Consider the following 576,716-nt stretch of genomic DNA (forward strand, 5'->3'; position numbering starts at 1 on the left):
TTTTTATTGTTCAGGTGTTCATGGGTCCCCACAAGATACGTGACTGTGAGTGTCATAGAAAACATATCCTTCGTAAAAAAAAAAGAATGCTTAATTAGCATACCGGTAGATAATTCTATAGTGTGCATCGAGAAGCAAAAAATGTGCAGATGGCACGCCTGATGTACTGTATACCTGTAATTACCCAAGTTTGGACGTCATTAATTTCTGTGGTCACTTTGCCTAACTCTTAGGGACAATTCTTGTAAGGATTGTTAGGGTCATCTGAGACTCACAAGACTATGTTGCCAGAGGTAAAATTAAATCTCTTATCTTAATTACAAGCCAGACACTAGGCAATCAATCGCTTGCATATATTGAAGATGTCAGCCGATACCGAGTGGCATAAAAATAAACTTTGGAATTCATTATCATATACATAAATCGGCCAAGACGTAGTTGAATTTGTAGACGCCTTTTACCAGTCAGACTCTGTGACATGTATGATTTTTAGATTTCTGTATAACAATTTTTTCCGTCTCTTATTATTTTATACTGTGATAGTCTCTAAGCAGCCTCTATGGCAGGCTTACAGAAGTGGGCGCCACTTGTGGCGTACGTCACTCATCGGAATTCATCACTCATCCCTTCCTTCCACCTCCGCGTCGACTTGGTAGAGGAGGGGATTTGTATTCAGTGTCTGTGTTACGTGGTTAAGTACGTGTCACAGAGACGTCATACAACACCGGTGGACTGTAGACGGGGAATCAACGCTTTCCCCATGCTTTCCACCCCTATCTCGCCAGTTCTCCATCCCTGCTCTATGGTATGATGATAATCTCTAAACAGCCTCTATTATATGAAAAGAGATATTAGATTAAGAACTACAATTACAATTGGTTCACATTCCACACCGAAATGGAGACGGATCTAGAGGTATAGAGATACGGATCGGACTGGGTGTCGAGCATCCGTAAGCACGTCAATCCAAATAGACATTTTGACACTTCCCCACGATGGGATGAGTTTCATACCGTTTGTGCGCTGCCCGGCTAAGCCTGATCAATCATGTGACACAATACATTTTCCTCTCCAGCCATCAAATCCATATACCATACCTCTGGAAGCGGTCTGCCATACCTCACAGACCTGCAAGAAAGAACCTGTGGTGGCTCTTATGGAGCTCTAAAATCTATAACCGCTACCATGTGCTAATCTTTTGACAAACAGCGAAGAAGACTCACCGTGGTTAGATTCAGCGTCACGCAAACAAAAGTGATACCCCATTTTTCCAGGCGAAGATGATAATGAAAGGGAACTCGTGGGGAGTGCTGTTGGAATAACGTGAAAAAAACGGAAAAATCGAGAAAAATTCGCACAAAATATTTTCTTCACCACAAATACAGCTCTGAAATCACCGAGATTTGAACTCGGGACCGCTGTCGTGGTAAGCCGGTACTTTGCAAACTGAGATACCAATGCGGCTCAGATGGATCTAGCCAAAGGATCGTGAATCTTAAAAATTGAATGTGATGATGCAGTTGTTGCAAGAAGGACAAAGAGAAATGAATCATATGTACGGTACTGCGATGAGAAATATTTCTTTACTAGGTCCTCCTTATATTCATGTACCGTCATTTATGAATCCGGTCTGAAACATTTTATCTACATCCACTTTTCTCCTTATATGCGCTTTCCGAACTGTATTGATCCTATAAATTTGGATGTCACACCGAAGGTATTTAGTTTATAATGCCTTTCTTTTTTTGGTATACGGGGAAAGAGGATCTATTCTACGTGTCCTTGCTTAAATAATAATAATAATAATAATAATAATAATAATAATAATAATAATAACAATAATAATAATAATAATAATAATAATAATAATACGAAAAAACACGAATTGATTTATTCTTACTTAGGGACTCTATATCCGATCATCAGGGAAGCTAACTGAATACCTATTTCCCTCATTCTCACTGTCACGACTATATTTCATGCACTTTCACTTTCTGTACTCCGAATCCATGGCGATGTTGGTTTTGCTTAAGGTAAGACTACTGTTCAAATGCACTGTTATATTTAATTGATCACAGGTCCCACAGTTATTGAGCTAATGATCTGAAATTTGTGTGGTTATTTAATGTGAATTTATGTAACTTTGGATATTAATTACAATATCGTAGCATTACACTAAGTCCAGTTATAAACCGATCTAACATAATCTGACGTTACAGAAGATAAGGAACATTTTCTCATGACCTGCTAGAGATAGGAGATATACATTTTGCACACATTTGCCCTTTGTTACCTATAACTGACAAATCCCTTTAGATAGAATTTTAAAATAGAATTTAGTTTTTAGTAAAAATTTTTAATTATGTATTATTAATATATATTTTTAAATGTGTTATTTTACGACGCGTTATCAACTGCTATAGTTATCTAGCATCTAAGTGAGATGAAGGTGATAAGGCCAGCGAAATGAGTCCAGGGTCCAGCGCCAAAAGTTACGCATCATTTGCTGGTAATGAGTTGTGGTAAAATCTCGGAAAAAACTTAAACAGGTAACTTGCCCCAACCAGGATTCGTATCCGGGCCCGCTCGTTTCTATTATGAATATTAATATATGTATATATATATTATATAATATTAGATGTATATTATATAATATTAGTACTTTATCTATGTAAAATACTTTAAATTTACAGTCTGTCAAACAGAAAAATTGTAAATTATGTTTTATTTAACGACGCTGGCAACTACCTGGATTAGGCCTATATCAGCGTCGCCGGCGTGCCGGAATTTTACCCCGCAGGAGTTCTTTTACTTGTCAGTAATTATACTGACATGAGCCTGTCGCATTTAAGCACATTTAAATGCCATCGATCCGAACCCGAAACCTCGGGCACTGAAGGCCAGCACTCTACCGACTGCACCACCCAGGACGATCTGTCAAACAGAAAATTTTTATAATTCAATAATGGAGAAGTGTGCAAAATTTCATTACTTTATTCCAAGTAGTTTTTGAGAAAATGTTCCTTTGTAGTAAATGGTAACTTTCGGAAAATGAAGCGCAAAGTTTAGAATTATAAATAAAAGTAGTGATGTTGCACCTTGGCACTTAAGAATTATTTTGGGGCACTTCCTGATGGAATTTTAAAATCAAATTTTGACAATATAATCTTTGAACATCAGAGATTAAAATGAAACAAACTTAAAAACCGAATTTTTACCATTTTCACCTTACACCTTGCAATAAGGAAAGTGTGCCATTTTATTTGCTGTACTGACGGATAAGTGAAAAAAATCACTGTAAAATTATTTTATTATCAGTTTAAATCTCAATCCTGATTAACTAGTAGGCCTACTCTTTTAAGACTAATAATACATTATGAAGAAGTGTATTTTAGGCTCTGTAACAAGTGACTGAACGTGTGATTTCCTTCTTCTATCCATTCCCTTTCCCGATAGCGGATGGGAAAAGGAAATCTCTGTTCAGACAAATTACAGCATCCGCTAAAAGAGTTCACTATGTTACTTGTCATGAATGTGTACCACTTCATCATAAATTACATTTAATTTTAAAAACGAATAGTTTTAAGTAATCTATTTGTTTTTTGTTAATGTATTTAATAGTAGGCCTGCATGCCGGTATGCATAAAAGCATGATTTCAACTTCTTCAAGAATTTCTCAAGCTCAATGTCTAGCAGACTTGTTGTTTTATTCTTTTAAGACTTTTAAACCCTAAAAAGGAAATTAAATGGCGAATAGACTCAAATGTAATTTTGAGGTGGTGTTTAAACAAATTATGTGGCTCAATATGAGATTCTCAACTCCTTTAAACCAATAGATCATAGAAGTAGCCTACTTATATATATGAAAATGTTCGTGAACTATGACAATGAAAATATTAATTTACTATAACTCTATCTTCAGTCTACACTTTTCTCTTAAAGAGTTTTGGCCTCCCGAATAATTTCAGCATATTCCTTCTCTCAGCAGCCTTACATTTTCATCTCCACAAGTGCTATTCTACTGTACAGTACAACTTCGACATATCTTTTTTCTAGACCTGCCCTACTACCCTTGTCCTCTGGGTAACAAATGCAAGCTATTGTGTTTTTCTCTTTACTTCATAACACTGAAGGGATTACTCATTAGTACATTGCGTAGTGTAAGATATTTTATTTTTCCTAATTGTTTGAGAACACTGAGGGGATTACTCATTCGTATGTAGTGTAGTTCAAACTATTGTGTTTTTTCCTCATAATTATTGTTTGAAAATGGTGTATAGCAAGCAATCGTAATGGGACATAATCGTCTACGTAGCACTCTTGATAGTAGTACTATACCACGAACAACATTAAATTGAATTATTGTTAAATACAGTGAAAATGTTAAAAATCTTGTCATTTTTATGGATAGCGATCTAAATTGGAACATTCAAGTAACTTGCAAAAAAATATTTTCTCTACTTCACTCCTTGTTTCATATGAAAGAATTTCTACAACTTAGTCTAAAAAGGAATCTTATTTAGACGCTTGTAATGTCCCATTTTGTTTATTGCGATTCCTTGCTAACTAATGTAAGTTCACTCTTAGCTGAGAGACTACAACGTGTTCATAATGTGTGCATACGATTCATCTGCAGTACTCGTAAATTTGACCATATAACGCCTTCCTTCCAGTTACTTTCATGGGTGCGTCTGAAGAAACGAAGAACAATACATTCACTGTCTCTTCTATTTAGAATCATGTATACTTCTACTCCGAATTATCTGCTATCGCGCTTTCTATTTCTTACAATTCTTTGAAACCGGCATCAAGCACTTCTTTCTATCCCTCATCACAATACTGTACCTCTTTATACTCATCCTCCTACACTGTAGATATACCTCGCCTCTGGAATTCGTTACCTAATTACGTCAGGGACTGCCAGACTTTATAACAATTCAAAATTAAATTGGAAAATTTTTGTCTTATTTAATGCTTTTTAGGTATTGCTAGAAGTGTTGTTTTGTGTTTTTTTTTACTCTAGATTAAAATTACAAATTTCTTGTTTATGTTAGTTAATTAGTTAAGATATAATTAATTACGATACTTAATCACTCATCTAAAGTTTGTGTGACTGCAACCTGTGTATATTTTTGTGTGGCTTTTTCTTTGTATTTCTATTATTGTATTTGTATTTCTGGTGGTATGGAAGAGAAGGCCTGATGGCCTTAACTACACCAGAATAAATAAATAGATAAATAAATAAATAAATACATATAGCATATTGCAGAGAGTTTTCATAGTTTTTAGTTGTAAACAAGGTGGAAGAAAATGTCCAATTCATGTCGAACATTTCGCAAGAAGAATTTAGGGTCGGTCGGTAGCTTAGTTGGTATAGAACTGGCCTTCTATGCTCGAGGTTGCGGGTTTGATCCCTGCCGAGGTCGATGGCATTTAAGTATGTTTAAATGCAACAGACTCATGTCTGTAGACTTACTGGCACGTAAAAGAACTCCTGTGGGACAAAATTCCGGCACACCGGCGACGCTGATATAACCTCTGTAGTTGCGAGCGTCGTTAAATAAATCACAATTTAAATTTTAACAATTTAGTCGAGTATTCCAGAACAGTCTTCGGAGACGTAAAAAATGTAAAGCTTTTGTAACACAGGTAAGATGTATTTGTATTCATTTTTAGCTGTTTATAAACATTTTCCCCGCTAAACACGTTTTAGAAACTAAAGTCAAGGTCTACTACCGTAGAAACTGCGGTCTATTTCGCGATAACTATGCGAGGCATACAGTACGTTAGAAAATGCCGCCGAGCTTGCGGTGTGAGAGTAGCTTCATATATATGGAGGATACTGTAATAACACAGTCTAGTATATACAGTCAAGAAGCTCAAGACGTAGTAAATATGCATCCATAGGTAGTTGCTAACCACTAAGATCGCTAATATCGCCTCATTACAGACAATGCGAAATAGTACCGGCACAGTCTATTGTTCCTAGCACCTTCACAACTCAAGCTTCGTGACTGTATATACTAGAATGTGGTAATAAGCTGGAAGAACATTTAAACGCAAATATCTATGTTACGTGGAGTAAGAAATTTCTGTGTCACCGACTGAGCTCATGGGTAGCGCGCTGACGTCGTGATCAAGGATTGCGCTTGGGCGTAGGTTCTAATTCCGCTTGAGACAATTATTTACTTTTGTTTCCCCAAATGTAAGGCAAATATCAGGTAATTTTATAGCGAATCCCGATCTCATTTCGCCACCATAATGTTTCACTATCACAAATTACACCGATGCTCTATATCCTGATGTCGTTAGATAGCTGATAAAAATAAAATGAAATTCCGAACTTTTCTTTCAGTTTTACTGCATCTCTGCAATGAATTCCCGTCTGCGGGTATTACTGCCAAATGAACTATTTGCTGTAAATTGAGTCTTCATTATTTTCTTATACATCCACTTTTGTACTTCTTACCGTTACTGTATAAACCACTAAAAATAGATTATATGAAGTCATGTGTCTCATATACCAATTTATTAAGGTAGGACTACGCGAAAGGTGGGCACGTGCTTGTAAAATGCATTATCATACAAAAGAAATAAGAATAGATACTTCAGATTATTAGTTTAAAATTACAAGTACGTAGGTACAAGAAGAAATATTTCATTACAAAATTATAGTTAATTATAGGAACCTAATTTAATTTATATGTCCATATAACTTTCTCTCGCAACTCGAGTTGGTTCCAGTGTCTGTTAATAGGCCTATAAAATACACGGGCCACGAGTTTTTGTGCAAGTTACGGTACTCGAAGAAGATGCATAATGATAGCGTCTAGAAGCTGACTCATGATAAATTATGGGTTCGTTTCCGTTTGTCAATTGAAGTGGCTTTTAAAACCAATCACTTAACATGCAAGTTCTTTATGAACCGCTTCTTCCCGTACACAACTATCTGGCGGAGACATGGGCCATGCCGTCGGTGGAAGAACGTGACATTTTCAGTAAAGACAAGGAAAAAATCTTATAGCAAGGGTCACTCATATCAGCAAAGAAAAACATACGGCTATAGGGCGAGTCTATCGACCCGCAATATATGGTCACTTGTTCCTCTATCATCTTCCTGTGTCCCATCCTCCGAGTTTAGATACTTTCTGAACTCACAAAGTGACATACTTGGCTGTCTAATCTCATCAACATCTTAGTCTCACTGTTGTAGTATTGCCATTTTGAATATTTCCCTACTCCAACTACTGAAAATATTATTTTTGTTTCGTCCTTTGAAGGTTTAGGCATTATTGTCTGTTAGGGATTTAATTCCATATCTTCTTATACCTCCATAGCTGTAGATCTTCTCCTTTAGGAATGTAATTTATTATCATTCTCGGTAATTCGTTATTGTCCGACTGTTGTACGGTATGTATAACCAAAGCCACCGTTTCTGGCATGTGAAATACGTAGTGGGAACGTTCAGAGCGAGTATCTTATCTTTGTCGCAGTGTGTGGGCGAGAAAGCTGACAACTATCAGACTGCTGACGTGACCATTGACCATTGACCATTGAAAATACCACGGAAACGTGAATTTCAACCAGAATGTCGATCCTTGTAAAAGATATATCAATTATTGTTATAATTATGCCACATTTGTAATTTACTTTCCTATAATTTCACAATTAAACATTAATAATACATCCAGTCTATAATTCACCAAGAGACACTATGAAGCAAAGCAACAAAATTTGAAATATGTTATGGAGTTGGTTGTTGACACCATGACCCAAATAAAATCAAAAACAAATTAAAACATCGGATATTCCGAAAACTTCTACAGGATATGGGGGAATATTACCAATTTTTCCATATTCTACAGCTGTAAGGTGACTTAGCCTTGGAAAAATCTTTGTCGGTTTTTGGCAAGCGTAAAATTACTTTTGTTTTTATTAAGGAAAAGGTGTGGTAATTTTCTTTTTAAGTATCGGTAATTGTCGCCTACGTTTTAAATATATTACATTGCCCTAGGATTTCCCTACCATAGAGCTATGTTGGGGTAGCCATAACCTTACAGAATTTGGATTGTGTTTCTTTTCTATTTTTCAACGTTCCACACATGTTTTGAAACTTGTCCAATTTATTATCTACAGTCTATCTTGATCACTGTTGTAGTTTATATCACAGCTTAAATTTTTAAAACGTTGAATCTTTTATTACAATTTTTGGTCTAATAAGAGTTCTTCCAATGAATGTCATAACTTTAGTTTTATTATTAGTTATATTTAATTTATAATCTTCACGTACATCACTTAGACGAAGTATTGATATTTGAAAGTTTCTGACCGTCTAGCCTATTATTTAGAGGTCATCTACATATAGCATCTTGATGAGACTTATTATTTTAATTTTTATTCCTTGAGGATACCTTGTCTTCCATGTACAATTATGACATCGTCAATGCATGTACAGTATTAAAAGGAGTACTCGATAGATTTAGCCATTTCCTTATACCTACTTCTGTTAAAATCAGTTGCTTATAAAACTATTTTCCTCAATCCTTATTTTTGTGCCGACTCTAACTGCTGGGAAACATAATGATTTTATGTGTGGATAATCTGACCAATAGTTAAACGTTCAGACATTGAACAATACTTTCATAACATAACCTGCAACTAAATCTGAAGACAGTGAATCTCAATACACTATTGACAAACTTTTATTATCCTCAAGGAGCCACCGGCGTATCTCGGTCGGCTGAGGCACTTGTCTACTGAACCTGAGTTTCGCTCGGGCTCTGGTTCGATTCCCGCTTGGGCTGATTAACTGGTTGGGATTTTCCAAGATTTTCTCGAACCGTAAGGCGAATGTTAGGTAATCTATGGCGAATTCTCGGCCTCATCTCGCCAAATACCATGTCGCTATCACCAATCCCATCGATGTTATAATTATAACCTAGTAGTTGATACTTACTTACTTATGACTTTTAAGGAATCCGGATTTTCATTGCCGCTCTCCCATAAGCCCGCCATCGGTCCCTATCCTATCATCATATTCCACCTCCCTCAAATCCATTTTAATATTATCCTCCATCTACGTCTCGGCCTACAGCGTCGTTAAATAGCCAACTAAAAAATTATCCCCAAGAATATGACTATATTATTGTGAATTAATTAAATCAATAAAACCATTGAATATGTTATTTTAAAAATATTTTGTTTGGAAGTACACTATCAAATTTCATTCGAATTATTGGGAATTTTGTTAAGATTAGGCAGCTTGATGAACATTTTTCTTGCTGAAGCGCACGATCTGAGCAAGTGGTATGTAATAACACGGGCTATAAAAAGGGTAATGAATCCCCCATCAGAAGCATCACTCGTTTTAAAGTACAGTGTTTAGAACACGGAGACATGTCGACTGCTTCACACACGCTGGAAGCGGTCTACATGTTGTACCAAAGCGATCTTCTTTTTGTTTTTTCCGATTTATTTTCCTCTTATTTTTCCTTCCTCTCCCCTCCCCCTTGACCATGTTTTTTTGCAGAGACAAGCTGTTTAGACCAGCCATAAAATAACAGTCAGTTATTCGCCTGAAAATTTCAGTGGTCATGAGAATCTTGTAATTTGGAAATTACATTCCCAAAAGTTTAAGCACATTTTATATGACCGAATAACGTTTAATGATCGGTAATTATCAAATTGCTGACTCTTCTTAAAGTTTTTTTAATGTGTGTGTTTTTTACAAAACATCGAGTCTTGCATCTCAGTCAGCTGAAGGTCTGTCGCCAAAGAAACTGAATTTCGACCCTCGGACTGTAGTGTGAAGACTGTAGGCTAGATATATGTTTAGAAACAGGTCTTTTAGGTAAATCGTATTTTTCTTTAAATATTAATCCATCACTGTTGCATTCTCACCGATCACCTTCTCTGAACAGTCTGTAGACTTTAAAAAGTTCTTCAGACTAAACAAAAAATGCATTGAATATTGTTAGTAGAATCTTCACTTAATCTTTTATAGTCTACCTGACCGTGAAACGAGCGCACCCGGGTTCAAATCCTGGTTTTGACAAGTTACCTGGTTGGGGTTCTAGTTTATTCAGAAATTGTAAGCCTGAATTATAATCATAATAACGGTACGACAGTAAAATTACATCAAAATTTGAGCATTTAATACAGCAAGCTTGTAAAAATATATAACATAATGAACTGCACTTATTCTTAGTAAAGCCACTGTGTGCATTTATTGTCACTTGTGAAGGATAGACTACAGACTGACACAGCTAATTTCGGGAATAGGGGTTTCACCACCCATATAGATTTAATTTGGTGATCTACATATCTCTTTCCTGCCCTCTCTTTTGGCACTTAATTACATATAAGAGCTGATACTGGAGGATAACATAAACACCAGTCAGGAGTGAAGAAATAAGCTAAACATTAGGTGACACCAGCCAAGTAGATAAGGGGAGACGAACTGGTGAGAATAGTCGAATTGGCATCTTTAGTGATTAGTCATGAATAGGGTTCGGAAGTTGTGGAAAAATACTTTTTGTTTCGAGTGTCCGAAGACGAGGTCCAACTTAATATATGTTCATTTTGGGTCATTGTAGGCTAGGAAATGGTGGGTTTTATTTGTCCCTTTTTGCCTTTTTCAGCGTCTTTTTACTTATTGGTCCTTTTTTTAGCCTTTTTTTTAGGTCTTAACGGCTTTTTTTTTTTGCAACATCAGCTCCTTTCGACTACATTTTTACTGTCATTTTTACAATTCAAGAATCCACCACGAGATCGCACTTGCTTCAAATATGCACCAATGACATCCGTTTGTGGAGTGTGCAGTGAAGTTTCTCAATGTTTGGCAACGTGCTGTCAGAAAACCGACGATCTTTTACACCAAAGAACCTGGAGATGACTATTGTGATATACTGCAGTGCTGAGGTAAGGTTTTCGAAGTCCAATTTCTGTAACCGTAGTGTGGTTAAGTCAAATATGATTCTATTTATACTAATTTCAATTTATTTCTTCAGAATGTCCATTGCGGGTTCGCTGAATTCATTCCAGGTGGCAAAAAATCGTACATTCCAAATTCTACAGGTACTTTTTTTAACAAACACGGAATTCCTTCTTGAAATTATGTTAATCTAAAAAATATATAATGTCTGAAAGAAGAAACATTTCATTCATGTAGCTTTATCCTGCTGTATGTTGCATACCACCAGAATTTTGTATTTTTGAAACATTATACTCATTAAATAGCCTACGTAATTAAAACTGAAATTATTAATTTATTTGGATAATATTTTTCTTTCTTTCTCTTTCTCCAATCTTTAGGTCCTTTTTAGGATATCTTTAGGTCTTTTTAAAGGTCTTTTTAGGCAATTTATAGTTCTGCAACTTCCGAGTCCTAGTCATGAAACAGGAATGTCTAATTTTGAAAACTTATTTAATTTATTACTGTAACGTAGTAAGTAAGTTTCAATCCGTCGAAGCGCCTTGTGATCGCAGATGCAAACATAATTCGGAACATGATCGAAGTGTAAAGGCTCATTCACAATGAAAATTAAACATAACGTAAGCGTTAACTTAAGAATGTAAACGTTACGGTAAAATCAAGAAGTCATACCATCATTCACGATGGGAACGTAAACATAACAGCAAACATACTTGGTAACCATGGATACATAACAACGACGCCATTTTCTCATATTCTGTCGTATACTTCAGCGCTCCACGATTGTGTTCTGTTTGCAAATCACATAAGCATAAGCATGAAAGTTTGGAGTTTGCAAACTTTCATGTTAACGTCTTACGGTAATGTTTATGTCAATGTTTATGTGAATCATTGTGAATGATCCCATTTGGTAGCCTGGGCGCAAATTTCTGTGTTTATGTTACGGTTATGTTTAATTTTCATTGTGAATGGGCCTTAACAGAAGTTGCAGTAATAATATTTTATTTAATTATGCTTTCAACTATCGAGATTAAGAGTCGCGGCAGAGAAATGGCCGATAAATTGTGCCTATCTCTCTTTTATTAGGTTCAGGGATATTTTATAGGACGTAAATCTATAACATGGGACTGAGATCTTTATTTCTCTCCCGTAAGAGTTAATGCTATGGATTTTATCACCCTTGACCGGGTTTGGAATCGCGATCCTCGGATTCAACGGCTAGCATTGTAACGCCTAAGCGACGGAGGACAACATAATTGTAAAGGCGTAAAACTTTAGATGCGGCTAAAATTTCTTCTTCCTCGTTACTAATAAGACCTAGTGGCCCGTTACGGTCTTAAGTAGGCCTACTAAAATTAATATCGTTTCTTCATTCACAGGATCAGACATAATCATTAACTGTAAAGAAAATAGTCTTACGTGGCGTATAGAACTATATTTATACGGGACAAGCGTAATAAATCTCGCGATAGCTGATGAAAAAGTGACCGTAAAGAAACCAAGCAAACTACCTGGCTCGCGAAGATGTAGGAGCAAACGTTTAATTCACTGCAGCAAAAACTTGTATAATTACATCTTGTTAAAGTTTCTAGGAAACTTGAAGTATTTTTTTGTCAACAGGCTCTTCTGAAATTTATTTATCTTAGTGCTGATTCTGTACGCTTGTAAACAACGTAAACGTTAAATTAATTTTATCTTGTCACTAGTGTCCAGTGTGAAATACAGCCTCTCTCCCTCCCACGACAAATGGGACTCAAGGTTTTCAGGACATTGGACGTTCAACTCTAGATGTAAACGGGATCGTTTGGTCGCGAAAATTAAGTATGTCATAAAGAATATACAAAGTTTGTGCTGACTATTACAACAATGATCGTTTTAAAAGCAATTGTCACCGCCGTCCACACAATATAATAATAATAATAATAATAATAATAATAATAATAATAATAATAATAATAATAATAATAATAATAATAGGAAAACATAACGTTTAAAAAGTTGTGATATCACCTCTAAATCCGTAAGATAATTCTGTCAAAGGAAGTCATGGGCTAATTGCGGGTGAATCACGCTTTATGCAGAGTTGGAAGGTTTGCAATATTATGTAACCACAAAATCGTCATAACAGATCAACAACAGCGACCCCCTTGCCATACACCTTGTGCCTTGGACGCATATAATACTTCGTAGCAAGATTTGTATCATTGCTTAATCACTTATCATTTAAAAAATAATCTTACTTTATAGATATAAAGAGTTTTCACTATAATCTTATTAGGCCTATGATGGAAGAAAGTTTATTGTAGGCCCAATACTATAACTATACTGCGTTTCATAATGTCTGACAGGCGATATAAACATTGCCGACAGACGAAACGGGAAGGATAATTGCTGTTCAACCAATGGCAGATGTCACAGTCCAGATTTATCTTAAAGTTTGGCGGTCTGATGTGTTCTACCTTCATTCAACTTCAAAACAAGCCTGGAATGTGGCCTCTGCCGTTGGTTGAATAGCAATTATCCTTCCCTTTTCGTCTGCCGACAATATTTACGTCACCTATCAGACATTATGGAACGAAGTATATGTAGATGCAAATCTATTACTTCTGATAATTAATAAATAGTTTTAGTGAATCCAACCAATTGTCTCCCTGAGTAGTAATGCTGTGTAGTGTACTTTTTAAAAATTAATTTAGTTTTACAAACCATAATGGATCGCTAAGCGTTCTACTTAAATAAGCTACTGAAATAGATAACTCAAAACAGGATAAAATCGAGTTACGTGTTTGTATAGTGAGGATCACGTAATTCCTAAAAATATAATTTGGCCGTCTCTTCAGTGTTGCCAAATAATACCATATATCATCAATGAGTGTAAAATCCCATATAATAATAATAATAATAATAATAATAATAATAATAATAATCTATACTAATAATAAATCTGTAGCCAAAATTTTTCTGGTAATTTTCGATTTTACAAAAATAATTGGTGTTAACATGTATAATTAACCATCCTGAAACCGAAAATCGCTTTTTTGAAATTTTTGTTTGTATGTCTGTCTGTCTGTCTGTCTGGATGTTTGTTACCTTTTCACGCGATAATGGCTGAACGAATTTCGATGAAAATTGGAATATAAATTAAGTTCGTTGTAACTTAGATTTCAGGCTATATGGCATTCAAAGTACGTTATTTAAAAGGGGGATTATAAGGGGGCCTGAATTAAATAATTCGAAATATCTCACTTATTATTGATTTTTGTGAAAAATGTTACATAACAACAGTTTCTTTAAAAATAATTTCTGATAAGTTTTATTCTTTGAAAAATTTTGATAGGACTGATATTTAATGAGATAAATGAATTTCAAAATTAAAATAACTGCCATCTAAGGCGGTGTAATGAAATAAAAAACAAAATAATGACTTCGTCTATAAGGGCCCTTAGACACAACAATCGAAAGCTATGAAACATAACCTACAGAGAATGTTTTTGTGTTTGAATGAAGTAATATCGGAAGCTAAATTAACCGATTTGTATAATTAATTACTATTTCACCATTGGAAAGTGTAGTTTCACTAGATGGACATCATGCTATAAAGTTATTACAGTAACGTCTGAGTGAATTGAGGGCAGGTAAGATTAAAATAGTTTCTTATGCACAGAAAACTTGATAGGCTATTCTGTACATTCGTTTCTGTATTTCCTAAAATAATGTTCATGTACACATTCATTTTTATCTCAGAGAATTAACGAACAACGAGAGTGTATTGATTTAGTATGCAGTAATAGTACGTTAACTTAGCAATCCATTATTTTATAATTCAAATTTTAACTATGCTCAATTGAATCGTGTTGAAATACATAAAATATACATATGCAATAAATGCAATGCAAAAAAATTGGGTAATGAGCCAAGCAGATTATGTTGCGCTATTGTAAAAGTTGTTCCTCCTGAGATTTATGAGCTGTCACGAATTAAAAACTTTCTTATTGGAGTACATCCGTTATCAACACACTTTTTTATATAATAAAATATAATGTAATATATAACATAACATAATAAATCTGTAACCAAAATTTTTGTGGTAATTTTCGCTTTTCCAAAAATAATTGGTAATAACAATTAAGAAACATGTTATTGCCATTGCACCAAATGAGTGGTCTCTGGATCAAAATGATCGCATTTTAATTTTTAAAATACAATTTAAATTAAGTAACATAATAAACGATTTATCCTTCTATCAAACACGAATATTCTCTGGATCAAATGTCCTATTTTAATTATGTAATTACTTTATATTTATTTCTAACGGGGGCAGCGGAGCGCACGGGTACGGCTAGTAATAATAATAATAATAATAATAATAATAATAATAATACAATATTAACAATAAAAATGTCTTCCTTATTTACCACATCTCATCTTTATGTTGCGAGGTGTTTCCTAAATGGTTCAATAATTGAAGCGGTGAGATCAATGACCATTCAAGTCCATTTACACAAGTGGAAAATGGAAAAAAAAAAATTTTTTTATTTCTTACGTAATTATTATTTTTTGCACGTAATATTTCTGGTTGTTTTAGAGATCAAGACAAAGTAGTATACCAACTTTTAAAGGCGTAACACTTATGGAAATATCCAAAATTTAATTTCAAATTTACAAAAAATGAATGGCCAGAAGTGGACTTGAATGGTTATTGATCTCACCGCTTCAATTTATGATATACGTTAGTGTATTTTCCTCCTGGACTTCTCGCATATTATGTTGATAATTAGGATTAGTATGATCTAATATTAAAATATATTTTGTCTGGCAACATGAAATTCATTGTTTTGACTAAACAGTTTACAATTCATAATACCTAACCTAAAAATATATTTACTTGCTTGCGTTTTCATCAGTTTTCTTTACTGCAAACCGAAATTGTTGCTGCCAACATAACAGAAAATAATTGCCAGTTGTAGTATTTGTCAGTACCCAAAATTCGAAACGAAGTTGATAAAAGAAAATTCAACCTGGGAGCTAGAAAATCACTATAATCCACTAGCATATGTAGTAATAGGGGAAGACTGGTTAGGTTTCACCCTTAGTGTATTAAATAAGGTGATCCGGACTATAGAACTGGACCAGCGATATGAAGAATCAACAGCAGCTGTGGGGAATTCATTTAGGGAGTAGAATGAAGACAGAGGCCGAGAAAACATTTGAATATATTCCGGAAATGATTTTTCTCTGTGTAGAGGAAGGTTCTGGTAACTGAGTCTCAGAATTGTACTGCTCAAGTTGAAAGATTCTTTCAGACATTTCGGAAAAGGTTTAAAAAGAAATGGGAGTCTTACAACTTAAAATAAAGTGATTATCATCTAACTCACAAATCACATAATTGAATTTCCGTGGATGCGATGTATCTTGTCAGAGTGATCTTATTCAACTGAATGATACGCAGGCTAAGTCACGTGAAAGGAGAAGAAGAATAACTTGGACAAGTTAGGAAGGAAAGTCGATTAAAATTGTATAAACAATTACTCCATCAGTCTGCTTATATAAACGTAAAGAAAGAAATAATTGTGAAAGACGATTAGAGACGGCAAAGATGAAATTTCTGGGAAAGCTCGAGGGACAAAAATTAACTGTTAGGATCAAAAACGAAGAAATAAGAACAACGTTATATATTTAAAGTCTTAAAGAAAAGACAGTTCAACGAAGAAAAGAATTAGTAATGAATCTTGTTGTCCGAATTGACATAATACATTTTTAACCAAATATCATCCTGCAAATCATAAGAAAAACAAAAATCTTAGCGATGTAACAGGATATTACACCTAACGCTCTTAGTTATGCAGAAGAAAAAAAAAATATCGCATATTTGAAGTGATGGTATAAAGAAAGCGTGCGATTGAGGAAGATGGTTAGTGTACGACGCGGTACTCCAAAGTCACTCTCACTTCGCATTCAATTTTTTTCTCTCAGAGATACGTTTATGTAGCGGTAAGTATAATATTACAGCGGACGTTCATGCTTCAATTTACAGTGTCTACTCAAAGGTATTACTGATTTGTGAAGTGATATCGATCTAGACTTACTGCTAATATGAATATGTTATTTAAATATTACAATATCTATACTACTAATAAAACTGTAACAAACTTTTCTGGTAATTTCGGTTTTACAAAATTAATTGCTGTTAACATATTGTATAATGAACTATTCTGAGACCGAGAATAGCATTTTTGATATTTTTGTTCGTATGTCTGCATGTTTGCTGCCTTTACGCTCATTAATGGCCGAACTTATTTCTATGGAAATTAGCATGTAAAATAAGTTAGGCCCCACTTGGATTTTAGAATATATGGCTTTCAAAACACTTTCTTTAAAAGGGGCTTTATAAGAGGGCCTGAAGTAAATAATCAAAATATCTCGCTTATTGTTGATTTTTTAGGGTAATGTTACATAACAAACGTTGCTTTGAAAAATATTTGGATAAGTTTTATTCTGTACAAAATTTTGATAGAATTGATATTTAACGAGGTATATGAGCTTTAAAATAACAATGAATTTTATGTAAGTGCCGACTGTTTCATTGATATGCCTATAATAAAGTAAAAACGAATGACTTAGCGTTTGTTAAGGCACTGGGACACTGAAAAATATTGTTTTGGAATCAAAAATCACTTAGTTAATTTTTATGTAAAATAATTCTCAGTAGTAGTTTAAATAGCTTATCCGCTAATTTTGGTGCCCCTACAGGCACTATAACAAGTGTTTATGTCGCCATTTTTAAAAGCTGGCGCTGCGTTTAAATCTCCCCAGCCACTACTATGTAGTTTCGACATTTTTCTGTACTTCAACTTGTTTTTCTCCTGAGCTTCCTTGTAAATCATTCGATTTTTATCTCTGGCTGTTATTATGCCAACATTTTGACCTTGAAAACTACTGTTCAAAGTGTCTTAAGTGTTCGAAAAATATATCAGCAAGGTAAGCCAGTCTAAGAAGCCAAAGAGAATTGAAGACTCCACTGCAAGAATGATGGATGTCACTTTCTTGTCGAAAATGAACCAAGACTGTCAATGCATAGCTTAAGACGTATAGAATGTACATACAGAGTTATATGGCATTAACACTGATAGTCATTGTTCAGTAATGATCGGAAAATCACAGTTAAGCTTTGAGCGCTAAGCATTTCAAACTTTCAATCGCTTCTCCTGCATAATGTATTCCAAATGACATCCATCATTCTTGGAGTGGACTCTTCAATTGGAACATAGATTTGCATATTCCGATTTCTCGTCTTGCAATTATTAGTACATTAGAAATTGAGTGGTGTTCCCTGATTTTGAGTAAAGTTGAATTTATTTTCGATTTTACAGGAATTTGTGTTTTTTGAATGGGACTAAATACTGGTACGGTAGTGGGGAAAAGCGGTCGCAAAAACGCTTTGTCCAAAAGTGGGTCGGACCATGAAGGAGTTTGGGAACCACTGCTCTAGATGAACATAGGGTATATGTGAGTGAATGAGGACTAGTCACAAATGCTCCATAAGGTAGGATTAAAAGAGATTCTTACGCAAGAAAACTTTATAGCTACACTGTCGAAACTGAACATAAATAAGTGATGTAAATAATAATAATAATAATAATAATAATAATAATAATAATAATAATAATAATAATAATAATAATCCGTGGCGCTACAACTCGTGAAGGGCCTAAACCGACCAGTCGGCTGCTGGCCTCATGCCCACATACAGAAGGAGAGGTGGACGATCATCCAACCAGAATGGAGGTATCGTGTGGTTAGCACGATGATCCCCCCAGCCGTTATAGCTGGCTTTTGCAACCGGATTTCGCTACCTATCGTAGCTCCCCAAGAGCATAACGATGCTGGGTGGGCACCGGTCCCATACACTGGCCGAAATTTCATGAGAAAATTTCTTCCCCCATGAGGATTCGAACCAGCGCGCATTCCGTAATGCGAGTCCTAGGCAGGTTGCCTTAGACCACGACGCCACGGCGCGGGACAAATAAGTGATGTATGTAGTTAAATTTAATGCTATTTCATGAATGTTCGGAAAAATATCGCGATTAATATGATGTCGTAAGTGAATATTTCATACAAAATAATAAAAATTCTGACATTAAATTAATATCGCGTCATAATGATATACTTATCTGGATTTCAGCAATAAAACTGCATGAGTCTTTTGTTTGTCATTCGACGGGTCAGTTCAAAAGGGAAACAACTCAAAATTTAAAGTATGTAAATTGTATTGCTGTATATAATTGTTTATAGGCCTAATAAAAATCTTACATTTCTACACCTGAGAGACGATAACACATTGTATTCTGGTCAACATAATATTTACGTTTGTCCTTTAGACGAACGTTTATTTTTTTCCTTGCTCTACCTGTACTACAATAGCTCCTACGTCCATTTGACACGGTGCGTGTATGAGGAAAAAGGACTATCTTGCCAGCTGCTCTGTAAACATTGTATTATCTTAATGTGCACTTAACTTCAGAATTAATGTGCCTCAACTTCGAAGTCTAATTATTACTATTATTATCTATTACTTTGTGTTATTTGTTACTATTAACTTATTCTACTAATTTTGCTCGTAGATTATTATTTGTTCCCTAGATTTCTGTGTTGACTTCACCAGTTTGTATTTCTTAATATTACACAAATTGTACACTGCTGTTCCCAGATTGTCTTCAGAATTAAACGTCATAGCTTGGTCTTCAGCAGATAGTAATGTATTGAGTGGTAGGTCCTGATTGCAATTTTGTGGGTTTAGTGCCATCTGTCACTTTCTCATTCCATCATCAATACATTATAATTAAATCATATAATGTAGAAGCGTTATACCCTGATTTATTTCCAGTTTTCAGCTTGTTTACCGTTAATGTTATAGTTCTTTTTCTTTCCAGTACATTACATGTTATCTTGTATGATTTTTATTATAAGATGGTTGAATTCCTATTTGCAATATTATTTCCCACAGTTTGGCTCGATGAACTCTATCAAACGCGTTTTCAGAATCAATTAAGGTTATGTGTGTTGCTAAATTATATTCTCTGTATTTTTTGATAAAGAGAGAAAATGCAGTTCATGCATAACCTGATTTTTCTGAAGCCAATTTGTTCTTCCATCCAATCTATGTCTACAATTGTAGGCTAGTTACAGATCGTCGTGCAATAATTCGCGAGTGGATTTTAGGTATATCCAGCCTTCAGTGCACTTATTTCTCGATAGTTACATCTTCATCTACCGTCTTTCTTAATAAAATTAGGCTGTAATGGCTCCTTTCAATTCTTCAGGTTCTGTTATCAAACCATCCTTTGCGCCGTCATCCAAGTTTACTATTCATATAAAATTCGTTAATTTAGTTATTCGTTGTAAATTTGAATTGTAGTGGTTTCAGCTGTCGACATCACAACCTGTGTTACACGTTTCTGTTGCCTAGTCTATGTTTCTGCAGCTGGAATATACTGTATAAAGGTCTCCGAAACGTTAAAATCGTTCCATTTCACAACATATTCAAACCACTCAGAAATTACACCACACTCCATATTTCGTCAAAGTTTCAAAAGTGATATAGAAAAAGTTACAGTTAAGAAAAGTGTGAGTAAATTCTGGCGGCGTAGGTTAGAGTAAAGATTTGTTTTCTTACCTGTACAAATCGAATGAGAGATAGTTCATTCTTCCTTCGAACTTTCGATACAAACATGTTATTGCACGTAAGGTTAAATTTTATGTTCTTACGCCCCCATCATCTGGTATTCGGAACTCTTAAACTTTAACCTCTGAGCAGGCGAAATTTACCGCGTTATCTTTACGTTTGTATACAATGAGATAAGAGGGGTTGATGCCGGTTTGTTGTTTTTTTTTTTTTTACATACTTGACCCATTTACAACAGACAGAAGATACGAGGCATTATGCTCAGCTCCATTTGTGGTGTTCACAGTTCATTTAACCGAAATACGACGTCGAAGATTTATATGAGCTGTGGTACAATACACTTTTATCCTCTCCTTTCAGAGTATTTTTACTTTACACTCTTGTTGTGTTCATACCTAATTTTTTATTACGCTGACAGGTCGGGAGAAATTATTCTTTTCTCTCACGGAATATCGTGATAAATACGGGCTCGTCCCACTAGATCAGCCAAGACTGTTAAGCTGCACTTTAAATACTTGTTATAATCAATTACAATTGAATTTACTTCAAAGCTTGATGAATGGTTAGAGCAATTATAATTATAAGTTTACTGTCCTAAAACTGTAGTGACATTTAACAATTCTCTACATACATTTAGGAACTATCTATATGGAAATACAGACATTAATGTTGGAACTATTGCAGATGAAACTAACTGATCCATCTGCCACATGTTGTTAGCTTCTGACATTATTAAGTCGAGAACATTCTAGAGTCGTGCATCGAAATCCCTCCTTTACCATGCGGACTCTTCCGCGTTTTCCATTTCATCCCCATAAATGATGTGAAGTAACAGTTTTTGTTATTTTTTGTTTTTATACAGCTACAAAAGGATTGAAGTCTTTTGTAGTAACAACTAATGGTAAAACTACTCTTTTAGATCACTCCACAGTAAGATACAAAATATCAAATCCACAAAACTGTACGTTTTTCAGCAGAATTATGAAACTTTAAAATATTTTTAAAATTTCTCGAAAGTTCGAAATCTAATCAGTCAGTGTTAGGTTTCTTAATTTATTAAACATTATTATGTCCTCAATTTTTTATTATATCCACTATTAATTTATTGCATTTGTATTTTGTATTTATCTATATTTATTTATATTTTTATTTATTAGTTATTCATATTTTTATTTATTATTTGTCTATTTATATTTATTATTTATTTACCTACATTAATATAGCCTGTCTCTTCAGTAAATAAGCAATTCAATTTTTAACTTCAAGATGCTACTCATTGACGATGAAGCTATATAAAATAGACAAATCGCACTGTAGCGTGCTATTATCACACGCAGAACTTTCACCATTTAATCATTGACTTCTGTCGTTCATTATAAATTTTTCCAGGTGCAGTATCTACAATCCGGCAAGTGACGGTAATACATGGAGACAAAAAAAACCTACAAGCATTTCTAAATGAACTAAAGTTGAAACAACAGGACCGAAATATATTTTATATATTTCAATATTAACTCATTTTCAATTGTGAATATTCAAATTTCAATCCCTTCAATAACTTGTCATATTGTTTACTTCTAAACTCATTTTCAATTTGATAAAATATACCTATTTTTTTTAAGTGTAATTTAAATATTCAAAACTCAGTAAATAGGAGAAAAATAATGAGCATTGGTCTTTACTTGTTGGATGAAAAATATATTACGACACAGAAAGTATCTAGAATCTAGGTGCATTTTACAAATTGTGAGAATAATCTTCTGTTGCCTATAAGGTGGCTTTAAGTAAATATCTAGTTTGTCATTAAATCCGCGTGAAAGTATATTTTGTACGTGGATACTAATCTCACAGACACACGAATAAGCAGATGTAAACACGCGAAAAGGAGCTGGGAGACGGCCACATTACAGCCTTGAAAAAATCTGACTGGCAAAGCGAAGCTAGTATGATCCATGTACTCGTACACCTAACTTGTACTCAAAGTAATCAAACGCAGGACTCTACTTACGAGTTAACAACAATAAACTTTTCTGAAGAATTTTCGTTAAAGTAATTTTAAAGTCACAAAATATTTTACATGTTCGGAATGTTATTGTTGTTCAGTCAACTGTCCGAAGACAGGTTTGAACTTCATAAGTGATACCAATAAGGCATCACTCATGAGGCAACTAAACCAGGAGATAATGAGGTAGGGTTGCCAGTTCCTTTCCCCCTGTTCGGTATGTCTCTTAACACAATAAATTGTTGTCGGCCTGGATGGCGCAGTCGGTATAGTGCTGGTCATCTGTGCCTGAGGTTGCGGGTTCGATCCCGGTCCAGGTCGATGGCATTTCAGTGTGCTTAAATACGACAAGCTCATGTCAATAGATATACTGGCATGTAAAAGAACTCCTGCAGGGCAAAATTCCGGCACACCGCGACGCTGATATAACCTCGGAAGTTAGCATAATTTAATTTAACAATAAATTGGTTGGGTAACTTTCGGTGTTGGACCCCGGACTCATTTCACCGGCATTATCACCTTCAGCTCATTCAGACGCTAAATAACTTAAGATGTTGATAAAGAGTCGTAAAATAACCTACTAAAATAAAATAAAGCAATAAATTGTTATGAATACTCACACTCGGAATATAGATTATGAAGATATAGACTAGTTGCAACGTCATTAATCGGGCGCGGGTTCGATTTCCACTTGGGCTGATTACCTGGTTGGGTTTTTCCCGAGGTTTTCTCCAACCATAAGGCAAATGTCGGGTAATCTATGTAGCTAATCCTTGGCCTCATTTCGCCAAATATCATCTCGTTATCACCAATCCTATCGACGCTAAATAACCTCGTAGTTGATACAGCGTCGTTAAATAACCGAGTAAAAAATACGTCATTCATCTAAAGAATTTAGATAACTGCCATAAATATTGTATTTGTCTCTAATTTTATTATCAATATCTTTTCCTTTCAATAAATCATACATAGTATTTGTATTATGTTTTAAATATTATTATTAGTATTATTATTAGTATTATTATTATTATTATTATTATTATTATTATTATTATTATTATTATTATTGATTTTTGAAACTTTCATGTAGATAGCTATGTGGCTTCCAAGTATTTCAACCGGTTAATGAAATGAAAAGTTTCCATCATTTGGGAAAGTTGAGTAATTTATTGTTAGGTCTATTTCTTAACGAAAGAACGTCACGTACTACTTTTGTATTCTCAAATGAAGTTGAAATAACTAGAGGATAACACTTGAAACTGAATCCTATAGCCAAGAACTTGTGAGACAATCTATGAATGTAATTGTGATCATGATTTTACTGTGTAACCTTGTTCTCAGTCTGGCGTGACTGCCATACAGTATGTAGTTTCAGTACAATAAATATTTTACTTGCTCTCACATTTTACGGTGTAGATTATGTTTCATATCACTTTTTCCTTTTTTGATAATATACAGCCTCGATTCCGTAAAGGCGAGTGAAGAAACGTGGCAAAGAAATTCCCGTGTTGTCCGGAGAAGTATGTGTTGTATATGTTAGATTTATGAAACACACACAAGGTCTATAGCCGGTCAGAAAAAGATAGGAAGTGAAAGAACACGTTCAGAATCTTGTCAAGTTTCTTTTTAAAGTCTTTTTTTAATCTGGCCCTGACATGGCATTTGGTTGTCAGGTTCGGTGAAACAAGTACACAGCTCTAGTGGTTTTTGGAACTAAGTGCTTTGTGGCAGAATCAGTGGCGCTATTAGTATTAGATATGTAATTCCGTTATGTTTCTGAAACCACCTCTTTAATGGAACATCCAACCTATTTGTTCTGTATTGCATCGTACTTTCTCACTTATAAAAACTAAATGACCAAGTTTCCATGAAGCAACAAGTCTAGTTACAGGACACATTTTGCATGCAGAAAAGCGTCATATCGTCTTTGTTCCTGCAATAACTCATATGTGCAAAATATAAAACCTTTCAGTAGGAAGGAAAAACACATTTATTCATCCTATGGCAGCCGTACATAGGAGACTGTGAATTCGTACATTTTCGAAACAAAAAAAAAATAATCTATACTAATAATAAATCTGTAGCCAAAATTTTTCTGGTAATTTTCGATTTTCCAAAAATAATTGGTCCTAACATATATAATTAACCACCCTGAAACCGAAAATCGCTTTTTTGAAATTTTTGTTTGTATGTATGTATGTCTGTCTGTCTGTCTGTCTGTCTGTATGTTTGTTACCTTTTCACGCGATAATGGCTGAACGGATTTCGATGAAAATTTGAATATAAATTAAGTTCGTTGTAACTTAGATTATAGGCTATATGGCATTCAAAATACATTATTTAAAAGGGGGTTATAAGGAGGCCTGAATTAAATAAATCGAAATATCTCGCTTATTATTGATTTTTATGAAAAATGTTACATAACACAAATTTCTTTAAAAATCATTTCCGATAAGTTTTATTCTTTGAAAAATTTTGATAGGACTGATATTTAATGAGATAAATGAGTTTTAAAATTAAAATAACTGCCATCTAAGGCCGTGTAATGAAATAAACAAATGACTTCGTCTATAAGGGGCCTTGGTCAACAACAATCGAAAGCTATGAATCATAACCTACAGAAAATGTTTCTGTGTTTGTATGAAGCAATATCGGAAGCTAACTTAACCGATTTGTATAATTAATTATTATTTCACCATTGGAAAGTGTAGTTTCTCTGTATGGACATAATGCTATAATGTTATTACAGTAACTTGTGAGTGAATTGAGGACAGGTAAGATTAAAGTAGCTTCTTATGCACAGAAAACTTGATAGGCTATTCTGTGTATTCGTTTCCTGTATTTCTTAAAATAATGTTTATCTCAGAGAATTAACGAACAACGAGAGTGTATTGATTTAATATGCAGTAATAATATGTTAGCTTAGCATTTCATTATTTTATAATCCAAATTTTAACTATGCTCAATTGAATCGAGTTAAAATACATATGCATTAAATGCAATGCAAAAAATTTGGGTCATGAGCCAAGCAGATTATGTTGCCCTGTAGTAAAATAAAATTTGTTCCTCTTGAGATTCAAGAGCCCCCATAACAAATTGAAAACTTACTTATCGGGGTACATCCGTTATCAACACACTTTTTATATAATATAATATAATATAATATAATATAATATAATATAATATAATATAATATAATATAATATAATATAATATAATATAATATAATATAATATAATATAATATAATATAATATAATATAATATAATATAAGTTATTTAAGTTATTTAAAGGGTTCAGAACCATAGTGGGCCAAGCGCCATTTACTGAATACGTAGAAAACAAGAGTTAAAATTAAGTTATTTCCATAATTCAATGGAAACATATAACAAGTAAAATAAAGTATACACATTAAATGTAAATGATGTCAATGTTCATTGAACTATGGATGCATGTAATAAAAATTAAGAAACGTGTTAAAGGAATTGTCATTGCACCAAATGAGTGCTCTCTGGACCAAAATGATTCCATTTTAATTATTTAAATATAATTTATATTAAGTAACATATTAAACGATTTATCCTTCTATCAAACACGAATATTGCCTGGATCAAATGTCCTATTTTAATTATGTAATTACTTTATATTTATTTCTAACGGGTGCAGCGGAGCGCACGGGTACTGCTAGTATTACATAGAGGAGATTTTATTATTTGTTGTATCACTATTTAAGTTATTTAATAGAGCAAAAATCTGAAAATCAATCTCGTTTTGTTTACCCTTCACTACCTCGAACCCGGAACATGTACCTTCTCTCTATTCCTCTGCACAGAACATCCTTCTACTCATCATCTTTCAGCATATCGATTCCACGCCTCTTGAATTCTTTCCCTGACCATGTCAGAGACTGTCGGACAATATCAAAATTCAAATTTAAATTTAAAAATGACATTCTAGTTCATGGAATTGCTTGTTGAACACCTGTCAGGTTGCGCAACTTCGGCTTAACCCATGACATACAGTAAATAATGTAACTATGCTGTTGTAAAATTGACAATTAATAATGTATTTATTATTATTATTATTATTATTATTATTATTATTATTATTAGTTATCACTATCATCATTGCTATCTCCGTTTTTCTTTATTTTTTTGTATTAGCTCGATGGGAGCTCTACAGTGTTCTTTTGACCCTGTTGACCCTCTATAGGGCTTTAATTTAATTTGTATTATTTTCATCCGCGTCTGTATTTCTTTTTTGTATTTATATGTGCTATCTGGTAGGATGAAAGAGGAGGCCTTATGGCCTTCATCCTATCAGATTAAATAAATAAATAAATAAATAAATAAATAAATAAATAAATAAATAAATAAATAAATAAATAAATTAATTAATTAATATGTCACAGGAGTTATTGCAGGAGCAACGACGATATTCAATGTGTAGAACGATTCATTTTGTTGTACAGCAGGCGTTCTCAATCTGGTGCTCTTTTAATAACAATTGGTGCTCTCGTCAAGCGAATAAAAATGTACTTGCAAGCACAAACGCTCCTGAGGTACTCTTTTCAATTCAAACTTTGTTTACAGCCGGAACAAATAGTGTTCCTAGCCATCCATTATACAGTACTATTTAGCGACCTAATAGGCCTGCTCCTATAACCCCTATCAATTCAGTATGGACTTAATCAGAAAAATTAAGATTATTCAATAGAATAATTTGCCTGCTCGTGAGGAACTTCAATTGATAGATCTTCAGCCCTCCTTAGCGCTGAAATATTTTGTTTTAAAAGGGACAAATTCTTAGTCTTATGGAGGGTAGAAGATACGAAAGAACTCCAAGTAATGCGGAGTGTTTCTTTCAAATGTCTGGTGGCTATATTAGGACAACCAACCCATGCGAAAAAACTTTCTCACTTATGAAATACCTCAAGAACAAAGCACAATCACGATTAAGTAATTCACATCTGAGGACTCTTTTTACCTTGGACATCACTAAAATTCTGAATATCTTAAAATTCTGTTTGTTTATTTATTTATTTCATTTATGTATTCATGCAGTTTTCTGGTGCTCGCTCACTTAGTATGACGTGTGGACGGTGCTCACAATCTTCAAAAGGTTGAGACTCCTGTTGTACAGTATAGTATATTTGAATTCTAATACCTACCAGTAACAATAGCCTACTTATAGATCTACAATTTTTTTTATCTCACTATATACTGGCAATAATTGTTCTAATTTTACTTGCAGATTGTTTATATATTCCCCACAATTCGTTATTATTCAACATTTTGGCTTTAGTGTTTTTATTAAGCCATCCCAGTAGATCTATTACAGTAGATATCTTAATTCATTATGACAGACTTGACAACTACATAGCCTAATTGTGCGTAGTAATTAGAAAATGCACATTTTGAATATATTCTTCACACCGAAAAAAAAATTATCTGCCGATATGGATGGATAAATGGTTGTAAGGGTGAATAGATGACGGATGGATGAATGGGTGGATGGATATATCCATTCATTTCAGTAATTCACAGTTTTCTATCCAAGGACTTTCACTGCAAACCCAGCATTTTCAGTCTTCCTTCCTATCAGCCTTTCTCATAGTCTCCTCATATGTTGATGGATACATAGATAGATGAATATATCATGGATGGACAAACGGATGGATGGATAGATGAATGGGTGGGTGGACGGACTGACGGACGACTGGCGGATGGACATATGAACGTTTGTTCAGATGAACGGGTGTGTGTGTGTGTGTGTTTGGGAGAATGAATGGATGGTTTGATGGATCGGTAGATAAGTAGATAGGTAGATGGATGTGTGGATGAGTGGATTAACGGAATTTATATTTGAATCAGGGGTTGCAGAAACAGCACATGTCACTATTTGTGCCGAAATGCGTTTATTCGAGTTTCATGGACTGTTGATATAGGGCTATCATTCCATGCAGAAACCAGCCGTCTCACATTTGGAGACCTGTGAAATCCTGGAAGCGCGCAGAAACAACTCATGTCAAAGACATTTGCCGACACATTGGTTCCGATTTCAGATGGCAGACATCTACGACACAAGGAAACAAAAATTTATCCCACGGAATGACAAATGTCTCAGTTCTGGTGGTGAATACCTTGAAAAATAACTGAAAAATTGCTATATCTGTTCCAATAAAACTTTCCATGACATTTTGTTCTCTTTCTGTAAACGGCTCCAGGGAAACTTATATTTTTACGGCCTTCGTAATTGCGCTCGAGTGGCCAAAATTTGTGTAAGCACTTCTTTTGACATTATTAAAATGATGGAAGAAAAAAGATGGATTTTTTTTATCTACCCCCCCCCATGAGAATATTTGCTTGTAAGTACAAAGGCGAATACTGTATTTACCTTCTTCATTGGCATATCCAGACAAAATCGTGCCAATTCAAAGAGAGAAGCTTGACGATATACGAAAACTAATGCGTCACATACCACCTGAATATCAAGAATTTTACAATAATATTCTTCAGTGGCCTATTGTGGAAAATTAAGTTCATTTATATGCTGAACTTACGTATTAAGTACACAGTAGGCCTATGCATATATTATACACTTAATTTGACAAATAAACTTTAGTTGAACTGAAATTATTATACTACAATTTTGATTCCTTGCAGAAACAGCACATGTCAAGGTAATATATATTGATTTATTTCATTAACAATTCATTAGATTCCAATAAATATAGTATAAAACGACACATCTACAATTAGGCTTCTGTCTGAAGAAGTCAAATACTATAACCAATGATATGGTCTACCACCAGTAATACCGTTTTTTGTGTCTATTGAAAAATTTAGTTTTCATGATATGTGCTGTTTCTGCAATCCCCGATTCATTTATATTTACAGTATTTTCGACATATACATTGTGGTAAAATGATGATTTTTCTGATAAAACACGTAGACTATATATGAAAATCTTTCGAAAGCTAACACAAACATATTTTATGACACAAATCTCGAATGAATATTTAAAGTTTCTGTGGCGACTACCCATCTCCTTTATAAACATAGAGTTTTTCAAAATATTGATAATTAATACATCTGTTTTTTTACATGTCAATTATGACTAAATTTAGGTGTGATTTCGAAACTAAAGTACTTTTTATGTATCTGCTGTATATTTACATCATTTTATTATAAAACTGTGAGATATAAAATAATACTGCGGCTATAATATTAAAGATTAGGATATCGAATAATTTTTTTATGTTGGTAGCTCTATTTTTGTAACTTAGCCATTTAATGATATGAAAAGCTTAAATTGCTAGAATGTGATAAAGATTGTTGAGGTGAAGGCAATCTATGTATCTGAGTGATTCGCTGAAAGACTAACCGTAAAAAAGAAGAGAGAATTTCATTTATAGCACGTTATTGACACTATTGCAGTAACAAGGAGTTCTTGATGACCTAAAAAGCATCTTTCGGATAAGGAAACAGACTTCTTGTGTAGATATCGTTATGCACTTTAAACTGGCTGCCAGGAATGCGGGGATGAAAATGATTATGTGGCATTAAAATAGTCTTTCCTATATCATAGTAGATTGTACTGGGATAAGAAATGTCCACTTTTTGTGGCATTCATGTTGTCAGTTTCCATTTCAAGGTAAAGAAAAACCAATAACAAAATTTGAAACCTGTTTTTCTACTTGCATTTTAGGATAGGTGATGACTCGACTGTAATAAAATGGTCATTTATTCTTTAACACCTCTCGACCTAATGCACGCTATGGGCGATAGCACTATTTGTCGTGGTTAGTTCGTCATAGGCCCTCTGACACCCTCGTCTCTAACGCAATTTGAACCCACGACCCCAGTTTCCGGAAGAATCAGCAGCAACGGTGTAAATACAATAAATCTTTTCAGTGATGTATCCTTCAATGTTCGTTATTTTCAGCTGATGTCATCTGTAGTTTGAAGTTTAAGATGCTATGTTTAATTAAAGTTATTTTGCAGTATGCTTACATATTGTTATTCAGAGACGACTGGCTAACTGTACGTGACATAGGAGCAGGCTGAATAAGAATGACAGGGAAAATTATTTTAAGCATTACTCGCAACAAATGCAAGACTCTTAAGACGCATCATAATCTTCGTGGTTGTAATTCCAAGATATGGTTAATTCTTCAATACTGTTAACTTATTTTATCAACTTACATCTTCTGAAATTTTCATAGTTAGTAATACGCACAATAATAATAATAATAATAATAATAATAATAATAATAATAATAATAATAGCCTAATAAAAATAATAATAATAATAATAATAATAATAATAATAATAAATGGTGCCTTGTTGGTATCACTTGGGAGGTTCAGACCTGTTTTCGGACAGTTGACTAAACAACAAACAACAACAATAATAATAATAATAATAATAATAATAATAATAATAATAATCATCATCATCATCATCATAATCACACCGTGAGAATTCTAAACCAACATTAGACACATACAACTAGCGGGATAGTTTGGTCATGTAGTCACAGAATCGGTCCGAACGAATGATCTCGGATCGATTTTTACTGGAATATTATTTTAAACAAGCAATGACAATTTCTTGAGAAATTTCTTTTCACAATTATCACTGGGATATTTTATTCCTGATAGCTGAGACATACTGTAATAAGAGGTAAATAAATGTATTTGTTCTTCGTCAGCTGTTCGGCCTTATAGTAAACTATGATGCGTAGGGGTAGGTCATGGAAGGGTAGAGATGCCTGCGGTTGGAGAAGCACGCACTGTTTTCTCGAATATCAAGACCGGTTTCTTGCATCAGATTTTTCTTATAACACTAACCTATCTTAATATGCGAGGGTAGAACGCACAGACGGTACTTACTAGAATCAAGAGGAACAAGAAAAAAGACCAAATATCAAGGCTGTGAAAGGTCTGTAGGAATACAAGTAGACGAAAGGTTTAATGAACATAGCAGGGGTTTCCAAACTCCAATACGACGAATGTGATCAAGTGATGTGCAGCCCGTTGTTGAAAACTTACAGGATGAGAATAAAAATATCATCATCATCATCATCATCATCATCATCATCTTTCTAACAGGTAATAGTCCTAGAAGGACTGTTCCGGTCTACAAAAGTTTTCCCGCCATCTCTTCACAGGGCGACCAAGTGATCTTTTCTCTGTTGATCTGTAGTTCAAGATCGCTCGAGGAATCCTTGTTCTAGGTATAAGCTTGACATGATGCAGCCAGTTGTCTTGATATTGATGAATATACTGCAGTATAGGTTCCATTCCCAATTCTTGTAGGATGTCTTCATTTCTTTTGTGATCTCATTTAGTCTATCCCGCTGTTCGGCGCATAAACTTCATTTCACTGCAGTAGGCTAATTCTATTCTCATCGCTTTTTCGTAAGATTCAAGTTTCGCTGCCGTAACAAAGGACAGGTCTTGCTAAGGTCTTGTAGGGCCGTATTCATAGACATTTTTAGCGCGGGTTTCCGGTGGATGATCAGCGTTTTTCGTATTCATAAACCAGCGATAGGATATGATTTGAATTTTGTACAAGTAACCAGTGGATAGCCGGGGCTAGCTTAGTACGCTCGTAGCGCGTGCTGCGAAATGTCTATGAATAACACCCTCACAGACGAGTGCGGGTATATTTCTGGACTGAAGAAGGTTTCAGTATACTGTTGATAATGCCTGCAGATTTATTGAATTTAAAATTTTTTTGTGAGATATCTAGATGAGGTAGAAAGGAAAGCTTGAAACCAAGATAATTGAATTCATTAACCCTGTCTAAAATGTTACCATTTATACATATTTTGCTTCGGGTGTTTTTTTTTTTGCCGCAGAATGACATTATTTTTGTTTTGTCCGTGGTTATTTCCATGCGATATTTATCAGCTATTAATTTTAAACTACAAACCGATCGTTGTAAATCATCTTCTGAAGTGGCTAACAAAGCCAAATCTTTTGCAAAAGTCAGTACGTCCAGACACAAATTTCGATTTTTAGTTATATGACCATGTCTAAATTCTAAATTCCCATACTATTGCGTTTATATAAATATTGAATAAGAGAGGTGAGAGAGAGGACATCCTTGTTTAACACAGGTAAAAATTTCCAACCAATCAGACATTTTCTTATGAATATTGACAGAAATTAAAGTTTCTTTGTATAGGTTAAAAATATTTTCAATTCACAATGAGACCTTTGATAGAGAAACATCGGGAATTTCATATAGACCTACAATAAAAATATAATATAATATAATATATATATATATATATATATAATTTGAACTGGTAATGGAAATTACGGGAAAACGGCTGGACGGATTTTAATAAATGACCCCTCATTTTGAAGCTTGGAACTCAACGTTTTTCGGAAAAATAGTAGTTTTCAGTGAAATGTCAATTTTTAAACATAATTTTCCTATTTCCCAAAATTCATCTGTCGTCAATATTGATGACATGAAAGTGAAACTTTTGGGGTTATATAAGTAGATGAATGGAATAACTTAAATCAGATTTTTATTTCTATATTTTACTGAGTGGCGGCTATATAATATACAGTATATAGTATATGTTACTGCAAACTATAAAACTTAAGTAAAATAATTATATTATTAAAAATCAAATATTTTTTTTAATTATTAATGAAGTGGGGTTGGGTCTATTTCATATATTTAATGGCGGTGTGGTGTAGATATTTATATGCGTGGTTCTCTTCAGTATTGGCTCGAGAGAGAGAGTAACTTTCATTATTATGGAAGCAAATAACTTTCCGAATGTCTGGTATTCTTTATTGAAAATAAATCTGAAAAATGTTTATTTGAACGTCTAATGAACTTAGTTTGCAGCATTTGCTGCACAAGCCACTAGTATAATATAATATAATATAATATAATATAATATAATATAATATAATATAATATAATATAATATAATATAATATAATATAATATAATATAATATAATACGTGGCACTATAGCACTTATAGACCCAGACCGATCAGCCGGCTGCTGACCTTGTGCCCGCATGCCGAAGTAGAGGTGGACGATCATCCAACCAGAATGGCATTATCTTGTGATTAGCACGATGTTCCTCCTACTCGTTATAGCTGGTATTCGTAACTCGATTTCGCTACCTATCATAGCTTCCCAAGTGCATCACAATGCCGGGTGGACACTGGTCACGTACTGGGCGAAATTTTATGAGAAAATTTCTTCCCCCCTAAGGACTCGAACCAGCGCGCATTCCGTAACGAGACTCATAGGCATGATGCCTTAGACTACGACACCACTACATAGGGCAAGCTTACAGGACAGGGCTTCTGAAATTGGTGTAGGATCGTCGTTAAACCTCTGCAGGAGCAATCGTTGTAGTACAGCTCACTGCGTTTATCTTTAAGGGTTTAAGTACAGCTTACAGTAGTAAAATTTTGCAAATATTCAACATTTTTTTCCTCCATTACTTTATCTTGTACAATAATGAAAATTAGTATGTGTAAAACACTGTACTTCTGCTATATGAAAAAATAATATTTTTGCAATTCAAAGAAATTATTTACATTTTTTTTTTAAATTCATTCACTGTGCAGTGATGAAGCCTTTCCCACATAACTCAAAAACCATCCATTATGTAATGAAATTTTTTGTTTGTATTTATGAGTGTCATATCTACAATATGATCCAAGATCACTTCTGTATCTTTGATAGATTGTCTGATAAAAAATAAATTCATGTAGAAAATGGTCCAATATCAGTATTTTCTTCTCACACAAAATAAAAAAAAATATTTATTAAGGAATGTAGTTGAAAGACTGTAAACATAAGTTTCAGCAATAAAATAAAAGAGAGAGAACATAAAAAAGTTAACAAGTTTTTGAGTTATGAGGGAAACGCTTCATCACTGCAAAGTGAACTGCCATCATTTCGAATTTTGAAAAAATAAAATATAAATATATATTTTTTTAAATCGTAAAAATATTTTTATTATATAGCAGAAGGACAGTGTTTTACACATACTAATTTTCATTATTGTACAAGATACAGTAATAGAGGAAAAAAATGTTGAATATTTCCAATAATTTTACTTCTGTAATCTGTACGTAACCCCTTAAATCAGTTATTTAACAATATTTTATCTACGTCGATAGAATTAATGATAGACAGATAAGTCCGAGGATTTGCTATAGGATTAACTGACATTCCCCTTGCTGTTGAGGAAAACTTCGCTGGACCGTATCCTCGGAGGGCTAGTCCATTAGTTCTCAAAGTTTCTAACCAAAGAGATTTGTGATACACAGAAGACCATGGGGGAGGTTTCCTCGAGTGTTTATGTTCTCCTCCTAACATTGTTTCATTATCATCACAGAATTACCTTACTGGCCAGAATATTTTAAAGCAATAATGGCACATTCCTACACTGCGTGCATGCTCTGTGCAAGACTCAAGCGGCATACATACTTAATGCACTCTTAACTGGTTCTCAGTTGAAGCGGTACCATAACACATGAGAATAGGTTAAGGATTAGCGAATACTTTCGGTAGTGTAAACAAAGCGAAATAATCACGTATGTAATAAGTAGCTATAATAGTGTGAAGAATGAAATTGTTATTATATTGTAGACATTTTCCTTTAATTTTAAATATCTGAACAGGATCCAAAAGCGTCAACACATTTAAAAAAGAACACCAAAGTAAAGAAATGTTTCTTTGGAAATAAAGTAAAAATAAAAGAAAGTAACCTTTTTTAGAAGAAAAACTCCAATTTTGCATGACATTATGCATGCTATTTCTATACTAATAATAAATCTGTAACCGAAATTTTTCTGGTAATTTTCGATTTTCCAAAAACAATTGGTCCTAACATATACTGTATAATTAACCACCCTGACACTGAAAATCGCTTTTCTGAAATTTTTGTTTGTATGTCTGTCTGTCTGTGTGTATTTTTGTTACCTTTTCACGCGATAATGGCTGAACCAATTTCGATGAAAATTGGAATATAAATTAAGTTCGTTGTAACTTAGATTTTAGGCTATATGGCATTCAAAATACATTATTTAAGGGGGTCTGAATTAAATAAATCGAAATATCTCGCTTATTATTTATTTTTGTGAAAAATGTTACATAATAAACATTTCTTTAAAAATCATTTCCGATAAGTTTTATTCTTAGAAAAATTTTGATAGGACTGATATTTAATGAGATAATTGCATTTCAAAATTAAAATAACTGCCATCTAAGGCGGTGTAATGAAATAAAAAACAAATGCCTTCGTCTATAAGGGGCCTTGGTCAACAACAATCGAAACCTATTAAAAAACATAGCCTACAGAGAATGTTTCTGTGTTTGTATGAAGTAATATCGGAAGCTAAATTAACCGATTTGTGTAATTAATTATTATTTCACCATTGGAAAGTGTAGTTTCTCTATATGGACATAATGCCATAATGTTATTATTCGGAGTGAATTGAGAACAGGTAAGATTAAAATAGCTTCTTATGCACAAACAGCTTGATAGGCTAATGAGGTAAGGTAGGTAATGAGCCAAGCAGATTATGTTGCGCTGTTGTAAAATAAAATTTGTTCCTCCTGAGATTCAAGAGCCCCCATAACAAATTAAAAACTTACTTATCGGTGTACATCCGTTATCAACACATTTTTTTATATAATATAATATAATATAATATAATATAATATAATATAATATAATATAATATAATATAATATAATATAATATAATATAATATAAGTTATTTAAGTTATTTGAAGGGTTCAGAACCATAGTGGCCCAAGCTCCATTTACTGAATACGTAGAAAACAAGGGTTAAAATTAAGTTATTATCATAATTCAATGGAAACATATAACAAGTAAAATAAAGTATACACATTAAATCTGAATGATATGTCAGTCTTCATTAAAGTATGGATACATGTAATAAAAATTAAGAAACATGTTAAAGGAATTGTCATTGCACCAAATGAGTGGTCTCTGGACCAAAATGATCGCATTTTAATTATTTAAATACAATTTAAATTAAGTAACATATTAAACGATTTATCCTTCTATCAAACACGAATCTTCCCTGGATCAAATGTCCTATTTTAATTATGTAATTACTTTATATTTATTTCTAACGGGTGCAGCGGAGCTCACGGGTACGGCTAGTAGTAGAATATAAACTTACTTCTAGCGCAAGTTTATCATTACGAAGATCCTTAAGAAGGGCTTCACTATCCATTCCTACGACAATTCCGTACTGATTAATATGAGGCGATATACAGAGTGTCTCTAAATTAGAACGACAAAATTAGAGAGGAAATAGATAACCTTCGTGGAAGCATATTTTGTTAAGGAACCCATGGGCTGCGACGCTTCGTTTCAGTGCAAGAAGGAATTACAGATCGGGATAAAGTAAGTAGGTATGTGAAAGTAACAAGCGATTCTGTGTCACATGATTCTGTGCGTTAATCCAAACAAAGAAAAAATATATGCAGAAAAACAAAACCAACGACGCATTAAACTGTACTGAACATTACAACAGAACGACTGCGGTACAAGTACTAAACTACATAGACGAATAACATGGATAACAAGAGGTCGTACCAGTGGAAGTAAACAAACGTGCTGTAATCGATACCAAATGATACGGGGCTCCGGACGTAAACAAACCGAGTGATGGTAGCAATGACACACCCCTCTTGGACTTAAAAAAATTATTATCCGTTCCTGCCTTCTTGCAATGAAACGAAGCGTCGCAGCCCATGGGTTTCTTAACAAAATATGCTTCCACGAAGGTTATCTATCTGCTCCCTAATTTTGTCGGTCTAATTTAGAGACACCCTGTATTTCATCACCCAGAACTGCTTCCGATTTCGACTTCATAAACGGGATTTAAAAGCTACAGAACATTAAATAATTTTGTTGAATGAATCACAGATGGAGAGTGAGAAAACCACTCACTTGGCCTTATTATACTGCCTCTCGACTTGGGTGAGAAATTACTAATAAATTCTGTCTGAAGCCCTCTAATTCAGAGGCAGAATGCAAGTAAATTTACAATATGGGCCTTCCAGTTTTACTTCTTTTCCGAAAGAAGCCATTCTAAAGATTTTATCGCTCTTGAAAGCCGTTGGCCTGGGTTGGGTTTGGACTCACGAACCTCGAATCCGTTTCCAAGTACGGTAACCACTAGACCACGGAGTACGACATTACCGTCCTGTAAGAACAAAAGCTTCTTGTTCTACAAGAGTGGTAACATGGCAATCAAGCCCAAGTTCTTTCCTTAGTACAAGATGGGAAGTTGAATTCTGATTTCCCCATGTGCGGTCCATAAGAGTAAGCATGATGAAGCGACCTAACCAAAACATACGTCAGTTGCATAAATATTTGGAGAAGCTTGGACACACGTGTGATACACACTGGTTCAAGACGTATGTTCCAAACATTTCACAAGATTATTAATTCCATTTTACGAGCTATCTCTCTCTCTCTCTTTCTCTCTCTTTCTCTCTCTCTCTCTCTCTCTTAAATTCTCTTCTTAAGTTATGAAAGACATTTATCATCGTCAGATTGTTATTTATAAACAGAGCGTGAGGCGAAGTCTTTTTGAAAATACACAGTATGACAAATTTTAATATTTCAGGACTCTTCGATGAAATGTATGAATTCTGGCTCTTGCAAGAAGAACATAACTGTAAGCTGCGCGAATTCATGATAGTGTGTTCGAATCTTGCTTAACTCAAGAAGCTGTTTTATTCGTGCTTTTATTTGCATACTGCAGCCTATTTAGCTTGTTGCTTCCGCCCTCATCTTTCCTAATTTGTTTCCTGCTTTTCTTTTACCTGTTGCCTCTTTCCTCACGAGACGTTGTTCCGAAGAAATATCTGCTGTCACAGTGAGGACGATGGTTTATAGGCCTAAATACTATTTCTAATGAATTTTAATGAAATCATTATTTTGTACACTCATTTGCACATCAAATGTAACATTATTGTACTTACTCCTTAAGACACAATCTGAAGCTGAAGCTACTGTGTTGCGTGTAATACATATATTTATATGATATTCAAACTTAATTTATTTTTCCAATAATAATATGTTACGCGTTGCATCGGCCCACTGCCGCTAAGGAGCAATGATTCAATGGTAACCGTTCTTCAAAAGTAAGGTAATAAAGGCTCTCATGGACAAATTTTATTTCACAGGCAGATATACTGATAACTTACACAGTAGTAAGCTCTGCAGTGACTGAATGGTCAGACCTTCAGACCGTCACGCAGGGTTTGATTCCCGGTCAGATCTGGAATTTTTTCATTGAAAAAATCCATATTGACACTTGTGGCGGACAAGGTCGCAGTTGGGGTTTTTCCTCGGGTTCTCCCGTTTTCCCCCAAATTAGGCATTTACATCATTCCGTCACCATTTCTCCATTTCATTATCATTCCGAAGCGTTTCCCGAATGTCGGCTGACTACACATGGAGAGGATTGGCCTAGGGACGAGTGGGGTTGCTTGCTCGAAACTTAAACCAGAGAGCCTTAGTGTGATCGGCCGGTGTGGGTTTGGGAATGCATCACCAGAGGGCTAGCGCAATAGATCTGAACAATGTCGCAGTGCTGGGCCATAGTGCTCCCCTCCGTTAAATTCAATCCAATTCATACACAGTAGTAAGGTACTGGTACTCGTTACTTTTCAATATAGTCAGCATGCTTATCCAAACACTTGTTACAACGGTAGTCCATGGCATCGATGCCGGCATAGAAGAAATCTGCGTCAAATCCCTGAAGCCAAGTCATGACGGCTTGCTGAACGGCTGTATCGGTGTTGAATCCTTCCATCCAGATGCTTCTTGAACGATCCGAAGAGATGGAAATCACCGAACCAGGTCGGGGCTGTAGGGAGGATGGCCTGGTACACCTCAATAAGTTGACGATGAATTTCTGCTGATGAGGTGCCCTTCAGACTCAAAAACCGGATCACATTACGCACTTTCACGTTTGATCATGTTTCCGTGCGCGCAGCCATCTTATATTGCGAGCGTCTGACGCAACATATGCGTCATCTAATGGCTGCATGATAAAGCTGTGGTCTTCTGCTGCGGCCTTGGCTGAAAAGTCGAATAAGAGGGGAAATGTGTCACCCATGAGAGCTCTTGGTACAGTGTTTTTTAATGAGCCTCGTATGTTTCGGATTGCTTCGGCGCGCTCCCGCTAAGGAGCAAGATACACATAAGAGCATTACGGAATTGGGAACGGACATTTTTGCAAACAGATGCCCACTTACACGTTCCACGTTAAAATATTTGCAAGATATTATAGAGAATTTATACAAATAAACAACTCTTTTTCAACCGATTCAAGTTAATATTTTTTTTCGTTTCTGTCCATTTTAAATCCATTTGAGAAAATATTCTTTCCACAAAAACATTTGAAATTGGCATACTCAAACAGAAAATGCTATCCGAATAAATCAGCCACTTCATTGCCAATATGTTTAAGATTGCTACGCATTAATTACCACTATCCAATTTATTATAGAAATTACTAATTTTAAAATACAGGACATCGCATCCAATGCATGACTTACTGTGTGAGAGATAAGGGACATTTATTTTAAGTAAAAGACTCTCCCTTGATATCCGAAAAGACTAGCAATTCAGTGCAAATTATCAGACTTTAGACGAGAAAATTCTGTGAAGCAAAAATTAGTTGGAGCCTGAAACTTTCTAAACACAGAAGAGAGTTGTTTAACGTAAATTTATGACTTTATCTCCCTTATGAAGAATGTTGCGCTGAGAAATGTTTATCGTTTCTTAAAAATCCTTCAGCCTCAGAAAGGATTTGAACCGGTAATTTCGGGTTTAATGGCTAACATGGTTAACCATTTTGCCTTTGAAGAAAACAGTTCAAGGACATAGATTACTCTGATATCAAGAGTTGGCATTTCACTGAGATTACGGCTTTTACCAGGCAGAAATGGAACTTCGATCACTGGCAGATGTAATGACAAGGTGGATATGGAACTGTTTCTTCTGCCGATCATCTTCTAGCATTTTTACTGTATAATCACGTTAATTCTATTAACAGACAGAACATCTCACTTGACGATATGTGTCAGAGGAAGAACAATTGTTTGTATATATCTGAATTCTGTTTAGTGTAAAATGTTCCTAGTCAGCGATGTATCCAATGGAGGGGAAAAGGAACTAGCCACTTTACCTCATTAGCTACTGGCTTAGTTGTCTCATGGGTGATGCCTTGTTGGTATCATTTATGAGGTTCAAACCTGTTTTCGGACAGTTAACTAAACAACAAACAACAACAATCATATCAGTGTTGACTTTTCGTGCGATATATTCCTGTGTAATCGCAACGAGATTACAAATTTACTACGCAATAAAATAAAAATGGACATTTTTCCTTAATAGCAAATCGAATAGTTATAAAATAGTATAGGTAAGTGCGAAAAGTACTATGGCTGCGTCCAACTTACTACAGATAATATTTTACAATAGGGTCTATAGGTATAGACCTACTGTAGATATACAGGAACATGATTTTATTTTTACTAACATTTCTAATATTAACCTGGCTATACCTTTGGATTAACTTACCCCCTTCCGCTACTGGAGTTCGATGATACTGGCGTAAAATGCAAACAAATCACTCTACTAGGTATAGGAGGGAAGAAAAGTAGTTCATCCATTTACGTAAACTAGGAAATATCGCGATTTTGAGTTTGATAATTTTCATTAGGTTTTTGTTTAATCAAAACACAGTACAGTATTAACAATAAGTGTTTTACCCACGACTTGAGCTATCCATTCGGACGTATTCATTATGCAGTGTACCCTATATTATACTGTTTACAGCACATTAGCGTACAATATAGAGAATGAAGTTAAATTGAAAAATAATCATAATATGGATATTTAAACATATTTTTTAAAATGGTGGCCGTTCATTTCGGTACAGGCTTCAGTTCTTTTGTGCATATTATCGGACTATAGACTATTGTACCTAATTCCAATTACCAGTTTCGTCCTTCGTACGAGTAACTCATGTTGAAATAATTCTGTACCTACTCTATAAAAGAGTACGTATCTTACGTACTGTAAATTCAATCTTCACTTTTGCCCGATCCGAAAAGATAAAATTACTCAAACATCTATCTACTGTCCGTCCAAGTGGTTTTGTCGCAGGGTTGTTGAAAGGGGGAAAATCACGTGACAGTTAATTACTTAACGACGCCCTTTTATTTAAGTTATATTAAACAGTTGTATAATATTAGTCTACGTAGACGTCCAATTCCTAACAGAAATTAATGTTTTCAGAAAAGAGCTAAGACTGCCCAGCTACTAGTCTTTACAGAGGGGCAAGCAGATGCGACGTAGGCAAACGGACGACAGTACCTGTGCGAAAATTTGATTCAATATTGAAAGCTCTTTCATCACTGGAAAACGTGAACATATTTCTGGAACGTACTATACTCACTAACTCAGTACTGCTTACTATGACCGTAAGGCAACTCTGACTGCATGCGCGGCCTTGGTTCTGTGTGTAGAACGGTTGGATGTTTACTAGTAGAGAGGGTGGGAGTGAAGTACATTAAAAAACTCAGGTACAATAAAAATTGAAGTAAAAATAAAATGATGTCCCTGTATAAGCTGTAGGCCTATAGCATTTATATGATATTTACGAATGAAATTAAATAATGTATAACTTCAATTTTCTAAATTCTAAGTGAAAATGTTTTAATGCGTGTAAGTGCTCGGAGTCGTGCCGACTGTTACCTGAGCGAGGTTTGAACCAACGATCATATATTAAATTGAATGTGAAATAATAAAGCATTGCTGGCTTGGGTTCAAATCCTGGTTTGGACAAGTTACATGGTTCAGGTTTTTTCGTGGTTTTCTCTCAACTAATCTAAACAGAATTGCTGGGTAATTTTCGGCGTTTGAACGCGGATTCATTCTGCCATTATAATTACACTTTCTCTCTTTCATCATCATCTGTGTTTCTTTTCCTTATTTCGTGTTTGACTCAATGTAGAGTCGGTTACGGGCGCCACTGAACTTGGATTCCGTGGATAATTGCTGGTGGAAATGCTATGTAGGCCTATAGCAGTCAAAAGAAAAAGTGGCCGCTCTCTAGAAACTAAGTTCCTTTCGGGTATCTCCGCTACAATTCGGAGACAGACGTTGTTACATGTTGTTAGACCACGTTGCCTGACATCTACAGTTATGAAAGTGTTCCCCGTGTTACAGTTGTAGCGTAATGGTAGCGTTTCGGGATGGTATTCGTGAGGTCGTGCGTTCAAACACAACTTAGTGCTTTTTATGCTTTTTTTTATTTTAATAGAGAGAGAAAATATAATTGCTCCTGTCTCTTTTATTGTTTTTAGTAATTAACATCATGTTCATGAATGTATTGTGCCATGGCTTTATCATTATTGATTATGACATCATGGCTGCAAATGGAAAGAAAGAAAGATTATATTCTCAACAAAACTTTATTTTGTGTCATAAACAAAACAAACTTACAAATCTTGGAGGGGGATTGGGCCAATTTTTCCGCATATGTTTCTTTGTTTGTGCCCCCATAACTCAATCGGAAGAACGTTGTAATTTAGATGTCAACGTATCAGGTTCAAATCCTCGTTATTCCTTTTCATTTTATTGTGTTAAGGGATAGTTAATATAATAATGTAAAAAGAGAGCCACCGGCGTGGCTCAGCCGGTTAAGGCGCATGCCTGCCGGTCTGAAGTTGAGTTCGGGCGCGGGTTCGATCCCCGCTTGGGCTGATTACCTGGTTGGGTTTTTTCCGAGGTTTTCCCCCACAGTAATGTGAATGCAAGGTAATCTATGGCGAATCCTCGGCTTCATCTCGCTATCACCAATCTCACCGACGCTAAATAACCTAGTAGTTAATACAGCGTCGTTAAATAACCAACTAAAAAAATATATATAAGAAGAAAGAACTAACACTAGTATTATGCAATTGTATTGTTTGAAATATAACATTAAATTTATATTACTTATATCGCTAAAGAACGATAACAGAATATAAAATGATAACTTCAATATTATCTATATCGCTAAAGAACGATAACAGAATACAAATGATTACTTGAATATTATTTATATCACTAAAGAACGATAACGGAATAGAAATAATAACTTGAATGTTATTTATATCGCTAAAGAACGAATGTTATTTATATTGCTAAAGAACGGTAACAAAATAAAATGATAACTTGAACAAGGCTCGAACTCACAATCTTCGAATCATTAATTGAACACACTACCACTGCTCTACGAGATGCAGATGTAAATGATTTCTGCTGAAACATATTAGTTCCGAAACTGCTTCTATAAGCGCATGCATCATGGAACAACACCATTATCCGAAGAGGACTTACAAAATATTCACTGTTCATGAGTGCGGACCGTGGGCTCTCCCTTGTGGCTCATATTAGCCCGTAGTATCTGAGGGAGGTTGAAGGACCGCGGTGATGCCTATGCGGAAAGGTAAAAGGATTTTATAGACTATAGGGGAGTTCGGTGGTGGCCCGCAGGGGAATCTGTAACGCGGGGGTCTTAGGGCATGCACACCATTCCATTCCGGGTAGTACAATGAGCCCACCCAAGCGGTCTACGTGCAAGGGCAGTCCCAAGTCCGTGTCCCTTACCTAAGGGAGACTAATAGATTGCTAGGTAGATAGATACCACGGCGGAAAGAGACTTGAATACATTACTTAAATCTGCATGCGCAAATATACACACGAACATCAGTACGAAAGTAACCAAAACTAGCATAAACCATTTGCATATGTTGGTATCTCTGTATATTCACATGCAACAGAAACTCGTACGCGTCAAGAAATGGTAAAAGTTATTATCCTTATCACAGACTTTAGGTGCTATTTCGTATTCCACGGATGTTTCAGTGACTACGATAGGCCTATACTATATTAATAATTTTCAAGATAATCAGCTTATTTTTACATACTGCTACATAGAACAATATTTGCAATATATATGCGCCTATGTTAAGACTCCTAAAAGATATGTACTATGAACTAATGCACTTGAGAGCCTCAAAAAGGTTAATTTTGGTTAGTATTTTTGTAGGAGTCGCTTGGCCATACTGATGAAGTGATGACAAAATCACATCGCAGTCCGTAAACGTTATAGAGTTTTGCGCGTTGAATCGGGAAGTTGTGTTTGTGCATATTTGTTTGTGAAATGGTGCTTGTGCTTATACGTAAGTTATTCTATTAGTGTGTGTGTGAAGATATTTACACTTTCCTCTTTATATAAGCAAGGTACGCAGCTAAAGGTCAGTTTTTTTTTTATTTAAATCTGAGTGATACAGGTTCTACTACTGCAAAACAAGTGTGGTTAGACTAGTGAGGAAAGTACTGCTGCATCAGTGAATAAAACATGAGATTAGGTACTTCTCTTTTCTAAACGGAATTATTATAGACTTGATTTAATCACTTCTTTATTGTGTCGTAGTTATATGATTTCATGATATTTCAATTCGGTCCTGTTAAATTCTGTTTTGGTAGTCTGTGGAGATGGTCTAGCAGACAGACCCTATGAAAAATAGGCAAAATAGAGAGATGAGTTTAGAATTAAATACTTTCCTGTTCTACATGATTATTTATTTTGGAGAAAGTTTATGAAATAAATTTTATTTCACTCCGTTTTCCTTGAGACAGTATGTTCATTGTTCTTGTGGGTTGCAAATGAATGTCTACTGTTTTAAGAGCTCTAAATTGTTCCTAATGTTTCTTAATCGCATTTGACGAGGTTATAGAAGGTGCGTACAGGTATATATTTTAATATGAAACGTTTATGCTCGAAAATCAATTGAATAAAATGTTACGAAAGTTTCAACATCTGACGTCACTTGCCTATCAACGACAGTAAGTTACGTCACACCATTCTGACGTAACTTGCTTAGTAACGGATCTAACTCTTATATTGATATGGGGTTTGCTAGATGGATAGACTTACTATCTTGTATTAATTTATTTATTAATTCTCTTATCATAGGCCCATATTAACGGCTCTGCAACAAACTAATTCAGATGAAACACAATACCGTAAAATGGGGTGAATAGGGACGAGTGTTTACTATTTAGTTCTTTGTGACAAAGAGTAAATATAATAATAAGAGTGTTTATATTTCCTAGTCCTTTTTATATAGTGCCATTTATATGTACTTAGGATGGGAGGATTAAGATATTTGTATTCGTATGCAGCACGTAGAGAATGAATGACAATTTTCATATTTCTTAGTCGGAAAGTCGCTAAGCATTGTCTAAATCTAGGAAAAGTGACATACTTACAGGGGCGTGCGGTAGCGTCACGATTAAGGAGTAGAGTACCGCCATAAGATGAAAGGACGTAGATTCGATTCCCGATGAGGTCATGCATTTTCTTCATTCAACTAATATCTCTGACCAAATCATGGTCCTGGTATTTACACACTCTGTAGCAGAAGTGAATACTAAGGGTAATTTATTGGAGATAAAGGCGGCTGGCACGTAGGACTGACATCCTTACTCCATTAATGCTGATTGCACAGGTGGGAGCCTTAACTTCCCGCTACACTGTGGAACTTAAAAATCTGTAATTTCGATGGCTTACAGGTGTATAGGCCTAACATAATATTCTATGGGTGTAGTGTTACATTAAAAGTTCGCGGGTTGAAACCCAGCCGAGGGCGATGGATTTGAAAGTGAGTCGGAAACAAAATATTAGGCTACATTATCTACAATAACAGAACAAAATATATTATGAATCTTCATTGGTGGATGCGAATTATATTGGATTGATAATCGTACAAATAAGGTAATTATGCATATTTTCTTAAAATATATCAGCAAGGAACGCAGCTAAATGTCATTCAACCGACTATTCTGTCTCCTTGATAGTGTCTAGCTCTAGCGGAATATTCTAGCACTGTCATAATTCTTTAACTTCCCACGAAAACATAGCTAACGTTAAATGAATTGTGCTGTTTTTTCGGGCATCTTTCGTTTCAGTGTTTTTCTCATTACACCAATGTTCCCTCTCGCCGTCTTATTTCATCGTCTCTGAATAGCCTCTGTAGTTGTTAAGAGATGTTGATTGAAAAATCACAATTACAGTCATATGGATCTACTTGAAGCTTATATTTTACCTGTTCATCCTTTCACGTAAGATATAATTACATAGTTATAGAGTTACGGTCTTACCAATAAACCCGTGTAACTTTTATATGAGATTTCGAGCAGTGGTCGTTAGCACTCGCTGAAATGGATTACGGGTAAGCAGTGCATGGCGACATGCACTCTCGTGCAGAAGGAAGCATACCCGCCAGCAGCCACGATTGCACGCTGGTGCTGTAAGAGACCTGCGGGTAGAAGACGTTAGCCCGAGAGTGCAGTGTTCTGATGACCGCTGACTTAGAGCATGCAGAGTTGGGACAGAAAACGTTACTAATAAACCATGCATAAACGATGGATATATAAGCAAGATGTAACTATATACTGTATGGGAATTTCTTTGCTGTAATTATACACACGAAACCTCCTGTTTAAGTGCTGTATAGAGTCTACAGAAAAAAAAAATGACCGCCTCTCTAACAATTGTTCGTATGGATTTTCATTTTATGATGATGATTGCATTTTTTATCCACCAAGTAACCACAGAACAGGAAATCAAAGATCACAGAATAATTTATTAGAATAGGATAATATTGTTGTAGCTGTATTCTTTGATCAAAATATAGCGTGGTAATCGATCAGGCCCAGTTGTATTATCGGTACTTGCCGCACACTGTAGGATGCAATAAAGAATCTCAGTTATTCTGTTACCTTTCGCAATAAAATAATGATTAAACTATGATGTAGTTGTCCACACCTGTAGAGTAACGGTTAGCGCATCTGGCCGCGAAACCAGGTGGCCCGGGCTCGATTCCCGATAGGGGCAAGATACCTGGTTGAGGTATTTTGCCTGGGTTTTCCCTCAACCCAATATGAGCAAATGCTGGGTAACTATCGGTGCTGGACCTCGGACTCATTTCACCGGCATTATCACCTTCGTCTCATTCAGACGCTAAATAACCTAAGATGCTGATAAAGCGTCGTAAAATAACCTACTAAAATAAAATAATGATGTAGTTCTATAACAGTTGTTTTGATATACACGACGTAATGTGCTTATTATTAGTCAGGAATTTACTTATGACTTATAAATGAGATGTTCGCTGTATAATTAAAAGACAGTTGAACGTCTGTATAAGAGTTTTTATTAGTATGACCTTTTGAATATTAGATCAGATGTTATCTTCCGGATATCGTACACAAAAATATTTGCGAAGTATTTAGAACTCGTTAGAAATTTAGAAGACTACGTAGACTATATTCCATTAAAAATGTATTCACGTTATTATTAACTTTGTTGGCTGGGCAGCGCAGTGAGCCCTGGGGCCTATTTAAAATTTTCACTTTACGATTTGCATTTTACATTGCAGTTTCTATTCTACTATAACTTTTGAAAACTGGTTCGCAAAGTGAAAAGGAAAAGTAGAAGAAACTTTTCAAATATAATATTATTACTTTGTTCCACCATTGCAATTATTTTGAAAAGTGTAGGCCTAAAGTCATACGCTGTAAAGTGAATAGTACTTTTTCAAAGAACCGAGTCTCTTTGCTATTAAGATTAAATTCATTAATTCACTATTTTTCTGCTTTGGATTCAAAACAATTTAGAGAAGAATATGATAAGAGAACATTTACTACTAAGTGATTCAAGTGACGAAATATAAAAAAAAGATATATAAAAACAGAATAAATTTCCTAATCTAAGTTTGGTTCATTTCTGTAAAATTTTTCGAATTGCGCCAATTTATTCATTCAGCTTATGTTTTTGAAAGAGCTGGGTCTATTCTAAAACCAAAAACAAGAAGTTTCTCTTTCATCTAAAGAACAATTACTTATCTACCCACTTATTTACTCAGTTACTCATATGTCTTCATTGACCAAAAAATGGAGCTCAACAACATGGAGTTGCAATAATTAGCCTACTGATACGCAAAGACTTCGCGGAATGAAATGAAAAGAGTAAAGCCGTCTCTAATATATTCTTTCAATAATTTATTATCATAATACACTGCTCTCTTAAAATGACTGAGCATATTGGAAATTAAATCAATGGCTTTCCCAAAACACGTTAAGAAATTTTTCACATAAAGCAATTGTTATTGTTTTTTATTGTTCACTTTAACTGGTGTGATGTTATCTTCAGTGTCCTTCGAAATACTCAAAATACTTCGACAAATGCTTAACAAAGAACAAAGTACCATAGACTCAAATTGACGAAATTATACACATCACAGAGATCATTACAAAACAAAATTATTTCACACATAACAACAAGTACTACCCACAGACTGGGTTCACCTATATCAAGCATATCAGCTGAAATATTCATATGTAATATACAGGGTGATTCACGAGGAAAGGTAAAAAATTTAGGATACGATATCTTAGGCCATTTTGAGTGAAAAAGTTCATATGAACATAAGTCCGTTTTCGAACGATGGCGGAGCTACTGTAGATGCATTTTTTTTTTTTTTGGTAAAACGTCTCGCCCCAATGTGACTCAGACGTTACCATATGCTGCTGACGTGAGACAAGATCACCGATGAATGACGTAACATTGGAATCTGTATTGTGAGCGATGTAGATAAGAGAAGAGAAACAAACCGGGTGGTGGGGCATTATAAATGACACAACAAATACACTATCACTTATATCGGTTCACAGCAGTTCATTCAGCTACCTACAGTGTAGTAGTTATACAGGTACAGTTATCGGAAGTGTTAACTTGTGTTTTTCAAGATGCCTTATCAATTTTCGGCTGCAGAATACGCCGATATTGTGTATGTTTATGGTTTGTGCTATGGAAGTACCTTGCATGCCGTCGCTGAATATGAACGACGCTTTCCGAACAGAAGGGTACCATATCGAAGAGTATTTACTGTCTATGGGGTTGGGTGAAAGACTTGCAAAGGAACGAGGAAACGAGAGAAGCGCTAATCGACCGTATTTTGGATGCGGCATAAAGACAGCCACGTGCAACTCTCCCGAGCGACCAGCGCGATTCACGCCCGAGCGCAACAGTGCATTGAAGCAGGAGGAGGTGCCTTTGAAAACGCGCGAAAACATCGACCCCCGACTTCTAGAATATTAGGTATGTATGCATACGTGAATATAAACTTTAAATTTGTCCGTTATCTGTCTCTAAATGCGAGTTAGTACAATGGAATCTCAGAAGTTTTTGTGAAATCAAAGAGCCATTTCTCCGTAACTGTTCGAAAACGGACCTATATTCACATGAACTTTTTCACTCAGAATGACTTCAGAGTTCACATCCTAAATTTTTTACCTTTCCTCGTGGGTCACCCTGTAGAACAAATACACATACTAAATACTGATAACAAACGCGCAGAGAAAATAATATACTGGCATCGATACGTAGATGAAATAATAGTCCTATATAATGGCAATAGAAGACAAATGGGAAATCTACATCAACAACTAAACAAAATACGTCCCAAATTAAAGTTTTTTTTTTGTACAATGGAAATAGAACATAACTAAAACTATAAACTTCTTAGACATTACTATAACCAAAACAAACAACAAACACGAATTTAAGATATACAGCAAACCCACAAGAACCACAACACGCATACACAATTCATTAAGCCATCGTATACAACGTAAACATAAACATGCAGATTTCCGTACAATGACACACAGATTACCAACCAATGAACAATGACAACTACTGTACACTGAAGAACTACATACAATAAAATAAAAAGCACAAGACAACTGATATAACCGTAACATAATAGACACACTAATAAAAAAGGCAAAACAAAAACATAACAAACCAACACAAATAACACACGAGAATAAATACATAACATTAACATACCACAATACCAATATATACAAAATTGCAACTCCATTCACAAAACTAAAATACAAGAAAACATATAAAACAAATAACACAATACAGAAATATCTAAATAATCATACCAAACAAACAAAAATGTAATTCAACCGGGATTTACAAATTAAAATGCAATAGTTGTCCAGATTTTTACATAGGACAGACTGGAAGATGATTCCAAATAAGATACATTGAACACATTAAAGCTGTAACTAAATTATACATCACATCAAATTACAATCACGACTACAATAACATAGAAACAGATATGGAAATACTACACATCACACCAAAAGGTCCACAATTAAACATAGACCTATTAGAACAATACCAAATATACAAGCAATGATATACCCACAACATATACTTAATAGACCTACACATTTCCAATTCAATACCCATATTCGTAGATTATTCGATCTCATAATACATGATATATAAACAACCATCCCCCATCATAAGAGCAACACACCCCCACCCCCACTCTGACCCTGACTGAAGTAAACGCTGGAAATCAAGACCAGCTGGAGTAGCAGTAGTTCGAAGGATACTGAAGGTGACACCATACCGGTGATGAAACGGGGCCCTCTGTCATAAGGTACATCACCTTTTTTAAAAATTGTAACACTTAGAAAATTTTGTACAATTTTTATCTCGAAAATGAAGCAAAAATGAACAAAATTGCATTAAACATTTTTGTTTGAAATATCTCAAAGAATAACCCCCTGAAATTAATGATATTACTTACGGTTCATCCTGTACAAATACATTTACTTACGTATTTATCGTAAAAATCCCTATTACTGTTATGCATTTTAAAGTGAAGATAATTTAAGATACTGACTTGTTCGATTGACTGATTAATTCACTGGTCTACAAAATTAATATATTTTTTTGTTAAAAGATAAAGAATGGGTGATTCGTAGGCCTATAGCATTTTTCGTGGTGATTTCAAATCTGTTTTCAAAATGTTTCTAGCACCCAGGATTTTTTAGTAATTACATGAAATAATTCAAACTTTTCAAGTATTATTATCTTATAAAATTTTACCTAAATCATATTTACTTACCTAAAATGTGACTTCATTTTTGGAATCAGCAGAAATGGTACATTTAACAAAATCACTGTTGACCAGTAGTCATAACTTTTACTGTTGTACAGAAAGAAAATATCAAGCACTATTAATCATCATGGAGTAAAAAATTATTTGAACTGTCCAAAACTTGACCCACATCTGTGCGTGAATGTACTTACTAGAGCAGATTAGCCTTCACTCTACAAAATGTATATTCCTTTGTGTTCCTTTAATCCGGGCCGAAAAGAGCTAGAGAATTATGCAACCTCGTTTACATGAAATGTTTCAAAGATTACGATGACACTGGACAGTAAAGCCGTAAAAAATGTAGTGTAATTTATTTGAGGGCGTATGTCACAAAGGTGATTTCTGATCTCGTGGGCTTCTTCATTGAGCTGAGCCCACCCTGCTGCTGGACACTGCGTGCCCAATTTATTTTCTGAAGATAATCCGACACGTGCTTCTCACGTTATAAACTGTATCTTGCTGTAATATTTTTGCTGATCTATTGTGTAATTATATAATGTATTCCGGTTCATTCTTTTTTTATTTTTCAGTTTTGAATCACTTAAACCTGGCCTAACTACAATGTCCCTTTAGCATTGCCAAATCTCTTTGCTGTAAAAACGATACAAGACATTTCGATCTACAATGCTTTGACCAACAGTCAGATTCTTATTTGGAGTTCGTACAAATAGCCTGTGTTTAGTTCTCATTTAGTGGATAATAGGACAAGAGTAACATACCGTTTTCCAGATTAATAACTTGGTAATTAATCAGTAGTCTCCGAATATTATATATTATACAGTGTTCTTCAAGAGACAGATTTCCACGTTCAAGATATTGTAAACTTTTAAAGGTCTGAAATTATAATATATTATAAGTGATTCATCAGAAATGAATATTACTTCTCTTAAAGAGCATGTTCCCGAGACTTTTAGAGGTCACTTTTTCACTCCATTTCTTAATAATAATAATAATAATAATAATAATAATAATAATAATAATAATAATAATAATGATAATAATAATAATAATAATAATAATAACATACGAAATCAGAAATGTTAGGAAGGTGAATCAAGTCAACATTGTTTCAATAGTCAATTCAATAGAATAAAAATGCAGGCAGGTCTAGGATGACGGCAAAATTAATAGTGTATTACGATACAAGGTTGGGAAGAGCGTTTTACAAAATTGACGAAAAGTTTAGAAGAGCAGAGTGAGTTTTTCAATTTTCGAGATTTTGTAATGCACTTCTCAAACATGTATTGTACAAAATTTTTTCCTCGATAATATTCTAAAAATTGCAAATACAATATATTTTGTTTTGGAAATTTGGAGCAATATTATTCCAAAGTCTTCGCAAAACTGCACTGTAATGGTAACTGGGTAACAATAAGTGCACTATGACAAATAGCTATTTGACTATAATTGGTCAATTTCAGTATACTTTTATGTTTTCAAGAATGTTTTCCTTAGCAACAAGTTTCTGTGTGGGAATTCTAACTTTCAACAATAGCTATGGGCCCTAAAAAAACGTTATTTTTGCAAAATATGCTTTTCTATAAAAATAGTTATACTTCCGACGTAATTATAGGGTAATTCATTCATTCATTCATTCATTCATTCATTCATTCATTCATTCATTCATTCATTCATTTATTTTATTCCATAAATCTTACATGAGCAATGAAGCTTTAAGATGTGGAACATGTCAACATTTTACAATATTACAATTACAATTTTTACAAATTTTTATAGTTTTACAATTTAGTAATTTTCTACAATTTTTACAATTTTGTACAATTTTTTTTACATTTTTTTTACATTTTGCCGAGATGTAGTGAGATGAGATGAGGTCCGAGGATTCGCCAAAATATTACCCGGCATTTGCCTTTTCGGTGGGGGAAACCTCGGAAAAACCCAACCAGGTAATCAAATCAAAGGGGGTAATCAAATCAAAGGGGTTGATGCCAAGGACTCGCCATAGACCATCCGGCTTCAGTCCCACGGCTGGGGAAAACCTCCGAAGAAACCAAAGTCCAAAGGGGGATCCAACCCAAGCCCGAACGCAGCTCCGGATCAGCAGCCCAGCGAGTCTGTCGACTGAGCTACATCGATGGCTCTACTAAAAGTATACAATACATAGCCAATCAGATTATTAAATTTACAAACGCAAACGATCATTCATAAGTTGAGCTATATTATAATACAAAACAATTTAATTAAATTTAAGGCATAAACAATTCAACCAGTTGTGATATACAGAAATTGATAATACATATCATGCAAACTACTTCAAATTACAAACACAAACAATTTATCAGTAGAGATATATAGATTACTATTCAATTTAAAGCATATACAAGTCATCGGCCAAAATTATACAAATATATACAATACAAAGTAGCATACTTTCATTAAGCTATACAAATTTGTGCAATTAATATCAAGTAGATTAATTCAATTCATAATCATAAACAATTCATCAGTTGAGCTATACATATTACCATTCAATTTACAGTAGGTCTATATACAATTCATCAGTAGAGCTACACAGACTAGTAATCATTTTAAGAATATATACAATTCATTAGCCAAACTATACAAACATATACAATCAAATTAGTTCAATTTACAAACTTATTTTCGTTAAGCTATACAATTCATATGAAGTAGATTAATTCAATTTACAAGCTTAAACAATTCATCAGTTGACCTATACAGTATACTATTCAATTTACAGTACATACAATTCATCAGTTATGCTAAACAAAAAATACAATACATAGTAAACAGATTAAGTCAATATAAAAACATATTTTAGTTGAGCTATATAAAATTGTACATGTCATTTAAGTAGAATAATTCAATTCACAAGCATAAACAATTCATCAATTGTGTAGAAGGTATGAGTATGTAGAAATTTTGTTAATTCTTTTCTGAACCTTTTCTCGTTGTTCTTCAAATCTTTAAGATAATTAGGCAGTGCATTGAAGACTGTTATACATGAATAGCGAACTCCTTTTTTAAAACAGCTTAGACTAACAGAGGGTAGATGAAGATCTGATTTATGTCTTGTATTAAAATGATGAATGTCTTGATTAGTACTGAATTTATCTTGGTTCTTAATATACAGCATCATTAGGGAAAGAATGTATTGACAAGGCAAAGTCAAGATTTCTAAGTTTCGGAAAATATTTTTACATGAGGTCCTTTTATGCACACCGGCCATTATTCTTATAGCTTTCTTTTGTAAAACAAAAACGTGTTTAGCTTCAGACGAGTTACCCCAGAATATTAATCCATATTTCATTACAGAGTGAAAATATGCAAAGTATGACATTTTAAGTAAGTTTATATCACCAATAGTAGATAAGGATCTTAATGCATAACAGGCAGAGCTCAATTTACGAGTAATACATTCTATATGCGTTTTCCAGTTCAAGTGATTATCCAATTCTAAACCAAGAAACTTTGTGCTTATAGATTCTTTGAGATGAGTTCCATTTAATCGAATACTGTAGGAAACCTGAGCACTATTGTGTGTATTAAATTTGACTGCACTGGTTTTATCAACATTAAGTGCTAGTTTATTTGCATGGAACCATTCATTCATTAGATTCAGCACTGTATTAGAAGTGTTTATAAAATGATCGTATTGTTTGCTTGAAATAATTACACTTGTATCATCTGCAAATAAAATTACATGGGCTGAATTGTTTATGGTCAAGGCTAAATCATTAATATAAACTAGAAACAACAATGGACCTAAAATTGACCCCTGCGGAACACCATGTTTAATATTTCTAAATTCTGAATAAGTAACTTTATGACTATTTGGTACATTTATTTCTACTTTTTGTTTTCTATTTGATAAGTACGATGTAAACCAACCCAACATCTCATCTTTAATACCATAAAACTTCAATTTTTTTACTAATATACTATGGTCTACACAATCAAATGCTTTAGCCAAGTCACAAAAAATCCCACCTACATGTAGTTTCGAATTTAATGAATTTAGTATTTCATCCACCAAACTAAAAGCAGCATTCTCTGTCGATTTTTGTTTTCTAAATCCAAACTGTTCTAAAACTAATATATTGTTGGACTCCAGGTAATGATATAATCTATTATACATAACTTTGTCAAACACTTTTGAAAATGTTGTTAATAATGATATGGGTCTGTAATTAGCAATAGTACATTTATCTCCCTTTTTTGTATATTGGTTTTACTATTGAATATTTGAGTCTTTCTGGAAAAATACCACATTGCATTGACAAATTGCATAGATAGCTTAACGGAGGGGATAATATTTCAGAACAAGCTTTCAGAACTTTACTTGGAATTTCATCATATCCAGAGGAATATTTTGTTTTTAGTTGTTTTATCACATGCATGATTTCTGCTGCGGTAGTGGGAATAAATTTGAGACCTAAAAACTCAGTGTTAAATGCATCAGTTAGGTAACCAAGTGCAGCATCTTCTGCACAATCTTGAATGTTTAAGTTCTGAATAATATTTATATAGAAGTCGTTAAAATGATTTGCAATTGATTTTGGGTTATCTATTTTACTATCATTGATTTTAATGCAAGTAATATTTTCACTCTTTGAATATCGATTAGTTTCATTTTTAATAATATCCCAAATAGTTTTAATCTTATTATCTGAATTTTGTATTTTTTCATTCAGATACATTTTCTTTGCATCTTTTATAACTTTTGTCAAAGTTTTACAGTAATTCTTGTAGTAATTAAGAACATGAGGATCATCACTATTCCTACTCATTAAATATAGATTCCTTTTTCTAGCACATGATATTTTAATTCCCTGAGTTATCCACATGTTTTTACTTTTACATTTTTTCACCACCTTGACTGGAAAACATTCATTGAAATAATTCGTAAATGTAGTGAAAAATGTATTAAATTTAGTATTAATATCAATGGTATCGGTACTATATACATTTTCCCAAGATTCATTTTGTAGACATGTATTTAAATGATGAAGAGATTCAGCATTTATAATCCTTTTTTTTATTTTTAGATTAACACTTTGGAATTTTTCACTCATATTGAAAACACTTAGAATTTGTGCATCGTGATCAGACAGGCCATTGACTAATGGTACTGTTGAATAGGAATTCAATCTACTTTTATCTATAAATATATTATCAATGGCAGTACTACTTCCAGCTTGTGTTCTGGTTGGAAAACTTACTGTGTGACTAAGATTATAAGTTTCAAGAAGTGAGTTTAATTTTCTTTTACGTGAGCTTTCTGATAGATAATCTATGTTTATGTCACCACAGATTACAAATTCGGTATGTGGTTTATAAAGTCTTTTCAATAATGAATCTAAGTTAGTTGTAAATTTCTTATAATCTCCCATTGGCGCCCTATAAACACGTAAGATAATTAAATTTGATATCTCATAACCAATTTGTATTCCACAGATTTCAATATCTTGTTCAAGGCAAAAATCAGATATATCAATTTTACTAAATAATAAATCCTCTCTGATAAAAATACAGGCACCCCCTTTTTAGAAGACATGTCTACAGAAATGAGAACCTAATACATGTCCATGTAAAGACAGTTGTAGTATTTCCTGTTGCTTCATATGATGTTCAGTTATACATAATATCTGAGGTTTATGCTTTTGAGTTGCTAAAGAAGTGATCAATTCATCAGTTTTTTGTTTTAATCCCCTAATATTTTGATGAAAAATAGTGAAGTTACTGTGTTCATTACTAGAAACATCAGAGCATTTACAATTTAGTTGAACTTGTTTCAAACACCTTACTGGTGGGAGGTTTAACCTAAAAAAGGAGAAGCCCTAGCATTAACTAACACAGGAATATTTCAACTCTGCTTTTTAACATGGCTGCCTCTGATGCTATTAGCAATAAGAACCGAAAGGTGCTCCTTGCCTCTACCATTCAGATGCAGGCCATGTGACGTAATTCATACCTTCTTATAGGGCTTACATCTATCAAACCAATGTGTGATGCCCCAGGTCTCAAGTTCTGAGACTGCTCTTTGGCATGAGTTCGAATCCCGCCAAAGAATCTTGTACAGCATAAAAAAAGAAAAATAATAATAATATTATTATTATTATTATTATTATTATTATTATTATTATTATTATTATTATTATTGTGTCCTCTGTAATAGTATATATTTGGCCTGTCTAGTTTCTCAGTTTTGCAAGGATCCAATTCCTGAGAATGGAAGATGAAGTGTAATTCAATCTACAAACCTTCAAAGGAAGTGAGAGATGTTTCGCATCCGTGCGTCAATCTATCCCAATGTCATGGTCCTCAGTTCCTAGATAAAACTTGGTATGCTCGAGATATATATATATATATATATATATATATATATATATATATATCTTCCGTTATTACTTATTTGTTATAAAATATCTAAGATAAAGCGTATACATATGGTGGTTGTGTGAAGGAAGTTGTGAGGACAAGGGAAGTCTCGATATATGCCGTTTTTCTTGAAATCTTCTTGCCGAACTGTTAGGCGGGAGGCCGCAGAAACTCGACGGGGGGCAATCGTTTCTTCAGCGGACTGACTTTCATCCTGACTGTTGTAACAAATTGGAGAACACAAGTCACTGTCCTGGCCGCGCCGTGTCCGGCTGGTCAACAAACTGGTTTCCTGTGTCATTGAGAACCAAAGCAATTCATAAGAGTGGACTAGGTATATGTCACTGTAATTATAGAAATCATTAAACGGGACAAATTAAATAGGGCTGAGAAAATAAATTATTCTGCAAGTTGAAATATAATTTGAAAATTTCAATGTATATAAAGGTTAATATTACTTGCAAACGTCTATATAACTTGTGAACGGTATTTTAATTTTTTTTTTATTGGAATCACTTTCCCCGGCGTCCTGGAAAGAAAGTATGTACACTAGGGTTATGACTTTTTTGTAACCCCATCTTCCTTTATCATAAATCGATGAACTTTTGCTTATAAGTAATGAAAAAGGTAATAATTTGGTTGAGGTTTTGAAAAATGTCATCCCCAAACCGAAAATTCAATGTTACCGTATACGCTTATAAGGTAAGAAAATCAAAATATTTTAAAAGCGCTATTTTTAAATTCTAATGATGTACTGTAATTGTATAGTAAAAATGTTATGGTTTATTTAACGACGCTCGCAACTGCAGAGGTTATATCAGCGTCGCCGGATGTGACGGAATTTTGTCCCGCAGGAGTTCTTTTACATGCCAGTAAAGCACACTTAAATGCCATCGACCTGGCCCGGGATCGAACCAGCAACCTTGGGCATAGAAGGCCAGGGCTATACCACTCGCCAACCAGATCGACAATTGTATAGTATGTATTCAGTTTTTGAAGCACTGTTTGTTGATAGTACAGTTTATTGCTATAGCATAGTATAAGGAATTAAAAAAAACATACAAAATTACATACTCACATATGAATTTTACAAGTACGAATAGCTATATAACAAAAACATTGTGGAGTATTTAGCATAATTATAGCATAATATACAACTATTATGTTTTGTTAGACAAAATAAATCTAAGCTGAAGTTTCTCCTTTTTACTGACGTCATAAAGATATTGAAGGCACTTGCTTGCCCTTTCTGCACACTCATTTGTTCTGGAAATTTTCAGTCTCGATGGTTCTTGATTCCAAAACTTTTTCCCAAACTTCAATGCCTTTTCATGAACCTGCAAGCTGCTACATAGCTTCTGATAATCAGCTGCATTGTAAAGGGACATCATTTTATTTTTACTTGAATTTTTATTGTACCTGCGTTTTTGAATGTACTTCACTCCCACCCCTTCTACTAATGAAGTTCAACCGTCCTCCACTGAGATCCAAGACCGCATATACAGTCATAGTAGCCTTACGGTCATAGTAAACAGTACGTTCCAAAATTATGTTCGCGTTTTCCAGTGACGAACGAGCTTTCAATATTGAATCATTTTCGCACAGGTACTGTCGTCCATTTGCCTACGTCGCATCTCGGTTTCCCCCACCAGCTTTTATTCGCCAGCTAGTGGCTGGGCTGTCTTAGCTCTTTCCTGAGAAACATTAATTTCTGTTAGGAATTGGACGTCTACGTAATAGGTATTATACGACTGTGTAAAATAACTTAAGTGAAAGGGCCTCGTTAAGTAATTAACTGTCACGTGATTTCCTCCCTTTCTACGACCCTACGACATAGGACGGACAGTAGATAGTATGTCTGAGTAATTTTATCTTTTCGGATCGGGCAGAAGTGAATATTGAATTTACAGTACGTAGGGTACTCTTTTATGGAGTAGGTACAGAATTATTTCAACATGAGTTACTAGTACGAAGGACGAAACTGGTAATTGGGATTAGGTACAGTAGTCTATAATGCGATAATATGCACATTAGAACTGAAGCCTGTATCGAAATGAACGGCCACCATTTTCAAAAATGTATTTAAATATCCATATTATGATTATTTTTCAATTTCACTTCATTCTCTATATTGTACGCTAATGTGCTATAGACAGTATAATATACACTGCATAATGAATACGTCCACATTGACAGCTTAGTTCGTAAGTAAAAACACTCATTGTTAATACTATACTGTATTTTGATTAAACAAAAACCTAATTAAAATGATAAAACTCAAAAGCGCGATATTTCCTAGTTTATGTAAATGGATGAACTACTTTTCTTCCCTCCTATACCTAGTAAAGTGATTTGTTTGTATATTATGCCAGTATCATCGAACTCCAGTCGTGGAAGGGGGTAGCAAACGACATTGATCCAGAGGTATAGCCAGGTTAATATTAAAAATGTTAGTAAAAATAAAGTGATATCCCTATATATTTGGTCAGCAAACCAATGGTCCGTCCATCTGTAAGAGATGAATCTACAAATTTCGAGTAGTGAATCTCTTCTCTCTCTGGTATAAGAATAAATGCCGAAAGAGCTAGTATTGCTCGAGAATTCCATCTTGAATTACTTAAATTAGGTATTTTCTAAAACTTCACTTGCGTAAGTCTTTCAGTTTCTTAAAAAAAGCGGAAAACTCCAGTTAAATTAAATAGAAATTTCATATCACGCCATCTACATACTTCTACTAAGTTCTAGAAAGTTCCAGAATGTTCCTTAAGGCTCTGGAAGGTTTTACAATCTAGAAACTTGTAGAAACATCCAGAAAGTTCCACCATGTTCAAGAAAGTTCTAGAAGCTCCAGAAAGTCATAGTGCTACTACTTGCTTATAATAGGCTACTTATATAGTATTTTAGAAAATTCTGTTGGAGGATGACCTTTTCAGCAAAAGTTCACCGATTTATGATATAGGAAATCAATTATTTTGCAAAAAATAAAATCATAACCCTAATGTACATTGTTAAAAATAAAAATATTTAATTTTACATTTCAATTGAATGATATAACTGGAACTAAAGCAATCCGTTTCAAAGAAAAAACCGGGATCAATACCCTAAGCAAGGGAAAGAGTTCCTTGATGAATATAATTTAATATAACGATGTTGACATTGACAACGACGATGACATTTTAAGTTCACTATACCCGAAACTTCTCTTCTCTTCTCTTCTCTTCTCTTCTCTTCTCTTCTCTTCTCTTCTCTTCTCTTCTCTTCTCTTCTCTTCTCTTCTCTTCTCTTCTCTTCTCTTCTCTTCTCTTCTCTTCTCTTCTCTTCTCTTCTCTTCTCTTCTCTTCTCTTCTTTGTTTTGTTTAATTTGCTGTAGCTCAGTGGATAACGATGCATTTCCCAACCATGTGGTCCGTGGTTCGATTCCCGGCGTGAACAGATATTTACATACAATATTTCCATTCCGTCATTGTGGGTGTTTGTCTCTTCCCTTATACTTGTCCTGTAATGTCTCTGCGATAGTCCTGTATCATGCTTACCACAAGGTCAGGGAGGTCTGCATTGTGAGAATCTAGTGTATTTTGAGAGTCTAGTATTGTGGATCCAAAGACATGATAGTACATTTCCTCCTCTAAATTGTAATGGATTGTAAATCGGCACACATTGAGAAGGTTGAACAAGACAAAAAATAAAGAGGAAGGAAGCAACAAAGAAAGAAAAGAAGAAAGACAAAAAGAAATAAAGAAAGAAAGAAAAAGTTTAGTTATTTTCATCATATATGCTTTTTGTTGTGCACACTTTTCTTCCTTCTCAAATGAGGTTTCACGTATGACATTACATGATACGTCAAATGCAAAGAAAACAAGATAGATAAAGATTAACATAAATAGGCTAATGATAATTTCTTATTTGAACTTATAATCATTTATTAACATAAATTAATTAGTATTTTCTACCCTTCTGCTTTTTCTTTCAACTTTTGCTTCCAAATTTTTTTTTTTTTTTTTTTCACTTTTGAATCATGTTTCTTCTACTCGTTCTCTACGTTATCTTTCTGATCTTCGTCATTTTCCTCTCACACTTTTATTTTATCTTTCTCTTCTTCGCCCTTGTTTTTCGCTTAGTCCAAACCCTTCTCATTTTTCCTTTTTTATTTAACTTCTTCTTCCGTATCATCCTTCTCTTCCTGGTTCTCTTTCTCTTCCCCCATTTCATCTCCGTCTTACTTTTCACCTCTCTTCCTCTTTTTCATTATCTCCCTCCTACTGTTCTCCTTGCTCTTTTTAACTCTCACAATCAGCGATATAACGTTCTTGAGAATCCTTATAAAATAATTTCCTTTGTAATCAAATAATTTGGTCTCACACGTTTTCAAGTCCCATAACATCATGGTGAATCATAAACAATAAAATTGGTCATACAGTGTATTTAAATTGAAGCTTTCGACGTGCGTTGGCTTCCAAACACAAAGCAGTATGAAACCTCTGGTTAGGAAGAGAAAAAAGAGATAGAAGCCGTAGGTACTGCATTTCCTTGTCATTGTTGAGTCATCACACAGCTGTGCTGATAAGATTCGTCACTGGCTAATCCGACCTGAGGCCGGACAAGAAAGGTTTACGATGATTTCATTGACTGGAGTGCGTCCATTTCGTATGCAAATGAGAGCTCGTGGCGAGTTACCGGTCAACCCCAACCCCATCCAACAAATGATGACCTGTGGCTGTGAAGGGGCAGTTAAGAGGATTTGAAAACGTATAATATGAGGGGTTGTATCACTGCGACAAGTAAAATGGGGTGGGCGGATTTTAAAAAGTAAAATACAAATTGAAGCTACATGTTACGGACTTCTGAATAGGGCATTAGGACATGTCGCTTGTCAGATGCCGGACTTCATTGTATGTTCGTTTCGTTCCCACAGCGTCCTGCTCTTTGATTGACCGCTCTCAATTTTGCACTCGTGCGTAATCTCTTTCACAGTTTAGTTGATCACTCATACTAACGTATTAAGCAGTTCTTTGTTTTCATATACGTCGATCGAAAGCCCACACGAGATAGAGTGAGATAAAATTAAAATTTCATAGACCAAGAAACTATTTGTATGAAGAAAGCGGGCAATATTGCAAAAGACACGGAAGTATGGTATAAACTCATCACCTGTTTGTTGATTTGAAGTCTGCATATGACACAGTTGATAGACAAGCCATGGTAATTGCAGAATTGAACATATCAAACAAATAAAATTGGTCTAGTTTAGATAACAATGACGAGTACCATATGCCATATTAAAATTCAAACATAATTGCGAGAAGAATTTGAAATAAGTGGGTTAAGACTTGGGAATCCACTGGCTTACCTACTATTTAATATAGTGTTAAAGAATACTTGGAGATTGAGAAACAGAGAACGAACATAATATTTTACAAGTCCATTCAAGTTCTGACGTTTCCTAGTTATATAAGTTAAATAGTATTGCTAGAACACACGAGGATTTGGTAAAGGCATTTTTACTGTACATCCCTTGAAAATTTAGCAAAAAAAGTCAGCAAATCAATACAAAAATAACTAAATATCTGATCTCCAGTCACAATAATAATAATAATAATAATAATAATAATAATAATAATAATAATAATAATAATAATAATAACAGTAAGAAGAAGTATTACATATCAGTTTATAGTTACTGTATTATAGGCCTAATGATTGAAAGTTACAAATTTGAATGTGTTAAACATTTCATATGAGCCTATAGGTGTTCTGTCGTTAGTCACTTAGGGTCGTATTCATAGACATTCTTAGCGCGGGCTTCCGCTGATGATCAGCGAACTAACGTTTTTCGTATTCATAAACCAGGGTTAGCGACATACGAGTATGATGTGAATCCTGTACAAGTAACCAGTCGATAGCCGGGGCTAGTTTAGCACGCTCGTAGCGCTGGCTAGCGAAATGTCTATGAATAGCACTCTTGTTTTTTCCCGATGTCGGGTGAAGTTTCTGGATAGCTCAGTCGGTAGAGCGTTGGTGAGTTCTGCCAAAGGTCCCGGGATCGATTCCCGGAACAATTTTTCCCTTCAAATTGTTCATGTCTGCTTCATAGGAGCTTTACCTGAAAGCTAGATTTCCATGCTATATTCGTTACTGTAGGTACGTTAACAGAAACCCACAATTTCAAGTCACACAGAGTTCGTGTGCACTCGATGTGGGTTTCTGGCATCTTGTCAGCCCACTCGAGGTATGTGGATATAAAGGAAAAAATTGAGACGGTGTCGGGTGAAGTTCCCTGGTAGCTCAGTCGGTAGAGCGTTGATGCGTTCAACTAAAGGTCCCGGGATCGATGCAAGGCCCCGGAACAATTTTTGTACGTTCTTGTACAAGTAGGCCTACACCACACCGCGTCGTGAACTTAACCTGGGCTATGGTATGAGTGACGATATGTGATAATGATGGCGAAATGAGTCCGAGATCCAACGGCGTAAGTTACCCAGCAATTCTGCTTCAATTGGATGAGGGAAAACCTGGAAAAAAAAAAAAACAACCAGGATTTGAACCCGGGCTCGCTCGTTTTTTCACGGTCAGACGTGCTAACAATTACTCCACAGCAATGAACTTTTCAAAGATAGTGTTATGAAAATATACGTTGAATAGGTAAAGAATTTGTAAACTTAGAAATATGAATGTTTAATGAGTAAGAATATTAAAAATACAGGCTACTTACCATAGAGTGCGCCCTGTAGGAATAGTTCAGTCTTTCAGTTTTTCATTTATTTTAGTATCGAAAGCGGAATCGCACCTGTTATCAACGGTTTGCTTCAACCACATCCTCTCGTAGGTTTGTAAATTCGTAATCTCGAACATTTCCTCTAGGCTTCACAACTGTTTTTTATTACCCTCTTCTCGACCCTCCTGACCGGGCTGCACAAGATACTGTGTATAAACATTGGCTATTCTCTCTAAACTACAACAAAGTAAACATAGAATCAGGTTTGGCCAAAAGTAGGTGAGATAGTAGGTCATCTCAACTGCAGATGTAGCATTTTCTACGATTTATAATATACTTCATAATTATGATGATTAAACAGTTCAGTATCATTCTGCGTCTTCCTCTATAACACGAATTAGACTGAAAAGTCTGTTACGTCTCCAGCGTATTTTTATCTGAACATCGCTTTCTTGGTCGATCTGTTTTTTTCTTGCCTAGCGGATTTATAATGTGTCTTTTACGGTTGAATGAGTTAGTCATATGTTGTATTAAAATTTCATTTGGGATCTAGAGATTTTGTTCTGATACCATGTGTTCGTTCCTCATTTGTCACTTGTAGTCTAATAATAATCTGAATCTTTATGAATATCTTAAGTATGTTATTTATGCTGCCTATAATGTATTGCAATCTTCCTTTAACCCTATGAGGCATAATGGCTTCATTCAAATCATTATTTACCGCAAGGAGTTCTGGTATTGCTTTTTAGGTAAAAGTCTGAATTGTTTTAATGTCGTGAAGTTGTAGAGCCCGATCGCAAACTCGTGGTACCAACATGCGCGAACTTCTTTTTGAGGTTCGGAGTGGGAGGTTCTGTATGTGCGGGCGACTGCTTACTCATAGAGCGTACTGTTCAAACACCCCCAGCAAGATTCTTGGGCGAGTCCATGTAAGTGGATGCCCATTCGTCTTTCGCGCAGGTGCCACGAGTTTGCGATCGGGCTCTACCACAACACCTCCTTATTTGTATGTAAATTTATGAAAATACAGATTGTTTGCAAATTTCATCTCTATTATATGTATTTTATTTCATTTGACCAATATTCACCTCAAATTTGTTAATTAAGAGTTCTGTACCTGAAAGGGTTAATGTTCAAGTTATACTCTCATGTAAGCAGACAGACAGACAGAGCCAATGTTCTGTATAATTTAAACTCGATTTCTTTCTTTACTTTGCCTTTAGACATCCTTTCGTATTCAAGAAATTAAAGTTTGTAACTTTTGAAACTAACTCAATAAAATATAAAATTGGTTATAATTTGAGATTCAGTGTTCTAAGTTCATTCAGTTTTAATGAACACATTGAATTTTTTTTTAATTTGTTGAAACTGAACTGAGAGAAGTTGATAATATGAGTGAAAATTCTTTTAATTATTTATGTGCATCCTATGTAATGACATCTTGAAGTGGAGCGTTTTGGTGTTGATGATGCTGTGATATAGCGTAAAATTTTATTCCATTACATGTATTTTAGGTGTGAAATCAAGGTACCTTACCAAGATACATTGATTTTACATTAAAAAGGAAAATCAGACAAAATAAAGTTTTCATTACCTTAGTATGATTGTAAAGATTTTTCACAAAGCTCTAATTGGCAAAATAACAGAAATGTTTAGTATCTGCCCTGAATTGTTATCGCTGAGACAAAAAATCTAACCCGTGTCATCTTATGAAAAAATGCAAATTATCCACTTTTTATTGCTGGCAGGAATTAAACAACAGATAATTAAAAAAAAAAACGTAGACCATGCGGGTTTAAGTCGGTAAAACAGGTCTACATGAGTTACGGGAAATGAAAAAGAAAGCCATATTAGCATCATTTAAGAAAGTTAGAGGGGTGTAAAATTTTAGCAAAAGAAAGAAAAATGCTAACTGAAGAAGCTTAGTGAAGAAACTCCTCAAGAATGAAAGATTGTGCAGCTCAAGCTTGAAAACATAAAGCCTGCCGTTACAGTTACAATATTGTGATGCAAACGCAATGAAAATACAAATACGTTGATTTTTTATTTTAGTTGTTTATTTGACGACTCTATATATAATTATTTAGCGTCGATGGAATTGGTGACAGCGAGATGGCATTTGAAGAGGATTCGTCATAGATTAGATCCTACCTGATATTCGCCTTATAATTGGGGATACCCTAGGAAAAACCAAACCAGGTAATCAGCCCCAGCGGGAATCGACCCCAAACCCTACCGCAGCTCCCGATCAGCAGGCAAACGCACCTTCCGCCTGAGCTACACCGGTTGCTGAAGTGCGTTGAGAATTACTAAAATAAAGATACAATATGTATTAAGACAGAACGAAGCGGAACTAATATATTAGCAGCGGCTTTACTTGTTATGGTCTCTTTCATGGCCTCACTTTGCCCCTAAGTTTGCAGAATTGACATTTTATATTCGATCTATGCTGATGTATGCTTCGGGAAGAGTCAGGTTTGGGTTAAATTTCCATGTACATTCCTTGTGAGTTTACATTCGGAATATAGTTTGGACAATCCTGGATGTAGTTTCCTACAGGAACCCGCAAGACATGGGGGAGAGTATTCCAACTTATAACTTTGCTCTTCTCTCCACGTTATAGTCTTTAAGACTTAGGGTAAACATCCGCAAGAGATACGAAGATACCTTTCTTCATGATCTCCCCTGTTCCACCTGCAGCTAACAAAGTGGCCAATTCAAACAATGTGGTCAACAGACTCATCTGCATAACAAATCTGTTCCTCGAGATAGTGAGCGGACACTTGCTTTGCATTGCCTTGTGATGAGAGACGTAAGGCTCTTGAAGAGAAGAGACGTAGGCTTGCTGTATATAGCCGCAAGGAAGTAAAGTTGAGAGAAAGAAGAAAAGAAACGATAGCAAGAAAAAGTAACGCGAAGAAAATGTTAGCAATAAGCAGGGACAGGTATTTATGAGATTAATTTTATCATTTGTGTTTTTTAATATTGGTGTGGGCGGAGATTGTTGGAGATTGATTTGTACTCTTGGAGGAGATTAATGGAAATTTTGGAAAATACAATTATTTTGGAATGGATTATTAACTCAGTATGAATATTACTTTCAAAATAATTAACATTAAAGGATCATTGGAGTCTGGTAAAGGTGCGGTATAGCAAATAGACAGTACTTCTTGGATTGAGACTGTATTTAACACACATTCATTAAAAACGGAAAAAAAAAGACTTGCTGCCCTCAAATTAACACTTTGAAATTATTAGTGAAATGTTGAATTCTCCGTCTTTTGAGTTTTTTAACGACGCTGTATCAACTACGAGGTTATCTTTTGAGTTCACTAATGTAATCAGAACACCTGGAATACCATGCAGTGTAGCCTACTTGGATATATAACAAATTCAAGTGAAAAAAAAATCCGAAAAAACTCACAATATGAAATTCGCTATAAAACGACGCAAAAGTAATAATTCTCGAATGTGTTCATATTTCTATATTAGAACTCTATTTCGCGATTTGTCGCGATTTTTTTATCCGCATATTATAAATCAGAATCACTTAATTCGTAAAGATTAGTAAAAATTTATTGTATATCTATTACGTTGTGATTTTCGCGATCTTCATAAATACCCTTCCCTGGCAATAAGAGTAAAGGAAATAATAAGGAAAGTGAGGAGGTACCTAAAAAAACATATGAAAAGTAAAACTGAACGAAAGAAAAATTGTGGAAAAGAAGAAAATAAAGTATGAAGGGATTATTAGATAAAGAAGAAACAAAGATATTTTTTTTGCTGGATATAATAATGTTTAATACATTTGAGGACCGAGTGATCAGTGCTCGTGTTCGGTCGCAGTTCATTTTATTACAGGGTAAATATTGAAATAAAATAGAAAATAAAATAACGTAAAATAACGTGAAATCACATAGCCTATAATATATTTTTCCGATAAAGAATTACATATTATCCAATCTTTCCTATTTTCCGCCTTCCTTTTAGTCTCCGCATATGATCCATATACCTTAATGTTTATCATCTTATATCTTCTTCTGCCCGAACTTTTTCTCCCTTCACCATTCCTTCCAGTTCATCTTTCAGTAGGCAGTTTATTCTTAGCCATTGATCCAACGAGTTTCTTTCTCTTCCTGAAAAATATTCCGAAGTTAGAGAATACTAATATCATATAAGCTAATTGATTTATATACATATAAATTAACTTACTTAAATTGAAGACCTTAATACATTCTTCATTTTCTTATTACTTTTCAATGGGTTACATATTAAAAGTACTGAGTGTAATTTAGGTACAGAATTATACAATGGGGTAGGAGAATGGAGAAAGTTACACAACGCAGAGCTGCACGCATTGTATTCTTCACCTGACATAATTAGGAACATTAAATCCAGACGCCTGAGATGGGCAGGGCATGTAGCACGTATGGGCGAATCCAGAAATGCATATAGAGTGTTAGTTGGGAGGCCGGCGGGAAAAAGACCTTTGGGGAGGCCGAGACGTAGATGGGAAGATAATATTAAAATGGATTTGAGGGAGGTAGGATATGATGGTAGAGACTGGATTAATCTTGCTCAGGATAGGGATCAATGGCGGGCTTATGTGAGGGCGGCAATGAACCTCCGGGTTACTTAAAAGCCAATAAGTAAGTATTATACAATGGGAGGCCAAAATTAATGTTGAGTTTTAAAAATAAATTCAGCAAAATTAATAAAAGAAACTAAAAGTAAGCAAGAAAAAAGAGAAAGAAAAAAGGAGGAAGATCAAGTAATGAAAGAAAAGGAAGAAATGAGAAAGAGCGAAGGTAGAAAAGAAGAAGAGTAGGAAAAGAAGAATTAAATGTAGGAAGAGAAAGAAATTAAGGAAACATAGAAAACAAGAAATAAGTGAATATAAAAATAAAAAATAAGAAAATAGAATGTGAAGAAGGAAAAAAGAAACGTAAATACTGTAGTAAAGAAGAAAATCAAAGAAAAGAGAAGTGAAGCAGTTTAAATTATTTATTTAGTTATTGTTAGTGTAAGTGTGAAGTACATACGCTGAAAATCATGCGGGCTTTTCAAAGTAGGCAGTATGCAGACAAGTATATGCAGTCCGCACAGACGCAATTTATTTCCAGCAATAATAAATACTCAGATGAGAGCATCCTGTTCGTTGAAAGTGATACTTGCCCCTCCGCCGCAGACAACACGGAGGTTGAGATAACTTATCTGCATAGTCCGGGCAATTGTGTTCACTACATTTGCTACAGAATTAAATTCTTATTGTATGCAAGATGAGTAGCTGCAGCACAGTGCGATTTAAATTAATTAATGGTAAATAAATAAGTTAATCTATATAAATAATAATATTGTAACCAAACTTTTTCTGGTAAGTTTCGCATTTACAAAAATAATTGGTCTTATCATATTTAATAAACTGCCCTGAGACCGAAAATCGCGTTTTAGAAATTTTTGTGAAACTTACAGCAGATTCCGTATAGGCCAGATTCTATCTGATGCTTTTCCAATTCACTGCGGGCTAAAGCAAGGAGATGCACTATCACCTTTGCTTTTTAACTTAGCTCTAGAATATGCCATTAGGAAAGTTCAGGATAACGGAGAGGGTTTGGAATTGAACGGGTTACATCAGCTTCTTGTCTATGCGGATGACGTGAGTATGTTAGGAAAAATCCACAAACGATTAGGGAAAACACGGAAATTCTGCTTGAAGGAAGTAAAGCGTTAGGTTTGGAAGTAAATCCCGAAAAGACAAAGTATATGCTTACGTCTCGTGACCAAAATATTGTATGAAATGGAACTGTAAAAATTGGAGATTTATCCTTCCAAAAGGTTGAAAAATTCAAATATCTTAGAGCAACAGTAACAGATATAAATGAGACTCGGGAGGAAATTAAACGCAGAATAAATATGGAAAATGCGTGTTATTATTCGGTTGAGGAGGTTTTGTCATCTATTTTGCTGTAAAAAAAACCTGAAAGTTAGAATTTGTAAAACAGTTATATTACCAATTGTACTGTATGGTTGTGAAACTTGGACTCTCACTTTGAGAGAGGAACAGAGATTAAGGGTATTATTGAGAATAAGGTTCTTAGAAAAATATTTGGGGCTAAGAGGGATGAAGTTACAGGAGAATGGAGAAAATTACACAATGCAGAACTGCACGCATTATACTCTTTACCTGACATAATTAGGAACATTAAATTCATACGTTTGAGATGGATAGGGCATGTAGCACGTATGGGCGAATCCAGAAATGCACATAGAGTGTTAGTTGGGAAGCCGGAGGGAATAAGACCTTTGGAGAGGCCGAGACGTAGATTGGAGGATATTAAAATGTATTTGAGGGAGGTGGGATACGTTCGTAGGGACTGGATTAATCTTGCTCAGGATAGAGACCGATGGCTGGCATATGTGAGGGCGGCAATGAACCTCCGGGTTCCTTAAAAGCCGTAAGTAGGTATGTCTGTATGTTTGTTACATTTTCATGCGATAATGGTTGAACCGATTTCTACGATAATTTGTATGTAAAATAAGTTAGGTCCCACTTAGATTTTAGGCTACATGACGTTAAAAATACTTTCTTTAAAAGGAGGGTTGTAAGGAAAACTGAAGTAAATAAATCGAAATATCTCGCTTGTTATTGATTTTTACAGTAATATTGCATAACATAAGTTGGTTAAAAGCGTTTTCTACAAATTTTATTCCAAGCAACATTTTTAGAACCGATATTTAACGAGATACACGAGTTTTAAAATAACAATGCGCTTTATATCTGTGCCGCCTCAATCAGGCTGATGTAATAAAATGAAAACAAATGACTGTGCGATTATTTAAGGTGGCCTTGTACATCAAGCGGAAGATATTTTATTTATTGAGTAAGTATGTCCAAATGAGTAAACTCATTTAGGGCTATATAAGTAGAGATACATAATATGTTGCAAGCCTACAATATGATAGGCTTACACCAAATCATGCAGCTACCATTTGGAATGTATTTCCTCGACTAACAATTCGCGAAGGTGTCTCAAATGGTCATAGTATGCAGATATGTTTTCATTGTCACTTCCTTTTTTTTTTTTTTTTTTTTTTTTTTTTTTTTTTTTTTTTTTTTTTTTTTTTTTCCCGGATTAAGCGAAGTCCGGCTTATGGGGTCCAGATTAACAAGGTTATTGAAGCATGGAAAAACAAGAGTTGGTATTGTAAAATATGTAAACTTCAATAAAGTGGTCTTTGATTTGTTCTGCCCAACTTGACAAAACAGAATTCTCGTGAGCCGACAGAAGTACGTACTTCGCTTGCTACATGCACGCACTAATCCGTTACAGTAAAAACTCCAGTAATACTTAACTTTGTAGCCTCCTGGGACAAAGTACGGTTCCTTGTTATGTTATTAAAAATGATTTATCCTTTCGTATCGTAAGTTATTGAGCCATGCTGAGAAAAAAATTGTTTTAGCAAGTGCAGCGAAGCGTATGGTATGGCTAGCAAGTAAATAAGTAAAAAATAAAAATATTATATTATTAAAACAAACAAATGAGTAAATAAACAAATTAATTAATAAATAAGTAAATAAATAGATTAATTAATCGCTTACTTAATTTTTAAATTTATCTTTGTATCTTCACATTTTATAGCTAACTAATTTAAATACATAAAAACATGTAATTAAGCAGAAAAATTATGTATTGATATATAATTTTTCTAATTGTTGTCGTCGTTATGATCATTAGCATTATCATCTATTGCAAAATTTAGTCTTTTTGGTCTATTCCGTCCTCATGCTTGTGTGAGGATTTTAAACTCTTTGAGTTGAAAAGAAGCAGAATTTCCTAGTGTGACCCCACCGCTATACACAGTAGTATGTACTGTATTTATAGGCCTGTATATAATGTATGCGCCTTATTTTAAGTAGGTAATTTTCGTAAATTAGTTTTTATCGAATACTCCGATTCACGTAAATATATACCTGTATACAAAATTAATTGAATGAACCCAATGTATATCGTTATTTTCAGTTTATGAACTAGGCGTATAAATAGCTAATGTTTGTTTGTATTCAACCTCTGTAGGGTTCTATGAATTTTAAATATCATCACAAAATTGAATTACCAAACACACTTTGAAAGCAAATAATAAACTTAATATATATTATAATAAAATCAGAGCTTGCCATAAAATTTAAAAGAACAAATCATAATATCGAATGACCAAAAACATAGTGACTTTAAAATATTTGAGGGAACAAATAAAAAGAGTTGAGCACAATTTGTTAAATAAATTAACATAGAAATGCAAATCTGCCAAGAAACCAAAAAAGATACACCCTTATTATGACAATTAAAAAATAAGATTAACACATTCGTTTGTTTCCTTTGTGGACGAATAAATGAATGCACTGGTGAAAAAAAGAAAATGTAATTTTAATTTGAGTATTATGATTTCAGTGAGATACAGTAATTAGCGATATAAATAACAATAATAACATTAATAATAACTTAAAAATCCGGAGCAGAAATGTAAAAATTACTAGGAAGTTCGTGAAAAGATTGATTGAAGATCTATACCATCGGAATATTGGATTAATAAATAAAATCAGCCATTTACATGAATGGCTTTGTATCAGAGGGCACAAAAACTACAGTGTAAAATATTTAACTGCGAATTAATACGTTAACAAGGGTTGATATAGGCCTAATACAACAATGTTAGTGACAATCATAATGTAATAGCAACAACATTAATAAATATTCTAATTATTTTATAATTATGCAGATTCTATGCCAATGAGGATAGCAATGGCAAAGGAAGTTTTTAATAGAAAGAGGGGCATTTTCTGCGGACCTTTTGAGAAAGAACTAATGAAGATAAGTGAAATGCTTTGTGTGGAGCGTGGCATTGCATGAAGCAAAACATTGACGAAGTGCAGAGAAACGACTTGTAAGGTATTGACCTACTAGACACAAAATTCTAGTAAAATTGCATGATAGTGTATTCCACTGAAAAATGTTTGTCAGAGAATACTCGCAGGTCTTTTACACAATCTGATTTTGCGACTGAGTCATTGTCATATTGAAGAGACTGGCAGTCAGCAAAGTTTTCAATTACACGAAAGAGTTTAAATTTATCAGGGAATAATAGTAATAATAATAATAATAATAATAATAATAATAATAATAGTAATAATAGTAACAGTAGTAGTAGCACGTATGGGCGAATCCAGAAATGCATATAAACTGTTAGTTGGAAGACCAGAGGGAAAAATATCTTTGGGGAGGCCGAGACGTAGATGGGAGGATAATATTAAAAAAGGATTTGAGAGAGACTTGATTAATCTTACTCAGGATAGGGACTGATGGCGGGCTTATGTGAGGGCGGCAATGAACCTCCGGGTTCTTTAAAAGCCATTTGTAAGTAAATAAGTAATAGATAATAACAGTAGACTAATAATAACAATAATAATAACATATTTCCGACTTTGCAATGCATACACATTTTTCCGGAACTTATGATTACAAAAATTCAGGATTGTTTAATTTTTCCCTCCTTTCTTATCTGTCCATCCATAAATTTTCATGTGTATTCTATTCCCCCATGTTATATCGATGTTCTGTATCCAAGATGATGACGATAAAATAATAATAATAATAATAATAATAATAGTAATAATAATAATAATAATAATAGTAATAATAATAATAATAATAATAATAATAATAATAATAATCTACTTCTAAGAATTTGTCTCCCTGGATCGTTTTGTCAAGTGGTCATGATGATCATAGAAGTAACAGAGCAGGATACACACTGAATAGGATTTCTTTCTGTTTGTAGTGTTCTGTACAACCGGTAAATATTCAGCATAGAATTCAACAATATTTGTAATGTAAGCAGCATACTTGTTAAGTTTCTAATATGTGTAATTTTCATGTTATACATAAAATACTGTCATCCACATTAAACATAAGAGTTGTAAATATGTGCAATTAAATTTAATTCCTCACGTATACTATATTCATTCAAATAGAATATGTCATTATATAAATTTATGTAACAATTATGAATCAAGACCGGTCAGGAATGAATATAGTCCAGTGTGCTTAGAGATGCATATAAAACGATATTGAAAAAAATAATTTGTCACTTCCTGCACTGTGATAGGAAGTGGATGTCCACGTGACATTGTGGGTGTAGGAGATAGCGCTCTTCCTGTGTCCAGTAGTTGCTGCCCGCTACTCATATCAGTGAGCGGATACGCAGCTTTAACAAATACAGATAAATGTGTAAAAGGCTTCAGTGTCTGTTCTCAAGGACAATTCATATTTGCGTCTAAACACACTGCTCAGCGTGTATAAGATCAGAATTGTTAAATAAATACATAATTATTATAAACGATTATAAATTTCACTCATAATCACAATATGATTAACAATTTGGCATTTAATACGAACAGAGATGACGTAAGAAAATCTGGGTGCGAAAGAATCTTCATGATAGCCATTATCTGAGTCAAGTTCATCTCGATAAAGAGATGCACCACGGTCACCTCAACTCACCTCCGGCATGGTGCTAGGTGCGCCAAGACTTCCGGCCCGAGTTAGTGTTACATGCGCCAAAGTTTCATAAGTGTATAATGACGCATTATATATTATCTTCCCACATTACCAGACGTGGAATGGATACGAAATTACATAGGTCTGGTTAAGATGATTGGTCAACGTATTTTGCCAGTATTGGTTAAAATGTTTCAGCGAATATTTTTTTGTCCATATTTATATACAATTTATTACTGTTTGGTACGTTTAGAGCATCTCTTTTCATAAGTTGATATTTTTATAAAATCTGCTCGTGTTATTCTGTTTTCAGCGTACTGTTCTTTCGGAATCGTAATACTCTTGTACTTGTCACATACTTACGAATTCTTCTCACTGGTACACGCTGAGAACTGTTTCGGATTTCTAAGTATATCTAGTGTTGGAATTCCAATACGATGTCAATGAAGAGAAATATATCGGGATGGTTATGACAAAAGGAAAAATTGAACTTGGACTGAAAGGATTCTACATCATTTGCGTTTTCTTTTATTCCTACGTTTGCACACATTCTATGCAGGGAGGAACTTGGCGTCTGGAGAAATATAGTTCTCGAATATGTAATATGTATTTTGTCTCATTCAGATTTGCTAACCATTAAGTCATCTGTCTTAAATTTGTAGAAATGGAAGTTCAAAATAGGAGCCGAAAATTATACCAGACTCATGTCCACTTAAAACAGGTTTAGATGCTGTGGCGCACTTAGATATTGTATCTGCAGTAATTGCCCTAGTCGCGTGACGCTGCTGCAGTGTTTACCAATGTAAATTTGGGGATTAAAATCCTAACCATGGCGCACTTGATATACACCCAATAAAAAAAGCTTGAGGCGAGAACTTTCTTACAGAAACGAAGGACTAAATCATAACTTTTCATGATCGAACAGGAAATATAAAAAAATTACGAGGTTTATAATCAAAGCAGTTGAAAATCAAGTGGGAAGCAGCTTACCCACAAACTATTTAGGCCTACCTCATACACACATTGTAATGTATGTATGTATGTATGTATGTATGTATGTATGTATGTATGTATGTATGTATGTATGTATGTATGTATGTATGTATGTATGTATGTATGTATGTAATGTATGTATGTAATGTAATGTAATGTATGTATGGAGGCCTTTGTGTATCATTCATAAGAGATTTTCTGCTCAACTTAACTGAAATCAGAATGAAAATATATCGTGCTATAAAATTAAATATGCTTTTCCATATAGTACCGCAAGGACACGATGTATGTTTTTGTATTATATTTGTTGTGTGTCGTGAACCGGTGATTTTACGCAGTGCTGATCAGAAGAGTGTCACTTGGTGTGGATGTCTGAAGTAGTGTCCTGAAATGTTCGAACCTGAGAGAGGCAACCAATATACTACAAACTTTGCCTTATTCCATATGAAATACTAATCACAAGATCTGTGCTAAAATATTTCAGCGGTTAAAACATAAAGGGAACAGCGAATATTTTTATAACAAGGTGGAACAAACACGACAGGCCTCCTGCACAGCGAAAATCGGCGAATGTCGAACTTCATCATAGCAACATCATGAGGTATAAATCAGAATCTATTAACACCACAATATGTATGGTAAATAATTAACAATCAGTAAAGTATTATAAAAGTTCTAAATTTATTATGTAAAAAGATCATAATTAGAAGTACAAGTGTTTTCTGTTTTAATGCATCTTGAAAGAAGAGGAAAAGATTAGAAATGTTATTTTTGTAGTGAAGATCGTGACATCACACCAGTCACCGACATAACTCAAGAGTAATGTACTAGACCAGGGATTCGAGGCTGAGCTCGGGCGTGAGTTTGAATCCCACTTGGGTTATTAAGGCCATTGTCAGGTAATCGTATGGTGAATCCTATATCTCATCTCGCTATCACGTTTCGCTGACTATCGATAATCTTGTAGTTGATACAGCGTCGTTAAATACTGATTTTAAACTCTCAGATCTTTTATAGGAAAAGTCTACACTACAACCATTTCTTGTGATTAAATAGGAACTAAGATTATAGTCTATTCTTCTATATGAAACTGTGGTGCCCGCGGATCTTAATTAGATTCCTTCTAATAACATGAAGATGTACCGTATTGTATTGTATTGTGTTGTATTGTATTGTATTGTATTGTATTGTATTGCATTGCATTGCATTGTATTGTATTGTATTGCATTGCATTGCATTGCATTGCATTGCATTGCATTGCATTGCATTGCATTGCTTGTATCTTGTGATGTTCGAAACCGTATTCTTACGGCATACTACGTAACACCAGATACTTCTCTTTTCTCTGTTGTATTTTAATTTCATTTTAATTTTCTTAACACCATACCTCTTCATCTCTGAATATTTTTTGCAGTTTAAAACGGACGAAAAATAAGGAATTACATCACATTTACAAAGAACTGTAGTAGAGGATCTTACTTTACTCCATAAAGAACTTCACACCATTTTTTTTCTACAAAAGGTCCGTCAAAAGACATGAATACTGTATTTTACCGTTTCCTCCTTAAATCCTGCAGATCAAAAGATTAAATAAACTACTTCAATATGTTGCTCTTTTTCCGCTGTTTCATATAATAGTCGCTACATGCTAGTTTCCGGGTTGCTTTAGCAATGTGTAAAATCCAAAGCTGAGACCCTCCTCGGCACAACAAAAGAGATGGGGATCGAGAGATTCTAGACCGCTGTAGTGTCCAGCTGATGGTCAATCTGGAGGGTCGGTAGTGGTCGCTCTTTACAAATAAACAGAGGTCAGAGGTCATTCCTTAAATTCATGACTTTTTTCCTCATATAGATGAAAAACGTTAGATGAAAAACGTTAAGCAAGCAAGGGAAGAGGGTTATAATACAGAACTTGTAACATAGGTAACATTTATTTATATGCAAAAATACTTTTTCAATAGCTGAGAAATAACATTTCAGATGGGTGTCTACCTTCCCGTATTTTTAAAAGAGCAAGCATAATATTGCATTGTATTGCTGCAATATTTGTGGATGTGAATATCCTTTGTTAGTTTAAAGAATTAGGAATTTATGTTAGGAACATCAAGAATGGGAGATCGAAGATACGTCCAATTTTATTACTCTTCTTGAAATGAAAAATATTTGGAATGAAATTTTATTTAAAATATTGTGTTTCAGCATATGCTAAGAAAAAGATTTACTTTAAGAGTTTAAAATAGTAAATTCTTAGTAAATCGTTCGATTACATAATTATTAAATAATATATTAGTTACAATAACTCTTTTGCTATATTGATATTTGTATATAGGATCGATAGGTTGCATATTTACACTATTTACAAAATTACTGGAACTTAGAAATATTAATAAAGAGAACTTACAATGAAACTATAATTTAATAAAATCAAAGGAATAAACACTCAGTATGAGAGAGATTTAACTGAGAGATATTCGTAGTAAGGCTAGCATTTTTTTAGATTCCGTGAAGTGGAGCTACTTGGACATCACGCTTTTCGATGTAAAATATGGGACTTTTATATTAGAGCGATTAAAAAAATATACACTGCACCTACTTGACATAAAATATTTCATAGCTGGTATAAAATTTAGAAAATATCTTTCACAAACTTAAAAAAAAAAAATTATTAGGTGTCCAAATAGCCCCGGTTTTGGGGTTACTTGGACACAACTATTTTTAGGTATAAAACTTTTGCTATGCTTGTTAGGTGCTCATGTTACCTCGTAATTTGGGGCAGAAGTCTTTAGAAGTGTATTATTTTTGTGAATATGTGTATATAATATAATATTTTGAAGGAAAAGTAAGGTTTATTGATCTTGTATTTATTCTTACAATATTTTAAAGGAAAACTAAAATTTATTCAACTTTTATTTACTCTCACAAGTTCTTTATTAAAAAAATTACAAGTGACCTTAAGAATCATCTAATTAAAAGTAAAAATAAGTAAAAGTAAAAATAGCCACCACTCCCAGAGTTTCTGCAATAACTTCCTCTTCAGTCTTACTTAGAACAGTTGGACGTCTAACAGGTCCCGGATTCTTTCCAAGCACCTTTCATATTAATGTCGTCCGAGGTACTTTAAATTTTTCTGCTGCCTCCTTCTTCGACATACCTCCCATAACTGTCTCAATCTCTTTTTCCATATCTTCTTTTTCGTAGTTGATGTAGAGTCTTGACCCTGGGGTCTTTTTATAAGTTTGTACCATTTTTAACTACTAACTACCTATAACAATGGAAAATAAAACAATAATAAAAAAGTACATGACATGTCACGTTGTGTCCAAGTAGCCCCGCGGTGGTCAAGTAGCCCCACTTTACGGTTTAATTTTATTAATAAACAAAAATTCTATGCTCTGTTCTCTATATTCTTCATAAAATAGACCTTAGTTTCATATTTTGTGTCATAGAAAGTCATTTATAGTTTATGGAAGCCATGCAATAAACGATTGTAATTTATGTTGAAATGTTCATATTATTCATGTGGTGTATAATAGTTTCATTGTATTTAATTGTATCAAGTAGTTGCTATAAGGCCATAAAGTCAAGTGACTATAATAAAGTAGACTAGGCATATAAAAATATTTAATCGCCATTAAATTTAGTCAGATTTTCACTGAGATTTGCAGACGTCGATACAAAATGGATATTTAATTACAATAAATAAATTGGAACATTTACTATTCGTAAGCATTACCTTTGTTCGCTGGAGGTTCGAATTCATATCCTCACGAAATCAAGAATAATATTCTGAGAACAAAGACAATTTATAGCATAATTTGTTTGATTATTTAATTTCCGCGCACTACAACGTAGAGTAATTGCGTGTACTCGTATTCTCTGAATCGATTATGGTGGAAATTGTATGTAATGAATGCTGAATAAATAAAGTATAAAGAGGAAATCTTCTAACAATATCGTTTTCATTCACTACAAACTTACTCTGACTACCTTGGATATGAAACTCAGTGGCAAAGCTAATTTGTAAATACTGGGTAGGCTGAAAAAATCTCTATCTTATATTTTTATACAGCAGGTCCAGGCGTCGACTCTTCTTGGTTGCAAAAGTATCAAATACTCGTTTCTTGAAATTCTGATCAATTGCAGATTCTTTAACCAGTTTCTTTTCAGTGGCGATTGTACTGAGAGAACTTAATCTTTCATTTTTCATTGAATTACGAAGATAATTTTTTACCCTTTTCACACTCACACTCCTTTCGGAGGAACCTGTAGTAACGGAAAATGCCAAGACCAACTAGGTAAGTCGTGTTATCTCTTTATAGGTTGTTTGAAGACCATTGGTAATAAAATTATGAATTTCAGGATGTCTACAGTGAGTAAATGCATTTCATATCTACATAAAATGTCGACCTGGTTGGCGAGTTGGTATAGCGTTGGCCTTCTATGCCCAAGGTTGCGGGTTCGATCCCGGGCCAGGTCGATGGCATTTAAGTCTGCTTAAATGCGACAGGCTCATGTCAGTAGATTTACTGGCATGTAAAAGAACTCCTGCGGGATAAAATTCCGGCACATCCGGCGACGCTGATATAACCTCTGCAGTTGCGAGCGTCGTTAAATAAAACGTAACATTTTCTACATAAATATTTTAATTCGTTTTCTAATGGTTCTTTGTTGAAAAATGGATGTGTGGACAGAAGGGTATTTAATTTCATAACAGGAAAATTTAGTTCATATCCCATAAAGCTATTCTGATCTAGCAATTCAAAACATTTTATCTTTTCAACAACTCTAAAACGCGTTTCCATTTGCACAGTCATTTTCATTTGACGTAACTTCAAAGCCGGAAGAACACGGCAAATGATCACGTATGAACTGTTCTTGTCTCGAGAGAAGTTCCAATAATAATTCAAGATAATTTCTTTTGTTGTTGGAACTTTCATCTTCAAGCTCTTGTTTATCTAAGAAGCAAACAACTTCGATGAGTCTCTCAATTACGAACCTATTTTGTTTCACAATTTCATTACGTTTGTTGGCTTTAAGCTTGGCTCCTTCATAAATTGCATATTCAGTTCTTCCACGACCTAGCAAGAGAAAACTTTCTTCAGTCTGAAGATGTCTTCTTTAACTCTGATGTTTCTCGGCTTTTCTATTTTTTTTTGTGACACAAACCCAATAAGAAGATGATGATCACTCATTTTCACTCCCAAACAGAATACAAGTATAATAGTATAACTTATTTGTCTCAGAGAACGCTATTTTCCAAGGATATTTCTCTTCCATGAGAATTGAAATTTTGTATTTTGTTTTTCATCCACTATTTTAATATGCAAATGTGTTGTCGATCTTCTATCTTTGTAAGCACATATTTTGTTCCTTATTTCCAACTTGAAAACGGTTTATTTCTTAATTCAACAAATAATGACTTCAATGTTCTCTCAGTATGAATAATTTTACACAAAATTAGTTTGTAACACACACACACACACACACACACATACACACACATGCACTTTTGTTTAAACTAACGCTCAACAATGCAGCGCACTCACAGAAGACCAATATAGCGCGGCATAGTGTGACACGTATTGAGACTATCCATCTTTGTACTGAGCTGTAGTAGCGAATCGATATTCTCTCCCCTCCCCGGCTTTCACACAAGCTTGCGAGTGCCGCTGCCTGAGGGGAGGCTTGTGCCACGAGTCTCTCGCACAGAACTATCCATCCTGGAATGACTGCCAACAATGAATTTAGTATACGGAAGGATCTGAGTGAAACCAAATGTTATGATACATCGTTATTACGAACTTATACTGTTACTAGGTATAAACTAATAACTCAACTTTTTTTGGTAGGCTAAGACTCTAAACTTCTTAAGAGCTTCGCTACTGATGAAACCATAAGTCCAGACTGGAATATTAACATACTAAAAAATTAACAAAGTCTAGGAGTGGGGATTATTCTTAGAAATTTGACGAATTACTAAATACTGAACAGTTACTTGATGCAGGTATTTGTCTTCCGGAGTAGGTTAAGTGGACTTAACAAAAGAGTCAAAACAACATATATCTTCTAATACAACAATCCCATCAACATCGCACCTTACATGTGGAAAGCAGTCACAACTGTTTCCATTACGATGACTGTGATAACCTCTGGCCCTTAGACTGAGCCATCAATTGTGGCTTGTGGTCTAGGCGTAGTAGACAGCTGTATTGAGGGCACGCCCTCTGTAATTTTAATCCTTTATTTAACGCTCCTTTTAAACTACATTGGTTATTCAGAGACAATAGATGATACGAAGGTAATGAAGCAATGGTGGAGTGAGAAAGGCAGAAAACTAAATTATTTCGAGCCTACCCCGTCTCAGTTTATTTGCCATAAATCAGTCAGTCACCATCATACGTTCTAGTATAATTATGTGTCTCAAGTTAACGGAGACAATACTGTAGGCCTACGTAACAGTGACTTAATTTGGCAGAGAGTAGTCTTGCAGAGTTGGGTTTAACAATTATTAATCCTTCAAGAAGTAAAGCTATAGTATACTAAAGAAAGGAAAGTTAACACAAGGAAAAATTACAACTTTTACAAGGTACAAGAACTGATTCAGTAACAGATAAAAAAGAACGTATTTGATACCTTGACATTGATTTTACTGATGAAATATCAATTGACAAAAATACAATTGTTAAAAATATAACATCTGTTCTTAGTGGCCTTGTACAAACGAAGTAACTTAAATCTGAGCAGAAACTAAAAATTATTAATGAATATTTGTGGCTTAGTCTCATATATCCCTTACAATGTGCGCCTTTAAATCAATTATCCACCGGTTTCTTAAGAGATCTTGACAAAATAGTTAGAAGTGCTGTCAAAGAAATCATAATGTTACCAGACGACACTCCAAATTCTTCGTTATATTCACCTAAAAACGTTCGCGGATTGGGTATACTGTGTGCGGAATAGAAAGCCAGTATACAGCATTTTAATATCTGCAATCGTCTTCAGCCTCTTCATAATCCACATTACATCATACACGGAATTTTGAAGAAGAGAAAAATGCGATCCTTGGAAAACTTAACTTTACTAAATAGTCTCTTCCTCCAAAGACCAGTGGGAGAAAACTTAGAGAAATTCTAAGAACGAGATCTTTCCAAGCTTGGTGTCAACTGCCACATAGAGGGACAGGAGTGATTATGTATGTTGAGTGCCCCAAGGCTAATTCATGGATGTCCAGCAAAAAGCTCTTTCAACATAAGAATATTTCATGCGGTGAAGCTTTCTTGCAATCTCATTCCTGAAAGATCCGTTCCTGGCAGATCCTTTAACACAACTTGCTGTAGGCATACTGGCTGCAACGAGACATAAACTATTGGTGACATATTGGGATTCTGCAGGAAAAGCGAGATGCTACGGAACAGACAGACATCATAGAGTAAGGACAAGTATTACAGAAGTCTTAAAAACACCTTGGTTGGGAGGTTAATGAAAAGGTTCGTTGCATTTCGGCCGCAGATTCCAACAGGCGCGCGGACATCATAGCCATCGATAGGGTTAAGGACCCAATCATCCGCTTTGAGAAAAACCTCTCACAAGCGGACGAGGTCACAAGTAAAAACAAGAAATATATATGAACCATGGCTACCTTTTCTCTCTTCTAAATATAACATATTTGTTAATTAGGGAGTCGTCAGAGATATGTTATTTGGAGCGAGAGGTTCCCTTTCACAGTCTACCTACAAACTGCTATTAGCGAAATTAAAATTCAAAGTCTTTCAAATACAAAACATCCAATTACAAATTCTTAGGAACTCTTTACATATCATCCAGTATCTTATATATAAAAGTCAATGTGGCTGTGTATGTATGTATGTATGTATGTATGTATGTATGTATGTATGTATGTATGTATGTATGTGTGTGTATGCATGTATGTATGTATGTATGTATGTGCGTATGTATGTATGAATGTACAAATCTACACGCTTTGACCGATATATGCCAGAGTTTGCACATTTAACCTTCACAAGCAGGAGAAGAACATAGGCTACATTAAAATTGGACAGATGGACGTTAAATTATTGAAAACAATACAAATTAGAAAGAAATACGTTTAAGCGTGCATGTATAATGTAAGTTGGACGTCATCCAATCACGAATCAGAAGCACGGTGATGCGCTTCTTTTGTTTTAACTCTTCTTCCGTTGTAAATGCGGCCATATTGCTACTGAAATCTATACTAATAATAAATCTGTAGCCAAAATTTTTCTGGTAATTTTCGATTTTCTAAAAATAATTGGTGTTAATATGTATAAATAACCATCCTGAAACCGAAAATCGCTTTTTTTTTTTTTATTTTTGTTTGTATGTCTGTCTGTCTGCCTGTCTGTCTGTATGTTTGTTACCTTTTCACGCGATAATGGCTGAACGGATTTCGATGAAAATTGGAATATAAATTAAGTTCGTTGTAACTTAGATTTTAGGCTATATGGCATTCAAATACGTTATTTAAAGGGGGGTTATAAGGGGGCCTGAATTAAATAAATCGAAATATCTCGCTCATTATTGATTTTTGTGAAAAATGTTACATAACAAAAGTTTCTTTAAAAATGATTTCTGATAAGTTTTATTCTTTGAAAAATTTTGATAGGACTGATATTTAATGAGATAAATGAGTTTTAAAATTAAAATAACTGCCATCTAAGGCGGTGTATTGAAATAAGAAACAAATGACTTCGTCTATAAGGGGCCTTGGACACAACAATCGAAAGCTATGAAACATAGCCTACAGACAATGTTTCTGTGTTTGTATGAATTAATATAGGAAGCTAAATTAACCGATTTGTATAATTAATCATTATTTCATCATTGGAAAGTGTAGTTTCTCTGGATGGACATAATGCTATAATGTTATTACAGTAACGTGTGAGCGAATTGAGGACAGGTAAGATTAAAATAGCTTCTTATGCACAGAAAACTTGATAGGTTATTCTGTATATTCATTTCCTGTATTTCTTAAAATAATGTTTATGAACATATTCATTTTTATCTCAGAGAATTAACGAACAACGAGAATGTATTGATTTAGTATGCAGTAATAGTACGTTAGCTTAGCAATCCATTATTTTATAATTAAAATTTTAACTATGCTCAATTGAATCGTGTTAAAATACATAAAATATATATGCAATAAATGCAATGCAAAAAATTGGGTAATGAGCCAAGCAGATTATGTTACGCTGTTGTAAAAGCTATTCCTCCTGAGATTCAAGAGCTCCCACAACAAATTAAAAACTTTCTAATTCGAGTACATCCGTTATCAACACACTTTTTACATAATATAATATAATATAATATAATATAATATAATATAATATAATATAATATAATATAAACATAATAATAAATCTGTAGCCAAAATTTTTCTGTTAATTTTCGCTTTTCCAAAAATAATTGGTAATAACAATTAATAACATGTTAAAGGAATTGTCATTGCACCAAATGAGTGGTCTCTGGATCAAAATGATCGCATTTTAATATTTTAAATACAATTTAAATTAAGTAACATATTAAACGATTTATCCTTCTATCAACTTCTATAAACGAAGGACGATTTCTTGATTGAATGTGTCATGTTACATGAATATACAATATAATATGGCATAAAACATATTTTTGTTGGATATTTAAGAATTCAAAATTGAACATAATTGACAGCAAACATGAAAGCATTCATAACACGTAAATTCAACAGCTTTATTACATAGCTTTCTATAGCGTAATGGTAAAGTCAAAGGATTTGGTGTAGGTGAACCAGGTTCGAATCTGAGGTGAACAGACTTTTTATTATTTTGTTAATTTATTTACATTATTTTATAGACGTTATTTTATTTTATTTTAACCTGATATAAAAGGGGCTTTACTACATAAATAATATATCCGTAGTATTTTATTTATATTGTCTCAAACATAGTACCCATAAATGTACGTATGTAAGCTCACTAAAAATCACATTGTACTAATTCTAAAATATAATTTTTTTCAAAATATTGTTGTAAGATGCAACGGATCGAAAGATATAATGCTTGAAGAAGAAGAGATAGTGGTAATAATGATAATAAATTGTTATTGTAAATGAAATGTTGGAATAGTACGTTGTTTCTAGTAGTTATATTTCACCTACTTTCAAACATTATCTCACTTTATTGAAAGTTCGTCTTAAATATACATTAAATGAACATTAAGAAATGGCAACAACGAAGAAAGTCATTTTCATAGCTTAACTTATTAGAGCATCAGAATTGATGTTTTATTAATGAAAAGGCGAAACTGAGAATTTCCAATATTTATTAGGGATGTAGAAATGCTTCTCATGCTGATTGAAGTGTTCCCGCAACGCGACCTAATGTAATAAAGAGTCCTTCACTAGCAGTCCTGGCCCACATACGCGACCGTGTGAGTGTTTTGTGCTGTCACACATTTTTTCCTCCCACCCTCCTCAATTCTTTCCCTTGCACCCCATAACAATATTAGTAGGGGTGTGAAAAGTATGTAGGCCTAGAGAAAAAGTATTGCGTGTGAGTTCAATCATAACTTCTCTGTGCTTACAGAATTTTTACACTTTTGTACGCGATTATGATGGAGTATCGTCATTGGATTGTGTCCGACTATTAAGTTTCTGATTCTTTCATCTTATTCTATATTCAAGGTAAAATTATCGACTTATATTCCGAAAAGTATAGTAAAATGTTTTCAAGATAATTTATAAAATTATTTCTGTAAGTTATCTGGACGAACTGTTTGTAGTTGCGAATAATGTCTTGCAATGTTCGAACATGAGAGAGGGCAACCAAGATATTACAAACTTTGTTTTATTTCATATGAAATACTAATGACAAGATGTGTGCTAAAATCCTTAAGCGGTTAAAGCATGAAAGGGTGAGAGTGGAGGACAGTGAATATTTTTATAACAAGGTGGAACAAACACGACAAGCCTCCTTCTGCATAGCGAACATCGGCGAATATCGAACTTCGCTATACTCGACAAACGTGAACCGACCTGTAATACACGACGCTAGTTGCTAATTCAGCGAATTTGGTGTTACGTAGCTGGATATCTACTGTACTTGGTATTTATCTCGGGCAGATTGCTGACTCCAACCTGTGATTCAGATATTGCTTCACAAGCCCCACAAGATTCAGGCCTATCAGCGTAGCCTCGAAATAACGAGTGGGACTCAGGGTCAAATGCTGCGCTCAGGCGTGGCTTCGAGTCCCGCATGAATCTGTTAGGCCTAACTGGTTGGGGTTTTCCTCCAACTATATAGTGTGTAAACGATGTAAACTATTACTCGACCAAGGCGAGTGGAGCCGCGTGCGTAATGTGAACTATCGCGATGCGGTATTACGAACGCAGGAGCAGTAGCGCCACTGCTCCGGACTGCAGGACTCCATTGGCCTTGGTCGAGTAATACCAGAATTTATAGACAGTACATAACTTATCGTTCTACTGAATAAAAGTCTAATGAATTAAATTATTTCTTATAGTTTTCTTTTTTAAATTTGTGAAATATTCTCCAACTATACAGAGTGTAAACGATATAAACTGTCAAAATTGTATAGACAATACATTAGGGACTAATAAAAATTCTAGTTAAATTCAATTATTTTTTATAATTTTATTTTTAATTTGTAAAATATCATGTTTTTAAAATTGATACTTGTCTACAATAATTACTCGTATTTTTTTACGTTTCGGCTGCACGTGAATAACATTGCCAATACTTAACCTTGCGCCCAACACATACCAATAATACAATAGAGATTCAACGGAGTACCAAACGATTGCTTTAGCGTATGTATCGGGCAAAGTAAATAATGACAAACTTATCCATTCCCTTTCTCAAATACGTTAGACTCACAAAACACATTTTTTTTTTCTGAGAAAATCTTGACAGTTACAGAAAAATGATTGACTTGTTTCTTCAGTTATTTATCCTGTACCATCAGTATTTCTTTTTTGCAGTTTATTTAATTTACACCCTGTATAAAACCTATAACGAGAATGGCAGGAAATTTCACAGCGAATTCTTGAAGTAATCTCTCCAAATGCCAGTTCACAATCACCAATACCACCGAAGGTAGATAACTTTTGTACTGTAGTTGATACAGCTGTTTTAAATAATCCATTGAAAAACGATTGAAAACTAAAAGGAAAACACGCCCAGTTCTGAAAAGTACGAGTGAATTATAGTAGTGATGATGGTAATTGTAGTAAATCGAATCCACTGAGTTTGTAACCTCAAAGGAATTGCCACTCATGTCCAGAAAAATCCTGTCTCTTCACATATTGGCTAATAAGGATCGTACAAGTCATCCTAAAAGTACCTTTATAAAGGTAGTAAATGCTAGAGAATCAAATGGAATCCTTTGTCCTCAAAGACGTAAACACGTGTAGGTAAATGCGGTAGATTTTCCTTCATATTGGATGTTCAGTATATACAGTAGTGACAAAAAACAAATCGGACTGACCTTTGTAGCTGATTTCAGAGCCTTGTTCACTCCAGAGCATGATAGACTGGTATCTAAGACTTTCGTGGTTCGAATCCTGCCTGGGAAGGAAACTTTTTTTTTGTTCCTTATTCAAATTTATTCCCAGTACTTTTCGATTGCTGGTAAAATTCATGTTCTTGGAATAATAAGTTAATTAAGTAGTAAAATATCGCTGCAATCGAAAAGTATTGGGAATCAATTTGAATAAGGTACAAAAAAAAAGTTTCCTTCCCAGGCAGGATTCGAACCTCGAAAGTCTTAGTTACCAGTCTACGTGCTCTGGAGTGAACAAGGCTCTGAAATTAGCTACAAGGGTCGGTCCGGTTTTTTTTTTTGCCATTACTGTACCTACTGTAGTATTACTCTACTATTCCGTGAAAAGGAAACAAAACTCGTCGAGGGAATTGTTTCCTAGAATTCTTTATTAGAAGCTGATTAATTATTTTCATGCATCCTATCTATCGTGAAACTCTGTAACCCTCCTATTTGACAATACAGTATATAATTATGTATTGATAGATAAATTTTAAATCCAACAGTTCTTACTTTCTGTTGGAAATTCACCGCTGGGGAGTAACGGTTAGCATGTCTGACTGTGAAACTAGCGGACCCGGGTTCAATAATGTATTTAAAATATAGGCTTAAGGACTTCACTAATAGACGGTAGTATATTATACACACTATTTAAAGGGGGTAATTCGTGTTTTGTTATTTGAAGTATTGTGTCAGTGAAATGTGAAGTGTGTTGTGTAAGTGAAGTGTGTTTGTGTCAGTGAAGTTTTATAGTTTATAGTGGCAATGCAAAGTATTTGAACAGTAAAATGTTTTTGAAGTGTTAGTGAAATCAGGATAGTATCAGTGAAATGTGTCGTAGTTTCAGTGCAGTGAGTGAGTTGACAGCGAAATGAGTGTAGTGTTGAAAGGTACTTGTGTATGTATGAAAATATCTTACTCGTGGGTTTTAGTTCGAACTTAGGGTTAATATACAAATTAGATTTACTTTAAATGTTATTTTAAGTGACCGTGCTTCATTTAATTTAGGATGCTCCTTGTTGTTATTATTATTATTATTATTATTATTATTATTAATTAGTATTATTACTAATTTATTACTAATTGTATTTTTTATTAATTGTTTATTATTAATTGCCAATATTGAGTATAATTAGTTACCAATGCCACCGGGTATTTACCCATTTGCAGTGTGAATACATACATGCATGCATACATACATACATACATACATACATACATACATACATACATACATACATACATACATACATACATACATACAAGTACTGGTTGGAACAAGTTATCTGATTGAGGATTTTCCCTGGGCCCATTAGAAGCAAATATGGGCAACATTCGGTACTAGAACCTGGACTTATTTCGCTGGCATTTTCACCTTAATTTCACTTAGATGCTAGATAACGATCGTAGGTGATAAAGTGGCGTAAAATAAACCAATTAAAATTTTTCTGTTGGACAATTAGTGCATGAACACATAATGTATTCAAGTAGAGAACAACGTAATGTATTTTCCTATTCAAAGATTAGATAACTAAATCTGAGATTGATATTCAAGGATTGTCTTACAGTCTATACATTATAACAAGCCAGAGAATGATTGAGTTTATATTTCTTAAGCGTAGAAATAGTGGCGTTTATCACTGAAATGATCAACATCTCGATAGACTATTTCTCAGGCTAAGTCACACAGTGTTGTTAATTGATTCTGTGCGGTGGTAATGTAATAGTGATATCTGATATTTTAGGACTACGTAAATGAATACTAAATAAAGGCATTAATATCCGACTTCAGTTTGCAGGAATCTGCTAGGCACCATCACACGAGCACTTAATCTTACAGACACCGTAATTTAAAGTCTCTGAAACTAATAGAGTTGCAAGGAGCATCTGACAGTGTAGGAGGCGAGGATAGGGCACATGTCGTGCGTGCAGTATTAAAAACAAAAGACGACTCAATAGAGAAAGGACTCGTGAAAATTATTGTAGTGTAGTATTGAATCATTGGGCGTATTCCCAAAGTGTTAGCGACTGTCATACACGGGTTCGAAACAGAATTAATTAACAGTTCCATTAAAATACAGTTAACTCCGGTTATAGTGAACTTCTGCGGACCAGCATATTTCGTTCACTGTAACAGAGGTTCACTAAATTCGAAGTGTTTCTGCCCTAACCTAAATGACAGGAATGAATGAAATTATATACAAGAAAATAAAATAATATACAGTAATTAAACACGTCCGCTTGTAAAAGACCACGTTCAGTGTTACTTATAATGTCTTATAATATTCGCCTTATTTTGCAAAGAAAACATTTTACGCTTCGATATTTTTATACAGTACATTCACTGTTGGAACACTAGAAATAGACTGATCAGGTAGAAATGACAAATGCTGTTATTGTCTAGGAATCACTAATCTTACATTTGTCCTTTGACTAAAGGAGTAAGAAACTTAGAATGTTATTCGCAACACATTCTTTTAATTTTATACAATAAGGTCTGACTTCAAATAAGAATTTGTCAGGATACAACTCTTGTAACTTCAGTTTTTAAGGCTCACTATAACCGAAGCGAGGGTTCACTATAAACGGAAATATTAATGTACTTTTTAATGTATGCGGGTCGAGACCAACGATTTAGGTTCACTATAGCCGAATGTTCACTATAACCGGGTTCACTATATCCAGAGTTGACTGTACAAACAAAATGGATCATATTCTAAGTAAATTGCAGGTCTTGAATTTAGGAAGCAAGAATTATATCCTCGAAATCGGATTTCGTTACTGAATTTTTTTATACGGTTTTAGGAGCTGTTGCTTTATTTGAAATAAGACAATTATATAGCTCTTTTAGATACTGAAACAGCATATTAAAATAATCAATTACCACTCTGATGTTACTTCTCCTCTCCTCTCCTCTCCTCTCCTCTCCTCTCCTCTCCTCTCCTCTCCTCTCCTCTCCTCTCCTCTCCTCTCCTCTCCTCTCCTCTACTCTCCCCTCCTCTCCTCTCCTCTCCTCTCCTCTCCTCTCCTCTCCTCTCCTCTCCTCTCCTCTCCTCTCCTCTCCTCTCCTCTTCAACATGTTCTTCTTATTTTCTTCCATCATCTTTTTCTCCATATTTTGGTCTTCATTTTATTCATCTTCCCCATTTTCCGCCACTTTCTTCACCATTCCTCTCTTTATATCTGACTTTCCCCTTTTCCTCTTCTTTGTTCTTGTTAATTTGTGCAGAACTTGAATCTCCACCATTTCTTTCTCTTCCTGAAACAAGAGTGAAGGAATATATTTCAATCGCAATTAAAACATTCATTACACATTGTATAAAGCAACACTCTTCTTCAAATTTGACTAATGTGTCACACGTAAATCAGCGCATGTGTCAGAATTTTCTGATATTGTGTGTACAAATGCACAAATCTTCTTTGCAAAAAATTAAGCTCTATTAATATAGCTACTTTGAAATTAAAGTTGTCGCATAATCTAGTAAATATGAACATTAAATATAACGTGGTTTATAATTTCATGAAACACTCTTATGACATTATTACAGTCGCGGTTAAAACTTTTTAATCCGCTACTTTTAATCACACTAACAATTTTAATATGATGAAACACCATTATAATTCTCTCAATGTGATACGAGATTATGGGTGGGATTAAGGTTTGTTTTGCGTATACATACCTTTTGAACTCGTAAACTGGTGTTAAACAAAAATAAGCAAATTCAACATTTTCGAATGAGAACGAAAGAGGAATTAGCAAAATCGGAAATAATATAACCGGGCCCGAGCTACTGAAAATGCCGGTGGCCAGAGCAATTACATTTCATGGAACATGGGAGCTTTGTGTGCAGATTTGTGTAATGTATTCCTTTATTATGTTCAACTACTCATTAGCTTTGTTTTCTGCTCAAAGGAAAAATAACAGTTCATATGGGAAAGCGAAGTTATCAGTCAACCTTTTACCTGTACACCTATACATTATTAGCCACTGTTTATAAAATGAATGTCGACTACAATGGGTTTTGGGTCTGTTAACGTTTTGATTCATTAAGGAAATCTACAGTAAATGTGACTAAACTAACAAAAGAAAAGTTATAAACATTGTACAAATAATTTCCCAATAATAAGCATAACTAAATACCTATTCATAAGTCTATATATAGATACCATTCATTGTGTATCAATTACTAAGGTTTGCAGTTGTAAGTTCAGTAAACCAGGATTCGATTCCTAGTAGGGGAGAGAAATTTATCTCCCCCCTCCCCCCTATGTAACGTACGTTCCTTGCCTCGTATTGCCTTAAGAGGTAGTCTTGCGCCATGCCAACCGCTTGGCCTGGGATTCCCGTTCGTGCAAATCTTGATATTTGTTTATAATTTTGACTAAACATAACTGATTGAATAATCAAATCTTGAAAGGTAGTTACGATGCATATAAATATTCTAAATCTTTTGGACTTTCTGTTAAATAAGAGAAATTAATTAAAATCATCAACTAATTTCAAACTTTACTTCGTTTCTTCTGTTTCGTCCTTAGCCTTATAATAATTCAAATACATCTTACACTGTAATATCGTCTACTTTACTCTAAATAAGCTTACATTATTTCCAAATCTAAGTTTTCTTTTTCCTTCATGCTCACTGCAGCGTAATGAGAAGTCTTGAACCAGATTGTTGCCAAGATCTTGAACTAAGGCTTGTCATTATCGTGAATAGTCTTCAAGGCTTATGGTGAACGAGACAACTCTGTAAGTACGAATTCATCTTTCGATTCAAATCAGCCTAAACGGTTCGTAAATTATAAACCTTGAAAACGACTTGGTTTTACTCTAATTTATAAACCTAGCTTTTATAATATTCACAGTTCAATTCCGAAATGAAAATGACAGAGAAAATATATCTCAAAGCTACGTTCTATATTATAAACCTGCTGAACTTTTGGACATTTTACACAGTTTCTCTAAATGTAACCTGAAAATTCTGAGGTAATAGCACAGTCTACTATATACAGTCACGAAGCTTAATACTTACTAAATATGCAAACCTAAACAGTTGAAATATGCATACATAGACAGTTGCTCACCACCAGGATCGCTACTATCGCCTCATCACAGACTCTTTCCCTAGCAGACGATAAAATGTATTGTACTTTCGATATCGTGTTCTTTTGAAAAAGTTAACACCTTCCTTCCACTATTGAAATATGAAATACATAAGGTTTATATATTATTTTCATAAAATATATATTATATTCTATAACCTCACCTTTCTGGATCTTTCGGAAGAAGGATAGCTCTAACCTATTTTTCTTACAATTTATAGTACTACAAACGTCTCTTTGTCCCATATTATTATTCAAATTATTATATTTTAGCCATTTACAGTTATTACAACCGATAACTAACATTTCACAGTTTACATAGCTTTTCACAAAATTGCGAAATACGGCACAGTCAATGCTTTTTCGATCTAGACCGCCGTAATGTTTGTTCGGGTTTTCTATTTCAGTATATGGAGCTCAGTGAAATATTATATTATAACTTTAATGCTTATCATTGCTAAGCTTTATTTAGTGTAATTTGTCCATAAGTTCTGTTTACTTCTTGTTGCAAATATGTAGCAGAAATAATTACAAAACTGTGTTATTTTAAAGTGAAGAGAATTTTACATGTTAACATAATCTGTTCGCGTCAACATTTCAAGTTTAGAATGGAAGCTATTTTGAGGTTCAATAAAAACGAATTTATATTGTGATTTTAATTTAGCACATCTACCTTCCTTAATTGTAGACAGAAAATTTACCATACCACTCCTATGAAATTAGTGTACGTACGATTGTGTTACTTCGTCTCTTAGGTAGTAGATAAATACAATAATTCAGTACTCAATTGTAGTATTAAAATACAGACAAATAGAATGTGACGGGTGTCATACATGACATTATGTTTAATTATAATATATAATTGCGAATATAGGAATATACGTTAAATATAGTAAACATAACCTATAATTTCCATATTACATAACATACATATGAAGTGGCAGGGCATTGGAGACCACTAAAATTAGACATAAAGGGGCAACTGGTACAGTAAACATAACCTATAATTTCAACATATCTAAATATTCGTGCGTTGCAACTGAAAATTATTGAATCGTGCATAAATGAATGTACAAGAATTTAGCAATATTTAATCGAAATAAAGGCAGGTATTACACATACGAACAACGTAATTTTCACACCAAAAATAATATTACACCTTAACTCGCAAGAAATTATATCTGAAGTGTCTTATAATCATTGTTTTAAATTTTATTAATGCAATTACACTACATTTTAGAGAAATATATGTTACTCTTTATGCATTCCAATTAATTTATATGGTTGAAACGCCGCCCTTCGTGATCGGGTTAAGCGAGTCACATGGCCTGCCTTACGGCCTGTATTAGATCACGATGGCAGTGACACAGTCTATTGTTCCTAGTACTCACAGCGCTCCAAGCGGCTAGCAACTATCGCGAGAAATGCAACTCGTTGGCAAAAAATCACCCCAAGCTTCGTGACTGTATATAGTAGACTGTGGTAATAGCTTCAAGTATAAATCGACTGTTTCATTCCAACTTGACTTCTGTTCTATTTTCTCCTCCATTACTGTTGATTCATATGCTTTTTATGTATATATTTTTTTCAACTTCAGAAATCCCTGTAAGGTTAACAGTCACTTCACAGTAATATTTCTTTTCAATTTATTTTTATTTACTTAAGTTTATTTTCTTTCTTCTTTAAATTCTTTCTTCTTTTTCACTATTGTATTTCATTAATGTCGTAAGTGAAGTCTCGCGTATTACTATTATTATTATTATTATTATTATTATTATTATTGATGTTTTGAAAGATTTTCGTTTTGCATTCTGTCTGCCTGCAATAGAATTTCCTATATCTTCTATTGCTTAAATCGGGATCATTCAATCAGTATACCTAATACTTAGTTTCTAAAGCTGAAGTAGAAGTAAATAATGTAATTATTAACTTTAAAAGATTGTATCATTTAGCTTGTCCTCACACTTCAGGGTATTTGTCCCATTACTAAGCATTAAGAAGCAAGGTTCTTCTTAGAAATGTGGCCGGAATGACGCGAGACTAATATATGTTGGGGAACGTAGGCCTATATACATTAGTCTCTATGAAAATATTAAATCTCCACTTCCTGGGAGTAGAATCCTGTTGAGGTGTACTTACAGCCGGAAATTTCATCACTGTGTTACAGCGAAGGATGGATTAAATTTAGAAAAAAGATAAACAATGAATAAAATTGAAATTTAACGATTTGTAAAAAAAATAAGTAAATAAGTAAATAAATAAACAAGTGAATAAGTAAATAAGTAAATAAATATATGTATAAATAAATACATAAATGAATAGTTTACATAAATAAATATATAAACAAATAAGCAGATAGATAGATAGATAGATAGATAGATAGATAGATAGATAGATAGATAGATAGATAGATAGATAGATAGATAGATAGATAGATAGATAGATAGATAGATGGATGGATTTATTTTATTGGGTTATTTTACGACGCTGTATCAACATCTCAGGTTATTTAGCGTCTGAATGATATGAAGGTGATAATGCCGGTGAAATGAGTCCGGGGTCCAGCACCCAAAGTTACCCAGCATTTGCTCGTATTGGGTTGAGGGAAAACCCCGGAAAAAACCTCAACCAGGTAACTTGCCCCGACCGTGATTCGAACCCGGGCCACCTGGTTTCGCGGCCAGATACGCTGACCGTTACTCCACAGGTGTGGACTGGATGGATGGATGGATGGATGGATGGATGGATGGATGGATGGATGGACGGACCGACAGACAACCGAGCATGGTGGCATAACTGCCATCGCTCCAGCCTTTTATTCCTGAGGTCTGGGTTTGATTCCATCGGCTATTCTGACTGGTTTTTCGTGTTTTCCCAAAACTCTCCAGGTGAATGCTCGCTTTCTTCCTAATCCTAAACAACAGTTCACAATTACTTCTCATTCTAGGCCTATATCATCCGAAGGTCTTCTGAGATACGTCTGCCAGCTAATCGTGACAGTATTGTACTGATGTAAACGTCCTCTGTAGTTATGACAGAGAACTACAGTATTGTGAAGAAATTCTGGAAGTAAACAAATATTAATGAATATGTAAATGGATTTTGACGACGGCGGATATGTCTACGAGGAACAAAATAAGAAACAATATGATTAGATAAAAAATGAATAAGCCTATACATAATTCTCTTGTGGGTTCCATAAAATACAGACAGTTAACTTGGTATGATCGTATAAAACAGTGTCATAAGACAGATTTCTTAGGAAGATATTTGAATAGGCTTCGTCAAGAAAAAGAAGAAGAGAAGGTCTTAAATCAGTTGCGTGCAAAGTTTAATAGACACGATTGGTGAGGACTGGAAAGAAGCGAATTACGAAAAGGATAAAAAAGAAAAAAAAACTCATACACAAGTATAACTTGGCCCAAGAAGGTAACGAGGCAGTTGAATCCTACTAACATAAATAAGCACATAAATGAATACCGAGCACTAATGAAAATAATTAATAAATGAACAATTGGATTATTGTACGTATGATTGGTTGAATAAAATATATACCGGTAACTAAATAAATATAGCTATGATATGGAACAAAGTCACATATATAAGTATGAATATGTTTTCCACGCTTTATTTGCATTTTATTGATTTATGGACTGTATGCCAAAGGGACGTGTGGCTCAGAGTCAAGTTTTATACCCCTGGTCCATCGAGACAGCTGCTCCGTTCTGTATAGAAAAAAGTGATGTATGCATGGGTAACAGCGCTCGATTAACGATTGTATTGCTGGACATTTTCTTTGTCGTCCAGCTTCCGTACAGTGGACCAGGCTAAATTACATCTCTTTATGGGGACCAATGACAAAAATGATGCCGGCAGCGGGGGCGAAGTTGTCTGAATGGACATGAATAGAAAAATATAGGTCGACAGGCGACCATCTGAGGGGAGGCAACTGGATCATTTGTAAAAGTTAGTCCTGTTTGCTTTTATTTTCTTCATTGTTTGTTATTGATTAATGTTACAAGTTGGAATACTAGGGCTTCAGAAGCAATTGCATAATGCATTGTACTCTAATTGGAAAGATGTGAAACTTACAGGTAACCTTGTTCTAGGATTTTTTGCAGCAAGCCATCCTGAGGTATCGGGAAGAGATCTGAGGATGCTATGTGAGTGACCGACTGCGAAAATGTTAGTTTTGTAGCCAGAATTAACTATATACAGATTTCAGACTTCATGGTGATCTTCAGAGAGCGGATTTTAAAGGGAAAATTTTTCATCAGGAAAGGACAAAAAAGGAGAAGTTATAACCGAAAAAAGGACTTCAAAAAGGACTACATTATTCCCCAAAACACACTTCAGCACATTCATGGATATACATGGCACACACATTCTTACATTTATCTCTTCACAACATGAGTAAAGTGTTGTATTTGATATAGTAAAAAAAAAAGGACTTCAAAAAGGAATACATTACTCCCCAAAACACACTTCAGCACATTCATGGATATACATGGCACACACAATCTTACATTTATCTCTTCAAAACATGGGGAAAGTGTTGTATTTGATATAGTAAAAAAAGGACTTCAAAAAGGACTACATTACTCCCCAAAACACACTTCAGCATATTCATTGATATACATGGCACACACAATCTTACATTTATCTCTTCACAACATGAGGAAAGTGTTGTATTTGATATAGTAAAAAATAGGACTTCAAAAATGACTACATTGCTCCCCAAAACACATTTCAGCACATTAATGGATATACATGGCACACACAATCTTACATTTATCTCTTCACAACATGAAGAAAGTGTTATATTTGACATAGTAAAAAAAAAGGACTTCAAAAAGGACTATATTACTCCCTCAAAAGGGTGCTATTTTAATTGAAAACATACTTCAGCACATTCATGGATACACATAACACACAAGCCATTTATTTATCGCTTTACAACATAAGGAAAGTGTTGTATTTCATCACATTCAACATTTCTATATGTTTCAATATGATTCTGGGTCTTTGAATGAAGAATATCTTTATAAACAGAAAATGACCGCTCAACATCAACTGAACCAGAGGTGAGAATTTTCTCTTCATCCTGAACTCTAATTCAGCACACTTTAGGCCTATTAGTTTTTCAATGTCTGGACTCAGAGGAAGAACAATATTTATTTTCGCTTGCTCAGGAAGTTACAGGATATCGGAAAAAAATATAGGAAAATTATCTGAATTTTTGCCATATTCTGTGGAAAAAGGATCGAAATAAGATATATTTTTAAAAAAAGGGGAAAAAAGGGAACATGGACTAAAAAGGGGGAAAAATGGAAGTCAAAACCACATAATTTGGTTGGTGGAAGATAGTTTTGAACATCGTAGTTAATTATTTCTTGTTTCGTGTTGAAATAAAAAAGGGATTCCCTTTAAAACCCGGTCTCTAGTGATCTCTATGTGTATTTTAATGAAGCTGTGCGTGTACAGATATATTTGTTATCTAAATAACAAAATAGTATGGTGGCAAAGTTTATGAGTTTATTTATTGCTAAGTGAACGACCCTATTATATCTATAACCATTCAATATGCTCATTTTCATTGGAACTTTTATTATACTTTCCTTGAAGATTCCACACTCAACGCCCATAGTCGTTATACTTATATTTTAACCTCACTTTCCCATTCTTCGTGAAGTAGTTTCAATTTAACAAACATAACGTTATAGTGCTCCTGTCTAGTTTTTATACTTGTAGACTAAGCTGTTACCTTATAGAAATTTATTTATATCAGTCATTGTATAAAATTTGTAATTGTGACTGACCACGTTGTTTTCCTCATAATCTCAAAGCTGTGTATAATTTCATACTTAAATAATGTGAAAGGTATGGACATGCTTCCCTTTAAACTTGTGGTGCAGAACTAGTAAAATTAAAAAATAATGAGCAATTTTAGAATAGGAAAGATTCAGGTTTTGTTTGTTAGTATCTTATCGTAGATAATTCCATGGATCTAAGGCAAAAAATATTATATGTCAATTCGTGCAGTTTTTCAGAAGCGAGCTTTGAACGACTGTATAAAATCATAGCAATCATGTTTCGTAACAACGGGTTAGAGAGAAAAACAATAGAGACATGCATTTTATCTTTTGCCACAATAAAAAACCCTCAGGATGCATAACGCATCGCAAAATGTCATTTTCACCATAAACTGACATATCGCCTTTGAACTACAGAATTCATTTAACCATTGTGAAATGTGGAATGAAGCTGTATTTCATATTCCTTTTCTGTCATTCCCTTTCCTTGTTACATATTCTTCTTTTTCTTCCTCATACATTTGTTCTACTTTTTTCCCCCTCTTCCTATTTCTTCCTTTTTATGTTATTGTGTGCTCATAATCATCTTGATCTTATTCAGCTTGTCTTCTTTCTTTACTTCTTGTTCCGTTCTTGCTTATCCTTCTTTTTCCGTAAGACTGTCTTTTTAACCTGTTTACTTAGATTTGTATTAGATCATAGTTAGGGAGACCGTCCACAAATTCTTTCTTTTTTCACGGAGGTTTTTCTTTCAATTTAAATTATTTTTTGCACGATGGTGTTCTTTGTTGTATTTACAGCTATTGTTGTTAGGCCTTGAAAGTTAGAATTCCCACACAGAAACTTGTTGCTAGAGAAACCTTTCTTCATAACATAAAACTCTATTGCGCTAAACTGAAGAATTAGCACGGTAGATTTGAACCGTGCCGTTACGGTTACGACCAAATTTAACTAAATACACAATGTTGCCAACATAAGAACATGACTTTGGTTTGTGATGTCATTAGAAGAAGAAATTTGTTTCTTTTTCTCTCTGCCTCCTTTGTTCTGAACATTACTGAGAGATAACACCACTGTTACTCCCATCTATATCAATGATTTTTCCCTGATCATCAATTTATTTGGGCGACATTTCCACATAGAAGATTAAGACTGATCTTACAAGCTATCTCCAGTTACAGTATGGTCATCAAAATTGTGTGTCCATTTTATCTCGAATTATAATCTCTCTCGCATTTTCTTTTGTTTCATCACGGCCGAATGAATTTATCTCTTCGGTATCGATGTTTCTAGTCGGTCATGGCCTTTATGACAGTTTTTGTTTCGTAATATTGATAAACAATAATATAATTAAAGCAGGGAATAATTTCATGGCCCCTAAAAGTTTTTTTTCGTAAAAGGCTAGGTATTTTCTCTAGGCCACAAATAAAACTTCAACGTGATCATAATTACATGCTTAACGCTTTGGCGAACATTAACCGAAATTTACTTTCCGTTATTTAAATGATTTTCCGTGAAACACACCTTTTTTCCCTTTATTTCGTTATCTTACTACATATGCATTTTCTTTTAGTGCATTCAAAACATCGTCGTTGTACTGCATAAATCTTGGCTAATGGAGTGATTTATTTAAGAATAAAGTCGCGAATTTTACCACACGGCTCGGTACGGCCCGGTGACTAGTGACCAGCGAGTAACTTCGACTATCGACATTGCTCTACCGTGCTTATTATCCATATACATATTGCTTAATGGAAATAACCTAACTTTTTAAATATGTGATTTATTTCAATCAAACCTCGTTTGTAGGAACACGATGAATTGTTGGAATTAAACAGGACATTAAATATTTACACGATAAAGTAAACATGTTTAACGTGGGAGAGATATCTACCTTTGTCTATGGATTATATTTACTGTTTTGATATTAAGATCTATACACGTTAATTTATTGTTTCAGGTGTATTCATTTCACTATAATTTATTACACATTTAAACTTACAATGTTGTAATTCATTAGAAGATCCATGCCAGCTGACAGCTTCTCATCGAATGAAAGACTTAATTTTTGACAACTCTGCAGCCCCTCCAGCGACTGTACAACTCGTTTTCTCAGAGTACTTAGATTTTCCATCAAAATCTACAAGTCATTTGACCACTTCGGAATAGTGTCTGTAGTTTAAAGGGAAGATTTGATTTAAAACAAATATTTAAACAATTAGACATGGTGATTCGTTGTAATTAACTGTGTTCCTGATATTTATTAAGTTTTTATGGCTATAATCTCACACAGAAAATTTCATTTATATACTCAGTTAATTTTAAATTAATGAAGCCGTAACACTGAACGTTTTTTAAAGCGATTAATTATTCTTGTGAAATACTTTTAATTAGTAGAGTCCATGGCATTAATCTTAATAACACAAAGGTATTCCGGTTAATCATATGTGAGTAATGGAAGAAGAACGTTACATATCTTATAGACAAGACTCTCGCTGTGAAAGTTGTTTCTCTTTTATTTTTCCCGAAGCGTTTAATTTATTACAGCATAACCTCAGTACGATAATATAAATCACGTGGTATAGGTCTCTCTAATGTTTACGATTTACCTTTGAAATTGAACAGTAAAGGATCTCGTTTCTGATATAAATACTAATGACTTCTCGGGTTCGTCTCTTTAATAAAAACTGAAGAAAATTCAAGCAACTTGTACACGATTAACTCACTTCATGTCATGAAAACCTGATTAATTACTTCCTTATTTTAGTGAAAAGGTTATGTTATTTGATAATACGTTTCTGCTCTCCACGGGAAGTTTTAGGTTTATAAATTTTCTCTTTTAGTATAATCTTACGAGCTGTGTTTGGGCCCGAAATTAGAAATACTTAGAAGTGTACAGTAGTGGCAAAAAAAAAACCGGATCGACTCTTGTAGCTGATTTCAGAGCCTTGTTCACTCAGAGCACGATAGACTGGTAACCAAGATTTTCGTGGTTCGAATCCTGCCTGGGAAGGAAACTTTTTTTTTGTTCCTTATTCAAATTTATTCCCAATACTTTTCGATTGCAGCAATATTTTACTACTTAATTAACTTATTATTCCCAGAACATGAATTTTACCAGCAATCGAAAAATAGTGGGAATAAATTTGAATAAGGAACAAAAAAAAAGTTTCCTTCCCAGCCAGGATTCGAACCACGAAAGTCTTGGTTACCAGTCTATCGTGCCCTGAGTGAACAAGGCTCTGAAATCAGCTATAATGCTACGTTTACACGGCGACATTTTAGAGAAGAGAGCTAGAGATTATAGCTGAGTATCATCGTGTAAACGGTTGTGAGAGCAAGTATCTCGTTGACTCTAATATATAAATAGAGAGTCTAAATAGAGCTGCCTTGAAAACTGCTCTCGCCGTGTAAACACCCTGAACAGAGAACTCGCATATACTGTCAGCTCTCATTATAGCTACTCTAAATTAGTCAGCTAAGATGAACTTTTTCATTAACTCTCGCGACTGTTGAGTACGAGATTATACAAGCTTGCGCATAACTCTTGAAATACAGGTCTAAAGTAATAATCATGCTACGTTTGCACGGCGACAGTTCAGAGCGAAGTTCTGAAGAATCAGGAGAGATATCTAACGGAGTGTTTACACGGTGACAGAATATAGCTTCTCTAAACCCATTAGCGAGCTCTCATGAGATTTATATAACTCTAAACTCTAATGTTACTCTCCGGACCGTTTACATGGTGCAGACAGTTTAGAGTGAGAGAAAGTGTTGAGAGAGAGAGAGAGAAAGAGAGAGAGCATTTAGAGAAGAATAGGCTGGTCAGTGCGTTTTTATGACATAAGCATCCAAATAACTTCTGAGCAGTGGTCAGAAGTGTGTAACCTGGCCGCGCATAGCACTTGCGTTACTAATATTGTTGGGTGAGTCATTATTTATTTTATGCTCGACCATGCCGAAATGTAGAAATTATACACCTGGTAGCAGTCCTCTAATGCATGTCATTAAAGTACACCTATTCATTAAAGGTCAGGTTTTCGATTATTCTCGGATATGCAATCGAAAGACAACTAGCAAAACGTCATGCAGGCTGGAAATCCAATACTGTCGCAGAAGGTTATGTTCTGTTACTATAATAATTAGCGTTAATTGTAAATAATATTCAAATAAATTCAATTTGTCATCTCGTTTTTCAATGTCGAATTCAATTTCAAGGTTATATCAAGTTTAACGTTTATCTTACTCTCTAGGTTATATCAAGGTCGTCGACATTCGTTGCCCGGAAAAAATCAATACTTTCGCGTCTGCGCACATCTCACAATTTACGAGATTGCACAAGGTCAGTTCGCTCCCCAATCACATAAGAATAAAATGAATACTTATGAATAATTTCAAGTTAGAAATATGGTCGAGTATAAAAAGTCGTATGAAACTTGCCTATAATGGTAATTAAGACGCTCGTTTCATAAACATCCTCGCGTCTTAATTACTATCATTATAGGCTCGTTGCATAATGTACTATATTCGTATAGAATACTATAATTGCACGAAGGGCGAAGTTGGTAGTCTTGATCAAAAATGTGCAAATTATAGCTCAAGTTGACAAACATGTAATTTACGTTCTATGAATCAGCGATGCATGAAAATAGTACCAATGGAAAGAGAAACTAAAAAAGTTTAGTTGTGTTAACATTGTTTCCCTACTTGATAACACAACTCATAATAGTGCATATAAACAAATTTGTTCATTGTTGAGGGGAAATGGCTGCTATAGACGACAGAAGAGCTTAATTTTTATGTGAACCAGTCTGTTATTGATGTGCAACGGCATTATCGAACAAATTTTGGTGCAGATCCGCCCAGTGGGCCTAAAATCCGTAAATGGTACACAGATTTGAAGGCACGATTCTTCGCAATCGATTGCGACTCCATCCACACCTACTACAGTTGCTGCAAGCCCTAAAACCAGAGGAAAAAGTGCTACGAAGAAATTTTTGCACAAGTATGCAGACTTCAATTGAAAACGATGATGAATTTATTCGTTCCGTAGTGTTTATTGACACGTCACTTTTCAACTTTCTGGTAAGGTTAACAGACATAACCTCAGAATCTGAAGATCGGAAAATTCGAGTACCTACGTGGAACTTGACTATAGGCTTGATGTGTGCCGTGTTACTAAGGGGGGGACACATTGAACATCTTTAAGTCAAGAAACTAAACGTTTGGAGTTTCTCTTTCCATTGGTACTATTTTCATGAACCTCAGATTCATAGCACGTAAATTACATGTGTTCGAAACCGGAAAGGTCTTTTGTAGGAACCCTGTATAAAGACAATTTTCAGGCTTCCTGATGAAAGAAAGGCAACGGATGCAGCTGAAGAAGTGGTTCTTGAGAAGAAGAAGAAGAAGAAGAAGAAGAAGAAGATGTGTTTTGTGCCCCCCAAAATTAAAGAGGAAAAATAATATTCTTGCTTCAAGGGCCAAAGTCCAATTTACCTCCAATGTAAAAAAAAAAAAGTGTGCAGAATTTGCGATGAAAATGACTGATTGCGTTTAAGCTCCTCAAAAGAGACCGATGCCCGTGTGCACCATTCTCGATTAAAATTTGACCATGGTTAAGTCGGCACTTGACCATCTTCAACGCCAATTTGCGGAGTATCAATCTCGATCAAAGTTAAACAAGCGAGTTGATGATGATCAAATTTGATCACGGGTGTGGGACCGATTATCTTGAATTGAACATGGTCAAGTCGAGAAAACCAAAATGGCGGCACGATTTGACGTACTTGATGGAATTGAAGATAAAATGACGTATCTTGAACACGCAAATCACTGCGGAAATAACAGAATTGGTGTTATTGTAGAAAGAGTAAGTTTGTAGATGAATAATAAAAATGTTCTTTTTTTCTCAATGTTTCTGCTTTGGAAGATCGGGACTTTCCTTGAGGACAAAATATTATTTAGGCCTTATTGTCCAATTTTGTTAAAATAATAATAAAGTAGTTATTCTATGCCGGTTATAATATAGCAAAACTAAATGACCATTTTGTAGAATGCGAGATTATCACTTATTAGCTATAGATTTGCCGTTTGAAACTATTAGGACCTACATGACGTTTTGGACAATTAGGCTATTTACGTTTGAATTAAGACAAATTACACGGATACCTTCCTTTCCCTCTTACTCCAAAATTCCAACCTTGTGCACGCAAAATAGATTGGCACTAAAAATTTCCTTTTCTTATGCATGATGATGCGTGTTCGACATACACAGACGAATTGCTTTTTTTTTTTTTTTTTTTTTTTAATTATTGTTAGCGAGATATCTGCATACTGAAATTTTCCCAAATAAATTATTGGCACTGAAATGTGTCTTTTCGTAAGCAAGATGATGAGCATTCGACAAACACATACAAATCTCCTCTTTTTATTAGCCTATTTCAATATAATTGTCAGTGAGGTATCCGTATACTGAAATTTTCCCAATTATTATCAATAATATGAAATAACCACTGTATAAATTACGTTAAAAATTATGTGTAATTATGTAAACACGTATAACTCATGTGAATTGTGAGGTTAAATCCAACCAGGTAGCCTGCTTTTCTCTTAGAGAACTTCCGTCAGTACTTTTATTCTATAATATGGATGCATAATTGCTGAGGAGTTCTAAAGCAATTCCCACTTCTAACTGTGAGAAATTCGGTGCTCTTTTCTTTTTTTCTTCCATGATTATTGAAACTCGTTATTTGAAAATTGCGAGGATGTTTGAAAGCAGTCCGACAAACAAAAACGAAGCGATAATTGACAGAGTGCGTTCGTTCGCTGTTTTATACGCGGTAACCTAGCGCTCAGATGATTCTTCTCAAGCGAGCGTACCGTCAGCTGACGGTACTGAGTTGATCGAGGGAAAATGTCGGTGCACCGCATCTGTAACTTGATCATTGTCAAGAATTAACCATGTTTCCGTGATTGCTGATAAACTGGCTAGATGATCGAGAATGGTGCACACGGCCACGAGTGTTCAAAGAAAGAAAAACTATAATTTTTCACATAACATTGTTCATCATCTTTCATTATATTGTGTTAATAATGATTCTACTAATACAGTGTAATAGTTGTGCCTATTTCGTTTTGTTAAATTATAGCTATATTCCGAAATTTTCTCGGGCTATAAATATATTCTTCAGATTCCGGTACAGACCCCACTGTACCAGTTATGTGATTTGTAATGTACTAGATGAGCGTTATTATTATTATTAATTTGATGCATTATCAATAGTATTAAAGGGATATAGAAAATATTCCACATCAAGTGAATGGTGATAATTGCACAGTAATAATAATAATAATAATAATAATAAAATACCGTAATAGTGATAATAATAATAAATAATAGTGATAATAACAATAATAACATAATAGTGATAATAATAATGATAATAAAATAGTGATAATAACAATAATAATAGTAATAATAATAATAATAATACTAATAATAATAACATAGTGATAATAATAACAATAATAATAAAATAATAGTGATAATAACAATAATAATAATAATAATAATAATAATATTATTATTATTATTATTATTATTATTATTATTATTATTATTATTATTATAGTCGCACTTACCGGAGGTTATAGAGCTTTCGCTGTACCTCCTCCAGCAAGTAAATAAACAAGAATAAAACCCACAAAATAATTAACAACTAAAACAATGGACCTTGCTAAAAATTAAGGCCAAATTACAATAAATTAACAAAACTAAAAGCCAAATTCAGATGCCTCAACAGTCTCAGCTAGTTTTGACAATGTCTGATTTCTCAGGTCCTTATTCTTGTAATTGTTAAACACATTCCACAAACAACTTTCCAATTTATATGCTTCAATCAGTCTTCGTCTCTTCGACACTCAATTGTTTTTGGCCGTCATTTACACTGCTTCTCTCGCGAGAGTTTGTGAAAAAGTTCAACTGAGTTGAATAATTTAGAGTAGCTATAATGAGAGTTGAGAGCATATGCGAGTTTTCTGTCCAGGGTGTTTACACGGCGAGAGCAGTTTTCAAGGTCGCTCTATTTAGTCTCTCTAATATCTAATTAGAGTCAACGAGATACCTACTCTCAAAACCGTTTACACGGTGATATAGCTCGAACGGAACCTGGTGAAGTTTGACCTTGATGGAGAAACCAGTTCTACTGGCGGTTAGGAGTGGAGGGGGTAACGCTTGTTCAGTCTCGCTTGCATCTCGTCTCATAACATCGGTCGGTAGTCGATCCCACACCACAATACTGTTCTCTCCCTCCAAGTTTCATCAGGTTCCGCAAGAGCTATACTCAACTATAATCTCTAGCTCTCTTCTCTAAACTCACGCCGTGTAAATGTACAGACGCAATTCCGCCGCTCAGACCGCTGTTCGGTTCTAGATATTCGTAGCAGAACACTTATTGACATTGACATTTGGGGCATTTAAAGGACTCATAGTTGCGTATTAAATGCTTCGTACAATATTTTATGGTAAATAGACGTAAGTTCAAAACTTCTACGTCTCAATTATATTAAAATAAATTATTGTCATTTTTGATATGAAAAGGTATTACATATTATAAACTCAAGCACTACCTTCCTGTTGTTCAATTCGTACACCATATCTTGTCGAACATAATGAAAGAAACTTAATACATTTTACATGAGCAATGTAGTCTACCCTTTTCATATGTTTATTTATTATTATCATTCTTCATAATTTATTCTGTTAAGAACAATAAAATAATATGTTTAGGGTACAAACCTGTTGCTAGGAAGCGTAATGTGACCAACAGCCTTTCCTTTATACTAATGGAAATCCTCATAGTTGTGTCTTTTTTGCCAATTACAGGTCCGATGTGTAAGCTCCATGCGTGTTCCGGCGAGATATCTAGGATTTTTCCCACGTAGATCTATTTCTCCTCTGCCTTCTTCAATTCAGAAGAATTTCACACTACAGCCGCCGCAAAACATTGTGTTTCTACTGTAGTTGTAAACGCACTGACCAGCCTGTTCTTTTCTATATGCTCGCAACACTTTCTCTCACTCTAAACTGTCTGCACCATGTAAACGGTCCGGAGAGTAACATTAGAGTTTAGAATTATATAAATCTCATGAGAGTTCGCTAATGGGTTTAGAGAGGCTATATTCTGTCACCGTGTAAACGCTCCTTTAGATAGCTCTCCTGATACTTTAGATCTTCTCTCGCTCTAAACTGTCGCCGTGTAAACCTAGCATAAGGGTCGGTCTGGTTTTTTTTGCCACTACTGTACATACTTTTTATTAGCTTCGTTCACAAAGAATCACGAAATACAGTAGGACTAGTCAAAATACTCTTAAAAACAATTTAACTATTTAATTATATATATATATATATATATATATATATATATATAAAATACAAAACAAGGACAATAAATCCGGATTTCGTTACTATTCCTCGTAGGCCTATAGTTTATTAATGTAAACCGTGAGCTGTACCTATAAAAATCATTAAGCCTTTATTAATTAAAAGTCTTTGTTGCAGAAAGAAGAATTTCATATAATTTTTTAATCATATTAATAATATTATTATAAATTAATTTACAAATACAAATAAATTATTAAAAAAGGCATTGTTGTAGAATACAAGGACATATTAAATGTAACGTAACGTAAATAAGTAAATAAATAAATAAATAACTTAAATGAATTTATAACCTATAACTAATCTAACTTAATAATAAAAGCAAAAATACAAAGTAACGGTACCTTCCGGATAAGCAGAGCTCGTACTGTAAATACAGCAGAAAGAAAAAAAAATCTTAGAACAGACGCCTAGTGTCAAAAAAGAATAAATAAAAAGAATATGAAGACAAGAGAATTGTTGTACTCTACTACTTTAAGATTTAAAAAGATGTTAGAATTGGTCGGGAAGATGAATTTTATTTTTCTCTTAAAATAATTAATATTAGCATTACCAAGGTGAGGGAATTTTGTTTTATTTTGTTGTAATGCCTTGGGCCTAAATTTGCACTATGTTTTATTGCTTACACCTTGGTTCTTTTAATGTTATTGTACCATTCTGTATAGTGCAGTAGGCCTAATAGTGAGAACAAGGTTTTTTTATAAAATAAATTAATAACTTTATATTATATAGGCCTAATTGTTTTATTTCTAAAAATGTAAAAATCAAATTGTTTAGTTAAAGAAAAGATTTATTTAATCAAGTTTTTATAATTCGTTTTAGAAGTAAAATTAGTGGGAATCGTAAGAAGTAGCCAATTGGCTAAATAAAATAACCGAAAAATTTTAAAAGATTACTACCGTAAATAGAAATAATTTTATAAAACGACCAGGAATTTGAATAGAGTTAAATGAGAGAAAAATACATTAAATTAATAAATAATGACAATAAGCCATATGAAATTATAAAAACGAGGATACCGAGTAACTATTTAAAACCAATAAATCGAAAACAAACTATTTAAAATTTAATATATACTGTTAAGAGAAAAACCAAGACAATTCGAAACTTTCTCGGGCTTCCAGGCAGGTAACAAATTGGCGATCCGCTGCTCTTACACGAGACCATTAGCTGTTTGTTAATTAAAAGTTTTGTTGCCTCAAAAATAGTCATAAGAAATACTAGCTAAACAAAATAACAAATAAATAAATAAATAAATAAATAAAATTATTGTTATAGTTATTACAAGAAATATATTTAGAAAATTTTATGAAAATATTTTCATATTTTCATCATCTCTGATAATGAGAAGTTTGTTGTTAGTATGCCATGTCTGTGGCTGTGCACAGCGATTTTTACTGAATTATTGAACAAATTTTGTTTTTATTCATTGTCTACGATTCAATTCATATGAGAATTTCTATATGAAACATAATTATTTTTAGTATAATAAATGACTCCCTATTTCAGTATGTAATTCAAAATGGTAATTTATTTAAAATAAAGTCCTACAAATGTTTCACGTTTTTATCTTTTTATAAATGAAATGTACACAATATGTTCTCAAAAACTTCGTATCACATGAATTAAATTTTATTTACGGAATTTTTTTATTTCGGTCAGAAACTTCAACAGAGATGCATTTTACTTCTTACTTGTATATAAATAAAACAGCATAATATTTTAAAATATATAACAGAAACGAACATTTGTCATCTTTTCATAATTACAGAACTTCTTTCCAATCTTCAAAGAAAACGTGCGCGCGCGCACATACACAAATACTACATACACACACATATGAATGATCATAACCGAATCCCTGGAGTGAACCTGCTGTAACCAGTTTTTCTTTATTGTTTCTCAACCGGACTTTTCGTTTGTGGCAGACATACTTCTAATCCGCACAAAGCAGCTAGACTTTCCTGTCCGTCATGGGATTGTATGGGTGACAGTGGATCTTTGGGGACGTCAGGCCGATCTGATCTCATTCATCAATAAAGCTCCAGCAGGAACAAAACAACAGCAGGCTTCGTCCTGGGGGCGATCTGGTCGTTCGTCCGTTTTCTTTCTAACAAATGAACCAAATCAATGGAGCAACAGTGGCACAAATGTCGGGATGGTTCGCAGAGTTTTCCGGTAATACTGTGAAAAGTTACCCTTATGTGGGATAATATGTTATATGCACAAGAATCTGGAATGAAATTTAATAATGTATCTTGTTCTTGTAAGGATGATATTTCAGAATTACATCAATTTTTCAATATTGAAATGCATGCTATTGTAAGGAAGATGATATTTAAGAATTATATCAATTCTTAATATTGAAATGCATACTATTACCAAATAAAATTCAAGCAATTACATACATACATACATACATACATACATACATACATACATACATACATACATACATACATACATACATACATACATACATACATACATTGGTACTAAGTAAGTAACTTTAGAATACGAAACTAAATAAGTAGCCATATTAGCACAAACAATAGCAGGGTAAGGATAATCATTTTGTGACAAAGGTCAACTTACGAATGTAGGCCTAGTATTACTTATAGTAGTAATGAACATGCAGTTCAAAAAATACATACATACATACATACATACATACATACATACATACATACATACATACATACATACATACATACATACATACATACGTGTTCTGCCCATGAGCAGATCTTTCAGTGCAAACCCAGCATTCTCCAATATTTCCTATTTTCTGCCTTCCTTTTAGTCTCTGCATATGATCTACATATCTTAATTTCGTTTATCATATGATATTTTATTCTGCCCCGAATTCTTCTCCTGTTCACCATTCCTTCCAGTGCAACCTTCAGTAGGCAGTTTCTTCTCAGCAAGTGATCCAACCAATTCCTTTTTCTCTTTCTGATCAGTTTCAGCATCATTCTTTCATCACCCACTCTTTCCAACACAACTTCATTTCTTATTCTGTCTGCCCACTTCACACGCTCCATTCTTCTCCATATCCACATTTCGAATGCTTCTATTCGTTTCTCTTCAGTTCATCCTAATGTCCATGTTTCTGCCCCATGCAATGCCACACTCCACACAAAGCACTTCACTAGTCTCTTTTTTTAGTTCTTTCTCCAGAGGTCAGCAGAAGATGCTCATTTTTCTATTAAAAGCTTCTTTTCCATTGCTATCCTCTTTTTGATTTCCTAGCTGCAGCTCATGTTACTGCTTATAGTACACCCCAGAGTGTTTGAAGCTGTTCTCTTGCTCCACTGCTTCATTTAGAATTCGCAAGTTTACCTTCATTATTTTTCTTGCTACAACCATGATCTTCGTCTTGTTTGCATCCCATACTGCTCACAGCTGTCATTTAACTCCAGTAGCACATCCCTTAGTATCATTTCCTCTTCTGCTAACAACGCCATATCATCAGCAGATCTTGTGCACTTTATTCTTCTTCCTCCTACTTTTATCCCTCTCATGTTCTGAAAACAGTTCTTCACCAAATCCTCCAAGTAGATATTGAATAGGGTAGATGATAAAGGGTATCCTTGTCACAACCCTCTCGCTATTTCACTTCCTTCAGACATTTCTTCTCCTATCCTGACTTTGACTCGTTGTTTCATATCTTATAGGTTATTAAACAGCGTCCTGTCTTTCCAATCCACACTTATTTTCTTCAGGATTTCAAGCAATTAATACAGCTTATTTATTATATAGGCTACTTTCTCCATCAGCCAAGGAGTCTACTATATTTATTTTAATGAACCTCTTACCAAGGGCTTTCTCCAGAACTGGATGAGTGTCCTTGATGGATTTTTTTCTCTCAATTTTTACAGTTCCTGTAATTCGGTACTTGAGACCAATTTTCGCAGAAAAATTATTAAGTAAAAGGTCCACCGCTGTGGAGTAACGGTTAGCATGACTGGCCGTGAAACGCTCAGGCCCAAGTTCAAAGCCTGGTTTCAACAATCTACCTGATTGAGTTTTTTCCAGGTTTTTTCCTCAACTCATTATTAGCAAATGCTGGGTAACTTTCGGCGCTGGTATTATCACCTTCATTTCATTCAGACCCTAGATCACCATCGCAATTAATAAAGCGTTGTAAAATAAATCAATTAAAAATCTTAGTGAAACATATGCCTGTGAGGCTAGGAGCTCGCGGAAGTATTAAGATAAGTCTCGAGAATCCTTGTATGAACGCGACTCGAGTCTCATTCAATCATTCATTCATTCATTCATACTTCCGTCCGTCCATTTTCCATCCATCCATCCACCCACCCACCCACCCACCCACCCACCCACCCACCCACCCACCCATCCACCCATCCATCCACATATCCGTCCGTCCATCCATTCGTTCGTTCAAGGTAATTATTAAATTCCCCGCATACGAGTAACTTTTCTTGGTAGTGTGTAATTTCTTAAACTGATTTACTGAATGAAATAAAGCTTTTGAGCATGATCATTCAAATGGTATAACACCACATTTCTTGGAACGAAGCTCTGAAGGGAGAAAAACAGTTTTATGCGGATTTCAAAACCATAAATAAATTATAAGAAGTACAATATTTTAGGTTTGGAAGTAAATCCCGAAAAGACAGAGTATATGATTGTCTCGTCACCACAATATTGTATGAAATGGAAATACAGCATAAAAATTGGAAATTTATCTTTTGAAGAGAAGGAAAATTTATATATCTTGGAGCAACAGTAACAAATATAAATGACACTGGGAGGAAATCAAACGCAGAATGAATATGAGAAATGCCTGTTATTATTCTGTTGAGAAGTTTCTATCTTCCAGTCTGCTCTCAAAAAAGCTGAAAGTTAGAATTTATAAAACAATTACTGTATATTACCGGTTGTTCTGTATGGTTGTGAAACTTGGACTCTTACTTTGAGGGAGGAACAGATGTTACGGGTGTTTGAGAATAAGGTGCTAAGGAAAATATTTGGGGCTAAGAGAGATGAAGTTAAAGGAAAATGGAGAAAATTAAGTAACGCAGATCTGCACACATTTTATTTTATTCTTTAACTGACATAATTGGAAACATTAAATCCAGACGTTTGAGATGGGCAGGGCATGTAGCACGTATGAGCGAATCCAAAAATGCATATAGGCCAAGGGTGTTAGTTGGGAGGTCGGGGGAAAAAGACCTTTGGGGAGACCGAGACGTAGATGGGAGGATAATGTTAAAATGGGTTTGTGGGAGGTGGGAAATGATTATAGAGACTGGATTTAATCTAGCTCAGGATAGGAATCGACGGCGGGCTTATGTGAGGGCGGCAATGAACCTCCGGGTTACTTAAAAGCAATAAGTAAGTAACTAACAATATTTTATTACAACTGAAATCTGTGAATGCAATAATTTCAAAATCACCTGAGTAGCTGAGGCTGTAGAGACTTTGCGTACTGATAAGGAGCTGCGGCAGGGCGTGAAAACTACCGCTGCTACTATTACTATTACACAACTATACTACTACAATAACCACTATAAGAATAACTACTACTAGTACTACTACTACTGTTACTGCTGCTGCTACTGCTACTACTGCTACTGCTACTGCTACTGCTACTACTACTACTACTACTACTACTACTACCACCACGACCACCACCACCACCACTACTACTACTACTACTACTACTACTACTACTACTACTACTACTACTACTACTTAAAGAAGTGAATGGTTAAAATATTTGTATTTTATCTCATTATTTACATTCTATTTGGAGGCAGAAACCTTACTGAAGTTGGATGTAATATATCGTTCTTCTTCGAGGATTTCGATCGTGAAATCAATTAGTCCATCCATTCTTTCATTCAATTATCCTTTCATCCGTCCATACATCCATACATCCGTCCATTTCTCTTTCTATAACATCTCTCTCTCTTTCTCTATGTCCATGGCTCGTGCCCATTATCTCACGTGGCATACATGAAACGCTCCATTAAGCACCTAGGGAACCAATACCACTTTAGCACTAAGCAAAATTCCCTGCCGCGTGTGATATGCATATGACCTCAGTTGGTTTCTTTATAACGTGGCTGCAGCGTTTGATGACGCCTCACAATGCATGGCGTTGCCCCATCGTGCCACCCACCCCGACAAGCGGTCAGCAAAAAGAACGGTTCACCCCCTCATTCGCCCATGTGTCCACGTTCCATCCCCTAGGCTCCCTCCTTTGGGCAAGTATACCGCTTCGATAAGCTTCAATTGGGCGTTCGTTTTATTTCAACCTCACTGTAACTTTTCTGGCATCATCGAACTACTGTATGTTGCATATGGGTTTAATCAATTTGTTTAGGCGCAACGTTAGCCAAACGATTAGAACAACTTTCCACACTGGAGTTCAAATTTCATCGAATTTATGTTACACAGATTCGGTCTCTGGGCAGGTTTTCTCTGATTGCTCTCGTTTTCCATTTTAGCATTAGTCAACATAATCTTTAAGCCTACATAATTGACTGTGAAGAGTTCTATGATACAGTTACGGCGTGTTATTCTTAGGGAAGAACTGTTTTGTCGATGGTGAAACAATTAAGTACCCGTGTTAAAGTCAATAAAACGAAAGATTAAAGCAATATTAATATGCACGTGGTCCAGATCTCTGAATTTGCAGTGATTATTTTGTTTGTTGTCATATGAACAGATCTATTGATGTTCTATGGTTTACATCACTTCATTATTTCTCTGGGCAGAATAAAAAAAAAATATTTACAGAACATACCTAATCTTGCAGGGATTCCAAATTTATAAGAAAATCTGTGGAAATTGCAGAGTAATATCATTACTTACTTCAGCACACAAATATAATATCAAGATTCACACCATACACAGGAGATATATTTAATGTTTGAATAGATTTTAAAGAAATATATACGCTAATGATAATAAATTTATGCTTATCTCAAGAATTTTGTTCGAAAATAAATAGGTATGAATTTACTGAAGATGTACAGTAGTGACAAAAAAAAACCGGACCGACCCTTGTAGCTGATTTCAAAGCCTTGTTCACTCCAGAGCACGATAGACTGGTAAGTAAGACTTTTTTTTTTTTGTTCCTTATTCAAATTTATTCCCAATACTTTTCGATTGCAGCGATATTTTACTACTTTCTAGGGAGGATTCGAACCACGAAAGTCTTACTTACCAGTGTATCGTGCTTTGGAGTGAACAAGGTTCTGAAATCAGCTACAAGGATCGGTCCGGTTCTTTTTGCCACTACTGTACACGCATTTTTAGAAAGCTTTTTATATAGGCTAATAATAGACTATTTATGGAAAATTATGAATTTGGTGAAGTCTATGGCATTAAACCGTGTCCGATGGTTAATATCCACTATTTATGCTTCCAAGTGGAGAAACAGAACATGAATGATTTGATTAGTGAATTCGGAATCCCACAAAAACTGATAAAACTAACAAATTTAGCTAAAATATGTACAGATAATGCAATAGAGTTAAGGATGAAAATGTTGTTTCAAACAGCTTTAATGCTTATTCCGGAGCTGAAAACAATTATGCGAAAATCAGACAACTAAATACCGTACAAAAGTGAGAATCAAAATTTCTTCATTGGCATAGGCCTACTCTAGTGATCTAGTGCTGCTAGGATAAAATGAACATTAAATAAAAAAGTCATACATATCAGCTAGTCAATTATTTCAGAGGAATACAGATAAAAGTAAATAAAACAAAATATTTCGTCCTTACTCGTGATCGTCATCTCTATACAAATATACAACTGTAAAACTGAAACATTTGAATGAGTAAACGACTTTAAATATCTAGGAACATTTTTAACTCCAACAGCGTGAAAGAAAAATTCAATATTTGAAATAAAAATGTAAATAAAATCCATTATTCCCTTTCTAATACTTTTAAAATCGCATTCATTTCCAGGAAACCTAAGATACACTTAAACTCTTAACGCAATCCATTTTAGCATAGGCATGCGAAACGTGGACACTAACCAAAATTGATTGAAAGAAAATTCAATTATTTGAATAGGAATATATTTCGTAAGTTTTTGTAGCGGCAGAGGAATCTATCCCTGAGAAATGCATAGTTGTACAAAGTTCAGAATACATTTCGAGAGTCGACCTGGTTGGCGAGTTGGTATAGCGCTGACCTTCTATGCCCAAGGTTGCGGGTTCGATCCCGGGCCAGGTCGATGGCATTTAAGTGTGCTTAAATGCGACAGGCTCATGTCAGTAGATTTACTGGCATGTAAAAGAACTCCTGCGGGACAAAATTCCGGCACATCCGGCGACTCTGATATAACCTCTGCAGTTGCGAGCGTCGTTAAATAAAACATAACATTACATTTCGAGAGCCAGACATACTGCAAAAATAAAGACCGGACGCATTAAATGTATAGAACATGTCATGAGATAAACGCCGTACAGATTGATTAAAACAGTGACCGAAGAAAAGCTAACAGAAACAAAAAATAATACATTAGGAGTAAAAAATTATAATCCTTTGACAATTTGGAGAGTAATATATTTTTAAAATTTGTAATTAGAAGATTTGTTATTTAGACGAAATTATTGTAAAATTATGAAGTCAACAGATATACATACTAGGTTCAAAAAGTTCCCGGAATTTGCTAGCATCATAGAAACAACGTACCTTAAACACTATTCTACAGCATTCCCTTCAAAATAGTTGCCTTCCGCAACAACACACTTTTGCCAACGCGTGTAGAGTTCCTGGAAGCAGGCCTGGAAGCCATTTTGTGAAACCCGTCTTAGTGCTCTCGTCGCGTTTGCGATAACCTCTTCAGCATTGAATCTCCGTCATTTCAGATGACTTTTCAGACGGGGAAACAGAAAGTAATCAGGTGGTGAGAGATCAGGAGAGTATGGTGGGTGATCCAAAGCAGTTATGTTGTGCCTGGCAAGAAAATTCTTTACAATAATTGCGCGATGAGCAGGTGCATTGTCATGCATAAGGAACCAGTTGTTTTCTACCCACTTTTCTGGACGTTTCCTTCTCACTGCGTCCCAGAGGCGACGGAGGGTTTCTACGTACAATTCTTTCGTTACAGTATGACCTTCTGGAATGAACTCATGGTGCATGAGACCCTGAGAGTCGAAGAAAACTTCCAACATAACTTTGCTTTAAGTGTGCTTAAATGCGACAGGCTCATGTCAGTAGATTTACTGGCATGAAAAAGAACTCCTGCGGGACAAAATTCCGGCACATCCGGCGATGCTGATATAACCTCTGCAGTTGCGAGCGTCGTTAAATAAAACATAACATTTAAAATAACTTTGCCTTTGGAAGTGTCCCTAGGAAATTTTTGCTTCCGAGGAGATGTTTTCGATTTCCACTCAGATGACTGTCGTTTAGGGACTGGGTCGTACAAGTAGCACCAGTTTCATTTTGTTTAAGAAATCACCATCTTCATCAGCCATACTGATCATGTCCCCAGCAAAACACAGAACTTGATGTTTGTACTTTGCTCTGTGGACATAATTACAAAATGCGACGAACAAACGAAACACTATGATAAACAATTGCCTACAACTCAAAACCAATAATTGCCATTATCAACAAACTTTAAGGAAATGACATCATGAATGTTACCAACAAAACAAATGTATAATATCCCTTGTTATATATTAATACGAAAAATGGTAGTAAAATTCCGGGAACTTTTTGAACCTAGTAGTAGTATATGCATAGCTTGTAGTTACTTTATAATAATCATTCTTGGAGGGAGTAACACAAATTCTTCCAATTTCAAGTTAAAATTGAATAGCCGCCCAGAACAAGGTTGTATCCGTCATTTCTCATAAGTAGACTTTTTCCTGAAATTATGGTTGTTAATGATGCGCAAGGCTATGTGTAATACTTATACTCCTATTAAAATCAACACACGTCTGATTATTATTAACCTTACTCTAAAAAATGAAAAGTATGTAGCTACAATACAATGTGTTTTTCCTCATTTTTGAAGAATTTCGTATTTGCTGGTTACAACCGTGTTCTGGGTGGCTATTCAATTGTAGGAGCTTTAGTTACTTCTTTTAATCTAACACGTTTTGTTTGTAAACATATGATAATATATCATCTTGGTAGCCACCGATGTAGTTCAATCGGCAGAGGCGGCTGTCTTCTGATTCGGAGCTGCGCTAGGTTCTATTAGCGTTTGGGCTGATTATCTTGTTGGTTTTTTCCGAGGTTTTCCCCATCCGTAAGGCGAATATCAGATAATCTGTGACGAATCCTCGGACTCATCTCGCCAAATACCATCTCGCAATCACCAATTCCACCGACGCTAAATAACCTGTAGTTGATACAGTGTCGTTAAATAACCAACTAAAAATAAAATCATCATCTTTGTTTATATACTCTTCTGTGCAAAGAACATGGCATGATTATATTTAACTCACGAAGAAATGAGAATAACAGAAGCATTTTTAAGAATAAGCGTAGCCTATATATTTGTGCATACCTTCATTTTTAGTAGTTGTGTGTCTCTATTAAACCAAAATTAAGTAAATTAAGCGATAAGAAAATTATTATCAATAAACGACAATACACGTATACATGAAATAATGACAATCCAAGACTAAAATTTTGTCTGGCAGCAATAACGGGACGGCGTCTAGAAATGCATTACATATTGAACGAAGCAGCATGGACCTCAAAACGAGCTTCAAACTGTCTTATGTATTTACTTGAAATGAATGGAAATTGAAGCAGTTCACACGGTTCCAATGACCTCTCCTGGAGTTGGCCCATAGTTTCACCTCTCCTCTCCTCACCCTCTCAACCATCCCTTCTTCTGACATCCGACTTATTTTCCTCCTCCATTATTTTTATTTCTTTTCGAGTATCCTCTTTCGTTCGTCTCCATTTTTGGTCCTTAGACTCTAACCAAGCAAAGAGCTTAGCTCCGCAAGATAATCTATTCCTCATTTCTGTTACTAAAGAAATAGACCTATATACCTATTTCAATTCAAGGAATGAATCCTGCTGTATTTAAGATAAGTTACAAGACAATTATATGATGTTATTGCAGCCTATTCTTATTTGTAGTGAATTAGATACGTTCGTTTAAATTCCTAATGAAATGAGGTGAAGAATTTTGCATGTATTATCTATTATACTTTGTAGGGCATCGATATGGTCAAGCTGTAGCATTCAGGACTTGTGTTCTGAGACTACAGACGAGAGTAGTTTAGAATCCCGCTTGATCTGATTACCTGGTTAGTTTTTCCGAGATTTCCTCGAATTATAACGCAAATGTCGGATAATCCCTAGGACTGATCTCACCTAAATAACTCGTTTTTACCATTTAACTCGACGCTAATTAACTGTACAATCTTTTCGCAAATACGTGATCATATCATAACAATGAAATTTTCTTTACTGTCTCGACAAGTGTTCATAATATTTTTGTTTATTATTATTATTATTATTATTATTATTAAACTGCAACTTAAATTAATACTATAGTTAGGACTTTAGTAGGCCTATGGTTTACAAAGAAATACGAAATAAATACAGAATAGAAGTTACTCAAAGAGAACGTTGCTAATAAGTAAATATCAGTTTCAAATATTATCAATATAAATAAATAAAATCAAGGCCCAAATTTGTATTAACTGGCACATTTCCCTAACGAATTCAACGAAAAGAGTTCAGAAACATTTTTCTTCTAAACATACAGAGTGTCCACATGAAACCTTCACAACTTCAGATGTAAATAATAAATTATGGAGTTAATCAGAAACTGTCAAAGTTTTTATAGCAATTTTGTTGGATTGTTGAAATGAGTTTTTTAGTTGCTGGTGTAAATTTTGATGAAATCTGAAATCTGACAGTGAAGGTGATGTGGACACCTCAGAAGATGGCACAATGTGTAAATAGAGCGCAGAACAGAGACAGATCGATCAATGTGCAATCATTGCAAGATCTGGTTGTACAACCACCTTACAGTGAAACTATTAGAGGTGAGCGCTTTTTAATTTTTGACTCTGGTGCCGATGATATAGGCTAGATAGAATACTTATGTTCTCCAGAGTAATAAATAGGCCTATAGAACATCTTTGTAGAAGTGATATCCTTTTTACTGACGGAACCTTCAAAACCGTTTCTAAGATCTTCGTTCAGCTGTTTATTGTACATGCGAAAGTAGTTTCCCGTTGGTTTTCGTCCTATGCAAGCGATGAACAGAGGAGACATATTTCAGAATCTATAAAGAGTTGAAATCGATTGCCGTGGGCAGATGAGTTCAATAACTCTCGTGATGGATTACGAATTAGCAACTATTAATGCGATTTATCGATCGTTTCCTGGTGTCACAGTGAGAGGCTGTCTCTTTCATTTGTCGCAAGCATTGTGTAGAAATATAATTCAGCGAGGTCTTAGAGCAGCTTATCTGGAAATTGCGCAACCTGAGGTACGACACTCTATTATGGAGATTATGGGATTACGATTTGTGCCATTAAACGATGTTGAAGATACTTCTGGTGAAGTATATGAAGATATGCCAGACGATGTGTTGGAATTTGCAAACTATTTCGATCACACGTACCTCCATGGACGAAGAGCTGTTCCACCTTGTTTTCCTGTTCTTATTTGGAATATGCACAATTCTGTCATAAATAGCAATATAGTTGAAGCATTCCATTCGAAATTCCAAAGAGTGTTAGGTGCTCATCACGTATCTACCATGGCGTTTCATACAAAATTTACAAGCAGAGCAACATGATAATAAAAATTTGATGGTGCAAATTCATTTGGGACACACAAATATTAGGCCATATGCAAATAAAAGGTGCCTCTCTAACCAAAGACATATTGCAGAGATTGTGGGGCAGTATAACACATATATAGAAGAAAACAACTTGAAAGCTTACTTGCGAGCAATCTCATATCGTTTGAAAGTGTATATACCACTCCAGAAGATGTCGGGAATGAAGATGAATATGAAGATGATTAATTTTCCTTTCGTCCATTCGTCAATGAACTGCAAATTGTGAGAAAATATAATTATCAATAAGTAAAGTTGTACTGTTTACATTTCAATTTACTACTTTGGACCTTTATTTTTGGACTATCTGCACCGGACATTCGGATTTTTGGTCTAATTGTTATTTGAACATTTTTGTCAATGGACATTTTTCTTTGGACATTGTGACCTGCAACGTAATCGAAAAATTGTTTAAGGGAAAACTCTGTACACAGACAACCAGAAGGACAGAATGCTAAAACCACATTTTCTGCAGCAAGAATAGTGATAACGTGCATTTCCATACGAATCTCGAAATCGGTCTTTTGCAGTATCACAGTACTTTGAAGAGAAAAACTGATAGTCCCCTATGTGGGATGAAATATTTATAAATCTGTTAGGTTGACAGAGATAACGAAATTAAACTCAGTCTCTTGTTTCAGTAGACAAATAATATTTTTTTCGAAAAAGGTAAATCTCGTTAAAGTTTACTTCTCTCCACAGAGCTGTCTTCTGACGAAAGAATAGCGTAACAAGTTAATGCACTAGGCCTACTTCGCGACTTCGCATTTCCATGAGAGCCGAACTATATTTTACAGCGCTCAATCATTTTGTTTTTTTATCTATTGTGAAATAAATACTTTTGTACATTTATATTTCAATAGTTAATTCAGTAAGGACTGTCATTCACTGTAGCTGAAACAGCAGCTTTATTAACTAAGAATCCATGAGCACAACTTTTATTTACGGTGAGGAACAATAAATTTATCTCCCTCTCATACAGACTCGGTGTCCGTTCCTTTTGTTTTTTCCTGTGTTGTCTCAAGCTGTGGCCTTGTACTATGCGTACTTTATGACAAGATATTTCGCTACTTTCGGTAGTCTGTGTGTTGAAAATCATGACAAGAGCAAGGATTCAACGAGCCAAGTGTTCCAGTCCTTATTTGTAGATGATTATAATGGTTTATGAAGTAGGCTTACTAGCATTTTCCATTTAGAAATAATGTGGGCTTTACTGGTTTTTGTGTTTCTTCATTGCGGAAGATAATTTTTGAACAGTAAAGAATTTATGGAATTAATCTGTTAGGTAATGGGAACTGCCACCCTATACTCGTACAAATGCACTCTGACCGGTTCTAACAGCTAATCCGGTTTACAAGAAGATACTAACCTAGGTAACCTTTAATCAACCAAGAGTAGCAATAAAATATATGCATTTTAATATTTTAATATAAAGTCTTTGTTAAAATATTAGGCCTACATGCTATTTGTAAGTTACTATATACTTGTAAAGTAGATAAATAGACCTAGATATAGATATTTGATAGCCGTTCCAACCAGGTTTTAATAATTCGGTCTCCTAATCAATTCTAAAATAATATTTATATTTAATGCAATTCTTTCTTTAATAGAAACCCTAGTTACATAGGCTATCATTGAAAAATTTATTGGAAATGCAACAATCAATTTAGGCTACAACACAAATTACATTTTATAAAGAATATAAATTATGATTAATTATGCAAATCGATGACTTCAGTGCAGTGAAGGATATCATCTCCAGGGTGTTGTCAGGAACTTTTAATTTTCAGAAGACTTCTAATGAATCTCGTGGGATTGTGCTTCTAGCCCCAGTCATAATTCCTATAACGTCCCATGTTTTGATGTTATATTTAGTCCACAAATCACTGCAGCATGGCAAATAGATTGCCCGTTTTTCTTTGCAGACTTCTTTAGGTTGTTCCTCGCTGTTCTCAAAACGGACTGTGGGATCTAGAATGAGTCCACAATTTTTTTTTCGGGCTATAACAATGATATCTGCTCTTCGAGTTGATCCGTCAGCAGAAAGGCACCCAATTTTCTCGTATGATACACCTCATACTTATCAGCCCGGCGAAGTTCATTGACAATCATTGAGCGAATTTTATTATGACGGTCAATTCTCAGTAATTCTCCCTTCCGGCAAAAACCCAGTACATGCGCAAGCGCCTTACAAAAATAACTATACAAGCTAAAATCTACACGATCAAATAATTACTGTCTTAATTGGCTGTATTACGACGATTTATTAACCGGTATGGCTATCTAGCATCTGAGTGAGATGAAAGTGATAATGCCAGCGAAATGAATACAGGGTCCAGAGCTCAACCAGGTAACTTGTACCAACTAGGATTTGAACCTGGGCCCGCCCGTTTCGCGGTTACTTCACAGTTACTCCACAGCGGTGGACATGATAATTAGTATTATCAGTAATATAAGTAATTTAACATCGTAAGCGAATATGTTCAGTCTTATGGTACTTTCCGTGGCCTGAATTCAAATATCCCCCCAGATGATGTAAATCTTACGGTAATTAGTCTATTTTTATAATTATAATATTTGTTATAGCTAATTGCTACAGTTTTCAGAACGATGAACCTTTCCGGTAATACCCCAAGGTGTCAGCTTGTATATTTATAACAGTTTTAAATAATGTTTCGAATTAACAATGTTCCGCCCAGAGGTTGCAGTTTACCTTTCAAGGTAAGAGTCGTATATCTTTATAAAAATAAGAAACGTTCTCGTTTGTGTGTTCAATTCTACGTTTTTATTATGTAATCATTCTGATTAAGAAGTTAATTACCGTCTTAACCTGGCAATTATGCAAATTAATTATTACCTTAAAAAACTACAAGAACCGGCTTGGTCACTTGTTCAACATCTTCTGCAAACATAAACTAATTTATATATCTATTATATTCCAAATGCGGAAATCGATAAAAAATATTTACATTCCAATCTTTCTGTAAGAGTAGACTGCATTAAAATGTCACATTACATAGCATTTATATGGATTTTAAAATCACAACCATTAGGTCTATAGCGATGCATGGCGTTGAGTGTAAGTATATATGAACCGTTCAGAGCAAAAATGGTGTAAGTCAGAAATGGGTAATGAGGGTTAAAGTAAACATTCTTTAAAATACAGTGCAAAGTAGCAATTAATATTCAATTTATTTAAACTATTAGTAGTCTGTAGATAGCACGAAGGACATATTAACTGCTACTTTGCTCTGTATTTTACACAATTTTTGCTTTAAACCTCATTACCCAATTTTGACTTACACCACTTTTGCTCTGAACGGCTCATATCAAGAAAGGATCTATTTCCAAATATTTGGAAACTTAGTAGTGAAATGCTCAAGAATGGTACTATGCATTAACTGTGAAGCATTTTATAAGAATCATCTATCTACAAAAAATTCACACAAATATCTAAAACGACTAGCCTATAGTTTAAAAAAAACTGAATTCATTACAGATCTGAAGCGATTCGAAAGTAATATGATTCCTAATGCACTGCTCAAAACATTTCCTTAGTGACATTTTCACGTAAAGCTGATTATTGAAACTAAAATTAATTATTCATTTGTTTTTATTTACACGATGTTAAACAGTGTCAATCATAAAATTTCATACCTTTACCATTGTTCAATAAAAATGTTAATGTAATTCATAGTGTTCCTCTAAATTGTATTGAACAATATATTTTTACACGTTCCTTATTATTTTCTAATGTAATAAAGGGTTTCCACATTTTTGGATTTCTAGTATTGATTCGTAATCTTCACAGAAATGAGAATGCACCATGCGACATAGGCCTACCTGGATTAATTCCTCCTCCATGTTACAGCTCATCTCCTGAACGGCCAAAGTCGCCCCCATCATTCGCGCTGTAATGTCTGTAGATATTCTCAATACATAGTCACAGGAAACAAATCCAAAGACTGACGTAACATAACCATCACTAAATTTAACGATCCTAAGAACAACTGCTCTCAAGATGCCTGGGAATGAATATTGAGAGTAGATGAAATTAAACTGTTAATTTGTTTTAAAATCTCCCATTATTGTTATTGTTATTACTTTATATTAGGGCCTACTTACTGTGGTCGTTATAATCATCTCCTCTCCTCTCCTCTCCTCTCCTCTCCTCTCCTCTCCTCTCCTCTCCTCTCCTCTCCTCTCCTCTCCTCTCCTCTCCTGCTATGAGATAAACTAAACATATAGAAATTGTAAATCATCTGGCCTCTCTGTACGTAACCGTTCTAAGCCATTAAGGTGAGTCTATATTTCACAACTTGCTGGGCTGCCCAGCATGGATCATTTCTTAATATGTGCTGAGGTCATACTCATTATCTCTATGGTACTAGAAAGTAGATGATTTTAGACTTCCCAGTATGTTGTAAAAGCATCATAATCACCATCACATCATGGGCATTACCAACAACATTGTTATTATTATTGTTGTATCACATGTATAATTTTACTTACAACCCTGCAATTACAGCGTTATGTCTAACAAATCTACAATTCACTTTTTTCTGTAATAATTTATACACTTGATCATTGATTGATCTCATGTTGAAGCTGGAATATACGCTTATAGGCAAAACGGAATGTGTAAAATTATAAATCTTATAACGCTAATATTCATAGTCTTTTATTCGTACAGATTTTATAGTAATAATTCCAATAGTAGTCAAAAAACAAAAGTCAAAGGTAAAAGACATAAGTCAAAAGTCAAGACAAGACGCGTGACTTCGTGTAGTACAAAATATTTCAATAGTAGTTACAGTAGAGCGTCTCGTTTAGGCACAGTTAAAACGTAAAGAAAGTGTAGGTAACGTGTGGGGGGAGGACGAGCCGTACGATAAACACGAGGAATGCACAAGATTTTAGTTAAAACATTTATGGTTGAGCATTGATTGAAATTATATTTTCCAAAAACACAACACAAAAGAACACAATTGCATAATGTTATCATATACACATTTTAACAAACAAGCAATTGTAACGTTGAAATAATTCAATATAACAAATCAAATTTTGCTACTTATATGATGATGCTTTCAAGCAGCATTGTTTACTGTCATGAATTTCATTCTCTGTATAACTAACATAATACCACCGTCTTCTGTGGCCGAAATAACAAAACTACACTATATTGGTCTGAAGTGTTAACACTAGGCCTATTTCCTAAACATAATGTTCCCTTCTCAAAGTTCAATTTATTCAGGTAGACCAATATACTGTAGTTTTGTTAATTCGGCCACAAAAGACGGAGATATTATATTAGTCATACAGAGAATGAAATTCATGACCGTAAAAAAATGCTGCTTGAAAGCAACATCATATACTGTATGTAGCAAAATTTGATTTGTTATACTGAATTATTTCAACGTTACAATTGCTTGTCTGTTAAAATGTGTATATGATAATGTTATGCAATTTGTGTTCTTTTGTTTTGTGTGTTTTTGGAAAATATAATTTCAATTAATGCTCCGCCATAAATGTTGTAACTAAAACCTTGTGCATCCCTCGTGTTTATCGTACGGTTCATCCTCCCCCCACATGTTAACTGCACTTTGTTTAAGTTTTAACTGTGCCTAAACGAGACGCTCTAATGTATAAAAACAATGGTTTGTTGAAGTGTCACACTTTGCGAGCTAGACGGAATTATCTGCTAACTCTCTACTTTTCCAAGTTTTTAAAGCAAATGTTACATCCCTGATGACGATACCTGGATGTTCCCGTTTCTTGAAAATATTAAAAGGAAATAGGCCTATAATCTTTTTCATATTTGTACAGATGTAGTCTATTTTTAAAACTGGAAAATTTTAATGTTAGAATTAGTGATCCCTTTGTCATGGCTATTTCAGATGTAGCTTTAGAAAAGGAAACCATTAAAGTTATAAGCATTAACGTAAATGATCATAACCGTCATCATCATAATCACTATCATCGTAACAATCGCAGTCATTGTCATTACCATCACTTTCTTCCTCCTCAGTCTTCAATATGACCAGCATGTGCATTCCGGTCATAGAGATATTTTAAATCATTAGCCCTCTTTCTACTCGACCTCTCTAAAGCATTGTGGCCAGCGCTTTTTTTTTTTTCGTAATGAGCTTCTCAGCATGGATTCGTTTTTTATCTGTGTTCGTGCCGATTCTTTTCTCTGTACATTTCTCTCCCACAAGTCGATATCGAGTTCTCTTCTGATAATGTTTCTGCTTTCTCACCTTTTATAGTACGGCACACCTAGTAGCTAATTTTTAAGCATTTAATTTTTCCGATTTATTTTTCTTTCATCATAGCTATACATTATTCCCCACATCAACATTCCAACAACTATTAACCTACTTCATGAACTTTAAATTTAGTAGATCTATCGTTCACCGTTTAAAAAATACAATTGTAATTTTACATATGTACTGAAATATGTAAATGTATACTTTACGTTTTAAATCTTGTCATGAATTAACAATATGCCAGACGTACTGTACATAGGAATTTCGGAAAATTTTAAAACATTCTTGCTTTCAGTAATTTAAAACAACCGATCAGACGAACTGGATATTTATGTAGACTCTACTGTTTTATACACCGTGTTTCATAAAGATTTGAAGGGTTACAAAACTTTATTGTAAGTAAACTATTGAACTTACAGTACGATTATTTAGTCCTGACAGTCGCCGGCGATGGCGCGAGTCCATTTAGTTACGCCAAGGAGTGTTTGGGTTATTCACTAACTTGCCTTCGGAGCGATCGGATGTCATGCTTGCGATAGAGCGGTATGTTTCTTGTACAATTAAGCTGTACTGCATTCCTTTACCGACCGCTCGCCCTTATCTCTACTCCGAAACTCTCCTCACTCCTCCTATTACTTCCCCTTTTTCGCGTCACTGAGCTGTCAGGACTAAATAATCGGTCTGTACATTAATGAAACCCGTCCAGAATGAATGAGGAACTCAAACGGTTTGTGCATGTATGTTTTGTTAAGCCAAGAGTTTGCATTCTTCCAGCTAAGCGGTTTTGATTTGTTCAGCTGCAGATGAAGCTTATATTCCGCTCCTGCTAGGCCATTTTGTTTTGTTCAGTTGCAGCTAAAGTTCGTATTCTGCTGCCGCTTCCGCTAAGCCGTCATTCGCATTGTTTTGTTCAGCTGCAGATCGTATTCCTTATTATTGTGCAATATTTGCTACGCGTGTGGAGAAATCGTTCTGCTTTTTGGGATTCCACACTTCTATGTCAGTGATTCTGTCCAACGTGCATTTCGTAGAAAATTCTAAAAGAACCCACACAGTGTTGCCAAGGCGTTGGATAGGACGTACATCTGAAAATGATGAACACCTAATGCTGTGACCTCCAAGATCACCGGACTTCATACTGTGTGACTTCTTTTTGTTGCTACATCAGATACACGGTATCCATCCCACCTATGCCGCGTAATATCGCACACCTAATGGAGCGTATCATCGCAGCGGTTGACACAACAGGTCCATCTGATGCGAGTGTGGCAAAAACTAGACTATCGTATGGATGTGTGCCGTGTCAGTCGTGGTACAAGCGTTGCAAATTTGTAGGTGTAAAAAACTGTTAGGAAGTACATATGAAAATGACCAACACCTAATGCTGTGGTCTCCAAGATCACAGGACTTCACATCGTGTGACTTCTTTTTGTGGTTACATCAGATACAAAGTATTCGTCCCACTGTTGTCGCGTAATATCACACACCTAAGGGAGCAATGAACACATGTAAGTCTAAAAAAAAAAACTGTTTGAGCTCCTTGTTCGTTCTGGACTGGTTTCATTAACTTAAGTTCAGTAGTTTACTTGCAATAAAGTCTTGTAACCCCTCAAATCTTTTCGAAACATGGTGTATTAATTGATAAGCGAAGTTTTATGTTTCATATAGCGAAAGGAAATTATTTAATTGAAAATAGAGATGAAATTTGCCTAAAATGCTCAACAAAAATTCGTCCAAATATGTAAATGTCACTCATCTTGAAAAGATTATCACTTAAACCTTACATATCCTTATAACAGTAAACATTTTTGTCATTTCTGTTTCCTAAGGACGTCGTTACTCTGCTGAGAAATGTGCAACCTTTGACCTACTTATTTTATTCTCCATGCAACAGAGATGACACTTGATTTAACTCATTTTTGCGCATGGATCCCCGACCTTTCATAACAATTTGTTAATGCTCTTTTTCTATCAATTTTTCTGCACTATCTTAACCAGTGTACGGATATTGCAGCGTAATAACCGGCCATCACATGGCACATTTTCAATTCGTTCCAACAGTTGGTCGTTAGATAGCACTTACCGTGGGCAAGGCCGCGTGCACGTATTGAACCGTGATGGTCCTTCATTGTTTCATCACTAAATTTCTCATCCAGCCGCTCATCTCACGCTCATCAATTTTATAATGGTTTATAAAGTAGCAATAACTTGCAGTAACAGGTTATATTATCTGATGACTGCAAATTACTACCTAACAGAACTGTAATAGATGAAAAAGATGAGAATTGTAATTGAATTAATGTAATCTTTTGAGTATGTTATCATTCAACATGTAACGGAGGGACTACCAGAAGATAATAATTAATATTAAATCTTACTCAGAATAGTGTGAATATAAAAAAATATTTAAGCCTATAACTTGGAAGGCGCTAAATTGGAATTAGATTTTATTTTTAGTACCAGTAATTACTATGGAAGCTAAATTTACGTGAAATACAAACAGTTTTATAATATAATCTCAGTGATTTTAAAACGTAATAATGTTGTTATTATTATTATTATTATTATTATTATCATTCCATAATCTTTTTCATTGTCATTTTCATCATTAGTCACACTTCAGTCTGTGGAAAATTTGAATTTCACATCTCGGCTATGGGATATAGGACAAGGGAAGGCAAGGCTAGTTTTACAATCTTTATTATGATATTCCAAAACCACCTTACCAATGAGTAAGCGATGTACTGAATAAATTAAAAACAATTCTCAATGAACTCCACGGGAAACGAAATGGTATCCCAAATCAGCTACCGACGGACAGTAAGCTTACAACTGTAAATGTGATTGCAAAGAAGGTAGCCCTAAGAGTTCATTGAACTGTGTAACTTGAGAATATTCAAATCAGCATATTTCACCCTTAAATGTTAAGAATTTACACACAAGGCAGGAAGCGGATCCACAGAAAACGCTAGGATATTTTTAACTGGATCGTAGAGTATTTGAGTATGTAAATCTTTCTTCATCATGTTTTGCTCATTCACGAATGCTTGTTATATATATATATATATATATATATATATATATATATATATATGTAATTAATGGACATTCTCTTACTCAAAATGTACGATAGCCATCCAAATACAACCCAAAATAGACGTATGAATGCATCAACCCTGATCTCCTGAAGTTATTTTGTGGTATAGTCTACTAGGCGACGTGAATGTAAAACGAATACGTTTTATACAAACATAAACTAGTACAAATTTGGAAAATTGCTGAATAACACTATAAAGGTGCGCTTTTACGATTTATCACAGAAGAAAGGGTAAGAATGTGGTTTCACCTAGGTGGAACTACTTTACATTATGCTGTGACAGTTCGTCAGAAACACAGTAACATGTTTAATGTGCACTGGATTGGATGAGGTGGACCTAATCATGGCACCTACGATTTCCAGACCTCACACCTCTTGACCTGTTTATGTGCGGGGGTGTGAAACAACATGTTTCTCAAACAGATTCTTATTTTATAGACGTTTTGAAACGAAGGATCATCTATGTTATCTATGAAATCCACCAGGAACGTATTTAAACTTGACACAGGATTGCCAGGATTGATGATAAACTTTCTTCAGGTCAATGGAAAGTACTTTGAACGTTTATGCCCTGGTCACATGTATACTTACTTACAAATGGCTTTTAAGGAACCCGGAGGTTCATTGCCGCCCTCACATAAGCCCGCCATCGGTCCTTATCCTGTGCAAGATTAATCCAGTCTCTATCATCATATCCTACCTCCCTCAAATCCATTTTAATATTATCCTCCAATCTACGTCTCGGCCTCCCCAAAGATCTTTTTCTCTCTGGTCTCCCAACTAACACTTCATATGCATTTCTGGATTCGCCCATACGTGCTACATGCCCTGCCCATCTCAGACGTCTGGATTTAATGTTCCTAATTATGTCAGGTGAACAAAACAATGCGTGCAGTTCTGCGTTGTGTAACTTTCTCCATTCTCCTGTAACTTCATCCCTCTTAACCCCAGAACCTAAGAACCTTATTCTCAGACTGTTCTGTTCCTATCTCAAAGTGAGAGTCCAAGTTTCACAACCATACAGAACAACCGGGTCACGTAGATAACATGTTAAAAACGGTAACATGTGGAACAGAATAACCACAGGATCGCCATCGTCGATCGAGAACAATAATGCTAGATGGAAGTACAGTTTCTCCATGCAATTCAAATAAGAGTTAAACGTGACTTCTTATGCAATGGCTAGATAGCAACATAGTGAGAGTGATAAAAGTTGTTGCCGTCAAAGCCTATAATGTTGAGCAATCTGTTATGTATGATCTAGGGTTTAAGGCAGCCCTGGGCATAAAGGGGAAGGGAAAAGGAAAGTAGATACCCCGATCATGTGCTTTTCGCTTGCACCGCTTTAGAAACACACACAAGTAAGGCAAAGTGTATTAGTAGTGAATTTTAGGCGATCAGCGAGAGCCAAAAGCTATGATGCCTGCCTTGTACAATCCGTCACTCAACAATGCTTACCTTCTTGTTTACTCGTATCGGTTCGAAACAAGTCTCTGCCGGGGAAGGTGGAGTGAAGAGTTAAGGGGCAGCCTGCAGTGACTCGATTGAGTTATTAGCTCCCAGGCCTTGTTTATGGTATTGTAAGCCTATAGAAATATTTTATTTGGACAGGGAGAACTGAGTCTTTGGACTAACATCAAATCATAACTTATTTATGTAAAAATAATGCAATAATGTTGTATTGTGTTTCATAGAAAATTTACTTCCGGATTTAATTCCATACAGTATATTTGGTCTGTATGCGTTAATTATAATTTTAACGTAAAATTTCTAATGGCAGACGTTTTATATATATTTGCTGCAACTTTTATGATTGTGTGCTAGTTACAATTTGCTTGTATAAGGCTTTCTGCACTGTTTCTTGTATTCACTTATATCTATGTCTTTCTTTCTGAACATGATCTTATTTTACTTAAAATTACTAGAATTCATTTGCATACTGCGAGTTTCATGAAAATGTCAATGTCACCTTCTTTGAAACCTGCACACGTATCTGCAGAGTTGATTATAGGGACGAAGACTGGAATTTCGATGACGTCAAACATTTGTACCATTGCTTAAGCATGACACTGATAGAGGACAATGATTATAAAACACTGGGCAACTGATTAACATAAAAAATTCAGAACGCAAGATGTGATGATACAATGGATTCATTTGCCTAGTCAGAGCTCACAATTAACTTCTTGCTTGAAACTAAGTTTCGCAACGCTGTTAGTCTTCAACAGTGTAAATAACAGGTATATTATATAAGTACTAAGAATAATCCTAAAATAAGTAACTTAACTGCCATTAGTAATTAATGCAAAATATACCTGTTAAGATTTGGAAAAGCTGAAGTGTCCTTAAGACAAGAATTTACAAGCATGAAAGACATAACTTCGCCTTGCAGACGAAGAGACTTATCTCCAGAAAATCTTTTTTAGACATACACCGGTTTTGAATACATCCGTATATAGTTTACATGCGGAAGTATTCAAGACGGGCGTATGTCTAAAATCGATTTTTTTTTTTTTTAGAAACGTCTTCGTCTGCAAGGCGACGATAAGTTCAGTAACGGAGACAGGAACAAGTTATGTAATGGTTGGTGGCCATACCATGGCAAAAAATAAGACCCGAAGAATCAAATAGACAGAAAAGTGAATGAAAGTGACAAAGTAAGACTTAAATCCAGAAGAAACAGACGCAGGAGAAAGGGACAAGAAAATGCGAGATGGAAGAAGGAAGGAAGGAATGGAAAAGGAGGAGTGATTCTTTCATTGAATTTCTTCAGTAAGGAGTTAAAATGTTACACTATATCAGGGCTGGGCACCGGGAGCGAATCCAAACTCTAAATGGGAACGCTTAATATTCATCCGTTACGGAATAAACGCAGCGCGGTGTTCGGCGGGGAAGAAAGGAGTTGAAGAGAAGTCATATGACTCCCAGTGAAAGAGTAGAATTCGCTCTTGGTGCCCAGTCTTGCAATATATAATGGAATACAAATATTTTTAATAATTAACGAAAGGCTAACAAGCAAACATTCTCTTAGGGGCAGATAAAAAGTTATTTTTTTTTCTTCGACCATGTTAATAATATCAAAGTAAGTGTTTATACAAATTTTGGCCGCTCGAGTGCAATTACGAGGCCGTCTAGAAAGTGATTTGCCCTGGGGCAGTTTACAAAAAAAAACACAATTTCATGGAAAGATTTATTGAAACCGATACAGCAATTGTTGAGCTATTTTTAAACATATTCTCCACTGGAATTGAGACATTTGCCATACCATAGGATCAATATTTGTCGTGTTGTGCACCTCTCTGTTGAGCCCATGGTGTGACAAATGTCTCAATTCTGGTGGGGAATGTACTGAAAAATAGCGCAAGTGCTGTATCTGTTCCAATAAATTTTCCCATGAAATTGTGCATTTTTTCTGTAAATGACCCCAGGGAAAATCACTTTCGGGACGCCTCGTAATTGCGGTGGAATGGCTAAAATTTGTATAAGCATTTGTTTTGGCATTATTGGTGAAAGAAAAAAAATTAACTTTTTTACCTGCCCCCATGAGAATGTTTGCTTGCAAATTATAAGATGTAAAACGTACAGATTGTGTGTCAAAACCATCCGATTAATATTTAAGAAAATATTGTATTAACATTTGAGATGATAATAATAATAATAATAATAATAATAATAATAGGCCAATAAAGAATGTCCCTTATTTTAACAAAATGAAGAGGAAAGAGCCCGTGTGGTGTGGGTCGTATAAATGAACCTAAAAGGGAGAGGTTAAGCTAAGGTAAAGAAAGAAAAAAGAAGAGAAAAGAGACTTTGATGTCACAAAAATTAATTAAACCGCATTATCAACGCGAATAATATTACTCGTAGTTATGTACATTTTTTATGCAACCTATATATTTAAATTTATACAGTTTGGTTTAATTAATGAATAGCTTGCAAAAGAAAGAAAAGTGTGTTGTTATCATTAGGATTTTGTGTAAATATACTAGGACATTAGTTTAACAGAATAGACCCATCAGATGAATGTAGAATCTCTCTAGTAATATTAAGAGAAGAGTTGAGGAAATGAACCAAATATTATGGCCTAGTATCTTAATGCATAATTCAGTAAGCACTTACAATGGCTTTGCGTACAGTAAATGCAAGGTAACAAGGTTTCCTTTTTCCTCAGCGATGAAGTAACCGTAAAAAATGAAAATAAAATATAATACATAAAATAAATTATTTTATTCAATACTATAATAATATAATATATTATATTATGCATCAAATTTGTTTAATATTTGTATGTAATATCTGTGGTTTTACTTCTCACAGAGATGACTTGAGTCTCCATTTTCTAGTCATTCAATGCTATCAAATCATTACATACTTCAATTGATGATACGATTAGATACATATTTCATATTTTTCATGGATATACTTTTATTACAGAGAAAGGAAGGATTTTTTTTTATAAAGTGTGATTAGATTTATTCATAAATAAGTTAATGGAAGTCGTGATAACTGGTTCTAGGTAATCAAAAAGAAACTATGTAACGTCTCAACTCTCATTGCAAAGGGACTGTAGATGTGTGTATACATAGCGAAGGAATGGTTGATTTTTCAAATACGATTTTTATTTCTATATTCTATTTATTTTTAAACCGGTTTTTAACCCAGATGAGACTGACGTCCTACATATAGGACACCGGACGTTTCACACAAATATGATAATAACATTGACTATGGCAGACTAAATATAAGAAAAAAAATTGGAGGCAATTTATAACACATAAGGATTATGGTATCATGATTGCCGGCTATGAAAATCTTACACAGCAATGTTAAAAAAATAAAACGTCCGGGTCCTATATATAGGACGTCAGTCTTATCTGGGTTAAAGATGATTTGTTAACTGCACTGTTGTCCAGCATCGGTGAAATTGAAGGTAACGTGATGGTATATTGGCGGCGAGATCAATCTGAGATATCGCTATGGTATTATCTGATATTCGACTTAAAGTCGGGGAAAACCCGATGAAAATTCAACCCAATAGTCAGTCCTAGAGGGATTCGAACCCACGCCCGAAAATAGCTTCGGAGCAAGAGTCCCATTAATTACCCCTATATTACGACGGTAGCTTTTATTTCAGACATTTTTAAGTGGTCATGTCTTGTTATTTCAACCACGCTTCTCGTAGTTCGATCTCAGTCTGGAGTCTGTAAATAGAAAAGTAGCACATCTTTCTGTGTAGGAGGTTGGCTGCATTGAGCGTCATTCCTCAAAACTAGCACCAGCAATATGTTTCAACCCCGACAGACCTAACAACATTAAGGGCTGCTGCCAAACGTGGAGGGGGGCATCGTCTTCTCTCTGCATCCCTCAATCTTCTCCACTCCTAACTCCCTTCTTCCCTGGCGTCTGGACCAAGGCATAAAAATAGCCAACCTATTGCAAGAAACCAAAGGGGTGAAATAACCTATGCGTCTCTTAAACATCCCCAGTGCATTCTTCAGTGTGTCTGAATGCTGTTAATTTTTTCTTTTCCTGTCGTATGGAAATAACCATATCCGGTCCGGCTTAAATTAGTAAAGTGTTATCTTTTAGCCTGAGATACATATGTCGTTGTTGGTTAGTTAGATTTAGTTCCATTGGCGGTGCTTTGTTTGATTTTCTGAAGTTACAATGTAGAATTTGTATTGCAATCTGGTATTCTAAATGCTCTTTATTTTTAAATATTTACGAATGTGGTACACCTTCCCATATCATAATTTTTGTTTGTGAAATATCATCAGTGATTCGATTAAAATATTGTGGGGGAACACAATAAAAATAATTCATTTGAGAAAAAAATAACTCTAGGTATGTTCTCTCGTATTTCACTACATAGGCCTAGGTACTCGTTTGTGAGATAGTAGCACCGTAGGAAATGATAGTTTAGATCTCGATTAAAAATAGTTTACCGAACTTTTGTGATCTCTGTGTGTATATATTTTTTCGATTGTATAGGCCTACATAGGGTGACCAGATTCACATCGATGAAAAGGAAGACACAAAGCTTCAAAAAGGAGGACATTGTTCGATAAAAATAGGACAGAAAATATGTACTTAGATTTAGGTGTAGGCCTATATTATACTTTAAATTATACCAATATCTATTTTATTACAAATATTTACAGTACAGATTTAGGCTTATAATCATACTTAAAAGTATTTTAATATCTCCTTTATTACAAAATAATAATTATGATAAAACTTAATAATAATGATTTTACAGTTAGCTACATAAGAAAGTATGAAAGCCAAGGGAACTATAATTATTAAAGAGGACAGAAATATCTACTTAGATTTAGGCTTAGGCGTATGTTAAACTTAGAATTATATCAATATCGATTTTATTACAGCATACTTATGATAAAACTTAATAATATAAAATGATTTTACAGTTAGCTACATATGAAAGCCAAGGGAACTATAATTATTATTAAAGAGGACAGAAAATATCTATTTAGATTTATGCTTAGGCCTATATTATACTTAAAATTATGTCAATATCTGTTTTATTGCAGCATGCTTGTGGTAAAACTTAATAATATACAATGATTTTACAGTTAGCTACATATGAAAGTCAAAGGAACTATTATTATTATTATTATTATTATTATTATTATTATTATTATTATTATTATTATTATTATTATTATTATTATTATTATTATTATTATTGTCAAAATATATAAAAAGGCAGCACAAAATGTGAATTTAATATTACTTTGTAATACAAGAATGAGCAAAGAGAGTTATGATCATTAGCAAAGAGTATATTCCGCCGCTGCTGCTGCCACTTACAGGGAAATTTCTTGAAAAAGGCGTCAAATCAGATAATTTCAAAATATCAGGCATACAATTTACGAAAAGGAGGACATTTCTTGATTTTTTTAAATCCGCCCGGGCCCCGGACAAAGGCCTAAAAAGGAGGACATGTCCGGACAAAAGAGGACGTCTGGTCACCCTAGGCCTACATTGTATACAATTGAAAAAAAAAAAAAATATATATATATATATATATATATATATATATATATCTTGTAACGATCACTGTTAAGAAATTCATTTTACGATAATGAATTGCAGAGCTACATTTTCAATTCAATTTTAGCACATATTTTGCGATTAGTTTTTAATATGAAATAAGACGAAGTTTATAAAGTCTTGATTGCTTCTCTAATGTTCGAACATTGCAGGACACTAGTACATACTGCAGGAGACAGGCTTCTAGATGTGGATATTTTGCCATTTCCGCGAAAAGACTGCCGAACTTGAAACTTTTTTCGAGGACATCTTTCGTTAGGATCCACCTTCGCACATGTTTTTTTTTTTCGGTGTCCAATTTCAGCCCTGCTGCTCGATTTTCTTTCCTTACATATTATGTATAACGCACCACTAGCAACATAAATATCGGAATGTAACTTGCTCTCGACTCAGTGACTCAAAGGCCAATGACCAATCAAGTAATAATGGAGAGAGGAATGCTAACCCCCCATTCAATCCCTTTGTCCCAGGCAGTACCTTTGTCTTGGCCAGTGTGAGCTTAGGAATTTGAAACATTGTCATATTTTTCAATACTTCTGTTTCTGTTTCAAGAAAACTACCGGTATTTTTTTTTCCTAATTGACTGTCTTAATAGCGAATGCGGCTTATACATGCTTGCGATTTATACACGGCGAAATATGGTAGGCTATATTTTTCTGCCCTTGGCAGGAACACAAAAATAGTTTGATTCTACCACTAATTTTGTGAAGATTTATGAGAGACCTTTCTTGTCCAGAAGTGGAATGTAATCTATGACTTGTCATTATCAGAAGAGACTTCGAAAGCACAAGTGAGGATAAAATTATATAGTTAGTTGATATTGTAAAGTAATTTAAGTCCCAAATTTTGTATTGAAACACTTTGCGATCTATTGTTGAATATACTAGGAACTGCTGCTTCGTGGCTATTCTTTAATTAAATGTTCCTCAACGCTAACTCGCTGTTGATTCCAATGATCACTCTTCCACCTCTTGCCTGCCTTAATTTAAAACATATGTACTTAGTTAAAAATTTCAGTAGAATTTTAAATGGTTAACTGCATGCAGCAATAATTTCATTTCGCACAAGAGTCCAACAATATTTTCGATTATTGATGAGTTCTCACCGAAGAGACCCGTGCTTCAAATCCGGTTACTTCGTAATAAACAGTTCCCTGCTCGAAAGATGGATTTTATGAAAGAGATTAAATTAGATTAATTGCTCGAAATGTATTGGCGAAATGAAAATAATACTTAATGGCATTGTTTTCGAAAACACGCTCCTAACCTTAGTACCGGTTAATGGTATGTGTATGTGAACAACCACAAATATTATCAGAAACGCAGGCCCTAAATTTCTAAAATTTTTTATAAGAAAATGAACTCACAATTGTACAAAACTTACAAGGTACCACAACAGGACTTATCAGAACTTAAATATCTGATAAGAGTATAAAAAAGTTTACTAATAGTATTTTTTAGAATTCACTTTTTACTTTAAATTAAATTTTCCAAAATTTGAAAATTTTGACACATATTATTTCGTAACTCAAACAATTTGATATAGAATTCTGAAATGTTGTACACTGATTTAGCATACATTTATGCGAAAAGTAGACTAGAATAATGCCCATTTCTTTTAAAGTAAAAAAAAAAATTAGGTCACAATACATTATGTAAATTAGGTCACAAGACATTATGTAAATTGTAATATATTTCATATAGTACAAATAAAAAATTAATTGTATTAAAATGAGCAACTCTAGATGTCTGAGAGTAGTCTAATTTTCAGAAATAAGTGTTTATTACTTGCAGGAAAGATATTAAAGATGTCAGAGAGACCATAACAATGTTATGATTACCAAATTATGTAACTGCAGAATTTCTTTCTTTTTTTCATGCTTTGATAAAAGTGGTTTGAAAAATATTATTAGTAATCTTTTTCATACTTTTATCAGATATTTGAGTTCTAATAAGTCTTGTTGTGGTACCTTGTAATTTTTGTCCAATTGTGACTTCATTTTCTTATAAAATTTTAGAAATTTAGAGCCTGCATTTTCTGATAATATTTGTGGTCATTCACGTACAGTTACCTGAAAAAGAATGAGATGATTCTTGGTCGTCGGAACTTAAAGTTCTACAGCGCGGTTCACTCGATATCGACGTAGGGATACATAACATGACAGATAGTACAAGAATTGTTACAAGGACCACAACAAGGACAAGGACCAGAATAAGGATCACGAAGAAGACTGCCATTTAAGGCCAGGATTTCACAACATAGCTCGAGTCCCAAAATATCATTGCTTCACTGTACCGAATGGCAAATGCCTGCTAAGGGATCTACATTCTGGACTGCTGCTATCACTGTCTTGTCTCGGTAGCTCATATAGTAGCGTGCCGGTTCCATTGTATAACCGAAACGTCTCGTGTTCGATCCCAGGTAAAACTTTTTTTATTGAGGTGTAATTAATTTGTTCAGAGTTCCTCGACTGTCTAATTTGTCGAAAAATATGGAATAATTTATGCCCAATTTCTGGGTCTTACAAGTGGGCTGAACCTCGTCAAAAAAATAAATCTTACTTGGAAGTTAAAAGTATTCTTCCTCAAACAAAAATCATAAGAAACAAAAAGAGACCTGTTAACTTAAAATCTTGTCCACATGCCATCAGCTTCTATTACAGCTCTAAGTCGATCCGGAATGGATGTCACGAGATTGTGGAATAAGTTCTGATCCCCGGCGAGATCTTCCCAGGTGTGAACAACTTGATCCCACAATTCGTCTCGATTTCGAGGGCGTCGGTGGGCATAGGTGGCTATCCTTCTCTTTTTCAATTCCGCCCATAAATTTTCGATGACATTCAAATCAGGTGACTTCGGAGGCCAATTAATGATTTCGATCTCGGGTCTCCTTTGAAACCATCTTTGAATTCTTGCAGCATAGTGCACGGGATGGTTATCCTGCTGGAACAGCAATTTTCCTTCGGGAAAACGTTCTCGGGCGGAGGGAAGGAATATATTTTCCAGAATGTGCTCCTAAGTTTCCGCATTAAACCGGCCATCGATGCGTTCTATAACGCCAGGTCCATCGTAAGACATCCACCCCCAACACGATATGCTAAAGCGCCCCGATTTTTCACGTCGGTGCACATAGCGCTGATCATGTCGGAGACCATCCTCACGATAGACATGGACAGGACCTTCGTAATCACTCGAGATGGTTGTTTCGTCGGAGAAAATTACATTTCTCCAATCGAAATCCACTCGATTGGTAGCGAAGGCAAGACGGTCGACAGCTTGTGCTTCCCCCAATATTTCCATTTGCGCAGCCCTCCGGCTCCTAATACCGCGGTTCCTCAACCTGCTGATCACAGTCTGTGAAGAGCCGGGAAAGTTAGATGCTACTCTTATTTCGTTAGCAGTCAGAAAGGGGTCCTGTCGAACTGTCTCGAATAAAAGAGCATCCTCTTCCAATGAAGAAATCCGCGGACGCCCAGGAATAGGGCGATTTTCGACCTCCCCAAAATTTTGGTAACGATGAACCCATCTCGCGGCTGTACTTCCAGGAACACCGACCAAACGGCCAGCAGATCTAGCCCCATATCCAGCCTCAACTAGAGCTATAACTCGCTGTCTCATGTCGCGTCGGTTCGCCATTACGATGAGAAATGAGAGATGACGATAATACTTTAGTGTAGACAATGACTATTTAACATGATATAGAATTATTGAAATAAGAGGCATCTTGCATAGTAAGAGTTAATAAATCAACCCTAAATTAAATATCTAAATAACAGGATATAACAGGAAGTCCAATTGTTGCGAAACTAATCAAATTAAATCTAATTACATTAAATAAACAAACCCCAAGTTATGACACCACATTGCTACAGCTAAATTGTATGTTATTAACATAAGCATTGAATAGGTCCGTGGTTGTGCGTTGGACGACAAAACCAAACATCGAAAGTTCGAATCTTGCCGAGAAATGTAACTTCTTGCTTTTTATAATGTAAATCAGACTTATAACTACAATCATTCATATTTCTTACATTGTTTATTAATATTTATAGCCAACATTGAATTTGTAAAGAAAAGACTTTAGAAATCTCATATGGAATTTGTGATCTGTAGTGACATAAACATAGATTATCTCTCGGAACTTTTCCGTAAAAGTAAATTAAATTCACTCCTTGAAACTGGAAACCTTATTCGTAGGGTCATTTTCCCATAGCATACAAGCTGAAGTAACACAGCCATTGAGAAACGTTTTGTACACAGAATTAGACTGAATTCCTATTCGACAGAACCTATAATCAATGGCTTGTCTGACCATGATAAACAAATCCTATGTGTTTCCAATGTCACTGAACAATTTCAAAATATTAATTTAAAAACTAAGAAAGGATCGTAATTGCTGTATCTAGTGATTATTTACATTTATGTCTACAAAATGAATCTTGGAAAAACATATATGATACTGGTACTACTGATATTAAGAGTAAATATATTGAATTTTTCACTTAATTTCATAATCACTTCAGTAGATGTTCTCCACTCAATGTTGTGAAAAAATTCAAAAGTTAAAACATGTAGATAATGCAGGGACTTCAAAATCTCATGTATTAAAAAGAAGAATCTATATGTAATGAGTTGCAATGTAATGATCTTCATGTTCTTAAATACTGCAAGAAGTACAGTGTAATTTATCAAAAATTATGAAAGAGGGAAATAGAATATATTTGAGTAGAAAAGTACAAAATTCAGATAATGCAATTAAACCTATTCGTAATATTATTAAATTTAAACTTGTAGATATCCTAAGAAAGAAAATATTTTTTCATTAAAACCAATGATTATAAAGTAGAGGATCCCAAATCTATTGCAAATTCTTTTAACGTATTATGGTATATAGTACAGAAATATTATTGACAACTTAAACATTCAAGATTTTGCAAAAGATACTGCAATTGGTTACTTAACAGATGTATTTAATAATTATTATTAATATATGTAATTAGTCAATAACTGCAACAGTGCTTATACATTCAATCATAACATGAATAAAATTGAATGCAAACACGTAGATAAAATAGTTAAAATTAACTGCAGGGGTGAGAATGAAATAATCCAAAGCCATACTTTTAACAAAAATTGTTTTTTGCGAGTGCATTTCTTACACATATGGGAAAGCTATTAATAAATTATTGTAATAATTACTCAACAAATGACATAGCCTAAGGACTCTAAACCTTTGTAAAAGTTTGTCTATTATTATATATATTTTTTTAATTTCATTTTAATTGTTAGTTTTTAATATATATGCATTTACATTGTATATATGTGTGTGTATAAATGCATTCATTAGATTAACGTTTATAATATTATAACTTGTAATTTTGTATTTTTGCGATCATTAACACTTAATCTCAGGACTTTGTAAAACTATATTTCAACGTGACTTAGCTATTTCAACGTTATTTAGACAAAAAAAATTGTTGTGTAGACTAAGAATCGAACTCGCACTCTTCTACACAACACGCAGAAATCTTACCGTCTGAGCTATGGAAACGACATGAAAGCTTTCCTTTCTGTGCGGAGTGTCGATCTAGTCATGAAGGTCCATTGTCGATTTAACTACACGATTTATGTATATATTTATATTTTATTTACATAATATTATCATATTTTTTGCAGTTTTTTAATTGAATTTCGGAACGATGCTAGTAACAAACCAAATAGCCTGAATTTAAGTAACTCAATATTCGTTATCTTGTGTATCGGTGCTCTGGTCTCCGATCATGCGCAGAGTCTTACATCTGAGACTTAGGAATATTCAATCGTCTCATCCTTTTCCAGGGAAACTGTACATATACCCTTAAATAGTTAGAACATCACTTTTCCACTACAGTACGCTCTCCTCCTATCCTGAACATTTCTAAGCTCACCATTTAGCATATAGATCATTGGCGCATCCACACATACAGTACATACTAATTTCTGTTTGATCACGTGCATGGGAAAGGCTCGGAGGGTCAGTTGGACAGTAAATCTGTGACATTAAGTGGCTATCTGGACTTATCATCAGACACGTTCCTCAAGTGTGGCGATAATTTCATCAGTAAATTGTTTCCTGCAGGGCTAATGGATCCTGGAGGACGTGTGTCGCATAGACAAGTGCTGCCACGAGATATTTAATCCTCACAGCGTCGAGCAAACTCGACACTTGTAGAAGAGACAGGATTCTAATTTTATTTTCTTCTATATTTTCAAAATCTGAATATTCCTCTACTGCCAGTTTTCTTCACTTTAATAAAATCAATCACTAAAACATTTGATGAGTGCGAACTTTGTCACTAATTTTTTGCTTTCATATCTGTCAGAATGCAAGTAACACCATATGCCAACTTTCATACGAAGGTATAAATCATTATCATGAGGTTTCCTATCCTTCTCTTCCTATTTTCTAGGCTTTCCAGTCTCCTCTCCTTCGCTTCCTATTTTTCCTTCCTCTTTCTCTTCATTATTTTCCACTGATATGTCCATTGTAATGAGGTATACATATATTCATAATACTGAGATTTTATCTCAAATCGTATTATTATTATTATTATTATTATATTAAATTATCAAATCTTTCGCAAAATTAATAGTTTAGTTGATTGTCAAATTCTTCAAAATGACATTAATTCAATTTCACAATGGTCTGTTGAAAATGGAATGAAAATTAATCAATCCAAAACTTTTTTATTTCCTTTTCACGGAAAACTATCTCCCGAAAATTTAACTATTCTCTCAGTAATGTCGTAATTACTAGGAAAGATTGTATTAGAGATCTTGGTGTCCTACTTGATTCAAAATTATATTTCCATGATCATGTGCAATATATTTATACCCATTCGTTAAGAATGCTTGGTCTAATTAGGTCTATAACTTATTCTTTTTCCACTCCTATGTGTTTATTAATTTTATACTATACGTTGGTTAGATCCAAGCTTGAATATGCATCTGTTGTATGGAACTCCATTACTTCCACTGACTCGGCTAAATTGGAGAATATCCAAAGAAAATTTATTTCCTTGTGTTCTTATAGATTTTTACCAAATTCCGATTATAACTATGAGATTAAATGCAATTATTTCAATTGCGGTAGTTTGTTCACCAGACGTCAGGATCTTGATTATTTATTTTTTTGCAAAGTCATTAAGGGTGATATTGATTGTGAATCTTTCATAAGCAATATCAGTCTTCGTATTCCTGCTAATGGTTTAAGATTTCATAAATTGTTTTATAATAAGAATCCTAAATCTCTCTCTCCGGTCTGCAGATGCATTAAATATGCTAATTTGCATGGATTCAACTTGGATCCATTTAATGTGTAGTATATCTTTGAGTTTTAACTCACTGATCTAATTTTAATAATTATTTGGCCATATATTTCTTGCATTTGGTCTATCGATTCATGTAGACCATTCCATTATTTCTATTCTCATTGTACTAATTTTATAATTTTATAATTATTATTTGATCAATGATTGATGTAGACCATTATATTGTTTGTATTTCATCTCATTGCCATTTTCTATCATTCATTCTCATCATCATTTGTTGTTTTGTTCTGTTTTGTATCGTGCAAAACTGTAATTGGCCTTGTGCTGTTGTTTTTGCACGTTAATATTCTAAATAAATAAATAAATAAATTATTATACTAAGGAATTAATTTAATTACTTATTCTTGCATGACTGATTATGTTTACTATACATCGTCAAAATAAATGCAATTAATCAACCATAAGGTAATTTAGATAAAATGCATAAAAATTACTTTGTGATTCATTATAGTGTATTTCGAGGCATTCAGAAGTCAAACAAATTAACTCTAAAAAGATTAAAATTGAAAAAAAATAATAATAAATAGGTGCTCAATTTGGAAGTATCTGAAAATATAATGCAATAATATTCTAAACGATAGGTACAAAATTATTATTAAGTACTTTATTATTATTATTATTATTATTATTATTATTATTATTATTAGATTTTTTCTTCTGTCAAAACTGAACTCTCAAAATATTATTTTTTTGTAAGTTGTCTCTGTTTAAGTGTATTCCTTTTTCCAGTTCTGTGACGTTTATGAACATACATTGTGCGCATTATATACGCTTTTACTTCAAGTATTACTTTTGACTTAATATGTTTTGCTTGTAAACCGACGATACGATAGGTACTTTTTATGGCGACGTTATTCCGTTTAGAACTTTAGAATTTGTTCATTTCTACTTGTATTTTGTTCAATATTATTTATTTATCTAGGGTCTAAGCCTACTTATTATTGAACAATTATTGTTATTCTAATATTGTACGAAATATGTTTGTGGAATAGTATATAATTCGAAAGGCTTATATATAAAAGTAATAGTTTTCCTTGCTGATAATTCGTTAAACATAATTTATTGATATTAAAATGTGAAGCGAAGTACGCGTTATAAATTGTCTAGTCTTCTATTTCCGTGTGTTAAATACAGTTTGGAACTCATGATTTATTAAGGACTAGCTACTGGAACATCTGTTATAAATAAGCCATATTGGTTACAGTACACGCATATGTATGTATTCTTGTTTTATATTACAGCATAATTTGAATGTTGAGCATTTAAACAGGAGAATGAAGACGAAAATAGAAATTTATGTTTTTAGCATAGGTATACTTTTTGTTGGGCAGACATGCGGAGTGTTATCCACACAGACAGACAACCTTTTAAATGGAAGCGTTGTAACTGAGACAAAAGTGCATACCGATGTTTTTACACGACTACTGTCTGTCTAGATACAAGTAACATTGTAGAGAGGAGACTTGTCAGCACGTTCTTCGAACTTGGTGGCCGTTATTCGCAGTTGTTGTTAATTCTTTGTATCACAAAAATTATGCCAGTTAATTACTCCTTAGCCAGGAAAGATTGCACTCGGACATTGTACGACTTTCTCTTCAAGCACTTCGAATTCATTCCCGGGTTTGTGTGTCAGCTTCCTTTTGTGTAGCCTTATAACGCAGGTTTCACATTTGATGGACTATTCGACTCGAAAACATGTTAAGGTAACCTTTAATGTAAACAATTAGTAGATTTACAAATTCTCCTCTACAGATACCCATTCAGACGTTAGATGGCGGCTTCTAAAAATGTTAGGAAAATGAAAAAAGGGTATTTGAAAAAAAAATGTAGTGTATAGAATGAGAAACTGCATAAAGAGCAATAAAACAAGAAGAAGAAATATTTATTTAGAATTGATTAGGAGGCCGATTATTAAACCCTGGTTGGGACAGCTATCAACTATCTAAGTATACTTAATCTCTTCTCGATTCTGTAAGACCCTAGGACTGCACAAATTTTTTCTGAATGAACTGGCCCTCCTCATAATTAGAGAGTCAGTCAAACTCTTACGGAATCACCTATATGGACTCTAATTCAGTGCACTGAAAAACTGACGCACCATTATAATTTTTCTTTTTCTTATTAGCTTTCATTGCTTCTTTACTTGTTTGTAACGTTTTTATTCTGTGAACTGCCATTGTTTGTTTGTTTGTTTGTTTATTTGTGTACTTGTTTACCTTTTCTCTTACTCTGTTATCTTTCATCATCTATTTGTTTTTTAATTGTTTTGTATGTTTTGTCTAATGGCAGCCTCTAATTTGAGGAAGCTCTAGTAAATAAATAATTAGCGCTTTATAGTACGATCATTGGCGCTTTTGTAATACGGTCATTGGCAGTTATGCAACATTTCCTCTCACAAATTGGAGCTTACGATTGACAGCCGAGAAAACTAATGCTCGCACTAAATAAGAATAAGAAGAAAACTGTAGAAGAAAGCTGGAACAAGAAAACATACAAAATCAACATTATGCTTCAATCTGGAATGACAAGAATTGTTTGACCTTCATAGGGAGAAACAGTTTGTATCAATGAGCCTGAACAGAGTACAAATCATAGATGAATGCAAATCTTTTTTTTTCAGATGCATTACATGTCATACCATCTGCCACTTCCCACACTACTTGCTGTCGTAAATGAGAATAAATATTTAAGTTAATTACGTTAATGGACGTTAAAATGAGTGTTTATTACCATTGACCTAATACGCTGAGATACATCTGCAAGCCATGCCAGAGTATATACAATATTTTAACGATTACAAACGTCATAATGAAACACAGATAAAAAAAAGATTGACTTTACTTCTGACTCTTGATTAGTCGGATAAAAATCCCTATGATAGCATTTAGGAGCGCAGCTGTTAGATATAAGCTACATTATAACATATCAGTTTAGCGTTAAATGAAAAATACAAACCGTGGATCTCAGAATTACTCAGTTTTATTCTAATACATTTTTTTTACATTTTTTTTTTCGAGGACGTAGTTTGCAAAGAAAAACGACAAAAATGATGATTACAATAATAATATTTATTTATTTATTTATTTATTTATTATAAATATGTTAGCCATCAGCGATTAGTCAGTAATAGTATATCACAATAGTTACAATAATAACTCAACAACAATACGAAAACAATAAAAATTAGCAGTAATAAATATGATAGTATACCAGGGCATTCGAAAAGTAATGGCAACATAGTTACTGTTTTTCACTAAATTTATTTAGGTTGCTTTGACATTACATACTTCAAATATGGGTTCCTGCCATGTCAACAATACGTTGATAAATCTTTGGAAGACGGAGGACTCCATCTGCAGCATCATTTCTGAGCTCATTTTTACTGATCGATCTAAAGCTCTTGGGACGTCAACTAGTGATTGAAAGCGAATGCCTCGCTTCCACCCATTTTGCAATAGTTCGGTGTGGTAGGACTTTTTTCCCACAAGCTTCTTGTAATGCCGTGAAACACTGAGATGTATTTTTTCTTTTGTAATTTGTACTTTTATGAAGCATTTTTGTTCATACCTACTGAGCATTTTAGGGCGGTATTACTTAATACAAATTTGAAACAGTCCTTATTCACAAAATATGGTTACTTTTGAATGCCCTAGTATTTTACAAGTATGCAAAAACCAAGTCTCTAAATTAAATAGCTCGAATTCACTGCTATACTAGTGGGCAATTGTATTGCTTCTGGAGACAGGGAAAGAGATTTATAGTTTCTCGTGTAGAAAAGTTTGTGGCTTCTCATACCTTTCACACGAACATGAAAGCTACGTTGTTCAAGAATCACAGATTATATCATCTTCAAGAATCCAGTTCTTGCCATCAGAAATATCCTCCTGAGTCCTGAGAGTTTAGTATAATATACTATACTTCATGCATCATTATGATATAAGATGCATGTGCAGAGAACCGAAGTATAGTATAATATACCTGCATTTGTGCTCTAGCTGTAAACTGCAGAATTTTTTCAGTATTTTTTCTCGTCTCAGTGACTTTTTTTTGGAGTGTAGAATTATATTGAACTTCAAAAATAGAACAACAAATGTCTCAGAAGGATATAAACTATGGAATTTCAAGTAATCACAGTTTTTCTCATAACAGTTTCTGGAGTCGCTGGGCAGAAATCTATATGAACGTAACGATCCTAATTTTCGTTGGATACTTTCTAATTTAGCAGAGTCAGTTGTAACAGAATTCCAGACTACAGATACTTATTCGAATTTCGATCTCTTTAATATAAAGTGTTATATAAGAATCAGGAGCATGGAAAGAATGAAGTAATTATTGAGCCTTTTAGTCCAAACATTCTAATTTCGTGTTGTGTATGTAATCTAAATTCCTGTAAAATAAAGTTTATTGTTGAAGAATACTCCATGGACTTTAATACAGTCTGCTCTGCTCTGTTAATTTGGATGTTATGTATAGCTCAGTTGAATTTAAGAGAAATGTTTTACTCTATAAGGTTATGACTCAGTCTTGGAAACTTTAATTTTCATGACATTGTCTTCAGATCACTTTCCAATTGCGTCCATGTTACGTCGACAGTAACCAACACTTTTGATTTCATGAAAGTTTTTTAAACTGTCGGCTAATAATAAACATTCAGAAGTGATTCCTCTACAGATATCATTTATAAAGATTATAAAAACACGTCCTAAAGTAGAGTCTTTTCCCACTCCACAGTTTAAGTTTAATGAATCCGAGTGTTTGTTAAAGAGACATACACAGGTTTATCTGTCAGTTTTCAACCAGTTTACACAACTTGCAGAAAGACCGATGCTTCCCTATATATGAAGCAAGATATTTTATAAAACTATACCGAAGTCTTTGCTAAAATCAAAATATATTGGATCAGCTTGTCCCCACGTTTCAATTATAGGTCCTAAGTATAATTTGATTAGGTTATGATACACGATTAATTACTGGCAATTTATATTATTAGTGAGTCCAAGTTTTGTTGGGTTTAGTTTGTTTTCCACATAAAAGGAAATGTGATTGAGAATAACAGTTTCAAAAAATTTTCAGAAGTTATTTAGAATAGAAATTAATCTACAGTCTGTAACAGCATTTCTATTGTCGCGTTTGATTCTCTGACATTTTCCCGAATCCGCATTCCCGAACATCCATTTTCTGGAATAGCATTTCTCCCGAATACAAAATTCCCGAATCCACATTCCCGATTTCTTTAATTTCCATTTTCTCGATAATACAGTAGTGTACATTATCACATAAATGTATTTAATATAGTTATGATATAATTAATTACACTTTCTCTTTACAAAGTGAAATAATGTCCAAGTGTCCTCAGGTAATCGAGGTGTCTGTTATCGGCTGCGTAGGTGTGATAATCCTGCACGATAATTCGCATTCGTGTTTGAAGTTGTAGCCACTCTCTCTTCGGTTGTACTCTCACACGTCTACCCGATGTGAATTCCGCAGTCATGGTCCTCGTGTAGCTCTCTTCCTTTTGGAGCTCGGTCATAGCAGTATAGAAGCTTGGCTGGTGCCTCCCAATACTGGTTCCATAATGTCGTATCATATTGAGAAGGTACAGGTTGCCTTCTGCCACGAACTCGTGTGTCACTGATGTACGTGACATCAATGTAATCAAATGTTCGGGAATTTCTCTCATAATATATTCGGGAAATTGTATAGTAAATGAAATTCGGGGCCGTGGCTTCGGGAACTTGACTTCGGGAAAGTCGATTCGGGAAGAGTAGCATTCGGGAAAAGGTAGCTTCGGGTAAACGTCCATTCGGGAATGCGGATTCGGGAAAATGGGTGGGGACGGTCGCGTGTAGATATAGGAATAATAAATTATTGATTGTTTCCATAATGTAGAAAATTTACTATCATTTAGACTGCAGTTGAATATGTGAGTTAACAAATGAACAAAAATTTCGGAAGACTCTTTAATTATAAAATTTTGGTATGCTCTCAGTACCTATTGGTTTTGTTGGTTTTAATGTTTTAATTCCGCTCCAAACATCATAGTGCGTTATACTTGGTATAAGTATGTTAGTCTGTACTAATCGGAATATTATTTCCATAAGCAATGCTGTGTTTTATCAACAACAACAACAACAACAATAATAATAATAATAATAATAATAATACAGTAGGAGTAGGAATGGTAGGAGTAAATACAGAGTGATTCACGAGGATTTACCGTCCCTTACGGAGCTTGTTTCAGAAGACATTCTGAGCAAAAAATGTCATACAAACATTTGTCCTAATCTCAATATTTTCAGAGTTACACTAATTTGAAATTATTTGTAAAATACCACTGTTCTTGAGTTTAAGGGTAAAAGAATAGTACAGATAAAGAATGAACTATTCAAAAGTATCATTTCTTTAATTAGCTAATATTATGAAGCTAGAAATGTGTTATGAATTCCATAGTTGCTTCGTACAGATTTTTTTTTTCGATTTCTAACTACAAAATTGCATTTTCTTAGGCATTTATCACAACAATATGTTAAAAATCACGCCATTCTTGTAAATTCTTCAAGACTGTACATTAAGATGCACAATTAAAGTGTAAAGAATCAAGTTCCTAAAGTCGTATGATTTGTAACAATTTTTGTGATAAGTGCGTAAGAATGATGTCATTTTTAGTTAAAAATTGAAAATCAAAATCTGTACAAAGCAACTGACAACACATTTTAAGTTTCAGAATACTAGCCAATTAAAAACATGATACTGCTGAATAGTTCATTCTCTATTTGTAATATTCCTTTACCCTTAAAACTAAAGAAATATGGGATTTTACAAAAAAACTTTAAATTATTAACTTTGAAAATATTGAGATTAAGACAAATGTTTATATGACTTTTTTGCTCAGAATATCTTCAGAAATAAGCTCCGTAAGTGACGGTAAATCCTTGTGAATCATCCTGTATAAGGAAACAAATAAGACGTAGCAGTTTTGTATGGGATCACTTATAGTTAGATAGGTACACTGAACTATACATACTTATAACACTAGAGCTAAAACATAGGAAGACATTTAGATTTAATGGATTCATGATTTGATAACTAATACAATAAATGGAAATAATAACTGTACACAGTTATTGCGGTCTTATTGCTATGGTCAGTGAATAGGAAAAACATGTGCTATGGAATGACGAGTTATTTATGATGTTAATTTCTAAACAAATTGCTCATGGCCCTGCGCAAACAGGCACGATCTCCCTCCTCTAGAATTGCACCATTCTGCTGCTTGTGTCACCTGTGCCTCCTGAGGTCTCTGGGGTCGCTTGTTTAAGGCAGTAAAACAAAAAATAACTACCGACCAGCTGAGAAAAAAAAGAACAAATAAATGAAAAGAAAATGAAATAATAATGCGTGAATATTTTTAAGTGGCGGCGTTAGCAGACGCCTTGAACCTAAAGATGACCCAATGAATGGCGAAACCGCAACTAGACAACTTAATGTACCATGTAGATACACGTGTTACGTATAGGGCATTTCGTAATCTCATGCCTGTTTGGAAATATGTTACCTTTAATCTGTCTTTATTAATTAATTTATTTTGATATGATTGTAATTAAACATTCATTCACCTCAATGAAAGTAATTTGAAATAGTTATTTTAAAGAGAAATGTTACGTCATTACCATCACCTACGAATGAGATCTTACCAGGTCTGTTCCAGATTCATTCAGTAGGTAATCTTTTCATAGATCTTCCTTCGACCTTAGTAGATCTATTTTGGGCAAAATCTCTTAATTTTTTCAATGGTCTGGAAAGATTTCGATATGCCTGTTTCGACATTGTTCTGCAGTCATTCGACACGTAGACTAGTTCTTTCGGCTGTAACTTTTGATTTGTGAACACTGTTGTGCTGGTTAATAAAATGAACGGTCAAAAGTCTAAACTCACAAATTGGTTCCGAACTGTGATGGATTGGAATAATTATATTTTCAATTTAGCTTTTTTTAATCAGAAAAGGGAGAAGAGGAAAGGAGGAATATATAAGAAGGACAACGAAGAAGAGAAGGAAGAGAAAACATATTGAGAGGGAAATGGAAGGAAATAAAAAAAAAATATAGCCTAAAGAGTGGAGCAATAAGATAAAGACAAGAGAAAGAAACTCTCTTCGTTTTTGCTCTATCACTGACTAGTTGATTATCAGAGATAATGTTCAATTTCAATTCGTCGACACTGAAATAAAGTGCAGATGATGGTAACGTCTCAAAAATGTCCAGTACACAAAATGTCCACTTCCCAAAAGGTCCAATACACAGAATATCCACTTCGCAAAAGGTCCATTACACAAAAGTCCACTTTCCAAAGGGTCCTGTTTTCATAATGTCCATAGAAATAAGCCCCCTTTCTTTCAAAATGTCCAATTTCCAAAGTCCAAACACAAATAGTTGTCCAGTGACAGTGGTAAGTGTACCAAAACAAGAAATTATTCTTAACGTGTTTATTTTGTTGGTAAGGTGTCATTCTAATAAGAGTATTTCTCTGAGGCATACTGAATGGAACTTCATTTTCCACTACTGCAACGTCATTACGACCCACGCTGCTTGGAGGCATACTTGGATTTGCTCGAACTCTGTGTAGTAGTTGCCTTACTTCTACATCAACCACATTCGGAGGATGTAGGTGAATCTCGAGTACCGTCTTTAGTTACAACTATAGCCCGCATATCTGAATTTGTAACACATCTTGCATAGCAGACTTTTCTGTTATAACATCTCCAATATTTTGACGTTCTAATTCGGTTTTCTGAATGATAGTGATATAAATTTTGTCTTTACAGCAACATAGGCTGATCTTTTTGCGTCAGTATTATTTCTGCCATGTTCAATTTGCCCGAAATTCCTTTACAGCTCACTTCAAGAGAATTTCGAAATTATAGTTACGTGGTAACATCACAACAATGAAGACTTAGACTTGTTCAGATTAAACTCAATGACTTCTTCTTTGGACTTTATATCAGCTTGTATCTTATTTCTATTACTGTAGAATAAATGTCGCGCCTGCCCATAGAACATCCCACTATTCATCCTCTTTTACTGTCTCAGTCCCCCGTGAATGGAATTCTCTACCTCAGAAGATTAGGGGCTGCCAGACAATAACCACTTTCAAGAAAAGGCTAAACGGTTTCTTACGGGGGCAGTCAAATTGAAGTTATAATTGTGATCGAGTTTAATAATTTAATTTAATTTAGGTATGACTACCATTATTATTATTATTATTATTATTATTATTATTATTATTATTATTATTATCGTTATTATTATTATTATTATTATTATTATTATTATTATTACATAATTATTTTATTGGTGTTGTGAAGATGAAAAGAATTGTCATTGTATTATATTAATTATATATTATATTGTCTTGTATTGTAGTATTGTATTTCTTTGCTTTGAATTGTATTGTATTGTATTGTATTGTATTAATTACGTTATATTCATAGCATTGTAGTAATTTTCTATCATCCTGGTTGAGTGGAAGAGAAAGCCGAATGGCCTTAACTCTGCCAGTTACAATAAACCATTATTATTATTATTATTATTATATTTCTATAGAACCTTTTTTGCATTGGGCCATAACTTAACTGGACAATATGTTTATCTGGATCATATAAGTATTGGACCATTTCGTACTATGGGTTAATTCCTTAGCTGGACTTCATATCATGGACATTTTGTTATCTGGACAATTTCTGTTGGACCTTGTAGCTCATTGGGCTATTTACATTGGACTTTATCTCTGTTAATGTACTAGTTCGTTAAAAACAGGAGAATCAACACATCAGCTGAGCTAGACATTTGCAAAGTTAAAACAACGATCAAGATTTCATCCTCTTTGTACTCCTGATGTTATTCTTATCCCTTTCTCCCTTCTCTTTTCTTCTTTCTCTTACCTTCCCTACTTAGCGGTTGCAGTGTCCTAAAGGGTAGAGTTTCTCTTTTCTCTCTACCTTTTTCTTTTCTCATCTTATTCTTTTCTTCTAATGACGAAGATACATCCAACAATCGAAAGGTCCTGGTTTTCTTCCATGTTAACAGAGCAGTTACAAACATTTATTTAGAAATCATGATGGCCTTTTGTTTTCCTGGACAATACTGCCATTCTAAGTAAAGTAATTGTAATGTGATTAATTATTATTACGAATGTAATGATCGGCAAATCTACACAGAAATGTAGGTATAATAATAACATTGTGTTCAATATACATATATGAGCATGTTAAGACAAATACACACAACCAAAATACTCGTTTATTTGGTTTTGATGGCGCGACAGCCCATGAAGAGCCAAGGCCGACTGCTGGCCTCGCGTCCATGTGACTCAGCAGAGGTAAACAATCATTACGCAAAATTATTCTTCACTAGAATTCAGGACGAATAAACCACGTCGAAACTAGTCAGTCAGCGTAAAGATTAATTTTTGGTTCTACAGAATATAGGCTATCTGTTATTGTAACAATGATATTAGAGGAGAGAGATTTGCTCCGGTGCCGGGGATCGAACCCGGGTCCTTGGTTCTACGTACCAAGTGCTCTCACCATTGAGCTACGCCTAAGTTTAATCCACGGCCACAAAGGGAAAAACACTAGAGGAGAGGGATTCGATCCGGTGCTGTGGATTGAACTTCGGCGTAGCTCGGTGGTTAGAGCACTTTGTACGTAGAACCAAGGACCCGGGTTCGATCCCCGGCGTCGGAGCGAATTTTTGTATTCTAATAATCATAGTCAGTCAGGTAATTTATCACCAGAATTTTTATTAACACAGTGAAGTTGTCCGTTCAATAACGTTCAACAAAATTATTTGTTGGAACTGAGAAGTCTGTTGTAAAGACCTTTACAAAATGTGTATTTCTAAATGTGTTTAAAAATAATGGGATCAGAAACTAGGGCTACTGTAATATAATAAAATCATATCTAGAAAATTTAAGAACAATGGAACGAAATGGTAGAGGACCTCTCCATTCAAACTATACTCAGAATTTATCCCTTAAAAGGATTGTAATTGAGCACCTTCCACTCTGTATATTCACATAATATTAAAGAGATATTTAGTGCTGCAATTTCTCTTTAGGACTTATTGCAATTTGTAAATGTTGCCATGTTCCTGGACCTTTTCACATTTCACAGGCTTTTTGGGCAGGTATTTTGTGAGAGGTCGGAAGTGAAATGCAAGCCCGACAGTGCAGGTGTAAGTCTGTTGATAGTTGATAATCTGCTTGGACGTTGAAGCACTCAAATTTCCATAAGTCTGGCCACGTGGTAACACACTCAATCTTCCTGCAATCTCGAAGAGTTATATGCGTTAACCGGCAAGACAAATGAGGCAATGAATCTACCTACTGTCTTCCCAAGGCTGTTGAACTTATCTAGATAAAACTATCCGCGAGACGTGGTCCTCTCTGCAAGTGATGAGTTTTCAAATATTTGATTAAGTTATCCAAATAAAAGATGATGAAGACAAGTAATCGAGATATTTTATAGAGAGAAATGTCCATTAAACAAAATTAATGTCACAATTAAGAGCATGACTAAAATTGTGTCTTATTTGGCCAGTGAAAGTCTTCTCTTTAAATTAGCATGTCATTATATATAAAAAATCAAGAAGATAATATTACGGTTTAAGTCATTCTACTTAATTTTATCGCTGTTGACGATTCAGGTATTCGCTTCAGCTGTAGGAATTCTAACGAATACTTGCTTCGTGGAACTTTCACCTTCGATTGTGATGGAGTTGATCTTTTCGGAAGATAAAATGCTGTAGTGTTTCCTTGATTTATGTCAGTACAGGTGAGGAGAATGCTTGTAATTTATAGTGAATTGATAGTATGACAACATGGAAAATTGGACCATCTCATGAAATACCGCTTGAGTCTCTATCGACAAAATACTTTTCTTCGAACTCGCTGGAATATGAATTTGGGTCTCTAGAAATTGAAATCAGACATTATTATTATTATTATTATTATTATTATTATTATTATTTTATTATTTTTATTATTATTATTTAGCTAACTATACCTCAATTGAATGACAGAAAGACTAATATTTTAGGGAGCTATTATATACTGTCGGCCTATAGGCCTATAGCAAAACTCCTTTGCTGAACTCAACATACTTCTTTCGGAACAGAAATTCATTTTTATGCTTATTTTTATATTACTCTTTACCTGTGTTCAACCGATCGTATGTTTTTCGGCTCAGGGGAATAATTGAATGAATTAAATTTATAGCCTAGGTCTATATCCATTTCTTGACACTGATTAATAAGTGTGAAGGAGTATTTATTTAAACATACTGTTCTCGGTGGCATTGTCTCTAACCTAGTGGTACTCACTACAAATTAGAGGAGAGCCAAAAGTGAGAAATAGTAATTTGCCGAGAATACGTTTCATAGTATTGAAGCTAACGAAATGCGCGGATTTATAATAATAATAATAATAATAATAATAATAATAATAATAATAATAATAATAATAATAATAATAATAATGAAATAAAGGTAAAGGTACCCCCGTAACATGCCATGAAGGCACTTGGAGGGCATGGAGGTAGAGCCCCATGCTTTCCATGACCTCGGCACTAGAATAAGGTGGTGTGGTCGGCACCACGCTCTGACCGCCTTTTACCCCCGGGAAAGACCCGATACTCAATTTTATAGGAGACTGAGTGAACCTCGGGGCTGTTCTGAAAGTTTGGCAACGAGAAAAAAATCCTGTCACCACCTGGGATCGAACCCCGGACCTTCCAGTCCGTAGTCAGCTGCTCTACCAACTGAGCTACCCGGCCGCAATAATAATAATAATAATAATAATAATAATAATAATAATAATAATTATTATTATTATTATTATTATTATTATTATTATTATTATTATTATTATTATTGTTATTATTATCATTATAATAATAATAATAATAATAATAATAATAATAATAATAATAATAATATGTATCCAATGCCTACCCACTTCACTTCACGTCATTCGGGTTCCGCATATTGCAGATAGATGGCAGGACTGTGACCTATTTTCTAGTTGTCCACCACTTCGGCGGCCCACACTGCACATGATGTGTATCTGTGAAGAGTTATGTCATGTACTGGGATGAGTGCATGTGTAAGTGTTCGTGTAACTGTAGTGTCTGGAATGAGTGATGGTGATAAAGATGAGGAAGGGAGACAGGGAAACCCGATGCCGGAAAGTAGCCTACTCCTGTCGAATAGCACCAAGGGGGGGGGGGCCGCCAGGCTTAACGTCCCCGTCCGACGGACGAAGTGACGTATGCGTTCTCTTCATATGCACTGCGGAGAGATTTGGGATTTAACCCAGGCATGTTGGTGCACAATCTAGTGATTAGAAGTTGCTCACCGTCATCTCTTCTAGTCCCGAGATAGACATTTTACATGAAAATAATAATAATAATAATAATAATAATAATAATAATAATAATAATTATTATTATTATTATTATTATTATTATTATTATTATTATTATTATGTCAATATAAAGTAACAGAACTAACACATATGACTAGTATTTTGAAGTTGAAGGGCGGACTCTGGTACTCTTCTGCAAAACCATATCAATACGAGAAGATTATTTGTTTTATTTGACCTAGGCCTACACTCTGTTTTCAGTTTGGAAATTTAGGAAATAGAAGGCACTCTTTAACAATCTCCAAATCTGTAAATGGCATTTCTATTTCGTGGTACGATGCTTTTGTTGTCAATTCATTTTTACGTATAGTGGAATATACTACTTTCTGTTCAAATTTTATGGACTTTTTTACATTTTCAATTTTTCTATCCTTTACAGAAAATGTTTTGAATACTCGTCATCAAAATTTTAATGCACGCTATTGTAATGTCTATAAAGATAAAAATATTCATAAACCCTTTATTATATCAAGACATAATAAGAGGTTAAATTATATCAGGCAGTATATCTCATCTGACGTTATTTGTCAGAGGAAGAGCAATTGTCTGTATCTGATTAGTGAAATATGTTACTAGTGAGCGAAGTATACAATAGAGGAGAAAAGGAATTGGCTTCCCTATTCCATTATCTTCTGGCTATGTTGCCTCATGAGAGCATGAGTGATGCCTTATTGGTGTCACCAATGAGGTTCCAACCTGTCTTCGGACAATTGACTAATAACAACATAATATCCCTGATCACATATATAACAGATTGGCCATTTCCATGTTAAAAACGGTAACATGTGGAAGAGAATAATCACCAGGATCGCCACCGTCGATTGGGAACGACCGCTAGATGGAAGTACAAATGTTCCATGCAATTCAAATGGGCGTTATAACATGACTTCTTATGCAGTAGCTATGTAGATGGCAGCACAGTGAAATTGATAAAAGATGTTGGCGTGGAAGCCTATAAAGCTGAGCAATCTGCTATATAATGTGATCAGGGATAATATGTACTTGAGATATGACACTACCTTTTTTCAAAGAAAACGAATACGTGTCGTTGTTTAAATTCATCACTTACAGTAATGGTACAGAGTAACCAAAGTTTTCTCCAGTTGCACATTATTGCAGAAATTTAAAAATTGTTTCTCAGAAAAGAATAATAATAGGTCTAGTAGTAATATTGGTTCAAGAACCGCAATAAATGTCTGCGAGAACCGCATGCGGCCCGCGACCCGCGTAATGTGTAGTACTGCTCTAACATAATAGTATTTTTTTTTTTTTTTTTTTTTTTTTGTAAATTCAGATTTCATCATATAGCTAATAAATTAAAACCATAAGCCACAGATAGCATTCTATATAAAAATTTATGAACATAGATATGAATTACAAGAACAAACTTATAGTCTACGTCTAGGTTCGTTATTGTTCCGTTATCAACTCTTCTTAATAAAAGATTTAACAGACCAACCGATCGAATTACCGACCAACCGATCGACTTACTAACCAACCTATCAATTGACTTACCAACCAGCCTATCAATCGACTTACCAACTAACCGACCAACCGATCAACTTACCGACCAGCCGATCGACTTACTAACCAACCTATCAATCGACTTATCAGCTAACCGACCAACCAACCGTCCAATTAACTTACCAAATAACCGACTTAGCAACTAACCGACCAACCGATCGACCTACTAACCAACCTATCAATCGACTTACCAACTAACCGACCAGCCGATCAACTTACCGACCAACCGACCGACTTACTAACCAACCTATCAATTAACTTACCCACTAACCGACCAACCGATCGACTTACCTACCAACCGATCGACTTACCAACCAACCTATGAATTGACTTACCAACCGACCAATCAACTTACCGACTAACCGATCGACTTACCGTCCAACCGATCGACTTACCGTCCAACCGATCGACTTACTAACCAACCTATCAATTGACTTACCAATCAACCTATCAATCGACTTATCAACCAACCGACCAACCGGTGAACTTACCGACCAACCGACCGACTTACCAACAAACCGACCAATTAACATACCCACTAACCGACCAACCGATCGACTTACCTACCAACCGACCGAATTACCAACCAACCTATCAATCTACTTACCAACTAACCGACCAACCGATAGACTTACCGACCAACTAACCAACTTATAAATCAACTTGCCAACTAGTCGATTTACCAACCGACCAGTCGACTTACCGACCAACTGACTTTCCAGCTAACCGTCCAACCGACCGACTTACCAATCAATCTATCTATCAATCGACTTACCAACCGATCAATAAACTCACCAACTAAGAGATTTACCAATTGATTGATTTACCTAACCGACCAGCCGACTTATCGTCCGACCAACCAACAGACCGACCGACACACCGACTTACCAACGAAACTGAGCCAATCGATCCAACGAAACCAAACCATATTAAACATAACTTAAGATGATTATGTAGGCCTAAAAGCAAAGATTAATATCTGAAGAGTCCACTGCAAGACTGATGGATGTCACTTTCTTGTCGAAAATGAACCAAGACTGTCAATGCATAGCTTAAGACATATAGAATGTACATACAGAGTTATATGACATTAACACTGATAGTCATTGTTCAGTAATGATCGGAAAATCACAGTTAAGCTTTGAGCGCTAACTCCTGCAGAATATATTCCAAATGACATCCATAATTCTTGCAGTGGACTCTTCATCTATGAAGTTTGATTTATGTCTACTCTTTCATCGTATGACGACGCAGAATATCTGCATGGAAATATCATATGTACTTCGGTACATTAAAACAATATATATATATATATATATATATATATATATATATATATATATATATGATATGCGTAAATCACTTCGTGATTTAAGACGGCGCTTATTCCGTCGGATCCCGGCCAACTAGTCACTCATATCGAGTGCACCTCAGCACATGTGTGGACTTGGGTCCACACACACACATGTGTGGACTTCGGTCCTGCGTTCATAGACATCTATGACGTAGTGCAGAGGGCGGCCACTAGAGGGAACCCAAGAGTTGGAGCTTAATCTGAGACGATTCTAACCGGCGTCGGAGTTGTATCCGGTGTGGCTTAGTGGATAAAGCATCAGCACGTAGAGCTAAAAACCCGGGTTCAAATCCCGGCGCCGGAGAGAATTTTTCTCCGTTCCATTACTCTTTCATCGTATGATGACGCAGAATATCTGCATGGAAATATCATATGTCCTTCGGTACATTAAAATAATATATATATACTACAAATATTTGTTTTATTTCGATGTAAATGCAATATGTCCTCTTATATGGCTCAATTGGTAGCGGACTCGATAGGGAACGGAATTTATACCCGTCCCATTCGAGTTACGTGTGTGACCCTATTCTTTATTTCCCTTGTGACATCTCAAGCGGTGATTTTGCGCGATGCCACTTGATTAAACATTAGTGCAGTTTTGGTTCGTGATTCTGACAAGAGTGCGATCAAAATGGCTCTAAGAGCTTAATACTTGAAGTACCTAGCCTAAATGGTAACGATGTACGAATATTACATCGGACTTAAAACACGGCTGACGAAAAGATACTCTAGTTCTCTCCAGCAAATTTGCAATGGAACAGAGTTTAATGTATAATTTTCCTGTGGATTGATATGACATCTGTACAGAATTTCGCAGAGTTTTTTAATCGTCGTTGAAATTTTCCCATTGAAAAATGTAGAGAATTTAGATGAGTTTATGTTTTCTTGTGTGTCCAGTTGTGGAATTAATAAATCAGGAAGAATCTCGATATTGTAATATAAATAGCTATATTCTCTGCGTCATACGCGTCTGAAATTAATTTTCTGTTCTTATAGTCTAGATTCAGACATCAGAATTGGTACTGACATGAAAATTTGATATCCCAATATAGTCTCGGACAATAACCGAAGCTGCTATTTTTCCTTTTTATTCCTATGTAGAGTAAGATATCCTTCTCTTGAATGCTTTTCAACAAGTCTCTTTGAAAGTTTCCACCGAAAGATGTAAAAGCATATTACAACTTAGGTTTCCTTTTTTAATTTATTGCTATCGTTGAAAATGTTCATTTTATTTTAAAAACGGTTTCCCATCCTACTGGTAACTCCAAGAAAATAAACTGCTACGTCGTATATAAATGTTCACGTCAGTGTAACTAGTCAGTAAAGTTGTTAGAGTTCTGTGTTCGAGCCCTCAGTATTTCATGTATGTGCTTGTCACCGTACAACGGAGGTATCATTGTAACATATGTTCACATGGGAAGAGACAACTTCGTAAATAACAGAGAAAGAAATCGCCACTCATAAATCATGGGCATTCCAACTGTAATATATACGCTTTTATGTATAATTATTCAATATACATTTTCTCACATCTTTTGGCTGTAATGGATTAGATCCATTACATTACCGAAGATAAAATTACATATCTTAATTTCAGTTAAAAGTATAGCAACGATGTTACTTAATATGTCTGAAGAATTATTAGCCTATACTTTGTTGTGAGTCAAGTGAGTAACTTTTCTGGCTAAAGATCCAGAAGATCTAGGTTCGGTTTACTATTCAGTCGAAACTGAGTGTATGAGTTCGGGAAAAGTAGCACAAGTCAAAAATGTTAATTTTACGAGAGAAGGAAAAAACTGTCTTCACACTAGTTTATGTCGATTAGATTTTCTTCTGTATGAATTATTCTAATGGGAGAAATACTTATGTCTCTTTTTCCCAAGCGAGCAGATCTTCCGTAAGTTGTCAATAAACTAATAAAACATTTTTGTGGAAATGACTTATGCCACTTCTCTCAAGCATTGCAGAGTTATCCCTTTTCTTGTGTATCTTCAGCGATGTCTTTCTGCATTTCCATGTTACATTTATTATTAATGTGAGTCCACCACTGTGGAGTAACGGTTAGCATGCCTGATCGTGAAACGAAGGGGTCCGGGTTCAAATCCTGGTTGGGACAAGTTATTTGGATGAGGTTTTTTCCGGTGTTTTCCCTCAACCCATTAAGAACAAATGCTGGGTAACTTTCGGCGCTGGACCCTGGACTCATCTCGCCGACATTATCACCTTCATATCATTCAGTAGCTAGATAACCACAGCAGTTGATAAAGTGTCGTAAAATAATCCACTAAAATATGAATGCGCCTGGATGCATAATAATACAAATAAAATAATTTATTGATCTGAATGAAGGCAGAAGGAGGGGGGGGGGAGAGCAACGGTGAATAGTTAATGGTTGAGTTGTTTGGATTTTTTCCATTGCTAATTTTAAAAAATTGTAGCACACCGTATCAGTTGAATTTAGGCTATAACAAAAGAAAATTAATTTCAGACGCGTATGACGCACAGAATATAGCTATTTGTATTACAATCTCGAGATTCTTCCTGATTTTTTAATTCTACAATGTATCAGTCAGACAGGCTAGCTGTTTGAACGATCCCCAGAGTAGGTTTTCACCTGACCACGAAGAGAGATCCACTCTTCGAAACGTTGTGCTACAAATTTTGAAAATTAGCAATGGAAAAAGTACAAACAACTCAACCATTGAAAATAATTTATGTTGTTTGAGGAAGGACCAAATAGTCCAACGAAATAAACAAGCAATCAAACAAGCATTAGTAAATAAATAAGTAAAAAAATAAATAAACAAGACATAGAGAGACATGCTCATAAATCAGTACGAAGTTTTCGCTGGAGAGTTCAAAGGTACGACCACATACATAAATTACACAAATCGACATTTTAGTATTCGCAGTAAATTGCTTGAAATTTTAGAAGCTACTGCACGCAGCATAAAAGTAATTCTTATGGAGTCCTATATGGAATACGCACATGAAACTGTTTTATTTATAATGGCATTGAAGTAGAACTAATAACTTTTTCAGAGGCTTTTATTAAATATAAAACGGGAGTTATTAACAGATGGTAAGAGACTATTTAAAGAAGAGAGTCTCAGTAGTAGAAATCCTTAGCTCATTAAAGGAAAGATAAATTACTGAGACATGTTCTAGCCGTTACTAGCTTAAAATATGACGAAATTTATAGTTAAGTATAGAATAAATTAGCGATCGTCCTTTGTGAACGCGCGTGTTCACGTCCTGTCGATGGACAACCGGTATTACGCATGCGGCGCACGAAGAGGCGTGTGTATTCTTTGATATTAATCATTAAAAGCTGTCAGTGGGAATGGACATGATGTGACGGCGGGTTCGGAGTTCACACTCTACAACTCCTGCAGATATTAATCACTTCCTCTAGAAATGCTTGTCCGATGTCAGGGATGAAGACTGAGGGCAATTTGGAGCATCTATGAAAGAGCGCCGCCTCTTCTGTAAAAAGTCCATCCGACAAAATGGACATCCAAAGTTGCAATTTTTCTATGTTAACGATGTTAATATGAAGCCTATCGCTTGTCGGTGGGCTGAGATGTCATTATTCATTTTTTTAATTATCTAAAAAAAGTAGTTATACATTTTCATTAAAAAGGACATCAGGCTGGTTTTTGAATTATGATAATTTTGGTCAATTTTATTTACATTTGTTCTGAGTTCAGTTCGACTGGTCACATAAGTACAAACATAATCCTACCATGTGGACGACGTATCAATTAAATGTATGATATTATTCTTTTTCAACATTAATACATTTGTCCAGTAACAAATTATAAACAAGTAACTAACGATTATGTAGGCCTACTCGTAGAAAAAGAATCATCTGAAATAACTCTGAAAATATAATGGCTCATTTATATAGTTTTCCTCCTCTCGAGAAAAATGTAATTTCTCTCTGACGACAGACTTGAGGAAACTACATTCACTCTCAAATTATTTAAAGAATTTATTTCAGTCAAATGACTTATCAATATTAAAACAATAATAAATGATTACTTCATATAAAATTTGCTAATGTTGCTAGGAAATATACCAGGTGGCCCGGGTTCGATTCCCGGTCGGGGAAAGTTACCTGGTTGAGGTTTTTTCCGGGGTTTTCCCTCAACCCAATATGAGCAAATACTGGGCAACTTTCGGTGCTGGTTCCCGGACTCATTTCATCGACATTATCACCTTCATCTAATTCAGACGCTAAATAACCTAAGATGTTGATACAGCGTCGTAAAATAACATACCAAAATAAATAAAAAGCTAGGAAATATACAGCTTCAGACAACCATACGCCGAGGGAAGACCCAGTGGGTCAGATTACACCAGCAAATTGTTGGATGTCATTTCTCCTGTGCCAGTTCTGGAGAAAGTACAATTTAAGAAGAATGCATCGAGTGTTGCTAAAATGTTGAATTCACCAGAAAACATAGCGTAAGGCTAAGAAACGCAAGAACAATACGCTTGGTGCGTCCCTGAAGGAAAGCAAATTAAAACCAGAACAGTAGTTCACAGTAGGCCTACATCAAGCTTTGATGACGACAAACCACTCTCTAAGTTGTGTCAAGAAATTGACGACGAATTTCAGGAGTGGGATGAGGAGTGGGATAGTTGTGCGAAGGATTATAATGAAATAACTAAGAAAGATAACTGGAAACGGTCGTTGGGTGCATAGGGTGCACCAGTTACGAAAATAAATGTCAATCATGCGGTAAAAAGCGCTGAACAAGTTTAATTGCAATCATTTTTAAACATCTCATGTTTTGTACTACCTTATTATTGACAAGAGATAAATACTGTATTTATGGTAATTATTATTACCTTCACCACTTAACTTAAATACAATATTAATTTTCAAATTGTATTGTAAATTTTGATACAGAACAACAATGTAATTTTATTATCTCAACAATAATTATCACTCTCTACAATTTAATTTCACTCCCGTCAACAATGGGATTTGCTCTCCGCACAGCAACACAGCGTTCGTTATTGCAATCCACAAACGACAATGACAATTTACTTGGACTATTACGAACAGCAATGAACTGTTAATCTTAACTAATATTCACAAAGCACTATTTACAACACAGAACTGTCAGTTCTCAGTTCACAGCTCGTTTGTCTTGGCTAGTTCTTCTAGCTCAGTCACTCACGCTCACAGAATCTCGAACCCCAGACCTTCAGAGACGATCCGCTGAACTTCGAACTCAGGTCCCCCAACTGCGGTCCACTGCACTCGAACTCCGGGCTTCAGGCTTCACAGTTACGGACACAACTCAAGTCGCGCTCTGGTCTCGAAGCTAGCTTCACTGCTACACAAGACTGACTGTCCAAATCTGCCTGTAACAACACTGGCTTACTGACGGGCTGACTGACTAACTACTTGCGTCTCTTCTTTTATAGCCCAAACCATAGTTTCTGGAGAGTTCGCGATCTCGCGAACAATCCACAGACGCCCAGACTTCACTGGATTTCTCCGCTCAGTCACCAGCTGCTACTTCCCCTCTCTCCCGCGGCCCAGAATGCCACCGTTTCTCCTCTCCTCTCCATGCCGCGCGCCACCCCCCCCCCAGTGCTCCGTGGAGCCCGTGTCGACTCCCGCGCGACTCTTGCGGGACGCGTGTTCGAGTCTCGAGGTGGCTGTCACAGTATAATTAACATTAAAAATTATTCTTACTTTTTATTCGGTCCATCTATACCATGCTGCTCGGTCCAACTCACCTATCGTACCAAGAGATAGATGGACCAATCACGAAAAAATAAAATAATTTTTGGGTGACATACTATGATCAAACTTTCATTCTGTAATTGATAAATCTGTTCAGTAAAGAGTTTCCTAAATAATAGTACTTATATTATTTATGTTAGACGTGACAATTCCAAAATAATGGCTGCTTAAAAAAATGTGGTCCAGCTCTACAGGACTTACCCTATTGCAAACGTTTTCGCCAATCACTTTATATCTTCAGGCATTAATAAAATATCTCAATATTACAGACATGTTCAAAATTAAAAACTTTTAAATTAGATAAACATATAATAGTTGTGTTACTTATTATACTACACACTATTAATGCCTGAAGATGCCAATTGATTGACGAAAACATTTGCAACACATCACAAATTATAAATAACATTAGCAAATTTTATATGATGTAATCATTTGTTATTATTTTAATACTGATTAAGCCATTTTACTGAAATACACTCTTTAAATAATTTGATATTGTACATTGACTTATCGGAACTCAACATAATGGTTTTTAACTGTCTTCAAGGTTGCGACAGCAGTATGGCACCACATCTATATAGAAGTTAACAATGTACTGTAGGGCAAGATTTTGAAATTTTTCACCATGTCAAAAATGTAACACCATCCAACATTTCGAAGTTCGTTAGAAAAGACGGGAAGACAGAAACCTCTCAGTTGGATCCGTCCTGGAGATCAGTTCTTAGTAGCGGTAGCAAAAAATAGTAGATTCCTCTGCCCGCCTTCTTGATGAAGGAGCTAGTCCACCGTTTAAATCAGGGGTCGTCAGCACAGAACACGCTGGGGCTATTCTCTCTTACCCGCGGAAAACGCAGTGCACTACGGTACACTCCGTAGCTGCTAGCGGATATGCTCTCTATCTCTCCCTGTTGCACGACAGTTCACACGGGACAGCACCGCGTACCCTTTGCCCATTTCAGAGAGTGCTGACGACCACTGGTTTAAATACTGAAAGAAAAATTTGTCACCACGTTGAACACCATCAAATTCTTAAATAATACTTAAAATATCACAAATTTTCAGTCACGAAATTCAAAATTTGTCTACTTTAAGAGGCTGAAATTATTACACCCTATAAAGTGGTAGAATGACTTTCAAAAGATCCCCAAATTTTAAGGTTGGAGAAAGATAGTAACAGTTTATAGACCTAAAATACGTGCAGGATGATTATAGTGATAATCACATAATTAAAATATTCTTTGCTGTATCAGGAATTCACCGGCAATCAAATACGCCACTCAGTTTCAGGAATGAAACTACAGTGATGTCGGTTTGTTTTATTTTTTTTTTTTCGGTTTATAAATGGACAATATAGGTACATATACAGGATGTTTAAAAAATACGGGGCATAATTTCAGGTATGTATTTCCCACATGTAGACAAACAAAATAGTTCATTACAACATGTGTCCGGAAATGCTTCATTTCCGAGTTATGGCCTTCACAACATTAAAATTCACCGGAACGTTTTTCTTTCCGCAGGTCGTTGTCATTACAGAAGATTTTCAAAATGTCCACCTCCTGCTTCAATACAGACCTCACATCGATGTCTCATTGACCTGCGAACACGATACCAAACTCTAGGAGTATTGCGTATGTCCTCAGAACATGCCACAATTCGATTCCGAAGGGATTCCAAATCAGGCACCGGAGACGAATAAACCAATGATTTTAAATGGCCCCACAAGTAGAAATCGAGAGGGTTCAGATCAGGTGAGCGTGGATGCCAAGCAATTGGGCCACCTCTACCTATCCATCGATCAGGAAACCTTCGATCCAAGTACCTACACAACACTGAATGTAACCTTCGCCTCGGAATGAACTGTCAGAGTGCCCTCTTAATGTCTCCTTTGACGGCAACGACCTGCGGAAAGAAAAACGTTCCGGTGAATTTCAATGTTGTGAAGGCCATAACTCGGAAATAAAGCATTTGCGGACACATGTTGTAATGAACTATTTTGATTGTCTACATGTGGGAAATACATACCTGAAATTATGCCCCGTATTTTTGAAACACCCTGTATAGTACATAAGTACAGGATATAAGAGAAGTAATTAATGAAGAGCATGTGATATATTTTTCTTCATATTTTGAAGCATCTTTCCGAAATTACTTCAAGCTCAGAGCAACTTTTTCACTATGGTTTACTAAAATCATATCGTATGTGACTGTTATCACCAAGCTTCGAGACTTCGGACCCAATAGAGCAGTTCAATGGGAAATCCGCATAACGGCGTACTGAGTATAATGGTAAAGCGCAGTGGGTGGGGGTACCGTAAACTGGGGTTACTTTGAACGCAGAGGAAACTTTGACCATTTTTTCAGAGAATCATGTTTAGGTTTCTGCATGTTGGACTTGTTATAGATGGAGGTAAATTTGGTATGAGAATGATTTTATAATAATTTACCTCCATCTACAACAAATGCAGCATGTTGAAACCTAAATATGATTTTCTGAAAAAAAAAAATGGTCAAACTTTCCTCTGTGTTCAAAGTAACCCCAGTTTATGGTACTGTAGAATGAATGTCAACAAATACGCAAAGGAAAACGCTCTGGATTTGAAGGTTCTGACGAATAATTTGGTTTTCATACAAACCTATTTTCAAACTGTGTCTGAAACTATTACACGGTTAGAAAAGTCAGAGTAAGAGATGCCGGAAGCCCTCAAATTAATTTAGAAAATGACACAGAGAATTAATTAGACATCAAGTACACCGGTTACTGAACGTGTAAAACAAGTGGAAATCAATTTTATGGTAAAATAACGGATATAGAACATTGTGTAACATAAACAGCAAATTAGTGGACATAGAGTCAACCGAGAATAAAGGACTGTCTCTTAGAGACTGCAATGATGTTGGGTCCTTTTTTCGTTTTGCTCCTATCACGTCATGCGGCGTAGAGAGCAGCTTTCTACAGTACAAACTTTGGCAGATAACCGAAAAAGATTTAAGTTTGAGACACTGAGAATGTATCTTGTAGTACATTGCAATTCGGTACTGTAACCGAGTCATTCCACGTCAAATCGCACAGCAGTAAAACACGACCTTCTCGGAAATGGTCGAATTTTTTTCATGAATTCCAGACATCAAATAAGGAGACACGTATTTTTTTTTTTATTTTCACAATTATTAATTACTTGTGTAGTTATGAATATTTGAAGTTACGCAAATTATGCGCCCACTGTTACATAAATTCGCATGGAACTCTGTGTCTACATATAATTGAGATTTTCGGTTTGGCGCATTTGAAAGACGAAATACAACACTTTTTATTACTTTAGGTCTATCACACATAAATTTAAAATTTGGCCTATTTTTTTAATCGTTTCTTTTTCAAAGCAAAATTACTATATTAAATAGCCAAGTAAAAAATCTGAAAAAAATATAGACTTGTTCGCTGATGTATTATCTGTAACCTACTGCATTTATAAATATGGGATCGGCACCCATACATTTGTAACAATTTATTTTCCGGAGGCATGTACGCGCTCGCGATGCCTAGCTAATGAACTGCTTGCAGCCATAGGCTAGAAGGCTGCCCGTGGAAATTCCCCGTTGCATCTGATGTCACCATACTAATCATCAAATGATTAATACCTTAAGGAACAGTAAATATCGTATCTAAAATTATTTTATTATTGTCAGCTCAGCTAAGAGGGGAAGCCCTTCACAGTGTTGTATATTTATACTGTAATATAGCCAAGTGTTTGACGATAGCAAGGCTGGGTAAGGCAGTAAACTTTATGACAGTAAACAGATGGCAGGAGAGAAAAATAATCAGTTTGGGTTTGAATTTCGCGCAGTGACGTGACTTCTATACAACATGAGTGATGGTAAAGATCGCGTAATATATAACAAGTGTTTAAATCCATTTACCTTCCTAATCACGCTTTTAAAAAGTAAAGTACACTAAGACGCGTAAGTCGCGACTTATTGATAAAGCTCAATTTAAAGGAGTCTTTGAGTGTGCAAATATGTGATTTGTTCCGTAAAAATCAATCAATTTCCGCATAGGTCAGGTGAAATTATATGTGAAGTCGGTAGTTCTTGTGATATAAATAAACATGAATCAAATGAAAGTGCGGACAGAGAAAGTGATTATCCCAGTACTTCTTCTAGCAGTTCTATAGATACAGTGCTAGAAATCAGTAATATTGAGAAATTAAACAAGAGTTTGATGTCAATAGAATCCCCTATCGAGAAAAGAAAGATACAGCAAGACGATACCCCCGTGAAAAGTTTCAAAAGTAAAAGGCTCCCTAACATGTTAAGTTTTTCATGTAGAAGATGCATCATCATCCATTCAAAAGTCAGCCATATTTTATTTTTGACGGAATGCAAAGAAAGGTATAACCTGAAAATTACATAGTTATTGCAGACTTTTCTGAAAATTATTCATTTGTAATACAAGATTCAATACAAGGTGTGCATTGGAACATATGCCAAGCCACAATATACAATAAAATTTTAATTTTACCTCCTACTTTATTTTATTTTATATTCTCTTATAGGCCTATTAATATTATATCTGAACTGTGACCGAAGACGAGCGCTGCTCATTCGGTCTCAAATTTTGTTAATACTACTGCAGCTCCTTTTTTATATTGATTGTATTATTTTATTTCTATTTCTCTTGTTTGTAATTATATTTTTATTCTGTATAAATAAATAAATAAATAAATAAATAAATAAATAAATAAATAAATAAATAAATAAATAAATAAATAAATCCTTTCGTAGTATATTTCAAAGGAGATACAGAAATTCGTTACAAAAGTAATGTCATCTCAGAAACCATGAAACATGACACCGATCCCTTTCACTTTTTTCAATCCGAAGCAATCAATTTCTTGAAGCAAGAATTCAACGATATGAAAAAAATCATCTACTTTTCCAATGGATCAAGTTCACACACACACACACACACACACACACACACACAAAATAAAATAAAATAATTGCTTACATGAAGACGATTATGGAATTAGTGCTGAATGACACTTCTTTGCAATGTCGCATGGTAAAGGTCCATGTGTTGGCATTGGAGATACTGTTAAAAGACTTGCCACGAGAGTTAGCCTATACAAGATCCTATAACAACACCAAAAAAAAAAAAACTGTTTGATTAGTCACAAAAAACATTTCTAACGTGTCATTTATATTTTGTCCATTCAATAAGCACAGAAACCACACTGAAAATTTGCAGGCCAGATACCATAATCTAAAACCAATAACTGATACATTAAAATTATATTCTTTCATTCCGTTGTCAAAAACTGAAGATTTAGTAAAACAATTTTTTTTTTTTCAAGAAAGAAGGTAGGCGAATAAAAATTTAAAGTGTGAATGAAAAGAAACATTTAAAAAGCATAATGTACAATTATTTTAAGATGTCATAATAAGTAAATTAGCAGTGTTTCCTCGAGTAACTTGATCCGTACTGGGTGTAATGTTGCAACGTTCAGTCAGTTACCCAGCTCCAATAAACATCTTAACGCGCTTTAACGCTTCCCGTCCACTGCTGCTGCGCCGACCGCTACACATTCTGTCATAAGTAATTAAATTTCCATTAAACTATTGGAGATCCCATTCTGATTTTTTCTGGAATTATTAAGAATACTTCAGTGCACCTAGTAGGCATTTTTTTTAGATTTTAATAGGGCTATTTCATATTGATGTATATGTTTTAAAAATTGAATTAAAAAAATATTTGAAATAATTATATTAAAATTAGTTAGTAAATATTTAATAAAAGACAGTACTTTAAGCTTTTAAATGCATTTTTCAAAAAAAAATTTAACATCAATATCGTCAGAAATATGACGCTTCAAAATGTTGCATTGTGCGACATTTTTAACGAATTTTAACATGTAATATTTTAAAAACATGTGGCCTTAGGAGGAAATAAAAATACACTTGTTGGTTTATGAGGCCCATAGAGTTGGTAAAAAACATAAACGCAATCAGAAATATGAAGGACAAAACTTGTATAATTTTGTGCGATTTGACGTGGAATGACTCAACGCACTTCCTAAAGACGACCAATAGGATAAATGAAAAGATTAAAATTGCTACGTGTTTATTTCCACCATTAATACTGTGTATAATTAAACACAAATGCTCATAAAAGACAGGAGAATAAATGCTTTTCACATTCTTTTGACATTATCATTATGTAATGTATATTTACTTTCAGAATGTACATATGTGTGTTTCCCCATACTACCGTACTCTATTCTAAATAGCAACGTTGTTACCTCAACACATCTCTATCTACCTGCAGCGAGTCAACAACCTATAGTGCATGCACGGTAAACTTATTGTATCGGGTCCAAAGTCTCGAAGCCTGGTTAACGTTAATTCTTTCAAAACTTTCAGTGTATACATAAATACCTTTATGATTAATAAATTTTTATTGTTTTAATTTTTAATTTCTTGTTGTGTATATTAAACTGTACTGCACGCAGTCTTTGAATTGTAGCAATAGAACCATTTCCAACGATATATCTGCGATTTATATAAGAAAGTTACGAAAAATTTGATTTTCAAAACGTTTCTTTAACACAATATATATCGCATTGATGTGTCAAAAATGTTTATAAATTATTATGTTATTATTGATGTTTCTAATTGAATCGATTATTTCGAAAACATAACATGTGACATTTTCGTGCATGTTATTTTTTTCAACAGAAGTGCTTCTTGCGCTTTCCCATAACATATTATTTACGTAAAGATTAATATTTGGTCCTACAGAATATATCTGTTATGGTAACAATGATTATTAGAGGAGAAAAATTCGTCCCGGCGCCGAGGATCGAACCCGGCTCCTTTATATTCTGTCTTTACGTAGGTTCTTCGCGCAACAGTGCATATTGCTGTGGAATCATGGCCACTAAGTCACTCAATTGAGTGTGCTCCTTGTATAATGGCAGTTGACTTAATATATACGTCAATATATAATATGTCGAATTTGGACTTAGACCACAAAGGGAAAAACACTAGAGCAGGGCGATTCTATCCGATCCTGTGGATTGAACTTCGGCGTAGCTCAGTGGATTGAGCACTTGGTACGTAGAATCAAGGATCCGGGTTCGATCCCCTGCGCCTCTAATAAACATTGTTAGACTACCATAACAAATATATTATTGTTAAAAGTCATAAAATAAGTCACATGTTTCATTTATAGAAATGAATAAGAAACTGACTTTCAACTTGATTAATGTATGTATGTATGTATTTAATGCTCAACTAGATTGAATAAACATCATTTGGTTTCTGGCAGACCAGTACAATGTCCCCATAGAGTATTTAAAATTTACAAGCTTTTTTTTTTACAAACATTTAAATGTTCCCAATTCATAATAGAATTTCCCTCATTACAAATGACACGCTGAGGTGATGGTAAAATATCCAGTTCATATAAATATTCCGCTAGGCAGTTGTGTCCTTTGGCAGTCCTTATGGTAGCTACAGTCTCTTTACGGGGATGATCAGGGAGTATATCTGACTTGCTTGATTAATGTAATAAATGCTACTGAAGTAGATTGCGCTGAACAGTACAGGTTACATTTTCGAAATAACCGATTCAATTGTAGTAAAGAAAGTTACAAAATAATTATATCGGTTTGAGAATGTAGTGGGAAGTAATCGATTATGACCAGTTTTTAGTTACTATCCACACATTTTATTGGAGAGTCTATAGAATATGGCCAAAAAAATTCAGCCAGAGATCAAATCTAGATAACAGAACCTTAAGTAATAATGGCTATAAATCTCAAAATATGAAGTATCTGGGATGAAGGGCAGTCGAAAAAACTTCTAAAATATCACACTTTAATGTTTAGCAAAATTATAAATTAAATATTCATTGCGAATGTTATGTACATTCACCTCCTGTGGTACACCCTGGATAGTCACTGACGAACTAAGTGATCTACACTTCTTGACACCGGCTACATCTATGAACTACGCCCGCAGAGTCGGGGCGAATAACTGCAAGTTAAGAGACCTGCCATTGCACAAAAAATATGATACATATAAACTTTGGAGTTAGTATTTTACATATTCTGAACCATTGCAGTTTCAACTGGTACGTATAAGCAGTGCTAAAGTTTCTGTGTAAAGAAATTGTTAAATTTTTTCTTTTTATTACAGGCGATGTGGATGCCACTGCCGCTTCAGGGAATTTTTACCTTCATTAAAGGTAAACATTTATTCATTTTTCATGCATAGTACCTCTTTAATATCTCAATATAATCTTTTAATATGTTGAATGTCCCGATTAAACCAAAATTGCAGAATAAGAAAACCTTCAATCAGAAAGGGTGTAGTATGTTTAACACAGAACATATTTCTTAAATTTATTCTTTTAGATGTGTGTATATGCATAAAATCAAAGCTATTGAATCTATACACATCCTTGGAACGTTACAGAGAAAGTCTGTACGCCAACGAGCAGTCAGAACATTTTGTTCCTCAAAAAAGTATTCTCAGCAACTCTACGTGATACATAGTTATGTATTGGCTGAAACGTTCATATTTTCTTTCATTTACTCTAGCCCTTATATTTTACATCAGAAGTGTAGCATTGAGATGTGTAACAAGTAAAATATACAAAAATATGTAATAACTAGAACCCGAAAGTACAGGCACTTATTTTGGCTGAAATAGGCAGGAAAACAGACACCTAAAACTCAGAAAATAGGTAGTAAAATCATTATAATAAAAATTATGAAAAATAACAGTAAAATCACGAAAATAGTAATTCAATATGTTATTTAATAAACATGTACATCACATTTCAGAACTTACTCTCGTTTTCTTGGTCACATGCCACAACAAGATAATTTTCCAAGTTCTCGACTGACATAAGTCATCCGTCAGAGAGAATATTTTTCGTAATTAAAAAAGATCGTTCTACTTCCACCGAAGTGATTGAAACATGCATACTATTGTGTGGATGGACTCATATCGGTAACAATAGCACAAGTTAATATGCCATTCCTGCTAATTGTTTTCAACTTGTCAGATAATTTACTTTTTTTCCCTCTCCGCAATGTTTTCTTGAAATTTGTAGAAACTGAATCTCTCAGACGAGACGACTGATCAGCTTAGGGTTGCCGTGTAGGCATGCCATCATATATAATTTAATGTACAGTAGTTATGTTGGGTGAGATTCTCAATAGAGATTCCCATTATGCAAAAAAATCGTTTGATTTTTCATTTAAAAAGTAAAATAAAAATTTCATATATAGCTATGTTTAATATATTCGTAATTCATACAATTTTTTGATTGTACTGATTTGTTTAATATATACTTAAGAGCATAAAATAATCGTCAAAAGAGAAAAAGGCAGAATAAGACACTAAACCTTAAAATACTCAACGGAAGATAAAATAGGCAAAAAAGGCAAAAACAGACTGGCTCCATCGTTCCGAAATCTATGGGAACATGTTTTTCTCTATTAAACTCTTTCGTATATCTACCCAGTTAAAAAATGGAATGTTGCCTAACTTCCAGTCTCTATACAAAACTATTAATACATAATATGTAGAGTAGTGGCAAAAAAAAACTGTCCCGAACCTTGTAGCTGATTTCAGAGCCTTGCTCACTCCAGAACTCGATAGACTGGTAACTAAGACTTTCGTGGTTCGAATCCTGCCTGGGGAGGAAACTTTTTTTTTTTTGTTCCTTATTCAAATTTATTTCCAATACTTTTCGATTGCTGGTAAAATTCATGTTTTGGGAATAATAAATTAAGTAGTAAAATATCGCTGCAATCGAAAAGTATTGGGAATAAATTTGAATAAGGAACAAAAAAAAGTTTCCTTCTCAGGCAGGATTCGAACCACGAAAGTCTTAGTTACCAGTCTATCGTGCTCTGGAGTGAACAAGGCTCTGAAATCAGCTATAAGGGTCGGTCCAGCTTTTTTGCCACTACTGTACATTAATTTCATTCACAAGTATATAGAGTTATTGAGCTGAGTGAAAGGCATGATATTAAGAAATGTGTGTATGTTTATTTACACTGCAAATGGGTAAGCACCTGATGAAAGTGATAACTTAATTATACATAATTGCAATTTTTAATAATAGTTAGTAAGCTAATTAATAAGTGAACAAAATTTTTCATTACAACCTACATATATATTATAATATACTAAATAAATATGATATGCACATTGATAGTCTTCCACTAATTTCACTTCACTCTCATCTCACTCACTGCACTGGCTCTATGACACATTTCACTGACACTATAGAAAGCATTTCACATCCATATTGCATCAGCTATCGAAGAAGTAGAAAGATAATTCTGGAGTTATGTTTGTTAAGATAGAAATAAAGAAATAAAGAAGAGTAGCTGGGGTAGAATGTTAGGCTAAGACTGAACTAGTTTAGCTCTAATTAAACATGAACAGCTTTCCAAGATTTCATCACTTTGATTGATCTTCCTTTTTTAGTTTAGGTCTGGAATTCTAATTGTAGTAGCAACTGTACCCCGAAATTCATGACAGCGCTGCTACCGTACGCCAACGTCACCAACCAATAAGAAACATTTATATTTGTGGAGAAAACAACTTAGAAAATAAAACTTGGTGCCGTCGCTGATCTGTTACTTTACCTTAGAATGTGGTTTCGCGGTGTCTTAATTCCGTTACATCTGCAAGGCCGCAATACGATAATGTGGGATGAGTCTATTGAGTGATGAATAAATAATTTGATATTATATTTTGTGGTCGCAGGTTACATCATATTTATCCAAAAAGGGAATATTGTATACTTTCACTTTGAAGCAAAAGAAGGATTTAGAAACGACTAGTGCATAATTCTTTAGTAGGAGAATCATTGCACCTGATGTGTTAATTCAGATCCTTGGTGAAAGGACGGGATTATGCATATTGTAAAGTAATGTACACATGGTATGTGCAAAACTGTGTAACCGTTCTGTGTTAACTCTGGAAAGCAAGATACACTGACACATAAGATTCGCAATGCGACTGATGTTAGTGATGATAATCATGATAATATTGACAATGAAAATATGTTTTATTTACCAACGTTCTCCAAAACAAATCAAAATTAAAGTTTCTTCATAATTTACTCATGCTAGCGTAAATCATTGATTTTGCGTTTTCCCCAAGTGATTGACATTCAATTCATATATAAATTCTGAAAATTTTGTGATGGATCATGGGTCATTACGTTGTTTCCTCACTTGTTCTTACCTATCATATTATTACATCACAGTCTCATACTGTATACTCTATATTTGGAAACAGACGTTTAAATAAATAACTTAACCCATAAAGTTATTGATGAAAATAATGTAAGAAAAAGGTTCCGAAGTTGTGTATTTGTACTGTGCCACTCCAACATATTGAAGCTAAATATATCTGAAAAGGTATTATTAAATTATTAAAATGTATATCTCCGGAATGGAGTAGGTATTTATTAAGCTGTGTTCCACTAATATGAAACACCCTCAATGGACAACGGTTTGCCACTAATGGGCAGAAGGATGAATGAACTCATGATGCACTTTGTTGAAGTCCCATAATCAAAGGATTTGAATCGTGCTGATGAATCAAACAACATACTGTGGTTCATCCAACCCTCTACTCAGCAGTGAATTGTTCGCCATATGAGCTCTGATAGAGATGTAACATCATGTAAAACCCCTCACAGGCAAACATTCTTATGGGGGCAGATAAAAAGTTAAATTTTTTTCTTCCACCATCAAAATGAGTGCTTATACAAATTTGGGCCATTCGAGCGCAATTACAAAAACCCCCCAGGAAGTAAGTTTCCATGAGGCAATAAATTTTACAGAAAGGAAACACAATTTTATGGAACAATTATTGGAACAGGTACATATATTGTTGAACTATTTTTCAACATATTCTCCATCGGAAATAAGACATTTGTCATAACATGGGAATCAGTGTTTGACAGCCGTCTGCACGTCTCTGTTGATCCTACAGTATGAGAAATATCCCAATCGGGTGGAGAATATGTTGAAAAATAGTTCAACAGTTGTTGTATCTCTTCCAATAAATCTTTCCATGAAATTGTGTTTTCTTTCTGTGAAAGACCCCAGGGAAACTTACTTTTTGGGAGCTCTCGTAATTGCACTCGAGTAGCCAAAATTTCTATAAGCACTTGTTTTGACATTATTAACATGGTGGAAGAAAAACAATTAATTTTTTATCTGCCCCAGTGAGGATGTTTGTTTGTCAGTACAATTAATGTTAGCCCTTAAATTATAAGAACTCTATGTCTCACACCGATATTTCTTAGATCGTGACGGACTGTAAAAAACTAACGAATTGCTCATAGTAGACTATATTTTGTGTTATATATTGTTCTGTAATTTTGTTTGAATTTATATTTTTCTACCGATCTCTTTTCCGTTATTTTATTAAAATTATAGCATAAATTAAAATATTGTATCCTATAGGACACTTCGTCAATTTAAGGATTAATAGTTAATAAAGATGAGTATTTATTTATTAAATATAGCCCAAGACGGGAATTCCACTTAACACATAACAGCTCACAATTTTTTAATTAATTTAAAAATTATAGGACATACAATAAGTACTTTTATATACAGACTCAAAAACAACATTTGGTCCACCTGAATTGCGCTTGCGCAGCATAACTGGAACTTGGAAAATTCAGGTGGCCCAAATTTTGTTTCTGGATCTGTATATAGAGGAGTATATTACAGAAAAATATTATACCGTGCGACATAAAAGTCGCTCAAAAATTGAGAAAGTAGCTCAATTTTGCATGACAAATATACGAGTAAACATAATAAAATATTTTCTATGAAAATTTCCTAAATCATAACTTTTCCACGAAACGCAACACAACATTTTAAAATTATCCTCAGACAAAAGGACTTCTTTTCTGTTTATGACTATATTAGTACACAAGCAAATTGTATAGGATAATCGCATACAAAATTTCAGCATTCTAGACTAGAACACAGAAACTTACTCCATACCTAAAGCCTATCTAGTATTTCATAATGAGGCATTAAAATGAAAGAATCGACATGTAGGTAGCTATAATGTCGACTTACAAAAATGAGTCACCACACACAACTTGCGTGTTTGTGATTACAAGTATTACTCGGATTTTTTTTTTCTAAGATCAATCATGAGTGAATAAACCCTTGGGCGGAAGTGTATATAATAGCTTGTTTGAGTTTCTACAAACACACATACTTAGTACGAAAAAGTTCCCCTGGGTCCATCATCTTTCATAATTTAATCGTATTTAAGTCTTCTTTTATTTTGTTACGACAACTCGCTCAACTGGTTTAAGACTGGACAGGGGAAGACCGTTTGTCTGTTCATCTCTCTGGTCGATAATAAGCAGTGTAACCTTAGAGCACCGTCTTCAGCTTAATGCGTGGAGCTAAGTACTGTATTTACCGCTATTAGATGGACCGACTGCAAGTACATACCAGAGAATTGCACCTGTCAAGGAAAGGAATATACGCCAGTGGTGGCTTGTCAACAACAAAAAAATCCCATTAATTTTGACGTACTGTTGAGAGATTGCTTGTTGGTGTATTTTCACACACTCTCGACAAAATCACGCTATCACATTATTTCCTGAAAACACAATGGTTTGCACTGCTGTAATATTATGCATTAGACTCTATGAAAACACAAGGAATATACGAACAATGACCGGAATAATGTATGGACATTAGAATATTCGACAAATATAAATTTTTATGTTGAATGAAAATTTCACAGCTGCTTTGAATGCCAATACCCATTAAATTTATAACAATGTCTTATTGAATTTCGTACATAAAAACCGTAATATATTTAATTTGTATTCACATAAATATAAAACTAAATGATCAGACAACATATACTTGACAGAACCTAAATGTACCACAGCTGTATCTTATAATAGCAATTCCGGTCAAGGTTCTATAACAAGATAACAGATAAATTATCAAACATTCAATTTGCTTCATTTCATTTAGTATTCTGCCCAAGGGCAGGTCTTTCACTGCAAACCCAGCTTTCTCCAGTCTTTCCCATTTTCTGCCTTCCTCTTTGTCTCCTCATATGATCCATATATCTTAACGTCGTCTATCATCTGATATCTTCTTCTGCCGCGAACTCTTCTCCCGTTCAGCATTCCTTCCAGTGCATCCTTCAGTAGGCAGTTTCTTCTCAGCCAGTGACCCCACCAATTCCTTTTCCTCTTCCTGATCAGTTCCAGCATCATTCTTTCTTTGTCTACTCTTTCCAGCACAACTTCATTTCTTATTCTGACTGTCCATTTCACACATTCCATTCTTCTCCAAATCCACATTTCAAATGCTTCTATTCGCTTCTCTTCACTTCGTCTTAATGTCCACGTTTCTGCCCCATAGAATGCCACACTCCATACAAAGCACTTCACTAGTCTCTTCCATAGTTCTTTTTCCAGAGGTCCGCAGAAGATGATCCTTTTTCTATTAAAAGCTTCCTTTGCTATTGCTATCCTCTTTTTGACTTCCTGGCAGCAGCTCATGTTACTGCTTATAATACACCCTAAGTATTTGATGCTGTCGACTTGCTCTACTGCATCATTTAGAATTCGCAGTTTACCTTCTTTGTTTTTCTTCCTATGACCATGGTCTTCGTCTTATTTGAATTTATCTTCATCCCATACTGTTCACTGTCATTTAGCTCCAGTAGCATATCCCTTAGTATCATCTCCTCTTCTGCTAACAAAGCCATATCATCAGTAAATCTTATGCATTTTATTCTTCTGCCTCCTGCTATCACTCCTCCCACGTTCTGAAAACAGTTTTTCATAAATCCTCCAAGTAGATGTTGAAGGTGATAAAGGGCATCCTTGACGTACTCCTCTCCCTATTTCACTTCCTTCTGACATTTTTTTCTCCTATCCTGACTTTGACTCGTTGTTTCATATAAAGACTACTGAATAGTCTTCTTTCATTCCAATCCACACCTATTTTCTTTAGGATCCTCATCAGTTTTTTCCAATCTACTCTGTCAAAAGTCTTTTCTAAATCCACAAATATTAGATACACTAATGCTCCTTATTTAAAAAAAATTGAAATAAAATTATTGTTTAGGGAGGCAATATAAAATTTAAATTACTATAACATCTGTGTTTTTCTTTTTCTGTTTTTGCTTTTTATTATTTGTTAATTAATTAAATACTTGTTTTAAAATTTCATGAAATGCACCATGAGCACGAGTATGTACTCTTTCTCAGGGTGCTAGAATGATTTTTATATATAAAAACAATGTATATCTTTATTCTAGCAATAAAAATTACTATTATTATTATTATTATTATTATTATTATTATTATTATTATTATTATTATTGCAGATGTATTTCTACGTTTGGTGCTGTTGTTGAGATTATCACATTTTTAATCCCAGCCAACGACTTAATCTTTGATTTTACACTGAAAATATCTGGAACATGTACTGAATGCCTACTTCAAAAATTCAATGTCTTGTCAAAATTACAGATCACATTCTAAATTAATTTCCTACAGTTAAGTATCTCAAAATAATAATCGACCAGCAATTACGTTGGGATAAACATGTTCTTTTTGTTTGCAATAGATTAAGAAAAATTATTCACTATTTTGTTATCCTACGAAATTACTTAGCTATACATACTTTACGAATGATTTACCTCGCATTAGTAAGTACAGGCTATATTATTATGTGCTTTTAGTACCTCCCTCAAGCCAATACCACTGCTACAGAAAAGAATAATAAAAATATGCCTTAATAAGTCTCTTCATTATTTTTCAGAACTGTTGTACTCTGAATTTAAAGTATTAAAAAATCCATTAAATTTATAACAATATCTTATTGAATTTCGTACATAAAACTGTAATATATTTAATTTGTATTCACATAAATGTAAAACTAAAAGATCAGACAACATATGCTAAATGTAGGACCACACTGTATCTTATAATCACAGTAGCAACTCCGACCCAAGGCTCTATAACAAGATAACAGCAAAATTAGCAAACATTCAATTTGCTAATGCTCCTTATTAAAAAATTAATAAAACATTATTGTTTATGGAAGCAATATAAATATTCAATTACTCTAACAATATCTGTGTTTTTCTTTTTCTCTTTTAACTTTTTATTTTTTGTTAATTAATTAAATACTTATTTTAAAATTTTTGTCCTCTGAGCATGTAATCTTTCTGGAGGTGCTAGAGTGATTTTTATATATAAAAACGATATGTATCTTTATTTTAACAAAAAAATATTATATTTTTATTTCCATCTCTGTAATTCATAGCTGGAGAATGATATTCTTGTGGCGTATGAAAGAACATCATTGTGTCTAATTGTAGTAAGATACAAGCAATTTCACTTACCATTTAAGTTAATTTGATATCTATTAAATAAGGCACTTTGGTTCATTTAAGATGCATTGATGTGTGTGTAATTCTACTGTCCCTAGGCTAGTAACATTTCCACTGAAGACTTTACAGTTATTTCCTAAATAATGGTTGCAGTAATTAAATGTAGTTGGTCTGCAATATTCAGCAATTAGAGAACTAGTCTAGCCTGTCGCAGATCGCGAGAGTCCAAACATATTATTAAAAAATAAGGGTGGGTTGTTGTAGATTCCTGCCGGTTTCCTCTCTGCATATATAAACGTGTCAGAGAATCGTGTCTAATTTCTTTACAGTAAAAATAAACTTGCTGTAAAAAGACAATAAACCTGACATTTAGAGGCCGAGTTCAGGAAGAGGCAGTGAAAAACCCAAACACGAAGATCGTCCGTCAGATAAAAATACGAGTAGCTCAACAAGTGTGGCGCATGTCGTACTGTGAGCTTCCTCCTTTGTTTCCTCATGAGGAGGTCTGCTTCATGTGGAGACATTTAACACTAGGAAAATGTAGCCTACTTCACGGTCCTTTGCTCAGGGGTCTGAAAAGATCTCATATTCAAGACATTAAAATAACCGGCGTCACGAAGATGACACATACTTTCTCATCATACGTTTTACGTGTTACGTAACAATTAGGTTGTTTTATCGGATGATCCAAACTATTATGACTTATATTTAATTTTCTAGCGTTCCCCATCAAAAGATATTCGAACAAAATCTATGCGCGCGTCCTGCACATAACATGTCCGAGATGTGAGCCTGACTCGTCGTCCAATGGATTATAATGGAGTTTTACATTTATAAAACGGATTTGAACATTGAATAGAAGTGTATCGTTTTCGCTGGGATGCAAGATAATAACAAGTTAATAATAATAATAATAATAATAATAATAATAATAATAATAATATAGCAATGTTTTATTTCATGACTCTTTAATGTGAAGGTTATTCAGCATCGAAATTCAACGTGTGGCGAGACATAGTCGACAAATTTTGCCTGTAGCCCTCCAATAGGAGAGACTATTTTACGTATCGTAAGTAAGCGACATGGGACTCACAGCGTTGTTTCACTTCTGAAGGAAGCTGTGCTAAAGGATTATTATTATTATTATTATTATTATTATTATTATTATTATTATTATTATTATTATTATTATTATTATTATAGACTGACAGTCGAAGAGAAATTGGTGGTATATTGGCAGAAAGCTGGTGGGTGGTTGTGCATACAGGTGGCTGGACTTTTTTTATAATGAAAATTTTGAAAATAAATTCACTTTTAATCTGAAAATAGAACAACACGTGCACTTATCGATTATTAGGTGCAATAATTGAAATGAATACTATGCCTACTGTATCCATGGAATACGAATAGTGTATGTAGTTTATGTATATTAAAAGTAACAGAAAAATTAATTATGTCACAAATGAAATAGAATATGTTTATTCTAAGTAAATTTAGGCCACTTTTTACAAGTTATGGTCACTTTGTATGACTTTCTAAATTAGTTTCAAGTGACTGGTATTCTATCACTGTACAAAAATTTTGTACGCAATTGGAACACCAGTAACCTGAAATGAAAGTATTACAAAGTCACCATGTCCGATGAATTGTTTCCCAATTAGGCCTTATCGCAAATGACGAGGTCCTGAAGATGTCAGGGTTTTCATACTTTGAATAACTGCCCCACTTGCCCCGTTCCAACCTTTCTCTCGTGTGAGGAGATCATGACTCCACGATCATAACTTAACATGCATTTAACAATTTGTCCATCTGACGAGATATACTTATTCTGTCAGTATTCGAATCGAGTACACCAGTCATCTGTCTGCGATCCTCACATAGCAGGTACTTTGCATTTCTCGCAGTTTATTAAGTGTCAGAATCATTTTATTGTCAAACAAGTTTCACGCCTTATGTAGCCAACACACATCACGTCTTTGACACTTCATATTCAACAGCTGTTCTTGTCAGTAAAGCCCTAAACTGCGCATAGCTAATCATCACTTCCTTGCTCCAGTGGCTTGTCCAAATTTCTCTTCTTGGGTTAAATAGAGGCTCACTATCAGCCTATTCATTCTCGGTTGCCTAGTAATTACATTGCTTGCCGTTAGATCCGTGGTTCGTGTGTTCAAACTTAGCTGAGAGTGATAACAATCCTTTTTTCGAAAGGAAAATGAAGCTGGGGGGGCCCATTTCGTAATCTACGGAATATGAAAGAACTCTGTTCCTTAATTAGAGAACTCCAGACAGAAGCAACTTTCAGTATTCCTCTATTTTTAATTATTATTTTCATGATTTAAGTCAATGCAGTGATGATAGTTCGGGGAAAATTGATCTTTTTTCGGTGAAATTATGTTATTGTTCCCTTAGAAATGGGTGAAGGAAAATAATAATTATTTTGCCTAAGAGTAAATATCACATCTTGGGAATATGTAGCAACTTGTCACATGAACAAATAATACAGTAGGCCTATATCGGTTATATTATGTATGTTTTTGTGCAATAGCAGGGCCCTTAACTTTCCGTTATTCGCTTCGACTCTATGTTCGTGACTCACAGATATCGCTAGTGCCGAGCAACATAATCACTTAGTTCATTAGAGACTATCCAGAGTGCATGACAGGCGTTGGGTCTATATTGCAGTGGTGGTGGTGGTGGTGGTGGTGGTGGTGGTGGTGGTGGTGGTGGTGGTGGTGATGATGATGATGATGGACTATTGTTGGAATGTCCCCGGAGAAAACCTCTGTGTTGTGTGGATCATGAGCTTGCTCAACTCATGTTGTAAGTTCAGGAGCATATCGACGGGCCAATTCAAGAAAGTTTTGAAATAACTGCATTTTAAAGATATTGCAGTGAAAAATCCAATTAACATCACTCTAATTTGAAACTTATAGTACATGTAAAACATCATTAACAGAATTTGGAGTAATTATAATGATCCCAGAATTTTATTTGGAAGTTTGTTTTTCCTGACATATTTTGAGTTATTGCTACCTTTTTGATCTGGCACTTAGGGTAAATTGACAGCGATTGTTTTAAGATAGAGTAATCTTACATAGGGGAAAAATAAATAATTGCAGTGAGAGATTTCTTAAACGATGACAATAGAATATTAAATTATAGAAAATGCTTATAGTCAGGTGTAAACAAATCCTCGGGGCTAAGTTACAATGGCGCCTAAAATGTTTATGTGGTGCCTGAGTTTCTGTACTGAGTCTAGAATTTTTAACACTAGCCGCCACAGTGGTCTAGTGGCTAGAGCGCTGAATTTATAATCCTGTAGCCCCAGGTGCGAGCCCCAGCGTACCCCCGATTTATAACTTTTGTTGGGCAAGTCCGGAGTCCAGGTAACACAGGGGTTTTCTCCGGGAGCTCCAGTTTCCCTGTGACATCCCAACAAATCTCCATCACCATCTCATCTCATCTCATCTCATCTCATCTCATCTCATCTCATCTCATCTCATCTATCTCATCTCATCTCATCTCATCTCATCGTGAGGGTAGCGTTGACCAGCCTCTATTGGCGCACCCTGGACAACACTCTGCCGGTAAATTGGTCTACGTAACTGGCTTCATATGGATGAATGATGAACAGTTAAGTACCCGCCATTATTTAAAAAAATATACTTTGATTTATTTTATGTTGCTACGAATAATACATAATGTTAACAAAAGCGGTCTTAGGAACAATTTTTTCAACCATATGAAGTCAGTTGTGTAGAACAATTTACCAACAGTCTCCTATGGCGCCCGAAAACTTTGGAGTTTTGTTTGTTTCTGGACATAGTGCATAGAGCCAATATTTAATGGTTTAAGTGCATAGAGCCAATATTTAATGGTTTAATACATAACATTCAGTTGTTCATTACATTCATATTTGTTTTAATTTCAAATCACTATAATTTTATTATAAAGACGAAATTGCAATTAAGTCATAGCAGAATAAAAGGAAATGGCAAAAATAGCTTCGAACTCATTCACTGCCTTTTATATAAGAAGGAAATAACTACGCTTAAAATGGTAATAGCCAGACATCGGATTCTAGGGCAAATGCCTATTTTGTTTCTTTAGGAGAAAAGTAAAAATAATTATTAATATTTGTGTTTCATGGAAATTGAAAGGTATTCAAAGAGTTTTATAGTGCCCTAAAATGCCCTAAAACGGTTATTAGAGCCTAATTTGTTAATATTCGCCTAAAAATGCCTAACTCACTGTAAAGTTTTGCATTTTACTCTTACTTTTTATAATTTATACATGCATTCACTGCGAAATTTAAAGCATTTAAAAGGTGGAAAGTTTGCTTCACACCGGCCATGAAACCATTGATAAAGGAAACAAAATGTTTTGAATCTCACGACACTCGCAATAGATTTCACCGAATTTAACATGTTTGGAGGCATAAATGCCGACAAAGAACCAACCTTAGTTTTGAAGCAGGCAACAATCACAACATGTGCTGCTACCGATTCAGAGATATACTATGCTATAAAAATGACTGTTTTCGGTCTGAAACCGATTAGCTGTACTGCCCTTCAGAGTGTCATAAAATCACAATTTTTGGAGAAAGAGTGTTTTTTGAAATATTTATGAAAAGTCGTAAAACTGCGAATTATTAGGGTAAACTGTTACAAAATATTTAAAAGAATGGCCCTCCTAGTGTTAACACTACCAGGAAATGCAACAATAAGTGGAACTTTGTATTTTTGTCCAATTGAATCTCAATAACAACGGTTCATTTGAATGCTCGTTAACAGTTGCTCTTTCCCTCACCTTATTTGTGTTGAGAAGTTTTGAGCGGTAGGACGTTTTCCTGTGAAGTTTAACGCGATAATGCCGAAAAATATAAGTGCAAAATCTACATTGATCCGGCAATGGCTAACAGAATATTCAGAATTCACTTATGATGGAAAAATAATATTCTGCAAACAGGTATGTAACAATAGTTGAAATATATAAATTCTATTAATTTTAATGAGTAGGCCTATAATATTTATACATTGAATGAGCTATCCTGAGGTATAATTCTTTTTAAGACCACTACACTTTAACCTTTTAAATTCCGATAGTTAAAGTATTTGCAGGTCATTAAAATTTTGATTGTTCGAACCCACTAACTTTGTGATAGAAATACGGCAATACAACAATTAGGATTTTATTTTAATTCAGTTTACTTTACATTTTTAGATTTCGCAAGAAAAGGAGTGCCACCTAAAGCAGCATGTGCAAGGAGCGGCTCATAAGGTTAAAGCTCAGCAGAAAAATCAACTGCAACAAACTTTACTAACACAGCCTACTTCATCCAATCTCAGCAGCAATTTCTATGCTGATTTAACCAGAGCGTTTGTTGCTGCTAACATTCCCTGGAATGCAATTGAAACTCCGGTTTTAAGACAGTTTTTACAAAAATACTGCAAACAAAATATCCCATCTGAGTCGACCCTAAGAAAAAATTACTTAGACAGAATATACAATGAAACTTTAGCTTCCATTCGGGAGGATATAGGTGATTCTTACATGTGGGTCTCTGTGGATGAAACCTCAGTCCTACGAATAGGTATATAGCAAATATGGTAGTAGGAAAACTTAGTCCTGATGGACCTTCGATTCCACACCTCGTATGTGTTAAGGAACTTTCGAAAGTGAATAGCCAAGCCATTGCTTATTTTGTAAATAAAGGCCTACAGTCTTTATACTCAGGTAATATAGACGATTCTAAAGTTCTGTTGTTTTGTACTGATGTTGCCTCATACATGGTTGCTGCAGCTCCACTTCTTAAAACATTTTATCCTAACCTCACGCATGTAACCTGTCTAGCACATGGCCTTCACAGGGTTTCTGAAACAATCCGGAATGAATTTCCTCTTGTCAATTCGTTTATTTCCAACACAAAAAAATGTTTTTGTAAAGCCCCATCCAGGATTTCAATATTCAGAGAGAACTTTCCAGATATCCCACTCCCACCTCAGCCGGTTGTTACACGATGGGGAACCTGGATTCAGTCAGTGGTGTATTATGCTAAGTATTTTAAAGAAGTGGTCACAGTTATTGATAAATTACCTGAAACTGATAGTGCAGCGTGTGTGAAAGCAGTGAAAGATTGTCTGAATGAATCACGAGTGAAAAACGATATTGCCTACATAACATCAAACTTTTCTTTCATACCTGCAAGCATTGAACAATTAGAACGTGAAAAACAATCTCTTTGTAGCCAAATAGCAATAGTAAAGGAAGCTCAAGTGAACATACATTCTGCTTTGGGCGAAACTGGGAAAAAAATTAAAAATAAGTGGGACAACGTATTAAATAAGAATGTAGGATTTTCATTGTTGGAAAAAGTATCAAGAGTGATATCGGGGGAAAGTGTAAATGTTCCAGTAAGTATTGATGTTTCTATTGTACCTAATTTAAAATTTGCGCCTCTCACATCAGTTTCGGTTGAAAGAAGTTTTTCTGCTTTAAAATGATTCTCAGTGACAAAAGGCAAAGGTTAACTGTGGAGAATTTAGAAAAAATTCTGGTGGTGTACTGTGCAGATAATTATAATAAAGTCTGAGCATGGAACTGAATTTCAATAACTTAAAATGAGTAATCTTGATATCAATAATCATTATTTCATTAGTTTCAATATATTAAATTTGTGCAGCTCTGTTTATAAATATAATGTAGTATTCTTTTTTAATGTTTAAACATACTTTTTTGTGCGTATTTTAGTGTATAACTAAAAATTTCAGTGAAAGAAATAAGTATGATACCTTGATGTGCCTAAAATGCCTATTTTCATTAAAATAGAGCCTAATTTTACAAATTTTGAGCTTATTTTAGGCGCCTAAAACTGCAATTTTTAGTGCCTAAAAATCCGATGTCTAGTAATAGCATAGCAGTAAAAATTTCGAGTTGTCGTCGTTTTGAAATGGTGAAATAAGAATCTTACAGATCGAGAAGGAAACATTTCGAGTTGTTGCCGTCTTGAAATGGTTATTTCATTACAAATGATCAATTCCATATGGATTTAGTCCTTTTATGCTTCGTATGTGCAACATTACGAGTTGTTGATGTATCGAATAGCCATTCTCATGATATGTCTAACTCGAAAAAGCAGACTTTTTAGTTTTTTTCCCTTTGAATTGAGCCATCGATTTATTTATATATATATATATATATTCATTCATTTATTTACTTATTTACATATTATTTATTTATTTACTTACTAGTAGTCTAACAATGTATACATATTTTTTCCGGAGCCTATGATTACAAACGACTTGCTTTATACTCCTTTTTCATTCTTGTCTGTCTGACCATAAATTTTATTTTTCTTCAATGTTCCTCTCCTTCATACATGTATGGATTCCCTTCATTCGGATGTCAAGTGGTCCTCTCCTTTTTCTTCGTCCATTCGTGGTATCTATTCCAGAATTATCTTTGTCAATCTTTCAACTTCCACCTGTTTTGTATACACATACAATTTGAATTGCTTTTATTTAAAAAAGTCAATAATTGAATTTTGAGCATTCTTTGTAATATCGAATAATTTCATTTTTAATTTTTTCCCTTCGAGGTATTCATCCAGATCCTCTCCAAAAATCCATTTATGCTGCAATTGACTTTTTTCAATTGAGATTCCATATTCCAAACTTCTGATCCGTATGTCATAATACGGATGTAGGTAAATTCTCATTTTTAAATAGAACTATAAATGATTGGAATGACCTACCTGCAGCGGTCTTTGAGGGCTGTCCTTCCTTAAGGAGATTCAAGAATAATTTAAAGAGTTGTGTATAAAGTGAAAATTAAAATTAAGGTGACATTCAACATTTAATTTTTTAAGGTGGCATGTATTTATCTAGGCTGACGAGTTTACTTCCTTGGTTTGAATTGTAAATTATTTAAAAATAGCGTGTAAGAGGGCCTTAGACTAGAAATGTTTAGTTTAAATGTAGTTCTGTTTATAAGTATGCATAAGAATGCAATTATTTGACTTATTTGAACTGTTGTATCAGTGAAGCGAGGTGAGTCAGTGAAGTTATGGTTTTACAGTGCAGTGAACAGTTCCGATCAGTGATAATTTATAGCGTCAATGAAATGTGTTACAGAGTGTCAGTGAAATGTGTGCTAAAGTGTCAGTGAAATGCGTCATAGTGCCACTACAGGGAATGAGATGAGAGTAAAGTGAAAGACTATTGAAAATTATGTAGGACCTATACATAATTATGTAGGTTGTGTTGTAAAATTAGGTGTTTTATTTTATGTTTTATTATTATTGTGTTAAATTGTATTGTGTATTCTTATTGTATTGTGTATAAAATTGTATATGTGTTGTAAATTTTATTATGTATTGTAAATTTTATTGTGTATTGCTTATCATTTTAACTGTGTATTGTTAATATTGTATATACCACTGCCACCGGGTGCTTGCCCACTTGCAGTGTAAATAAATACATACATACATACTTGTAACTTATGTGAGAAGTATGTTAGTTTTATTCAATACTCTTTGTGATGTGTTTATCCCTCAAAACACTGTTTAATTAATTTTTTCTTAGTTTAATTGTCTTGTTCTAATCGTTTGTAATTTTAACGTCCAAAATAAAACGTTAATTTTCAAATATTTAATTTTCAGCATTGGATTGGACAGGCCTACTGTTTAACATAACATGTTCTTTATATTTTTATCTGCATGTTAGAATTAACGGCACAGAGAATAGCAAGACCGTTATATATAATACTAGGTACATATTTTATATTCCAATATAAATATAAAATAATTAGTATTAAAAAATAAATCTAATTTTATAAGTTTATTTTGAATACAGTATTTGATACATTATCCAGCGAAAACATGTATTAACCCAAATAAGTACTATTTTAAATGTCAGCTATTATTCCACAGTTCGTATACATATTATACTCTGTGAAACAAATTTTTATTGTTAAATCTCCATTAAGAATTCAAAATATTTCTAGTCATAAATATTAAAAAATAATGAAGTTAAAACTTAATTACAAGTACATCGCTAGCAATTCTGTAATTATATTTAATAATTGTAGCTGTTATTTTCATATATTTTTCTCAGAGCAAAAATAAGAAAGGTGTTATTTAACTTTATTAACAACGCTCAATTTTGTATTTTGTCCCCCTTATACTACAAGGGACTCCAATATCACTGCTACATTGCCGATTACAGTTCAATATTCTACCGTCTTCTTGGCTTTCCAAACTTCTTCTTTTCGGCTCATACATACTCCACTACTGCCTGTAGATCCATTCTGTCCAGAAATTCACTCTACTCTTTCTTAAATACTTTTCTTTTTATCTGACGCATCAAATATTAGATCATCCTGCTGCTGCTGCTGCTGATGATGATGATGATGATGATGATGATGATGATGATTATGATATTATTCATTAAACGTTTCAACTTAAATTCTTTTCTTATGTATCCATTTCGGAGTAAATGTTAATTATCACAGTCACTTTGAACTTTTTCTGTAAAAACCGAATATCATTTAGCGATTTCGTTGTTTTCTATATGTTCGAAATATTTTACTTCTTCGTACGCTGAAGTTTTGCAGTAGGTTGTAAGTAAATGCCCGAAACACACATATAAATGCGTAAAAATATAAGAACAATGAAATAGAAACATTGAACATCATTTTATATAGGCCTATAAAACATTATACTTTGATGTAGGAATTCACACTTTACGATATTGCTGTAGATACTCTGAACTTCTTTTATTATATAGGCTAAATAATGAATGCATTACAAACCCCAAAATACAATGAAGCACAGACCTACGTGTTTCCAGTACACAGTGCAATACTCAAAAGTCTATTTCTGATACAGTAATTTCTTCAACGATTAAGGAGTGATCCGAATTTTATTTTGGCTGTAACCTTCGTTCCGTATGAGGGTCTTAGCACAACTGAAAAAATGTCATAGGATTTGACTGAAACATGAGATTGAGCTATTGAGTAAAGATAAATGGTAGACTAAGTAACATAGGCTATAGTAAGCTAATGTAAATCCATATTATGGACATAACAAAATGATGAACTTATAAGGAATTGCTTAGTATCTTCATTACTTCTTCGAAAGCTATTAAAGATGCATATATATGGTCTTGAATATATGCTACGACTCTCTTATTAGTGAAATATTAGGCTGCCTCAGCCCGACTTTTAGATATACTCTCTGAAACGTGACATTAATTTCTTAAATTAATACCTGTAGTGAAAAAATTCTTCCTAATGTGTGTATTTCTTTCTACTTCCCTTCAGTAATATAATTTACATTCTGGCAGTAATAGCAATCTTTTATAATACTAAAACAGAGTCGGTTATAACCGCAAGTTTAAGATATTTGTTCACTATCACTGAGAAAATTTATGTTTGTCAATTTGCAAAACTGTTTCGTTATATTCACTCATTCTCAGTTACTTCCAAATTCATTTAATTATTTAGTAGTAATAAATTGATAATAATATATAATCAGAGATGGAGGAATATCTATCTGCCCGTTCCGATTTCTTCAACAAGCATGTCAATGTTCGAATAATTTAGTTATGACGTTCAATTTGTGTAGTTTCCAGAGGATTGTATTTCTGTTTTTGTATAGCATTATATTAGAATACTAGTGTTTAATAATTATTATATAATTTTGATTACAATACTAATCGGTACATAGAAGATTGTTACGTGAATTTAATTTGACTCACCCTGTACATACATGCTTGATTCTCTGTTGAAAATCACTTGACTTACCTGACGGAAGAACGAAGCTGTTGTGTGTAATATTGTAGTGATAGTCGTAAACATAGCCATAGTGGACATTCAGACAATACAACATATAAAATTGATTTATGTGCATAATGACCCCATAATCATCAGCGTACGGAGTAGAGGTGGAAGCGTGTCTTTATATAGTACCGTTGTTACAAGACCCCAAGGTTGTATAGACCCTTCTTTTCCATGTCGAAGCTGCCGTGGAACAGAGGATTCTTAACTAGTTTTGCGGAAGACATGACACCCCCTACAGAGCTTATTGTGAATCTCCACACAACTAGTCGATTATAATTCAGATCAGTCTCCAAATTATAGCCTAGTTCTCGTAATACTGTGTTCTAATTTAAAAACGATACAGATTTCACGCTTTCGTGGATGCCAGCATTAGGTGGTGTTGTGATCAGGGTAATGCTGTGATCGAATTTCAACCGTGGAAAAAGATTCAATTTTAACTTTTTTTAGTGGGAAGACTTCAGAAATTTTCTGGAAATTATAACGATATGATTCCGATTTCTGTCTGGACTAAAATTCAAAACTTTCCTGTCAATAATCCATAGATAGGCCTATATCTATAGAGCTGTTACGTTACATTTTCGTAAGGTACGGAATTAATATTTAATTTACTGATCTATGTCCATTACAGTAACTGATTTTTGAAGACAAGTAACGTACTGCGATATATTTTTTATGTAGCTAATCTCAATTTTAGAACAAGTTTCTTTCTTCTTTAAGATGTACTGTAGAAGCATAACTTACGAGAAGATAAAGCATTTAAACGTATCTGATCTGTGATATAAACAGTACATTGAATACATTTTAAAATATGTGCAGGGTTTCTATTTTCTAAAATATCACTGACCTTCTTCTTATGCTGTTACAAGGATAGGCTATTAGCCTGTTCCATCTCAAAGATTGTCTTCCCTTCCAACAGAACATCGTCCACGTGGTTCTGTTATTTCATTTGTTGTATTCCATAGATCTTACATTATTATTGAAGCTTTAGGATGTGGAACAAGTCAAAATTGTACAAGATTGCAGTTTTTGGCGAGATGTGAGGCGAGGTGAGGCCGAGGATTCGCCAACACATTACATGGCATTTGCCTTAAGGTTGGGGAGAACCTCAGAAAAAACCCAGACCAGGTAATCAGACCAAACGGGAATCTAACCTAAGCCCGAGCGCAGCCCTGGATCAGCAAGCTATCGAGTCTGACGACTGACAAGCAAACTTTCTGATGGTGCAAATAAAAGAAAGTTATTTTTTCGCAATTACGAGGCAGTCCAGAAAGTGATTTTTCCTGGGGCCGTTTACAGAAAAAAGAGCACAATTACATGGAAAGATTTATTGAAACAGATACAGCAATTGTTGCGCTATTTGTCAACATATTTCCCACTGAAATTGAGACATTTGTCATACCATGGGATCCATTTTTGTATCCTTGTGTCGTAGAAGTCGGCAGCCTGGTTTCGGAACCAGCGTTTGACAGCCGTCTGCACCTCTCTGTCGAGTCCATGATATGACAGATGTCTCAGTTCCGGTGAGAAATATGTTGAAAAATAATAGCTCAACAATTGCTATGTCTGATCCAATAAAATTTTCCAATGAAATTGTGTTTCCTTTCTGTTAACGGTCCCTGGCGAACTTATTTTTTTCGGCCCTCGTAATTGCGGTCGAGTGGCCAAAATTTGTATAAGCACTTCTTTGACATTATTAACATGGTGAAATAAAAAAAAATAACTTTTTTATTTTCCCCCATGAGAATGTTTGCTTGTGAGCTACGTTGGTGGCTCTACAAAAAAAAATTGGGTAAAGTTGCCTAATGCTGTGATACCCTAATCCCGTGATACTTCTTTGAAACTGAATGTCATACAAATTTTGCCGTTCCATCATAGCGCCAGACATCTTTCTCGAAAGAGTGCATCTTCCAGCTACTTTGAGATATCGGTGAACTTCATAGCAAGATACCCAATCCCGTGACATTCAGTGAAAAAAAAGTATCACGGAATTACAGGTATCAAGGCATTAGGAAACTTTACCTTACAGTAAATAGCAATCAGATGATTAAATTTAAAAACCTAAGTTAATTCAATTTAAAAGCATAAACAGTTCAATCAGCTGAGATGTACAAAAATGTATCATACATATTATGCATTTTACTTCAAATTATGTACAGGCATAAACAATTCATGAGTTGAGCTATACAGATTACTATTCAATTGAAAACTTATACAATTCATCAGTCAGGTTATACAAAAATATACAATATATAGTAAACAGATTAATTCATATTTTTGTTATTCTATTCAAAATTGTACAATTCATATCAAATAGATTAATTCAATTTATAAGCATAAACAATTCATCAGTTGAGCTATATAGATTACTATCCAATTTACAGCATATACAATTCATCAGTTGAGCTATACAAAAATATATAATTTATAGTAAACAGATTAATTCAATTTACAAGGATATCTTAATTGAGCTATACAAAATTGTACATTTCACGTCAAATAGAATAATTCAATTACAAGCATAAAAGATTCATCAATTGTGTAGAAGGTATAGGTATGTAAAATCTGTTTTGTCATTCTAGACAGATTCTATGTATTATGTTCAAACTCTTTTTCGTTAATTTGATCAATTTTGTTTCCCAAATTAAAATGGTTAGTTGCTCTCTGATGTCAGTATTACGGATGTGGTTACTCAAGATATTGTCTATCCTATTGGTCGCCTTCAGATACGCATCTCTGCAGCTATTTTCTTTTTCCTCGATTTGTTCATAGGCTAGTTTTCGCTGCTGTAATTAAGAAGTGGAACCGCAAATACTTTGTAGAATTGTATCATAGCAGACCTACTTCTTCTGGTCCTTTTTTTAAGTTCTATAGATTATTTCGCAGATGTATTGCAATCTTAACTTTTGTTCTAGATCTTTATCTTCATCATGTGAAATGAGGCATCTCAGTAATTGAATGTGCTAACTTGATCTATTATGTTACTGCATACTACTACTTCTGACTTATCATGATACTTCCTCTCAAATGCCGTAACTTTGGTTTTGCTTGATAAAATAGTTAAATTGTAATCTTCCATAATTATTTGAAGTTGAAAAACGACTTTTTGAAGATCTTCCTCAGCGTCTGGAAGGATAATTTGATGGTCGGTGAAGGAAACGTGATTTGATTACAGCAACATTTCCAAATTTAATGTGTTTGCTTACTGTTCCTGCCATTGGCTGTTAGCTGCGTCAAAGTGTATACATGGTTGTCGTGTATTTGTAATGTATTTATAATTCAGTCAATTTTACATCTCTAACGCTGAAAACTTCGGTCACATAGTAGAGCCGTATAAACATAAATTAATTTGTAGGCCTACCGTTATTGTTTAGAGGTTAAGAAGCTAAATGAACTTCTGAGACATTCCTTGGTCTACACGTAGGGAGTCCATAAAACTAACATGTCAAGACCTGGAAATACAAGGAAGTTTTCTTTACACAAACAGGCCGAATGACATTTGACTTTTAAATTCGGTGTCATATATCTTCTTTAAATTCTTGATTTACTTGATTAATTCAGTAATAAATTGTTTATTCTAATCATGACATCCCGAGGAGTAATATCAAAAAACGAGGCTGATGAGTTTCTTGAAGTGGAGGAATGACTTGAATTTGGTTAGGGAAACAAACAGTTCATACAAATCACATGATTTTCTCTATGTTTATTTTGTATAACTAGGCCTAAGCCGCCACGATGGTCTAGTGGCTAGAACGCTGAAGTTATAATCCTGTGGACCCGGCTTCGATCCCCGGTGTACTCCCGTGGTCCAGGCAACAGAGTTTTTTTCTCCGGGAGCTCCGGTGCCCCCTGTGGCATCTCAACAAAAATCTCCATCATTCATCTTATCTCATTGCGGGTGCAACCCTAGATCATATATACCCAGATTGCTCTGCGTTGTAGGCTTTGACGATAACAACTTTTGTCAGGTTTACTATGCTGCCATCTAGTTGTTACATAAGGAGTTACGTCGTAACTCCCATTTGAATTGCATTAGTGACTGTACTGCCATCTCGTGTTCGTTTACGGCGAACGGGTGGCGATCCTGCAGTTATTCTCTTCAAAGTGGAACCGATTTTAACACAGGAATGAGCAATCTATATGTGATCTGGGGTGCAACGTAGACCAGCCTCCTATGGCGCACCCTGGGCAACGGCTCTGTCGGTAATTTGGTCTACGGAACTGGCTTCATATGGGTGAATGACCAAAAAAACAAGTACCCGCCATTAGTAAAAAAATATTGTGTAACTTATTTTGTTGCAATATTCTTCAAGGAAATTATGTATGATGCATATTGGTGAGTGGGATGCTGGATAAGATACACAGTAAATTGTCTCTAATGCCTAGATATTATGCTGTATACGAGAGGTCACTGAAGATATTTTCCGATGTTTAGTCCAGTTGTTTCTCTGTCTTTCAATCTGCTGATTTATCCTACAAATAACGTAGTTTCTTTCACATTCTGGAAAAGTTTGTCTGAAGATCTTATCGATTTGATACATGAATTTCATGTAATCATTTATAGTTCTGATTTTAATATTTTGCGGTCTTACTTCTGTATTGCTTTGTTTTTTTACTGAATCTGATAATTTTACATCTTATTTCGTTATTAATTTTATTAAAGTTTTAAACAAAATATAGCTCCTTTCAGAGCAAAGTTTTCATATGTGACGTACATTGTTTTCAAATTAATTGACACATAAGAACTAAACATCAAAATCAACACAACACTAAGGAGAAAAGATTGTAAACAGATAGACGATATGTCGAAAACCATGTTTTTATTGTATGGGATTTGAAGTTTCTAAGATAACTAGCTTTTTTTTTTTTAAGTTTGTATGTAACGACGCTGTAAAAACAGTTTGATTGATGGATTTTATATTTGCGGAATTAATCCGAGGATTTAGCCTTGCATTAGACTATCTTACATGTTTCTTGCACTCGGGGAAAACCTCGGAAAAAAACTTGGAGGAATTGAAACTCACACTCGATCTCAGCCTCGAAACACGAGTCCCGCTTGCTATCCCTATACTGGTTGAATGTGTTTTATGCAATTTCATGCAGAAGTAGAGAGAGATTTTTCAACTTTCAGAACTGCGTACTGGTATCATTTTTTAAGCGTTCGTAACAGAAGCGCTACGCTTACATTGCAATGTTCATACCTTTGTAACTAAAACCCTAATTTGCAGCAAAAAATTCTCCACATAATTCGATATAAATTCATTTTTTGAAGCAGAGCTACGTCTTTCTCGTCACTAGGTATGGGAGAGAATAGGATAAGTTGAGAATTGATCGTCACATAACAATCCAACCCTCTCCCTTGTTATCCTTGCATTCCCCTTGTACTCCATGTGTTCTCATTGTTCTCTTGTGCTCCCATTGTTTCCCTTGTGCTATATTTATCATCCTTGTCTTCGCTTTGCTCTCCTTTCCTTCCCCTTCTTCTCGTTGTCTTCATATTAACATTGTGTTCTCCTTTTTCTCCTTATATTCCCCTTGTTTCATTTCTCATACCGTACACGTATAGTTCTACGTAAGGATACGCAGCATAGTAAAGCCATTCATTCACCTGTCGACTTTTTTCTTCGACTTAAAAGGAAGAAAATATCTTTGTCATTGAATTATTATCCGTGTTGTTGTTAGTCACCCGAAAAAGTAATTTACTGTTAGTTTAGTATGATTTACAAAGAATCTCTTGAGAAATGTGCAAATAATTTTTTGTTTTACATAAATATATTAATGTTTATTCGACGTTGGTGGTGATATAGTGGTTATCATGCTAGTCGTTGATCTGAGATGCTTGGTTCAAATTCGGCCGAGGGTAATGAATTTTAAATGGCAATAAAACTACTGCTTGGCTTCCTCCGGAAAAGAAGGAAAGCTGTGGATCCAATGTACCTAACGTTACAGCACGTAAAAGAACCTGACAATTGTAAGAAAACCCTGGGCAAAATATTAATTGATTTGTAGCCCACGTTGAATAATAACTGCAATTAAAAGCGCCATTAAAAAATGAAACACTGCTGCTACTACTACTACTGCTGCTACTGCTGCTACTACTACTACTACTACTACTACTACTACTACTACTACTACTACTACTACTACTACTGCTGCTGCTGCTGCTACTGTTACTATTACTACTGCTACTGCTACTGTTACTACTACTACTAATATTACTAGTCCACACCTGTGGAGTAACAGCGCATCTGACTGCGAAACCAGGTGGCCCGGGTTTGATTCCTGATCGGGGCAAGTTATGTGGTTCAGATTTTTTCCGGGGTTTTCCCTCAACCCATTATGAACAAATGCTGTGTAACTATCGGTGCTGGACCCCGGACTCATTTCACCGGCATTATCATCTTCATCTCATTCAGACGCTAAATAACCTAAGATGTTGATAAAGCGTCGTAAATAACCTACGAAAAAAACTACAATTACTACTGCCGCTGCTACTACTGTTACTACTACTACTACCGCTGCTACAACTACTGTTATTACTACTACTACTACTACTACTACTACTACTAATACTGTTGCTACTACTGCTACTACTACCACTGCTGTTCTTACTACTACGTACTGCTACTGCTGCTGCTACTACTACTACTACTAATACTACTACTGCTACTACTACTGCTGCTGTTCTTACTACTACGTACTACTACTGCTGCTGTTCTTACTACTACGTACTACTACTACTACTACTACTACTACTACTACTGCTACTACTGCTACTAATAATACTACTGCTGCTACTACTAGTACTACTACTACTATTACTACTACTGCTGTTCTTACTAATACGTACTACTACTGCCACTGCTACTAATACTACTACTGCTGCTACTACTACTACTACTGCTGCTGTTCTTACTACTACGTACTACTACTGCTACTGCTGCTACTACTACTGCTACTAATACTACTACTGCTGCTACTACTGCTGCTGCTACTACTGCTGCTACTAGTACTACTACTGCTACTACTACTGCTACTACTACTACTACTACTACTACTACTAGTACTACTACTACTGTTATTACTACTACTGCTGCTATTATTACTACTACTTACTACTACTACTGCTGCTACTGCTACTGCTACTACTACTACTACTACTACTGCTACTACCACTACTACCACTCCTACTGCTACTAGTACATTACTGCTACTACCACCACTGCTATTCCTACTACTACCATTACTACCACCACTGCTACTATTACTACTACCCTAGATCATATATGTAACACATAACTCCTCGCTACGTTAAAATTGGCAGCACTTTGAAGAGAACAACCGCCAGGATCGCCACCCGTCCGCCGTAAACGAACACGAGATGGCAGCACAGTCGCTAATGCAATTCAAATGGGTATTATGACGTGACTCCTTATGCAACAACTAGATGGCAGCGTAGTAAACCTAACAAAAGTTGTTAACCTCAAAGCCTATAACCCCGACATATCTGTTACATATGTGATCTAGGCTACTACTATAACTGCTACCGCTACTACTACCACCATTACTACTTATACTACTATTTCTGCTACTACTGCTACTGCTAGTGCTACTACTACTACTAATACCATTACTACTGCACTACTACTACCATTCTACTACTAGTACTACTACTGCTACTACTATTATTATTATTACTACTACTACTAAATTTAACGGTTATTATAAGTGTATAATGCGTTTTAAAATAAATTTAAGAGAAAATAAGGCTATTGTTTATTCACGAGATTTAAAATTGTATACCTGTACATTAAAATTCTTCGCATGAAGTTTATCAAGTAACAGAATCAATATGGCTGAATTCTTCATTGACAGTCTAGAAACAAATGATGCGACTATCATGAGTCCTACTTACAAGCTATATGGTACTGAATATGGCAGTATTTTCCTTATTATCTGAGTTTATCTCAAAGCTAGATGTAAACAAAGTCTCCATTTCCTATTACGAAGTCAGTAGTGTCATATTCATTAGTGTACAACTTGGGTACCGTTACCTGCATCTCTACTTGCGCGTGTTGCTTGTGTGAATTATTTATTACTAATCTGCTTTTGATACTGACAGTTCATAAATAATGTATCACTGGATGTCTCGATCGCTTGATACCGACCAGTTTAGTAGAATTTATTTAAATGCGGAAGCGGATAGGTGATACAGATTACTCTAAATAAAACTTTGACAATAAACCTAAAGAAGGCGGGAACTTAAAATAGTGAACTGTTCTAAGATGTTAGAGATATTCAATATATCTTATATGCGAGGTCTGATCCCGAGACCGGCCATCGTGACGTACATGATGTCTTTTTTTTTTAATTTTCTATCCAACATACTCAGCACGTACTAAGCACAAAGGTTATCTCATGTTATCTGAAGTTCGAGTCATTATTTCTGCTTCCATATCCTTTTGTTGTAAATAAATTCTATTTAACTGTTGTTCCTTCATATTCTTCCATAACTAAATTATAATTTTTGAAGTGGATGAAGAAGAGGAACCGCAATTCTCAGTGTTAGTACACGTTTATTATAATTGGATAGGTAATGTATAAAAGTGTACAAGTTACTTTTGTATTGTCTTTTTATTTTCATTTTTGTTGAGTTTGTAGTCGGTGATGGTGTTATTTGAGAATTGTTGTAATGGAAGCTTAATATATTGTTATTACATCATGGTGGTGATTTAAAATTTAAAGGTACCTGTATTGTTATTACTACTAGGCCTACCACTACCACTACCACTACTAAGCTTATACTACTACTTACTACCCCTGCAGTGGCTGCATGAACCAGACTATTAGTCTGTCTCACAGGCAATCGGGTTAGTCCCAGTCAGATCTAGGAGAATTTTCTTTGAAAATCCATAGGGACATTTTTTCCGGATAGGGTCTCAGTTGGGTTTTCTCGGAGTTCTACCATTTCCCCAGTATAGCCATCGACATCATTCCGTCATCATATTCATTAACATTTCTACTATTACCGGTTGGCAATGTGCTAAAGAGGCTTGTCCAGGAATGTACTGTATGGGATTGTCTCCATACATATACAGTGAGTCTTAGTATAGTCTGCCGGTGTGAGTGAGAAAGCACCTAGCTTGGGGATACTTCAATGGACCAGTGAATGGTCTTAAGTGCTAGATCGCCGTGAGCCCTTAAAATTAAATTTATTTATTTATTATTATTATTATTATTATTCATGCAGATGAATGCACTAAAATGCATATATAATTTTAATAGTGATTTATCCGTCGCACTTGGATGTTAGGCCTGGCGGTCCCCTTGGTGCTATTCGACAGGAGTAGGCTACGTGCCGGCACCGGGTTTTCCCTTCTCCCTTTCTCATCATCATCATCCTCACCAATTCCATACAGTACACTTAAACGAACACTTACACATACACATAGGCCTACTCATCCCAGTGCACGACATAACGACATAACTCTCCACAGATAGGCCTACACATCATAGGCTACATTGCGTGGCCCGCCGAAGTGGTGTACAACTTGAAAATTGAATCACAGTCCTGCCATCTATCCGCAATATGCGGAACCCGGATCACGCAAATGAAGTGGGTAGACATTGGATACACACATAATTACATTTCACTTTCGTGTTTTATTTTCCACAAACGCAATCCCTTTAATCATAATAATTAATTCATTATTCCATTATTTCATTCAATTTCAGTTACCTACGTTTTATTTTCACTCGTTTATTCACTATTTATTCATTCATAGTTTTCTGCTCAAGGGCAGGTCTTTCATTGCAAACCCAGTATTCTCCAATCTTTCCTATATTCTGTTCTGCTTGCCTCTTAGTTTCCGTATACGAACCATGTATCTTAATGTTGTCTTTTACAGTGGACTCATCATGCCATGTTTGCAGTTTTTCTTGGTAAAGATAAATGCTTTCCACACACCACTCTCTTTTTCTCATCTTAAAAGATCCCAAGGGGTCCCAGCGTGAAAATGAGTAGAGTGTATTTGACTAATTAGACCCGATGGACTTCACCGAAATTCATCACAAGGGTTAAAAATAATTTCTGTTAGGGTTTTTGACTAGATCAGATAACGGGAAATTCCAATTGACCTTTGTCCCAGTATCTCCTTGTTTCTTCCTTCTAATTTATCTGCGTTCGTTTCCTTTCGACGTTTCTTTTTTCATTCTTTGCCGTCTTCTGTCTCTTTTTATTCTTTTCTCTTTTCTTTCATGAATCTTTCAGATTTCCTTTGTTTTATCTCATACTTAGGCCTACTTACAAATGGCTTTTAAGGAACCCGCGGTTCATTGCCGCCCTCACATAAGCCCGCCATCGGTCCCTATCCTGTGCAAGATTAATCCAGTCTCTATAATCATATCCTACCTCCCTCAAATCCAGTTTAATATTATCCTCCATCTACGTCTCGGCCTCCCCAAAGGTCTTTTTCCCTCCGGTTTCCCAACTAATTTGTTTCGTCTCACTGTGTGAATAATGTGCTTCTCTTTGTATCAAAGAATTTTCTTATGGAATATAATTAATATGCCTCTCTCCTTGTGAAATTTTTTGAAAAAAAAAAAAAAAAAAAAACTAACTTTGAATCGTATACCTACTTAAATGCTGAATTAATTTTTCTGTCTAAGACGGCTATATCACCTTCAGTTATCCATAGACGTTAGATCGAGTAGCCTACACATTATTACATAAAAATGAGAGTAAAATGAGAGGCATATAATAAGTTTCAAGTGAAATTCAAGAAGGCACGTGTAGAGTAAATTGGTTGTTCTATCTCGATATTATAAATCAGTGTTTTCGGTCGGTGAGGGAAGCTCTTGCTGCAAATGATTCAGGTTTCTGCAATTTTGTTCTGAATAAAAATTTAACATTAACCCGCGAATTTTGTCATATTTTGAATACTGATCAGTGAATTACATTATTTTTTATATTCCTACCGAGTGAGAGGTAAAATATTCAAACGACTGTCGTAAATATCTAATCTCTTTGGAACAACAAAGTCTTTAGACTTGATGTTCATGGAAGCAAATAAATCGCTTTTAAAAGAGCCTCAAAACATAAAAGGTTTGGCCTATATAATGTGAGGAGAATGTGGTGCAGGCCGAACTCGCTTGAAAGCGGAAGGATCAGATTACGTACTAGCTTTGCACCGGTCCGGTCAAGTCCACTTCTTTTTGTGAGCAGCCTGCTTTTTCAGTTTACTTTTTATGTGTTGGTAAATACTCTCCTTTTCCGCGAAGGTTATCACGACTGATCAGAATTTTCATTCATACTCCCACTCTTTTCAGATCTTCTATTATGCATAATACATGTGCGTCTCTGCAGCAGCTTCGTATAGAACATCAATGACATATGTTCAAGCTCCCTCTAGGATGATGAACGTATTGTGTGACTTCTTTACGCCTCCAACCAAGAACTATTAGTGAAGGAGTTAGAGAAATCCTCGTATTCACATTTGCATGTCGATGTTGTTTTAGCTATATTATTTTTGTTTATGTTTACCGCCATTTTATCAACTTCTTGCTTAACAAGATACGTCCTTAACGAGAGTTTAGTTTAGTTTCATATAAAAATCATTCCCACATTTTAGATACAATTTTATTTGCAGACGATCAGGTTCTGATTTGTATCTCTAAGGTTAATTTACAAAAAACCTTATTTAAATTAAACAACAAAACTAAAGATTACAATCTAAACATTTACATCAATCTTCATATTATTCCTATCAATAATTCTATGTTTTCTGTTCTATTTTATTCTGATATGAGGAATGAACTTTCAAAACGCAGCTTTATACACGTTTTCTTTTTAATAAAAAAAATGCAAGAAACCGCTCTATGGGAAATGAAAGAATATTCTAACCTATTCATTCCTGTATATCTGTGGAAATTACTGCATTTCGATGCGAAAATCATGTGTATAATATCTTACTATTGAAAGGATCGTGAACATTAAGAGCAAAAATAATTTTAGAAGGAAAGACTGTAGAACAGGTTAACTGTTTTGACTCTCTGGGCTGCAATATTTCGTACTTCAAAAATGAAGATATTACAAACAGAATCAATAAATTCAATAATATTTGCAATACAATAAAAATAGACCTTAAGAATATCCGGAAAAAACCAAGTTGACGTTTTAAAAAGTAATGGCGGTTCCCATATTATTGTACGGCGCAGAATTTTGATCAATGAACAAAAATGAAGAAAGAAAGATCGAAGTTGCAGAAATGGGATTTTTAAGAAGTGTCGCTGGATATACTTTGTTGAACAAGAAGAGAAATTAAGATATCAGAAAGTAACTTGACATCTTTAACTTAATAAAAAGAAAATACACCAGATAGCAATAATTGGAAGGAACATGTCGAACGAATGGAAGACTACCGCATTTCAAAATTAGTATTGTCCTAGAAAGTGAAAATCTAAGAAATCCTAGAAGACTAAGGAAGAGATGGATAGAACAATTATAATTTATTAGATGGGGACGATGATGGTGATTATTATTGTTATTATTATTATTATTATTATTATTATTATTATTATAAAAAATTATTTTACAAAATATTAAAATAAAAAATGCATACTAGAGATTTTGTATCTACATAACCTCAGTATGAAAATCTGTTGTTTATTTGTTATGTAATGTAGAGTATGCTTACACAATCTATTTTTATAATCCATACTGCTTTTGTTTGAACAATATGCTGGAAAATATAGGTTTCGAGATTTTCACGGAAATACGAACACACACAGGAAGTACTGTACAGTCTCGCACAAATACTTTGTAAGCCCCAGAAAGGAGGCAGTGTGATGACCAGAGGACGAGCGACCTGGTTCACAAGAGAACGAATAGTTGACGTAATATTAGCTTTGTTTAGTTGTATATCTGTTCTGTCAAGTTTCTGGGATTTAAAAAGTATCTGTACCAGAAAACTTTTTAATAAGACTGTACGTTATTTATTATATATTTACCATTTGAAAATTAAATTTAATTACCTGGTGAATTTTTCTATTTTTAGATGAGGATTGATTTTATTTATTTATTTATTTAATACTTTACACTTGACCTATATTAGGCATTGCAGCCCGAAAGAGCAGAAGCTCGTGCTCGGGCGCAGTTCAGATCAATTATACAAAATATATCACAAAATTAAGAGAGTTCATTGAGCACAATAACATTAATAAATGGTAAAATAATACAGCATGTAATAATAGGGTCTATATACAAATAGAAAATACAAAAGTACATAAATATTAGAGTATCAATTTTTAACTCAATTAGCTTAAACAATTAAATAATTAATCTGATTTGTTTCTTAAATCTAAGTGTGTTAAGTGTACTTAGCTCAGGGTAAGCTCTAATTAATTCATTATATATTTTGGGTCCAAAATTTCTGCTGTGTTTTAATCCAGCAGTTGTGTGGCATTTGGGAGTATTTAGAAAGAAACTGTAGTTTTGTCTCGTATGGTATTCGTGAGGATCAAATTTAAATTTATTGTGGTTTTTATGGAAGTAAATCAGCAATGTTTGTTTATAAATTTGTTCTAGATTTGATACATCAAATTCCTGAAAAATTAATTTTGTTGGGCAATCAAAAGGTTTATATAGACAAATTTTGATAATTCTTTTTGGAGCAAATTTAAAGGATGGGGAGTCGAGAAGCAGTCATTCTCTCCTACGACTGTAAATCCAGTCGTACTTTAGGCATTTGGTTGCATCACTAAATGGGTTCGATTCCGTAAAATTTCTGTGAGATTAGTGGTGGTGGTAGTTTATAGTAGTGGTGGTGGCGGTGGTGGGGCAGGGAGCGCGGGTAGCTGTAGTGATAGTGGTAGTGGGCGGTAGGCGGCAGTTATGGATTCCTGCGGAGGTTATTTATTTATTTATTTATTTACTTATTTATTTATTTATTTATTTATTTACTTATTTATTTTCCAATGGCAGGATTTTCAACTTGCCCCTCGTAGAATTTGCCAACTGCCTAAATTAGATAGAGGCCAAGAAATTTCGATTGAAGTCTTCTGTGAGGGATAGGCTTCTCTTAACTTACGTGCCGAAAATATACGGTCGCAGCTTTACTTCGCTACCAGAAGAAGCTATGCTATATAAGGATTTTATCGCCCTTTACAATCCTGTGTCCTCAGGCGAGTTTGAACTTGCAATCCTCGGATCCAACGACTAGCATGGTAGCGATTAGACCGATTTATGCTGTGCAAAAATGACTGTGAGAGCATTCCTCCTCTCAGTACTTAGGTTCTTATTCCATCATATCTCTTGTTGTCTTAAGTCACTGATACTGCATAGCTGTAAAATTACTATAGGTAGTAAATAATTTTATTATATTACCCTAGTATCCAATTACTTATGGGACATCAATATATAATAGTTTGATTAAATTGTTATTCGCATGAGACAGAGATGTAACTGTAAACAACTGTAGTTTTGTTTTCTTTATATATTTTTTAATCTACTTTTCCTTAGAACAGCTAGCTTCATAATTGGGCGTACTCTAGTTCCGAGAATCAACAAGAGATTTCCCCATGTCGTACGAGGGAGAAGATAATCTAAATATAACACCAACAGAACTGGCCAAAGACTGTTACTAAATACTGCTGTCTACTGAGTATAGCAATAACTATGATAATTATGACAGTAACAATTTATTTAGTCATTACAAATATTTTCCGTTCAATTGAATATGTTGGTATCGCGTCTTGAGTGTGAACTTTCTGTGCAACATTTCAATCTTGTAGGTATTAAGATTATCTCGACATCACCTACACAATTTCATTTATTTAATTTGAGCTAATATTATTTCAGGACAATATGAAAATATAGATAGGCCTATTGCTATAGCATCATAAGGTTGTTGCCTTCCCAGAGTTCTACATATTGCACTGCTCATTTGTATAAAATTAATCCATGTTATTGTTACTTTTAATATTGAAATTATTCAGCTATTCTAATTTATATAATTTTATTTTAATAGGAGGAAATATTTCGATCTAATGACCAATTGGTGTAATCGCCTTTTATTTCATTGAAGGAATAGCAATTCCAAACTATATGCACAAAAGGGCAGATATTTGACTGTTGATTTAGTATCCAATCAGACTTCAGATGTATAGAAACAATTAATTGTTCTTCCACTGATACATATCAAGTGAGATATACTGCCTGTATACAAGTGAAATGTTTTATTATGTTATTATGTTACTTGTTGTACTATTATTTTAAATGCATTTTTATATGAATAGATCGTCGTTCTACTTTTGCCGATGCTACGCAACACATTTTAGATATCGAATTTAAAGTTTTGTATAATTCTTGTGTGTACTTTCGTTATTGCCCATAATTTGTACCTATACTAGTCTAAGGTTAAATCACTGTTTTCATGTAATTTTAATTGAGTCTTCTTTCTAAATTAATTTCTTACTGCTTTTTAGTTGGTGCAGTAATAGTTGCTGTAATGTGAAAGTATGTATTCTACTTAACTAGTGAGAAATGGCGGACAAATTTTGCTTGGACCCTCTTTCAGCGATTGGTTCTTTTACGTGCGACAATTTTACTTCCCTCCTGGAGGAGGCCATGCTAAGGGTTTTATCGCCTTGGCCGAGTTCGAATTCACGAACCTCGGATCCAGCGACTAGCACCAGTAGCCCAGCGGCAGGCGTTCGCTTTTTGATGCCAGAGTCTTACATATAATCAAACTTAGCTAGTTATTTTATTATTCTTCTTAACACATATACAGGGTGGAAGTGAAATAACCCTGCAGATTTTCAGAGCCAATAGCTCATGTTGTACATATGTAATAAAACAAGTGTAATACTATATTCGTGGAAAGTGCATAGTTTTCACAGAAAAAAGTTTCCCCTCCACCCCCAAATATTTAACACACTCTTATTCGGCAAGTATGGCGAGCAGGATCGTGATTTTTGTCCATATCGATAGAAAATCATTTATCTCTCTGGCGTATTTCAATAGCGTGGACGATTTTCGTGTAAATTTAATTTAATAACCACTAATTTGAAGCCACTGAACGATGCGATCAGCTTGCAACATTGTAGCCAGAAAGGGAGATGGGAGGTAGTTCGCTAAGGCAGACAGACCTAAGTTCGTTGACATTTTACATCTATATTACGAGAAGAAAGAGCAGTGTGTTACAGGCGATGTTGCCAGACTGCTGAAACTTTCATATCAATTTTCTAATTAACCGTGCATTTAATCACAAAACGTAATATAGTTTTCTATTTATTCAAGAGTACCTATCGTCCCTTTCAACTTGCAGGATTGTTTCACTTCCTTCCTGTACGTTACAACATAAGTTAATTAGTTCAACTATTTCGTTATGGCTCACTAGTTTAATTCTTATGAGTCACAAACTAATAAAAATTATAATTAAACAACTTATATTTACATACCTATACCTTTCGTGTAAAAAAAACCATTTTTATAAGAAATCTAACCGCATAATAGGCTAGTATCAATTTCTGAAGTAATGAAACGGGGAGAGTGATGTTAATCCAGGTCGAATACTACTAAAAGCATGAAAATGAAGAAAAGAAGGCACATTTAATTATAGTGGCCTCGTTTACGCATGCACTGCATAAAACTTGAGATAGTGTACATGATATGCAAGTCCGGTCGGAACGTTATTTTACTGCGTGTCGCAGAGTAAATTGAAAAGCCTGGAGGCCAATAACATGATAGAGTGATCATAGAACGTAATTGATTAGAAGATAAGAGAATCTATTTCGAGATATCTAGGCACTCGGTTATATTGCCTGAGGAAACTCACGAGAAGCCTTATTGACTTAAACGGAACTCGTGATTTAACTCATAGTCTTCCCTATTAGTCTCCATTACCCCGGTCGAATATAGAGATCAGGGTCTTCAAATGGACTTCAAAAGTCGATTTATCCTTCATCATCTATCATTGACTAAATGTCCCGAAGCTATGAAGTCCGTTGCTCAGATTTTTGTAACTTCACTGCTTGTACAGTCTGTTGAAAATCTACGAGTTGTACTGAAACTACAAAAAAAAAAAAAAGTTATTGAGGTTGTGTAACTTACTCTTTGCGATAATAATTTGTTTGCTTAACGGGATGGAAAGATATCACCATCACTAATACTGTCACATATTTCCACATATATGTGGTTTTTTGTACCAAGTAGTGTTTAGTCTTAGCCATAATTTCGACATACGTTAAGACACCGTGGGACTCTGGGCTTAGACCTACACCTAGCATAACACAGGACATCACATCAATAAAGAATGAATATCGACACAATTGACGAAATTCAAACCAATGACCTAGCATCCCTGCAAAGTTAAAACTGTGTGACTTGATCTTTACGGTGCGTATACCGCGGTCATCTTTTACTTCTTTCTCTAAGTACATAATCGTTATCCGTATGTCCATTCATCTTTATGATTATAATAATATATTATAATTATTTTGCAAAATAATTATCACCACCACCACTACATTATCATCGTCATAATTTATCTATAAATCAAATCGATGTGTTGTTGTGTTGTTTCCGTTTTTATAGACTTATAGCACTTTGTCTAATTTTAAGAGAATATCATAGTGTATTAAGGGTTAAGTACAGCTTACAGCAGTTAAAGTTTGGAAATATTCAACATTTTTTTCCTCCATTACTGTAGCTTGTACAATAATGAAAATTAATATGTGTAAAACACTGTCCTTTTGCTATATGAAAAAATATACAGTATATATATTTTTACGATTTAAAAAAATTATTTACATTTTTTTTTTCAAAATTCAGTACATTGTGCATTGATGAAGCGTTTCCCACATAACTAAAAAAACTAGTCAACATTCTGTGATGAAATTTCTTGTGTGTACTAATGCAAGTCATATCTACAATATGTTGCAGGATCACATCTGTGTCTTTTATAACTTGTCTGATAAAAAATAAATTCCTTTTACAAAATGGTCAAATATGAGTATTTTCTTCTAAAACAAAATTAAAAATATTATTTGTTAAGGAATGTAGTTGAAAGAGCATGCTGTTATAAACAGCAATAAAATAAAAGAGAGAGAATATGAAAAGTTAACAAGTTTATGAGTTATGAGGGAAACGCTTCATCACTGCACAGTGAACTGCACATTTTGAATTTTGAAAAAAAAAAAAATATATATATATATATATATATATATATAAATAATTTTTTAATCATAAAAATATTTTTTCGTATAGCAGAAGGACAGTGTTTTACACATAACAATTTTCTTATTGTACAGATACAATAATGGAGAAAAAAAATGTTGAGTATTTTAAAAAATTTTGCTGCTGTAAGCTGTACCTAACCCCTTAATATGAAGTGAAAACTTAATTGAACCCGATACTGTAGTCTAGTGTCTGATAATCTGAGGAGCATATTTTCTGGACTGGCTACGCTCATTAGTGATTGAAGTCCTGTCTCTTCTTTTATCATGTTTCCATTGTGTCTCTCCATTTATATTATAGGGCTGGGCAGTTGGTACTGACGAATTTCAGCATGCTGTGCTGAAGTGACTATAATGTTTAGAGATATCAAAAATAACACAGAATATGGCTTGAACAATGAAATCACAAATCTAAATTTCTGCAGTACTCTGTCAATTCATTGTATTATTTGTTATTAAAATAATATACGCCTGAAGGAACACCGAATCCTTTTTGAAATTGTTTCTTAAGGTGGATTTTTCTATATTTGACATTTTGTCAGATTTTCTTTTTGATATAGCCTACCCTCATCGGAAAGTTGTCTTACTTGTTCCTTCACATACTCTTATATTGATGGCTTAGATCAGTTTTTCTCTAGTAATTTCTCCAAAATATTTTAGCGCTTATAGTAATTGTTAAAAAAATCTACTATCGAGTTAGAGTACTATTTTATTAGCCTATATGAATATACTAAATACGTATTGCAATATGGTCCATGGGGCAAAGTTACGCATTCAGATCTTTGCTCCATTTATCATGAGGATCTTTACCCCACACGGCAGACTAAAGGACTCAAACAAGTGCTGTCAGAAAATAAATTGGGAAGGTATGAACTACACATTATGTTCGTCATAGGCAGCGAAATAAAGCATGAACAAAGAAATAGTTGCTATTAATATTTGAAGAGTCTACTGCAAGAATGACGGATGTTATTTGGAATTCTTTTTGCAGAAGTAGCAATTGAAAGTTTGAAATGCTTAGCGCTCAAAATTTAACTGTGATTTTCCGATCATTACTGGACATTGACTATCAGTTTTAATGCCATATAACTCTCTATGTACATTCTATATGTCTTAAGCTATGGATTGACAGTCTTGGTTCATTTTCGACAAGAAAGTGACATCCATCATTCTTGCAGTGGACTCTTTATTTTAAAGTGTATTAGTACTAATATACAAGTTTAATATTATATGAGAATAGTGAAAAATTGAAAGTAACTCATTACTTTCAGTACATTAGACGGAGAAACACCAAATTTTGTATAAACACAGCTTCTAATATGGCAGACGTTATCTCAACAATGCAGTCATATGGAGATTCAGGGAAACAAAATACTTAGGATAGGTTCTTTACCTCATGCGGATCTTTACCACCAGTGACTCTACATGGATTCGAAGGATGGAGAGGAAGGCAAAGTGTGGCGGATGGTGGGGCCGCTTAGCCGTGTAGCTTAGTTGGCACGCAATTCATTCCATCACGGGTGCACAAAAAGTTTCTTTAGGGATGCTTTTTGTACCGCCCGATAAGCACCTCTGTACCTGTATAACAGTAATTACATGTTGGCTTATAATAATTAAACCAGTAAGTCCTTTCTTAGGGAATGAATTCTAGAAATGTAACTTGGTCTACAATTTCTATCCTATCCCGTCTGTTTCTTTATAACAAATTCCAGAACTGTTTCAAAAGCTTGCTTTTAATTCAAAGTTGATTGTGATCGTTATACTTAGGCCTATAGGCTTCTAATAGATTTCTGAAAATAAAGCAAGACACTTGTCATAAATAGATTTGGAAACTAGAATTCTCTTAACATAATCGTTTGTACTGATCTTCTGTACATATTTGTTTTGTATGCAATGATATACTAAAATAATAATTGCAATGCTTCAACAATTTTTAGTTTCATCTCAATGTGATTTTGTTCTAACGCCGTGCAAGCTGGCTTGTGCCGCCATTGTCTGCCGTTCAGTGACGCCGAGGTGATGTAAGGGGTTACAAGTCTTTGCATAAGGCTTTGGATTAAGGACGTCTTTGTATAGGTTGGCCCGTGCCTTGGGGTCGCCAGGTGTCCGCGAGTCAGATGTCGGGGCGCAGAGCACGATATTTGTTCTGCACGTGACAGATCTCTGGCTTTTTATTCGTCACTGTCACGTCGCGTAATTTCGGAAAGCTTCAACATTTTTACGCAGTCAAATTTTATTATTAATTACTTAGAATAGAGTGGTGCAAAATGTGTCTTTATACTTAGTTCGGGTACACTAGGCCTATAAGAAATAAATAGAATTGAAATACAGAATTTAATTCCGTTAATAAGATTTAGATTTCTAATTAAATCAATAAGCTATGTAAAACACAATCAAAAGTATTTTATTTCCAAATAAACAAATTGAGATACATATATGAAGGATTTAGAGCAGCGTTGTCAGACACAGCCTAAACGGAGCGGAGCGCTGCACTATAACTCGTTGCGTGCTCCGGTGCTTCCACAGACATAAGCAAGTTCACGCTCCGACTGGACGTCTCCAGCACCACAACCGGTTTCGGAGCTTACAACTATGACACTGTTGATTTAGAGCCATAGTGGCCCAAGCGTCATTTATTAAAAATGGAGAAAGCAAGGGTTAAAGTTAAGTGAATACCATAGTTTAATGCAGATTGACATCATTTAATTTTAATGTGTATACTTTATATTACTTGTATATGTTTCCATTGAATTATGGTAATAACGTAATTTTAACCCTGTTTTCTACGTCTTCAGTAAATGGCGCTTGGCCCACTATGGTTCTGAACCCTTCATATGAAGTTTTGTAGGACAATGGTTATCTCCTCTCATACGACTACGGATTTGTACCGGTAATTAATATTGTTACTGTTAAAAAAATTAGAAAGATCTAAATACTGTATCGTTTTCATAGCAGGAATTCAGCAGTAACCGAAAATTAAAGAGAATGAATACAAAAGCATAAGTAAATATGTTTATACCAATAAATCATTAACAGAATACTAGTTAATACACTGACTTGGTCTTGGCATTGTCTAGTGTTGGTGACAGTTCGAATCCACTTGTGCTGATTGTCTTGGTTTGGTTTCTACCATGTTTTTCCATAATTGTAATGTGAATTTCATATAATACTTACTTACATACAAATGGCTTTTAAGGAACCCGCAGGTTCATTGCCGCCCTCACATAAGCCCGCCATCGGCCCCTATCCTGTGCAAGATTAATCCACTCTCTATCATCATATCCCACCTCCCTCAAATACATTTTAATATTATCCTCCCATCTACGTCTGGGCCTCCCCAAAGGTCTTTTTCCCCTCAACGTTTCTCAACTAACACTCTATATGCATTTCTGGATTCACCCATACGTGCTACATGTCTGGCCCATCTCAAACACCTGGATTTAATGTTCCTAATTATGTCAGGTGAAGAAATCTCATATAATTCCCTGCAGAATCCTCGAATTAATTTCGACAAATATTATTTCGCTAACACTAATTCATCGACGCCAGATAATCGTGTAGTTGAAACAGCGTCGTTAAATAGCCGACACAACATTCCTGGATCATTTCTGTAAGTGTTAAATCAAATCCCTCTCTTTCCAAACATCACAATATATTTTTATTAGTTTCAACTACTCATTCAGTCTATGTGAGTATTGTACCCACCAGTATTCCAGTGATGTAGGGGTCAGGGATCGACAACCCGAAGCTTGCTGAGCGTAAAGGCATGTCCTCCCAGCTGATTCTCCCCAGGTCTGGACCCAGTGGCGGCGACGGGATGCTGTCTTAGCCAGTAGCAGCTATATTTAGGGCATTTCCACAGGAAGAAAAAGACATTCCCTAACCGGCGTCCCCTACATTTACTGACTCCTGGGATAAACCTAGGAGACTGGAGACCCTGGTGGGGTGGCGACTGAGGCTAGAGGTCATTTAGAGGGCGTGCATTCTAAAGTTGTCCTCACAGTCTGAAACCAAACTTCTGTTGGAACAAAATTCTTACAAGAAAAGAATCAGTATAACAGTAATAATAATAATAATAATAATAATAATAATAATAATTATTATTATTATTATTATTATTATTATTATTATTATTACTTTGTTATATATAGAGATGAAGAGAGACACTAAATAAGCAAAATAAAAGCTTCATTTCTGTTCACTGAAACCAGGAGCTATGAATATTAAAGAAACCTTTGTAACGTGTAAATAATTGCTATTTCTTTAGCATGCTGTTGCATGAACGTTTAATCGAATCACAACTCACAAACTTGGCAATCATTGGCAGAATGCATTTTCATTGTCCATTATTTTGCTATCGATTCGGAGTAGTGCTATTCGATTTATATTGTTTTCTGTGTCAAAGGCTGACTTGGACAAATCTGTAAACGATTCTTCAATCGCGGTCTGGTGCACTCACCCTTCGTCTTTCTTTTTCAACTTCCCCCAACCCCCGGCGGAAAACAATCAGATAGATACAGCCGCACGCTCACACACGCAGCCCTGATAAAACGTCGTTTGTTACATCCATCACAAAACGACTATTCTTCTTTGTTTCTGGCCTCACATGAATCCACTTCTTTTACAGCTTCCTGTAACATTGTGACTGTAAAGTGCTTACTTACAACCATACATCAGTTCAAAGTATTTCTTCAAAGGGGAAATGTTTTGTTCAAGAATTAACTAAAATTTTCATGTAAATGAGTGTTGTAAAGGAAATAATGTACCTTATTATTGAAGGAATAGTAACTATTAATAATAGTGCGACTAAATCAGCAATAACATTGCTACTTTTATAGGGTAATAGTGCTCATATTAATAAGGTTCTTATGTTACAAAAAAAAACAATTATTAGAATTATAACCAATTCATCAATGAAGGCACACTGCAGACCGTTATTTGTGAATGAAAAAGTAATGACTGTAACATCACTGTATATTTATCAAGCCCTAAATTTTATCAAAGGTAATTCACAAATGTTGACACATAGGAATAATGTTCACCTATACACTACCAGAAACCGTGACCTTTTCGATATACCTAAGTGTAGGCTAACCAAAACAATGAATAGTTATTTTATTATGTCTTTAAACATTGCAAATAAATTTCCGACACATGTTTTCAATTTGGAAAGGAAGTCTTTTAACCGACTTGTCTCTGGGTGGTTGATCAACAAACCCTTTTATGTTGGTAGAGCGTTGGTACGTTTAACCAAAGGTCCCGGGTTCGATGCCCGGCCCCGGAACAATTTTTCCTTCGAAATTATTTAAATCAACTTTACAGGTAGTTATACCTCAAAGCTTGATTTGCATAATACACGTCAGTGTTCGTTAACAGAAAACCACAATTTAAGTCACACAGAGTTAGTGTGCACTCAATGTTGGTTGCTTGATGGTTGTCAACCCACTTTGAGGTTTGTGGATTCAGAGGGAAAAAATTGAATCGGTGTCTGGTAGAGTTCCCGGATAACTCAGTTGGTAGAGCGTTGGTACGTTTAACCAAAGGTCCAAGGTTCGATGCCCGGCCCCGGCACAATTTTTCCTTCGAAATTATTCAAATCAACTTTACGGGAGTGTATATCTGAAAGCTTGATTTGCAAACCCTTTTATGATATTAATGAGTTTTTTTAATGTTAATGTTGTTGATTGTTTCTGATACAATTTTATTGTTTTTTATGTCTCTGTTGTTTATTTTATGTATAATATTTGAATTTGTCAATTGCACAAATCTGTGTTCACTGACTGTACGATACTCGATATACTCAACAAACCGGTTCTCAGTACTTAGTCGTCAGGGAGGACACTCTGTGATTCTTTTCATAGTCATGCAATTTGGAGGTGGCATACTCAGTGTGATCTACTACATGAATTGAATTACAATTGAGGTATAGCACTAATTTATGAGAGGTTAAATAAAACTAAGCCAATAGCGCTAGGATTTACTATATTTACCATTTCTTCTAGTGCAAATTTTTTTCCATCTTTATATTTCAAACCATAAAGTTACGTAGGCCCTACTAAAGCATGAATTTAGGATATACAGTTTCGAAAACGAGAATCTAAGCTCATTAAAGGCCACTATTTAAGAAGTATGAAATCAAAGATTAGATGCAAGGTGCACAATGATTTAATTATCTAATAAAAATTGTCTATATAATTTTAGTTTTACAAATTTTACTCAAATAAAAGTACCATCTGTAACTGGATACACTTCATATCAAAAACCAGTATTAATATATATGAGGCTTTTCTACCACGGCACTGACAATGTAAAACAGTTGTAAATAATTATCTTAGTACTCGTATTACAGTGTTTCTTTAAATTTTCTGAAATAATAAAGAAGAATAAAACTCCTTTACCGAATACAAAATTTTGGAGAATAGAAAAGTGACTACCCTGTTAAGTCAGACTTAAGGAGCTAGTCTCCTGATTCGTGGTTGCGCTCGAGCTTGCCTGTGCCTGATATCTTTTGTTTTTCCCTATTATAAGGCAAGTACCAGACAGTCCAGAGCGATTCCTGAGCTTCATATATATTTAAACAGCAGAAGGCTTGACGCTAAATACGGGAAACTAGACCTAGACGCAATTATTTCACTGAAGTACATTTTACACATGGAGTACTAAAAAAACGTATAGTCAACAGAAACAGCCATGGAAATCCAATAGAAAAAAAAATGTTTGGTACATGTTCTCTCCGTGACCCACATTTTACCGATGTCTCCAATAACATGAATAAAAAGTTAATAAAAATGAAAATTTGGATTTAGATTTATTAAGTACAAAATTACTTTTCTTGTGCACATAAAACAGTTGGTGTATTTATGGTAATGGAATGCAAAAGATAATAGCATAATTTGAGCTAAACAAATATCATCATGCAATAGTCCATCTAATTTAATAATAATAATAATAATAATAATAATAATAATAATGATGATGATGATGATGATGATGATGATGATAATAATAATAATAATGAGTTTCCATGAGTTATATAGGCCTATCAAAAAACATGAAGAAACATTGTGACCCAACTTCACGTATAGCCAACGAGATGATATTTTTATAATCATACAAGGGATCTGAAGTTGCAATTACTGCACTAAAGCATGTAAATCGCCACGAACCACCGTGCTAAGTATTTAAGTCCATTTTTTGGCCTAAATTTACACGGACTAAGTTACGGAGAAATGAATGCGTTACAGATAACATGAATCGTTGTAAATTAATTTAACTACTCTGTTTTGTTCTCAAACCAAAAGAATTACCTCGTAAACAAATTTATATGTATTTATTTATGACTAGCCGTACCAGTACGCTCCGCTGCACCTGTTAGAAATAAATATAAAGTAATTACATAATTAAAATAGGACGTTTGATCCAAGGAACATTCGTGTTTGTTAGAAGGATAAACCGTTCAATATATTACTTAATTGAAATTGTATTTAAATAATTAAAATGCAATCATTTTGGTCCAGAGAGCACTCATTTGATGCAATGACAATTCCTTTAACATGTTTCTCATTTGTTATTACATGCAACCATAGTTTAATGAAGATTGACATATCATTTAGTTTTAATGTGTAAACTTTATATTACTTGCTATATGTTTCCATTGAATTATGGCAATAACTTAATTTTAATCATTGTTTTCTACGTCTTCAGTAAATGGCGCTTGGCTCACTATGGTTCTGAACCCTTCAAATAACTTAAATAGTGATACAGTATAAACAGTGATATGTAATTATATTTCTTTCTTTCGAAAATGTAAGAATTCACGATCTCCTATGTACCATTGCCATGGAATGAATAAATGTGATTTTTTTTCCTACTCAAAAATTTTATATTTTTCACGTAGGAATTACTGCTGGAACAACAACGCTACAATCTGAAGCGGCGGTGAAAATGTATTGTATTGTTATTTTAAAAGTCCTGTATATCCTTAAATATCAGTCCTATGAAAATTTTGCATAGAATAAAACTTATCGGAAATCATTTTTAAAGAAACTTTTGTTATGTAACATTTTTCAGAAAAAACTGTAATAAGCGAGATATTTCGATTTATCTAATTCAGGCCCCGTTAAGTGAAGTATCTAGAATGCCATATAGCCTAAAATCTAAATTACAACGAACTTAATTTATATTTCAATTTTCATCGAAATCCGTTCAGCCATTATCGCGTGAAAAGGTAACAATCATCCAGACAGACAGACAGACAGACAGACAGACAGACAGACAGACAGACAGACAGACATACGAACAAAAATTTCAAAAAAGCGATTTTCGGTCTCAGAATGAATAATTATACATTTTAACACCAATCATTTTTGGAAAAGCGAAAATTACAAGAAAAATTTCGGTTACATATTTATTATTATATTATACTAGCTGAAAGCACCCGGCGTTGCCCGGGTTTTCCTTTCTGCTTCTATTTTTAATTAAATTGATTATTATATTTTCGGAGATCTCGGAAACCTAACTATACACAACCAAAACGAATTGTCTTTACTAAGCTTTCCTCGCCCATAAAAATGAATCTTCACTTAACATCGTTTACATGAATTTATGAACTCCTTAGCCAAATGCCTGCCAGGGTTAATTCAATTTAAAACAGTTGTAAATCAGGCACCGAAAATAAAACATTTCATCATGTGCCTCACGTTAAACTGTTGTTTTATATTTATTTATTTGTTTTTATTTATTTATTTATTCATTCATTCATTTATTTTAATTATTTATTTATTTATTTATTTATTTATTTATTTATTTATTTATTTATTTATTCTGGTGTAGTTAAGGCCATTAGGCCTTCTCTTCCACACCGCCAGAAATACAAATAAAGTAATAGAAAAATCAAACTATAAACAAAGTAAAACCCAACGAAAATATAATGCCTTCTCCTCTTTCTGATCAGTTTCAGCATCGAATAAATATATACATATATAATATTTCATTTATATTGGAAGATTTTTTTACCTCTTGACCGCTGTACACCCACATATCATACTCAGTTTTTTTTTAAATAAAACTTGAAACTATATCTCATAAATTCAGAACATATTATATTAATTCTAATTTTATACACAGAATGCAGATACAATATAAACTCGCAATAAGTCATTGTTTAACGTAAAGACTAATATTCTGAGAAACGTATAGGCCTACCGCTATTTTAGAAATTAAGAGATTTTTATTTCCACAACGCTTAACATACTAAATTTGCAACGTGATTATACAGATATAATTTCGCAGTAACACATTTTCGAACGTGAACAACAATATTTTGAGAATTAATACAATGTTATTTTCAGTGGGCTTATGTACATCCACATACTACATTAACAACATGACAAAAGTATCATTGAATTGCTTATTGATATGTGTAATAGTAATATACGTTACAAGAGCGGTATGTTGACGTTTTCATGTTCGAGGAAAAGATTGAAAAAGCGAATTTAGTTGAGCTTTTTTAATTTCCGAGAACATGAAAACAAACATACCGCTCGTGTATCGTACATTATTTTGTGCGAAGATCGTTTATTACACACCTGAAAGACGAATTTCTAATTAGTTGCAATGAAATCTCCATCTTGGTTTCTGTTTAATGACGGCAACTTCGGAAAACCAAAATATCTTTATTCAACATTGTTGCTATAAAATGTTTTCTGTGTTTACTATACTCCAGCAGGCCGTGATATACGTCTGTCTTTTTTTCCCCCCAGTCTATAAATGCGAACTTAAAACAAACGGTAAGGTTATGTAATGATTTATTTTTCATTTTAATATTTTAACAATATTATTTATATAACATATTGCAATAATAACATCGGCATCTGGAATCTTGTTGATTTTTTCACGGCTTCCTTAATGTTACTTGTATCAGGAATGCAATAAGTTTCGTGGAGTAGTAGACTTTATTTAATTTTTGCAAATATTTAAAAACAATAATTAACAGTGCAATTTAGGTGAAATTTCAGTGGTAAGTTTCCAATTTATAATTATTACTATGTTAAACGTTTCTAAAAATAATATGTTAAAAGCCTAAAGCAGTAAAATGAATGTCGCGCTTAAGCGGTAAGAAGAGGGAAATTGTTATGTGTGTTACGTTGGGAATACTGAATGTGGTATTTCACACTTACCGCGTATTGGTTTTGTGCGGAAAACAAGCAAATACGCACGATCTCGCACAATTTTTTTTTTTTCCCCACTTCTTTGTATAAAATATAGGTGAGGATGTGGCATGAATTATCTAGTTTTAGCCTTCATGATCTGTAACAACAATGTAATTTAATTTCGTGTTAAAATTTCCATGGCCTCGCGAAAGTCGATGTTGAATACAACAGACAATAATAAAAAACAATTTTGACTGTAGAAGATTTTGCATTTTAATATTATACATGAATATCTGATCTATTTATTTTTATTTCCTACAATTTTAATTACTTTAACTTCCATGTGCACAATTTTAATGTAGCCTATGTTCTTCTCCTGGTTATGAAGGTTAGATGTGCAAACTTTGGCACATATCGGTCAAAGCGTGTAGATTTGTATAGAGAACATACATACATACATACATACATACATACATACATACATACATACATACATACATACATACATACATACATACATACATACATACATATATACATACATACCCACATTCAATTTTATATATTAAGATTATATTATATTATATTGTATTGTATTATATTATATTATATTATATTATATTATATTATATTATATTATATAAAAAGTGCGTTGGTAACGGATGTACTCCGATAAGTAAGTTTTTAATTTGTTGTGGGTGCTCTTGAATCTCAGAAAAACAGCTTTTACAACAGCGCAACATAATCTGCTTGGCTCATTACCCAATTTTTTTTTTGCATTGCATTTATTGCATATATATTTTATGTATTTTAACACGTTTCAATTGAGCATAGTTAAAATTTGAATTATAAAATAATGGATTGCTAAGCTAATGTACTATTACTGCATACTAAATCAATACACTCTCGTTGTTCGTTAATTCTCTGAGATTAAAATGAGTGTACATAAATTTTATTTTAAGAAATACAGAAAACGAATATACAAAATAGCCTATCAAATTTTCTGTGCATAGGAAGCTATTTTAATATTACCTGTCCTCGATTTACTCAGAAGTTACTGTAATAACATTATAGCATTATGTCCATCTAGAGAAACTATACTTTCCAATGGTGAAATAATAATTATACAAATCGGTTAATTTAGCTTCTGATATTACTTCATACAAACACAGAAACATTCTCTGTTGGCTATGTTTAATAGCTTTCGATTGTTGTTGTCCAAGGCCCCTTATAGACGAAGTCATTTGTTCTTATTTCGTTGCACCGTCTTAGACGGCGTTATTTTAATTTTAAAACTAATTTATTGCATTAAATATCAGTCCTATCAAAATTTTGTAAAGAATAAAACTTATCGGAAATCATTTTTAAAGAAACTTTTGTTATGTAACATTTTTTACAAAAACAATAATAAGCGAAATATTTCGATTTATTTAATTCAAGCCCACTTATAACCCCCCTTTTAAATAAAGTATTTTGAATGCCATACAGCCTAAAATCTAAGTTACAACGAACTTAATTTATATTCCAATTTTCATATAAATCGGTTCAGCCATTATCGCGTGAAAAGGTAACAAACATCCAGACAGACATACAAACAAAAATGTCAAAAAAGCGATTTTCGGTTTCAGGGTGGTTAATTATATATGTTAGGACCAATTATTTTTGGAAAATCGAATATTACCAGAAAAATTTCGGCTACAGATTTATTATTAGCATATAGATGCTAAAGTGACTATTACACTTTTACTACGTCATACTACTTTTGACCAATAAAGTGGTATAGAACGACGTGTTTCAACCAATCATTGCTGATTGTTCTACAATTTTTCTCACCTCCCTAGCATTTGTTTGTTTTTATCACGTCTCTAACATTTGTTTCTTTGTTTGCCAATATTGCGCTTTCAATAATTGTACCTTTTAAAATGATTCATGTTTATTTCATCATTCTTAATTAAAACTTTTCTATAATTTATCTTGTTTATATTATTTAGGTTATGTTATAGCTTCCTCTGTATGATATTATGGCTAGTCACATATCAGACTTTCTATAATATATATTTATAATTGAAGTGAAATGCAACTGTTTTAATAAAAATGAAACTGAAACAACAAAGCCTTCTTGACTAGTAATCGTCCATAGTGTTCAATGAAGATTGTGTGGTTGGCACAACTGGTAACAAGAGAACAGCTCATTATATCACTTTATTGTCATCTAGCGGAATATTTTTTAATGATGAGATGGTGCAATAATACATTTTCAAGACAATTAGTAAATCAATAAATATTTTATTGTATTAAAGTACTGTACTTTCTTCTAATCGTGTAATAGTCAATTTAATCTCACTCGAGTTTTGATTTTCTCTAGATAAATCAAAACCTCTAGTAGATTACTGTAGATCAGCGTTTCCCAAAGTGTCGGTCGCGACTCCCAAGGGGGTGTGTAAGGGGTTGAGAGAGGTCTCGAGATGATTTACAAAATAAGTAAAAAAGTTTCTTATTAACATTTATTTTGTATTTAGAAACTAAACAAAAACAATATTGAACATAAGAATAAAAAATGTTTCAGTAGTTATAAAGTAAAAATAATTGATGCGATCAATGTGCCTGTTTTCAGAAAGTAACTTCTCAAATCTGGACTCAACATTTCATACACACACAGTGATATCAATTTAATTTCAAGAAAAATTTTCACTTTTGTTTTGATGGTGAACATAGACGAGAAACTCATTTTGCATAAATACAAAGTTGCAAATATTTAAAAATCTAAGAATTGCGTATTTTTGCAACCTCCAGGTATTCTTGCATCCTTTTGATACATAATTGGAACGCAACTGCCTAAAAACGGATTCATCATCTTTGTGATGGTCGCAAATGTTTTACGTTTCTTCGGAAATGTAGACTACTCAAAAAGGTGTTGATTATAATTGTGGATACTTAGTTGCATGTCCACAAAAACACAGTATTTGCCTATCATATGTTGCGAAATTTTCCATGACCTCTTTAATACCCTAAAATGAATCAAATATATTTGTATCAAATGATATTGACCAGAAATCAAGTTGTAACGTCAACATCATTGCAAGAGAATTGAATTCTTGTGAATAAGTTGTAACACCAATTTTTTAGCATGATATGTTTATGGATTGTCTAAATTCACCCTTATTTCAATTACAAATATTTTTTCTTTCTTTTTTTGTTGTTGTTGTGGAAAACAGTGCTCGGCCTCTTGGTATTTTAATATTTCTGTCGGCCATGATCTCATGACCCCATTAGCCTATATTTGTTTTTTTTTTCAATACTTCGCTATAATACACTGTATCTATAGTAAAAAATGCCTTTGTTAATGGATTTTGAAATCCTTGCAAGCAGTTTTTTTTAATTATTTTCGTCATGATTCTTGCCAATTGGTGTAGGGTAAAGGTTGGTAATATTGTGATATGAGTAATATTGTGATAGTTTTTTTTTTAGTATTTCTTACAATTTTACTGAGCGAGAGCAAGATGGTTTTTTTTTCGTCAACGTATTAAGGGAATTTTCGTGGACAAGTTTCTGCACAAAACTGGTCCTTCTCTCAGTCAGTAAAATTGCAATAGGCCATATTCTCAAATAGAATTATCACAATATTACCAACCCTTACGCTATTATATACTGATTAATGTACGATTAAAAAACCCCTAGTGAAATGTTCTACGTTATTAAACTTCAGAAGCTGTTAGTGATCTACTACACATGCTTATTCAGATTCTTAACCAACAGTAGTCATTTACAAGTGTTAAAATTCCTTGTTCATGCATATAATTAACATTATTAAAAATAATAACCAAAACATTGTAGTCCTATTTGCCTAACTCAGGATTCATGAACAGGAAGGTAAATATATTTGTTTGCCGAGAATCGAACGCAGATCCGCTGGATTTGTAACAGGAAACGCTACCACTTGAGCTCCAGCGGAGAACGTATTTAAAATTGTTTTCAAAGTCAAATAGCTTAACTATATAATGAATATGAATATACATACCGGTACATAGAAAGAACTACCTGTTGCACAGTTGTGGTTTTATTAACTATAATTGTAAATTTTCAGTGCAATTAGAGATTCAATGAAGCACAAAATTTATGAATGTAACGTACAGATGTTACGTCAATCACAGAGCTGTACATATTGTGTTCACGTTTCTCAGCCGTCAGCCGATCTCTAAAAGAGAAGCATCAAGGCATTTGGGCCGCTAAAGAACTGACCGTTTATCCAATGGACCGAGCTCCAACACAACCCAATCGTGGAAAACATCTGTGCACATAGCGACCGAGGGAGACAGAAAACAAGCAGAAGAGAGAAGACATGAAAGACAGGAATACGAGGGGTGAATTCGAGAAGAATGGGGGCAATGGCTTTTCAAATCTCAAAAGAATAGCTCCCTCTTTTACTATTTTCGTATTCCATATTTCCATTTTTTTTTGTCCTGTCATGCAATGGAATAGAAGAGCATACATGTGCTGCCAAATGTATGTACATTGCGGATAACTTGGTGGTTTGACTGACCCAACTCAGTTGAGAGGGGTTTTTAAGATATTATGATATAGGTTTTTGGGGTGGATATTCAACCTGTTAATGGTCAGTTTTTAGTTTTCTATCCCTCTCTTACTTCCGCTTATGGAAACATTTAAAAGCCCCACAAGAACAGCTTTGTGGAGTAGTGTAAGTGCTGGATAGAAAGAGGATGCTACAAATACAGTATGTATCCTTAAATGAATGGCGATATGAATCACGACCACAGGAAGTTCTAAAACTATGTAACCTACCGGCATTCGGATTTTTATTTTCATACCTTACTTGAGCACAATGAGTTGTCACTGCCAATATTCCATAAACATAAAGAAATTATGAGCAGCGCTGAATTTCATATTACTAGTGTGGTAAAAAGTATGGAGATATTGATTTTGAGCATACTTATATTCCTTTATTTACAGTTAAGTAAGAATTCGTTAAGGTCTAGCTAACTTAGAAATGTACCCCATTTCACCATAATTATTCTCAGCAAAATATCTAAATGTAATCCAAAAATATGTTTATTACTTTGCAATTATTGACGAAACAGAGAGAAAGCAATGGAGAATTGTACAGGAGAGGTAGCCTCGAGATCAGACTTGCAGAAGTGGGCATCAATTGTGGCATTACGTCACTCATCGGAATACGTCACCCTCGCATCATTGACTTGATAGGGGAGGGGATTTGTTTTCAGTGTCTGTGTTATGTGATTGCATACGGGTAACAGATATTTCATTCAACGCCGGTGGACTGTGGACGGGGAACCAACGCTTTCCCCATGCTTTCCATCCCCTCTCGTCAGTTCTGTATCCCTGCTCTAGATTCAAATTTTTCCTTCCTCAATTAATAAGAAATTTACTACTTTCCGCAAATTGGCTCTGTCTTCGCCTTCAAATGAAAAAATGGGATATTAAGAGCATCGTCCTCGTTGGAATCATTACTAAAGAGCGCAAATGGAGTGCGTATTGAGAGAATATATGTTTACTACACAGAGTGCTTTAATGACGTCACGAGTGTGGGTGGAGTTGTACCTCTTGTGATTTCGTAGCATTTATTTACCATTCTTCGGAAATTTTTTTCTTACTTCCGTACTTCTACACTTGCTGGCATAATTTTTAACTTCCTCTTGTAGTTTTTCACATTCATCCACACGCCGTCACTTCTTTATTCGTACATCTGCACTACATACAGCATTTCTTTATTTCCCAAAGTGATTCTTCGCATTCTTGCGTACTTATTTACTTAATTTCAATGCATTTATTTACCCTTATGCCAAAACTTCTCTACGCACAATTTTAGCTAGAGGAGAATACTTTTATTATGCCAATAAGTCTAGTTTCCTTAATTTTAAATTTTTTTGTTCCATAATTTTAAGAATTTATATTGGATATTTCGTTGCGAAACAGGCTAAAATACTCGTAATGATCTATGACATCTTAAATTCGCCCCTGCCACATCATGCTTTGTAAAGAGAAGTTTTTCGCAGTACAAACACTGCTTAACTGATAATCGTAAAATGTTCACCTTTCAATCCCTGATTAAATACTTCGTTGTTTATTGCAACAAGTGCAACTATGAAGCAGGAGAAAGTAGTGCGAAGTAAGATAATATATATTTTTATATATGGTTAACTGTATAAATTAATGCATTGTAAATATGTATATTATAATGCTGTAACACACTGGATTATACAGTACAGTAGTGGTAAAAAAAACCGGATTGACCCTTGTATCTAATTTCAGAGCCTTCTTCACTCCAGAGCACGATAGACTGGTAACTAAGACTTTCGTGGTTCGAATCCTGCCTGGGAAGGAAACTTTTTTTTTGTTCCTTATTCAAATTTATTCCCAATACTTTTCGATTGCTGGTAAAATTCATGTTCTGGGAATAATAAGTTAATTAAGTAGTAAAATATCGCTGCAATCGAAAAGTATTGGGAATCAATTTCAATAAGGAACAAAAAAAGTTTCCTTCCCAGGTAGGATTCGAACCACGAAAGACTTAGTTACTAGTCTATCGTGCTCTGGAGTGAACAAGGCTCTGAAATCAGCTACAAGGGTCGGTACGGTTTTTTTGCCACTACTGCCTACATATTGTAAATAAACATAGCAACTTAATGTGAAATGTAAGCAATAGGTGGTTTAATATTTTAAAGTGCATTCACGGAATATTAGAAATATGTAGCTGAAACGACTGTAATCGCCAAGTTTAGCTGTTGTGGTTTTTGCTGTATAAGGACAGTACACTGCACTCCCTAACGTGTTGCTCATGGTATACCTATAGTCGATGTTGCAGTTAACCTTGCGATTCACAAACCTCAATTTCTAGTCATTACAAACAGTTAACAGGGCCAGTCGAGCACTTTCAGTTGTATGTAACGACCCTAACGAGTAAGAGAACCTTCTTTAATCGTGTTTTTTCACCTGGAGATGAATAGAAACCAATCTTCTGAACGTTGTGAATTTCTTATTCACTAATAGCAATAGAAAAATACAATCTGTATCTCTTATTTATCGAAGTTATTACTGTACTCTTTCACTTAGGGATACAATGCGTTTTTACAAACATTCTGGATTATTTATATCTAATAGGGATATTTCACCATAGGGCCTTCATGCAGTCAGTATCCATTAATTAATTACATAAGCTACATCTGTCGCTATCTGAATTTTACACTCCATAATACAGTTTCACCAATTTATAATTCAAAATTACAATTCTACGAATTACAAATAAAGCGATTTGCAAATAGCCTATTCCTGTAACAAGAATAAATTTATTGAAAAGTATAAATATTCAGCGTTGAAAAAGATTAAATATAATATAAAAATTATTTAAAAGCTAAATAAATATAATGTTGCCATCTGCTATGAAGTGTTAAATCTCCTAGACATGTCTTTGGAAATTTTTTATTCTTCCAGTTCCCTCAAGAATAAAAGAATTAAATTTTATACTCGCAGAAATTTAATTTTCATTGCTGATTATAATATTACGATTGATATAACTTATATTATTTTAAACTAATTTTATAGTATTTTATATTGTTGTATTTATAACATATTTCATTCTCGATAGAACAAGCATATAAATTAAAAAAAAAATACAGCTTCTAATAGTAAAGATATTAAGAGAAATTGCCTATTAGTAACTATTAATAGTAAAGATATTAAGAGAAATTGCCTATTAGTAACTATTAGCAACTATAACCACCAAATATTCCTCAATGTACCCTCGATAACCTTCTTTTTTCCCAATGCTCTTTCAAATCCGTTTTGGGGTGGATATGAATCTATAAAGTGACATGGAGAGGGGTGAGGTAGTAACAGAGGGGTGGGGATCGAGGGGTGACCCCCCTTCTAAGTAAAACGAACTTTTACACACAAAACGGATGCCTATTTATGGTGATAATCTTTGTTATCTATCTTTCTGGTAGAGGTGTCATTTTTCATAAGCTATTGCAGTGGTCATTCATGAAGCGACATCCGCCCGTTGTGAGGGTCCTGCGAGTTGAGGGTCAAAGCTTTTTTTGTACATTCATGTGAGGGAAATCCACTGTTAAATGCAGTTCAACTAGGCTTACTTGTTGGATGATATTGAGGCATCACAAGGACTGTTAAACTTGTTCATCTGCTGCCGCACAACTAACTTGGCTAATCTGTATAAAAACAACATTGATGATGATGATGATGATAATAATAATAATAATAATAATAATAATAATAATAATAATAATAATAATAATTCTAAATACAAAGGTATAACGAAATGTAGAGAGAAATAATCGATTCGAGAAGGGTGGAAAGTAGACACATTATATGATGCTATACTTGCAACAGGATATATATAATAGATGACCATAACCAAGTATGTATATAACAAACGTCACATGGAAAGAAATCGGAATATTAGAATATAATACAAAGCTGAGAATATTTTGAAACACAAGAATTTCCGAAGTGGCATACCTTTGCTCATCCAAGCTGTCCGTGGCTCGATTCCCGATATAGGCAATAGAGAAAATTTATCTTTCGTCTCCGGAACTGGATGCTTGTCCGTTGTCTTGTGATTACCCTGTGATGTCTCTGCGGTGGCCCTGCGTTGTGCCAATCCCACATATAGGGAGGACCGCAGTGTGTATAATATGTTTAGTTTGGATTCCGAGACAGTAGACTTACTCTTACTTCCCTACACAGCATAGGTCTGTAAGTCGGTACTACAGGGGAGGTAAAGCGGATAAAGAAAGAATTTTAATGTTTGTGGAACAATGAGACAAAAGCAATAGTTAATTTTACATTTCCACGCTTTTCGTAACACTCCAGTTCCATTATTATTTTTCTAATGATATTATAGTTAATACTTTTTATTTCCTTATACAAAGACCATTTTTTATAATCTCGAAAGCAAACTATTTGATTTAATTTATAGATCACATAGCTTAAGTAAATATATCCAATTAATTTTTCACAAATTTACATAAAATATTTATACCTTATATTACATTGTATGACTTGCACTTTTGTGTTAATATTGTATGAAAAATCGGCATTAAAGATTATGTAAATGCTGAAATATATTATTGGTGAATACTGAGACTCTATGAAGATTCTTACCGTTTTAAAGCTTTGCTTAAATTAGTTCACTCATGAATAACATATGTTTATACTAATAACTGCTGTAATTCTCTTAACAGTAAACGGCAAGATATCGTCACAGTCTAGTATATGCAGTCACGAAGCTTGAATTGTTGAGGGTACTAGGAACAATAGACTGTGCTGGTACTATTTAGCATTGTCTGTGATGAGGCAATAGTAGCGATCCTAGTGGTTAGCAACTATCTATGGATACCTGTTCCCTACGTATTGAGCTTCGTGACTGTATATACTAGACTATGATACCGTCCTCTTTTACCTACTGTGACAAGCATTAAAAAATTTGCAAAGGAAATATAACTAATTTTGTGTACACATATATTATATTCTACGTAACACACACAAAAATACGAAGAAAATCGTCTGATGTTTTTTGAAATGGATTTCCATTGTGTGTTTCTGGTCCCAAAAAATACCAGTAATATTTTACTAAATGCTAATTTCAATGTCCCTCATTCCTAGATAAATTGACTCGTAGGTACTAAATATAAACAAATCCTCCACAACTTTAGGAAAATACATCATAGACAGATAGACAAACTGCACATCTAAATCATATTTTTGGTATGAAGAGTGCTGAAAACGTAGCCTATATACTTGAAATTAAAATCGTATAATTTGTGTACGTAGATTTAGTAAAAAGTAGCTTTATGAATAATTACGAAAATACAAGTGCATTCGTTCTTACATATTTTGAAAATGAGCTAGAATAAATACAGGCGAAAAGAATAAAATATAGTTACCAGAAGTCATATGGAGATAATCAACATTTTCAAAACTCAAGTTCACAATGAAATGTTACATAGAAAAAAAAACTTATTTGAGGAACCATGAATAAGTGTTCTTGTGTATTAGGAAATATTTGTTATTTTTAAAGCTTCATTTAAGGTTTCTTTACCAATTGCTGTTACATTTTATTTGACAAAGCCTCGATCTGCAGAGCTTAATGCCAATATCCAACATGGGCAATAAGTGGACGACAAATTTTGCCTAGAGCCCTTTATCAGGAACAGGTTTTTTTTTTTACCTACCGTAAATCTACGGCATGGAACCCACAATTTTACTTCCATGTCGGAGGAAGCCATGTTAATTTTATCATCCTTTAAAATTCATCGTCTTTGGCCAGTTTTAAACCTGCCACTCAGCGATTCAACGGTCAGCATCACTTCATTTTTCCTTGTCTCAAGCCTTGACCTTGTGTCATCATGGTAGCTATATTGACAAAAAACTCGGCTTTCTATTACTATCTATAATTTTAACAAGTAATATTTTACATGAGCATATTTGAACTCTCAGACGTCTTAAACTTGTTGGGATAAACTTGTTGGGATGATTTTTGTTTGCGTCTGAGCGTGAGGAGAACTGGTCAAAGAGCCAATTTTCTCAATAAGATATGTTTTATTGTTAGGCTGATTGTTATCAAAGATAATGCAACGAATGATTTTGAACATATCTGGATAAATCCACAAGTCATTTAGTTAAAAATTACGAATTGTATTTATTAGTTTTATTTCATGAAAAAAGTGAACTAATAGAACTAATAAAATTCATAAAACAACGTAATATTTAAAATAGCTATAATAAATGATATCTTAGCCGGACAACATTGATCACTGCAACAATGATCTTATGATTTGTCAGCATACTTAGCTGGAAATTGTAATAATCAACACAATATGCTATAATAAATAGCCTCTTAATCATTTTCTCTTCATTTCGGTGTTGAAGCTTAGCCTGTTGAATTAATTTATTCTCTCGTTTGTTGCTTCGTCAGATATTTCACGCGCGATGTTGTTTTGCTTTCGCTGCAAACACATTTGTTATAGCTGGCCAATAAAGAACTTGAAATAATTTTGAGTTCATTTTTTGCAAAATTCGAATAAGTACTGAATCAAAAAGGAAAAATGTTATTCAATCATATGACTTATTTTAATGTAAATTATACAGTTATAAATTTACATTTTATTTGTTAAAACTGTTAACGTTTTCGCCATGCAAAATGACATTTTCAGACATTAATTAGAGATATCTTAGGAAAACAAAATATTGCAATAAAATTGGGAAACGATACATTACAAAGTATAATTAATGAATGTCATAGTTAAAAATATTAAAACAGTGAAACACGTAAGCGTACCAATTACAATCAAAAATTTTTTTAACTATGCATATTTAATCAAAATAACAATGTCAGATTATGTTAACATATATGTACATGAATGCTACTTGTAATATGGATGTACCACAAGTAACTGCCATTTGGAAAGGTTTTTTTTTAACAAATATGTAGTGATTTTTTGTTAGAAAATGTGTAAGAGTAATTGTAAGCTGGTATTTAAATATATAGACATATTAAATATGCATATTTTTACAAAATAAGATAAGATTGAATGACAATATTTTAAAAACATGTAAATTGTTATGATGCTAATACTATGAGAAATAGAGAAGGATTTGTTCAATTGCGTTGATTATGTTATAAGTTACGAAATGATTAAATGAATCATAGATTTTGAATGTGAATGTTCTGTATATTGCATGTTTCAATATGATTGCTATTTTGTGCCAAGTTGTATTATGCTGAAGACAAACAAAAATTATATATGCACAAAATATTTATATGTAGTATACTTGTTTCACTTTTGTTTATTTTTAATAGGTTATTTTACAACGCTTTATCAACATCTTAGGTTATTTAGCGTCTGAATGAGATGAAGGTGATAATTAAGGAGCGGATTTCTATGTAATTAAATATTATTTTTGCATGTAATAAAACACAATTAACAAAGTTAAAAATTCCGAACATGAAGTTTAAAGCTTAAAACCCGAATTTTATTTCACATAAAAACACATATTTTCACAAAAAATTTATGTAAATACCTACTGTATTTTTAGGAAATCTATTATAAACACATAATTCTTGGAGTTTTTTTTTTACTTAAATTATTTTTTACAAGAACTTTTAAACATTTTAAAACTAAATCAATTATGTCACTCAGAAGTATATACGTTATATTTTTTAAGAATTCTTGATTGCTTCGTGTTTCTAAGCACTGTGTGGTGTATCCGTGATCCATTTTTGTAATAGTATCGCCACAAGTTCTGAGAACTGCTAGGCAGCATATCAATGTTATTATTAGAGAATAAATTAACATGCACAAGGAGAGATCTTGCAACACATAATTAGGAATGTTTATTGTTGCTGAAGATGATTTCATTCCACGCTTTGTTTGTGAAACACAACAGATAAGAGCTCGGGTATGAACATTATTTAATTTAAACAAATCTCTCGCCTCTCGCTCATGTCCATCCAGTAAGGCAATACGTCTTGCTGTGATTCTCTGTTTCGGGCTTCATGAATCGATATCCTTCAAGATATACTGAAAGATAGTTGTCTAAAAAACGATTTGGCTTTCCTATTAGCAAATCTAAGCTTTTTGTGTGACACCATAAAAAAAACTCGAAACATCCAAAAACCTGTTGTCTGAAACAGGGAGGTGCGTGCCGTGGAAATTAAACTAGACTCGCTACCAGGTTCAGAAGTACAAGCACTAAGGGACAAATTCCAGAATGTTTGGGAAAAACAGTGGATATAAAAAAAATGTGTAAAGTTGCTCAAGTATTGGAGGGTGTGCCTGTAGGTGAAACTGACGGTGTTTGTGTTTGTGACATTCCTCTCTTTAAATATGCACGTCTGACGTCCTGTGATGTGGAAAGATCGTTTTCACAGTATAAGTCGTTGTTCAGAGATAATCGGCAAGCATTTGTGATGGAGAATTTGTTGTTCACTGCAATTCTCGGTCAACTACTAGCACTCAAATGTGGTTGGTGAGTACCTAGTAACATTTTTTTTTTTTCAAGCTAAGTAAGGTATTTTTGTCATATTTAAAAAAAAATAGTTATTTTATTTTTAGCAAATATTTTTGTACTTTTTAGAACATAAAAAATAAATATGTTTAAATTTTTTAGCACATAAAAATCCGCTCCCTAGTGATAATGCCGGTGAAATGAGTCCGGGGTCCAGCACCGAAAGTTACTCAGCACTTGCTCATATTGGGTTGAGGGAAAAACCCCGGATAAAAACTCAACCAAGTAACTTGCCCCGACCAGGAATCCAACCCGGGCCACCTGGTTTGCGGCCAGACGCGCTAACCGTTACTCCACAGGTGTGGACGAACCTCAGTCAAGGTTAGAAGCTCATGATTGGTTGATATACTGTATAGCCTAATATTTTGTTACATATTATGATTGGTCTGTATCAAATGACTATCGTATGAATGGAATAGTCATAATAATTTTCATCGTCATCAATTCAATTCACAAAAGATTGAACAACCCGTAGGTTAGAAAAAAGAAAATGTCTCCTTTGGCAAAGAAATGCTATTATTTCATAGTGTTTTGCCAGCGTGTCATACGCCGCCTACGTAAGGTAAAATATCAACTTATTTCTAAGAGGAATGACGGAAAGTGTATTTGCTAGTAGTCTGTTATATGCCATAACTTTATTAAATTTTTGTAGGAGAAATTCTCGCAACCCCTTTACTTGACTCTTCGACCCTTCTCGTTGCTAGGATACAAAAGGCTCGTAGTAATGAATGTATCACAAAGAACATTTTCCATAAGGTTGGTTGTAATAAACTAATTGCATTTTGTGCAGTATAATAATAGACGAACATGCGAGCGAACTCTTTGCGTATGTTTTATAATAATTGTACGCTTGTGTTATCATATGAGAATAATTATCTGGTGACCAGTATCGACAAAATGGCCTCATCTGAGAATATGTTACGTCTCACAAGATCTGGGTCTTGATTCCTCTCCTAATACAGAAAAGATTATTTCTAGATTTTCTAATTCTTTCTTCTTCTTTACAAAGAAGGTTTAATAGAACTCATTTCTTCTGTCAAAATCGTCTTCACTTAATTCCTATAAAAGCTGGATTTTTATATGGATGGCATTTCAGCAACTTTCATACCTATACATGAGTAACAGTGTACTCAAGTACCACATGTCTTGTAGATTTATTGTCTTTCATTTTCCAGATTTTGGCTTTTTTATTCTTCCTTATTGGATGTTTGCACTATTTCTGAAACTCGTTTCTAAGTGGTTGTATTTCATTAAACAAGTCACATACATAAGTACCACTTATTAATTCGTCATTCTGTCCTATAACCAACTATCATTAAGACTTCTATTCTTTCCCTTCAGTCTGGAAAGCCATTATTAACGATTTTAAATTCAGGAATGAAAAAAATTAATTCTTGACTTATTTTAGTAGTATATGCACTGTTGGGCAAAGAATCTTCGTAAAGATTAATTTTTGGTCCTACAGAATTTATCTGTTATTGTGACATATACTGTGGAATCCCGGCCACCAAGTCACTGAATTGAGTGCGCTCCTTGTGTAATGGCAGTTGACTTAATATATGCCAACATATGTTATGTCGAACATGGAGTAAGGCCACAAAGGGAAAAACACTAGAGGAGAGGGATTCGATCCGGTGCTGTGGATTGAACTTCAGCGTAGCTCAATGGATAGAGCGCTTCGTACGTAGAACCAAGGACTAAGGAATCGATCCCCGGCGCCGGAGCGAATTTTTCTCCTCTAATAACAATTGTTGCCATAACAGATAAATTCTCTAGGACCAAAAATCAATCTTTACGTAGGCGAAGACAAGATTTGTGTCGCAGTAAGACAGACGTTTACATGACAACCTATTAGTAAGGTCCGGTAGAGGGACAATAGGCAAATTCTTCTCTGTAAAACTGCACCCGACGAAATTGGACAGAGTCTACGTCACAATACTACCTCGAAATTTTCACGCGGTTGTTTAATTTTTCCCGGAACACTCCATCAGAGACAAGATTCTTTTACGTGTCTTGAATTTACGACACAGTATCTACGGCATTATTCGCTCCCCGAGAAAGCCATGCTAAGGATAGTATAGCCCTTTAAAATCTGTCGCCAGCGTCAGAACGACAACGTTATGCGGTATGCTAAATATAAATAAATAAATAAATAAATAAATAAATAAATAAATACATATTTTTATAAAGACTACCGGTATTCTTTTTCCTCTAAGGTGTATACAGAAAGTTAAATTGGTTAATGATCGTGCATTGTTATGAATCCTGAACTGGATTAATAGTTCATGAATGTTGAGTTGTGGAAAGACAAGTGAGCGACAACTGAATAAAACACTGCTGATGGGCAGCGTTACCACGGGGATTATCCTGCACACTAGGACGGTAGTCACCAAGCACAAAAACAGAGCCAGCGCCTGTCACTGGAAAGCTTCCCGCCACCCACGGACCTGCCTGACTCATGTGCCGCGGTGTGCTCCATCAAGAGGAGTCGGATGGACCCCACTGCCCGCGATTCAAGATACTTATATTTTAATACTTTTCACATTCTTCATATTTTGATTTATTAGGACAGATATCAACCAACATAGTTCCTTTCAATTACTCCTCTCAACACCGAACGACAAATACGATAAAATAATAATTTAACATTGAATGGAAATACATGGAATTTTGGGAGGAGGACACTGCGATCTTTCAAGATCTATTGCGCTTTTAAGCTAGATGGATTCCCAGACCCACACCGACTGACTACATTAAGGTTTCCAGCGTACCCAGGTTTCGAGCAGGAAACCCAATCGTCCCTAGGCCAGCCCCCTCGGTGCGTTGCCAGCCGGTGTTCGGGGAATGCTATGGAATGGTGACGAAATGGAGAAATGTTGAAGGAATGATGTGGATACCTGTATGGGGAAACGGGATAACCCGAGAAAAGCCTTAACTGCAACCTTGTCCGCCGCAAGTGTCACTATGGATTTTTCGACGAAAAATTCCAGGCCTGTTCGGGACTCGAACCCGGACCGCCTGCATGTCAGGCCGAAGGTCTGATAACTCGTTCACCGCAGGGGATTGACATTGAATGAATCAGAGAGAATCATTCTTTGTTTATTGCTGACCGAAGCCAAATTCCGATACCACGTTAATCAAGTGAACAATACTGAAAGAGATGCTCATTCATTCATTCATTCATTCATTCATTCATTCATTCATTCATTCATTCATTCATTCATTCATTCATTCATTCACAGTTTTCTGCCCAAGAACAGATCATTCACTCCGAACCCAGCATTCTCCGATCTTCCCTATTTTTCGCCTTCGTCTTGGTCTCCGCATACAATCCATATCTATAACTTAATGTCGTCTATCATCTGATATCTTTTGCCCAGAATTATCCTCCCGTTCACCATTCCTTCCAGTGCGTCCCTCAGTAGGCAGTTTCTTCTTAGTCAGTGACCAAATCAATTTCTTTCCTCTTTCTCATCAGTTCAGCCGTATTCTTTCTTCACACTCTTTTGTAGCACAGCTTTATTTTCTTGTTTATGTGTACATTTCACATGCTCCATTCTTCTCCATATCCACATTTCAAATGTTTTAATCTTTTCTCTTCACTTCGTCGTAATTTCATGTTTTTTGTATTATACAATACTACAAGCCATACACAGTACTTCACAGATGGTGGCTGACAAATATCTACAGTACAATAATACACACGCACGCACACGCACGCACACACACACACACACACACACACACACACACACGTTCTGCCCAAGAGCAGGTCTTTCACTGTAAACATGGAGGCCCATATCTTGTTCAACCTCCTATTAACAGACTTGATGTACGGAACATTCCTTCTTTAACATTATAATATTATGTTATGTTGTACTTTGTGCTTTTGTATCATATCATATCATATCATATCATATCATATCATATCATATCATATCATATCATATATCATATGACTCTGAGGTTCTGGTTGATGTGTACATCTATTATCAGGGAGTAGGCCTATATCTCACTTGACGATATGTGTTTGAGGAAGAACAATTGTTTGTATGCAAATGAAGTCTGATCAGTGTAATATGTAGCTAATCTGGATGTATGCAATGGAGGAGGAAAGGAACTGGCCACCCTACTCCATTATCTCCTGCCCTAGTTGCCTCATAAGTGGTGCTTTGCTGGTATCACTTTGATGTTCAAATCTGTCTTCGGACAGTTGACTAAACAACAACAACATATCATATATCGTGTCGTGACGTGTCACATGTCATGTCATGTCTACGTTGTGCAACTTTCTCCATTCTCCTGTAACTTTACCGCTCAGCCCAAAATATTTTCCTAAGCACATTATTCTCGAACATTCTTAGTTCTATTCCTCTCTCAAAGTGAGAGTCCAAGTTTCACAACCATATAGAACAACCGGTAATATAACCGTTTTATAAATTCTAACTTTCAAGTTTTTTGAGGGCAGACTGGATGACAAAATCTTCTCAACCGAATAATAACAGATATTTGCCATTTATTCTGCGTTTAATATCCTCCCGAATATATTTGTTACTGTTGCTCCATTATGTTGTAGTTTCGTAACAAGTTGTTTTTTACGGCGATGAGTTGTTAGCCCTTCGTCCAACTCCTAAGTTGGAGGATCACCCCTTATCTGCTGTCCGCGACTGCTTATTCAGTATATTCGCAGCTACCCTCCATATCTGGAAGAAAACAGGTCTATTTCATTAATTTCATACTAACTATGAGAGACAAATTGGATATGTAGGCCTATGGTTACATTTTAGTCTACAGAATACTTCAGATTAAATATTACAAAATGTCAGAGTCAGTGTAAGACACGAAAACGTTTTTCATTAAGCAATACATGATCGGTTTTGCGCCTAGACTCCGTCACAATACTTTAAATTAGATATATGAACATTTTAACGTAACATTTTAAAGCAAGAATCTCTTATCTATCAGTTCTGTGAGTTTCAGTAAGATAGCCTACAGCCTGCTTTGTTTTCATACTGGATCTATAAAAGCATGTTCAATGGGTGAGCCCAAAATATGGACTTCAAGTAAGCCTCACTAGATGTAAAATAGTGTCTCGTACATGATAGTATAATATATCTAGAATGTGAGAATCAAAGAAAATCTGTCTCATAATCACCATAATATTTCACAAGGTGAGTGCTAATAGAACTTAGTGTAGGTCACTTTGATGAAAATGTTTCATCCAACTGATGAACTATGGATGGACTTCCAGATTAGCAACGGATATTGATATGATTTAATTTGCATTTATTTCTATCCTATGTACCTACTTAATAGAACAATTTGGCGCCGTAATCTTTTAAGACAGATGAGTCCTTATTATGGAAGTTCACTTCAAACTGTCACATGTGCAGTTACTGACGACCACATGTGCACCCTACCATGGTCCTTGTGTCCTCTCAATGACGTCATTGAAGACCCCCGCATCGCTGCAGTTATGTCTCCTACCGACAAGAGTTATACTTTTTTATTTCTCTTGCTCCCTAAACGTTTCTTTACAAACATATTTTTTATTCTTCATTAGTTTTACGTCTTTTTGGTTGGTTTGTCCGTCTTTGCTACAAGTGATGGCCATCTGGGGATCTTCTTTCCACGCTTTTTCTCTCTTCTGAACAAACAAACTTAAAGTACACACTCTGAAGCCAGCGTCCACAGAGGCGACATGTGGGACTCGAACTTTGAACTGCGAACTACGTTTTTCCCGCTCCTCCCTCCACCAATTCCTTTTATGGAATAACTCATCGTTCTGAAAGTAATATGGAATGTCTAGCAGATAAAATCCAGTTGAGTCTACTCGTAGAATATTCCGATATCTCACTTCTTGGTAACATTATTTATGCGAAATATTTAAATTTCAGCGACCTTTTGAACGTGAATTGTAGTATATTAAATTATGTAAGTAATCTTCACAGAACTGTTCGTGACAAACATAAACAACAATGCTCTGCATGCATCGCGCTATTTATTCAAGTTTTATATTGAGGAAATTACGTTTATAGACCAGTGTAACTGTGTATAGCTATTTTTGATCTGTAATATTCATGGCATTAAGGACGAGGTGGTATTTTTTAGTATGATGGGGATGTTTTGGTTAGTGTCCATGTTCGTGTTGACGGAGATGTTGGTGGCTATGTCTGAATCTATAGTTCTGGCTGAGATGTCGGAAATGAAGATAGTGGCGGTAAAGTGGTGCTAGTGTTGATGTCTCCACTCCACTGGTGACTTGTGTTCATGATAATGACGATGAAGATAGTATTGCTGCTGCAGTGATAATGGTGACGATGAAGAAGAAGAAGAAGAAGAAGAAGAAAAGTGATGAACTGATGATTCTGCTGCACTGATAATAGTGTGATGGTGGAGATAATGACGCTGCTGATGATAATTATAATGCTGATGATGAAGATAATGATGATGCTTATGATCATGAAGATGATAATGCTGCTTATGAAGAAGAAGAAGAAGAAGAAGAGAAATAAAAAGAAGAAAACAACATAATGCTGCTGTTGCTGATGATGATGACGATGATGACAGAAGAAATTTATTATAACATTTTAAGGGACCATTTTAGAACAAATGAGGCATTTGTGTAACTATATAGTTGCGGTGTAACAGTACTAATAGATATGATGAAGCAAACCTTTGGCCATTTTTTGTCAAGAATTTGTTTTTCATTTTATCGCACGAAATTAATCTATAGGCCCCAATATATGATTCTGCAAAGTTTCAGCCCCCTGTGTTGCTTGGAACTGTCATTAATTACGCCATATCTAAATCGTTGCGCTCTTTAAATTGCTAGCATGTATACTTTAAAAATAATTTTTATCAAATTAATTTTTTTGCTCGTTTCTATCTATTCAAAATCTGAAAGCTTCCACAATTTTCAATCTATCAAGCTGAAAATTTTTCTGCATGTTCTATAAAGTATGGTTAACAAATTAAAATATCAGAGTTTTGATATGTTGATTACTTTTTAAATTAAAAAATAGTTTGTATGGCAATAGGGAGTAGAAAATAAAAAAAAAACAACTTTTGACAAAATAGGATATATTTCTAAAATATGAATGCTTAGTGCTTCTAGATACATCAAAGATACTGTATTTTTTTCTAGATAATATATTTAAAATTGTACGAGGAGAGTGATTTTGAAAATATGCTCCAATTTCTTTAGAAAAAGGGCATAACTCAGAAAATATCTGGGTGACATGCATAAAAATTTGTAGCATGTATGTATATCATATGTGAAATATGTCTGCCAAAAATGAACCAACTAGCTCAAAAACTACAGAAGTTAGAAATTTCGCCCATCTCCTCCCTTAACGAGGAGAGTACGAAGATAATTTTAAATTGTTTAAAAATAGGAGTATATGATACTGCCCACGCTGCTTATATGGTTCCGTAACATGACATTGACAACCCGACAAGAAAAATGCATTCAGGCGGTAGTGATGAAATTGTTTAGACCTCTCACACTGCAAGGCCATAAACTTAATCAAGAAGTGGAACAGGAACTTCAAATTGAAAACGTTACAACCGATATAAAATACTTATCGAGATACAAACTAAGACTGAGCTCCACTAGAATACCGTATAAAAAGACAATTATTGACGAAAAGACCGAAGGTCAATGGGTCGATCCCAAAAGAGATGTCACGTCCAGTGTTTGGAATCTTAAAGAAGGAACAAGACTGAAGCCGTTGTCTTTATTGAATGTTGGTGTTAGTAATGGTGATGGTTTAAACACCGAATGTGTGGAAAGAACCGAGGTGAGCGCGGTAGCCGCCTGTATTGCAACATACCGTCATGTCAAAATATATTAATTTCCCATTATGCTTATAATTATAGCCTACCCATCGAAGGAACGGTGTAAAGTAATGTTCACGAAGTTCGTAAAATTAATGACTTCCACTCAAATTCTTGTCAGTTTACCTCGCACACATGCACAGATGTATTTTTCTTTTTTGGAAGTCAGTTTATGAACAGTTCGCTACGAAGTGATTAGTTATAGTGGTAATGGTAATATTAGTGGTGGTGGTGATGGTGGTGGTGGTGGTGGTGGTATTAGTATGTATTTTAACGAAATTAATAGCATGACGTCCATGAACATCGTGTTCTACTGTTGCTACAAATATATATCCCAAGATCTCTCATGTACATTGCGCATTATATCCTTAGCAAAATTTCTTTTTTCCTCGATATATGTATTTTGCCTCTTCTATTTGCAGTTTTATATATCTATGACATGATTTTTTTTCTTGTATTGCTTTTACTAACCTTTCATTCCATATTTTGAAACCTTTTTGCCTGCGAATTTTCTTCTTTTTACTTAGTGCTTCTCCTGCTGTCCTCTTTAATAATAATAATAATAATAATAATAATAATAATAATAATACAACTTACAAATGGCTTTTAAGGAACCCGAAGGTTCATTGCCGCCCTCACATAAGCCCGCCATCGGTCCCTATCCTGTGCAAGATTAAGCCAGTCTCTATCATCATACCCCACCTCCCTCAAATCCATTTTAATATTATCCTCCCATCTACGTCTCGGCCTCCCTAAAGGTCTTTTTCCCTCCGGTCTCCCAACTAACACTCTATATGCATTTCTGGATTCGCCCATACGTGCTACATGCCCTGCCCATCTCAAACGTCTGGATTTCAAGTTCCTAATTATGTCAGGTGAAGAATACAATGCGTGCAGTTCTGTGTTGTGTAACTTTCTCCATTCTCCTGTAACTTCATCCCGCTTAGCCCCAAATATTTTCCTAACCACCTTATTCTCAAACACCCTTAACCTATGTTCCTCTCTCAGAGTGAGAGTCCAAGTTTCACAGCCATATAGAAGAACCGGTAATATAACTGTTTTATAAATTCTAACTTTCAGATTTTTGGACAGCAGACTGGATGATAAGAGCTTCTCAACCGAATAATAATAACACGCATTTCCCATATTTATTCTGCGTTTAATTTCCTCCCGAGTGTCATTTATATTTGTTACTGTTGCTCCAAGATATTTGAATTTTTCCACCTCTTCGAAGGATAAATCTCCAATAAATAATAATAATAATAATAATAATAATAATAATAATAATAATAATAATTCTTTATTTATACTGGCAGAGTTAAGGCCATAGGGCCTTCTCTTACACTCTACCAGTTCACAAAGTATACAAGCAGTTAAAATTTAACAGAAAGTTAAAGAACAGAATACTAACATATTACAAAAAAATAATAATAGCATAATAAAATCGACACTAAACAACATGAAAATAATACCATAATAGAAAAAAAAAAGAAAGTAAAATACATTGGAATATAGTGAAAGCAGCTCATTTAGTACAAATGGTTAATATGGAAAAACGTAAGGAAGAATATATCAAAATGGAATGTAATAAAATAATAATAAAAAAGAAAAGAAATACGAAAATTAAATAAAATTCATGATAAAAAGGCTATGATAATAAATTCATCGGCTGATAAATAGAACAAAAAGGGGAAAGAAAGGAAAAGAAATACAAAGTATTATTATTATTATTATTATTATTATTATTATTGTTATTAATATTATTATTATTATTATTATTATTATTATTATTATTATTATTATTATATTAGAGCTGTGACTTTGCTCTTTTCGTCTATTTTATTCGTTTACTCAAAGTTAAATGCTTCTTAATTAAATATCCATTTTATAGCCTTAGGATTCAGATATGAAAGTTCTATAGCGCCTAAATTTGCCTATTTTAGTGATAAGTGCCCATTTCTCTAATTCAAGCCTATAAATGGCTATTTCGGACTTTTAACTTTTCGAAGTTTAAAATCGGTTCTTCCACTGTCAAAGAATGAACGAAAATAAAAGAGTATATGATTGAAGGAGTATTGTGAATAAATATTGCTGTGGATGTCTAACTCGTTTCTTTGATAAAGAAAATCACGTTGTTTTAACACAACATTTTATTCCGCCATAGTAAGTAGCTAAGTTTGTAGAATATGTCATCAAAATTCATCATTGTGCTCTTGAAGAAGTTAATAAAACATCAGTTCATTGTAGTTCTGTTTCATTTCATATTTTTCATTGTTACTGAGAGTACTGTGCACTTTGAACCAAATAAGTGATTTTGTTACAGATTCTACATAAAATCACAGAACACGAGAATAGTATTTAAGCCGAAACAATGGTAAAGCAAGCATTGTCTAGGAACGTGTTGCTAAAAAACTATTATCAGATGACGGAAATGATCCTAATTTGACAACAAACGGCAAGGTCATCTTCTGCCAATGTAGCAAAGGTGGTTTGATATTTTGTTGTGAGATTCAATAATCTAACCTCCATTACTTAGAACATGTATAATTCAAGGTACATTAATTTTCTTTTATTCAGGTTAAATGTGAAAAAATATCATATGCAACAACATAAAGGTACAACAAGGTGTCAAAGCAACACTGCCTGACGAAAACCAAAGCAGCCGTTCTTTTGAACTTCCATCAGACGATGACATACAGAAAAATGTCAATTCATAATAATTGTGTGGTGCAATAACTTCAGTAAATATTCCTTTTAGTAAGCTGGAAAATAAAAGTCTAAAGGAATTTCTTGGGAAATGGATAAAATACATGTTCCCGTCGAGTCCACACTAAGGAAATATTATGTAGCGAAAAAGGGTTGGAGCTGTTGATATGGAAAAGATTGAAAAGTTCTTAAGATGTAATCCTGGATGGAATACAATAACGAAAATAGTGGCTGTAGTACGTGGAGAAGTGCAGGAACTGGAGGGACTGAAGCTACATCTGGTTAATTGTTTTAAATTTGTTCCACTTATGTCTTGTGAGCCTGAAAGAACATTTTCTAGTTTTCAGAACATTCTTAGTGATGGAAGAACAAACTTTACAATGCAGAATTTAGAAAAAATATTGTTGTGCATTGTTTTCACGACAACACTACCATTGCACATTGTGAAGAGCATGATAAACATTATGCAGAAAATAATAATTTTATTGAATTATAATAAGTGCCTATTAACAACCTATTTTGTGTTTTAGTGCCTACATAAATACCTATTTCAAACATTTTTCACTGCATTCTTGTCTGTCTATTTTATTTTATTTTTTTAGTGCTTTCACGCTACTACAGACTATCTACAACTTCAATTACCGTAAAATGGGGTGAATAGGGACAGTTTTTAACATTTTTCATATATAAATCTAGTATTATTAGAAACTATGTTTATTTTTTACTTTATTTCGAAACATAGGGTATTAATAGACTGTTTTTTCCTTACTCTGCTTCCAGTGTGTTACAAGAACATAATATATTTATGTGTTCAAAATGTGTCCCTATTCATCCCTAACATGGGATCAATAGGATATATTGTTTGTTCCTATTCAAACATGTACTGGGGATAATAGGGACATAAAAATCCTTTTTAAAAACATAGACTACACTTTTATGAATATTAAATCATTAATATCTACTTAAAGACATACAGCACCTACCCCTCGTGATTGTTGGTTCTTTCAAAATCTGTACTGCATCAGAATTGGTGAAATTCTGACATGTCCTCTATGTGGGGAACACATATTTATTATAGTTCTTTGACGATTATCTGAGAAATGATCCCTCAAAAGTTATACCTCCCTTTATCACCTTCACAACTGTCCCAATGAAGTGTTCCCTTAGAGCTGTTGATTGCAACTTTCACCAATTCTCTGATTTGAATATTTTGTGAAATGGGAACTATTTCCCTAACATCAAAATCACTCTGATTCAAGTTTTCCTGTTTCACTAGCACTCTCATCATTACAAGTTTCATTGGTTTCTTCTGTTAATTCACGTGCTCGAACACTCCTGCCTGCTGGTGCATTAAATTTCCCTTTCCTTTCAGGTTTGCTCTGTTGGTTTTTATTCCCATATCTCAGCTCTTTCAGTAACTTTGTTAAGCTGTCATTGATGTCATCTTCTCCATTTGGCAATATTTTTAAAATCTGATTTTCATTGAGAGGATAAGTTCCAGCCTCTCTGAACCCTGAACATACGTCAAAGGGGCTCATTGGGTATCCCCAATCTGAACATTTTAAAATGCTTTTTACAAGCATTGTCTTACAATTCGAGGTTAGAGTTGTTTAGCCTCCTTCCTTTTTTGAATGTTCAGCTCATCTGGACTTGATTTGTAATATTTCTGGAGTGCATATTTTGAGACTCCATATCTCTATGCTGCATTTCGAAGAGACATTCCTCCTTTTATAACATGTAAAGCCTTTTCCTGCGAGACAGGTTGTGGCATTTTCCTCTCGGTTTACTTTTGTATTGTCTGCTCATGATGTCCCTATTTACCCCAAGAAAACAACATGAATGACAGTTTTAAACCTGTTGTTCAAAAGATAGTGTTATTATTAACTTTAAATCATATTTTTTTTTCATTCACATAGGCTCAAAAACAACTATATAATTATCTGATTATGGTTTCAGCTATAGTCAAGAAATAAGAATTAATTCGCGTAGAAGTTTCCCACTATATGTGTACTTTGAAAATAGCAGATGTAACTTAGCATGCCTCCCAGCAGCAAATACATCGAAATTAGAAATAATCGACAGGCATATAACATAAAAAACAATCCCAGGATTAGGAATGGCTGTTACATATTTACCCCATATTTTATAGTAATTACCACCCGAAATAACTTTTTTTCACAATGCTGTCCCTATTCACCACTCTGTTCCTATTCACCCCATTTTACGATACCATTAATTCGGAGATACAAATTTTTTCAATTAGCAGAGTTTCGTTACACATCGTGGGTACCAGCAACTCATATCCCTCCTTTAGCGAGTCTGAAGTATACTGTATTTCTGAATTTCTTACATCTGTAGAATTTGTATGTGCACACAGATTCCAGAATGAAGAAAGCTGGGATAAGAAGATGCAATCACAATCTCGTAGTTTGTTACATTTAGTTTTGTGCATGCCTCCCCGTATTCGTGCTGAATCAGTAATGCGATGCAATTGTGTAGTAAAGAACGTACCTTTTAATTAGTCTCCAGAACAAGCGGGACCCGGTGCAGCATCGTTCATGGCTGGGTTCCAATGTTTGTCTTGTACAGCGTGCTGTAGCATCTTAATCATGATTGTAGCTTTTATTTGAAGCAGTGGTTGTGGACATAGTTGTACCTGTCGCAACTCAGGTTGTAATTATTGTATCTATAATTGTAATTATTGTAATAATAATAATAATAATAATAATAATAATAATAATAATAATAATAATTATTATTATTATTATTATTATTATTATTATTATTATACAGTTATATTACCGTTTGAGAGAGGAACAGAGATTAAAGGTGTTTGAGAATAAGGTTCTTAGGAAAATATTTGGGGCTAAGAGAGATGAAGTTAAAGGAGAATGGAGGAAGTTACACAACGCAGAACTGCACGCATTGTATTCTTCACCTGACGTAATTAGGAATGTTAAATCCAGACGTTTAAGATGGGCAGGGCATGTAGCACTTATGGGCGAATCCAGAAATGCATATAGAGTGTTAGTTGGGAGGCCGGAGGGGAAAAGACCTTTGGGGAGGCCGAGACGTAGATGGGAGGATAATATTAAAATCGACAGGGAGGTGGAATATGATGGTAGAGACTGGATTAATCTTGCACAGAATAGGGATCGATGACGGGCTTATGTGAGGGCGGCAATGAACCTGCGGGTTCCTTAAAAGCCATTTGTAAGTAAGTAAGTTGTAAGTAGGTACAACTGAAAGCGTTATTGTGCTTGTGAATATAGCTATAATTGCTGCAACTGTAGTTTGCACTTGTAAATATAAGTGTATTTCTTATAACTGTAGGTGTCACTGTAATTGCATTATTATGAATTAGAACGTGATGATGTAAGACACGGTTTACATATTTGGCAGCATGTTAACAAATTGCTTTAACTGTTGCTATTGCAACTATACTATTGTGCTACTGTATTGTTTTTTATTAGTAATCTATTTTTTGTGTACATTTTATTCAATTGTCGGTTTCTGGTTTAATTATGTGAATCCTACTTAAAAGTAAGCTAATACTAATATGTATACTAATGTGTTTATTTTTATTTTTACTGTGTATATTTTTTTATTTAATTATCGGCTTCTGTTTTTATGTGATTCGTATTTGATTCTAACAACATTAATATGTATTCCACTATGTTTATTTTTATTTTATGAGGTAAATTTTATGTAACTACCTCTTTTGATCTCATTGTACCTAAATTGTATCAGTATATAATTACTTAATTCCGATCCAGTTTTATGTTCAACTGTGTAAGCAAGTTTTAATCCTGGTTGAGTGTAAGAGAAGGCCTTACGGCCTTAACTCTGCCAGGTTAAATAAAGCCATTATTATTATTATTATTATTATTATTATTATTATTATTATTATTATTATTATTACAAAGGCTAAGGTAGGCAGCTTTAACATTGTATGGAAATCACATTCGTGGCTTTGAATCTCACCTAAGCAACGACATTTGATATTATTGATGGAGACCTTGTGTCGTGCTGATTTGACGCCATGAGATTTCCGTCATGTGTCAGTCTAATGCTAAGGCAAAAAGCCAAAAATATAATAGAAATAAACTGTAGCTGCTATAGCTCTTGTAACTATAATAATTATTGCAGCTCTAAGTGCAGCTGCAGTTGTATGTAATTTACTGTCCGACATAGTTCAGTGTCGGCCATTGAAAAGTAAGATGTAACTTTTATCTCGTAGACCTATGGGTTAAACTGAGATAAAACGCCAGTAATTATATTTTGTATTGAAATCGTGAGAAATAATCGTTAGTGAGTCAGCCGAGATATTCTCACCAAAGACATCTAATTTCAAAACTCGGCAGATTCTCTAAGATTTGTGTATGATAAAACGAATGTAAGGCAGTATTCTTCGAACACTTCTTCGTTTCCTGTCATTCTTATTTCATCGTCATGCCTTATCATTATCTGAACCGATTCTCACTTACCTCTGCAATTTGAAGCGATTAATTATTAATTTATGTCTTATTTGAGTAAACTGTCGCAAAAATTGTGTATACTCAGGCCTGCAGAACTGTAGCTCTTGAGAGCGACTGCTTTCCTCCCCTCTTTTACCCCACCCACCTTTCCTACCAGTGCGGTCACGGCGTTCTAGTTACGCTCGGCTGCATCAACATTCATTCTTGGGGCGGAAGTCGATCATACCCAATAGAAGTGGAGTGAGGTTGACGTCATAATTCCCCTACTTTGCGAGTTCTGCAGGTCTGTGTATACCGGTACTTTAAAACCGAATAATTTAATAATGTGACTGCTAGAACATCTGCTTTCCTCGTTGAAGACAAGGTCCAGGATCTCGCCAGGAACATGTGGAATGTATTATGACACAGATTTTGTCGGACTATTTCAGTTTCCTTGGGCCATCACGCCGACCAATAACATCCATATTAACAGCTGAACTACTGCCATGTTACTGCTGTGTTATAGGCCTACGCATTCATCTGAGAGTCAACGACAAGAGCCACTGGCTGGTCTAGGAATAGCGAGCAAAATTCATCCTCCTCCGTGGATTGGAATCTTGCTCGGGCCTATTATTTGAAATAGGTTCTTTAATGCCGTTGTATCAACCGCGAGATTGCATTTGGGCGAAATGAGTCCGAAGATTGGTCGTCAGATTACCTGATATTTGTCTCATAAAATCAGTGGCATGACAGCTCATGGAAGGCCAAGGTCAACCAGCCGACTGCAGTCCTCACGTTTATATGCCGCAGAAGAGGCGAACAATCGTGCAATTAGTAGAGGAATAACTTGTGGTCAGCACTATGATCCCCTTAGCTGTTGCAGCTGGCTTATAAAACCGGATTTCGTTACTAACTGTAGTTCCCAAATTCTTCACGATGCTGGGTGTACACCGGTTCCATAGGACTGGTGAATTTATGAGAAAACTCTTCTCCCATGAGAAGTCGAACCAGCACTCATACCGTATCGCTACTCTAAGGTACGACGCCTTAGATCAGCGCAGAGCAACTTGGCGCTAGCGTCTTTTACCCGCGGAGAACACACTGCACTATGGTGCATTAGTAGCTGCTAGCGGGTATGCTCTCTACTTCTTCCTGCTGCACGACGGGGCACACGGGACGGCTCCGCTTACACTTTACCCATTTCAGCGAGTGCTGACGACCACTGCCTTAGATCATGCAGCTATGGTGCGGACGACAACTTATCCACCGTATAATTGGAGAAATTTTGAAAAAAAAAACCAACGAGATAATGAGCCTAAGCGGGATTCGAAAATTCGTTGGAACACGAGTCCCGCTCATTAGCCCCTATGCCATGCCTGTGACCGCTTTTGCTTATAATCTGGTTGGGTTTTATCCGAGATTTTCTTCAACTGCAAGACGAATGTCAGATACTACCATGACGAAGCTTTGAACTCATCTCGACAAATATCATCTCATAGTCACCAATTTCATCATCCAAATATTCGCTTAGTAAATACAGAGTCTTTAAATAATAGATTAAAAAGTAATTGCCCGTTCGTTATTGCTAGGAATAAACTTTTAAATAAAAAAAATGTAGTTATTAATTGAAAACATAGTACTTCAGCAATAAAGTTGCTCCTTGTATAGGCTAAAAGTACAGTAGTTTAGACTACAGGGAACAAAACACCACAAAATATCGGTAAAGTGAGAGAGGAATAGAAAAGATAACATTTTTAACTACAAAAATATAAGACAAAGTAAGCATGCACATTTGGACAAGGTCTTACACGAAGAGACTTTGCTTATCATTTGGTCATTTCCCATGTGAACTCGTCCTTGTTTTTGTGCGAGCGATCCCGATTCCACACAGCATAAAACAGCGCATGCCCACGAACAAGTAGTTGGAAACGTGATGGTAACTCTATACTACATATATTGTACTGTAAAGAAAATGGTACACCTCTTATCTAGGATCTCGCCTTGTCCTCCTCTCCGCTAGACTTCACTTGTTTTGGTCATATGGAAAAGTTTATTACAAGTACAATATTTTGCCCAGTACTTGTATCACGCGTAATATTATTTCTAATGTAACAATCGGACTTTTGACTGAGTTACCCATAACAGAATATGAGTAAAGTTCTCGTAACAAGAAGTATCAAAGAATGCTTAATAATAATTTAACAAGAAGCTTTCTTGGAAGAGGAAAAGTTAAGTAAGCTTATTTAAAAAATAGTACCGATAGTTCACTTTATTTTTTCTTTCTTTCATTTTCGTCTCTTTTTCTTTCTTTCCATCTCTCTTTTCTCTTTTTCTATTTAGCTGTTGTTCTACTTCTTTCTTTATCAGTTATCTTCCAAATCGCTATTTCATTCTTCTTTTTGTTCCCTCCTTCTTTCCTTCTCTTTTCCTTTCTTTCTTTCTTTTTTTCTTTCCCCTTCTTGGTTATTCCTTTCCTTAATTATTTCTTCTTAATGATATTGTAATATGTTCAAACGCGGCTACGGTTGGATTTAAATTTGAAAGTAAAACAATCTGACAGGGGTAAAAGTCCGAAATATTTCACACAATGTAAATAAATCATTTACAGGCCTCTCATGAATCTGAGCTACACTAATTTTGTTTCAATTATTTCCCTTTTTAAGGTTAATCGTAGATTTAAGAGTACGAATTAAGGTTTGTTTTACAAATCTCGAATTAGGCCTATTTATCGGATAGATCACGCTTTCTCCAGGTCTGATTATCTGAAATGGTAGCATTTCACTATTTTTTTTAAAGAATATACATTTTTGTGTTTAGTTCCATTGTAAAAAAAATAATAAAAATTAAAATACGCAGATATATTCTTTCTTCCTTCCTGCCACCCGTATCTCTCTGTACATCGCATGCGTTTTAAAACAATTCGGGATACTTACCACATGGTATATTCATTTTATATATGCTATTTTATTAACATTTGGTTAGACTAATATGAAGATGTAATATATTTTTTCCACCATGTAATTGAATTAGTCTTTGTATGGCCATGTCACCAGTTCTTTTATAAAGAATGGCAATGAAAAAAAAAACCGTATCAAAGTCAATTAGCTGATAGAAGAGTGCTTTTTTTTTTTTGTCCTCTGTTGGCAAAATTTTTTTATCGCTTGGGGCTGGAAGGTGCATTTCCCAGATTGACTGTTAGCCAGAACATTACCATCTAGTCCTCTCCCATAGCGTTGAGGGTGGGGGATGGGGTGGTTCGTATATACGGGGGATTTTTAGGGATTAACCTCGCCACCATTCTCGTGCGCGAAATACAATGGGCGTATGGCGTAGGGAGGGTGTTTCTGCCATGACATCGAGGATAATCACGTGACCATGATGCTTCTACAGTACTAGTGTGCTCTGGATCAATGTTACATACCTGTTTCAACAGCCATTTTGATTCACAATTTGGGAGTAATAATAAACTACCGCGATTTACTAACTCTTTGAAAATTATATATAAAAAGAAATTAGCTCCGGGCCCTGTTACTGTCATAAAATATACTTGAATATTTGAACTGTAGCCCATTTCCGATTAACTCATTGATCTGTGTTACTTTATGTTAATTAATTTGAAAGATATGGGAGTTGAATCGCAGGGCGGACTACGTATTCATTCGTATATCTTTCCAATTAATTAACAAAGAGCATGAAATACAATGCTGTAATCTGAAAGGGTGCCATTTGGAATCGCTAATGTTTTATGACGTAATGCTTTTGAAGCGAAACAAACTCTGAAATGTGTAGGCCTGTGTTAAGTTTGAAAACAGATGCGTGAATATGCAAATTAATGCGTATTTGAAAGCGTTTTCGAAACTGTTTTTGTTAAATTTTTTATAGGTTTGAAATGTAAATTCTAATAGTTCTATAGGATTGTAACGTAAAACTGTATTCATTACTAAAAAAAACACTTGAAATGATCACGCAGTAAGTTAAGTTTCTCTTAAAACAAATAGGTAGCCTGTACTAGTTCGTTAATGGCCTAGGATTAATAGAAATAAAAGTTTAGAATTAGGCCTATAGCCTACATTATATAATTCATGGTAAACTGGTAAGACGAAAGGCAAAATTTTAGGAATAGGACGATCCGTTTTTTGTGGAGAGAAATGGAGCAAATCGTACAAATCGTAGATGTGCAAATCAGTGCTTTTAGTGGTAATGATGATGCCTACCCCATTATCCCCTGGCTTAGTTGTCTCATTGGTGATGTGTTATTGATGTCACTTGTGAGATTCAAACCTGTCTTCGGACAGTTGACTAAACAACAATAATTGTGGGTCGGAGACTAAGAAGAAGGCAGAAAATAGGAAATATTGAAGAATGCTGGGTTTGCAGTGAAAGACCTGCCCTTGGGCAGAAAACTATGAATTAATGAATTAATGGTGGTACCCAGCATGATACAATTTGCTCATATCGATCATGGCTAAATGAATTATGAACATTGCACCAAATGTTTTATGGTTTCTCAATTTTTATTTGTCCATTATTGTACTGTATGTATGTGTGTATATCTGTATAAAATAAATAGACTTACCTGTATAAAATAGAGGAAGAATAAGGAAGGAGGGAGTTAGAGACAGAGGCAGAAATAGAGAAATCAATGACAGAATATTGTGCTCACATATTTTCATACTTAATACATTTGAGTTTGTGAAGATAAACTACCATAAGGAACATTTACTCAAACCTAAAAATTTCTGGTTTAATTTCAACATTAATGTATCCAAATTCTTTAAAATTAGTGTTTAAAATAGAGACCTGCAAAACTGCGCACACAACCGGTTTAGATTCGACCGGTCGGAGCTCAACCGGTTAGGATGAACATCGGGCCGAATAACTCGGCTGTCGAGCGATTACGCCTGATGTATTGCAGAGTAGACAGAACATCAGGCGCATTTACATGAAACTAACGCTTTTCGAGTACACAACCGGAGTAACAAGGAAATTTACGTTGTCTTATTGAAAAAAAAAAAAGCGTTTGCAAGTACTCTTACAGTTCATTCGACACTATAACACATATATTTTCTTTATTATTCTGAACTTGCAGTAACTTTATAAGTATCGTTTATATTTTAAACTTTTAGAGTTTTACTAATGAAAGTTGCCTATAGATATGTTAAACAATGTTATAGTTTTTCACAGAACAAGACGTGCACAAGCCATGTATATTTTTCTTACCAATAAACGCTATATAGCTGGCGTTTTTCTATACCAGTGTTAAACAATATACGTCATAACTTCATCATTTGATTACGTCGTAACTCTTTCTCGTCACATATTGACTGAATCTTGTTCGATTTGTATAACCCAATGATCGATATTACATAAGTTCATGTAAGATCGCAAATTATTTACAACATAAATCTCACACAGAAAGAAATGGTAAGGAGGAAGAAAATACGATCTCCAAATAACACCAGGTACATTTCATCATACAATAACTCTTTAACATTTTCTCAGTAGGCTATACAAACAGAGTAATAATATTGAAGAATATTTATTTTGTTTAATTACAAAAATATGTTTGCTTCAAATAGGAATACAAATAATTTGGCACTTTAATACATTTATTTTTTTATTTTGAACTTGCAGTAATTTGACTAGTAACAAATAAATGAACAATGGACACAGTGACATCGAAGGAAATAGACGTAATGTATAATGTGAAATATCATAATGTAAACATATTCAAAAATATAATTACAATTCATTATAAAACAAAATAGGAAATAAGTACATAAGTCCATTATGACGTTTGTACTTTAAACTAAAAAAAATGTATGGGCCTACCTCTAAAACAATAGTTGCATGCTTTTTAATTATTCTAATCAGTTGCAATATTATTTATTAAGAAATCAATTTAAAAAAATAAACAGTAATGTTATTTTCAACAATACGATTACTTTGGCTCCCAATGGTTGTTGTTCTGTACAAAATAAGTATAATTTACACATTTCTAAACTACGAATAACAAAAGAATAGCAAGGTTTAGAAACAAATCATTCTGTATAGAAAAGATCTACTTCAGAGAAAAGTGTAATTCAAAGAACTATTTATTACACACGTATTAATATCAACTATTTGATATTCACAATTATTATTAGGGCCTATTATCATAGACTACATGATCAGAGTTGACTTCTTGTGTTTATGTATTAATAAATCTCTTTTACTAGTCTAAAGTTACGCTCGGTGCAAACACTTATTCATGGAATGGCCAATATTCGTTTCACAAGTGTTGCTAGAGAGGCTAGAGTTGTTTGGTGATCTTTCCGTCAATTTAGTATGTAGAAAATGGAATGAGCATAATGTATAATGTGAGATATAATAAGTAAATAAATCCAAAATAGAATTACAATTAATCACAAAACATAAAATTAAATAATTATTAACTCTAAATGCATTCCTCCAAAACAGTAGCTATTCATATACAGGGTAGAAGTGAAATAACCCTGCAGATTGTACGGGGCGATAAGGTTCACTTAAATGAATGGAAAACCTATATTACGTTTAATTCTCTAGTCATAATAAACATACTAAAAGCATTGGTTGTAGTAGGTTTCAGAAGATATAAAGTTATTTTTGTTTTAGTTTTACTATTGATCGAGTTTACTGTTTTTTAAGTGTGTCATTATTGTAATATTATAATTCAGTTTTCTAGTGTAAGCAAAAATTACAACCTTGGTAATTTGTGGATACCGAAAGTTTTTTTCTGCAATTTACGCTTTACAACGTCTGTAGTTTCACGCTGCATGCTGTTTGTTCCTCTTGATGATCCGCAGCTATAATATCTGGATGGTTTACTGTTATCTTCATTTTATACGCCAGAGCCGTCCATCCACAGAGAGATCAAATCAACTCGAATATACGTTAAACCGAATACTGAGGCAGTACGAAGCAGATGTACTTCGCATACTGCCTATATAGCCAGGCGTTCAGTAGCGCTATGTAAGTTTGTTCGGTTTTCAACCGGTTTTGCAGAACTCTAGTTAAAAAATTAAATAACTTCATTTCGTTCAAGTTGAATTATGGTAAATTTATTGTACGCCAATTCTGATTTCAGAATTTACGAAAGATTCTAAAGTTTTGTGCTGAATAATAATAATAATAATAATAATAATAATAATAATAATAATAATAATAATAATAATAACAGGGAATATCCTAAATTAAATGAAACGATCACTTAAAATAACATTGAAAGTAAATCTAATTTGTATCTTAACCCTAATTTCGAACTAAAACCCACGAGTATGATATGTTCATACCTGCACAAGTATCTTTCAGCACTACACTCATTTCGCTGTCAACTCACTCACTGCACTGCACACATTTTATTGATTCTATCCTGATGTCACTAACACTTCAAAACATTTCACTGCTAAAATACTTTGCACTGCCACTATAAACTATGAAACTTCACTGATACAAACATACTTCGCTTACACAACATACTTCACTGACACAACACACTTCACACTTCACTGGCACAACACACTTCACGCTTCACTAACACAGCACACTTCTTCACTCCTACAACACTTCAAAAATCAAAATATAAATTATATCCTTTAAATAGTGTGTATAATATAGGCCTACTACTGTCTATTAGTAAAGTCCTTAAGCCTATTTTAAATACATTTTTGGTTATTGGTAAAGCCTTTAGTAAGTCTGCAGGTAAAGCATTCCAGTCTCTGATAGTACGATTGAAAAAAGAAAACTTTCCAGTGTCCGTCCTCTGTCTTCTTTCCCTCAATTTATGTGAGTGGTAGTTCCTTGAAGAGTAATTTACCAAATTATGAAATTTTAGTAGGTTTGTGGGATTAGATTAAAGTGTTTATACTATTGATATTTTTGTGAAACAAGTTTAATTTTGTAGAACAATTTAGAAATGGATTTCAGCAATGTTACATTAAGTTTTTTAGAACTTACCTCTCTCAGATCAGGTGACCCGGGTTCGATTCCCGGTCGGGGCAAGCTACTTGGTTGAGGTTTTTTCCGGTCGGGGCAAGTTACCTGGTTGAGGTTTTTCCGGGGTTTTACCTCATCCCAAGTATGAGCAAATGCTGGGTAACTTTAGGTGCTAGACCTCGGACTCATTTCACCGGCATTATCACCTTCATCTCATTCAAACGCTAAATAACCTAAGATGTTGATAAAGCGTCGTAAAATGACCTACCAACCTACCTCTCTCAGTAACAAAATAATATTATTTTCAGTCTCTATGACGGCAGAAAATGTGAAGATATCGCAAGGGTGAGGTCATGATCTACTGAATGTAACAAATTTCACTATTATTCAAAATAAGGTGTGAAATAAATTCATCTCGGGTTTTCATGCTAAGTCAGAGCATTTCCTAAATCCCTATTTTGGATTTTATTTTTCGACCTGAGACGAACACGTGATATAGGATGAGCACGACGCTGGGTATCCACTCAAGAGAACACAGGACATCACATTGAAAATAAACAAACATTAATTTTGTCTTCAGAATTCTAAGTCAAAAGCGCGAGCAACAGTTTTGCCAGTATTTTAAAACTAAATTTATTGTTAAACAGTGAACATTGACTCTTTGGCACATTAACAAAGCGTCGGATATACATTTTTAATAGAAAGATATTTTTTGAACACACTTTGAATACCAGCTTTGTAATTTACTAGTAAATGCGACTGCAAAGCATAAATCTCCATTTAGACGCTGTATATGATAATTATAATGGTTATGGTACATGAATAAAGGCGGTCACATCATTATTATGGTGATTGGTGAAGCATACGCCTCAGCTTTAATCCCATTTAGTAACAAATAATACCGTATGGCTGTTTATTTATCCTAGCGAAGAAAAGTAATTGATTAATGAATTTATTGATTAACTAGTTAATTAATTATAGATTCAGTGCTGATCTATGCAATCCGTGAAAAGGCGACAGAATACAGTTGAACATAATGAAAGCCATGACTGTAATATTGGATGTTTCAATTTATCTGTTGCTTCTTTCAGCAACATGAACTGAAATTTGAAGTAGTCTGTGCATTATTTCCGTTATTATTTTGTAACCGTATCAAATCACGTGAGGATATAGGACTTACTTAAGTTGAACTTTACGCTCAAGTATAAGGTTGAGAAATCTGACTGTGAACGAAGCAGTTTTTGACATTCATGAAGTGCACTTCAGAGCAGTTACAGAAGTTTTAACTCCCTATATCTTGCCTGGACTCGAACTCATGACAACAAACCTTACGAATAACTTTGTGTTTTCTTTGTATTACGGATTTACATTGTGTTCTTCTAATTAGTGGCCTTGTGCCATGCTGAAAACATGTTATTGTTTCCATGAACGCCGTAATAGCTACAGAAGCAGAATATAGGCTATTATACGCCAAAGTAACGCTTAGGTCAGTAAACGGAATATCACAGTATTCGAAGTGGGCCATCACGAGTGTTTGCACTAAAATCCTTTTCAGGGAAAAGGGTAGAAAACTTTTAAATCGCCTAAACGAGTAAATTAGTGAGAATACTTTTTGTAGGTTTCTGCAACTTGAATGCTCCAATTTAAACTTATATCCATCTTATATATAGCCTATAAAGTTATTTACTGATTCACTGAATGAATTTCGGTGCCGTTCATTTTAATTGGAGACAGATGTGGTAGAGGTAACTATAAGGATAAGTATGTTTATAAGTATAAGGATACATCTTGTTTCATGAAGCAAATTTAAATAAGATTTTTAAGTGATTATTTCAGGCAAAGAGGTTTTAATTTTTTAAGGGCGTAATATTTAATTTAAAATAACAAATACTTCTGCAATATTGTTTCTATCTTATGAACAAAAGAATGAAAATATTACCTCACAATCACATTTACACTGCTGTTTGTTCCTCCTGAAAATTTTACTATTTTGGCATTAGTTGTTTCTGCCAAAAACCCTTCGTAAAACAACATGAAAGTGAATAATGAAAGTTAGATAAGTAATGTTAGTGATACAATACTAAACATTGATAGGAAATAGTAATAGTAATTACAATGATAATAATAATAATGAGATAATTTAAATATTTATCCTGTAACAATAACCATTAATCAATGAGAAACTTGAAACAGCTATTATTGTTAACAAGAATTGTTAGAAAAATATTTACTTAGTTTATTCTTAAATTGGTTTGATGTCTGACAGTGCCTGACATTACTCGGTAGGGAATTCCAAAGTCGAGGAACAGCCACAGTGAAAGAAGATGAATATGAGGATGTTCGGTGGGAGGGAATGGATAATATTGAGGAGTGTTGCGATCGTGTGTGTAGATTATAGTTGATGGAAAATTTTGAAAACGAGACACGAGATAGACATGCAATAATTATTATATGAAAGAGGAGAGAAAGGCAGTGGATTTTCCTACGATCTTCTAGAAATCTAGAGTCTAGAATCTAGACGGAGCCAGGACAACATTTCGAGGGATGGTGTTACGTGATCAGCCTGGCGAATTTTGCAGGCGAAACGGACGCAAATATTATGAACACGTTTCAGTCTCTGCGCCAAAGTAACGCAGTCAGTCAGTCAGTCAGTCAGTCAGCTAGTTACAATCAGCCAGTCACTAGTCAGCCAGTTAGTCAGTCAGATAGTTAGTCAACTAGTTACAGTCAGCCAGTCACTAGTCAGTCAGTCAATTAGGCAGTCAGCCATTCAGTCGGCCAGTCAGTCTGTCAGTACATATCTTGAATTGTAATTACTTAGGCCAGCGGTTCCCAAAGTGTGCTCCGCGGAGCCCAGGGCTCCGCGAATGATTCTCAAGGGCTCCGCCCGCGGAAGTTATGAAGATGACAAAAATTGCTAATTCCATCTAGTCTCTAGCGGGGAAAACGGAAACTACTTCCATCAAGTGAAAAATACTTTTTGAGAAAGTAGTTTGCGTTCTTCTTGCTACATGGAAGCATTAATATTAGATCTACTCGTCACTGGAAAACTGTCTCGATCTTTCTTGCTTGCCAAGTACTCAATGATTCTCGAAATTAACTTTATTTTTTATATACCGGGCAGGCAGCGTTTGTTACTCGTGGTAGGTGGAATCTACAATCTATCGACTGTTACGTTACCTCAAATATATATGTATACCTGCATGTTAATTTGATAGCAGATGTGTTAGCTAAACTTTCGTTGAACCGGGACTGTGGCTTAAGACGGGCTCCCTAAGACCTAAGCAATCAACCAGTGCTCAGTCAAAGAGAGATAACAACAGCTATAACCTTACTTTCAAAGAAGATAGTGCGAATTCCTGGGAATTGAGTTCGGAATATGTTGAACATGATCCTGTCTCAGAGTCTACGATGCCTAGTGTAGAGGTATTGAAAGTAACAAACGAAAATATTGTGATTTATATTTAATGATAAAACACACATGTTAGGTCAATAATACAGTGTTCATTGATTTTATGAAATACATTAAAGGTGATACGTTACAGTTGTACGAACACTACTTATTAGTGTTCATACAACTGTAACATGTCACCTTTAATGTATTTCATTGTGATTTATATTTGGACATGGGATTCACTGAGTTTGCTAATGAACGTCCACAGCGTGTGATATGCAACAAAGTTTTTCCCAATAACTCTATGTTCCCTGCCAAGCTTAGACGGCATTTCTCAATTCAAAAATTCACAAATAAAATGCAGACTACTTCGAAAGAAAAAGTGACGAACTCCATTCAGTTCAGACAAAATTTTACCTCCTGTAAAAACAAACAACGAGAAAGCACTGAAAACGTCGTACTTGGTTAGTCATGACGAGACTGTTGGTGGTAAACCTCACCCTTGCTGAAACTCTTATGAAACCACTATTAATGAAGGTAGTGAAGTGCATGGTGGACGAGAAAACTGCAAACTTGATTTCCAGTATGTCCTTATCAAATAACACTGCATAATCGAGTCCAGAATCTACGAAAAGACGTAAAAAATATCATGATTTCCCGTATCAATTAAACGAAATTTTCGTTACAACTTCACAAATCCACGATCTTTGCCGGATTAGCTATGTTAATGATGTTTGTGCGGTATGAATTTTCTGGTTCTTTTATGAAATATTTTGTTCTGCAGCCATTGCCATCGTCTACAAGCGGTACTGAAATTGTTTTCTTCTTCATTGAAAACTCGATACCGTGGGACAATTGCATTGACGTGTGCATAGATGGCACAAAGACCATGGTAGGTCCTGTTGCTGGCGCTGTTACAAGGATCAAGAAAGTTTTAAAAACTGAACAAGTAGACACTGTGCACTACACCAACACGCTCTCGCAACGAAAAAAATACCAGCGTTATTAAAGCAAGTACTAGACAACGCCATCAAAATTATCAACTTTGTTAAGGCACGACCTTCGCAGTGTAGGCTACTTAAAACCCTGTGTGAAGATACGGGTAGTATTACACAAGTCATTGTTAGTAATATTACAGACAGAAGTGCAATGGCTGTCGCGCGGTAAAGCGTTGTCCCGATTACATGAACTTCGGACGGAAGAGTCTTCACTTTTGAATTATCAGAACAATTTGCTAGCAGATTATTTGAATGATCAGGAATGGTTGTACAAATTATGTTACTTGGCAGACATTTTTCAAAATTGAATTCAGCACATACATACAAGGTAAACGGAAGAATATATTCGATGCTGATGACGAAATTGTCGCACTGAAGAAACAGATAGCGTTCTATATAGACAGCGTCGGCAATAAGGATCTTACGTTTCTCATTGACTTCAAACTTTATAGAAGAAAATAACATAACAATGAATGTCCCATTCATAGCAATAATGAAAGAACACCTTGACAATTTGCTTCAAAATATTAATTCATACTTTCCAAGAGACACTCAGGAATCGATTCTAAAGAAATATGAGTGGATTGTAGATCCATTTCCAGTGATGTCAAAACCAGCAGTCGTCACTGCTTCAGATATGAGGTCCTTATAGACATGGTTTCGAACAGCCACTGTCAGGCATAATTTAAAAGCAAACTATTTCCCAAATTTTGCGCTAAGTTAGGGGAGGATCTTTTGATATTAAGTTCAAAAGCTTAATTTCTCTCATTGCCTTTTGGTACTGTGGACCTCAGTGAAACGACCTTTTCGAGGTAGCCTACACGGCTACAAAAACAAAATATCGAACTTGTTTGGACACAGAAGAAGATATACGTCTTCAACTGACTTCTATGACACCGGACATTGACAAACTCTGTCGCAAGAAACAGGCACATTCTTCACATTAAGTTTGGGTGTACATGCAACAGTGTAACATTTTTAAAATATCTTAACTACTTGTTAATGTCATTTTGTAGATTTAAATAAATGATATCCAGTACTTTTTTACTATTGTTTCCTTTATTAATATGTATATATACTTCCGTTTATGTATCGTGTGAAGTATGCTTCATAGAACGCAGACAGATAAAACTAAAAAGTACACATTTCTTGGGGCTCCACGAGAAACTTTTGCTTCAAAAAGGGCTCCGTGGCTGAAAAAGTTTGGGAACCGCTGACTTAGGCTATAGGTGAAAAATATTTAATGTAAAACATTTTATTACAGATGTCAATCAATGCCACATTGCCTTCCACGCTCTAAGTGTTACACTCAAAAGCAAGAAATCAGAAGTTCGTTCTGTGAATTGGACGTCGAATTCAAGCCGGCGAGTGTGACGTGATGTTATACAAAGCTTGAATTTCTCTCTCATCTTCCTTATATTTTGTCTGAATTGGTCACCAGACAGCTGTCCTTTCTTCAGACAATCTCCAACATCCCTCACATGAGAAGGGCTCCTTATACCGCCGGCGGGGCGTGCTCATGAAGATATGCCGCAGATTATATTTTGGGGTAGATAATTTATTAGTTTCCTCAAAGCCAAGAGGTGGGATTGTATGATAACTAGCGTGGGGTCACTAAAGCCCAAAAGATTTGTCAAGAAGTTTCGTGTGGTGATGTAATATGAGACTAACTTTAAGTTATGGCGCTTATAAGTTCTGCTTTATAATTTTTCTAATTGAAAAACTACATGCACATTAAACATTTTTCATATAATGTACTTTTAAAAATTATCGTCTGAAAGCTGAATCCGATTCGCATTTTTCTCTATATCCCTGTATTAGAGCCTTCATGTAGGCCTAAATATTTTTAAATTTACCAGTTTTGACTTTCTTCTTTAAAAACAAACCATAAACATGATTATGATGAAGTCGTCATTAGTGTTGTAGTGGTTACCGTTGTGTTAGTGTTCGAGGTTTGCGGGTTCAAACCTGGCTGAGTTTGACGAATTTTAAAGGGTGATAACATCCTTACCATGGTTTCCTCCATGACGGAAGCTAAACTGTGTGTCCCTAGTATAGATTTAGCCTACAGCACATAAAAGAATCCTGTCGTGATAGAGGGCTCCCGGCAGAATTTGTCAGCCATTTCTCGCCGATATTGAATATTGACGCTGAATAAACTCTGCAGTTTAGAGCACCATTAAAAAATTACCGCTACTACTATTGCTGCTGCTGTTACAATAACATAGGCTATTTCTGCATGTTTCTTTATTTGCTTATTTAACAACGCTTATTTACTGACGGTAGAACAGATGATGGTGAGCTGAGTGCAAGTATTCGCTACGAGATGATCTGAAATTCTCCTCAGTCTCGGAGTATGAGTCCCACCCGCTAGTGTGTGCCTTTCGCTTACCAAAACATCTTAAAAATATTTTTTTTTTTCCAATGCCACCAGGTTTTCTTTCGACATGTCTGGTTTTCTCTCCTGGCAGTAGCTTATGTATAACCCACATCTGAAGTTGGAGCACCTGAAAGGCGGAGTTATATAACCCCGATGATATGATAGGATAATCATGATTATGTGCCTCCAATAAATGTCTTAAATCTGAACTTAACCTAAATCCCAAACCATAGACGAACACAAGAATTATACCCTTTAATTCCTCTGCTATAGCCTGGAATCGAACTCGAGATATCTCCATTGGTATCTCTAAGTTTTCTCAAAATGTCAATCATACTGTATTCTGTTCGGACTCTTTTCTCCTTGTTCGTTATCTTCTTGACAAGTGGCTAGGTTTGATTCATGCCAGATACTGTGATATTTATGACGGTAAAAGAGGGCTAATAGCAGATTTTCTTCAAATAATTCAGTTTTCTCTATCTTTATTACATTATTACTCCATTATTACTCGACCAAGGCGAATGGAGCCGCGGGCATAATGAAATTATCGTGATGCGATATAACTAACGCAGGAGCATTAGCCCCACGGCTCCGGGCTGCAGGACTCCACTGGCCTTGGTCGAGTAATACCATCAATTCATTATCTCTGAATAGAATGTATAGTTTTGTTGTTGAAAGGGGGAATTAAATAATTACCAAGATCATTTTCAAAGGATAGGTTTCTTATTCTTTTATCTTTATTCCCCTATCTCTTTTTCGTCTCTTCTTTTCTTTCTCATACTTTTTCACTTCTCTTTCAACTTGTGTCTTATTTTTGTAATTTTGTTATTACTCTCTATTACCTATTTATTTTTCACTTCTCTGTTTCCTAGTTAAACTTCCCCACCACACATTGGAAATGCTCTCTGCCTTATTCCGATTTTCAATCCTAAGTTCTAACAGGCATTCCAGTATAGCTTGTGGATTGAAAATCTATTATTTGTATGCTCAATATTACGTTCTAAGAGGCTTTCTAATAGATTTTATGGACTGAAAATGCTCCCCCTACCTGTTATTCGGTAGTTCATCTTACGTTCTAGCAGAACAGCTTTTGGGTTGAAAATGTTCCCTCTAGCTCTTATTCTGAAATTCAATCTTACGTTCTAACAGGCATATCAATATGTACCTATAGCTTCGGAAGTTCTACAGTGCGATCGAAAAGTCCCTCCGCAGCTCTATTACTTCTAGTAACACTAGAATACAACCCTGTAGAAAGTTGGCACTCCCCCATTCACTCCGGTTTGACAACCTCATACCCCCAGTCCATCATATGCTTAGCGGCAGTGCTGCCACTTTATTTCTCTACCAAATACATCTGAATTCTCTGCCTAGTGGATTCTCGGCTACACAAGCACTGCGGAGAGACTTCTCGATCGCACTGTACCTTACGTTCTAACAGGCAGTCGACCTGGTTGGCAAGTTGGTATAGCACTGGCCTTCTATGCCCACTGTTGCGGGTTCGATCCCGGGCCAGGTCGATGGCATTTAAGTGTGCTTAAATGCGACAGGCTCATGTCAGTAGATTTACTGGCATGTAAAAGAACTCCTGCGGGACAAAATTCCGGCACATCCGGCGACGCTGATATAACCTCTGCAGTTGCGAGCGTCGTTAAATAAAACATAACATTTAACATTTCTAACAGGCATTCCAGTAGAGCTTTTGGAAGATAAATTATTTCATCTACATACAGTACATTGAATTTTTATTTGTTTCGTTGCAGTGCACACCTTCTTTATTCACGCAGCTTACTCGTAATCATCATTTTGCGTGCGATTTTTATATTTTAATTAAAAGCTGATGCTGTTCGTACGTCTTATGGAGAACTTATGCTCTATAATGAAAATGTTGCATTTTGGCGTAACACTAAGATACCGTTGATGTATAGGATTGTTCATCCAAATTAAAACTCTTTGACCTTATATGCATAAGGGTTGTTATCAGATAGATATGAACTCTTTTCATGTTTGAAGCTGGAGTGACTATGCGGGTGCCTGAGAACTTAGGAGTGGCTCATTTCAACTACTCGAAATACGGCAGCCGATTATTGTTGTGAAAATTCATATGTAGTACGCGTAATATAAAATATAAAATCTCCATTACATCATCAATGTTCATTTTATGAAATCTTCATATTCATTTCACTTATTTTCTTCTCCTCTTCCTTCTCTCTCCTCATTCCTTGCATTCTCTCCTTGTCTTCACCTGTAATACGTTCTTTCTTGTACCGGTATGTTTTCTTCTTCCTCTAATAGTAAATATTGAACTCCAATGGTTTTTATTTTGATTTCTCATTGTATGAAAAATACAGAGAAAAAATATTTTGTCGATTTTGAGATTTTTTCGTAAATCCACGTTTTCAGTATTTATGATACCTACGGCAATATTGGTTTTTGTCATATCGCCATTCTGTGTGTGTATGTGTGTAGACATTTTTTCTAAACTACTGGACATGGAGTATATTATGTTGATGTTCAGTATTTACGAGTCATTTTATCTGGAAATGATTAAATTAAATTAGGCTTCGTTTCATGACATACAGATACGTCGCTGCTACGACTTCATCCTCGGATCTCGATGCTTATTATTTCTCCGTGTGAATCTCACTTAGGTAAATTCATGCTACAGGAGAGCGACAGTTTTCCATGTCAAAGTATATGCAGTAACTTATGTATCATCTTCGTGAAAATGATTTCTAATAGAATTGTACAGTAGTGGCAAAAAAACCCGGACCGACCCTTGTAGCTCATTTCAGAGACTTGTTCACTCCAGAGCACGATAGACTGGTAACTAAGACTTTCGTGGTTCGAATCCTGCCTGGGAAGGAAACTTTTTTTTTGTTCCTTATTCAAATTTATTCCCAATACTTTTCGATTACAGCGATATTTTACTACATAATTAACTTATTATTCCCAGAACATGAATTTTACCAGCAATCGAGAAGTATTGCGAATAAATTGGAATAAGGAACAAAAAAAAGTTTCCTTCTCAGGCCGGATTCGAACCACGAAAGTCTTAGTTACCAGTCTATCGTGCTCTGGGTGAACAAGGCTCTGGAATTAGCTACAAGAGTCGATCCGGGTGTTTTTTGCCACTACTGTACATTAATACTGGACATTACATGTATTGGAGTTCTCTGGCATATTGGAGCTGGCTCAGTTAGCTGACGCCTTCACAAAGGAAGTGACAGAGATTCGATTCGAGAGAGTTTATGTGATGTTTGTGGTCAAAAAGGCAACTGTGGGTAGATTTTCTCCAAGTAGGTCTCATTTAGTTTCTGCTGTCATTTCCATAGAATTTTTGTCCTGTTATTTTCTTACCTTTTCAATAATATTTCGACAGTGCTAACTTATTGAAATTTAATCCTTACTATTCAAACGTTTCTTTATACACATATTATATGTTGTTACATAATGTCAGTGTCTGTGTTTTGTGTTGTTTTAAAAGAGTGCAGCGAAGGACTTTGTATAGTCTATTCTCTTGACTGAATAATTTAATTCACTTGTAAGCAATATTGTATTTTGAAATAATTTCAAGGACATGTAGCTATAACTCAATTAGCAATTCACACGGCTTCTCATCCAACAGAATGTGCGACATTGTGTGTGCTTAATATGTAATACGCGTCCTGATTCTGAAATAGCGCAGACACATAATGATCCCGCCGGATTGTTATCTATGGTGCAGAGGTCTCGCAAGCCTTTCCGTGATTCACAGCGACTGACCTGGGAAGGTAAACGTCGGGTTGGTTTGAAACGTGTGATAATTCTCAAGAAACACGGCTCCAGTTGTGTACACTTATGGCTCTAGAGTGCAGCGAGCAGTGGCGGTTTGTCTTCTTAATACACGGTCCAGTCGGAACATATTTCAGACGATGGCTTCTTACCATGTGGCCATGTTCGATTCATGGCAGATATTATGATATTTATGACAGTAAAAGAGCGCGAGGAACAGGTTTTCTTCAAATAATTCGGTTTTGTGTATCGTTCTTACATTATTACCCCATTACCATCAATTTATTATTTCTGAATACAATGTAGCCTATAGTTTTGTCGAAAGGGAGAATTAAATAAATAGTTATCATTATAATTTACCAAAGCTAGATTTCTTTAGCTATTACGTTTCGTCTCTACATTATACCTGCCATTAATAAATCGCTGGCTCAATATTACAAGGTTCTATGTCTATATCAGAAATATTACTACCCTACATACACCCTTGTAACATTTAGCCAGCGAAATGTCGATGACCAAGTATTAGCATGGCATAAGGCTACAACTTAAGATAACACAAATATAATGATCATAGAATGAAGACATCTTCACCACGCACAACGGAAATTGAAGCTAGTTTGATAACACTGACATTATGGAGAACTGCTTTCACTGGTAGTCTATTAGGTACTTTGTGGTTTGTTCTAGAGAACTATTAACAAAATATAATAAAAAATGGGAAGAACGCTTGGAAAGAATAGATGACACTCATTTACAATATTATATATATAAACCTATTGTAGGCATAAAATGTTTCTCAGTGAAACTTACAGCAGAGTCCGTATAGGTCAATTTCTATCTGATGCTTTTCCAATTCACTGCGGGCTAAAGCAAGGAGATGCACTATCACTTTTCTTTTTAACTTCGCTCTAGAATATGCTATTAGGAAAGTCCAGGAGTCCATATATGTGGAGTAACGGCTAGCGTGTCTGGCCGCGAAACCAGGTGGCCCGGCTTCGATTCTCGGTCGGGGCAAGTTATCTGGTTGAGGTTTTTTCCGGGTTTTTCCCTCAACCCAATATGAGCAAATGCTGGGTAACTTTCGATGCTGGACCCCGGACTCATTTCACCGGCATTATCACCTTCATTTCATTCAGACGCTTCGTAAAATAACCTACTTAAAAAAGTCCAGGATAACAGAGAGGGTTTGGAATTGAACGGGTTACATCAGCTTCTTGTCTATGCGGATGACGTGAATATGTTGGGAGAAAATCCACAAACGATTAAGAAAAACACGGAAATTTTACTTGAAGTAAGTAAAGCGATAGGTTTGGAAGTAAATCCCGGAAAGACGAATTATATGATTGTGTCTTGTGACCAGAACCTTGTATGAAATGGAAATATAAAAATTGGAAATTTATCCTTCAAAGAGGTAGAAAAATTCAAATATCTTGGAGCGACGTAACAAATATAAATGACAATCGGGAGGAAATTAAACACAATAAATATGAGAAATTCCTGTTATTATTCGGTTGAGAAGCTTTTGTCTTCTAGTCTGCTGTCAAAAAATCTGAAAGTTAGAATTTATAAAACAGTTTTATTACCGGTTGTTCTGTATGGTTGTGATATTTGGACTCCCATTTTGAGAGAGGAACAGAGGCTAAGAGTGTTTGAGAATAAGGTTCTTAGGAAAATATTTGAGGGTAAGAGGGATGAAGTTACAGGAGAATGGAGGAAGCTACATAACGTAGAACTGCACGTATTATATTCTTCATCTGATAGCCTATAATTAGGAACATTAAATCCAGACGTTTGAAATGGTCAGTGCATGTAGCACGTGTATGGGCGAATCCAGAATTGCATGTATAGTGTTAGTTGGGAGGCCGAGACGTGGATGGGAGGATAATATTAAAATGGATTTGAGGGAGGTGGGATATGATGATAGAGACTGTATTAATCTTGCACAGGATAGGGACCGATGGCGGGCTTATGTGATGGCGGCAATGAACCTCCGGGTTCCTTAAAAGTCATTTGTAAGTAGCCTAAGTAAGCTTATTGTAAGTTGTATTAGTAATAACAACAAAAAGACGTTGATAGATTATGGATAAAATGGTAACAACAGGAATATCTTAAAAAGAAGGATGATGATGATGATGATGATGATGATGATGATGATGATGATAGCGATTATTATTAGTCTAATATTATATTATTACTAGCTAAAAGCACCCGGCGTTGCACGGGTTTTCCTTTCTACTTCTGTTTTTAATTAAACTGCTTAGTACATTTTCGGAAATCTCGGAAACCTAACTATAGACAACCTAAACGAATTAATTTCGCAGCAACATATTTTCGCAAGTGAACAATAACATTTTGAGAGACGTATATTTTAGAATTAATACAATGCTATTTTCAGTCGGCTTACGTACATTCACATACTACATTAGCAACATGACAAAAATATCATTGAATTGCTTTTTGATATGTGTAAAAGCTTTCCCCCCCCCCCCGCTCCTCTGTATAAAATATAGTCGAGGATGTGAAAAACACGTAGTTTTTAAGTCAACTTTGAGGTACTATCCTTGAGCTTCATTTTAATATGGTCATTACAAATGCTAGTCGCACTGAAATTGCAATTGCATTAAATAGAATGGGTATAATAGCAATACGTGAGATAAAATCATCTTCTCCTTTCGTTTTTCTAGTTAATATTGCGACGTCTATTCAATAAAAATATGGCCGCTTTTACAACGGAAGAAGACGTGATTGGATGACGTCAATAAAAGACAGTTGACTGTAGAATAGGAGGCCATTGTAATATAATGCATGCCATTTTGTTCTAATTTTTATTGTTTTCAATAATTTAACGTCCATCTGTCCAATTTTAATGTAGCCTATGTTCTTCTCCGGGTTAGGAAGGTTAAATGTGCCAACTTTGGCAAATATCGGTCAAAGCGTGTAGATTTGTATTGAGTACATACATACATATATGCATAGCCACATTGACTTTTATATATAAGATTATTATTATTATTATTATTATTATTATTATTATTATTATTACACGCATAATGCAAATAACTATACGACGTATGAGAAATAGAAGTTTCAGGATCGTTCGTTTTGAAAATTGCAACTAAATGCCAATCCTTGTCTAAAAGTTTGCGTTATTGTGCATGTCACTTGAAAACTTGCTCAATCTGTAGACCGGTAAAAACAATAAAATTTACATGTTTTAGATTATACTGGGAATGTTTTGTGATTCAATTATGCTTTCTTTAAATTAATAAGACAAATTGAAGTGTGACATAATTGTTCGTATGGTCGTGTAGCCGTTTTAATACGAAATTATTGTATCACATGAATCTAACCTTGGTTATATTTGAGAATTAAATGAATAAACCGCCACTGATTTGGAAGGTGCGGAAATGTGGATGCTCGGTCAGACAAGGGCATGTCTGTCTGTCTGTCCAGCCCCCACAGGATGTGTGGCCATATCTGGACTGGCTGTTATCAGTCCAGCAGGCAAGGTGAGCACACAATGCCCGCCTCTCAGAGCTGGTACACAGTAGATATGGGACGATCCTCCAAGTCCGGGCGTGTCTCCTTGCCAGCAGCGGCACTCTCTTCGTACCTGCAATTCCTCGTCATAATAGCAGTAATTACAGTACTTCATTATGCGCGTTAAAATGTCGCAATTAAAGATTAGTACTTGTACACCTATAGGAGTTTATTCTAATCTCTTATTCTGGCTTTCCAACTAGCACGAAACGACCACAAGATGGACTTATAGTATTCGTAACGTGGGATCTTGACAGCATATTGTATTATTAGGAAGACAGTAAGATTTACATGAAAGTAAAACACTGCTTTGTCTATTTGGTATAAATAATAACACAGATAACATTGAACATTCTTAGTAACTAATCGTGTTTCTAATGTTCGTTCACACGCGTCAACAAAATTAAATATAGTACGATATAAAATAACATTGAAAACATTGTGAATTTTTTGTGGAGAGAAGTGCTTCACTTGTATTGATGATTATGATGATGATGATGATGATAATGATGATGATAACGAAGAAAATGAAAGTAATATCTTTAATATTACCATTACTATCACAATAACCAGCACAATGACCACAAATAGCAAGCACCATCACCCCCACTACCACTACCGCAATCAGTATTCAACTATTCACCATCATTTCGCAATTTCCAACTACATACGACCATGTCCTCTTTCTCTTCAACTACCACGTCACATCAACCTCATTACTATTAGCCTACATCACACAATCGTCATCTCTGTCTCATATATAATCATTATTATCGCATATTATTACCATCCTATGATATTATTAGTAGGCTACTACCGCAACTACCGCATAATACTGGGTGAACAGTATAGAGCAGAACAAGTTCCACAGCCTCGCGCGGCCTTGAGTCTCCCCACCTGCGCGCGCATAGCCGGCCGGCCGTGAAACCTGTTCTGCTCTATACTGTTCACCAGTATTATCATTATACTTTCATGTCATAAAATATCTGATAATGTCACATCATATTACCATTATTACTATCATATCACTATAACTATCGCATTATATAATAATTATTTGCACATATAATCATTATAGCCTAACTACCATAATATCTCCATCACTAACATATATCACCTTTATTACTATCACATATCAGCATCATTAATGTCACATCACAATCGTTATTACTATCACATAAATTACCATTGTATTATAAGGTCATATCATTATTATATCACCGTCATTGTAATCACTTCTTGTATTGTAATAATTATCACATAAAATTATCATATCACTTTAATATCACTACCATCACTTTAAATTTGTCATTGTCACAATATATTAGAGGGCTATTTCTACTATCACTTTACTTATACACCACAACCACTATTATTAAAGATGAAGATAATAAGTTAATAGTAACTGTAGGAACATAGAAAACTGTTCCAGTAGTTACAAGTATTTAATTAGGTGCAGTATGTCGAAATGATCACATTATTGAAATTAAAATATGAAAAAGGAAGCCATTGTGCGTTTCGAGTAAAAAAAATCTGCTCTTTTTTGTTGTATAAAGCTAAAAAAATCACGTTTATCTATTATTTATTTAAATACATAATTATTAACTACAGGTACTCATGTAAAAGAACGTATCGCATGAAGTACTCATCATTCAGATCTAAAAATTCCCTATAAGAATACCGGAAAGTCATAGTTGTAATAGTTATTTACGATACTAATGTCGTGACGTTTCATTTTACAATACGAGATTGGAAATTTGTCAAACGAGGCCGCAGACCGAGCTTGATAACCAGTCGAGTATTGTAATATGAAGTTACGACATGTCTATCGTTTGATAAAAGAAATTAATGTAAAATTGAGTATTGTCTAAATGTAAAATTTTTATGGCCGGCTATATAGGCTACATTTGCTTTTGTAGCTGATCAATTCATATAAAGAGCCTTGTACGAGAAACATTTGAATAATGTTATTATTGTCGGTATTCTTAATTCTTACCGTGATTAATCAATATAAAAATTACAAAAAATATGTTAATGATATTGAATAAAATTAGCAGAAAATGCTACTATTGATTTATTAATTCCAAGGTAGAAGGTATAAGAAAAAGGTAGAGAATGTTTCTGGAAAGATGTGTGTGTGTGTGTCTAATGCCTACCCACTTCACTTTGCGTGATTCGGGTTCCGCATACTGCGGATAAATGGCAGGACTGTGACCCGTTATCAAATTGCACACCACTTCGGCGGGCCACGTTATGCATGATGTGTATTTGTGAAGAGTTATGTCGTGTGCTAGGGTGAGTGTATGTTAAGTGTTCTTGTAAGTGTAGGGTAGGGAATGGGTGAGGATGATGATGGTGAGAAGGGGAAACCCGGTGCCGGCACGTAGCCTACTTCTGTCGAATAGCACCAAGGGGGCCGCCACGCTTAACGTCCCCATCCGACGGACTAATCACTATCAACAGTGACACTGCGGAGAGATTTGGGATTTAACCCAGGCATATTGGTGTCCCGCCATTTCTCCTAGTCCCGAGGTAGAAATTTTACAAGAAAATCTCTGAACCCGCCGGGAATCGAATCCGGGCCGGCTAGTCTGGAGGCAGACACGCTACCACAGAGCTAACTCGGCGGACCGTTTTTGAAAAGGTTATGCTGGCATATTTTTCAATGAAAAGTGAAACAGGAGAGTCAAGTTCTCTATGGACTCATTATTCTATGCTGCGGTGTACGATCTCATTGAAGAACAACGTGGACATCAGTAAGTGCATCCAATTGTTAGCTTTATTAAAGCGGAAAAGTGAATTGTGAAAATGTTACCATTAATATGTAGGCTACAACAAATAAAATTTTTACTTTACTATACTCAGTGCGGTAAAGTTGGTCATTACATTACCCGTTTCAATGTTGTATGTTTCACTTTACGATATCAAAGCGAATAAATAAATTTGGTGTCTTTTAGACCGTGCATGTAAATTCATTAGGCCAACCTGTTGCTTAGTTGTAAATAGCTTTATCAAAGAGGTTTGATCAGGAACATATTCCGAGAAATTTGTGATGTACATTTTTTTCAAGAATTTTAGTTTTTCTTGTCTTTTTCGTTCGAAAGTTGCTTCATTACAACCATATCATCGCCTAATTGTCTTTCAATAGTTTTTGGAGGTGAAAAAGAGACATTAATATGTAACAGTCATAGTTCTTTGTTAATGTCTTTAAGCACCTTATTCCTGTCTTTACAACTTTCAAAGGTCTTCTGTAATAAGGAAGCATAATAAAACTGATAAAGCAGATATCGCATGGGTTACTTGAGCTGTCGTCCTGCTCACACAAGAGGGTCCACTGTTATTGACCTCGGACTGCAGGGAAGCAAGGAAGGAAGTGCTGGGTGTTGGTAGGAGTTAGCGGGTACCTCACCTTTGTTACATACGCTTGTGTTTGCACTTTGCAGGACAACACCGGAATATGGTCCGCCAACTCTAGAGGTGATTACACACAAAGCTCTCTGTAAATATCATAAAACATCTCCCCTCCCACGGATTATATGCGCATGACAACAGCCGCTAATGTTACACATGCCATCTTCTCTGCTTTTTGGTGCGGTTTAGATAAGAAAGGGTTATCGGATTCTTTTTATATCCTAAGATATTTCGTATAAGATCAGTGAAAAATACTGAATAATTGAGTAAAGACGGCGTCTTATCATGGTAAAGTGTGATCCCAGGCACATAATATGAAATTTGTGGTGGACAAAACGGCTGAGAATCAGATTTCTTTCTCCTGTTATTTAACGATGCTGTATTCACTGCCATCTAAAATACCTTGGAGCAACAGTAACAAATATAAATTATACTCGGGAGGAAATTAAACACAGAATAAATATGGGAAATGTCTGTTATTATTCGGTTGAGAAGTTTTATCATCCAGCCTGCTGTCAAAAAATCTGAAAGTTAGAATTTATAAAACAGTTATATTACCGGTTGTTTCTTATGGTTGTGAAACTTGGACTCTCACTTTGAGAGAGGAACATAGGTTAAGGGTGTTTGAGAATAAGTTGCTTAGGAAAATATTTGGGGCTAAGAGGGATGAAGTTACAGGAGAATGGAGAAAGTTACACGACATAGAACTGCACACATTTTATTCTTCACCTGACATAATTAGGAACATTAAATCCAGACGTTTGAGATGGGCAGGGCATGTAGCACGTATGGGCGAATCCAGAAATGCATATAGAGTGTTAGTTGGGAGGCCGGAGGGAAAAAGACCTTTGGGGAGGCCGAGACGTAGATGGGAAGTTAATATTAAAATGGATTTGAGGGAGGTGGGATATGATGATAGAGACTGGCGGGCTTATACGAGGGCGGCAATGAACCTCCGGGTTCCTTAAAAGCCAGTAAGTAAGTAAGTGTATAAACATACGTACGCTCGCATCCTCTTTCGGTTTAACTGTTATGACTACAAATTCAAAGAACTTTAGTTTGATTCTGAGGGAATAGAGATGATTCTCTAACCAGTGACCAATGACTAGGTGGTGTATAGCCTACATTTTGCTCGTAGGGCCATATTATTTCAGACATTTCAAACAGTGACCTAATACAATAATGAAACTATTTCCAGGAAGTTTAGAAGAATATTACTGTGAAAATATTGATTCACACTTTATTTGTTGAGAGAAAAAATGAAAAAATAAATTAGAAGGAAAAAGAAATGGAGAGGAAAAAATATGAAAGGAAAAGGAAGAATAAGAAGAAATAAAAAAAGTAGAAGGAAGAAGATAAGAAGAAGAAACGAAGAAACGGAAAAAGTAAATATAGAAATTAAATGGAAAAATGGAGAAGAATGAGACAGTGAATAAAATACAGTATATAGCGTAGAGGAAAAGGGTTTGTTAAATCGTCGCCCTCTCGTGAAGGTGACCACAAGGATCCTGAATACAGAACAGTTATGTTTCTTCTAAGTCGTAAGTTAATTAATTAGAATTTGAGATTCAGTTGAAGCCAAATTGTCATATTGACAAAATTATCTTTCTTGAAAATTAAATGATATTGGATAATGTTAGTTAATGTTAAGTTAATATTTATATACCGGTATGTATTTTTCTGTATGTGATTTGATCCTGATTGAGTGGAAGAGAAGGCCTAATGGCCTTAACTCTGCCAGGGATAATAAAACTACTACTACTACTATACTACTACTACTACTACTACTACTACTACCACTACTACTACTACTACTACTACTATTATTATTATTATTATTATTATTATTATTACTAGCCGTACCCGTGCGCTCCGCTGCACCCGTTAGAAATAAATATAAAGTAATTACATAATTAAAATAGGACATTTGATCCAGGGAACATTCGTGTTTGATATAAGGATAAATCGTTTATTATGTTACTTAATTTAAATTGTATTTGCATAATTAAAATGCGATCGTTTTGATCCAGAGACCACTCATTTGGTCATAAAAATTATTTGAGGAAATACAGGAAACGAATGTACAGAATAGCCTGTCAAGTTTTCTGTGCATAAGAAGCTATTTTAATCTTACATGCCCTCGATTCACTCAGAAGTTACTGTAATAACATTATAGCATTATGTCCATCTAGAGAAACTACACTTTCCAATGGTGAATTAGGTCTAATAATTAATTATACAAATCGGTTAATTTAGCTTCCGAAATTACTTCATACAAACACAGAAACATTATCTGTAGGCTATCTTTCATAGCTTTCGATTGTTGCTCAAAAATAAAATAAAAAAAAATAATTTATATAATATTTCAGATTATATCGAATTGCACGATAAAATTATTTGCTGTCCAAGGCCCCTTATAGACGAAGTCATTTGTTTTTTTTTTTTTTTTACATTACACGGCCTTAGATGGCAGTTATTTTAATTTTAAAACTCATTTATCTCATTAAATATCGGTCCTATCAAAATTTTTCAGGGAATAAACCTTATCGGAAATTATTTTTAAAGAAACTTTTGCTATGTAACATTTTTCACAATAATCAATAATAAGCGAGATATTTCGATTTATTTAATTCAGGCCCCCTTATAACCCCCCTTTTAAATAATGTATTTTGAATTCCATATAGCCTAAAATCTAAGTTACAACGAACTTAATTTATATTCCAATTTTCATCGAAATCCGTTCAGCCATTATCGCGTGAAAAGGTAACAAACATACATACATACATACATACATACATACATACATACATACATACATACATACATACAGACAGACAGACAGACAGACAGACAGACATACAAACAAAAATTTCAAAAAAGCGATTTTCAGTTTCAGGGTGATTAATTATGTATGTTAGGACCAATTATTTTTGGAAAATCGAAAATTACCAGAAAAATTTCGGCTACAGATTTATTGTTAGTATAGATTATTATTAGATAGTCCCTAAGAATTTGTAATACGATATTTTGTACTCGTATTTGAAAGACTTTGAATTATGTGTGTATATTTAATGCCTACTCACTTCACTTGCGTGATTCTTGTTCCGCATATTGCGGACAGATGGCATGACTGTGATCTATTTTCAAGTTGCACACCACTTCGGCAAACCACACTATGCACGATGTGTATCTGTGTGAAGAGTTATGTCGTTTTCTAGGGTGTTCGTGTAAGTGTAGTGTAGGGATTGCTTGAGTGTGATGAGGAGGAAGGGAGAAGGGGCCGGCACGTAACCTACTCCTGTCGAATAGCATCGTGAAAGCCGCGAAGCTTAACGTTCCCATCCGACAGACGAATCACTTCAACATGCCTTCTCTTCATTTGCACTGCGGGGAGATTTAGGATTTAATCCAGGCATATTGGTGCACAATCTAATGGTTAAAAGTTCTGCACTACCACCTCTCCTAGTTCCGAAGTAGAAATTTTACACGAAAATGTCTGATCCCACTCGGCGAACGAAACTTAGAATTTTAATTTCACTAATAATTGGTAACTAGACTGTGGAAGGGAAGAGTATAAATTTATTTAGATTATAAATTTATTTATTTAAAGTTTCTCAGTCATATGATTTATCATTTTTTGCAAATTAATATTTGCTAATACATCTTATTAAAGAAAATATATGAACGTTTTCGCCTATACTGCATCATCAGATATTCAAATGTTACAACTATATCTAAAACGTAAGTCAATATAGTATTCACTGTGATAAACATAACAATAAATTAAAATAATTAAAATCATGAGTTATATGTAGTAAGAGTCTAATATCGTTCTAAGAAATGTGTTCAGTTTGATTGATTTGTATATGGTTTTGCTGATTTGCCGAAAATGTAATGTGTAAAAAATATAAATATAGAATACATAGAACTCATGTTATATATTTTGTGTTTGTTGAATAGCACTATTAATATATAAAAGTGATAACTAGACTTCGTTGAATTGCCACACGCAGCATGCACGATGTACGGTAGTTTAGAGGAGGTGAGCGGCCGCCCCTGTCTCGTAGTATAAGCAGTTCATGTTAAGAGTTGTGACCGGTCCAAATAAATAGAGCAGCTACAGTTAATGTATACCTATGTAAGCACTTGTTTTTGCATTACTGTGGTTGGAATAGTCAAAGCTCAACATTGTTAAGTGCAGACAAGAATCCAATCAAACATACTCCAATGAGAGTGTTGCTGTTCCAAATAATTGCCCATGGAATACCCTTACCTTCGCAGCCAGTCTTGACCCGTTGGGGAACGTGGTTGGATCCTGTTAATTATAATGCAGAACATTACGGCAAAATAATGGAGGTAATTGGATAGCACAGACAGTTCCGCTGTTGCAGCTGTAAAATCATTGCCTTCTGAACAGCTATTGGAAGATATTCTGTTCATTGATTCTAATTTTAAAATCGTGTCCAAAAGCATCATCCTGTTAGAATCGTCTAAACTACAACTCTCAGAAGTCCTTAATATAATGGATAAAGTATCACAAACCGTTATCCAAAATAACAATTCACTAATTTCAGAAAAAATGAAATGTAAGTTGAGAAACATTATTGCTAAAAATGGTGCCTATTCACAACTTCGTATTATAAATGATGTACTATCGGGTCACGACAAGACATCTGAAGTAGTGACTTTCCATTCTTCAAATATGTACGTATTACATCGTGTGATGTTGAACGTACATTTTCCCAAAATAAAAACTGTTTAAGTGACCATCGGAGGAGGTTACTTTGCAGTCGCTGAAAATGTACGTAACTCTTCACTGCAATGCACATATTCAAGGATGATGTGAGTATCTTACAGTAAATTTTAAGAGTTAATATATCTCACTATAAAATAATTGTGTATTTACATGTTTAGACATTTCCTACTTCAATTATCATTCATTACATTTCTTGAATGCAGGATACAGGTTTTATTGTAACCGCAGTATACTGCTCACTGTTTACATCAGAGGCATACTCCATCCGTTCCACGCCCCCTTCTCATACAGTCTATACCGCGTGCACAGTAAACCTTGCGATTCTTGTGGCAATTCCACGAAGTCTAGTGATAACAAATGTAAAATTGTTGTACTTATGTATATGCGATATAGTTTTGACGTGAATATTATGCAAATATTACTGATGTTGTAATTAATATTTACAATGTTGTAATGATGTATGTTTGTGTGGAATACAATTTGTTATGTTGGAATCTCCTATGTTTGATTGTTCATCGCATGATTCTTGACTGACTATCTACACCTATTGAGTAACGGTTAGCGCGTCTGGCCGCGAAACCAGGTGGCCCGGGTTCGATTCCCGGGCGGGGCAAGTTACCTGTTTGAGGTTTTTTCCGGGGTTTTCCCTCAATCCAATATGAACAAATGTTGGGTAATTTTCGGTGCTTGATCTCGGACTCATTTCATCGGCATTATCACCTTCATCTCATTCAGACGCTAAATAACCTAAGATGTTAATAGAGCGTCGTAAAATAACTATTAAAAAATAAATAAATGATTCTTGTCTTGTATTATGTACGTGTGAGATGAGAGCAGTGTTCATTCATATTGATACATTTTAAAGTACCTATGCCAATTTGATGTTGGTCGTTTTGGATTCATAATCAGTGCGTACATGCGATGAACTTATGTGAAGGTCGATTCATAATAGTATTTGAAGAGATGAAAAAGTTTGACGTGAATATATGTGTATGTGAGCATTGAAGCGTATGATGTGTTCTTGTTGTGGCTTTACTGTGTATTGTGTGAAGGGAACCTCTCGCTCCAAATAATATAGCCTACTTCTGACGACCTCTGAAAAAGGGAAAAGAAGGGAATTATGATAAGTAAGATTAATAACAGGTTGTTTGGTAGTAAGTGTTAAGCATGTGTGGATTCTTGATTGCGAATGTCAATTTTTTCATATTTACAGTATCTGTGACGTTACTACAGAATTGTATTCTGATAAATAAACCATATTTATAATTATCATACAGGCCTAACTTAGAGTAGTTTGTTATTATTATTATTATTATTATTATTATTATTATTATTATTACTAATGATACAAATAATTATTGTATGCTGCCTGGAAATATTTATTGTGGTATTTGAAGCAGTCTGTCATGCTCTGCTACGTCTGTGACTAGAAGTTGTCAGAATGGTGGCTACAGTCACGGAAATAAAAGCGGACTAAATGTTTTAGCCATTACGTAAGACGGATGTAGAAGAAAGAATAACAAGAATGATGATGCTTGACCGTGTCTGAAGACACGCGGCGGGCGTCAGGGTAAGTCCATTACCAAGCTGACTCAGGTCGGTGGAAAGGGATAGTCCAGAGTGAAGAACCAAAAGATCTGGACCATGCGCAAGGAAGTGAAGTAAAAGAGGAGGGAGGTGTTGAGATTAATGATTTGTCTTGCCAACGACATTGTTCAACTCTCTCGAGAGAACAGTTAAAAAACGATCTGCTGTGGTGACTGATGCCTTGTATTGGAATGGATGAATCTCTGTTAACTCAGATATAATGAACTCTTCTCAAGCAGGTTCTTATTAAGTGAGACTCATAACTAGCTGGACGCGGCTGTTGGATTCATACAAGCATGTTTATGTACGGACTACGTTTTCCATAAATGCAACTTCATTTACAATTTCCCATAGAGTCTTATGTTAACACATACAACTACAGAATAGAATGGAAGTCGGGACTTTGTCACACAAGCAGAGAAGAACGATTATATGCAATGTTACACACAGTAGGATTTATTAATGATAATCGCTTCTTGTAAGGTAAATCAAGCTGCAAGCGGCTCGAGTTACACAGGGATGACCATTCAAGTTAAGTCGCCGTCTTCGCGCACGGCAATGCAGTCGGCGACTTCCATATCGTATTCATAGGTGAACCTAAATTAAACTTATGCATTGCGGGTCTTTCATTGTACAGTACATGGTGTTTAAAAAGCATTACAGACTTTGGTGATATAAAAGATTAATCAAAAGAAGTGAAAATGCAGGGTCCAGCAGAGGAACGGGCGATTGTAAACAGTTGGCTATTGACTCAAGATTTTATATTTTCAAAATAACATACATGAGATCATAAAATACATAGTCTGTCATTTATTTCTTCAAAAATGTTTTCTTCATGTGACTACCATTCATTCACTCAGACTGTCCCATTCTTTCACTCAGACTATCTTACTGTTGCTAAGCCCTTTGGACTCCTAGTGACAGCATACAAAAGTGCATCAATGTTGTCTGGAGTATGCACAGTCCTTTCTCTTCCTGAAGACTTTTTCTTCAGTGCCGAACCACTTTTCTCGAAGATGTAACAAATGTTTCAATCGCATGAGTAGATGTCTCATGGCGCTGTAAATTAAAATAACGAAATTTACGCCTGGCAGCTTCAAAACTATAGTCCTCGTAGAAGTTTCTAATTACTAGGATTTTGATGACCTATAAATCATGAAAAAATGTCCTAAAACAATGCATTTATGACCTAAAATCTAAAAAAAAATGCCCTTTAAAATGCCCTAAAAATTGAACTTACATAATTGGCTTAGTAGGAAAAGAGGTTTTGTACTACTTAATATTTAGACTAGTAATTAAATTAAATTATAGTACCAACATTTAAGTTTATTTAATTTTACATATTTTTTTTAAGTAGTAACTTACACTTTAATTGATAATTATTTTATCTGATGTAGTCTCCATGTAGTTTACCACAAGGCCACTCTTATCCGGAACTAGCAGGCATAGAGGAGTCTATATTGAAGGGGTGGTTGGACTGATCCATTACATGGGGTATACTACGTTAAAATGGCAATATTTGTGTACAAAAACGATTAAAATATTATACAAAATAATGGGTATTAATGGACAAAATATGTAGAGAAAATATCAAGGGAAATAAACATTTTACATTAATAATGGGGATTTATGGCCAAAATTAAATGAAAATGCCTAAAAAATGCTCTCATGAGTTGAAACAGGCAAACAATGCAAAAAAATCTCTAACAAATACATATATCTTAAAACACTTAGTTTATCAAATAACATATAAATACTAAAACAGCTATGTTTCTGGCTTACTAGAGAAAAGATGCAATTTCATCAAAATCCTAGCCCTACTAATTACAAAAGCACGTTGTGCACCGTTCCACCTCTCCATGATGACTATATGGCATTGTATTGGTAGCAGAATACATGTGCAGTTTACCCTCGCTCGACTGTGCTGAAAGAGACTTATGCTCCTTAAAATCACCCGTTGCTCTGCAGGAATCTGTACTAATTAGGTAATTACACTAAGATTTGAAACAAACGCCCATACAATGAAATTCCGTATTTCCTGTTGCTTCAACAATATTACTGTATGCAGTGTGCAGTCATTCAACACGGTATTCAACTTTCTGTTGCAGAGAAGTACGCGTTCGTTCGGAAGTTATTTTGTGCCCAAATTTTCTGACAAACATCCTAAAGTGTCTTTAAATCGTTCATTGGCCTTTAATACTCCACTCATTGTCTTCAGATGTCCACATAATTAAAACTCCACGTGAATGGCAGGTGATCATGCTGGCCAATTAATTGGATCTCGTCAAATTACTCATTGTTCACCGAACGCTTCGTTTAAACTCTAAAGGTTGCCGGACGATGCGGAAAAAATGGGGTGGTGGTTTTTTTATTTTTAAATCTGTTACTTAACGGCACTATATGAACTACACAGTTATCTAGCGTCTATGAAATATTTCACAGCGAGATGTTACTTTGGAGAGAGGAGTTCGATTCAGCATGTAATTATCTTACGTTACTGTTATAATTTTGGAAAACCTCGAAGAAAATCTAACTTTGTAATAATTTCAAACGGGAAATGACCCCACACAAGAGCACAAATTCAGTGTACGAGTCTCTTTCGCAACTTTTATACCACGCCGGTGGCCTGAGTTCTTACTGTAAGTACAAGTGTTCCAACCAGGGAATACGTGAGACAGCGAGGTGGTGTGCAGGGGGATCTGTTGCTCACAGGTGGATTCTAGATTTGTGATTGACTGGCGATAAGTCGAGTCGTTCAACTATATCATACTTGAAAACATCCTCGTATTCTTCAACATATCACTGCATTACGATTTAGTAGACTATAATATGATTATTGTTTTCTTAGTAAGTAACATACTGGGTGAACAGTATAGAGCAGAACAGGTTTGAGTTCCCCCCCCACCTCCGCGCGCATAGTTGGCCGGCCGTGAAACCTGTTCTGCTCTATACTGTTCACCCGGGTAGAGCGCGGCCGTTCGACTACCCAATCATTCAGAGAATAGCAGTGGTAAGCACAATAAGCCTCAGGTTACAGTGCAAGCCTTCGGGTCCCTACTCAAAAAAAAAAAAAAAAAAAAAAAAGTAGCGATGTCACGCTCCGCCCCTAACATTCAGACGCGTTCTCCTGCTTGAAGCACAACACGTTTGTGATATGTCCTGGTGATATGAATGCTTACATTATGTGACACAATAGCGATACTATTCTTTAACAAATATGCAGACTCTGTCAATTACTGATCATTGTTCCTCTGCTTAGAGAGACTGAGAAGTTAAGCTATTAATTATAATTCGTACTGGATTAAGGAATATTAATAGTTTCTTTATTAAAATAATTGGTGTCATTTAATTTCCTTACGTATACTGTTACTAATATTTTGGCATGAGTAATAATCTGGCTATTGGGATGCTTGTCTGAGTAATGTTTATCATTAGAGCCCGGATGTTTAGACAGTTATAACAGTTAAAATAGGCAGACAAAAAGACAATAAAACGTGAAAAAAGGCACAATAATCTTTGAAAAAAGCATTATAAATTTAAAAAAGGCATAATATATTTTAACAATACATTTAAATTATATCAACATAACTAACATATGAGTATTTACTTCGTAGGTGACACATGTTGACCTATAAAATACTTCTTTTTTTTTGTCATTAACTGTCTTTCCACAAACCTTACATAACAAAACTGTTCCATCGGTTGAAAACACATGGGCACCAAATTCACTAACGTAAGCATGAAGTTTACTTTGCAATGGTTTACTGAATTTAGGCATTCTAGCTAACCTATTTTATACCTTCTGTCACCCGACAATAACTGGCTGTTCCTCACTCAAATTTCTTTCTCCTACAATAATAAACACGTGTAGCACAAAATTGTAACAGTAAGATTTGAAATATGAAAGCGAACAATTGAAAATGCTACGTGACAGCTTCTATGAGAACGAGCTTAATATTTAAAATTATAAAGCTGCTTGGTATCGTGAAGACATGACAATATTACATTTGTAACTGTGGATTGTCGATCATTATTCATATTACACCAATAGTATTAAAGCATGATTATTAGCAGATTAAACACCGAAATAAATTACTTTTATTTACTATTGTTAATAAAGCTAGTCATTGTTTCAAATAATTAAATTTCATGCAAATTACATTACAATTAATTAGAAAATTGCAATTAAACAAGAGATTTGCTTTAAAATGACAAAAAAAAAAAAAAAAAAGAATTTGTTAGTAAGAAACACCTCAAAAGGCAACATAAGCAAAATAAAAATTGTCCCTATCATTTTGATTTACTCTAAATCACATTTATATCTATGCAAATAATGATTTACTTCTACCCAGTAGAAAAGACATTTTGCAAAACATCCGGGCTCTATTTATCATAATCAGCACCCACTCATGAAGATCACGACCAACAATAGGCCTACCTACATATGAAAGCTCGCATTATTGTACGGCGTACGCAGTCTTGCTTCATCAGTAAACAGTAGCGCAAATAAGTGTTTTTTTTACTACATACTGCGTATAACCTTTGATAAAACACTATCCATGCATCATGATGAGATTGAAACTTGTACCGTACTTTTTTAAATGATAAGGGCAAAGTAATTTCCCTGTGAAGAATTTACTAATAGGTTATAAATGAGGCCTTCAGCTACTAGTTGTTTTCTGTCACTTGTAATTTTGAGCTATTTAGCTTCATGACTTACATCCACTAGAAGTTACTTTCTCATTCTTCTTAATAAATTATCACTGCATCAATTTCTGCTATTATTTTTTTTTTCATTTGTATATACAATTTCTGCAATGAGATATTTATAGGCACGATGTTGTTTTAGCTTATAGCGAGAGGAACTCATACTCCGAAGCGTGGGTTCGAATTCCGTTTAAGCTAATTACCTGGCTGGGTTTTTTTTTCCCCCGAGAGATTCTCAATGTGGGGCGAATGTCAGGTAATCCCACGGGAAATCTCGGACTCGTCTATCAACCATTTCTTCATACAGTCTTTTTATATAATCAGTACAAAAATTATATCTATAGATGGGAAATATATGATGTGCTCATACTACAAAACCTAGTAAACCATTTGCTAATATAGCAAAGATTATTTCTAGGTTTCCGAATGCTTCCTTTTTACCTCTTTCGTGACAAATAATTCAGCTCCAATTCTGTATAAAAATTATATCTAGTTCAGCTCCATTATTCTGCAATAGATTCTCAATTCTGTACAAAAATTGTATCTAGTTCAGCTCCATTATTCTGCAACAGAATCTCAATTCTGTACAAGAATTACATCTAGTTCAGCTCCATTATTCTGCAACACAATCTCAATTCTGTATAAGAATTACATCTAGTTCAGCTCCATTATTCTGCAACACAATCTCAATTGTGTACAAGAATTACATCTAGTTCAGTTCCGTTATTCTGCAACAGAATCTCAATTCTGTACAAGAATTACATCTAGTTCAGCTCCATTATTCTGCAACACAATCTCAATTCTGTACAAGAATTACATCTAGTTCAACTCCATTATTCTGCAACACAATCTCAATTCTGTACAAGAATTACATCTAGTTCAGCTCCATTATTCTGTAACACAATCTCAATTCTGTACAAGAATTACATCTAGTTCAGCTCAATTATTCTGCAACAGAATCTCAATTGTGTACAAGAATTACATCTAGTTCAGTTCCATTATTCTGCAACAGAATCTCAATTCTGTACAAGAATTACATCTAGTTCAGCTCCATTATTCTGCAACAGAATCTCAATTCTGTACAAAAGTTTTATCTATAGCTCAGCTCCATTTTTCTGCAACAAAATCTCGATTAAAAAATGTTTAATACACCACATCTGTCTTTATTATCATGCCACTTTAAATTAATGAATTTGGTGGCATTGTCTAGTAAGTAAGTAAATGATGCAAACAAAAATGAAAATTAGATAATTAAACACATAAATATAATAAAACGAATCCTACAAGTATATACTTGTAGTTATAATTATCACTAGTAGATAGTATTTCAGTACCATGCTGAAAGAAAAGTTGGGAGACGAGGAAAGAGATTGACTGACCAATGCCTCTTGAAACGGATCTTACATGTATTTTCTTTCTTGAAGCAAAGAAGAAGAATAATTAACAGATAAATTGAGACATGTTCTGTATGTTGCGTCAGGAACAATACATGAATGTTGCGAACCAATCTCAAACCACTCGTTTCCATTCCTGATCTACATAAATATTAAACAGTTCGTCATTATGAAACTTTAAAGGTGTGAATGGCGAGATCCGCTCATAACTACTATTTAGTTGTCAAGGCAATTGAATCATGCATTCCAGCGTAATTACGGTCATGTTACAAGCTCTGTGGGAGCCGCCGTGGGTTGACTTCCTTATGGTGGAGGATGGTACCGTACAAGAAAGGTGACTGGTTATCCGTGAACAATTTTATTTTTTGTAAATGGAAGCAGCTCTATTTTATTGTCCTACATGGAGACCTCAGTTAATATATGCCATGAAATAACGTGACTCTGTTCCGGTAAGAGTTCTCTCTCAGAGGATGCTCCGTACGTACGGCAGTCGTTTCTTATGGACGCTCGTGATGTCAACAGTTCTACACCGTCAGACGTTTCTACAAGAAATCCTTTCTTCTGAGTGTGTCTATTCGTGTCCTTGTCTTTGTGTTGTATGTTTGATTCTTTCTTAAATGTGTGTATATGTTTGTATTTGTAAATTACATGTGATAGTTTATATGTGTGTGATTGCGTATGCATGTGAAATTGTGACTAAATGTTCTTGTGTGCTTGTATGTGGTTGCATATATCACGCGTTTTTGTATGTGTAACTTTGCGTGTGATTGCGTGTACTTGCGCATTTGTATAATCTGAGTTAGGCCTATGTATGTGTAGGTTTGTATGTATGAGTTCATGTACTTGTGAGTTTGTACGTGATTGCATAACTTATACGTACTTGCTTGTGTGTCTATATGTGTTTGTATGTGCTTGTATTACTCGTTGCATGAATGATTGCCGGCGGCCAGTAGGCGAACTAAAGCATAAACACTGCGTAGCAGATAGATAACTAGAGAGCGGAATTTTAAGCTCTAAAAAGTGGCATTTTAGGCGCCTAAAATAGGCTCATAAACTCTTTAATTTAGTATTTGAGGAGAAAAATTCGCTCCGGCGCCGGGGATCGAACCCGGGTCCTTGGTTCTACGTACCAAGCGCTCTGACCACTGAGTTACGCCGAATTCAATCCACAGCACCGGATCGAATTCTACTCCTTCAATGTTTCCCTTTTTATTCTGTATGACAAATTAATAAATCTATAATATTCTTTTATGCAAGTTCTATAAAATAAAAGATATGTTTTTTTGTTTGTTAAAGAATGTCACTAATATAAGATTAAACATTTATTTGATGCAAAATTCTAGGATTAAAAGAAACTTCCACACATTTCACATTTTGCAAGGGTACACATGCATACACAAAATGAAGACATTCTGTCTTTAAGTTAGTGTTCTTTATTCGCCAATCACATTTCCATAGTTTGCTTCACAGTAGATGATCAGCACCTATTATGGCTATTGTGTCGCTCACTGCTGTAGTTACAAACGATGAGAAAAAAGGAAGGGGTTGTTATCTGGCTTGGAATGTAAGAGAATGCTTATTCGGGTACAACCCAGCGAGTTTGTGTTAAATTGCTGACTGCTGGCAAACAGAGGAAGATATAATAATAATAATAATAATAATAATAATAATAATAATAATAATAATTTGTCCCGCAGGACTTATTTTACATGCTAGTAAATCTACTGACATAAGCCTGTCGCATTTAAACACACTTATATGCCATTGACTTTGACCGGGATCGAAACCGCAACCTCGAGCACAGAAGACCAGCGCTATACCGACTACTCTACCCAGGCCAACTGAAAGTTGGAATTTTAGGATTGAGAGATTGTAAGAATGAGAAGGGGTGGCCCGGAGGTACTTCTTTATTGTGTTGTGCATTGCTAGGAAGGAGTTGTTGTTATCCGTCTTTAAATGTAAACGGTACAGGATGTTAAGAAAAACAGTAAACAGATATGAAAAATGATGCAAATATAAAAAAAAAACTTTAAAATAGGCACTAACGTCAAAATAGGCATTTTTAGGCACCACATTTATTTATACCCATATTTCCATGAAACATGTAAATATTAAATCTCAAGTCTGTATGTATCAAGGAAAAAAAAATAGGTTTGTGCCTAAATTCCGCTCTTTATAGATAACGCAGCGCCAATGCCTCTCTCGAAATCGGCAATCATTCATGAAACGAGTAATACCCTTGTGTGTGAATTGTGTTCGTGCATATGAAAAGAGACCACTTGGTGGCTTCTAGTTTCAGATATAATAAAATAAAAGGTAAAGGTAATCCCGTAACATGCCATGAAGGCACTTGGGGGGGGGGGCATGGAGGAAAAAAAAAAAAAGGAAGATTTCAAGCTGGTGTTTTTTATGCCTTTGGTATGATTACATCCTAAGCAATAAACTGTATAAATATTAAAGTCCTGCGTGAACTGGGTCACTCTCAGAGCACTGTCTATATCTGAAACTAGAAGCCGCCAAGTCGTCCCTTTTCATATGCACGTACACAATGTATTTGTCTTGTGTTTCTTTCCGAGACTTTGCCGGCCTGGATGGCGCAGTCGGTAGAGTGCTGGCCTTCTGTGCCCGTTGTTGTGGGTTCAATCTCGACCCAGGTCAATAGGATTTAAGTCTGCTGATATGACTTCGGCAGTTGCGAGCGTCGTTAAATAAAATATAAATTACAGTTTTTCAGAAACTTCTCCTACTGTGTTTTAAGTTGAGTATCAGGTAATTCCATGGTGAATCCTCTAACTCATTTCTCCATTGACGTCAGATAATCGAATAGTTGAAACAACGTTGTTAAATGAACGAATAAAATAAAAATAATATAGAGCTATGTTGAAAATTTCCAATTTCAGGATTATTGGAGCTTATCCTTCCATCTGTTTTGTACCTGCGTTCTTTTCTGTTACCTTGTTGGAAAATAAGTTTTAAGATATTCTAGCAGTAGGCCTATGCCCAAAATATTCGTTCATAAAATAGTATTTTCATTTTTACGCAAATTATAATTGCAGCGTAGTTCAGTCAACTGGCAGTAGAATCTATCTCATCAGAAGGATCAGAATTCAGTTTTCCTGGGTAGGTTGTTCAATTTGTAGCGGGTAAATATTTTTAGTGTAGCCTATATATTCTTAAATGCTTCGATTTTTGTCATCTTTAGTTTTCTCTAATGACAAATCATTATTTCATAATTTGTGTATAGTCGTGGTGGTGGTGGTGGTAGTAGGTCACCGGCGTAGCTCAGGCGGTAGCGCGTTTGCTGATTCGGAATTGCGCTTGGCGTGGGTTCGATTTCCGTTTGAGCTGATTACCTGGTTGGGTTTATTTCAAGAGTTTCCCCAACCGTAAGATAAAAGTCAGGTAATCTATGGCGAATCCTCGGCCTTATCTCGCCAAATACCATCTCGCTCTCACCAATTCCATCGACGCTAAATAACCCAGTACTTGATATAGCGTTCTTAAATAACCAGGTAAAAAAGTAGTAATAGCAGTAGTATTTTATTTAACGATGTTATCACTTGCAGTGGTTGAAATTTCTAACGAGCAATGAAATCAGCCTAACAAACGCTAAGAAGGTTTTCCGATCTCTGGAAACGAATTTTGTTTGACGTCATGTGCGTTAGGAGTCACACGACAATTGAACTGTAGTGCGAGGTGACAGACCAGTAGTGAGTGATTTCATAGTCAGAGTGCACGGCATCTCACAGCAGCAATGCCCAAGAAAGTCGAACCTTTGGGAGAGGTACATGCCAATTGCAGTTTAGTGAAAATAAAAGAAGCTTGCAAAAAAAGTAGCTTCTTTATTTCCAAGAAAGGCATCTTCTGTGTATCTAATAAGACTGCTAAAGCTTGGATGGAATTAATTTGTATCATTTCGAGGGGGGTGCGGTTTGTGGCGGAGGGTGGATTTGCTTGCTTTTCCCCCTTTGGAATTAATCCCATCCGAGCTTTACCAGTTTTATTAGGTACACAGAAGATGCCTTTCTTGCAGGCTTCTTTTATTTTCACTATACTGTACTTGGCATTGGAGAGGATCACAATGTACCCCTCCCAAAAAAAAAAAGCTAGATTTTTTTTGGCTATTGCTGCTGTGAGACACCGTGCACTCTGACTATGAAATCAATCATTACCTTTCTGTCACCTCTTACCGTAGATCAGCTGTCGTGTGAGTCCCGACGCACATGACGTCATTCAAACTTCATTTCCAGAGATCGGAAACAACCCTGTACAAGAAGAGGCGGGGACATATTTTAATTGAGGAAACCCTAAAGTAAAGGATAGATTTCATATAAAATGTTTTAAAATAAAGTTATGTACTTTAATTTTAATACAACTTAATAACGATTAGTGATGTTGATTAAGTATTCTGTCCAAGAAATTCTGTTACGACAGTTATAAAAATTAAAGAGATACACTGTAGTTTCTTTTTATTTCTTGCAACAAAAATTAAAAATGAAAATGTTCTTTCTTTCTCATTGTACGGATTATAAAGAAAAAGAGTAATGTTTAAATGTGTAATTATTAGTTTCCTCAGAATGCAAATACGAAACTGTAATCATATTTTTTAATCAGTGAAAAATTCAGGCTGCCTTAACTCTGGACAAATGAATTTATTAAAGTAAAAAATATAACATTAAAAGATACCAGTTTTACTCATTAAAAATAATCAGTAGCATTATATCACATCTATACAGTAGCTTATTTTATGTTATGTCTGTGATGTGTTATCTTCCTTGGACACCGATGTTACAAACATACGGAATCAGCAACTGAATTGCACATCTTACATGTTGGAATCTATACACGTGTTTTTACAGTGTAATGCAGAAAATAGTGGTGTATATCAATAGAAACTACTGACAGCTTTCCAGATTGGAATTAAAAGAAGTGTGCTGGAATTTCTCGACGGAATGCTGTACCGCGTGTAATGGATCTGCCTCATTTGCAATTGAATGGGAAGAGTTCACAAAGTGCGAGAAATTCGATCACGTCTTAGTGCCGGACGTCACAGAGCTTTATGAGTGCCATTTGTTAGTTAGATGCAGAAACAGTTCCGACCTTTCCCACTTCTATGGTGCTCATGATCAAATACTTCGACCATCGAGTTGGCTGCCAGGAAGATAGCAATTCAAGCGGAGAAGATTAATGCTTACAATGTGACTGTTAAGATCTCAGCTGAATGGACTGATCTAGTTCGAAATAGTTATATTGGGGAGATACGATCTCCACAGCCTTCTAAATTGTTAGATTTTCATACCTTCTTCATCGTTGAGGATTTTCATCCCTGTTGTGGTAGGCCTACTTCTTAATTCCACATATTCTTCTTGGAGAGGGTTTTTAGGTCTACAGTAAATGATGTACGATAGAATTCCAGTCACGTGAAGCGAGCAATATACCGAATCTCCACTAAGGTTTGACATTGATCATTTACAGACATCCGTACCCTAAATTGGACTGAAACTTTCGACAGTGGCTTCAAAGCAGCTTAAAACAACTTAGTCATCTGCATCATGGCCGGTGTCGGTGAGATCTCCCATCATTATTGGCAGTGAATAGGACTTGATTAATTTAAAATTTCTGTAGTTTTCAATGTAGTTCTACGATACACAGAGAGGAAGGTGTTCAATGGTGAATAGCCCCATATATCTTTAACATAAATGGAACAGAATTTTTTTTTTTTTCCATTTTGTATTATTTCATTTTGTTTACCAGGAAATCGACTTTATTTCTAAAAATAATTGCAACATCGCAGTAAATTCAGTATTACTTGCCAATGCATGGAAACACACATTCTACGCATCAAAGAGAGCGGTTATGCAGTCAATATCAACATCAGACCTCTTTCACGAGGTGACTGTATTTGGTAAGTAACAATTATGACTCACGAAATACAGTAGCCTATATTATTTTCATTTTTACGTGGGTAAAAGTGTTGCCAAGCAATTACTTAAAACGATTTATTAATAATGACAAGTACGAGTATTAAAATACTCTTAAACTGTAAATGTGTGCAAAATATTTGTTGTAAACTATGAACTCGAAACCATTCACAAAATTGTATTTTTAAACGTGTTTAAAAGACAATGGAATAACAAATTTGTAATATACACACACACACACACACACACACACTCTCTCTCTATCTCTATCTCTATCTCTGTCTCTGTCTCTGTCTCTGTCTCTGTCTCTGTCTCTGTCTCTGTCTCTGTCTCTGTCTGTCTATCTCTATCTATCTATCTATCTATCTATCTATCTATCTATCTATCTATCTATCTATCTATCTATCTATCTATCTATCTATCTATCTATCTATCTATCTATCTATCTATCTATCTATCTATCTATCTATCTATCTATCTATCTATCTATCTATCTATCTATCTATCTATCTATCTATCTATCTATCTATCTATCTATCTATCTATCTATCTATCTATCTATCTCTATCTATCTATCTATCTCTATCTATCTATCTATCTCTATCTATCTATCTCTATCTCTATCTATCTATATCTCTATCTATCTATATCTCTATCTATATCTCTATCTATCTCTGTATATCTCTATATATCTCTATATATATCTCTCTCTCTCTATCTCTCTCTCTATCTCTCTATCTCTCTCTCTATCTCTCTCACACACACTCTCACACACTCACACAAACACACACAGGGTGATTCACGAGGATTTACCGCCACTTACGGAGCTTATTTCTGAAGCCATTTTGAGCAAAAAAAAAGTCACGTAAACATAGTTCCTATTCTCAATATTTTGAAAGTTACACTTATTTAAAGTTGTTTGTAAAATACATTTTTTCTTTATTTTGAAGGTAAAATAATAATATAAATAGAGAATGAATCATTCAGAAGTATCATTTCTTTAATTGTCAAGTATTGTGAAGCTAAAAATGTGCTGTGAACTCCATAGTTGCTTCATACAGACACCTTCTTCTATTTTTAACTAGAAAATTACATTATTCTTACGCACTTATCACAACAATTATTACAAATTACACCACTTCCTCCGACTTGATTATTTTAAATTCAATTTTGCATCCTAATTTACAGTCTTGGAGAGTTTACAACACATTTTAAAAATGTCGCCGTCCGCTTCGATACACTTGGGCGCACGCTTGTGAACGGCACTTGTCGCCCTACGTAACTGCATACGGCTATCTTTGATTTCCGTTGCGCTCGCGCTGGCTGCTGACTGCACGCTGACCAAGATCACGCGTTCACAGCAATGCGTTCCAATAACGAAACGTAACTCTGTAAATATTGAGAATAGGACCCATGTTTATATGACATGTTTTGCTCAAAATTTCTTCAGAAATAAGCTCCGTAAGTGACGGCAAATCCTTTTTAATCACCCTGTATATATGGGAATAGCGCAAAGAAACAAATTGGTACAGGACTTTTTCATTCATATTATGCTAAGGATTCGTCTCTTAATAGGACTATCATTGAACACCTTCAGTTCTGTATACAGAAAATAATATCTATTTCTTCGTATCAAGTATTAGGCCTAGTGGCCTGTTACGGTCTCACTCCATCGTTTCAGCGGTCGATCCAAAGATTTTAATTCGAAATTGTTGTAAGAATATGCCGTCGGGTATCTCTGATATGAAATTGACTTTAGCATGCCGTCTCTTGTACACCTTCATTCTGAACTATTGAACGGATTTTGCTTACATTAATTACACACAAAAGAATTAATTTTCATTGATAAAATCTGCCATTTCATTGGCACTGAACAGAACTTCACTAATTTTTCATATTTTTAAGTTTGTAAGGAAACTAAGGGAAGTATTGTGACACTACAAATTGGATTTAGAAATCTTGATAAAAGTAATAATAGTAATAATATAATAATAATAATAATAATAATAATAATAATTAATAATGGTTTATTTAACCTGGCAGAGTAAAGAACATACGGCCTAGCTTTCGTGATAAAAATTGTTTTAGTATTCCCTCAGGCATCATAAACTATTGCAGGGATTTTGCTTACAATAAACACATGTAATTTCCTTCGTGCAAATGCAGCCAACAAGCAGGACAGAGATTTCTACTGCTACTTATTCAGTGCCGATTGTCTCATGAAGTGGGTGCCTTATCATCTCTCCATCATAAAAGCCTTTCGAGATTTGTAGCTTTTAAATACACACAAACCAATTCATGTTTTATGGTTCAATCTGTCATTATTATCAGTGAACGGATATTTATTAATTTTACATCTGTAAGGATGATGTTTTGTCCCGCGTCGTGGCGTCATGATCTGAGGCATCCTGCCTAGGACGCGCGTTACGGAATGCGCGCTGGTTCGAGTCCTCATGAGGGAATAAATTTTCTCGTGAAATTTCGGCCAGTGTATGGGACCGGTGCACACCCAGCATCGTGATGCACTTGGGGAGCTACGATAGGTAGCGAAATCCGGTTGCGAAAGCCAGCAATAACGGCTGGGGGGGATCATCGTGTTAACCACACGATACTTCCATTCTGGTTGGATGATTGTCCACCTCTGCTTCAGCATGTGAACGTGAGGCCAACAGCCGGCTGGTCGGTCTGGGCCCTTCAAGAGCTGTGGCACCAAGTATTATTATTATTATTATTATTATTATTATTATTATTATTATTACTATTATTATTAAGGATTATGTTTTTAAACTTTTTTTCATTGTACAATATATAGGTCTACGTAGAGAACTATGGTGATAGTCTTCTGTGAATTAGATTCCGAAATTTTGATAGGAATATTATGCTTTCAAGCATTCATAATAATAAAGATAATTATTATTATTAGTATTACGTCTGCTGTTTACATGTATATTTTCATTATAAACTATTGTACAAACGAATTCGTTCTAAAATTGCATGCAAAAAATGTCAGAATAGTTACTCTAAAATTGATTATAAATTTATGCTCCTGGACACAAATCACAAAGTGACAATCTGCTGAAAATATACCATAAAGATTTTATTTTTTATTTGTTCTGTACCTTCTGACTCCTCATTGGCCTGGATAAAGGGAAATTTGACAGTGGAAGAATTGTGAACTTGTGAAAATAAATATAGTCTGAAATAACGTTTTCGTCGATAATTTATTTGAAAAGTCTGTTCATTGTACAAGATTATATTCTTTATGGTTATAATTGAAAAGTATATTATAGCATTCTTAGTCTGATTCATGAACTATATTAATAGTCATCGATTTTTGCAATGGAGGGGAAAAGTAACTGGCCATCCTACAGCATTATCTCCTAACTTAGTTGCTTCATGACTGATGTCTTATTGGCTTTATTTGTGTAAACATAGCATCCCGGCGTTGATCCGATTACCTCGTTGAATTTTTGACAAGGTTTTCCTCAGTTATAAGACGAATGTTAGGTAATCTATGGAAAATTCTCTGCCTCATCTCACCAAATACCACCTCACTATCACCAATTCAATTGATGCTAAATAGTCTAGTAGCTGGCACAACGTCGTTAAATAACCAACTAAAAAGAAGGTAGGCTACGTTACATAGCATTTGCCTTATAACTTACCGTTTATTTTTCTTAAGAAATTTTTTTCTTTATTACTATTATGCATTGGATACATACACACATATTTCCAAAATTGTGTGATACAAAGAAATCAGCAAATTTGTCAACTATTTTTTTAGTTTATTTTACGACGCTTTATCAACTGCTATGGTTATCTAGCGTTTGAGTGAGATGAAGGTGATAATGCCGGCGAAATGAGTCGGGGTTCAGCGCCGTAAAATAACATTGCAAGCAAGCAAGAAAGAAAGTAATAAAGAAAGAAAGAAAGAAAGAAAGAAATTGAAGGCTTGTTAAAATTCTAGCGAGAATACGAGCAACAGTTTCGAAATGAAGACTTGAACGTTTGTAACACTGTTCCATTATAGTAGCTATAAGTTATATGGTTATTTCTGGTCTGTGATAATGGATAACTGAAACCGCAAGCACGATCCTATGGCTGGAGGTGGTTTTTCAAATTTCGTAAACTGAATTGCAATAGTAGATTGATTGCACTTTGATTTCACAACTAATTATGATACTACTTTTAATTTAAAAACATTTATTCGCTTCATTCGTGGGCTTCAACCAATGAAAGGTGGGTATTACCATAACCTGCTATTCATTTGGGTAATCTCATATTATATACTTAAAACGAGGTGTATGATATCGTGTACAGATATATTTCACTTTCTATGACTGAAACTGACTCTGCATACACACTGATAACTATTTCATCCACTTTCCATTATGAAGATCTGACAAGGGAAGGTCAACACTGGAAGGTTGCGTAGGACCTTCAAATTTTGGACACTGATACGTCTTATGACTATAAGATGTGCCAAAAAAATTGCGAAAATAAAATGCAAGATATTAAAATGATGTTCCGAATATCGCTGTGAATTTACGTTGCGGAGCCTTTTCTGGCAGAGACTCAACTTTTGTAAACAGCAGAGTTAAATAGGGTTTATCATTACCAACAAAATATTAACTGATTTCATGAAATTAAACAAACTCATAGTATATTAAATTTGTAAGGTATGTTTAATTATCTCACAAATTCAACTTATAACAGTATATTTTACAATAAGTACACAAATACAATACAAAGCCCACCGACACAGCTTCGTCTTTCTTAGAACCTGTCCCTATCCCTTCTTTATTTCTCTTATTCTGTCTTCCACCCCTTCTAGTTGTCTATAGACACTACAGTCTCATTGAACATAAATAGAAGAAAATTTTGAATTGTTAATAAAGTGATGAATGCACAAATTCTTATTGCAGCACGCACAACAAATAAAACTGTTGTTGCTGCACTCCACATAGTATATTTTTAATCTGTAATAATATTACATATTATGTTTAATGGACTCACTTTTTATGTTAGGAACCAGTGATTTAAACTATTTTCCATAAGAACATATACTAGGATGGTACGAGGAGAAATTATGTTAGATGGTAAACTTATCGTAATCAATAATGCTGTGACTCAACAATTATTCTGTGTTATATTTTTTCATATTATATCTCTTGTGCTCGACATAAAATAAATTTAATAATCATATAACTAAAATAAACATTTTCTTTCAAAAACTTAATTCAATTTTCAATAGGCCTACATTTAGCTATGTGAAGTTACCTTCAAATCTCAAAAATATTTTAAGTAGTGTACAACGTGTATTTTCTATTCAATTACTAACTAGGCAAATTGATAAGTTGCCTTTATTTGAGGAATTATGAATCGATGTAACCGTCTCTCTTAGAATCAATAACTAATAAGCAGGCTTCGGTCCTGGGCACAGAAACGCATGAAGTTCAGAACGCACAGGCGATAGTGTTGTGTTGGTCGAGTGGAGTGGGAACTGGAGCGCGCCGTTACTTCGTGTCTCAACGTGTAAACAGTCCGTCACAGTACGGCACAAAATATTTCACCCTGTACAGATGCAGTATATACAGTACAATCCTAGTGTAGACAATAAATGTCTACCATTAAAGTATTAACGTGAGTTGTAATCTTCAATCAGGTGTCCCTACGCCGAAGCCTGTTACACGTACCAAAGCCAAACAGCAATAGGCCTACACACAACGGTAATGCACATTACGGACCCACCTGTGCTGTTGCAGTCGGGTGACTGCACACTTGTCATGACGTCATTTATACTCCGTGTACTCTAAACCTCATACTGGTTACTCTGTGTCCCTAGGCCGAAGCCTGCTAATAAGTAAGCAGTATTTCCAGTAGTAACTTGAGATATTCTTCAATTCATTAACATAATTTAATTCAAGTTACTAATTGCTCGTGTATATGAGGATATGGTGAAAGATTCCATTACGTGAACAATAAAATTAGACTATGATGGTAGGCTATTCAGTTTCACTCAAATTGAACCTTTAAGCCTATAGCTACAGTACACTGTTATGTTCGATGTCAGATTGCGTACTTGTCAGTCATTGCCTCTCGACACACTTGGTCAGGCCTGCACAAGGTTTGCGCTCTCCGAGCCGGCTCACAGCTCATGAGCGGAATGCAGATATTAGCTGCGCTCTGTATAAGGATGGACTGGAAGAAGGGGTGATCTCATACAAAATATACACAAAAGGAAGTACTATTACGAGTGTTTATGCAATGAATTCCCGTTCAGTGTTTGTAAAACTATCTTGTTTTATTATTAATTAATAAAGAAATATTTATTCTACAGGAATAATAGAAATTCTATGGCTACTTAAATGTACAATATCATTTTGTTATATTTTTATTTATTAGTACATCAAAACGAGGTTTTATGCTGTTTGCAGCTGAAAGGAACAGTAGCCTACTGATAATAATGAAACATCAGTTACAGATATTCGATGCCTGCCTCTATTAAAGTTGATTATAGAAAACAGTTGCTCACAAATATAAATGCTAAGCCAAACATAGCAATCATTTTCACAGCCAGCCTTTGTAGTCGTGGATATTATTGCTAATGTTTAGTCTTGTAAAACTCAACCAGGCTAGTAGTATTGTTCAAACGATCTTTAGCCCTTAGGTCACATTGAAGATCAATAAGTTCGAGCTGTAAATCGTTAAATGTTAAATGTTATGTTCCATCTTTTAGATTCCTCCATACTATACTGTAGCAGTAGGCAGGCCTAAGCAACGCGAAACAGTTACTGAGAATAGGCCTACACACTGCACTCCACTTGATAACTGAGTGGTCGTTTCCCTCTCCTCTACCTATAGCAAGTCTATGTCATTCTGATGTATCTTCCTCTCCGTTTCGGCGAGCGGTAAACACGGCTCTCCCGCTCCTAAGGAGCGCGCGCGCTCGTTGAGCGCTGTTTGTGCAGGTATGCACTAGGTACTACCACAGTCTAGTATATACAGTTACGAAGCTCAATACGTAGGGAATATGCATCCATAGATAGTTGCTAACCACTAGCATCGCTATTATCGTCTCATTACAGACAATGCGAAATAGTACCGGCACAGTCTATTGTTCCTAGTACCCTCATCCCTCAAGCTTCGTTACTGTTTATACTAGACTGTGGTACTACACAGAGCTTGCTCTCTTCCGAGCGACAGCGACTACTATTCCAAGTGACCTTTCAGTCAGTGGCGGGTCTGCGTATTTCTTAAGAGGAGGAAAGAAGGTAACAGGACGAAATGACACCTTCTTGAATGAAACATGCTACAAATTAGCCAACATGCATACATGTAAGACCATGTAGTGTTGGGGTTGGTCTTCCCTTCTGTATAGCAATAATCTGTTCTTGTAAACTAAGTTTCCTAAATTTTCCAAAATATTTAATAATTGCACAAATTAACAATTACAAGGAAATTCACCTCGCAGCATTTTTCGAGCACACTACAGCATCACATGTGTTGGAAGAGACTAGCTACTAACACGTAATCGGAACCGCGGAAATGGGAATGGGAAAGAATCTAATGAAAGCGAGAACACTGCACCCACCCACGTGGTCTGTGTTGCCACATGTACATTTTAAAAGTTCAGTTCTTGTAAAGTCATACTACCATTATTGTTCAAAGTTGCCGGTGGCCAATTAATTTTTTATGTTAAAAAATAATATAGTTTGGAGTTTGGAGTACTACTTTCAATTTCAAATATATTTATACAAAACTGACAACTTGGCTGTTGCCCTGTCTAGTACACAATGAATGGAAGTGAATTTCAGGGGCCAAATAGATCTGCGATACTAACGTAGAACTACTTCCTCTTTGTTTTATATAAACCCGACTTTAACTTTCAAATATCCTTGAAAATTTCAAACCATGAATAGTAGTTTATATAAAGTGCAATGAATAATATTTTTTATTTATAATTTTAAAAAAAGTTTATATGGTGTCTTTCATAGCGTTAGTTAAAACTGTTTTTATTGTGCCTCCTCCTAGATGTGTTATAGTCTAGTTGAATGCAAGATCGTTAGATGGCAGCGGTAGCGAGCTTGCTGCACCACCAGTCGGTTTCTATTTCCCGCCCATGCGCTGATTCAGAGGAGGATCTCCTCCCTCTCCGTTCATTTACTAGCTTTAAAACTCTGCTTCTTTCTCTGGCCGCTAGTGCGCTGTTGTCTATGTGTGCTTACTGCAGTAAAGGAGGAATGGATTGACTTTTCTCCACACAAACAATCTCGCATCTTTCTCACAGTTTTCTAGCAGCACATGAGCACGCATCGTTTAAAACTCGATCAACCGAGGTTTTCTTATAGCTGTGAACTTAAAAATTATCGAATCTTCCTTGAATTTCAAGGCACATATTTTATTTGGTATTTACTTTCAAAAGAAGAAAAATGTGAGGAGGACGTTCCTCCCTTCCCTCCCCCGAGGAACCGCCACTGCGTTTCAGGGTATAAAATTTGAAGGTCCTATCCAATCTTTCAGTGTTGAACCTTCCCTTGTGAAATCGAATTCAACGAAAGGAAGTAGAATGTGTGTTAAACTAATAGGCTTCTGTGTTTGAATTTATTTTCCTTAGAGTTTCCAGTTTCTATAGCTCATATCACTTAAGGTAAAAGTAAAAGTATCCTTTTTTTATGCGTCATGAAGGCGCTTGAGGGTATGGATGCATATCACTAGAATGAGGTGGTGTGGTCGGCACCACCGTATTTTACCCCCGGGAAAGACCCGGTACCCAATTCGATAGAAGGCTGAAGGAACCATGGGACCATTCTGGAAGTTTCGACAAAGAGAAAACCTCATCACCACCCGAGATTGAATCCAGGACCTTCTAGTCCGTAGTCACTTGCTCTTCATGTCACTTACTCTTCATGTCACTTACTCTTCATATTTAATTACGATTTATGTAACATGACATAGTTAATAGTAGCCACACAATATCTGCTGCTTGAGTAGGAAATACTGGTAGCTTACGCAAAGCATTTTGTGGAGCTGAATACGAGGGAATGGAACAACGTGAAATATAATGGAATGGACTGGAAAAGAATGTGAAAAATTGAAGAAGGGAAAGAATGAAAATGAAATATAATTATAAATGAATATTACAAAGAAATGAGATGGACTGCAACAAAAACTATTCGATTGCCATTTAAAGTTACAATTTTTTTTGTTTCAATATTTGACCTAGAGAAATCTTGAAATATTAATTTTATGTCCTGTGGCAAACTCTGTCGGCGATTACGCAAATAAATTTATTGAAACCACATGGCGAGAGATTTGTTTATAATTTCCTGACTAAGGCGACTTCTTAGAAAGTGACAAGAGAGGATGTAACGTTCTAATTGACGTCATGACTGACTCAAACGTGATTCAAATCTTCAAGAGTTGATCCACATTTAAAATGATTAAACATATACTTTGAGAATTTATTGCAGTGACAGCACAAATTGAATTTAAATCGTGCAGTAAGTGACAAATAATATCCCTGCTCAGATATATTTGTTATAGAGACAAATTAATCATTCCGCGGACAAGTCTTCTTTATCGGCATTGACTGGAGTGATACTTGTGGAGGACAGGAAAAGAGGATGATGCTTCTCTCGGGGTTCTTCCTTGTCTTTCAACTTAAAAATTATTTCAGCAATCTCTAGGCATCGGCGTAGCTCAGACGGTAGCGCGTTTGCCTACTGATCGAGGCTACGCTCGGGATACGGGGTCGAATCCCATTTGAGCAGATTACCTGGTTGTTTCTTCCGTAATTTTCCCAAGCTGTAAGGCGAACATCACGTAATCCCATAGTGAGTCTTCGGACTCGTTTCGTCAAATACCATCTCGCTTTCACCAAATCCATCGACGCTAGATAACCTCGTATTAGAAACAGTATCTTTAAATAGCCGATTATACAACCACTATCCATTTCATGTGTCTTTTATCTCGTTACAATTTCCCTTCACTAAAATAACATGGTGTATAGCAGGAGATTTCGGATTGAGATTTTGAGTGACATTACAACTTTCTCTCTGTGTAACGCTCACGATCAATCATTTATGCAGGAACTAGTGACAGTTAGGAAGCTGTTTAAGCCTATATTTGTAAAATCTTTGAGCTATAAATCCACTCTACTGTTTTCTTATTTCGTCTCGTTTCATTTCAACTGTCTTCCCTGACGATCCATAATAGATCCATTTGTGGTGGTAGTGCAAAAGATCTTCCATCGACACCCTCCTTACATGAATTAAACGAGGGGCAAATAGATCTAATGTTAAAGTTAAGAATGTGTGAAAATGTTTTAATTTAGCAGCAATAATTGTCCAGGTTCATGGATTTTTATTCTTTAACTAATTACTTCATTGGCCTCTTCCATATTAGTTGGTAATTACTAGGGCCGTGACATCGGTATATTTGTATTGGTCTGAGGTCAGAATGTAGTCGACGTGTTTCAACTACAGGCAGCGGGAGCGAATTTGACACACGCCTAAGCAAGCACGTTCCGTGTTTTGTATACGATTATTGCGTATTATAAAATCAAGACAATACAATCATTGTATATAAGGGTTAATATCGGAAAGGTCTAAAATGCTGTTGAGGTTGAAAATAATTGTTGGAAATCATACTTAAATTGTCACAAGTGTGGTAAAATATGTCTGAAAAGAAGTTTTTTTTTTTATATTTCGAGTTTGGATTACAGTTTTAGACTGCCGAAAACGTAGGCTATATGTCGTACAATTTTGCTTTCCCTAGTCCTATATTTAATTGTTACATTAATTTATTCATCACATCTATTCCGTACCTTACCTTTCTCGCAAGTTGTTTGCCTGTTTCGGTTCCTGCTGCAATGAACAACAACATTCATTTTCAAAGTTTCAGATGAAAATGACCGCCGAGTGTCGGATAGTATAACCTTGTATGCGGAAAAACTGCGTTCAACATCGGCTGAAACAAAGGGCGCATATATGAAATATTTCACATCATCCATTTCTACGTCAAGTTGACAACAATCACACTTGTCATCTAACAAAACTCTTGCAATTTTGCATAATGAATTGAAACCACCGTTTTTTTTTTTTTTTGTATTACTATGTTCATTTTCGCACACACCTTTCTGCTTATATCAACTAGGCAGATCATTCACTTTTGAGATGAGATTATTTACTATCGAAATTTGCTCCACCAATTTCACACCAATCTTTTCGAGACATTCGATTGTATAAGGGATAAATCTAAAATTAGATGAAATATTATATTCACACTGTTCTTTAATATTTGGGTCACCAAGAAGAGTTTGGGTATTACTTATGAAAGCTGCATCGTTTCCGTCAAATATCAGTATGACTCCTTTTATCCTTATATGCAATGATGGTATTGTCTTGATTTTATAATACGCAATAATCTTATACTTGCTTGCTTAGGCGTGTGTCAAATTCGCTTCCGCTGCCTGTACTTGAAACACGTCCGACGTCGTGTGTTCACTTTCAATTGACCTCAAACCAATACAAATATACCGATGCCACGGCCCTAGTAATTACCTATTGTTTTAGGCCATTATTACGAATATATCTTAGGCATATTATGTACAAGTGTTTTATAAGACAAATAGGAAAATCTTTCCTAATACAGTATACTCTCGATTATTTGGATTATTGACCGGGAAGAGATACCCGGATAATGCGAAAAAACAAATAATACGAACTTTTACTATATTGCTTGTACCATGAAGTATGTAGCCTATTTGGTGAGCAAATACTTTTAAATCTATATGTAACTATATTTACTGTAGTGCATACAGTAGATGTATATCATTTTACATATAAGATTAACATTTCACTTATAATTTAAGATTGTAGAAAACAATTTGTTTTCCCACTCCCTCCATAGGAAACTGTTAACTTCGAAGCAGTAAAACTTAGTTCACAACCCACCGTTTTAATTTGAAGTCCAGTATAATTTGTTCATCATTTCTTGTCACTTTATATCATCTAATAAGTAATAAATAATTTCGAGCGTAAGCCATACACGGGTAATCCGCAAACTGGATAAACCTCGCACGAATAATCGAGAGTTTAGACGATAGAATTTATTTCAAATGTTAATATTTAATTTAATTGCATTATTTAAAAAATAGATTTCAATCTGAGCCTAATTATAATGATTTTAGCTAATACAGTATTACGTGGCTCTCCGCTGTGGCTAAAGTGCAAAATTCCAGTAAATTCGAGTATCTGTAGGAAAATGGAGTTCTCTCTCAATTTTATGGAGAAGTAGGTTTATGTCTTTAGTATTGTGTTCATCCTATATTATGTTGCATTGTTCTTGCGTCGTGCTGACTACATGACCAGTGAGCCTCACTGCTATGAATGTCTTCATTTTGGTTGATAAGGTATGTCTCTTTGTGTGATTTTATGTACGGAATTGGAGGACGAATATCTTTCTGTATTGAGATCATAGTTTATCCATTTAAGCACACAATCCCAGGAGATAGGTATAGTAAAATCTCTACTGGTTGATTTTGAACTGTAGTGATTCCACATACTTTTGTTGTCATTTCCATAACGGTCACCAGATATTTCAGACACGATCTCGCCAACCAGGTGACTTTTCAGCCACCTCTCGGATGCTAGCGAGTCTTAACACAGGCCGTCCATCGACTAGCATAATAAACATTCCTATATGCCAGCTGGTTTCTCTAAACAGACGTTTCCGACTAGCATCGGTATAAGTTTGTGACAGTGTCACAGAGTAGCAGCAGCAGCAGTTTGGATGGTCATTTGCATTCAGCATCATCAAAACTCATAACCATTCTGTAATCATATTTTATTGCATTTTATTAGTATATTAAATGGAGGATGTTGATAGTATGGAGTTTGTGACGGTGAACAAAGTGCCAGATTCTCGATCGAAACCCTCGTACTACTATCTCGTCTGTCACAAGTATCATTTCAATCAAAGCCGGGATCGAATCCAAGTTGGCGGACTCAGAAGAGTTAATCAACTCTTAAATATTAATAATTATTATAATTTTGCATTTATACTGTATTACTTGAGTATACGTTAGTGTATGGCTCAGCATCGCCAGTCACAAATGGGAATCAATTAGGTTTCTGGAAGATCTTGTAAGATAGTGTGATATATGTTTGAAGAACTCATTTGGTGAGTTTTTTTTTTTTCAAGATTCGGTCTTCTTTGTCACTCTCATTAGGCCTATATACGCCTAGTTATCAGATTTTCATCTTATCACTAGAGATATCTCAATTTCGCAAAATAATGGATTCGCGAAATACAAGTTATCAGTTGGTAAAAGCAAAGATTTTATGTTTCAAATTCTTCCAGGTCAAAATATCATACTTTAAACCCGTGAAATAACGCAAATTTTTTATGTATGCATGAAATGTATGTTTTAGCACGAATTTATTCGAAATTAGTGTTTTTCAAGAAAAGTTTTTATTTTATTTTGTTCTAGTTGAAGAGTCCACTGCAAGAATGATGGATGTCATTTGGAATACATTTTGCAGGAGAAGCAATTGAAAGTTTGAAATGCTTAGCGCTCAAAGCTTAACTGTGATTTTCCGATCATTACTGGACAATAACTATCATTGTTAATGCCATATAACTCTCTATGTACATTGTACATTCTATATGTCTTAAGTTATGCATTGACAGTCTTGGTTCATTTTCGACAAGAAAATGACATCCATCATTCTTGCAGTGGACTCTTCAATTTAAAGTGTCCAAGAGATGCATTTATTGAAAATCACATAAAAGTGTATGCATGAATTAATAAAATGACTAGGCTTTGGACAATGAAGCAAAAGACTTCGAAACTAGTCAAGCAAGATTAACACAGTAAAGAAGTTAGAAATTTAATCAGTAATAAAATAAAATTTGATGAAGGTTAAGGTCCCTGCGCGCTTACCGTATGTACTGTTAGCAAGCATGGCAGTGATTGGAGTTAGCTGTATTTACGATTTTGTTGTAATAAGGTAGTGTAATTTTCTTAAAAATTATATTAAAACGTTATCTGTTTGCATTGAAATTTATGTAGCTATAAAATTTTTAATTTTATATGCGGACCCAATTTCAATATAGAATTTTGAATCTAATATTAAGACTGTATTTCGTGTGACTTTATCTTTAAATATGGAGTATAAATGTTTTGTGGTGTGTATTAGACTGCTTAATATTATTCACACACAAGATGAGAGACTTTTACACTAATTTATCTATACAACAAATAAGTGCCGGTAGAAAACTGTAAATATTGTTAAAATGTACAAAGGTTCTTAAGATTCCCTTGATGGTACAAGCCTTTAGTCTTTGTAGGAATATTCAGTAATGCACTTTGCAGAGGAGCAAAAAAGTCGTATGCGGAATAACACGGAATTTATGTTTTTTTTTGTGCGAAATAACATCGAAATTAACCAAAACGAAATTGAAGATTTTTATTCACCGTAAAATAGGATCCGTACTTATTGCTTTTAACCCTAGGATGCATAACATGGGTCCATTGGACCCGGCGGAATATTTAATAATTATTATCTAAATAACTAATTCACATTGTGACTCTACCCACTAGGTATGCTACTCTTGTTACTTCCTTTATACACCTATAGCACATTTGTTATTTTATTCTTTTATTTTATATATGTTTTTTATTCGTGTTCATATATACTACACTTTTACATAACATGGGTCCAATAGACCCATTGCTTAAATAGTTTTATTATCGTAAGTATTATTGTAGTCTGCTATCTAAACAGAATCATATGAACTACTTCACATATTTTCATGAGTTAGCAAGACTTCTACAGCTGGAAAGTGAAATTTCGGACGACGATTAGGAATATATATCTCCTGCAATTGATGGCAACACTCCGGATGAAGATGAAGTTTCTTCTGCAGAACTGGATAGTGATGGTGTGAGCATGAAGATGAAATCTGGATGCCTGTTTGACACCAGTCGACAATCAAAACACATAGATGAGAATATATTGCTTCTAGTGGGATGATATGGAGGACAGAAGCCACTGCTCAGAGTAAACCTCGTGGCCACAACTTTGTAAGATTTGTATCAAGTCCTTCAAGGGCTATAAGAACTGCTACTCTCAGAGGTGTCAGGGATTTATTTATCCCACAGAATATTTTGGATAAAACTGTGAGATGTATCAACTTAGAAGTAAAAAGGTTTTATCTACTAAAGAAAATAAAATGGCAAGAAGTATCAATAGATGAAATGGTTGCTTTTCTTGGAACTTTGTTGCATATGAGAGCAGACAAATCTTGGGATGTTCCAATAAGAGAATTTCTTCTTGGTAAATTTTTCTATCTATTTTATAGAGCTACAATGTCTGTGAATAATTTTGGAGCTATGAGAAGATTTTTAAGGTTCGATGATAAGAGAACACGGAAGGTTAGATTACAAACAGATAAACTTGTTCTTATTTCTTATGTGTGGCAAATATTTACGGAACAGTGCAGAAAAGTAATGGTCCCACAACCAAATGTCACAGTATATGAATAGCTGGTTTGTTTAGAGGTCGTTGTAGTTTTGTACAATATATGCCAAAGAAGCCAGCGAAATACGAGATAAAAATTATGTGGATGTGAGAAGCAGAAACTGGTTATACCGTTCAAGGGATTGTACATTCAGGAGAAAAATATCGGAGAACCGCCACAGAAGGATTTGGCTCTCAATATTGTGAAGTTTCTAAATTGCTGTGTACTTGGTACAGTCCGAAATATCACCATGGACAATTATTTTATAAATGTACCTTTGGCGCAATATATGTTGGAGAAGAAAGTGACAATTGTGAGAACAATTAGGCAAAAACAAGAGAGATATTGGAAAAGGAATGAAATCCAATACAAAATCGACCAGTGAACAAAAGTGTATTTGTATTTCACAAGGACATGAAAATAGTTTTTGCCCAAAGAAAAACAAATGCGCTATTCTGCTAAGTAGTATGATAATGCTGTTCACGAACATCACCCAAAAAGAAACCTGAGATTGTAAAATTCTACAGTCGCACTAAGGGTGGTGTTGATGTAATGATCAGAAAGTGCACAATTATACTTGTAAAATGAAAACCAAACGCTGGCCCATGGAGCTTTGCTGTAACATTGTGGACGTTACTGCTCTAAATACATTCATTCTGTATTGTATCCATCATCCCAGGTATCATAAAGGACTTTTACACAAGTGGAGACTATTCATCAAAGAGATGTCAATGAAAATGGTCAAACCATACATGATTAGAAGATCGTTCAATCTCCGTCTGCATGAGTCGATTTATGTGGACATGGAAACGTTCATCACTAATCTAGGTAGTAGTGTGCAAAGTAACAACAACACTAGTGGCAACCATCAAAACATGAGGAGGAGATGTTCCCTATGTCCTACAGCGACAGATAGAAATACCAAATCTATTTGCTACAAGTGTACAAATAATGTTTGTCAGGAGCATAGTACAGTTGTGTGCAAGAAGTGTAAAGACTGATCAGATATACCTGTACTTGTGTGGTTATTCCTTACTGTTTCTTCTTCTTCTTCTACTTCTTCTTCTTCTTCTTCTTCTTCTTCTTCTTCTTCAAACTCGTGGATACATTACATTATTATCCTATATAAATAAATATATGTGTTTGTGTTGTCGTGGCGTCGTGACCTAAGGTATCCTGCCTGGGACTCGCGTTACGGAATGCGCGCTGATTCGAGACATTTTCTCATGAAATTTCGGCCAGTGTATGGGACCGGTGTCCAACCAGCATCGTGATGCACTTGGGGAGCTAAGATAAGTAACGAAATCCGGTTACGCAAACCAGCTATAATGGCTGGGGGGCTCATCATGCTAACCACACGATACCTCCATTCTGAATGGATGACCGTCCACCTCTGCTTCAGCATGTGGCCGTGAGGCCAGCAGCCGGCTAGTCGGTCTTGGCACTTCGTGGGCTGTAGCGCCACGGATTATTCATCATCATCATCATCATTATTATTATTATTATTATTATTATTATTATTATTATTATTATTATGTGTTGTAATAAGAACAACTTATTTTCACTCGGTACTTAGTTATAAAACTATATTATATTCTTTGCCCAAAGAAAAATATTAGGACCTACATTATTATTTTGTAGAAATAAATTAATATAATTATATATATTTGTATATTCACATGTTACTTAGTTATAAAATTTTATATTACTTTCCACAATTAAAACTCCTAAATTCAAATTAAATTAAATGATACATTAATATTATTCCATTTTTATGTCTAATTCCTCATTAAATAGCATACGGGTCCAACGGACCCATGTTATGTAAATGTGTAGGAAAAGTAGCTCATGCATCCTAGGGTTAAGTAATCCTTGCATACGAACAAAAACGATGAATAAAGAAAAAACAAAAAAAAAAGAACTAACATTAGCCTAGTCTCTGTAGTATTTGATCGTTCTTAACTCATTTGTATTCAAGAAGAGCTTAGCGAACATTATGACATATTTAGTATGGAGAAATTTTGTAGTAAACTATAATACGATAGGCTATCTGTTATGGGCATCCATATGGTAGCAGTAGAGTAAATGATTTAGTTGACAAACCTAGGATGCAGTGGAATGCAATTTTCAAGTACCGTTCGTTGATGCTTCATAAAAATGTACGACGAATGTTCACTGATCAAGAGCTGGCGATAATCTTTTTTGCACATACGCAGATGGACACATCTGTGCAGAGTTTCCCATGCTCTCTCGGTAGTCCACCTCTCTGACCCATCAGAGATCCGATAGAACAAGCCCTCCACTCCACACATGGCTGATGTGCAGCCCAGATTATGCTCACATTTCTTTAGGAGTTTAAGTATATGACTCTTTTTCTTCCAACTTCAGATGGACCTGATGTGTTAAACGACAAGATGGTTCGTGACAGGGAAACTTTCTTTAGAGCCTATCTGCGGAGTAATGACCTTAAGTGCAATCGGTGTAATCTCTCGTACTTGGTAGGTCCGCAGCAAAGGACACATACCGCACGTCAACATTTCGCCATACCTTAGCTCATGAAATATGTATGGGACATTTTGTTTATTTATTGTTTTTTTTAATAACATAATCAATTGCAAACAATCGATAAATCTTAGGAATATGACTTCATGAGATTATCCTTCTTTCTTTAGGTGTCATGCAATGTCTTCCAAGGCCGTAGTGTTGTGTACTCAGTTCTAATTTACATACAACTCCCTACCATGATCACATATCTTCGTGAATTTATTGATTTATTCTCAAGTACTTAACGAGACTTACAGCTTGTTGCCTTAGAATAATAAAATGAGGTTCTGTTGTACAGGCAAAGACAAGTTACAATAAAATTGCTGAAAATATCGATTTTGTTCTCCATAACAGTCCGAATACGCCATGATTCTTTTATCTTTCTCAAGATGTTTCAAGTTTTCAGAAATTATTCACATAATTTTGTCGCCGAAGGGTGGTGTTCTTGCACGAATACAGCACGTTGCACCGTGGAATTAATTATGGTAATAATGATAATGATATATGAATAAATTAAGGCGGAATGAGTCCGAGGTTCAACGCAGAAAGTTACCCCGCAATTCTGCTTCAATTGACTGAGGAAAAATCTCGGGGGGGGGGGGGACAAGAATTTGAACAGCTCGTTTCACAGTCAGACATGCTAATCGTTGCAACACAGTGGTGGACAAATACTAATGTTAATGGCCATGCCGACAATTTATCAAGAAATGTTCTATTACTGATGTGTTCGCGAATTTTATTGAGAAAGATTGTTTTGTAACTACAGTGTTATACTATACAACATAAACTAAAAATGTAACACTACCTACATGAATTTAATTCATGTCAAAATCTTGCAGGCCTAGCTTGACTGCCTGGTTCATAATCTGAATCTTTTCAACACTAGTATCACTATCATAACTGTCTGAACTCTTATTCAACGCATGTATGAACTAGTGTGGACTTGCTTTCCTTCTGGTCTGAAAAAGGAGAGAATTTGTAACAGCTGTAGAAAGATGCTACAATATGTGAAGACATTTTGGCACTTTGGACTTACTTAAGTGTACCTCTGAAAAGAGAATGAAATGTTCTATACAAACATATACTTATCTCAAAACTGTCAATTTTGGACTTACACTACTTCTGCTCTGCACCCCTAATTTGTATTATGTATATTTTTACATTTCCGTTTCGGGTAGAAATACTGTACATATTTTAAACATTCTTTACATTAAAATAACTTTAGTAATGTAGAGAGCTTCCTTCGGTGACGGACTATCAGTACTTGCGAATACGTTTTCTGGAAAGTTCAGAAATGTAATGCCAGGACTCCTACTGAAATTATAACCACACTTTATTATAATTATACTAATGTGGAGGGGTTAGAATACTATATTTTGGAAGCGTACCTAAATGTCTATTTTCTTCCTTTACTTAATCATCGATACCATGAGTTCAAATCTCGTAGGATTATTTCATCGTAACTATTGTACTGATGCTATTAAAATTCAAGACTTAGATTTAACTGAATAGAGAATTATTCAAGAAAAGTAGGCCTATAATGAATTTTTTATGTAAGACAGCGGCACTTTTATTTTAGACTTCTAGGCAGTTCTATTGAGAATGGAGAAAGTTACACAACGCAGAACTGCACGCTTTGTATTTTTCACCTGACATAATTAGAAACATTAAATCCAGATGTTTGAGATGGTCAGGGCATGTAGCACGTATGGACAAATCCAGAAATGCATATAATTGGGAGGCCGGAGGGAAAAAGACCTTTGGGAAGGCCGAGACGTAGATGGGAGGATAATATTAAAATGGATTTGAGGGAGGTGGGATATGATGATAGAGACTGGATTAATCTTGCACAGGTTAGGGACCAATGGCGGGCTTATGTGAGGGCGGCAATGAACCTCCGGGTTCCTTAAAAGCCATTTGTAAGTAAGTAAGGCAGTTCTATTGAAATAGTCTATAAATCATTTTCTTCCTCAATAAGAAATACTGCAGAATAACCTCTCGTAATACAGATTGTATTCTGATATGTGTTTAATTCAGTATCATAATTTCAAATATGCCTTAAAAAGACAATTCAATCATAAATTTCAGTACGTAAAAATATGTTCATTAATTCATTTTCACAAGTTAGGAGTTAGAAGAGAAATTGTTGTGTATGGAAAATTGTCAATATTTCGATGTACGTTTCTTGTATTAAAAGTATAAGAAGATCTGAACCCAGCTTGACATTTCTCTGTTTCATGTAATGAAAAATAGGAAGTAATCCGTTATTATTACAATTTTATAAACACCATAGAATTTATTTGTATTAATTGTATTGTAAATCGACGAAAAGGAATAAACTTCTGAAGTGCACTCAGCTTCTTTTCCGTCTTTACAAAAACGAAATTCTATGTTTGACATACCATAGTGGTGACTGTAGTCGCTATATCCAAGGTCTTGACTTCGAGACCAGATAAACACAAGGACGTTTAAATTTTTGTAACAAACATTTATGTGAAAGGTCTTTTGAGGTACGTGATGTCGAATGTATAATGTGATGAACTTTAGAAGAAACTTTTGACTCTTCTGACCCGTAACATGTAATCACGCTTCACATCTGTTTCCTTCATCATTAACCTTCTTCGTAGAAACCGCAATGCAAGAGCACAGAACAAACAGCATTCGTAGTGCCTATTCTACTACAATTTAGCACAGATTCTAGGTATCCATTTAGATTTCAGTTATCGTAGATCATGGGTAAGCAAAAGGAGTAAACAAGAATATATAAAAAGAATCTTTCTACGTGCTTGCAATGCATTTCAGAGGAGAGACGTCAAAAACGTGAACGAGCTCTTCGTCCTAGAATGCACACTTTCATTTTTATTGAGAGTTTCTCCAGATAACTTTTAGGGAACAAAATCTTTCTTTAGTAGATTATATAAGGGCTCTATATCAGCTTCTCTTTTATCTATTGTCGGAAAAATTGGTTAGAAAATAGTAATCTGGAGAGATGATTCTAGGAATTCACATGACATTACATGACATTCGCTTTACAGTTTGGAAATATCTAAAAAAAACACACGTAATTGACTCAAACACGAGCCAGTCTCGAAAAACAACCCTTAAACCACATGATTTCTACTTGAATTCTATATGTTTATTTAAACACCTTACGTATTAGAAAAATGCCATCTTTTGCCATGTAAACAGGTTTTCGAACCCGATGTGCGAGATTTGTAATTTATAAAGCAAACATGGGCAGATTTTCTCCGAATACTTTATAGTTTTCCGTAGGCCTATTGATTCACTATCGTTATACACTGTGGGCCGTGGGAACTAGTAGGCCTACATTTAATATTTGCAGCAATGCTTGCTGGCGTCATTTGTCTTTTTCAAACGAAACCCACAATATTGCCATTCATTTCGTCATGAATTGTTGATCGGTGGACATCAGAATCCGGACTATGTAAGCCTTTCTGCGTGCCGTTCAGCGACAGTTGTGGCATGAGAAAAACCGTCATTGCTGTCTTCCAAACAGGAGAACGGTGTCGAGTGGTATGAAACTGTGAAGAAGAATAGGTCAATAAAAGCATGAAGGTCCCCGAAAAATAGTTCGTACGCCTGAAAATATCCATCGAGTCCGTGTGGTTCTGCAACAAAGTCGGCAGCGATCTGTTCGTCACCATACCATGCCAGGACTCTGCGTAAGTTATGTCTCGCACTACCCTGCGTAAGTTGTAGGGCTCGGATTTTGAAGACCTAAAAGTTAAATATGTCAGTGAGTATATATAATTAGTTTGTGTGTTAGAATATGTAAGGTAAGCTTTTGGTTTACACTTCTTTAGAATTCAAAGAGTCTTTGCTCAACACATGGTATTTCAAATGAAAAGAATTGTTTCTTGTCTAAACCGCGCCACATATTTTGTTACCTGTGGGGAGGGTACTGTAATCTTTCTTTTGTTTACGTTTATTGTCGAAAAGTTGTAAATAGGTTTCGGAGTCAATGTTCACCAGGCGTAAAAAAGTACCTAGTGATAAATAACGAGGATTCTACCTGAGATAGAGCGAATGTTTTCTTAGCTTGAACTATACTACGTTGCAATACTAACTATCAGGTCTTCAAAATCCGAGCCCTAATTATGAAGATGGATTTGCTAGTGTGTCAAGAGCTAAAGGTGAAAAGATAAACAGAATGGGTTACAATTGAAGCGGTCATTCAAAGAAGGGTCCAAATCGTTATTTTTAAATTTTACAGGAGGAACAGAAAACTGAATATCTCAGTATCAAATACCGACTGAAAGTTAATTCTTTAACTTCATACATTTAAAACACTTCCAAGAAGATATGATGTAATTTTGTTCCTTCTGTGACTGCTTGGAAAGGGTTTAATTGTAATTTTAAAATGAATTAATTAGGCCGTTCTTCCACAATACTACTGTTTTAAAAATAAAAAACAACATCTCTTAAATCCTTATTATTAATATAATTTGGACACAAATCAAATTCTAAGCTATTACATTAAGAAAATTCAAACAGATGAGATGCCATACTAAGAAAACTGAAACTTCAAACTACAATATGTACCATATTATGATTTTCTGACGAACTATATTAATGAAATATTACTGAAATAATGAAATAATAGCTTTATGAATATGGTAGAAGGGCCCAACTGTAAATGACTGAGCCGCTCTTCTACAAATTTAAATACTAAACCTATATATTGTTACAATAAAGTCCCAAAAACAATAATGTGGGCCCTTCTGCTACCAACCGACATAGTCATTACGTGTTTTCTGCTGAAATTATCCTATAATTATGACTAAACTCTTTTTCTACTGACCAGATACGCCTTCTAAAGACGTGCAATAACATAAAATAAAATATTTTTGAAAAATTTACTTTTTTGAGTAGCTGCTTCAAATCTGTACTAAATTCCTTGGAAAATTGCAGTAGGATGAAACATTCTGTCTGCTCTTGCAATATCGGATGAAGTTTCACCTTAACGGGTTCGTTAATAAGCAAAATCTCCGTTACCATCCAGACAGAAGCCTACAACTTCTTTATGAAAAACCTTTGCAGAGCCAAAAGTTCTTTTCTGGTGTGCTATTTCAGCTTCCATCGGCATTGTGGAGCCGTATTTCTTTGAAGACGATCAGAAAAGATCATTAAGTAAGTTCTTATAGTAACATCATTGAAATCATCTCCGATTCATGTTAAGAATTGATCATCTGAACACGACATTTTTCCAGCAAGATAAGGCTACAGTACACACAACCCGTACCATGATGACTATGCTGCACCAGTTGTTTCCAAACCAACTCATCTCATGATTTGGAAATATCCCATGGCTGCCCAGGTCTCCGGATCTGACGGCCCTAGACTTCTTTCTTTGGGGCTATTTCAAAGAGAAATGCTATCCCAGCGACTGCATATCATTCGGGACTTGAAAGCGACAATTCAAGAAGAAATTCAGACTATTCCAAATGACATGAGGAGCTTCCGCGAGCTTTTGCAGCAGTGAATCAATGTGGATGGAGGCCATTTGCATGAAGTTAACTTATATTCAAGAAATAGTATATAAATAATGGCAATTTGTATACATCTCGCAACCAGAAATAAAATTTGCATAGGTATATACATGTTTTGAAATTAATCTCTTTCTTTTATACCATTTCCCATCCAGTACAATTACTCCATCGATTCTAACTAGCCTCTAACGCAAACGACTTATCTAAATCTTTAATTTTATTTCAATATCTCTTTTACTATCTTTTAATATTTATTTCACTCTGATTTGGACGCGAAATAAATAGGCCTAATATCTCGTTATCCATCGCTGTACTTAGAACAGTAGCCTATGGCTAGGAACATAACGTTCTAAGTTCATTTTTCGACGAAGAAAGTAAGGTTGTCTAATTCTCATAGAAAGTGAAGCTCTGATAGATGACAGACAGCGATCCCTTTCATTCGCCAGTTCACTTTAATCTTACTCAGTTTTAGAGAACTTTGATCATTTTGTTAAAATGGATGTCAAGGAAGTAAAATTACAGAAATCATTTTATAACCGCGAAATAGTTAGCAGCGTCTTCTTATCGAGAACTGGTATCTTCAATGGTAATCATAATTGAAAATTCAGTGCAATAAATTACTACAAATAAGAAGTAATAATAAGTGTCTGTTCGTTTCTATGAAGTGATGAATGTGGTTCCGGATTCTTGTTTACTCGCACCTCTGATAGGCGAGAAATAGGGATAACACATTAATCAAGAACTCATTTTGTGCGCAAGAGATCATATCACTGCACTCAACTCCAATTATACACGTGTTGTTTGAGTTCTGATTGGTTGTTCGAAGCAACATTTTTTTGTCTGAGTTTACTATAGCAATACTACAATGTTCGTTATATTACGCAAACCGTCGCTCCAAACAACCATTTCTCCATTGGTTACATTTTTTTATCCGTAACATATCTTACAACCATACAAGACGGATTTCTTACGGATGTCAGTTGTACAGGCAGATTTTATAAAATGTGGACGGTGGGACCGTACGTTGTGTTTCTTCTTCTTTGCTGGTAGCTTGGTTCCAAACCATGACCTATATGTTTGTGTTACATTCGTCAAGGAGACTGGAGCTTAGTCTTCAGGAAAAATGCTTTATGTTTTCTTGTGGTAAAAGAAATGATAAACGAATACAAGGTTGCAATGTACTGTTACTGTCGACGCCAACCTCCTTCAACTGTTGGAAGAAATACTTGAGCAAATAAGTAATATTCATGATTGTAAATGTGTTACATTTTTAAAAATAAGCAATGTATTTAGTAAATTTGTAAGTAAATGAAGTAAACAAATGTCAAGGACAGTATTAGTAAATATCAAGTAAACAAAATAGATAAATAAAGTGCATATCGATAAGTGAATAAGGTGGTATGTAAACAACTAAGTATAAATAAGTAATTTTATCAGAAAATAGGGAAATATATAAGCAAATAGGCATAAGTGAAAATTACTGAATTAGTGTAAGCAAAGAGTAAGTAAATACCATACATAAGTAAGAAAAAACAATGTGACAAAAAGTAAATACGTAATGAAATAAATTAATGAATGCCAGTAATTAATGAGTTAATTAGAAAATAAGTAATAAATAAGAAATTGAATTTTTAATTGATCAGGTAAGAACAGAAAAGGGAAAGAAATAAAAATTAATAAAATGAGAGTGAAGAAGATAAATAAATAAATAAATAAATAAGAAAATGTTGAAAATAAGTATAAAATAAGCTATGCAAATTTAATAAGAGAGTAATCAAATAAATTAATAAACATACAATTACAAGGACGGGTGGATAAAGAAGAAAAGGAAGAGGAAGAGAAGGTAAGCAAATAAGGGAAAAAAAGAAGTGAGGCAGTAGTGAACTAGTAGCTTAAATTGTTATGGTTATTATTATTATTATTATTATTATTATTATTATTATTATTATTATTATTATTCAATTTCAATCTTTCTTGCCATATAAGTTAATATTACTCTATTCTAAAGGACATGCAGAATTCTACCGATTGCTGTCTAAAATTAATTTTGATCTCGAGTCCGAATTAGACATTGATTTGCATTATTTTATTGTCTTGCGTATCTGAACTCGCAATTCTCATTTTCCCCTTAATAAATATGCATTCCATCCGAACAGAATGACTGTAATGTAAGGACATTTAGGAACGCAAAAAAAAAAAAAAAAAATCTAAAAATAAGCAGAATCGAGTGGTAGCTACTAAGGGAAATAGAACATTCTAGATTTTTCCTGGACTCACGTACGTCTTCAGTGCCCATTTTTATATGTATAGGATTATAACAAAATATTCTTACTTATAAATCTTTTTTCATTATGGATAAAATGACGTTGCATAAAAAACGGATCAAAGGGGGAGAGAGAGAGTTATAAAAACTGCTCAGGTATCGTGGCAGAGTTTTCTCTCTAACCCCTTGCACCTGGGGATGAGGACATAGGTCACCATTAGCAGTAGACTGTCCCATCTTTAGCAACGTGTGAATATGTAATATCATATCTCAAACCAGCAAGCATACAGACCAGGGAGAGCCTTAATATGCATATTCTCATATTTAACCCATAGGGTTGGTGTAACCGGTTTTTTCCATTAACGAAAAAATAAACACTGAAATGGCATGTAAAAAAATGTCCCTCCGTATTTGATACACAAGGAAATGGATAAAAAAAAGGTTGGGGGTCATTTTTTGCCAATGCCTTTTATTTTTTATGAAAAGCCTGACCCCTTTTCCTTTCTTTACAATGTAAGAGTAGATGAAAGGGTAAAAACGTACTAGCCTTTGCTCTGCACATAAAGACTTTTTTAAAAGGCTTCTCTTCATGACCGATGGCAAAACAAGGTAGAGCAGTGCAGACAGCCATCCTGTGATTGCCGGCGAGGTCCAGGTGCTCGCACAGAAAGCTCGCTAGATAAGATTGCTGTTTCAACATCTGTGAATGATAAATATAACCAATGTCCCTCTCCTTCCAGTTCACTTTTTTATTTATACTCGTGCCGAGTCTGATTATTAACAAACTCAAACTCGGACTCTGCTCCCATTAGTTTTAGTCCGGCCATCTGTTATTTCTTCGGCCTTGTTTCTTTGTACTTTTGATTAGTATAATTAAAATGCAAGATGGTAGAAGCTGACTGCGCGAAGACTGATATATAAATATTTAAGATTACATACAAACAAATTACATTAATTTGTGTGAATGATCACCACAGTAAAGTTATTCACTTACCGATTTTAATTTTGAGTTGGTAATTCAAATGACGGATCATATAATGAGAGGCGCTCAATTGAGACTGAACGACCACTGCTTAGCCTTCTACCCAGAAGACTCAGATTTCAATCCCGAATGTGTAAACTGAGCTTATGATGGACAGAGTATTGCGACTGTTTCAGGGTTTTATTTCCCCTACCATCATTCATCCAGTTCATGAGCATTGTTTCATTCCTGCAGCCCCGTAAAGTACCGCACTTTAAGTCCCAGCACAGCTTGTTTTATTTATTTATTTATTTATTTATTTATTTATTTAATAGGACAAAGCCCCAATTACAATAAACAGTACAAATATTTGCTTAGAACATAAAATTGGAGATAAGATGAAAAAGAGATAAAACAGATGCAAATGCAAGGTACAGGTGTAAATACAAATGAAAAATAAAAAAACAGACAAATAGATAAAAAAGACATATAGATATAAATGAAAATACAACATAAAAATAAATGAAAAATAGATACTACTATTCCACAATCTGGGACATCTGGCCGACATCTGCGGCTGACCGCTAGGTCCAAAATACAAAGCAGTGGTTAAATTAAAAAATAAGATACAATATGATTTGTGGAAAGAATACAGAACAATGATAAATTTAAAAGTAAAGTACAATTTGATTTTGGAGAAACATGAGTTGAAAGTTTCTTTATGATTGCGCAACTACTAAATGTACAGTTACCCTTAAAAGGAATGAGACGACTCTTGGTCGTCGGAAGTTAAAGTTCTACAGCGCGGTTCACTCGATATCGACGTAACGATACATAACATGAGAAATACAGCAAGAATTGTTACGAGGACCACAACAAGGACAAGGACCAAAATAAGAATCACGAAAAAGACAGCCATTTAAGGCCACGATTTCACAACATAGCTAGGGTCACAAGCTATCATTGCCTCTCTGTACCGAATGGCAAATGCCTACTATGGGATCTAATTCTAGACTGCTGTTGTCACTGTCTTGTCTCGCTAGCTCATATAGTAGCGTGTCGGTTCTACTGCTCAACCGAAACGTCTCGTGTTCGATCCCAGGTGAAACTTTTTTTATTGAGGTGTACTTCATTTCTTCAGAGTTCCTAGACTATCTAATTTGTCGAAAAATATGAATAATTTATGCCCAATTTCTGGGTCTTACAAGTGGGCTGAACCTCGTCAAAAAATAAATCTTACTTGAAAGTTAAGAGTATTTTTCCTCAAACAAAAATCACAAGAAACAAAAAGAGACCTGTCAACTTAAAATCTTGTCCACATGCCATCAACTTCTATTACAGCTCTAAGTCGGTCCGGCATGGATGTCACGAGATTGTGGAATAAATTCTAATACCCGGCGAGATCTTCCCAGGTTTGTATGTATTTATTCACACTGCAATAGGTATATACCCGGTGGCAGTGGTAACTAATTACACTCAATAATGACAATAATAAACTTATTAATTAAACATACAATTAATAATACTAATAATTAATACTAAAAATAATTAATAATAATAAAAATAATAATAATAGTAATAACAACAACAACAACAACAACAGGGAATATACTAAATTAAATGAAACGATCACTTAAAATAACATTTGAAATAAATCTAATTTGTATCTTAAAACTAAGATCGAACTAAAACCCACGAGTATGATATGTTCATATCTGCACAAGTACCTTTCAACATTACACTCATTTCGCTGTCAACTCACTCACTGCACTGGAACTTCGACACATTTCACTGATTCTATCCTGATTTCACTAACACTTCAAAAACATTTCACTGTTCAAATACTTTGCACTGCCACTATAAACTATAAAGCTTCACTGACAGGAACACGTTTCACTTACACAGCACACTTCACTGACACGACATACTTCTTCACTGATATAACACACTTCACTGACACTGATGTACTGACTGTTTTACAAGCTGATGGCATGTGGACAAGATTTTAAGTTGACATGTCTCTTTTTGTTTCTTGTGATTTTTGTTTGAGGAAAAATACTCTTAACTTTCAAGTAAGATTTATTTTTTTGACGAGGTTCAGCCCACTTGTAAGACCCAGAAATTGGGCATAAATTATTCATATTTTTCGACAAATTAGATAGTCTAGGAACTCTGAAGAAATTAATTACACCTCAATAAAAAAAAACAACTTGATCCCACAATTCGTCTCGATTTCGAGGGCGTCGGTGGGCATAGGTGGCTATCCTTCTCTTTTTCAATTCCGCCCATAAATTTTTGATGACATTCAAATCAGGTGACTTCGGAGGCCAATTAATGATTTCGATCTCGGGTCTACTTTGAAACCATCTTTGAATGCTTGCGGCATAGTGCACGGGATGGTTATCCTGTTGTAACAGCAATGTTCCTTCGGGAAAACGTTCTAGGGGCGGAAGGAAGGAATATATTTTCCAGAATGTGCTCGTAAGTTCCCGTATTAAACCGGCCATCGATGCATTCCATAACGCCAGGTCCATAGTAAGACATCCACCCCAACACGATATCACAGTCTACTATATACAGTCACGAAGCTTGAGTTTTGAGGGTGCTAGAAACAATAGACTGTGACGGTACTATTTTGCATTGCCTGTAATGAGGCGATATTAGCGGTGAGCAACAATCTAATGTTTGCATATTTACTACGTATTGAGCTTCGCGACTGTATATACTAGACTGTGACAATATGCTAAAGCGCCCCGAACTTTCACGTCGGTGCACATAGCGTTGATCATGTGGGAGACCATCCTCACGATGGACACGGACAGGACTTTCGTAATCACTCGAGATGGTTGTTTCGTCGGAGAAAATTACATTTCTCCAATCGAAATCCACTCGATTGGTAACGAAGGCAAGACGGTCGACAGCTTGTGCTTCCCCCAATATTTCCATTTGCGCAGCCCTCCGGCTTCTAATACCACGGTTCCTCAACCTGCTGATCACAGTCTGTGAAGAACCGGGAAAGTTAGATGCTGCTCTTATTTCGTTAGCAGTCCGAAAGGGGTCCTGTCGAACTTCCTCGAATAAGAGAGCATCCTCTTCCAATGAAGAAATCCGGGGACGCCCAGGAATAGGGCGATTTTCGACCTCCTCTGAATTTTGGTAACGATGAACCCACCTCACGGCTGTACTTCCAGAAACACCGACCAAACGGCTAGCAGATCTAGCCCCATATCCAACCTCAACTAGAGCTATAACTCGCTGTCTCATGTCACGTCGGTTCGCCATTAAGATGAGAAATGAGGGATGATGATAATACTTTAGTGTTGACAATGACTATTTAACGTGATATACAATTATTGAAATAAGGGTCATCTTGCACAGTAAGAGTTAATAAATCAACTCTAAATTAAATATCTAAATAACAGGATATAACAGGAAGTCCAATTGTTGCGAAGCTAATCAAATTAAATCTAATTGCATTAAGTAAACAACCCCAAGTTATGACACCACATTGCTACAGCTAAATTGTAGGTTATTAACATAAGCATTGAATAGGTCCGTGCTTATGTGTTGGACGACAAAACCAAACATCGAAAAGTTCGAATCTTGCCGAGGAATGTAACTTCTTGCTTTTTATAATGTAAATCAGACTTCTAACTACAATCATTCGTATTTCTTAATATTTATTAATATTTATAGCCAACATTGAATTTGTAAAGAAAAGACTTTAGAAATCTCATATGGAATTTGTGATCTGTAGTGACATAGACATAGATTATCTCTCGGAACTTTTCCGCAAATGTAAATTAAATTCACTCCTTGAAACTGGAAATCTTAGTCGTAGACTCATTTCCTCACCAGCATACAAGTTGAAGTAGCACAGCCATTGATAAAAGTTTTGTACACTGAATTAGACTGAATTCCTATTCGGCAGCACCTATAATCAATGGCTTGTATGAACATGATAAACAAATCCTGTTTCCAATGCTACTGAACAATTTCAAAATATTAATTTAAGAACTAAAAAAGGGTCGTAAATGCTTTATCTAATGATTATTTACATTTATGTCTACAAAATGAATCTTGGAAAAACGTATATGTTACTGGTACTACTGATATTAAGAGTAAATGTATTGTATTTTTCACTTCATTTCAGAACCACTTCAGTGGATGTTCTCCACTCAATGTTGTGAAAAAATTCAAAAGTAAAATCATGTAGATAATGCAGGGACTTAAAAATCTCATGTGTTAAAAAGAAGAATCTATATGTAATGAGCTGCAATGTAACTATCCTCATATTCTTAAATACTACAAGAAGTACAGTGTAATTTATCAAAATTTATGAGAGGGAAATAGAACGCATTTGAATAGAAAAGCACAAAATCCAGATAATGCAATTAAAGCTATTCGGAATATTATTAAAGTTAAACTTGTAGATATCCTAAGAAAGAAAATGTTTTTTTTTTCATTAAAATTAGTGATTATAAAGTAGAGGATCCCAAATCTATTGCAAATTCTTTTAACGTCTTATAGTATATAGTACAGAAATATTATTGACAACTTAAACAGTCACGATTTTGCAAAAGAAACTGCAATTAGTTACTTAACACATACATTTAATAGTTAGTATTAATATATGTAATTAATCAATAACTGCAACAGTGCTTATACATTCAATCATAACATGAATTAAATTGAATGCACATTAAATTAAACACGTAGATAAAATAGTTAAAATCAACTGAAGGGGTGAGAATGAAATAATCCAAAGCCACACTTTTAACAAAAATTGTTTTGTGCGAGTGCATTTATTACACATATGGGAAAGCTACTAATAAAATATTGTAATAATTACTCAACAAATGACATGGCCTAAGGACTCTAAACCTTTGTAATCGTTTGTCTGTGTGGCTTAGGAATATATTTTTAATTTCATTTTAATTGTTAGTTTTTAATATAAATATATATATATATATATATATATATGCATTTACATTGTATGTGTGTGTGTATAAATGCATTCATTAGATTAACGTTTATAATATTATAACTTGTAATTTTTTAATTTCTGTGATCATTAACACTTAATCTGAGGACTTTGTAAAACTCTATTTCAACGTTATTTAGAAAAAAAATCGTTGATATGCACTAAGAATCGAACTCGCTCTCTTCTACACAACACGCAGAGATCTTAGCGTCTGAGCTATTCCAACGACACGAAAGCTTTCCTTTCTCTGCGGAGTGTCGATCTAGTCATGAAGGTCCATTGTCGATTTAACTGCACGATTTACGTATATATTTATCTCTTATTTACGTAATATTATCATATTTTTTGCAGTTTTTGAAGTGAATTCCGGAACGATGCTAGTAACAAACCAAATAGCTTGAATCTAAGTAACTCAATATTCGTTATCTTGTGTATCAGTGCTCTGGTCTCTGATCATACGCAGTGTTTTACATCTGAGACTTAGGAATATTCAATCGTCTTATTCCTTTTCAGGGAAACTGTACATAGGCCAAATAGAAATGATCGGGACGAAATTGAATTGCAAGCTGCTGAGCCATTTATAACCGAACCCACGCTTTCAGAAGTCGAGATTGCGATAGAAAATCTGAAAAAGTACAAGTCTCCAGGTATCGATCAAATTCCAGCAGAATTAATACAAGAGGGTGGAAGTGCATTATATAGCGAAATTTATAAACTTGTACTTGCTATTTGGAAAAAGGAAATTGTATCAGAACAATGGAAGGAGTCCATAATTGTACCTATTTTTAAAAAGGGGGACAAAACCAACTGTGGTAACTTTCGAGGAATATCACTTTTGTTTTGACGTCGTACAAAATTTTGTCCAATATCCTTTTGAGAAGATTAACTCCGTACGTAGATGAAATTATTGGGGATCATCAGTGCGGTTTTCGGCGTAATAGATCGACTATTGATCAGATTTTTTGTATTCGACAGATAATGGAGAAAAAATGGGAGTATAAGGGTACAGTACATCAGTTATTCATAGATTTCAAAAAGGCATATGACTCGGTTAAGAGGGAAGTATTGTATGATATTCTTATTGAATTTGGTATTCCCAAGAAACTAGTTCGATTAATTAAAATGTGTCTCAGTAAAACATACAGCAGAGTCCGTATAGGTCAGTTTCTATCTGATGCTTTTCCAATTCACTGCTGGCTAAAGCAGGAAGATGCACTATCACCTTTACTTTTTAACTTTGCTGTAGAATATGCCATTAGGAAAGTTCAGGATAACAGACAGGGTTTGGAATTGAACGGGTTACATCAGCTTCTTGTCTATGCGGATGACGTGAATATGTTAGGAGAAAATACACAAACGATTAGGGAAAACACGGAAATTTTACTTGAAGCAAGTAAAGCGATCGGTTTGGAAGTAAATCCCGAAAAGACAAAGTATATGATTATGTCTCGTGACCAGAATATTGTACGAAATGGAAATATAAAAATTGGAGATTTATCCTTCGAAGAGGTGGAAAAATTCAAATATCTTGGAGCAACAGTAACAAATATAAATGACACTCGGGAGAAAATTAAACGAAGAATAAATATGGGAAATGCGTGTTATTATTCGGTTGAGAAGCTCTTATCATCCAGTCTGCTATCCAAAAATCTGAAAGTTAAAATTTATAAAACAGTTATATTCAGGGGCGGCCCGTCCTTATGTGCTACAGTGCTGCAGCACAATGATAATTTTTGCTCAAATAATATATTTGCAATACCACCATAGTAGCTGATCTGCCATTTGACAATTTCCCGTGGTTATGTTCATGACGCGTTATAGAGTGTTTAGTCTTCGCTCTAGCTCTTTGGTGCCTCAGGGGGTACAATGTGCTACTCAAAACTCTAAATGAGAATGTAGACAATTAATGCGCATGTGCGAAGCTGAAATTACTGCCCTGATTGGCTATTTTTACGCGGGGAAGTGCTGTAGTCAGCTTCAGCACAACACAGCTTGGAGATTGCAAAAGTAAAGCGTAACGAAAGAATGCTTGTTTGTGGAAGAACTCGGGACTATTTACAATGTAGGCCTATTTGGTAATTCAAGTGTCCGACTGCTGCTGCCGTCTACCTGGTTTTTTAGGTTCCTCCTGAACCAGTCAGCAAGTGACGGAGAGTGGAATCCCAGAAAACTGAAGCCAAGGAAGTATGTGACCGTATAATTCAGAAAACCACTCACCGTTTCCAGTCTTTAAGCTATCTAGATGCAACAAAATTGTTAAACAGCAAATTTTCTGGCAATTTTTGGATAGCCTAATTTTCCTGAACGCGAACTTGAAGTTGCTGTCAACAGCTATACTGTATTGAACAAAAGAGTGTTAAATACACAACTTTGAGTTCTATACGGAACGCCTGCCTTCCGGAATATAGATGGAGCTGTTCAATTGTTACGGTACATAGCCTCCAACAATTCACAGGATCCATTCTGTGGGATTCATTCTGTGAAGTAACACTGTCAATAGAAAAGAGTATGATATCCAAGTTGAAGGGTTTAACACTAGGGTAATTGACAGCTTCTACAGTAGGAAGGAACGTTGTATGGATTTCATATTTCGTCACTAGGCGAGTCTCAAATTAAGATAAATACATATAAGTGTATACAGTAGGCCAATATAGAAATTGTAGCACACTCATTATTTTGACCACCAGCCGCTACTGGTTATATTACCGTTTGTTCTGTATGGTTGTGAAACTTGGACTCTCACACTCTCACTCTGAGAGAGGAACATAGGTTAAGGGTGTTTGAGAATAAGGTGCTTAGGAAAATATTTGGGGCTAAGCGGGATGAAGTTACAGGAGAATGGAGAAAGTTACACAACGCAGAACTGCACGCATTGTATTCTTCACCTGACATAATTAGGAACATTAAATCCAGACGTTTGAGATGGGCAGGGCATGTAGCACGTATGGGCGAATCCAGAAATGCATATAGAGTATTAGTTGGGAGCCCGGAGGGAAAAATACCTTTAGGGAGGCCGAGACGTAGATGGGAGGATAATATTAAAATGGATTTGAGGGAGGTGGGATATGATGATAGAGAATGGATTAATCTTGCACAGGATAGGGACCGATGGCGGGCTTATGTGAGGGCGGCAATGAATCTTCGCGTTCCTTAAAAGCCATTTGTAAGTAAGTAAGTTGTGAAACTTGGATTCTCACTTTGAGAGAGAAACATAGGTTAAGGGTGTTTGAGAAAAGATGCTTAGGAAAATATTTGGGGCTAAGAGGGATGAAGTTACAGGAGAATGGAGAAAGTTACACGACACAGAACTGCACGCATTGTATTCTTCACCTGACATAATTAGAAACATTAAATCCAGACGTTTGAGATGGGCAGGGCATGTAGCACGTATGGGCGAATCCAGAAATGCATATAGAGTGTTAGTTGTGAGGCTGGAGGGAAAAAGACCTTTGGGGAGGCCGAGACGTAGATGGGAAGATAATATTAAAATGGATTTGAGGGAAGTGGGATATGATGATATAGACTGGATTAATCTTGCTCAGGATAGGGACCAAGGCTTATGTGAGGGCGGCAATGAACCTCCAGGTTCCTTAAAAGCCAGTAAGTAATGAGATGAAAGTACAATTAAGAATAATGAAATGAAGTAAAAAAAAGTAATATTACGTAGTGTTGTACAAGTGATTGTGTAAAATGGATAATGAATCTCTCAATACCATTAGACAAATTTGGTTAATTTCCTCATTAGAAAATTTAAGAGAAAGGGGAAAGGTTTTGGTTAACTTAAATGAAGTTTCCCTAGCGCCAAAAAGAAGTCCTTTCACTTCCCATGTATTACTATTCATTTTATATCTCCTATCATAACTAAAAGGGGCGGCCGGGTAGCTCAGTTGGTAGAGCAGTTGGCTACGGACTGGAAGTTCCGGGATTCGATCCTAGGTGGTGACAGGATTTTTTCTCGTTGCCAAACTTTCAGAACGGCCTCGAGGTTCACTCCTGTAAAATTGAATACCTTGGGTAAAAGGCGGTCAGAGCGTGGTGCCGACCACACCACCTCATTCTAGTGCCGGGGTCATGGAAAGCATAGGGCTCTACCTCCATGCCCACCAAGTGCCTTCATGGCATGTTACGGGGATACCTTTTACCTTTTATCATAGCCAAAAATGTAAAATGTAGCTACAAATGGCAAATTACAGAGTAATAAATAGATAGCAATACTGTTTAAAATCAACTACCTTCAGCATATTAATAAGAAAATGTTTATATTTCATGTAAGAAATGCTGAAATCTAGATCCCATGTTTTACATAGCCTATATCATTGAAATTTGAACACATTTTTAATACTGGTGAATTTTTATGTGCTGAAGTGTTCGGTTCTTTATAATATAACAATTGACGATTTCTTAAATGTGATGTTCTAGCATTAAGCTGGATTTGTGAAAATATTTCGCTATTATCCAGTAGACCGTTGAATAGTTCATATAATAAAATTTGCTCAGCAAGTAATGTACGACTTTCAAGATGCATTAAATTAAATTCAGCAAGTATATTGTTATACGAAATTTTGTTATGGAGGGCCGAATAATGATATTTTTTAAAATACAGATATCTTGAGAATCGTTTTTGAATTTTTTCAATTTAATTGCTATATGATTTGCAAGTGGGTGACCAAATTATTGAGGCATATTCCAATTTAACGCGAACATGACAATTAAAAAGGAGTGTCAAAGTCGAAGTATTTTGTAATCTTGCACAATGGGAACTTCAGTCTAATCTGTTACTTAAATAAAAAAGTAAAGTATAAATAGAAATTACAAAAATTATTATGGAATTAACAAATAATAAATTTCCTTCGTATCTATAAGTTATAAAGTATAGTCTATTTGTGAGCTTAGTAGTAGGTTAAAGGTGGAGATGGTGGTGATGGTGGCAGATTTTAACGTCGTTTTTAACTGCAGAGTTTATTAAGGTCGAAATATAATGTGGGCCAGAAATGACAAACTTTTCCTGGAGCTCTCTATCAGAAACAGGGTTCTCTTTTTAAGTACCATAAAGGTACGGTACGGAATTATTCAGAGCGTTACTTCCCTGCCGAGGAAGCCAACAATTTTTGAGTTTAGAGACATAAATACTAATTACTATCTTAATTACAGTAAAAGTAAATCCGTGGCGCTACAGCCCTGTAATATTTATTACATGAAATGCATTTTATATGACATTTTTGTTCTCGTAATTTATATCAAATATTTTCAGTTCCAGGCGTGTGTAACATTAAATCGCTATAAAAATGCGTTTTAAATATCCAGTCAAATGTATTTTCGGAAACTTTTAGTTATGCTTCTTATGCAATCCATGAGCTTCATGAGAAGTGTAACTGTCTATTAGCTCAGCCGGAAGAACCGTGTAATTTATGCAGAAGGAAAAAAGGGTTATTTTTTCATTTTGTCCGTGGGGTACCAGGCCCAACTGGTTGAACTTAAACTGTTTTTAAGCACGTCAAAAAATACAAATAATCTAATACAAAAGCAGAGCTGAAACAAACGCAATACAAAGTAGAAACAGTAGCGCAGCGTCTGATGAAAATGAGTAACAGCCAATTCTATCAACAGCATTAATATTCCTATCAGCGCACGTTCGTATATCAAAGGCACAAACACTAAGCGTTAAATAAAAAATAAGCCATAACCGTGGGACGTCATTAAAAATGCGTATAAAAAGTGACTGCAAAAACTTGAATGAAAAAAATTGTGTGAATAAGATACCCCCAAAACCCGTCGCCCTATTAGGATATGCGCAAATAAAAAAAGTACCTCCACCCCGCTGTGACTGTGTGTGTTGCTTTGCATCCATAAAAAAAAAGCCTCTACGTGCAGGGTTAAAGCTGCAGACTTGGTTTGGGAATCAATGACCGATCGCCGAGTGTCTCATGCTATGCGGCGTACATTCCTTGTCACTCCTTGGTCGAAATTTTCATCCGTCTGTTGCGAATGAAATGAGCATTTCTTAGTTAAGCCTACAATTACTTCATACCGTGAATTTGAACCGTTGGTGCTACATTTCTTAACTATAGTAGGTAATATCCAGGGGACTCTGACTCCATTAGGCCTACTAGCGACGCGTAAAATATTAATTTCTACACGACGAGTTAAATACGCGTAAAATGCGTAATTTATGTCATAAATGTAAACAATAAAATACATTTAAAAATTTCTGTAATAAATACATTAATTAATAAACCGAGTATTAAATTGTTACTCGAGTTCTTAGGCTACTAGTGTGCATTGTTTGCGGTAGTTCATTCGAGCTCTTCATATTAGGCTTAAGTCTTCATTTGTACACCGTTGTGGAATAACGGTTAGCGCGTCTGGTCGTGAAACGAGGAGGCTCGGGTTCAAATTCTGGTGGAGACAAATTACCCGGTTGGAGTTTTTTCCACAGTTTTCCCTCAACAAATTGAAGCAGAATTTCTGGGTAACTTACGGCGTTGGACCTCGGACTCATTTCGCTGTCATTAATTCACATATCTTCATCCTTACCATAGCCCACGTTAAGTTCAGAGTGCGGCGTGCTGTACTTGTACAAGAGCGCGACCGTTCAGCTATCCAGTCATTAACAGAATACGAGTGGTAAGCACAATAAGCCTCAGGCTGCAGTGCAAGCCTTCGGGTCACTTCTCCGTACAAGATTTAAAAAAAGTCCTCATTTCTTCTACCCTATGAAACGGTAAGCTGACATCACACAGTATTTCTGCGTGTTGCTTAGCTACTCGGAGCGCCGATGTAGATTCTAGAGTTTACTAGTCCTTAAAGGCTGCCGACAGTTTTTATCATTTTATCATTATGTTTCCCATGGTTCCCATCGGCATATTTTTGTCGAAATCGCTGACCGAAGAAGTCCTGTTCACAGAGGCCTATATTAAAAGAGAAAACACATAATTTGCTCTCCTTTCGAGATGTTTGTGGACACTTAACCAGAGGCGGCATCTTTGACTTTTACTACACACTTCTAGATTCTTCGTCACCATATTGTGATCTGGCAGTCTGGAAATTTTTAAAGGTTGGAATGACTTAATCAACATCTATCCGCAATATGCGGAACCCGAATCACGCAATTGAAGTGGGTAGGCATTGGATACACACGCACATACACACACATACTCTCTCTCTCTCTTTAGTTCACAACATAGTTCTGAAATGTTCAGTAAGAGTGGTTCTCTTTCGTAACTGACTGAGTGAAAAGGTTTCTCATATTTCCTCTGAATGAACATGGCATACAGGAATCGAACGATATTATTGCTCTCTTTCTTATTGTTGGAAGTATAAAGATAAAGTATTGTGGTAAACAATTTATTTTGATTTTTTAACGGAAATGCCCTTTTAAGGAAACCTAAAAGTCTAATCTAAAAATTGTACATATATATTATAGTGAATTAAAATATATATTTATTTTTGAAAAGTAGCATTAAATGGCGGTTTACTTTAAATCGACTCTAAGGATGTTTTGCAACATTTTTTTGACACCACAGTTATTGAGATTGTTAGTAATATCTTCATATGGGCTAATTATTTTTTCAAAAAGCTTATTTTTTTTAGTAAGTAGCCTAATATGAAAGATAATATTTTAAAATTTCATATTTTAAAAAATATGTCCAATATGTAAAGCCAGTCATTTTTCGTTACATATCTAATATGATAGGCATACTCTTACTAAATTGTCTTATCACTTAATAAAAACGGAGAGGATTGTCCTCTTTTAGAAGCCAAGTCGAGCACATAGCTAGGTCGGGTCCGTCTTGTTCATTCCTGAGGAGACATCTCAGAAATCACCGCAACTAAACGTGAATGAAAAGATGCTTCAACACCTGAAAGTTCGCTACGTTAAATTAGCATAACGAAATATATGCTCAAGTGTCTAGGCTTTGTAGCATTCACAACAACCTCATTCTTCAAGCGGGTGAAGAAAGGCGGAGACCTTCCTCTTCAATGGATCTCTGTGGGTTTCCAAATGCAGCGAGGACTAATCACTGTTGAATAGCTTCGTAAATACATCTTGAACCTCTGAAGGGTTGGGCATGCGTTGCTCCAACAATGTAAGAGAGGAAAACTTTTAAAGAAGCCTACCTAATCTACTTCTTAAAAGTGATTTCGGAATGTGGTTACATAGTTGAAGTACCGGTTATGTTTTCACAGGATGAAACAAAAGGGGAAAATGGAGGAAAATTTATCTCAGGGATACAGATATTTAAAAAAATATTTGAACCTTCAGTTTTGAGGTCTAAAATATGTCTGTGTCGATTTTGAGCTCGGTTATCAAATTAATGAACGACTTAAAAAGAATTAGACCCTACCTCCTAGTATTGTATTGTATTGTATTGTATTGTATTGTATTGTATTGTATTGTATTTAGTAACATTCCGTGGTATTCGTACAGTGCTTCACAGCTAGAACATGGAACAAGACAAAAAACTTATTACTACTATAAAGTCTTATGTCACCTTCCTAATCAATAACCGCAACAAAATGCAAAATGAATGCCATCAGAAGGTGTCGTTTGTTGTGGTGCCCCATTCTTCTTGTGTATTATCTTACATAAAACGAAAGACGACTGACGTCCGTACACATCATGTGTTTGTGTTTGCTGTCTAACATATAAAAAACCACAACAACTGTCGACGCCACAATCCACGTTGGCCTGCACGTTCTCCGGACCTGTCGCCACTCAACTACTTCCTGTGAGGAACTGTAAAGGACAGTGTGTACCAGAACATTCTGACAACACCAGACGACATGCAGCAACGCATTCGACAGGCTTGTGTGTTCATTCAGCCAGCAACATACCGGGCAGTCATACGGTCTTTCGGGGAACGCCTTCGAATGTGCGTTAATGTGAATGGTCACCATTTGGAACACCTTCTGTGACTCTCAAAGCATAACATTATCACATTGGAAGTACGTTTTTGTTTCGTTTTGTTCTTGTTATTGATTAGGAAGGTGATACTGTGATACATTTTTGAACTCGTCTTAATATGTAGCCTATAATCAATGTAACATGATTAAAGTATGTAGTGCTATTTGAAAAATTGATGACGTCACGTGTATCTTGTACCATAATGTAGTTAAATGCACCAAATCTCCACACTCATGTTAGCCCCTCGTTCTAACATAATGCTCAAAAACAAAAATTCCAATACCTATCCAAACAAAAAAGTGATAATAGATAAATGGGACATTCTGTATATACAGACGAGATTTACAATATAGTCTACTAGTACAGCACAACATTTTAGTATCAATTTCATGAAGCGTTGTTGAATGTCATGAATTCACCTACGATAGACTTGCCGATGGAGTATGAAAGTCATTTTTGACGCGTATTTATGCTATGAACTGTTGAATTAGTTACAAAGTTTTCACGATTACATACGAGGAAGATTATTAATGAGAAAATATACTGACAAGCCATGGGCATTATTTGTAATTTATTGAAAATAGTCCTACATGATTCCTTGGAGTCCACACCTGTGGAGTAACGGTCAGCGCGTCTGGCCGCGAAACCAGGTGGCCCGGGTTCGATTCCCGGTCGGGGCAAGTTACCTGGTTGAGGTGTTTTCCGGGGTTTTTCCTCAACTCAATATGAGCAAATGCTGGGTAACTTTCGGTGCTGGACCCCGGACTCATTTCACCGGCATTATCACCTTCATCTCATTCAGACGCTAAATAACCTAAGATGTTGATAAAGCGTCGTAAAATAACCTACTAAAATAAAAAAAAAATAAATGATTCCCTGGATTTGGCACCTACTCTTATTTTTTTAATTGTACTCTTCTTTTTTAGTAGGAATATACTGTTACTATCTCTGAAATTTCCCCAGAATATTATTTCAAAACTCAAAAGAGATATACGCTGTTGATCAGATTTCGAGTTCCAACATCAGTGCTACATCTGTAATGTGTATAAAGCATTTCCGCGGAAACAAATGTTAATTACTTGTAACATTTATATCGCTCAGTAATTTCTTGAATTATCTGTATGCGAATTCACTTATTCTCATTGTCCATTAAGTAACTAATTATATGAGCTCCAACCTAGTAGTTCATATATCCTTATCTGATTCCCTCACTTAACAAGGAATAGGACAAAATATGACAGTAATGTAATACTCTTATAGGATGATTATGTTTTGAGACCTTTATCATTATATTTTAGCATATTTTCTTTCAAAACAACGAACGTCAATCTTTGTCTAAAAGTTTGTGTTATTGTGCATATCACTTGAAAAACTCTTTCTGTTCGTAGACCAGTGGATGAAAGGAAAATAGCCCAGTTCTTTGTAAAAATGGACTGAATGCGTTTTGAGATCATACTCTTCAATTACTTTTGTAATACTTGTAATTTTAACATAATTTCTTTAACGTAATACTTGTAACTTTAACATAATTTCTTTATCGTAATACTTGTAACTTTAACATAATTTCTTTATCGTAATACTTGTAACTTTAACATAATTTCTTTATCGTAATACTTGTAACTTTAACATAATTTCTTTATCGTAATACTTGTAACTTTAACATAATTTCTTTATCGTAATACTTGTAACTTTAACATAATTTCTTCATCGTAATACTTGTAACTTTAACATAATTTCTTTATCGTAATACTTGTAACTTTAACATAATTTCTGTCCACACCTGTGGAGTAACGGCTAGCGAGTCTGGCCGTGAAACCAGGTGGCCCGGGTTCGATTCCCGGTCGGGGCAAGTTACCTGGTTGAGGTTTTTTCCGGGGTTTTCCCTCAACCCAATATGAGCAAATGCTGGGTAACTTTCGGTGCTGGACCCAGGACTCATTTCACCGGCATTATCACCTTCATCTCATTCAGACGCTAAATAACCTAAGTTGTTGATAAAGCGTCGTAAAATAACCTACTAAAAAAAACATAATTTCTTTATCATAATACTTGTAACTTTAACATAATTTCTTTACAATCCATTGGTGTCAGAATATTCTATGCCACCGGCATGGTGTACGAGCAACCTTACGGGTGTGGGTTCGACTCTAACTTGGACTGATTCCTGGCTCATTTCTTTGCTAGATTTTCTTTAACTGTGAGGCTAATGCAAAATTCCCACGAATTTCCAATTTCATGGCCGCTAGATAGCCATGCATTTATTATAGGATCTGTAAATAACCGATTAAAACCGAATGATCCTAGCACACAAACCTATTCTTATGGTTCATAGTCTATTGATATGAAATTCTGTATTTGTTTCTGGAATAGCTACATATGAAGAGAAGGTCATAACGAAATACAGTAAAAAAATGTTCTAAATTACTATGACTTCAATCTGCTGAAATGTTTTAATAGCAGTCAACTATCCCCTGCTCAGTCCCCTTCGTCAGCAATCCCATTGGCCACGTTCCCTTACTGTGAAACGTATGAAATGGCTATTGGAAAGGAAGTAACCATATTTCTGCTAGAGTGATGTTAACCTATATTGTAGATTAGGCCATGAGATTGGTCTGATGGAGGATGGTGTGTTAAATTCTGGGTGAAGTGTGAAGGAAGAAGATGATATATCAAGCGATGCAGGAAGTAGGGAGCAGGTTATTGGTCAGCTTCCCGTTTCAACCTCCAGTCAGTCCATCATCATAACTCCCTCTGTACGGACTCATAACGCGTGCAGTACGACATTGCCTAATCCTTTGTTTCTCACGCCGTGGTCCGTGGACCAGCGGGCCAGGAGATATTGCAGGCTTGAAGCAATCTTACGACTAACAGAATGGTGGGTCCGTGATTACAAATTCATGGTTCGATAACCGGGCTAGGATATTTTTCTGCTTACTCAGTTTAAAAAATTTTGGTAGCATAATACCACAATCTAGTATACAGTATTCAGTCACGAAGCTTGAGTTGTGAGGGTGCTAGGAACAATTGACTGTGCCGGTACTATTTCGCATTGTCTGTAATAAGGCGATATTAGCAATCCTAGTGGTTAGCAACTATCTATGGATGCATATTTACTACGTATTGAGTTTCGTGACTGTATATATTAGACTGTGATGATACCCTAAAAATAGATTCTAATCCTTAATTAAGCATTTTTAAAATTTCCTATTTGGCGACAACGGTACGTTTGTATAGCGTTGGCAAAATTGGTGAACCTCTCCAGTTTGTCTGCACAAATGGAAATGGAATCCATTTTCAAGCGCAACTTCGGAGCTCGAGATCTGCTTTCTAACATCTAGATGACGCCAGCCGTGTTATCTTTTAAATTACTTTAAAAGCACGATATCGCTAATTATAAATTAAGGCAGAGATCTAAAGGACTCAGTCTCGTGCGGAACAAGTAATACTGTGTGTATTGCTAAAATAAGTACAGTAAAGTATTAGAATTTTCAAAGTAGTTTTCTAATTGTTATGAAAGATTTTCTTCGTTGAAATTTTTGTTGTTTGTAAACTACCTGTGAAAGCTAGAATGGGAAGATATTTTACTCTCTCGTAAATTATCTAATGCTTTTTGTCCACACCTGTGGAGTAACTGTTAGCGCGTCTGGTGGCCGGGGTTCGATTCCCGGTCGGGGCAAGTTACCTGGTTGAGGTTTTTTTTCCCTCAACACGAGCAAATGCTGGGTAACTTTCGGTGCTGGATCTCGGACTCATTTCACCGGCATTATCACCTTCATCTCATTCAAATGCTATTCAGACGCTAAATAACCTAAGATGTTGATAAAGCGTCGTAAAATAACTTACTAAAAATATCTAATGCTTTTTACACTGAAACAGGGGTTCGATGTCCTTAGATCTAAAGAAATCTGTTGCGCAAAACCTGAATAAAGAACAAAATTATCTTACATAGATTTATCTGCCAATTATTTTTACTATTGTTTCAATACTGTAACTTCTCATCGGTTCTGGATAGCCTGTGTAATTTAAAAGGATCGTTGATTTATGAACTATATTGTATTCACACGGTGGAATTTGCAGAACGGTACAAGTAACCAATGGGACTCTAAAGCCTGACACACACACGCACGCACGCTCGCTCGCTCGCTCACTCACTCACTCACTCACTCACTCACTCACTCACTATCTCTATCTATCTCTATCTATGTCTCTCTATATCTCTCTATATCTCTCTATCTCTCTCTATATCTCTCTATCTCTCTCTATCTCTCTCTATATCTCTATCTCTATCTCTATCTCTATCTCTATCTCTATCTCTATATCTCTATCTATCTATCTATCTATCTATCTATCTATCTATCTATCTATCTATCTATCTCTCTCTCTCTCTCTCTCTCTCTCTCTCTCTCTCTCTTCATGGATTTACTGATACCCAATGCAAGACGGAGCTTGTGTGAGGCTAAGACGACGACTTATCGATTGTGTTCCGTCAATTGTTTGGCATGAACAGAATCAAGCTCTGCTTGAAATTTTTCTGCGTGTACATGTAGCCTATATCGCTGAGGAAGACGGAGCGTATAGGCGGTAATTACGATTTGCATCTAGTCTTTTCAAGGAAGATGACTGATTTAAGATTAATTTCAAGATAGTGTTTGGTCGAATTAATTAATTTATACAAAAGCAACCCTTGGCTTTAGGACAGGGAAACAAAACTGGCGAGAGAGGGGTGGAAAGCATGGAGAAAGCGTTGGTACCCCGTCCACAGTCCACCGGCGTTGAATGACGTATCTGTGGCCCGTATGCAATTGAATAAGACAGACACTGAATACAAATTCCCTCCCCTACCAAGTCAATGACGCGGGGATGGAAGGAAGGAGTGAGTGACGTATTCGATGAGTGATGCAACGCCATAATTGTCGCCCAGTTCTGCAAACCTCCTTTAGGATATAGTGCCTAAAAATCAGATAAAAAAAAGCATACCAAATTATAATTTTATTGATAAAATGAAGGAGGCCGACACTGAAACCAATAGAGATTCATTTATCAAAAAGATAAATTCATTACTTACATGCTACGGACAATAATTAAAAACGAAATCTGGTTACTGAAACTGATGATATACTATACGAATCTAATTTACGATATTTCAATCTTCTTGGATTTCTCTCGGATACGAAAACCTACAATCAAGATGAAATTGATCATTTAGAGCCCCAAGAGGAAAAAAAAATAGTAATACAACACAGATAAGATTACAATTAGACTAGTTTATTACAAAATAATATAAATGGTGTGAAGTTTAAACCAAATTGTTTAACTATGAATTGAAGGTTTGAGAATTAGAAGGCTTTAAATAATTATGTTTTTCAGTACAAAGGAAACGAACTTTCTATTTGCGATAAATTAATGTGTAGAAACTGGCTCCTTTTCAGTAACCATTATTAATTTAGTCCATTCAGATTTATTTCTGGAATTCTTTCTTTTTGACTTTATAGCCTCGTATATCTCACCCATCTTGATACATAGTATATGGGGTATAAGTGCCATTCTTTTAACGGATGATTATTCATGTCATAAGGAAGAAATTATGTCCTTACAATTTTTTTCTAATTGCAATATTTAACTAATTATTAAAGTTTACAATATTAGACGTTTTGCAACGTTGCTGGATGGGGAGGAGAGGGTTTATAAGTACACAGTACAGCTCAAACGGGTAGAGACATACCAGTACAAAACACATGCTCTGTTCTAATGCAGGAGCGGACCGTGATAATACTGTTGTTTATATAAAATGAGCAGCAAATACAAACTTTCAATCTCATTAATAGAACATTATGGTAAATTTACATTTCATTTAACAATATTGCTCTATTTTTATTGTACGTCTAAAAAATAAACAATAATGGTTTTCTGCACAAAATCACAGGAACTTTTTTTTTCTAATGAAAAATTTTAATCTCTCCCGCTTTCGTAAAGCAGTATCATTTTTAAACGCTTTCTGGTTGTGTGATTTTCGAAACGGGGTAAGAGACTCCTAGTTTCTAAAAATTGTTGAGGAAATGCTACAAAAGTTCGCCGATTAGGTAGCCTTCTTTGAGGAAAACGTTGATGGTACATCTTTCTTGCCTCACTTGAATTACGACGACTTTCTCCATAAATTAATAACAAATGATATTCCTAAACTGTAAATGACATTGTAAGTTGTTTATCGAATAACCTGTACTCAACTGTCATCCGCTCTGCAGTAGAGCTATGGACAGGGAGCTTGAACTCAGCCGACTCGTACTTACGTTGGTGCCTGCTGAACACGTTGCCACGTCTCTCACGGCAGAATATTAACAAACATTTAAGCATGCATTTTTATTTAATTTCACGAAAACGTAATAGAACACACAAATATTTATTTAAACTGATATTAACTCTTTGCTAGATATACCTACTGATGTAATTGTTTTCGTATTTTTAACTAAGCGCAACTAAAATATGAAAATAATTTTTTTCTGGGAAAACTATCAATTTTTTACTCTATGTTGTATGGACATTTTTTTATCCTACTGATGTGGAAAATGCTAGAAATCACTGATGGTTTCCGTTGCACTGTGTTCGTCTGTAGTTCATATGATGTTGTTAATTAGCATATTAAAAGAAGATGGAAAAGCTTGCATGTAGGATGTTATTACTTTAACATTAGGTTTATACATGAAGTGTTCTTCTTTCGTGTGATACAGAAAGAGACGGTTTATTGACATTATATTAAAATTACATTTCTTTTCCGTTTTACTATATTCCCTGAATGAACAGTATACTTTCATGTTTTTCATATGTTTAATTAGTCGAGTAATTATTTATTTGCTTTCCTACAAAGCACGAAGTCGTCTTCAAAGTTATGATGTCTACAATGCTTGCCTTCAAATACTAATTATCAGCTCAAGGTGATGAATTTATGTAATGAATTAATTTGAAAAGTGTTAAATGCTCCGGGAGTGATGTAAATCAGTGAGTAGCCTACTATATTACTATGTTTCTGACTATACCCTCTAATACCTAAAAGAAGAAACGAAGTGAAATTTCCCTGGATATATTTAAATAGAATATTGTAGATATTCTGAGATTCATGACCACTAAATATTTGTGCACATCGTGTATTTATAGTTATAACAATAACTCGACACGCTCACTAAGAAATAAACATAAGATATAAGGAAGCTTGGAATCTCATACCTTGAGTTCCACACATCATCTGACTTTCACATGGAACACTAATGGCCATAATGTCGTCTGGCACTTTTGTGGTTCTTTTCCTGATTAGCGTCATAAATTCTTACATTTTCTCCCCGTTAAAATTACAATATTGCAGGCGTATGTAACATTCTTAAACCTCAGACAGCAATAAACATTGAAAACGCTCGTTGTCACACAGTAAATAAATTAATAATTCTTGCTGCAATTCGCACCCTGTTGATAATTTTACCTAGTCTACAGAAAGCATATCTTATACTTTTAAGACCGGTTGTTTTAAGCTAATGACAAGACATTTCTTTTATGCTGGATAGTAACTTAAAGAGACTCTACTCGTTTATGCTATAATCGTGTACAGACTATTTGACGGAAGTTTCATAGAATAGCCTATATGTTTCAAAAATGAGTCCACGTCAAGCAATAAAATAAACGATTAGATTGATAGCTGTTTATAAACTTGTTGAAAGGGCGCAAATAGCCATAGTAGCTGACGCGCCCTTTTTAAAACCCACTAACTGACTGACTGACTAAACTTGTTGAATTATTGGAAGTAGGCCTTCCTTATTTTTAAAAATAAAATATATTTCGCTATTGAAAGATTTAAATCTAAATAACCGGTAGTTCATCTGCTGAAATGATAGACTAGAATTTAACCATATCGATTCATAACATTTATTGCATTAAAAAACAACTTTAATCTGTAACCACAGCCTAGTATATACAGTCACGAAGCTCAATACGTAGTAAATATGCATCCATAGATAGTTGCTAACCACTAGGATCGCTACTATCGCCTCATTACAGACAATGCGAAATAGTACCTGCACATTCTATTGTTCCTAGTACCCTCATCAACTCAATCTTCGTGACTGTATATACTAGACTGTGCTGTAACTATGTAAGAAAATAAAATTAGGCCTATAAATAGCATTGTGGCCTTATTAGTGGAAATTTTGTGTTAACTAGTCTTTGCCTAAAGTAGCCTATTTTAATTGTTGAATTATTTCTATTATTTTATTTAAACATGTTATTTTGAGGCATTGTATACTAACACTTTGTCTTTAGATAATTTATTGTCATCATTAAAGCACATAAAAGAAGAATTAAAGAAAGAAGAAAGTAAATATTAGTATGCCCTTGTTTGCAAATGAAGTAAGATATCTATACAAAATCAGTATTGTCATTGATAAATTATTATTATTATTATTATTATTATTATTATTATTACTATTTAATTAATTTAATTAATTAATTAAATTATTTAGTAAAACCATATTTTTATTTTAACAAATTAATGGGTGTGATTTCAAGTAAACTTTGATTTCTATCAACCCACATTGATTCCTGATTATAAAATAAACTGTGATTAGTTTTATTGTGCTGATTTATGGAAATGAGTGAAGAACAGGTAAGAAACTTTAGATTAAGGATGAAAGAAACTTTAGATTAAGGATGACGCATATTAGCGAATTCAAATCCGGTAGAAAACGATTGATTTTCTTAAGTGCATAGCATCTTTTTCAAGCCGTTTATGTCCTTCGAATAGGAAGTAAAAATCATGATCTATGGCTTACATTTTCTGCGCATGAAATAATCCACTAATAATTTCTGCTCATTAGGTCTACACAGTAAGAAGAATTTATTGGTCATCTTTCACTAAAATCAAAATTCATCTCTTCCTGCTATCATCCCCTCCGTCATCTTTCGCCTCTGTCTCAGACATGCAGCAATTCAAATCATCAGTTGAGTGAAAGCCGATGGTTAACTGAGTAAATAAGGTATTATCTATAAAAAAAATTCAACCAATATCGTTCAAACAGTACTTGAGGTATGTGCAGGCCAAGCATCATTCTCCGACCTGAATTTTATTTATCCTCAGAGGAAGAATTTTCAATAATCGTTTCAAAAATGAAAAATTCACTATAAAATTCCTGTATCAATTAATCTGATATTCAATCACAATTAAGAAACAATTATTGAGGAAAATAGCGCATTTCTATGATTTACAGCGATTGTTACTACTATTAATTTTAAAATCTCATTTTAAAATTTGCCCAACCTTCTAATATAGCATTATTAAATATTTAACGAATTTACCTTTAGCTTACATTCTGCCACCTTTGTCTGTTTTTCTATGGATATACATTTTATTACCGCAGCTCAACCTTATCTCTATCAGTTATGACACTTGATTAGAAGCCTCAGATTTCGAATCTGGACAAAGTATGAGATTAAATTTATTATGAACAAAGCCATTTTGCGACAGGCTCTCTTCGAATATTTCAGATTTTTCTAACATTCTTATTTCATGTATCTTCCCTTTATCATCCCTTTATCATTTTTATCTTGTCAACTTTGAGTGAACTTTATAGTTGAAAATGGACGTCAAATAAAGAATTACTATTACTGCTAATTTTATTAACAGTTCTACACCTTTAACCATTAACACAAGTCCTGTACAGAGCAACATAGGATTAGGCAGTCTGTGTGCTGTGGAAAATTACTGACCTTCTTGTTTAATTGTATAAAGAGTTTTCGGCTACGCCAACACAACATAATATACGAGTAGTTGATGTATTAGTGCTTCCGACTGGTCACCAGCAAACTAAAAGTGTATTATTTTCTGTAAATTGGTACAGGATGTCTTTAATACCCAGTTAATAATTTTATAGGAAAAAAGTTTCTTTCTTTTCTTACTTTTTGTTTGATTTACTTTCCAAGTTATACCGTTTTACAAGCCACTGCTGCGTAGGAAAAAGAAAAGTAATTTGATAAACACTAAATGTATTCACATTGCTAATCTCCCTGGTCGTGATGAGCACAACGCAGAATCGTCGCGGAGACATCACAGGACAATCACAAGTTAAGAGTGAAACACCCAATCTCATGGAATAGAGTCAAATCGCCTCTCTTACGAGAGGAAAGTTCGTGCGCTATGTACAGATGGATAGGTTAAAATAACACGAGTTAAAATTTATTATTGCATAAACTATATTTACAGTTGCAATGTAAGTTAATTGCTATACAGAATAAAATAAAAACATTAATACCTAATACATCATTACTCAAAGTGAGTACTTTTTTACTGAATGCTACTGAAAGCGATTACCATACCATACTTAATGGAAGTTAAGATGGGGCTATTGTTCCCCAATTATTGTAAATCCGAATGAATTATACGAAAAAAAAATACTTGGCTATTTTTTTTAATTCTTAAAATTACGTTAGACCAATTATTTGTTTTAAGACACTTTCAAACTACAGGTTATTCAGAATGGCAGACTTGGCGATGTAGCAGTAATCGAACAATGGTAAAATGATAACGCCAAAAAAAAAGTCGTTCGGATGTAATCTGTCTGAAATTGTCTATTCCATTATAAACTAACACTTACAAACAAAAAAGTTAAATGAAAACGAAAACCAGAAGTTTCTCAGTAATCCTACTTTTTTATTGAAAGGAGCGTGGTTCGATTCACTATAGACTTCAACAGAATTGTGATTTAAAAACATTTTGTAACAAGGGTCTTTCAGCGATAAACTAAAATTATGTTAAAGAAATTTAGGCCTAGACTAAGTTACATTAAAATTAAGTTTTCTGTCGAACTTAAACTGTCACTAGTTATTAAATTTACTGCAAGTAGAACTCAGATTTTTATCACGTCTAGTTAAAATTGGCGAAGTCTCAGTGCTCTTCGGAGCCATGGTTGTGGGTTCGATTCATGACTAATGGAAATAAAACGTTCTCCCTTCAGAGGAGTCCTGCTGTGTACGTATAATGACTTACAAGCAAACATTCCGATGGGGGCAGATAAAAAGTTAATTTTTTTCTTCCACCATGTTAATAATGTCAAAATAAATACTTATACAAATTTTCGCCACTCGACCGTAATTACGATGCCGTCCAAAATGTGATTTTCCCTGGGGCCGTTTACAGAAAAATAGTACAATTGCATGGAAAGATTTATTGAAACAGATACAGCAATTGTTGCGCTTTTTGTCAACATATCCCCCACTGGAATTGAGACATCTGTCACACCATGGGATCAATTTTTGTATCCTTGTGTCGTAGAAGTCAGCCGCCTGGAATCGGAACCAGCGTTTGACACTGTCTGCAACTCTCTGTCGATTCCATGATATGGCAAATGTCTCAATTCCGGTGGGAAATATGTTGAAAATAGCTCAACAATTGATGTGTCTGTTCTAATAAATTTTTCTAATGAAATTGTGTTTTCTTTCTGTTACCGGCCCCTGGCGAACTAATTTTTACTGCCCTCGTAATTGCGGTCGAGTGGCCAAAATTTGTATAAGCACTTCTTTTGACATTATTAACACAGTGAAAGAAAAAAAAAATAACCTTTTATCTGCCACCAACAGAATGTTTGCTTGGCCATAACCGATGAATTCTAGAAAAAATAGGAAGGAGAACTAGATTTGAAATTAGGGAATGAGAATATTTATATAAGCGCACTATTTCTTTGTCAAAATTTTGTGATTATTATTAGGAAGAAGTATCGCAATGTTCATGTGTTCAGAAATATTTCGGCTTCACTGACAGTTGCAATAGTCAGTCTTCGAAAACTTTCATGGTGATTCAATTTACTAACTTAATCTGAGATTATATTCCTATACATTGATCAAAAGATAAACAAATCAACGGTCAGTAACTACAGCCATGTGATGTTTCGACCCAAGGAACGACGCTGTTAATTTTTAAGAGAGGACATTAAAGATTGTATCAGGAGGTCACCGACCATATGGGATTCTTTGCAATATAATACATCAACACTCATAACATTCCAAGCTTTAAAAATTTTGTGGATGTTTGTTCTCGTGGAAACAAGTTGCCGGGTTCCTGAAGTCACTACATCGTCCGAATTCCTGGTCGGATCAAATCCCCGGACTTATGGTCCTAATTAAAGGTAAAGAATTTGCAATTGTATAGTCACTTCTGCACTGTAACTGTGGCGGCATCACATGAAATGCCAATTTGTTAGTTAGTACAACTCTGCATTTAAGAGTCCTCTTGCTTCGTTTGAGAAAACGCCGCTTTTAAGTTACTAGAGATATTTTAATTGGGATATAAACTAATAAGATAACAGCAATGTGTAATGTTATGTATTGCAGTGATGAAAACTGGAGAAAAGACTGGAAACTGTTTTCCTTAATTCGATATTTTAATGGAACACAGACAATTATCTTAAGAATCTTTGATGAGAGCTTCTGTTTCGGTACGTCGAGCTAATGGATGGATAACACTTTCATTGCTTGTAAACATGGTAGAGGTAATGATTCAATAGGTGGTCTAGTGATTATCATACTTGTTATTAATTTGCAGATATTGGATTCAGATCCGGTCAAGAGCGATAAAATTCTTTTAGAAGGGAAATGAAGTCGAGTATCCCACCTTACAGATATCTGTCATTAGGTTTTTATATACCCAGCGATGTTTACTACTTTATTGGGCTTTTTTGTATAGCCTACAGTAAACACCATGTTTATGGGTCAGAACTAGCGCGATAGTTCTTCATCCAAGCGGCTCGGGTTCGATACCCAGCCTGGACGTGATTGAATTTATGTGAACAAAACAAATGTTGTAGAAGGATTTTGTCAGGATACTCCCGTTTTTCTGTCATTCCACAAAAATTTTTCATCTTCCTTCACATTATCTTTTTATCTGCAATACTTAAGATACGTTGTAGTAAAGTTTTTGAGGTAGTCCGATGCTGATACAGGATTTAAGGACTTGGTTCTACGTGTCCTAACGTTTATCAGATAGCAACTCGTCTGAAAACAGGATATGGCTCTATCAGGGCTGAGGTAGAATGGCCGCCTGTCAGCATGATATTCACGAATATCATCATTATATTGCTGTATTTATTATTATTATTATTATTATTATTATTATTATTATTATTATTATTATTACTGTATTGTACTTTTGTGTTAACTTTATTATATAGGCTATTTGTATTTATTTGTATCGCAAATAAAAATGGTAAATAATTAATCAGCAATTAGGCGCTTATAATACTGGAAGAATCACCACATAGGCTATATGGAGCCTGAGTGCGTGGATATATCGGGGACCGGCCCTTGGAAAGCTAAGTCAAATCAGTCAAGTCGGTCAACTATATACAGTAAACAGACAAACAATGAGATTCCAGTGACGAGGGTAAGAAAGATGTAAAGTTTCATGCGTTATAACACGTACAGGGTGGAAGTGAAATAACCTTACAGATTGAAGGGGACGTTAGGGTAAATGAATAGAAAATATATATCACGTTTTGTGATTAAATACACGGTTAATTAGGACATTAAGTTTGAAGTTTCAGCAGTCGACAACATCGCCGTCGCTAACACACACTTCTCGTGATACAGATGTAAGAGGTCAACGAACTCGGTAACTCGGTGTGTCTCGCTAGATGACGCTGTGTTGCAAACAACACGCAGCGCGGAGTGGCTTGAATTTAGAGGCTTTTAAAATTAAATTTACACGAAAACCGTCCACAATATTGAAATACGCCAGAGGTAGGCTATAAATTATTCTTTATTAGTTTTTCTATGGACAAAAATCACGATCCTAATTGTAATAGTTACCGAATAAGAGGTTGTTAAATATTTGAGATAAAACATTAAAAAAAAACTTAACTTTCCATCAATATGATATTGTAGTTTTTTTGTTAGCCTACATACAACATGAGCTATTCGCTCTAAAAATCTGCAGAGCTATTTCACTTCCAACCTTATATCACACAGATAAAGTACAAACATACACATTCTAACAAGAGAACCTTCCACAACATCAGCATTTTTAAATTTTGTACACGAGTTAATACTGTAAATTTCTAGTTCGCAAAATGAAATGTATACAAAAATAGCTTTGAAGTAGCATAAATTGCTTCGTTCTATACGAATAATCTTTTTACTTGTCTTTAAGAAAGTGAATCGATGTTCGTCGCACCTTTCACTGCTTTGCCAATAAATAATTATTAAATTTAATAGAAGTTCGAAAACAGAATACTTTTATTTCTTTTCTAGTTGTAACTACTGAGCAATGAGAAATCACATACAGTAGAGCTGTGTCATACACTTGTGCTCGAACAGTCTGGCAACAAGAATATACAAATTCAGCTTTTAAGCTATTTTTTAAAACTGTTTTTGCGTCTTACAGTTTTTATTATCAGTTATTTGTGTACGACTCGAGGGAAGTTTCAAATTTAAGTCTGGAAAGTTCCACTGCGAGATTCGAATTAACAACTACCATTCCCACTTCTGAAATAATATACGAGTAATAAGGAAACAAATTTTGTCCATTTCTCGTCCACTTCAAAATTAGAGTTAAACTCACAAGTTTATCGTGAAACACAGGGGCCATATTCATAGACATTCTTAGCGTGGGCTTCCGGTGGATGATCAGCGAACTAACGTTTTTCGTATTCATAAACCAGTGTTAGCAATATGATATGAATCCTGTACAAGTAACCAGTCGATAGCCGGGGCTAGTTTAGCACGCTCTTAGCGAAATGTCTATGAATAGCACCCAATTGGTGTCTAAAGTTTTAACAGTTTATGAAGGTGGTACTGATGATTGTGAAGTAAAATTATTGACAATAATAACCAGGTTGATTGTCGATGTTTACCTTAAACACACATCCAAGTAGACATCCAAATTTTTCACGTGTCCTGGTTTTGTTCTGTCTGAATTGTACATATTTCGTGTTTCCATGATAGAGATCCAAATTACTGTATTATATAAAAAAAACATGCATAACTTAGGCGAATTGAGTAATAAAATTCATGGAAACATAATTTGCTGCCCATTCAGAATATGATTTACCTCAAACTAAATCCAAAATAGAAGTTAAACGTAAAATTAAGTGTCATACCGTATAATGTAGGCCTACCGTATAAAATTTCAATGAACTTGTAACTACTCAAAATTATCAACCGCCCAATATTATCTGTACATTATGCCTGTATCAGCCTGCACACATTAGAACTTAGGTAAAATGCCTAATAGGATGTTTTGTTAAAATTGTCACATTATATCTGACTTTGATATTTTTCCCTTAAAATTTAATTTACTGAAGCATTTAATTACAGTAAGTGACCTTTTTGTTTATATTAAATGTAGTGTTCTGCTAAGCGGCAAAAAATAAAATTAACCCTTCAAGCAGTGTTTTGCGTGTACTACTTTCAAATACGAATAATTAAAAATGGCAGTTCCTTCTATTACGCAAATTGCACACTAAATGCGAAGTGTTTAGATTTTATGCCAAATTTATTCGTCAATATTTTGTCTGAGTAGGTACAATTAAGCACTATTTCATCTCTTGAAGATTAAATTGAATTAGATTAATTTTAATTACATCATGTTAATTATTTATTTCATGTTTTATTTAGCCATAATTTTTCCAGTTTTAGATAAAATGATGAGTTTTGACATTTTAAATTACAAAATAAATTGTTTTATAGAAAAATCATGTTCTTTTCTAATAATAGTTTTGTTTGTTGCAGGTCAGTAATGAACTATTGCACAACTGTGAGAAGGCTGGACTTTGGTTAGTGAATACAATAGGTAACAAAACATACCTTGACATATTTTATAATGATTTTAAAACCTGTAAGTAAGTAATGAGACCCTTTTCATTTTCTATCTATGTACATTATTTCTACTTAAGTTATGTTATATCATCACAATATCTCATTTACTTTTTTTTCGCTGTACAAATTACTATTGTTTACCGGTAACAAAGGTTACCATCCAATTAAAAATGTATGTGTAACCTTATTGAAATATTATCATCTTTTATGAAGAGAGTATGTAGACAGAGCTACACCAATAGTATTTCTTTACTTAAAACAAGGCAAAAATCTTGTAGGCAGTCAATTTAGCTATCTGACTGTTTTACTAATTGCATTTCTAGTAATAAGAACGAGGTCCTCAGATAGGAAATTACTCTCATAAAACAAAGTCATCGTGAGAAAAAAGATACTTATTACGTGTTATCTTTATTGCTTCTTTTTAAAATACGGGCGGTTGCTTGCACTACATGTAAAAGAAGTGACAAATTTATGTATTTTATATAGGCCTAATGTTTAACGGTGCGTGTAAGATTATTGTTTCCTCCCTCCCCTGCTGCGAGCGGTATGCAACAGGTAATCCTCAGCACAATTTAGTCTTATTGTCGAAATACTCTTCAGTCTTTTTTTTTCATTACAAGTCCATGAAAAAGTAGTACTATAAATAAAGTGACTTAAACGCTGTTTATTTTGAAGATTGAGAAAGTATTTAGTTCCAAATTGCCGCTAATGTTCACTGAACAGACTTCCCACAAGGCAAGGTGCTTGTATATTTTCTGAAAATACGGAATATGACTTCTGAAATCGTATAGGTCTACGCTAATAAAATTTCCATTCGTTTTGATTCAACGAAAGTAGGCTAACTATGTTTGGCGTGATCTGAAAATGTATAGTCTACAGAAGCACAAGAGTAACAAGACGTGATAAGGTAGATTGTTTGTTGTTTAGTCAACTATCCGAAGACAGGTCTGAACCTCACAAGTGATACCAAGAAGGCACCACATGAGGCAACTATACCAGGACATAATGAGGTAGGGTAGCCAATTCCTTTCCCCCTTCATTGCATACATCGCTGGCTACCTACATATTACACTAATCAGATTTCAGATGTAGCCTATACAAATTGTTCTTCCTCTGACACATATCTTCAAGTGAGATGTACTGCCTGATAATAGATATATCTATATCAGCCAGAACCTCAATAAGAGGCAACGGGGGATTAATACATTTAAAATCATGATAGTAACTTATACATATTTTAGTATGGTATGATGCGGTATTATGGACTACAGTGAAGGGTGAGGGGAGCCTACTTTCACTTAGGCCAGCAGCATATACTGCATCGGATATTCTGTCTCGAACAGGACGGTTCTGTTTTGGACGTTCTATGTGACTGTGGTTACACGCATTCTTATGAGGCTGCAGCATATTGAATCGGACATTCTGTCTCAGACAGGACGGTTCTGTCTCGGACCATTCGAAGTGACAATGATTACACACATTCTCATGAGGCTGCAGCATACTGCATCGAATGAATGTCCCGAGACGAATGTCCGATGCAGTATGCTGCAATCTCATAACAATGTGCATAAACATTGTCACATCGGAGGATCCGGGACAAAACCGTCCTGTCCGAGACAAAATGTCCGTAGCCTGTTCCGCCGTGCCCTTTCAAATAGCGTGGGATTTTCTCGAAACTGGAATTTATTCAAATCGTTTTCGTGCGGACAGCAATGTACTTACGGTTCAATTTTTTCCCGTGCGTAATGAAATTTAAGTTAATTTATTATAAGTGAGTAGGCCTACACTGCTGTCCGCATAAAATTGATTCAAATAAATGCCCGTACCATGTGAACAGGGCCTTAGACTACCGGTACTGCTCTAATTATTAGCCTATCATGCTTACCCTTGGATCCGAGATTCGAGGGTTCAAACTCGGCCGAGAGCGATAGATTTTTATTTTTTTAAATTACGATGAAAATTATTGGCGTAACTTCCTTCAGAAGTAAAGTTAGATTTACGACAAATAAAAACACCTGTTCACAATAGAAGGCTCCGAGAATGGTACGGATCTTTACATAGAATTACGTGAAGGTGCGATCACATAAAGGGAATACTAGGAGAACAAGCGGAAAACAAGAAGAATACAGGGAGAACAAGAAGAAGGCTATGGGAACAAGAGGAAGGCAAGGAGAACAAAAGGAAGTTGAGAAAAATGAGGAGAATACCAGGATAATTAGAGAAATACAATGAGGAAATATGGAATACAAGGAAAACAAGGAGAATACAAGGAAGACAAGGGGAATACAAGGAGAACAAGGAGAATATAAGGAGAACAATGGGAATACCGTACAAGAAAACAAGCGGAATACAATGAGGACAAGGGAAAGACAATAATCCGAAGGAGAATACAAGGGAACAAGGGGAATACAATGAGAACAATGGGAATAATCTACATTGAAAACAAGGGACTAGAACGAGAATAAGGAAAAGACAAGGAGAAGTCTAGGGGAACAAGGAGAAAATAAGGATAACAAGGGGAATACATGGACAACAAGGAGAAAACAGTGAAGACGAGGGAAACACAAAGAGAACATGCCGAACACAGTGATTAGCAAGGAGGAGACAAGGAGAACAAGGGTAATACAAGGAGAACAAGGTGAGTTCCCAAGCTACACCCCCTCCCCCCAATATCTGGTGAGGAGAAAGACGTAGTCCAGGTTTTGTATAAAATGAGTAGCTACCGGTATAGTTGATTTTTCTTTCCGGAAATAAAACTGGCAGAGCGTCGTTATCACCCCTTATCACGGCACTCTTTTATAGTTGGCGTAAGAATAAATGTATAAACTTGGACCTATATAATTCCACATATAGGCCTACTTGTATTGCATGACACGTTAGGGTATTTTCATTTTGCCACAGTATGGCATGCAAATGTAAGAATATTCTGAATGATTTAATCCTACCGACAGTTAAGAATTTTCTCCTTATGTTATTCTGAATTAGCTACTTCGTATGAAATAAATAGGTGAATAAAGTGGACCCTCTTAATTCTGCTTTTCCCCATGGTATAAATATAAAAAAAAAAAAATCTTACAATTTTGACACTATATTTCTTGAATCCCTATGTTCCGGCAGCTGCTGCAATAGTGGTCACATATTTGTGAACGTACTGTAGACCGGTTGGTTGTATCTGGAACGTCCAGATGTTGTTTGGTGTTGGCTATTTGCTATCGATCTTAGCGTCAGCAATTACCTCAATGCTTGCCTGCCCAAGTAGTATCTACCTTGGGGTAGGCATGGCATCAGGGTGTGGACAGTGAGGGTTGTGTAACTAATCAATAGTTTAATTATGTGAGGAGAATATCTGCCAGTAGGCGAGCAACCAGACGTTCATCACAGAGGTGTGTGTAATCGATTTCGAGAATCAACTGGCCTTCTCTTCCTGCCACCCCGTCCACCAATTATAGGACGGGAACGAGGAAATTGATAGAATGTAGGTTACCTCATTTTTAAGGGCCAGTCTGCTGATCGTTGGGCAGAACGTCGAAATATGTGTAACGGCAATTTAACGAATGACCTCTGTTGATAGAGTGATGGAACATGGGCTGAAAGAGTCCAAGTTCAATACCTGATGGAGACGGGATTTTTCAGCTCGTCGTAACTTAGATACAGATCGAATACGTGTTCCATTCAGTCCTCTACAAAATTAATTACCTCTTCTTTTCTGAGGGTAAAAGGCGAACGGAAAGAGGTACTGACCACATCACCCTCGAGTTACCGAAAAATCTGGAAACTAACTTAGGTTTACCTGTCTTCTGTACATATCTAAGACTGTGGTGTGTAGATGGCTAGCCTATTGTATCCTTACCATTATCGTCATGATAAAGAATGATATGAGAATGGAATTTTCCTAAAGATGTGCAAAGATAATAAAAGCTTAATTAACTGAAAATGCCTAACTTATATGTAGACCTACTAAGTACTCCCTCCGTTCCAAAATATGGTATAGTAACAAACAAAACAAGTTTTATCATTACACATGTGCGCACGAAATGTTTCGCGGTGTGGTATTCTGTTCAATAGTGTGTGTGAGTATGTATGTGTGTATGTGTTTCCAATGGCTACCCACTTCACTTGCGTGATTCGGGTTCCGCATACTGCGGATAGATGGCAGAACTGTGACCCGTTTTCAAGTTGCACACCACTTCGGCGGGCCACGTTGTGCATGATGTGTATCTGTGTGAAGAGTTATTTCATGTACTAGGGTGAATGTATGTTAAGTGTTCATGTAAATGTAATGTAGGGAATGAGTGAGGATGATGATGAAGGTGAGGAAGGGAGAAGGGGAAACCCGGTGCCGGCACGTAGCCTACTCCTGTTGAATAGCACCAAGGGGGCCGCCAGACTTAACGTCCCCACCCGACGGACGAATCACTATCAACAGTGGCATATGCCTTCTCTTCATATGCACTGCGGAGAGATTTGGGATTTAACCCAGGCATATTTGGTGACCCCGCCGGGAATCGAACCCGGGCCGGCTAGTCTGGAGGCAGGCACGCTACCACAGAGCTAACTCGGCCGACTTCTGTTCAATATGAAGGGGCTATCAGATAGTGCAGTTGTGAGAAATTTAAATTATGGTTTATTTAACGACGCTCGCAACTGCAGAGGTTATATCAGCGTCGCCGGTGTGCCGACAGGAGTTCTTTTACAATCCTGTCGCGACACTTAAATGCCATCGACCTGGGCTGGGATCGAACCTGAAACCTCGAGCACAGAAGGCCACCACTATACCAACTACGCTACCGAGTCCGACGCAGTTGTGAATGTTTTTAATCTTCTGTAGTGCATAGTTCATTATGAACAGAAATCAAATGAGCATCTGCTGTGGTGTTCCTGTTGCAGAAAATGTAACACCAACCCAGTTAATTTTGAATAGAACATCTAAGGCTCAACAATCGTACAAAAAAGGGTTATAATTTATTGCAGTTTTTATGTTAATTTGCCTCTCTCAAAAACAATGTTCGTTTTTTTCTTTTATTAATTTAACATCACACAGAATGAAATGTACCAAATGTTTATGTTTTACTTGTGCTAATTTATTAAACAAATAAGTATATATTATTATTATTGTTATCCAAATATTGAAACCCTATTTTACCTTTGGTATATTAGGGTTGTAGTTTGTTACATGTAAAATACATTATGTAGTGATAATACACAATTTTAAAGAATTAATAGTAGGTGGGAATCATAGTTACAATATAAATACACTAATTAAGAGACAGTAAACAATACTAAATACGTTATGCAATAATTACTTTCAGTTAAAACGAAATGAAATAAAATTAGAAATTATAATCGAAGGTGTAGAGAAATTGCAAGATTATTACATTAATTTGTGATTTTATACATAGTTTTAAGCAATATTAATGAGATAATGCACAGAATTGGCGTAGTTACAAATAAAACACCTATTATATAGTTGGTTTGCGATAGTAAAAAAAATAAAAACAAAATTAATTATGGTTACAAACTATATACCTGTCATCAAATACTCAACAATAGTAAAATCTATAATACAAACATAGGCTAGTTATTGTTGTTATTACTATTATTATGTCCCAAAGATAGACACCTTGTTTTACATAGTGCATTAGGATTTTATATTATCATTAATTTGCATACAATTAATAGCTACAGTCTTGCGTGGATGTGGTGTATAAACTCTGTGAATTGTTTGTAACAACATTTTTTCTAAGAAAATGGTAAAGGGGTGCGCAGTAATTTAAATTGCAGTCCGAGATATGATATCTTAAAAAGTGTCTTTTCCTTTCGAACACTGGACAGTGAAAAATCAAATGTTCAACAGTCTGATTCTCTTTGCATATGCACAGAGATTCTTCTGCACTTTTGATCCTAAATCTTTCAAAGTAGGAACCGAATTTTCCATGGCCGGTCATAAATTGAGTGTAAAGGAAGTCGGGTGAGAACTGGCTGCAACATAGTCTGTCTTGTACATTGGGAAAGAATAATTTCTTGGTCACAGAGCCTTTAACACTAGAGTTCCAGTATGTATTCCACTTGAGTGTAGTTGTGTGCTTGATCTTCTGCTTAATGTATGAAATAGGACAGGTGGAATATTTATATTCTGAGTTGGTTGAGGCTGCTTGCTTCGCTAATGTATCCGCTCTTTCGTTTCCTTCAGTACCTGTGTGGCCGCGCACCCACATTAAGCAAATACGACCTTCAAATTTAAGTATTAGGGATCTAATTTCGACGGCTATGGAATACAAGTTGTATTTATCGTCAATGGAGAAGATGTTTTAAAGTTACATTATATTACTGAGAACTTTAACAACTCTATACCATACTTTGGAATAGAATTAATTACATCTTTCTATACCATATTTTGGAACAGAGGGAGTAGAATATTTCGTAAGATCAATGTTAATTAACAAAGGAGTTTCAGTTAATTTGTGAGAATATTTTCCGATATAAATGAATGCATTTTGAATCTCTTAACTCTATGTAGAGTATTTCTTACATATGTACAAAAAACAGTTCAACTAAGGACCTCTAATTCAAATTTGTGCACAATATCTTTCAACAAAATATATAGGCCTAACAAGGCTAAATGCTGAATAATTCCAAGGGAAAAATTGTTTGGGGCCAAGTATCGATCCCGGGACCTTTGGCTGAACGCACCAACGCTCTACCGACTGAGATACCCAGGAACTTCACCCAACACCGTCTCAATTTTTCCCTTTATGTCCACGTAGACCCCTAACTCTAGTGGGCTGACAAGACGCTAGAAACTCACATCTAGTGCACACAAACTCTGTGTGACTTGAAATTGTGGTTTTCTGTTAACGTACCTACAGTAACTTGAATAGTTTCAATTGAGACGGTGTCGGGTGAAGTTCCTGGGTACCTCAGTCGGTAGAGCATTAATGCTTTCAGCCAAATGTCCCGGGATGGATACCCGGTCCCGGAACAATTTTTCCCTTTAAATTATTCAAGTCTGCTTCACAGGGAGCTTTACCTGAAGGCTAGATTTGCATAGCTAAATGCTGTTTAACCAAGGACAACGAACTCGCTTGTGACTGGAATAATTTCTCACATTATGGAGCTATTTTAAACAAAGACCTCTAACTCAATTTAGTGTAGAACATTTTTCTAGTAATTTGACGGGAAGTCTCTAAGACGCTTATGAATAGCCCAATGTAGGCCTTAACTTAAGTTTAATGACAATTTAATCTTTGATCATCGTTGTTAGTGGAATTTTTATGACATATATATGAATATGATTAAACGAGAATCCTACAACTCACATGCGAAATTGAGTATTTCTGAAAATAATAATAATAATGATAATAATAATAATAATACTAATAATAATAATAATAATATATTCCCGAGATTTGATCAATCAACATCAGACGTTCACAAATAACAGAACTCCTTTGTCGTATTGGTAGCAGGGATCAAGATCTCCGCTGAAAATTAACTTTGTGAGGCTGAAATTCAGTCTCCTTTCTAGCGGAAATGATCCCGGGTCCGTTGGATATATATTAAGCTAGAACACTATCGCTTGAGACAGTGAAGTAGTAGTGATAGTAACCATCATATCTATAACCGTTATAATTTAAAAAATAACAATAATATAATCTCATCCACTATCATTACCTACATCAAGTTTCAAGTGTTAGATACCCAAAACTGAACTCCAAAGCTTCCACAGATGACGGTGTTTCTGTTGTGTTACATTATCTTCTCGAGCCAAGGCTTGCGCTTCCGAGATCCGACCACGAAACAGAAGTGAAGCGTCGATTGGACAAGGAATTGTAACAAATGTGTGCGAGGGTGGGGTTGTGATGGGACAGGGAGGAGAGTGCGTGAATCTGACCAGTGTCCAGCCCCCTCAATTGGTCAGTGCAGGAAATTGATGTGGTTGGATCACACACTGACTTGCGCTGTTACATTATCACCAATGTGTGGCGAATTCAGATGACCACACGAGACAGCCCATTGGCGTGTGGAGCAACAACCGCCTCTCTCCAAGAACCACTCACTTTCTCCTGCTCTTCTTTATTTTTTCTGCATTTCATTTATATTTTGCTTTCCTGATTTCTTAATTACTTCTTAACATTATTATTTTATTATTTATTTATCTGTTTCTTTTTCATTTCTTCATTTCTCTCTTTTCTCGTTTCTTTTTTCTTTCTTTCAGTCATTTCTTCTTTCGTCATTTTATTCCTTTTTAATTTTTTCTTTCCTTTCGTTATTCTGTTTTTATGACTTGTTCTCTCATTCGCCCATTCTTTCTTCATTGTTTCTTTCTTACCTTCTTTGCTTGAATTTTTCTTTCCTTTTTATGTTTCTTTCTTTTCTCCTTCACCATTTCTTTTTGTTTATTTTTCTTTTCTTTGTTATTTTGACTTTCCTTGGTTTTCTTTTTTCCCTTTCATTTCCCTTTTTCTTTCCGCTTTTTCATCTCCCTTCTTTTCTCTTTATTTTTTCTAGTTTTCTCTTAGTTTTTTAAATTTATTCTGTACTTCTTTATCATTATTAAGGTTGGGATAAAGTAGCTGTAACAGGATAGGCATCCTTCGTCCGTGCATTTTGTTTACAAACATTAACTACGTAGTTGTCGCGTGTCACCCAACCGACAGTAGTGACGGCATATATTCACTTCCTATCAGTTGTACTGTCCAATCATTGATGTTTTAGTTAGGGGGTGGGGAACGCTCTTTCCAGCAGAGAGAGTTTTAGCTAGTGGAAAGGAGTAGTGTTTACTTAGTCTGAAGCAAGTCAAGGCCCTATCCTATACAGCCTATTCTGATACAGCTACTTTGTCCGAACCTTAAAAAAATAATAATCCTTGGCGCTACAGTCCATGAATTGGCCCAGACCGACCAGACGCTGCTGGCCTCACGTCCAAATGCCGAAGCAGAGATGGACGATCATCCAACCAGAATGGAGGTATCGTGTGGTTAGCACGATGATCCCCCCAGCCGTTATAGCTGGCTTTCGCAACCGGATTTAGCTATCTATCGTAGCTCTCCAAGTGCATCACGATGCTGGGTGGGTATCGGTTCCATACACTGGCCGAAATTTCATGAGAAAATTTCTTCCCTCATGAGGACTCGAACCAAAGCGCATTCCGTAACGCGAGTTTTAGGCAGGATGCCTTAGACCACGACTTATCTGAACCCAAGTCGTTATAAACTACCTTGAACATAATTAATCGCATAGTCCTATTTACTAAATAAAATGGTATTCCTATATGGTTTAGCACTCACTAGCAGCCTTTATTTCAGTAATGACTTTATGTGACGGACAGAGACAAAGTATTATTCTATACGAATATAGATTGACACAGACTATTACGCCCCAAGTTAAATTTGCGTCCCGTGAATGCAAGAGACGAGCGCTAGTAGCTCTAATTGCTCTAGTTGTCAGTATACAACCTACTGTTTCATCTGTGAGTGAGGTTATGTTGCAAGAGATAATGCAATGAGTGAGGTAATATATGTAGTATATAATGTGTGTAAGAAATACGGTGCATAATATTAACACTTTCACAGTATTTATACAGGTACAACACTTTCAGCACCTTCTACACGTATATTCACCACTATCTCATACAACTCGCTGGCACGAACAGTAAACATCCCTTTATCAACTTAGTATTTACTCATAGGCCACAAAGGCCAGAGAAAGAGGGAACGGTGATTCACATTCTTTCCGGACGCAGATTTAACTTGGAAGCGTAGTACGTTTTTGTACTGCAATACGTAGGTCTACCTAACACTGATTTTTTTTATTAATGGTGGGTACTTCACTTCATCATTCACCTACATGAAGCAAATTGTGTAGTCCTAGATCAATAGAGATGAGGTGAGGTGAGGTGAGGTGAGGTGAGGTGAGGTGAGGTGAGGTGAGGTGAGGTGAGGTGAGGTGAGGTGAGATGGAGATGGAGATTTGTTGGTTTGCCACAAGGGAATCGGAGCTCCCGAAGGAAACCCCTGTGTAACCTGGACCACTGGCTATTTCAACACAAGGTAGGCTATGGCCTAAATCGGGAGTACACCGGAGATCGAAACCGGGTTCACAGGATTATAAATCCAGCATTCTAGCCACTAAACCATTGTGGCAGCAATATTAAAAAAATAAAACGGTACGTATAATAGTTTGATTTTCGGTAAGAGTGGAATACCCTTTCGTACTCGAGCAAACCACATAGGTAATTCACAAGTCACGTGGATAAAATAGAGATCTCTATAATTTCACTTGAACAATGCTAGGCTAACCTATTTAGTAGTAACAGTCCTCCATCATAAACCTATTGATAATTGCATTAGTCATCGTCGTCTGTTGTCCGTCGTGACGCTGTGTAATGCAATGCGCGAGTCATGGTGCGTGAAATGAGTAACACGTTTTCTCTTCCAGTGATAATTTCGTTCTTATCAAAAGTAAATACAGGAAAAAACCACAAGAATCCAGCACCTCTATTATTAAAGCTGTAGTGCGACATGGCGGGCCCAACCAGTCATTAGCACACTTGCGCAACGTCCTGGGGATTGCAGACGGTCTGTACAGTGGCCGAGGAAAAGTGCATCTGAGTAGCATTTAAAATCACAACCGTTCGTTCAGAGAACTGAATGTAGGGCTACAATGAGTACAGTAACTTCAGAGTCTTACGGAGAATGATAAATCTGTTCAGCTTTACTTACTTACTTATGGCTTTTAAGGAACCCGGAGGTTCATTGCCACCCTCACATAAACCCTCCATCGCATCGGTCCCTATCCTGAGCAAGATTAATCCGGTCCCTACCATCATATCCCACCTCCTCAAATCCATTATAATATGATTCGCCCATCTACGTCTCGCCCTCCCCAAAGGTCTTATTCCTTCCGGCCTCCCAACTAACACCCTTATGATTTCTGGACTCGCCCATACGTGCTACATGTCCTACTCATCTCAAACGTCTGGATTTAATGTTCCTAATTATGTCAGGCGAAGAACACAATGCGTGCAGTTCTACGTTGTGTAACTTTCTCCATTCTCCTGTAACTTCGTCCCTCTTAGCTACAAATAATTTTCTAAGAACCTTATTCTCAAACACCCTTAATCTCTGTTCCTCTCTCAAAGTGAGAGTCCAAGTTTCACAACCATACAGAACAACCGGTAATATGACAGTGTTATAAATTCTAACTTTCAGATTTTTTGACAGCAGACTAGATGACAAAAGCTTTTCAACCGAATAATAACAGGTATTTCCCATATTTATTCTGCGTTTAATTTCCTCCCGATTGTCATTTATATTTGTTGCTGTTACTCCAAGATATTTGAATTTTTCCTCCTCTTCGAAGGATAAATTTCCAATTTTTATAATTCCATTTCGTACAATATTCTGTTCACGAGACATAATCATATACTTTGTCTTTTCGGGATTTACTTCCAAATCTATCGCTTTACTTGCTTCAAGTAGGATTTCCGTGTTTTCTCTAATTGTTTGTGGATTTTCTCCTAACATATTCACGTCATTCGCATAGACAAGAAGCTGATGTAACCCGTTCAATTCCAAACCCTTCTGGACTTTTCTAATGGCATATTCTAGAGCGAAGTTAGAAAGCAAAGGTGATGGTGCATCTCCTTGCTTTAGCCCGCAGTGAATTAATAATAATAATAATAATAATAATAATAATAATAATAATATTATATAGGCTAATACTATATTTTATTATTATTATTATCATCATTATTATTATTATTATTATTATTATTATTATTATTATTACTAGACTAATAGGTAGGCCTACTAATTTGCTAACCAACAGCTATTAGCCAATAATAGGCCTTGGTTAGAAGTAAGATTAGGTAAGGTTAGAGCCTATTACGTATAATAACACAATAATACCAATGACGATGAATAATAATAATAATAATAATAATAACAATAATAATAATAATAATAATAATAATAATAATTTGAGTGCAACTTCAAAATTGATATACTCGGAAGCAAATGAATCGGTTATTGTTGAAAGGAACTAAGTCCACTTTTTAAAATTTTGAGGTAATCGAAAAATACTGTTTTGTGGATAATCTAGCGAAGATTAAACCAACATATATTGTACACATAAAAAATATGTGTGCAATATATGATGGTTTAATCTTCAATAGATTATCCACAAAACAGTATTTTTCGAATATCTCAAAACTTTAAAAAGTGCACTTAGTTCCTTTCAACAATAACCGATTCAAATATGAATCTCTGATAAACCTCCCTTCATCTACGCATGCTGTTACCTGTAGACCTGATAGTCTCCGAGGTCTGAAAGGATTTTAAATTTAAATTTTGATAATGAACGATAACTTAAGAGTTTTATAAGGATAATCAGTTTAAAAGATACAAACATTCCGTGACATAGCGTTGGTGATGTGAGGTTTACAGCTCCGTTAGATAGTCGGCCGAAGGGCATACAGATCGGCACCGGATATGAGTAATCTTGTGGCCAATATCTCCACACTAAGTTGAAAATTACAGGAGCTACTGAAAGATCGGACTAGCATGGGTGAAATAATAGCAATTACTTGAGTGTAAATCACATGGGTCTTGCAGAATCTGCAAATACAATATGTAACGACCTATTGACTCGACAGGTTAAGCAAATAGCACACAAGATAAGCAGCGTATAATGCAGGAAATTACAGTGTCACATGTTATGAGGCAGCATTCGTGCACACGGTAGACAAACAAGAATTTATCATGCTTAAGTCGCGAATTTTAACGTCATATAATCACTGTGATTTCATGTCGTGTAATGTCCATATTTACTATTGCTATATGTCATGCAACGTGTTGGAAGAATCAGCCTACGGAGGTGATGTCGATGGTAGAAACGTTAGGAATAATGTAATCTGGAGTTTAAAATCATTATTCTTAAAATTGTCATTCTAAGTGTTTACTACACCAACCTCTCAGTGCTAGAGCGTGGATTTCTCATTCCATGAAACTCGAGTTTGATTTCCGGCACTAGATGGAATTATACATGGTGGACAAGATAAGGATATAAGAGTTTTTCCAGAGGTTTCCTTTTTCCCTAATTTTACAAGATTATTTTCACCAGAACTCTCCATATGAGTCGTCTAGAATCAAACCACACTTTATCAAAAAATATGATTTGTCAGAAAAGACGGAATAACTAGTGCAGTTACACTCCACGGTGATTTTACTACTAAAGTTAAGACAGATAAATTCTATTAAAGATGTTATATTAATTTGTCCTACAGAATAAATATCTGTAATGTTGATAATTAATATTTGAGAAGAAAAATTCTAGTTTATCACATTCTTTTGCTAAATTCTGTACTAAAACATACCTTAATCCCATATTTCATAATTTGGAATAAGTTCAGTTTGATTCTAAGCGACTCATAGGCCTATTCCTATCATTGCATTTCATTAAAAACTTTGACATACAATGACGTACGAGTGTGATACCTAGAGACCGGACCTTTTTTTTATTTCAACACGAAACACGAAATAATAAATTATGATGTTCAAAACTATCTTCCACCGACCAAATTATATGGTTTTGACTTCCCTTCCCCCCCCCTTTTTAGACCATATTCCCTTTTTTCTCCTTTTTTTAAAAAATCTCTCATTTAAGTCCTTTTTTGAAAGAATATCGCAAACATTTAGTTCATTTTCCTACAGGTAGGCCTATATTTTTTTCCGATAGACCTATAACTTCCTGAGCAAGCGAAAATAAATATCGTTCTTCTTCTGATTCCAGACATTGAAAAACTAATAAAGTGTGCTGATTTAGAGTTCAGGATAAGAAGAAAATTTTCACCTCTAGTTTCAGTTGATATTGAGCGGTCATTTTCAGTTAATAAGACATTCTGCTTTCAAAGAGGCAGAATCATATTGAAACATATTGAAATGTTGAATGTGATCAAATACAACACTTTCCTTATTTTGTGAAGCGATAAATATAAGGTTGTGTATGCTGTGTGTATCCATGAATGTGCTGAAGTGTGTTTTCAATTAAAATAACACCCTTTTGAGGGAATAATATGGTATTTTTTGAAGTTCTTTTTTGACTATATCAAATACAACACTTTTCTTATTTTGTGAAGAGATAAATGTAAGATTGTGTGTGTCATGTACTGGGTGTTCATTTCAAAGTGTGTCATGACGTCACTGTTGTTGGATCACCGATTTGAAGCGAGTTTCAGCTTATATGTCAGAGAAGTTGCCTATTATTTAAGGCGTTCTTCAATCTGAACTTGAGAACGTGTACGGTATAACTTGAACGTCGTAGCAACAGATGGCGGTCTGTACGGTCTGTGTGCTACCATAACCTCTTTCGAACTGTGTTTTGCGCCGGCAAGTCGTACGCAGGGTATTTGTTATCATCGGTTGCGTACGGTAACATTCCACAACACAAATCAAATGCTCCGTGTCCATGTTGACCGTCGAAGTTAATGTCAACAAATACGTAAGTAATCGTCTTAACCCTCTCCCCATATCCCGACAGTACGTATTTCCAAACAGTTCACATTCCTGCCACTACCGGCTTTACCGTACGTATCGGTACGTACTCTTCAGAATGAACGCCGTACTTGCTAGGCAACTTCTCTGCCTCACAGGTTATACACCTCTGCGGAAGTGTAGGAAGATTGAATTCTCTAGGCTCATCGGCTAGCCACATGACGGCATACAGCGATCCATGACACATTTTGAACTGAACACCCAGTATATCCATGAATGTTCTGAAGTCTGTTTTGGGAAGTAATATAGTCCTTTTTCAAGTCCTTTTTTCGCTATATCTTTCCCTTTTTTGTCCTTTTTTGATGAAAAATTTTCCCTTTAAAATCCGGTCTCTATGATACCAAACTGGGACTAGCAACCACTTCGCGCAACACTGGAAGTGCCGATGGTATGGCCGTCTGGTATATCTGGGCTGCAAACCAACCTGTCGGATTGCATTAATCATATCATCTATTTTATGTAAATAGATCGATTGATTGAAATATAGAAGAACTTCCGTCTATCTTCTTAGTAGATGGCGTAGAAATACTATAGCACTATGTCACAGTTTTAAAACAAACATCTTCTTTTCTTTGAGGATTAGGCTCTTTAGCCTGTTCCGATTTCCATTTCTTCCTTGGTCTTCTCAAATCCCTTCTTCCCTTCGAAGCATACTATGTCAGAACCATGCAACCTGTCGGATTGCACTCATCCTAGCATCTATTTTGTGTACAATAGATCGATTGATTGAAATATAGAAGAACTTCCGCCCATCTTCTTTGTAGATGGCGTAGAAATACTATATCACTATGTCACAGCTTTAAAACAAGCATCTTCTTTTCTTTAAGGACTAGGCTCTTTAGCCTGTTCCGATTTCCATTTCTTCCTTGGTCTTCCCAAATCCTTTCTTCCCTTCGAAGCATACTATCTCAGAATCTTGAAGGTAGTCTGTTTTGTGGCAGCCTTTATAAATTTTCTCACCATCATCTGACATTTGACGTTATGTTATCTAATAGTGGTTCCACTTGTAGTTCTTGTCTCACTTCCACATTTCTCTTTTTATCTAATAATGTAGGCCTCTATGCTGCATTACTTTTTGAAAACTCAATTTCAGCCGCATAAATTATTGTTTCATCTTCTGTTCTTATTTTGAATTCGATTCCGTACATAAGAACAAGCACTGCGACAGTATTAGAAATTTTTGTGTGAGTGTGGAGTGTCTTAACTTGTCTTATTTTTTTAATTTGTCTGAGTATTCCGACATATATTTCTGAACTTGTTTAATTTTTCATCTAGATCAATATTCTTGTTATACAAGACATAACATCCTAAATCATGGGCAACCAGAAGTCCTGAGAGCACCGATTGACTTGAATAGCGCTGCTTAGGTAGGCTACATGACCTGGGAGGAGGGGTTGAAAAGGGGTAGTAGTAGGTGCGGCAACTACAACAGTGATGGATTATTAATACGCTAAACATAATTGGGAAATTCATTATATATTCATTATGTACAAAATCAAAATTAATTAATTATAGATGTTTGAGTAGGTATGATAATTATTGTGAATCATTACAAATATTCAAAATAAGTTAGAAGTAATTCATTCATTTATTCATTCATTCATTCATTCATTCATTCATTCATTCATTCATAGTGTTCTCCTCAAGGGCAGGTCTTTCACTGCAAGCCCAGCTTTCTCCGGTCTTTCCTATTTTATGTCTTCCTCTTTGTCTCCTCATATGATCCATATATTTTAATGTCGTCTATTATCTGTTACCTTCTTCTGCCCCGAACTTTTCTCCCGTTCATAATTCCTTCCAGTGCATCCTTCAGAAGTCAGTGACCCAACCAATTCCTTTTCCTCTTCCTGATTAGTTTCAGCATCATTCTTAAATTCTTTGGTCGGCGGGAAAAGGCACATAAGTAAAAAAATTATAATTTTTCAGGAGAGACTTTCTTTTTAATTTACTCTTAACTGAATATAAGTATAATAATGAAATTCATGTATATTAAAGTAAGACCCTTTTCAATTTAAAATACAAGAAAATTTATTATTCCAAAAATTAGAAAAAATATTAGACTTATGTGTTTATATGTTATATTCCTCCCGTATGAACAAGACTTTTGACTTATGTGCCTTTTCCCGCCGACCAAAGATTTCTTCATCCATTCTTTCCAGCACAGCTTCGTTTCTTATTCTGTCTGTCCATTTCACAAGCTCCTTCCTTCTCCATATCCACATTTTAAATGCTTCTAATCGCTTCTCTTTACTTCGTCGATATATCCATGCTTCTGCCCAAGAATGCTACACTCCACACAAAGCACTTCACTAGTCTTTTCCTTAGTTCTTTTTCCAGAGGTCCTTAGAAGATGCTCCTTTTTCTATTAAAAGCTTCCTTTGTCCTGGAAGAGTATACAGTATAATTTCCATGTTGTAAACATGTCGTCATGTAAGCTTAAATATTAACAACATATTAACCATTAATAGCTGTTAATAGATCATGGTCTATTTTAAGTATGGGGATAGAGGTAATCAGAATAAAAAAGAAATGTATTAATTAAGGTACAGGTCGCAATACAACTTAGTGCCTCTACAAGATTAGGTACGGACAGAAACGGAAGAAATCAAAATACAAGCGGGCTGATATTGATAAAGACACACAGCCTTAAAAAAATTTATCCGTAATTGTTACCTAAGGTTTATGCATCAAATTGAATTATTTCTTCGCGTTATTATTTGTGATTATGAAAAAGTCTTTGATTAAATAATACAATATAAAACATAAGTACAATAACCACAATATTCATTGTCATTATTCATTACTTTGAGAAGTTGAGGTCTTTTCTCAGACGATCTCTTGGAATTGTAGAAATTTCGAATTATTCCTTCTTTTCTCTAGTGTTACAATAGAATGTTGTATAAACTATTTTGACAAGTTGAAGCGTTGTACTCAATAAATAGTGTGTGTTTTAGGGATAAAAAATCTAAAATCCTTACATGCACTGTATAAAGTTAGGGACAAAATAACAATGCTCTCAAATAAAAAAGAAAGAAAGCTATACGAGTAACTTTCCTGAGAACTGTCTTCGAAATTCCTGCTAGATGAATAGAAAGCCGCTGGCAGACAATATACATCTCCAATAAGAGACCACCCTTCTTCTTCTGCCGATATCTTATGTCCATACTGTGATTGTGTCGGATGCTGAGCCGCTGCCTGCATGGGGAGTCATGGACCTCGCAGGACCTCCACCGCTAATCCCCCCATTCACCGGCCACAGTGACCATTGAGCTCATGCACAAACTTCCCCCTTTTGATCGCTCGCTCGTTATATGGAGTTCTTCTTTTCAATCCAATGTTTTCTTCTGCTTTATACTAGACTTACACGTGTTCTTTTCATCTGCACAATGTACGGAGATTCTGGGCATATGAGAAAACAAGCTACGGAATTTTGAAGACATGTATTGTTCATACGGGAGGAATATAAAATATAGTTTTTTTTTCTGGTACGTTAATTTGTTTTGTATCAAATTGCTTGAGATTACGTTCAGGAATATTTCAATACCTCATATATTATTTATGCCTATGGAAGAAGTTATATCGTGCAAATTAAGCTTTCAGGAATAACTCCCTGTAAAGTTAATTTGAACAATTTTTCCCTCGAAATTATTCAAATTAACTTTACAGGGAGTTATTCCTGAAAGCTTAATTTGCATAATACACGTCACTGTACGTAACAGAAAACCACAATTTAAAGTCACACAGAGTTAGTGTGCACTCAAATGTTGGTTGCTTGACGGTTGTCAGCCCACTTTGAGGTCTGTGGATATAGAGGAAAAATTGGATCGGTGTCGGGTAGAGTTCCCGTGTAGCTCAGTGGGAGAGCGTTGGTATTTTTAACCAAAGGTCCCGGGTTCGATGCCCGGCCCCGGAACAATTTTTCCCTCGAAATTATTCAAGTTATATCGTATTTATTTTTATAAATTATTATAAAAAATATGTTTCGTTTTAGACAGACAAATTATCTCATACCGATACCATTTCATGGAAATCCTATCCCCCATCTGATTATTGTGTAAAGTCAAACTACGGCCTATTTGCAGCCATGTGTTTAGCTTTCATTTATATAATATGTCGGAACTATTTCCGGTTCCATCTCAGCGTCTCACATGATACAACCATGAGTTCGGAAGCTGTAAGTAGTTCCGAAGTCCCTCACGTAGCTCAATGTTAAAGCGGGGGCTTACCAATCCGGAGACTAGGGTTTTATCCTGACTGAATTGCTATTTGTGATGGACAAAATCAGAGAATTTTTCCGGCGTTCTTTCTTTTCTCTCAAATTTATAAATTTAATTTCCCCAACAGTTAAGTTGTCTATTTCTTCTTACTTTCCCCACATTTTATAGAATTTAATTTGACTAAGAAATTGTGTGCTTCAGTGATACAAAATGGATGTGACAAGTCTCCAACTTAAAAATATTATTTAATATTGTTATACTATTGTTGTTATTATTATTATTATTATTATTATTATTATTATTATTATTATTATTAATTGCCATTATTGAGTGTAATTAGTTACCACTGCCACTGGGTATTTACCCATTTGCAGTGTGAATAAATAGGCTACATACATAAAAAAAGTTACGAGCTTTTAATATATTATTATTAATTATAAACTATGATGTATTATAAAAGATTCTCCACTAATCGCAGACTAATTTTAACATTTTCATATTCTATAGGCCTAGAGGCTATGTAGCCTACATTTCGTTGACACTTCACGAAAAAAAAAAAACACACAAATTTAAGCTCTTCATTTTCTTCATTTACAGAAAACAGCAGAAAATGTTCATTCATTTTGTGTTGAGGCCATTCCATCTGATGAACTACTGTCGGCTTTCTAACAACTTATAACTTACGTGTTTTTGATCATCTGTTACAGCCACGCCTGTGGAGTAACGGTCAGCGCGTCTGGCCGCGAAACCAGGTGGCCCGGGTTCGATTTCCGATCGGGGCAAGTTTCCTGGTTGAGGTTTTTTCCGGGGTTTTCCCTCAACCCAATATGCGCAAATGTTGGGTAACTTTCGGTGTTGGACCCCGGACTCATTTCACCGGCATTACCAGCTTCATCTCATTCAGACGCTAAATAACCTAGATGTTGATAAAGCGTCGTAAAATAACCTACTAAAATAAAAAAAAAATCATCTGTTACATTTCGTCTACCGTCCGCCGAGTTACTGTAGCTCTGTATTAGCGCGTCTGTCTAGACTAGCCGGTGGGGTCAGAAATTTTCGTGTAACATTTCTACCTCGGGGTTAGGAGAGATGGCGATGCACAACTTATAATCACTAGATTGTCCACCAATATGCCTGGATTAAATTCCAAATCTCTCCTCAGTGCATATGAAGAGAAGGCATGTGTCTCTCTCTTGATAGTTATTCGTCCGTCGAACGGGGACATTAAGCCTGGTGGACCCTTTGTTGCTATTCGACAGGAATAGGCTACATACCGGGTTTCCCTTTCTCCTTTCTTGAACTTCATCATCATCATCCTCACCCATTTCTTACACTACACTTACAGGAATACTTAAACATACACCCATCACAGTACACGACATAACACTCCCAACATTATACATCATGCATAGCGTGGCCCGCCGAAGTGGTGTGCAACTTGAAAATGAGTCACAGTCCTGCCATCTGTCAGCAATATGCGGAATCCAAATCACGGAAGTGAAGTTGGTAGTCATTGGATACACACGCACCTCTACCTGTCTCTTTTGTTATGTACTGATAGTATTTCCTGATTATTTTGTGAGTGGGTACACTGACGATACACAACATTTCAAGATCGGTGTATTGCTCATTGTATGAAACAGAAACGTGTAGTGCAGTAACACCTCTGTCACATCAGTGCATATCACTCAAGAAATATGGTCTCTCTTTCAGGTAATATTGTCTTCAGAGAAGGAAGAAATGAAAGTATCAACGATCCGACATTACATTTGAACCTTTTACAAATCGAATTATTTGCTTTTCGTGCAAATACGGCCGTCCTGTGATACAAAGAATGCGTGAAATACAAAGGAACCGGTCCATATCTCTTTCCATTTCTTCTGCGTTAAATTGGTGTCATTTTAATGGTTCTACGCATAATACTTACTTTTTAGAGAAAAATTAAAATATTTTAAAAAGTAGTGACGACAGTAAACGCAATATGTAGTCATTACGATGACAAATGTTGTGGTACAGGAATGTAGACCAATTACAAGAAACATCTGCTACTAGGAAAAAATCTTTATACAGGACTGTGAGTACTCGGTAATGGGAGTGTGGATGTTTGTTATTCAAGGTCTGGGCTATGACTTCGCTTGTTTATTAAGTATTCTGCGACAGGAAAGATGGGACTGTGGTATCTAATTACGTCTAACAACTTCGGAGGTTTGGCTCTTCTTCTTGGTGAAATCAGGGTAGTTACAGTGAAGAAAATGAAATATTCTGAAGATTCAAACTCAAGCTCCGAAATATAGGCCTATTACTGAAATTAGGCACTCACTTACCGGAAAAAAAATTCGTTCGGCGCGTTCGGATTTTATTACAGTATTGCCTACTTCTACGCATTTCCGAATTGATAATCAAATAGTGTTCTTATTTACCGCTAAATTGCATTATTTCATTGTTTTGTGTTCTGACCTGAACCTGGAAATAAAGTGAATAGCTCTGTAACTTAAACTATTAAAGAAATACCCGGTTGATTAAATATTTTTTTCAATCTCATGCCATATGTTCTTTTTGCATATTACAGTGGACTCTCCTAAGTTCGACAGAACAGAATTGAAAGTTCTGACCAATAAGGGTAGTGGGTGTGGCAGGTGAAATGAATACAAATTCTTATTGGTTATCCATCAACGAATACAGTACTGTACTTGCATTTCCTGCCCGCCCCGAGACTTGTGTATGCGCTTCTAGTACCACAGTGGGTTTCGACAGTTCCGTCTCACCAACGGCACAATTCTCAAATATAAAAAGAAGAGTTCATTAATTTAAAATCAGTGATCAATATGGATGTCCTAATCAATAAAATATTCTGTTTTCCTTTAACAGAAGTATCATTACAAGACACAGGACCAATTTCCATTCAAATGGCAAATCTATTTCTTAGTGCCCGTATAGGGGCGTGTCTAATTCTTCTACGTAAGCTGTCGAACTATAGGAATGTCGTACTTGATTTCTGTCGAACTTAAGAGCTTCCACTGTACATTGCTATAATCCAGATTTGTTAAATTGTAAAGTTCTTCATATTGTTGGTCTAACAAAATAAGCTTCGCGTCGTCCATTTCATTTTTATCTTTATCTTTAATATTGGAGGCCTTGCAATCGATATAATTATCATGACCTTCCTTATTTCGATCTTAGCCCGTACGGAAATACGTGTAGAATTTTATTGTGTGCCAAATCCGGTCACGAGGACAGAGGCGATGCGGCTAAGTGGGCGATGCTCCATTTAAAATAATGCAAACAATAAAAATCCGAACGAATCCGTTCTGGTAAGCGAGCGTCTACCTTAATGTATCAATCGGTAAGACATTATCAGTCGTGATCCCTTTGCTAGACTACGTGCACTTTGGTTCTTTGCCTCATTGTGCACCCTAAATTGGCGCGTTCTCAAACCACGCCAGCTGACTACTCTGCGTTTCTCTGAGTAGTGTCTTGGTTGCGAGCAGGAAACTTCACTCACCCTTAAACTATCTCCGCGAGGGTAGCAACCGGCGACCTTGGAGTGCTATGAAATGACATTTAAATAGAATCGGATAAAAATTATATTGATGTCTACTGTGAGAAAACGGGAGACACCCGACAAAAAATTCAATTGTGAACTGTCCGTCACAAGTGTCATTACAGAATTTTGCGTGGGAGGCTGATGGTCTAAACCAGCCTTTTCAGACTTTAGTGCATGTCTAGGAAGTCGCGAGCACTGGTAATGCTACGGCGGGTATTACTCGACCGAGGCGAGTGGAGCCGCGGGCGTAATGTGAACTATCGCGATGCGGTATTACGAACGCAGGAGCAGTAGCGCCACGGCTCCGGGCTGCAGGACTCCACTGGCCTTGGTCGAGTAATACCCGGTTTGACGTAGGAGAGGAGACCCTGCAGCGAGAAGGAGAGAGAAGGGTTGTACATAACGTAAATATCACTACAAACTACGTACAAATAACTGCATAATGCTTGCACTAAGAACACTAATATTTATATTTCCATGTAACTCGTAAAATTTTCTAATGAAAAGGAAATGCAATGTAGCCTACATATCAACAACAAAGTAAACAGTTTTTGATTTTCATGCAATAGTTAGACCTACTGAAGTAAATCATATTATCTTCCCTTCTGAACAATGAAACGTTAAGCTTATAATATAATTGATGATAACATAAACTGAATTTTCTATAGTCATTACACTTACTTACAAATGGCTTTTAAGAAACCCGCAAGTTCATTGCCGCCCTTACATAAGCCCGCCATCGGTCCCATCCTGTGCAAGATTAATCCAGGCATCATCATCATATCCCACGTCTCTCAAATACATATTAATATTACCCTCCCGTCTACGTCTCTGCCTCCCCAAAGGTCTTTTTCCCTCCGGCCTCCCAACTAACACTCTATATGCATTTCTGGATTCGCCCATATGTGCTACATGCCCTGCCCATCCCAAGCGTCTGAATTTAATGTTCCTAATTATGTCAGGTGAAGAATACAATGTGTGCAGTTCTGCGTTGTGTAACTTTCTCCATTCTCCTGTCACTTCATCCTTCTTAGCCCCAAATATTGTTCTAAGAACCTTATTCTCAAACACCCTTAATCTCTGTTCCTCTCTCAAAGTGAGAGTCCAAGTTTCACAACCATACAGAACAACTGGTAATATAACTGTTTTATAAATTCTAACTTTCAGATTCTTTAACAGCCGACTAGATGACAAAAACTTCTCAACTAAATAATAACAGGCATTTTCCATATTTATTCTGTGTTTAATTTCCTCCCTAGTGTCATTTATATTTGTTACTGTTACTCCAAGATATTTGTATTTTTCCACCTCTTCGAAGAATAATTCATCCGCATAGATTCCTTTCTCTCTATATTTTATTATTTTCATATTTATTTTTCTTTTGTAAGTTTTTCTTGTTTTTCCTATTCTTTCTTTCTTTCTTTTCTTCCTTTATTTATTCCTCTTTTATTTTTAGCCAGTGTACTTTTTCTCTCCTTTTTCTTTTTCTCTATGTTAATTTCATTTTTTCCTTCTTTTTTGTTTCCGTTTTAGGTATCTTTGTTATGTTTCTTTCTCGTTTCTTTCTTTCCTTTTTTATTATTTCTTCCATTTCGGTTTCTTTTCACTCTTCTTATTTTAATTTTCTTCCGGCTTTCTTTCTATTTTCTTTCCTTTCTTTTTATTTTTATTTCTTATGTTTCTTTTTACGCCTTTCAGCGAAGTATTTACCTCACAGATTTATAGGCGTAAAGGTAGCCTACTGCGACAGTTAAACATGACTAGCAAAATAAATCTTCAGAGTGCAAATCATCGATAAAATAATATTTTATTTTTATCTCTATAGAGTGCGACTGTTTATTTCAAGTTGTATTCAATTTTAATGACTCCTGCACTGCAACATTTTCACATGTCCGCATGAAGCATTGATGTTACTCATGACTATGTAACTTTAACAAAATGCCAGTACTTTATTTATCTTTGCAGAAGAGCCATTAATCCATTGGTCACAAACCATAAATCTTCGAGGCGTATGTGGTCAACTGTTAAATTGTGTTTACAAGTACTTTTAACGCCTGTCAGAGAGCTTGCGTTGTTGGAAACTCACCACAAGCTCTTTCATGTTGACCAGTATGCAATGAACATAGACTCTGACTCCTGAACAGTGTAGCACGCCAAGATTTTCTTGCAAAGGCACTGTTTGTTAGCAGCACTGCATGAATACAGCCACCACTATAATAACACAATTTATTATTGGGTTTACTTATTATTTTTATAGGCTTAGTAATAGTATCTACTATATTGAAAATGGCCTAAATCATTTGACTTCCAGTTCCAACAACAGCTTAACCATTCGACAGCATGTCACCAAATAAGGAATGGGTTCAATTTTCGCCTAATGCGACGGAATATATAATGAACAAAGCAAATGTGCAATAGGTTTCTTCTGAGCACTTCAGTTTTCCCTTTCGTTGTCATTTCGTCAGTTCTACCACAGTCTAGTATATACAGTCACGAAGCTTGAGTTTATGAGGGCACTAGGAACAATAGACTGTGCAGGTACTATTTCGCATTGTCTGTAATGAGGCGATATTAGCGATCCTAGTGGTTAGCAACTTCCTATGGATGCATATTTACTACGTATTGAGCTTCGTGACTGTATATACTAGACTGTGGTTCTACTTCATCGCAAATTTTTATCACAGCTTCTTTATAGTGTACGATGATTAGTAGTGACAAGCAAAATATAAAATTTCATATTCTAAATCTAAACCATTCCTGCTACTGGTATGGAAGCAAGGATTTTCACGATTTAACGCCAAAAATATTTCCATATTTGGGTGAAATGTTTAGCCTATATTTAATAACATTTTTCATATTTTGCACCATTTTTTCCCTCCCGTTAATACTTCGATAACTACCACTGAGCCAGACTCTCTAGAGCAGTGGTCGTCAGCACTCGCTGAAATGTGCAAAGGGTATACGGTGCTGTCCCGTGTGCACTGTCGTGCAACAGGGAGAGATAGAGAGCATACCCGCTAGCAGCTACGGAGTGCACCCTAGTGCACTGCGTTTTCCGCGGGTAAGAGAGACTATCCCCAGCGTGCTCTGTGCTGACGACCCCTGCTCTAGAGTCTAGACATTATAAGGAGACAATAGGGATTTTTCTAGGAAAAACCTAAGCCACTCATTCCACCAACATTCCTGGATTTCCAAGGACAAGTGAACACTCCAAATTCTTGTTTAGAGTAGCCTCAATGAATATGATAAATCAAAACAAAATAAGTGGTTCCTATTCCACCTTGGCATATTCTTTCAAATCCAATTAAAGTCTTGCCATGTCTATTTATACACCTGTACGTTAATGTTTTAAACAGATATTAATAATCAATTTTGCTGTAAACCTATACTTAATTTCTTCTCTTTTTGTAACTTCATGTTTTTTCATCGCATAAAACAGTACTGACTGACAGGAGGTGTAATTTTTTGCCAGAAAATATAGAAAAAATACTTGTGTTGTATTATAACCAGTGTTAAGTCCAGTCAGTGTAACTCTCTCTCTCTCTGCGGTGTAAAAATTGTTACCTAGTTCTTTCATTCAGGTAAGGACTTCATGATGGTGTTTCTTTATGCATATTTATTTTATTTAATAACACATTAAATAAAAGACCTGCACTTTGGTAGAAAACCAGGAATGAAAATTAATTAAATATAGACAACCTAGTCAACACCTGTGGAGTAACGGTTAGTACGTCTGGCCGCGAAACCAGGTGGTCCGGGTTCGATTCCCGTTCTGGGCAAGTTACCTGGTTAAGGTTTTTCCGGGGTTTCCCCTCAACCCAATATGAGCAAATGCTGGGTAACTTTCAGTGCTGGAACCCGGACTCATTTCACCGGCATTATCACCTCTATCTCATTCAGACGCTAAATAACCTAAGATGTTGATAAAGCGTCGTAAAATAACCTACTAAAATAGAAAATAGACAACCTATTAATCTATAAAGCTTTGTTTTGTAATAAATAATGATGTAAAATTCCTCCAAATGATTTATGAACGTAGATTATTTAATATTGAAATATTTAATTGCTATTTTTATATTTTGTAAAAATAAATTTATTTTGGCAAAAGTTTCTTCATATTGTGCCAGCCTCTATTGATTAGATATAAGAACTACTCACAAGTTTACCCATTCCATTCGTTCTATCTTTGAAATTGTGGATTAAATTTAGACGTCCACAATTGTAAAATTATTTTTAATAAGAAGTTAGCATAGCGAAACACCATCACTTCAGAAAACGGAAGGCCAGGGACACATATTCATAGATCGTTCTCTACATAACTCAATATTGTTTACACTCCTCATCGCTGACGGTGAGCAGTTTTACCATTTCTTATTATATGAGTTGTATGTAGGATGATTTGTGTCGTAGTTACGACGCAACCACCGCTATATCTCCGGGGGTTACACGTACCAAATCTCGGTTGTGCGACCTATTGTGGGCATACGGTTCATTACAACTGGGTGATGTTTGTAAATGTGAAGCCAGGAAAGGGATGTGCCAGTATGCAAGATGAAATAACCCGTCGTGGTCTGCTATTAGGGACAATAAGGGTGGGTGGAATGATTGAGCGGCGTTATTGAGAAATTGAGAGGTACAGGTGTGAGGTAACTTCGGGTGGAAACCTGTACGGCCGTTCACCTTCCACTATTGTCTCAGCCTACATAGACAGTAATGTTGTAACGTGGTGTCGGTATTGCACGTGTCCGTACGTACCAACTTCAGTGTGCAGCGTGCAGGTTTTTTAATCTGTGTAAAAGTTTATTTCATTTCTGAAAAAGGAGAAAAAAGTGAAAAGTCTGTAGAATTAATTAATAGGACCGTTTCTTTTGTGTCGATGTTTATAATTGAATCGCTTATTTCAGAAACCAGTAAAGCGCCAAGTTACCCAATTGCGGGAAAATAAAAAAAAAAACAGTCAGGCATCAGACTAAATGGTTTGGTAGTGGTTTTAATAATTTTTGCAGAAAGTAGCACATATTTCAATACTTTTTAGCTAAGAAAAATTATTTTGTGCGTTTTAACTTAGCTGTAAAAAATACGAAAAAGTTTTTCACTTAATTGGTTTCTGCAATAAACGAGTGGTGCAAACATATTTTTATGGCATAATTCTCGAATTGTTTAGGATTTTGTTATAAAACTCATATTTTTTTATGTCTTTAGGGGTAGTATTTTCAAGCAATAACTGACAAATTCTCCCTAATCTGTTATGTGAAATTACATGGATTTTCATAAACACATTCTTGCAAACATGTTTCAGTACACCACCAGTCCTTCAATTAGGGTAAATTACACCTTTGGAGTAACGGTCAGCGCGTCTGGCCGCGAAACCAGGTGGCCCGGGTTCGATTCCCGGTCGGGGCAAGTTACCTGGTTGAGGTTTTTTCCGGGTTTTTTCCTCAACCCAATATGAGCAAATGCTGGGTAACTTTCGGTGCTGGACCCCGGACTCATTTCACCGGCACTATCACCTTCATCTCATTCAGACGCTAAATAACCTAAGATGTTGATAAAGCGTCGTAAAATAACCTACTAAAAATAAAATTAGGGTAAATTAGGGTCTGTTGGACAGTCGGGCATGTTGGACACTTTTTACTTTAACGTATTACCTCGCCACTTGTGGGCACCACATTCTGCTAGAAGTCAATGACGGAAGTAGCCACGAGTGAGGCTACTTCCGTCATTGACTTCTAGCAGAATGTGGTGCCCACAAGTGGCGAGGTAATACGTTAAAGTAAAAAGTGTCCAACATGCCCGACTATCCAACAGACCCTAATTTACCCTATAATTTTAAGAATGAAATCTTTTAAAAGTGTCTTCATTAACATTTTCATTGCCAACTCTTGCTCTGGACATTGTTTTTTACATATATGCTTCAACGTAAATGCCTGGCCATTACAGGAGGACGGCATTTGACTATTTTCAGGACTACAATGTACAGTAGTGGCAAAATAAAAAGCCGGACCGACCCTTGTAGCTGATTTCAGAGCCTTGTTCACTTCAGAGCACGATAGACTGGTAACTAAGACTTTCGTGGTTTGAATTCTGCCTGGGAAGGAAACTTTTTTTTTTCTTTTTTGCTCCTTATTCAAATTTATTCCCAATACTTTTCGGTTGCAGCGATATTTTACTCCTTAATTAACTTATTATCCCCAGAACATGAATTTTACCAGCAATCCAAAAGTATTGGGAATAAATTTGAATAAGGAACAAAAAACAGTTTCCTTCCCAGGCAGGATTCGAACCACGAAAGTCTTAGTTACCAGTCTATCGTGCTCTGGAGTGAACAAGGCTCTGAAATCAGCTACAAGGATAGGTCCGTTTTTTTTGCCACTACTGTACGTATACCCTCATAGAACATTTTGCCGCCTTTAACTCATTTTTTCTTGTTTTGGCGTTTGACTGGTTTCTGAAATAAGCGATTCAATTAGAAATTAGACCTAGTAATTCCTAAATTCATGTGAGAGCTGTAAATCATTAATCACATTTAGTCGATTTTTCCATCGCTTTAGTGTCAATTGTAAGAATTTTCACTGGTTATTTCTCCTACAAGATTAATTTCACATCATAAATCACTAGTGTTTATCTAATGATAGGCTTACTTTGAGGACACGCTACAACCTCGTATCAGTTATGATTTCGAATGAATACTATTTATTCACAAGTAGTGAGACTTCATTGTGCTTAATATATTAATAAAAGAAAGAAGACAACATAGATTGTCTGTAAAAGAACCATGATGTTACACATTGCGAATCACAAATGATTTTCACATTTCTGGTTTAAATCGTAAGAGAAGCCGACAGAATATCTCCCTAATTCTTCTAAGTAGCAGTCTGAAAGTTTGTAGGCCTACATACTTCTTATACCGACTTAGAGTTGTAAGTCATGTCGGAATGAATTGCGCTACATAACTTTAGTATGAACTGGTTTGTAATAGAGGAAACCGTAATGATGTGCTTGCTTTCTTCATTAAGAAAACTGAACAAGTTTCGGTGAGAAACGCTGTCCAGGTAATTGTGCATCTGATACTGGTAATTCGACAGTCAGGATGTTATCCCACAGGAGAGTGCAAGTATCTAACTAGAATCACAAAAATGTAGGAAAACATGCTACAATCCAAGTTCTTGGTCATTCACTTCAGTCTGTCTTGAAACAGTCTTTGTTTAAATCTAGTTTCAAAATATTTCACGAACATGTACTGATGTGAGATAGAATTGTCAATTTTTTCATTTCAAACACTTACCATGAATATCATATAATAATAATAATAATAATAATAATAATAATAATAATAATAATAATAAAAATAAAATAATTATTTGCCGTTTGAACAACATTAGTGAAACAAAATTAAACGAAATACAATGTGGATTTAGAAAAGGACGTTCCTGTGCCGATTGTGTGTTTATGATGCAACAAATAATTCAGAAACGAAGAGAATTTAATCTCCCAACATACATAATGTTCGTGGATCACAAAAAAGCCTTTGATAAGGTTTTAAGAAATAAGTTATGAAATATATTGTTCAAAGAAGGATATCCAACACAACTAGAGAAAACTGTTAAAAGCTTATACGAGACAAGAATATCAGTAAGAATAGGAAACAGGACAAGTGATACAATAATTGTAAATCAGGGTGTTAAACAAGGCTGCCCACTATCTCCAACATTATTCATATAAAGCCACAGAAAAATGGCAGAATAAAATAACAACCAGCATAAATATAGGTACGACATTAGGCTATTGAAGTCCATGCTTTTTGCTGACGATCAGATCTTGATGGTAGAATCGGAGGATGACTTACAGATGGCAACTTATCAACTACAATTAATAATGTCAAAATATAATATTAAAATCTCTAATCATAAAACAAAAACAATGGCATTTGGAGGAGTTGATCACAGAAGATGTAAAATAGTTTTAAATCATGAAATCATAGAACAGGTATCCTCATTTAACTATTTAGGCTGCAATGTATCATACTTAAAAGAACAAGACGTCAAAAATAAAATGAGTAAATTTCGACAGATGTGTGGAACAATACGAAGGAACTTAGAAAATAGAACACAACGTTCAAAACAACTAAAATTTTATACAACGTTAGCTGTCCCACTATTAACCTATGGTTCAGAAAATTGGCCTATAAACCGAGCAACTAAAAAGAAAATTGAAACCAGTGAAATGAAATTCCTTCGAAGTGTTGCTGGTCTCACTATTTTAGATCATTAAAAAAAAAAACAAAAATATACGAGAACAGCTAAATATTTTTAATTTGACTGAGAAAATACAACTAAAACATAATTGGTACCAACATATAAGAAGAATGAATGACGACCTGTTACCTAAAGTAATACTGAACTATGAACCAAGAGGACTCAGAAATCTTGGTAGACCAAGAACAAGATGAATAGACGACATAAACTTTTAAGACGGAAGAGGCCAATAGGTCTAATCCCTGTGGTTGATGATGATGGTGATAATAATAATAATTATTATTATTATCATGATCATGATCATGATCATCATCGTTCCATGTTTAGATTCAGATATTTTGTTCTATTTCCAACTTCATGAGAATTCCGTATTTCCAGGTTTGTAATTCAGTATATTTTGAGGGATCTCTTTGCGGTATTCTTAAAATGTGTGCGTTTTAATCTTGTATTCGCTCTTCTATTCCCTCTGTAAGTTGGAACTTGATTTTCATCTAAAAGTGTGTATCTCGCAACCGATGTGAGAACTAAACCCTGCTTACTCAATTCTTTTCACTGTTTGTTGTCCTGTCTTCACCTGTGTAGGTCACCGTAGTCACGGTTGTAGAAGATTAAGTAGTTAATGCTATAGAATACGCAACGATTAAGTTGTGTGAGATTCAAGACTTTCACGGTGATTATGTTCAGAGGAAGAATTTTTAGTTTCTAAAAAATATTCAGTTATTGGCATTAGACAAATGTTCTCAAGAGAGTAAACGATCCTTCGATAGACAATTGGGCGACATAACGCCGATTATTATGGACCTGTAATGTCGGAGATATTGTATCAACACACAGTTGGAAACCCAAAGTTCCTCTTCTGATTAAGTTGCGACTTAAACGCTGCGTGGAACTCATAGTTGTAAGTTTGAATCTCGTCTATGACATAGATGTTTGTGCTTTACCAATGTGATATCTTGAGCTGTCAAGCGTTGTGATGACTCCTTGTCACGGTAACCTCACAATACGAAGTCAAGTAAATATATACGAGTATACGCTCAGGAAAATTACCCGAGAGAGCTACAAGAAGCTACTTTGATCAATGAGCTAAAACTATCATTTTTCGACTAATAGCTGTCATAGTTCATAGTTCGTGTAGATATTGCCTGATATATTATAATCTAATATATTAGATTTGTTAATTGTTGTTTAATCAACTGTTCGAAGACAAATCTGAACCTCACAAGTGAAATAATTAATATTAGAGGAGAAAAATTCGCTCTGGCGCCGGGGATCGAACCCGGGTCCTTGGTTCTACATACGTACCGAAGTTCAATCCATATTAATCCATTATTAATTGTTACCACAACAGATGTATTCTGTAGGAGCAAAAAAATAATAACCTCTACGTAGACTCACAAGCGATACCAACAAGGCGCCCCTTATGAGGCCATTAGGTCAGGAGATAATGGGGTAGGATGGCCAGTTCCTTTCCTTCTCCATTGCATACATCGCCAATTAGCTACATATTATATTAATCAGACTTCAGATGCATACGAACAATATTGTTCTTCCTCTGACACATATTGTCAAGTGAGATGTAGGTTACTGCCTGATAAATACATGTACATATCGGCTTGAATCTCATTAGAAGAAGATTTGTGAATAATAATAGTGATAATAATAATAATAATAATAATAATAATAATAATAATAATAATAATCCATGGTCCATGAAGGTCCAAGGCCGACCAGCCGGCTGCTGTCCTCATGTCCACATGCCTCAGCAGAAGTGAACAACTATCCAACAAGAACAGAGATATCGTATGGTTAGTACAACGAACATCCTCAGCAGATAGATTTATGAAAGATATTAAAAAAAAATATTTCAGTAGATTCCATTAAAGAAATCAATCAATCAGGATTTTCGTTCGCATTTCAGTAAGCTACTTCATCTCTTTTGAATGAATTTTACAAGATATAAGCCTAATAATTCACTGTTGTCCTCTCTCTGCATTAGTTTATAGCCTCAATACCTGATATGTTTACATGTTGATACAATGTTTCTTTGTGATATTTTGCTGTCCTACAGTGTAATCATAAGTTTTGTCTTCTATTCTCCATTTCAAGCCATGCGATCGTGCATTTATGAACAACCGTCCACTTAAGTGGGACATGCGCATAAAGACCCGGCAGTTACATTAAACAAGCTCTTGAAGGAGCCTGCCTCTTACAACATAATCTTCATAATTTATTCAATGACTTGTAAAAATGTATAAACCTCTTCTTTCGTCCTTGATCCTTCTTGATCCATTACATGTATTTAAAAACAACACTGAAAAAAAAATGAGATGAATTATATGTAAGATGTAATCGCATTCACATCCAGTCTATTCTATACTTACTGTAAGATTCAACTCGTAATTCATAGCAAAATTATGCTTTGTACAAAGATTTTCAACAATAATCTTACTTTAGATTTTGATTAATCTAGAGAAAATCAAAACTCGAGTGGGATTTAATTGAGTATTACACGATTAGAAGAAAGTATATAAAGATTAGAAGAAATAAAGTACTCTAATACAATAAAATATTAATTGACTTATTAAAATTCTGTTTCACTAATGTTAGCTTCATCAAAACGTTTCAACGGAGCTGCCATTTTCAGTGACTGTCTATGCGGTAAACAAATGACGATCGCAAAGCATATATAGTAGCTTAAAAGATTTGTAGTTTGAAATGTTGGCAAACGAAACAAAAGGAGGGAGGTGCTAAAAACAGAAGTAAGTATATAAAGATTAGAAGAACTAAAGTACTCTAATACAATTAATAATAATAATAATAATAATAATAATAATAATAATAATAATCCGTGGCGCCACCGCCCTTGAAGAGCCCAGACCGACCAGCCGGCTGCTGGTCTCACGTCCACATACCGAAGCAGAGGTGGACGATCTTCCAAACAGAATGGAGGTATCGTGTGGTTAGCACGATGATTCTTCAGCCGTTATAGCTGGTTTTCGCAACCCGATTTCACTACCTATCGTAGCTCTCCAAGTGCATCACGATGCTGAGTAGGCACCGTCCCATACACTGGCCGAAATTTCATGAGAAAATTTCTTCCCTCATAAGGACTCGAACCAGCGCGCATTCCGTAACGCGAGTCCTAGGCAGGATGCCTTGGACTACGACGCCACGGCGCGGGACCTAATACAATAAAATCCGTATTAATTAACTTACTAAAATTTTATTTCACTAATGTTAGCTTCACCAAAACGTTTCAACGGAGCCGCCATTTTCAGTTGACTGTCTATGCAAATGATGATCGCAAATCATGTTTTATAGTACCGTAAAGAATTCGTATTTTCAAATGTTGGCAAACAAAGAAACAAATGCTAGGTAAGTGATAAAAACAAAGAAATGCTAAGGAAGTGGTAAAATTGTAGCAATAAACAGCCATGATTGGTTGAAACACGCACATTCGTACCGTTTTATTGGTCAAAAATAGTATGACGTATTAAAAGTGTAATTGTCAGTTTAAAACAGCAGAAATAGTGTTAATTTTTTTATTATTTTTTAATGTTGTTATGCACTTGTTTGTACTGTAGACTATATGTTACCGAAAAGAAATTTTCACTTTTGTTTCCGATTCGGATCTCAGTAGTAAGTATAGTATTCGTATGAGGTGGTGTCACAACGGCAGTACACGAAGACGTATGTGGAATCTCCCGTTAGCCTTTCTAGTAGGGCTTAGCTGTATTCCAATATTTCAGATTTTTGTAATATGACACTGGACAAATTAACACAGTGAGATTTCTATGATATGAGGTCAACACGACACCAGGTCTCCAGATGATGAATTACAGCCCACAACTGTAGCTTCACATGCCTTCAAGGCTGGGCTGGCTCCAGGGAACAGGTGAAACTGCTGTCGTTCTCTGGGAATGGTTCGTGGCACCCATAGGCTGCGTCTCGTCCCCACGGCCCCGCAGAGCACTGACCGCGAACTGACCTCTCTACGACAAGGTAGCATTTCTTTTTCACAAGTGCAAACAATGCTATGGCAAGCGGCGTGAAAAGCGCGTAAGCATGCTGTGATGAATAGCAGCAGCCGGGCGAAAGAGAGCTGTAATATGAAAACAAAAGAAACTAGCTGTCCGTTTCCTTTCCGTCTCCTGAGAGTGTAATCATTGCCCGTGTAGAAAAGCTGTGCCCTCTGCAACCTGCACCTCCGCAGTAGTGGGGAGGGCAGGGGGAAGCAAGCAGGGATGTAATTACAGAGGCTATGTAGTCGACACTGCACGTGGCTGAAATTGAATTTCTGCCCATAAAACGACTCACGTGGAGTTCAAGAGTTTGTCAGTAATGGATTCTTGAGAAAATAAATTGTCATTTTTAATAATTGGATGCAGTCCTATTTTTCGATTTTACAGGCTTAACTGGACCTTAACGTACGTCCATATTTTGACGTTTTGTCGATCTTGCACACGGATGATGCCTGTGACATAGTATCAGCCATCCATGTGAGAAACAACGGAAAGCATGCATGTCTCATCTGTCGCTATAATTTCGCAGCAACCATTGCGTACACCACAACCAGCATTATTTTTTTCGGAAAGTAGTAAGTAATAAGATTTGAGAAGATTTTATCATCTAGTCTGCTGTCAAAAAATCTGAAAGTTAGAATTTATAAAACAGTTATATTACCGGTTCTTCTGTATGGTTGTGAAACTTGGACTCTCACTCTGAGAGAGGAACATAGGTTAAGGGTGTTTGAGAATAAGGTGCTTAGGAAAATATTTGGGGCTAAGCGGGATGAAGTTACGGGAGAATGGAGAAAGTTACACAACGCAGAACTGCACGCATTGTATTCTTCACCTGACATAATTAGGAACATTAAATCTAGACGTTTGAGATGGGCAGGGCATGTAGCACGTATGGGCGAATCCAGAAATGCATATAGAGTGTTAGTTGAGAGACCGGAGGGAAAAAAACCTTAGGGGACGCCGAGACGTAGATGGGAGGATAATATTAAAATGGATTTGAGGGAGGTGGGATATGATGATAGAGACTGGATTAATCTTGCACAGGATAGGGACCGATGGCGGGCTTATGTGAGGGCGGCAATGAACCTTCGGGTTCCTTAAAAGCCATTTGTAAGTAAGTAAGTAAGTAATAAATGTACAACAATATTGACTTCACGTAATTACAAATATAGGCTTAACCTCTTTGTAGATATGTAATGATTACTTACTTACAAATACGATGAAAGAGTAATGGAACGGAGGACAAATACTTACAAATAGCTTTTAAGGGACCCGCAGGTTCATTGCCGCCCTCACATAAGCCAGCCATCGGTCCCTATCCTGTGCAAGATTAATCCAGTCTCCATCATCACATCCCATCTCTCTCAAATCCATTTTAATATTATCCTTCCATCTACGTCTCGGCCTCCCCTCAGGTCTTTTACCCTCCGGCCTCCCAACTAACACACTATATGCATTTCTGGGTTCGCTCATACGTGCTACATGCCCTGCCCATCTCAAACGTCTGGACTTAATGTTCCTAATTATGTCAGGTGAAGAATACAATGCGTGCAGTTCTACGTTGTGTAACTTTCTCCATTCTCCTGTAACTTCACCCCTTTTAGTTCCAAATACTTTCCTAAAAACTTTATTCTCAAACCCCTTAATCTCTATTCCTCTCTCAAAGTGAGAGTCCAAGTTTCAGAACCATACAGAACAATCGGTCATATAACTGTTTTATAAATTCAAACTTTCAGATTTTTTGATAGCAGACTAGATGAGAAAAGCTTCTCAACCGAGTAATAACACGCATTTCCCATATTTATTCTGCACTTAATTTCCTCCCGAGTGTCACTTATAACTGTTACTGTTGCTCCAAGATATTTGAATTTTTTCACCTCTTCGAAGGATAAATCTCCAATTTTTATATTTTCATTTCGTAGAATATTCCAGACACGAGACATAATCATGTACTTCGTCTTTTCGGAGTTTACTTCCAAACCTATGATCTTAGTTCCTTCAAGTAAACTTTCCGTGTTTTTCCTAATCGTTTGTGGACTTTCTCCTAACATATTCACATCATCCGCATAGACAAGAAGCTGACTTAACCCGTCCAATTCTATATGTAATGATTAGACCTAGAAATTTTAGGCCAGAAAAAATTCAATTTTGGACACATTTTAAGACTTAAAATGTGTTAAATTATAGGCCTGCTTTAAAAATAACGGTTCAAAAGTAAACGTGTAAACGAAATTATATTAAGTAAAATAGAAGTTGTAATTGAAAAGGAAACTGTAGTTTAGATAAAACTTTTGTTCTATCAGGTGTTAATGCTCCAAAACAGATTATTAGAAAGATTTTATCGCACTTCATTTACACTTTTCATATACCAGTTCACTTTATTGTTGTTCTTGGTTCTCTAATTTGGAGTACTTAGGCCTACTTACTTACTTACAAATGGCTCTTATGATGTGATTGATTCATTGAATATTCATCTCTGGAATGGACGTTATCTTTTCCGTATAATCATAAGGGAAATTTTAGATCTTGAAAATTAATGCAAAGACATTTTCGAGCAACTGCAACTCCAAGTGTAATTTCGCACGTTTTATGGCACCTGTGTGTGTTACTTGAAGGGAACAGAGGCTCAGACATGGCGTCTACAAACCTTTTAAGCAGGTCGCAAATAAACCAAAGGAGACTTCAGTGGTTATATTTATGATTAGGCTACTGCATTGTGTGCCTGAGACGAAGAGTAGGACGCCGCACTTATAACCCATATTTTGTGCCATAGTAAAAAAAAAAAAAAAACCGAAATATGTACGTCAATTTGAAATTATTCTATTTGGTTTAATTTTGTATGACTCATAAATATTTAAAATCATTTTTCACTTCATATTAAAGGAACAAAATAAACATTTCTGCTGCTAGTTCCAGTTGATATTCTCTCTTCGACTTTTAAGAATTTTTGCTCTTAATGATAAATTAGAATAACAGACTGGCGCTTTGATTTGTCATGAGGTACACTCGTATTGGTAACTCGTAATTTCATACAATAAGGCAATAAAGCCCAAGTATATCCTTAAATGAAAGAATGGAACCGTTCAGATTAAGATCTTGATACATTGGCCATGATGGTAATGTTAGGATTATTTTATTGGTGGTAGTGTCAGAGCTGATGACGATGGTGATGCTGGTAATGATAATGATTATTTTGTTTATTTATATTATCTGCAATTTCAAATGACATGAAATATTTCCGAAAGCCTTTAGTCGCGCGCGGAATTCTGTTCCGCATTAAACTATTTCCATTAATATTTCCGTTTTCTTCAGTCGTACTCTTTTGATCTCTTGTCTAGCTGCCTTTTTAACGTTCACTTTTACGCTACAATAAAATTTTTCATTCTGGTCTCAATAGTTAGGGAGCACTGGATATTTTATTTCAAAAGTGCCATTTGCGGAGAAGAATTCCGCGCGCGACTAAAGAAAGTTGCCCATTTCGTTGGCATAATTTCGACATACTGTATATCGAGATTTTGAAATTTCACTGTTTATCTTACATACAACACAATAAATCATTGTTGCTTTTCTCGGAAAATAATTGAGCATTTATGGGCCCACTGAATGTTTCAAATTGTAGGGGAGAGTCGGGTAGTATCGGTCATCGGTTAATATCGGACAGTGAGTTTCTTTCATCTACCACACGATGATAGTACCTGATTGACATGGTTACGTTTCTTTGATGTCGCATAGAGAAACGTAACCATGCTGTCCGATACTACCCGACTGTCCCCTATATATAGATGTACAGTATGTATGTGTTTATGTATATGTATATGCCAAAATAACCCTGAATGGATTATCTATATATTCTGGCATTTTTCTCATCCACAACCAGAGCCGTTTTCGTCCCTGCATACCGAAGTCCTTTAATTTCGCAACAATACAGCGTCAGTCTTGACCCAAGTGTAAGTCTTTAAACGTGTTCTCAGTGGTTCATCCGTACATTGTTTGGTTTGAAAATAAACCTACAGGCGATAAGATTTTTATAAGTGTTTATAAAATTTATTTGTACAGGTTTCTGTTTGACATATCGAAGATGGATGATTATGAAAGAGAAGAGCAAAGAATTCACAACTTGTTGTTGGGAGTTCTGATAAAGAGGGTCAATCAGGCATTATAGAATATGAAGATTTATGTCCAAATGTTTCTCATGACTATTATATGTGCCACACTAGCCTACCAATAAGAATAAAAGACGATTACATGTTACATAGTTCAAATAAAATGTAGGTGATATTCTTTCTAATTATTACTGATATATTACAAATTAATATTTTATTAACATATGACATGTTTAGAATTTATTAACACTGTAATAAACTTAATAAAGGAAATAAACTTATTAAAAGTAATAGCTCAAGCAATAATAAAAATATAAATCATGTTACTTTAATTATTACCGTAGTTTTGCCTGATTTTTATTCTGCGAAACAAACTTCCGCGCGCAACTAAATATGCAGCAACTCTGAGCGCACGACTAATGCAGGGTTAATGCTGATACAGATGCTTCAATGGAACAAGAAGATAAAAGAGTAGTACACACAGGGTAATTCACGAGAATTTACCGTCACTCACGGAGTTTATTTCCGAAGACATTCTAAGAAAAATATGTTATGTATCTAAACATATGTCCTAGTCTCAATATTTTCAGAGTTACATTAATTTCAATGTTGCTAGTAAAATATCTTTTTTCTTTAGTTTCAAGGGCAAAAGAATATTACAAATAGAGAATGAACTATTCAGAAGTATCATTTCTTTAATTGGCTAGTGTTCTGAACTAAAAATATGTTGTTAATTGCTTTGTACAGATTTTTTTTTCAATATGTAACTAAAAATTGCATCATTCTTACGCACTTATCACCAAAATTGTTACAAATCATACGACTTTAGAAACTTGATTCTTTACAGTTTAATTCTGGATCCTAATGTACAGACTTAAAGAAGTTACAAGAGAGGCGTGATTTGTAACAATAATTGTGGTAAATGCGTAAGAAAAATGTAATTTTGTTGTTAAAAATCGGGAAAAAAAATCTGTACGAAGGAACTATTAAATTCACAACACATTTTTAGCTTCAGAATACTAGCTAATTAAAGAAATGATACTTCTGAATAATTCATTCTTTATCTGTAACATCTTTTACCCTTAAAACTAAAAAATAATGGTATTTTACAAATAACTTCAAATTAGTGTAACTCTGAAAGTATTGAGAATAGGAGCCATGCTTATATGACATTTTTTTTCTCAAAAGTCTTTGGAAATATGCTCCGTAAGTGGTAGTAACTCCTCGTGAATCACCCTGTAGGCCTATACAGGGTGATTCACGAGGATTTATCGTCCTTTACGGAGCTTATTTCCGAAGACATTCTAAGAAAAAAAAAGTCATATAAACATGAATCCTATTCTCAATATTTACAGACTTACGTTTCGTTATTGGAACGCATTGTTGTGAACGCGTGATCTTGGTCAGCGTGCAGTCAGCAGCCAGCGCGAGCGCTACGGAAATCAAAGATAGCCGTATGCAGTTACGTAGAGCGACGAGTGCCGTTCACAAGCATGCGGCCAAGTGTACTCAAGCGGACGGCGACATTTTTAAAAATGTGCTGTAATCTCTCCAAGACTGTAAATTAGGATGCAAAATTGAACTGTAAATAATTTAGTCGGTGGAAGTGGTGTGATTTGTAATAATTGTTGTGATAAGTGTGTAAGAATAATGTAATTTTCTAGTTAAAAATAGAAAAAGATGTCTGTACGAAGCAACTAAGGAGTTTACAACACATTTTTAGCTTCATAATACTTGCCAATTAAAAAATGATACCTACTTCTGAATGGTTCATTCTCTATTTGTATTATTCTTTTACCTTCAAACTAAAGAAAAAACATATTTTACAAACAACTTTAAATTAGTGTAACTCTGGAAATATTGAGAATAGGAACTATGTTTATATGACATTTTTTGCTCAGAATGTCTTCAGAAATAAGGTCCGTAAAGGACGGCAAATCCTCGTGAATCACCCTGTATAAAAGTTTATTACATCGAGGGTGCGGTTATAGTAAGGCGAGCGAAATACAGTAAAAAGATAGCGATGGCCTTAATTCTTCCTTGAGTACGATCCACGTTATCATAACACATCAACAAATTCACCGCATTTTAGCGATATAGAATTAGATCAATTATTCTGCGAATTCCTGAACGCGGAACACTGAAAGTAACAAATTCTCTTGTCGCAGAAGCTTCATTCTCATTAAAATTAATACAACCGATTTTTATCTCTATGAGACAATTCTATTTAATTTCTACCACGGAGATTATTCAGAAGTGGCGATACAATTACTCTGCGGTAACTGAATAATTGTATAACAAGGATGACTGGAGAAACCGAAATCTTTGTAGGTGACCAACCCCAAAGCCCTTTGCCCACCACAAAATTGATAATGATCAGTCGGGGTCGCACTCAGGTTCACTTTGGTGAGAAATCTCAAATACGGCTGAAAGTCTCCTTTGCCTCCAAGTCGCTCTAGAAGAAACACAAGCCATATATCTCATGCTTGTGAACCCAATCCCCAATCGCCGCCTCGGACTGTTACGTGACCCAACTGGTTGAGATTTCTCTTGCCATTGTGAATTACATACTTGTGAAGATGATCGCATCCTATAATTTATTTGTGGTTCCTCTTAGTCTCCCCAAGCTGAAGTTGATGTATTTGACTTTACAAAGACCTGAGGGCCAGAGGCCAAGTAGCGATGGTTTGTTCCCCTGCACATATAAGGCAATCCCGACTTGAGCACATACAAAAAGCTGTATTCCTTATTTGAAAGATGTGGTTGTGCGAAATGATAATGTACCTGTTTTGTAATACTCTTCCTTCGCCGACTGACCACTATGTGGGTTTATCTCTTATTTTTGTCATCTCAAGGTGTAATGAAACGTGACGAAGAGTTGTTCTACAAGGACTCGACGTTTCTTACGTATAACCTCAAGACCAACAGTGATAAATATCAGTGACTCATCTGCAGTCCTCGTACTTATTAATTTGTCCTGTAAATACTTTGTAGTGTGGGTAGATAAGAATAAATAACAGGTATTTTTTTATATTTAAGTTGCCACTTCAAGCATGAGCACATACGCCTAATGAATTAGAAGGCACTGCGGTCAAGTTGCCTAACTGTTGCACACATTTGTATGTAAGAGGAAATATGCATTTCGCACTTACAATATATTCATTCAGCAATACATAGCATGATTTATTTTTCATCTGTTAATTGAGTGTTCTTTCCGTCCTTCTCTGTAGCTCAGGCAATATTGTTTCTAACTACACATCTAGCGGACCCGGGTTCGATTTCTGCCAGGTCAGATGAGATTCGTCTTTTTCCCATAACGACGGGATCTAGATCCCTTGTCATGTTTTATTCTGAGTGTTCTAAAACTGTTACCTTGCGTTATGCTGGCCAAATGACCACGAAGTTCCGCTACTTGTGAATAGCTGACAGCTATTGGTTCATAGTTCACAACAGAGTGCGGAAGAAACGGCCAAGGATTTCGTCAATGAATGAAGGAAAAAAGAGAAAGAAAAAGAAAATAGGTGACGAGTTTTTTTAAATTTATTTTTACGTATCGGTATCTTTCCTTTAACCTTTTTCCTCTCTCCTTGGGTTTCCTTTCTTCAATCACATTTATTATTTCCTTTCCTTCAGTTTTATTTCATTCCTTATTTCTTCCATCTCATTTTACATTTCCATTCCCTCCTTTCTCGTTTCTTTCGTTTCTCTCATTTTTATCCTTTACTTTTGTTTTGTCCATCTTCAGAATCTAAAAGTCAATTTATGGGGGAGATGCACATGAAATATAATAATTTTAGTATTTAGTATTTTTTGTGCAATGGCAGGGCCCTTTACTTGCCATTATTCGCCCGACTCTACCATCGTCATTCATAGAGGTCACTAGTATCGAGAAGCGTAGACAACTTAGTTCGTCAGAGACGATCCAGAGTGCACCACAGGTGCTAGGTCTACATTATACTCGTAATGAGTGATATGACGATGGATAATTGTCGAGATGTCATAGGGGAACCGGGGTACTCGGGGAAACCCCGTGTTGCTGGACTACGGGCTACCCAGCATAAGTTATAAACTCAGAATGGATCGATCGAGATTTGAACGCCTGCCCCCTTGCTTATAAGACCATAGTGATACCACAACCACCGAGGAGATTATTTTAGTAAAAAAATTAATGGGTCTACATTTGAAATCTAAAATACAAAACTGTGATCCGGTTCAAGAATTAGTTGACGTTTTTCTTAGTTATTTCTTGTAATACCTGAACTAAATTGCAAATGAGACTACACAAGTACGCAAGTAACTATCGACTAAAAAACTCTTTCCTTAGATGATTATTATACAATGTATAAAATTATTTCTATTTTATCAAAGTTCTGTCTTCTTTGGTCATAAGCAGGTAAGAAAGAGTTGGTGAGTCCCTTATTGTTAAAGGATTACCGCAACGTTGTAAGCCCATTTGTTATGAATGAGTGGATCACTGAAGGAAGATCTAAAGATCTAAAGTACGAGTACTTACAATGAATGGGAGGAATCTAGTATGAGCTTCATAATAAAATACTAATACTTTTAATGTTTATATCACTTATAGATTTTCATAAACAGAAATATGGGCTATAGAGGATTCCAGCTTAAGAAAAAAGCATTGGTCCTATGGGCCTTACCTAGTACACTGTTGCCGCAAGATGTCTCCGTTAGCAGCAAGAGTGAGGTATAGTTATCTCTGTCTCACCTTCTTCGTAACACGTAACACTACCCACTATAATATTAAGAGCGCGAGCACCATGGAATCGAATAGGTTTAATGGGCTTATATACTGTATATGTAAAATAAATACACAAATGAATACATTTTTAGACATTTACAAGGATAACGATATTCTTAAATTTGAATCTTACTTAGAATTTCAGTGATATCCAAGGAGAAGTCGCTTGTAGCTACACGCAAGTAGTCCTGCAGATGTGAATTAGTTAATCGTGATCGTGCTTTGTTCTCGAGGTAAGTCATAAGTGAGAAAGTTTTTTCATATAGGTAGTTTGTCCCGAGCATACTCGTAGCCAGATATGTAAGAGAAAAACCCCACAGTATTTGGAGCCTTTTTGTGTCTCCTAGTTGCCAAAAGCCTAGATCATATATACGCAGATTGCTCGGTGTTATAGGCTTTGACGGTAACAACTTTTGTCAGGTTTACTATGCTGCCATCTAGTTATTACATAAGGAGTCACGTCATAACTCCCATTTGAATTGCATTAGCGACTGTACTGGCATCTCGTGTTCGTTTACGGCGGACGGTGGCGATCCTGGCGGTTGTTCTCTTCAAAGTGCAACCGATTTTAGCATAGGAATGAGCAATCTATATGTGGTCTGGGCCAAAAGCTATGAATTTCTTCTTTTAAAACAAATATTTTTGAGCTAAGGAGGATTGGAGGTTAATTAATTGAAGTTCCAGAGGCGTCATATTATTCTCTGGTTGTTGTTGTTTAGTCAACTGTCCGAAGACAGGTCTGAACCTCACAGGCAACACCAAGAACACACCACTTATGAGTCAACTAGGACAGAAGATAATACGGTAGGGTGGCCAGTTCCTTTCCCCCTCCATTGCATACATCGCCAACTAGCTACATATTACACTAGTCAGACTTCAGATGCATAAAACAATTATTGTTCTTCCTCTGAAACATATCATCACGTGAGATGTACTGCCTGATAATAGATGTACATATCAGCCAAAACCTCAATCAGAGGATTATTCTCTGGAAGAATAAACTTAATTTGTCTGATTAAGTCCATGTTGAAGTGAAAGGGATTCTATATTATGAAATACGAGGTCTATCAGATCTTTAAGATATTATAATGGGTGGTTAGGAACACTCTTTCTTTCGGCTGTACAACAAAGTCTGTATAGAAAAAAGAACTTCAGAAGGGTCAGTGCTCGCGAGCACTTTTTTACTTGCATGACGAGAGCACTAAATTTAATTAAAGGAGCACCAGGTTGAGAATGCCTGACGTACAGTGTTCTCGTAAGTTTATCGCACAAAATAGCTCTAATTAAAATTACTTATTGCAATGAAAATAATAGTAAGAATAGTAATATTGCTAATAATAATAATAATAATAATAATAATAATACTTACTTACTTACTGGCTTTTAAGGAACCCGGAGGTTCATTGCCGCCCTCACATAAGCCCGCTATTGGTCCCTATCCTGAGCAAGATTAATCCATTCTCTATCATCATATCCCACCTCCCTCAAATCCATTTTAATATTATCCTCCCATCTACGTCTCGGCCTCCCCAAAGGTCTTTTCCCTCCGGCCTCCCAACTAACACTCTATATGCATTTCTGGATTCGCCCATACGTGCTATATGCCCTGCCCATCTCAAATGTCTGGATTTAATGTTCCTAATTATGTCAGGTGAAGAATACAATGCGTGCAGTTCTGTATTATGTAACTTTCTCCATTCTCCTGTAACTTCATCCCTCTTAGCCCCAAATATTTTCCTAAGCACCTTATTTTCAAACACCCTTAACCTATGTTCCTCTCTCAAAGTGAGAGTCCAAGTATCACAACCATACAGAACAACCGGTAATATAACTGTTTTATAAATTCTATCTTTCAGATTTTTTGACAGCAGACTGGATGATAAGAGCTTCTCAACCGAATAATAACAGGCATTTCCCATATTTATTTTGTGTTTAATTTCCTCCCGAATATCATTTATATTTGTTACTATTGCTGCAAGATATTTGAACTTCTGCACCTCTTCAAAAGATAAATTTCCAATTTTTATATTTCCATTTCGTACAATATTCTGGTCACGAGACATAATCATATACTTTGTCTTTTCGGGATTTACTTCCAAACTTATCTCTCTACTTGCTTCCAGTAAAATTCCCGTGTTTTCCCTAATTGTTTGTGGATATTCTCCTAACATATTCACGTTATCCGCATAGACAAGCAGCTGATGTAACCCGTTCAGTTCCAAACCCTCTCTGTTATCCTGGACTTTCCTAATGGCATACTCTAGAGCAAAGTTAAAAATTAAAGGTGATAGTTCATCTCCTTGCTTTAGCCCACAGTGAATTGGAAACGCATCTGACAGAAACTGACCTATACGAACTCTGCTGTACGTTTCGCTGAGACACATTTTAATTAATCGAACTAGTTTCTTGGGAATACCAAATTCAATAAGAATATCATATAAAACTTCTCTCTTAACCGAGTCATATGTCTTTTTGAAATCTATGAATAACTGATGCACTGTACCCTTATACTCCCATTTTTTCTCCATTATCTGTCGAATACAAAAAACCTGGTCAATAGTTGATCTATTACGCCTAAAACCACACTGATGATCCCCAATAATTTCATCTACATATGGAGTTAATCATCTCAAAAGAATATTGGACAAAATTTTGTACGACGTCAACAAAAGTGATATTCCTCGAAAGTTACTACAGATAGTCTTGTCCCCCTTCTTAAAGATAGGTACGATTATGGACTCCTTCCATTGATCTGGTACAATTTCCTTTTCCCAAATAGCAAGAACAAGCTTATAAATTTCTTTAGATAATGCGCTTCCACCCTCTTATATTAATTCTGCTGGAATTTGATCGATACCTGGAGACTTATAATTTTTCAGATTTTCTATCGCAATTTCGACTTCAGAAAGTGTGGGTTCGGGTATAAATGGCTCAGCAGTTTGTATTTCAATTTCGTCCCGATCATTCCTATTTGGCGTATGTATATTTAGGAGTTGTCCAAAATAGTTTTTCCATCTGTTCAGGATTGAATGAGCGTCTGCAAGCAAGTCACCATTCTCATCCTTTGTCACATTTACCCTTGCCTGATATCCATTCTTGAATTCCTTTATGCCCTTATATAAATCTCTAATGTTTTTATTTTTACTATTTGTTTCTACCTCATTCAGTTTTTCCTTCAAGTAATCTCTCTTTTTATTCCTAATTGTACGATTTGCTTCCCGTCTTTTATTGAAATAATTATCTCTATTCGCCTCAACTGGATCCTGTAAGAATTTCAATTTTGCCTGTTTCCTTCTTTCTACTACCATGCAACAATCTTCATCAAACCACGGTTTCTTTTTCTTAGTTTCATAATATCCTATGCTCTGTTCAGCTGCAATTTTGATATTATCTCGGATATTTTTCCACATGCTATTAACATCTAACTTTTCCTCAACTTCGTCGGAATTTGCTAATACGGCAAACCTATTTGAAATTTCGACCTGATAATTTTGCTTAGTTTCCTCGTCCTTTAATTTCGGAATATTGAATCTTCTAATATTAATTTTTTGCTCTACTCGCTTGGCTACAGATAGTCTTTCTCTTAGTTCTCCAATTACCAAATAATGGTCAGAATTACAATCTGCCCCCCTGAAGGTTCGAATGTCTACAGTACTATACTGATATGTCTTCGTTTATCTATCAAGATGTGATCTATCTGGTTATGTGCCAATCCGTCTGGAGAAGTCCAAGTATATTTATGTATATCCTTATGGGAGAATGTTGTACTTTTGACAATTACATTTTTTGATGTGGCAAAGTTGACTAACCTAACTCCATTGTCATTACTAGTTATGTGTAGGCTCTCTTTTCCAATAGTCGGTTTAAAAATATCCTCCCGTCCTACTTTAGCATTGAAATCCCCCAATAAAATTTTCATGTGATATCTAGGAAACTGATCAAAAGTATGTCCAATTCCTCATAGAAGCTATCCTTTATATGGTCGTCTTTCTCTTCTGTAGGGGCATGAGCATTTATAACCACGATATCGCACCATCTACCCTTAAGTACTAAATACGATAACCTGTCACTCATAAATTCGACCTTTTTTACTGCTGATTTTATTCTTTTATGAATAAAGAATCCTGTTCCTAATTGGTGATCATCGTTTCCTTCCCCATAATACAACAAATAATCTCCTATTTGCGTCGTGCCGTTCCCATCTAACCTAACCTCCTGTACTCCCACAAAGTCTATCCTATATCTAGCTAGTTGTTTTGCTACTAATGTTACCCCTCCTGTTCTATATAGACTTGTAACATTCCAAGTACCAAATCTCAAAACCTTATTCCTTTGCTGTGGTCGTGTCAGAGAATCAGTCCCATTCCGAGGCATATTTGAAGGATTCGTAACAAGCTGTTTTTTTACGGTGATGGGTTGTTAGCCCTTCGCCCAACCCCCAAGCTGGAGGACCACCCCTCATCGGCTGTCCGCGACTGCTTATTCAATATATTCACAGCTACCCTCCATATCTGGAGGCCGTCTCCTCGATCCGCAACCTGAGGACGCATAAATAATAATAATAATAATAATAATAATAATAATAATAATATTAATAATAATAATAATAATAATAATAATAATAATAATACAAAACTGTGCCAAACATCAACACAGTTATTTTATTGGGTTAAGAATCGCTTATAATATAGATTTAATATTAAGTTATATGTAACACACGTTGTCACACTATAATCAAACAAGAACTTAAGTTACTTACCTAATGCCTTTGTTGTTTTGCTGACAGTTAAATTTTGTGTACTTCATATGATAAACGCAATGTTCTGTTTTAACAGTGTGAAATTTTGATCCCACCTGTACCACCTCTACTAACTTGTCTGTTAAATTCATCACCATAGTTGTTCGTCAAGAAAGCGGAAGACTATTTCACCAATTTAGCTGTTACCCATTGTTCGAAAATTAATTACATGGTAATTTCAGAGGTTTAAAAATATTTTAGCACATGAAATCACTCTAGTTCTCAATAAAATGATGTTCAATGAATTAAAGGGAACTAATTAATTTCCAATTTTCAAGAAAAGACTTATAAATAGTTGATGACTTATAAATAGTAGGCCTATATAATAGTCTGATCTTACCTATTTGTCTTAATGATGAAATCTGCATGTAGTTCCGAAACATTGGGAATGTCCAGTTCCTAGACAGGATGGAATATCCAAAACCATAATTCTGATCACATTCACTATGAAAGCCTAAAAATTCATGTAATTGTAATCATTTGCAACATAACAAAAGAACTGAAATTAAGTTATACGAAATGCGAAAACGTATAATGAGAAGGTATGTGTCATCATGGTGAGACTAATATTTTCCTCTATTTTCCTTCTTTCTTACTGTTCATGCTTCATTGCTTTCTCTCCTCCTCTCACATTTTCCTTTTTTCCTCCGTTTTCCGTTTCTTTGTTTATTTCTCCATTTTCTAATTGATTTTATTCCTTCTTTCATTTAAGTATTCATTAATAAAACATATCCCTTAATGAATATACATACCTTTTACCCATTTATTATTCGTTAATTCATTCATCCACCTTTGAAATTGGTCTTTCCATTGATCCAATCTCAGTAGCCTATCTGTTATTACAGGCTTCATTATGACAGAAGACGTGATTAGCAGGACACTCTGAAATGTGCAGAACGTAATAGCGTGTACGTACAATTTGAAATTTCTAATAATGTAAATCAAATCAATTTAAACAATATTATACCACTTTCATGCTGCACAATTTGTAAACAACTTATTACAATACTTCAATAGCGTCTCTGTGTGAACCTTTAATGACCAGTTACATCCGTATGGTTTCCAACGGCCTTAGGCACCGCATAACTTGAAATTACGAACAACTATTGTCTATTGTAGGGGTTACCAAACAGTGCTCAGGAAACTGTGTGGAGTATAGATGTTGATAGAATATACTCTCATCAGGGTTACCAAAAGTCCTGGATTTCTCAGGATTGTTCTGAACTTTAATTATTTGTCCTGTGTCCTGGATTGAGTTACATTTGTCCTGGAATGTCGAAAAAATTGGAAAAATACATATTTTTTTTTATCATTTTTTTAAAGTTGTTTTTAAAATTCCTTACTCAGTTTTTCAAGATCCTGTCCAACCAGTGTTCAACGTCGTCGTCAACACTGCCTGGCGTTTCCTATCGGTTTGTATTGAAATAAAAATTATAATACTATAGGCCTAGTATTTGTTAGGTATTATTCAGTATCTTTAGTCTTTACTCTTTTTGGAAGTTAATTTATTATTGATAGGATTTTAACACTGTATCATGCATTTTTTCGAGATTTCGTCAATAATTCAAATAAAATTTCATAATCTAGCAAAAATGTAACAAAATTAAAAGTTTAGGTCCTATATAATTACAGTCGAACTTCGATATCTCGAAGTGCTTTGGGAAATGCACAATGCTTCGAGTTATAAAAAAATTCGAGATATTGAAAATTTGACAGAGAAGCATCAGTTATCAACTGCACACAAACAGGGGCCTAGTGTAGGCCTATGGAATTAACTGCTGCTAGTCCTAATACTCCTACTACCATTGCTACTACTGTACACAGCTGTCAAAAGAAAAAGTGACCGCTCTCTAGAAGCTAAGTTCCCTTCGGATATCTTTGCTATAATTCGGAGACAGGCGATGTTATATGTTGTTGGACCACGTGGCCTGATATCTGCAGTTATAATTGAAGTGTTCTGCAAGTTACTATTATAGAGTAGTGGTAGCATTCCGAGCTGCTATTCATGAGGCAGTGCGTACGAACACAACCTAGTGCTTTTTATGTTCTTTTTTTATTTGTTTTTAATAGAGATATAAAATATAATTGGTCCTCTTTTTTGTACTGTTTTAGTAATTAACATTAGGTTCTTGAATGCATTATGTCATGACTTTTTCATTATTTATTATGACATTATGGCTGCAAATAGAAAGATTTTATTGTCAACAAAAATATCTTTCGTAGCATAAACATTGTGTGGCATTGTGTTACAGGATAGTATAATGCAATATAAGTAGAAAAAGCTAACACAATATTATGCAATTGTACTGTTTCAAACCTATATTTGAAATTTATATTATTTATTTCGCTAAAGAACGCTAACAGAATATAAATGATAACTTGAATATTATTTATATCGCTAAAGAACGATAACAGAATACAAATGATGACTTGAATATTATTTATATCGTTAACGAACGATAACAAAATAAAATGATAACTTGAACAAGTCTCGAAATCTTATCATAATAATATGCTATGCGTAAGTAATAACTTAATGATTCAAGATAGCGCTCATTCCGTCGGATTCCGGCCACTTAGTCACTCGTAATGAGTGCATCTCTGTACATAGTGTGTTGGACATTGTGCCAGTCACATATTCTGTGACACTGTACATGAGGGTTCATTCATTCATTCATTCATTTATTTTATTCCATAGATCTTACATGAGCAATGAAGCTTTAAGATGTGGAACATGTCAACATTTTACAATATTACAATTACAATTTTTACAAATTTTTATAGTTTTACAATTTAGTAGGCCTAATTTTCTACAATTTTTACAATTTTGTACAATTTTTTTACATTTTTTTACATTTTGGCGAGATGTAGTGAGATGAGATGAGGTCCGAGGATTCGCCAAAATATTACCCGGCATTTGCCTTTTCGGTGGGGGAAACCTCGGAAAAACCCAACCAGGTAATCAAATCAAAGGGGTTGATGCCAAGGACTCGCCATAGACCATCCGGCTTCAGTCCCACGGCTGGGGAAAACCTCCGAAGAAACCAAAGTCCAAAGGGGGATCCAACCCAAGCCCGAACGCAGCTCCGGATCAGCAGCCCAGCGAGTCTGTCGACTGAGCTACATCGATGGCTCTACTAAAAGTATACAATACATAGCCAATCAGATTATTAAATTTACAAACGCAAACGATCATTCATAAGTTGAGCTATATTATAATACAAAACAATTTAATTAAATTTAAGGCATAAACAATTCAACCAGTTGTGATATACAGAAATTGATAATACATATCATGCAAACTACTTCAAATTACAAACACAAACAATTTATCAGTAGAGCTATATAGATTACTATTCAATTTAAAGCATATACAATTCATCGGCCAAAACTATACAAATATATACAATACAAAGTAGCATACTTTCATTAAGCTATACAAATTTGTGCAATTAATATCAAGTAGATTAATTCAATTTATAATCATAAACAATTCATCAGTTGAGCTATACATATTACCATTCAATTTACAGTAGGTCTATATACAATTCATCAGTAGAGCTGCACAGACTAGTAATCATTTTAAGAACATATACAATTCATCAGCCAAACTATACAAACATATACAATCAAATTAGTTCAATTTACAAACTTATTTTCGTTAAGCTATACAATTCATATGAAGTAGATTTATCCAATTTATAAGCTTAAACAATTCATCAGTTGACCTATACAGTATACTATTCAATTTACAGTACATACAATTCATCAGTTATGCTAAACAAAAAATACAATACATAGTAAACAGATTAAGTCAATATAAAAACACATTTTAGTTGAGCTATATAAAATTGTATATGTCATTTAAGTAGAATAATTCAATTCACAAGCATAAACAATTCATCAATTGTGTAGAAGGTATGAGTATGTAGAAATTTGGTTAATTCTTTTCTGAACCTTTTCTCGTTGTTCTTCAAATCTTTAAGATAATTAGGCAGTGCATTGAAGACTGTTATACATGAATAGCGAATTCCTTTTTTAAAACAGCTTAGACTAACAGAGGGTAGATGAAGATATCAGGGTAGGCCACCAAAGGGAAAACTGAGAGATAGAACTTAAGCTGAGGGGATTCGATCCGGCATCGGAACTGGAATCCGGTGTGGCTTAGTGGATAAAGCTACAGCACGTAGAACTGAAAACCCGGGTTCGAGTCCCGATCCCGGAGAGAATTTTCTCTGTTCTATCCATCCTTCATCATAACCTTGAAGTATAAAATTACCTAGCTCTCTGTCATGCCTAGCTTTATCAGTTAATAGATGTGAAAGTATGACATCATGTGTCCCCCAAGAACGGAAGCGCTATGTTTAATCTGTTTTTTTAGTTGGTTATTTTACGACGCTTTATCAACTGCTATGATTATCTAGCGTCTAAGTGAGATGAAGGTGATAATATCAGAGAAATGAGTCAAGGGTCCAGCGCCGAAAGTTAACCTGCATTTGCTCTTAATGGGTTGAGGGAAAACCCTGGAAAAAACATCAACCAAAGAACTCGTCCCAACCAGGATTTGAAATCGGACCCTCTCGTTTCACTATCAGACTTGGTAACCGCTACTCCACACCGGTTAACTTTAATATATTGCCATACTATACCATGAATATAACTATAAATAATACTTATTAGAAATTACCTTTTCACTGCCCCCCCCCCCCGGTCAGTTCTTTACAGGGAGAATGATCCTTTCTGTTAAACTTATAGGCATTAGCGCATTGTACTATACCTATTCAAAGAGAGTAAAGGGATGATAACTGTCCGGATGTAATCTTCAGAAGCTTATACAGTATTACTATGGTATATGTAGGCTATATTAATTTTCATCTGTTTTTGTTAATCTTATTTACAAAGTTTTATTCTTGCTTATTTATTTGCTTCCATGCGAGGAATAAAATGTAAGTTAGAGAAATGAAATATATTTCTACTATTAACTGCCACGGCAGCTCAGTGCTAGCACCCTCGGCTTATAAACTAAGGGGCCCGTGTTCAAATTCCGGTCGATTCACTCTGAATTTGTGTTGATCTAGCCCGTGGTTTTCTTCGGTGCTCCGGTTCCACTGTGACATCCCAACAATTCTCCATCATCATTCATTCATTGTGAGCACAATGATGAACCACCGCCCGTGATGCACTCTGGATAGTCTCTCAGAAATTAAATGGTCTATGCTTCTCGACACTACCGACATCTATCAGCCACTCTCGTAGAGTCGGGGCGAGTAACTGCAAATATGAGCTAGTACCATCACAAATAAATGAACAATTCCTTCTATAATATATCCAATTCTCTACGCTTTTCGCTTATAGAAAGAGATGATGAAAATATTTTTGGAGATATATTATTTTCTAGCCTATGCCATTTTATTTATCACAATACCTCATGTAAGAAACAGACTCATGGAAATAAGTATTTGAACCCGATTTACAGTTAATTCACCTTGTGTGCTATTTTTTAAAATAAAACATCATTTTGCAGTAAAATAATTATATATTCTTTGTTTTAATTCCGGATAAATTGACTCACAGATACTGAATTTAACAAAATCCGTCCTTACTTCAGGAAATATTGCGGGACAAAGTCAGATTGATTGCATGCTCAAAACTTTCGGTATTAGGGTTGCTGAAAAATATATTTACGTGAACATTTTCTATTTTTAATAGGTTCCGTTTACGACGCTTTATAAACTGTGATGGTTATATAGCGTCTTAGCGAAATGACAATGATAATTCCAGCGAAATGAGTAGAGGGTTCAGCATCGAACCTAAAATGTGCTCTGTATGGGTTGAGGGAAAATCCGGAAAAACCTCAACCAGGTAAATTGTCCTAACCAGGATTTGAACCCGGGTCGGCTCGTTTCACGGCCAATCATACTAACCGTTACTCTACAGCGGTGGACATTATTTGACATTAGGTTTTTGTAGCAACACAATAGAAGGCTACTTTAAATTATGTAAGACTAATATTCGAGAGCATTTGAAATAATATAATCTTAATACGAATTTCTGTATTTTTTGTTTAGTTACTTTATATTTCTTTTCTGAAATTAGTAGCCAAGGAAAGGAAGAAAGAGAGAGAAGTACTGAAGTAATATTTTACTGTTAATGGATCGGTATAATTTAATCTTTCATATACTGTACCTACTTCAATTTGCTCGTAAAAATTGAACATAAAACAGGATATAGGAGTAAACGTGTTTTAAATTAATGTGTTTGCACTTTTCGGACTCTTGTGGTTAACGCAGGGCGGGGCCTAAGTACACGACTTCGTGTGAACTCCTACCGTGCGTTTATGATGTGTTGTTGGCTTGCGTGTCAAGAGTGCGGAAACGCCGGCGTAATGAATAAAGACATCGAGGACCATTCTTAAAAGTTTAATTTACGGACTGAAGTCACAAGTCCATAACAACTTCACAAAGGGTTCGTCCGTGTCAGATTCAAGCCACATACAAGAAATTATTTAATAAACAGTGTTATATAAATGACACTTTTCTCTTTTACGTAACAATATTTGAAATGTGCTTTATATATATATATGTAATCTGTAGTGCTCGGGAAAAGTAACACAAGTGAAAAATATTAATTTTACAGGAGAAGGAAAAAACTATCTTCACACTGGTTTATGTCGATTTTATTTTCTTCTGTATGAATTATTCTAATGGTACAAATACTTATGTCTCTTTTCCCAAGCGAGCAGATGTTCCGTAATTTGTCAATAAACTAATAATTTTTCTTGTGTAAATTGACTTATGCCACATTTCCCACGCATTGCTGAATCGCACTTTTTAGAAAGGAACTAAGTCAAAATGTTCTATTTTTCAGGAGAGCAAAATAACTTACTTTCATGAATAAATACCAATGTACCAGTGCCGTAATATAAACATCAACTCGATGTTAAAGATACAGGGAACGGTTTGTTTAAGTTCCTTCCTTTGTTTATCTTTGCGTTTTGGAAGTATTAATCATTTCATCAGAAGAAATAAAAATGATAAATTTTGACTTAGTTCCTTTCTAAAAAGTGCTATTCATTTATATAGGCCTATATATATATAATATGTAATATGTAATAAATTTTTCTTTTGAAACCCAAAAATGATATTTTGTGTATTTATTACTGAACTAAAAGTTGCTCAGCATAATGATATTGTACTTTGAAAATTATGATAACGGCAGTAATAATTTACAAAACAAGTAAAATAATTAGAATTAAATAGAAAGACAAAAAAGTTTTCAGCTTACCGTGCTATTAACTTGTTACCCTTATCAGCTTCGCAACAAGTTGCTGGAATTCATTCTGGCTGAAGTCTCCGTCATTAGCCGTTTTGAATTTCGTTTCAGCTTCCTCAGTTTTTTTGACAAATATATAGATTTTTGGATACAACTAAAAAGTTAATTTAAGGAGATATGCTATCAGTAGTTGGTAAGTTGTAAAGCTGAGGTAAACTACCATAGAATACAAAATTGCAGTATAGAATAATGTACTGGTTGAGTTAAATTATTATTATTATTATTATTATTATTATTATTATTATTATTATTATTATTATTATGTAGTTTTCTTAGTAGCATTCGTAGAATTCAATGCAACCTTAGATACACCAAGGCTCTGCGGGTTGCGTAAACACCAGACGATGTTATAAACATTGTGATTAAGTTTGTTGGTGTAACTTTTATTGGAGTGCATTGTAGGTGGGTTAGTAAAAGACCTAAGTCCTTTAAACAACTAAGGGCTGCCAATACTTAAGTTTATTAATCAATCTTGAAATAGAAGACGTAGTACAAGTGATGAAATGATGACAATGATGATTACTCGTAGCCACGTGGACCACTCGTCGCCCTCCTCCGCGCTTCTGCTCACTGCAGATCTACATTACAATAATAAGTAAGTGAATGAGAATGAGAGCCTCCAACGATCACCGCGCCTTTTTATGGCCAGCCCATAGCGATGCTACGGTGACCTTTGAAGTCCGCGTGATCGCCTCTACTCGGCCTGGCGTCCCCACGCTATAACCAGTGAAATGACCTGATTCTGGACTTTGAAAGATAAGCCCTTAGTCATTAATCCCAGTACATACATGATTCAATTAGTCATTATCGGTCAGGTCTGCACGAGTTATGAGGATGGAATACATTTTAGACTTACAATGTTAACAATGTTACTCTTAACATTAATTAAAATCATACTAATTATAATCATATCAATCACAATCATACCAATTATAATCATATCAATCACAAGTACACCAATTATATATTACAATCATAGCCTACGAAGTATGTCCCTACAATAAGTGGCGCTTATCACAACATTATAAAATAAAACTTAAATACTTAAACTGAGAGGACCCAATCCGGCATCGGAACTGGAATCCGGTATGGCTTAGTGGCTAAAGCGTCAGCACGTAGGGCTGAAAATCCGGGTTCGAGTCCCGATGCCGGAGAGAATTTTTCTCCGCTCCACCCATCCTTCATAATATGGTAATGCAGAATTCCTGCACGGAAATATTAAAGGCTATGTACTTCGGTACATCACAATATTGCTATAAAATAAACTGATTCTGTGACATACGGCTTCGTGGTCTAGCGGTCAGCATTCATGACTATAAATCATGAGTTCTCGCGTTATTTTCTCATCCTGAACATGAACGTTTGTCCTTAAAGAGACTATCTATTTATTACTTTCACTCATAAAAGTTTAAAAGCTAAATGAGTATGAAGAATTTCTGCAAGCAGGAGCACCTGAGTGTTCAAGTAAATGTTCTCAGAACACATCGTGAGTTTGAAGTGTGTGAACTGTACGATACAAAAATCGTCAGCAAGAAGGAAGCCAGATGAAAATAATGCGTATAAATTTACCATAATGCAATAACAACCGAACACATAAGTTATTTCTTCAAAAATGTAAGTAAATAAATTGAATTATAAAAATTATGAAGGGGCATTAAATCAAACGATATAACTGAAATTGAAAATAAAATAAACCATTTCTAACAATGAAAATGATATAATTACTTTTGTGACGACCCAAAATATTATTTATAATAATTTATATCTTTAAATTTGATGTCTCATTTCTAATTAAATGAAATTGAAGATTAATTAGTATAATTTAAGTTATTATGTACTTTTTCCTATAGAAAGTCTTAATATACAATCACTCAGGTAATATCTGGAACTTCACGAGTTCCAGAAACATCGTAGTCTATTCCAGAAGAAAATCTAAGTTATTTCTAATAAGGGAAAATTAAAGTAGAAAAATATATGCGACTGTTTAAGTGAAGTAACATAAATTCTTTTAACACGTCTAGAACTTCTAGCTAAATATGTGTTTGATGTCCTTCACATACGCCAAATTACCATTCACACCATCCTACATAGGCTATGCATTCGTTGGTTGTTATATGATTCTATAACGCTTTCTTAAAAGAAATACTTCAATTCTTGTAGCCTACATGAATTCAAGAGTTTTTCTAACCAAGACTACCAATTCTACGATCATTTCTACCGTATAATTTCAGATTTTCGTATTCTACCAAAACTACCGGACCTATTTTCTACAAGGCCGCAGCTGTAGAAGTAAACCTATAGGCCTAGACAAAGAACGAAATGTCAGAAACTGTATTAAATGAATGCCTGTTTGTAATTAGTTTCTGAAAACATGACTTCTGTGTTGTTGTTATCCAATGTATTAACAAATTCTGTCATATATTGAATGTTCTTGAGCAGAAAGAAAGCAGATGTGAATTGTAAATTCCATTTTGTGCGAACAGGCATAAAATCAACTCATCTATTCCCTAAATTTTAATGTTTCACTTTAAAGTTATTGTAATTTCCATAAATAAACCAAAGTTCACGGTTGATCAATAAGATGGCCGAACTATTTTCAAGTACAGTACAATACATAATATAAAATTATAACCATATCTAGCTCTTCTGCATCTAAAACAAACTTTCATTTAACAAAAACCTGCACCCTATTGTATTCATATAGGCCTATATAGGAACAACGTCTTATGACTTGCGTTCACATTGAAGTTGTTATACCTTACTGGTAGGTGGTGATCGCAAATGTTTACCACAATCAACCGCAGTAATTAGGCATTATTATCCTATGTTTTAAATGAAAACTGTAGCATACATTACTCAAAGAGATACTTGTAAACTCCAGAACTTGTCAATGAAACTTGACCTTGAATCATTTTAGTATATGAAATTTAGTCTAAAGTCCTGTTGCAAATGTTTAAGGACAGTAATCTTGGATACTGTTTTTATTACGTTCTGCAATATTGAAATATTATCCACAAATAAGTTGTTGTGTTCGGAATAAATACTATTAAAATTTATGTAATTTAAGTCGTAGGAATTGAATGTGAACAAGTCCGTCAATTAATTATAAAATAGAACTCTACACAAATAGAGGGGCAGGCAAAGAGACAGTAGCCAAAAAAAAGAAGAAAAAGAAGACTTACTATAAGTGTTGCTAGAAAAGTGTACGTTCATAAAAATCTCGAAAATGTTCTCTGCAGTATTGGCGTTCTTTCTTCACATTTCGTATAATAGGAAAACGAAATGGCATCTGGGACCCAGCGCGAGATTCTTATCAAATGAATTCCGCAGGTGATGCGTCCAGGGCTTGTCGCTCTCCTCCAACTTGTGTCGGGAGTTACAAAACATCGATTTAAACCTCTAATATGATCCTCAATACTATTATACCGTGTGACATAGAAGCCAGTTGACAAATGGGAAACATTACTCTAATTGAAAATACAATATTGTTTACAGTATGTTCACTACCGCAAATGTTCAAAATGTGCTCCATTTATTTGAAGACAGTGCCTCACGCTTGAAAGTGTTGTAGGTTTCAAGTAATCTATAGATGTAGGCTCTGTATGAAAAACGCACGTTTCACAAATCCCCATAGAAAAAAATGAAGGGATATGAGTTCTGGTGATCGTGGAGGCCATCACTGAGGTCCACCTCGTCCAATCCAGTGCACACCGAACATCTCATTTAGTTTGTGGCGAACTGTTAGAGAATAATGTGCCGTGGCACCATCTAGTTGAAACCACATTCTTATCATTTTGTTCAGTGGCAAATCACACGGGAATTCCATTACAGTGCTGTCCAGCAATTCCACTTATGTGTGTTGGTTTACATTTAAATTAAAGAATTACGTCCCACAACCATATCACCTAGTATTCCACATCACATCATAACTTTTGAAGCACCAGGGTTGTTGGCTTCACGCGTCCATCTTGGGTTTTCTTTGGACCAGTATCGTACATTTTGTGTATGAGCGTGCCCATCCAGAAAGAATAAACATTCGTCACTGAACAGAACATGCTGAAGTAAGGATCGATCAGTACGTAAACGCTGTGTGACCCAGTTGCAATATATTCGTCTCTTGAATGGATCCTCTTCTTGCATTGTGTGTAGATACTGTAATTTGTAGGAGTGAAAACGTGTAGATTTCAATATTCTGCGAACAGATTCTCCACTGATACAACTTTCTCGAGCCACATAGCGCACCAACATTCCTAGTTGGCCGTCATCTTCGCAATCGCGTCTATGGAATGCAGTCCGTCAGTATCAGATTTGAGACGACCAATTCGTTTCTTGTCGAGTACACTAAATGTTGTTTTAAATTTATGCAATAATTTGGCTACATTTTGGTGTGATGGTTTCGGAATATCAGGATGACGACGATGAAACTCGTCTGCAGCTTCTCTAGTTGTCCTGTGATTGTCTCCACAGAGCAGTAGGCCTAGGCCTACTAGATGTACTCGCTGTTCAGGAATCAACATGATCTCTTCAACTTTCAATGAAAATTAATATCACAACTGAAAACAATAAACAATAATGCTATCTTCTTCAAAACTCTTACTCAACTCAATAACTCAATAGCTTCAAACAATAAATGAAACAAAACACAAACTAGGTAACTGTAGCCTACTTCAGTTTATGTACTGTATTCATTTTACATGTTCCACAGAAACTAATTCAGGAAAACTGATAAGAAGACAAAAGGTGTAGAATTCTAGCGGTACAAAAGGGGAATATATACTGCCAACCTAACAGTACGAATGGAAAAAGTCGCTCAGCTTACGGACATCTTGGAGGGAACACGTCATTATGTTACGTTGTACAATAATTATTTCAGTTTTACAATTAGTAATATTTGTCATTTGTCAACTGACGTCTGTGTCACACAGTATATAACCATCTGGAGAAAGTGTATCAACTTATTTTCTGAAAATAAACTTAGGCCTACCTGAAAAAGGTATTGGTGAATAAACGGGAAGAAACCTTGTAATACGTACTTATGCGTGGAAGACGGAAAACATACTCCTAAAAATACAAGTCAGTGTGTCTGTCTATGAGTGTTTGAACTTCGGGCCGCGAAGATACTACTGAGACAAATGTGGTAGCTCTCTAACGGTCACTAGATACGAGCATTAAAGACTATCCCTATGCCAGTGGATTCGTTAACTAATTCTCATTTCAGTTTGGTTGATAGGCATTTCCCCTCTACTCACACTCTCTACCATCAGTGAAGGTGAACATGCTACTGTCCATCTCACTAACGTTCTACTAATTGACTTACAACACAGTGACAAATTTTATTATTAACAATTTTTACCGATAATCTATATTTCGAAAGTCAATACTAAGTGTTTCTATTTCATTTTTATTGTTGTTTATATCAACTGGCACATTGAAATTCACTGACAGCAGAAGATAAATGTTTTCTTCACTGCTAGTTGCTACTGTACACAATGGGACAACCTGCATTGTGCTAATTAGTCCAGTCCTTCACTTGCAATCCGTACACGGAGATGCTTATATCGATATAATAAATAGTAAGAATATTTGCACGTCTTCATTGCCACAAATTACTCAGAGACTCAAGTCTTGTGTTATGCTCATATAACTTCATGAAACATTTAGAATATCACCTATAAAGAATGTAATTATGATTTAATGTTACTTTGTGCAGGCTTCGAGTCTAGTAGTAGCCATAGTATGAGAAGAAATTTCGCGACAAAGACCATGGACGCAGTGAAGCAAGAAGAACGCTTGTGGGGAAACAGAGGAAGAGTCTGAAAGATGAAACAGGAGATAAGAGGAGATTAATGAGGAGGGAGAGGACAGAAGGAATTGAGAGAGGGAGGTTCGCTGGCTCCTGAGATGTGCAAGTTTTTGTACATTTTGTATTTCCTTTAATATCTTAAATAAAACGAACGATTTGTTCTGTTGCCATTCTTCACTAGCTCAGATGATCGTTTCTTTTTACTGACATAACTACCAGCGCGCACGATGTTATTAGAAGTTGAGGTCGTCAACATCTATTTTGTTTTTACCAAGTTAGCGGTAAGCACCTCTGAATAAATTAAGTATTGGCGATATTTATTTATCTAAACTTATCATTCATTTCATGATCTGCCACAAGAGAAAGTATACTAATCAAGTAACGGTATGTCTAAATTTAACTAATGCTATTGAAATTAGATGTTAAAGTAAGTAAAATAAGCTCAAGAAATGATAACAGAAGTAGAAAAATATTTCTTAAAATACTACATACTCTGACGTAGCCTATTAATGAAATTATAGCACAGTCTTAGTATATACAGTCACGAAGCTCAATACGTAGGGAATATGCATCCATAGGTAGTTGCTAACCACTAGGATCGCTACTATCGCCTCATCACAGACAATGCGAAATAGTACCGGCACAGTCTATTGTTCCTAGTACCCTCACAACTCAAGCTTCGTCACTGTATATACTAGATGTGATTATAATTTGATATAGATTGTTCCTTAAGATGATAAGTTGGTGAGTGACCCTTTTAAGACGGCTAATATCAGCTGTTCAAGTATGGTATGGTTAGCGTATAGATACCAGTTTTCTCAGCATTAACTTCTGTTTGATTAGCACGAGACTTGAATCATACGGTATTATCAATAATGATGGCAGCGGAAGTGCAAGGCTGGGATCTGTCCGGTACGGTTTTGAGACTCTGAGTGCACACTCATTAGCCTGAATTTTAATAGCCTTCCGCCATTCTGCTCAACTCAAAGCGTTGGGGTTGGCAATCCAACGGTTGGCTGGTGTAAGTTCTTTATAATTACATCTTACCATAGTGAGCACCATTTCTCAAACTCTCGGTTTCTTACCTCGTCCCAAATTACGTTAGGTATTTCAGAGACCTATTCTTAAAAATTCTTTTTATGGAAATGGAAACACAATGTCCGAAACGTACACTTTAATTTAATAAATGAAGATGTATTTTAAATTGTTGTAGGTTTGAATATCTCCTCTGCCATGAATATTTGAAGGGTGTACTTGAAAGAAAACAAGGAATAGCCTATCCATTTTTATCGGTTTTGTGATATATAGCGCATTCTATAGGTGGCAAAGTCGACTACAGAACTGTCCAACTACAAAAAGTTAAAAAATGGAATTGTCCGCATAAGCTACCGTGAAATATTTGGTACACTGGTTAAAAAATCAGGAATGTTCAGGTTTTAAAACTTGTTTTTCTTGATAATCTACTGGTAGTGATAGTGGTATAGGTATCCTACAAACAAAACTCAGCTCGGACTCCTCGCGGTGCTATAACCCCCTTACTCCCCTGCAGTAGGCTTGAGAGCATGCTGGAAACGGGAGCATACGTCATCTGCGCGAGACAGTCACGCCCACAGGTTTCTGCGCAGCGAGTTTTCCTTGTTGGATGCCTATAGTCATAGTCCTAGCGGTAGTGGTGGTAATAGTAGCTAATGGTTGTTTTTGTTTTTGTTATATTGTTGTCGTAGTAGTAGTAGTAGTAGTAGTAGTAGTAGTAGTAGTAGTAGTTTATCTAACGACGTCTTAATATCTGAGGTTTTTCAAAGTCGAAATTCAACTTGAAAGAGAAATGGGAGATAAATTTTATCTGGAGCTCTCGGTCACGGACAGGATTGTTTCACGTGCCCTAAATCTACGACATGGGATCCGCACATTTACTTCTCTCCCGAAGTAATCTATGCCCTTTAAAATCCACCGCCCTACGCTGGGTTTGAACTCACGAACCTTGAACTCAACGGCAAGAATGGTAAGCGCTAGGCCAACGAGAACGATCCTTTGTTGTGTAGGTGGTGATCTGTCGGCATGTCGATTATCTGCTACAGGAGTCCAGCGTCTAGTGTTGAGAAGAAGTGAAATAAAACTCTGCAACTTGGCTTACAAGAGGAACGAGCAAATGAAAAGAGAACGGAACAACGAAAGAAGGAAAAACTCTGCGGTACTTGATTTACAGTCCACTGTTGAAACTTGACGTAGACCAGTTATGTGTCTCCACAATAGGAGGTCAGAATCATTACAAGACCATCTGTTGCGTCAGATTTTACTATAAACGAGCACCTTGGCGAGCCCCGTGGTTGTCGCATCAGATAAGCGGGCACAGTAGGTGCATCGACTCTGTAATAACTGAAATGAATTTCGGTTCAATACAGTGAATGACCGTGTTGGCACTGGACGCGAGGCAATTTGCTGGGCGGGCGATCCGATACTGCCGCTGGACCGAGCGGTGCTAATACAGGAAGCGATCCATCCCGGACCCGCCGCCGTTAGGATGGGATCCCATGTGGAAGGGGAGTTATTGCTTCCGTTTGGCCAATTGAGTCCTCAACTCCCGACCGATGCCGTACAGGACTTTCAGTTCGTGTGTGTGTGTTTTTTTCCACATTGTCTTTTCCCTTCTGTATAATTTGTCAGACTTCTACTTACTCGTATTCGTTCAAGTTCATAGCAGCTTAATTCTTCATTCTTGATTACACACATTTAACACTTATACTATGTGACTATATTATCGTTCTCTCTTCCCTTCTGCTTTCTCCCTTATTCCTTTTTTAAGTTGTACTTTTTAAATTGTATTTATGTGCCTCTTGATTTTTTTGAATCGTTATTCTTTCTTTCCTTCTTCTTCCTTCCTTCCTTCCTTCCTCTCTTTCTTTTTTCTATCTGTCTTCATTTGACTTTTTCGCTTTCTCTTTTCCGTCCATTTCTCCCGAACTCTATTTTTCATTATCCTCTCACCCTTTTCAACTTTTTTCTCCCCCTTTCAAATACTCTGTCCTTCGATTTCTTTTCCTTCTCTCGTTTTCTTAATTTTCTCTCTTTTTTCTTTCTTCCTCCTATTTACTTCTTTCCATTTTCTCCTTTCATTCTTTGATCTCCTTCTTTCGTACCTTCTCCTGCTTTCTTTACCTCTATATCATTCTTTTGGTCTCCTTTCTTTCATTCCCTCGCCTGCTTTCTTTATCTCTTAATAATTCTTTTAGTCTCTTTCTTTCTTTACTTCCCTCTCCTGCTTTCTTTATCTCTGTATAATTCATTTGGTCTACTCTCCTTCGTTCTCTCTCGTGCTTTCTTTACCTCTATATAATTATTTTGATCTCTTTCTTTCTTTTGTCTCCTTTTCTGCCTGCTTTACTTCTATATCATTCTTTGGTCTCCTCCTTTCTTTCGTCCCTTCTGCTTTCTTTACCTCCGTTTCATTCTTTTTATCTCCTTCCTTTCGTCTCCTCTACTACTTTCTTTATTTTTATTTCATTCTTTTGATTTACTTCTTTCTTTCTTTCTTTCTTTCTTTCTCAATCCCTCTTTCTTTTTACCCCTATTTCTTTTTCCCCATCTTCTTTCTTTCGTCCTTTCTTTTTCTTTACTGATATTTATTTCTTGCCATCTCCATGTTACAAAAAATATATTTAAAAAAATAATATACTTTATTGATAGCTGTAAGTCCCGTACCGTGGCGGCGTGATCTAAGGCATCCTGCCTAGAACTCGCGTTACGGAATGCGCGCGTACTATATTCCATTTCTGCTTAGATGATCGTCCACCCCTGCTTCGGCATATGAACGCGAGGCCAGCAGTCGTCTGGTCGGTGTGGGCCCTTCAAGGGCTGTGTCGCCACTGATTATTATTATTGTTATTATTATTATTATTATTATTATTATTATTATTATTATTATTATTATTATTTACATATTATGTAAGATATAAACATATTTTAAAATATTTTTAACACTTTTGCAGTTTTAATTTTCAAGAAAGTTTCATATTTTTATAATAAATCTTAAAGTGAACAGCAAAGACAAATCCTTCTTACTTTCGTCACCTTTCTTTCCTGTATTCTATTTCCTCTTCTCCCTTACGTCCTTTACAGTTTCCTTTCAATTTGTTTACACGTGACTTTCTTGTGTTGGAAAGAGTGCGTGAAGAAAGAATGACGCTGAAACTGATCAGGAAGCTGAAAAGAAATTGATTGGGTCACTGGCTGAGAAGAAACTGCCTACTGAAGGATGCACTGGAAGGAATGGTGAACGGGAGAAGAGTTCGGGGTAGAAGAAGATATCAGATCATAGACGACATTAAGATGTATGGATCATATGAGGAAACGAAGAGGAAGGCAGAAAATAGGAAAGATTGGAGAAAGCTGAGTTTGTAATGAAAGACCTACCCTCGGGCAGAACACTAAATGAAATTAAAGAATGAATGTCTTTCTTTCATAATTGTTGTGTGTTACTTCATATTCTGAAGCAATTTATCGCCAAATGCTCCAGTAAAGCTAATGTCACGCACTTGGGAACATCCTGTGTCTGAGAACTTAAATTTAAATGCATATTTTTCCTTTGCATATTTTTGTCCTCATTAGTACACATTTATTAAAGGCCGGATAATCTTCTCTTAAATACCTCTGAGATAGGCCTAACTGGAGTATTAGCCGTATAATGAGTCGACACATTTCACATCTTTGTTCTTCTGAGGTTGAAATTACTGAAATACCGAATATTTAATGCTGCGATATAATAGGAGGATAAATTTTCATTACACGCTTTGTTACTGACACTTGCTTATGACGTTTGGCGGCTCGTCAAGAGAGCTCTGTGAAGGCTGGTTCACAACGTTCTACAGAGCAGCTACCAGTAGAGCGAGTGAGACAATTAAGAATTTTGTTTCACGATTAAGTTTATATGTAAGAGGAAAACAGTTTAACCACGGCAAGATTTTATTCTTGTAATTTCATTATGTTGTTCATAGTGTTTAGAGGAAAGTAGAAAGGAAACAAAAATAATTACTAGAGAAAGAAAGAATGAATAAAAAAGAAAGGGAAATGAAACTAATAGAAATAAAGAGTAATGCGAAGAAAGGAAAAAGCAAAGAAATTGAAGTAGGAAGTGAAAGCAGCGAGTAAATGAAGAAGGGAAAGGTAGAAAGAGGAAAACATGTTAAGTTCACAATGATTTCTTGTGAATACAACATTAGAACAATGTCGACTTTATAAAATTAATTTAGTATCCTCCGTTTTCAAAGGACATCGGGTTGATATTAAACGTTCGCCTACACAGCTGTAGTCCAATTGAATCGGTCATTTTGAAAAAGTGCCATCTCATTTTCTTAAATTTTACAGGAGAAGCAAAGAACTAATTTAAATCCCTTATAACCTAATGCCGAAAAATCAAAACAATTTGTATCATTAAAAGACATTGGGCGCGATACAAGAAAGCCTACATAATCATTGTTTTTTTATATAATTGCCCAGAAAAATTAGTTTTCTTTCGTGGAGATTCAAAATTAATCTGGGTTTGTTAAAGATAAAGTGCACTTTTATTACTGAAATTTGTACTTTTATGAAAACTAAATTTAAAAAACGCAAATAGCATTGAAAACTTTGCTGAAAAACATGTAATAGGCAAAAAAAAAGTGAGGAAAACTGCAATTCTTCAGGAAATTCGTCCATTGTAGTTGTCTATCTATTAGTCCCTCTTGGCGAAAGAGACTGCCCTCGCACATAGGCCGCTTATGTGGGCCCAGTGTACTACCCGGAATAGAATGGTGTATATGTTCTAAGGCTCTTCGCGCTACAGATTCCCCTGGGGACCGCCTCCGAACTTCCCTATAGCTTGCAGCATCCCTTTACCTTTCCGCGTAGACATCACCGCAGTCCCTCAACCCCGGTCCCAGAAGTTACCATGAGTCCATTGGAGAGTCAATGGTATAGGCTATAGCACTACCAATAACAACTAATGACCACATACCACTGTGTCTAAGTGGTAGAGCTCTTGATATTGCTAGGAAGTTTTTCTTGGTAGGTAGGGTTGTTTTCCTTCTCATAGTCATTCAAAAAATGCATACTTCATTAGGACCTTTACGACTTCTCCTTCCTGGTACGAGTAAAATGTAGCTTTTCGGTTTTGAAGTTGTTATGGATGCGGAACTCGTTGATCCAGAACTGCCGATAATAAAATACCTCCTGCACCGGAAGAAGAACGTTTTGCATGCAAACAAAGCATAATACTGCTACTTTTCCGCTTTATTTGCATAGTGATCTTACCAAGTCTATTTTATTGAAAAATTTGCTAGCTTTTCGCTTATCGACTACGTGTTCAACAATCGCTACTCACAGACGCTAGATAACTAAAGCAGTTGATAAAGCGTCGTAAAATGAACAAATAACATATACATACAATACCATTCTGATTATGGATCTCAGAAGCCGGGGACAGAAGTCTAAGCACACGGTCCGGAACCCAAATTTCTTCCTCTGAACGCAGTTGCCGTAAAAGCCTAACATCCCATATTTTAAAGACGTTCCCGCGCCGTAGCCACGTGGCCTAAGGCTTTGGACTGGCGATACGAAATGCGCGTTGGTTCGAGTCTTCACTCACATGAAGTTCGACTAGTGCATGGAACTGGTGTCCACGAAATATCGTGATCAGAGAATGGGGAACCACAATTAGTTACGTAATCCGGTGTAACGTATCAGCTTTAACGATTCGAGGGATCATTGTGCTGAAACTCGTTACCTCCGACTGGTTAATCTTCGCTGTGAGTAAATGGAACTCACCTGTAGTACGATGTAGGGGAGGAAAGTTAATTTGTCTCTGAATCTACACTAGAAACCTAGACATTGCGGGTCTCCCTGGGCGTGGAATTGTGGCACATCTCAGGGCCACTGCGGAAGTATCACAGGACAATTAAAAACAGATAAACATCCAATCCGTAGACGGAAGATAAATTTCTTCCCTTGCCTATTCTGGGAAACGAAGCACGGACAGCTTGGATGAGCAGCACGCATTCTATCTCAGAGCCACCGCGGGGGACTTTATTATTATTATTATTATTATTATTATTATTATTATTATTATTATTATTATTACTCAAAGAAGTTTTTTTTAGTTCTAAGCTTTATTGTTAAACGAAGACTTTTTTGTAATCTTTATATAAATGAGAACGAAATGGGCTCATACTTTAAAATCTTTCAGGTCTATTATAAGTACATGTAAATAAAGACAGTGATCATCATCATCATCATGGCGGCGATGATGACTGATGACGATGATGGCTATAGCAACATCTAAGACGATGTGGATAATGGTGAGGAAATTATAAGTTGTTCATCAAAAGACAAAATGCTGCATATTAGAGGTGCTGTGTACGTTTGTGCAAATTGAAGGACAGGTTTAAAACTTCACTATTACTATAGTCCGGGTCAGCTTACATAATACCCTAAGGGTGAAACATAACCATTTTTCCTCTATTACAACATATGCTAAATAGTGATTTTCTAGCTCTCAGGTTGAATTTTCTTTTACCAACTTCGTTTCGAATTTCGGGTACTGACAAATACTACAACTGGCAGTTATTTTCTGTTATGTTAGCATCAATAACTTCGGTTTACAATAAAGTAAACTGATGAAAATGCAAGTACCTAGGCTTGTGCATTAATAATTAATTAGTAATACCGGTATTAATATCAGTGCACAATTCAGTTCTGTTTCGTTGTGATTCCAATTCAATTCTATATTCAGGTAAGTATAATTAAATAAGAAATAACTTATAGACCTACTTCGTATGAAATATGTATATAAATATATTGACATTTTAATGAAATTCTTTCATGTTTAGATTTTTATTAAAATATCCAAGAGAGGAAGTAGCATGGTGGCGACTTCTCCAAGAAAGAAACTGCTTGAAAGAATTTTAAGTAACCTATACATTTTAAAGTAGTGTTCTGTTTTCGGAATTCGTACTAATCATTTCACTGATCGAACTATATTTTTAGGTTAGGTCTCGTGAATTGTAAACTGTTTAGTTAAAGCACTGAATCTCATGTTGCCAGACAAAATAAATTTTAATAAGTATTAGATCATACCAATCCTAATTACCAACATAATATGCGGGAATTGCAGAAGGAAAATATATTTCATAAATTATTGAATCATGTAGAAATCACCTCGCAACATAAAGATGAGATGTGGTACCTAAATAAATAAGACATGTAGTTATTGTTAATTACTGTATTATTAATATTATTATTATTATTATTGTTATTATTATTATTATTTCAATAAGTAGCATTGTGATTTTTCCCTCTTTGATGATAACTGGCATTAGTTAGCAACACTGAAGAGAGGGCCAAATTAGACTTTCAGGAACTACACTTATTTGATCCTCACTATATGTATGTTCCTTCTCTTGTGAACCTATCTCGGTAGCGCGCGTTTATTACAAACTAGTTGCAACGTAGGCGCAGAATTGGGTTACTGCCTCCCCGACTGAAACAGGTTCTATAGCACGCGAATTATTCAAATCAAGGAATTGCTGCATACGTAATGATTCTCGATAGAGTTGTAATTTTTAAGTCATATGGTCGGTAAGAAACAGATGCATCTCATGTAAAATGAATCGCATCACGGTTCTTTGTAAGAAATGATTGCTTTTTTACGAGTGGTCTATTTATGCAGAAGAAATTCCTTAATTAAAACATCAAGAACACTTGCTACCAATCTGGCCAATGGAGCGTGTCTACAAAATACTTCCACCGTTTAAGGTCTCTATTCTTTTCGATGGTAATTGCTCTGATTTTCGCAGTGTTATATTACGATGCGCTACAATTATTATCATCATATCAATTCCGTTAGCCGTTCATAGAAATATATGCTTGCTCCAGAAATTATGCAGTTTTAAAAAATTCATTTTGCGTGATTTATTAAAACCGGTATCGAGAAAATTATACTGTCAGTACCAGCATTCATTTAGTTTAGGTATATCATCTGTCAAATGTCATGCGAAGAAATATACGTATTATACGAAACATACACAGAACGAATCATGCATTTACCAAAAAGAAAAATCACAAGACAAAAATTATTGCACCTTTCGTAGGCCTATGTGAAACTTATTTCGAATGCCACATAAAATTTACAGCATGTAACATCATTTTTCTTACTGAACAGGAAATAATAATATGACTGGAATTTGACTCATGGTGGAGTTCCAAACTGTGATGTGTGATAATAAAATTATACATACACAGTGGGCCAAAAAAAAGTCATAAAATTTGAATTCACTTGAAAGTTTATTTTACAGGTAAATTTCACAGTCCTTGTAGACCGGGAAAGTACTGTAATATTTAATTTTTTTTGCCATTTATTAAACATCATTTTTTATTTTTTGTAAGGCAGTGCAAAATCGATCGTTTATGCCCAACTAAGCATAATGATCTTACGAGTTCAGCAGGCCAAGCCGTTTGTTGTGCTATCATCATTTGCTTTCTTCCGTTTTGAGTTCTCATTTTGTGAATAATGGGTCACTTAACGAACGAAGACAAGATTTTCATTAAACATTTGCACCAAAATAATAATTTATATGCCCATCAAATTTTAAGTAACTACGCTCAGCGAGAATGGTCTGTTTCAAATGTACAACGATTGATTAGCAAGGTGCGGACATTATATCCCTCCTGAGAGATTATTGCGTGAAAGATCGCATTTCTCAGATTCTCTGATGGTTTCCGCTGGAGTTTCAAACGAGATCTTATTCCTATGGACTATTTTGTATGGAATCAACTACAAAAAGCAGTTTACTACAAAACAAGAATTCGTAATATTGAACATTTAAGACAACTCCTTCTTGAATCTTGGGACCGGCTTGATCAAAGACGATATCTAGCGCTATTGGACAATGGAGAAGACTCCTACAAATGGTTGTGAGGGCAAATGGCGGTCACATAGAATATCATTTTTAATTTTAATTATTTGAAAGATTATTTATTATTATTAATTTTACCAACATTCAGTTTTATATTTTTTAAGTAATAAATTGCTTTCGGAAACCACATTTTTCGCATCATTGTGTATTGACCTCCATAAGATTTTAATTGAGCCTAAAAAAAACGAAAAACAAAATAAAAAGTCCTGCTCATCTTTAATGTTATGCATTTCCGAAAACAGAGTATTTCTAAATTTGTGCCTTTTTTTTTTTTTTGGCCCATTGTGTATTTTATTAACGTTTCTCTTTATTATACTCAACACATTCAGCTTAGTTAGATTAATATTGGCTAATTTTGAAGTATAATTTGAGCCAACACAAGTAGGCCTAATATCACAACGTGGTATCATAGAGGTATGAATGTTTCCTACATACGAGCACGGAACTTTTAAATGTTTCCAGACTTGAAAATCTTCAGTGAATGGCTTAAGTTATTATTTACCAGAGGAGAAAATTACATAAACAGTATTAATAAATTCATTTATTGATAACAATAAATTGACGTGATGGAGTCTATACTGTATAATTAAGAAATCAACATTAATAAAGTAATTTAATTACAGAAACATGCTAATTTATTCAAACAAATTTAATGGAGTCAGTAGTAACTGACAGTGGAAATATTTGAGACTAAGATGACGACAATGCAATCACTATTATATGCTTGTCCTGCTTGGGGACATGCACCTATTACAGTCCGTAAAAAATTACAAGTTTTCCAAAACAAAATTTTAAGATTCATCACAGGACTTCCTAGAGTAACTCCTGTTAGATTGATTCATGAAGAACTAGAAATTTCGACAATTCAAGAATATATTTCACATCAAGCCTTCTGCACGTACACAAAGTCGTACAGCAGCACAAACCCACTAATTTCTTCACTAGGAAATTACAACCCTGCGTTAGACAAACATAAAAGACCTAAGAGCGTACTCCACCCTCTAGCTTGGAACGACAACGTACAAGACGAATACCAACTTGAACAATAAATAACCACTTGACTCTACACCCAGACAAGGCTATTAATGCACTAATAATGTTATTTCTCTGTTTCAGGGTCATCACGTTATTGGCAGCTTAGATGCATTGTTCCAATTGTTAACACTTTTATGGACCTTTAATATATGTGTATTTTGAATAATGATTAAATTAAAACCTCCCACCCGAACATATTCCGACCACACTATAGCCAATTGGCTTGTCGTCAGCACGACATCTCATCCTGCTCTAGGTTTTTCCGTGGTTTCCCTTGAGCAATAAGACAAATGTCGGGATGAGCCCTAAAAGAAATGGGCCACGGACCACTTCCCTTCCCCCACTCTTTCTCTTCTACTATCACAAAGAACTTGCTAATTTCTTAGATACCAACCCTGAATTATGACAATAGGGGAACATCAATATATTGTAAGTTCACAGGGCTAACGGCTTCGAAGCTGGGTACCTGGTTCTAATGAAGTGCACTGGTAGCAATTTAACATGGGGGCATGAGATAGTTACTCTGCCTGCCATTAAAAATTCACTTCACTAAATCCCCAAGGTAAAAAAAAAAAAAAAAAAAACAATGCAATCATTCATCACATGAAATGATAGACCTATTTCGGTTTCTGTATTGCTGCTTTTTATACAGAATTAACTTAAATATAGACATTAATGAAATAATATCCCTATAAATTTATTACATTATATTAGAAGAATTAGACCTAATACTATAAAATTTTCATTTAATTTTCCTTTAAAAATTTCTCCTGGGTCTACTATCAGACTTTACGCACTAGATTGTTCATAAGAAGTCATTCATTCATAGTGTTCTACCCAAGAGCAGGTCATTCACTGAAAACCCAGCATTCTCCAGTCTTTCCTATTTTCTGCCTTCCTCTTAGTCTCCGTATATGATCGTAATGCATATTATTTCATATCTTCTTCTGCCCCGAACTCTTCTCCCGTTCCTTCCAGTGCATCCTTCAGTAGGCAGTTTCTTCTCAGGCAATTACTCAGCCAATTCCTTTTCTCTTTCTTTTCAGTTTCAGCATTATCCTTTCTTCACCCACTCTTTCCAGCACAGCTTCGTTTCTTATTCTGTCTGTTCATTTCACACTCTCCATTCTTCTCGATATCCACATTTCAAGTTTTTCTAGTTGCTTCTCTTCACTTCGTCGTACTGTCCATGTTTCTGCCCCATACAATGCTACACTCCACACAAAGCACTTCACTAGTCTCTTCCTTAGTTCTTTTTCCAGAGGTCCGCAGAAGATGCTCCTTTTTCTATTAAAAGCCTCCTTTACCATTGCTATTCTTCTTTTGACTTCCTGACAGCAGCTCAAGCTTATAGTATACCCGAAGTATATGAAGCTTCCACTTGCTCTACTGTTTCATTTAGATATAAGAAGTATGATGTATACAAATTCAGTCGCATAGAAGTTTTAGAGGAACCCATATCTAGGTAAGCACATCCGCAGTCTGATTATACAAGGCGTGTTTCCATTTCCGGAAACTAGCATAGAAAGTACTTGTTACTTTTGCATGTATGCTTTTCTAGCCTGTAAAAGAAAGAGAGACATATGGTTTAAGACCCTGGTAGTGATGGTAATGGTATTAGTGATCGTGGTAACATTGTCCCTACTACAAAGTGAAATTATTTGATTATATGTGGTGTAGGAAATATATGGTACCATGTAACTGACCATGTTATTATTATATTACTCAGTAACTGAAAGTTGTGTTTAATTAACTTTCCATTGTCATTCTTACATCAAAGCTATACTTCTCTTATCATTATAATGATGTCTCAGATATTAAAATATCCTTAATTTATTGTAGTAAAATAGGCTATATCATGATAAATTCCACATAACATTACAGTAAGATAGTCACCGGCGTAGCTCAGTCGGCTAAGACGCTTACCTGCCGATCGGTCTCGAGTTCGATTCCCGCTTGGATTGATTACCTGCTTGGGTTTTTTCCGAAGTTTTCCCCAACCGTTAGGCAAATGTCAGGTAATCTATGACGAATCTTCTGCTTCATCTCGCCAAATATCATTTCGCTAGCACCATGGACGCTAAATAACCTCGCAGTTGATATAATCAAGTAAAAAATTACAGTGAGATTTGTGGAAAATTAGGCACTGGGCCTACTATTACAAATTGTAGAAAAATAATAGCAATAACGTCTTCCCAGAGCTTGATATAAGGTAGTTATCGAAACCTGCCAGTTGTGTTGATTCTGGGAGAAAACAGGAGAAAATCGACTTAACATGTTTTTATATGGCTACTGCGTGACGAGGAAACTCAAAGTTACGACTGTCTATAATTTAAAAATACATTTTATCTGTTATATTGAGACAAAATATAATATCATATACAAAGAATATGTTACGAAATTACTAATGCGGATTTAGATAAGGAAGGCCAAGAGTTGATGTTATATAGGCCTATACAATATGACAGATATTTGAAAACCAGAGACCTTAACACAAACACACATTATCTTTTTATTGATTTTAAACCTCCTTACGATAGTATAAATATAGAGAAATTAATAGATGATATGAGATAATTCCGAATAGCATAAAAACTGACGTAGTTAGTGAAAGTTGCAATAAATAACGTGAAATGAAAGGTTAAACTACTGAAAAATCAGTCAAAATTATTCATTAGAAAAATATGAATTATGTAAAGAGATGCAATGGTATGTCTGTTCAATATAGTATTATAAAATGTTATAATAAATGCAGGAATTTAAAAGCATGATACAGTGTGTTATAAATCTCTACAGGTACCTACTAGTAAATGCAGATGATCTTGGTTTAATAGACAGAACAGAGAAAACCATTAAAGAAGCCTTCATGAAACTAGAAAAAGAAGCAGAATACATGGGACTCAGAATAAGTGCTAATAGCCTGCAAGAAATAATAATAAGACCGGTTCTAGGCCTATGATATAGTAGAGAAGCATGACCTATGCGAAAAATGTTGAAAACAAGTTGGACATTTGTGAAAGAAAAGTACTAAACATGTTTGCATCCGTAAATGAAGGAAGCATGACGTGGAGGTCAAAATATAACCATGAAATATATCAGATGGACAAGAAACCTGATATAATAAGAGTAATTAAGGCAAGGATTATTTTAGCTGGGACATCTACATCTGTAATAGCATCATTGTACAGAGCTTAAATCCACTAAACCAGATAATACAAGAAGAATTTGGCGACCACTAAAAGAAGGTTTCATAGTGTAGGGAAGGATTTGAGAAAACGTGTAATAAGCTGATAGAGAAACATATGAAGAAGAGTCGTAGAAGTTGTCGAGGTTATAAACTGACAGTTTTTTTAGTTGGTTATTTAACGACGCTGTATCAACTACGAGGTTATTTAGCGCCGATGAGATTGGTAATAGCGAGATGGTATTTGGTGAGATGAGGCCGAGAATTCGCCATAGATTACCTGGCATTCACCTTACGGTTGGGGAAAACCTCGGAAAAAACCCAACCAGGTAATCAGCCCAAGCGGGGATCGAATCCGCGCCCGAGCGCAACTTCAGACAGGCAGGCAAGCGCCTTAAGTCGCGCCGGTGGCAAAGTAACACTTGAACAGGTGGTGATGATGATATCATCATCATCACCATCACCACCCCTACAGTGGCTGAGTGGTCAGATCTCCGGCCTGTCACCCAGGCGGCCCGGGTTCGAGTCTCAGTCAGATCTGGGGTTTTTCATTGAAAAATCCATAGTGACACTTGTGGCTGGAAAGGTCGCAGTTGAGGTTTTTCTCGGGGTTATCCCGTTTCCCCATATTAGACATCTACATCATTCCGTCACCATTTCTCCATTTCCTCATCATTCCATAGCATTCCCCGATCGTCGACTGGCGACGCACAGATTGGGCTGGACTAGGGATGAGGGGGGGTTGCCTGCTCGAAACCTGGGTGCGCACCGAGCCTTAGTGTAGTCAGCGGGTGTGGATTTGGGAATCAGCCTAGCTTGAGGGTTAATGCAATAGATCGCAATAGATCGCAGTGCTGGGCCATAGTGTCCCCTCCCGTAAATTCAGTGCAATTGAATTGAATTCAAAATTAATTATTATCATTATTGAAACAAATAGAATTAGTACCGTCGATTAATGCTCATACCAATGCACTGATTTGTTTTCCAGAAATAACAGTATTCTGTCTATTGATATTATTTATTAATATAGCTATTACTAATTTATTACAGCAATTCAGTACTATTAATTACTGAAGCCAAATAAATAATTTTCTATTAAATAACTTCTTCTGAAGTCTGATTACTGTAAAATATTACTAGTCAGCTATGTATGCAATGGAGGGGGAAAGGAACTGGCCATCCTACCCCATTATCTTCGTCTTACTTGGTTATTTTACGATGCTTTATCAACTACTCTGTTTATCTAGCGTCTGAGTGAGATGAAGGGGATAATGCCAACGAAATGAGTCCAGGGTCCAGCGCCGTAAGTCATCCAGTATTTGCTCTTACTGAGAAAAAACTCATAAAAAAACCTCAAATAGGTAACTTGCCCCTACCGGGATTTGAACCCGGGCCCGCTCGTTTCACGTCAGGCAGACTAACCGTTACTCCACAGCGGTGGACACCCCATTATCTCCTGGCTTAATTGTTTTATGAGTGATGCCTTATTGGTGTGACTTATGAGCTCCAAATCTGTCTTCGGTCAGTTGACTAAACAACAACAAACAACTGTTGGGAAGTAATAACTCTAGCAACTGATATTAATAAGCCTACATAAAATAAACAGAATAAATGCTTCTTAGCATTTAGGCCTACATCACTGCTTGCCCTATCTGCTAAACTGTTAAAATTTCTTAAATTTCAGAAACATTTTACGTAGAACTGTTTAAACACCTAAATTTCTTGAATAAAAATATTTTTGATTATAGGTCAAATTCTGCAGAAAACAAAGGCTTTCGGAGATATACGGCCTATAGGCCTACTGTTTTAATAAGTGCCGAATTTTCTACACGAAAACCATAATCAAGGAAAAATTCGTTTGTAACTTGTTCAAGTAAATTGTCCAGACGCTCCATTGAAAATAATGATTTCTACTAACCGTATATATGGGTATTTTATGATGGTGGATCTGTACCAGATAAATTTGTAATTGTCTTTAATACAGAGCATAACTTATACACATTGCCTGAAAGCACGAATATAAATTACACCAGTTTCTTAATTAATACTTACGCCTTTATTACCATTTTAGTGTCCACACCTGTGGAGTAACGGTTAGCGAGTCTGGCCGCAAAACCAGATGGCCCGGGTTCGAATCCCTGTCGGGGCAAGTCACCTGGTTGAGGTTTTTCCGAGGTTTTCCCTCAACCCAATATGAGCAAAAGCTGGGTAACTATCGGTGATGGACCCCGGACTCATTTCACCAGTATTATCACCTTTATTTCATTCAAATGCTAAATAACCAGAGATGTTGATACAGCGTCTAAAATAACCTACTAAAAAAACCATTTGTGAATTTATCCTTCCACATCGAGTTGGATCCCAGACTCTTACTGGAGTGATGCTTATGGTGGACGATATCTCGTTTCATTTCATATTAGCAAAAAGTACAGGGGGAGGAATGAGCTATCTGAAAGTTAATATTAGGATTGACTAATGATAATCAAATTACACTAAAGCACGGTACTCAAAATTAATAAATGACAGTTTTTTCCTCCTGCTTTATTTACGAAGCTACGGACACGGAAGTAAACGTGGTTTTCCCCAACCGTAAGGCAAATGTGAGGTAATCTATGACGAATCTTCGGCCTCATCTCGTCAAATATCATTTCGCTAGCACCATGGACGCTAAATAACCTCGTAGTTGATACAGCTTTAAACCTATCTTCCCCCCCCCCCCATACTCATTGGTGATATAGCCGCGGGACATGATAAGGTTACAGGACAGGTCTTGCCTGTTCTAATGTAGTGCGACCATCAATGAAGCCGGATGGAGCTGACCATTCAGATTAATATCTTTCAATGAATCACTCAACAGGTCTACCGTACATCGGTGCTAGTTGTAACGCCTAGCTCTCGAGATCGGCTGTCATACCGAAATGGTCTCTACTATTTGACGACCATTGCGGAAATGTCAATGTCATTCCTGTGACATGTTTGTATAGTCTATGATATTGAAAATCCATTGGAACTTAGTGGAAAAGGCTACCGTCCACTCACTCACTCACTCACTCACTCACTCACTCACTCACTCACACACTCACACTAGCGGTTTTGTCTAATTTTCAATTGTTTAAAGGTTTTTGTCGTTAATAAGTAGTTATTGTTAGAACTAGGTATTCTGAACCAGAATCGGGCACTTCTTATTACGAGGAAGTACACTATTTGTAATGTAAGATGACGCGGACCTACTTGATTTTCGATTTTTATTCCATATACTGGTAAACGGGAGAAGAAGAAGATATCAGATGATAGACGACATTAAGATATATGGATCATATGCAGAGACAAAGAGGAAGGCAGAAAATAGAAGAGACTGGAGAAATCTGGGTATGCAGTGAATGATCTGCCCTTGGGGAGAACACTGTGAATGAATGGATGAATGAATTCATATACTCTATTACAGTTCCTATGTGTATTAATGAATATTATTATGCTAAGGTAAAGTTCATTCCGTAATTTTTATTTCATATCTATAATTATTCGTGAATTTATTACCTTGTAGGTACAAACTCAAACTCTGCCCAACAGCTAAGATGAATGCACAAACAGACAACATCATGTCAAGAGTAATTTTTTTACTATAAATCGTAGGGAAAACTTGCATATTCGGGAAAATCTTTAAATCCATTTTCCGACATCACAATCTTTTTGATAGAATGATATAAGAAGTGTTCTTCGAAAATGAAACATAAATTTCCAGAACAAAGAGTACATTAAATTTGAGCTGTAGTCTATAACTTCTATGGCCTATAGAAATTGAACATTTTGGAAAGTTATGAACAGCTTCAATCTTTCTGTTCTCTTTTGTTGAACATCTAATAGAAAGGAAGAAAACAAGGTATGCTAAGAATCTGCCAACGAAAAAAAAAAAAACAAAACTTATATACATATATACATATATATATATATATATATATATATATATATATATATATATATATATATATATATATATATATATATATATATTTGTATGGGACTGGAGAAATCACCGATACTCAAATGACGAATAAATCTGCTGATTTGATCAGATCTCTGAAATGAAAATGGGCTGATTGTTTTGTGTGATTATATAAGAAATATTGGGCCTATAAACTATCAGCGTGGGGAACGAGAACTATGAGCAAGAATGTAGAGAAAAAATAACCATGGGGTGACCATCTGAAGAAAAGTTTTGTTACTCAGCAGCCAAGAATGACGAAAGATCGTGAAGAATGAAAGAAATTACAAAAAGGAAACAAATAAAGAAGTCGTCAGACTTTACCAGGATGACTATACATGTACGTGATTTGCATTTATAAGGTAAATTATTTCTAAATAATAATGATGATGATAATAACAATAATAATAATAATAATAATAATAATAATAATAATAATAACAACAACAACTCTGTATGGTTGTGAAACTTGGATTCTCACTTTGAGAGAGGAACAGAGGTTAAGGGTGCTTGAGAATAAGGTGCTTAGGAAAATCAGCCAGAACCACAATCAGAGGCAAAGGCCTATAGTATTTCATATACAGGGTTGTTTCCAATATCTAATAATGAATTTAAATGACGTCATGTGCATTGGGAGTCACACGACAACTGAACTGTGGCGCGAGGTGACAGACCACTAGTGAGTGATCTCATAGTCAGAGTGCACGGCTACTCACAGCAGAAATTCCCAAGAAAATCGAGCCTTTTTGGGAGGGGTACATTACGATCCTTTCCAATACCAAACATAGTTAAGTGAAAATAAAAGAAGCCTGCAATAAACGAGGTTTCGTTATTTCCAAGAAAGGCATCTTCTGTGTACTTAATAAGATTGGTAACGCTCGAATGGAATTAATTTGTATAATCTCGTGGGGTGCGACGACTTGTGATAGGAGATGGATTTGCTTGCTTCTTTCACTCTGGAATTAATCCCGTCCGAGCTTTGCCAGTCTTATTAGGTACATAGAAGATGCCTTTCTTGGTAATAACGAAACCACGTTTTTTTTTTCAGGCTCCTATGATTTTCACGTAACTGTACTTGGCATCGGAAAGAGTTGTTATGTACCCCTCCCAAAAATGCTCGATTTTCTTGGGCATTGCTACTGTGATACACCATACACTCTGATTATGAAATCACTCTCACCGCAATTTAGCTGCCGGTGTGATACCTGACGCACATAATGTCATTCAAATTCGTTATCAGAGATCGGAAACAACCCTGTATGTCGTAATGAAATAATTTTAGAATAATCACAACTTATTGAAAGTAATGATGTTACGGTTAATCACGTATAAGCTTTTCTTACTAAAGACAATGTCTCATTCCTATTCATTCTCCAAATACAACTACCAGAAATATTAAAATACAAAAATGTCACGTATAATTTGTCCATAATATTTTAGTTTCAAGAGAAAGTGCAACTCGCTAGATTCTCTGAGCGTTTTAAACATTTGTACTTTCTAGTAAAAGATCACTTGTTATCACGTACCTAAGCAATGTCTTGTGTTCTTTGTATCTCTATACCCCGATATTGGTCCGAACTCCATAAAGTTTATATAGCCAGCTTAGAACGTAACCATTGCTCTGAACGTGGAATATAACAATTTTTACTAAGGCTATATAACCGCACTCTACGTAGCCAGAGACCACTGTGCTTGCAGGCTCTTATCTGTGCAGATTTCGATTCGATGTAGGTTAAAAGTCTTCTGTACGATTCATAAACTAAAAGCCTTAATACACTCTAACATCTCCAATACCTTTCTTGTCCTTCTTTTTATCGCTTCTGAAAATCTCTTGTCTTCCGCTTTTTCAGATATTTATTTACAACCTTCTTCCTCCTTTACATATATTTACATGTCGTGCATGCAAAACCAGCACAAGGGACAAATGTGTTCCATGTGATTAAAAAATATAAATTCAAAAATTTAATTCCCCTTACATTGCTACCGTATGTATCTTATACCTTAGGTTTCATTATCTCGAGTTGGATATGAATCAAACTGGCAATTTGCTTAGTGAGTCCCGCTATTTAATAATATGTAGTGCATGTTTCTATTCTGACGGCAGGGGGGAATGTGTTAAACGTCAAATTTTTTATTGCAGGTGATGATGATGATGATGATGATGATGATGATGATGATGACAATGCTCTTCATGATATTGACAACGACAGTGATGGCAATTCCTATCATCATAATGATGATAGTCATAATGGAAATACTGGGTCGATTTGCAACGATAGTGTTTTTGACTGTCGTGATATCAATGATGGTGTTGCAGGTGGCGTGGTGGTTGTAGCAGTTCTGTCAGTTTCTCAGCTCTAAAACTCTGTTAGGAATAAGAGTTATGTGGTTAGTTGTTAGCGATAAGGAACCACAGATGAAATGAACATTAATATATTAGAAACGTACACATAATTATCTTACAGCATTGGCTATAAAACACGGGACAAGGAGTCAATATTTTTACATCTTGACAGATAGTTCCGCCGTTTCTCTTCGTACCTCATTTACAGAGACAGAGAGCTGGGACGCGGATAGTATTCTGATGATGGTTATATAGGCTAGGTTATCAGCGAATATTTAGAAGTAATCAAAACAAATTGCAGACTACTGAAAATGCCTGATTGTTTTCCTGTTGACTGAGAGTTGAAGAGAGCGAAATGTAAAATCCTATAATTCCTTAAATTGAAATTAGAGTAAACGATGTTGCAACACTTGCATTTTAGAATACATTATGGTAAAAGGTTAGCACAGAATTATTATAGGACTATTCAATTTGCAACTTTTTTATAATATCTAATAATTGTAGACTTCTAGAGTGTAATTCAATGATAATCACGCGCCACTGTACTCCGCAGCGTGAATTGGTTTGCCTCACGGCGCTCAGCTGAATTTATGTCCATTTTAAAGATGTGATCGGAGCATAGCCTGTGATGATGTCTGTAGTGATGTTGGCTATATTAATAGTGGTTGTTATGGTTGTAATAATATTGGTAGTAGTAGTTGAGGTTATGAAAGAAGTGGTTAAGGTGTGGTATGAGAATTGTGATGGTCTTGTCTGTGGCTCAGCTCCAGCTCTCTGGTCCTTCATCCAGAGGCGAGTTCGATACCTGGCCTGGTCGCGTGGACAAAGCAGATATTGCAGAGAGATTTTCTCTGAATATTCTCATTTCCGTCTTTCATTTCAGCAACAGTCTTCGCCTCCTTAATCCATATATCGTTGGGGTGAAGTATTAGGAATGTAGTAAGGGTTTCCAATGCTGATATAGGTTTTAAGGGACACTAGGACTGGAATTTAAAAAAAAAAAAGAAACAGTCAAAAAATTAATTTTCGGTTTTTGTATGAAAGAAAGTAGTTCGATTAATTAAAATGTGTCTCAGTGAAACGTACAGCAGAGTCAGTATACGCCATTTTTTAACTTTGCTTTGGAATATGCCATTAGGAAAGTCCAGGATAACAGAGAGGGTTTGGAATTGAACGGGTTACAGTACATCAGCTGCTTGTCTTTACGGATGACGTGAATATGTTAGGAGAAATTCCACAAATTATTAGGGAAACACAGGGATTTTACTTCAAGCAAGTAAAGAGATCGGTTTGGAAGTAAATCCAGGAAATACAAAGTATATAATTATGTATCGTGACCACAACAGAGTACGAAATGCAAATATAAAAACTGGAAATGTATCCTTTGAAAACGTGGAAAAGTTCAGCTATCTTGGAGCAACAGTGACAATAAATGACACTCGTGAGGAAATTAAAAGCAGAATAAATATGGGAAATGCGTGTTATTATTCGGTTGAGAAGCTTTTGTCATCCAGTCTGCTCTCAAAAAACCTGAAAGTTAGAATTTATGAAACAGTTATATTACCGGTTGTTCTGTATGGTTGTGAAGGCTGGGTACCTGGTTCTAATGAAGTGCACTGGCAGCAATCTAAAACATGGGGGCATGAGATAGTTACTCTGCCTGCCATTAAAAATTCACTTCACTAAATCCCCAAGATAAAAAAAAAATGGTTGTGAAACTTGGACGTTCACTTTGAGAGAGGAACAGAGGCTAAGAGTGTTCGAGAATAAGGTGCTTAGGAAAATATTTGGTGATAAGAGGGCTGAAGTTATAGGAGAATGGAGAAAGGTACACAACGTAGAACTGCACGCATTGTATTCTTCACCTGACATAATTAGGATTATTAAATGCAGACTTTTGAGTTGGGTAGGGTATGTAGCACGTATGGGCGAATCCAGAAATGCATATAGAGTGTTAGCTGGGAGGCTGGAGGGAAAAATAACTTTGAGGAGGCCGAGACGTAGATGGGAAGATAATATAAAAATGGATTTGAGGGAGGTGGGATATGATGGTAGACACTGGATTAAATTTGCTCAGGAAAGAGACCGATGGCCGGCATGTGAAGGCGACAATGAACCTCCGAGTTCCTTAAAAGCAATTTGTAAGTAAATATGACAATATTTCTTGGCCACTTAGGAAGTGGATAGTAAGAGGTTTTTTGTCTCTACGTCTTCCTTGAGGTTTAGCAGCGACTTTTATATAGTTCTGCTCCATATGTCAGTACTGGAGGGCTATCTCTAGTCACAAATTTACCTTTTTCTCGAAACTATATTTTTATGTTCAAAATACTCCATGCGTATGCAATTTTAATCTAACTCAATGAAAATATTTGTACATTTCCATGCTTATATATTATCTGAGATCTAATGTTGAGATATGTTAAGAATCTTGAAAATTGGGAGCTAAAATTATTCTGTAAAATCAAAAATATGAATAAATGAATGTCTGATATTAAATATATTGTGCCTAAACTAGCTTAGACATCATGAATTTCTCAACCTTAAAATATTGCCCGTGAATCAGGATTCGTTTCAATCAACTTTTAATATTTTCGTTATTCTACTCGTATCAATAATTTTCATAATAAAAACAGCATTAACTTCGAAACTAGCAGCACGATTCAGCTCAAAATTTGCACACACCTTATTCTCAATGCATCTAAAATCAGGTGAAAAATGAAATAAATCTGATTGAAATTTAAAAAATGTCCAAACTCAGTCTTAATGTCCCTTAAGGGTTTGCGGCTCTGGGTCCTGGGGCTTATAAGGTACTCGTCGTGAGATGAATCCTAGCTCCTAGCTCTGTTGGGCTGAGCATAGTGGCCCGCCTGTCAACATCAGATTCACTAATGTTACCGGACATCTGTCGGACTGGAACAATAATTTCATATAGGGTAAGCATCAGTGCTGTCATGGAGGCCATACGGGGCCATACATCATATGGGAACCTACATTTTTTTTTAATTAATCGTATGGGGAAAAGAAAATTTTGTCTGTATGGAGCCATAGGCATATGGGTGCCAAAGTTTTGTACGCGGAGATCTATACAGATCTCAGATCATCTCTTGCTGTTCCTAATGTATTTTGTCTGATGTTCATAAACAAAAATTTTTCCACCTCTGCAGCACTGGAATCCAGAATTATATAAAGTAATGGTTGAAAAACAAGAAGTGCTACAAATACACACTTCATGATTCATCGAGACAAGTGTCAATATACGCTGAGGCTATAGACTATCAGTCTTACTAATAAACCGTGAATAGTTTTTATACGAGACTTATGCAGAGTTGAGACAGAAAACGTTACTAATAAACCGTGAATAAGCTATGGACGTATAAACAGGCTGTAACTATACAATAGGAATTGCTTTGCAGTAGTTATATACACGAAACCCCTTGTTTAAGCGTTGTATATAGGGAAAAAAATGGCCGCCCCTCTAACAGCTGTTCGTATCGACTGTAATTTTATGATGATGGTTACCTTGCAACCACAGAAGAACAAACCAAAGATCATAGAATTATTAGAATAATATTGCTGTAGCTTGTACTCTTTGACCAAAATGTAGTGTGGCAATCGATTAGAGACAGTTGTACTATCGATATTTAACACACCACACTAGAGCGCTCTACCGGATGCAGTAGATAACCTCAGATATTCTATTACCTTTCGTAACGAAGTAATGACGAAACTATGACGTAGCTGTGTAACAGTTATACTGTTATACACGACGTATGTAGTGATTATTAGTAAGGAATTTACACACGACTTATAAACGAGCTACTCATTATATAAGTATAAGACAGTTAAACGTCTGTATATAGAGTTTTTATTAGTAAGACCGTATGTGTATTCTTTAAATCAAACTTGTACAATAACATGTAAAGCAAAACAATTTCTTTACTTCTTCTTTAATACTAAAAAAAATCATTAAATTACAGTCGGAGAGATAGAGAGAGAGAGGAGAGTAAAATATATTTCAAAGGGGAAAACAAGGGTTGGGGCGTATGGCCAAGAAAAAATTGCCATGACAGCACTAGTAAGCATTATAAGCTTAAGTGCATGGATCCTAGATGCGTCGCGCAGAAATCCAGCCAGGTAGTCAGAGAATGGTGTTAATAGCTGGGGTTGTTATGGATATTATTATTGTTGTGGCGGTGACGGCAGTACAATAAAATTAATCGTCTGCACGACCACTTAGAGGCCACAAGATGAGTATAATTTATTAGATATAGGCCTACAGAAACGGGTGATGTAAAAATAATTTGATCAACAGTCTGCAAGGGAAGACTATTGACCATATGCCGACTTATGTTCCTTCATGATGCTTCTTATGAGGGCTGCATTTCCTTTAAAGAGGAATGAGTAGCGTCGCTTGACTTGAGACACTGCTCCGCGAAGTCGCGGCGCTTGTTGTAGGTGTAACGGCATACCTTCTTCTGCAAATGCGAGTTTTCCGAGCACGTCTCCACTTGATGCACGATTCCTCACATCACGAGCTCCAGGATCTGCATACGGATTCCTGCTCCGTGCTCCTCTTCCTTTACGTCTTCTCTTTCAACGGCCTGCCTAATCTTGTAGAAACTCACCGACGACATTCACATCCGAACCGCGACTCGTATCTCGAGGCAATGTGGAATAAACATCCTTATTTCCCCTTCTTTTTAATTTCTTTTGCTTTGGTTTATTTCCCTTTGATTTGCTTTCCGTTTTTTTCTTTCCTACACACTTGCATTCTCTGCAATTCTATCCTTTACTTTTCCATTTCTTCCTTTCTATTCCCTTCCTTAATATCTATTTTGAACTTTGTTATTATTATCACACTTTAAATTATTTCGCTCTTTATTTACTTTTCATTCCTTCCGTACCTATCCTCTCTATTCTCATTTCAATTCTTCTCCTTCACATTCATATCTCTTCTCTCCTCTTCTCTGTTTTGACCTTCCTTCTCGTCTTTTTATCCCTATTGTCCTCGTCTCTGTTATGCCTATGTTTTTCTCATATCCTTTAAATTTATATTTTTCTTATATTCCTATTTTCCTTAGAGTATTTCTTTCGTTGTCCCGCGCCGTGGCGTCGTGGTCTAAGGCATCCTGCCTACGACTCGCGTTACGGAATGCGCGCTGATTCGAGTCCTCATGGGAGAAGAAATTTTCTCATGAAATTTCAGCCAGTGTATGGGACCAGTGCCCACCCAGCATCGTGATGCACCTGGAGAGCTACGATAGGTAGCGAAATCCGGTTAAGCAAACCAGCTATAACGGCTGGGAGGATCATCGTGCTAACCACACGATACCTCCATTCTGATTGGATGATCGTCCACCTCTGCTTCTGCATGTGGCCGTGAGGCCAGCAGCCGGCTAGTCGGTCTTGGCCCTTCGTGGTCTGTAGCGCCAGGGATTATTATTATTATTATTATTATTATTATTATTATTATTATTATTATTATTAGTATTAATATTTTTTTCTTTTATTTCTCTTCTCACTTTTCTTTCCTCTGTTTTACTAAATCTCTCCTTTCCTTTTTTTTTTCTTCTCTCTTTATTGTTTCTGACTTTTTCTGTCACCAACTTTCTTCTTATAGTACTTCCCTTTTTTCACTTTCTCCCTCTTTGTTTTACTTCCCATTCTTTTGTTTACTTCTTCATCCTCTCTTATTCTTTTGCTTCCTCTTTTCTTTATTATTTTTTTACCTTTACATCTTCATCCATCCTTATCTGTCTCCATTTCTCTTTCTTTCTCCCTGTTTATTTCTTTTTCATTCTTTCTTTCATTCTTCCTTTCTTTTTTCCTTTCTTTCCTTGTTTACCTCTATCTTCCTTCCTTTCAATTTACCCTAAATTTTTCACAATCACATAAATAGACCTACTTATTGCCATAGTATGCTAAGTCATATCTTTACCTGACATAATTAGGAATATTAAATGCAGATGTTTGAGATGGGCAAGGCATGTAGCACGTATGATCGAATCCAGAAGTGCATATAGAGTGTTACTTGGGAGGCCGGAGTGAAAAACATCTTTGGGGAGGCCGAGACGTAGATGAAAGGAAATATAAAAATTATTGTTGTGGGATTTAATCGGTTAATATAATCGATTAATCAGTCAATTTCTGTTGTAAGATTAATCGATTAAAAATATTTAATCGAATAATCGAGTCGATTAAAATGAATCGGTTGTAATTGATATTAATTATTTTTGTTAATACAAACTCATACTAAAAATTCCGACAATATTTCTCTCTCGGAAATTGCTTACTTAAGAAAGAGCACAAGAGTACTGTTATTTTATAACTGTAAACCGGGTAAAGTGGGCAAAATCTATGCACAAACACTTCAGAAAGAGATGGAGATATGAGGACAGTGACCTAGTCTACCTCTATTGAAAGTTGAAACACAATGCGAAACCCTTATTAAGTTTTATGGTTTTCCAAGAAAACTTCCACCTTGTAGTCAGCTCATCTTCCTACCATATGAAGTATATACTTTTCTGGGATTCATCCCCCTCATCCCTTTTAAAATAACCATGTCTACACTGTGCAAGTGAGAGCGTAACTACCTTCTTCTCTTTCTAAAATCTGGTAATTCGATTACAATAGGGGCCAGTCTTTTGTTTCGACCCCTATAGTTTTGCAGTTGCAGTTTCTGTACTGAGTTTGTATATGACGGTTGTGTGTTTAGTTTGATAAAGAAAAAAATCAGTTTTCTGTGGTTTGTGAAAAGTGTAAACTCCATTATGTCATGTGAGAATTTGAGAGGTAAACTCGGTGAAACGTTGGATTTAAATTGAACGATCGTGGAGAAATGCTTGACAGAAAAAAAGTTTTTTGGTGTTTAGTGATGCAGGAAACATTGTTACTAAACGTAGAGCGGCACTTAATTCGGAGTATGTGAATGCACTCACATGTTTAAAATCACGGTTGAAGCAGTATTAATTAGGTGAGTCTTCATACTTTTTGTTATTTATGTTTGTCTAAAAAATTCCCGGAGAAGTTGACACAAATTATAAGTTCATAACAAATATGTTAGTAAGTAATTAAAATATTTGTTTTGTAATATAATGATACGATATATACATATATACAAAATTAATTTACTACTTATGCTTATCACCCAACACCAGTTACATTTAACAATAATTGTGTATTACAGTATATTAAAACATTTTTTTCAACTGGATCAAAAAACTCGATTAATCGATTAGATTCAAGTAGTTAATCGATTAAATATTTTCTTCGACCAACAGCACTAATAAAATGGTGGATTTGTGGGAGGCAGAATATGATGGTAGAGACTGGATTAATCTTGCTCAGGATAGGGACCGATGACAGGCTTATGTGAGGACGGCAATGAACCTCTGGGTTCCTTAAAAACCATTTGTAAGTAAGTAAGTAAGTAAGTAAGTCATATTGGTCTTACAAGTGTTTTTATTTTACATGAAACATAAAGTTTTTCCTTTTTTTAAGTTTCGGATTTTTAGATAACGGTGAGGTCGATTCACAACGGAAAAACGTGAGGGAATGTCGGCTGCCAGGATTTGTTTTTCTCGATTCTTCCTTCTAATGGCCTACCCGTCTACAACTCGTGTGTAAATTTATGATTATCTTTCATTCCTTTCGAAGCTGTAAAGCAAATGCAATTTATATATCGCTAGTACATAAAGTATGAAAGTGTTGGAATGACCACAATATGCATACAAGGTTCATTCTTTGTACACAAGCCTTGTACCTTATTAATTTGTCTTTGCCTGCAGAGCTTATCTTGTACGATAAAATGTGTGATTTGATACCGCTACATAGTTGACTCTTATTTAATTTTATTTTATATTTTTATATATCTGAGACAGCCAATTTGTAAAACTTGTCATAAATATATTTTTTTATAATATTAATTTCGCTGTGGTTATAACTTAACAACTAACTTCTGACAAGAAATTGAAAAACCGTATAGTGGAAAAAGAGTGTTTTGTTTTTGTTACGCAAGGATTACCGCCATCATTATTCGTATCTCTGGTATTGCAACACACGATACTTTTTGCCATATTTTCATGTAATTTTAATGATTTCACTATCATGTTACTTGCTTCTCTGAGCAATTAACAGTTCAACTCCATACTCTCTTGTCAGGTGTATGCGAACCATATTTGTCTTGAGAATAATAATTTATTAATTAAAGTTTACATATCACTATATAATCGTGAATTTTAAAACGCCACTGCAGCATTAATTAATAATAATTCATGTTAGGTCTATTTTATTTAAAATCCAAATTATTGTACACTATTTCTTCTCTTTCACGCTTACGTAAGATGTAAACATTTTAAGTGTATGGTATTGCTAGAGAATAATAAAGACATCAAGAACGAAGAACATAGGATAGAAAGAAGGATGAAGTAAAAATGAGGAAACAAGAAAGAAAAGAAGTAAGACCACAGTCTAGTAAGCTATATACATTCACGAAGCTCAATACGTAGTAAGTATGCATCCATAGATAGTTGCTAACCACTAAGATCGCTACTATCGCCTCATTACGACAATGTGAAATAGTACCTGCACAGTCTATTGTTCCTAGCACCCTCACAACTCAAGCTTCGTGACTGTATATACTAGACTGTGGTAAGACTTTGACAAAGGAAAAATAACAGAGGACGAAATAAATAGTAGAAAAAGCCACTGACAAAAAATAACAGAGAAAGAAGAAATAAAAATGAAAAAGACAAAGGAGAAGGCAAGAAAATCTAAATAAAAGTGCAGGAAGACAAAAAATAAAGAAAAAAGTTTAATTATAAAAGAAAGAAAATAAATAAAAGGGAGGAAGGACAGAGTAGGGAACGAAGGAATATTAACTAAAAAAAAAAAGTAAAAGGAAGCACGAAACACAATGTGGAAAAGCAAGAAAGACAAAGTAAGGAAGTGAGAATGATAAAATACCAAATGAAGAAAGAGACATCAAAATTAAGAAAGGAAAAATAACAAAAGAAAAGAATATGATGAAAGATGAGCGGAACGGAGAAAAATTCTCTCCGACACCGGGATTTGAACCCGGGTTTTCAGCTCTACGTGCTGACGCTCTATCCACTAAGCTACGCCAAATTCCCATCCCGAATGTCGATCCGGTGCCGGAGAGAATTTTTCTCCGTTCCACTCATCTTTCATCACATGGTGACGCAGAATATCTGCACGGAAAATATGTACTTCAGTACATCATAATAATAAAAGAAAGGAAATTAAGATATGAATGTAATATACCTAGCTAACTAAGCAAACAGTCCAAATTATGAAATGTTGAGATAAAAATAAGAGAGTGTGAAAGAAAGAAGAGGAGAGAGAAGGTAAAATAAGAAGGAAATATAAAGAAAAAAGAAAAAATAGAAAAGAATAGAATGGAGAAAGAAAAAAAAACATGTGGAAAGGAAGGAAAAGGAACATTTAAAGGAAATGAAGAAAGAAAACAAGGAAAGAAAGTACGAAAGAAAAGAAAAGAAAGAGAAGAAGAAAAGCTTGGAAAGAAATGGAGAAAGGAAAACAAAGAAGAAAGGGGCGCAGTCAAGGAAAGAAAGGAAATAATAAACTCAAAATTAAAAAGAAACAAAGAAAAACAAGAAAACAAACGAAAAACTAGAACAAGGTAAGAAAGAACGGAAGGGAATTAAGAAATACAACTAACTGAAGGAAATGAAAGAATAGGGGGAAGGAATGAAACAAGAAAAGAAAAAAGAGAATCAGGTGGCAAGTAATTAAAGTGGTGGGAAGGCAAGGTGGTAGAAAATAAAGAAACGAAACGAGGAGGAGATGAAAGATAAAAGGAAGAAATGGGAAAGCATAAATATATTAGACGGAGAAAGAAAAAATAACAAAGTAAAATGCAGAAAATAAAAGATGGACCGAAAGAGGGAAGAAAGTTAAAAATGAAGGTGGATAGGATCAGGCAAAGGAGAGAGGTAGGAGAACAGCAAGCGAAACGATCACATATGTACGTACGTACATATGATAAAAGCTTTTTGACCACCTCTATGATGTAGGGATCATCATGCTGATCTCTTACGCAGAGGGCCCGGAAATTTGGTCCACAACATCCCTGAATATCACCGGCCTCATTCATCACCGAAATCATATTCATAAAAAATCAGTAATAAATATACAGTCGCCATCTAGTTCACAACAATAGAACAATAGAACCAGTCAACAATAGTATATAGGCCTTCGGATTTCAACCAAAAGATTAACCTGCGATATGACCAGAGATGTTAAAGCGAGAGTATAAATAACAGCGAGGCAAAAAAAAAAAAAAAAAAAAAAGCTTGTTTCTTGTAGATTCTTCTCTTTTCCACCATCCTTGTTCTTCATAGTTGCTTGTCTTTTTCATCATCCTTGCTCTCCACAGTTTCTTCTCTTTTCCATCTTCCTTGCTCCTCATAGTTTGTCTTTCTCATCTTCCTTGTCCCTCATAGTTTCTTCTCTTTTCCATTTTCCTTACTCTTTATAGTTCCTGCCTTTCTCATCTTCCTTTCTTCTAAAAGTTTTTTCTCTTTCACATTTTTCTTGCTCATTTTCCGTCCTTCTCATCTCCTTGCTCCATATAGTTTGTCTTTCCCAACTTTCGTGCTTCTTATAGGTTGTCTTTCTTATTTTCTTTTTTCTCCTCTTAGTTTCTTTTCTTTGCCAACTTCCTTCTCATAATTTCTTATCTTTCTTGCTCCTCATAATTTCTTCTCTTTCTCATCTTCCTTTCTCATCATAGTTTCTTCTCTTTGCCACCTTCCTTTCCCCTCATAGTTGCTTACCTTTCCCATCTTTCTTGTCTTTCCCATCTTTCTTGCTCCTCATAATTTCTTGTCTTTCTCATCTTCCTTTCTCCTCATAGTTTATTCTTTTTGCCACCTTCCTTTCTCTTCATAGTTTCTTGTCTTTCCTATCTTTCTTGCTGATACTTTCTTGTCTTTCCTAACTTTTTTGCTCTAACAACGGTTACGTAGACGTTGGTTTGCATATTAATTCTTAAAATTTTGCTTTCTTCATACTTAAAGCTACATAGACACAGCCTAAATCTGACCTGGGGCCGAGAAATCTGACTTTAGGAGAGAAGAAAATTCTTTGTATGTCTTTCTTTGCAGGGGAAATTAATAGGGGATGCAATGTCAGATTTACAGTGAATGAAGGAATTCTATGTAGAGAGACATTCCAGACAAGGTTACACGCATGTTTTCACTTCCAAGTTTAATGGTTTGCGAATAGAATTTTCTGTAGACTAGGAAGACTGAAGCTGTCTGATGCTTGAATAAGGAAAGAAAGAACTGTTGGTAGCATAGTTGGCAAATTTTTGAAGATATATCAGCAGGAGAAATCAAACTTGTCGCTAAGATTTGAACTGTAAGGTCAGTTTTAAAGAAGTGGACATAGTGATTTTATTTACACCCGGGTTACATACATACATACATACATACATACATACATACATACATACATACATACATACATACATACATACATACATACATACATACATACATATACTTGACTCGGAAACATGACGGAATTGGTAATCCCTCATAAACCCCCATCCTCTACTCAACCCCTAGCCGCGTGGCAGAAATACAATAGATCCCAGCATTGCCAAATATAGCAGTCATTGCCTCTACCTGTTGGGTTTCACCCGTTCTCAGTGTCTTTTTAGACATTTGTCGACGTGTTGTTTTATACCGTTGTGCGCTTCAATATATCTAATTTATTCCGGCCATGATTAATGAATGAGTGTTGGAGCAGATGATCCGCAGTCAGGCCTCCTGATTCACTTGAAGATCGAGGACTATCACAAGAACAAATAACACCGTCGAAGAAAACAGAATATCTTATTTGCAGAGGAGCGTAGCTAAGAAAACAAAGTGTTAAAATATTGTGTCTAACGTTAGAAATTCTATGCATAGAGTAATCGAAAGTTGAGGCAGTTTGATAAGTACAATCACTTAACATCGGACGCAACCGGCGGAGTTGGTAAAAAAATATATATGGGGCATAGAAATTAAGAATTACGGTTCACCAACTAAAGAGAAAATTAACAAATTAAAACAGAATTCGGTATGATAGACGATTTTATGCGTGATTTACTTCGTCGAACAGTATATGAACAGTACGCGAAAGAGATATCGCCAACAGCAAATAAACTTGCGGAAATATTCTGGCCTGATTTGTACATTACGTTTAAGAATGCAGAAAAAAATGCATTCGATTCTATCCAGCACTTTCGGAATTACCAGGAAAAGGGTTTTTAAGGAATGTAGTTTGCGAAGAAGAAGAAAAAGCTCATGCCGTTTTCCACTTAACAGCTATTACAGCCAATGCCGCACTTTACATTAAACATCATAACTTCAGAACTAATACAGATCCACTGGCGTAACTCAGTTGGCTGAGTTAACTACCGATCTGAAGTTGCACTCGGTCATGGGTTCAGTTCCCGCTTTGGCTGATTTATCTGAATAGGGTTTTTCCGAGGTTTTCTCAACAGTAAGTCGAATGTCAGGTAATTTATAGCGAATCCTCGCCTCATCTCGCCAAATACCATTTTGCTATCACCAATCCCATCGACACTAAATAACCTAGTAATTGATAGTGTCGTTAAATAACTAAAAAAAAAAAAACTAATACAGGTTGTTTTTACCTGAATGAACTTCAATAGTTGGTGTGGAAATTTAAATTTTATATTAGGCCTATATTTTATATAGCAGAATTTTAAGGTATAAGAAGTTTACATGCCCCCTTAATTAATTAAATCATATTTCGTATCTTATAACGTTCCTTAGGCCTACAGAAAATTTGCATCGAATCAGCAACTAAACTGGCAGAGAAGCAAATACTGTATATTCTTTCGTGCTTTAATATGATTTTCGTGTTATGAAAAAAATGATGATACATTTAGCCTATCCATGACTGGTATCTAAACTGGTCTTTATTTCACCGTCCTTAGCAACCTAAATAATGACATTATTCACAGCAGTGCTTAAAAGTTTTCTAATTACAGCAGTGAATTAAATGTTTTTAAATCACACTCTACATGACAACCAACATATTGGCATTAATTAAAATGAATATACAGTATATGAACTTCTTCGCCAACAACACATTACAAAGAAAAAACCAATTTAAAATTAATTTTACATCGGTAATGAATAAAATATTGTATAGCACACTAGAGTAAACAGATTTTATGCGCTCGTGGAAATTATCACCCAAGGCGAAGCGGATAAAATCTAATCTTACTCTCTTCTACTATAAATTGCTATTCAATGATCACAGTTTCCGAAAATTTTACCAGCGCAACATCCTTAATTAAGTATAAAATTCTGGAAATTCAGTAACATGAGAATTTAACACTTATTATATAATTCTGCAGTTCTTTGTTTATTTAGGCAAAACATGTTAGTGAAAATATAAATATAAAGTGTTTTTAAAATAAGTTTGTTCATTTTTATACCAATTTTGTTTTAGTAATTATAAATTAAGGTATGTTTACAAAGATAATATAGCCTCGCTGAAAATCGCGGTTTCACGGAACACAGTTTGAAAAACATTCGCAAATCACAATGACTTCAAGAATTGGCAACTCGGCTAAGGGTTTATCCCTTGCGCGTGCCAGCAGTTAACTGGTGAAGGGGATGAGGGAAGGTCGTCATGTTTTCGTGCGAAGTATACATACATACATACATACATACATACATACATACATACATACATACAGCTAAATGCAATTTAAGCTATATAAGACAAGTCAATGAACACTGCATGGACATGGTCATCCAAGTCTCAGTCATTAATTGCGGGAGGACGAAATTATAATGAAGACTATGTAATTGTTATGCAAAGAACATCTCGGAACACGGTTTTCCGCATGTCACTTAACCAAATATAAATTTTAGAATACAATGGATAATGTGGAGTTAGGCACTCAGCCTTCCAGGAATTGCATTCTGTACTTAATACGCTTTGAATAACAATGAGAAGACATATGATGTTCTTCGGACATGGGCTTCTACATGAGTACTATAATACTGGAATTTAACCAGGAAATGGTTGAGGAAGGATATGTCTGCATGTGAGTAGGAGGCTACACTTCATATTGCTTATCCTTGACAACATAAACTTCTTCAACGAAAACCGTGACGCGCGGCATCCAGCAAGCCTGTGACCCTTGATTCACCTCAAGATCGGTTGCCTCGGTAACGACTGCAAACAGAGAATAAGGAGAAATTTACAGGTGCGGAAACTATTCGCCAGGTAATTCTGTGTTTTCCTAACAAATTCATGAAATGCCGTGGTACTGTGTTATGTGCTAGAAAATACAGATTCCCGATAATCTGCCACAACAAAATTGGAAGTAGAACCTCGTAAGAATGAGTATTGGTATGCAAGACATTTAATACGGTCTCCACAATTACTGGTCGTCTGCATAACTATCTTGTTCGTAATGAACTCAAAGATAATTAGAAACCTCATAATAAAACAGGGAATTGAATTAATGAAAACTGAAGTGAAGTATATGAATATGTATAGTGCATATATAGGCTATGCATGTATTATGCAATGTATGTATGTACAATAGAGGGGGCAAGACATGTCCTGTGACCTTATCATGTACTGTGGCTGTATCACCGATGGGTATGAAGGGGGAAGATAGATTTTAGTCTGAGATGAACTTCAGTGTCGGTAGATTCGTATAGTCTAATATTAACCATCATGGAACCAACTCTCACATAGAGCACATGCCAGGCTTCACCATCTCATCTGTACGTATGAACCATTCGTCAGGGGAAGAAGAAAGTGGAATGAGAGACTTCTCTCCCTTGTTACGCTTTTACTTCTAGCTAGCAAGCCCACTTATCTCAACCATAAGGTTCTTACTATATGCTACGGCGCTCACAAGCATTTAGTTTCACGAGAAACGAATGACCTGTACATTGTACATATGTAAAAAAAAAATAAATTTTGGTTTATTTGACGACGCTTGGAACTGCAGAGGTTATAACAGCGTCGCCGGTGTGCTGGAATTTTGTCCAGCAGGAGTTCTTTTACATGCCAGTAAATTTACTGACATGAGCTTGTTGCATTTAAACACACTTAAATGCCATCGATCTGGGCCGGGATCGAACCCGCAACCCCAAGCAGCGCTATATCGACTATGCTACCCATGCCGACTGTATGTATGTATGTATGTATGTATGTATGTATGTATGTATGTATGTACCTGTAAATCTTCGTCTTTGTTGTGCATAAATCCGAGAGATGAAGCATGTGGATCATAAAGAAAATAGAGTTCTATAGTAAAATAATACTAATTACTACTATTACTACTACTAAAACTTCTACTACTACTACTACTACTACTACTACTACTACTAATAATAATAATAATAATAATAATAATAATAATAATAATAATAATAATAATTTATTTTGCGTATTATAGACGTGCAGTTTTACAAAGAAAAACAGCGATGAAATTAATAAACATTGAAAGTTAGAGAATTATATTAAATATGTATGACTTGAGGCTTTCCCGGCGTTTGATGTAGAATAACTATTCTCGGGTTCTCAGCCAGGTGAGTTGGAGATTAGCTATATTAAATATAGTCTGTACCATATGACAGAAAGTTGCAGTCATTTATTCATTTAATAGAAGACTGCGTTAGAGTTACTTATTCTTTCATAGTCTATGTTAAAATTATCGCTGAAGTAAACAAATCAACTATGGAAAATCTTACAAAGAAGAGATGTTCCACACCATTTAATTGAAGCAGTTTGTAAGTATAACAATTGAAATATTACAGTAAGTTTGAAACACATCGATCGAAGAGGAGAGAAATATATTCAGACGTCCAATAAAATTATAGCTTGTCGCTGCTAGTATTTCATACTTACAGTGACGATTTAGTAAAGTATTAAATGTTTCATTGTCATATTTAGACAATTCAGATATTGTGTCTCAATTCCACAAGCTACTTAGGGCGAAATAGTCCGAATAATAAGTAACTAGATTGTATTTCAAGGACTCCTTAGGGTTGTCGCCGATCTGTTGTCATGTGGTCGATCGGTAATATAGCCATTACTATGTTTGAAGATAATAAATTTCAATTCATTCCTCTCATATCTCGGAAATTCTCTTAGACTTTTGTTAGTTCACAGCATTTGCTATAAATTAAATACATCTAGTTCATGCTGTAAATGCATTCGAATGTATATTTCATACTTTGTACTACGTACAAAGTATAAAATATACCTAAATTCGAAGAGGTACTTGTAAAACGAAGCGTATACCTGCGTAGGAACAATAGCACGCATGACGGAAGATATCGGTAGCGAGATCTGGACTTGTTAGTTTGATTCCCAGAATAAAAGCACGAACCTTGAGTCAGGTAGCAGGTGGTACCCTGGTAGGAGCCCGAGGCGGCACATTGTTGGCACTCCAGAGCAACCTGTCAGGGTAATTGGCTGATTCCCGAGGGCCTCCCCGAGGCATCGGCACTTGGGCAGTTGACCCGCATGACCCCAAACACAGGATGTTTCGATTAATTTCTGCACATCCTTTCCCTCATATTCATATAATATGTAATGGAACAATAAATCCTTATTTAGCTATCGTCTTCATACAATATATGGCTTCGGCATACTTATTATCAAGATTAAGTATTTATGGAGATTAATTTTATCATTTGTGATTTTTAATACTGCATTGGAGTCGGCGGAGATTTTGGGGATTGATTTGTACTCTTGGCGGAGATTAATGAAAATTTTGGAAAATACAATTATTTTGGATCTAGAGTATTATGTATGTATTTATTCACACAGCAAATGGGTAAATACCCGGTGGCAGTGGTAACTAATTACACTCAATAATGAGAATTAATAATAAACACAAGTAATAACAAATACTACTTACTAATTGGCTTTTAAGGAACCCGGAGGTTCATTGCCGCCCTCACATAAGCCCGCCATTGGTCCCTATCCCGAGCAAGATTAATCCATTCTCTATCATCATATCCCACCTCCCTCAAATCCATTTTTATATTATCCTCCCATCTACGTCTCGGCCTCCCCAAAGGTCTTTTCCCCTTCGGCCTCCCGACTAACACTCTATATGCATTTCTGGATTCGCCCATACGTGCTACATGCCCTGCCCATCTCAAACGTCTGGATTTAATGTTCCTAATTATGTCAGGTGAAGAATACAAAGCGTGCAGTTCTGTGTTGTGTAACTTTCTCCATTCTCCTGTAACTTTATCCCTCTTAGCCCCAAATATTTTCCTAAGCACCTTATTCTCAAACACCCTTAATCTCTGTTCCTCTCTCAAAGTGAGAGTCCAAGTTTCACAACCATACAGAACAACCGGTAATATAATTGTTTTATAAATTCTAACTTTCAGATTTTTCGAAGCAGACTGGATGATAAAAGTTTCTGAACCGAATAATAACAGGCATTTCCCAAATTTATTCTGTATTTAATTTCCTCCTGACTATCATTTATATTTGTTACTGTTGCTCCCATATATTTGAACTTCTCCACCTCTTCAAAAGATAAATTTCCAATTTTTGTATTTCCATTTCGTACAATATTCTCGTCACGAGACATAATCATATACTTTGTCTTTTCGGGATTTACTTCCAAACCTATCTCTTTACTTGCTTCCAGTAAAATTCCCGTGTTTTCCCTAATCGTTTGTGGATTTTCTCCTAACATATTCACGTCATCCGCATAGACAAGCAGCTGATGTAACCCGTTCAATTCCAAACCCTCTCTGTTATCCTGGACTTTCCTAATGGCATACTCTAGAGCAAAGTTAAAAAGTAAAGGTGATAGTGCATCTCCTTGCTTTAGCCCACAGTGAATTGGAAACACATCTGACAGAAACTGACCTATACGAACTCTGCTGTACGTTTCACTGAGACATATTTTAATTAATCGAACTAGTTTCTTGGGAATACCAAATCCAATAAGAATATCATATAAAACTTCTCTCTTAACCGAGTCATATGCCTTTTTTGAAATCTATGAATAACTGATAAACTGTACCCTTATACTTCCATTTTTTCTCCATTATCTGTCGAATACAAAATATCTGGCCAATAGTTGATCTATTACGCCTAAAACCACATTAATGATCCCCAATAATTTCATCTACATATAGAGTTAATCTTCTCAAATGAATATTGGACAAAATTTTGTACGATGTCAACAAAAGTGATATTCCTCGAAAGTTACTACAGTTAGTCTTGTCCCCCTTCTTAAAGATAGTCACGATTATGGAGTCCTTCCATTGTTCTGGTACAATTAATAATACATTAATAATAATAATAATAATTAATAATAAATAATAAATAATAACAATAGTATAATAAAAATAGTATAATAAATATAACTCAGTATGAATAATACTTTTCAAGTAATTAACATTAAACGTTCATTGGATTCTGGTAAAATTGCGGTATGGCCAAAACAATATTTATTGGATAGAGATACATTTAACACACATTCATTAAAAACGAACAAAAAAAACTCGCAGCCCTCAAATTAACACTTTCAAATTATTTGTGAAATGTTGAATTCTCCGTCTTTTGAGTATCTTGTAATCAGAACACCTGGAATACCATGTAATGTAGCCTACTTGGAAATATAACAAATTCAAGTGAAAAAAAAATCTGAAAAAAAAAAACTCAGAATATGAAATTCGCTATAAAACTACGCAGTAATTCGCGAATGTGTTCATATTTCACTACTAGAACTCTATTTCGCGATTTGTCGCGATTGTTTTGTCCGTATATTATTAATCAGAATCACTTAATTCGTAAAGATTAGTAAAAATCTATTGTATGTCTATTATCTCGTGATTTCGCGATCTCCATAAATACCCGGTCCTGTTTCTTGCTAGTATAGCTATTTCCATTGTTGTCCCATCATCGTTGTCTTCTAGTCGTCACTATCGCCCTTCTTGTCATTGTTATCGCCTTTGTTATCGTCGTATACATCATTATCATCGCCGCAGTCAATCATCACCGCTCTTCGCCTATGCCATCACTGTCGCTATATTTGTCATTGTCATCGCTGTTGCCATCGTCAATACTAGACCGCGAAACATCAAGCAATTGCATGTTTTTACTGATCTGGCTTATTGAGAAAGTGAAAATGGATCTTTGCCGACCATGTTTTTTACGTTCGAATGAAGTCAATTTTATTTTACATAACTGCATATTTCCAAGTTTTCGCCCTTTAAATGCATAGTATTTCGTTTTCTTTTCCACATTTAAATGCATATATTATTGACATCTTTCCTTATTTTTTCCAGTTTATTATCTAATTTCACGATTTCCTCTGTGATAAAAATAACAATAATTTCGAATAAAGTGTATAAGATTTGTTGATGATATGGCGTTGTTAGCAGAAGAGGAGACGATAGCCTACTAAGGGATATGCTACTGGAGCTAATTGACAGATGTGAGCAGTATGGGATGAAGATAAATGCAAACAAAACGACGACCATGGTCATAAAAAGAAAAATACAGAAGATAATCTTGCGAATTCTAAATGTAGGCCTATCAGTAGAGCAAGTGGATAGCTTCAAATATTTGAAATGTACTACTACAAGCAGTAACATCAGCTGCAGCCAGGAAGTCAAAAGAAGGATAGAAATGGCAAAGGAAGCTTTTAATAGAAAAAGGAGCATCTTCTGCGGATTTCTGTAAAAAAAACTAAGGAAGAGAGTAGTGAACAGCTTTGTGTGGAGTGTAGCATTGTATGGGGCAGAAACATGGACATACGAAGAAATGAAGAGAAGCGAATAGAAGCATTTGAAATGTGGATATGGAGAAGGATGGAGCGTGTAAAATGAACAGACAGAATAAGAAACGAAGCTGTGTTGGAAAGAGTGGATGAAGAAAGAATGATGCTGAAACTGATCACAAAGAGGAAAAGGAATTGGCTGGGTCTCTGGTTAAGAAGAATCTACCTACTGAAGGATGCATTGGAAGGAATGGTGAACGGGAGAAGAGTTCGTGGCAGAAGAAGATATCAGATGATAGACGACATTAAGATATATAGATCATATACGGAGACAAAGAGGAAGTTATAAAAAGGAAAGACTGGAGAATGCTGGGTTTGCAATGAAAGACCTGCCCTTGGGCAGAACACTATGAATGAATGAAACACGAAAAGAAAGAAAGTGATGATTTGGTAACAATTTTCAGAATTCTATATTTACAAATTGTGAGATTGAAGAAACATTGTGCAATGAAGAAATGTCTTCTACACTAACTTAATAAGAATAACGACTTAATGATTATTAATTTACATTGATTTATATATTATTATATTATTATTATTATTATTATTATTATTATTAAAGTAAATTAATCTTAAGAGTATTTTTTACTGCATTTACTTCAATTTTACTGCATATTTATACTGCATATTCTCTAGTTTTTTTAGTATATGATTTTCAGCAGTCTAGTCATCACCTTCATCATCACTGCTATCACCGCCGTCTTTGTGGGCCACCGATGTGGTGGTATCGCATTTTCCCACTGATCTGAGACTACATTCGGGCGAAGGTTCGAATTCCGAGTGGGGTGATTGTCTAGTTGTTTTTTTCGAGTTTTCCCCAACTGTAATGCGGATATCAAGTGATCCCATTGAGAATCCTAGAACTCATCTCACTATCACCAGTTCCAAAAACTAGAGATAGCCTTGCAGTTGATTCAGTGTCGTTAAATAACCGATTTACCGTTGATTAACATTACGTTAGGCTAATGTATTTATATATGATTTATTTTTAATTTTATTAAATATTGCATTAGATCTATAGTCGCGCATGTAGGCCCAACTCGGTACGCACCGACATGACATCTTGTCTGTAGATAACGTCACAGCGAACTAGTCTTCCTCAACATAACATAATTTTATTGACAATTTGAATCAAAACTCTTTAACTATAAATAGTAGCTAAAATCTCAATACAGATTTCAATATGGGACTATAGATCCAATTCCTGCACTTTGGGCGTGACAAGCGATTGAAAATGGAGAGTGAAAGAAAATATTGTTGCATGTTATTAGAATTATGTAACAGTGTGTAAAATATTCATTATAGAATAAAATAAATACATACATAGAAAGCTCTATATTTACTTTCAGATTTACACATTGCAGATTTGTGTTGCATATGTTCACAGGAGCCACCGCATGACTCAGTCGGTTAAGGCGCTTGCCTGCAGGTCTGAAGTTGCGCTCGGGCGCGAGTTCGATCCCGCTTGGGCTGATTACCTAGTTGGGTTTTTTTCCGAGGTTCTCCCCAACCGTAACGTAAATGCCAGGTAATCTATGGCGAATCCTCGGCCTTATCTCGCCAAATACATCTAGCTATCTCCAATCTCATCGACGCTAAATAACCCCGTAGTTGATACAACGTCGTTAAATAACCAACTAAAAAAAACCTTCGTAGGTACTCGGTTATTCGCATTTAACGATGTTAGACACCAGAGTGACTTACATTTTATTTCTAGCGCAAGCTCGTAGATAAACGTTATTCAACGTTAGTAGTTATTGACGTAACTTCTTAAGAAAGAGAGTCTATACTGTACGAGTGAGATGTTTACGGACGTGTCGTCAGGCGAGTCCGGAATATGGTGACTAGTACCGTTAAAACGCTTTCTTAAGGAGTTACGTACAATATTTTGTTTCATACTATATAAAAATATTAAATATTCGTTATCTAATTATTGTGTGTTGGAGATGCACCAAATGTAGGTAGACAATACGCTTATTACAGGGTCCATTGAACAAACAGTTGACGAGCAGGAGAGAATTGTTGCGAATAAGACCGCAGGTTTAAGAGCGGGATGTGAGATTTCAAAAGAAGTATTAAATGTAGTAAATGCAATTGTAACAATTAAAATTATACAAGGTATTTAAGAAACGGTGCAACAAAGGTGAAATATATATTTATGTAACTAAATTAATTTAGTTTAGATAGGAAGTTAATGCGACTGATAGAAATACCATACGTATCTTTAATATTTATTGACTTCAGTTAGGTAAATTCAAGATTGTATATATAATATACATTACAGGGCACTCCGATCGATAATGAAGATTTGCTTGATATTATGGGTAGTATGTCTCTGAACTAAAGCTTTTCTGTCTCTGCTTTCATAAAAGTGATTTGAAGTATATGTTTTATGCTATGTTTCTTTATTATTTTTAAATATTATATGTTGAAGTCATAGTTGTGGTAATAGAAATAACATGCAACAACATAGACCCGTAAAAAAAATGTATGCCAAAGTTAGAATTTATTAATTATTTTGACGAACGTCGTTTGACTTATGGCAATGCGTAAAATAAAAATATCATATATACATAAAGTAAATTGAATATAAAACAGGAAATAATGCCACAAAACAAAGAAAAGACTAATAATTGAGTCTTCTCATACTAGGTCTATCATGGTGTATTCGTATGTTGGTAGACCTGGAGTCAGGAAAGTAACTGTACGTAAAGTTCCATTTTCCTTACTGGTTTGGAGTACGGAAAGAAGTAAAATTCGATACAGTATGAAACAAAAATATATTTTAAAAAAGTCGTCATTGCAATAAATACCATCGTTATCGTTGTAGATACTTCAGAAATAGTGAAGTTTTACCAGAGCTATGAATTCTTTTGCAAAGCTCATAGAATTCGCGAATACATGAGTCATTCGAAAATTAATGGTAACACTGCCAGTATTCAGCTCTCCTAGAGGTGTTTAATGTAAGCTAGAAGTATGAGATGGAGTGGTGCCTGATATGTGTTATCTGTAAGTTATTAGTCTAAACGAGTATTCAATTATATAACCTTATGTTTTGTCCGTTGGGAGCTTTTACACCATTTGTCTTATATTATATAGTTCTCTTTGGAGTATTTATAATTATTCACATTCTACTTAATATGGCTTCTGTTTCCCTTTTCTTGCTCTGTTTTCGTCCTCCGTTGCGTATATTCCTTAGTTAATGTTTTATTGTTTATTTCCCATTACACAAAGCGTAAGAAGAAATTATTGTGATGCTTAAAAAATCAGTTTCTAGGTTCTCTAGGAAGCATATTACGCTTTCAGTAACCCTGATATCCAAATAGTCATTTCCAGCAAATCATCTATCCTGAGTGTACAGCACTTCATTCTAACCAACTATTGATCGGATTTTATGTGCAGTATCCACAACTCAATTTTGTCCGGAATACACATGGTATACGATTAGGTTATTTTTACTAAAAACATTCATGGGTCTTTACTTGAAAATAGTAACACTAAATGTTGACTTACTCGAAAATGGCTCTAAACATTTCACAAGATTTCAATTCGTACATAACATGATGAATTAAGTGTTGTAGATAGAACGCCTCCTATTTTTGTTATGAAAATAAATTACTTTTAGCTATGCAATTATAGGGACTACCTCGAATCGAAACGAATCAATTTACAGGACTAACGTATCCATGCCATATTAAAGGGGATTTAATTGGTACGAGAAGAAATTTGGTATTTAAGATAATGAGGAGCTGGAATATATTCTTTTAAGTCTCCAACGGTATAGCTTAAATTCGTTCCTCATCACTAGTAGTCAAGGCAGCGTAGTTGCTTCTTGCAATAAAGATTTTCCTGCTTTTCATAGCTGTAAACACAACTTTTGTATTCCATAAAGATTGTTCATAGTCCACCGCAGTGGTATCGTGGTAGCGTCTTCGCACCCGAACCCAGGTCGGCCGGAGTTCGATTTCGCGCTTGGGACGAGTTGCCTGGGTAAGGTTTTTCGGACTTTTTTCCTCACTTCTGTGGATGAATATCAGGTAACTTTATCAGGCGTATGGAACCCCACTCATTTTCGCCATTTTCTTTCTTCCCACATCATCCTTTTCTTATCATTCTGGTTGTCTTACTAAGTTTTCAGATCGCGCCTGCGGCGGCCCTCCGAAGCCGTTGACTCTCTCGCCCGATCTCTGTGGATATGTCAAGCATGGTAGCTGGTGGCCAGCAACGGAACCCACTCCCCTCCCGGCGGGAAGGGGGCTTACACCTCAGACCGTTTGGGGGTGGATGTGGGGGCTGTTGAGGTGGAATAGTACACGGATTTAGAAGGATGGCGGGACTGGTCGTTAAGGTGTTAGCGGATAGGTCGGTTCGGCGTAGGTGGGATCGGTGGGTTTGCAACTCATCCCAGGGGCTCATAATAGACCTCAAGTCGCGGTGCACAGGGATGTTCCCCTCCCGCCCTCATTGAGAGAGAGAGAGAGAGATTGTGCATGATTAATAATTTTCAATAGACCGTTTGCTTTCAAAATGTTGTAGGTAAGTAACATAGATTTTCATTACAAACGATTAATGCAAAGCAAAGTTATGCCTTTACAGATCCCGAAATGCCCTTAGGTTCGCGAGGTGTTGAAATTGCCATCTCGCGAAACAGTCGCCAATGTGTTGCAGTAGGGATGTCAGTCGTACATCCTGGACACCTTTGCTCCCAAGAAATATCCTGTTACAGTCTCAGTGAAACTCAGCGCCATGATTCCTATCGGAAATCGAACCCACAACCTTCCGGTTTATAGTGCAAGACCTCAAACATGAACCATTATAAAGGGCTAGGCCTAATACCTTTCCGTATTTCTATATATTTGAAATACTGACTTAGTAAATAGCGAAGTAATATTAGAAGCGAATATGGGCCTAGTTGTCTCATAAGTGGTGCCTTCTTGGTATCACTTGTGAGGTTCAGACCTGTCTTCAGACAGTTGACTAAACAACAACAACAAACAACATAGGCAAAGTAGAGCTATAGGATGAACTATATTACACGAATTTTTACAAAATTAATTTTGTAATCAATTTTCGCTAACTTCCGGACACACAACAGCTTAAAAGTATATTGTGCCTATATATCTACATTACAAAATATATAACTGAATAAATAATATTGAAATCGGACATCCTATTTATATGGATTACAAATCACATATTTTGTGTTTAATAGAGAAAATGTCAGATTTATTTTCTGATTTAAATGCACAATAAATGGATTATTTTATGAGTGCTTTGTGAATGGTAGTTCAAAAAATAAAAATAAACCGTGATTTCGTTGTTAATGTTAAAAATAGCTGAATTACAGTACTGCGAAGTTGATAAACTACAAACTGAAAAGTAGCTCTATGTATCATTTTTACCTACTCCGATTTTAATTTTGTGAATATAGATTCATTTGCATAGCAAATTTACTTTCCTCCGCAGAAGTCTGTTTCCTTTGAGGCAGAAACTTGATATAGTAAATTCCTACGTCGTCTCATGTAATAATACAGATCTGTAGATTTGTGTTATCCAATTAAAACTGTCGGAATTGCTGCTGCCGACCTTTCAAGCGCACATAAACTTTTCTTGAAGAAGAAATGGTCCTGCTGTACAATTAGTTCTACAAGATGTAAATGCTCAAGTTACGTAAGTCTATATGTAAATAACACACAATTGAAAGAAGCAGAAACTTACTCTTACTAGTTAGCTTGTGCACTTTCCTGCAGTGAAATCACCCTTGATGTAAAGACCGAGTTAGACGATATTTTCTCATTAACTTCGGCTATTAGTAACTCTACTGTGTCAGCAAGAACATGCCTCGCCACCGAGAATATATTTAAAGCGTCGATACCTTCACAGTGTAGTTCTTGAAGTAATTTATGTTGTAAGTTGTTATGTGTTCAAAACGTGCGTTAAGGTAATTCCTTATTTAGGGATTCATTTCTGTTGTAGAGCAGGTAAGGTAATAAGGATGAAATGTTGGAGCAATGGTAAAATAAAAATTAAAGACGAAATCTAAGAAATACGGGGAGAAAATCAGCACCAAAACCATTATACCCACTACAAATTTAAAGTAATACTATCTCTAGCGAGGCGGCTTCACATACGTTACTGTAACTTTTGGTACTTAAGAACATAAATCATATTTATTATACGAGTACATACAAAGAAAAAGATATAGTGATCCAAAAAATATCGATTTTGCGATTTTACCAGAAATTCATGTTTTCTGCATTCAGGATATCAACAAATTAGTTTCGAACATGCCATCTATTAGTAAATCTAACTTATTAGACGAATGTTTTTCATATTCATTATGCTCGAATCACTTTATTAGGGAATTATTCATATAATAGCCTATACAGTCAGTTAAAATGAAAGTTTGCCGAGGCTTAAAATGTGTAACAGAATTATAAGCCGAAATTCACTTTAGGAGTAATGGCAAAAATGATTATACATGTTTTCTACTGCTGGATGTGGTTGGCATTTCTGTCATTGCTGTCCAGAATAAATGGAAAAGAAAAGGAATAATGCGAGATAGAAGCGTCCATAAGTAAACAATGTGCTGTAATTCGTTTCTTGACTGCAGAAGAGTGTACGTCTGCTGAATTCCGTCACACAATGGTTGTAGGATGCCTATAGAAATCAGCTGTAAAGGATTGGTGCAAGAGATTTTGTTCCCGCAGAACATCTCTAGAGGACAATTCACGATCAGCGCAAGCGCTCATGGCTATCACGCCAAATCCACCTTCAACACGTTGATGTTCTTTTCCGAGAAAACTGGAAAATAACAATAACTTAAGTGAACTTAGTTTATTACTGGGTATCAACCAGGGAAGAACCCACAATATTCTCCACAAACATCTGCCGTATTTTAAAGTTTGTATGCAATGGGTGTCAACTGCTGAGCAAAAAGCCGAAAGTGTGAGACAAGGGACGATTTGAAAAAGGTTTCGCTGAGAAGCATTACCACATCCCCTTATTATCCAGGCTTATCCCCATTATATTTCCATATTTTTTATATTTCAAGAAAAGTCTGAAGGAAACCACATTCCATCGGACAAAACAGTGCAAAATGCTGTTAAACATTGGATCACCTTTAGACCACAGGAATTTTATGAAGCCTGTATCCGTCATAGCGACGCGACGATTGAGTTTCATTTGAATGACATAATAAGTGTAGTAAAAATAAGCGAGTCCTTATTTGAAACCCAAAAAACAAACAGTATTTCAACAATTACTGGTGTTTTTCTGCGTGATTTTTTGGTATTATTTAGAATAAACTGAAAATTTAGTATCGATGTAAAAGCGGTTAGTTAAGAGAAATTATTAATTATGTACACCTATAGGCCTAGTAAATTATATCTATTTTTCATTGTGAATATTCCACCTCCTTGCTCATAAAGGGACACTGGAGAATCCCTTATTGTTACAGAATTACCTGTTCATAATCGTAAATCGATCCACTTGTATTCGCGTGAGTGAACGACTAAAGCAAGGTCTTACTTACTTACTTACCGGGGACAGAATATCTAGAAGCTTGGAGGCCGTTACTTTTAAGCGATCCGACCACCCCCTCCTACCGCACTAGCAGGTACGGTACCATTCATCTGCAAAACATTTTCTGAACGGAAGTTATAGCGCAGCTGGATCAGTGAAAGTAAATGGTCAACGTTTTCAGTTTGTAGTTCAACGAACAATTCTGCTGTGTGTGGACGCTTCTGTAGTGACGTCACTGAAGCCTCTAGTTGTTCTGTCTCCGGTTGTACTTACTTATTTACTTACTTATAAATGGCTTTTAAGGAACCCGGAGGTTCATTGCCGCCATTACATAATCCGCCATTGGTCCCTATCCTGTGCAAGATTAATCCAGTCTCCATCATCATATCTCACCTCCCTCAAATAAATTTTAATATTATCCTCCCATCTACGTCTCGGCCTCCCTAAAGGTCTTTTTCCTTCCGGCCTCCCAACTAACACTCTATATAAGCATTTCTGGATTTGCTCATACGTGCCACATGCTCCGTCCATCTCAAACGTCTGGATTTAATGTTCCTAATTATGTCAGCTGAAAAATACAAAGCGTGCAGTTCTGCATTATGTAACTTTCTCCATTCTTCTTTAACTTTATCCCTCTTAGTCCCAAATATTTTCCTAAGCACCTTATTCTCAAACACCCTTAATCTCTGTTCCTGTCTCAAAGTGAGAGTCCAAGTTTCACAACCATATAGAACAACCGGTAATATAACTGTTTTATAAATTCTGACTTTCAGATTTTTTGACAGCATATTAGATGACAAAAGCTTCTCAGGCATTTCCCATATACATATACATATATATATATATATATATATATATATATATATATATATTCTGGGTTTAATTTCCTCCAGACCGTCATTTATATTTGTTACTGTTGCTCCAAGATATCTGAATTTCTCCACTTCTTCGAAGGATTTATCTCCATTCTTATATTTCTATTTCGAACACTATTCTTGGACACGGAACATATATACTTTGTCTTTTCGGGGTTTACTTCTAAACCTATCGCTTTACTTGCTTCAACTAAAATTTCCGTGTTTTCCCTAATCAAAAGCAACGTCTAATATGTTTTTATTACATCACGTTTAAATACCAATTTTTGTAAACAAAAAAATTATTACAATAAACCGATATCTGTTTCTTTTAAAGTTTCTCCAAAATTAATAGTAAATTATATCTTCTTAAGACCACACAATTTATAAATGAATTCAAATGACATACTTTTGAGATTAACAAGAAAGTCCCTTGTACACAATCCAGAATATGTAAATTTAATCTTGTTTGGGTGGATATTAAATAATTATATTGGCATATATATATATATATATATATATATATATATATATATATATATATACATACAGGGTGTTTAAAAAATACGGGGCATAATTTCAGGTATGTATTTCCCACATGTAGACAATCAAAATAGTTCATTACAACATGTGTCCGGAAATGCTTTATTTCCGAGTTATGGCCTTCACAACATTGAAATTCACCGGAACGTTTTTCTTTCCGCAGGTCGTTGCCGTCAAAGGGGACATTAAGGGGGCACTCTGACAGTTCATTCCGAGGCGAAGGTTACATTCAGTGTTGTGTAGGCGTTAGACTGTGCGACATGTATTCAAATCAAGAGCTGGCAGAGATACACTTCATGTACGGTAAGGCGGACGGCAATGCTGCGCTGGCTCATCGTTTGTACCAGGAGAGGTACCCACAGCGACAATGTCCAGATCGGAAGACATTACAGTCTGTGCGAGTATGGAAAATTTAACTCTCCTGGTTTGGGAAGGGGACGACCAAGATCTACAACTCCAGAAGTACAGGAGGAGATTCTGGAGGCTGTGAACATGACTCCTTCTATCAGCACACGAAGGGTAGCGTTGCAAGTCAATGTTCCTCATACGACTGTCTGGAGACCGTTGAAAGCGTATCAATTATATCCTTATCATTTGCAACGTGTACAGGCCCTGTCACCAGCAGATTACCCTGCACGAGTTAGGTTGTCAGTGGTTCTTGCAGCAGTGTGGTGTAAATCCGAACTTTCCTGCCTTAGTATTATTTACAGATGAAGCACAGTTCACACGAGATGGCATAACAAATTTCCACAATCAGCATGTATGGGCGTATGAAAACCAACCCACGTGCAACTGTTCCATCTCATCACCAGGTGCGGTTCTCCCTCAACATGTGGGCCGGTATCATTGGTGATCGATTAGTTGGACCCCATGTACTTGTAAACAGACTTACGGGGCAGGCGTACACAAACTTCCTGGAAAACACCATACCTCATGTTTTAGAAGACACTCCACTGATCAATCGTCAACACATTCACTTCTTGCATGATGGCGCTCCTGCACACTTCAGTCGTACGGCTCGCCGGTACTTGGATCGAAGGTTTCCTGATCGATGGATAGGTAGAGGTGGCCCAGTTGCTTGGCCTCCACGCTCACCTGATCTGAACCCTCTCGATTTCTACTTGTGGGGCCATTTAAAATCATTGGTTTATTCGTCTCCGGTGCCTGATTTGGAATCCCTTCGGAATCGAATTGTGGCATGTTCTGAGGACATACGCAATACTCCTGGAGTTTGGGATCGTGTTCGCAGGTCAATGAGACATCGATGTGAGGTCTGTATTGAAGCAGGAGGTGGACATTTTGAACATCTTCTGTAATGACAGCGACCTGCGAAAAGAAAAACGTTCCGGTGAATTTCAATGTTGTGAAGGCCATAACTCGGAAATGAAGCATTTCCGGACACATATTGTAATGAACTATTTTGATTGTCTACATGTGGGAAATACATACCTGAAAATATGTCCCGTATTTTTTAAACACCCTGTATATATCTTTCAAATAATAGTCCAAGAGAGTGAACTATGAACGAAATATCACTGAAAACGTGATAAAAAGGTTTTTGTAAAACGAGTAAAACGCATTGTGAGATATTCTATGCCATTTTCTTGTAACCTATTTTTATTTGGTTTTCTTTTACTCCTTAGGTTATTTTCTGAATGTTACGGGCCCATAATAGTGAGTAATTAATTAGTCCATGCACCTTTTAATCTGTAGAAGAGAGAAACATTGGGCTATTTGACTCATTTATTTTAGAAAGGGCACAAGTCACATTTTTTTGTTAAAAACATAGGCTAGGTACTCTATTGGAGTAGCCGCATGAAAGGGCTCATTCCTAACTCGACTCCATTTGTTGCTATGGAAGTTATTTGAGAAAGGGCGCATAACCGTACTTTTGGAGTTATCAGAAGGGCTATTAAAAAAAGACATAGTGTACACCCCAGAAGAGTATGAAACACTGATAAAAGAGGGCTCGAGAGGTAAACTTGAAGCAGTGCTATTAACAGAGTAACATCGTTTTGAATTCCTATAACTGATGGCCTCAGTATTTCAGAAAGTATGTAACTTCAAATGAAACCATGCCAATCAAAAATAAGAAAGAGAGGAAGGTTTTTAAAATATCCGAGCTATATTACTTTGAAATGGACAAAGGAAATGTTAAAGGAAGTGCTAATATCAGTACGTTTCGTCTTAAGAAGCCTAATATAATACGTATCACTTTTCCGAATGAACTTTTGAAGAAAACTCATATTAATGAAAAAAAAAGTTGAAGATCAAAAACGTTGTCAAATATGTAGGCCTAAGGAAAGAGCGCCGGTTCGCTCTCTTCAGCATTTTCTGGCAACTTTAATAGTCAGTTTTAGACACTTTTTTCTCACTGTCACTGGGTGTTAGCGACACTGCTTTTACACAAACTACTATCATGGCCAAAATTTGTGGTAAGCACTTGTTTTTACATTATTAACATAGTGGAAGAAAATAATTAACTTTTTTATCTGCTCCCATGAGAATGTTTGTGAGACGAAAAGGAGGAGACTTAACCGACAAAGAAAGAATTATTGCATTAAGGAAATATTACTAATTTTTCAATTAACCAATGATCAATGGTAGTACGAATATCTAGTAGCCGAAGTATAGGCCTAAATATTTTATTTTAAAATGTATACAGACTTCAAAATTACACAAAACTTGAGGTTTTTACTAAATTCCCAGGCTTGTTGTATTGTGTAACGTGTTTGAAAGCTTCAAATTGCGCATTATTTTTAAGTGAGAACAGTTATTTGTTTGGAGGAAGGGACGACGATCAATCCACAGATGATTTCTTTCTTAGCAATGTAAAATATCAAGAAATCTCTACTACAGAAAATACAATATTCACAATTTGTTTTATTTCAATATTTTCCTAATTGAACGGAATATTGGAAATCTACTCATCAAACGGGCAGAAATTCCAGGAGTCCGAACATGCCTAACGTGCGTACACTTTCCACTGCAGCTGTGGTTAGAAAGCTGCGGCATAGGTGTTGTGTAGCAATATCACGCCACTGTGTTTCTGTTCACGACTGAAAGGTCGAGCGTGAGTCTGGATGAACACATCTCAGTATCATCTCCACATGTATCGCACAGATCTACTTTACTTATAGGGCAAGAACCTGTCGCCAGTCTCGCTTCCGCCTCCCAAAGCGCAAAGTTCAGCTAATAGTCATTCAGTGGGGTTATAGTGCACTTAACACTGACTGGCCTTATTCTGTTCTTGTTCCTATGCGGACGGAACCTCGGGGCAGGCAATTTTAAGGCGAAGGTGTTAACACTAAGTACCCATATTGCTTACGGCTGTGTCCCTGACACAGTTTAGGCCAAAGGTTCTTAAACTTTTTCTATGATGCTTCCTCTCCTCTAATTTTATAGGCCTTAGCCGTAACTCAGCAAGTTAAGGCTTCATAGCAAACATACCGGAGTTTTAACCCGGATAGATGTTGAGAAATTTATAACGAAAAGGTAACTATGGGGCAGATTTTCTTCCAGTGCCTCTGTTTTACATGGAAGTCACAGTCCATTTTCTCACTAAAGTGTAGTACCGGGAAAAAGAGTGGGGTTCATATACTGAGGCCGCTTGTATTGACTTCATCTGTTCTGTTTTCTTTTTTCCGCTATTACTCAACTGCAATGCGAATATCAGGTAATCCCACGGCGAATATCGGACGCAGCTCGTCAAAATAATTGTGGGTTCTCACAACAAATGTTAAAATTAATGAGATCATATTTAAGAAATAGACAGCAATATGTTAAATATCATCAAGCCGAGTCATATATCTACATTGTTAATTCCGGACTACCTCAAGGCTCAAACCTTGGCCCACTATTATTGTTGATTTATATTCATGATTTGCCTAAAGTAATTAAATATTCAAAATGTTTACTTTATGCTGATGATCTAAAGATATTTAAATTAATACAAAATATGTCCGATTTAGGATTACTACAAATTGATATCAATAATATTTATCAATGGCTTTTAAATAATGGGTTAAACTTTAATATAAAAAAATTGTTATATGACTTATACAAGGACTATATCTTATTTAAGAGGTAATTATACATTGAACGATGAACCATTACAACGAATATATTGTATAAAAGATCTCGGTGAAACTATTAATCATAATTTGACTTTTCATAATCACATATTTAATATAACAAATAATGCTTTTAAAAATCTGGGTTTTATTATTAGAAATTCAAAAACTTTACAAAACACTTCGACTTTGACACTCCTTTTTAATTGTCATGTTCGCGTTAAATTGGAATATGCCTCTGTAATTTGGTCACCCACTTGCAAATCATATAGTAATCATATTGAAAAAATTCAAAAACGATTCTCAAGATATCTGTATTTTAGAAAATATAATTATTCGGCCCTCCATAACAAAATTTCCTACAACAATCTACTAGCTGAATTTAATGTCTCTTGGAAGTCGTAGATTATTATTTGCTGAGTAACGTTAATTATATAAAATATTCAACAGCCTAGTGGATAATAGCGAAATATTATCACAAATCCAGATTAACGCTAGAACATCACATTTAAGAAATCGTCAATTGTTACATTATAAAAAAACCAAACACTTCAGCACATAAAAATTCACCAGTGTTAAAAATGTGTTCAAATTTCAATGAAATATGTAAAACATGGGATCTAGATTTCAGCATTTCGTACATGAACTATAAACATTTTCTTATTAATATACTGAAGGTAGTTGATTTTAAATAATATTGCTATCTACAGTATTTGTTACTCTGTAATTTGCAAGTTATAGCGACATTTTACATTTTTGGCTATGATATCTATACTTAACTATTTTTCATTTATTTTTATTTTGTATTTTTCATTTATATCTATATCAGTTTCTTTTATTTAGGTAATATCTATTGTCTGTTTTTTTTTTCATTTTTATATTTTTAATTTGTATTTACACTTGTATCTTGCATTTGTATCTGTTTTATCTCTTTTTCATGTTATCTGCAATTCTATGTTTTGAAACAAATATCTGTATTGTCTATTTTAATTGGGGCTTTACCCTGTTATAGACATAAATAGGTCTAAATACAGCAAGACTAATGAAATAAGAACCTTAAAAATATAGGATTTCATCCACTGTCTTAGAATTTTGGGGGTTAGACTGAATAATGTATACGGTGCACTGACGTAGCATTTAGGTTACCGAGCTCGACTCATTCTTCAAGCCTGCAGTCGGGAGTGAGTTCGAATCCCACTTGGATTTTTTTTAAGGTTTTCCACGTCTGTGAGACGAATATCTCGTAAGCCCATAAAGAAACCTCGGACTCATCTCGTCGTAATAGGCCTCCTTTTTTACTATCATAAATTCTACCGACGCTAGATAACTGTGCACTTCGTACAGTATCGTTACATAACTGATTAAAAGTACGTAGAGCTATATTGTTGAAGAAACGATTAGCACCGGTATTAGGGTGACCAGATTCACAACGATAAAAAAAAAGAGGACACAAAGCTTCAGAATGGAGGACATTGTTCGAAAAAAGAGGACAGAAAATATGTATTTAGATTTAGGCTTATTTTATATGTACTTTAAATTCCGTCATTATTTATTTTATTACAAAATATTTACAGTATTGATTTAGGCTTACATCATAGGCCTACTACGTAAAAGTATATTAATATAGATTTTATTGCAAAATAATTATGAAAAACTTAATAATAATGATTTTACAGTTAGCTACATATCAAAGTCAAGGGAACTGTAATTGAATCGATTATATCGAAAAGGTAACATGTGACATTTTCGCTCATGTTACTTTTTTAACCAGAGTGCTCTTTACTCTTTCGTATAACATATTGTTGTTAAAAATCATATATTAAGTCACATATTTCCTCTATAGAAATGGATATGAAATGGGCTATTAGTTTGGTTAATGTAATAAATGCTACTGAAGTAGTTTGCGCAGAACAGTACATGTTACGTTTTCGAAATAAGCGATTCAATTATTAAAGAGGACAGATAATATATATTTAGATTTAGGCTTAGGCCTATATTACACTTAAAATTATGTCAATATGCATTTTATTACAGCATAGGTCTACTTATGACAAAACTTAATAGGCCTAATATAAAATGATTTTTCCAATTAGCTACATTTATGAAAGCAATGACAATAAGAAATAGGAGCAAAGAGAGCTATGAACGTTGGAAAAGAGTATATTCCGTCGTTGCTGCTGCCACATACAGGAAAATTACTTGAGAAAGGCGTCAAATCAGATAATTTCAAAATATCAGGCATACAAGTTATGAAAAGGAGGACAGTTCTTGATTTTTTAAAAATCCGCCCGAATCCCGAACAAAGGCCTGAAAAGGAGGACATGTCCGGACAAAAGAGGTCGTTTGGTCACCCTAACCCAGGGCTGGGCACCAAGAGCGAATTCTACTTTCTCACGGGGAGCCATATGACTTCTCTTCAACCCCTTTCTTCCCCGCCGAACACCGCGCAGCGTTGATGACGAAACGAATGAATATTAAGCGTCCCCGCTTAGAGTTCGGAATCGCTCCCGATGCCCAGCCCTGCCCTAACCGGTATATACGAAATATTGGTAACCTAAACTTAGCCTAAATATTATAATTCTAAATACGAACTCGTGGGTCATCTGAATCATATGTACTCCTAGACTTTGTTAGGGAAATATCGATTTCTCACCAAATGTAGCCAGGTTCGAGAGCCCAGAAAGAAAATTTTAATATTTGAGGTAAACAAAACGGATCTGGAACAGATCTTCTGCGTGTACGTTTATTTCACGCATCGCTATTTCTGCATCATCGCCGTGTCGCTTGAAAAGCCTATGTAAGACGCTCATTGAGTAATCTTATACAAGCTATTCCTTGGTAGTTTCTTTGTTTTTCTCTTTTAATTAACCTTCGTATTAGTAACAAAATAGAATTACTGTTACTCATTACAAAATCTTCAGGTAGATACATGACGTCCAGAACTTAACGCTGGTACAAGTCGCAAGCAGTGCAGCAGAATGTATCGGTCATTATAATTCTTAGATAGGCTGTAATATGTAATTGATGATGCCGAGTCCTTGCAACAAAATAAAAAATGAACTACAGACCATGTAGGAGGTGTAAATGTGTGTTGAGCGCTCTCTAGCTATAAATCAAGTTGGACCGACAGTAACCTGTTGCTATTGATAACGGGAAGTGTTACATATTCAGGTTGTTATGCACGCCACGTGCTGCACCGCTAACAGCGCAGCTCCCTCAGGTCCGCACGTCGACATATCACTGGTCCGAAGACGCTGCATCATCAAGTTTTATCTATAGTAATGTCACAAGAGGGACCTCGAGCGACATTTAACAGAACTATTTCGTGAATAAAATAAAAATGTAAATAATACATCCCTAAAATTTGCTCATAACCTATTCAGACATTATGAAGTTGAAATATACTGTACCTATATGAATATCGATCACTGCAGTAAAGAAATTGGGTATTATTCAGTAATGGCAATTGAGAAAAGCGAAATAATAATAATAATAATAATAATAATAATAATAATAATAATAATAATAATAATAATAATGATTTTATTTAACCTGGCAGATTGAGGCCGTAAGGCTTCTCTTACACTCAACCAGGATTAAAACTTGCTTAGGCCTACATAATTCGTTGAACATACAACTGGATCGGATTTAAGTAATTACATACTGATACGATTTAGGTTCATAATGAGATCAAAAGAGGTAGTTACATAAAAATTTACCTTATAAAATAAAAATAAACATAGTGGAATACATATTAATGTTGTTAGAATGAAATACGAATCACACAAAAACAGAAGCCGATAATTCAATAAAAAATGTACACAGTAAAAATAAAGATAAACACACTGAATAAATATTAGTATTAGATTACAAGTACTCGTAAGTAGGATTCACATAATTAAACCAGAAACCGACAACTGAATAAAATGTATACACACTAAAAAAAATAATAGACTAATAATACATATTGGTGTTAAGTGATAAATAAATACGATTTACATGATTACACAATAAAAATAAGAAACAAAAAATAGAAATAAATACAGTGGAATACATTGCTTCGAATATTTGCAACGCGTTAGGTCTGGCAACTCATCATAAGATATTTATCTAATTTACACTTAAAAGAAATTAAAGTTCGGCAGCCCTTGACTTCATGCGGCAGAGAATTCCAGTGACCAGAAGTAGCAGCAGAGAAAGATGAAGAATAAAGAGATGATGTGTGGAGTGGTATTTCTAGCGTGTTATCATATTGTGACCAAGTATTAAAGTTATGGTAGTGAGAAAGATTGTGGAATCGGACAAATAAGTAATATGGAGCAGAGGTGTGCAAGATTCGGTGTAAGAGAGAAAGGGTTTAACAATGTTAATTGCATGTACTGCACTTTTCTCTCGTTTTTATAACAAATAAATTTTCATTATCTGCTGAAATCATTATTTAATTTAAACATTTTATAATATAATTACAAATAACATGATTAATACGTTAATTAAATCAACGATTGTTGAAAACGCAGGTATCAAATCTGAATGAAAGTGTGTCATTTTATTTAGATACAATGGACATGGAATTAGAAGATGTACATGTGGAAGTAAGATTTCGCATTTTATTTAGTACTTCATCGTTACATTAATGGCTTCATGCTCATCGATTTACGAGAAAACAGTTGGGGACACTGACTAAACAAAAGAACGACCATGCGATAAATTGATTGTGATAAATCGAGTTGCAAAAATTATTGCGATATATTACTGTGATTGGTTGGAATTCAAAATTTCATTATACTTCATTGGTCGAAAATGGAATAATGTCATATAAACGAAGTAGTCATATAATATAAAGAGTGGAAATAATATAACTATACAGATTTTAACAGCTTATTCCTTGGATAGAGTACAACAAAATTTCTAATACCATTTAGTGTCAAATGAAATTTTTCTAAAAAAAATAATTTCCCCTAAATATTGATACTATTTTACTCGATGAGTAGTATCCGTACAATTATGATTTGTACTCTTATCATTAGAGAAAGCAATAAGGAATGATTTATTCCTATATAGTTTTTAAATAAGAGTAAAAATGGACGTTTTCTTGCAAATTAAAGAAAAAGATTAACACGTATCGTTATTTCCTGTCGCAAGGAAGTTTGGCAACTCTGCAGTCACTAAGGGACAGAAAGCTGCTATCCAGACTTAAGTTCTTTTGTGTACTCCTAGGTGAGCTGACGAAGTACTGTTGCCAAACTACTCAGACTTTCAGCTTAATTTTCAAACTAACCATGCACTTAATTACAAAACGCATAATAGGTTTTATTATTTATTTTAATGCATTCTATTATTTCTTTCAACATACACAGTTATATCGCTTCCACCCTGTAACTGTATCCATTCGAGATGTGCCACGCACAACTTTAATGCTTTATACAACCGACGATCGTGTGTTCAAATCCTGCATAGGGCAAGAATGTAGATATGACGTCTTATGCTTATTTGGGGCCGTAGTGCTGATACCACATAACGGGAGTCTAATACTGTGTAGTTTGATATTAGGTCGGATAAATCCAAATATCGGCTATGAGACACGGTTTTATACATCTTCTCTATAAAATTTACTCCGCCATCATTTATTGTGAGGAGATTAGTTTATTCATATTGTTTAATTTTTTTTTCTTGAGGTATTAGGAAGTTAACATTTTTTGTATCCATCACAGGAAAAAATTTAGGTTTTGTTTCATACGTATTTATTTGTCAATAGTCTACACTTATTGGCATGGTGCGTAGGCCATTTTATCCTGTACATTTTTTCTTTTTTTGCTGAAACTTGTCATTCATTGTTTCCATCACGTTACTATTGTTATCTAATGTCTTTAATTTCAAATTCTATTTGAAGGCTAGAAATGCAGGTAATGTCATGAAGCAAAATCTCATATATAGGGTTGATAATTAAAAGTCAAAATCTACAGCAGCCTTGCAATGTCACTTCAACTGCAAACACTTTGTTCAAGGATGACACTTCTGCTCATCTTCCCTCGCCTCTTGACGTTCAGTTCCTTAGACGTTTGTACAATAATATCTATCAGCACTGATTGTGACACCATATACCAGGAACTGAACCATGATAATTCAATCTACATTCCACAAAATGAATCCGTAACTTTTCCAGGTCGTTTCTGCCGTTGAAACTCTTTTGAAGTAGGAGAAGAGGATCGACTTCAATACTTTTGTTTTCTTTTTTTGTATGTAGCCTATGTATGTATGTATGTATGTATGTATGTATGTATGTATATATGTATGTATGTATGTATGTATGTATGTATGTATTTATTAACACTACAATTGGGTATACACCCGGTGGCAGTGATAAGCTATATAGGCTAATATACAATAATACCATTACAATTATACAATAATTACAGCAGTAAAGAAAAAAAAAACTAATATGAACCTAAATTTATTTCTAACTATAAATAAATAGATACAATAAACCTATGACTATAAATAAAAACTATTCTATAATAACGCCTACAATAAGCAAAAGTAAACCTAACTTATAAGTATTTATATTTCACCCAACTATTACCAATTTAAGTAATTACATATCACCTTAATTAATTACACATCAAAGGTCAAAATGCTAAGCCCATATTAATGGTCCATATGTCCATAGTATCACACCTCCTCAAGTCTTTTTCTTTCGTCCATTTGAAAACTCTGGACAATCTCAAGGCAATATTTCCCTCCTCCTCCCTTCTGATCAGTATTAAGTGTTTTAAGGATCCATCTAGCATTGAATAATATAGCTACAACTTTGAAAATGCTTTTGTGTTAAGTCCCTCACTTGGCGCGCCTTGGATTGTTGTACAATCATCGATTTTTCACTTTCTTCCCTGGAAAATCAGCAACGTCTCACACAGCGTCAGTGAAGCTTCCAGACAGCTGTACGATCGCAAATCAAGATTTCAGGTATAACTCCCTGTAAAGTTGATTTGAATAATTTCGAGGGAAAAATTGTTCCGGGGCCGGGCATCGAACCCGGGACATTAGGTTTAACGTACCAACGCTCTACCAACGGAGCTACCCGGGAACTCTATCCGACACCGATCCAATTTTTCCCTCTATATCCACAGAGCGTTGGTACGTTAAACCAAAGGTCCCGGGTTCGATGCCCGGCCCCGGAACAATTTTTCCCTCGAAATTATTCAAATCAACTTTACAGGGAGTTATACCTGAAATCTTGATTTGCATAATACACGTCACTGTTCGTTAACAGAAAACCACAATTTAAGTCACACGGAGTTAGTGTGCACTCGAAGTTGGTTGCTTGACGGTTGTCAGCCCACTTTAAGGTCTGTGGATATAGAGGGGAAAAATTGGATCGGTGTCGGGTAGAGTTCCCGGGTAGCTCCGTTGGTAGAGCGTTGGTACGTTAAACCAAAGGTCCCGGGTTCGATGCCCGGCCTCGAAACAATGTTTCCCTCGAAATTATTGAACTGTACTATCCTCTTTATTCGTCTCTCTTACACAAACATCTCGAAAATTCGAAAGTATTTTTTTTAACTTTCTCCGTATGTACTCTGGACATTGAGACGTGTAGGAATATAAGGGATGTTTTTCGCACTTTTAGTGCTTAGTGCTTCGCTACCATTCCAGAGAACCCTCTTTCTGCTCCTGACCAAGCTTCTGGTCAGATACTGTACTCCAACCACGAGAAAGTCTCCAGGGAATGAAACGAAGCGGGGTGATGCTGTGAATGAATGTTGATGTCATAAGATGTCATAAGGTCACACACGTGGGTACTCGTATCTCTATTGGCTATCTTTCAAAGCACAAACCATAACACTGATATACACATTTTATACTACTCTAGTTACAAAATTAGATCACTGTTAATCTCCTGGTCTTTTAATTCCTCCATACAGGAAATAACATATCCAGGAGAGCGCATGATTTTTAAACTGACGTTATAAATCTAATATTATCTATCTACTTTGCTCCAATAGATGACGCAATAGTAAGCACCTTCCTTTCACGGTTTATCTCCTGGTTGGGGAACAGTATCTCTTTTGAGGAGAAGGCAAGTTCATTCTTTTCCAATGAGTCAAAACTCTCCGCCTCTGTCTGGCCAACTTTGGGAGTATACTCAGGCAATCCCCGTGTCATTCTCAAACTAAGTAACCCTAGTTCCATGCGACCTTTGCATTTCACTTACCATGTATGTGGACGAGTGAGGATTGACCTTATTATATCAATAAATTATTGTTAAATGAGGAATTCACAGCGAGAATGGACCAAGTCCTTCTGGAATAATTTTGAGAAATTGAGTCTTAAAGTTCCTGGCTCATGCTTAGCAACCTTCACCATTCATAGAAAATGCTGCCCTCTGTGGAGTAACGAATGAGTTATGGACTTGGTTTGTTATGGCAATGAATAAATCTAAATTCCCTTCATCCGAGATTGTATTAATCCACAAACTGACCTCTGATGGACTTGGTCCACTCTGGTTGTGAGCCTCTCAAATCAACATTGCTGCTTTCGTCATCTAATCCAAGCTTTGTTAGTAATGAAGCCACTTCTTCCCCTCGCCATCACAACTAAGTTATAGGCACATTTGACAAAGTCACAGTTTATTTTAAGAAATAATAATTACAAAAATAAAATTACGATATTCACTTTTGTTTTAAAATATAATTAAGTTATATTTTCTGAGTTTTATCAAGAGATAAAGACGAATAAGAAAGCTTCCTCTCAATAAACTGAATTAATGCGATATGTGAGTCCGAGACTCATCGTGTCAATGACTGTATTGTTTAATTCTTGTTTACATGTACTTATGAGCTTGGTTGCTTTAAAAATAATGGCAATAAATGACAGTTTTCAATGATTTGCAAGCGAGTTACCTCATAATTATAGGCATAGTTTGCAGGACAGACGGAATGTATAATCGTTCATACTGAGTAATACCATAATAACGCGGAATTATAATTGGAAGTTTATTGTTGTGCCTCCTGAAGTGTTGCAAAGCAGTGGGTTATCGATCAATCCAATTGGAAGTGCATAGGTTGCAATATGCTGTAAAATATGTAGTCGGTACTTTCTTGCATAAATAATCCACTTGCCCTGAAAAGGATTCTGTGTTTTACAACTAATTTCAACATGTTTGTCATTATGAAATTACGTATAACAGAAACGATAAAATTGCTAGGCACTGAACTAGATAACACTCATTAAGATGAGACAGCTACTTTCTCAGTATACATTTTTTAGATGTTTGATATATTATGCATTTTCCTAAATAAATAAGCGACGTATTGAATACAATCTTAAATTTCTCGTAAAAATAAGTATTGGTCTTTGCTGTAAAATATCCTGCTTTAAAAAATGGCAATTAATGACAGTTTTCAATGATTTGCAAGCGAGTTACCTCATAATTATAGGCGTAGTTTGCAGGACAGACGGAATTTATAATCGTTCATATTGAGTAATGCCATAGTAGCACGGAAATATAATTGAAAGTTTATTGTTGTGCCTCCTGAAGTGTTGCATAGCAGTGGATTATTGACCAATGCAATTGAAAGTGCACAGATTTCAATATGCTGTAAAATATGTAATCGGTAGTTTCTTGAATAAATAAACCACTTGCCCTGAAAGGGTTTTATGTTTCACAACTAATTTCAACATGTTTATGTCATTATGAAATTACGTATGACACACACTGATAAAATTGCTAGGTACTGAACTAGAAAACACTGATTAAGATGAGACATACTTTCTCAGTATAATTTTTTCAAATGTTTGATAAATTATACACTTTCTTTGCTAGGTACTAAACTAGATAACACTGATTAAGATGTGACATACTTTCTCAGTATAATTTTTTAAAATGTTTGATAAATTATACACTTACCTTGCTAGGTACTAAACTAGATAACACTGATTAAGATGAGACATACTTTCTCAGTATAATTTTTTCAAATGTTTGATAAATTATACATTTTCCTTGCTAGGTACTAAACTAGATAACACTGATTAAGATAAGACATACTTTCTCAGTATAATTTTTTTTAAATGTTTGATAAATTATACATTTTCCTTGCTAGGTATTAAACTAGATAACACTGATTAAGATAAGACATACTTTCTCAGTATAATTTTTTCAAATGTTTGATAAATTATACATTTTCCTTGCTAGGTACTAAACTAGATAACACTGATTAAGATAAGACATACTTTCTCAGTATATTTTTTTTTTTAATGTTTGATAAATTATACACTTTCCTTGCTAGGTATTAAACTAGATAACACTGATTAAGATAAGACATACTTTCTCAGTATAATTTTTTTTTTTAATGTTTGATAAATTATGCACTTTCCTTGCTAGGTACTAAACTAGATAACGCTGATTAAGATAAGACATACTTTCTCAGTATAATTTTTTTTAAATGTTTGATAAATTATACACTTTCCTAAATAAGCGATGTATTGAATACAATCTTAAAATTTCTCGTAAAAATAAGTATTGGTCTTTGCTGGAAAATATCCAACATGGAGCAAGGTTATGTACTGTATGAAGTGTTCTTGGAACAAATATTTATTTTTAATTGCCAACGAATAGAATTATCTTGTTTCTAGGAACAGAATTGAATTTAAATAGCACACACATAAAAATATATTGTTGTTGTTCCTGCAATTTCTCCTATGTGACATATTTATGGATTTTAAGATTTTTTGCTCTATTAAATAGCTTAAATAGTGATACAGCAAATAATAACATCTCCTATAGGATATGTAAATTATATTTCTTTCTTTCGAAAATGTAAGAATTCACAATACCCTATGTACTACTGCCATAGGATGAATAAATATGTTTTTTCCTCCTACTGAAAAATTGTATATTTTGCACATTGGAGTTATTGCAGGAACAACGACGATATGTAAAATAGTGAGGAGAAAATAAGGATAAACTAGTTAATAGAACTGTAATTCTATAATTTGTTGTCTTTAATAATGAAGTCGACATTAAAAATGTCCGCCCAGAGGAAATTTTGAAATTTAATAAAGTAATGACAATTTAAACTTTATTATACGGCTCAAAGACATGGATCTTAACATTGGGACTGCTTCGAAGAATAGAAGTCGTAGAAATGAAACTACTAAAGCATGTTATAAACTAGAAATACTTATAAAAATTATATTCTCCAAAGCATTAAATAAATAATTTTACATAGGAATATTTAATATTGTGACAGACTGAGGTGTATGCAGAGTTTAAGTTATATAGGCCTACAGTACTTCTAGATTGCGGTTTTGATCCGATTCATGATTGTTAAATATTGTCATTGCAATGAGCTGTGTCGTCAAGAGGAAATTCGATTTCATGATCCTGCCATGTCACGGTAGTCCGACACCTATATAGACTACTTAGTTTATATTTCTGTAAGTTAAAATTGCCATGAAAAAGAGAAGAAATATAGATCCTAACAAGGAAGCAAAACCTAAAGATGAGAAAAAGTATGGGAGGTTAAGTATGAAATAAAATTATCAATGGATTATGCTTTATTCCGCGAGTAAGCACATTCTACACAGGATCTAAGCTATCGCCTCATGTGTAGTTGCGTCAGACAATGGTTAATATTTTACAAAAACATGACACACCAATACATATTTCTTGTTGGCAAGGGTCATGCAATGTATGTGTGCAATTTATGCAGTCATAAATCTCTATCATATTTGATTTCATACCAGCAAAAAAAAAAAAAAAAAAAAAAAACTATTTTCAACATCCAGATCTTCTGGCATAATTTATATGCTACTACAGTAATTTACACATTTAGGAATACGAACATTTAACATTAATTCGGTAAATCTAGAAAAAATCAACATCTAAAGAATTAAGTAACTTAGTGTTGAATAATCTGATGTCTGATTAGTGTAATATGTTACTAGTCAGCGATGTATGCAATGGAGGGGGAAAGGAATTGGCCACCTTACCCCAATATCCGTGGGATCACGACCCCTATAAGACTGAAAAACAGTTAATGGTTGCCTCGAACAAAGGAATAATAATAATAATAATAATAGTAATAATAATAATAATAATAATAATAATAATAATAATAATTTTTAAAGTTGTTCTATGAAAATGTTAACATTCGAGTTAAATTAGAGCATAATATTGATTACGTTTTAAGCCAGGGGGCTGAATTTGTAGGAAAAGAGAGGTCTCATAATCATGAAGATTGAAAAACACTTACTTACGATGTTTAAACCTGTCTTCGCTAACAAACAATGTTGAATATAAAAATTGTAATTTAACTAGTTCAGTTCCTTGTACAAATATGATTTCTTACGTGTAATAATATGTGAAATACAGTCTACTATAATTTTATTTTCATGGATATTTCTTTAAAACCGTGGTATTTATGCAAAAAGTGGATGATCTTGATGATTATGGCATATCATTCGTGCAACAATTTTCACGAATGTTATAGTAATATTATGCGCGAATTTGATACAACACTTTATGGCATTTTAGCATTATAAATTATAGGAAATAAATTATTATGAAATAATTCGACATCAGTAGCTGACATACAGTAAGTGTTGATATGTTCGTATTGATCATATTGATTAGTTGCGCTTGGCATTGGCATTGGCATTGAATAAAGTTAAATGGAGACCTTGCAGGTATTACAAACTCTAGTTATACCTTAGGTATCAAATTTTATGTTACAAATGTTCCTTAATTTTGTTAATGTAGTTTCTCTGAAACACAGAACTGTTTTATGTAATATTGCAAAAGTGATACAAAATTGTTTTTTTAATTAGTTATTTAACGACACTGTATCAACTACGAGGTTATTCAGCGTCGATGAGATTGGTGATAGCGAGATTGTATTTGGCAAGTTGAGGCCGAGGATTCGCCATAGATTATCTGGCTTTCACTTTACGGTTGGGGAAAACCTCGGAAAAACCCAACCATGTAATCAGCCCAAGCGGGGATCGAACCCGCGCCCGAGCGCAACTTCAGACCGGCAAGCAAGCGCCTTAACCGACTGAGCCACGCCGGTGACCTACAAAATTGTTAAAGATTGGAAATAAATGATAAGTTATGTTCTGTCCTGCATTTCATTTCTTGTTACATGGCGCGTAGAAGCGGTAAACAAGATAGCCAGACGAGTTGCATGCATCCCCACCCAAGCGTTCCGGTATTACGTCCTAGCAAATACGTCATTGATATTATTGGCACGCGTGCCATTATAAGCTGATTAGTGATTACGCACGATATTGGATGTAGTAACAACTTATTTATAATGCTAGGTTGGCATAAACAAATATTATATGTGCTATTATAAGGTAACGTTTAAAGAATAAATAATAATTATTATTACGAAACTTTAAAATGTTCAACTTTGAGATTTGCACTGTGTCATAAATGCAGAAGCAATACTGGGGAGTAGCTCTCGGAAAGGGATTCAACAGATAGTTTCCCTTGTTACTGATGGCGCAGGAATGTACAGTAGATCCTAAACTTTTGATTTTTTCTACATGTATAACAGACTGCAAAATCTCGAATCTAATAGAACACTGTTTCGTCATATGAATGGGAAAATGGAGAGTAACTTACTTTCATTATATTTATTTTATTAAGTTATTTATATTTTGCTAATACTTGTAACATAAAATATAGTATACACAAATAAAATTTTAACTCATCCCTGGAAGAGTAGAACTCGTGCTCCGGGGGCAGATTACTGATGGATATAGACCTACGAGTATAACAGCATATTCAACAATATAGTTCACAAAACACTATGAAATTTAGTTACAGTAACAATTTTCTATATGAAATTGAGATTCTTGTAAGGGAAACGACATATTTTAACATTTATAAAATAAATTAAAATGAATGGTTCAATATTTACAAGAGTATAGGAAGCATTGGCTTCATAAAAGAATATCACGTTCCAGAAAATGTACACAGATTCTTTACTACATACCACGAGCAGGCTTCGGAAGTTGTGCATAAAAATTAATTTCTGAAAGACACGTAAAATACGCGTAAAATGTGTAATTTATATCATAAATGTAAGAAATGTTTAATATAAAACTTGCTGCGATACCTACATTAAAAAAAAAAAACGTTAAATTGTTACTTGAGTACCCGGGCTAAAAGTGTGCATTGCTTGCGGTGATTCATTCGAACTCTTCATATGAATTCTTCACTTCATCTGTCTTTTGAAACGATACGCCTACACCACGTATGTTGCTTAGCTACTCACCACGCGGGTACAAGTCCCAGAGTTTACTAGTCATCAAAGACTGCAGTCGGTTTTCATCATCCACTGGCATCGTTTATCCTTATATTTTTTGCCGAATTCCTTATATCACTGTGAAAATGAATAATGTATTTGTATGTAATGCTAACTTCGTTTATTTTCCTTTATCCGCTGATCGAAGAAGTCGTCCTGTTCACAGAGGCCAATATTAAAAAATGTGTTTTCCCTTTGAGAACTATCTGTGGACACTTTCCCTGAGGCGTAGCGGCATCTTTTTACTACGCACTTTAGATTGTTTGTGATATGATAGTCTAGAAATTTTAAAAGGAGGAATGACATAGGTTCATACATTCACTCAGTGTTCTGCCCAAGGCAGGTCTTTCACTGTAAATCCAGCATTCTCCACTCTTTCCTATTTTCTGTCTTCCTCTTTATCTTTTTATATTATCCATATATCTTAATGTCGTCTATTATTTGATATCTTCTTCTGCCCCAACTATTCTCCCGTTTACTATTTCTTCCAGTGCATCCTGAACCAGTCACCCAGCCAATTCCTTTTTCTCTTCCTTATCAATTTCAGCATTATTCTTCCTTCGCCCACTCTTTCCAACACAGCTTCGTTTCTTATTCAGTCTGTCCATTTCACACGCTCCAATCTTCTCCATATTCACATTTCAAGTGCTTTTAATCGCTTCTCTTCACTTCGTCATAATGACTATGTTTCTGCCCTATAGAATGTTACACTTCACACCAAGCACTTTACTAATCTCTTCCTTATTATTTATTATATTATTTCCAGAGGTACGCAGAAGATTTTCCTTTTTCTGTTAAAAGCATCCTTTGTCATTGCTATCCTCCTTTTGACTTCTTGGCAGCAGCTTATGTTACTACTTTTAGTAGACCACAAGTAGCCTATTTAAAGCTGTCCACTGCCTCATTTAGAATTCGCAAGTTTACCTTCTTTACTTTTCTTCCTAAGCCCATGGTTTTCGTGTTGTTTTCATTAATCTTCATCCCATACTGCTCGCAACTGCCATTTAGCTCCAGTAGCATATCCCTTAGTATTGGCTCCTCTTCTACTAACAACGTCATATCATCAGCAAATCTTATGCACTTTATTTTCTTCCTCCTACTCCTGTCACTCTTTCCATGTTCTGAAAACAGTTCTTCACGACATAGGTGAATCAACTTCAATTTACATCGTACATCCGAAGCTTTCAGTAAGAGTTTATAATCAGTGATTTTGAAGGTAGTAAGATCCTGTATTAAAAATAAAAGTTGAAGACGATATGTTGCACTCAGGAAGACCTTTGCATAGCAAGTATGATGACCTTGGTTTTATCTCCACGAAATTTGAAAGTAAAAACTGCACAAATTGTACATTTTGTTGCAATTTATGGCTCGATAATTAAAAACAAAGCTACACAGCACATTGAAGAGTATCTCACTTATATTAATTTGCTTCTATCAAAATAATTTATTATGTCGCGTAGAAAATCGTGTAAAAATTAGTTTTTCTACGCGACGTAAATTACGTGCAATTTACCTAAAATAATTATCATGTAATATACTCGGCCAATCCTGACCACGAGGGAAAAGATCCGTTGAAAGACCTCACAAACGTCGTTTGGGGGCTTCTGCCACTGCGTCTGTTATTCGAAAGGAAAATGAATATGACTTAAACGGTGTTGTAAATGTCATGTTATCTTATTGGAAGGCAATTAATCTTTTGGAAGGCATTTTTTAGTGAATCACCAGAGTATTGCCCAGAAGAAAGACGCAGATTACATTGGAAAAAGAGATCCAGGAGGTTGTAGCTAAGGGAGGAATAAAGAATTGTGAGGTAGTTGCCTTCATTGAAGAAGAATGAAAGAGCTCGAACATTAGTCTGTATGTTACGCCATTAATGATTGCTGTTTAATTGATTATGTTGACTGACCACCTGATGGAACATAGATTAATTATGATTAATAACTATGTTACACTGAGAACTGAAATTGCAATATCCAATTGTGTAACGTTACTTTACAACAAGCACACAATTCCTGAATATTGTGATGCAATTCTTTCGGTAATGTCATAGGTTAATAGACCTCCTAAGGTTTTCGAAACCTGGGCTTGGAGAATCTTCCATTCTATTTCGGTCGTTTGATCACGGATGATCGCACATATTCTCCTAAACGTTTGTTTGTATGTAAGAAGCAGCTTTCACATGTTTTAAAGTTCTCTCTTGTCGGTTGGTTGGTCGGCATGTGACACAGCATCACGACTGGAGCCGCACGAGATGCGATCGTGAGAACTGTAGCAGCAACAGCAGAATGTACTGCACCAGGAACTGGACATCATCACTGCAAATGATGAGCTTACACGTGCTTTATTGACTCTATGACTCACCGAGCGCAATGATATACACAGCCTCTTCCCAGCTTCTTTCCGGGTGATGGTGTTTTGCGTCACAGGCTATGTCGTATCTTGAGAAGCATTGCTTTAGAGCAGGAATTGTGAATCTAGATAGGGAAATAATACTCGCATCCTTCATAGTTACAACCATATTTTCAATCACTTCGTCTGTAGGTAAAGTGGTAACGTTTGAGCTACGAACCCAATAGATCTTAATTCATTTTCCATAAAAAAGTGAAGTTTGATTATTTTCTGTATGGACTGCTTCTTTGATTTATACTGTTGTCCCACGAGCTTCTATCTAAGTCTAATGCGCCGGAATTATGGATTGCTATACGATATTATAGTATATACACAGTACTATATTTAGTAGGTGAATGTAAATCAGGAGAATTATTATTTATATATTTTTTTATTTTTCTGCCATTGCAGATTGCCTAATAGGCAAAAAATACCAGAAGAAAACAAAAAATACTGACAATAGTATATGACGATACAAGGTTGGGAAGTGCTTTTTGCAAAATCGAGGAAAAGTTCGAAAAACCGCTCTGCTCGTTTTTTTCAGTTTCCGAGATTTTGTAATGCACGTCACAAACGTGTATTGTACAACATTTTTTGCACGATCATATTTTTGAAATTGCAAATACAATATATTTTGCGTTAAAAATTGAGAGAAATATTATTCCAAAGCCTTCGCAAGACTGTACTGTAGTCTAATGGTAACTAATTAACAATAAGTGCACTGTAATGGGTTTATTTCAGTTTACTTTTATGCTATGAAGAATGGTTTCCCGAGCAATAAGTTTCTGTGTGGGAATTCTAACTTTCAAGTTCTAACAACAATAGCTGTAAATACTGTACAACAAAAACACAATCGTACAAAAATCATGAACAATACAAAAACATAAAGACTATAACTGGGAACAATGATTATTATAAAATAGATGCTTATTATTACTAGTCTATTATTATTATTATTATTATTATTATTATTATTATTATTATTATTATTATTACAAATGGGGTTTAATGTTAAATTTACAGAAAACAAAATATTTATCAATTGGTAATCTTTAGCAAAGTATTATCAATCATGGAAGATGAGACGGCTGTAAAAAGCAGTGTGAAAATTACATACTTTGGTGTTATAATTAGGTAAGATGAAAACCATGAAACTGAAATTGCAGACAGAAACAAAAAAGGAAGCTGTGTAATATCAAGTTTAAATGGCATTTTATGAAATAAGGATAATGAATACTATAATATTAACATATAGCCTACAACGCTATTGTAAAAAGTAATAGGCCTGTAACATAATATTCTGAAATAATTAAGGAAAAGGTAAGTTTCAAGTTAATGGTAACTGGAATTTAATTTTTTCATCGTTAAGTCAGAATATAAAGAAAAGGAAAAAAGGGGGGAATTCTTCTTCTTCTTCTTCTTCTCATTATTATTATTATTATTATTAATGGCAGAAATATGGTATGAAAAATGAAAGTAGGCCTACTCTAAGAAAATCTATGCAGTACACTGTCTTTATCAAAGTCAACTTAGAACCTGATCTCTGCTGTAAAATCCAACGCTCTAGGTGAAAGTGCTCCTAGGGTCTAGTTGTGCGTTTCTTGTATTGTGTTTATTTTATGTTGTCTCAAGTGGCGATCTTATGTCGTATTGACCATTTGACTGAAGAGTTTACAAATAGATTATACTATTGATCCTCACAACAGCAAAAACAAAGGGACATAGGGAGCAATCCTGAAAACGTATGGTGATGGTTGCAATTATTATGTTGATTGCTACAGGAACTACCAAAGAGTTGATTGAATAATTGGTGTAGCTACCTTGAAGAGGTCACTTGCCATCTTAAGGAATCATCTATACCAACGGTGACCAAAACTCGAGCTGCAGTGATTACATGCGACAGACAGCCTATGAAGTAAGAAGACGGAGGAAAGGTACTTGGCATGAAAACTGCAACCAGTGGTGGTTGCTGTACTAACATCTTGATCAATCCCGTGGATAAAAATCTCAAGCTTTGCTGTATCAGTAATATCACTGCTGTCATCAAGAGCCAGTAAATAATACACGATTTTTCTTTCTTCTTTTTTTAAACTTCCTCTTGAATATAATCAGGAATTTTCTAAATTCTTCTCTCGATACTTGGTCGCAGTTTTTCAAAATTAAAAACTTCTTATGGACAAGTTATTTAAGCTATTTTAATCATTGCTCTTTGGAGGAATTCTGTTCTATTAAAAAGCTTTAAAGCACGAGATACTTCAAACCCCATTAGGTAACTGACTTCCTTACATTTATTTATCTCATTTTTCTCTTCCTGGCTATTATTTAAGACATGCCAGTTCCTGGCGTTTAACAGTTCGTTGGCACATAATATTGAATGAGTTTTTCTACAATATGATTATTAAATGAATAATTAAGAAATAGTTACCCTCATCTAAAGATTAAGAAGATTAAAATTGAGATAAAACCTAATAATTTTATCCTAGGGAGAAGATCTAAAAATATTTTTATTCATGCACGTACAGAAGAATTATAGAAACATAGGCCTATACTTAGTGGTCAGTAATAATAATAATAATAATAATAATAATAATAATAATAATAATAATAATAATAATAATAATAATGCATTATTCAGCGTGGCAATTAATGTTTCTATTTACTCCTAATCGAACCGTTTAGCAAAGTAAACATATTACATTATGTCTAACAGAACAACAAAAAAGTTCTCTTTCTCATTCTTTACGAAACCACCTCTTACTGCTTGTAAAGACAGAGTTTGTAGAGCGACATGATACCGCCGCTGCTTGTCTTCAGTACATGAATGAAACACACAGCAATGTACAGGAAACTCCTCGTACTCGTTTCAATGTCTGTGATTACACGATGTAACCACGATATCCGCTTTGGTCACCGCTGATCTATACCAAACTGTAACATAATTAAAACGTCAGTGTATTTAAATTCTAAGAATGTTTTTTTTCTGCATATTTTGTTATCCCTAGTGTTTGTTTGATATCTAATTGCAATCACATTTGTTAAATTCAATTATATTTTAGGCTATATTGTAATTAATCAGTATACTTTTCTTATGGCAGACCATGGAATACATAAGTTTGTAATAATAATAATAATAATAATAATAATAATAATAATAATAATAATAATAATAATAATAATAATAATAATACAGTATTTGTATTAATGCATTTTAAGATAAATGCGGCGATGGTGATTTTGATAATAGAGATGTAGAAGGGCTTCTCTTGTGGGACATGGAACATTCACTTCAACTGAAATAGACTGCTTTCCTGATAAGCCGGACTCATCTCCTCTTTCTAGCCATCAATACCTCAGGTGGTGGATTTCCCTGCGTTACAGATCTACATGATACGTCATGTCTCCGTCAAGCAAGAACATAGAGAACTTTGTGCTTCTTATGCAGATCTATGAGTTGTCTAAAATCCATTACCATTGTCATCTCCTAATCTTTAGACATTCGCCATAGCCGACGATCGATTAGGCGTCACGTGAACACAAATGGTGTGCTATTTTCCGAGACGAAGAGAGAGTATTGATGGAAGTAGGATGGTAACAAGGGAGAATTCTAATAAAACACTCACGATGTTAACCTTGTCCACCAGAAATAGGCTGGAACTCTGACATCGTCACGATTTGAAGTCAAGTCCGCTGTCATCATAAGCCAGCGCTGATATTGCGAATGAGTTTCATTATGGTGATAATGATGATGACAAATAGTATTTTGTTATTAGTTTTTAACGGTAATAATTGTTTTAAATTGCCTAATAATAGCCCAAAAAGCAGTCAGCACAATAATATTCCATCTTGGGCGCGACAGCCCAAAGACGACCTATGCTGACCAGTTGACTGCTGGCCTCACTTTCACATGCCTCAGCACAGGTGAATGATCATCGGGTGTGTCGTGTGGTTAGCACGATGATCTCCATCCGTCATAGCTGGTTTTACGGAAACGGATTTCGCTACTAATTTTACAAGCAAACATTCTGATGGAGGCAGATAAAAAGTTAATTTTTTTCTTCCACCATGTTAATAATGTCAAAACAAGCGCTTATACAAATTTTGGCTACCCGAGCGCAATTACGAGGGCCGTAAACAAATAAGTTTCCCTAAGGCCGTTTACAGAAAGAAAACACAGTTCCATGAAAAAAAAATTGATTGGAACAAATACAGCATTTATTGAGTTATTTTTCAATATATTTCCCACCGGAATTGAGACATCTGTCATACCGTGGCATCAACTTTTGTATCCCTGTGTCGTAGAAGTCTGCTGTCTGAAATAGGAACCAGTGTGTGAAACCGTCTGCACCTCTCTGTCGATCCCATGGTATGAAAAATGTTTCAATTCCAGTGGGGAATATGTTGAAAAATAGCTCAATAATTCTTGTATCTGTTCCAATAAATGTTTCCTATGAAATTGTGGTTTATTATTTTTACGGCCCTCATAGTTGCGCTCGAGTAGCCAAAATGTGTACAACCACTTGTTTTGACATTATTAACATGATGGAATAAATAAATTATCTTTTTTATCTGCTTCCATGAGAATGATTGCTTGTTAGCTTCCAAAATTCATCACGAATCTGAATGGACACTGGTCCACATACTGGCTGAAATTTCATGAGAAAATTTTTCCCCAATGGAAACTCGAACCAGCGCTCACCGTATTGCGAATCCTTACGACAGTTCCACGCCGCAGTGCGAATCTCCCAGTGAAAAGCTTGCCCACCCCTCATGTTGACTAGGAATGATAATGTAATAAAAGCTACTTTAAAGGAATAGAAGTAGAACGATGGAATGTCGAAGAAAATAGTACTCCGATTTCTACTTTAAGTTACATACTGTATAAAGACTTTGAACTCCAGATATATGATCCCACAATATAAAAATCGAATCTACGACGCAAATTCTACACACCCTTCTTTCTCCCGTGTTTTTATAACCCGCACGCTATTTATTGTGGTTGCCTCTTATACGTGTAGAACGTCCAAGGGTCGGTCAACGTACTTGTCTGTAGTAAATTGTCCTCACTATGACATGTGAATTTAATGAGTCGCCTCTTGTAATTGTGAAAGTTACCTCATAACGGTCAGTATATCACGGCCCCAGAGCCTGCAGCTAATTCTGTCTTGCAATAAGAAGACTACAATTTTATGACGCAGACTCTCGACTGAATCCATAGTACATTTTATATGACAGACTTATGTGCTATATTGTCACAACTAAATCATGTTCTTGGAATAAGATGCAACCGGTCATGTGGAGAACTGCTCAGTGAAGACAAGATGTATCTTCCCCCAGCGGCCACATTCAATCCAACTCCTATTGTGGGCATTTGTAAAAACGATTTCTGTCCTCTTGACTATTAGCTCCATTGTCTTGCATTCTCTCAGTTTTGCTGTAAGGCTTATGAACATGAAAGTTTATATACTTGCTTTTATAGCTACTGTTCGAACGTCTCCTTATACAGAAATTTGCTGCTGGTTTCTTGTGTTATTAACGCTCTTCCTCATGATGAGGTTACACAGGGTGATAGCTAGTTATCTTATAAAAATTAAGGAAACTTTACACGTCATGAGGTTCAACTGCGGTTCATGCAGCTGACGGTTTCGCACTCAAAGGGGGTCGGGATTTTCTATCTTGGATTGGTCATGTGAAATGTGTGGTAGACAAAGCACCCATGACACAAGTTTTCATTTTCAATCACTTTCCATCTTCTTCTGGTGTTTTTCTTTGTTTTAGCTTATCTTCTTCTTTTACTTCTCATTATTCCTATCGTTGACGTCGTCCTTTCCTTCATCTTTTTCTCCCCCTATTAATTCTCATCTTTTTCTTCTTCTCATTCATATGAGCAACAACCACAACAGTAATAAAGTGTACGATGGTGTGATTTCCATGGGTCAAAATTTAAACTGCAAGATAGACGTGAGAATTCATTGATAGGAGGTTCTTAACGTTTAAGTGTTTGATGGTTGTGTGTTTGGATGAATTTGGGTGCTTGTAGATTATGATATATATGAAATAAAGATCGTCATACAATTATGCATGTCGTATTATTCAGAGTTATATTATTTCTATATTTTATCCTATGTTGCGAGTTGTACCGATCCAATGCCGCTAAGAGCAATGATATGTTGCGAATTGTATCGACACGCTCCCGCTAAGGAACAATATGAGCGTAGAGTATTATTAGTATTATTACAGAAATAATAACGGCTATTTTTACTGAATAAATATCCACTTAAGGCTGGTTCACAATGAACCGGAAACGAGAACCAGAACGAGAAAGAACGGAACAATTGTTAAAATGTATATATTTAAGTGTGAGTATTCACAATTAACGAGAAGCTTGCCGGAGCCCGGAAAAGGGAACGTGAGGTTGCCAAAGTTTCAACTTTGCCGTTTTCTTTTCTGATCACAGCCTACTAGATTCATTCTGTTGCCATGATAAAGCTATCTGATCGTCGTGTATTTTGTAGCACTGAGGCCACGACATAATTTCTTTTTCATGCATCGTTTCTAACTAACTCGAAAATTTAGTAGAATCACTTTCAATATATGCTATGTGTATATGTGCTAATAATCAGATTACCACGCGAATAGAATTTTTAAATATTCTATGTCATAAATTCTGAAGTTGGTTAACCTGTGTTTGTGTTGGCTGGTTTGTTATCATGAGAGAACGTCATTGGTCAATTATACCCATATAACATCATATTGCGTAATATCGACTTTACATATCGTTATTGACATAAATATCGATATGCATAGACGTTTCCGTTCTTAGTTCATTGTGAATCAAACATCTTCACGTTCACGTCCTCCGTTTCTAATTCTCGTTCTGGTTCTCGTTCCCAGTTTATTGTGAACCAGCCTTCAAACGCTGCGCGAAAAAAAGAACCTAATCTACCTTTGTGGACAGTTGGCATTAGAAGCAGTAATTTTTTTTAGTTGGTTATTTAACGACGCTGTATCAAATACTAGGTTATTTAGCGTTGCCATCGTTGGGATTGGTGATTGCAAGATGGTGTTTGGCGAGATGAGGCCGAGAATTCTCCAAAGATTACCTGAAATTTGCCTTACGGCTTGGGTAAACTTCGGATAAACCCAGCCAGGTAATCAGCCCAAACGGAAATCGAACCCACGCCCGAGCGCAACTCCGAATCAGAAGTCAAGCGCCTCAATCTACTAAGTTACTGCACCTGTGTGCTTGCCGCTTTCACACCCAAGGAAAACTCGCTGGTACTCATTTCTATTAGAGACTGAGTCTACCAAAAGCCCTAATGAAGCAGGAAATATTAGATAAATTGGAAAAATCCGTGATCCTATCTAGGATCAGACCCGTGGCATTCGGCTTTATACCGCGTGTCCATATAACGAGTAATTTTAGTTTTTATGAATCGTTGGACAATGTATCGTGTAATGAAACAATTTCTTTTATATTTTATTTCAGTCTTACTAAAACCATATTCAAGTAAACGACAGAAAATGAAGTTGTGTTGCAGTACCATTTTGCTGATGAGTTGATTTCATGTTATATCATCAGATTATATCTAGCGTTATATATATTTAAAGAAATGGGTTAATGAAGAAGCCAGCCATAAATTCACACCACAATTTCCCCATGAACTGCCATGAAGGACTTTCGGTAGTGAAGTACAGTATATATGTAAAAATCTCTCGGTTATCATATGCATAGAAATATCTCATTGTGAAAGCTGTATTTTGTTTACTGCACTCTAAAACGATGTACTAGAAAAGGTATCAAAATTCGAACTCTTATGACTTTGGTTATCCGTCTCTATACGTGGTTGTGTTACAGTAGACTTGTCAACTTCTTAGCTTTTTAAATTCGAGTATTTTATGTATACTATCTTGAATGTTCTTAGATTTGGAACAAGTCGCTAGGTGCAAAAATGAAATAAGATCGGATTATGATTTTATTCAAGAATTTCATAGCATACCTTACTGTAATAGGAAAAATCATATCGCTATTTAGAGACCATCAATTCAAAATCGTGTTTTCTTTCTATATTTAAAAATTGTAGGTGTATTCATACACATGTGCATGTAATACTATATTATAATATATTATTTTTCGTCTTTTTCTCTCAGTCTTAAGAGGTCTTTTTTATCACCTGCCAGAACTACGATCTATAAAATAGATGGACAGCAATGGCACCCCCACGAGATAGGATAAACACCGAAGACAACAGAGAACGTCATATTTCCAACGGCCAAACATTGATGTCCTAAACGAAGTCATCCGTGACTTCCATTTAGCATCAGAACAGCTTCGTAACCGCATCATGCACCATTGCCGACGCTATATTTCTTCTCTAATTAAGAGGTATCATCCGTATTAATCTAAATGGAAATGATTTAACCTTAAAATGTTTTGTTCCGTGTCAATAAGAACAACTGTTGCAGATAAGAAAGAATATATAACACTCAACAAGATCCTACTGTGACTGGCTAGTTACCGAGAAACCATTAGGTCTATTGGTGGGAGAGGAATGTGCTACCCTCAGGGGAGATGCTTCGATCCCATGCCGTTCATCTTGCCCTATAACGGGAAGCTGTGAGATGTCTTCATTGAGCCACAGGCTATTTAATTTTTCTGCAAGTGGAATGTTCACTCTAGTGCTAACTGCTTTGACCTGCCGCCTCTTGGATATCGAACCTACATACAAGCTTGGGGGATTTTCTATGTTCAGAACTGCACAATTGATGCTGATCTTGTTGGAAATACTGGACGATAAATATTAGCATAGGTCTCTTTATACTGCCGAATACTGTAATGCTGGTTTAATTATCGCATAGTAATGATGCTTTCATTTCTTGTTCAATACGACACATTCCAATATTCCATGATGATGATGATGATGATGAAATTATTATTATAGCTATTATTATTGTCTTCATCACCATCACCATCATCACAAACCTTACAAGTCACTAAAAGTTTTCGTTCTTGAATAACGTTATGTCATAATAAATTAATAAATTACCAGTAGCTACTGGTAGGTTATAATTATTTCACAAATAAAACTTCGTATTAAAAGCACAATTTTTTTAGGAAACGAAATTAGCATATTTCAAGTAAATTGCTCTCCCTTTTCCTACTTACGCATTCGAATAAATACAACAGTTGAAAAAGTGAGGGCAGAAACTTTATGGAACACGCGCACCTGACAGAGGGACTACGGATTTGAGGGCGGAGGAAATAAGTTTTTCTTATCATTGTTTCTCCTGAAGTCCTCTCAGCCTAAATGATTAGATTTTTTTCCTGGGATAATGCGACCACAATCTAATGCTCACTACTCCTTCCAGTGTTATCACTAGAGAGCGGATTTTAAAGGGAAAATTTTTTATCAAAAAGAACAAAAAAGGGGAAAGTTATAGCAAAAAAAAAAAAAAAAGGACTTGAAAAAGGACTATATTACTTCCCAAAACACACTTCATCACATTCATGGATAACTTATACATGGCACACACAATCTTACATTTATCTCTTCACAACATAAGGAAAGTGTTGCATTTGATATAGTAAGAAAGGACTTCAAAAAGGACTATATTACTCCCTCAAAAGGGTGCTGTTTTGATTGAAAATACACTTCAGCACATTCATGGATACACATAGCATACACAAGCTTATATTTATCGCTTCACAACATAAGGAAAGTGTTGTATTTGATCACATTCAACATTTTAATATGATTCTGCCTCTTTGAATGCAGAATGTCTTCATAAACAGAAAAATGACCGCTCAACATCAACTGAAACCAGAGGTGAAAATTTTCTGTTTATCCTGAACTCTAATTCAGCACACTTTATTAGTTTTTCAATGTCTGAAATCAGAAGAAGAACGATATTTATTTTCGAAAAAATGTAGGAAAATTATCTAAATGTTTGCGATATTCTGTCAAAAAGGGGACCAAAATAAGAGATGTTTTTAAAAAAAGGGAAAGAAGGGAATATGGACTAAAAATGGGGGGGAAAGAGAAGTCAAAACCACAATTTGGTCGGTCGAAGATAGTTTTGAACATCGTAATTAATTATTTCATATTTCGTGTTGGGATAAAAAAAGGAATTCCCTTTAAAATCCGGTCTCTTAGTTATCACTGAGCCAAGAAGTTCTAGTTGGCGTGATCGCGGAACTCCTGTGTCTTTCAATTTTAATTTTAAATATTTGAGAGTCCTTACAAAACTCAGACCATTCAATGATTATGGTAGATAATACGACACTAATGGTCACTGTTGGAAGGATATTTATAGCGGATGTGGTTGTATTCGTAGTAAATTTGCTGGCATCCATTACTATATCATAGATCTATATACTGTAATATTAAATTGGAAATATTTTAATATTTTCTGCTGCTTGAGATGTCAGTCCACTCCTATTTTTAAATGTATTTGTGACATTATATTCATACCAAAATAGCGAGAATAAAATTGTACAGTACAGCGTGAGAATGCATTAACGTAATTAAAGATATTCTTACAGCAGTGAAATACCAACTTTAATTGCTTGTTTTAAATGTTTGGAAGTGTTATCTACGATCAAAAGTTACTTAGATGTTGCAATTAATGGCTTTATTACAAACTGACAGTTGAAAACTAGCACTTAAATAAAATGATTACAACAATAATTAAAATGTTTCTACATTAATTTTGTACTTCTGGTAATGACTTTGAACTTCGAACTCTTTCCCACATAATGAGCTTTGAGTGCAACTTTCATTACAAGCTTTATATGAGTTATTGACCCATATTTCTATTTCTGATGTTTGAAAATATATAATAGTAGCCTATACAAATATTTTACCATTCTTAAATGTTACAACTTTCAAATATGCATTTCATATTAAAAACATATAATAAATTGCAAATAAATCCTCAAAAAAAAGTTCACGGTATCAAAAGGAAACCACTGCTTAAGTTGTCCCTTTTTCTCTGTCCTTAAGTCATTATTCAGAGGGTTGTTTCTAATCTCTGATAACGAATTTGAATGACGTCATGTGAGTCAGGAATCACATCGACAGCTGAATTGCTGAGAGGTGAGTGATTTCATAATCAGAGTGTACGGTGTATCACAGTATCTATGCCCAAGAAAATCGAGCCTTTTTGGGAGGGGTACATAACAACTCTTTCCGATGTCATGTACAGTTACGTGAAAATCATAGGAGCCTGAAAAAAAAAACGTGGTTTCATTATTTCTAAGAAAGGCATCTTGTGTGTAGGCCTACCTAATAAGTTTGGCAAAGCTCGGATGGGATTAATTCCAGAGTAAAAAAAGCAAGCAAATCCACCCCCGTCATAAGTCACCGGACCCCACGAGATGATACAAATTAATTCCATTCGAGCTTTACCAATGTTATTAAGTACACAGAAGATGCCTTTCTTGGAAATAACGAAACCTCGTTTATTGCAGGCTTCTTTTATTTTCACTTAACTGTACTTGGCATTGGAAAGGGTCGTAATGTACCCCTCCCAAAATGGCTCGATTTTCTTGGGAATTTCTGCTTTGAGTCGCCGTGCACTCTGACTATGAGATCACTTACTATGATCTGTCACCTCGCACCACAATTCAGCTGTCGTGTGACTTCTGACGCACATGATGTCATTCAAATTCGTTATAAGAGATCGGAAACAACCCTGCAAAAGGTAATTCCATAAAGATGTCACATATTTTGTCATGCATGTTACGCTTTTTATAATTATTAATTTCTTCATTGTCTTACGAGTGAAACGTCTCTGTCTGTTTATTTGATTAAGTTATTGTAAGAAATGAACCATTTAATAAATTCCTGTTCTACTATTGTTACGCACAAAGGTATTTTTAAAATCTCAAAAATCTGATTTAGTTTGTAAATTGCACGATTTATGTAGATGCAATTACATATTACAGGTACTTCTGTACAATTGAACATGAAATACTTATTCACACATTATATATCTTTTAATAGCATTTTCTTATTTACACAAATCGGTTTGTAATACAGATATAAAATCACCTGCGTATGCTAATGATAACGAGCGGGACTCATACTCCGAAACTGCTCGGACTTGGATTCGAATACCACTTAGACTAATTAGGCTATCTGCTACGAGGTTTTCTCAACTGTAAAACGAATTATCAGGCAATCTTATAACGAATCCTTAGGTTCATCTCGCTGTCATCAATTTCACCGACTAGCCTATAAATAACAGCGCAGATCTTAAAACGTTGTTAAATAACCTATTAAAAGAGACGTATTAAAACGTATACATTTTTATCCAATGATGCTTACTTAACTTTTCGTCGTTCACTCGAGTATCCCCATATATGAGTGATGTGCCGAAGCTGCAGCTCTTTTTGCCTCCGTACGCATAGCCCTTGATACACCATAGGGGGCGAACTACATAGTACCGCATGCTTAGTATTGATGGAGCGATGGTGGAATATCGGTAGGGAAACGGAGGAACCTTACGAAATTCTACCAGCAAGCATCGTATTTTTTTCTTCCACAAATTCTACTTGGACCAGTCGGGATTCGAGTTACCAGCTTGGAATGCTGTCGCTCTAGCCGTCTAGATAATAGTACGCCGTAAGAGGTATATCAACACCTTATAATGATTTCTAAATACGTTAGTTTGTTCACAAACAACCGACAATACTGTCAAAGCAAATAAGTTTCTCGGAAAGTTGTTAAAAAATAATAATCGTTAGGTCCTAAGGACATTCGTCCGTGCGTACAAATATAACATCTTAACCATTTATCTGTAATTTTAATGATGAAGTGACGAAATGTAAAAAGGATCTAATCAATTTCAAAATACCAACCGATGTTAAAAACTTACTGTATATTTCCGTGAAAATTTCAAAATCGAATTTTACTGAATCACAACACCTTCCCTTGATGTTTTATACAATGCGGAAGTAAAATGAGGAACAAGGAGGAACTTCACAACTCTCTCTGTTTGTTACAACCTATATCCAGAGTCGGAATTAGAGTCGGGCAAACAGCCTCTTACTCCCGCTCGTCTCGTAGGCGAGACTGGCTGGCCGATAACGCCAGTTCCGAGAATCGTATTCTCGAGATTGGCACTCTCGGGAACGAGGAATACCGGGTCCCGGCCTGTTATCGCACGGCCGACTTATCGTTACGAAATGCATACACTGACTGCCGGCTTAATTGCCGCTCATCACTGAAATTCGTGACTCTTTCTGAAAAATATTAATGTTCATTAAGTAATTTAAGAAGGCACAGCAGTGTGGTATGCAATAATACAGCACATTATGATTGTCGACATTCTTACAGAAGGCACACTATTTTAATGAACTACTTATTGCCTTTCTGGAGAAGCAAAATAATGCAGCACTTTCAGTCGTTACCTAATCCTAAGCTAGTCTAAAACAATAACAAGTTATGGTTGGAGCTATGATATACTTTCTCGCTATCAGCATTTCGTTGACATTGCATATTTAATCATTCGATAGCGTTTTGTGTACGCTATAGTAATGGATAACACACGACTGTATTATTATATTGCGCGTTCACATCTGGATGTTTCGTTGTTATGCAACGGCATCTTCATCAGCATGGGTAATTATTGTGCTGTGTAAAGACGAAATAAAATAATTAATACTTATTTATATTATTATAAAGGACCAAAGACTCTGACAAAAGATATTTTTGTTTCCCAACTGATAAAATGCTGCATGTGAAATGGAAACACTTTTGCAAGAGGAAGGACAGAATTACGAAACAGAGTAGAGCCTTTCACAAATTGATCATAATTACTTACAAATGCATTTTAAGGAACCCGGAGGTTCATTGCCGCTCTCACATAAGCCCGCCATCGGTCTCTATCCTGAGCAAGATTAATTCAGTCTCTACCATCATATCCATTTTATATTATCTTCCCATCTATGTCTCTGCCTCTCCAAACGTCCTTTCCCTCCGGCCATCCAACTAACACTCTATATCCATTTCTGGATTCGCCCATACATGCTAGATGTTCTGCCCATTTCAAACCTCTGAATTTAATATTCCTAATTATGTCAGGTGATAGTACAATGCGTGCAGTTCTGCGTTGTGCAACTTCCTCCATTCTCCATCCCTCTTAGCCCCAAATATCTTCCTAAGAATCTTATTCTCGAACACCCTTGACCTCTGTTCCTCAAAGTGAGAGTCCAAATTTCACAACCATACAGAACAACCGGTAATCTAACTGTTTTATAAATTCTAACTTTCAAGTTTTTTGAGAGCAGGCTGGGTGACAAAAGCTTCTCAACCGAATAATAACAGGCATTTCCCCTCATATTTATTCTGTGTTTCCTCCTGAGTGTCATTTATATTTGCTTTATCATAACAACAGAGAATAAAAGAGGGTTATTATTATTATTATTATTATTATTATTATTATTATTATTATTATTATTAAATTAGTTACTTTACGACGCTTTATCAACTGCTATAGCTATCTAGCGTTTGAATGAGATGATAATGCCAGCGAAATGAGTCCAGGGTCCAGCGCCGAAAGTTACCCAGCATTTGCTCTCAATGGTTTGAGGCGAGAAACCTCAGCCAGGTAAAGGCTGGTTCACAATAAACCGGGAACGGAAACGACAACGAGAAATAATCTATACTAATAATAAATCTGTAAGCGAAATTTTTCTGGTAATTTTCGCTTTTCCAAAAAAATTGGTGTTAACATATATAATTAATTAATCATCCTGAAACCGAAAATCGCCTTTTTGAAATTTTTGTTTGTATGTCTGTCTGTCTGTCTGGATGTTTGTTACCTTTTCACGCGATAATGGCTGAACGGATTCCGATGAAAATTGGAACATAAATTAAGTTCGTTGTAACTTAGCTTTTAGGCTATATTCAAAATACTTTATTTAAAAGGGGGAGGTTATAAGGGGGCCTGAATTAAATAAACCGAAATATCTCGCTTATTATTGATTTTTGTGAAAAATGTTACATAACAAAAATTTCTTTAAAAACGATTTCCGATAAGTTTTATTCCAGGCAAAATTTTGATAGGACTGATATTTAAGTCTGTCTGTCTGTCTGTCTGTCTGTCTGTCTGTCTGGATGTTTGTTACCTTTTCAGGCGATAATGGCTGAACGGATTTCAGTGAAAATTGGAATATAAATTAAGTTCGTTGTAACTTAGATTTTAGGCTACGTAGCATTCAAAATACTTTATTTAAAAGGGCGGTTGTGAGGGGGCCTGAATTAAATAAACCGAAATATCCCGCTTATTATTGATTTTTGTCAAAAATGTTACATAACAGAAGGTTCTTCAAAAATGATTGTCGATAAGTTTTATTCCAGGCAAAATTTTGATAGGTCTGATATTTAAGGATATAAAAGAGTTTTAAAATAACAATACAATACATTTTCACCGCCGCCTCAGATTATAGCGTCGTTGTTCCGTAACTGCTATGTGCAAACTATTAAATTTTTTAGTAGGAAGAAAAACAAATTTATTCGTTCTATGGCAGTAGTGCATAGGAGATCGTGAATTCTTACATTTTTACACAATCAACTCTATTAATTTGGAGTGATTTATTAAAGGATGCATTCAAGACTAATTTAGAAAAATGTTAAACGAGTTTTATTTGCACCAAATGAATGGTCTCTGGACCAAAATGATAGCATTTTAATTATTTAAATACAATTTAAATTAAGTAACATATTAAACGATTTATTCTTCTATCAAACACGAATGTTCCCTGGACCCAATGTTCTATTTTAATTATGTAATTACTTTATATTTATTTCTAATAAGTGCAGCGGAGCGCACGGGTACAACTAGTGTTAAAATAAATGTATTTAAATGTGAACATTCACAATTAACGAGAAGATTGCCGGAGCCCGGAAACGGGAACGTGAAAGTTAATTGTGAATGCTCACATTTAAATGTATTTATTTTAACAATATTTCCGTTATCGTTGTCGTTTCCGTTCTCGGTTTATTGTGAACCAGTCTTAACTTGTCCCAACCAAGATTCGAACCGGAAGCCGATCGTTTCACAGTCAGGTGTGCCAACCGTTACTCTACAGCGATTATTATTATTATTATATCATTATTATTATTATTAGTATTACTGTTATCATCATCATTATCGTAATCATTAGGATGATTAAGATTATGATTATCAGGATTATTATGATGGTTATTATTTATTACTGTCTTGTAAGTTATCATTAGGTACAAGTATTAGAAATCTGATTAATTCTTAATTTGTTATTCTCGTTCCTATAACGTAGGATAATTATTGTAAATCATATAGGCCTATATAATTTTATATTGTAACATGGCTAGAATACAATAATGATTGTTCTGTAACAATAATTTATAACGTGCACACCAATAGAAAGTGTAGTTTTCTATAGTATAGGCTGGTTCACAATAAACCGGGAACGGAAACGAGAACGGAAATAATGTTAAAATAAATGTACAGTATTTAAATGTGAGCATTCAGAATAGTTAATTGTGAATGCTTACCTTTAAATACATTTATTTTAAAAATATTTCCGTTCTAGTTCTCGTTGCCGTTTCCGTTCTCGGTTTATTGTGAACCAGCTTTTAATATTTTCATGTTTCATATCATTGTTTTACAAACAATTTTTTTTATTTAGTTGCTATAAAAGATAGCCTAATTACTATAAAGTGTAAACCATCTTGGACTATATAGCCTCATTTTCAACTACCTTTATTAAAATACCAATTAATACTATCCGTACAATAACGAGTTTTCATGCGTTGAAGGGTTCCGTACAAATTTTACGGAACAAACGTTTGAGTCATGAGTCCTGCGCTAACAGGTTAACTCGCCGTTATTCGAGAACCAGTAAAAATTTTGAGTGGCCATCACTTTTAAAAGTAATTTCCATCCTTTCTCAACATTTCTCTCGCTTTGACCCCCCATCTAACGTGAAAAACAAAAAAGTTTTCAGCCTACAAAGGTGAAGTTGCAAATGTCTATTCTGAACACATCAATCTCCATCGAAGTTAATATTTTTTTTCTCACTTTCCAAAAAATATTTTCAGTTCGATTTTTTTCCTATGTTTTCCTTAGACATTGAGCTATCAATCCAAAAAATTACAGCGCGATTGATCAAGTATTATAGGAGCTACGACATGATATATATTTAAAGAACCGGGAAATGTATAAGCCAATGCTTCCTATAGGAGCGCGGCCCGAGCGATATCGCTTGCTTATCAGTACTACAGTCCCGTCTAGACCTCCGAGACTGTCGGGAGTGATCTAGTATCGGTAATCTCGGGACCAAGAGAATCTCGTGTTCTCTGTCAATGAGTCATTTGGCTACATTCGGTACGCGCGCACTAAGCGAGACTGTGGAGATTACGCAACCGAGAACGGGCGATAATATGAGGCAGTCTGCCCGACTCTAGTCGGAATCAATAAGGAAAAGAGAGGAATTATGAACTAAGCGTGCTAGGAGTCAAACTACAGCTCTGTAAGAAGTCCCGTCCTTTGAAGATATATCGTATTAAATTTATGAAACAAGAATAGGCGTACTGTGTATATTGCTTTTAATTGGAAAACCGCAAAATTAGTCGTCTAATACTGATTTACAAGTTGTTCTTTAGTCAACTGTCCGAAGACAGGTCTGAACCTCACAAGTGTTTAATATTAGAGAAGAAAAACTCGCTCCGGCGCCGGGGATCGAACCCGGATCCTTGGTTCTACGTACCAAGCGCTCTAACCATTGAGCTACGCTAAAGTTCAATCCACAGCACCGAATCGAATCCCTCTCCTCCAGTGTTTTTCCCTTTGTGGCCTGGCGAGTTTTTCTCCTATAATATTAATTGTTAGGCCTATATTCTATAGGACCAAAAAATAAATCTTTACGTAGACTCACAAGTGATACCAACAAGGCACCACTTACGAGACAATTAGGCCAGGAGATAATGGGGTAGAGTGTCCAGTTCCTTTCTCCCCCCATTGCATGCATCGCCTACTAACAACAGATTACACTCATCAGACTATTTACAAGTTATCAAAAAATGTTTCTCTTAGTTTTCTCCTTCTTCTATAATAAGCAATGTCATAAAGATAAGCGTGGAGTAGGAGTGTTTCAATATCAAGAACAATATAATACTCCAAGTGGTACATCTAAGTGGTTCGAAACGTTGAAGAGTTATTTCCAGTACTGTTGAAGCACCTAGTAACCACTGCACCACAATCAAACCACCATATCGCATGAAATATTCAACTCCCAGATGTAATTCCTTATATTCAACTGTTTTTCCTTTCGTCTGCCTTGTACGTTGCTTATTACACGCTGATACATTACTTATTGCTGCTTTACAGAAAGATTGCACGACGATGTCACTGAATTTTGTAAACGGCACATGCGATTAAGTTATGTTCCGTGCGAAGATGTTTCATGGTAAAGTCTGTGTGTAATAAAATAGAGTATAAATAACACATTACATAAACTCGCACATTGAGTATTGGCATGTGGAGCCGGAGGTATTCAGGTGCTTGTTCCACGTCTTTCTGGATGAAATACATCCTCTGCTTCATATTACATAAACATTGTAGGAGGAGCTCTGTCGGTACGAACTAAAGGCTTATTGATGCGCCTCATACATGGTATAGCTTTCTGTTCGGAACATGAGTAATTTTTGCTGAATCAGGAAAACATTAATCCATGTGAATAAATTAAATATTCCTGACCAGCTTTAAGACCATCGTGGAGAGGTTAATGGAACATCTGAGAAGCATTGCTATACTCTCGGTCAGTTCTCTGGGAAATGAAATCAAGCAGGATGTAGAACTTCAGCCACCGCAAATGTGTAAGACTCAAGTGAGCTTATGCAGAACTTGGCAAAATCTTCAATTCCTCCAGTCATATAAACCGAACATCTCAAAGGTTAGCATAAGGTCAAGCGTCGTAAGAAGAACGTAATATATATTTCTCCTATTACGTCTGGCTCTAGAAATTTCTTTTTAAATATCTCTACTGTACGAGTAGGATCTATCGACCACGACACAAGTAATTCTATGGCGCTACGTACAATGCACAGTCGTTGATTCGAATTCCATTTAAGGCATAGATGTTTGTCAGTTGTTATTATCTCTTTGGCTATCTTAAGTTTAAACATAGCGTGCCGCCTACCCCGCGTTATAGGAATGTGACCATATTCACTTGAAATTCTTTAGTTGCCATTGGTTTATAAAAGGATAGACAACACCCGAGCTAAATTTGTTTCATTGATAAAATAGTGGTCCAGACCTCCGCTCCACTAATAAACTTCGCAGCTTTTCACTTTGCACTTTGTTATTAAGTTTATGTTCTATTTATTACAGTAATTTTGTAAGTTGGTAATTACTGAATCCGCCGCTGTGACTGTGAGGATAGCGTATGCGATTCCCAACGAAGTATTCTGTGGTTCGATTCCCAACATAGCCTGAAATTTATATTCATTTCACGGGACTGAACACTTTCCTGTGATGTTTCCATGGATTCCTGCCCATAAGCTCGCATTGTGGATGTCTAGAGTTGGTTCAAATATGAGGGAAAGTACCCATCAATGGACCACTTAACGACTTTTTATTTTATCTAACAAAGGCAATGCCTTAAAATTCCGTTCATAGGCTTGAACAATTACATTACTAATAAAGAATAATAAAATAAAGTTTCAGGGCTACATTCTATTTATGTCTATTTAAAGATTAGCTCATTTAAAATTCGGCTATTGGTTCAATGAAGGCGACAGGGTTCTATGAATGGCCCACCATGTTCCCATGAATGGACCAATAGAAATATTCCAAAAATATCTCAAAATAATGTCAACAAAGTAAAAATCATAACAATGAGGAGACATACTGTAGATTCGAGTAATGGATGTTGAACTTACTTTTAATCCAATTGTAATCGTATTTTGAAACTGAAAATCATGAAAAACACAGTCCTTGTCATTTCAATATTTTAAAGTTAAAAATGTTAGTATACAAGACAGCAATTTCATGATGTGATTGTGGATACAAAATTATTTTCTGAAGTCTTAGATTATTCTTATACTGTAGATAAAACAGTCTTTCTTTTCATGACACACATGCTGCACAAAGTATTTCTTTTGACTCCGCCTAACATTTGCACACGCTTCATGTACCAATTTTCTGCAAGACATATACTGAATCATATTTTCCTCGAAGGTTTCTTCACATATGAAACAAAACCAGAAGTCTTGATTTTCATTGCTTCCTGAAGGGAATTGGCTTCCATCCACTTTAAAATGCAGTCCATTCATGGAACTCCAGCTGATCCATCCATAGCGACTTCGCCATTTTCTAATCACACTTCAAGAGTGCTGAAGAGGTTATACAAAATTTATGGATATAGGCCTACAACTAAAAAGGAAGCAGACAGAACACTGCTTCCAGCTATATATGTAATTCATAACTTTATGTCATTAAGCCAATCTACTCTGTACGTAGAGTTACTTTAAGATTACAATAAAAATAACAAAAACGTAGCTGAGCTTCTTGTTCAGACCACGTGTTTGCTGCCGCCACCAAAGACAACTCAGGAGTGACATACACGAGGAGGAACCTTGAGTTGACGTTTCACGCATACGCAATCAGTATGACCAAGAATATGGCAACTATCCATTGAAAGTAACGGTTGATCGATAGCTACTCTTCCCTATATCCTCCCATACACTGCATTGGCTTAAAAGGAGGTGATAAGACAGACAATGAAAGAAAGAAAGAAAAAATATATAGGCCTATATAATACTAGGGATGATCGGAAAGTAATGCACAACAATCTCTTTACGGTATACTATTCTGGTTGCCAGATAGTTAGTTTGAATCTTGCTCTACAGACAGCAATGGCTCGATTAGGTGTCAACCTGGCGGAACGAGCGGTTACTACTAAGTAAAGATGGAACGTGTGCTAGCATCGTCTACTTGTGAAGAGCAGCGAGGTGTAGTCCGTTTTTTCTGAGCAAAACAAAGAAGTCCGAGTGAAATCCACAGGGAAATGTTGGAGGTGTATGGTGCTGATTGTCTGGACTGTAGCAACATCTCCAGATGGTGCAGTTTCTTCGAAGAGGGCCAAGTAAATCTTACCGACGAAGCACGTTCTGGCCGACCATGACTGCTGCAACACCACCCAATGTCAGAGGCATTGAGGCAACAGTCATCCACCCTACAACCCAGACCTCGCACCGTCTGAATTTCACCTCTTCGGACCAATGAAAAAATTCCTAGGAGGCCAAATCTTTGGTTCGGATGAAGAAGTAAAATCAATCTTGCGCAGGTGGTTATAGTCCAGAAAAAGCAGTTTTGTGAACGAGGTGTACTGAATCTGGTGTCAATGTGGGGGAAATATGTCGAGAGACTTGGTTCCTGTGTTGAAAAGTAGATAAAACCTGTAGCTTTTTTCTGAATTATTTCGTTTTGCTTACCTATAAAATACGTTGCCACAAAAAGTTGGTGTGCATTACTTTTCGATCTTCCCTCGTAATATTGAATATGTATTATTTAAAAGAAGTAGGCCTAATGGTACTTGCAATTGAGAAATGTTGTTGCATTAAATGGAATGTTAGTAAGTAAATTAATTTCAAGAAACATACGAGTATGTCATGAATAACGCATCCTATTTCGTCACAGAGTCAAGTGATAAACATTTTCAATAACCTCAAAATTTATGCAGTGTGCGATAAAGAAATTCAATATATCAATGAACTTCTTCTGTTTTGAAGTAACAAAACAAATGAAGTATGAATATAAACTTATAAGGCGTAAAAATAAATAATAAAATTAGTACACATAATAATAAATAGGTAAATGTTGATAAGCTAGTAAATAAGTAAATACATTACTAAAATAATTGCATAAATAAATAAACATTCCTGCACATAGATGCACTACTTCTTTCAAGGAATTTTCGAAATGGAGAGACATAGAACTCCATTCAAAATTCTTTCTTTCTTTTTTTAATATACTATACGATTTAACGCCTGTGGTCATATTGCGTGTTTGGGATCTTTGGGTATACCAGTAGGCCGTTGTTACTATTGTTGAGTTCCTGTTTCTGTTCTTTTTCGTTTTGTTTTCTTTGTTTTGTGGTGAAACATAGATTCTTTCCACATTCCACAGTTTGAGAATTGCAGAGTGTAAGACTGTAATATTTTAAAAGTTAAACGTTTATGCTCAAGTGTCAAATAAATGAAATTTTATGAAAATGTTAATATCTGACGTCAGTTGCTTAGCAACGACAATGTTATGTCACACTATTCTGGCGTAACTTGTTTAGCAACAGATCACTGAGATGAAAAGCAGTAATTTAATTGAAAATACTGACACAGTTAATGGTAGATATATAATAAAGAAAATAGAAATAAAGAAGAAATAGTCATTAGTAATGCAACACATTAAATTTATTTCATTCTCTATCATATTTACAGTCGTTATAAATAAGAACAATTTCCTCAAAAATCTAAAGACTATAATAGCTCCCAGTCGGGAGGATAAAAGTTTCATGCAGTTACAAGGATCATACGAATCTCCTGCCACTTTTTTGGTAGGACAGCGCCCAGATCATACAGGTTTTTCTCTGCAATAGACTATATTGTGTGTGAGTCATTAAAAGTGTGGTAAGAAACTTCATAAATGTTAATATATTTGTAGCACAATCTAAAGATAACTTTTTAATTATGAGTCTTGGAATACTTTTAACTAAAAATTGAGGTTGGTCCCTGTCCTTTCATAAGCTAAAGAATATAGAGAGAAAATTGAGCATTATTTGGAAACCAGCTAAAGAAAGAAAACATCTCTGAAGTCAGATTTTTAAGATCAGCGGCAAGTATTATAAATGTAAGTTATGCATTGTAGGAGAAGAGACAATATTCGAAAAGAATACATTTTGAATCTAAATTACGGAATAAGAAAATACAGAAGTAGACTAGATAGAAGGAATATATCTGTGATGTTTGGTCAAAACATAACTCCAAAAAAACTTGTTTTGAGATACAAGCGTTTTTATTTTCACTTTTCTTATACAAACCATAATTATAGTTTACATACAAATGTGAATGAAAATAACATAAGATTAGATGGAGGTATCACTGCTATATCGAGCGAACTGTTTTTATATAGGGCTGTGCTTTCAGCTAAAATAGGCCAATTTTGAAGTTATCATGTTCTGACCAAACACCACAGAAATGCGAATGTCTAACATACACCCACCTAAGCTGTTCTTTGGCTATAAATCTATTATAGGAATAAATTTAGGACGACTTACAAAGGAATGGATTCACTAAGTTCAATGAAGGGGTAAACAAACCTTTTTGGTTTAAAATTTGACGACGAGAATGATGATAATTATGATGTTATTTATTTATATAATAAGACAGAATAGAGCATATAATACAGAATAATATATCAGACTACAGGATATAATTACAACAATAGAAATAGAAATAAAAATATAATACAATCAATATAAAAAGAGGATGCAATAATAGTAACAAAATTTGAGGACAGAATGAGCAGCGCAGTTCAGATATATTGTTAATATAAAGGGAATATAGAAAATAAAATGAAATATGAACTAAAATTAAAATTATAGCTACAATGAAATTATATAATATAATATTAGCATAGAGAAGAATTATCGTACGTGAATGAAGGACAATTTGTGAAAAAATAATATTCCGGAATTATAGAATACAGATATAGGCCTAATATAGGCTGATTAATTCATACACATAGGCTATAAATTTATTTAATCAAATTTAAGGCATTCTAATTTTCTTGTTATATGTTAGTGGGTTACATGTTAGAAGTTCTAGGTGTAATTTAGTCCAATAATTATACAACCGAGGGCAAAAATTAATGATATGCTTTAGACTAGCAGATGTGAAACATCCTTAGGGCCTACTAATGTTGAATTATTATTTCGTGTTGTGTCATGATTACGTGCCTGTAATATAGACTGATTACGATAAAATTTTAACAGAGTATATTTATAAATTTGTTCAATAAAATAATAATGTTAGGTTAACTGTAATTATTAATCAGAGAAAATATATCCATATCTTTTTCCTGGCAACATATCCCATAAGACCGTCCTGGGTTCGAAAGCCGATTCCTTTGCTGCAGGAACAGTCATTTAGATGCTGTAGTAAGACAGGTTTTCTTTGAATATTATTCTCCCTTTCATTCCCAAATCGCAATTATTCCACTGCCGCAGTATCATCATTTCAGTCTTTTAGTAGTCTCTTTACTTCAAGAGGGAAATTAAAGAAAGGATTTTATCGCTGCCATCTATCCAAGGAATTCCAAGTATTGCGACACACAACAATGTTGACCTGAATTATTATACTCTGTCTTCATGCATATTGCCGAGGTTGAGCGATCTACGCTGCCGTTATTATTGGAGTTGGACAATGCGTATAATTTTCTCCGCAGTTTTGCATAGGCGGTCGAAATACCACTTGTCGCAGCATCTTCCCCTCCTGTAGCAGGTATCTCCAATCATGTGGAAAGCGGCGGGGGGAGGCGAGATGTGTCGTTAACACGTCACGTGGCACATCGATTTACCTGTCAGTACGAGAGAAAGCGCATCATATGTCGGTCGATTGTTGCTCGCCTTCTATACGACCCCGGCTTGACATACCGAGCCACGCTGCAGGGCTGTACAGGACAGGATTCTGCTTCCGAGCAACTCCTGTCTTTAGTTCTCTTCGGAGGAGTACTTCATTTCATGTTCAATTACTCTGTTATTGTGAATGGTACTAAAATAGCCTACTTTGACCCATCATTATAAATAATCATCTTCTTGCAGACTTGATTGTTTGTTACGGTGTTCTGGTAGCGATTTGGGGATATAACCAATGGTCTCCTACCTCTTTGCTAGTTCATGAACTGTCAAGGTAGACGTGCTCTATACTGTACCTATGGAGACTAGAAGATCTTATTCACAATAATTGATTCTGTATTTAACTATGTGATAAGTCGCTATTTATGGGCCTATTTTAATTTTTGCAGGATATGTATCATATTTACCTTTTCATTTAATGTAGTATATCTAGAAATCTTTCTTAAGAATTTTCTTCTTCGGAATTTTATATCTATCTTATGATAGCCTTGGTTTTGTTAAGTTTTGGTACTTACATGTTCTTGACACAAAATTAAGATTATAATTAAAATGTAATTACAAAGTTCACCTTAACATTTGGATGGGAAACATGGATTTTAGACTTCAAAAAAAAAAAAAAATAACAAAAACAGTTGAAAGCGGCCCAAATGCGTTTTCTAAAACCTCTCCTACGATTCACTTGTTTTTTTTTTTAAGTTGGTTATTTAACGACGCTGTATCAACTACGAGGTTATTCAGCGTCGATGAGATTGGTAATAGCGAGATGGTATTTAGCGAGATGAGGCCGAGGATTTGCCATAGATTACCTGGCATGCACCTTACGGTTGGGGAAAACCTCGGAAAAATCCAGCCAGGTAATCAGCCCAAGCGGTCGGGCGCGGGTTCGATCCCCACCAGGCGAGTTCAGCTTAGTGAGCACTATATAAATCAAGGCCAGGGACTACTTAGTTTTTCCATAATATTTCATTTAAGCTTTAATTTCGTAACATTACAGTTAGTATAAGCAGTATTTTTTTATTTGTCTATCTGTTGTAGAGATCAAAGATTGTGAGTAATTTGGTTGAGGGGAGGCTTCGACATGAGCTCACTAACAGTTCCCTTGTTACTTAACAATTTGAATAGACCCGTTATAATTGAGAATGTTTGCTGATACTGTAGCCTAATAAACTTTCTTCTTACAACCAATATAATCTCACTATTTAAATGTAAACACCTGTATAATGGTTTTGTCATAGGCCTTCCTACACATTTTACTGCAAATGGATTTATTTCCTTCAAATAACAGAACTCTATTTTGTTGTTTTTAACGTAATTAAGAGCACATTTCTCGGACAGAAGTTGGAACCAGTTCCTCCTAGTGTCCACGTAATACTAAATATACCTACATCCAGCTCGAGATTGATATTAATGTAAATTATTTCGCATGACTTGCGAAAACAACGATTCTCCATTATAGTTTAATTTCACCATTGCTCCCATTAATCTGCTGATCTCTGTAGTTCATAAGCCTCGCCCAACAAACGCCGGTTTTGCAATGCCAGGGGCTCAGTGTTCACTCTGCAAGTAAGTCGCGACCATACGCTCTATTGCCCCTTTGGTAACTCTGTATTCGAGGTCACGCTTATAATTACGCGATCTCGGGTTCGATTCTCGGCGTTGCCTGGAAACATATTTGTGGTGGACAAACTAGGAGAATGAGGATTTAGTAGAAGCTCTTCAGTTTCTCTTAACATTAACATTTACCTAATTCCACTAGCACTATTCTTCAATCCACATTCCTTTTCCCTAATTCCATATCATTTCACTTCCTTTCATTTAAAAAATGTAGTAGAGCTACATAGGATGATGCAAGAAATCAGGCAACAGTAAAAGACATAATAAGCCTCGGAGACCGTTGAGGATGTTAAGGGGGCTTATTAAAGATGAATAACGATCGAGAAAGCAAGGCTAAAGCGCCCGCAAAGACAAAAACCCTCACGACAATGTTGTATACGTCGCATCGTTGACGTGAAGACTGCTTGTGAGTGTTTCGAGACGTCGAGATTGATCATTCTCTAAGTCCCGAACGTCAAGCAGCCTTGGATCGCCACAGTTTATACCTGGCTGAACTTTTATATACTTTGGCAACTGTTATATAGGCTATGTATAAACAATCAAGTAGTCTATTTGAAACATCATCTCTACATTTCAGTGTATAATAATCCGTTCCCCAGTCTTTATTTAATTACTAGGCTCTTATTAAAAGGCTAGGAATTATCTTTTCATATGTCTGGGATCAAGTGTGAAATCTCAAGTAAAAAGATATTAACGTTATGTTTTATGTTTCTTAGAAATGCAAATTTATTTGAGAATTTTTTTTTTATATTTATATAACCATAGATAATATCATATAATAGAACCAGAACATTTTGATAACTAAGATACTATTCTGTTTTGTCCTTTTGTCTCATTTAAACATTTATAATGTTATTTATTTTAATGATGTATGTTATTCAGAATTACGAAATCTTTCCACGCCGACCAAATGCTATTTCGAGATTGATGAGCGAGACTCGAAGCGCACGAGAATGACGAGACGAGTCGAGACTCGAAATACAAATGCAACGAAGAGCGAGCGAGAGCGGCAGTTAGTTTTGTTCATCTCTAGGCCTTATACAGTAAGATTCGTGAAAAAATTGGAAACATTTTTTTATTATCTCAATCGATAAAGCATACTTTTCTGTATATATTTCCAAACACCCTCAGCACGTTTACAGGGAGGGTGTAACATACGCAGGAGGTGCTTTTTAATGCAGGATATAAGTACAAGCATGTCCCAACTTTAGACTCATTTTCCGCGATAATTACATTTCTCGATACAAAAAACCTGATATCTCAAGAACCGTTTGCCTGATTTCATTCAAACTTTGTACACTTGTCCTTTGTAATAATCTCTAGAGTTTAGACCACAATGGTTAAATTGAATTAAAAATTAGCAATTTCCTAGCAAAAATACATTTAAAAAACTAATTTTTTATTGCAAATCTAAAAATCTATAATTTTAGTCTGAAGTCAGCTGTGATGCTCATTGAGAACCAATCTTTAGATTATGATTTCAGATTTAGGGGAAAAAATATTACTTTCTCAGTTTAGGCAACTGCATATAGTAAATGCGGGCTGCAAATTCATCCATTAAGATGATTCATATTATTCATTCCTCTCAGGTTGGTGTATACACAATAATTACAGTCCACCTATCAATGGTCGCACTATAAAGTGACATCAGCCCGTTGAGGATATACAGTACTTACTATTCCATTGTCAGTGAGATGCTCTTTGTGGTCTTAAGTGGACTTCATCAATCTTATTGAGTCAAATTAAAGTCAGATCGTGAAAAAGATTAGGTCAAGAATTCTCAAGGACTTGAACGCCAAAAAGGAGGCAAAAATAATGAATTAACGAAGTTAACTAAATTAAATACTTTAATAATTTCAATGGTTCGTGGTTCCTGGGGTAGCTCAGTCGGTAGAGCGTTCGTGCGCTAAGTGAAGGATCCCGGGATTGATACTCGGCCCCGGAACAATTTTTTCCTTAAAATTATTCAAGCATGCTTTACAGGGAGCTTCTACCTGAAAGCCAGATTTGCATAAATTAAACACTGTTTCACCCAACTGTAACTCTCCAATTTGACAGCTTCTGGATAAAAGTGACAATACACGAAATTTTCTCTGACTTTTAGATTTTATTAAGGTTATCATTGTTTTACTACAGTATATCCCGTTATCGTTATTATTTCACCTTATCATAAGTTGAGAATGGGCATTAAATAAATTAATTGTCAAATACCTCAACATTGGTTTTACATTTCTGAATTTAATGTGGAAGGTATTGAGATCCATTCCTTCTTATAAGGCCCACGTTAATATTCTAGAATAAATATGACATTAATTAAAAATTCTCAGTAACAGTATCAAATTGTTACATCTATTTAATGAAGAGTAACGGGAAAGATAAATGATTTTTTATGAACATTAAAAAGTAACTTAATTGGATGTGTATTGTGATGAAGGGCATAATAATTGGTGAAAGTGTGATAAATTGTAATTGGTTAAAAAGTGTACTGAAATAACTATATTTCTAGATGGGGAGAAATAAAATAAAGGAAAGAGTCGTACAATGGTGCGAGCACTAGAAAATGACGTAATCTGGTCGAGAGAATCAAAAGTGTGGAAATGTGTGTGAAAGTGTTATTAGAAATATATGAAGGAACTGTAATAAAAATTAGGATGTAATGTTATACGATCGACTTGCAAAACGAATAGTGATTAAGACTAATGTGTGTCAATAGGATGGCGCAGATGCTGATTGAAAAATTGAGAAAATTCGACTGTTATTGCGCGGTTACTAATGAAGGGACAAAGCTATAATTTTAATAACAATAGTAATGACGTTCTAGTTCTAATAGCTAAGCTATAGTTAAAGCGAATATCTAAACGGTTAATGCGTTAGGACGTCAATAATATGTATGATATGCTTTGACAACAGTATATAGACTTAAGTAGGCCTATAGTTATGGTGAGTATCTGTATACAGCAATGTGAAGGTACACCCTTACTTGTATGTTTCTTGGATGATATTAAATATACATCATATCATATCATATCATATCATATCATATCATATATCATATCATATCATATCACATATCATATCATATATCATATCATATCACATATCATTTCATATCATATAACATATATCATATCATATCATATCATATCATATCATATCATATCATATCATATCATATCACATATCATATCATATCATATCATATCATATCATATCATATCATATCATATCATATCATATCACATATATCATATCACAGATCATATCATATATCATATCATATCACATATCATTTCATATCATATCATATCATATCATATCATATCATATATCATATCATATCATATCATATCATATCATATCATATCATATCATATCATATCATATCATATCACATATCATATCATATATCATATCATATCATATCATATCATATCATATCATATCATATCATATCATATCATATCATATCATATCATATATCATATCTGTTTAATTTTGATGCTCATAGTTTTTAGATAGAAAAATTGAGCCAATGACATAGCTCAGGGTAAGACGTTGGTTTCTTGATCTGAGACCGCACTTATGTGTTAGTTTGATTCCTGCTAATGCTGATTACGTGGTTTGGTTTTTCGAATTTTTTCAGGTGTAAGGCGAATTGTCAGGTAATCCGGGGCGAATCCTAAGTTTTCAAACCACAATCTTGCTCTCATGAGTTTCACCGATGCTGTAAATCTAGCTATTGTAACAGCATTATTAAATAACCAATTAATAATAATAATGATAATAATAATAATGATAATAATAATAATGATAATAATAATAATAATAATAATAATAATAATAATAATAATTGAAGAATCATTGCAATATAAGGGACTGTAAGTATCAATAATTTATTGAATTGCTACGATTCCGTTTGGAATATAATAATGATAATAACGGCTTAAAGTGCTAGAAATAATTTCAAATTTCTGACAATAATAATAACAGTTAGGCTATATTACCAGTTCTTCTGTATGATTGTGAAACTTGGACTCTCACTTTGAGAGAGGAACAGAGGTTAAGATTGTTTGAGAATAAGGTGCTTAGGAAAGTATTTGGGGTTAAGAGGGATGAAGTTACAAGAGAATTTAATATTGTAATTATAATTGTAATTGTATTCTTAATATTGTAGTTGTAATCCCCTGGTAGAGGGGAAGAGAAGGCCTGATGGCCTTATCTCTACCAGGTTAAATAAATAAATAAATAAATAAATAAAGAGAATGGAGAAAGTTACACAACGCAGAACTGCACGCATTTTATTCTTCACCTGACGTAATTAGGAACATTAAATCCAGATGTTTGAGATGGGCAGGGCATGTAGCACGTATGGGCAAATCCAGAAATGCATATAGAGCGTTAGTTATGACGCCGAAGGGAAAAAGACCTTTGGGAAGGCCGAGACGTAGATGGGAGGATAATATTAAAATGGATTTGAGTTAGATAGGATATGATGGTAGGGACTGGATTAATCTTGCTCATAGGGACAGATGGCGGGCTTATGTGAAGGCGGCAATGAACCTCCGGGTTCTCTAAAAGCTATAAATAAGTAAGTAATAATAACAGATGATGATAACAATAATAATAAATAATAATAGCAGTACAAATAGTAATAAAACAGGATTATTTCACTCTAAACGTTTGTTTCCAAATTATTTTAAGTGGTATACATACGGGACTATTGTTAAAAGATGGAAAATTAACACACCAACAATTTTATTGAATTTTCGGACATTGAGCACCTAATTCCGTCTTGATTTATACGTCTTGATATTTTAAACACTGTAATTAGCCAGTTTGATTGGTTGAACTTCTCGGAAGTTGTTTGATGAAGACAGAGCATCTACCACTGAACACATGGGAGAACCAGTTCCACTGAGGTCGAAGTCCAAAGGGCACAACCCCATGAAAATAGCGAAAATGATGTATAGTAATTTGGCTTCTATGCACCAGTAATTTTAACGTTAAATACTTCACGGAGTCATCACGTTTAAAGACCTTAAACACTTGAGATGAATTCACTTATACTTTTTTACTGAAAGAGATTTTCCTTGCGTTTCTATGATGTATCATACTACGTTTTATGTTCGTTGCTATAGATATTTACAAAAAATGCACTCTCTTTGAAAGAAAAGTTAAAATCTATTGTCAAATATCAGTTCAGTTTAAAAACAAGGAATTGCATATTCAAGTTATAATTTCCTTCTCATTTATTTTTCTCTTCACCATTATCACTATCAGGATCACACTTTATTACTATCACTATCACCACTACCACCACCGCCATCGTCATCATCATCATCATCATCATCATCATCATCATCATCATCATCTCACTACCGCCACGATAATTTTTATTGGTTATAATAATCCATCATAATCTTTTTCTCTTCCATCTGCCTTCCTTTTAAAGTGTCTGTCCCAGCCGAATTTTAGTCAGTTACCTTGCAACTTATTGAAAAAGGTTCCATCGCATGATTACTACGTAGACATTAAGACCGAGAGAAGGATTTTTTCCAATTGTCACTGATTCCCCTACCATTCGCAAGAATCATATGAGGAGTAAAGTAGTTGTGAAAAATGGAATAATAGAACAAGTTTCTCATTTTAATTACTCGTGCTTTGGATTCAGTGTTTCATATTATCAGAATGAAGAAATAAATATTAAATTAAATAAATTTAGACAAATGTGTAGAACAATAAAGAGAACATTACAACATAAAACTTTAAGGAAAACACAAATGAAATTTTTACAAAGTAATGGCTATAACAATGTTAAATTACAAGTTGTGAAAACTGGACTCTGAATAGATCAGATAACAGAAAGATTGAATCTGCAGAAATGAAATTCCTCAGATCGCTAGCTGGCTATAGTCTTATGGATCATCGAAGAAATGAAGATATAAGGAAACAGCTTCAAATAGAGAGTGTTAAAAAAGTATCCAATATTTTAGGAGGTGATAGTATGCATTAAAATAAGTAAATAATGTCTGATAAACATGGGTCCTACAACACATACTTTCTGAAATCTGAACACTTGTTCAAAGGAGGTGCTCAATGCGACGTCCATTCATGGCAATGCATTTCTCTGCCCTACAATACAGCAGACTACCAGATAATAATACAGTAGTTGACATCCCTGGCATGGAATAATGATACGTCGCAAGGAATACTGAAAACAAAAGTCTGGTTTCGGATATGAGCGGGGTTCAGCAGGGATGGTATTGTGAATTTTCTTAATAAACATGTGTGGGCTGATGAAAATTCCCATGCAGTTGAAGAAACAAGCCATCAGCACCGATTCTCAATCAACGTAGGCATATGGGCAGGCATTCTTGGTGATAGATTAACAGGGCCATACATGCTACCACAGAGACTTTCAGGACTTTCTTATTAACGTATTGCCTGCCTTGCTGGAGAATGTGTCATATCAGCAGGACTACAGATGTGGTTCATGCTCGATGGCACACCAGCACATTTTCTCTGCAATGTGCGTGAACACCTGACGTTGATATTTCAGGACCATTGCTTTGGTCGGGGAAGCCCCACACCTTAACCTGCTCGTTTCCCAAACCTAAAACCCCTAGAAGTTTGGTTATGGGGACAGATGAAGGACGTCAGATTGAATGGACGTCAGATTGAATGGACGTCAGATAGAGTACCTCCCATGAACAAGTGTTCAGATCTCAGAAAGTATGTGTTGTAGGACCCATGTTTATTAGACATTATTATCTTGTTTTGATGCATACTAGCGCCTCCTAAAATATTGGATACTTTTTTAACACCCTGTATACAATTTAACAGAAGAAATTAATAGACACAAGAGATAATGGCTAGAAAATGTGCAAAGAATGGAAGACCACAGATTCCCAAAGATGCTTCTAAATTACCAACCGCAAGGACAAAGGACAATTGGCAGACCTCTTCGGAGGTGGGCAGATGGCTTTCTTTGAGTCGGAACAGACTACAAGGCCTAATCCTTGAAGCAGATGATGATGATGATGATGATGATGATGATGATGATGATGATCTTTTCTTCGTCTCGTGGTGTCTGAATTGTTTCATTAAACATGTTAAATAAGGACTTACAATGTAGGCCTAATTTCATTACATTATTTTTGGTATCTAGTTAACTAGACATATACGTTGGCTTTATCTAACAGCGTAAAATTATGATTCTATCTCTGCGGTCATCATAATGGAGGTAAGAATGAACAAGAGTTTAAGAGAGAGAATTATTAAGCTCTTGAAATTAAAGTCATTGAGAAATAATTGCAGTTCATAATTAAATTAGCATTCGCTGCCACTGATTACTCAGTAGCTGTAGGAGTCTCCCTACTAGCCGTAAGATGACAGCAAATATAATATATGAAGCTAATTATGATGAGCATTAATTTTCATCTCTTTCTATTTATACTTGTTTGTTTTTTCCTTTACTTGCTTCTATTGGTTAATTGGTTTGTTTCTTGTTAATTTCTCTTGTCTCCACTTCACTTTCTTCCTCCTGTTTTCGATTCATTCTATCACCATTCCTATTGTCCTATTTTCTTCTTCTTTAATTTCTTATTATTGAGTGTTTAAGTAGAAAGTACATTGGAAGTGCTGCAAGAACTCGATTTCGAAATTTACACGAAAATACACGTTTTTAGCAGCTGTGACACCAAGAAAGTGTTTTTGCATATGCCATTTCTTCTAAACTCCTGGACGGATTGCTTCCTTATTTAATATCTGAGTCAGTTTATGCGGAAATGACATAGGCTAAGGCGAAATAACTTTTAGAAAAAATGTTTTGGGTTTTTATTTTAAATCAGTAACAGTTAATGACGATTTGGTCCAAGTCGATTGTAAAGATTTTTTCCCTGATCTTTTAAATGATGTAGAATCAAGTGATAGCCTACTCCTAAATGAATCAGTATAGTCTGTAAGTTATGTTTTATTTAACGACGCTCGCAACTGCCGAGGTTACATCAGCATGCCAGTGTGCCGAAATATTGTCCCGCAGGCGTTCTTTTACATGCCAATAAATATACTGACATAAACCTGTCGCATTTAAACACACTTAAATACCATCGACCTGAGCCGGGATCGAACCCGCAATCTCGGGCATAGAAGGCGAGCACTTTACAGACTGCGCCACCAAAGCCGATGGTATACACGCTTTAACATCCGTAGTCATATCGCGTGTTAGGATCTGTGGGTATACCAATAGGCCGTTGTTCCTATTGCTGAGTTTCCGTTTCCCTTGTGTGCTGTAGATGAACAATGTTCAAGTAACTGATTTAAGACTTTGATCAATGTCTATGACATTGGTGACCGAGGCGGTGATGAATCATGGTATGTAAATTTATAATCCGGCACTTGCCCTTGTCGCTGAGGGAAACCATGAAAAACCCCAGTCAGATTGACCGTCCACGGAGTTTGAACTCGGGACCTCCCGAGTCACAAACGTTACCGTCTGCGCTAACTCGCTCGGTATTCATTCATTTATATCTTCTTCACAAACAAAACATTACAAAGAAAAGGCGTACAATTTTAAATTAAATTTGGATACCTGTAAGCACACCAGAGTAAACAGATTTTATACACTCACGCAAATTTGTTACCCTCGACTTCGCTTCGGGCGCTAACTTTCCACTCGCGCATAAAATCTAATTTTACTCTCTTATACTATAAATAAAATTACTATTTATATATACAATTATTATTTCTACATTTCATTGCTACGTTAAGGTAAATGTTCATAACTTTTGACCAAATGTGAACCCAGGAAGGGAAGTATCGCTCTTTCTTAAAAGATTAGAGGTAAGTTGTTGCAGACATCCTCTTCGTTAAAGACGGGTGAAATTCTACAATTCATCTGAATGACAGTATTGTGAATTTATTAAGAATTGAATATGTTGGAATCTCATTATAAACTATTCATATATTTTTATATTTATAGTCTATCACTTTTAAGTACATATCTTCATGAACAGAAAAATTATATTACAAACTATTATAATATGCGAATTTATGCAAAATTAATTGCATAACATTTCTGAAGTTATAATTTGTACATGGAATCAAATATCTTACTTTTGGAAACTAAACAGAAACATGAAGGATGGGTGGAACGGAGAAAAATTCTCTCCGGCACTGGGATTTGAACCCGGGTTTTCAGCTCTACGTGCTTACGCTGACGCTCTATCCACCTAAGAGGTGGCACTTAAACTGAGAGGATTCAATCCGGCATCGGAATGGGAATCCGGTGTGGCTTAGTGGATAGAGCGTCAGCACGTAGAGCTGAAACCTGGGTTCAAATCTCGGTGCCGGAGAGAATTTTTCTCCGTTCCACTCATCCTTCATCATATGATGACGCAGAATTTCTACATAGAAATATCATATGTGCTTCGGTACATCGTAATAATATAAAAAGAAAGATTTTGTGTGTATTCTGTAAAACGGTAGTGTGTCGTCTGATTTTAATTCTTATATGTATTACTTGGGGCCTGTACTACGACTCTCGGATAAAGTTCTAGTTTAAACTTATCCGGCAGATGGCATATTTATCCGGAAGTTGGGTTATAATTGCGTACTACGACTTTTGGTTATGTGCAATCTGGAGGCTAAACTTCCAGATTAGCAATCCGGAAGGCAGAGTGGCAGATAGGCGTTATCCGGAGGTTGGAACTCGGTGTTGAAATCAAGATGGCTGCACGTCGTACAGCTGGTGATTTGAAGGATCAATTTAATTTTGATACTGATTCTGATGATAAGTTCTGGAGCAGATGCTTCGTTATATCAGAACAGCAAAACGAATTAGGCTGCGTCCAAATAATTTTGAAGAGTGGGATGACGAGAAATTTTTTAAGTTTCGAATAACGAAACCTACTACATGAAATCAATGATCAACTGAAACAAGACACAGATCGTAAGTACACAGTTAATAATAAGCTACACTATTTCGGTAGGTATTACATTAATATTTTGTATATAATAGCACTATAATAATTATTTTGAAGTACAGTAACCTGTAATAGGCCTACAGTAGAAGTGAGGTTAGAATGTTGCTTCATGCAGGTGTTCTGTTGCCCTTACAAGGTATTAAGGTGATTGATATAATAATATAGGGCAACCTACAATAATAACAGTTTCAAAATACTTTTATATAAAAATAACCATATATAATATATCAAAATCCTTTATATGGTAAACTATCATTTCTTCACAATTGCGTTACCATTTTAAGATACAAATGTATTCACATATTTGGCTTCTAGTCAAGTCATATGTACCGTAAGCGAAAGAAAAATTGAGTGCCGACACCAATTTCCCAAATAAAGGTGGAAAGTTACTGTGAAAGTGGAGTCCGGTGGAGAGGTACGGGTAGGCGGGATTGCTCTATCGAGATAGAAGGGGTAGGCAGCAGGGAAGGGCAGCACATTCATTTCATTACTGTGTTTCCTTACTAATTAAAGGGAAAAGACAAGTTTTCGTAAGATCGAGTTAGTGACAGGTTAGGTTAGTATGATTTGCATATATTTACAATTGTCTAAAAAAAAAAAAAAAAAAAAGTCAAAACTACATCCAAACCTCTCTCTTCCAGGCTATCCTGTAGGGAGTCCTTGCCTTCTTTTGGTAACGCTATTGTAAAGATTTACCGGTAAAGGTGTAAGCAAATCTCATTGTTTGTACATTTTTCCAGAAATAATGCCTTACCTCCAATGGACCAACTACTACTGGTATTGAGATTCTATGCCACTGGGAGAACATTGACAACAGTAGGAGATTTTTGTGGGGTCCACGAAGTTACAGTAGGAACTGTTGTCAATCGAGCTAGTGCTGCACTTGCTGCTTGGTTTAATTGAAGTGATGATTTTTATTGCTTCATTGGGAGTAGTTTTATTTGCTCCAGTAATTAAGTGCAAGGCTTGTTTTTTTTTTTTTTTTTTTTTCCAAGGGATTCTGTCTCTCTTTTTGATGCTGTTACGAATACTTCTGAATAGTATTTTAATACAGGTTTTATGTACATATTATAGGTCTTGATTAAAGTTTTCCTAGAACTGTTTCATTTTGTGTCTGCTAGTTGTTTAGTCAACTCTCCGAAGATAGATTGGAATACCAATAAGGCATCACTCATGAGACAACTGTCAGGAGATAATGTGATAGGGTGGCAAGTTCCCTTCTCCTTCCTTGCATATATCGCTCACCAATAGGAGTAGGCCTAACATATTCCACTAATGAGACTTAAGATATGCTTGCTATATATTATTATTTAACAAACTGTAACAGTTTATTGAATTTTAGACGTGAGAGTTTTTCTTCATTTGCTGAAAGTTTTGGAATTGGCATTTATGTTTTGCAAGGGAGCTCTTTTATTCACGCTAGGCCTAGTGATTCATGTATGCAAACATATTCATATCGTTACTTTTTAAATATATTTTATTGCTTGGATCCCTCACAGTGATCTCTTAACAGGCTAAGGTGATTCAAACACAAAGGTTTGATAAATACATTTTAAAAATGATGACCAGGTACTCTGCACGTGTAGCTATTTAAAACAATAAAAATGCACTGTATCTGCAATTCAGATTTATTTTACATAAGCAAAATATGGTAAAACAACATTTTTCAAGAGGTACATTAATTGAAGCATCGGCTGGAACAACGTTATAAGTTACATTTGGTAAAATTTACAGGAGCTGCAAAAATGTGTATGAGTACAACTTTGTTCTTATGAGGGTAGCAAACTTTTCAGTGGATAAATTTCACGTACTGCATTGATGGACAGTTGCAAGCCAAGGAGTATAGGAAGGTAACATGACATACAACATTATTACACGGAAACACACCAAATGAAAATTTTGTAACTTACAACGTTGTTCCAGCTGACGCTTCAATTGTATTCAGGTACTCTGTAAATGTGTACTTAAAACAAGAGAGATGGACTATAGCTGCAATTAAATTTAAAATTTATTTATTTATTTTGTGTAAACAAAACACGACATTTTTCAGGAGACACAATAAGCATAATCATTTATTACATCCACTGTCTCATTATATATGCTATGGTATATGTCATATTTACAAATTAATAATATGCAGGCTAATACATAGGAGTACATAATAACTGTAATTAAACACAACACAAATACATATGCAAATACCCACAAAACTTGGGTACACAAAACTTGGAAAACTGTGGCAGAGCCAACTTCAGCTATTAGCCCCATTTGTTAGAGATCTGCACGGGCCATAATTCTTAGGCCCGGCCAATCTCGGCCTGATCTGAACCAGACCCGAACCCAACCAGAAACCTTAGATTAGCTTATAATTATCACCTGACTCGAACCTAATCCGGAAGACTAGCAGATAAAGCAGAGGCCAGAGACCACAGGAATCAAGAACAGCTGCAAGAGATTATCACTCCATTAGAAGGATGAGAAGAAGTAATCTCCCAGTCATCCAGGTCAAACAAATCTGGTCAACAAAATTAAACATATTTTTTGTTAAAACATAAAGAATGGGTGATTATTGTAGCATTTACTTTCTGCCACTAATTGAAGATGTCCTTGTAGATGGACCACCCATTAAAGAGGAGGAAAAAGTAATGTAAAAACTGCAAATGTTACTTTTGATATTCCAAACCCCATCTCTTTCCAAACATGAGGACATGACTTACTTTTATTTCAAATCATTCTTTGTTATAATGTTAGCATCCAACTTTCAACTAATGTATTTTTTAAAGAAATCACTGTAATAGTACTGAAGTTCATGCATTTCTAACATCTCAAGTATAATTAAGTCAACATTAAACTTACCGTTCACAGATGGAGAAAGATTTTTCAATGTGGCTAATGCATTCCTCAGAGGCTTGCTTTTTTTTTTTTTTTTTTTTTTTTAAGCATCCTTGGGGTGTAACTCGATCAGCTATTATTCCATTATCAGCTGAAATATTTAAGAGAGGGATATATGCTTATATTCAGACCTTCCTGGGTTTAGCTTACACTACTTACACTGAATAAACCAGTAATTTCACTTAAAACTTACTTTCATTACACTGTGTAGACACCCGTACAGTGGAAGACCTTCATCTGCTCCACCAGCTGACTCTGTAATATTTTAACAGTGGAATTAATTCTGGAGAAAGATGATGTTTTATCATAAATGTGTGGACACTTCAAAGTCAGCAGCTGTAACAGTATTGTATTTTCTAACGTGCTATTAATCCAAACTCATTTTTAACAATAAGAAAGTGAAGCTGCAATAAAAAAGAGAGAGAAAAAACCAAGCATATAGTTCTATTGTAAATAGAGTGTAGTCAATTTCTGTTTTATCTTATGAAAAGATATTTTTCAGTTTTTCTGTACACAAGAAATCATTCACAAGTTTCAAAGTGAGAATCCTCACAGTAAAATTGAAATACAACTTAACATAATGTAGCCTAATCTGATTACAAACCCATTACAGAGAAATCTCAAAATAAATTCTTCAGTTTAGTGTACTTTCTATTTTTAGGCCTACATTTATAAATTTCAAATTCCCACTCAAATCCCACATAATATTATAATACAATGATGTTTAGTTTTTATGATATCCATTTCTTGTGACCATTTCATCATTATGTACAATTTATATTTTAACATTTTTTTTTTAACTTTTGCATCTAATTTATCCACTGCTTGCTGCAGATTTCATATAGTATGTGTGTTAATTTTATTTTCAACATGTTGTCTGAAAATGTGTTTACATGTTACAGCTATTTCAGATTGGAAAAGTAAGCATCATACGTAGAATGTGAAAGAACGATTTGTAGTATAAATCAAATTACCTGGAGATATTGTTGGGATGTCCAGTTTCACTTCAAAAACTAAAGAATTGCACTGTGAACCTGAATGGTACTGTAAATAAAAAAGAAATAATAGTATTATAATGTAATACCGACATTAAATTAAATTTGTATAACAATTTTCAAGAATCTAATATTTTTTTATCTCTAAAGCTCATCATCTCTTCTTCTGACTCTTAAGTCCTTACACACTAACCTCATTCGTGTTATTAGCTGCACTGGTATCAGTGGAACTTGGTTTAGTTACTACTTCGGCTGTAACAAAAGTAAGTAAATAAATAAATGAGTGAATGAATAAATAAATAAATAAAAAGAATTCAAACTTGTGTTATACAATTTCCTCTGCTTATTATTTAATAACTGTATAACTTAACATATAAGTGAACTTATGCATTGAATATGAATCAAAATCACTGAGAAGTCACTCAATTGATAGGAGAATGAAATCACTTACCTCGGCTAAGTTTGGATTTGGTTTTGCTTCAGTTGGAGGGGCTCCAATTGTTTGTAGCCTTCATTATCTCTCTGCAGCAGCAATTTTATTTGTGTTCTTTTCCAAGAATTCAAATTTGCTTCTCAGCTGTTTTCAGGTCCTTGTATTTGTGCTGATGTTACTATATTCTTCCCATGCTTCATTCTATATTACTAAAAAGGAAGTAAAACTAGGTTAATTCCATATGCAACCTACAACATTAGAAAATATATTGTATTTCTCTTTTTCCCTTATCTAAGTTTCTATACCTAAATAAGCAAAAGCATTTAATGGACGATTGTCAGTACAATATCAAACATATGACTATACTGTACATAGAAACTTTGGAAAAAACTTAATATCTGCTGTTCTTGTGTTATTTTACGAGGTGTTGAATGTGCATTACAAACAGATAGGCCTATTGCATTTTAGTGGAAACGTCTCTCCACCTCATGCTGTTCTTTTAAAAAATAATGTTAGGCCCTATCTGTGATCGAATGGTATTATGAGCCTAATACAAAATATCCGCCCATTTATTAACAGTAAAATACGTAGGTCTAACATACTGAAATATTGGTAATTTGCTAGGAACAGTGTACCTTGCTGTACTAATGTTGGTTAGAAATCCCAGGCCAAAGACATCATTCATTATTATCAGTATCAGTGAACTTTTCTTTTTTAAACGAGTTATTGTGCCTTCGACCCATGATTTGAAGCCGTGAAGTACACTATTTCTAAAAAATTACCGAAATAAATTCACTAATAATGTAGGCTATACAACAAACTGAAAGCACACTTAATATTAATTACAATACAAAAATAATTGCCACCTACACTTCTTGAGCAGTTACACATGAATAAAACAATGATTGTGGAGAAAAACGCACTTTTGCTGGAACCGCACCCGTCCTGTTTAGGCCTACTAATTAAAACCAAAATACTATCATATGGTAGGAATTATTACTATTCGAAAAGAAACATAACCTTTAAAATCTTACCTTTTGCTTCCATGTAAAGTTTCTTCATACAGTATGTGTAATTTTCTGTTCTCCACTCTTTTATTTTTTTGGCTGGAGCTTCAGTATTATAATAAATAATAACAATAATGCTTACAATAAAACCTCAAAATAAATAGTACCATATAAACACGGAACATAAACATGAAATACGCGGGGAAAGGTATACCAACGCAATACATTTCACTACATTTTCAGTAACTTCATTGCCAACGTAATAAAAATGTTACTATATCTTCCGGATAACAATCCTGCAGTTAAAATCCGCTGGTAGTACAGAACAAAATATTTAACTTCCAGATTGCTAAACTGGAGTATACGAATCTGGAGCTTTAACAGGCGATCGTAGTACAGGCCCTTACTGGCTTTTAAGGAACCCAGAGGTTCATTGCCGCCCTCACATAAGCCCGCCATCGGTCCCTATTCTGAGCAAGATTAATCCAGTCTCTATCATCATATCCCATCTCCTTCAAATCCATTTTAATATTATCTTCCCATCTACGTCTCGGCCTCCCCAAATGTCTTTTTCCTTCTGGCCTTCCAACTGACACTCATATGCATTTCTGGATTCGCCCATATGTGCTACATGTCCTGCCCATCTCAAACGTCTGGATTTAATGTTCCTAATCTGGCCTTCCAACTGACACTCATACGCATTTCTGGATTCGCCCATATGTGCTACATGTCCTGCCCATCTCAAACGTCTGGATTTAATGTTCCTAATTATGTCAGGTGAAGAATACAATGCGTGCAGTTCTGTGTTGTGTAACTTTCTCCATTTTCTTGTAACTTCATCCCTCTTAGCCCCTAATAATTTACATATTTTACTTCACTTGGATTTATTTTAATTAATTAAATTACATTAATGAAAACTTGTATGGTATGATTATAAGTTAAGAAATGAATTTAGTAAGAAATCACCCTGGTCTGTTTTAAGGCACACCACCGACATTTATCCAGGGATGTTAGGCAAATCACGAAAATCACATTTAGAAGACAGACCGTTGTTACACAACTACAAACCTTCAAGTATGAAGTCGCCCTTTCCCGTCTGATCTTCTTCCAGTATCAGTCAGTTCAATGTTTTCAGATGATTCTAACCTCGTGCTCCTATTTTGGAATGACCGTGCTGGAAGACACAATAAGTGTTGCATAATAATTGACCACGGTATACATTCACATTCGCGATTGTTTTTAGATTATATCTTACAGATTGCATGATAACATAACAAGTCATAGTTATTATGGTTTAAGTTATAACGTTCACTGACGGTATAGAGAAAAAAATTTAACATGTAGCTCAATGACCAGCATGAATCCTTGGGATAAATCCCATCAGTTTTACGAGATTATGCAATGCGGGTGGAAACTGTGCTAGAACAATGGAACAAGCCTAACTGGTTCGGATGCTGTACAATAATAATGCATTGACCACTTTCTCCCATTCAGTGAGATGAACTTGGTACATAGGAGTGATCAGAATGCTCTATTTTAATTAGGTATATAGCAATAACAGTTATTTATCTTGAAGTCACTTTTTAACTAGAAAAGCGACGGGAAGATGATTCGGAGATAATGAATAATGGTAGAACGAAAATGATAGGAGAATCGGAAATACTCGGAAAAATCTTTCTTTAGGTTAGTTTGTCTACTAAAACTCGTATAAGAAATTTATGCCACCAAATGTGTTTCCTATTCGAGAGAAAGCAATAGCTGACCGAGCTACAACTGAATCTGAAAAGTAAATATTTAATGTTCAAGCAGAAAACGTTTAATATTTAAAATGTCAAATGGTCTGACAAATTACAAATATTTTATTGGCATAACCATTGTTACTACGTAATGTTAATATACAGGATGTTTCAGAAGTAAGTAGCGAATTTTTTAGGGATAATAGGGAGTGCCTAGGTCATTATGGTTTGCATAGGAACGGCTGTCCGCGATGACTCATTCTCTCGCTATCCAATGTCAACATGCTGTCTATCCGCCTGGAAGTTAGGTAGCCAGCATTGAAAAGAGCGTCTTTCATTTGTTTACACTGCTACGCCATCTTTCGACTACGTAGTGCTATGTAGTGTATCTACTGATTGCTCTCCAGTTAATGTTGTGTTTCTCATCTCTATCTGTGATGGGCGGTTCATTGGCCAGCATGGTCACCTGATCTCACGCCTCTTGATTTTTATTTGTGGTCACACATGAAGGCTTTGGTATATCAGAATCCGTAGACACTAAGGAAGACCTAGTGGCACTAATTGCCGCTGCTGCAGGTGAATTTTTCGATAACGCACATGATGTCCAACGGTCCTTGATCCGACGAATGGAACTGTGTCGTCAGGGCAACGGCGGACACTTTGAACACCTTCTCTGAGTTACGTTCAAGTAAATGTAAACTGAATAAAACAGATCTTCACCTCTCGTGTTTTCTCTTCTTAACCAAAGTAGATATCTTGTGCTTCGAACCTCATACCATTGTACGTATTTTCTCTCTTTCATTCCAAAGCACCTCCCCCAGAGTACACAATGTCAACTTCGGCATCACGTAGAATAAAAGCGACTCATCAGGGATACCAGGTTCCTATTCTTAAATGAGTAACCAGACTCAACCTATCATCCCTAAAAAATTCGGTACTTATTTATGAAACTCCCTTTATAACAGAACAATAATTGGATACTTTAAAGTAGAAAGGTGCAAAGTGCCAAAATCATAGAAAACGAAATTATTACGCAGAAAAGTGCAATGTGCCTAGGAGGATGATGTATGAAAGAGGCAACATCGAGTTGTGTTTCATAAGCGAGATATTTAGATGTTACGTTGCCAGGACCATGCAGTTTCAGACGGTAAGAGCCCTCTTGAGCTGCATCATAGAAGGGCAGAGTGTGCACAAAATGTTATGAAGACTGATACCAGTCTTTCACAGTTGTCTGATAGTAATGCTTGTTCCCTTGCAATGGATCTTCAACAGGCCATGTTTGTGCCCACACTTACAGCGAAATGTTTTACAGACGTTAACTTTCGTGTTATAACTTTGGAGTTTCTGTATGTGATACAATGCAGTTTTACATGTGTATGTGGGATAAAAGCATCGCGAGTAGAGGTACCAATGAGATTGCCTCGTGTCTGCTAAAACTGATCAATATGGACATAACAAACAAGAAGAATCTGATAATCTGGAGCGATAACTGTGCAGCTCAAAACAAAAGCCGTGTAATGGCTTTAATGTTTCTCTTTTTAGTTGTCATTGGTTTATTTGGGCACATAAAACAACGTTTTATTCTCAGTGGCCACAGTTTCTTGCAATGCGATTCTGATTTCGCTTTGATTGAAAAACGAAAGAAAGTGGCAAAAGCCTTCATTCCTAGTGACCAGCTTAAAATCGTACAAGACTCTAAAATTGTAAAACCATTTCAAACAGTTCCAATGCTAGAGTCAGATGTTGCTGATCAACTAATTTTCATCAAGAACTTGAATATTTCTAAGGCATGTTGCATTCAGTATGATATTAGTAAAGCAAGTAGTGTTTCTGTGAAACAGTCCTATGATAATGAAGCGGCGGATACCATTAAAATGCTTAAAAAGGAAAATAATAAACACGAAAGATGTGCAGTCAGCGTTATTTCAAGTTAAAGTGCAAAATAGGGAAATTACTGAAGAAAAGAAGAGGGATCTATTAGCAATGATTCCCTAGCTTCCAAATGAGGAGCATAGGCAGTTCTACAGGCAGATCTATGAGTAAAAATTGCTCCAAAATAGGAAAAAAATAGGTATTGGACTTTGCACCATTCTACTGCAACTGTACCCATTACTTAACCCTTTTCACAATTTGTGTTATATAATTAAATCTGGAGAAATAATATCTTTACATACAACTATTATTAATGAGTAAACACTGTACTATTGCTGTTTTCTATCAATAAAAAAAAACATGACACAAATATGTGTAGAATTATTCGTATAGCTACATTTGTTTATCTTATCTCCAATGTTTCATTTTGGCATTTTGCACCCTTCTACTTTAAAGTATCCAATTCAAGATGTCTATACGCCGCGAATTTTCCAATGTTCATTCGAAGGAACAGATTATACGATATTTCAATCTTCGTAGATATGTGTCGTGTATGTCCTTTATATGACCCCACAAGAAGAAATCTAATAAAACCTTTTAGACCATCGTGAGAACATGCAGTAGGAAATCAATTTCCAGGAAAAGTTTCATCTGAAAATTGACTGATATTCATACCTCAAAATGGCAATCCGAACAAATTCTTGGGAGATAATTTCCTTATTATATATTGGTATTGATATTCGTTTGTCCCGGACTTTTGCTTTCTTCAAATTGCCGGTTTCCTTGAGCGGATATACCTAGCGCAAAATTATGTTACGGAGAGAATTATTTCTACCATGTCGTTCGAATTCGCGTTGTATACTGGTAACACTGGAATTAATTTCTGATAACCACCATTAATGCAGGCAAGTTTCTGCTGAACCTAAACGACATTCGCAACGAGTTTTCTTCGTTGCTAACGATAACGAATCCACGCAACCTCATGCAGCACATATTTACAATGGACATAAAACTTCAGGATTTTCTCTCTTGTGCAGCGTTATTAATGTGCACAAAAATGAGATTTAAAATGCGTGCGTCAAATCATTCTCGGACATGATGCATTAAAATGCTGCAGATCTAATAAAACATTTTAAAATCCTTAAATAGTTCATCCTCTAACATGCATTGTGTGTACAGATTTATTGAGCCCCCTTATTTTAATAGTATTGTGCGCATCTTTTGAATTCAGAAGCTTATGTACATCTGTGTCTGAGAAAGATACACATAACCTTCCTCCCTACGGCCGCTATCCTGGAGAATAAGGGTTTGTTCTCTGTGTTCTCCATCTGCTAGAAAGATTCTCTGCACTATGACTATGGAATTCTATTTGACTTATTCTTCCCTGGTACTATATTTCAAGCTAGATGGATCTGGGATGTCACAATGGTTTGTATAGATCTATTCCATCCATTTGGAATAAGAAAAATATCCAAGTTTCTGTTCTTATTTGTGCTAGTTTCCGGAATATTAATTCATTCATATTATTCTGCTCAAGGGTAAACCCAGCATTCTCCAGTCTTTCCTATTTTATACTTTCCTCTTAGTATCATCATATATTATGATCCGTATATCTTAATGTCGTCTATCATCTGATATCTTCTTCTGCCCTGAACTCTTCTCCCGTTCACCATTTAGGTAAAATGTTATGTTAAATTCATGTTTTATTTAACGACGCTCGCAACTGCAGAGGTTATATCAGCGTCGTCGGATGTGCCGGAATTTTGTCCCGCAGAAGTTCTTTTACATGCCAGTAAATCTACTGACATGAGCCTGTCGCATTTAAGCACACTTAAATGCCATCGACCTGGCCCGGGATCGAACCCGCAACCATAGGCATAGAAGGCCAGCGCTATACCAACTCGCCAACCAGGTCGACATTTAGGTAAATCCCTATTATAGGGCCTTAGAGACCTGAGGGTAACGGGAGGTTAAGGCTCGTACCATAATTAATATTTGAGATTATTCTATAGGACAAATTAATAAAATCCATAATATCCTACCATAACATAAAATCAGCATTAATGACAGTAGAGATATCAGTCCTACGTGCTTGCCGTGTTTATCCTTAAGGAAACTATTTGGTGCTTATTTCTGTTAAATAATAAGCGAACTCCAGAACCACAGCGCGGACGGAAGGATTAGATCAATGGAGAAAATCTATGACCCGAAAGAGAATCGAACCACCACCTTTTGAATAGCATAGCTACGACTTAACTGCAACGTTAACGCGCTTCTCCATAAATGGAAAATACTTTTAATAAATTTCTTTCTTCCTTTATTCATCTGGGGAATGGTTAGTCTAGAAAACCTAACAAATGGATGAAATTTGAAGTACAGTATATTTAATGGATTTTTGTGTTGTTGGATATTTTTTACTTCTTATGATTTCAATTTCTATACATAATTTCATAGTTTTACTCGTAAAACTGTTCTAGTGATTCTCGTTTTGATTCTTTCCGTCTACCAACACATCAACGACATCGGAATATAATACCAGCAAATTCTGTGAGATTTCTGGCGGGTGTCTCCAGATATATTTTGTCCTAAATATGCTTATTATTTTACTGTGTACTGAACTAGTTCATATTTGTTATCATGTCATATTCTTATCTCTAAATTAATTCTGTACTTACATCGCTAACTAAAGGATTTATGTAGGCTATAAAATCGAAAATAAATAAATAAGTAAATAAATAAGTAAATAAATAAATAAATAAAGATATAGATAGATAGATAGATAGATAGATAGATAGATAGATAGATAGATAGATAGATAGATAGATAGATAGATAGATAGATAGATAGATAGATAGATAGATAGATAGATAGATAGATAGATAGATAGATAGATAGATAGATAGATAGATAGATAGATAGATAGATAGATAGATAGATAGATAGATAGATAGATAGATAGATAGATAGATAGATAGATAGATAGATAGATAGATAGATAGATAGATAGATAGATAGATAGATAGATAGATAGATAGATAGATAGATAGATAGATAGATAGATAGATAGATAGATAGATAGATAGATAGATAGATAGATAGATAGATAGATAGATAGATAGATAGATAGATAGATAGATAGATAGATAGATAGATAGATAGATAGATAGATAGATAGATAGATAGATAGATAGATAGATAGATAGATAGATAGATAGATAGATAGATAGATAGATAGATAGATAGATAGATAGATAGATAGATAGATAGATAGATAGATAGATAGATAGATAGATAGATAGATAGATAGATAGATAGATAGATAGATAGATAGATAGATAGATAGATAGATAGATAGATAGATAGATAGATAGATAGATAGATAGATAGATAGATAGATAGATAGATAGATAGATAGATAGATAGATAGATAGATAGATAGATAGATAGATAGATAGATAGATAGATAGATAGATAGATAGATAGATAGATAGATAGATAGATAGATAGATAGATAGATAGATAGATAGATAGATAGATAGATAGATAGATAGATAGATAGATAGATAGATAGATAGATAGATAGATAGATAGATAGATAGATAGATAGATAGATAGATAGATAGATAGATAGATAGATAGATAGATAGATAGATAGATAGATAGATAGATAGATAGATAGATAGATAGATAGATAGATAGATAGATAGATAGATAGATAGATAGATAGATAGATAGATAGATAGATAGATAGATAGATAGATAGATAGATAGATAGATAGATAGATAGATAGATAGATAGATAGATAGATAGATAGATAGATAGATAGATAGATAGATAGATAGATAGATAGATAGATAGATAGATAGATAGATAGATAGATAGATAGATAGATAGATAGATAGATAGATAGATAGATAGATAGATAGATAGATAGATAGATAGATAGATAGATAGATAGATAGATAGATAGATAGATAGATAGATAGATAGATAGATAGATAGATAAGTGCACTATATATCACTCGCTACATATGAAAGAAAGATTAATCACTTAAGAATACCTTCTAAAGTGGTATAGTTCTTCTTTGACAACACATGAAATAATATAACTTTAAACTAAACGATGGACTAACTTCATCAGCCTGTAGATTAATAGAACGCAGTATTTGTTGTGATTTTGTGTCAGAGTTTTATTGGATAGCCCTGGTGTGCTGAATGCACGCGCTGAAGTAGTCCCTGAAGAATCCCACATGGCGGTAGGAAAGCAAAGCCGCGAGTGAGTTTATTGCCCGAGTTTAAAACACTGACCGATTTATTATTTAAAACGTAGATGAACACGTAGGTGTATAGGTTAACTGTTTCGTATTGTTCCAGGACGTGACGGCAGGTATTAACAGTTGGACGATGAAGGGAAATTCTAATCATGTAATTCACATATGTTCGCTTAATCCTTTACTTTAGTTACTGGCTTATCAATACTAATGTTAATTATCTTTTTACAGAGTTAAATTAAATTTATCTTCTTCTCTGTCTCTTATGTCTTTTATTTTCTTCTTCTCTCCATATCATTATCATATTATCATCATCTTTCTTCCTATCCTTTCATGTATCGTTTTATTCAAGGCATCGAATTTTTGTTAATTATCATATAGGAGCTTTTAAGTTATTTTTTCTTACTCCTGGTTTAATTAAAATATTCCTCATAAAATTTTGGCCTATGAATTTGTAAATAGGTCTAAATCCCATTTTGGGAAACCTGTATCTGAACTTTGAAAACAATCCATTCAGCAGCTCAAGAGAAAATGGTGAATATGAGTAGATAGCATTCCCAATACAATTTTTTTAAGTCTTTAATATGGGTAAATAAAAGTGAAATGGAACTTTTTGCAGCACCACACTTCATTTATAGGCATACTTTCCATGAGAGAATACGCAAGGCAAATTTATACGTCATGTTTTAACCAGATTGTAATAATAACCTAAAGTTCTCTTATAATCATATGTTGTTCACAGAGGAGAAGGTGGTAATATGGGACGGGGTTGTAAAATGGGACATGGCTGTTTTTCTGAAATTAGTGGCACTATCTGTTACCTACAGTGGCATATTTTCCTTCTCGGTAGTCTTTGTTTGAAGTCCATCGAGTGAGAGTTGTGCATGAGAGGGAGTCATCTTCATTACGCCAGTGTTAAAAGTTTTTGCAGAGAGTCGGATGTTACGCAGTAACAAATTAAGGTAAAAAAATGTCTTTATGCGTAAAAAAGTAGGGAATCAAATGCCATTGTAAATTAAATTTATTCAAGTTTTTATGCTATGGTATGAATGGTGGTATTATGAGACAAGGTTGTCCCATATTACAAAATTACTATTCGTATGAGACATATAGATGTTCAGGACAAAACTAGAGTCTTAGAATCTTCTAATTTGTGTGTAAGGTACTGATAAATGTGCATCAAAGGTGCCGAGAACAAAACTAGGGCTTTAACTATGGAAAACGGAGAACTTCATATTTTTTATATAACTATAAAGACATTGAATTCCATATGAATTCTGTGTTTAATATGTTACCAGTGTTCATGTCTTAAGCATTGTATGTGATTCCAAGCTTAATTTTTAGAATTTACGCAGGCAGTTTTTCTATCCCATATTGCAACCTTATTTTCTTGGAAGTCCAGTTATGCGGCATGAGAACTTTCTAAAACATAACATCTGATTTCTTGATATAACCATGTCATGACTTTGCACACATAAGGAGAAATTATATTCCTATGAGGGATTACCTCAAATATCATTTTTAACTTCGTCGTTTTCAAATTAGATACTGTGGAAAAAGACTATATTATCCATATTACTACCGTCTCCTTTATACTGTAGGCCTACATCCATGTTAGTTGTAATTTTTATATTTGACTTCTTGCTGTTAACAGAATATAAATATACATGTTCTCATAATTAATAGCTATGCTTTCTTACTAATAAGCCTACATGCTATATTCACTCCACCATTAATCGTTCTTCCACAGCTTACACAGTGTCTTCATATGGAGTTATGTGTTGAAGAAACTAAGATTATATACTCATTAGTTGCCCTCTGCCATCACTAAGTCGCAATTACCACAGATCCTAATGCTAATTACTTTTCTTGCATTGCCGCTATTAAGTATTATTACAAAAATGCTACATAGGCCAAACCTATGGACATGGACACGTCAAACCGCAAGAACTTTACAGTATACGTTAACGCTTAAAACAAAAGTAAAGCTACAATTATGTATTTAATTGAGCGTGGAAAAAGAAGTATTGATTGTTACCTTCTAAAATAAAATGGGAAAAAGAAGAGAGTTGTTTTCTACAAACGAACCCCTAGACAAAGCCATCAACAAGCAGATTAACAAGCCTGTGTTTAAGTACGTTATTTATATTTTTCATACTATATACAGAATGTTCTTAAAGTATTCTTTAACTCTATAATACTGACTGTTGGAAGTTACTAGTCTTTCTTTACGTGTCTAAGGTGAATGATACTTGTTATATCATATCCTTATCATTTTAAGAAAATCGCAGTAGACGCAACGGCTGAGGCGCGCAGGTTTGTCGTTGCGTGAAGAATCACGATTGTGTGTTCCAACCCCATATGTAGCATAGATGCTTCTCTGTTATCAGTAGGGCCGTGACATCGGTGTATTTGTATTAGATTGAAGGTGAACACACGACGCCGGACAGAATGTAATCGACGTGTTTCAAGTACAGGCAGCGAAAGAGAATTTGACACACGCCTAAGCAAGAACGTTTCGTGCTTTGTATACGATTATTGTGTATTATAAAATCAAGACAATACAATCATTGTATATAAGGATTAACAACGGAGAAATCTAAACTGTTGAGGTTGAGAATAATTGTTGGAAATCATCTTTAAATTGTCACAAATGTGGTAAAACATAAGTCTGAAAAGTTTTTTAAATATATATATATATATATATATATATATATATATATATATATATATATATCTATAATATAGAGTTTTGCATTACAGTTTTGGAATGCCGAAAACGTATATGGCGTATGATGATGTAAGAAAAAGGTGTGAGCGAAAATGCACACTGTAAAAAAAAAAAAAAAAAAAAAAAAAAAAAAAAAAAAAAAAAAAAAAAAAAAAAAAAAAAACTGTGGTTTCAATACATTATGCAAAATTGCAAGAGTTTTCTCAGATGACAAGTGCGATTGTTGTAAACTTGATGTAGAAATGGATGATGTGAAATATTTCATATAGGCTATGCGCCCTTGGTTTCAGCCGATGTAGAACGCTGTTTTTCCGCATACAAGGCCGACACTCGTCGGTCATTTTCATTTGAAACTTTGAAAATGAATGTTGTTGTTTATTGCAGCAGGAACCGAAACCAGACTAACAACATGCAAGAAAAGTAAGGTGCAGAATAGATGTGATAAATAAATAAATTAATGTAACAGTTAAATATAGGGAACTCAAAATTGTACGCCATATACCTTTTCGGCATTATAAAACTGTATTGCAAAACTCTAAATTAAAAAAATATATATTTTCAGACTTATGTTTTACCACATTTGTGACGATTTAAGTATGATTTCTCAACCTCACCAGCACTTTAGACCTTTCCGATATTAACCCTTATATACAATAATTGTATTGTCTTGATTTTATAATACGCAATAATCATATACAAAACACGGAATGTGCTTTCTTAGGCGTGTGTCAAATTCACTTCTGCTGCCTGTATTTGAAACGCCGATTACATTCTGTCCGACGTCTTATGTTCACCTCAGACTAATACAAATATAGTACACCGATGTCGCGGTTCTAGTTATCAGTGTGTTATCTTGTGTTGTTTTACGTAGAGACCGACGTCTTGCTAAAGTCATGTCATGGAATCCCGCTAACAATTTATTTAAGTGCTCTCTCGAAAAAGATTGTAACATCAAATTAATGAAATATATGACTTCTGTGGAAAAAGTAATTTTGAAGCATTCATTTATAACAAAAAATCAATGCATCCAATAGCTCAATAAACTTGTATCCTTGATTAATGAAATGGTTCTGCTAATAAATATGAGTAGCCCTAACGAAATATGAACCTGAAATTATTTTCTTTTCTCCTGAAATGTGTATTATAGATTTGTAGGTTACACTCTTATTCGAAGGAAGGCTTCAATTCATCTGACAACTGAAAATTGCTCCCCCTTCAAAATGGGTAGCCCCAGAAAAAACACTCAATCAGTATATAAACATTTTATCAATGGTTTGAATAGGATGTCATTGAAATAAAGCTTCGAAACACTGCCGACCAAAATGCCCTCAGTGAATAAGGTGGGCCTATAGTTTAGAGATTATGATAAATTATTGGTCATGGATCAGAATCCTTCTAGTCTAAAGTATGGGTTGGTGTATGTAATGTGTTACTGGCTTCAAACTAAGAGATTGTCCTCATCAAGATGAGTACATACCTGGAACGTTTTACTTCTCTATTCTTGCCTTAGATTCACAGAATAGGCCTAGCTGCTTCTTGTTACTTTATTGTTGTGTGGCTACCATTCGATAAACTCAGAAAAATAATTGAATCTCATACTGAAGGTAAAACTGTCAGAAATAGGCCTACTGGTTTTTTACAAATAAAGATCTTATGTTTTCCACCGCTACCGCTAAGCGGAAGCTTAGCATTGTCGTAGTCCTAAGAATTTACTACACCTTATAAGGATCACAAAAAGAAACTAAACTATTTAATTCTTGACAAATAGAAAGAAAACGAGTAATAAAAAGGGGAAAAAAGAAGGAAAGAAGGAGAAGAAGACAGCATTACAAGAAAGAATTGAATAGACTCCCAGAATAAGGTTGTAACCCTCATTTCTCATAAGTAGACTTTTTCGTGAATAATGGTTGTTAATGATGTAGTAGGTGTAATGCTTGTACTCGTATTAAAATCAGCTCTAACCATGCTCTAAAAAATTAACCGTATATACAGTATAATGTGTTTTTTTTTTCATTTTTTTAAGAGTTTCGTATTTGCTGGTTACAACCTTGTTCTGGGCAGCTATTCAATTATATATGCTCATTTCGCAAAAATGATTTTTCTTCTTGTGATTTTATTAAATTTAAACATAATGTAATAGTATAATCTCATATATATTTCTTATTTTATGTATATTCGTCAATTAATACAATATTCAACTGTGACAATGTGCTTTTATTCACAACATAGTAATGATAAGACGATAATGTGATGTTGGTGGTGAGATAGCAGGGGAGAAAATAGTATCTGAAAATTTACACCATGTAGATAAATACTATTAGAAGGTGAAGCAGAAATACAGTGCGTTAGAAAAGTAGCTCCGTGTAGGTAGGCCTATTTAGTAAACAGAGACTGCCAAGTAAGGAAATTAGTTGGTAGCGCTGGGTCTTGTCGTAATCATTATTCTCAGCGAAATGTTGGAGGTGGGAAAAACATAGAAAATTGCATTTATTTATTTACTTATTTTATTTATTCACTTACTTATTTACTTATTTATTTATTCATTTATTTATTTATTTACTTATTTATTTATTTATCTTTGTATTTATTTATTTATTCATTTATTTACTTATTTATTTATTTACTGATTTATTTATTTATTTATTTACTTATTTATTTATTTACTTATTTATTTATTTACTTATTTATTTATTTAATTATTTATTTATTTACTTATTTATTTACTTACTTATTTATTTACTTATTTATTTATTTACTTATTTATTTAGTTATTTACTTATTTATTTATTTATATATTTATTTACTTATTTGTTTATTTACTTATTTATTTATTTACTTATTTATTTAATTACTTATTTACTTATTTATTTATTTACTTATTTATTTATTTATTTATTTATTTATTTACTTATTTATTTACTTATTTATTTATTTATTTATTTATTTATTCATTCATTCATTCATTCATTCATTCATTCATTCATTCATTCATTCATTTATTTATTTATTTATTTATTTATTTATCGTCTTATTTGAATGATAGGCATCAATCTGTTTTGGCAAATAGTAAAAGGTCACAGTATCAGGTATTAAAACATGGTGTGCCTCAAGCCTCAATTTTGGGACCTTTATTATTTATTATTTATGTTAATGATCTTCCCGACTATATTCGGGATGGATGTTCTGACTCTTTTATGTTTGCTGATGATTTAGCCGTTAATACTATTCATAAAAATAGTGACATATTGTCTATGGAACTTGCTGATGCATCAAGTAGGGTTGTTGATTGGTGTAGTGCGAATAACCTTATGATTAATTCTAACAAAACTGTTAAATTAAACTTTGGTATTAATCGTCTTACTATTGTTAGTAATACTGCTGTTAGGTTTCTGGGCATCTTTCTTGAGCCTAGAATGGGATGGAAAACTCATGTTGACTATGTTGCTAAGAAATTAAGTAAAGGCCTATATATGTTAAGGTTGTTAAGGAATAATTTACCTACAAGGTATTGTTTACAATATTTCATAGCCATATACTAAGTCATTTAAATTATGGTATTATTCTTTGGGGTCACCATACTTCTGCCCAAGCTCTTTTCATATTACAAAAGAAAGCTTTAAGATTAATTTATGGAGTACCAAATACGACTCATTGTAAACCTCTTTTTATAAGGTCACAAATCTTGACATTGCCGTCTATGTATGTATTGGACTGTCTTCTTTACATTCGGAATAACATTAATAATTACATAGCATGTACTTCTGTTCATAAATATTCTACAAGAAATAATACAAATTTATATATTGACAAATGTAAATACAGTATTACTCAAAATAGTTTTCTATTCTTTGCTTTTAAATTATTTAATAGTCTACCTGTTGATATAAGGAATCTTCCATTCCGAGTTTTTAGGACACGAATTAGGACTATATTATTGGCAAATCCATTGTATGATGTTGATGAGTTTTTTAATATTCATGTATCTTAATTTGTATCCATTGTATGATATCATATATTTTTAATTGTATATGACGATGCCATACATGTTCCACATGTTTTTGCAAAATAATCTATCTATCTATCTATCTATCTATCTATCTATCTATCTATCTATCTATCTATCTATCTATCTATCTATCTATCTATCTATCTATCTATCTATCTGTCTGTCTGTCTGTCTGTCTGTCTGTCTGTCTGTCTGTCTGTCTGTCTGTCTGTCTGTCTGTCTGTCTGTCCGTCCGTCCGTCCGTCCGTCCGTCCGTCCGTCCGTCCGTCTACCTACCTACTTACCTATTTATTTATTCATTCATTCATTCATTCTTTCATTCATTTGTTCATTTGTTCATTCGTTCATTCGTTTATTCGTTTGTTTGTTTGTTTGTTTGTTTGTTTGCTTATTTACTTATTTATTTATTACCGATACCACAGGAAATGGTGGAAGTCTTTCCGCAGATTTGTTTACCAATATCCACTCGTTTTTACTTGCAGACACTTTGTCAAAGTTTCCTGTTTTACTGAATTGATCTAATTTGTGATTCCGAACGTCACAGATATAGATATTGGATTGTTCTAGTACAGAGACGACATTATAGCATCCCAGAAAAAAAAATCTGGAAGTGTCAGATAAGGGGATCGTGGAGGCCAATTCTTTTCGTAATTGTTCTTTCGGTGAAGATTTCTTTCAGAAAACCTAAAGAGCGGCGAGATATATGGGATGTAGCATTATTTCTCTGAAAGCAGGCATTTGTAAGCTCTGTTTCATTAAACTCCGCAATGAATCGAAGCAATATTTGTGTACACCATACAGCGCAATCAACTATGTCTGTAAACATTTTGGTCAAGTGATCCTCAACCACAATATTGCAATCCCAGTCCAAATTTCTCCGGCTATAAAAAAAATCTAAAATTTAAATAATGTGGCTCTTTAAACCATACACAGTAACGAATTCTGTTTGTAATACGTTAGTTTCATCGCCTGCACAAAGAAAATTTTATACACATGGAATTTATGTTCCACTTTAAACACTTCATGTGCTGAAATACTCGTACAGACACGCTGGTTTCTTGTCAAAAAAGAAAGGAATGTGCCTAGAATCACATGATAAAATATCTAACTTTGTAAATGTAATAAATTCTGCTCTGTATTAGAGATGCGCAGACAAGTAGAATTCGTCACCCAGTTTCGGGAATGATATTACATTTGAATTGGTTTGAGTATTTTATTTTTGTTTCAGTTTACAAATGAAGAATATGGATATACGTATATACGTTAAGAGAAGTAATTAATGAAGGGCGTGCAATATTTATTTCCTCTTCGTATAAAGCGACATAGCAAAACTATTTCCAGCTCACAATAAATTTTTCACTATGGTTCACTTAAAGTGTATCGTACGTGTCTATTATCATTTCAATAAGAAGAACTAGCGATTACAAATCAAAGAGTGGTGGCACTGGTCTGTAGCTGCTCTCGGTGCCGAGATATTACTGGAAGAGCCCGCGAGGCTAAATTCATACGCAAATTCGGTGCCATCATTGCCGTAGCGAGGGGAGCTGACGTCACACAAGTTAAATTGGTTGATGGCCTAACTACTAATAACATTAGCATTCGTCTGTAGCTCATGGTGTTGTTATAGTAAGTCATTCTTTTACACTACGGATCCCGAAACGGGTGCCCATACACGGTGTGAGAAGAGACGTATTCTACGTAAAAATTGGTTACAATATGGATTGAATAGCTACTTTATTTCAATTTGTGCAATATATCGGACGTAGGCCTACATTAACACGAATAATAAAATTTGTAATTTAGTTAAGATATCTTACCTTTTTTTTTTTTTTTTTACATTTTTTGTGAAATCCAGAATTGAGAAGTTTCTCTTATTTGTATGTACAGTAAATTATTTAAATTTTTCTTGTCTTTAGAGCGATAGTTCAAGAAAATTAACTATGAATGGAAATGGTATTTGGAGCAAGATAAAGAAATGAGACACGTAAAATGTATGAGAATGTATATATTGTACAATCTGATTTTGATGCTCATATTGTTGAATGGTTGAACACTTATTTGGTTCGTAAGTTGAGTGTTGTCAAATTCTGGTACATCTCGAACGTTCTCGTGGTACCGTAACCTCATGGGAAGTTGAGAGAGGTCATAGGCAACCCTAAATTACCTGTCCGCATGGCAATAAAGCTTTCAAGCACGTGTAATGGAATGCAAGACACAGAACGGTTTTCTTCTCGTAATAAAATAAAACTGTTAGGAAGGCCGTCAGCTCCTAATCTCGTGTAGGAGTCAATTTGGAAGTCAAACCGGCTAGCCAATTGAACTTGTACTATTAAGGATTGGTCCCTACTGAGATTCGACCTACAGACGCTGGAAGGTATGACCACGGGAAGAATGCGATTTCTCCAGTGATCGGGTGTATAGCAGCACAGTTTCTCCCGCGGAGTTCCCACGACCTGCTTGGGATCGAGGCCCTGCCCCGAGGCGCCCTCACCTCGTGACGCGTGGGTTATACCTCGAGGTTCACTGACTCACCGTCCCGGCTCGTGGTCAGGCTCATCTTGACCACAGCCGGACACTATCAATCTCGCATCACGACTTCCCTATCTTCTGATCTTCATAACTTCTGCACGGCTCTCGACTTCCCTTTTCACTTTCTGTTCCGCTCACGAGAGGAGATTCGTCTGCTCCAGATTTTAGCGGGCTATTGTGGATCTTCTTGTGAGTAATCCACGTTCCATGTAGGGGACTTACCATACCCAGGTACAATACCTGAACCATAGACAAATAACACAGAAAGACCTCCAACTCAATGTATCCTTTCGAGAGACTATTGAAACAATGTTATAGTCCGGGTCAGCTTACTTCATACCCTAAGGGTGAAACTTAACTATTTTTCCCCCATTACTACATATGCTAGTGGATTGTGGTGATTTTCTAGTTTGCAGGTTGAATTTTCTTTTGCCAACTTCGTTTCGAATTTCGATACTGACAAATATTACAAATGGTAGTGATTTTGCAACTGTTAATGTTGGCAGTTGAGACAGACTGGAGTTCAGTGAAATTAAAATTGTACTATATTTCTGAGCCGGTTACTGGAAGCTAGTGAAATTTGAACATACTAATAATTAATAAATATCGGTATTAATATTAATACATAAGTTATTTTATGTGTTGCATTGTGGTTACAATTCAAAATTATAATCAGGTAAGTGTAAATAAATATAACATACTTGGTTGTGATAATGCACGTGGGTAATCAATACAAATACTATTTCACGTTTTAATGAATTTCTTTCGTGTTTAGATTTTTATTACAATAATGTAAAAAAGATAAAAAAAACATGGCAGCAACTCCACCAAAAAGCGTAAAGCGTGCTGCGAGAGTGGGGATACCTTCCTCTACTGGCATTCTGTTCTCTCGGATTTAACCGAAAGAAGATAATGAAGGAATAAAATTATGCTCACGGAGACAGCAATTACAACTAGAATAGCAAAATTATTAGGAGTAAGTATTCTTAAGCATACATTTCATAGTTATATTCGGTTTTCGGAGTTATTATTAATAATTTCATGTGGTCAAACAAAATACATTGTTAGGTTAGGTCTCGTGAATCAGTTGTTTAGTCAAACCAATGAATTTTATATTTCCAGACAAAATACCTAACATGTTCATCTCTTTCTCGTATAGTTTGCTTACGAAAATATGAATTACTTAGAATATCCTTCCAAGATAATGGTAAAATACGGTATGTGAATAAGTCATTCAGTACGTAAGATCGTGATTTTACTTCGTATGGTGATATCTGGTAAAAGTTGACAACATTGACAAGACAGCAATATTTGCTGTTTATGAACTGTTCCTATGTGACCCTCACTATAAACTCAAACCAATGGCGGAAAAAATCGGAACTAATTGCATCTCGTGTTACACATCCCGATCGGTATTACAGGTATCCATTATACAAACAATATTGTTACTAGTATTATTCATACTACTCCCCAAAAGAGCGTAATTGTTTACCATTTTAAATGAAATGTTTAACCACAATGTGCATATCTACCCCATATGGATTTTGGTTTGACATATGGGTATGAATATGATGGTTGAACATTAAACTGAAAACCATTAACAATACAGTCCCTCTCCTACTCGATCTGTCCACATCAACGGACTGTGTCCTTAATATTCAAACGTAACTCGTTTACCAACATCTAATCACTAACCAACTGAACAAATGTAGCTAATATAGCTACTTCTTTATCTCCGAATAAAATTGTAAATAGGCTTTACAAAAACCATTTTACATTTCAATAATAATATCGGTGTTATGAAACTCCTGTAAATAATATATATTTTTTTAATTAACCAATTGATAACACTTAGAACCAAATTTCTCCACATTATTGCCCTTGGAACAACTGCCATACTTCGACCCAATGCGGAAAACTCAGGAACTTCTATGAGGACACAACTTCCATCATAAAGTTAAACCTACCTGACTTGAACTGCGTCGCTATATGACATAACAATCTAACACTAGCTAGCAGCACCATTCTGGATAGAACGTCTACCCGTTTTCCATTTTGCCCTGATGATCGATCGGCAGTATTTCATTAGTCACCATGTAGTGAATTGGCTAGCCTCCTAAATTGATACAACACATCCTTCCTGTGATTCTTCGTGATTTTTCCTAAGACGCTAAGACAAATGTCGAGGTGGGACTTAAAATATATGGGTCACCGACCTACATAATTCCTCCCTCATCTCACATTTCAGCATTTTTTAAGTGTTCAAAAATCGGAGTCTTGTCTTTCGCGAACCTTCGAGGACTTCTCGGTGTGCTAATTTTTGCTTAACTCAGTCTGACGGTTCGTTTACTTAAGACCTGACGACATTTTGGCTAACATCTTAGGTGACCCTCCTTTCTACTAAAAATCCTCACTTCTAATAGATCTCTGCGACTTTTTCTCCCGCTTTTAAAGTGATACCCGATAGGTTAGTTACGTCCATTTTTCGACTTTTCCTTCTCAAAAAATTTTTAGAATCCTTTAGTCAGTGGAACGGAGACACACGAAGTGAGACCGGGTTGGAGCCGACATAGTTTCTTCCTGCAGTCCCAAATCACCTTGCAAGGACGCGCGCTCGCGTACAGCTCATGCATTTTGTCAAGACACTCGCAATGCGCAGTAGGGGAACAACGTTTCTGTGCAGGGGGTAGGAGTAGAAGGGAAGATCGGGCGTATGTCTACCGAGTTCAAGGCAAAGGCTAACCCATTCCCCTATAATTCCTAAGTAGACTCATCCGATCTCGTGCGCAGCTCAGTAGGAAGAGTGGAGAGTGCCTGGACATAATGCATGAGCTGTGCTTTTATTTTCCCCTCTTAACGTAGGTTGTCCTCATACTCATTGCTAGTCATAATCATTGATAGAGTTGACATATCTGAGAGGTTTCTTGTGCAATTATTACTTTTGGTTTAAAACATTTGGTACAGCTCGTTCATGCATTATAATCCAAATTTTTCGCCAATCCTTGTTTAAAAGTTTGTGTTATTGTGCATGTCACTTGAAAACTCGCTCAATCTGTACACCGGTGAATAAAAAAAAAAACTAATCCAATCCTTTCATAAAAATGGACTGAACTTTTTATTTATTTATATCTATAAAAAGAACTCATTTTGTAGAAGAAATTTATTAAATTCTCATAATAAAACATATTCTGCGATGTCCAAAGAAAACTAAATATCTAGTAGGTTATAGTAGATTGTAGATCGATTTTTAACATTAATAATAGGCCTAATGGTATTTAGTTTATGTGGTGATAAGTATTTGTATTGTATTTTATTGCTATATGCTACAATACAAAATTTCTACACAGAATAAATATAGCGCACACCCATCTGAGCAAACTCGTGTTCGGGGGCAGTTCCTATAGGCCTATGCATATAACAATTTTGTATTAACAAAAATTCAATAATTATTGTATTAATCTATTGTAATTATAATTATATAATTCTAATTCAGGGAGTATTAATATACAAATCAGATAATGAGGTCAAACAATGTAGGTTTGATGTGTGATTAAGGGAAACGAGAATAGGAAAAGGTGTATACGATAATCATGGTGGTAAAATCATAACTTAGCTTACAACTTCCATCAAAGGAAACGGGTTTGGATATCCCCGCACATTCTATAAGTTTTGTTGTTAAGTCTTATGTCATGAGACAAGTTTTCTCCGGATAAATCAATATCTACTGTCATTGCTGCATTATCGTTTTATCATACTCTCATCTTGAAAAGCTTCTGCATTTCTCAGAGAAGTTAAATTGAAAATTATTGTCAGCTGTATAATTTTCGGTTAGTTTCTGTGTTGTAACATGTAAGTAAGATGTAAAGAACTCGTTTTAAAATTGAAAATAACGTCATACAAACATGTTAGAACTAATTTGCGAGATTTCTCATTAATATGAGACAGCAGTCACAAGGTGGTTGTAAAGACACATTGGAATGAACTTGTTTGCACAAGTACACCATCTCCCGCTTAGAGGGATCGAGAAATAAGTGATAATTTCAAGTATAAATAATAGTTTATTAACATAACATTTTACATAACTTTATGTAAAAACTCCCCGAGTTTCAGAGAAAATGAATGCAACTCGATATGTGAGTCTTGAGTTGCCCTGCAGATATCTAAACGACGGTATTCAACATTCCGTTAATTGTTCTGTGGCATTTGTGAGCGCAGCTGCATTTGTGATGCGTTGTCTCAGTTACTCCAAAATGTTAGTTCTGCCTCTTTGGTACACAGCATCTTTCACAAAGCCTCAGAAAAAAAGTCCAAGGGAGTCAGATCGGGTGACCTGACTGACCAGGCAATTGGTCCTCGTCTTTCGATCCACCTATCCATGTAGGACAAACACGGCTTTGTACTCGCGTAACAGATTTTCCTTCTGCTAGCCATAGCACACACTGAACTTTCTGTTGTGGTATCCACATGTTGACCATGGCGTGTTCTCCTACAAAATGGCGCCAGGCTTGTTTTAGCAACAAACAAACTAAAGTTACGTATGCAGCTGTTTTCAGACTTTGTTGCGTAAACTTGGACAGTTTCTCTACGATATCTTTATCTGGTTTTAAATGGTGACACGGTGTACTTTGTAGCAATATTGGAAATGTATTTTTCTTTACTTAACCGAATTACTTTAACGTGTCGAATTGTCTCTGTAGAATATGATGTCATTATTTTCGGTCTTGAAAACTGCACACTTGAATTACAACTTCGCGAATGATTCCCGTTCCTGTTTACGCGGCTATCTTTATTCTTTATTTCTTCATTGTCACCGACGAGGGCACGATTGCAGTAGCAATTACATTGCAGTAAGGTTTGATTCTTGGAAGCGCATCATATGTTCTGTACATCTAATTACTGTCTAGAGACCTACACAGTATATGCACCCTCTACGTCTTTATTTGGAAGTGACCTGGTCTTAACCGGACTGCCTGCAATATACCGTACTTCATCACATACTCTCGAGATTATTACAAGATACGAATCGTAATATTTATCCAACATGGTGACTCCCATTCCATTGCTACCAAACGAGATTCCAAAAGAAACTGTGAGACCCGTTGTAGTTGAAGTATTCTTGTTTTCTAAACCGAAAATTATATGAAAGAGAATTTTTGAGTGAAGAGAAACAGCTACCCTTGTGTTATTCTTCAAATATTGATACTGAGCACGCAGGGCTACCACGAATAGAAAGTATGGACCTAAACAGTCTGCCTGCTATGAATCGCTAAATAATGACTATTTACTCCATTAAATGTATCCGAGGTTTTCCCCAACTCTGACTCTTAAAATTATTAAATAACTGAATTGACTACTGACTGCACTGACTTACTACTGGCTTACCTGATTCAATCAGTACTGACTGACCTGAGTCATTACCTGCTGACTGAACTCAGTGACTAATATGGCCTGATTCACTGAGTATTATGATCTGACTTATTAAATGCTGAGTAATCTGACTCAGTAACTACTGGCTGAACTGATTCACTGACTACTGGCTAACCTAACTCACTTATTACTGGTTCAAGTGACTCACTATCGACTGACCTGACTCACTGACTACTGGCTGCACTAATTCATTTATTATTTACTGGTTTAATTGATTTACTGATTACTGGCCGACGTGACTCATTTATTTCTGGTTGAAATAATTCAATGACTACTGACCGACTTGGCTCACTCATTACTGGTTGAACTGACTCACTGACTACTGACTGTACTGACTTACTACTGGCTTACCTGACTCACTCAGTACTGACTGACCTGAGTCATTACTGCTGACTGAACTCAGTGACTAATATGGCCTGATTCACTGAGTATTATGATCTGACTTATTAAATACTGAGTAATCTGACACAATAACTACTGGCTGAACTGATTCATCGACTACTGGCTAACCTAACACACTTATTATTGGTTCAAGTGACTCACTATCGACTGACCTGACTCACTGACTACTGGCTGAACTAATTCACTTACTACTTCCTGGTTTAATTGATTTACTGATCACTGGCCGACGTGACTCATTCATTTCTAATTGAAATGATTCACTGACTACTGACTGACCTGACTCACTTATTATTGGTTGAACTGATTGTACTGACTTACTACTGGCTTACCTGACTCACTCAGTACTGACTGACCTGAGTCATTACCTGCTGACTGAACTGACTCAGTGACTAATATGGCCTGATTCACTGAGTATTATGATCTGACTTATTAAATGCTGAGTAATCTGACTCAGTAACTACTGGCTGAACTGATTCACTGACTACTGGCTAACCTAACTCACTTATTACTGGTTCAAGTGACTCACTATCGACTGACCTGACTCACTGACTACTGGCTGCACTAATTCATTTATTATTTACTGGTTTAATTGATTTACTGATTACTGGCCGACGTGACTCATTCATTTCTGGATGAAATGATTCACTGACTACTGACCGACCTGACTCACTCGTTAGTGGTCGAACTGACTCACTGACTACTGGTTGAACTGATTTACTGACTATTGATTAAAATAACTCGCTGATTACTAACTGACCAGAATCACTGCTGACTGACTATTGACTGAACTAATTCATTTACTACTTCCTGGTTTAATTGATTTATTGTTTACTGGCCGACGTGACTCATTCATTTCTGGTTGAAATGATTCACGGACTACTGACTGACCTGACTCACTCATTACTGGTTGAACTGACTTACTGACTACTAACTGACATGACTCACTGACTACTAGTTGAACTGATTTACTGACTAAATTAACTCCTGATTACTAATTGACCAGAATCACTGCTGACTGACCTAACTCACTCAATACTGGCTGATCTGACTCACTCGCTACAGGTGGACTTGACTCACTCGCTACTGGCTGACTTGACTCACTACTGGCTGAATTGATTCATTCACTCCTGGCTTACCCGACTCAGTGACTACTAACTGAATTGACTCACTTTTGGCTGAACTGATTATTGACTGACCTGATTTCCTGACTAGGCCTACTAACTGACCAGAATCACTGTTGATTTGACTCACATACTACTAGCTGATACTAATAAGTTATAACTGATTGTGATTGGTTGATTACTAACAACCGACTCACTACTGCCTCTCCTAACTCACTGACTAATTAACTTCTGAAATTGATCTTATTCATTATTTGACTGACCGCAAACTGAGTAGAATAGCTTACTCTTCCCAATACATACAGATTATTTGGTCTAGAAACAATCGACCCATGTCCCTAATTCAGGCACTAGCAGAGGTTAATTAATATGCTGAGTGACCGATCAAACTTAGTCACTGGCATATACGGTGTATGTTAACTGATGTAACTTACTGATTGGTTAGAGTGGGGACTGAACTCGGGACTTCCTGTAAGGCGGGTGAGCTGAGAAGCCTCCCTCGTTGTTCTCGGAGCACATCGCGTGCTGTGAGAGAGAGATCCACCTGTTGTTCATTACACATGCAGCCCCCCCACCCTCTCGCCCTGTTTGTGGGTCACTCAACTCCTTCACAACTATCGCTCACGACGATTGTTTTATTTCGTGGTTTTGTGTTTATGAATGATAAAAGTATGGGAACCAACTATATAGACTTGTCTCGACTTGACTTAGGTCTCAGAGTCGGTACAGTCCCATTACAACAATCTAGATCCCGGCCTCGGAAACAGCATGCTACTGCATAAATTCGTTGAGAACTTAAAACACAAATATTACTTGGTTGCCTTAGTACTGCAGGGCGTCGATATAGAAATGCCCATACAATTTAAATTACCACCATCACTCTTTATTAGGACTATATTACACTATCAAATTTCTGTGTCACAGAATATGATAAAATTTTTGCTCAAATATATATGATCAAATGTAAGATTTTGACTATATTACACTATGTCAAAACTTTGATCATATCTTTCATCACAGTTCTAATAATGGATCCACAACCCAGTTCTATGCTTGTTGTAACTTTAAATGCAGTGATGGTTATTGCATTAATACTAAAGAAGAAATCAAAGAAAAAATGTATTTCGTCGGCTTAGAGTGTAAATCTGCTAACCGACAAAAAGAAAAATTTACAGGGGAAACAAAAAACTGAGTATAAATTAACTCTGAAACTTTAGGACCAAATCCAAAGTACAGGTGGTGAAGTTTCAGAGTTAATTTATACTCAGTTTTTTGTTTTTCCTGTAAAATTTCCTTTTTGTTATTTAGCAGGTTTACACGCTAAGCCGATGATTTAGTTAGAGATTGGGGTAGGAAGAAAAGCTACAAAAGGAATCCATCAAACTCTAATGAGAGAACTTCAGTATTAAGATGTAACATCCTATATATACTAAGTAGGCCTATTTAATAATGGACGATGAAACATTTCATGTGACTCATAATGTGATATTAAAAGTTTTGTGGTTTTCACAGACCATGTGCACTTAATATCCGCCATTTTCTTTCTTCTCAGTCACAGACTTTATCAAAGGTATGATGATTGCCATAATTTTTATCACAGAACTATGTCACAGCTAGATGTGATCAAAGATGCTATATTACACCGTAAAAGATTTTATCATATATATTTTGTAAAACTTCTGTTACACAGAAATTTGATAGTGTAATTTAGTCACACCGAAGTGCTTGAAGAGAACGTGTTTCACAATCTACTTATTTACCACAAATTTCACAATACCACATTCCGGTCTGGTAAGATGATGTCGCTTAGATAAGCAAATTCCTGCTGAGTCTTTCCGTAATTATGGAAATTCTGTACTATATTCTGAGAGCCATGTCGATTTTGTGATTTTAAGAAGTATTGAGACAGTACTTCAAAATAGTTCACCACTCATGCTCACAAAATTTCTTTTCATACACTGGATTATCATACAGTATAATTATATCATACAGTATATTAACATACGTTTGTTTTCACTGACATCTTATGTCGATGAATTAGATATTTTATTTTTGACCATACTATAATAAGCTAATTACATATAACGTAACTGTATCTTAATAACATACAGTAAAGTAATAGCACTATTATGCTATTCCAACTATTGATTTACAACTAAGCGAATGCGATATTGAATAATATTGTAAGCGCAACAACCCACAAGCCTTGAAAGCACCAATCCAAAATGGCACGCGCGAGTTTTGAAAGTGACATTGATTTCGAAATATACGTTAATCCAACTCCAAACATTCCACTGGGAGCCATTCCCCAGATAAATTTCACATACTGCACAATCAACAACATGTATTTAAAATAAAATAAATTCCGTTCATGTTAATTTTAATATTCTAAGAAATTCAGTTCATTTCCTGTGTTTTAATATGTGTTGCTTTGAGATTAAAATCTCCAAATCAAGCCCTGAAAATAAATCAATAAATACTGCTTAGACGCAAAAGTGCTCCTGCTTGCCATCTGTTACATTAGTCGGGAACACGCTGAAAATACACTCATGGTCACCAATTCATTATCAGTAAAGTAACAAGGTGAAGGTACTTTTGAAACTCAAATTATGATAGAAAAAAACAGTCGTATGCCTCTTGCCTATAATGATAATTAAGACGCTCGTAAGAAAATTATGAAACTCGCTTATGCTTGTTCTATAAACATACTTATGTCTTAATAACTACCATTATAGGCTCGTTATGTAATATACAGGGTGATCCGTTTAGGTATGGTTAAAATAAAAAAAAACCGTAAAACATTTACTACTGAACTTTATTTGTTGAAATTTTGTGCATACAACACTGAAAGATGGAAGATTCCTCACAGCTCAACATGACCCCCATTGCGCACCCTGCACAACTCATAACGGTGATGCAATTCAACCCATGTCCGTTGTAACACAAGAGAGGTGATTTGTTGAAAAGCTTGAGTAAATTTTTACTCTTAGATCATCAATGTTCCTGGGTTTCTGTGAACAGACAATGTCTTTAACAAAACCTTACACGAAGAAGTCAGGAGGGATTAGATCTGGGGAGTTTGGGGACCAAGCCAAGAGATAGCTGCTGGGTTTCGCCTGCGACCTCCTGCATATTTTTTTTAACACAGAACCTGTTTCTACAAATGTTCGATACCACAACATTATGGAATCGTATTTAGGTACATTACGCACACCATACTCACGTCGAAATTCCCTTTGAACTCTTTAACATTCTCAAATTTAGCATACCAAAGAACACATTGTGTTCACTGTTGATTTGTAATAACCATTTTCATTTGTTCTTTCAGATTATGCATTGTTGATTGTTATAATTATATGGAAACTCCCATCTTTTATCATAATATAACCAGCAAGAAAATTTTCCTATTTTCATAATAGCTTTATAATAATAAATTAATATTATCCATACCCAAACGGATCAGACTGTAATATTAACATATAGGCCTAACAAGAAACTTATAATTTAAGTAGCTATTGAAATAATGATGTGAAATTGGACTTCATTACAAATTTAAGCTTACTGAAATGATTTTTGAATATAACATACTTTTACGCTGTAGTGAGACTAGACAAATTACTCAGTTAAAATTAACATAGGCCCTAAGCTAACTGACTGGATGACAAATATAGTAGTATACCTTAAATATGGCCACAAACCTACATCAGTAATAGAAGTAGTATACAAACAGGTCTTCATCAGATGCGTACTCACTGACCTCTTATGTAATCCATAGGACTTCATAATGTTTGTAATGTGAAAGGTACAATGTAAAAGTAAAATGAGAATCGTGTAGTTTATATTGTTTATATTTGTTTCATTTTGAATCCATTTGAGAGCATAACAACTTCAGACACACACCTACAGTCACACATAAGCTTACACAGTGTCTCTCTAAAAACTTGTATATTTACTTTATCCTGTTTTAAGTTCACCTTTTAACCTACAATTATTTTACCAAATAAGTACCGCATTATTTTATCCACTATTCACATGAGAATAAAAGTGTGGTAGTACAGGTCAGTTGCCATTAATAGCCCTACAGGCAAATTGTAAGCTAGCGGCTTCTCGCCTAAGATGATCAGAAATTGATCACGAGCTGATCTTGTGAAAGATCTGATGGAAAAGCGGCTATAGAGGGACTTTCTCAGAGTACTTCAGTTTTTCTTCCCATTACCATTACAATATTTCTCCATATTTATCACTATAGTATGGACCCAGCTTATGTTAAACGGAAAATTTTATAATTATCATTCGTGCTAGGTAGGGTGTATTCTTTATTCTTTATCTAACCTCTTTATTTAGATTGGAACACATTTTTTTCTTAACTTTCCATAGATATTCCTTTGGAGACGATGATGATGATGAAGAAGAAGAAGAAGAAGAAGAAGAAGAAGACTACTTCCGGTGATCCCAGAGCCACGGCACATACTTTTTTAATACACCACTGGTGCTAGGATCATTAAGTTTTTATTGGTAATAAATTAGTTTGTGAAGTGTCGTTTAGTATGATGATAAATTTTCGTTTCCTGCAAACCATTGCATTAGGATTTCTATTTATTTTCCATAAACTTAGTAATTAAGATATCTAAATTATTGTATACTTAATATATTTATTATTGTTGATCTATTTCTTTAATTATTTTAAGTGAAACTAATTTCGAACAACTTGAGATCATATGAGGCGTTCCGTAAGAGAAGGGCGGGCCCACCAAGGGTCGAATTTTGTGTTTTTTACTCCTCCGAATATTTAAGACACATATCTACAACTTAAGCCTGGCAGACGTTGGCGGGGTCTCCCTTACTACATCGAAATTATCATTGTTTGTAAGGTTGGAGAAACTGCGTAGCCTGCGACAGGTTCATAATATTCATATTACTCCGTACGAGAAGGGCGAATACGCCACACCGTCTGAAGGCGCGCGCCATTCATTGTCTCAGTGTTGTTGTAACCACACAGACGAGTACAACCGTAGTGAGGAATTACGTGTATTTATGGACATTGTAATAGCTCAGTATGAGTAATAGTGACAGTGATAATCAACCAGGCATATCTGTTTATTGTAGGAAACGTCAGAGGCATGTCGAAAATGGATAAACGTACAAGCAAAGATTAAAAGGAACAAAGGTGAACATCTCGACATGTGCAAGCTCGCGGTATAGGCTCGCTATGTACTTGTAGGTGCTTCAACGCATTAGGTATGAAGAAAATACAACCTGTATGGGAGTTAGGTGATTATGACCTCCAGAATGCTTATATTTCTAAGCTCGTAACTAGTGTTGATGTGAACAGATGTCGCATTAAGAACATGCCGACCTCTCTCAGCTGGTTTTGCCAAAGAGGTACTATGCCACACCAATAAAGCTCACTTCTGATAAAGTAAAGGATCTGAAAGCTCTCCTTATCTATGTGCCACAAAATGTTTCTGGATGACGTGATCTGCAAACAAAACGTGCAGCTAGCAGTGACCGACTCAGAGGAACATCTTCATGAAGATGATGCAATGGATTATTAGCACCTCTGTTCCAGAACAAGTGAGACCACTTTTGATAGCAAGGGTAATAACATGACAGGTATCTACTTATTTTTGTTTATTAATAATTTCAGATACTTTGTAAATGTCACATCACAGTGCGTTTAAGTATTTTTAATTATTTATTATTATTATTATTATTATTATTATTATTATTATTATTATTATTATTATTATTATTATTATTATATTGTTATTAATGTCACCCACTATTGAGTTCATTCTATGCCCTTTGCTTTTTCCAATATACTGTTTTCAAATTATTTTCATAATATTAATGAATTCATAATGTCATCTGTGATCAGTGATCACTATTAAGTTGGAATATTAAATTGGACATTTAATTACAATTTTCAATAAAGGTATTCGTTTTTCAGTGTACAAGTTAATTATCATTATTTACAGACGTGTCCTTGGCGGCTTCGCTCGTATCTCGTTTACAGGTAAAATACTTTGAACATCGATTATCTCTAAAGGTACATTTGGCGGGTTCGTCCTTCTCTTACGGAACGCCTCATATAAGTTACTTTCTTGCACATTTCATTGCACTTGGTACGCACTTGCAAGATGTTTTTAAATAATAAAAACGATGGAAATAAATTTATTACTGAAATAGCCATGTATGATTAGATGAGTCATAAATATGGTCAACAGTTGATTTAAGATGTTGCGTAAACCATCTTTCGAATTGCGAGGACAAACCGCAATGTATGCCAACAAAACTTTTACTATTTTTCAAATAATCACAAGGATCTTTCTCTCTGATAAACCACAGCGGTTTCAATATACTTCATGTTTTGTCCTTTCTATTTTGTCTGTTGAAATAACTATAAATACTATAGTGTAGAAGTAATATTACATCATGTAAAGAAACAGAACGCTGCTGATGATGACAGATTCTATGAGATTTATTGTAAACAATGCTAAAGTAAGGCGGTCGTGTCTCTCCTAAATTTATTCTGCCCACACAATTAGACTATTATTCCATTTTTGACGTATCTAATTAGTCTCTCTGATTTCAGAAGAAAGTTAAATAATTACGTTACTTGACCGGTCGTTTCATTAGTTTTCGAAACTTATGCTTTATTAAGTTATAAATATCAAAAAGTCAAACTTGACAATTATAACAGCAATTATAAATTGATCGATATTGGAATTCCACAATGTACAGTATTAGGACCAATCTTATTTATAATATATATTAATAATTTGTTGAAAATTGATCTAAAGAAATATGGTTGTAATATATTTTCTTTTGCAGATGATACTGTACTAACATTCAATGGAGAAAATTGGGATAAAACTTATCTAAATGCTAAGAGTGGAATTAAAGTAGTGAAAATTGGCTTGACTCCGATCTCCTGTCCTTAAATACTAATAAAACTACCTAGGTCTATATTCCATTTTCTTTAACAACGAAAGGTTTACCCTTATCTATGAATAATTATCACTTAATAATACATAATACTTAATGTAATGAATTAACAAATATTTATTGTAATAGCCCACATCTAACACCTACCACATAAGTTAAATATTTAGGAATTATTATAGATTAGCATTTACGTTGGATAAACAAATTGATTTCTTGAGTACAAGTATAAGAAAGACAATAATTTATAAATTAATAATACTTGGAAATTTTATTACTAAGGAGGCATTGAGAATAATATTTTTAGCTTTAGTACAATCATTAACACAGTATGGTATAATAAATTGGGGTGGAGTAGCATCATCTGTACTTAATCCATTAATTTTATTAGGCTACATAGAAGATAAATAAAAATTTGTATGTATATATTTATTTACACTGCAAGTGGACAAACACCCGGTGGCAGTGGTATACACAATATAAATTACAATACACAATACAATTAGATACACAATCCAATTAGAATACACAATAAAATTATACACAATAACAAGTAATAATAATACATAAAATAACCTAATTAATAAGTGAACCTAATTTTACATTAGAACCTATATATATATATATATATATATATATATATATATATATATATATATATATGTATAGGCCCTACATAAGTTTCACATTGGTACTCATAAAACTCTTTCACTTTACTCTGATCTCACTCACTGCTGTACTGGCACTATGACACATTTCACTGACACTTTAGAACGCATTTCACTAACATTATAGAATACATTTCATTGACACTATAAATTATCACTGATCGAAACTATTCACTGCATTGTAAAACCATAATTTCACTGACTCACCACGTTTCACTGATACAACAGTTCAAATAAGACAAACAATTACCCTCTTATTCATACTTGTAAATAGAACTACATTTAAACTAATCATTTTTAGTCAAAGACTCTCTTACAAGCTATTTTTAAATAATTTACAATTGTCTGGCCAGAAATTTGGATTATCCAACAAATTTAATTTATACAGATTTTAAAATATGAACTATTGAAGAAATTTATAAATATAGTTTACTAACTTACTACAACAGAAATCAAATACAATATAAATCTAATCAACATGAATATCATACTCGAAGACAATAGTCCAGTTTTCCATTGATTGAGCCTAAATATCATTCAAGTGCAGCACTTAAACATGGTACTAGTTTCGGTCCAAGACTTTATAATAAAATTACAAAAAATTTTCATATTTGAAATATTTTAAAATTGAACCTTTCAAAAAAGAAATTTATAAAATTATTCATGATATGATATATTCAAATGATGTATTTTTTACCTTTTTATTTTTGTCGACTATATTCATGTTTTTATTGAATATCATTGGTCTGATTGCCAATTTTAAATGTTTTTTCTCTCTCTTTTCCTCTTTCTTTTTTCTCTTGTGTATTAATTATCGATATGAATTAAGTTAGTGTATACTGTATTCAGTAAACTGTCTTTGTAAATGTTTTGTTGTATTATTGGCTAAGACCACACCGTATACGCACCTGGCTCTTACGGTAGTGACCAGAAACATTTTTTGTTGCATACTTTTGAATTTCTACTTACTTTGCTTACCAGCTAAATAAATAAAAAAAAGTTAAATTTATCTAATAAATCATTTAATATTACAACTATTAAACGTCTTTGAAATGTAAAGATTTATGTGAATTTGCAATTAATAAAGGTTGATAGAATTTGATTATGGCCCGTTTCAATATCTACTGTATAGGGCTACCATGTTTTCTGCAAAAAAAAAAAAAAAAAAAAAAGATACGGAAAGTGATGAGCGTTATGATATTGAAATCCATACCTGCCGAATATGAAGCCGACCGTGGCTAGATTGTCTCCTATAAAAGCTGAAGAACCGTGTTTTTTTTCGTTCTATTTTTGTCTTTAATTCGTAAAAATATCATATTTTTTTAGGATCGATAGTAGTCTAATATTTACTGTTCGAGTAAATGTAAATGTCATTGCCAATGATCTTCCGTTCAACACACTCTAACACCACAGTCTACTATATACAGTCGCGAAGCTTGAGGTGATTTTTTGCAAATCTCGTGATAAAGCGCTCCAAGCGGTTAGCAACTAGAAACAATAGACTGTCCACGGTCGACTTTGGACTGTGTCGTATTTCCATCGAGTGCTAGCTCGTTGCGTATTTCACATTGATGCTTGTGAAATGTTCGTTATTGGTTGTAATGAAAATGTTAATGGCTAAAATACAATAATTGGAATAATAATATTTTACTAGAGACGTAGAAAAATTAAGTTCGTTTTAATGAAATTTATTGATCACGTTTTATTTTCAATTCTGGTGGGATTATTATTGCTTAGGCCTACTTTTTTTTTCAAAGGATATGTTTTTAATTATAGCTGTTAATTTTGTTGTTATTTTTATTTGTTACTTTACTAGAGACGTAGAAGAAGTCTGTTACAATAAAATTTATTGATCACGTTTTATTTCCAATTCTGGTGTGATTATTATTGCTTAACCTCATCCCACTTTGTTAACTACGTAAGCCTACACTACAAGTACCGGTACACGTAAGTTACTCCATTAATTCATATTTCCATTATTATTGTTGTAAAGGGAAATGCAAATTAATATTTATTGGTTTCATAGTTAATTATCGCTATAATCTTGAATGAGTGAAGCGATTATAGTAAATTTCAGTTCGTTTTGCACAAACAAAAATAATATTAACCTATTTCTTGCAGGTATCTTCGAGTTTATGGTGGAATTTAATATACTTCATTAAAATAATAAATTAACTTAATGCATTTAATATTTCAATAATGGAAGGAAGGTGTTAATTTTAACAAAAGAACACAACGAAAGTGTAACATATTTTGTCGTCTACTAGGAGAGAGATCTGCGATGATGAGGCGATAGTAGCGATCCTAGTGGTGGGCAACTACCCATGTTTGCATTTTTAGTACATATTGAGCTTCGCGACTGTATATAGTAGACTGTGCTAACACCACCACAGTAGAGAGACAACAAAGTAATTCTGATTTGTAAAGAAGGATATCACCACAGATACAATATGAGTGGCTGATAGAAGTAAATAATAACGGTCTACTATCATTTTCAAAAACTTTAGACTCACAGATAACATTTTTTTAAGAAAACCACAGAAGTTTCAAAAAATTTTATTAGAATTTTTTTGTTTAGTAGTTTATGGTCTATAACCACTATTTTTGGCAATTTATATCGTTTACACTCTGTATATTGGCCATTTTTTATACTTATAATATCTTAACTGTATAACAAACAACGATACAATGATACTTTTTTATTATATAACTGATAGTGATTACTTTAATATTACGGCATAGTGTTATCATTAGAAAGCTACGTTAAAATAGAATTCCCAATTTGGTATTTCAAATTTTCCAAATAGATAAAATGTTGCCATCGACACAGCTTAAGTGTTAGCAATATAGGCTAGATTCTGAGGTACCGTTCGGACATAGATTCGAAGATTCGAATGAATTCATGGTTAAGTTTTTTTCCGCGACTTTCCCCAACTATAAGGCAAACGTATGTAATCCCATGACGAATGATCGGACTTATATGAATTACCATCTTGCTTTTGACAGTTCCAACGAAGGTTTATAACCGCCCATTTGAAACATCGTCGTTAAATGACAGATTACAATATTCCATAATCAATTCGTGAAATAAAGTTTTTAATGAAATGCGAAGTTATTTGGTTTAAAAAAGTAAAATGTTTATGTGTATACATATATATACACATATACACAAATTACAGAGAGATATTTAGGAACCTATGTTACGATTACGTTCAGGTTATCATTTGAAAAAACTCTGTAAGTATAACATAATATACAAGTTACAGATAACGGACGTTATTCTTTCCTCATTTTATGTCTTATGTTTCGTATTCAATCCAACCTGCTGTCATTTTACAAACCACAGAAACCACAGCTGCCTCATATATAGAGAGATGAAGGTTTTCGCAACACAATGACCTCGTTTCGACCCTTGTTTCCTTCCCTCCAAACACCCAACGTGTCCAGTATATCACACTACGCTGACCTACTCTCTTAGTCATGTGACACCTCGCCGTATGGTCGCAAAAGTCTTCTCTATACAAATATTTTCCATATTAATCACAAGATACTCGTATTTGAGCTCTCAGCTTGATAACTGCAAAGTCGAAGATTCATATCTGAAATAGAATAACCAAGAATCTTTCTTTATCCGCGATTTTAATTATTGTAATATGTTTACTAACGTTCCTTTTAAAGATAGGATGATATTTAGGACAATAAAATTATGAGGCAGTAATATATCAATTGAAAAAAGTCAATGACAAAAAATTATACTGCAGTCTTTTTCACTAATTTTCATTCAATCGGACAGGAATCGAGACTTGAAGTGAAAATTTAGTTTCATTTAATGAATATTTCGACTGCAGAGGATCGATTTGTGGCACAATAATAACAAAATAATATAAGAAGAAAGTCTAATACTGTATGGAGAAGAGTGGAACAAGGATGCCCTTCATCATCTACTCTGTTCAACATCTACTTCGAGGATTTAGTGAAGAACTGTTTTCAGGACATAGGAAGAGTGATAGTAGGAGGAAGAAGAATAAAGTGCATAAGATTTGCTGATGCTATGCCGTTGTTAGCAGAAGAGGAAATGATACTAAGAGATAAGCTACTGGAGCGAAATTACAGCTGTAACTTAAGCAGTATGGGATGAAGATAAATGCGAACAGAACGAAGACCATGGTCATAAGAAGAAAAGTGAAGAAGGTAACTTTGCGAATTCTAAATGAGGCAGTAGAGCAAGTGGATAGATTCAAATACTTTGGGTGTACTATAAGCAGTAACATGAGCTCCTACCAGGAAGTAAAAATGAGGATTAGCAATGGTAAAGGTAGCATTTAATAGAAGAAGGAGCATCTTTTGCGAACCTCTGGAAAAAACTAAGGAAAAGACTAGTGAAGTGCTTTGTCTGGAGTGTGGAATTGTATGAGTCGGAAACATGGACATTACGACGAAGTGAAGAGAAGCGAATAGAAGCATTTGAAGTGTGGATATGGAGAAGAATGGAGCGTGCGAAATGGGCAGACAGAATAGGAAACGAAGCTGTGTTGGAAAGAGTTGGTGAAGAAATATCTGTTTGAATGACAGTATCCCTTACATATTCACTCAAACCGTAAATTTCTAGGATTACAAAGAGTGTCTTTTTTGTGGAGTCAAGAAACAATATTGTGCCTTATTATTTTGGTACAATTTAAATAATTTAATTCATTCATTTGTTTTAAATGGTAGTTCAAGAAAATAAATTGGAAACAGTAATATTAATCTCAAAATTATTTAATGAATTGAATTTTTAGCTAAGGACTTATTGTGAAGATATGTAGGTAGGCTACTATCTTCGTGGCTCGTTTTAGTCTCTTTCCTCATTTGGTCACAGTTTGTAAACGTGTGGTAGAATGCAGATTTGTTTCTTCTTTATGTGATTTTATTGTTTATTTTCACATAACATATTTTATATGTTTTTTTTTTATTTAGGTATAATGTCTTCTTAAATTTTCGTTTTTTCTTTGGTCATCTTTGTGCATTTTTTAAGACAAAAATTAATATGATCTAAAATAGAAATCAATTTTGTACTAAATATGATCAATTACTCTTATGAATAAATTTTTCAGAATACTAAAATAATTTAAATCAACTTTCAAGCATCTTATATACATGAAGAATTCAAGTTCCCGCAACGTTTTCGACATTATCTTAGAAATGTATACTAAAAATAAGGATGGTGTTAGCCGAAAGAGTTCTTCCACATCTTCAAATGGAATATAATATCAAGTTCTATCAGCCTGGCCCATATGACATCTCAAGCCATGACTGTAAAACCTCGTTACGGGCGAATGGGAAAACGTGAGCTATTCATAAAGTTTTGCATACGTCTTCCGTGATTAGAGGAGCCAATGGGTCACATTAAGCCATAAGTTCGTGACCTGCAGTGAAATTCAGGCTATGCTGGGCTGTGCAACGGTTACGAATTGGCGATGTCGATTTCAAAATTTTCACACTATCATAATTTACACTTCTGTTATATTAAGTTCCTTGACATAACATTTTTTGCCTGTCTTTCTACCAGGACTAGAGTGAATGGCTTCTCATTTTTGTCTCTATTGACGTCTTTTATCAAACTGATTCCTTTTTCTCATTGAACCATTCGATAGATCTCCAAATCATAGCCTGTATTGGCTACATGTTTCCTGCAGAAGATAGCAAGGTCAACGGTCCCGTATTGTAGATCTATTGAATGTAATACAAACACAAATGAGAGACGTTTATACAAAATGTTGAGTACATTTCTCACTTCAATCAACATTCGGTTATATTAGATTTCATCTCGACTTTTGTTCTGTCACAGAGTATTAAATTTCGCCTTACAGTTGCACTGTATCATACAAAGAATTTACTCGTATGTCGACAGACCAGTAGAGGATAAGAAAATCTGAATTACCGTATGTGGATGCGATAAGAATTTTTAACGCAATAATTTTTTTTTACGGTCGTTGCATATTTCCGTCCGCATTTTACAAATAGTTCCCCCCCCCCCTTGGCTTTTTGTATATAATCACAACATTTGGGGAAAGGTGTCCCCATTTCAATTTCCTTATACAGTGTATGATAATTATGACATGCCTTCTTTCCAAAGAGAAGTGAATACAACAGTTGAATCGGTCATTTGTAAAACCACGTGAGTCACAGAAAATAAGTTTCGAGAGAAATAGAAAAAAACTAACTATAGTAAATGAATTTTCTGTTAGGTTTGTGAAATTTTTACAGGAGAACCATACATTAGTATGTCTGATTACAAAAGCATTGTATCTTAATTATCTCATTTCCTATCATCTTAAAACATTTTTTTATTTCTTGGACTCATGTTGTTTTAACAAGTATCAATAACAACAACTCCAGTATCCTGACAAAATATGGAGTGTATTGTTTGTTGTAGTGTGAAATACATTATTATACAGTTTTAAATCAATTTATGTTGTTATTTTTATTTCATATTTAAAATGATTCATATCATTCACGAATTAAATTCAAAATATCATACCCGACTTAAAAGAAAGTTATTCGCGAGTAATTAATTTTCATACCAGTGTGTCACATGTTTAATGGCAATGTATGAGTACAGACATATCTTTAGTTCACAATAAGAAAATAACATAAATTGCATATTATCCCTCCAAAAAAAAGACGGTGTTTCTTGCTTTGGGATATCTCTTCGAGGACTTTTTCCCTTTATATCATGCATTTTTACAAGTCCTTTAAGGTACATAGGTACACATCTTATTCATTTTTGCTTTCAAATGACGAAGTTTTATTAAAATGTCTATTCTATCTCGTACAGATACTTTCATAGATTATTTTTTCTTCTACAGAACTCTTGGAACTACACTCACTGTCCAACACCTTGACAAAGAAGTGCATGATAGTAAATGCGTCATGGCTGCACATACGTTAAAGCCACATGAGTCAGGGACTGATGTGGTTCTGAAAGAACTCAATATTTTAAGATTTTATAGAATGCTTAGTAATGATCGGACTCATGTTGTTTTGACTGGAAATGATGCGTCTGTCCATAGTGCTTCCTAGAGTACCGGTAACTCATTTTCGTAAAAATGTGGACTCATGTGGTTTTACAAATGACCGATTCAATTTCATGTGGTGGACTTACAGATGAAATAAAAGCCTCCTGCTATAAGAGAGAGATTTCTTGTGTCGCTTCCAGAGGTATTAAAAGCTTTAAAATAAACCTATGTCTATTTAAAAGACTCGGTGATATAAAAAGTTGTAATTAACAATACAAGAATCCAACAGGTTTATAATTTCTTATATCTCGGGTGTAAAGTTGTATACAGTATATTATTAATGATGACATTGGCAATAAACTTACAAAATATCAACTCTTATAAGACACAATTAAAAGAACGTGAAATAAAAAGACACGCAGGGAAACCAAATTTAAATCGTATGACTATTGGCTGTACCGGTGCTTTTATGTAGCCTATATGGATTTCAGAGTTGGATTCTAAATATAAAATAAATAAGTAGATCTACATACGCGGGAATGATGTTCCTAATAAGCTTGTATGGTTTCTCAAGAGCTGATAAAGTTGAAATGCTTACATTCCAGACTAGCTACTGATTACATGTGCAACAAACCTGTAGCCTATTTATCGGCAGAAATAATGAACAAAAATGTATTTTTCGCAGAAATAATTAACAGAAAATTGAGTCTGGAAGTTACTAATGATTTGTGAATATTTTCTTATTCTTCATTAAAATGTTGATTTTGTCAGGGATACTGGAAACCAAAGTTTGACACTTTGTTTGAATATCAGGATCATTTAGCCAGATATCAGACAGTGCTTCAATGAATCCATGTTTTGTTTTAAGCTTCTTTTTGTTCAATCTCTTCTTCAAAATATACCACAGATTTTCAATTGGGTTCATATCCTACCTTTTTGCAGGCCATGGGAGAACAGACTGTTGAATATCTTCTGCCATGGTACCAACACAGCCAGACAAAATATAACCAACCGTTGGAAAAATATACCAAAAGATGTAAACAATCATATTTACAACAATATAGACTCTGTGAATTATATTGATAGTTGATATGAATAATTATATTATGTTTCAAAGAAAAACGTTTTAGTCTAATAATTTGGCCACCTCTGTATCCAGTGTGAATAATAAAATTGCTGAATATCAAAAATGTCGCACCAACACTCCATCAGAATGGATGCCGACAGACTGTCTTATTTAGCGATGCTTTGAAAGTCGAAAGGAGGAAGAAACCCAATAAGACACAGAAAATAATGGGACTAAGACTTTGCAAGAACAGGCCAATGACCTACACCTTGAAGAAGAAGAAGAAGAAGAAGAAGAAGAAGAAGAAGAAGAAGAAGAAGAAGAAAAAGAAGAAGAAGAAGGTGATTATAATTATGTTGATAATCTTTCTTTTTGCATGTGCCGATACTATTCTGGTTGCTTCTTTTCATTTTCTTGAATGTTATTTTCCAAATTAAAATTTTCATAACGACAAAATATTACTTTTAAACGCGAATACTTACTTAATTAACGTGTGATGACAATGAAGTATTATTACTTCGAAAAAACAACCTTGCACAGGTAATTAATTTTCTTGCTCGGAGGTTGTGCACTGCAGCACATTTCTAATGAACGGAAATTGATGGTGTCGGAGGTCATGCTGTAATATAATTAATACTGCATTATTCTCATTTCTGTAAATTTTTGCGACATTTATTCCATTTGACTCTGTCTACTACTACTACTACTACTACTACTACTTCGGTTTACTACGTAGGTAAAAATAGTAATATGCTCAGTACTGGCTCTCAAGCAAGGGGAGGGTAATGGAAGTGACCAGATGAAACCAAATCTGAAATTACTCATATTAATATGTGTGTGTGCGTGCGTGCGTGCGTGCGTGTGCTCCAAAACAAATAATATTGTAAATTGATACTGCACTTTTATGTAGGCCTAACTAACATTCTATGCACTGCTGCTAAGTAAAGCGCTTTAATAATCTGGAACCTAACTATATCTTTGTGAAACAAAATTCCATTGACACTTTTTTTTATATAAAAGTCATGTTCAAAATGCTTTCCATTATTTTCTATGCAACATTCATAACGTTGACATTGATTCTGAAACATACTCATATTTGCTAATAGAGGTTGCTGCAGTTGTCGAAAGAAGGCCACTATCTTTTCCCGTAATTCTACAATTGTATTGCTGTCGGTGAATTCTTCATAAAGGTGGACTGCTTTACATACCCGTAGGCACAAGGAGTTGTAAGGTCAAGTGAATACGATAGATAGGAAAATGTGTTCCATGGGAAATTATGCGTTCCCCAGTGTCAACAACTCGTAACATAACCGTATTACTTGGTGGCGGCTTGTGAAACATTTCACGAAAGCCATCTGAAGCATGTTTCAAACTTAGGTAATTTGTTCACCCAAGTCCATATGAACGGAAATAATACTCAACAATAAATAAGCTTACTTTTACCTCTGTTGCAAGAACCATAATTACTGCATTATATGAAACACTGAATCTTGAATAGACCTATGTCTAAATTTAATAGGTCCTATTCTTGCAAATACATTTGGTCGTTAGAGAAATATGTGCAGTAGCCAGTGATAATGTTACTGTTTGTTTTGGCACATACTGTACATAAAATATGTTTTTTTTTTTTTTTTTTTTTTTTTTTTTTGATAAAGGGAGATAAGTCATAAAAATCCATTTGGAGATAAATGAAAATTAAACTTGGAACCCTTATAGCAAATAATTTTCTACATAAATATTCTAGTATTCTTTCGATTTTTGCGCATTTACTTGTATAATTTAACTTGTATGTTCATCTGGGGAACAACATTTCATCTGCACGAAAAAAAAAAAAAAAAGACATCCCCCTTTACCGAACACCACGGAAATAATTTTGTACTTATTGTAGGAATGAAAATTATACGTTTATTTTAGAAATATTTGTTTATTTTTAACGGGAAATTTACAGTTTATTTTAAGGTTTCAGACTTTCAAGCAATAATTTGGACTTTCGAACAATAGAAATAAAAGTGAAAGTTTCCAACGTTTCGAATATATTTACCACATCGATTTTTAGGCATTCTACCGTTACGCTGGCAGGCTCACACAGTAGGATATATTACGTCCATTTAACCCTAACAACTGAACAAATATTTTTGTTTCATAATTTTAATTTGTATTCACTAGCTAGCTAGCTAGTTAAATAAATAAATAAATAAATATAGGCACGTTAGGCATGGAAGTAGTGAGGACTATTCGGATATTTACACTTCTCCCAGCGATCTATCCTCTAAATCAAAAACTTCAGTGTACAAAATCAAAATAAGCTTTACGAAAATAAGACATGAGATGTGATAGTATTGCTCCTCCGATGGCTCGCGGCTCACGAGATTAAAACCAGTAAAATAACCGAGAACTGAGACGTAACGCTCACATACTGCCTGTACATTCCGATTGTTCACGTTCGAATGTGGGAGGAGAGATTTTTAATACCGAAGAATCGCAATTCCTCCCATCAGCTCGTGATCGTGGTCAGGGCGGGAGAGCACAGCACAGACTGGGGTCGGGTCAGCTGCGGGTCAGGTCAAGGTGGCGCAAGAGAGTGTTGGACCGTCACGACAATGCGTGTCGTCTGCTCCCCACACCTTCTCAGCTCATATTTCATCTGTTTGCTTATTCAGTCAGTTTAATGTCGAATAACAAGTGTTTCACTTCTGAGGGCCAGAATCCTGCGTCTCGTCGACAGTTTTCTACTCACAAATCTTGTATAAATGATGACTTGGTGACGATAAAGGTGGTTTTAGTGATGGTAGCGATGATGATGATGGTGATAATGATAATTTTCATATAGTAGTGGCGGTGATGTTAATGAATCTTCATGATTATGAGATATGATTATAATTACTAGAAACATGGCGATGAGGATTGCAATAAGTATTCATTTGAATGTTATTTTGTGAACAGGTAATAACGGTGAAGATGACTTGAAGAAGAAGTAGAGAGGTATGGGTGAGGAAAATAATGTTCAGTAATTATGAAGATAACTGTAATAATAATAATAATAATAATAATAATAATAATAATAATAATAGTAATTATTATTATTATTATTATTACTAAGTTGTTTTCGTAAAGTTTTACTATGTAACCAAGCGTTAAGCCGTACCATTCTTGACAATCACCCGAGTGCATGTAACATCAAACCTACCAACCTGCGAGAGATGAAATGCGGAAGATGCAAATTTATCTGGAGATAACTTATCCTTTTTAGTACTACTACTACTCGTATTACTACTTCCTATTACTACTACTACTACTACTACTACTACTACTACTAGTACTACTACTACTACTACTACTACTACTACTACTACTACTACTAATAATAATAATAATAATAATAATAATAATAATAATAATAAATCCAGTAGAATTAACACAAGAGGATGGAAACTCATTATCTAGCGAAACTTATGAGCTTGTACTTGCTATTTGGGAAAAGGAAATTGTACCAGAACAATGGAAGGAGTCCATAATTGTACCTATCTTTAAGAAGGGGGACAAGACTAACTGTAGTAACTTTCGAGGAATATCACTTTGTTGACGTCGTACAAAATTTTGTCCAATATGTTGATGAACTCCATATGTAAATGAAATTATTGGGGATCATCAGTGTCGTTTTAGGAGTAACAGATCGACTATTGATTAGATGTTTTTTTGTATTCGACAGATATTGGAGAAAAAACGGGAATATAAGAGTACAGTACATCAGTTATTCGTAGATTTAATAAAGGCGTATGACTCGGTTAGGAGAGAAGTTTTATATGCTATTCTTATTGAATGTGGTTCGATTAATTAAAATGTCTCTCAGTGAAATGTACAGCAGAGTCCGTATAGGCCAGTTTCTGCCTGATGCTTTTTCAGTTCACTGCGGACTAAAACAAGGAGATGCACTATCACCTTTACTTTTTCACTTTGCTCTGGATTCTAGAATATGCCATTAGGAAAGTTCAGGATAACAGGGAGAGTTTGGAATTGAACTTGTTACATCAGCTGCTTGTCTATGCGGCTGACGTGAATATGTCAGGAGAAAATGCACAAACTATTAGGGAAAACACGGGAATTTTACTTGCTTCAGGTAAAGAGAGAGGTCTGGAAGTAAATCCCGAAGAGAGATGTGGAAAAATTCACATATCTTGGAGCAACAGCAACAAATATAAATGACACTCGGGAGGAAATTAAACGCAGAATAAATATGGGAAATGCGTGTTATTCACTTGAGAAGCTTTTGTCATCCAGTCTGCTTTCAAAAAATCTGAAAGTTAGAATTTATAAAACAATTATATTACCAGTTGTTGTGTATGGTTGTGAAACTTGGACTCTCACTTTGAGAGAGGAAAAGAGATTAAGGGTGTTTGAGAATAAGGTGCTTAGGAAAATATTTGGAGCTAAGAGGGATGAAATAACAGGAGAATGGAGAAAGTTACACAACGCAGAACTGCGCTCATTGTATTCTTCACATGACATAATTAGGAACATTAAATCTAGACGTTTGAGATGGGCAGGGCATGTAGCACGTATGGGCGAATCCAGAAATGCATATAGAGTGTTATTTGGGAGACGGAGGGAAAGAGCTCTTTGGGGAGACCGAGACATAGATGGGAGGGTAATAATAAAATGGATTTGAGGGAAGTGGGATATGATGATAGAGAATGGATTAATCTTGCTCAGGATAGGGATCGATGGCGAGCTTATGTGAGGGCGGCAATGAACTTCCGGGTTCCTTAAAAGCCATTTGTAAGTAGGCCTAAGTAAATAATAATAGAAATGGTACGAAAAGATAAAGATGAACGTGAAAGTTACTCGATCACCTCTAACTCCGGAGATTATTGTTTCAATGCGAGAGAGCGGAAGTGAGCTAATTGTTAGTGACTCGCGCATTTTGCATGAAAGTTGGTAGGTCTGTGATTTAATCTCAAACAAATGACAACAAAACTACAGCAGCGACTTGCTTTCGATACGATTCGTCTCTTGGCCGCACAGATTAACTCAGTGACTCCATCTCAGCTATACAAGCGTTGGCATCAGATGATTTTCACTTATCAGTCAAAGTTGCTGAAATTAAATCATCCATAAAGTTTTTTTTCACTCTGCGAGAAAGATAATTGAGGGGCTCGGGCGTAAAACATGGTAAGTGACGTTTTAGTGTTTTGATGTTATTAGGTAGGTAAACATTTAGCCTATACTTGAAATAGTTTGTGTAGTTACCAGGAATGTAAAATCTGTATATTTCTGCCATGTATTGGGATGTTGGAAAACTAACTACTGCATTTCCTACCTAAGAAATTGAACTTCAATGACACATACATTAAGATCTAAAAATTCCATTTTATTCCACGAGCTTTGCTCTTTTGTGGTAATTTACGTAACGTTTTATGTAATTCTTTTTATTATTAAATAATTACAAATGAAATTCCATTAAACTTTCCATGAACAAAACATTCAAAGGAGAAATGTGTGAGGGATTCATGCACAGGCTTCAAACAAGAAATGTTCGAACGCCTGAACGAGAAACACCGATACCATAAAGCCAAAAAATTTTATACTGTTGCAGCTGTACGGATAGCTCTTGGTCACGATTGTCTTGAAGTTCATCTGCATAGGATATCCATTCTTCCAACTCCTGAATGTGTCCTATGTACGGAAGCAGGATTATTTATCGATTGAGACTACATCAATATATGTGTGCTTTCAAGAATTTTAAGGACACTAGCTGACTAGCAACATTGCTAGTGGTCTTTATTGGGATGTTGGAAGACGAATGCTTTGTTTCATTTATCTTCAGCATTAAACAAATATTTGTTACTGTCAATATTATTACTGAATATATTATTAATATTAATATTAATGTTGTTATTATTAGTATTATTATTATTATTATTATTATTATTATTATTATTATTATTATTGAGGAAAATGATGAAGACGACTATAAGACGTAAATTTTGATGATGATGATGATGATGATGATGATGGTGATGATGATGATGATGATGATGATGATGACGATGACGATGACAACGAAGACGACGATCAAACGTCTATTGGGGCCTATGGAAAAGATAAAAATAATTTGAAAAAGGTGATCAATTGATCATGATGATGATGATGATGATGATGATGATGATGATGATGGTGCAGTTGTGTGAATGGCGACAGTGAGGACAATGATGGTAATGGTATGACTGTTGACAATAATTACGATGATCGTGTTGATTATGTATTATGATTTGCACTGACATCGCCGGTTGCTATATACTCCGCCTTCCCATTTAGCAAGCAGCCTGTGTTAAATAACGAACCTAGCGTAGTGCATGATTTTGCCACTACAGCGCTGAGAGAGTGATACTGTGGACCAGGGGGTAAAGTTAAGTAATTTCAGCGAGCTACTTTATTGGAATGTGCAAATTATCGAATGCGTGAAATTAACACATTGTTAAACTCTGAAAAGAAGTTACATCCTATAATAATATTATTTATCAGTGAAAGTAGCAATCGGTGATGCCGCATACCGTAAGTTAACTGTTCTTTTCCCGCTCTTATATTCTCCTAACACACAACAATATACTTTCGAATTGAACATATCTCATAACGTCATTATATTTTAAGGGAATTGCATATAGCTTATTTTATTGTAAAAATACCTGAATATTTCCCTCTCATTATAGGTTTTATGAAAATTCTACAATTGTTTATTATTGCGTCCCTTTCTGTAAAAGTGACAGTAGGAAAGTTAGTTAGAGAGGTCTCATTCCACGAGTTCCCTAGCCAAGATGAACTTAAAGAAAAATGGCTTAAAGCAGTATCGAGCAGATTTTACTCTCAATTTTAATTCACGTTCATCAGTAGTATGTAGTATGTGATCTTCATTTCCGTGAGACAGATTATCATCCTGGATTAAAAAGGAAACAGTTGCTAAAGAACGTCTTATCCGTCTTACAAAATTTCACAAAACAAACAAGAGAGAAGGTAGATAACAAAATACCCCATCTTCCCCCCTAACAATAAAAGGAAACGTAGTTCAGGCACTTCGGATGACCCTGAAGTTTTTAGAAATAATGCAGACACCGATTCTCATAAAAATCTTTGTTGTATCGGTATTCAGACGTAAAGTCGTATGGATGACAAATTCCTCCAAGCACAGAAAGAGAAAAATAAATTAAAACTTAAATTGTGGCGCGCGAATAATAAGATTCGTCAGTTAGAAAGGCAATTGCATCAAACACAAGATAAATTAAAAATTTCGATAACTACTATTACTATTCGCCTTCGCAAATAATTACAAGTAATGAAAATAACCATTCCGATGCGAGATATAGTTTCCTTTTGGAAAAAATGCTTGAATTTGAGAAAATGTCACCCAGAGAATACACCATCGAAGAATGCACAATGTGGGAATTTATATCTCCCAAAGGATATCAGCATGTTAGGGACAATATTTTGAAATTGCCGTCTATCCCGATATTTAGGCAACACGTGTTGTGAAACTGTAGTTACAGATCTCATGAAAGAAAGATTAATCACTGAATGTCAACAACTGAATCAAGCTGAGCGAGTTTGTTCATTTATAGTCGACGAGATGGCAATAGAACAGCAACTACGGTATGACAAAGAATTGGACACATTTTTCGGGCAAAAGAACAATTTTACTCCAGAATCAAGCAATGTAGAAAGATATGCCATGATACCCATGGAAGAAAAAGTAAATTATGATATTTTAGCTAATAATTTTCTTTGTTTTTTTTTTTTATTTGTGGCCTTTCTTCAAAATTGAAAATACCAGCTGCCTACTTTTTTTACAAAGAGGATTTGCATTATAAAGGAAGTGGAAGTCTGTAGAATTGACATATTACGTTTGGTTTCAGACAATCACAAAACCAATGTAAATATGATGAAACGACTTTGTAATGGCAAGTCTCTAATATCAGAAGTCGTTCATCCTAACGATCAAAACAGATCCCTGTTTGTTGCTTTTGATCAATACCACATTTTAAAAAGTGTGAGGAATACCTTCCTAGAAAAAACAATGCATGATGGTGATAAAGAAATAAGTGGACAGCATGTAAAAGATCTGTATGAATTGCAGTCAACTCAGGTAATTAAACATGTTCCATTCCTCACTCGTAAGCATGTATGCCCTAACAACCTGGAGAAAATGAATGTAAAACGTGCAAAAAATATATTTTCTTCATCTGTAATTACAGCCCTTTAATATCTTAAAGAAAATTGTGGACTAGAAAAGGCATATACTTTTAAAGAGTGCGGAGGACCAATTCACTTTATGAAAAGCATTCAGGAGTGGTTTAATATCTATGATATATGTAGCTTTAACAATTAGCTCGATAAGGACAAAGTTCATTTTTTATGTCACTGATGAAAGATTAATCTGGCTAAAAATGATTTTCCAGCCTATCTTAGGAAATGAAGAAAGAAAATGAAGAACGCGGCTCAGGCTTCTTAAACAATGAGACATACGAAAAAAATACTCTGTTAACTACGGCATCGACTGCGAAATGCATCAAATATCTGTTGTCAGCAGGGTTTGACTTTGTATTAACAAGATGCTTCAACAGTGATTCAATTGAAATGTTTTTTAGTAAGCTAAGAAGAACTTCCGGTAATAATGATATATTGGATTCAAGGGCTGTAATATTCGCCTTGAATAGGATACTCAAGATTACATCCCTCTCTTGTAAAAGAATTATAGCTCAACATAGCGTTATAATAGCTACAAGCGCAACCTCAACCCAAGCTCTTGTAAGTTTTCCAGACGCTGGCGCTGTAAGAAATATAGGACTACTGGAAAAATTGAATAATGCGCCATGTAAGAACGAATACATAATATATATTGTAAAAATGCCATACTATTATAAATGCATGCTTAAATTTGTTCTTTAAATTATTGGTTACCATACCTATATTATTATTATTATTATTATTATTATTATTATTATTATTATTATTATTATTATTATTTGTAGTGGTTAGCTTGTCTGAGAGCTAATCCAGTGGGCCGGGCTACGGATTTAATTTTTCAAGCTAGCTATTGCTATTTTATTGATATTAATAAAACTTTTTATTGTTATTAGTATTATCGTATATAATTAAATTTTAGTCTGAATTATTTACTTTCTTCGTTTTCAGCATCAATAAAACTTGCTTCATTGGCTTATATTGGTGGATTCATAGTGAAACGTGTTGTGAAGGAAGTAGTTTGTGAATCTTGTCCTGATCTGTTGCAACACACTACATTCAGTTCTGCTCTGCTGGACATAATTTTCAAGCAAGATGATTTTGACACATTATATTATCCGTCTGAGTTGTTAGTATAGTGATTAATATTATTGAGCAGTTTGTTTGCGAAGCCGTAAAATTTGTAAACAGTAAAGTGTGTGAAACATTAATATAGACAATACTTGCTGTTATGAAGAAATCAGTTGTACTAAAATCCCACCAATCTAACGATTCAATTCATATTGAAATTTTGGGACACATTATCTTGAAAACTGCAATTTCAATATTCCTGAAGAATGTTGGTATTGAAAGAACGGAACGTTTTGAGAGGGTGAAATACCTTAATTCAAAACCAATAAGCAGGAAAATCTTGCGTATCTTCTGGCAGATTTGTGTTCCCGCGGCAACAGTGTATCACTCTGTCAGCGCCTCCGTGGAGAAGGTGAGTACTAACAGCAGTTCGCATGTTTCCTTCAATTGGGAGGGCGGAGTATATAGCAGCCGGCGATGGCACTGAAGAATATAATAATAATGATGAAAGAATTAAAAGAAAAGTATGAAATGTTGATGACGACATTGACAGTATAGTAAAAAGTACAAGAAGAAATTATTGGTTGAATATATTGTTATTATGGCCGCTTTCAGAAACGAAGCTGAGCATCGCCTTAATGCCACGATCTCAGGTGCTGGTCATGGTTGCGATTTGTACGGCGTGCCCCGATCCTGCAGGGTGGAGCAGGCCACGGGGGAGGAGATGAGAGATGCAGGTGTAGATAACTGCAGGTAGACGGACATCGGGGAAGGGGCAACGCTTTCGGGATTGTCTCGCATTTGTTTGAGATGGAATTTTAACAGCTGTTTATGAATGAAAATGTTCTCATGTTCGTATTGTATTGCAATACCAGAAATGGTAAGCTAACGTTTCATATTGAATATTCTGCTTTTCATACACCCATTTTTTTACTCTTTATTTTTAGTCTTTCCATGTATATAGTATAAAGAGAGTGCATTTGCAACTACAGAATCCATTTGGACACTTTAGTCAAAGTACGCATTTGTCTGCGCCATCATGGCGAGAAACTGGTTTTTGCATGGCATTTGTACAGCATATTCTCTTAAACTATTGGACCTAATTTGATTCATATTCACTATTTATGAGTCGTTTCATCCGCGAAAGATGAAGATACAGGAATTTTTACTCAAAGTACAAATCGAGGACTTAGTGTGAAACTAACGTATAGCCCAGCCAAGTTCGATTACTGACGGTAGAAGTCCGAACTACTGGGCTCGTTGCATGTTTCCTATTTTTAGCGATAGCAGCGTAAGTCTACTATATGATGTACAGTAAATGAAGAAGTGAAATAAGCGCTTTCAAAACCAATTATAGCCTACAATATTCGTTGCATTGTTCAATCTGTGGCAGTATTATTTATTATTCAGCGCAGTGCCGTAGTTGGGCCGGTATGCCGTACCGTCTAAAATAAAAACATGTTACCATACCGACAAAAAAAAATAGACTCGAACATACTGTATGTTAATTATGTTTAACTAGTCTTTAATACACTTTGAAATGGAGGATGTTAGCTATTTGACAAACATTTTGATTTTGATATCTGGCGTGAAAATAGCGGTTGACATCTTGAATTTTGCTTAAACGCTTATCCATTCGTTGTTTTATCGAAAACCATAGTCTAGCACTTCAGGAGTAGCTGTGATTTGTTAATTTCACGCTTGCATACTGCCGCGGTATTTCTAAAATTAATTAACACTAACTTTATGATATGGCGCCTCAAGAAATCTGCTACACTGATTCGCTACTTTCAAAACTTACGTAGATGCCTGCGCATAACACTAATCTTCTGATGTGGCGCCTCAAGAATTCTGCTGCAGTGATTCGAAAATGGAAGACATGCAGAAAAACGAGACTGTTGAAAGATTTTGCTGTCGCAAATACAAACAGATGTAACCTGTAGTGATACAAGCATCTCAAACGTGTGTGTTTCCTGAAGGCCTGAATGCACTTTCGCTTGTCTTCAAGGTGGAAATATACCGACATCAACGTGAAACCACCAGAGCTTTGTAGATTGTTACACTGTTCGAAGACAGGTTTGAACCTTGTGACACCAACAAGGCATAGCTCATGAGGTACTGAGCCAGGCGATAATGAGGCCAGTTTTTTTTCCTTAATTGAATACATCGCTGACTAGTTACATATTTCACTAATCAGACTTCATATGTATGCAAACAAATTGTTCTTCCTCTGACTCATTTCGTCAAGTGAGATGTACTGCATGACACATATCAGCCAGAACCTCAATCAGAGTCCAGTTACATATTATAGATTCTATTCCAATTTCAACTAAAGAATGTGAGTAAGCATTACTGTAATGAACGATATCTGTATTAAGAAAAACAATGCTCTTCTAGTGAAAGAGTTCCTAGGCTTTTCTTCCTAAAAAGTGTTGGGCCACCAACGTAAACGTT

General features: G+C 35.0%; 1 long non-coding RNA gene across 3 annotated transcripts; it reads right to left on the reverse strand.

The window, feature by feature from the left end:
* Window positions 1–522,172: 522,172 nt before the first annotated feature.
* LOC138698050 (uncharacterized) lies at window positions 522,173–525,398 on the reverse strand. Of its 3 annotated transcripts, none has more exons than XR_011331670.1 (7): window positions 525,214–525,398; window positions 524,198–524,388; window positions 523,940–523,998; window positions 523,726–523,795; window positions 522,945–523,006; window positions 522,716–522,842; window positions 522,173–522,304 (listed from the first exon to the last, which is right to left on the reverse strand). It is a non-coding gene; the product is annotated as an uncharacterized lncRNA (long non-coding RNA). The 3 variants fall into 3 exon arrangements; XR_011331669.1 differs by having other exon boundaries at window positions 522,182–522,374; XR_011331668.1 differs by having other exon boundaries at window positions 522,182–522,842.
* Window positions 525,399–576,716: the final 51,318 nt, after the last annotated feature.

This window comes from Periplaneta americana, chromosome 4 (assembly GCF_040183065.1).
Source record: "Periplaneta americana isolate PAMFEO1 chromosome 4, P.americana_PAMFEO1_priV1, whole genome shotgun sequence".
NCBI classification, from domain to species: Eukaryota; Metazoa; Arthropoda; class Insecta; order Blattodea; family Blattidae; genus Periplaneta; species Periplaneta americana.